General features: G+C 40.0%; 11 protein-coding genes across 19 annotated transcripts in view; 6 read left to right on the top strand and 5 right to left on the bottom strand.

Moving 5' to 3' along the window:
• sema4f (sema domain, immunoglobulin domain (Ig), transmembrane domain (TM) and short cytoplasmic domain, (semaphorin) 4F) overlaps positions 1-41,360 on the bottom strand; it is an 82,049-nt gene extending 40,689 nt beyond the window's left edge. For both annotated transcript variants that reach the window (XM_077229584.1, XM_077229585.1), the window contains exon 1: positions 40,631-41,360. In XM_077229584.1, coding sequence (XP_077085699.1) covers positions 40,631-40,718 — 88 coding nt within the window. In that variant the 5' untranslated portion in view covers positions 40,719-41,360. The remainder of the gene's footprint in view (positions 1-40,630) is intronic.
• Positions 41,361-76,981: 35,621 nt separating this feature from the next.
• On the top strand, positions 76,982-154,735 carry m1ap (meiosis 1 associated protein). Of its 4 annotated transcripts, none has more exons than XM_077229573.1 (10): positions 76,982-77,094; positions 79,310-79,568; positions 79,712-79,894; positions 81,289-81,472; positions 148,561-148,749; positions 148,922-149,075; positions 150,273-150,414; positions 150,516-150,713; positions 151,160-151,375; positions 152,750-153,218. In XM_077229573.1, exons 2-10 carry the CDS (start codon positions 79,317-79,319, stop codon positions 152,906-152,908), a joined length of 1,677 nt encoding a protein of 558 aa, XP_077085688.1. In that variant the 5' UTR covers positions 76,982-77,094; positions 79,310-79,316; the 3' UTR covers positions 152,909-153,218. The 4 variants fall into 4 exon arrangements, with proteins under 4 accessions (XP_077085688.1, XP_077085687.1, XP_077085685.1 ...); XM_077229572.1 differs by having other exon boundaries at positions 76,988-77,183; positions 151,160-151,333; positions 152,741-154,735; XM_077229570.1 differs by having other exon boundaries at positions 76,988-77,183.
• Positions 154,736-155,242: 507 nt separating this feature from the next.
• Positions 155,243-174,952, bottom strand: dok1b (docking protein 1b). Its single transcript, XM_077229575.1, has 5 exons — positions 174,610-174,952; positions 163,250-163,543; positions 162,798-162,888; positions 158,649-158,821; positions 155,243-157,701 (listed from the first exon to the last, which is right to left on the bottom strand). The coding sequence occupies exons 1-5, from the start codon at positions 174,664-174,666 to the stop codon at positions 156,589-156,591; spliced, it is 1,728 nt and encodes a 575-aa protein (XP_077085690.1). The 5' UTR covers positions 174,667-174,952; the 3' UTR covers positions 155,243-156,588.
• A 1,525-nt stretch (positions 174,953-176,477) lies between these two features.
• On the top strand, positions 176,478-187,788 carry nagk (N-acetylglucosamine kinase). Its single transcript, XM_077229579.1, has 10 exons — positions 176,478-176,579; positions 176,781-176,865; positions 176,953-177,051; positions 177,143-177,284; positions 177,383-177,493; positions 185,588-185,700; positions 185,792-185,879; positions 185,951-186,048; positions 186,143-186,221; positions 187,291-187,788. The coding sequence occupies exons 1-10, from the start codon at positions 176,551-176,553 to the stop codon at positions 187,479-187,481; spliced, it is 1,035 nt and encodes a 344-aa protein (XP_077085694.1). The 5' UTR covers positions 176,478-176,550; the 3' UTR covers positions 187,482-187,788.
• Positions 187,789-190,178: 2,390 nt separating this feature from the next.
• Positions 190,179-204,012, bottom strand: LOC143737738 (polyadenylate-binding protein-interacting protein 2B-like). 3 transcript variants are annotated; one of them, XM_077229568.1, is made up of 4 exons: positions 203,831-204,012; positions 192,414-192,574; positions 191,992-192,162; positions 190,179-190,831 (listed from the first exon to the last, which is right to left on the bottom strand). In XM_077229568.1, exons 2-4 carry the CDS (start codon positions 192,561-192,563, stop codon positions 190,775-190,777), a joined length of 378 nt encoding a protein of 125 aa, XP_077085683.1. In that variant the 5' UTR covers positions 192,564-192,574; positions 203,831-204,012; the 3' UTR covers positions 190,179-190,774. The 3 variants fall into 3 exon arrangements, with proteins under 3 accessions (XP_077085683.1, XP_077085682.1, XP_077085684.1); XM_077229567.1 differs by lacking the exon at positions 203,831-204,012 and adding an exon at positions 202,445-202,672; XM_077229569.1 differs by lacking the exon at positions 203,831-204,012 and adding an exon at positions 193,765-193,793.
• Positions 204,013-218,311: 14,299 nt separating this feature from the next.
• hspa12b (heat shock protein 12B) lies at positions 218,312-241,067 on the top strand. Its single transcript, XM_077229565.1, has 13 exons — positions 218,312-218,684; positions 220,868-220,959; positions 222,516-222,610; positions 223,680-223,804; positions 223,901-224,087; positions 224,319-224,423; positions 226,288-226,404; positions 229,958-230,135; positions 232,019-232,105; positions 235,325-235,429; positions 238,070-238,328; positions 238,421-238,524; positions 238,610-241,067. The coding sequence occupies exons 2-13, from the start codon at positions 220,914-220,916 to the stop codon at positions 239,275-239,277; spliced, it is 2,076 nt and encodes a 691-aa protein (XP_077085680.1). The 5' UTR covers positions 218,312-218,684; positions 220,868-220,913; the 3' UTR covers positions 239,278-241,067.
• A 72-nt stretch (positions 241,068-241,139) lies between these two features.
• On the bottom strand, positions 241,140-251,815 carry cct7 (chaperonin containing TCP1, subunit 7 (eta)). The gene is made up of 11 exons (XM_077229566.1): positions 251,708-251,815; positions 250,441-250,594; positions 250,218-250,324; positions 247,880-248,058; positions 247,626-247,797; positions 244,723-244,887; positions 244,192-244,380; positions 243,447-243,544; positions 243,178-243,310; positions 241,886-242,092; positions 241,140-241,784 (listed from the first exon to the last, which is right to left on the bottom strand). The coding sequence occupies exons 1-11, from the start codon at positions 251,711-251,713 to the stop codon at positions 241,551-241,553; spliced, it is 1,644 nt and encodes a 547-aa protein (XP_077085681.1). The 5' UTR covers positions 251,714-251,815; the 3' UTR covers positions 241,140-241,550.
• Positions 251,816-264,583: 12,768 nt separating this feature from the next.
• On the top strand, positions 264,584-380,210 carry slc8a4b (solute carrier family 8 member 4b). The gene is made up of 10 exons (XM_077229578.1): positions 264,584-264,772; positions 266,742-266,947; positions 331,316-332,407; positions 333,414-333,677; positions 333,865-334,349; positions 368,076-368,182; positions 369,910-370,034; positions 370,342-370,441; positions 371,266-371,538; positions 375,543-380,210. The coding sequence occupies exons 3-10, from the start codon at positions 331,361-331,363 to the stop codon at positions 375,920-375,922; spliced, it is 2,781 nt and encodes a 926-aa protein (XP_077085693.1). The 5' UTR covers positions 264,584-264,772; positions 266,742-266,947; positions 331,316-331,360; the 3' UTR covers positions 375,923-380,210.
• Positions 380,211-387,251: 7,041 nt separating this feature from the next.
• Positions 387,252-461,685, bottom strand: plcb3 (phospholipase C, beta 3 (phosphatidylinositol-specific)). 2 transcript variants are annotated; one of them, XM_077229576.1, is made up of 34 exons: positions 461,116-461,685; positions 442,459-442,542; positions 416,499-416,567; positions 416,254-416,388; positions 415,917-415,996; positions 413,184-413,237; positions 412,957-413,047; positions 411,636-411,739; positions 411,058-411,224; positions 410,825-410,971; positions 410,580-410,737; positions 409,597-409,679; positions 409,422-409,506; positions 408,525-408,672; positions 406,852-406,953; positions 406,611-406,690; positions 406,434-406,530; positions 406,208-406,292; positions 405,062-405,186; positions 404,784-404,938; positions 404,512-404,673; positions 404,263-404,362; positions 404,049-404,153; positions 403,192-403,286; positions 401,729-401,852; positions 401,504-401,539; positions 401,282-401,391; positions 399,760-399,869; positions 398,939-399,098; positions 398,744-398,820; positions 398,587-398,667; positions 397,552-397,612; positions 396,554-396,640; positions 387,252-390,540 (listed from the first exon to the last, which is right to left on the bottom strand). In XM_077229576.1, the coding sequence occupies exons 1-34, from the start codon at positions 461,212-461,214 to the stop codon at positions 390,253-390,255; spliced, it is 3,744 nt and encodes a 1,247-aa protein (XP_077085691.1). In that variant the 5' UTR covers positions 461,215-461,685; the 3' UTR covers positions 387,252-390,252. The 2 variants fall into 2 exon arrangements, with proteins under 2 accessions (XP_077085691.1, XP_077085692.1); XM_077229577.1 differs by having other exon boundaries at positions 397,552-397,609; positions 461,116-461,674.
• An 8,311-nt stretch (positions 461,686-469,996) lies between these two features.
• On the top strand, positions 469,997-490,579 carry ppp1r14bb (protein phosphatase 1, regulatory (inhibitor) subunit 14Bb). Its single transcript, XM_077229564.1, has 4 exons — positions 469,997-470,819; positions 487,910-487,993; positions 488,089-488,121; positions 488,731-490,579. Exons 1-4 carry the CDS (start codon positions 470,619-470,621, stop codon positions 488,797-488,799), a joined length of 387 nt encoding a protein of 128 aa, XP_077085679.1. The 5' UTR covers positions 469,997-470,618; the 3' UTR covers positions 488,800-490,579.
• Positions 490,580-490,805: 226 nt separating this feature from the next.
• brms1 (BRMS1 transcriptional repressor and anoikis regulator) lies at positions 490,806-506,204 on the top strand. 2 transcript variants are annotated; one of them, XM_077229561.1, is made up of 11 exons: positions 490,806-490,957; positions 492,807-493,034; positions 493,349-493,439; positions 493,673-493,800; positions 498,294-498,373; positions 500,705-500,789; positions 502,188-502,280; positions 502,798-502,862; positions 502,943-502,982; positions 505,012-505,120; positions 505,228-506,204. In XM_077229561.1, exons 2-11 carry the CDS (start codon positions 492,821-492,823, stop codon positions 505,343-505,345), a joined length of 1,023 nt encoding a protein of 340 aa, XP_077085676.1. In that variant the 5' UTR covers positions 490,806-490,957; positions 492,807-492,820; the 3' UTR covers positions 505,346-506,204. The 2 variants fall into 2 exon arrangements, with proteins under 2 accessions (XP_077085676.1, XP_077085678.1); XM_077229563.1 differs by lacking the exon at positions 505,012-505,120 and having other exon boundaries at positions 490,838-490,957.
• The last annotated feature ends 18,796 nt before the right edge of the window (positions 506,205-525,000 follow it).

Raw genomic sequence — 525,000 nt, 5'->3', positions numbered from 1 at the left:
ATAAATATACTAAAATGTATTTGAATTACATTTATTTTATTTTAATAAAATTATTTATATTTTATTACATATTATGTACTTAATATAAATACCCTGCAATTGTACTTTTACTATACTAAATTGGTATACATAAAGTCTGCTAAATTGGAACAACTAAATTTGTGCTTAATGCACTTACGTTATCCAGAAATAGTGCTGAGGTCCAACTAAAGACATACTTGAATATATTTGATTCTGCTAAAGTGGAACTATTCCAAGTATACTTTAGGTACACTTTAAATATCTTGCATTTAAAGACTGATATTATACGGAGATCATACTATCCTTACTAATAGTGATATTAAAAAACATTTAAGGCTTAATATTAGGAAATGTGCATTGTGCAATTATTCTTAGTCTAATTATTATATTTATATCAGTAAGTCTCAGGTGATTTGTCAATATATATGTTAATGGATTTGTAGTATACTAAGTATGAAGTAAATGTATTTTAAATACATTTTGGTATAGGTTTTATTTCACTATAGAGTACATACATACATACATACATACATACATACATATACTTCAATCAATTCATCCATTCTCCATTCTCACTTGTCCAATCTAGGGTCGTGGGGATGCTAGTGTCGATCCCCGCATCTTGAACTTTAAACAACACCCTGGATGTAATGGATGGTCAATGACAAGGATAAAAATGTATTTGAATAGAATTTGAATTTCATCAGTTTCATTGTCTGCCATATGAAGTTAAGTTCACCTCTAAATTAGAATGTTCACCTCCAGGGCCGGCACTACGGTGGGGCATTCGAGGGCCGTACACCCCCTAGCGGTCATTGATGCCCCTCCTACCACAGGCCATGGCGTGGCCCAATAAAATATCCCTTTTAGTTATTTTTTATATATTAAATAGTGGCATAACTTTGCTTTAAAAAGTGGGTGGGACAGCAATCGATTTAAATAGTACATTGTGTTTAATTTGTCGTTTAACGAGATCTAATATGTGTTGGTGGTGAGCAGGCCCGGAGTGGGACTAGTTTTCAGCCCTGGAGTTTCATACCTTAGACCGGTCCACTTTAGTTCCTGACCAACTATATTAAAATAATGTAATTAAACCCTCAGTATATAAGTCTGCAATAGTGCACTGTTCTGTACAGCCTTGTAATTCATTGTATTTTTCAAAAATATAATTGTCTATTCAGTGCAATAGCCGTACATAAATACAAAGGTCCCAAAAGTGATCTGAGTTCGTGGGCATATATTTTTTCCACTGTCATTGGCAAAGAACATGTATATCTGTGTTAAATAGGAATCCATTGTAATAAAGTTATTCTCCCTCTGGGCACAGTATGCAATAGGCTATTGCTATTCCTGCTCTCCTCTGTCATCTCCATCTCCTTCTCTCATTCTTCTTCTCTCAGTCTCTTTATCTTTAGGTTACCTGTAAATCTCCCCTTCCCGAAGCTGAGCTTTGATTGATACAGTCTTTGCAAACTGATTATTTATTTTGGTCGTTTAAAACTTCTATCGTAAAACAGCTGTTTAGTTTATTTCCACTTGCTAATCTCTTGAAGCGTCGCGTTGGGATTCGCGCTCGGCCACGGCTCACGCTTCTGTTAACATAAATCCCGCTTGCTTTGATCGGTCATCTCAAACATTTTGCCATTGCCGACGAGCGGTGTTGAGTAGCTACTGAAGCAGCTCAGATTATGAGGTTGGTTATCGTCGCGATATGCGAATCATTGCAGCACCAAATTAGAGTATTAGGGAATTATTTCACAAAGTTCATTATACACTCAGAAAATGACCGAGGTTCTCCCGGTGAGAATTCTCCCGGTGCTCCCGATTGGCCAATCCGGGCCTGGTGGTGAGAATTTTTATGTGAAGAAATACATAGATCCGATCCGACTAATTTTTGTTTGTATTTCAATGGTTTCAATGGTTTGTATTTCCTCATTAAAACCGATTATGTTTATCAGTGGTTGTATATCAAACAGGGTTTGTGTGCATTTTACTTTGTGATATCACCGGAATGAATAGAGAGTCTCCGCACAAGCCACAAGAGAACACTGTATCCACACCAATCGCATCGGCAACGAGCACTTTGATCATTTGATTTCAAAAACAACTCATTTCAGCGTGCTAGATCGCCTCTTATTTAACAGACGAACGAAACAAATGCTCTGCTAGTTAACTGGAGATGTTTTATTTATTTGTATTATTTGTTTATTAGTATTTGTTACATCCGTGGCACGAGATGTTTCAAAAGTAGGCTAGCTCAGATTTCTGATTGCTTAAAAAATAAAATAATAATAACTTAGGGGGCAAAATATGTTTTAGTGATTATGTGAATTACACTGCGCAAACCAAAGTAAGAAGGGTTGGCTCTCAGTCTCCACAGTACATAAAATATTAATTTCATTTTATTTTATTTTTTGTGTTAGCATTTATGAGGAAAGAACAATGTTACGGACGTGTTCTCTGTTACGGACGTGAGCGCTCTGAAAGCGGCACTAAAAGATGCTTTAAAACTTTCACAGAGTCATCAAACAGAAAGCACAAAACCTTTCTTTAACCTGAATTTTGTTTTGTATTAATTGTATCTTAATTTTAATCAATGTTTCATCAACCAATTGCCTGGATTTAATAAATAAGAAGTAAATATAGCAGACGATAGATAAGAATACGGAGGCGCGGGCACGTGAACTGGAGCTCGTCTCATAGCCTAAATGAACCGAAACTCAGAATAGGCCTGTATATATAAAATTCTGGCTATATATATATATATATATATATATATATAGCCCCCTCATTTAAAGACAGGACCTTCCAAAAATAAAATTCTGGCTACGCCCCTGGCTGGGACAATAGCGACCCATGGCAAAAAGTGGTGGGGACATGACCCACCCACAAATTACGCCTACGATTAAATGTTTTATAGCATTTCTGCTGTGTTGGACTATGATGTCGCCACTGCATCAAAATATTTCTCAAACGGGTGTGCCCCCCCGCCGATCACCCAATGCCCTTCCAGTAGATCTGCTGTGGCGCCTACTCTGTTCACCTCTCATGAACACTTCTCTCTTCTTCTGTTCCTTTTTTTAATTTTTGTGAGCATCCTATGTCTTCTCTTATTCGAACGCACAAGCTAGTCTATTCTGTGCTCTTTTACCATTGGATTCCCCTGACCTACTCATTCCCTTTTTCTGCCACGTCTCCCTCATCTGGGTTCACACAAATCTGACTGGCTCTATTATCCCTGTCCCTTCCAATGCCAGCGGGAAGCCTCTCCTGGGAATCTCATCCCTGTTCCTCATTAGAGTTTCACACTCAAGAGACAAAAAGCTCAGGGACATTAGCGAAGCTGTGCAGGACTTTACTGTGGGCTGCAAACAAAATGCAGAAATTGTGAGGAAAACTTTTGTCTTCTTGCTCCACAGGAGGTCGAAATCAAGCCAGTACTTCAGGGAAACAACTTTGTGGAGAGAAGTCAAGTGTGGATGGGAGACAGAGAGAGAGAGAGAGAGAGAGTTGGAACCAGTGACTCTTGGAAAATAAAAAGTGGACTGGGAAAGATAGTGATTAGAAGTAAGTCTCAGCATCAGATGTACTGTATGTCCATGAACTTCCCAGAGTCTGTTAATTGACTGATGGATATTTCACACAAAACTGGAATGAGTCGGGGGAATGAGTTAAGTTGCTGTCAGTCTGTTGGGAAACAAACTGGTTTAAAACTATGCGCCTAAATGTTTGGGGTTTTGGGGAAAGAAGCAGCATATACTGCCCTCTTAATAGTCGACTAGAAGAGGCTTAGATGGCCAAATGTTTTATTAGTTGGTTAGTCAAAGAAAAATAAGCTATTAGCTTAGAGTGTGGAAGCGATTAGTGCGCTTACTGCATGACATGGAGGCGCCGGCGTGATGACTTGCTGTAACGGGGTTCAGATGTTATGGGAAGAAGAAGGCGGGAACCGGCAAACATTTAACATTTTTAATAATACAAATACAAAAACAAAAGAAACTGCCAGCAGCCCCTCACGGCCGACTGCTGGCAACACCGAACAGAAACAAAACATCAAATAAAACACAGGCCTGTCCTCTCTCGATATCCTCTGTCGTCGCTCCCCCTTTATGCTTCCGCTCCTCCGTGAGAGATGCGAGACCGGTGCGTCTCGCAGGTGTCATTCATTACCAATCACGCCACCGGCCTCGCGCCGTTCTCTGACGTCCCTCGACCTCGTCCTGCTCGCCACACTTGCATTTAACTTAAAATACTCCGTCATTTTCGGTCTTACATCAAGAGTAGCCTAATACGTCATTCAAAACTGACACATTTAATTTGTGTGCACAATAACTAAACATTGTGCTTTTGTAAAATAAAGAAAACAATCAGGATGCGCTTTCTGCCATCTCGGTCTGTGTGAGTCAAAAAATTATTTGGCTTTGTATAAACCCATTGTCTGTATTTTATGTATTGAATTTTTTTGTGTCTGATGAAGGGCTTGGGCCCGAAACGTTACACGTGGTGAGCAACTATTAAAATCGCTTAGGAGCATTTTTCTTGTGTGCGGACTCATTGTTTACTTTTGTATAAACCGAACATAATGGTGACAATAGGCAATTAAAGGCTCATTATTATGATTTGGCCTATTAATATATACGTGCGATTAGTCGACTAATCGCTTAAAAATGAACAACTAACAGTCGACTAGAAAAATCTTTAGTCGAGGGCAGCTCTAATATAGTATATATACTGTATAGTATATAGTAAAAACAGTAATATTGTGAAATGTTATTGGAATTTAGGAATTGGAATTTCTATTTTGGAATTGGAATTTCACATGATCCTTCAGAAATCGTGCTTATATGCTAATTTGGTGCTTAAGTAACTTTTCTTATTAATGATCATTGTTGAGAACCGTTGCTTAATATTTTGTGTAAACCATGATGCATTTTGTTTAGGTTTATTTGATGAACAGAAAGTTCAAAAGAACAATGGGTCTCATTCACTAATAATTGTGTGGATTATTTCGTATTTGTACGGACAGGAGTACTTCTTACGAAAAATCTCCACCTAATCTCCGCCTAATAAATGATTTGCATGGCTTTATACATTGCTAAATAGCAAATATGAATCATAAATATTTTAGACCTGGACCAATTTGCTTTGATGTAACAGCCATTACATCTGTTATGCTAAAAATGTTGCTTTGACAAGCCAAAAAAAAAGGAAAATTAGCCTAGTGCCTTCCACTCCTCCCATTGTCTGCTCCTTTACACAGTCGGGCAAAAATGATGGGTGGTCCCGAAATATATGGTCACATGACAATAAAAGTGTACAGTTGTTATGTACAATATAAATGGGGTGGGTCAACTTACCCACTGGCTCATCTTACCCCACTCTCCCCTACATGTGGTTTCAGTTGTTCCTATATTTATTCGTAAATTTAAAATTTATTTTTTTACACAATTTTTGGTGAATCATGATTTGTTCTTAAAATCATTCCGCACATATCACATACAAATTTGTGTGTACGTATGCTTAGTGAATGAGACCCAAAGTCTTTACTGACACTTTTCATCAATTTAATGGATTAATCTGACCCCAAACTTTTGAACAGTAGAGTATTGTGTACTTCCCAAAATCACCACATGTATGTGTTAATATATTCATCTTCAGCGTGGTTTTAACAAACTTCGTTTTCTATTGCCAGTTCAACTCATAAGCTGAAAACACCTTATATGAATTTGTCAGTGACAGCAACTCACACTTCTGAATAATAATCAGCAAAGAGGATGTTACAATCCCAAACAGTTTTTACCCCTTCAGATAAGTAAGTGATACTTAGATTGACTGCTTATGACATTAAAAGGAGATTTTGGAAGACGCAACCAACGCAACAATATTCATATTATTTATAGTCTGTTTTCAGTAAAAAGCAGGGAGAGGAAGACAATATTTTGTGTATCACTACTCCTACAGCAGTTGCCAGAGAAAGACAAACTAAATAAACAAGATTGTGGAAAAAAAATGAACGCAATGGAGAGCCATTCTTTAACGCAGCATGAGGCGGTTTATGATGAAATGCAAATAAGCCAACTGCAGGTGTAGAACATTGTTTTTTTCCGGTTGAGCAGATTTAGTCCACAGGAGACTAAATACATGACCTGGGTCACAGTGATAGAGAATGTCAGTAAAATTACAACTAAAATACAAATGAAAGTTCCTCACGGAGCACATGGCGATTTGTGATTAACTTGGAACATTAACCCTTCCGTGCTGTTACCATTGAAGATCCAATGTAGAAAAGCAGCGATAGCATGCAAGCATTTTTACAAATTGTCATGTTCAAATCACATCTGAGGATGTCAGGAAGTGCCAGGCTGAAAAGTTTACATTAAATTGCTGTAAATGTGCATTTAAGTCTACAAAACAGCACAGAGAGGGAAAACTATTCTCACACAGTGAACAATTCTGAAATCAGGATTATAGTCAAAGAGTATTGAAATAGAAATGGAAGAAGAACTGAGAGAGAGAGAGAAACTGTCCACCTGACTTAGCCTTGTTTCTCTCCATTCTGTCACAGATGGAGTTTGGGTGATCACATTTTGCCTTACTTAGTTGGGAATACTTAACATTCAGCAATATTATTGACTTGACTGCACTGGATTGACACTATTGGATGAGAACTGATCTGAGATAGATAATGTTTTCATTAGATAAATGATGAACTTTACACAGTTCTTGAACCGAAATGAATCAACACTGAACTGATTTTACTTAAATAATTACTGTTTACTGTTCTCTTTTTAGAGCTGCTTTACAGCAGAATTGAATTCTGTTTGCGTCCTTTAATTATTTTCCTGTTTATCACTGTAAAGCTGAAACAATCTGTATTGTATAAAGTGATATATAAATAAATGTGACTTGACTTGAAAGATAAAGGACATTTGAGAGGTGGTGTAAAGGAAAAAACAAAGTTCAGAGGCCTTGAGAGAGAACCCTGACAAAAACACTTCAGATTAATGAGGTCTTAAGGTTTTTCTTGTACACTCATCCACAAACAGAAAGAAAGTCAAAGCATGAAAGCTAATAATAAGAGGCTGTAGAACTGCTACCTGAAAGAGAAAGAAACCCCTGCTCTGACGGTTACATCCTTCTACAAACAGGCATCATAAAAGTTGTTCAAATGACTTAGGGTTAATGTCAAGTCGTTTTGTGTGAAGAACAGACCGATATTTGGATGGTGCTTTTTTGTCTTTTTGGAGCTTAACAGCCATCATCACTATAAACTATCATTAAATAGAAAGTAGGAGTTTGAAATGTATCCTTTCTGTGTTCTATAAATAATAAATAACACCATATGGGCTTGGAACAACATGAGGGTGAGTAAATAATGACAGAATTAAAGGGTGAACTATTCCATCTGGATGCTATCTAGACAGTAACACTGTAACTTCACCTCTGAACTGTGAACTATTTGAGGTCTGCGTTAGTTTGATCAGCTGATGCTCAATGGTCACAAGTTGTTTATAAGCCACCTCATGAAAGGAGGGTGATCACATGATTCAAGATATCAGGGCTGTTTTTTTCTTAGGGAGGCTAAAACAGAAAAAGTCTTTGTGTGAGGGAACACAGGTGCTGAGCACGCAAACTATGGCGTCACAGACATAAGATCGGCCATGTCATCAGATACTGGCCTAAAGTCTTATTACTCAGGGCCCAATCTGTTCTTTCATCCGTCTCTTTATGACTACACACACACATCATCCAACCCCCGCCAACACTGACTTTCCAGGTACCATGTGCATTAAAAAGTGACGCCAAGGGTCCCATGTGGGAGTGGAGTGAGAACGTAGTCTACATAGTAGATTTTAGAACAGAGCTAGGCTCTAGGATTTTGACTATAGTTGCATGGTCATGAATCAGTTAAGATTACAACATCTACCTTATAAAATAGACACAGTTTGTCCTTTATGAGCTAGAAACACATATAAACACACATAAGTCTAGTGGGTCTATATTCATACATTTGCATTACAAGTAATGCTTGCATCGACATTAAAAAGCAGCGCGCAACATTCATGTTTGCCTACTTAGATCAATAGCTCCTGGACATGTTCTTTGACACATAACAAAACCCTCTTTCATGATGTATTATCCATTACACTCAGTTCTAGACTGAGGCTGGATATGTTGGACGCCTACATGTCATAAAAGCATCTTCAATGAATAATTCCTGCTTTTCTGGTCTCATCAAAGAGATTTAGAGCAGCGAATATAATGGTCTCAGCTGGTGAGGGAAAGAGAGTGGGAGACAGTGATATTTAAATAAAAAAAACACAAACAGTCAAATACACCACCGCTGACTCATCACAGTTTTTGCGAACATATTAATTCCCTCAGCTAAAATGTGTGAAATGGCATCTTTACGGTGGCAGGGCCTTCTAATCCTTCAAAGTGTAACACAGGCTCAAATGCTTTTCCTGCCCAGCGGTTCTCTTACACTGTGACCATTTATCACAGCCATGCCTATTTCAACACATGTTCTTTGGCACTGCAAATTTCTATTTGTGTTTACGCATGCAGAACATCCAGTAACTGAACCTATTTCTTATTTTTAAAGCATTTGACCCCAAAAGTAACAAAAGGTGACACAAAACACAAAAACCAACACAAACTGCAGAAGAAATAGTTTTTAATATGAAAGTAAGAAAATATGTGGTGCTTGCCTGTGCAAAACTCACCACCAATATGCTACAGTGTTATGAGGGGTTGCCAGGGTGTTGCATAATCAGGTGAACATAATCAGTATACCGAGGGAAACCAAATCAGTAACTATAGACGGGAAACAAAGGAACTGAAAATATTTGAAATAAGAGTCCTTGACCAAAAACAGAGAATCCATGAGAATAGTGAGCATGGAGGAACTCGTTTGCCACATGCGCACAACCTTGTGGTCCTTTTTTCTTTCGAGCAGTCAAATACTTCGACCATGTGCTGTTTCCCAAGTCTGCACGGACATCAGCGGACTGATGAAACATCCTTTAAAACAAATTTTGTTCTATTTGAGATAGACACTACCCTTCTAAAATTCACTCTATCGCAGAGTGTAGTGTAAGTTCACAGTGTAGTCATTTGAGTTTTTTCCATCATCCCCCACGCAAATTCTTGAGTTCAATTCCTAATTATAAAAAATAATACCTCTCCTCACATGATTGGAAGAATCAAATGGTGCCAAAACTTTTAATTTTTGCAGTAACATTTGCCTTAAATACAGACCTAATTACGATTAAAGAATCACACTCAAACCAAAGCAGAACAAACTTTCCATAAATGTTTGACCCATATTTAAATAGGGTGATGGTCAAACTGACATATGCTTATGAGATCTGCAGTTTGTTTATTCTGTTTATTATATATATATACAGTGTTGGGAGTAACGCATTACAAAAGTAATGCATTACAGTAACATATTACGTTTTGCTGTAACGCAGTAGTGTAAGGCATTACTAATCAATTTTCAGTAATATTTTACTCGGTACATGTTCGGTAAGGCTTGCGTTACAACAGACTTTTAGTTTTAATTGTAAAACAAACAAACAAACAAAAAACAGCAAGACCGCCAGCCATTAACGAATTAATGATGCAAGTAGGCTAAATTACCTGTTCGTGGTCAGTCAATAGCCGCGTGTGGTGTCCAAGTCTGTAATTAAAGACTAAATGGCAGCGTCTTATATATTTGTATAGCGATTTATTTTTTACAGGAGTGCCGTGAGGTATGATTTCGGCCTCTGTGCTCACGCTGGCCAGAGGAAAAGCAGCTAATGCTGAAGATGGCATGAAGAAGATTATACATTCGCGAGATGGACGTATGAGCATTAGGCTATTCGTTCTGTGTTTTCTTTCTAAACAGTTAGGCTATGTTTATGTGGTATTTTTCATGTTTTCATCACGCAATCATGTTTTTGATGCCGTGGTGACGCGTTCATGTAAGGGCGGCGGCGCTGCCGATAAAGCACCTAAAAGCTGTCACAAAGAACCGGCAAAAGCAATGATTATGAATATGTCAAATATAGCAAGGAGACATGTTGATTGTTTATTAATAAAGTCAAGATGAAGTTGACGATGCTGCCTCGCGATCTTCGCAGTAGGCTATGAATGCACCAGAGAGAAATGCACATTTCATTTCATAAGCAGAGAGCAGTCTGTTTTCTTTCGTTTTGAATTGTTCTGTTTACAAGTAGACATTTCAATATAGATACATTTTTCAGGTCCGTAAAATTAATACAAAACGAAATTCACTTTAAAGAAAGGCTTCGTGTCTTAGGTGTCTGTGAAAGTTTTAAAGCAGTATTGTAGTGCCGCTTCAGAGCGGTCGCGTCCGTAACGGAGAACTGTCACGTCTGTAACATTGTTTTTTCCTCATAAATGCGAACACGAAAAATAAAATAAAATGAATATTTTATGTTCTGTGGAGAGCCAACCCTTCTTCATTAGATTTGAGCAGTGTAATTCACAGAATTACAACAACAAAAATCGTTGCCTCCTAAAAGTTAAAGATTTTTTTTTTGTCACACTTGACTGTCGATTTCCCTAATATTAAATATAAAACGCATGTGTAGACTGATATTTTTCTAATGTCTGGACTCCTTTCTGGGAGGAGCCTATGGATAAACAGACGTTTCAATATTTTGGTATTAATGCATTTTCTGAGAATTTATATAATTATATAAGTTTTGACTGCAAGTCTGCAAATGTCATGTCCATAACGCTGGAATTCCCAAATTTTTAATAATTTATCCTCAACTAGTTTTGTGGTGTATAGTCTACATATTTTTTAATGTTAAGTTAACTTCAAATAATACTAATAGTAATTTAAAGATGTGGTAGCATTGGATCTGGACGGTATGGATAACGCTGTGAATTGGAAGGGGTGTGTCGCCATTCTGCAGGTTCCTGGATCTGAGTGTCGCGATTTCGGTTTCATATCGCATATCGTTACAGCCCTAGTCATTTTAGAATGTTAAGTTCTACTTCTGTATAGGTATTTTGGTGAAAGTAACTCAAAAGTAATACAGGAGTAATGTAACGCATTACAATTCTGAGACAGTAATATTGTAATGTAATGAATAACTTTTAAATAACAGTAACAAGTAATATATAATGTATTACAGTTTGGAAGTAACTTGCACAACACTGTATATATATAAACATACCCGCACACACACACTGACTAAAATAAGTCGAACACACAAACACAAAAAAACAATATGCAAAAGTCCATGTGCAATGACTAATTCATGCAAATGAAAGACAGAGAGAGAAACTATGATGGAGGTTTTTAAAACTCAGACAAGGCCATAAACGTTTCCAGGACTTGACGTGGTATTCACAGTTCTGAGAAAGAGTGAACTCTGTACACATGTGAATGTGAGCGTGAATTCTTTCTTGTACATTCTTTTTTGCTCTTTCTTATTGTTTGCCAATGCATTGTCAGGCATAATAGATGAAGATATTTGTGAAGAGAAGCGCAAAGGTAAATATGTATGTGTTGGCACTAAAATAAAGGATGGAAATGAAAGCGCAAGTATGAGGAGGAGGTTTTGCGCCAAAATGTACATTCCTCACAGGCCTGTTTGAGAGGGAGCTTTTCTCCTTCCTGTTATTGTGAGAATTACCTTCATACATACCAGACCTTAGACACTCACAGTTCATACACTCACAAACAAAATGCATGCTAACTACACTCAGAAGATTTACCTGTGAAAGCTCATGGGTTTAGTCTGAGAATACTTTCAGTAACAAAACCTCAAAGCCCATTCACTCTTCTCTTTCAAACAGTCCTGCTCATTCATTCCCTCTGTTCTCATCAACACATTCACAAGCACGAAACGTATGTGTCAGATCTGGTTCTTCAGAGCAGCAACCATCTAAGGCCGTGCTGTGGGAGGGAGAATCCAGGGCCATGGTGCTGTGTGCTGGGGCAAACCCGTCCTGTCACGAACCGCCCCCACACCCCTACCCCAGATGAGAGAGAGATTTGACTGAAGGTACCGCTGTCACAGTTCAAAGACTTACACACCTACAGACCTCGAGAAGAGAAGAGAAGAGAAGAGAAGAGACGAGACGAGAAAGAGATTGGCTTTTTAAAAGATGCTTATTAAAGAGAATAAGCTGGGGAGAGCTCGTTATTAAAAGTCTCCAAAAACAATATTCAACTCAGGTTCAAAATAACATTAATCCCGGCCTTTGATGAGGCTCTTGAAATGGGTAATTCAGCATAAATAGACTCCACACGTCTTGTTAATGGCTTTTAATATGCAGAGCCGTTATAAGATTATTTCACTGCATGGCTGTAATGAAATTAGAGCTGCTTTGATTCTAATTCATTTTCCCTTCATTGGTCAAAACAACATAGAGCACAGTTTTTATAGAGTGTGACTAGCCAAGAGTGCATGTTCAATTTCTTAAATGAAGGGGAAACTTGATGAAGGGGATTATAGTGTTTTCTGTCTTTAATGCCAGTTTTTATGCACTAATTCACAGTTTGGGATAAAAGAACTATATAAAATCACTGTTGAAGGCAAAAAACACAGATACTCTACAATGACATCATGTGTCAGAAACTGTTCTGAGTTTTTGTGTTTGCTGAGAAAGTGTTGGAAATCACATAAAAGTAGGGATGCACAATCTAACGGCATCATCTGCTATCAGTTATATATTTTTTTCATTATTATATCAAAAAGCATAAGTTGTACATGCTCATTTACCATGTTTTCAGATTTAAATTACCTTTGCCTGATTTACCTACGCTGATTTAAAGTTCATCTTTAGAGGAATAGTTTGGTTACCAACATTCTTCAAAATATCTTCTAAGTTTCACATACAAAAGAAAATCATACTTTAGGTTTGGAAGTACATTTTTTTGGTGAACTATTCCTTTAAAAACAGCAATTTAATAACATTTTTAAATGTATTCTTTAACAAATCTCATAATGAATATATATTTTTAATACTGTACATAATAATGATGCAATGGCTTAATTGACTTGCAGCATTTAAATATATTTCATATTTAGTGATTTTTTGACTTTACACAACATTATAGTATAGACTTTTTAATAAATATCTGCTATTTATTATCAACTATTTAACATCAGAATAATTATCAGCTTTTGATAAACATGAAATCATTGATTAGTTCAGGTTCATTATTATTTTTGGTCAATCCAAAAATTAAAGCCAGAAAAGCCACTACGGCAGTTATATAATGAGTTTATATACTTTTTAAAGGCTGAGGGACGAGAGTGCAAAGAGAGGGAAAGATAAATAATTGAAATAGAGAGATGGTTTATTTCTAAATGGATGAACTCTCAGGTTCACAGGAGGTTGATGATGTAGGTGATGAAGATGGTCTTAATGAAAAGGACAGATGAATTTCTTCATGATTCCGACTGAGCAGTTGAGTTATTCTGAGATCTGAGAGGATGCGGGGAACACTTAAAAATTGAACATAATGGTCCTCACATGAGAGACCACGGCACAGTGAATGTGAATGTGAAGAGGAGCAGATTTTAAAGAGTCTTTTCTTGTGGACACAAGCGGCTCGAGCCCAAGAGTTTTTTAGGCATGAACTTTAGGCCAGTGGAAAGGCTTAGCGTTATCACACTGCTTAAGCAGATACGTTATCAGCTAGAGTGAAATTATCATGCGCCACTTGAACAAAAGCTGTGCTTAAAACATCCTGCCCTTCCAGCTATGATGACGCAGACCAAAACATCAAAGCTGGAGATAGCAAACAAGACTGTGAAATTCATTTAGTAAACAATGATAAAATATATTAAACACATAACAGCAGCAATGGAAAAACATATAATGTACACTGGACTGTAATAGGCCTACTGGAAATTCAATTGTATTATAATATAATTTTTTAACTTTTTTATTCATTTTATTCAAATTGCATGATATCTTGAGGTTAAAAACTGTACACTGTGCTTTTGGTTTTATGGATGTCCAAAACAAAGAGAGATGAACCATGCCTAAACTCCCCTAACTTAAGCGCACATCGTAAACAGATACGGAAACAGAAACAGACGGTTGTTTTCTGGAATCCTTCCCATCGATCAATAAAGCTTTCCTTCCACTTATAAACATTGATCACATGACTCACTATTGTAGAGTATCCATCTAGAACAAGGGATTTGCAGGAAAAAATAGACAAACTGAGAGAGAACTTAAAAGTGAAAAGACAGAAACACAGACCAATATGCTCATGAAAATTCTGATTAATGGAATATTATCATATTCTAGTTATTTATGTTTCATGTAAACACATGACCCCCATTGCCATAACATGGATAAGCCAATAATATAATATCATTGTTTCTAGAAATTTGAATAAGACTATGATATGCCTGTGCTAATCTGAATTGTCATGTAAAGAGCTTGTTCAGAATATTGATTTCTTATCAAAAGAAAATATTAGTAAAACAAATTAATATACAGACAGGATAAAAAAACTCTTAAATATCCTACATATTGGTTTTAATTGCACTCTTGTGTGCTATTATCGAGGACATGAATGAGAATTAATGAGATTACTAAATAATTGTGAAGAATAACTAAAATCAATTAAAATAAATGGCAAAAGATAGCATCTCCAGTAATGAACGTGCATTTCTTAGTTTATTCAGTAAATGCTGATACCGTATTTTATGGTATATATTAGGAATATTCCAGTAGCTGTACATCATGTAAGCACCTTTACACAAATAAAGGCTTAACCAGAAAATAGACCTTAAAGGACAAGTTCGGTATTTTACACTTAAAGCCACATAGGGGCACTGGTGAAACTCACCGAGTGGTCTGGGGTGTTCACTGATATGCTCACACAAAGATCGCTGCAAAAGATGCTTTCCAACAGGAGTTTTACCACTCGTTGTAAAACTGTGGACCTATTTTTCTAAATGCCTCACAACCGGACATTCTTCCGTTGAGAGCTTAAATAATAGACACTCCAGCCCAGTTGGTGGCGATACTGCACCTTTGCCAATGTTTGGATAGCGTAGCCAACGATACCGCGACTGGAAGACTACAGAGAGAATACAAACAACCCCGTTTCCATCTCCGGCGGCGGAGTAATACCGTACCTCACAGAACATCCAATTCAAGTCAATGGAGTTGGACAAAGACTACGAATAAAACCTGTTGGAAAGCATCTTTTGCAGCGATTTTTGTGTGAGCATATCAGTGAACACCCCAGACCACTCGGTGAGTTTCAGGTCTTTGTAAACTAAAGTTTAATGCGTTTTATGAATGATTGTTCCAGTGCCCCTATGAAACCATTGTGGAGGTGGGGGGCTAACACAGAAACCAAAAATTCTCGGGACAGCAGCATTTGTCCAAATTTCATTCTTAACCGTTCTATTTCATCAGAAACGATCTTAAAACAGGGCTTTAAGTGTAAAATACAGAACTTGTCCTTTAATCTAAAACTGTATGTAAACATGGTCAACATGCACAGAACATGCACCTTGCAACACAACTTCATGATTCCAGAAGCATGTAAGGCCATGCACACAGTATACAGTACAGTGTGTGCCTCTCTTTTTACCGAGCTCCTAAGTAGTATGGTGGATTTATATTTTTGAGATCTATAATTACAGTGCCCATAACCAACAGTGAACATTATGATATTCTCAGTGGGCAAAGAGCCAATAAAGCCAGTAGGTCTAAACTTACAGAGTAGGAGATGTGAGCTGGCCTGCAGGCGATGACATGATGGCATGGACTGCAGTAGCCCTCACCCTCCCCCACACATACAAGGCATTTCTCTCACGATCCATTACAATACACACAACACACACATGTCTATACTCTAACATGCATGCAGTGATGTTTTTCAGCCCATCCTGTTATCAATCTTATATGACAAGCCATTATCTTACCACACACTTATATTCAAACAGAGACACAGAGAGCAAGAAACGCTGACAAAGCTCAACACAAACCACTCTCAGCAGATGTTTAGCACTGATTGAACTCACAACCCCCTCTGCCCTAGGCCGCCTGCATCCTTCCCATGTTTGTCCAGTCACTACACCTTCCATTTGCCCACAGCCTAAAAAGAAAAACGACATTCTTCCAAACCGCACTTACCAATGAAAGCATTACATATTCCATCAGCTAAAAGCCCAATACACACAACAATTCACATATGAGCTACAGAACATCAATTTAGAGACATTTTGTGGGCAAAAAAGGTCCATTGTCTATTGCCAGAACTGTTGTGATGTATGAACCACAGCTCACACAGAAGTCACTTTCAAACCAAACAGCTTTCTGTTGGTCAATGCAGCAAATTCATGTCACCAACTTGAACCTGTTGCGAAATCTGTGCTGGAAAATATTTTGCCTCATGCTAAATTCCTGATATCATGGAATCCTATTGGATTTCGGCCACAAAAACTTGCCAAACAATGGTGTATGCAACCTTTACAGAAATATACCTTAGTCAGGGTAGCGGCATATAGACTGTAAGTCTATCCCTCACAGCCTTGTTTTCATCAGTGTTTAACAGTGTTTAACCTGACTAAGATCTAAAGTGGAATTATGCTTTTCTTAAAAGGCAAGTGTATCTTTTCTGTTCTGTTTTGTCACGATCTGATCCTTTTCTGAGTTGTGAACTAAATTCATGAAATCTAAACTTTTGTTGACAGGTGACTGAGTGATAGAGTTGACCAATGATTTCGGCAATGGGGCGGGGTTACACTTAACTTGATTGGCACTATAGTTATGCAGAAATGATACACTTCTCTTTTAAGATCTTATCTACAGCATATCTCCATTTGTGTTAGCATAACCAGCAGTGGCTAGGTGTAAAACGCCTCTCCTTCCTCAGTGTACTGGTGTGCAGTGGCAAAGTAGAGCAAAAGGTTAGAAAGCATTTCCGTCAATAGGATCGGCTCACAAGGTGGCGGGTGGGAAGCCAGGGGCGGGGCTTCTTCCTTCCTGGCTGCCTGTCAGCACAATAACAGGGTTTCCCAAATACAACAACACTGCTGAGAAACTGCCAAACACAGAGGACTAGCAGGAAGGTTTGAGGGAGATGCGGATTGGCGGTGACAATAAGCGACACTAGATCTGCAGAAATTGCTTTTTGAGATGCAAAAATACTGGCCCATTCAGTGTTAGTAGATCATCATAATCTTAGCATTCATAAATATATTTAGTTAGATATTTTTATCAAAATTCCTTTAAATGAGACATATAGCTATTAGCCTCATAAAGCATTTTGATACTTTAGTACAATATCAGAATATCATTACATTAGATACAAAATATCAATCGAAGAGGCTTCTGAAAACAGTAGTTTCTGAGTTTCTCGGAACTAATTGAAGTAGGTATTCTTGCAATTAGTTTTAAACGACTGTTTAACCAACAAGGTCATTTTTAGTGGATATGCAAAGTCAGTTCCTCACTCTTCCATATTTGTCAACTTGAAAATATCCGAACACTTTTTCTCTTAATTTTGAAGAGCATATCATTACAAATCATTTATAAATAGTCAAAACGCTTATTTTGTGAATTTTTTTAAATAGTGTGCTTTAAAATAAATGACAGTGGGTTTTGTATTTTTTTCATAATTCAAAGAAGTTCATGAATTTTTAGGGTTAGCAAAAGGTTAGTTCACAGAAAATTTTAAAATTGTGTCATCAATTACCCAACCTCATGCGCACAAGAACATATCTCATTGGTTCGAAGCTCTAAAGTGCTTGTGTGACACATGAGAACAAACCTCACTGGTTCTTGTTTGTCAAGAAAGGACAGCTGAGCTTCTGTTTACCATATTTGATGTGGCATGATGTGCTCTATGTATGTGCATTGATCAATGTTTATATGTGAATAAAAGCCTAAATTGAAATCTATTTTGCTATCGGAATTTTCCTACTTCCCATTTCTGAAGTCATGATTATGAGAACGTCACGTTCAAGTGCTTTGTTGTTGGAAAAAACAGGAATAATAGAGGACACCAGGTTTATTCTTGCCTATTTATTAGGAAAATTTTATTAAAGCCAAAATGATATTTCGCGTCCCATTCATTGACAACCATATAAACATTCACCACAACATCTCGTCAGCTTGCTATTTTCGCGGTGTAAAAAACATACAATACAAATACAATACAAATGGTTATTCATATATGTAAATATGCACGACATAAATGAAAAGACAAGGGGATGTAGCCATTGTGGGTCACAGCAGTAATCGATGTCACCTCCGCCATGGACTGCCCAACTCGAGAACTTGGCTATCAAAAATAATCCCTGAGCTTCCTAGTGGTAAATACGACTTGAGAGGGCATTCACGTCCAATTTTTAACTAGGAAACTCATATTTACGATAATTCCGAATTATCATTTACTATATATATACCATATCATATACGTGAAGGCAGCATATACCCTTCAAATCATATTACTTTTACAATGTCTTTATGAACTTTTTGAAGCTTGATCATTTTGTTGGAATAGACTGTAAATGGAGGGATACAAATCGCTCAGGTTTCATTATTATGGGTTTGGAAAAACATGAGGGTAAGTAAATGATGACATTTTTAATTTTTGAGTTAAGTATCCAAATTTGAAACACTATTAGGGGTTAAGTAAATGTTCAAAAACTTGTATGGTAACCGTGTGAGATTTCACGTCTTGAAGGAATACATTCAAATGTATTATTGATATATCAAACATTTTTCAAATGCTTGTGCACTCGCCTAGCAAAAGCACATTTATGCACATTCATCTGATCTTCTTTCCTGGTGTCATGTTTTGCCGTAAAACTGGTCAATCAGGTTCAGTAACTCGTCTGCAGGCTTTTCATTCTTTATAATGAAAACAAGAAACACCCCCACAAGTAGAAGCAGACTGCTTTCTCTAAGCCTTACACATCAGAGCTGAAAGACCAAATGTATAGTTTTCTTTAAATGTAACTTCCTAAATATTTGACTACAAGTCAAGTCAAGTCAAGTCAAGTCACCTTTGTTTATATAGCTCTTTTTACAATACAGATTGTTTCAAAGCAGCTTTACAGAGATAACAGGAAAATAATGTTGTAATAATATTGTTAAATATAAAATGAAATGTCCCCAACTAAGCAAGCCAAAAGCCAATGGCGACAAAGGCGAAGAAAGGCGAAGAAAGGCGAAAAAGGCACAGTGGCAAGGTGACTACACACTCACACACACAAGTTTTTGTGGGTGGATGATGAATGCAGCGTGTAAGTTGTGGATTCTCCGTGCAATTCGTATTAGGGCGATGATGACATTGTGTGCTAAAGGCAGATGCATAAATAATACCATCTGCCTATGAGTATATGTGTGTTATATAACAAAGCAACACAGGTTGACCATGAATAAGCATCCCTCCATGTAGCCCAGGGATGAGAAGAACGAAAGGACACAAGAAAGAGACACTATAAATGCTGGGAATGTAGGTTATAATCAGTAATTCCATGACATTTGTCTGAGCCACACACACACACACACACAATTTTGTGCCACCTGCTGATTAAGATAAACAATGTTTTGTCAGCAAACCCAGCTAACAAAAGTCAGTCAGAAGATGAACCTGCTTTTACAGCACAGAGTTATTCAGCGATATTTCAAAATATGAAAAAGTATGACAGGAACCCCCCCCCACTCCCTCCTCTCAATGACTTTCCCTTTGGTCACAGCATTGCCTGATCGGATCAGTCCATTCACAGGAAAAGCAAGGGGTCTGTGGGTATTTATGCCCGATATGGTCCAGTCATAAAGGCCAGGTGGAGGCTGAATTCACCCTTTTTCTGTATTCATACTGGGCTGGTCGTAGTACCCAAGGGCAGCCAGGATTACTGACAGCCCGCTGCTAATGTCCCTATGCTTTTGTGTACCAACGGAAAGAACAATCATTCACATTCAGCCTCTTTCTTTCAGCATCTCACTTTGTCTTTTTCTTTCAATAAAGCTTTGAAAGTGAGGATCAGAAGATAAAAGAGACACGGTCTTCAGCAGTTTTCAGGCAGGAATTATTTCTAGATGTAAGCAACTTCTTCCTTATAGGAAATTACTTGTTTTGTTTCAATTGCTGATAGGAATTTCATATTGGCTACTATACATCTGTGTAACTATTTATACACATGAAGCCCATCAGAATGGAAGCCACTTCAGGTTTTCTGTAGAAATACCCTATTTGCAGGTGTATGTCAGCATGATTAATTCATTCTACCAGTGAAAGTCTCCAATAACAGGGGGATTTCTGAGATGAGAGAGCGAGTAGGATTCATTTGGTTATATGATCTCAGCATGTCAGCCATTATGAACGGGAGCCAAATGACCTTTTTTATCACTAATACGACTTTTTGTTTATTTTATACATCATTATTTTTCTGAAATATTATTGTCTATTTTAAAATATTTAAAATTGTATTAATATATTAATAAAATTTAAATGTATTCCTGTGATGACGAAGCTGAATCCTGTCTTCAGTGTCACATGGTCCTTCAGAAATATACTGTATTTGGGGCTCAAGAAACTTTCCTTATTATTATCAATGTTGAAAACAGTTAGCCAATTTTTTTTCAGGATTCTCTGATGAATGATGAAAGTCCAAAAGAACATTATTTATTTGAAATAGATTTTTTTGTAACAGTGTAATATTCTTTACTGTCACTTTTTATCAAATGCATGTAAAAGTAATTTATTTCCCCTAAAAACATCACGCTGACACCAAACCTGAACGGTAGTGTGTATCATTTTAAACACATTCCTATGCATAAGTATGCATTTCTTTAAACGTAAAGCGAGGACTGAGGAAACAAAAATTAGTAAACAATTAGTGAGTGCTAAACTACAGTAATGAAAATTTTGATGTACTTAATAACTGTCTCTCTCTCTCATCAGCCTCCTCTGTTTACTCCATGGGCGTATTAGACTCCCTTTCCTCATTTTTGGTCTGCCCTCTTAAAGATGCACAGTAATCCTTGCAGTCTGGTTGCTAATCTTCTTTACCCTCCAAAACCATGATAACCCAATGACCCAGACCTTAATCACCTGATCCCTACTGTAATTACATGATGAGGGGTGTTGGTGGTCTCGCCCCCTCTGCCCTCCGCACACACACACACACACACACACACACACAGACACAGACACAGACACAGACACAGACACAGACACAGACACAGACACACAAACACAAACACAAACACAAACACACACACACACACACACACACACACACACACACACACACACACACACACACACACACACACACACACACACACACACACACACGAACGGGTAAGACAGGGATTAAACTTCTGTTGTAGAAACTGGCAAGATCCAGGATTCTAACAGAACTAATGAAGGATGAGCAGCTTATAATATACAATACATCTATTTGGCAAATATGATATTATATTTCACCAGCGACGAGCTGGATGGCGCCTTGCATGGCTGACACCGCCGTCGGTGTATGAATGAATGGGTGAATGTGAGGCGACATGTAAAGCGCTTTGGTGGCCATTGGGTCTATGAAGGCACTATATAAATGCATTTACCATTTATGTACACAAACCTTTCATTTACATTTCAGTAATAAAAGAATCCACAAAAAATTTGAGTTCAGGTTCTATTGTGATGGAAAAACTGAGATAACTAAAAAAAAGGAACTAAAAAAATAGAAGGTGACAAACAGTGGTGTATGTCTCAGTGCTCAGTGCTTTGTGTTGCGTGCGTGCCCGCGCGTGTGTGTGTGTGTGTGTGCAGATCATTTCACACAGTCTCTTTATGACAAGATTAATGACAGTGAGGTCATCGCTATTTTGTTTGTAGGAGGGAAGCATTATTCAAGTTTACAGTGCTTCATTTATTTCACTTCATGTGTTTATTTGTTAGCGTAAAACTCAAGACCAACTAGGGTTTTAATCGCTAATATCAAGAGCACCGGGTGACTGATGGCAGATGTAATGCCAATATATACATAGCACATTTTAAGAATTACAAATGAGTCATATAACTGTTAAAATCAAATAAACACATATTTTACAAAGTATTTATAACAGAATATCTATATGCCCTGGCAAGACTCAGCTCAAGTACACTACTGTTCAGAAGTTTGGGGTAAGTAAGATTTTTTAATGTTGTTGAAAGACTCTTATACTCTCCAAGACTGTGTTTAATAGATAATTAATTGGCCGGGCCTATACTTCGGTCTATCACTATTCAAGACAACTCAATACATCAAAAACAATGGTGGGCTCATTTAGGGACCAAGGCCAAACTAGCCTGGATGCCAGCCCGAACCCTGCCCACGAAATGTTTAGGTCGGGAATTTCGGTCTGGACTCGATCCGTTGAGGAGCTATTATGCCCGGAAAAAAAATTGTTCGGACCAGTCAAATTGTCAGGGCGGGCTTTATACGATCATGGACAGATGAGCAACGGTAACGTAACCATCCGCGTCACCAAAGAGCGCTGGGTTGAATTCAATTACAACAAAGAATGGCTGCCGCTGGAGAATTTATGTGTAGCTTCAGCCATCGCATCTGTTATAGAAGATGTAGACAGCGCATTCATTCGCAACAGAGAACCGCGATCAAGGCATTTGTCGATTGGAAAGATGTTTTTGCCGTCCTTCCTACGGGATTCGGTCTATCCAATTGGCATTGCAGAGGCATTTGTTTTCCTGGTTCGGATGAAACACGCCCCATAATCACAGCCCAATGGAGCAGTATCAGACTCACATTCTGACTAGAATCTGAGTATGACGACGTCAGGCTAAGGCCAAACTGCAGTGACCTAGAAATGCTCTAAGTGGCCTCTACTATATGTGTATGTGTGTGTGTGTGTGTGTGTGTGTGTGTGTGTGTGTGTGTGTGTGTGTGTGTGTGTGTGTGTGTGTGTGTGTGTGTGTGTGTGTGTGTGTGTGTGTGTGTGTGTGTGTGTGTGTGTGTGTGAATGTTTATATACTCAGCAGCAGTCATTTTTACACTTTAGCCGCGTTCCTGTTTGCTCTTTTATCACAAACTGATATTATGGAGCCAAAAGCTCACTTCCACTACTAACAATGGCGCACAAACACACTCACACTGTGGCATTGTTTGGGGGTCACATTAATCTCCATCACACACTCTAATCCAAGGAACACAAGCTTTTTCTCCAGTTAAACTGCTGTAATCACATTTAAAGGCCCTGTTCAAAAATATTTGCTCATGAGGTTAGAGTAAGCGGAATGTGTGTTCATTTACTCATCCATTAATTATTAATGATTATCTAAATGAAAGAGTGCCTGCGATCCTGTTTAGATCCTGTATTCTTCCTGCAGGTCTTTCTTTTTGCTCTTATTCTCTCTCTGAAAGACCTCTCGAGGGGAGATAACTTCACATCAGTGTGTGACTCTCTGTCTCTGTGGAGCATGAATAGATGCTCTTTCAGTGCAACACACACACACACACACACACACACACACACACACACACACACACACACACACACACACACACACACACACACACACACACACACACACACACACACACACACACACACACACACACACACAGGGAATAAATTTATCAGCAGTGCATTGACTTTCCCACTTAGTGTCCTTGGACAAAACAATGGTACACATCTGACAGCACAAACATAGTTGAGATAAACGCATTAACCACGGACCAACATCTGACCTCTCTCTCTTTTACCGTCTCTCTCTTGTCTTGCATTTCTCCTTCAAATACCGTATTATAAAAAGCTTGTGTTTTTGTGTCATAGAGGCAGGATGTGATGAATAAACGCTTCAGGGTTATTAAATGATTTTGTCTATAGCATACACACCCTTTAAACACTAAGAAATATTTATGCACATCACACATACAGGTAGACCAGAAGAATGCTGGTTTTCATCTGGTTTTTCTACATTGACACTGAAAATGAAACCAATTTTCATGCACATTCATGTGTCATCATGTGTACATGGAAAACTTGTGTAAGAAGTGCTTTAAGTGGCCCAAAAGAGGTGCCGGTACTCTATTATACAAATTTTTTTTTTTTTTTTTTTTGCTGACTCCCCTCCTCCCCTGAGGTAACAACAACTATATTGAAGGGGTTTTATATATATATATATATATATATATATATAGTCAACAGACGACCTTATAAAAAATAATTTAATTGTCGATTTGCTTGAGCTAGAAAGAGCAACTGAACATAAATAAAATGTGCAAAAGGGTATTGAAAACATTTTGAACAAAATGTAGGCTACATAAAATAAATTATAAAACATAATAACCATAGAACAGTAGAACATAAACTTGAGTCTTGCTATGGTTCATTCATTTCTTTACCCGTTTTACACACCCTCTCCGGACCACGTTGAATTGACACCATGATTGACACATGGACACTTATAATCGGATTGACGGCTCGATCGGACTAAAAAACCCTCATGTAAACACCTTAATCGATCCGATTGAGGTCGATCCGAATGATATTTCGATCGGATTGAAAGGGGTGGTTTATCCCTTATGTAATCCGATTGAGAGAACATGTAAACACTTGATTGAAAACCGAAACTGAAAGGACTGCACATGTGCAATGACGTTATAAACATAATGAGTATAACGCGCGGAACGAGCTGTTTTTCCTGTTGAATAAAGTGTTATATTGATAAGCTTCCCGTCATTCTAAAATTCTCATTTTACTCGTGCGTATGTGAAGTGAAGCAGGACAACGTCCCACTAGTCCTTGTTGTGGATTCTCATCCACAGACGTTTGGTTTTGGCCGCGGGGAGGGGGCATTTTTACTTCGTGATCAGCGCGGCTAAATGGTTAATATGCTCTAAATTATGACCAGAGACGAATTAATATTACGTCTGCTGTTTAAAACAAACAAAGAACTAATAGAGGAGAATATTTATGCGCGAACAGCGGGAAACTGTATATCCGTGCAGTTTGTGCATGTCAAAAAATCAGATCCGATTTGAAACTTGTGACATATAAACACGCACATCAACCCGATTACTTTATTTATCATTCATATAAACATCTTGTTCAGATTAATCAATCGTATTGATTTCATTCCGATTGTGTCCATGTAAACGTAACTACTGACAGCGGCAAAAGCGACGCATGCTCTTTTCACTTGTAAAACTCAAGGGTGTATGGGTAATGTAGTCTCTGCTCTCGGTGGGACGAATTAGGATGCGTGCATTGTGAAGGGCGCTCTGAAAAGCGACAGTGCAGCCAAAGGATTAAAACAGATGTGCAAATGAGCGTACCGGTATGCTAAAAGCACGTTCTGGGCGCACGGAGAGGTGGCGGTACGCTCTAAAGCTATATTTGGAAGTGGCGGTACTGAGTACCGGCGCGTACCGGCCACTTAAAGCACTGTGTGTAAGGGAGACCAGGGATAGTTGTCCCACTTTTCACTTCAGTGAATATTTCTCAGAGCAGGTTTATTTCTGAAACTGCATTTTTGCATAGACACAGACCGTAAAGTTCAAATATGTATTTAAAATTAAAGTAAACATTTTCACGTAATTTCCAGGTTATTACTCAGGACAAAAGATGCAGTTCATTGAACAAATATTAAACTTTTGTGGCAGCGGAAAAACAATTATGAAGCACAAAATGATGCACAAAACGAGTAACATAATGAATGTAATGGAGCGGATTAGAAAGGGACCGTAACTTTTCAAACCTAATTCTAAAAACATTTCAAACTGTGACTTCAAAACCGAGATACGTACAGAAACATAATTTTTGTTTTTGATTATATTAAGAATACTATGCAGTAAGTTCATAAATATTATACACTAATTAAATATTATATATAGTATAATCATTATTATTATTATTAATATTATTTATTATATAATGATGAAATATCTAAATATTATATTGTATAAAATTATAATATTTTAAACAATTTGTTTAAAATTTGACACCTAAAGCTGCAGTCTGTAGATTTTTTTTGCGTTCAAAATGTACAGAATTTATATTATAAGCGAATACATCATGAATGCATTTTCCAAACCATGTTTTTGTCTTCTGAATCACCAAGGTCACCTACTGTAACTGTTTATATTCAGACTATTTTAGACTGGTACGGGTCGTATCACTGCGGAGTAGCCCAGTACCTTTGTGACTACATAAACATAAACAGAGAAGTAGCACCGGCTACAAAGTTCTTCCGCAAGACGCATGCATTTATGTTTATTAACTCTTAGAGCGACAAAAGTTACGGAAGTCTGACATTGTAGCTTTAAAAAATACCCTTTCATTTCCTTTCAGTTAAAGGATAGGTTCGCCAATTTTAAACCAGTTTTGTATTGCTACAATGTCAGTAGTATATATAAATAAACAAAGTCTTTCTACATGTTACTACATCTCAAACTTCCCTACCCATGGACATTTGGATCAACAGAGAGGTAGCGCCAAAAAAAGTCCATTTTGGGTATTAAAGTTTTTGGCTAAATTGAACGCCACAGCCCTCGGTTTCTCTAGTCATGGAGCAAATTTATTAAAAGCCAGTCTTGGCAGCAATGAATTACCCCTTAAAAAAATTGCCCCTTAAATTAATTCCTAATTGTATTGTGTTCACTTGTTTACTCAACAGATGTATAGATGCTGAGTTAACATCTATACATCAAAATATGATGATATTGAGATTTTAGTTTGGAGTGTAAAATTGACCAAGACAATTATAATTTATGTGGGTTTTGACAAATGTAACATACAAAAGCCACTGCCAGATAAAACACATTTGTATAATTGGACTTTCTGACGTATATTGCAACAACATGCTCATGTGACAACTAGCCCTAGCCTCCCCTATTTTAAAGTTGTGCGGTATAAAAAAAAAGTTTTTTACAATATGAAACAATTCTTTAAAAACTAAATTCTTGCTCCTTTGCTCTTACTCAAACATGTGGCTCATATGTAAAAAAATAAATTAAAAAAAATCAAGAAAACAATCTGTGATATATTTCTGAGTCTATATTTATAACACATAAACAAACAAACAAGCACAGAAACAAATCTCAGCTGACTGTTGTCAGGCATGGTTGCCTGGTACCTCTGGACATGAGCTCGTACGTCTTACACTGAGAGCCCTCAAGACTAATGAGAGAGAGAATGATGTAAAGCACAGCTGCCTGTATCCACTATCAACACAGCCTTTCAAACTCTACATGTAAAACAAACACAATTGTCTGCATTCAGTCATTTCGAAAAACACTATATATGGTCAAAACTCTAAAATGCTTTAGTGGCTAAAATAAAACAGCACTGTTTAAAATGTTTGACTAAATGTCATAACAGGCGATACAGTCAAAATTTTTACCTGGTTTATTTTAGACTCTCTACGTTACTGTACATCTTTAGAGTGTCATCGTCACAGTTTATACACCACTGCTCAACTTTACAAAGTCTAGACCGCACACATGCTTATGGATACCCACTATATATCTGTAAATTGATCTGCCATATATTTATAAACTGATGCTATCGACCTCTGTCTCTGTGTGGATATGGCGTGTTCTGGTTACAGTCCATTAGTATGTGGTTTAACGTTTATTGAACGAATGTTACTTTGTGTCAGTTAATGTCCTAGCAATGTGATGAGGTCACGAACATTGAAGGGGGTCAGTCACTTTATTAATATTAGGCAAACATGGTTTTCAACTACGATTCATGAAAGAGTCAAGTTTACACACTCATGTTCAAAGACTGTAACAATGCTACACGTCAATTAGCTAACGGTAAGTTACCTTACTATATATACAATGAAAAAACAGATCTTTTCATGTAATTTTACAGTGATTAAGTAATCATCATCTTATAATGGAGTTAAAAAAAATAGGTAGTTATGGTAGTTACTAAACAATTTTTTGTAACAGTTTGGCCTTGATAATTCATAAAGGGCTGTTGGATTTACTACCCACAGCTGCCAGTTATTTTCTGTAAAAACAACATGATTTTTTTTACAGTGGGAGTATTGCACTGATAGGATGACCTTTTGAATAATAAAAATCTCTTTGTGCTATGAAACTACCATTTTGCTAAGTAATGAAATGAAATGCACATAATTGTCTGCATTTCTGTAGAATATTGACAGCAAGTGTCAGTTACAGTGGCTGAAGTATTAATCTCTTTATTTCAAGTCTATAACAGAACAAAACTGACAGAGTTACATCCACATTCAATTCTCTGAGATATCTTTTATGTGGAATTCATGACCATATCCATAACAAAGGTTTGAACATGCCTAGTACTACCCTACTATATAGTAAGCAGAAAACATATGAGAAAAAAGGAGTATGTTCACTTGTTTCCTCAACTGCTATATAGCAAAAATGTTATTATTTTGACATTTTGGTTTTGACGTTAAAATTCACAAAAACAATAATCATTTATGAAGGTTTGGCCAATAAACCAACACACAAAACCACTGCTAGAAAAAAACACACAAAAACCACTTATAGAGAAAACAACCTTATTTCTGATTCAGATATATTGCAAAAAATTCTCATGTGACAACATTGGCCTCCCCTATTTTAAAGCTGTGTGGTATTAAGTGTTTGACCAAATTCATGACAATTCCCCAAAATAAAGACATAATCTGTATTCTAATATGCCTATTGCCTACTACCCTACTTTATAGCATGTGAAAAAAAATAGTATGTCCAAATTCACGGTATTCATAAAACAGTAGACAAAAAGCACCTAGTTCACCGTCTAGTACTTTTAGTGCCAAGGTTTAGTTTTCACACCTGAAAGTCCGCACCAAGGTCAGAACCAAAGTTCACGTTTTGATACATTTTATACTTTCAGAAATTTTTGGTTTGGTTTCACACTGCAATTATGCGAGCGCACTAAAGAACTTGCGTTCTTTAGTAAAGAACTTGACACACTTGCGCCCTGTCGTCATCATCTATATGGGCTTCATCTTGACATTGATTGGTTTGTAAATGGACGTGCGTCTGATGTCAGCGTGTTGTCAATTCGGCAGGTAACTTTGACAACATGAATGAACAGACGCATATCGTTGCAACTGTGTTGTTATTTCTATGGCATAATTACCTGCAGCACCAACTGCAAGGCTAGTTCAAATTCGCTACATGAACATCCTCGTCGTGCAAACTTTTTATTGTCGCCGGCAGGAAAGGAGGAGAAGACTGCAAGCAATCATGCGAGCTCTGGCACCATTAAAAACCTCGTCTCCTCCTCTCCCCATGTGCTACCACGGCTCATTTTTCCTGCCACCTTCTGCTTTTTCGGCTATGCGGGAACCACCGGAACTTCCTGTAAAAGGTCTGAAAGTCCGAACCATACAGAAATGCTTTCACACTAGAAACGAACCAAACCTTTGTCCAGTTTGATCCGGACCGAGACTACCTCTTTTCGTCGGACCAAATTTCATCTGTTTGGTCCCGGATCGTGGTCCGGGGTAGGTTTCACACCTGTAATTTTGATTCGGACCAAACTGAAAAGTCCGAAAGTCCGGACCAAACAAGGTAGGTGTGAAAGGGCCCTAAATGCCCATCTGATGGACACTTTACTATCGCAATGGCAGTGTGGATACAGTACATCCGGATATCATTCATACTATACACATTCATACTTTATAGAGCAGTTTATAACAGTCATAAAGTAAGTTCCTCATCAAATGTAGTACCTACTCAGACAGTATCCAATTTTGGATGCAGCCATAATTCTCCATTTGAACCCATGAATTGAACCCATGTCTTTGGTGTTGCAAGTGCCAACACTCTACTGTTTGAGCTACAGGAAAGCCACTATTACCGGTACATTTTTATGAAGCCTGATACTATTCATGTCAATGCGTACAAAAAGTTATATTCAACATGCCTTTTCTCTTATGCAGAAGGTGAGATCTAAAACAATTTACTGCTGTAAAAGAACATCCTGAATGCATTTCCTGTCTTCGAAAGACCCGATGAAAGGGACTGTGATAGAGAGAGTGAGTTGTATAATTGATCTCCCTTGGACAGATGCTTTTGAGTCTTTGGTGCATTTAAATTTGAATGTCTATAGTGGTGTTTTTCTTGAATTTACAAATTACAGAACCTTCAAGCTTTTGCTATGCAAATCTAAAGCTAACTAAATGACTAACCAGCCAGCACAGACCATCGAGGACAGACAAAAACAGGCTGTTGAAAATGTGTAGGCCTAACAGTTGGTTTATGGGATGAATCATTGTCATTGAAAGCTCAATAAAATAAAATAGTTCTGTGTAATGATAAAAGAAGAAATGAGGCAAAAATCCAATGAATCAGTAAGAGCTTTAAACTGTAGCCAGGAAAACAATGCATTATTTAGTGACCTACATGTTGACTGGAATATTTGACTGTGAACATTAATGTAGAATTGAAGGCACACCCATGCAAACCAACTGAATTTTCACTGTGATGCATTGCTAGTTTTCCCTTCCATCAAAACTGAGAGTGACTGAAATCAAAATCACACTCTTAATCTCTCAGATAACGGTCTGTCTGTGTGCAATTCTTGAAGACATGTCTACATCACATTTTTCCCGCCAAATTGAAGGAAATTTTAAAATACAATTTTGCAGAAACAAAATGAAGAAAATCTCATTAAAACAGTTCACACTGTGATATTATATTCTGCAATGCATCATTACTACACTACTATTTAAAAAGTTTGGGCTCTGTAAGAGTTGGAAATGTTTTGAAAGTAGTGTGTTCACCAAGGCAGAATTTATTCAATAAAAAACACAACACAAATAATATTGTGAAAAAAATATTACAATTACAGTATTGCAATTTAAATGTCTATATTTTACATTTAAAATAAATTATACATTTAATTTTCAGATTATAAATATAACTTTTAGCAGTCATTACTCCAGTCTTCAGTGTCACATCACATGTTGGTGTTCAAGTAACATTTTTCATGAACAGTAAGAGATAAACATTTATATATATATATATATATATGGTTTTTTTTTTTGTATCAGTGTAAAAAGTATTTACAGTCCGTTTTTTATTGCATATATTAAATGAAGTAAAAATGCTAAAAAATATATTTTCTTCATGTTACAAAAATTCACATTAATGAAAATAAGATTTTTGCATTACAGTAATGAGAATTATCATGAAAATAGTGTCACAATAAAAATCTTTTTGGGGTGAAATATGTTCTTGACAGGTCTTGTGGGATTCACATGAAAGAATTTTTGGTCAAAGATTGTATGTATCACACTGAGACAGACCCCTCTGATGCAATCCTATTAGTGGATAATACACAACACCGAACTTCACTTCTGGTGACACTCTCATTCTTCTCTGTTACACTCATCTGCCTCATCCCTCCATTCTGTTTTCTCTCTGTGTTCTTTAACTCAAGTCACTCTCATCATATCACAAAGCTTTCAGCATGGTTAATATTTTCCCTCAGTTAAGTCGAAGCATGAGATCAAAGGCTGTGTGAGCTTTTAGAGTTTCATCCTCTTTCTATGCGTCTCGCGATCATGCCCGACTCAGAACCCCTTTTACATTACAAAAACACAACACTTGAATTACCATAATGGAACAAGGCAATAATGATTTTCTACTAGGCTGCTGCTTTTACCAAAACCAGAGGAACACCAGAGGGTGGAGAGAGAGAGAGAGAGAGAGAGAGAGAGAGAGAGAGAGAGAGCAGGAAACATACACGCACTGCTTCCTGTAACACTCTTTCCTTGCCCTGCTTGGCTTTATTCCAAATCATTTCAATTTGTGAAAGAATCTCTCCAGAGAAACATGCATCAAAATAATTCCTTTGTCTGAGATTTATTCTTGCTCGCTTGAAAGAGATAATTCAACCTTTTAGCTTGATGAGAAAGAGAGAGAAAGAGGTTGGCATCTGTTGCACAGGCACCCGAAACATATGCAAAAAATCATTCCGCATCTTTTTCTCATTTCCCTCCTATATTGAAGCCACCACACAGAAGCTCAGGCTGCGTTTGGACTTCCCAGCATCCACTTCTCCCCATATGGCCACGACAGGGAGTCTTTAGTGCTTTTCTTTTGCGCTCTGATCAGATCTCAGGCTCAGGGTTGGAAGGGCTGGTCCTAGATCGGTGTAAACAGGCAACCTGCAACGAGACCAGTCGGGGAAAACCTCTATTTGACAAATTAACCTTCCTCAGTGTTTCACAAGCCATCCTGTTTTAATTACCACCTCCAGTGACCAATTAGAGGCCAGCAATAAAGAAAGGGATGAAAGAGAGAAGGGCATGGGTTTTACATCTTCTACCTTCACCTCCACAGCACAATCAGTCATTTCCATTAGTCAGGCCTTTTCTGATTGAAACAGGGGAGGGTCGTATACATGTTTGTGTGTGTGTGTGTGTGTGTGTGTGTGTGTGTGTGTGTGTGTGTGTGTGTGTGTGTGTGTGTGTGTGTGTGTGTGTGTGTGTATGCATGTAGAGAGAACTCCAGTCTTCCTTTGTTCTCTCAAGGCTACATCCTGCCATTAAGGATTTGAATAGGTTTGCTGGGTTTCCTAGCTGGCACTGTCATGGTTAGAGCAGACCCCAAAAATAACATTTCCAACACTGTTTCCAGAGTGTCGCTATATGGTTACCAGTGTGATCCTTCAATGTAAGCCTTTTTTTTTTTATAAAGTTATGTTTTCAACTGAGACCTTTAAACCTCTATAGCGTTGGAGCCTGCCGAATACAGAGTGGAATACTATTCCACAATTTAGGGGCAAGTACCGTAAAAGCTCGTTCACCCTTTGACTTCTTCATTGAATGAGGGAAAGCCAACAACATTTGATCCGACGATCGCAACGTCCTAGCCTATGTATAGAGTCCTAAAAGGTTACAGATATAAATTAGTTTAATATAGTACGATAAAGCAATAATAAGTCATGGTAAACCATGGCTTGACATAGCTTATTACTTTTATAAAATGGTTACTAAATATAGCTGTCAAGGTTTCATAAAATAAGAGCAACAAAAATTTAATAATTTATTGATGATAAAATTCTTCCGCTAAGCAATCTAGCTCTTTATCAATGTTTAAGAGAATGGTTGCAAAGCAACATATAGACACAGTAATACAGATGTAATGAGGTCGCATAGAGTATTTTATTACAGCTTACAATGTAGCTCAGTCAATCATAATCAAGGATATAGATTCAGCAGTAGGATGCGTTGCAGGAATCACTGGCATAAAGTTAAAAAGATTGATCTCAGGATTTTAAGAATTTAAATCAAATTTTTCAAATGAACATTGTGATTAATCAGAAGAAAATTTTTTTTTACTCAGCCCTTTACTCAGCCCTAGTAAAACCAAACTTCTCCCCAACACGCTGCATACCTTTGTTTGCTGTCCGTAGTAGAAACAGAAGGCACAAAGAAAGTAAAGTCTAATGGGTTTTTAAAAAATAACCATCCCTAAGTATGAGTAGTGAGTACTGCTCGACTAAAGAAAAAAAGGTGGTGAAAAAGTAACAGTGCCAGAAAGTGCATCACACAACCAAAAGAAAGGGCCGACAAACAGAACTAAATAATATTTAAAAACAGATCAATACACACATATTCCTTGAACTGTGTTCATGTCCCATCTTTCCCTCAGATCAATACTTTCCAATCAGTGCAGAGCTCAGCAGCTCTTGACTCTGTCCCCTCCCGCTGACCCACAGCACCTTCTTCATCAATCATGACAGCTTATCACATATTCATGAGCTGAGTCAGTCACTGTCCAATGCAATGAAAGCAGGTCATTAAATGTGTTCCATTGACAAATATACAAGACTAACATTCTAAGGGATCAGTAAGAATGTGTTTTAAAGAAGCAAGGATGCATTAAATGTATTAAAAGTGACAGAAGAGACATTTGTAAAGTTACAAAAGATTTATTTTTCAAATAAATGCTGTTCTTTTGAACTTTCTATTTATCAAAGAATCCTGGGTAAAAAAGCCTGTTGCAAATCCATTTGTTCTTTGTGTCAGAAGTAACGTGAGCGCTTGAAGTACATCAGAAATAGAACAGAGCATCGTTTTACTGTCGGGAATTTGTCGTGCCGCATCCAGTGTAGACAGCATCAAAGATTATAATGGGTTCTATGTGCTTTTGTCGTGTCGCACTGCTCGCGTCTGGTGTAGACACGATGTAAGGGTGTGTTCACATTTGTAGTTTGATTCTCTTGGTCCGTACCAATTTATACATTTAGTCCTGATTCGCTTAGCATTCACACTCATTTTTAACACCGAATCTAAATATACAACAAAAAAAACCCCTGCTTTTATGGTATATGCTTCGCAATGGCAACTTGAACTTACTGAGCATCCAAAACAATGGTGTGTGCTGGGCTAAATGTGCTTGTTGTATGTGCGTACATATGATGGTATTTTTACCAGCTGAGAACTTGCAAGTGGGAGGAATTCCTCCATTACACACAAATGAAGATCTTCTGCAATGAGATGTTACCGATGCCTGTACCTAACTGTAATAGGCAACATCACTTCTATGGCGAGAAAAAACTGTTAGGCTTGAGCATTCTGTGCTTTTTAGAGTATCTGTCCACTTGTTTGGTGCGCAATGCACTAACAGAGCAATCTCACCAGAGTTCGTTTAAATCAAACCAAACCTGCCAAGTGGGAACCCACCCTAAGAGTTTAATGCAAAGACCGCAACCAAACTGCATATTTGTACCAGACGGATCCAGGCTGAGGAAAACAGATAGACACTCATTAAAATAAGCACATGAAACATTTAATGAGACACAGAGAGCTGTTTCCTACCACCCTGCAGTGTGAGTTTTATTGAGGGTGCAGCAGTCTTTACTCAGCTCTTCTAGCGAAGGTTTCCACAGTAGGGACCGTCACACCTCCCCCAGAGGGAGCACACACACATACAGTAGTGTGTGTATGTCACACTTCACCACAGAAACTGGTCGTTACATCTCCAGGTGTGGCACAATGAAGCTCAAAGGTCTGCTAATATAAACATCCAGTAGCTGCATTATTGCACAGCCTTGGGGCGGATAAAATCAAATCAGTTATTCCTCAGAAGTAATTTGATTATTTTATTATAAGCTATAAAAAATTAAGCAATAGTGTCAACTGCTGCATCATAATACAGAGCATACCAATGACCTCAACATTTGTTGACTGTGTTCTTTTGCTTGGTTGATAGTTGTTCCAGGACCAACAAGGATTTTGATCCAGTACCATGCCCTACTTAGTGAAATCCCGGTAAGATTATAGGAGTCCGTAAGCACTGAGCACATACTGATGATGAGTCAGGACACTGCATTACTGTCCACTCATCCTCTGTTGGGGACAATTGAACGGGTATGTGTGCCGGAGATCAGAGGGTGTGTGAGTGTCTGGTAGAGACATCTACGTCTTTGTATTTCTTATATATCAAGTCTTAAGATCTACTTGGAGCCTTCTGCAACACAAAACACTTTTGAAGCAGAAAGTTGATCTGATTGTTAAGCTTGAGCACTAATGGATTGGAAGTACTATATAAAGGCTTGCCATGTGTCTTATTGGGTGTGAGCCTTTGTGTAGAATATGTGCGTCAGCGCATTTAGTAAAAGCCACTGGAGCAAAGCACAAAATATGACAATAATGAGCAAACAATGTAGGCCTATTTAGAAGCCAAAATGAGCATTCAAGAGCTTTTACTGTCCTATTCATATTAGTTTAAAGGTTCATTCAGTAGTTCTTTGGATTGATGTTGTTCGTGTACTTTAAGTATCTATACCACAACGGTGTTAGACGCTGCACGGCCATCTATGACATAAATTAAACTGACACTAGTGAAAGGTACATTTTTTGTCTTTGTCAGCCTTTCTGTCTTCTGGCTTCAGAACCTTTCTGCTTCTTCATGGCATAGAGGTACTGATTCTCCAGTTGTCACTAGTAAAGCAAGACAATGGGCCCTTTCAATAATCTAGCGCAATGCAGCGCCAGGCGCGTCGCAAGTGTTTTTTGCAAGTTTCAGCTCGATGCAGTTATCATTTTCACGTCCTGCGCCACGTTGTTTAAATAACAAATGCATTTGCGCCCATTTGTGCGCCCATGGGCGTGCTGGTCTGAAAACGAGGTGCGTTCAGGTGCATTGTTGGCGCGTTGCTATTTTGAGGCAACTGAAATGGACTGTGCCATTGATTAACTGAAACCTGGTCTAAAGTCAATGGTGCAATTTTTTTTTATTTAAAGATAGCGTGTCCACAACGTCCATACACTTTGTCCCGTAAATGGTCTTAACCTTGCGCATGAGCATATCCATTTCCTCGCTAGAGAAGCATTCAGTTTTTCTGCTTGCAAATTCCGCTATGTAAATAGGGAATCCGCCATGGTGCAAGCACAACTGGCTTTTAAAGGGAATGGAAGATGAGACTCTGATTGGTTTATTGCACGTTACGCCCAAACCACACCCATTACTCATTAAGAGAATAGGGACAACCGTTTTAGACCATGCTCTTGGCGCGCCGACCATTTTTCCCGTTGTTCAACAAGCAAAAGTGGATTCGGACACGCCCTAAGTGCACTTGCGCTGTGCGCTTTAGACCATGATAATTTTTTCTGCGCCTTAGATTTTTAAAATAGGGCCCAATAAGTGTGTCTAATTTTTTTGTCTTCAAATCCCCAACCTACAATCCACTACTAGCGTATCTACAGAGGAAGCAGCTAATGAGCGTGAAGATTCTCTCCACAAGATTGAAACACACTGATGGGGAAGACCCGCACCATACATACTCTTTACAAAAACACAATTTATTTCTTGCGTATGTGTGTAAAACTTTTTAAATTTGCACAAAACTATGCCTCTTTAACTAAAAACGACAGACTATGAATGCTATAACTATTACATATAAATTCAGAGTAAGATAAAGATGAATATCGAAAAAATGTGAATGGTCAAATTCGTAATAATGAAATTCTGAATAAAATACTTTATTCAGGTTTTACTGAAAGAGTTAAAAAAAACAAATGCTTCATAGCTGGAGAATCTGGCCATTTTCAAACATGCGCATGATAATTAATAGAGAAAAGTAAAGCGCACAAAAATAAAGTTTAGTTATATGCACAAAAGCATGTATCAAATATGGCTTCACTGTTCATTCCATTTCTTCATCATTACAATCTACACCAGGTCTGTATTACAGACTCAAGCAGACAGACGGCAAACAGACTGAAACGTCGTTTTGGCTCTCTCAGTGAAGGATTTAGCGTCCCAGTCTGAGAATCGGTTGGGACAAGGACAAGGTTGTGGATTTGTGTTGTCTTGGCTTGGTCGTTAGGTAATCTGTCTGATCATTAATCAGTTCATAGTAATTTTATAACATGGATCAAATAAATGAGACAGAGAGGAAGAATGTAAGAAAAAAACTAGAAAGCTTATGCAAAGCTCATATCCTTAAACAGACTAGACAATCAATTCACAAATGCAGCACAACCTTTGACATTTGACCCAAGCTGTCTGCCACACTGGTCTTACCCTCCAACGCCAGGAAGGACCTTTATTAGACCTTGTGTACTGTTAGCCTGCTGTGCTGTTTCTATTCTATTAAGTTAGCATAAATATACCCTTGAAAAGAGAAAATCTAATCAACACTGCACTTTAAAGTGTTTCTAAAGACATGAATTTAAGTTAGAGAGATTCCCAAGAGAGCCCCTTCTCAGACAGCTAAACAATAACATTCGTAAACAAGAAAATAGGATCAGATAAATTGTGCACCTTGTGTTACAGAAAAAAATTTGGTATATTTATGGGGGATTATGCAAAAGGTTCAAGAATTTGCAAAATGCAGGACACAAACTCTTTACACAGAGTTAAATTGTTATCCCACGAAATTAATACAGCTCTCATCAGTGTGCTTACGTTAGCTATGACATTTAACACAAAAAACCCATTGCCGCTCTGTTAGGAATGCAGCACAAAACGTCTGTGAGGTTTTCTGCTGATGCACAGAAGCCCATAACGCTGTAGGAGTGAGCTGTGAGAAGAATGCAAAAGTCATGACCATGTGTAGGTGGAAGAGAAATATCTGAAACCAACGCACAAGATTCACCTTATTAAACCTGTCAACTTATATATTCCTTCATTTATTAGTGCTGTTCCTCCATGTTTCCTAATGCATTCCATTTCTGTTTCAAACTACTGCTCTGACGTTTGTTTTGAGACTTCTTTTCTACTAACGACAAGAAGCCAGCATGAATCTGCTCATTTCATGTCACCAAACAACCAGCCCTGAACGTTTAAATAGAAATACTGAATTCTACAAATTGCTCACCATTGTATAAAGCATGTTTCCAAAACAGGAGATTTTGATTCAGTCACGCTTCACAACATCACATTTAACGTGTGAAACGGTGACCATTGTGTTTGAGCTCCTAATCATTTTCATGTGAGTAGAATTAGAAACACCACTATTCGAGGTTACCCATATGAGCCAAGGACTTACTCAGGCAAAGAGGTCATGCACATGGACTGCACTCGAGTATAACACATTTTGATTATCACAGGAGTAAAGATAAGTATTATGATCATGGCTACCCATATCACTGAGTCCACAGTAGCTACAAAAAAATAAGAGACTAGAAAGATAAAAAAATGTTCTATCTGCAGGTCTCACCGTATGATATGTTTCATACAACAGTTCTCTAATTTAAAGGGTTAGTTCACCCAAACATTTTAATTATCCATCATTTTCTAACCCTAAAGCCATCCTAGGTGTACGTGACTTTCAGACAAACACAATCGGAGTTATATTAAAATCCTGGCTTTTCCAAGCTTTATAATGGGAATGAATAGTAGGCTAACTGAGATTTTAAAGACCAAAAAGGCAAATCCATAAAAGTAATCCAAACGGCTCCAGGAGGTTTATAAAGGCCTTCTAAGGTGAAGTGATGAGATTTGTTAGAAAAATATCCATAATTATAACTTTAGAAACTGTATTCCCTAGCTTCCAGTAACATCCATCCACGTGTTTACGAGAGTTGAGTTCCGGCGTATGGCGTAGGACTTCGACGTAGTGTAAGCTTAGGTGAGAATAGACGCCTCTCGCTGTTCTTCAAACAAATAGGGCTGGGCAACAAACTCAAGCTCGTCCGACATATCTCTTTAAAAATTATTGTTTTAAACTTCTAATACGTTATCATTGTTTTTGCTTATTCTCTGCACTTCCGTGTTTGTCAATATGTCATGCGTCGGGTCAGAATTCACACTTGACTTAATGGGGACTTGACTCGCGTACGGACATTATTTTTATGATAGATGGATGCACTTTTTTGGGCTTCAAAATCTCAGTTACTATTCACTACTATTATAAAGTTTGGAAGAGCCAGAATATTTTTTAATATAACTCCGATTGTGTTTGGTTGAAAGAAGTCAGTCACATACACCAAAGATGGCTTGAGGGGAAGTGATTTCTGGGACAGTTTTCATTTTTGGGTTAACAAACGGGTCAGATGAAGTTTCTGATATTTAGTATAACATCACTCGGCTTGCCTGTGTGGCATTCCCAAAATGTTGTGATGTGTGGATATTCAATACAACAGCCCAACTGCAAGAGTAATAAACCCTTTTTACATAAGACACTAAAATTACATTAAACTATCAGAAATAACTGTAACTGTGGACAGAATATACTTGATGAAAAAAAGTTCAAAGACTTGCACATTGTGACTGAGAGTTTAGTGTCATTTGTAGTGTCTCGGTGAGTGGACTTTCTGTTCCAAGAGTGCTCAGGTGAGGAGTTGGGTGCTTTAGTGTTTTTGAGCAGCTAAATCTTCCTTTCCTCAGAGTGGCATTTCACATGATTTCAGCACCAGCATGCTTATGGAAAGCCCAAATCACTGTCTAGTACCTATGCATTATGCAGTCCGCCCAAAACTGTCAACTGCTGTTTCATGGTAGCCTACATTTAAATGTGAAGCTCTGACTGCATCTGCTGAATGAGAGAGTATCGGCAAAATAAAGTTAAACAAGCGAGTGAAAACAATCACAAATTCAGAAAAAACAATGTTGGAGGGAACATGACTGTCCCCAGGAATGATATTTGTCTAACACAAAAACATATTTATACATGCATTTCTCCCTTAAAACTGGGCTTTATGATTTTCTAGCCTATATACATTTTATCTATCTATCTATCAAGCAATTAATCAATACGTGAATCATTAGGACTCGTGAAGCATAGAGCCACTGAAGATGCATAAAGCTTACGATTAGCCTACACATAAACACGCGCACGCACACACACATAATGCTGAATCGACAACTGCCACAAATTAAAATATAGCCTACTGCTGATGTGTTTTATTTCTATGGTGATTTTTTTCCCATAGCTTCCATGTGTGCGCGCGTGCACAGGTTGTCACCTGCCTCCCACCTATTACGTTCACACGACTTTTCGTTGCTTTGGAAAATGCAACAGCTAACAGACACCAAAAGTGTCAAATAACACTTTAAATATTTTAGTTTTAAACCAGCTTTTTATGCGAGTACTTCTTTGTGTTTCAAACATTTCAAAGAGAGATGTGATGTAATTCTAAAAGATATTATTATTTCCTGCATCGAACTGAACTCACCTCCATGTATGTTGATAGTGGCGCTCCAGGATGAGATCGTGTAACACAGCAACACAGTTAAAGCAAACAGACCAGTAACTGACTTCATGTTCCAACAACAGGAACAGCTCTTCTACTAGTTCGGAGACAGTCCTCTATTTCGACTCTCAGCTCCAGGTCATTATAACGAGAAAGATTGTAGATTTGGCTACGCAGTTTAAAAGGATTGAACTAGTTAATATGTAAAATATGGATGCTATTTTAACTAAACTAATTTTAAGTCAGCATATTCTTGCTTTCTGCAATATAACAGAAATTCAAAACGTCCACGGTGTTATTTTTCTTTGAGTCTCGAAATCACCATTCAGTGCATCGCACAATATATGAGTGGAAAACAAATCCGCTTGCTTCCGAGAAAATGTTAAACTTTCCCGAAGTTTAATCCGATGTGAAATACATTCGCTGTCAGAAGCTTGAATCAGAAGAAGCGCGTGAAGCCTGGCGTTCAAATCCTCCAGCACTGGATTTAACACAAATTCAATTGTCCCGTATGACCACCGGATATTCCCGTCCGAGTAGGCTAAATGATATCTCAATATGTCCAATGTGGGATTCCAAAAACATATACAACATAAAGGTAAATGTACCCGCCTGAGAAACAAAACTATAAGCGTGAATTCGCTTTCCAGCCGTCTCATAATCTCTAATAGGCAACAGAGGCGTCAGTCATGTCCTCTCCCTGCCCCGCCCCATTGTCTACGTCACAACAGGTAGGCTAAAGCGTCTCGAGTTCAAAGGAATCGCAATAAGGAATTTGTAGAAATACTTGGGAAACGAATATCGAATGTATGCTGATGCCCTCAGCAGTCTGTTAGCCTATACCAAACGATGAAATCATCAGATTTAAAACAGAAATCAATTTAATACAATTATTTTTAAATGTGTAGGCTATTTAATGGGCAGTCAATGTTCTTATATAGCCAAAAGAAATGAAAAAAGTGATATAGCCTATTTCATTCTTTCGTTCTTTATAAAATAGCCTACCATTGATTCACTTAAAATAAAATTCGTGCAGAAATCGACTCTGAGCCTCGTCTTCCTGGTCAAAATCTAGTCAGTAATTCTTATAATTATATGATTAATTCATTACGTTTCTATTAATTATATTAAAATAATTGAAAATGAAAATGGAACCATAAAAAATGTCCCGCTCTCAATTAGAGATAGCCTAAATGGCATGATGAGCTGTCGTATTTCTATTAGACTATTTATGATTAATGAAAGTTGCGACGGGAACGTGCATGAGAAGGGCATAGAGGGAGTGTTTGATAAAACTACTCTTATTCCCGACAAAAGCACGGGGGAGGGCGGATTTGCTCAGGCCACGACCCGCAGTCCATCTGCCTCTCTGTAATCCGCGCAAGAACAACGACATCTGAGGGCTTCAGCACTCTCTGGATTTCACGGGGCAGCAGGACAAAGGCCAGCGAAGCTAAGAGGCGGCGAGCGGTCAAAGGTGACGGAGGAACAAGTTGAAGATAAAGGTTTGTTGAGGCAATATGTTGAGCAACATACAGGTTCTTCACTGCAAAAACAAATCATACTCGATGATTGCCGTTTGTTTGAATGATCATTTCGGCATTATGTGCAAATGTCATAATATTCGCAGTATTTTTTAGGCTATAATTAGGCCTATTGACACTCCTCACGACGCCCCCCTCTGGACAGGTGAGCATCCTGTTTTACAGGATAAGTGTGCATGATTTATTTATTTTCTTTAATTAAAGAAACATTTTTGTAACATTACTTTAATTGATAATCATTTCAAATGTCTTTTCGTTGTTCACTTTCCATCCTGTTAGTATTTGTAATAACTTTTGAATTTAAAAGTCGGGTCATTAATTACATTATCCTCCATAGTGACATCAGTTGTGGGTGATAAAACAGCACAAATATCCACAAGTAGTTATAACCAGTTCTGTTTGACAAAATTATAGAAATGTGAATGTTAATAAAAGTAAAAAAAAAATGAACTTGCCATGAACAATGTCTATATTCATTCCAGTTTTCTTGCTATTGCGTAAATGACCAGTCTATAATTATTTACTCTGCCTTTATAATGTTATTAAACTTTCATTTAGCTGGACATGAGTTCCACTCAACCTTGCTGAACTCTAAAAACTCTTTTATGGACCAAACAAAAGAACAGAAGTAGGCATATGTGAATTCTTGGAGGCCCAAACGTGCTGCATGCTGTTAATGACTGTTCCCAGCTTCCCATGCCTTCGTCATCACAGATTATATACAACAACTGATCTCTGATCAGCTTCTAAGGTCTTTTATTGAAAGGTCATTTATAGAAAGACCAATCAGCTATGGCATGTTGAAAAGACCTTAAAGGGATTGTCATGGAACTTATCTGCTGGAGGACATTATTATTCTTCCCCTGAGCTGAGCGAGTAACACACAATGTGGGGCCTGAACCCTTGAAGTGAGGTCTCGCTGTCCCCTGAGCATGAAGAAAGAAGTGTCGCGGTTTACATAGAGACCCCTACAGAGACCTCAGATTGGGAGATTTCTAAAGGGTCACATCCACAATGTAATATCTTAATGGGGGGAAGTGGAGGAATTATATGTGTGTACAGAATGTGTATGTGGTTCAGGTTGGCCTATACCCTACATATTATACAAATGTCTGAAATCTTAGGCCTTGTGGGGAAATGTTTTGGTCCCCATGAGGAAAACAGCTTATAAATCATATGTGATGGGTATGGTTTAAAGGGTAGAATATACAATTTGTACAGTATAAAAAATTGTTATGTATGGAATGTGTGTGTGTGTGTGTGTGTGTGTGTGTGTGTGTGTGTGTGTGTGTGTGCATGCGTGCGTGCGTGCGTGCGTGCGTGCGTGCGTGTGTGCTTGCGTGCGTGTGTGTGTGTGTGTGTGTCTGAATGAATTGCTTTGTGATCAGTTAAATTAAAATCATTTACCAAGCTCTTTAATTATGTGTCTGCTAGTCCCCATCAGTCCCGGACTGTGAGATGACCTTGCAGGAAATCATAAACAGGCACAGCTAAGGACAAAAAGTTCAAATAGGGCAAACAGTGGACAAATCACAATTGGACTAAATGTTTGTCTGGATAGTCACAGCATATACAGTACAAACCCTCATTAATTAGATGTGTGCATATGTATCATTAAACTACCAGATAATGTGTTAGTGCACTGAGGTCAGTCTGTAGCAAATGTTAATGAGTCATTTATTATAAGGATAACAATTCACAGAGTTAAAAAAAATATAAGTAATAATAAAAATATAGGAATATATGAATGTTGGTCTTACAAAATAGAGGGAGCTCTGCAAAAGCAAAAATTAATAATAAAAAAACGATTACATCAAGGCACTTTCAATAAGCACAAAATGTGTACTATACTGTATGCATGTTAACATTATACACTTAAAAACCTCTAATTGTGTGAAGTTAGATTTAATTCTACAATTTCATTGTCATGACAAAAGATGTTTTTAATGATAAGCTTCACATTTCAGCTTTTAAATCCTCCCAAAATTAGCCCCATTTACTTTCAAAAGTGCCTCACCTCATTTATTTAAGAGAATGAGGGACGAGTCAAAACATTTTTTTTGATTATAAACATTATGCCATAAATGCTGTTAAGCTCAACATGTACTGAACCCAGAATATTCTGTAAGCCTATAAAGCAGATAGTGTAAAACATATAATAATCCTGGAATATCAACAGTTGTGGAAAGAAAAGAGCAAATCAGAAAATCATCAAAACACAAATGAATGTGTCCACAACCAGATGCACCAATCATTAGAGTTTTTCCTGCACCGATGTGGGCGCACATTTTCAGAGCCAAATATTTCTCCATTTCATCTGTATGTGTGTGTATTCCAGTACATTGGCCACCTCTAACCCTCCCCCCAGCCTTTACCTCTCACCTCCAATAAGTCCTCACCTTCCTCTGCCTCATTACTCCGGCACTGTTCATTGACTGGCTGAAGGAGCGTGTTGAGTCATCAGCAGCAAAACTGCAGGTCATTAAGCGGTCCTGCCAGTCACCCAGTGGTCTTCTCCACCCGTGTTATTACAGTATTACTCACTCCTTTACCTCAGGCAACTGGACCAGCATGACACAGGTGATGTGATAGCATCTCTAGAGATATCTGTTCACTATCTCTGGTCCACATCTCCAAATGGCCAATCTGGTTAGTTGCCCCTGAGTAGACAGACATGTGATGACCTTCTAGCTGGTGTTCGGTGAGGGGGATGGTATGGTGTTACATGTACATGGATGTTTTCCATCCCCCATCCTTGACCAGAAAAGGAATCACTGAGAATGTCAAGAGGATATTCAATGTCTTGTGAGTTCATGCAAACAATTATAAGGGAAAACATATATATTAGTCTGTAATTCAGAATTATTGTTAAAAAAATGACACAACTTTAACTAAAGAAAAAATTTACACCATTATGGAATATTCTCAGTTTACATCATCATTTATAAAGTAAATGTTGGGGTCTTTGTTTGATGGACTTTTACAACTGAAAATTAGTCAGGAGTTGTATTTTACATAAGAAATTGACATGTAGGTCTATTTTTGTCAAAGAAAACCAAACTTAAACCATCTATTGCAACTATTGCATCTCCAAGCAACACACAGTAACAGTATTTCATCTCTGAATAAATCATTGTTTTGAATGAATCAGTTGAGGGATGGATTTAATGACTCATTCATAAAGACAGTGGCTGCGTCTGAATATGCATTCCCTACTATAAAGCTGGCAAAAAACAGTATTTGAAAAGAGTTGTATATCCGAATTCAAGGTTTTCATAAAAAAGTAAGTGAAAAGGACTTTTCTGGCGAGATTCTGAAGTGCACATCTAATGGAGACTTTATTGTCACATGAGGCCATGAAAGAGAATTTGTGAATGGCAGCAAAGATTCAGGACCGATACTGGTAGGCATAATTGGGGGTAACGCATTACAAGTAAGAGTTACTTTTTCACATATTAATAACTCAAGTTACTTTGTCTAACAAACACAAAACGAAATTAAAGGCGGCAGCCCCGTACAGACGATTTATAATAAAACATAAACAAAATGCAACATAAAATCCAGGCCTGGTCCTCTTTCTTCCGTCACTGTCGTTGCTTCTCCTTTTATGCATCCGTAGCTCCTCCATGAGATCCGAGAAGCACAAACTCGCGCCGTTCTCTCATGGCCCTCGTCCTGCTTTCCACATACCCCCATCGCCCCTACCAGGCCGGGGGGTCCCCTCGAGAATCGCGGTGCAGCGAATTCTCCACCGGGGGGGGCCAGTCACTGCGGCTGCAAAACCTGGGGGTAAGGACAAACGAGAGAATAGGAGACAGAAGCATGGGGAGCGACAGAGGGGAGGGAGGGGAAAAAATTCTTGGTCCAGTTCCCAAAACGCACTGCCATCTGGTCCTCCACCAGCTGGGGGAACTCCTCCGCGGTGCCTGGCATGGCGCTGGTGGCCCTCGATGGACGGCTCGACACTCCTCTGCTGCCTAGTGGGCGGCGACAGCTCCTCTAGGTTCGGGCAGCTGGCAAGAATCCCCCGTTCCCTGCTCCTCCCCATCATTGAGAACGGAGGCGAATCCTCCGCTCTCTCACGGACGGCAGCCGCCCCTCCAGAACCCAGGCGGCCGGCAGCGAGTTCGTCCGTCCCCCCGGCAACTCACTCCAGCGCACCGCCTCAAACGTCCATGGCGGCAGACTCTGCTCAGCCTTGCTCGATGATTCCCCACAGTGGCGAGGGCTCTTTGACAGCACGTTCCTCCTTCCTCCCGGGTTTCGGCACCAGCAACACCAAGTTGTAATGGAAGAAGGAGGCGGGAACCGGCGAACAAACTTCAACAATAAACAAACACAAAACTAAAGTAAAGGTGCAGCCCCTCACAGGACGACTGCCGCGCACACATAATAAAACATAAACAAAACACGACATTAAGTCCAGGCCTGGTCCTCTCTCGTTCTTTACTGTCGTCACTCCGGCTTTTATGCTTCTGCTCCTCCATGAGATACGATGCCGGGGCGGTGTGGTGCGCAGGTGACGCTCGTTATCAATCACACCTCCACCCTCGCGCCATTCTCTCACGGCCCTCGGCCTTGTGCTGCATGCCACACTTTGTTTCCCCATTTATTGACACCTCTCCTGTGCCCATGTTAAGAGAAATCAGAAGTGAGGTGCAGAGGAGTTGTGTGCACTTCCACAAAAACAGATTTACTATTCCTCAAAATGCTTAAAAACAGTGAAATGCAATTCAATTCTACTAATAAGCAAGATTACGTTTTTTTATTTTATTGCTGATGTAAGAGTGTTGAACTTTCTTCTCCTGCATCCTTCTTCTGCAGTCCATAATGGCAGCACATCAGAAAGGTTTGTTTTAGCTGCACACCACAGACGTGAATCTACATTTCTTCAGCCTCAGTCATATTTATTTCACTTCTGGTGTGAAGGCCTTTATATTTGCTGGTGGGTCACATGACAATGACAACATGAGGAATTCTGGATTTCATTTTATACCACACAAATTAATACTGTATAGAACAGAGGTCTCAGGTCTCAAACTCAGCTGCTGGAGGGCCACTGTTCTGCAGTGTGGACGTGTCTGTAGCGGTCGAATGTGGAATCTATGTATACATACCTATGGTTTCTACTAATTCTGAAGATCCTGCTTAGCTGGATCAGGTGTGTTTACTAAGGGTTGGAGCTGAACTTTGCAGGACTGTGGCCCTCCAGGAACTGAGTTTGAGACCACTGGTATAGATCATAGTTTTTTTAACTGTCTGAAACTATAATTACTTAGTCAGAAGTACCTATTCAGAGAGTGTGATTTCAGATGCAGCCCTTCACAAACTAATCGGTTCAGTGAATTATTGAATAAATCACACATAAAGACAGTAACTTGTCGTCACCTACTGCTGAGACACTGAAACCCCCCACCACTGCACAGACTGGCAGTCTGTATACCAACACTTTTGAAACTCTGCTTGGATAATCAAATCGTGGACCTGAGGATGGTTGTATAATTAAGAATACAACAACAAGTACTTCCTCTACTGCTCAGATATGCTTTAACAAGTATTCAAAATACATAGGTTTAAAAAAAGACAACCTCGGACTATCTACACACACTCACAAACAAAGAAATGTCAAGCCATTCTGTGCCAACACAACTTCACCTCTAATGTTGTTTTTTTATCATTAGTGTACTGCAACATGTACTTGTACTGAGAAGACTGTTTGATTTAATATGCACATTACGAAAGAGCCATTTGCTCAATTATATAGATGAGCTTCCCATTAAAACTAATTAGCAAATTACTCAGGTAGACACACTCACACCTAAAAAAGACACTCGAACACATACACATTTCCACTGTGTGTTCTCATAGAAATCTTGCTTTTACCCATTAAACCTAATGCACATGCTTCTTCCCTCTCTTTCTTTCAGTCTCCCCATACATGCTGCCCACTCATGCACATTTCTGCACTTCACTCCGATTTAATTCAATTAGATGACAATGATGGACAGAAAAATGGAAGGAATCTGAGACAATGAAAGTAAGGTTGTAATGGAGTGAAATAGAGGAAACACAATGAGAGAGCAAGAGTACATTTTGAGACAAAGAAAACAGAGTGAAATTAGATTCTACTACTTTTCCTGATCGAGTTTATGGAATGTACAAATGTGTAACAGATGATTAAATGAAACTAAAAGGCCTAAGTAATTAGAGCATGACTGAATGCAGTAAAGTCATAAAATGCTTCAATCTTATAAAATCCGAGACATTTATTTCTTTATACCATATTTTGCAGGACAGAAATCCACAGTAGGGGGTGTGATAAGGGGATTGTAGTAATCTCACGCATTGACTGCCACACAAAATATCAAATAATCCACAAACAAATCACTGTCTGATTAATACTGAGCAAACATCAGGGTCTTACAGGTCTCTAAGGAACTACTAAACATGCCCTCACTAAACAAGCCGGAATATTCATGACTAATCTGCATACCTTAAAGAAGGAAGGGTGACCTACAATAATTAATGGGAGGATGGGAAATTTTTGTGCAGCTGTTTATATCAGATTTTGGTCGTAAGAGGCTCAAAGCACAACATTTTACAGGATAGCTGAGCGTTCGGTATGAGCCCACTAAATATAAAAATTAATGTATATATACAGTATATATATATATATATATATATATATATATATATATAGGCTATATATATCATGTTTTAAGAGAATAAGATAGAGTATTATTCGTTATTTTTCTCTGACATGTTCATAAAACATATAGGACTGATAAGCAGTCTCAGAAACCAGGTCTCCTTATAAGCAGTGATGAATATGTTGGAGCAGGCGGTATGCATAGATTAAGGAGCACATTTAAAGAAGACAAGATGTCAGTCAGTAGTTTTCCACCATACATACTCTTTACAATGAGTCATTAGTACTAATCCACCATGAAAGACCTGATCTAGAAATCCAACGAAGGGCAGATATTATAATTTCAGTTTGCGCCCCCACTAATTAAGTAATGAATATGCATGATGAGGTAGAACAGCTAGGGATGCCAAAGAAGAGGGTGGATAAGTTTATGTGAAATGTTGTTTACTATTTTTACTCACTATAAAGAGAATCAATGTCTGGAGTCGCAAGGAAGGATGATATACTCCATATATTGGATTAAATATGAATGTGGCAAAAGATTGCCAGTAAACTAGAGCACAAGCATGAAATAAATAGGGGTTATGAATATATAATTATGCGTCAAATTTCAAAAATAAATAAATAACTTTCAAAAAAAAGTTTTTTTTTCCCATAAGGAAGAGATTTGGGCAGATGGCTGCTTTTGGGATCATGTTTCCACAAATACACTCCCCAATGCTGCAAACAAGATGACAGAATGCTCCGGAAAAAACATCCCTGTCCTTCCCTGAAGCGGCTTTGGTCATGTTTCTCTCTGATTACAGGTCAAATGAAGCCAAACTAGTGCTCAAAAAAAGTTCTGCAACTCCAATCCAATAAACTACTGATTTATGCATGATGTTATGCTTCTAATGATGAATTCTACATGATGGATAATTATAGAATACGATCCATCTGGGACCATGAGGCACTGGCGGATCTAGAAAATTTTACATGGGGGGGGCAAAGGGGTGGAAAGAGGTCTTGGCAGGATGGCAGGGGCAGACGGTGGGAATCCCTATATGTGAATTGCTTTAACAAAACAAACACAAAAACAAAGTATTATTGTTTAATCATGCCCTTACACACTAAAAAGGTTTTAAATTCACAACAGGAATAAATACAGTGCAGTGTTCAAACAAAACAAAACCGTTTAAAAAGTAAAATTATAACAAGCAAAATGAAAAAAATAAAAAAACAAAGTACAATAATTGTGTCCAACGACTTTTAGCCTTAATGGTTAGGGTCCAGCTACTTTCTTCAACTACTCTTGCCTGCAAAAGTCAATATGTGATAACCTCTGGTTATCCTTGTATTAGGGGTGGAGCGGTACACAGAAGTCACGGTTCGGTTCATACCTCGGTTCAGACATCACGGTTCGGTACGATTTCGGTGCAATGGAGTGAAAAGCAAAACAAAAATGCAGAAGGCATTTTTATAAATGTCTTAAGCCTTGTATTTGTTAAATAAGTTTTATTAATAAAGGCATAGAACCAGTTTATTTGTAGTGCACTGACAATAGTTTTATATAATTTAATTAGTTTATTAATTAAATTAATAAAAAGACAAAGACCTTGCGATATGTTTGGTATGTTTGAATGAATTTAAAATTAATTTGCCATATTTCAGATCAATATATTTGTTTTTCTTAATTTTAATTAACTCTAACTTTATTCTCATCTAAATTATAAATAATTGATTTCCGTATAAAATAATACTAGGCTACCATTAAAAACCACATTTGATTTTCTTTTTTTAATCAATGTAGAATGTGTAATTTAAAAGTACAACTGTGTGTGTGTGTGTGTGCGATTTTGGTTGGGTGATAGTTGTAGGTTACAGTTTGACAAGAGAGTGTGACAAAAGCACAATGTTGTGTTTTATTGCGAGTGTACACAAATATATGTAAACACTTTGCAGTTTGAATTATATGTTTACGGAGTATGTTTTTGTTTCCAATGTTCGATCGCGTCTCTCTCTCTCTCTCTCTACACCTGGGGAAACTCACTTCACCTTCAGAGGCTCTGGGCCAGCTCAGTCTCTCCAGTCGGGTTGCAGGCCCACCGCACCGCAGCAGACTCGCTGTGTGTGAGTGTGAGTGTGAGAGCCAGACTTAGCGAACGCAGCTCTGCACGTTTGAATCAGGGACGTACTAAGTATTTGAGGGGTAGGGGGAGGGGCTTTAATAAAAATTTAATTGTTCAATTTTGGTAAATGTATCGTTTAGTTCACTGTTTTGAGAAGCTTGCGAGTTGTTTTTACAAGTACATTATTTGGATCATCAAAGTTAGGGGGGCAGCTGGGGGGGCAAGGCTCTAGAGTGGGGGGGGGGGGGGGGGGGGGCACCTGCCCCTCTTGCCCCCCTGTAGATCCACCCCTGAGGGAACTATATTCCAAAAATTAGGATCATGTAAGGAATTATTTTTAAATGAGTTTACCAAAATCAACTGTGAATGGGTATAAGCCCCATAACTTTGACCAAATGCCACAAAAAAATCTTATATCACATCAAGATGGACATCAGTGCTTAAAGGGATATTCTGGGTTCAGTAAAAAAATCAAGTTCAATCTATAATTGTTGATTTTGATTACCAAATATATAGGCCTATAGAATAAATACAGTTGTTATCGAAATTGTTCAACCCCCATTGCAAATCAGGTTTATTGTTTATATATATATATATATATATTCTTTAAAAATATATATTTAGTCTATTTAGTAAATAAATATTTTTAGTGTTAAAAACATTTATTACCCCCACCCAACCCCCCTCCCCCCACACTTCCACTGTAACTTACTGTAATCATTGTAACCATTGTAAGTTACCTTCCTGTAACCTCACATCAAGTACAAGGAAACTCCAAGCAACATACAACATTGCGCAGAGCTACTCTGCCAAAAGTACAGTAAATCACAATAAGCCAATGAAATCATAAAGACATCAACTGGGTCCAAAGCCTCATTATCTTCTGCCATGAACAACATGACATTTTTTGGGAAAAAGAGACAGTGTGAAAATGTGATGAAGACAGCAAAAGACAGCGATAGGAATAATGGCAATTTATGCCAGTCCCCCTGCCTGACGATACTGCAATTCAACTGAAGTAACGTTTTTAGCTCAGACTGAGTTAATTTCATGAAAATAATCTTATAAAGCTTAGATGCCAGACAAGCTATTAAAAAATAAATCAATAAATAAATACACCAATTAAACATGTAGAAATGGGAAACAAAGCAGATGAAGACTAAGTGGCTGCTTCAATTTCATAATTTCTATATAATGACTAAAGCTGCTGGTTTAATTGAGAACCATCAACCCCACCACCCTCATATCCTAACAGCTGGTATAAACATTTATATATATGTAGAGAAATCTTTCTTTTTCTTCAGCATGGCTGATCTCTTGGTTGCCATGGCAACTGCATGTACACACTGTAAACTGTGAGAGTTTAACCAGAGGCTGCTTGGCCTTGAATGTGTCAAATCCAAGAGGCTTTAGGACCCAAAGGCCAGCAGCAGACGATCCATCTGCCACCATGTTGGCTCTAAGCCAATACTGCAGGCCACCCCCTGCAGAGCCAAGATGGCGGAATCGCACAAAAGGAATTGCAAATACACAGGTGGGGGGCATCAGGTGTTGCGTAGCTATGGCATCATATGTAGACTGTCTGGCTGTGAGAAGGCCTGGAAGAGCAAGCTGCCACTCAGTATGACGGGATGATTGCATTAGCACATGTGGTAGCTGCTGATGTCTTAATTCTGTGGGGAATATTTTTGGTAATGTTGACCTCAAGGCATATGTTGTGAAACATGATGGATCGTATTTAAAGGAATTATAAAATAAGAAGTGAGATTTTAAAAGAGACTAGTGCTTTTGGAAGTAGGCTACATTACAAAGGGATATATTAGCATTAGCATAAAAGCAACAACCAGCTAGCTGTCTTTATTATGATCTTTTCTGTTCATGTTAATTAACCCTATTCTGGTTCCAAAATACAAGGTAGACCTATACAAAGCAATGACTTGGCAAATGATAAATGTGACTGGGCTTAGATGTGTGTGGTCAGCTGTGTAGTGTTAAATACTGTAAACCATTTCCCGCAGTAGGCTAAATGTTTACATACAAACATAGATCTGACATCCCTCTTCCCCCATCAACTTGACCTAATTCTTGTCTTTGTTCTTCTTGGTTCAGATCAAAGCAAAGCACCGTGAGAGTAAAACACAGAACGGCTGAATATGTGAGAACCTGCCTCATTTTTAGTTGCTCATTAAGCATAACTTGAGTTCTATTTAACAACTTTAATTAGAGATTGACTGTAGGCTACAGTATGTTCTTTGTGTTTGGGCTCAAGACCTAATCCTGTATTTGAGATTAACCTTTATTTTGCCTTTAAACTCTTTTATCAATCTCTGACTTATTCAAAACCTTTATCAGATATTATTGAAGCTTTACATTGAAGATGTCACAGGATGATTGCCAAAGAAAATTGGACAATAGTAGTGACAACAACCACAATAATTGGCACATTAAATGTTAAAAGATTTCTGTTTATTTTATACTGATCATTCTTGCTTCAGTCTTTATTTTTCGCTTTGCCAAAAATGATCAACTTGTGATATGTTTGATGTTAACAACAGTTTAATTTTTGCACATAAAAGACTAGGCCATCCAGACAGTACTGATCACTTCTATTTTGGATTAAGACAAGTAAATCCAGGATTATAATTTAAACAAAGATAGATTAAAAAGTCAAAATCATGGGTCATGTTTGTAAAGAAAAAGGTGTTTAATTCATTTAGACTTTGTCCAAATGTATATGCCTCAGTATAGCAATATATACCTTTAAATTCTGTTTAAGCCTATACCTCTTTCATCAGTGCAATTCTGTCAAATATAACTACATTTATGTATACAATATTTATCTACAAATTCCCTGACAAAAAGACAAATTCCCTGTAAAGAGCTAATCTGTAAAGTGCTACAGGGTGTTGTGAAGGATCACATGATAAAAAAGCCTGTTGGCATTTATTGCTTTCAGACATTCTGAATGTGTTTAGAGATAGCGGCTTCACTGCTGGAGCGAGGACATCACTCACAAAATATTGAGTGACCTATACAGACAGTTGATTATATGGTGGCCTAATCCATAACTCAGACGAAAAAAAAATGTATATTGACTTTTATATTATTAAAGGTGTTTCCTGTTTTCGAAGTTCATTTTAAAGAGATTAATTTTAAAATCAAATTTTGTTTTGTGCATTGTGATTGCATGTTATGTATTTTGTTTTGTTGAGGAATGTAATGGATTTGTTGACAACTAGCTTCAATATTTGCATTCTAAAAAGAAGTATCAATAAAATAAAATCAGAATCTATTTAAGATCAAATAGTTTCAAATCTCTTCCTCGACATTTGCTGTATTATATTGTTTTAGAGGTGAGATTTGTCAGATTAATATTGATATTTGAGTTGAAATGATCACTAAGTTTTTGAATTTGTTGTCTCAAAACAAGCTGGACAGGAAATAATGACAAAGCACTGGCTGTTGATCAACATTGATTAATATGCATTTCCTTCTAAACATCCGTAAAAAAGACACACAGATGGAACAATTAGATATGTGTCACACTACTAGAAGGATGAGGATACAAGGAATACGGTTAACAGACTTTATTTATACACCTGTTGCAATATCCGATCTCATAGAAGGCTTCGAGATCCACACAGAATTGAAAACAGAAAACAGGGAAATAACTGGAACATAAATAGTCTCTTGAATACTTTGAACTCAGAAGTAGACTTGGTGATAAATCAGGGCTTGAAGGCAGACACGAAAGTACTTAGAACATGAATGCAGATACATAGACACTTGAATGGTAATACCGATCCGAAGACACACAACTGAGAGCGGACTTGAATAAACTTCCAACTTGAATGCAGAGAAGAGATACGAGGTCCGTAGATGCACAGGAGAACTCGGAGAATCAGACTACGGTCCAGACAATCAGATTCCTTCAGTCCAGACTCTCACCTTAAATGAACATTCACCCCATCATTTTGTCATAATTTTGTCTCACTTTCCTGTTATTCCAAACCCAATATGACTTTCCTCTGTGGAATTCAAAAGGAGAAAATTCTGAAAACTGAACTGCTTTTTCCATACAATTAATGAATGGAGCTATCTAGTTAAAAAAAGATGCAAAAGCGCCATATCGTAATCAACTCGAGGCAGACTTTGTGTGGGAAACACATAAAATGAAGTCACTACTGAATCTTGACATCCACTCTCACTCTCCTTGATAAGATTTTTGGTTGAATTGGATTTTTTCAATGAATTGTATTGTGGATGTGTTTCATACAATGAGTCTGAGGCTATGTCTACACTAATCCAGATAAAGGCCTACTAAATAAAAAAAAAAGGTTTTCTCTACGTTTTGTTCTTCCGTCCACAATGAGGCAATGTTTTTGTCCTGAAAAAACTGAGCTTTTTGAAGACACTTTTTCGGCGAAAATTAAAAAATGCAGTTTTCGCTTGTAGTGTGGACTGCTGTGAAAATGAAGGTATTTGATAACGGTAACACGTTTAGTAATGTCACAAATAATGTACTGATAGATATACCTGTATGTGCCTGCAATATTCACTTTCAGTGTTTGCTAAAGATAAATGTTAATTTGTTTAATCTTCCTATTACATTCCTGCAAAGATGACAGAAAATGTACTCACAATTTCTGTCCTGCAGCAAAATATGAGGGCAGTTGAGATTTAGACCAGACATGGAATTATGATTGAGTTCCACTCGAACTCACCAGTAGGTGGTGAAATATTTGGCTAATAAAGTGACCGTGGCTAAAAAATAAAAAAATAGTGTTAGAGCTTTATTTTGTCTGGTCTCTCGGTCTTATTTTAGCATTTTCCGACGTTTCAATGTGGACGAGTACATTTTGGAAAACCCTTAAAAATGCTAGTGTGGACGGAAAGCATTTTGTATCCGGATTAATGTATGCCTGAATTATTTGTTCATGAGTCAGACTGATTGGGTTCTCTTGAGTTCAACTCAACCTAATCACAGCGGTTAGCAGATCACTGAAGGGAAAGATTATCACAGAACTTTCAATAAGTAGGGCTCAGAACAACACAAGGGTGAGTAAATCACGATTAAAAAATATATATTTTTAACAGTGTTGAGATCAGGTTAGTATGATGGCTTTGATACATATAATAAATATGTTTTCTTTTTAATCTCATTATTGACAATATCACCACAACGTAACAATAAATAGCATTTCTGGCACTGGAAAATGTTCCATTCATTTAAAGTCATTTTAAGATATATTTCTTCTCCCCATTGCGTTTCTGAGAACATTTTTGCTTTTATGAAAGTTTATGAAAACTGGAGAGAGCAAACGAAGGGAAAGACATCTGTGGTAGTTGAATCGCAGCAGAAATAAAGCGGGAATCTAAAAAACACTTTGTTGGAGAGAAGAAATAATTGAACCACCCATAGAGGCATAATAATGGAAATCTTATTCTCACTCTCTCTGGTTATCAAAAGCATTCCCAATCCTCTGTAACTCATAGGCAGAGACAGTGAAGTGCAGCACTTTTTCCTTGAAAAGCTGACCTTCTCTATCTGATGGAGGCACAAAGGCGCTCTTTCGTGCTTTCTTCTTCTCTCTTTCACTCCTCTTCTCATACAATAGGATTAATGGCCTGATTTCTATTTCCCTCCTTTTACTTTTCCAAGTGGGGAGGTAACTAATCCACTTACTCAATGCTGAGTAAACCGTATGTCCATCAGGACCCTAAAACTGGGCCCTAGGTTTTTAATTGGCAAGTGAGAGTCTGAGCTGTTTTCTCACCTTGTACAGCTCCCTCCACAGTAAAACCAAACCAAAAACAGAACATATTTGTTGATTTCATGGTATTCACAATTTGTGGTATAAATAAGAGATTATGACCCAGAATAAACAATGTAAATAAAGAGAAAAAGAAAATACATTGTGCAGTTTTCAATGGTAAAAAGCCAAAGCCTACAGGGAGAACTCAAATAATAGCACAGGACAATGAAGCCATGGAGACGTATAGCTAGAACAGACACAAAAGCTTGAGCACTGTGACTCTATGATGTCACGTCAGCGAGACTGGCTCCTGGCCATATGGGCTTAGAGATCCAAGCAAGGCCATGCCTTCTTGCTGTTTCTGGCACTAATAGACTAAATTTAATCAAAGCAAGCTCCCTCTGTTTGTCTTGTTCTATTTATACATTTTATGTATACTGAATTTGGGCATTTGATGGAATTAAGGCAGCCCAAAATTACATTTTATGAAACTTATTTAATAGTTTCCATAGTCCTGAATATGGTAAGTGTTTGCGCCTATGTTCTCCTAAAGGTTTTCTTAAAAAGAGTTCAATTACAAGTGTAACTGCTCTATTGTTAGAGCACAACATGACTAACATCTCAAGCTTTAAAGCAAAACAGAAGAGAGGAAAAAAAGAGAGAAGAAAAGAGAGACAAAGAGAGAAAGAAAAAGAGAAAAGAGATGTACTCGCTGACAATGGGTGAAGCTAAATGATTGAACAGCTCTTGAGGTTGTAAATACACCGATGACTGAGTGCATCATTGCTGGCAACTTTAGTGACCTATCAAACAATGTATGCCCAGTGAGGGCATTTAAAAATATCTGGGACACCTGACAATAGCTAAATATAAGCTATGATACCCTTAATATTTATCTGAGAGAGTGACTATTGTTATCTTAAACCATAATGGCAAGGCATAAGAAGATACATAATCAAGTGCTATTATCCATTTACTACAATTGCCACAAGCTTACCACAATGGATCCATTGCACAAAAGTGGACGTTTCAATGGGTAGCAGGACAGCAAATCCTGATAGGGTCTGAGGAATAGGTGAATTGACCCAGGTGTGTTGCTAGACCCTTTTATTTATCAGTACAATTTTACTGGGGCTAAGCAACGAGCCCCTGTAAAGGGTTTGCTGTAAAATTTTCCTGATAAATCATTGTCTGATGAGATAGGCTACAGTAGATAGATACGTCTGAAAATAGGTGTTCCTATTCATTGAACGTTTACATAACTTGAATTGTAACACTTTTCTTGTGGAATCCTTGACTTGCAGTCAGTCAGATGATTACTCATAATACAACATTGTAGCTAAGGAGAGGTAACTACCAGGCTAGCGCTTTTCGCTGAGACAATGTGTAGTTTGTGAATTTGTATCATTTAGTTGTATGAGGACATCCCGTTTTCCAGATCTAATTTACTAGCCACAGATTTGATCGACAACGTTAGCTTGTTATCTGCTAAAATAATGCTTGCTTATCTCTTCTAATTTGGATTTGAATCTGATAGAAAAGCGAGTCTTGAATGAATTAATTAATTAATAAATAAATACATGTTGTAATACTCTATGCAAGTAACTTAAGGGTTTTAAATGATTGATTGTGTTCTGTAATTTTTAGTAAAGTCTGATCATTTACTTTCAAATTTAATAAAATCATGAGCTTTAACATTAGAAATGCCAACAACTTTCCTTTTAATAGAAGCATTTGCTACTGGAATAAATGATTTTGTGTCACGGCTGTGCACGGAGATGAACCCAAACGCAGACGGTGTACAATGAACTCAGGGTTTATTGGGACAAAACAGGAAAACAAAACCCACGAGGGGGCAAAACAGACGAAACAAGGGATATAAAACTGACAAGACTAGATAATGACTGAACAAGAAACAAACAACACTTTGTATAATACTAACAATGACTACTAACAACGACTTTCAATGACAAGACTTTCCACAGAATACTCACAGGTAACATTTGGCAATGAACCCACACAAGACAGCAAACACAAGGGGATTAAATAAGGAGACTAATCAAGACATAACAGGTGACACGGGTAAAGCAATAATGACTGAATCAGGATAACAAGGGGGCGGGTTTAAGAGACGAGACAACACAAGCACATGACCAAAACACAAGGCCATGTGCTTGCACACAGAACATGGGTCTGTCATGATCCTACCGCAATACTAAGAGAATGACGGACATGATGGCAGAATCATGACAGAACCCCCTCCTTAAGGAGCGGCTTCCAGACGCTCCCCAAGGAGACATCAAACACGGGACAAGACTGACTGAGACATAGACACGACCCAACAAAACATGACAAATAATAACAAGGGCATACAAGAGTAAACAATGACAGGATTGGGGTGGAACATCAAAAATAATAAACAAGGAAGGGGAGGCGGAGGGACAACAAAGTCTTTGAGCGAGGGTCCAGGGTGGGTAGGCGGGACAGTGATCTTGGGACTACGGGGTGTGGGCTTAGGACGGGGGGTCCGAACGGACTTGGGTGGAGTGGTGTGGGTAGAGGGAGAAACGGTCCTGGGTTGAGCCATGACAGGGGAAACAAACGGGAGTCCGGGGGCAGTGGAGACAGCAGCAGCGGGAGACGAAACGGAGACACGGGAACTGACAGAGGAAGAGGAAGCAGGAACGGGAACAGTATTACTTGAAGAGTCAAGGCTTCCCCAAGAAGAGGTGAGACTCATCACCTCCGACTCTGGAGAGGCGTCGACTGTAGCGCTCTCGGCGACTGGCGTGGGTGCTGCGCTCTCGGCGACTGGCGTGGGTGCTGCGCTCTCGGCGACAGGCGTGGGTGCTGCGCTCTCGGCGACAGGCGTGGGTGCTGCGCTCTCGGCGACAGGCGTGGGTGCTGCGCTCTCGGCGACAGGCGTGGGTGCTGCGCTCTCGGCGACAGGCGTGGGTGCTGCGCTCTCGGCGACAGGCGTGGGTGCTGCGCTCTCGGCGACAGGCGTGGGTGCTGCGCTCTCGGCGACAGGCGTGGGTGCTGCGCTCTCGGCGACAGGCGTGGGTGCTGCGCTCTCGGCGACAGGCGTGGGTGCTGCGCTCTCGGCGACAGGCGTGGGTGCTGCGCTCTCGGCGACAGGCGTGGGTGCTGCGCTCTCGGCGACAGGCGTGGGTGCTGCGCTCTCGGCGACAGGCGTGGGTGCTGCGCTCTCGGCGACAGGCGTGGGTGCTGCGCTCTCGGCGACAGGCGTGGGTGCTGCGCTCTCGGCGACAGGCGTGGGTGCTGCGCTCTCGGCGACAGGCGTGGGTGCTGCGCTCTCGGCGACAGGCGTGGGTGCTGCGCTCTCGGCGACAGGCGTGGGTGCTGCGCTCTCGGCGACAGGCGTGGGTGCTGCGCTCTCGGCGACAGGCGTGGGTGCTGCGCTCTCGGCGACAGGCGTGGGTGCTGCGCTCTCGGCGACAGGCGTGGGTGCTGCGCTCTCGGCGACAGGCGTGGGTGCTGCGCTCTCGGCGACAGGCGTGGGTGCTGCGCTCTCGGCGACTGGCGTGGGTGCTGCGCTCTCGGCGACTGGCGTGGGTGCTGCGCTCTCGGCGACACAGGCTCGGGTGCTGCGCTCTCGGCGACACAGGCTCGGGTGCTGCGCTCTCGGCGACACAGGCTCGGGTGCTGCGCTCTCGGCGACACAGGCTCGGGTGCTGCGCTCTCGGCGACACAGGCTCGGGTGCTGCGCTCTCGGCGACACAGGCTCGGGTGCTGCGCTCTCGGCGACACAGGCTCGGGTGCTGCGCTCTCGGCGACACAGGCTCGGGTGCTGCGCTCTCGGCGACACAGGCTCGGGTGCTGCGCTCTCGGCGACACAGGCTCGGGTGCTGCGCTCTCGGCGACACAGGCTCGGGTGCTGCGCTCTCGGCGACACAGGCTCGGGTGCTGCGCTCTCGGCGACACAGGCTCGGGTGCTGCGCTCTCGGCGACACAGGCTCGGGTGCTGCGCTCTCGGCGACACAGGCTCGGGTGCTGCGCTCTCGGCGACAGGCTCGGGTGCAGCGCTCTCGGCGACAGGCTCGGGTGCAGCGCTCTCGGCGACAGGCTCGGGTGCAGCGCTCTCGGCGACAGGCTCGGGTGCAGCGCTCTCGGCGACAGGCTCGGGTGCAGCGCTCTCGGCGACAGGCTCGGGTGCAGCGCTCTCGGCGACAGGCTCGGGTGCAGCGCTCTCGGCGACAGGCTCGGGTGCAGCGCTCTCGACGACAGGCTCGGGTGCAGCGCTCTCGACGACAGGCTCGGGTGCAGCGCTCTCGACGACAGGCTCGGGTGCAGCGCTCTCGACGACAGGCTCGGGTGCAGCGCTCTCGGCGGCGGGTTCGGGTGCCGCGCTCTCGGCGGCGGATACTGGGACTGAGGGCGAGACAGGACGGACAGGGACATCAAGGATCTTGATGAGACATGACAAGTATTCTGACAGGGTCTTTGCAGCAAGGAAGATGGGCATCTCCTGACGAGCCGAAACTGCTCGCAGAACCTCCTTAGCGGCTAGATCGGCCGCAACTCTCTCAGCGGGCTCTAGGACGGCGCTTGCAGTAGCGGGCTCTGGAACAGCGCTTGCAGTAGCGGGCTCTGGAACAGCGCTTGCAGTAGCGGGCTCTGGAACAGCGCTTGCAGTAGCGGGCTCTGGAACAGCGCTTGCAGTAGCGGGCTCTGGAACAGCGCTTGCAGTAGCGGGCTCTGGAACAGCGCTTGCAGTAGCGGGCTCTGGAACAGCGCTTGCAGTAGCGGGCTCTGGAACAGCGCTTGCAGTAGCGGGCTCTGGAACAGCGCTTGCAGTAGCGGGCTCTGGAACAGCGCTTGCAGTAGCGGGCTCTGGAACAGCGCTTGCAGTAGCGGGCTCTGGAACAGCGCTTGCAGTAGCGGGCTCTGGAACAGCGCTTGCAGTAGCGGGCTCTGGAACAGCGCTTGCAGTAGCGGGCTCTGGAACAGCGCTTGCAGACACTGGGGACGAAAACAGACCAGAGGCTCCCCTCCTCCTCTTCTTCTTCGGTCGGGGAGCAGACGCAATAGCTGGACTCATGGCTGGTTGGGGAAGCTCCACAGGGACCACAACTAGCCCAGGAAGGGCAGCCTCAGACTGCGCTGCCTCTGTAGCGGATGACTCCGAAGCGGACTCCCACGAGGCGTGTCTTCCCCGTTTGCTGCAGAGACTGGTGGGCGGAGATGATGCCTCAGGGACTGAAGCGGCATGGGCCTGGTCCCCAAGGGTGACCACAGCCAAAACACGACCCTCCGAGATCACGGGCAGCTGGGCGGATGGTGAGCTTGTGGGTGTCTGTGACTCTCTCCGAGATAAACGATCCACCATCTCCATGAACGGACGGGTCACCAACTCCTCCCGTTCTGCCAGGGGTGGAGGGGAGTTGAGACCAGCGACGAGGTAGCGGTTTAGGAGGATCTCCGGCAGGAAGAACCTCCTCTCGTTCGCGACCCGGGCATACTCCCTTACCGATAGCTGTCCCTGAGCGGGAATCGGGAGTTTGCCCCTCTTAGCGTCAGCGATGGCCTGGTACCACCAACCTTTAGGGTCCGTCTGGCACTTGACGGGCGAGGACATACTGTCCGCTGGGTTCGATGTGGGTCGGTTCATTCTGTCACGGCTGTGCACGGAGATGAACCCAAACGCAGACGGTGTACAATGAACTCAGGGTTTATTGGGACAAAACAGGAAAACAAAACCCACGAGGGGGCAAAACAGACGAAACAAGGGATATAAAACTGACAAGACTAGATAATGACTGAACAAGAAACAAACAACACTTTGTATAATACTAACAATGACTACTAACAACGACTTTCAATGACAAGACTTTCCACAGAATACTCACAGGTAACATTTGGCAATGAACCCACACAAGACAGCAAACACAAGGGGATTAAATAAGGAGACTAATCAAGACATAACAGGTGACACGGGTAAAGCAATAATGACTGAATCAGGATAACAAGGGGGCGGGTTTAAGAGACGAGACAACACAAGCACATGACCAAAACACAAGGCCATGTGCTTGCACACAGAACATGGGTCTGTCATGATCCTGCCGCGATACTAAGAGAATCACGGACATGATGGCAGAATCATGACATTTTGGCCTTGGAAGTATTTTATATTTTATAGCACATATACTGTAGTCTACATATTCATATTTGATATTATAGTATATTTAGACTGAAAAAAGTGTTATAAACCACCCCTATAAACAGTGGCTCTCAACCAGGGACTGGGGCCCACTAGGGGGCCTCAGAAAACATCCAGGGGGGGGGCCAACATGTCTTATATGTATAATAATATAATATATATTAAAATGCTCAAAATTTACAACATTAAACTGGTATCATATTTTTGAGTGTAATTTTTTTATTACAACAGACATACCAGTAGGGGTGTGCATTGGCACTGCCCTCAAAATTCGATTACGATTCACCAGGTAACGATTCGATTCAATTCGATTCTACGATGCATTGCGATGCATCAAAATTCTACTGCACACAACAAGGCAAATTTTTCATGAGTTAATACAAGCAGTCAGATATTGAACAACAGATTTTATTGGCTGCTATGTGTGTATTATAACTCTCCTGTATCTTTGACATAAATGTCATTAAATAAAATAAAATTGTTGAAGCCAACTCAGAATGCCAACAATCAACATGGTTTGTGAAGTTAGTTGTATTGCCAACGTGCTTGATTTGAGTGTGACAGGTTTTACACACCGCGTAAGTCTTATCTAGTTTCCCATTAACTTCGTAGAATCTGAAATGTGCCCAGATGTCCGCTTTCCAAGCTTTGGGTGCGTTTTTGATTACCTGTCCATCGCGGTTATCTCCCTCCACCTCAGCCATCTTTCTTGTTGTTATTATGCCCCTGGAAGTAATTGAAACTTCAAAACTTTATTGTCCAAGGCCAGAAAATAAACAGTGACATATTCGATTATGGCACTTTGCCGCATCGATGCTGAATCTTGCATTTCCCGCATTGCGATGCATTGCAGAATCGATTATTGTTGACACCTCTACATACCAGAGGTACAAATCAGCATAAAAGGGGCTATTTTCTTGGACATAGGGAGGCCTTGGAGCCTAAAAGTTGAGAACAACTGCTAGAGGGGATATAACCACTCTGTGACACCTATGAAATGACTACACTGCTGTAGATCTTTACAAGAGGGTGCAAGGGAAGAGATTACTAAACAGATACTCATGAATTAGCTGCTCTCTGTATTCAGGGTGTCGTCAGGAAATTAATTAAAGACTTCAGTAACTATAAACAGAGAGTCAGGAATAATAACGCAGCATTCTATTTCACATTGAATACAATGAAGAAATCCACTCTAAGCCTATATGAAAAAAAAAACTGCAATAATAAAAAGGCCTCTCTAAATATATCTAGGGCAGGTAAAGTTGACAGACCCTTACAGGGAGACGTCTCGGTGAGAGTCACTAGAGAAAGAGGAAGGAGAGGAAGCTCGACTGCCTCCCTCATCTGTGCAGCCAAGCCTGACCAGACACGTCCACAGTACCAGCATGAATCTCTCTGAAAGAACCATAAGGCTACACAGCTTGCTGGCAGAACGGTGGCAGAACGGTGCGATGTGACACTGCATTAGAATTCTTAGTACCAGTGTCTCTCTCTGCCATTGAATTTCTGCAAGTAAACATGACAGAAGTGAGGGCATAACTTCTGAAGTTTGTCATTCTTCCATGCTTTTATGCCATTTCCATAAAGAAAACATCTAAGTTTGCAGGCATGACTATTTTTTCAATGATCCAGAGCACCACAGAGGCCCATCTGTTTTCTGTGGAAATAGATGTTTGCCTGAAGCACAAGGCTAATGATGAGTCTTTTACAGTCAGTTTTCCTTACGTCCCAGGGGTGAATATACCATGGAAATGGCGATTAATTTCAAAATATCATTTTATAACAGAGGAAAATTAAGATCTTACACCAAGCATAAAATTTAGGGTTGCACATTCTATTTGCACCACATTGGTAATCTGCTGATATCTGCATTTTAAAAAGAATAGGGAAAAAAAAGAAATGAAGCAAGAGATTATGGCAGTTAGCCGTTTAAGTAACAGTTTTTAGCAGTTTCCCTTTAAGTAAGCATTTTGAGAGAGTTGCAGGCACACATGTAACAATAACAAAACTGTCACACTCAAGCTTGGATGCAATTACCAGAACTAAGGTAAAACTCAAACAGGCAGGTTTATTTATAGCTGGAACATTGTGCATAAACAGGTAAGCGATTATACTTGAGAGTATTGGCAGATACGATAGACTTGAATTGTTAACTTTGAATCTTTGTCTTACTTGAGAAAGTATAACACACATACTGTTACTCGGTGTGCCTTTTTATCTAACACCCTTAACTCTATGATTATTCAGGTAGGGCCCGCAGGTTGAAGTTCTTCAGGAATGACGTACAAGGCTCCCTTGTGGTTGTTCTTTTTTGAGGCTCAGTTTGCAGTTATAAGTAAGGTCTTACAGGAGGCAATCGTATCGATAAAAACACTTACAGTATTTTATTGGTTACAACAAAGCAGTTAATGCAAAATAAAATAAAACTTAAAATCAGCTAAACTAAAGCTCTAGTCAAACTCTAATCAGCAATATTGGAGATGCTGTTAAGCTCCCCTCAATAGGGTTGCAGGTCTCCTTAAAGCCTAATGAAGGCAGCATTTAAGGGGTGCCTCACTCCTCAAGTCTTTTTATACTTCTATTTTGGAAATTCCAGTTCCATTTAATTCATCCACTCCTCTATGTCTTGTGAAGGGGGTGGATTGGAATCCACTGCTGCTTCAATGTATATGTAATGAGTGATTATAATCAAGGTATTAATCAGTATTTTTCCTTCTAAATATCAAAGGAGTTGAATGACTTCTCTGGAGATTTTACTTAAATAGAAATTGTTATAGAAGTTACCAGTGTGATTACTGAAATGTTCTTTTCATGTATTCTTTAATGTCTGTATTTGATATCTGAATGCAGTAACAGTGCTTGCTCATTTAGCCCAGCTTCCAGAAATTAAATATGGACTTGTTTTGTGATTGAAAAAGGTCTTCAACATGTTAAAACATATAGGGGCCATTGAAGCCAATAGTTTAAGGGGCCATTTCTCAGTTGAAGCCTATATTTTCCATTTAGACTAAAGTATAGTTCTCCTTGAGAGAAAGACAAATTATCTTGATGTTTTGAGAAGAGTCTCCTGTTTATAGTCAGAGCCTGGCCAAATCCAACCTTGGAAAAGCAGTGTCGCGTGTGTGTGTTAGTCTTCTTGGTTACAGGTTAAGGAACCACTGGCATTATTGGAGATTGACTGAGTTGTTGTTCTGGGCATGCTGGCGCCCAGCAACCTAAATCTGCGACCTGGAAGGTCATGACGTGCCTAAACTTCAGGGTCCGAGTGTCAGCTACATAATCGATGGAGATATGCTTCAGTCTATCTGTATATGTGTGGAAAATGACTGTGTTTATCTATTTCTCAGCCAATGAGAATCATTAAACCTGTAAGCAATGACGTAGCTTAGACCTTGGAAATGGTATAACTGCTGTGATCTTTGTAACTGTAAGTGGGGTGGCCTACAAACTCCTGTGTGAGTCTTGAAGCTGACTTCTGCTGATGAAACTGCAAACTATCTTCAGTAAAACTTTTCTTTTAATTTATTATAATTCAGACTCTGGGTCTTCATTCTTCATATCTGGTTCTGGGTCTTTGACTGAATACCCCTTACACTTGTAGGATCCAATCTTCCTGTTGTATGAGTATCAGACTGTGTAAATCCTGTTTAATCATCCAGAGGTCCTTCTGCTGTAACCTATGCTGTTGTCTTCTTCTAATGCTTCTCTCCCTTTTCACTGTAGCATTCATTAGTTTCACCTCCACTTGCAAAAACAAAGGAAGCCAAATGCATTTGTTTTTTTGCAAGTATTTTAGGTTTTTTTAAAGCAAGTATTTTAGGTACTTTCCACTCACATAGCATTCAAGCATTTTATATTCAAGCATATATGGCATTACCTTAAAAGTTAGCAAAATAACATTTATTTGAAACCGGTAAATACCAATATCAATATCCAAAACAATACACACAAGGGGACAACATTGAGACGAAGGATGACTTGAAGACAACTTGGATAACATGATGACTGGAGTTGGAGGATGACTTTGATGACTGGAGACAGTGGTAGCTAGCAAGGCAGTCAGGAACATCAAGCAAGTAGGTAAGTTAAGTAGTCTGTAGCATCAGACAAGGTCAGAGAATGTCTGTGGGAGTTGTGTGCTCTATATAGTGCTGCTGATGAGGGCTAGATGAGTTCCAGGTGCGCATGGTTAGGTGCCAGGGAGGATGATGGGAAATGCAGTCCGTGACATTACTCTATCATGTACGGCAGCTCACGACGCCATGACAGGAGAGGGCTGACAGAACAGTCCAAAGGGTAGTGGAGGGAGGAGCCAGGGAGGAAATGTAGGAGTGAGGGGCCATAGTATGATTCAGAGCAGTGCCAGCAAGATGAAGGCACAAGGCGAAAATGATGGAGGGAAGAGCCATGGTGAAGCCAGGAGCCTGCCTGACTGAGGTGGAGCTGATGGAGGTGGAGAGAAGATTCAGGGTAACACTGACGGGATGGTCGAAGCATTACCACAGACTTGTCGGACTGAGGTAGAGACGGGGCTCAGCAGACCAGGATGCAACCACTGGGAGTGAGGACAATGATGGAGCCAGAGGGAAGGAAGAGCCCAATGGAGCTGAACAGGTGGAGGGATGAGGCATAGCCAGAGGACTAGAAGTCTATGGCGCAACTAGGGTGAAGACTGACCAAGGTGGGGTCAGAGCCTGGCATAGCCTGAGGGATGACAGACCAAGGTGGAGATGAAGGAGCATTGAACCAAGGTGGAGCTGATGGGTCGGTGGGCTGAGGTGGAGTCCGGGGCTCGGAGGCTAGAGGTGGAGCTAAGGGATCCACACACCAAGGCGAAGCTGACAACTAGGTAGCCCAAGGCAGATCAGAGCAGCACGACGGAATCACTGTACGAGCCGAAGGGATGAAGGGGTGAGGCAGAGGAATTTGCTGTCTTTGGTAGTGGAGGAGGGAGAGGGACCATCCACAATGAAGGAAATTTGGAGCTGGGCTTGAACAACCACGACTTACAGCTGGACTTGACCAGCCAAGACATGAAGCTGGGCTTGACCAGAGATAAAGACGACTTGGGACTGAACCAACGGTGGAGACAAGGCTTGAATGTAGGAGGGAATCAAGGAATCAAAAAGGTTAAGAAGAGGAGGTAAATACTTCATGCTTCATCCTTCCTGCTCTGGCGACAGGGTCATCCTTAAGGCGGTGCAAACTTAAGGCCCTTCCACAATCTCAAATGGACCAAGAGGGACATGCCCCACATCTCCTTGGCGAGTGTTCACGACGGACAAAGGGTGGCAGAGGGGTGGGCACTTAAGATACCTTGCACTGGGCCCCGTCCCTGCTTGGGAAAGCTCTGCATCGCGAGTGCAGGTTTGGGCTCCGGGACTAACTTTAGTTCAGGCTCGAGCTCCAGGATGGACATTGGAGCAGGCTCACATTCTTGGACAGACTCTGCAGGCTCTGGGTCTGCGATGGGCTCGGGCTTGTGGACCTTGGCGGACTTTGCAGATCTTGGCCATCACTCCATGACACCAGGTGGCAGAGCTTGAGGAACTCCTCCACGTAGCATTCCAGGGCACAGCCATCTTGTGAAAAGGAGAGGAGAACATCTTTGAGGAATTAATTGAAAAATCCCGCTGTATTCATCATGTTTGGTCTGACCTTCTGTCATGCTTAGGTTTTTCTTACCTACAGTGACGGAGGATCAGTCTACCCAAAGAGCAAAGTTAATGTAATCCTCTAAACTCCAGCCGGTGTCCCCCTTGGGCATCAGGAAGCAGATGTCGTTGTCCAGCCCACACCAAAACACTCAACAAAGTCCACTAAACTACGGCCACCCTTGGAAATAAAAACAAATTTTCCTCCCTGAAATTCCTTGCTGCCCATGGCGCAAAGTTGATGGACGCGATATCCATATTATTTTTGGTATATATTCAAGGCGGCCATATTCTGTCATGGGTATTCCCACCAAGGATGAAGAAAATGATGATTAAGCCAAAATAAAGATACTTACTTGACTAACACAAAACAAAAGCAGTATTCCAACTAGATCCATACACAAACAATACCCGACAATGAATAAAAGGAAATAAGGAACTTAAATAAACATGGTGTTGAACTTACTACAGACAGGTGTGCTCATTAATGAATGTCCATAATTGGCGAGAAACTAGAACAAAGGGAACAGATAACTGAAGAGAAACAACTAGAAGTCCATGAAAATAAAAAGAAAACATAGCATAACAATGACAACAGGGACAACAATATTTTAAATATATATTTTAAAATGCCTAAATGCCTGCCATATGAAAGCCGGACAGAGGTGCACTGAACACTTCTTCGTCACTGAATGGCACCTGTCAGTGCCTTTATACTATTTAGCTTAATTAGCTTCCTACGATAAAACTTTTCATGATGATCTTACACAATGCACATTAAGTCCACTGGCCACTCTGATGTTCAAATGGTCTTTTATACGGTTCAAGTGAAATTGCCCATATAGCCAAAAGAACCTGTAGCCTTCTAGTAGTGCTAGGCACATTTCGTGTTCCTGGCAGTAAAGTTTCACTTTTTTCCACTTTTTTCACTTTTTGTTTTTACAGAGGGAAAAGTCCACTTTGAGAACTTTACATCCTGTTCCAGTTCCTCCTGACCTGAAGCTGCACAGCTCCGCTACCTGCTTCCTGTAACTCAAGCAACAGGCTACTCTTTTAAAATAGGGTGGGGGAAATGAAAGCAGAGAGAAACACACAGAGTGAGAGAGATTTACTTTTTCATTCAGAAAGAGAACAACTCGCATGCCACAGGCACTTTTTTGAACGCATTCCGTATCTCTAGTTTGCATAATGTCTATTTCAAATGTGCTTTGCATTGTGTTTTGTACCTGCAGTGCATTCAACACATGTCATGCCCTCTTTAGAAAAGAAATTAGTCATTAGCCATGCCCTGCTGCTCTCATTCTCCATACTTCAATCAGGAACACAGTTTGAACAAAAGAAGGACTTCAGAGTTCAGGTTCCCCGGCCAACATTTTCTTATCATCTCCTGAGACAGGCTTGTAGAGTCCTCAGGAGACATGGCAGATAAGACAATGTGAATTATAGAGAACATTTAAGCAACACTTTTTGCGAAGTGATTGAACCATTGGACCCCAGAGCTGTTGGATGGTTGCTTTTAAGCAGAACGAAAGAAAGTCGAGATAAGAAAACCGCATTGTATAAAAAAAAATGAACTGATGATGAAATTCTGTTTTTCTCTTAAGATGAAAAATTAGTCATATATTTCAGTGAATAAAAACAACCACATCGGTCTACGTCATGATCAATGACTAGCACACTTCCTGTGTCAACCATGTCAATTCCTGTCCACAGGGGTGCTGTTCCATGTGGTCACTGGTTTGGGCCTGTTTACAGAAACCAGGTTACCAGAAAAACAGCTGTGGAAAAATCACACACCCTTCGACAGATCTTTCCACAATTTTGTGTAATGATAGTAGAAGTTCAAAGGGAAAATATGTCAGTGAGATCAAGGAAATAGTAAATAGAAAGTTCTCCCAAAAACGAAATCATTTGCTCTTTTTATCCAAACATGTATGATTTTCTTTCTTGTGTGAAACACTAAAATTATATTACAAAGATACTATATAGAGAGAGTTTTAATCGAAATTATTCAAACCCCCTTAACAAATCAGGTTTATTGGGAAAATGTACAGAGTTTCAGTTTGTTTGCATCATTGCTTTGTTTGATTTGTTCATACAAATCAAACGAAAGTAATTGAAATAGCTCAACACAACAAGTGTTTCAAGTGGTTTCCCCAAATTCAACTGAAAATGTAACTTTTAATGACTTCTGCAGTCTCAAAATTATTCAACACCTTCATGGCAAGCATTTTTATTACTTAGCAGAAGACTCTTTTACTGTTATGACCTGCTGCAAACTAGAAGTTTAACCAGACACTAGCTTCTGGCAGCGTTTATGAGGAATCTTAGCCCATGAGCAATGGCCTCCAGTTCAGTAATATTCTTGGGTTTGTGTGCTGCAACTGCCATCTTCAAATCCCACCAGAGGTTTTGTATGGGGCTCAATTCAGGTGACTGTGATGGCAACAGGACTTCTTCTGCAACCAAGCCTTGGTGGAATTTGAGGTATGCGTGGGATCATTGTGTTCTGTTGGAAGGTCCAATGAATGACACCCAAGCTTCAGCTTCCTCACTGATGGTATGACGTTTTCTCCTAGGATTTCCTGATATTTCAATAAATCCATCTTGCCTTCCACACGCTGCAGGTTTCCAGTGCCAGAGGATAACTGTAGGCAGAGGTTTCTTCTCAGCAAATTATGTATTCTTCTTCCACCAGACATACCACTGATCCATACAGCCGAAAAGTTAAAGTTTGGTTTCATCGCTCCACAGAACAGATTTCCACAACTTCTGGCTTATTTATATGATTTTGAGCAAATTGGAGCCGACTTTTTTTGTGCTTTTGCTAGTGTACATCTTGAAGTTCTGGGATGCATTTACAGAACGTTCCTGTATACTGTGCAAGCTGAAACCTCAGTGCCTGTTGCCACCAAGTTGTGTGCACCTGGTGCAACTATGAAGCCCTTGATTAGTTGTGTCAGGTGTGCTTGAGACAATACCTATTTTGCAGATTTGTGCTGTTTTGATGTATTCTATTCAGGGGGTTGAATCATTTTGAGACGGCAGAAGACATTAAAAGTTGCATTTTCGGTTGAATTTGGGGAAACCACTTGAAACAGTGTTGAGCTATTTAAATTACTTTTGTTTGATTTGTTCATTGCAAAATTTTCTGGTCATATTATCATATTATAGTCCAACTAAATTATTCAATGACAATTCAATTAATTATCATTTTAAAAGTACAGTATTTGTAAGTAACATATTTCAGAATGACATTTTAGAATTTCAGAAATAATTCTGAATTCAAGTGCCATCTCAAAAATTGGGGGAAAAAGGAGGCTTTTATATTCTGAGTGAGAACATGCAAATTCCGCATTTAAAAAATAATGCCCCAATCATCGGGTCGGTTTTACACCTTTTATCACCGTCATTTTTGAGAAGATTATGACTCAAATCCAACCCCCTCAAAATCATCTTTCATGCAAGACTTTTCAAAAGCTCTATTTGAGAGGACCATTTCCATGACAACAGGACTGGATTAGGTTTAAAAAAATACTTGCACCAATTGCAATTGTGAAGACCCTTGATTCTCAAAGGCACTTGATTTTTGAGGAGAGGGAACAGAGTGGCTGAAAAAGAAACACAAAGGAAAACCAGAGCACAGCAATTTCAGGATAAAATTTGAGCACTGTATTTACATGTCTTTTCCATTTAGACAATATATAAAAAGACAAGTCTCGAAAGCTTTTGTCATACAGAAGTACTTTTGGAAGAGGTGTGAAGATTTTCCATTTTCCTTTTGGTTCTGCCTTCTCACCTCCATTCTCTCAGAACATAATCAAGCAGCATGCAATGGACTCATGAATAGGATAATGAGGGGAACCCCTTTAGCTTCCTAGCTGTATGGCATTCCTGTTTGCACTTCCTTTCACTCTATATAGGGCCATTCAAAGTAGCAAGGTTACAGTCTGACATATTTTAATGCAGTATTCCATATGTGTTCAGAAAAAACAGGCACCACAACTACATACAGTAACATAGTTAAAGCAAAATGTAATGCACTTTTGTCTCTTAATATATAATTTTCTCACAGAAAATAATTGATACAGTAAAATGGCTGCATGCACATAAGCACACTGCACATACCTTTTAGGATCCAAAGTATTAATTTTCGTGTTTTGTTTTTTTAAATATAAGATAACAAAAAATGCCAAAAGTACTGTAAATCCATCACAGACATCTGTACCCAAATGGCACATCTTTGGCAAGGCTATGGCCTTGTCAGAGAGAGACTCAATCTGGAGCTGATGCAATCACCCAAAAGGCCATCCAGTGGGCTAGAAAATGAGGTCAAAGAACAGTAAATCTTATACTGAAGGGTTAAGTTCATGACTGAGTGGGGAAATGGGACTCATAGGATCCTGAAAGTGCATGATGATCCCATTATGGTTTCACAGCTGTACCAGTTGTGATTTCTTCTCTGATGACTTACATGAAATTCTGCTCTATATGTTTAACAGCCATACATTGCATGAATTTTTATGTACCTGAGAAAAAACAGCTGAGCAAAAAATGGAAAAACAAAAAAGGCAGTGAGCTAGACTTTCACGAGTCATATGAATTAACGCCAAAAATGTTGAAGGTAAAAACAGTTGCAGGTAAATGTACAAGTGTGATGCATATTAATTAGCTACATTAGTTAGTAAATGTCACGGTCACATATTGGTTCCACAATGAGGCAAGTAGAGGATCTGTTAGCAGCAGTCTTTATTAAACTGAATAAAAATAAAAATAAAAAAAACTACTCAAATCTAACAAACCAGCATTTAACATTGTAGACACAAAGAACTGACACAGCCAAACAACGAGGCTAAACGAGACACAGGTGAACACAATGGGTTGCTACTGAAACAATTGAAGAGCGGGAACATTGGAAACAAAGGGAAAAGGAAAACAAGGTGAAACAAACTAAGGGTATGCTTAAGCAAAAATAATGTACTAAAAACTGAAACGTTTTCCTTTGCATTTTTGAAAGGTTTCGTGTACAGATGTAAGGCCGTCTAACTCGATCCAATGGCGGTATTCGAATTAGCGGTGAAGGTCTTTGCGTGTTACTGTCTTTTCTCGCGGCAAAGTATTTTTGGTTAAATGCAATACATTTTATCTTATGTATTAACTCGTTTCATCTGACTCCATAAAATGAAAAGGTTTTTCAATGATATCTGTGCATCATTAAATATACGTTAATGTTTGACTATTCCTTTTAACTCCAATGAAAATAAAGTCAAAGTCTGTTAGAATAATCAAATATAACAATTTATTATGTCAGGTAAATGTATTATTACAATTCCATAATCAATTGAAAGATAATCAATGCAAACCATCAAATGTTCTAGAACAAAGAGGAAAAAGTTTACCCGACAAGAAATGCGTGAGGCTGAGAGTCTCGCAACTCTCAGCCTCACGGGCCGATCTCAGATATAGAAAAGGCCCTGAGCTCTCGCTGCGTTTCATTATATACCAGACCTAATTTCAAATCTAAACATCATTCACAGTGGAAATTTACCTGTAAGTCACCATTTGCTAGCAGTGGAAAATTAGCATTCAGTCAAATGGTCGAAGGTGTTAACTCAAAGACACACCCTCCAGTATTGGAGGGTGTGGAAGATATTTCTAAACTTCCTAAGAACTTTATTACCTTTTGGGTTTACTTCTTTGGGAATGAGACATTTGTACCAGTCGTACTGTGACATTTTAAATAATACTAAACATGAAAATACTCTGTGATAATCATTCACATTAAAACTACATTTTCTTGGGTGCATTCAGGTGGGGGTGAGGGGAGATGTAGATGAAGTTGGTTCGGAGGTGAGACTTTCGTCTCAATGGTGCATGAAGGCCAGTTCAAATGGTAATCTCCAGAGAGGTCCTTTTGTCCTCTCAGTGTCTGGTCACCCCCGAAACAGACTGTCTGGAATTTCCTAATTTATCAATTCTTACACAGACAACAATGTTTTCAAACCGATCCCTGATCACGGATCCGCAGAAATGACTAAAAACGCTGTATCATGCATGCCAGGCCAATATATGGGGATGTCACTTTGTACACTACAAAGAAAAAGAACATGCCAACAGATTGAACACGTACTGTAATACGTATGTGTTTTCACAAATTCGCATTTTTGTGGTTTACATTGAGACGACAACGGTATCGTATATTAATGTATAAACATAATTATGCATAAAGAAGCTTGATTTGCAAATTATTTTCTCTACACATTAGTCAAATTCATCATAACAAACACCTTAGCTTTCTTTTTTTTAAGTGCAGAATGAAGTTAGAGGCTGTAATGGTCATGTCCAATATCCGGGCTTTGCAAATTGTTCATACAGAAAATTTCCTTTCATGAATACATACTTTTTTAACAAAAAATTAATGTTTAAATGCTGCCTTAATGTGCTTTTGGAATTATCATAAATACGAGTTTCCTAGTTAAAAATTGGACATTAATGACTTATCAAGTCATATTTACCACTGGGAAGCTGGGATTTTTGATACCCAATTTTGATACCCAAATTCCCAAGTTGTGCGGGCCAAAAACTTTAAACATGGCAGAGGTGAGAACGATTGCTCCTGTGCTTTTTGCCACAACAGCTACATCACCTTGTCATTAAAGAAGTGCATTATGTAGTTCATGTCCAAGTCGAATCTCAATTAATTAATTCTCAAGTCAAAGGCAAGTAATTTTCTTCATTTAATCAAGCAAGTCACAAATCCCTCACCTGTGCTCTGAAGAGTCAATTTAATGAGTGGATCAACCTTTTATTCTCTTTACATCTATCAACATGAGAACAAGAAACATTTACCTAATCTGGGGCAATATTTTTTTTTAAATGTAAATCTAGTGATTGGGTTGACAGTTTAACATAACAACTTTTATACTAAGAAGCTTAAGGCTAAAGGGAAAGAGCTAATCAAACTTTGATCATTTGAAAATGTTGAATGAAATAGGTTATGCAAAATAATTCTCCCCTCCTTTTATTTTTATTTTACCCCACTTTTTATTATGTTATCTATTTTCTTTCTATATTTTATTCTATATTCCATGACATTTTCAGGGGCACTACGTGCACTTACTAAGTAAGGAGGTAATAAAATGAAAGAAACCTATATGCAAGTAACTCCTTGCTTGCAACTTTTATTTAAAAACTTTAATCCTTTACCATGAAACTGTTGCGCATATTTAAAAACGATTGACAGTGTGGATACAATCACCCCCCCCCCCCCCACTCTACCAAATATTTACATTTTGAATTTGCATAAAATAAAAAAAGATTAATTGCATATTGGGCCAATTCTGGAATATTTTTTAATGAAAATGCAACTTTTGAGCATAATGTTTTAATCCTCTGTTCCGTAATAATAATGGTTTTGCGTAAGAAATTAACACTGGAAATAAACCAAATAACATGGATGAAGCTTTTATTTTAATGTGTTGTAAACAGGTTCCGACTTTGCAGTCATCGGGTTGAGGTGAGTATTGTTTGAGTTCTACGGGGAAACACTGTTGGCCCTAGAGGATGTTCTTCTGAATAGTGAGATATGTGCTTGTGAAAAAATTGCATTGGTTAAAGCCATGGGAACCTGAGTTCGGCTCTGGTGGGATTTATAGAGAGGCGTCTGGAATGCTTAGTGAGATGTTAAATTGTTTCTGGTAATTGCTCACATGTTACAGTGGCAAAGTAAGTCCCAGAATGCAAAACATCTCAACAAACTCCATGTTTAAATGGCTTGCGTTCCCATTTCCTTCTTAACTTGTAGACACTCTGTTTTGAGATGAAATGTCCCCAAGCATTCCAAAGCTTGGATTTCCGTTTTGCCAATTTCGGCAACAACATCACTACTGGGATTGAGGCCTCTGCCTGCTTTCCCTTATCTCCAATGAACAGATGTGGGAGTTTCACGCTGATTCCTGCCTATAACGAAGAGGTGATGTGTCTTCATGTGTCAGTACTGATTTCACAACACAGCCTTCAGCTAAAGCCTCTTAAGGCTTCAGTAAGTGAGTCTGCTGCATCCATCCCTGTGCAAATCACTGATTTTATTCATGCAGGAAATGGAACAGCACAGATTAGATTTCATAATTTGACTTACCCCATTACATGAAAGTTGTGAAACTGCACCTGGGGAGTAGCGATGAGAATTTTAAAAGTGTCCTTAATTTAAATAAAATAAGGGAATAAAAACTATTATATTATATTATATTATATTATATTATATTATATTATATTATATTATATTATATTATATTATATTATATTATATTATATTACATACCCCCAGAGAGGCTCATGGCATGAGTTTAGTTCTTGATATGAATGAACCGGTTCAAATTTACGAGAACCGTTAGGACCGATTCAATCACACCAATTTGAATCATTAATTTACAAGATCCGACTCAAAAGAACTATTTTGGGATTCAAGCTTCAGCAACAAAGCCAACGGTGGAAATGGATTATGTCGTGTCGTTCTTCGTTTAGTTATTCTTCTGCGGTCTGAAACGAGTGGAGGGTAAATATAAAGTATCTGCAGATAATGAATTTAAGTCTTCAGTCTTCGAATCAGAATAATAACGAGGCCTTCATTTGGAGCCTCCTCCTGTAACGTTAAGTTGTTAAGTTAACTAAGTTAGAAGTTTTTAAGTTCGTTAGCGCGAGATTTACGTTTGGTCACATTAGGGAGGACAGGTAAATATTTGTAACATACAGCCATTGAAAATGAATAAATATACTTATATTTAAATTAAAAATAGTTATTGGTTTCTTCACAGTGCTTAACAAACGAAGCCGACCGAAAGAGAGCGCGAGACTGCGCGTATCACTGAATCTAACGTTAGCCAGTAACGTTGACTTAGCCTACTTGTAGTGAACTGTACGTTAACGTTACATGAATACTGAAGTGACACCTGCTTTGCTCTTTCGTCAGCTTTCTCATCAGCACTATCTGCTGCTCATCTCAGGGCAGTGAGTCTGTGGAGCTGTTTTAAGAGCAGACAAAGTGCCTTTTGTCGCCCGTGTCGTGCTTAAGCGGCGGGAAAGGCCCGAGGCTCAGCATTAGGGCGCTCAAAGAACTCTCTTGTCAAGTGGGATAGCATTGATGAGTCCTTAGATTGCAGAGAGCTGCTGCCTTATATAACCAATTTGCCCCATCTGCCCTGCTATGGTTAACAATATATCTCTTTGTGTTTTACTGCTTTGGAAAAAGAACTTATAAGGAGTCTCTTTTTTTCACAGTCTTTCTTCTTTTCTCAGAAGAACATTCTTGTTCAATATTGAATTTGATTAAGCCTAATGTTCCCTCTTAAGTTATTGCGGTGACATTACGGGACATTTTGTTCTGTTGAAGTATTCATTTTGTGTTCCAGCATGAAATGTGACTTTGTATTAGAGGTATAAGTCACTTATTTTCCCCACATTGAGAAATTAAAGGGATAGTTCACTCAAAAATGAAAAATTTGTCATATTTCCTCACCCTAACATATTCCAAACCTGTATGAGTTTCTTTCTTCTGTTGAGCAAAAAAGAAAATATTTTGAATAATGTTGGTAATCAAACAGTTGATAGTAGGGTGACCACCATCAAACATACCAAGTGTGGGACGATTATAAGTTTGTGTAGGACAATGTGGGACGTTACCAACACTAAAACATAACCTGAAACTGTTATATAAAGTTTATCTAACTTAATAAAAACATTTGTATTCTGCTTTTCAGATGATAAAAATTCTTTGTTCTAATAGTCCCTTCCAGAAAACACAATTACACCACAATGTAACATAACATGTCTTTATTTTACATGACATAGGCCTATAAATTCAACATCACAGCCCAAAGGCAGCAGGGATCATGCAGATAACTATTTTTGAAACATTTCTGACCAAGTCCAACTAAAATCCAACAAATTAATTAATGAACAAATAAAATATAAACCAACATGAATTTAGATAATGGACAGTCTTATATATTAAGAATATATTAAACCAAAAACGTTCATATTTTTTTTTAGAAAGGATGTGAATTAAAATCACCACAGCAGGCAACAAATTGATAAATTCTGTTAAATTTAAAATTTAATTTACCGAATTATCCATTTGTTTTCTGACAGAAACACATGGAACGAATCACCGCTCAACATTTTGATCGACAGCCGTCACAACCTACTAGTGACCGTGTTTACTCCTTTGCTTTCAACCATTGGATAGGTTTTTAAAAACGGCTGTTGTATTTGTACTTCTAATGAAGCGTTGTTAAATATAGGTAAAAAACTACGCCTCAAAAAGAATAAATAAAATGCTTTCTTAAAAAGGCAAAAGAACGCATGCACGTTTTCTTAATATGATGATTAAAAACAAACAGACTGATGAAAATGCGGCACATTTAGATTTTTGGGTGAAGTATCCCTTTAATGAAGGATTTCCTAACACTTCCTTGATTCAATTTTTAGATCTCAGGTGTTTCTTGGTTTTGATGAATAAATTTAGTCTGCTGTTATTTAGGTTTCTACCTATGCATGAGGGAAAAGATTGATAGATGAATCAAAATAACAACAACAAAAAAACACCCACATAGCCTACACACTGCTCATTACTGACAATTGACCTAGCTAGAAAACTTGTAAATTAGGCAATCAGTGAATGAATATTATATGCCTATTGCAATTTTTTTGTGATATTTCCAGATTGGATTTCAGTTCAGTATAATTACATCCATATTCATGTTCCTATGTAGGAGAACCATGAGTGCCAGAAACAGATCCTGCTCTTCCTCCATCCTCCAGGCATGCAGTTCATCATCCTTTACCAGACAGCCCTCTCGTGTGTTGATCGTAGATGCATCGCCACCCTGGTGGTCAGAGACATGCACTGTTCTGTGTCAGGCCCTGGAAGATTTCTTTTTTCTGGCCAGTAGTCTTGCAGGACCTGTTCGTGTGCCACTGCTTAGCGTGTTTGCCATCAGTGTACAGCTGGAGTGCCTTCTACCCTTTGTGGTGAGGATGAGTATGTGTGTATTTGTATCCATGTTTGACTAGGTGCGATACAGTAGGTACTATGTGTTTAATAGACAAATAAAAGTATCTATCTTCTAATGTCTTCCAAGCTGTTCATTCCTTCATCTCATTCTCTTCACCAGCAAGTTAAGGGAAATTTGACACGTCTGCTGTCCTGTGTAGAGGAGCTGCGATCTCTGCCTCAGGAGGGCTGTGTTCGGCAACGGGGGGCACTCCTTAAACAGGCAGTGCTAGACAGCCTGCAGCAGTTTAAACAATACATGTGCCATACAGCTCAGGGGGACATCAATAGCAACTGTGTTGAGGTGAGAACTTCCACCGCTAAAACTTAAATTGCTTTCAATTGTGTATCTGTAAGGAAAGCGAAACATTTAATTTCTTATTAAATACGGGGGAATCTCATGAAGAGGTCAATTTGGTCACAAATAACCCAAAAATCAGAAGATAAAAAGAAATGTGGCGGCTGGGGGACATATTTCATTGGGCCCTGTGTATTACAGTAATGAAAACCATTAAAAAGTTAAAATACCTAATGCATGACAGACACTAATGAACACTGGGTGGTGAAATGTGCTCAGTTGTCCTCAAAATAATGTCACAATAATGGGTTCTTTTGATTTTCACCTATAAATGCCTTAATCCACTATACAGTAATCAGTCTTGCTGCCCTGGTTACTTATCCTTCAAATCAACATTACTGCCCTTCGATCTATGCATCTGCTTCCTGGCTGCATTTTTGTTTAAACCTCACATAACAAGTAAAGAAATTGTCTCGTCTGTATTGGGCCTCTTCAAAGCACAGCCATTCACATTCAGATTTCCTACCAATGTATCCAAAGCTCATTTACCCTCTACTATTAGCCTTGAATGAAGATGTTGTCTCACTGACACAGACCACATGGCCCTCAGCAGCCACTCTCCTCTCAGCAGGCTCCATTAAAACCCAGCACTAATGCCCAACCACAGGAAGCACAGCAGAGGACAAGTGCATTTAATCAGATTATACAAGAATATTTTTTGTGCCCTAAATGGGATTATATGGTGTATATGGATTTGGTCTCACTTTGCTGTGACACAACAGAGCTATTTATAGTTATGCCAGAGATGTCTATCATAAGATGAGAGAAATGACAGTAGCTTTGATGTATGCGATTGTAGCGCTCTCTTTGCGACTCTCTGTTCAAATATGCAACAGATCATGTAGCAATGATTTGTACAAGTTATTTATGTGGCACAGGGCACAGCTTTGATGACTGATTTATTTGTATCCTTAAATATGTTCTATGTTCTCATATTCTATACAATTAAACCTCAGAGAAGATGTTTTTGTGCTGTGTAGTTTGTGAGTTATTTCCCTCACACTCTGAGTTGGAATTTATATCAACAAGAGAGACAGCTAATGACCACAATCAGCTTTCATTTGTGCAATCATAAAAACAGGGCCATTGGCTTCGTAGCCTTTTGGGTACACTGTGTGAGTATTGTTTGGAAATGTCAGCAGAAGTTTGGCATGACTTGCGATTTACAGAGAAACAAATGTAGCATATTTTCTCAAAATTGCTTTTGTTGGCTATTTAAATCTTCAATCCATTTACCAAAAATTGTGTTGATGAAGTGAATTATTACAAACAGACATCCCTGCTTAGCTGAGTTTTGACTTATAAACTGCATTCTAACTGAAGAATTTACATTTTTCTAGGTGACTGTATTAACCTGTCAGTCAGGACAGATAGTCCTTAAACAGCTGGAGCAGGGTCTGAAAAACTCTGATCTGATGAGTCTGCGCAGGCTTCTGGTGGTCCACATCACATTACAGCAGAGTCTCTCAGACAAATATCTAGCCTGTAGCCTTGAGACACCATCTTCAGAAGATGACCAGGAAGGTAGGAGGACATATTTAGTCATAACATATTCTTAGTCAGTGAGAAAGTAGATGAGCATTGGCCTTTATACTCATCAAATATGGTCATTGTGTTCTACAACATCTGCCAACCATTGGATTAACAAAGGGGTCAACAGGCAAACAGACATTTTTAATACTTTCAGTATTAAGAAAAAAAAAATCCTGCTACATAAAACAACAAATCTCAATTCAAAAGGAATTTTGTGTGATGCTTTGTACGTGTGTACATTTTTGGCAAATCTCTGCGCCCTCTCTTGTTTTCTGCATAATTACTTTAATTAAGGTTTTGCGGTCGACGGTCTCAGGATTTCATACCACAGACTGCGTAAAATGAGATTCCCAGGGTGAAAGAGCAAACCAGACATCAATTCAAAAAACAGTGCCAAACATTCAAATCTCTGTGTGATCTGATAGGTAGTGATTTAGAAATCATGGGAGTGCCGGGTAAGATGATTCAAATATAGGGGATGATAGGGCAAGTTTATGTCTGCACATTTATAAAAAAAATGAAATTATATCTTTGCTTAAAATTGAGGAATCTCTCTTTCTCCTCTTCTTTAAAGTAAATCGACTAGTAAGTGAGTTGCTTGAATGACTTGTTGACCAGTTGGTTTTAAAGAAAGATTGTGTCCTTATCTGCTATCTCATTTACATTTAGTTTTTAAATAGTACTTTATAATGTATTGGTTTAATTTAATGACTTCTAAAATCTAGGTGGCACATACTTAACACAATAATTTATAGACTGTCATAGTGAGGCATAGTGAGGAATGTAAGATTGTTCATTTAAATCCTAGTCTGTGGCAGCTTTTCAGAAGGCCTGTCTAGTTTAAATATATCAGTTTTTCTCTTCTCTAAGCTGAATACCTACATAATTGCCTTGAGTGTGTTGAAAGGGTGGATTGCTTTTTATTTCCTTCAAAGAGTAAATCTTGAGCAAACCTTATTTAGGTCTTTTCTTTAGTTTCAAATTTTCTCACTTATATTTTAGATGCAATATTGGCTGTTTTTGTTCTATTTCAGAAGCAAAAATAGTTCCAAACAAAGATCACCAAAGATTCAGAACCATAGCGTCATATTTCATTACTGCATGATTCAGTGTCTTGAAAAAATTGGTTGAGTCAAAGATTCAATGACCCATTTATAAACTGCCTTGTTTTAGAGTTTCACCTCTTCACCCCTGTGCACTTTTTTCTGTCTCGTGGATACATCCTGCATTTCTAGATTGTACACACAAAAATGTTCTGTGTTTTTATATTTTTTTGCCCATTTCCCATTAATTTCCTATGGCTGTAAAAAAATGTTTAGACCAGGGCATGATTTGAAAAGGCTATTAGACAATTTATTTTGTGTTCAGATACCAAGTGCCATAAAAGTGTCCCATAAAAACTGCTCCTAAATCGATACATACAAATTTATCCTCTAGCGCAGGGGTCGGCAACCTTTTTGTTATGAAGTGCCATTTTTAAGTTTCTGGTTTTATCACTGTGCCATAACCCCACCCCAATATCTATAAATACACTTACACATATTTTAAATATTCACAATGGCTAACAAAAATAGTACAGAAACTTAAATAGTCCTAATTTGTTTTACTTTTGTCAAAATCCTTATTTGTTTTCAGTTTTAAATTAAACTGAATGACAGATTTCCAATGGGCCTGTTTACACCTGTTCATTCATTTTAAATGATCAGATAGCTATCAGTTTTGTTAAAACCGTTCCATTTACACTGGGCAACCTAACTGTTTCTCCGCAAAACCAATATAAATCTAATCTTCAATTCCTGCGCTTTATGAAAATTTAACGCCGTTCACATCAAAGAAACCAAGATCAAAAACAAAGACCACAATTGTAGAGTCAGAGAGAGAGAGGCATCAGCATTGGTAAGATAATTTATTATTTTTAATGAAGACGACTGTGTGTTGAGCTTCTGGATGAGACGCCGAACTTTGTTTCATTTGCGGCAGTTTGCGCGTCGGCTTGCTGAAGAGATGCTCAGCTACTTCTCTGAGGCAAAGCGCTACTGCAGCACGCAGTCATATCTGGGTACCGGGAGCTGTTATAAATCGTTCTTGCATCTTTAGTTTTTACTATTTTAGGAGTAGTAACATTTACATTTGTGGCTTCAACAACCAGATGCATTTTGTCTTTTCATCTGGAATGTGAAAATGTCCTCTTTTGGCTTTTCATGATTGGATAGTTATCTGATCAGAGAAAACACATGACGCAACCAGGTACACATGAACGCTGTGACCACGATGCATCACATCCATTTCGATGTGTGAAATGTTTAATATGGACCCTATACTGAATATCTCAAAAATGTATAGAATTACTGTTACTAACTGTACTATAAAGTTTGATTGACACGTAATTGCAGTAACGTTGTCTCCGGTCTTCTGGGTTGTGCGCGTTCATGCTTCCAAGAGGCATACCTTTGGACAGCAATTTGCAGGGAGGTTGGGACATACACTTCTAGTGCTATCAGGCTAAAGTTAGCATTTTCCCAGATGTTCTACTGCAACTTTAATATAACAAGCTGTGTTACTATGAGGAATGATTACATAAAAATGTAGATCTGTATGCAGGTTTATCTGAATGATTTACAAATTTATCTGAATGAAATACATACATTTCTCTCACATTTTCTCAAGTGCCAGCGATTAACCCTCAGCGTGCCATAGGTTGCCGACCCCTGCTCTAGCGCATCTCCTAATCGTCATCTGCTGAATCAGACGACGTCTTGCCCCCTATGAACACTATCACTTGGGAATAAGGTCTCTAGTTTCCACTAACCTGCTGCTGGATTACTGGAACAAAACAAAAAAACAATGCATTTGAAATGCTTTAATCACGGCAAGGAGGACCTCATGTCAATCACAGAGAATCCCCACAACAAAAAGAGTACAACATGGTGCATAGTAAAGGTCACATTATTCATTGCATAATTTTTTTTCTAATAAGATTCTTCATATGTGTAATTCAGCAAACCGTTCACTTTTACTAGGTTAAAGCAAATATGGATTTCTTGATTACGTCAGCTTGTTACTCAAGTCATTAGGTTATATATTTAGACAGACATCTAGTCTTGTCCATCTGCATCCGTTATTTCAACACACACTAACTAATTGTTGGGGACATTTAGTTTTCAAAAGCATATAAATGTTAATCCTGCAGGAAAAAGGAATGTTAGTTATGATTAATTCAGCTGAAGATTAGCTGATAGACTGTCAATTCATTAAATGATCAGCTGTTTTCCCACAGAAGCAGTTTATTCAGTGTAGCGAATCCTCTCCTCCATTGACATCCATTTAAAAAAAAAACAGCCTTTAGTCTCCTCCCTTGCGAACTACATTTTTTTTTTGCTAACCTTAGTGGCTTGTCTTAAAGTGGCTTTGTTGATAGTAATTCTTAAAACCTTAATTAGCTTGTTAAAGTGTGTTTGATTAGGTTTGTATGGAAGTAAAATAATGTCAAATGTTTTTGAAATAAAAAGCCTGTTGCATTGCACTACTTGGAAAAAAAATAGGCATTGCATTAACCATGCTTGCATTTTAATGCATTGTATTTTTAGGGTTTGCATTTTTATGGGCTGAAATTCAACATGGTTGAATATTTAAGCTGTGAATATTTCAATTAAAAGCATTTCAAACACATTTTCATTATTAAAAATTCAATAATCCATATTCACCCTTCATATTTAACTTCCAAGATATTCGAACTGTTTAAAAATACAACCTATACTATTCAACAGGCAATTTTCGGTCCATTTTATTTCGTTTTGCAAATTCGCTTCTACAAATTCAGTGGTTCAAATTCGACCGTAAATTCAACATTGACGTCCAGGAACTGCAGGAAAAGCAGTAGATGGCCGAGCATACTCTCCATCTGCTGTTAGTCGACCTCACCAGCAGGGGGTGCAAGCGCTTGTTGTTGACGAAGACCAGCAAAATTAGAGCAAGTCATTCATTCATAAAACTCATTTATAGCAATGTAAGTTTATTTGTGATTATTATGATGGCTGTTTTTGTTAAATTCGGTGCCTTCAAGGTTACTTTTCCTGTGTAGCCTACATGCATATTTCTCTACGGTGAACGAGATCATAATGTTATTCCCCGATGCGGATATACAGATCCAATGTTACATTTTTGAGGTTGACATATATTTCTCTTGGTTGTTTAGTTGCCTTAACTTTATATTGTGGCGATGTGCTGCATGCAGGCTATTAGGGTTTCCCTCAATACTTCAGGATTCCCCTGCTGGACCTGTACAACACTTAACGTAGCTTAATGGACTAGTGATGTAAAAGTCCAAACTCACAGGCAAGCAGAAGGACTCAGAATAACGCGCACAGCTGAGCGTTTCCCAGTGATAGACTGGCATAAAGATGGCTTGATGTTGGACATTCGCTCATTTAGGGACCTCTCTAAAGTTTATACGACTTTGGTATACACGTTTCTAACTTCAATAGCATTTGAATAGAACGACTTACAGTCATAAAACCAACAGTAAAGTGTTCATGTAGGGTCATGCATAATGTGCACCCTTTGGATTTTTGATATTTATTCAAATAAAATGGTGATGTCGATTAACAGCAGATGGAGAGTATGCTCGGCAATCTACTGCTTTTCCTGCAGTTCCTGGACGTCAATGTTGAATTTACTGTCGGACAACTGAATTTGTAGAAGCGAATTTGCAAAGCGAAATAAAATGGACCGAAAATTGCCTGTTGAATATTATGGGTTGTATTTTTTAAACAGTTTGAATATTTTGGAAATGAAATATGAAGGGTGAATATGGATTTTTGAATTTTTAATAATGAAAATGTGTTTGAAATGTTTTTAATTGAAATATTCACAGCTTAAATATTCAACCATGTTGAATTTCAGCCCATTAAAAATGCAAGCCCTAAAAATACAATGCATTAAAATGCAAGCATGGTTAATGCAATGCCTATTTTTTTTCAAGTAGTGCAATTCAACAGGCTTTTTATTTCAAAAACATTTGACATTATTTTACTTCCATAGGTTTGGAGCTAAACTCTGCTGGAAAGTGGGTCTGAATCCGAAATTGCCCACTATACCCTTAATAGAACATTATTTGAGGGGGCTCCGAAACCATAGTGGACATTTATAGAGTGCACTCATTCTATCAAACATTGCACTGAGTGTACAGCCGTTATACACCAAACGACTGTTCAAACGGCTCGTTTTTAGTCACTCCTTCAAGTGAACCATATTAGTGGACTAACATAGGGAATAGTGATTGAGGGTTTAGGAGGCGATTTCGGGATTAAGCCTGGATCTCCAGGGCCAGAGTTGTTCGTCCCTGTTCTATGTAGTCACAGACGGTTCACTAATCTGACTGGGCTGTTGTAGTCCGACAGATATGTCTAGTAAAGGGAAGTTTGAGGTCATGTAGTCCATTGTGTTTTGCTGGATCAAGTCCATACCAGCTTTATTATTGATTGAGAGCAGCTAATGGGATAAGAACCTTATGTCAGTTCACCCACACACACACGCTGAAACACTGACTCTGTTTTCAGGGATTAAAGTTCTCCGTCGCTACGACGGATTTCCGTTAATTGCAGCGAGTCTATGACGGATTTCCGTCAATTGCAGGGTTCTTGTCTGTCCTTATGTTCCTTAATGTCCTAAATTCACTTTTCATAATTTTAAGGCCGTAAATAGGCTTTCATTTCTCAAATAGTGTGATAAATGTCTTAATTTTAGTTTGAATAGGTCTTAAATTAAGGAAAGACGAGGTGTATTCACCCTGCGGAGGGGGATGTGATAAAGCCTGGATTGGAGCGAAAGCACGTTCCTCTCTCCACTCTAGCATTCTGTAATCACTTCGCTTATGGTCCAGTCCGGCTTTTCAATTCCCGCTCACGGAAAAACTGCTCCGTGTTCACTCAATCAATCTTTTTGGATACGTGCATGTCAGGCTACAGCTGGTTTGCTGCGGTCCGAATCCGAGCGCGTTTGTTCCCGGCGCCCCCCGCAGCGTTGGTCTGGTTTCAAACTCAACTTGATTCTATACAACCCTGGTGCGTTTGTGTGCATATTACATCATCGCAAACGTGCACGGCGCATGATAGAAAACAGAACGCGGGTCAATATTGGCCGTTTCTCAATACCAAGTACGCAAACTTCGGACTTGCCAAGTTCGACTCAGGAGAACAACTCCTGAGGACGCGCGTCCGGTTATTCTGCAAATGGAACAGCGCGTTCTTGATCGCGTCACTCAGCTCGCTCTGGCTACTCCGGTTATCTCTTTATGTATATTTTAGGCAACAATAAAACAAAATATGGTATAAAATACAACTCTGCCTCTTTTCATCAACAATCAAACGAAATATATATAAAACACCTCTTTTCATTTATAAATGAACATATTATCATAAACAAACATATTAATGGCCACACAAATGTGGTTCAGGCAACGCACATTGATTATCTTCACTGCATATATTTATAGCAACACGAAATATAAAACACAACCCTGCTTATTTTTGTTTTCATTTAAAAAATATGAAACATTATTAATCATTAAAACTGACATTTAACAAACAGAGACAGGGTTGTATCGTTTTATTTTATTATGCATGTACACAAACAGTAAAGAGAATGCATAGTAAAATATATATAAAGAATATTTTAGAATATATAACATTACACAACCCTGTCTCTTTTTGTTAAATGTCAGTTTTAATGACCAATAATATCCAGTATAAAAGTATAAGTAGCCTAATAGGTAGGCTATAAGCTATACAATGAGAAATAAATCAAACAATTCAGTCAAACATTAGTCAGCTCTCTAATAGGCTGCAAAGTTAAAGTTAAATAGCCTAAATATATAAAGTAATGTAACTTCACTTTGCCCTCAGCCAAAACGATTTGCCATGGAACAAACTATATATTAATATATTTAGCATTGTTTGGTCTTATAAGATAAATAAAAATATGCACTGAAAAGTTATGTAGATGGTTGATTATTTGTCAAGCTAATTAAAATGTTTTCATAGATTAAAATAGCTTTTAAAATACACAAACTGGCAATATTAAAGCGGTTTAAAACATCTCCCCTTAAAACGCTATTGGTCTCGACTATTTAAATAAAGTTAAAGGAATATGAAAATTTCAGTCAGAAGAATTTTTTTCACTTTAATCCCTGTGTTTTGATATAGCTGCCCCACAAACTTAGGTGTGAGCAGCTAGACCGACATTGAGGTCTAGCGTCCCTCCCTGTCTGACATCCTGTTTTTAACTATCAACGGACAAACTCAAGTGTGAGGAGGACCTCAGAATTAACATTTTGACACTGTGTGCCTGCGGAAGGAAATAAGACTGTGTTTGTGTGTATGAGAGAGAAAGATACTGTACAGTTCGGCTGAGATTGTTTCTGTTTCTATCTTGGTCTGTATAAAGTGAACTTATTCAGACCACTTAATTTACTGGGATTGATTTGATTGCTTGAAATTAAATTGATTTGCCTTTTTTTGTCAGTGTTGACAGAAAAGGGGCATTTAACCTCAAATAGATTTTCGGTCTCATTTAATTGCTATCATCTTTTCTTCCCTATTGTGAATTTGTGACTTCAAAGTAAACACGACTTCCCGAACAAGAAAAAATTTTGGATGGGACTTGATTTTGTCCATCGGGAATTGATTGGCTCGTTGGATCATTGTTGTTTGCTAATTTCTGTTTCATGTCAGTGACAGGTTGCTGGAGGGGAGGGATTATTGCCCAGATTTTGCGATAGTGTTATCAAGAAAGAGATGGGGAGGGGAAGTCAATGTTTTTGATTCACGAGTTTGCCTGTCCATTTAGTCTTAGTTAATGGTAAATCAACTTGGCTTACTGTCCTCAGAGGAGGCTCGAACCCAAGGTTCGGCTTGAGTTCCGAGCTAAACCCCCCATAAAAGTAGTGCACAGAGGAAGAATAAGAGAAATAGAGAGATGCCGGAAGAATTGTTGCTGAGACGACGCAGTGACTGCTGCTTATATACGCTCGTAATGATGATTGACAGGAATTTATATTTAGGCTCCTCCCGAACCTACGCTTGGAACTACATTTAACTCCTTAAGCCCTGAGGGCATTTTTAGAGTTGTTTTTTTCTGAGTGACACCCACAAAACTAAAGACTCATAACTCCAAAACTATAGCAAGGAGATTCAAACGGTAGATATCGTTTGATAGAACATGCCCTAATGGGCATTTTTAAAATTGTTCCTCCTTGAGGAATATTTTGTGATCAACACAATGTATTATGTTCATTTTGGGCTCATTTTAATTGTAATAATATGATGTATAAAATGATGTGCCATTTTCAACATATCTGTGAATGTTTCATGAGCTATATGATGTTTTGATACATGGTAACATGGCAGTACATGGTACAAAAAAATATTTTCTAGATTAGGGACTGTTTGTTTTTTATTTAAGGGGCTACTGGAGGAGTTTTTAGATCTATAGTCAAAATAGACTTGACCCTCCCTTCGCCAGCAATAAATTATTCTATGACCCTCCAAAATGATTGTGAAAAAAGGCACGTCATATAATTTATTGATGTACTTCTGTACTGGTTTGCGCTTGGCAAAGATGTTCAGATATCTCGATGCCTAGTAGACCTACACCAAATGTTCATTAAAAAGGGTCCTGTACAGGGCTGTACAGTGCGACATATATCTACGAAAAGATTGGTCCATATGATGAATAAATGTAGGCTGCATGCGTGCGATAGGCCTACAGTTTTGTAAACTCTGTACTTTTTTTTTTTTTTTTTCAGACATGATAACAGTCATTTTATACTTGTGCTTATGCGATATCACGATTTTTGATCGTGGATTATTTAATGTCTCCGCGATCTGCTTTTGAAGAAATATGGTAGTATCGCTACAGAGCATATTGTATCTGCTGCAGTTCTGGCGCCTCAAGCTTGGTTTATACTCTCCGCGTCTGCACGAGCGCGAAGGTGCGCAAGGGCCCATTTCGCTTGGTGTGTGCACGGCAGATTTTGTAACTGCGCGCCCAGTTTGTAGTTGCTTAAATTTACAAAATGAGCCTACAATAGCAGACATAACCCCTTTTAATTATGGTCCATGTTTTATAAAAAATGTTCTCGAAACAAAATGAAAATCTTTAGTGAAATTAGAAAATATGTAAGTTCTCGTTAATTCAGTTGTAAAGGTTATGTTCTCGCATTCATTTATTTTCTTCTAATGTAATAAGTAATAATCTCAAGGTTTACTGCTTTACACGTTCTTTTGTAGTGTGGTTTTGGTGTAGCGTACTAAAATTGTCACGATAACACACAGGGGACAGAAGATCCAATTGCAGTATGTTTATTAATAGGGTAATCCAAACTCGTAGTCATTCAGGCAGGGGTCCAAATCCAATAAGGCAATCCATAAACACAAGACAAAAACAAGAAACGGACAGATACTGAACTAGGAAGTGTGGTGACATCAAACAACGACTCCGTGACATGGACTGACACAGACAGGGTATACACAGAACTTAACAATGTAATAAGAAACAGCTGCGTGCAATGATGAGTGATGAGAACAGACAAAGGATCTTGGGAAATGCAGTTCCAGAATGAATGGTGACAGTAAGGGAAAGAGACCTCTAGTGGACACCCGGGGAAACACAAACCAACACTGTGACAAAAATAAACATTCACCTGGGTACCTTACTACTTCTCACCGCTGATTCATGGTGGTTTAGAGGGCAATTACTCCGAGCCGCCTCCTGTCGTTTCAAAGAATAGTACAACGACGAGCGCGTCAAGTATAAACGCCTCGTCCGTTTGGGAGAGGTGCGCGCGCAGGCAGCGAAGCCAGAAAAACAAGCCACTTTGAAATGTTTCTGTTTTCATGAATACAAAAGTTTGCTGACCCTCCCCCTAGACTTAAAAAAGTTGGATGACCCTCCCCTCAACAAATAATAAAAAGACATGACCCTCCCCTATTTTCCTCCGGTGGTCCATTCCATAAATACCGAACGGTCCCTTATGAAAAAAAAAATAAATTCTATTTATCAGCCAATAACTCAGCACTACTTAGGAGTTAATCAAATTGGCTACATTCATTGAAAAGTTCAGACTCTAAGCTTTCAAATGACACCCATTTTGTGTTAATCAAGGCAGTAGTTTTGAAAAATATAATGAATATTTTCGCAGCTAGGTGGCGCCCGCGGGCGGTACACTCCGGTTTAGAGGGATTACTCAGCACTTGTTATGAGTTAATCAAAGTGGCTACATGCATTAAAAAGTTGTGATTCTAAGCTTTAAAATGAAGCTATTTTGTGTTATTCCACGTTTGAAAACAAGCCCGAGCGGTTCTGGGAACATTAGAAAACACATTGCATCCCGGAAAGATGAGAGACTTGTTTTTTAGCCAAGTATGCATCACTTCGTGAGGAATATCTCGTGATCAACGTAATGGATTATGTTGTGTTTGGGCTCTTTGTAATCGTGAGACTCTGCTGTCAATAAAGCTGTTTGAATCAAATCAATGCTTCTTTATACTTCATTGGATGTTCGCCTGTGCAGGTTCATGTGTTAGAAGTCCATGAGGAATATCTTTAGATCTGAGTGATGGATTATGGTGAGTTTGGGTTCTTCTTTTTGATCATAACAATGTGCTGTAAATAATGATGTGCCATTTTCCACAATTTAGGAATGGTTCATTGAGTTATGAGTAAAAACACGACATCAGTGCTCCATCTATATACAAGGCTTTATGCGCCCCTTTGCATATTTAGTTCTGAGTGATGGATTATGGTGAGTTTGGGCTCCTTTTAATCGTGAGAGTCTGCTGTAAATAATGTTGTGCCATTTACTACGATCTGTGCATTAGGGCTGGGGTAAACGATTATCAACTAAACGATTAGTTCAGCGATTATTTTGTCGATTAGTCGACTAATCTAACGACTAATTGGATGATTAATATAAAGATTATTTTTTTGCTGCTCGATTAATAAAAAACCATAATGTATATCAAATAAATACTAACTAGTGTACTGAATCATGATACTATAAGCTGGCTAACGTTAGTCTAATGTTATGTATTTGAACACCGTCATTAGAACTCTATAACTGCCAAAAACATGTTATTAAAATATTTTTTACAAACAATTTTATCATAGAGAATGTTTAAATACTAATATCAGCTTACGAGGAATGTAGGCGGAGTTAGTGGTGCTTCGGAGGCTGCTGCTGCTGGAGATGATTCGGGAGAGGTCTGTGTGCCCCTTTACCGATCAGAGCGCACACTGACACGGAGTAAAGCTCGACGCGTCGGCACGAGCGCGAAGGTGCGCGCGGCAAAAATGATGCGTTGGGTGCGCAAGAACGGCAAGACCCCATTTCGCTTGGCTGTGTGCACGGCTTCTTTTGTAACAACGCGCGCGGCGCCGCAACCGAGGATGAACAACTTCAAGCCAAATCTGCCCGAGCATGTACGTCTCACCGCACTGGCACCCAGTTTGCGCGTCTAAATTCCAAAGTTTTTTTTGTTAAGGGTTTGTTTACGGTGTGTGATTCACTTAATGGAAAGCACTAGGGCTGCAACGAACGATTATTTTGATAATCGATTAATAGGACGATTATTTTTTCGATTAATCGATTAATCGGATAGAAATTAAATTAGATTTTTTTTTTTATTATAACTAAATAAAACCGTAAATCAGGGTATTTATGTGTAAAAGTGTACTTTAAAAAGTGCAAAAGCCACACATTGAGTTTTACTAATATCAATATTTGCATTGTTTTTAATGATAATTGCTGATGGCAAGTTGACAAACATGATTATTGTTAAAAAAATGATATCCAACATATTATGTTTTAACACAATTTTTGTTAAAACAAATTTACACAGACATGTTGTTCAGATGTGAATATCTGAACTAAAAACAAACTAAAAACATATAAAATATATAATTCATTTAATTTTTATTTAAAATTAATTATATATAAGGAATATAAGGATAAAGAATATAATATATATTATATATATAATATATATAAAAGAATATAATATAAGGATAAATTGATTAAATAAATATAGAAAGACTGAAAACAATTGTGTGAATGTACAGCCGCAGTAGATCGCGTTTGAAAAACAATTAAAACTTAGTAGACAAATGCTATAAAAAGAGAACGGAATGGAGGTAACGTTACCCAGCAAGCTAACAGGCTTGAGTAAAGGACAGGAGAAATTATGCATTAGTGCACAAGCATTCGCTGAAAACCACTGAGTACAGTGACTAAAAAACAATATTTTACTGCTGCTGTTATTAACTGCCTTTGTATTTAATGCTTCACTTTGTACACGTTTTAATTTAACCTATTTCTGCGGTAGCGCTATTTTAATCCATCACTTACGTTGCGAGCGAACTGATTGCACAACCTGATGCTCGAGACAAAATACAGACATCCCGGAAGTAAAGCCCTGCATTTCAGCCCGAGCCCGACGGGCCCCGACTTATTTACGCCCCTAGGGCCGGGTTTCGGGCCAATTTTCACGTCATAGTTCACATGCGGGCCGGGCCTCGGGCCTTTTTTGGGTTATCCTTCTTTTTATATTTTTAGACATTCATTTAAAAATGTATATGAAGTTGACGTCGACGATAGAAAAACAAACATAAAAAGCCATTTCATAACCTCATAACTTTCATAATCTTTTAATTACACAAACAAATGACTGACATGACAGTCTCACGCATGCACGCACTCACGCACACACACAAAAGGTTTCCCGTCAGCGGCGCGACCCACGATTCACCTCATGAGCAAATAATGGAGAATATTAAGAGAAAAATCGCAGATGGCCAACTTAAAACGGTAAAAAACACCAGAGGAAAGGCAAACTTCTGGGCTGTTTTTCAAACTGTCCAGACTGGCCCGCTCTGTGTTTAGTGTCCCCGCCAACAGCAGCAGCAGCGAACGTGTCTTCAGCGCCGCGGGAAGAGTGATAGAAGAGAGGAGGACTGGGTTAAAACCTTCCACTGTGGATGCCATTCTTTTTCTCCACGATGCTCTGTAAGAGACCGTTCTAACTTTTCGTTTGATTGGACTTTATTTTCGTTTAACTGTTGTAAACTACTGATGTTTTTCGTTTGATTGGACTTTATTTTCGTTTAACTGTTAAACTATTGGAAAAAAGAATGGCCATGTTGTGTGGTAAATTTTTGAGGTAAGATAACCTGCGAGTTTGTTTTTAATTAATTTAATTTAGTTTGTTTAGATTGTAGGCTATGCTCATTTCGTTTGCGATGTTGCGAGCAGCCTGAGCTTGCCTCAGTAGGCTATTTAAAAAAGGTGTTTTACTCACTGTGGTTTAATAAATAAACATTTATTAAACTAACTGTCTGTGTGATATGCTTGAAGTGTTTTATATCTATGGTTTTTATTGTAGCCAAGTAAAGTAGCCTATTAGCGTTGATTTGAGAGGCTAAATTAATCATGTTTTACTCGCTGTCGGCGCGGCTGCTTGGTCGTCATTTTAAAAAGAAGGGAAAGAGACCTCTAGTGGACACCCGGGGAAACACAAACCAACACTGTGACAAAAATAAACATTCACCTGGGTACCTTACTACTTCTCACCGCTGATTCATGGTGGTTTAGAGGGCAATTACTCCGAGCCGCCTCCTGTCGTTTCAAAGAATAGTACAACGACGAGCGCGTCAAGTATAAACGCCTCGTCCGTTTGGAGAGGTGCGCGCGCAGGCAGCGAAGCCAGAAAAACAAGCCACTTTGAAATGTTTCTGTTTTCATGAATACAAAAGTTTGCTGACCCTCCCCCTAGACTTAAAAAAGTTGGATGACCCTCCCCTCAACAAATAATAAAAAGACATGACCCTCCCCTATTTTCCTCCGGTGGTCCATTCCATAAATACCGAACGGTCCCTTATGAAAAAAAAAATAAATTCTATTTATCAGCCAATAACTCAGCACTACTTAGGAGTTAATCAAATTGGCTACATTCATTGAAAAGTTCAGACTCTAAGCTTTCAAATGACACCCATTTTGTGTTAATCAAGGCAGTAGTTTTGAAAAATATAATGAATATTTTCGCAGCTAGGTGGCGCCCGCGGGCGGTACACTCCGGTTTAGAGGGATTACTCAGCACTTGTTATGAGTTAATCAAAGTGGCTACATGCATTAAAAAGTTGTGATTCTAAGCTTTAAAATGAAGCTATTTTGTGTTATTCCACGTTTGAAAACAAGCCCGAGCGGTTCTGGGAACATTAGAAAACACATTGCATCCCGGAAAGATGAGAGACTTGTTTTTTAGCCAAGTATGCATCACTTCGTGAGGAATATCTCGTGATCAACGTAATGGATTATGTTGTGTTTGGGCTCTTTGTAATCGTGAGACTCTGCTGTCAATAAAGCTGTTTGAATCAAATCAATGCTTCTTTATACTTCATTGGATGTTCGCCTGTGCAGGTTCATAATCTTTTAATTACACAAACAAATGACTGACATGACAGTCTCACGCATGCACGCACTCACGCACACACACAAAAGGTTTCCCGTCAGCGGCGCGACCCACGATTCACCTCATGAGCAAATAATGGAGAATATTAAGAGAAAAATCGCAGATGGCCAACTTAAAACGGTAAAAAACACCAGAGGAAAGGCAAACTTCTGGGCTGTTTTTCAAACTGTCCAGACTGGCCCGCTCTGTGTTTAGTGTCCCCGCCAACAGCAGCAGCAGCGAACGTGTCTTCAGCGCCGCGGGAAGAGTGATAGAAGAGAGGAGGACTGGGTTAAAACCTTCCACTGTGGATGCCATTCTTTTTCTCCACGATGCTCTGTAAGAGACCGTTCTAACTTTTCGTTTGATTGGACTTTATTTTCGTTTAACTGTTGTAAACTACTGATGTTTTTCGTTTGATTGGACTTTATTTTCGTTTAACTGTTAAACTATTGGAAAAAAGAATGGCCATGTTGTGTGGTAAATTTTTGAGGTAAGATAACCTGCGAGTTTGTTTTTAATTAATTTAATTTAGTTTGTTTAGATTGTAGGCTATGCTCATTTCGTTTGCGATGTTGCGAGCAGCCTGAGCTTGCCTCAGTAGGCTATTTAAAAAAGGTGTTTTACTCACTGTGGTTTAATAAATAAACATTTATTAAACTAACTGTCTGTGTGATATGCTTGAAGTGTTTTATATCTATGGTTTTTATTGTAGCCAAGTAAAGTAGCCTATTAGCATTGATTTGAGAGGCTAAATTAATCATGTTTTACTCGCTGTCGGCGCGGCTGCTTGGTCGTCATTTTAAAAAAAAATGCTCCAAACATTTGTCTTAACTTAATAAAGAAATAAAAAGAAACATAACTAACAAAACTGACCTATTTTAATGGCTGCAAATAGGGCAGGCTGCCGCTGTGTCATAAAAAAAAAAATACGGGCTCGGGTCGGACTCGGGCTGATAATTCTGATGAGCTGTCGGACACGGGTCGGGCTAGGCCTGAGCGTTTCGGGCCAGGGCCGGGCTCGGGCCTAGATTTGAGGCCCGTGCAGGGCTCTACCCGGAAGTCCCGGGAGTCTCCCGCATATTGATTGCGGCTCCCTGATGCCTGCGAATTAGTTCAAACTCCCGAAATCTAGAGCGCGCAAGCAAGAGCGCGCATGCGAGACAGAAGAGACTGCTCCAAACCGTGTAGCGCGCGCGCTCGGCAGAGCGCCTGAGGGAGAGAGACCTTGCGTGTGTGTGCGTACCAGTAAACGCTCCCCGTGACGTAAGCAGACCAACTAATCGATAATGACATTCGTTGACAACGATTTTCATAATCGATTATAATCGATTTTATCGATTAGTTGTTGCAGCCCTAGAAAGCACATTCACTTCTAGTTGTCTTCGTCCTACATTCTGGTATTTTTCGGTCTCCCACGTGTGGTGGCGAGCTGTACCGCCGGAAACGGTGCACAAAATAAATAAATCAAGAAGTGTTGACGCAAAAATATGGCATCGACGTAATTTTGACGTTGAAGCGTCGACGTCATCGACGCGCCGCTACAGCACTACTGTGCATGCGTCATGAAGTTATAAGCGAAAACGCAACGCGAGTGCTCCATCAGTATATACTTGGCTACGTGCATCTGTGGGATTTTTTGTGTTAGAACTCCATGAGGAATATCATGTCGGTTACGTATGTAACCCTCGTTCCCTGAGTAGGGAACAGAGACGTTACGTCAGATGACGACAAATGGGGGTTTCGCTTAGAACACCTATCGACTTCGAGTATTACAAAACGAGCCAATGGCGATGAAATGCCATGGGTCTGCGGAATTTGCATAGCGTATCTCCGCCCCACCGCGTGGGTATAAAAGGAGGACGCCGGCAACATGCAGATATGTCTTCGCTGAGGAGCCGAGACTGAACTCAGGCGTCTACCCAGCGGTACAGCGGAAGTGGCAGGGAGACGTAACGTCTCCGTTCCCTACTCAGGGAACGAGGGTTACATACATCACCGAGACGTTCCCTTTCGTAGTCACTCCGAGTTACGTAGGATAGGGATGTGACGGTGAGGATATTTTCCCACCGGTTAATCGACGTGTGACAACACCGGTAATACCGGTATCACCGGCGGGGGCTTTTAAATCACTAATTTACAGGTAAACGTAAAATGCGCGCGTTTGCACGGGCATGCATAATTGGTGGTCGTGCGGAGCAACACTTTTTTGTTATTGTGCGCTGAATTGGCGCTAATTTGAAAACGAAACTAATTTTTTTTACATCACTTATAAAAAGCTGTTGCGTCAATGTTCACTTCACTTTTAAATTAGCGTCAATTCATCCTTCGCATGGAGTTTGATGCGATCTGACAAATCAAAATCCACCATATTTTGTCCGACAAAGCAGTCAGGAGAGTTAGTAGATTACCGTCTGTGGATTTGAACTTGGCTTTAACTGAGGCAATCTCTCACGTCATGACACATTAGAGCCACAAAACGGTAGGCCTATTTATTGTTTAATTTTCTTTGACTGACCAAATTTGAAAGTTTAGACTTTGTTTCATATAAAATATTACCTGCTCGGTCCTGTCTGTCAGCGCGTTGTCAGTGTCCTTGTAGGCTACGTGAGTTGCACGCATAAAATGAAGTTAACGAACAAACATGATCCATCAGGAAACGCCATAGATCGCTGAATTTCACTGCACTTCATGAAAAGTTTTTCTTTTGCGTGAAGAAGCCGCTCGCCGGAGATGTGTTAAAAGATAGCGGAGTGCATTCATGATTATTAGGCTACTGGTATAATAATCATCCTGGCTCCGTGTCTTAGTGAGTAATTTACTCTCTTACCTTTGTTCTTTGATTAACATTAGTGACACTTTAAGACCAGCCGCTGCTGACAGAGATGCGATCTGACACGCGTCCCATTTTCTCACAAATCTCTACGTTAATTTAAGACTTTATTTAAATCATTTAATACTGCTCTTATGAGGACACTCGACAAAACGGACATTTTGGCATAATTTGTGTGTGTTATGGATTGTAAAAGCCCAAAAGAGAACTCGATACTGACGCGCGTCTTTTCTGTGGGTCGTGTGTGTGTGTAATAGGCAGGACTTATAGCGCGGTCTCTTTAGTCTTGTCGCGCTTACAAGCATTCACATTAATAAGAGCGTGATCATACAACGCTAGTCAACGGGTGATAGAAAAAAACGGATACTGCGTTAAATATTTTTTTTTTTCACCGCGGTGTCGCGGTGGGCAAGTGATGAAGACGGTGTTGCGACTGAACACCGTGTAACACCGGTAACACCGACTACCGTAGCAAGTCTAACGTAGGATGACGGCGAATGGGGGTCCCCGTGTAATCACGCCACTTCACAGCTGTCTTCCAGTGCCCTGCGTAAAACTGAGATCCCTGTCGTAAGACTAGCAAGGACTCCTATTTAACACAGGAATACCAAGGTACACTGGGGAGCATATCCCATAGTTAAGAGGAAATATGCAAAATATTGCCAGCCCAAACGGGGGGGACTTAGAGAATACACATATGACCCGAAGGATGCATATGGAGAACACTACGGTGTCCAGCCGCAAGTGGAATATTTCAACCCCAGGGGTGGCAAGGTGGCTTGCCAAGGGAAAGACAAATGCTCAAGGAGGCTTACAGTGGAAATACACATGTGGGGGTTACTCAGGGGAGGAACCATGCACACGGAGGCACCTAGCCGACGCACAGGCAATAGACACTGGCGCCAGCGTCAACAGTGCTGAAGGAACTCAGGGCCTCAGAGAGGACGCTCACCTCAGGAATGTATTGCACGTATCCAGTCCGTAGAGTGGAATGGCGAGCAAGCAAGACACCTGAGCGGGTCCAATACTAGCTGGTAGCAATGAGAGGACACTGGCTCCACTCAGAGATTATAGAATCTGGTGAATGAGTTAGATGTCGCCCAGCCTGCAGCTCTGCAGATGTCTGTTAGCGAGGCGCCATGCCCTAGAGCCCAAGAGGACGCCACACTCCGGGTGGAGTGGGCGGTCACACCAAGGGGGCACGGTCGACCTTGCTGCTGGTATGCCAAAGCAATGGAATCCACTATCCAGTGAGACAACCTCTGCTTGGAGAGAGCCTTTCCCGTCAGCTTCCCACCATAACAGACAAAGAGCTGGACTGAGGTCCTGAAACACTGCGTTCTGTCTACATAGGTGCGGAGAGCACATACTGGACAGAGCAGTGCCAAGGCTGGGTCTGCCTCCTCCGAGGTCAGCGCTTGCAGGTTCACCACCTGGTCCCGGAAGGGAGTAGTAGGAACCTTGGGCACATATCCAGGCCGGGGTCTCAGGATCACGTGAGAGTAAGCTGGCCCGAACTCCAGGCATGCTTCGTCAACGAAGAATGCGTACAGGTCCCCTACCCTCTTGATAGAGGCCAGTGCAACCAGGAGCGCTGCTTAAACTCCACTGATTGCAAAGGCTCAAAGGGGGAACGAGAGGAGGCGAGGAGGATTCAGTCTCCTCGCTCCTCTCAGGAACCTGATGATCAGGTCGTGCTTCCCCACGGACTTACCTTCTACCAAGTCATGGAGTGCGGCAATAGCGGCAACATAGGCTTTGAGGGTGGAGGGAGACAGCCTTCCCTCCAACCCTTCTTGAAGGAAGGAAAGCACAACACCGACCGGGCCTCTCCGGTGGGTCTTCTCGGCGAGAAGAGCACCAGCTGACGAAGAGGTTCCACTTCAACGCATAGACGTGTCTCGTGGATGACGCTCTAGCGGAAGTGAAGGTAGCCACCACCGCAGGTGGTAGGGTACTCAAACCTGCCTGGTCCCGCCCAGGAGCCACACGTGGAGGCTCCAAAGATCGGGACGAGGGTGGCACAGGGTGAGGGTCCCCTTAGAGGAATGGGACAATGAGGTGCTGTCACAAGGAGTATGAGTTCGGAGAACCAGGTCCGGGTGGGCCAGTAGAGCGAAACCAGAAGGACCTGCTCCTCGACCTCCTGACTTTGAGCAAAACCTGCGCAAGAAGGCTCACTGGGGAACGCATATTTGCAGCCCCGCGGCCAGCTGTGCGCCAGTGCATCCGTGCCGAGCGTGCCCTCGGTCAGGGAATAATACAGGTCGCAACAGGTCGAGTCGTGAGAGGCAAACAGATCTATCTGTGCGTCCCCGAACTAGACCCAAATCAGCTGAACCGACTGGGGATGGAGTCGCCATTCTCCAGGGAGGGGCTGAAGCCGTGAGAGCTCGTCGGCTGCACAGTTCAGGACTCCAGGAATGAAAATGGCTCGAAGCGACCTCAGATGCTTCTGACTCCATAAGAGGAGGTGGCGGGCGAGTTGCGACATATGGCGCGAGCGTAGACCACCTTGACGGTTGATGTACACTACTGTGGCGGTATTGTCTGATCGGACTAGTACGTGTTGACCCCAAGAGCAACGCCCGGAAGCGGTGCAGGGCAAGGCGTACTGCCAGCAACTCGAGGCAATAGACATGCCATACTGCTCAACACTACATGCGAGAATCACTGAGCTTCAGGAGCAACCTTGCTCAACACCTAAGTGTGAAGAAATTCACTGAACCTTAGGAGCATTTCTGCTCAACACCTGGGTGTGATAAATCTCACTGAATTTTTCAGGAGCATTTCTGCTCAACATGAGAGTGTGACAGCATGTCTATTGCACATGGCACCCCAGCCCGTGGAGGCATCTGTTGAGACAACAGCTTGCCGGGAAGCTTGTTCCAGGGGCACTCGGGCCCGTAGAAAACTGAGGTTCGACCACGGGGTGAGTACTGACGGCAGGTCGGAGTAACTGGTACTCGGAGGGTGCCGTGTTGCCATGCCCACCTCGGGACTCGGTCGCGAAGCCAAAGCTGAAGCGGTCTCATATGAAGCAATCTGAGCGGCATACCTCGGCTGCAGATGCCATATGCCCCAGGAGCCTCTGAAAAAAAACTTCAGTGGAACCGCACTCTTGCGCTTGATAGCCTCAGGCAAGTCAGCAATGGCTGAGTGGAGAAGTCGACCAAGTCCATACCGAGAAAAGAGCTCCTCTGCACGGGGCAAAGTTCCTTTCCCAGTTGACCCAATGGCCCAGACGAGCGTACTGATATGCGCGGGCCCTGACAGCAAACCGTAGGTATGGTCTGAGTCGAAGGAGAACGGAGACATAAAAGTAGGCGTCCTTCAGGTCTATCGCAGCAAACCAATCCTGTGGCCGCATACATCCAGAAATGCGTTTGGCGAGGGGCATCTTGAACGGCAGCCTGTGAAGGGAGCGGTTCAGATGCGTAGGTCCAGTATTGGCCGTAACCAACCAGACTTCTCCGGGACAATGAGGTAGGGGCTGTAAACCCGGACCTCATTTCGGCTGGAGGGACAGTCTCAATTGCACCCTTCGCCAGTAGGGTAGCAACCTCCGCTCTCATGATAGGGGCATAGCCCCTGAAGGGGGGAGGAGACCGTGCAAACTGAATCGCATAGCCGAGCCGATGGTTCGCGCGACCCAGCGGAACAGATAGGGAAGCTCTAGGCAGCCTCCCAACTGTGCCAGCGGTGTCAAGAACCACAGACGTCCCCCCGGTGGTGCAGCGAAGCGGAATGACCGGCCCTGACGTGGACGGCATAGCAGCCCTGTGTGGGGGCAAGGTCATAACCGCACCCTGACAGAGGAGGCCAGGGAAGGACCAGCGTTCCACGGGGGCCTGCTCTGTCAGGGGTCTGGCAACAGAGGGGGACAGGGGCGAAGCGGTCCGTGGACGCGACGCCGTGTCAACTGCCTCTGGGACAGAGGAGGACGAGGAGAGCAGGGCTTGTGGGCGGCGCTCTGTGTCGTCCGAGAACTCTGCATGCTCAGAGACGAGAGAGTCAGTTCTTTCTGAATAAGGATTCTTCCCCAGCCCTCCACCGGGGAAAGGAGTGGCCCTGCTACCAACTCCTGCAAAGAACTGAGTCTCATCTCTGAGCAGCCCATCTCAAAAGTGCCGCTTAACAGGCATTTAGCGGGGGGCGGGGCTGGAGAGGGCCGTGGCATCCCCCCCTAATTTTTCGTGCGGGCCTGGTCTTCCAGAGCCAGGCCCGGGTGAACGGGCGGGGTTGGAACCGTGGGAGGGAGCCTTCGGTGGTGGGCAGACTGAGGGATCTGAGCGGACGGCGGGGCCGTCGGCAGAATAACCTCAATCTGCTCACGGGCGGTTGAGAACTGTTGGGCAGAAGCACTCAACCGCACCGCCGAAGAGGCTGACCTGGGAGATGGGGGTCTCGAGCAGACGGGTCCGCCCGACATCATGCACATCAGACCGGTCAGCCCCCAGACTGGTGAACATCACCACAGACATCACAGACTCCGAGATCGTACGGCCACTTTCGTCGCTCGGAGAGCAAGGTCAGTGGCGGCGTGCAGCTCACTGAAGTGCCTCGGGTCAGTCCCGCCCTCCTGCAGTTCCATGAGCATCTGGGTCAGGTAGACCAGCAGAACGGTCATGGGATGCAGGGAGGCAGCTTCCTGTCCTGTGGCACTATAGGATTTCGCCACAGATTAGTGTAGACGAAAAGAACTACAGGCTTTGGACGGGTGCCTAGGATTACGCCGGGAAGCACTCTGAGGACATAGTAGCATGGCAACAGAGCGTTCAACCGGGGGTGTACCCCAGTGGGTGTACCCATGGGCAGCGGCCCCTGAGAGGAGGAAAGGCGGATGAGACGAACGAGAGGACCCGTGATCTCATCATGCACGTCCGGGAGGAAAGATATTGGGGTTTGCCGTGGACGCGTCGGCGGCCTTACCCAAAACCAATCGTCCCGGGAAAGCATGGCCGTCATCTCTGGATCAGACTCAGGCACGGCCGTATGCACACCAGAGGGTGGCAACTGTGACGAGTCATCATTTCCAGAAGAATCAAGCCCACCTAGTGATGCTGCTACAGACACAGCATCATCCTCTGTAGCTTCAAATGAAAACACACGGGCCACCCGAGGGTAGACTCGTGGAATCTTCAGTTCGCTAGCGGGCACCGTCATTAAAGAGGGGGGGCTGGGGCGTGGACACAGAGTCGGCGCCTTGTTCCAGACCAACACCCTCAGGTCACCCTGGCCACCTGCCGAAGATCGGGTGGTTGATGAGGGGACTTTCACTCTTGCTAGTTCACTGAGTCTCGACCTATATATGACGCGGTGATCACGTTCCCAGAGAGAACATGAGTCATCCACGAGCGCTGTTCAAGCATGATAAAAGCCCAAACACAATAGACAGCGCTCGTGCCCATCAGAGTCCGATACCAGTCCGCTGCAACCAGAAATGCACGGGCGAGCTGTCTTTAAAAAGACGTGCTGTGTGCGAGCTCTTTTATGAGAGGAGAAAAAACTCTGCGATGTTGAAGCGCACAGGGAGACACACACACAATGGCAGATCACTGCACAGATCAGCAGGCACTGTGAGCTCGCTGCAGATAGCCGTCACACCAACACCGGAGAGAGAAGCTCGTCTCCTAGAGCTAAGTCAGAGATGATTGTGGAGTGAGGAAATACTCTTGGCTCCGAAGCGAAAACATATCTGCATGTTGCCCGCGTCCTCCTTTTATACCCACGCGGTGGGGCGGAGATACGCTATGCAAATTCCGCAGACCCATGGCATTTCATCGCCATTGGCTCGTTTTGTAATACTCGAAGTCGATTGGTGTTCTAAGCGAAACCCCCATTCGTCGTCATCCGACGTAACTCGGAGTGACTACGAAAGGGAGCTTTAGATCTGATGGATCATATTAACTTTAGGCTCTTTTTAATTGTGAGCTCCTGCTGTAAATAACGATGTTCGATTTTTCACGATCAATGTATGTTTAATGAAGATACGAGCAAAAAGGCCAAGTCAAAGCTACATTGCTTTGCTACGTGTCTCTGTGAGATTTTTGTGTTAGAACTCCATGAGGAATATCTTTAGTTCTGAGGGATGGATTCCGTTGAGTTTGGACTCATTATAACCGTAAGCATCTGCTGTAAATGATGATGTGGCATTTTCCACAATCGAAGCATGTTTCATGAAGTTACAAGTGGAAATGTGTCATAAATTCAGTATCCTTATATGATTTACATTTGGGTCTTGAGGGGCTTCATGTACAAAAACTCGCTCAAGTTTAGTAAAAGACCCGAAACAATTATGCTTGTTGTATTCTACTCATTGAGACCTTTCAAATGACATATGACCCACGACTATCTGAGCTGTATGATGTATTTGACAAATTATGAAAACATTTGTTTTCTATTTATCAGCAAATAACTCCAAACTACTTAGGAGTTAATCAAATTGGCTACATTCATTGTAAAGTCCAGACTCTAAGCTTTCAAGTGATACCTATTTTGAGTTGATCAAGGTATAAGGGCTGTGCAATTAATCGAATTTCAATTTCGATTTTAGCTCCCAGCGATCACCAAAATAGTACAATCGAGTAAAAACGATTATTTTGCAATTTTCTGTTTGGCAAGAACACTCTTATTTTGTCTTGTGTTCTGAATGACACGCGCACATCGTGCAAGTGACAATTCCGTCATGTCTGGACTCCTAAACGCGAGAATAGTTTCGAAGCTTGCCTTGTCCAACCCATTTTGAGAGACGGAGAGAGAGAAGACGCAGCACCGCTGAACACTCACGCGGTTTGTGAAATTGCGTCTTGGAGAAAGTTTTAAAATGATTGATTTGATTTTATAATCTGTGTGGATTAATTTAGGCTACTCATACAATCTACATGCTAAACTGAATCAATGTTTGCGGGGGAATTTCCCGCATTATTATTGGTGGACCTGCGGGAATTATTAAAATACTTACTGAAGTATTATCTGTTATATTATTTATTATAATAGTTAAAGTAGAATAAATGTTCAAATTTCGATTTTTTAAGAATTGTTGAAAGGTGTCTTTTTAATAGTCACCTTTATTTATATAGCGCTTTTTACAACACAGATGATTTTAAAGCAGCTTTACAGAGATAACAGGAAAATAATGTTGTAATAGTATATGTAAATATAAAATTAAATGTCCCCAACTAAGCAAGCCAAAAGCCAATGGCAACAAAGGCGAAGAAAGGCAAAAAAGGCACAGTGGCAGGGAACCAAAACTCCATCAGGTGACAGAATGGAGAAAAAAACCTTGGGAGAACCCTGGCTCAGTCAGGGGGCCAGTTCTCCTTTGGCCAACAAACAAACAGTGTATGATTATGATTTAGGCAGCATTATATGTCAGAAGTAAGATTGGAACAGAACTTTCACAAATTTATCCAGTTCCATCTGGTTGGGGGTCGGAGTCATCACGCCAGTATAGAGACGAGTTTGTTGAGGTGTCCATGAGGCCTTCACAGGGCTGATGAGGTTGGCGTCTATAGATTATAGACGTCTATAATGTGTTATGTGTACGCTAGGCCAAAGAGATGTGTTTTTAGTGTAGATTTGAACTGACAGACTGTCTGCTTCCCGGACCGTGTTAGGAAGATTGTTCCAAAGTTTTGGTGCTTAATAGGAAAAGGATCTACCGCCAGCAGTCGATTTAGATATTCTAGGTATTATCAACTGGCCAGAATTTTGAGATCGCAATAGACGTGAAGGACTATAATGCGTTAATAATGCGTTAAACCATTTAGTGCTTTGTAAGTAATCAGCAATATTTTAAAATTTATACGATGTTTAATAGGGAGCCAATACAGTGTTGACAGAATGGGGCTAATATGGTCATACTGTACTTCCTGGTTCTGGTAAGAACTCTAGCGGCTGCATTTTGGACCAGCTGTAGTTTATGTATTAAGCGTGCAAGGCAACCACCCAGTAGAGCATTACAATAATCTAGCCTTGATGTCATGAACGCATGAACCAATTGTTCTGCATTTTTCATTGAGAGCGTATGACGTAATTTAGATATATTTTCTAGATGGAAAAATACTGTTTTAAAGATACTATTCACGTGACTTTCAAATGAAAGATTGGTATCAAAGAGCACTCCCAGGTTCCTAACTGACGACCAAGACTTAACAGAGCAGCCATCAAGTGTTAGACAGTATTCTAGGTTATTACGTGAGGAAGTTTTTTGTCCAATAATTAGAATCTCTGTTTTTTCAGAATTAAGTAGTAGGAAATTACTTGTCATCCAGTTTTTATATCAGCTGCGTATCATCAGCATAACAGTGAAAACTAATGCCATGCTTCCTAATGATATCTCCTAAGGGTAGCATGTACAGAGTGAACAGCAATGGTCCTTGTACTGAGCCTTGTGGTACGCCATACTGAACTTTTGACCGTAAGACATCTCTTCATTTACTGCTACAAACTGATAAGTATGATTTAAACCATGCCAGTGCAATTCCACTTATGCCAACATAATTTTCGAGTCTTTTTAAAAGAATGTTGTGGTCAATAGTATCTATGCAGCACTAAGATCAAGTAACACTAATAGAGAGATACAACCACGATCGGATGATAAGAGCAATTCATTTGTGACTCTAATGAGAGCTGTCTCAGTACTATGATATGGTCTAAATCCTGATTGAAAATTCTCACAGATATGTGTGTGTGTGTGTGTGTGCCATGTGTGTGCCATGTGTGTGTGTGCCCACTACAATGGGCCACTAAGAAGATGTGCTCTGGAGCCTGGGGCCCAAGGCCCTCCCTCATCACCAAGAACCTCCGGACGTCACACATATGCCATGCTTAACCCTGTTTGTTTGCTTTTTTTTTTTAGTATTTTTTTTTTTTTTAGTATTTTTACATTTTTATTTAAAAAAATGACGGATTATTGTTCTTGTCGCCTGGGTTTTATATTCCCGTAGTACGAAGCCCGGAAAGTCTCCTGTGGGGGAAAAAAACAATCCGTGGTGACGGTTGTGCAGTCCGTCCCCTCAGTTTATAAACTGTACTCACAAATTCTTAAACTGTTCCCTCGGTTTAACAAATCGTGCCCACAATGATTCAACCAGACCACCTGTTTATGAGGGATGCTTTGCATTGTGTTTAAACTTCATTTTTTAAAATGGATAATTTCTTCAATTTTCTAAAACTCAGAAAAAGGAAAAAGCTCAGTATAATAGAATAAGCAAAAAAGACTTCACATATAAAAAATAAATATAACACAAACACAATGTTAGGTTTTATTATAAAAAAAACATTCATATTTTATGATTAACATATTACTGTCTTCAGTGAACTCATTTATGATTATAATTATAAACACTAATAATAATAATTATCATCATTATTATTATTATTAGTACATTTAGGCTACATATTTAGAAGCCACTTTTATCAAAAAAAGGAACAAAGCAATTCGTCAAATATCAGTCATAATACAGGTTAGACAATTAAGATTATCAGGGCTAAGATTATCATAAATAAACACAAGATTTTGACGCATATCCAAGTGTTAATGTGGAGTGTGGAGGTGCGGGCGCGGACACTTGCATTTTTCTATCAACAGTGGAAACAACTTAAAATAGGCTACTCTATCATTTCTGGTCATACAGAAAATAATAATAATCATTCGCAACTACTTTTATTTGTGCAAAAACGAATGGACGCAAAAGTACACGGACCCAAGACTAACTTTTTTTACAAATAGCCTACATTATGTGAAATATTTATAATATAAGGTCCGTGTACTTTTGCGTCCACTCGTTTTTCTTTTTTTAACCCGTAATTGAAAAACGTTGTTGTAGGCTATTTTTAAAATGCAAAGTTGAGCACCAAAATTTGAATTTGAACTGTAAACACCAAATGCTGCGCAAAAAAATAAATATTGACGTATTTTCAGATTTTTGTTTATGACTTTTTTCCCCTTTATTAAATATTTGAAATATTCACATATTAATATGGATTTTTTTTGCGATTTTACTGGTTTTCTAAGGCCAAATTAGAACCTGGATATTATATTCAAATTTGTTTGTTTAAAAGTGGACATTTCAAGCTTAAACAGGTAGGCTATATTTGTTTCAGTTCATTTTTGAGATACGCTCCAGTTCACGGAGATCATTTAAGCGTGCCTGATTGTTTTATTTTATTTTACAAAAGCACAAAGTTTTCTTGTTATTGTGAGTTTACACAAATAAAATTGTGTATTTTTATACATTTATTATTACACATAAAAAATATTGTGATTACAGTTTATAAACTGAAGGGACGGATTGCACAACCGTCGCCACGGATTGTTTGGTTTTTTTGCCACAGATGGAGGTTTTTCCCTCCATAATACTGGGTTGAAATATATATTTACCATATTCATCATTTATATTGTCCATTTATGCTACATAATAAAAAGAATACACTAGCCTACAAAATCGCATCAAGGTAAGATATAAGTGAACATTTGAACCATATGCCCATGCATGTTTTCTTTTCTTTTCATTACACTATTTACGTAAGTTAACACCCAATACTTGAACAGTTTAAAGTGTAATCTGGCAATTCAGGAAGCAGCTTCTGAATTGGGACGCAGAAAACCTCTGGCCATGATCTTGGCTATTAAAGCCGAAAATACATGACTGAAACATCCTCACCATGTCTTCCAGTAAAATATAAACAAAAAAATGACGATAGCCAAATCTGGATCCATAGCTGTTTATTCAATTATATAAAATGAATGATCAGGATGGCAGCCGTACTCTCGCACCGTTGCTTGGAGCCAGGAGCGGTAATCGGGAACACCTGGATGCGCAATTAGGAAATCCTACGAAGGCTACATGGTGCGTCCTTTGAAGGAAAAATAGGCTGTATCCTTCGAAGTCCGCGGCCTTCGGAGGATGCAGCCTTCACATTGGGACACAGCTATGGTCACGGATACACTACCCCAACCAGCATCAACTCAGCACACCTGGTCACGCTCATCATCCCCTGAATACTGATTACTCACCACCTGCACTGCATTACGAACTTACCACGCTGCACACAGGATTTAAGCTTCAGTCTCTCCATTGTTCTCTGTCCGGTCTCGTCTAGCGACGCGTGTGACTTACCCGGTTCCTCATGCTTCTCTGGTTCCAGGATTCCCTTGTGCTCGCAGCAACTATACTCAATTTTATCACTAACCACTCTCCTGTGTGTATTTCCAAGCAGCCATTGTGTGCGGCGGTGCTTCAGGATTCTCCAGTCTGATTCTCCGAGTTCTTCTGTGCATCTACGGACCTCGTATCTCTGCATTCAAGTTGGAAGTTTATTCAAGTCCGCTCTCAGTTGTGTGTCTTCGGATCGGTATTGCCATTCAAGTGTCTACATATCTGGATTCAAGTTCTAAGTACTTTCGTGTCTGCCTTCAAGCCCTGATTTATCACCAAGTCTACTTCTGAGTTCAAAGTATTCAAGAGACTATTTATGTTCCAGTTATTTCCCTGTTTCCTGTTTTCAATTCTGTGTGGATCTCGAAGCCTTCTATGAGATCGGATATTGCAACAGGTGTATAAATAAAGTCTGTTAACCGTATTCCTTGTTTCCTCATCCTTCTAGTAGTGTGACATGTTGTCGATTTAGAATCGTTTAGTTTATAAAATTCACCCTCTCCTATAGCAATGAATGAATCGAATTTTTCATCAGTGAGACTACACTGCACTGTCTGATGCGATACTGTAGTAGACGGTTGCATAGTTATAATTTTCTCCCTGATATTATCAGTCTTGTAAGTAAAGAAGTTCATAAAGTCATTACTGCAGTGCTGCTTGGAAACATCTGGGCATGAAGCTTTATTTTTCGTTTGTTTAGCCACGGTTTAAAATAAATACCTAGGGTTTGATTTATTTTCTTCTAATAGGGTTGAAAAATAAGCAGACCTAGCAGTTTTTAAGGCCTGTCTGTATGCAGTCGTGCTCTCTTTCTATGCGAAATGCGAAATACCTCTAGTTTTGTTTTCTTCCAGTTGAACTCCATTTTTGTTGCTGCTCTCTTAAGGGCCTCAGTGTGCTCGTTGTTGGAATATTTTCTTTAATCTTCTTTAAGCGCAAAGGAGCAACTGTGTCTAAAGTGCTGGAAAAGAGAGAGTTAAAAGTTTCTGTCGCAAAATCGAGTTCTTCTAAGCTATCTGGGTTGCTGAGATGATAAAAATGACCAGGAAGATTATTTATAAAGCATTCTTTAGTGGCAGAAGTGATAGGTCTAACATATTTGTAATACGAAGTCAGCTTTGCTAAATGTATACACGAGACTAGATAATGATCTGAGATGTCGTCGCTCTGCTGCAGAATTTCAATGGCATCAACATTGATTCCATGTGATAATATTAAATCTAGAGTATGATTACGACAATGAGTACGTCCTGACACGTGTTGTCTAACTCCAATAGAGTTCAGAATGTCTTTAAATACCAATCCCAATGCATCTTTTTCGTTATCTACATGTATATTAAAGTCACCAACAATTAGGACTTCTATCTATCTGCAGCCAGTTCTAACTCTGATAGAAAGTCAGAAAATTTATACAAATTATATTTGAAACTAGACTTCTTAGTAATTCTGAAAATATTACTATAAATTACAGTAACACTGTTATAAATATGAACCTCGTATGAAAGGCAAAGGGGGAGGCAAGTAAATTGATTATGATTTTTTTTCGCAGGGTTGGTGTAGCACCGGCGTTACACTTCGGGTTGAAGGGGTTAAAGATAATGAGGGCACATAAAAAAAAAATGATGATGTGCAGTTCTCTAATTAATAATTTATAATAAACATAACATTCCATTAAAAAATATGAAGCAATTTTGATTTCATGGTAACTAAGAAAACATGTTTTTAAACATAGCTGGTATTATTCATCCGCATGTAGCCCCCAGGTCTCTCAGATCTTCCAGCCAAGGTATTTATTAAGTGTATGTATTTTATTTTATTTTATTTTTATTATTTTGTGGCTATTGCGCTATGTACAGCACTTTGCTCAGCGTGAGCTTTGTTTAAATGAAATAAAAATAAATTTTACTTAAATATTTCCAAGGTTTTTATTTTATTTTTTAAAGCGCTTATATATCAGTATAATTCTTAATTCAAAATGTTCAGATGATAAATGAATCTAGAGCCATCTTTTCTAAAATTTCTCGCTGGTTCATACATTCATTATGTACTACATAGTAAAACCACATAGCTCATTATATGAGGAACCAGGGAATGAAAACAAGTTTGTAAATTCACTTATTAGACACTGAGGTGGAGGTGACACACAAACATCTTTGTTTCACACAAAGATATATTAATTTTGTCTTTCTGTTTTTCTTTATTGTGACATAATAACCTCTCAGGTCCATGGTTGTTTGTCATGTTTAATTTATGTGTTCATACTTTATAATTATTTAAGTTACAAGCCTAAACTCCTCTGCACCATTTCCATATTGAATTATGGTTAAAGGAATTGATCAAAATGAGAGCAGTTCCTTTCGCAATTCACTTTCACTGCATGGACAAGAATATCATGAACATTCTGCCCAGCATGTCTTTACGGGTTTGGAATAACATCAGGGGGAATAAATGATGACAGGATTTTTCATTTCCAATATATAGATGGAAAAATTTGTGGACTGAAAAACCATCTGTGCAGCACTCCATCAAATAAATCTCAGTGGCTAAATGGAGGCCACTCCTGTGTAAAATTCATATGAAAACCCTTTTCTTTTGATTGGAAAAAAAACAGCTACCTCTCATGACCAGGCTAACATAAAGTAGGACACCATAATAACCATACTTATAGTAAAGCATCATCATGTATGATTATTTCTTTAGGTAAAACATACCGTATGCATACAGTATATTACTTGTAATGCATACACTCCTTAAAGGGATAGTTCACTCAAAAATGAAAATTCTGTAATCATTTACTTACCCTTATGCTGTTGCAAACCTGTATTAGTTTCTTTCTTCCGTTGAACACAAAATAATATATTTGGAAGAATCTAGGTAACCAGACAGTTGACGGTAGCCATTGACTTCCATAGTATTTTTTTCCTGCTGTTTGATTACCAACATTCTTCAAAATATCTTCTTCTTAGTTCAACAGAAAGAAAAAAAAAGAAAAAAAAAAGGTTTAGAACAAAATAAGGGTGGGTAAATGGCAGAATTTTCATTTTTGGGTGAACTAAACCTTTAAGACCCCATTAAATATTTTGACGAGTGTAGTGTTGACATTACCTAGAAATTACGGTGGGCCATGCCAAAGGACTTGGAAGAGAAGATTACTCTGGAAATTTGGATAACAATACTTGCATTGTCCCATGACAGATGCTGCATATAAATCTCAGTTCATCAACCCTGAGTAAATCAACCTGTTTTATTTTTTATTTTTTATATCCTGTGCTGGAGAACTGTAGCTATTGTTGCTGTTATCATGATGAATGCTCTCGTAACCACAATCTGGAGTCTTTTTGCAGTATGTGGTTAAACTCTTGAGCTGAAGAGATTTCAATTGCTCTCTCAAGTGACTACATTACCATAACATTGAAGTTTATCTATATTCAATGAACACCCTGAGACTGTTGGAGCCACTGGATACTTGACCTCTGAGTTTATGGTACAGCAGTTTAAGTGAATAATCTGCAAAAAGAGGAATGCATCTTTAATGCATAACAAATCTGCTACAGTATGGCTTGTGCATTGCTTTATCTCTTTCCAATTTTAAAAAGAAACAAAATAGATCAGGGAGTCCTAGAAATGCACTTTCTGTTACATCACGTAACACAGCATGTCTTTCAGAGCTGTGGTGCAGTAGACTCTGCACACATGCTCAGTTTTTTCTTGTGCAAATATTTTGTGATGGTCTTTTTCCCAGCTGCCATATTAATCTTTAGCAGGCCAGTAAGGCATTTATTTCTGTGGTATATTCTCCAGATATAAACAGAAAATGCAGGATTATTATCAGAATATATATTATTATCAAGCATATGTTATCAACTCCACTTCAAGAGGAATTGCTTCCCACTAGGTTAAAATAGGTTCAGTGCAGCATTGCAGGATTTCTCGTTTGTAAAATTGAAAAATTGAAACAGAATTAAAATTCTGGTTTGATTGAAAATTTTGTAATTTTTTTTAGATGAACTGTTTATTTGAAACATCATGTGGAGTTTCTGTGTATTTTGTTATATCTGTACTCGAAGTAATGCCATATTTTCAGTGAGTTGAAGGCAAGATATTGTTTGTTTTCTGGCATTTTTATCACTTACTTGGCTTGTTGCATGTCATACTGGCTAAATGTTGAACTGTCATCAGATACCAATGTGTTTACTGTGAAAACCTAGTCCAAAAAATAATATTTTATATTTATTTTACATATGGAAAAGACAATGTCTTTCACTTTGTTGAAGTCATGGTTTCACCACTGGCTAGCTAGAAGACCCAACATGTCTAGACTGTCTCTGTGTCTGTCTCTATCTCCCCACTTCATCTCAACTACTCTTTTTCCATGTCTCTTTTTCTCCCCCTCTCAGTCTGCAACCCTGTTTTTATTCATTTCAGAAGTGACAGATTTAGCAATGTGGTTTGGGAGAGTCATGGGAGCAGAAGGGTCCTGCCGTACCACCCATGTCCATCTCTCTTTCTCCAACTCACCCCTCCTTTGGGTCTGTAGTGTTGCCATGGTAATTGCATGGCGTGATTAGGGTAACATGCTGATGTGAAAAGCAGAACTTATGTTAATGTCACTCAGGCTGTTGTTTGGTAAGATAAAGTGTGAGTGGGTGTGAGTGTGTGGAATTTTGGGATATATTGCCAGTTGTTAGGAAGCTCACAGCAAAATAGGTCTGTAGATTAGCCCCATGTGGCTGGACTGGCCTCGACAACAGACATAATGAATCATTTTTTTTTAATATATATATATATTTGTGAATTGTGCTGAAAGGCTTAGCTCTCTGTGTGCACCAACCATCTGTTGTCATTACAAATTTTCTCATTTTCAGTTTCATCTTGTACATTTCAATTATGCTAACTCATTCATCACACCACAGCTAAATATTCATAGCCTAGCAATTCATAATCTCTTTTCTTACACTTACATTTATTTATTTATGAGATACTTATATCGAATGTGTCTGCAAATGAGCAATACAACAGTGATTCATCCTAAGGAGGCAGTAACTTGAAAGGTACATTAGGATTCAAAAGTTTCTCTTAGAAAAATTAGGTTGGAAAAATCTCTATCGTTTCTTGAAATTGCAAGTGATTTAGGGAAGGTCATTCCAACACTGAACACACAGTGAAAGTGAAATTTAGGGCTGCAACAACGAATCGATTAAATCGATTAAAATCGATTATTAAAATAGTTGGCAACGAATTTCATTATCGATTCGTTGTGTCGCGCGACTATCAATAAGTCGCGGAGATGTTTGAGTATAAAAAAATGTGTTCAGCGCGGAGCAGAGCTATGAGGCGCCGGACTGGACGCTGCGCGCGAGAGAGACCGGGTGTGTCAGCGCGCGAGCAACAGTGTGCGAAAGATACCGAGTGTGTCTGCGCGCGAGAGATACCGAGTGTGTCAGCGCGCGAGCGACAGTGTGCAAAAGATACCGAGTGTGTTTGCGCGCGAGAGAGACCGAGTGTGTCAGCGCGCGAGCAACAGTGTGCAAAAGATACCGAGTGTGTCTGCGCGCGAGAGAGACCGAGTGTGTCCGAGCATAAGTAAATTTGTACATAGGAATGTAATTATTAAGAGGCATGGAAGTTCGATAAATGGACAACAATAAATAAAACCAATTAAATTTTTACCACTGAATTAGCAGACTGTGATATCAATCAGATAGACAGAAGATGAAAACACTTTCTTGTCTCTGTCCCAAGTACCACTACAAGAGGAATATTTTTTCCACAATTTGCAGCACTGAATTTTTCATTCTAAATGACTCCGAGAAACTTCACTATATGCTCCGAATGGATGAGCTGCAAAATAGGCCTTACACACCATATGAGGTAGTCAATCCATTGTATATATTTTATATACATTGTATTTATAATTAATATTAGGATAGACTAGAGATATTATCTTCTGTTGTAATTATTATTGTTGCTATTATTATTACCTATTATCCGACTGCACGAGACTTGTCTTTTGTGTGCATGTGCTTGTCAAATAATGTCAAACATTTTGTTAGATTACAACATATTTGACAAAAAACAAAACAACACACAAGTTTGTGAGTGTGTGCGTCTGTGAGTGTGAGTTTGTGAGTGTGTGCGTCTGTGAGTGTGAGAGTTTGTGAGTGTGTGCATCTGTGAGTGTGAGAGTCTGTGAGTGTGAGAGTTTGAGTGTGTGCGTCTGTGAGTGTTAGAGTTTGTGAGTGTGTGTGTCTGTGAGTGTGAGAGTCTGTGAGTGTGTGCGTCTGTGAGTGTGAGAGTTTGTGAATGTGTGCGTCTGTGAGTGTGAGAGTTTGTGATTGTGTGCGTCTGTGAGTGTGAGACTTTGTGAGTGTGTGCGTCTGTGAGTGTGAGACTTTGTGAGTGTGTGCGTCTGTGAGTGTAGTGTAGAGAGCAAGTTCTGACGTTCAAACAAATCATTTTAAAATCAAATTATTTATTGTTCTAACAGCTCAGGTCCCTTTTTACAAAAATATACATCTTTTTGTTCACTATTTTAAAAAAGCCTATATATTTGGCAGATGTAAAGCATACATGTGTATGTTTTTTGTGTTAGTCCATTTTTTTTATTATTATTATTACTTTAACAGCTCAGGGATGTTCAAGGAGTGACCTGTTTGTGCACTTTCGCACTGTGAATTTGCACTGTCAGTTCTGTTTTTGAATAAAGGGTTGGAAATTAATGCTTTTTTCCTTCTGTTTTTTTAATCCGATTAATCGATTAATCGAAAAAATAATCGACAGATTAATCGATTATTAAAATAATCGTTAGTTGCAGCCCTAGTGAAATTGCCCTTAACTGATTTTGTGCCCCTCTCTGATCGTACCACTAGGTTCTAAAACACACAAGAAGAAAGTAGTATATTCAGCATGGATGCATTAAATTGATCAGTAAAGACATTTATAATGTCAAACTAGGTGTCTATTTCAAATAAATGTTGTTGAACTTTTATCAAAGAATCCTGAAATAAATGTATCATGGTTTCCACAAAAATCTTAAAGGTGGGGTATGTGATTTGGAAAACGACCGGCAGATTTTGAAAATACACAATTCAAATGGTCCTACCTTCTTTCCTCCAACGCTGGCCCTGACTCCACTCCACACATTCGAAGAACATGGACACACAATCATGCACGAGCGAAAACTCAGATGCGCGAGAGATTGTAATGACGATTTACTACTAATCATGGAACCAGCTTTACTGACGAGATGCGCATGCGTCACAAGCTTTGAGTATGCACACGAAGGGGGTCACTCGCGCTGGAGGGAGGGGGGTGTGGTACGCAGAGGTGGTAAAAGTACTCAAAAATTATACTCGAGTAAAAGTATATATACCTAAATATAAAATGACTCCAGTAAAAGTAGAAAGTCCTCCATGCAAACATCACTTGAGTAAAAGTACCAAAGTATCTGATTTAAAACATACTTAAGCACCGAAAGTAAAAAGTAAATATTCATACTGTAAATATCAATAATTAAACAGATCAATTGTTTTGGGAGTGATATGCAATATTTTAATTGAACAAATTATTAGATACTGCAATTAAGAATTTGTTAGATTTGCAAACATAAGAGACAAAGAAACACCTTGCATCAATTCTAAATAATTTCATTAAGTTTAGTGACAGCACATTATGGTGCAATGACTGGTAGGCAATTGCTTTTATTATTTCTTTGATACAAATTTTACAATTTCAATTCAATTATTGTGGTTTGATTCCGATCTTGATTCAATATAGATTCATTTTGATAAATATTTGGTACAGTAGATACATTTTAATTTTTAAATAAAGAAAATCTCACCTAATGCTGTAAACATAGGGCTACAGAGAGCCCTGTCAGCTGGTATTTTTAAATATTAAAAATGCATGCGGTTTTTATTATAATGACAACCTAATAATATTTTAATGATATAAGTAAAAATATAATAAATATATAGGCTAGTGCACATATTTAGCAAAATACTAATTTATACTAATACTAAATATATTACAAAATATGGTCATTAAATGTTTTTTTTTTTCCTTATGTGACACATTGTTCTCCATCTGTTTTATTGACCTCTTTCCGCGGTTGAAAAACACTGATTTATCGATATTATGTATGAGGTATATACATTTCGGTAAGTTGTACTGTATCTTTCAACATAGGCTACATATTATTGTTAATTTGTGTTTATTTACAATTAACTAGTAGGCTAGCTAGTAAAGAGATGAACGGCACCCCATAGCAGGCGTTAGCTATCTGTCATGTTAAAAGCGTCAAAACGGTATTTATTGTTTGAATTTCGTAATAAAATGGACAATCTGAGAGCTGAGAATTTGTTTCATATAAAAAGTAGCCTGCTCTGTCTTGTCTGTCGGTGTCAGTGTCCTCTTTCTTCGCGATTTTTCTCTGCGTTAGAAAATGGATGTGTGGCATGAGACCGTGTGGAAAGTGTCAATTGCGTGAGTCTCACACTGAATGAGTGAGAGTTGGCAGCTCTGCAATAGACATGTTCCAAGCAGAAGATGTGCAAGATACAAGGTAAGCGGGAAACTCGGGATCATTGCTGGGCAGAGCAGTACCTTCACCAGTTTCTGCGGTCATCTTCCACCATGGCGAACTGAGTGCTATGTGAGCGTATGCTGACAAAGAGCTTGCGCATTCTTTTTTTCAAAATAAAACCAAGTTTTTCATTTGTTTGGAGAGCCAGTGTAATAAATACTTGGAGCGGGGATGGGGAAATGTAACGGAGTAAAAAGTAAACTTTGTCTTTAATATTGTAGTGGAGTAAGAGTAAAAGTAGATGCAAATAAAACATACTCAAGTAGGCTACAGATCCCCGAAAAAAATACTTAAGTAAAGTAACAAAGTATTTTTACTTTGTTACTTACCACCACTGGTGGTACGACCGTTTGATTAACAATCTTACTGTCCAATGATTCCAGGTGGTCTTGGAAATTATTGGCTGGAGTTTTTCGAGTCCTGCCCGTTCCACAGATGATTAAATTGCTTAATTTTCATTTCAGTGCTTCTAACTCAGTGGCTGTAAGTGGGTTAGGAATAGGATTTCAAGTTATTTTGAAAAAATGGACAAAAAAGAGAATCACATAACCCACCTTTAAGCAGCACAATTTTTCAACATTGATTATAATCAGAGATGTTTCTTTATCCTTCAGAATGATTTCTGAAGGATCATGTGGCACTGAATACTGGAGTAATGACTGCTGAAAATTAATTTTTGCCATCACAGGAATAAATTACATTTTGCAATATATTAAAATAAAAAACAATAGTTTTAAATGGTAATACTATTTCACAATATTATAATATGTATTTTTGATCAAATAAATGCAGAAACAGTAGTGAAATTAAGGCTGCCTACATTTTCTTAGTGTGCATGTACACCGAACATCTCTAGATCTTGTGTATACTGCATAGTATCTTACATGCTACACATTTTACTATCTGGCTGTTTGTAGCGGTTAGTGAATTTTGTGAGTCATCACTTTTGTTTCTATGGAGTGTTTGGTGTCACTTTTGAGTCTAAATACGAGTGGCTTAAGTTATATCAGGTGAAAGTCTCTCCCATACACATTTTCTCTAACGCACACAGAATCCTGACGGAACTTGCCATCAGTGCAGAGTAATGAAGACAGCCTTGTAATCTTTTAGAGGCCATGTAAACACTTTATCCAAGTTCTGGAAACACACCATGTTGTTTCATCAATCAAATATAATTTCATCAATCCATAGGTATTCAATGTTGTTTTCATTGCTCAGTCAGGGCTGGTCTAGATATATTTCCTAGAGAAATCCTGGAAATGCTTCATTTTACAGTACAGTACTTACAGTGTACTTACCTAGAAAGTACTGGGTAATATAAGGTAAGTACATGGGTTTAGGGGTAGGTCCAGGGTTAGTACCCAGTTATTACCCAGTTATTGTAATTACTATAATAAGTACATATATGGGAAACATGACTGTAAAATGAAGCGTTACTGAAATCCTCATCTGACTTCATTAGTGGTTAGTTTCATGTTGTAGGGACAAGTTCTCAGTATAAGGTCTGATTTGCTTGTTTGAATCCGCAGCGTTTTGCTTCATCTATTGGTCCATAGTTTCTCATTCTGAGCCTTTTCCTTATCTACCTTATTTTGAAAGCTATTTTCTGTGAATGTGCAAGACTTCTGATTCATTAGGTGTTCACTGTAGCTAAACTAAATGACTAGAAGAACGTCCTGGTTGCGTATGCAACCCACCGTTCCCTGAAGGAGGGAACGGAGGACGTAGTCCACGTCGACTGAATGGGGATCGCGTCAGAGAGCCTATCATCTTCGAGTACTATTGAACGAGCCAATGTAATTGGCGTGCGTGATTCGTGAAAGCAAGCACTAAATGGCCAACTTTGCTTGGAAACAGCCTTCCCTCTCTGCTGAATTCCTAACAGATATTTGTAGAGCTGGTCTGAGGTCTATGGCTTGCGTTCTGTACACGTCTAACCGCTATAAGCGAACGGACAGAGAAAGCCAGGGCTGGATCTGCCTCCTCCGGGGCAGCGCTTGCAGGCTCACCACCTGCTCCTATTACGGTAGAGGTAGGAACCTTGGGCACCATCCGAGCCAGGGTCTCAGCTTGTGAGAGTTAGCCGGCCCGAACTCCAGGCACAATACGTTGACCGAAAGCGAGCAAGTCCCTACCCTCTAGTAGAGACCACGCGTGCAGGAGAACTGATATAACAGAATTTTTAACTCACTGCCTGCAGTGGCTCAGGGGCGGTCTCTGCAGTGCAGTTGCACCAGAGATAAGGCCAAAGAGGATAAAGAGGGACACAAGGATTTACATTACCTTGCTCCTCGGGAACCTGACGATCAGGACGTCCTTCTCCATACTTGTGCATTACGATGAGCGTCGTTTAAACACCGAGGCAACATAATTTTGAGGGTGAAGGAAACAGCCTACTCCAACCCATCTTGCAGGAAAGAGAGCACTGAAGTGATCAAAAGCTTTCAGGATCTCCTCTGGAGAGAAGACGCACTCAACGACTAGGTTCCACTTCTAAAGGCGTAAGCACGCTACCCATTTCTAGGGGCTGCTCGCAGAAGTGATGGTAACTATCACGCTGTGATAGTCACCTGAACCTCTGCGTTCAGATGTAAGACTGCCCGGAATCTCCAGGGGTAGAACGCGGGTGCCATCATGCCTCGTCCCTGAAAAAGTGTTGAGGGGAAGTCAGGAAGGCTGTCGATGGAAACCAGGTCTAGTTGGGCCAATAAGGGGCAACTATGAAGACCTGCTCCCTCCTGACTTGGCACCGTAGGTGCAAGCGACGGGCACAAAAAGACAGGAGCATTGCTCAACACAACATGTGAAGATCACTGAGCTCCAGGAGCATTTTCTGCTCAGCACTTGAGTGTGATAAGTTCACTGGGCTTCAGGAGCATTTCTGCTCAACACCTGAGTGTGATAAACTCACTGAGCTACAGGAGCATTTCTGCTCAACACTTGAGTGCAAAGAACTTCACTGAGTAACAGGAGCATTTCTGCTCAACACTGAGTGTGAAAGGATTCACTGAGCTCCAGGAGCATTTTTTGCTCAACACCTGAGTGTGATAAACTCACTGAGCTACAGGAGCATCTCTGCTCAACACTTGAGTGCGAAGAACTTCACTGAGCAACAGGAGCATTTCTGCTCAACACTGAGTGTGAAAGGATTTACTGAGCTTCAGGGGCATTTCTGCTCAACACCTGAGTGTGATGAATTCACTGAGCTACAGGAGCATTGCTGCTCAACACCTGAGTGCGATGAACTTCACTGAGTTTCAGGAGCATTTCTGCTCAACATGACATGTGAAGAATTCACTGACTTGAGAAGGCGCCAGACGACCCTGAGTTGCAGTCGCTTTTAGGAGGCTCAGTGGGGAAACGCAATTCTGCAGGCCCCTGGGGCAGCTGATAGCTAGTGTCTGTCCAAGGGTAGACCGCTCGGACAACACTGGCAAGGAGACGAAACCGGAGGGGCAACTGGGCGGCTCCGGAGTGGTCATGACCCAGCTGGACCCCAGGGGATGGAGTCTCCACTCACCCTGGCTCTAACTGGGGAAACGAATTTCTGCATGCCCCTGGGGCAGCTGAGAGCTAGTGTCTCTCCAAGGGTAGACCGCTCGGACAACACTGGCAAGGAGACGAAACCGGAGGGGCAACTGGGCGGCTCCGGAGTGGTCATGACCCAGCTGGACCCCAGGGGATGGAGTCTCCACTCACCCTGGCTCTAACTGTCATGAGGCTCGTCGGCGGCACGACTGAGTAGAGCGGAAATAGTGGAACAAAGCGTCCTCAGAAGCTTCAGACTCCAAGGAGGAGGTGACGGGTGAGTCCTGAAATGCGAGGGAAGCTTAAGCAACGGTCGCAATGTCCGACAACTCAAGGCACATATGCCCGTGTAGTCGAGGGTCGCCCAGGCCCCCGTTAAAGCACGGCCTTTATACATGACCTCTCAGTTGAAGAGGGTTTGGCAGCAGACCGGGATGGCTATAGTCACACAGGGTGAGCTGCTCTGCCACAGTCACCTCGGGACTCGATCATGAAGCTAGTGCTGAAGCGGTCATATATGGAGGAAACCAATGGCTGCATCTACCATACACCCCAGGAGCCTCTGAAATTTCTTTCAGTGGGACCCTTTCTCTGGAGCACTCGAAGGGAAGGACTCTGTACTGATACTCCAACTCTCACACGCAATACACAGGATGGCCTGTGGTGCGGAAGCTAGAGATCTGAAGCACATGTCTTTCAGGTCGGAGCTGCAGACCAATCTTGGGCCAAGATGGTCAAGACCCACCACCTAGTAGCACGAAAAACGAGTTTACAACTGGCCTTCGTACCGGCTGGAGGTGTATATCAAATCCTTTGCCAGCAGGATAAGATAAGCACGCACAAGTCAGGAGCCCTGCTCAACACTCGGTGTGATGAATATCACTGGATTTTCAGGAGCACGTCTGCTCAACACCTAATGTGATGATTATCACAGGGTTCGTACAAGGTGCTTAAAGTGCTTGAAGTACTTGAATTTGACTTTTTGAAATTTAAGTCCTGGAAAACCCTTGAAAACAGCCATATTTTTGAAGAGGTACTTGAAAAGTGCTTGAATTATTAAAAATAGGGATGCACCGATACCGAGCTCATGTAAAAATGCTCCGATACCAACAACCGATAGGCCTCCCAGGCAGCGTGTGTATAGTAACACACAGCTGTGGTGCGCGCGCTGATCAGAGGAAACCGCGCAGTGGATTGAACGCGCAGCGGCACAGACGCGCGAGCTGGTCGAGCGCATTCCTTTAAACAGAAGGAAGGAAATTCAAGTTTTGAAGGAAATCAGTGGAAGGTTTGCAGTTCAGTCGGACGTCAATGGCAAAGACAATAAAACGAGGCATGTAGCTTTTTATTAACGTTAACTGACGAGAGAGAGAGAGAGCGCAGTTCTGTTGAATGCTCTTGATTGCTCTTGATTGCTGATCGTTCACTCAGCACCTATTATTTGGATGAAAACTAAATCATATATGTAAGTAAAGTAAAACATGAACTGTTACCTGATTTATGTATAACGAGTGATTCCCTACATTATTACTGGACGTTTGCAGTCAAGAAGTTCCATGCACGCAAACATAAGCGCGCGCCCCCGCAAACCGGCGTCTCCGCGCGCGAATACTGAACGTCTTGCGCTTGTACGGACGAATTCACACAAAATTATGTAAAAACGCCCATCTTGGCGAGTATCCTAGTAAACAAAGTCAGTTATATCTCAAGTGAAGTAGCCATGTTCAAATGCGTCCGTGCGTTCGGTCTTAAAGGGGCAGTTTAACAAACCCACTGCTCTTTAAATGTTAATTAAACAATGGACAACTAAATTACTCATTGCTCTTGACTAAATAGGCTACCCTTTTCAACTTTACAAAAAGATCCATCTATATTTAATTTATCCAGTAATGAATATGCAATTTTTTCACATTTTATTACTTTATTCAAATTTCTGTACCTGTTAGATCTACCCGAAAAACTCTAAAAACACTGTTTATTTCATTTGTAGCCTTTCTTTGTTCTATCGTATTTATTTGTAAGTTGATTATTTGTTCTTATATTGTTGCTGACTGCTTACCTTTAATAATGTTTTAAATTCGCATTAATTAGGCAGGAAGTTTTTGTTGAAGTATCAAAATTGGAATAAATAATTGATATTTCACTGACCCAATCCTCAGCACTGACCCTTCTGGATCTGCTCTAGTCTAAATACTGTATGTGCTGTGCTATTCAATGAAAGATACAATATGATAGAGCAATAGAATGTACAGTAACTGAAGCTCATACAATGTATTTTAGCAGGCTTAATTAAGCATGAAAATAATTGAAAGAAATATATGTTTGATGAACAAATGAAGCCAACTAATATGATTTATATTCTCTTGGTTTATCTACTAATACAATAACAATTACAAATGCAGTGAAAATTCAGGGATCGGTTACGGTATCGGTATCTCGTTCTGCAAAAAGTGGTATCGGTACATCCCTAATTCAAAATATTGTGGTGTTTTTTTGTTGAAAAAATAAAAATTTCACGCTAAATAAACACTGCAGCCCGTCTGAGATATAGAGCTATTTCTCATGATATTAATATATAAAGCATGATATTAAGTATATAATACAACTTTCATTCTTCAGGTCAATCATATATATTGGAATATATAATGGAAAAAAATTCAGTTTCAATATCCTTTCAATGGTTAAGGGGATTTTCCATGCCTGACAGCGCTGGTCAATGGATTGACCTCTATGAAGTGAAACATCAGATACCATGTTTAATTTGAGTAAAATAATAAAGATATTGTTTGATAAGTAACGATTGAAGTCCTTGAAATCCAAAAAAGTAGTGCTTGAAAAGTCCTTGAAAGTCCTGGAATTTCATTTCACAGAGTCTGTACGAACCCTGTTATCACTGACTATAGTGGGATAGCCGAGCCTGAGGTGGGGCAGCAAAGTAGAGAGAGTGGTGTTAGTGTGCTGTGCAACACTTACCTGTCTCCACTAGCAGCAGGGGGCGTGTGAGAAGGCGGATGACCGGGTCCTCGAACGCACCAAGCTGCCTGCTGGCGACCAAGCGGGAGCTGAGGAGTGTAAGGCTATACAGGGTCACACCTGCCAGACTGGCCCTCTTGGGACCCAGGAATAGATGAAATTGCTCTCTCTTTGAAGTGTGGGTACCGCTTGCTCCGCTTTTTTTTTTTTTTTTTGGGGAGCCAGCGGCGGAACATACACACACACACAAACAAAGACTCCACCCGGCCCTCACCCGGGGGGAGGGAGTGATTGTGCCAGCTCCAAGAGCATCTCATCCATCCCTGGGCGGCCCGCTCCGGAATGCTTTTGCTGTCGCTTGCCACCTGGTTTGGCAGCGCCTGGAGCGGGCTGGGCGTCTCTACTGCGGCCGGCTCCATGCTGAGGCCGGGGTGGAGGCTGCTGCGGAGGCCCAGCAGGATCGGCGGCCGGAGAACGCCCTCGGCGACGAGCAAGCAGAGGTGCTGCCACCGGCGGCGGGTGGATGCAGCAGCTGGCCGCCGGGGCAGGATGTGCCGGATGACCTCCGTCTGCGCTTGAGCGGCAGAGAACTGTTGGATGCATGTTGTAAGCTCTGCCCGTCGGAACGGACGGAAACTCACAGGCCTTTTGGGGGAAACGAGGATCCCCCCAAAAGGCAGCGGCCGTCGGACACAGGTGCACCTGTGTCGACAGACCGCTCCAATGGAGGGACACCTCGCAACTCTTCACCGTTCCTCCATCAAGGGTAGTGAGGGGCAAAGCTATTCAGGCAGTTTCTGGCAGAGAAAGATGCTGTTCACCATCTGATAAGCTCTCCATGCATTTCGGGAAAGAAAGGCACTGGGGGGGCGGCGAGCTGAGAACCAGCGCGGCCCGCCTCCAGATACCAAACTCCAGATTCCAACCGAGACTGAACGCGACACGGTAGAGGTTCCACTCGAGCCCGGCAGGCCCGGTGGCCCGTTTCAGCATAGCTGACATTTCTGGATCTGGCTTGGGCAATGTTACACTCCCAGAGGGAGATAACACAGCCAAGTCGTCATTTCCAGAGGCCAGCTCACCCTCCGATGCTGCTATCGACATCTTATCCTCAGGGGGAACCCCCATTGAAACAGCTGATCAGTCCATTACAGAGGGACCAGTATGCTCAACAGGAATTCCATCGGCTGCGGAGTGAGGAGCCCCCAGGGAATGGTTACCGGGCGAGACATCCATCACTATCCTCCGATCACCCATCCCACACGGCACCCGGGGGTGGGGCATGGCAATGGGGACTCGCACTTCGCGGACGAAGGTGAGTCTTGATCTCAACACCGCGACAGTCATATTCCCGCAGTGAGAACATGAACCTTCCACAAAAGCTGCCTCAGCATGCTGAACAAATAAGCACATATGCATACATATTTATATACATATAAACATATAGCCCAAACACGTGATGCAACAATTGTGACCGTCAGAGAGGAAAAGGGAATGATCGCATCCAGAAACGCACAGGTGGAATCCACAGGTGGATCATTAAAAAGACGCAAACGCACCCGTCTTGCTCTTCCAGAAAATAGGACCGTCACCAGTGCCGGAGCACACAGGGGAATGACTGCGGCAACACTGAACAGAGAACTGAAACAGTGAAGCACTCACTTTTCCCCCCTCTAACCAGCCGTCAACACACACAAACATTTAGAAATTTGTTGTTGTTAAAACAGCAGTTGAGAGCTCAAAGCTCGCGATCACCGCTGCACTCGCGCTTGTAGAACACCAGCACTGGGAGAGTCTTCCTGTAGAACACCGACACACTTGCTCGTTGTAAACAACACCACTCTCAGAGACATCAAACGATCGGCTCCGAAGCGAAAGGCAACTAGTGCGTGCATCCACTTCCGTATTTATACCCGCGCCGCGGGGGCGAAGTGTGTGATGCGAATCACGCACGTCAATTACATTGGCTCGTTCAATAGTACTCGAAGATGATAGGCTCTCTGACGCGATCCCCATTCAGTCGACGTCGACTACGTCCGACGTTATCGACTGAAAGGGAACAAAGTGCAGTATATGGTAGAACTGTTTGCACTAAAAAATACTGTGTCTTTATGAATATGATAATAAATTAAAATAACAAATACCAGCTTGCAATATCAAGCAGCATAATGGACTGTTTTTGTATAGCTAAAATAACTGGAAGCGGATGACACTGGAAGCACTGCACATTCAATTTACAAATGGATGCACCTGCTCTTAAGTTAAAAATAAGGTGGATAAGCCCAGGTTTCAGGCGGCTAGTTAATTCATGTATTATTCAGTTCGCAAACCTGAATATGTTCCTCTGTTCCTAGAGCTCACAAGCCAAGGTCAAGGGTTTGATTCACAGAGAATACACATACAATACTTTGTGTGAATGTACTATAAGCTGCTTTGAAAACTGTAAACGTTCATGCAGGATTAATAGGTGACACAAATTAGATTATTAGAGGTCAAAATCCATAGACCAGAAACACTTATAAGGTGAGAAAGAAACAATGGAGGCAGTGGAGACGAAGGAGAGTAGATGAAACTGGGAAAGGGGGAACTGGCGGAAAAAAAGGGGATTAAAGATGTAGGGCTGAAAAACAATAAGGTGCACAATAAAATAATTAAGAAATCGGAGAAAGGAAGATGTCAGACACAGAAAAACAAGATCCTAAGTGTGAGCATGAAGGATGGTGCACTAACTTAAGCCTGCAATATAAGGAAACAGAATGTGGTAAGGAGGATGATGTCGAAAACATATTTTGCCGGCAGCAAATGTGCAGAACAAAGAATATCCATAAATTCCCTTTCATCCATGACAGATTAACTGTGACTCATCAGTAGGAGTCGGTCTCATTTCTGTCTACAAGTCATGTAGAATCGGTGTCCTCTGCCCACATGCCATAACATCAGGACATTTCATATGAAACTTACTACAAGCATGTCTGTAAATCATTTGTAGTCAAAGGATGGAGGTTTTGTTCTTGCATTGCCCTGAGAGACAGATTAAAAAGAAACATGCCCTTGAAACTAATTGGGTTTTTTTTTCTTGTATGTTGTTTTTATGTGCTAGTATAACATTTGAAAGGCCTAATTTCTCATATTGCCTTTGTGTGATTCAAGGCCAGCAACTCTCATTTTTGTTTTTTTTGTAAAGCGACAGAAGCATTTCGGACATTTAGATTTGCTTCCGTCTCTGTTTTGTCCCTTTCCAAAATGGAGAAAATGTAGCTCATTGAAATGAGATGATGGATGTGTGTAGGAGTGTGTGGGTGTGTGTGTGTGTACGGGAGCGTCTGGCTGGCACGGTGGTCTGTCCTCACACTCAGTTTCATCACTTAGTGTGCATTTCCCATGAGAATGTGACTATGGTGATGATTCTGTTTGTAGAGGATTTAAAAGTAAAAGGTTCTCTCTCTCTCTCTTTCTATGCTTTTGATCTTGGTCTGTCTTTGACTCTCTCTCTTTTTAAAAACAGGAGAGCTATTTAAAGTTTGCAGTCTTTCATTTTGCGTCTTACCTGTTTAATGCAGCGATGAAAGAGCGAGGGGCTTTATGCTTGGCTCCGTTTGTTGACTCTTTCAGTTTGATGTGTCTGTACCTGTTCTGTTAATGACAATTGATGAAACATCTTTGTTAAATTTGGTACAGTAAATGCCATGCTTACCCTGAGCAGGCATTTTATGCCAGTAACTGATTTGTTTAACCCAAATTTCTGAGTATCTGTCAGTATTGTCATATATTTTATACAAACTGTATACACTATCGTTCAGAAGTTTGGGGTCAGTACGTTTTTAAATGTTTTAATAGAAGTCTTTTATGCTCACCAAAGCTGCATTTATTCATATATCAAAAATAAAGTAAAAACAGTAATATTGTACAATTTTATTAGATTTTTAAGTAACCAGTTTCTATTTTAATATATTTTAAAATGTAATTTATTTCTGTGATGTAAAAGCCGAATTTTCAGCAGCAATTACTCTCTTTTTCATTGTCAAGTGATTATTTGTGATATTTGTGATCAAGGCTTCAAATGAATTATTTGTGATAAATTTTTTTTCAGGATTTTAAGTTAAAAAGTAGAGCATTTATTTAAAAATTAAATCTATTGTGACATTCTAAATGTATACTGTCACTTTTGATCAATATAATGAATCCATGCTGCATGAAAGTATTAATTTCTTAAAAATAAGATCTTACTAAAGCTTACCAGGGCTTGAATTTTGGAGCGGGATTGTGGGTATTGCGCATCATTTGACAAATTCTTGCAGGTTTTGTGCTTATAAGGTGGGAAATTCCCGCAAACATTTATTCAGGTTGTTGGTTAAATGAGCAAATTAATCCACACAGATTATCAGATCAAATCAGCAATTTGAAAACTTTCTGTGAGACATAATTTCACAAACAGCGAGAGTGATTCAGCGCTACAGCGTCTTCTCTCTCTTTCAAAATGTGCACATGACTTCACATCACCACATCGTCTGTACAAGCGAGCTGCACGCTGCGATACAAAACTTTCGCTCTTGTATCGAGATTCGTTTAATATGTTTCATACGCATTACTTGTCAATCTAAACATTCAGTGATTTTAAAGCATTCTGTTGTACTTGCCGAGCGTGCTCTCTGAGAGAAAGTTTTCTGTATACTCAGAGCGCACACATATAAAGCCACCTCTCTAACAGCTTGCGATTACCTAACTGAGTGCTTTTTCACGGCTTATTGTGCTTAAGTGGTCAGAAACGCTCAAAAATGATGTCAAAATGCCTGTCTTGGTGAGTATTCACATAAACTCAGTCGGTGAGGTCTAAAGTGAACATAAACAGTTGAAAAAGAAAACCTATTTGTATCAGTATATTCTATTCGCGCAATACATAAGCTCTTAAAGTGACAGCAGCCTAATATACCTGCTACAATCTGCAGTGTTTCCCCTACAATGTATTCAGCAGCGGCGCAGTGCCGCTGGATTTTCAGCGCCGCTGCAAAATCTTTCCATGATCAGTAATATCACAACATTCACTTCATTCACTTGCACACATAAAAACACTGAGACATGGCGACAACACTGAGACACGGCGCTGCATGCGGTGGCTCTGAATCCACTTGTTAACAATGAGGAAAGAGCCACATATGGAAATATTTTCGATTAGGCTAATGTCACGTTGCCATAAGGGGCCGTTCACATAGCGTGTTTTTTGCGTGTGCAAATTCGTTCTTTCAAATGCGACAAGCGCGCTCGTTTCCCCAAGTGTGCCTCTGTTCCTGGTTGCATAGCCACGACAGACGCTACGGGAGAGCAAACGCTTGTGGAAAGGAGAAAGCGGTACGAACTGCGCTCTCCATGAGGACGGGGAAGTATCACCTACTGCTCATAGTCCTGATAGTTAAATCATATTTAATTTTTCAGATGAGTCTACTAAACTGGTTTGTGTCCATCAGAAATCATTCTAATATGATGATATGTGATGCTCTTATTTTTTAAAGATTCTTTGATTAATAAAAAGTTAAAAAGAACATCATGTAATAATATTTCACAATATTAGGCTACTGTTTTTTCTGTATTTTTGATTAAATAAATGCGGGCTAGATGAGCATAAGCATTCCCCCACAATAGCATTCAATTAACAAAGAGCCTTAGAGATCATCTATGAAAAGCCCAGAAAAATTAACTGCTCACAGATTGGGTGTGGCCTTTGCCATTAATGGGTTAGTTCACCCAAAAATTAAAATTCTGTCATTATTTACTCACCCTCATGTTGTTCCAACCCTGTCAGACCTTCGTTCATCTTCGGAACACGAATTAAGATATTTTTGATGAAATCTGAGAGCTGGATCACTCCTCAATAGCCTTCTTCAGTGATTGAAACTTGCCAGCCCCGAAAAGTCATTAAAGACATCGTTAAAATAGTCCAAGTGACTACTGTGGCTCAATCTTAAGTTTATCAAACGACGAGAATACTTTTTGTGCGCAAAAAAACAACAAAAATAACGACTTTATTTCAACTATTCATTTCCTTCTCTCTGGGCCTCTAGTCAGTTCACTAGTGTAATAGCGTAAGTGCTGCAGTGTTGTAGGTCACACGCATCACACACATGACCAGCGTCGGCCAATAGTGAGCCTACGTGTGACGTAGCTCTACGCAATCATACTAAGTTAACTGACTAGAGGCCAACAGAGAAGGAAATGAATAGTTGAAATAAAGTTGTTATTTTTGTTTGTTTTTGCACACAAAAAGTATTCTCGTCGCTTGATAAACTTAAGATTGAGCCACTGTAATCACTTGGACTATTTTAACAATGTCTTTAATAACTTTTCGGGGCTGGCAAGTGTCAATCCCTTAGAAGCCTATGGAGGAGTGATCCAGCTCTCAGATTTCATCAAAAATATCTTAATTTGTGTTCCGAAGATGAACGAAGGTCTTATGGGGTTGGAACAACATGAGGGTGAGTAAATACTGACAGAATTTTCATTTTTGGGTGAACTATCCCTTTAAGATAAAATTTTCAATAAATTGTAAATAATCTTTTTCTGGGTTGTGCCGTTTCATTTTTCCCCTAAACAATTTCTACCTAGCTGAAAATGAACACATAAAAAAAACATGAATAATCCTGTCTAAAATTATAAAATGAAGGTTTCTGTTTGTGACCAGTTCAAGGTACGTGTTGCAATAATAATGCCTGGAATCTGTTGATGGTATGTCATATTTGTTTTTCTTAAAATGTCCATTTCTATCCACAAAACTTGCCAGAAGTCATGGTTTAAGGGGTTATTTTAAAAGAAAAATCTTCCGGAGGTGCATGCCCCCAGACAAAAGATGGTGAGAAGAATTCATCTGTATTTAATTTATACAATGAAACATTCAATTTATTAAATTTCTGTAGCATTCCTGTACCTGAATACTGTTAGACCTGCCAGAAAACTTTAAAGCACTCTTAATTGTATTTGTATTTTATTGTATTTAATTGTGCTTCTTGTAGTTTTGTTTATTTGTTGTTTGTTTATTTTGTAAATTCAATTCAAGGTTGAAATCAGCTTCCTTGTGCTGTTTGTAAACTCATGCGCAACAAAATTACCCCATTGTAAAAACAGAAATACATAGAGTGAGCATACATTTAGGTGAGATAAATATAATAAAAAATATTTTCCAAAATGAAAATCAGGCCCTGCTAACTAAAATTAATATTGGCAATTTCAGTGTTTGTTTCAGGTGTGACGTGTGGACGAATGCAAAGCAAAGTTCAGAATATCTCAGCAGCCATATGGTTAGCATTCAGTATACAATTTAAATAACTTGACATGTATGACACCAAATCTTCAAAATGGCTATGGATGTGCCATTTTTTATTATGAATGTGAGGTAACCTTTCACAAAGACTGCCCAAGCGTGCCGCACAAGCCCTGAAAAGTGAAGCCAAAGCGTCTCAATCGCCCCCCGGTGACCGGTCCTAGTATAGGTCATAAACCCTGCCTCCCATGTTATTGTTATTTCTATAATAAATTATTTCACACTGACATAATGGGTTGTTCTGCAGTAGAATGTGCTAACCGATCTGGCATGTCCGATTTTTGTGCATGCAAAATAAATGAATAAATGATAGGATGCTAACCTAGCTAAAACAGACTACATGAGCTAAATATGTTGATTTAGCTGTCCAACAAATTGTGATAGTTGTTTAATTGCAGTAATATGAGTAGGCTGCTCGTATTTTACAGTATAGGTCCAATATTAACACATTAATATATCCTATACTATAGGATATATTAATGTGTTACTTTTTAAATATGACTATGTTGTTAGTAGTTGTATTTATTTACCTTATTTTAACTAGGTACTGCAATCAGCAGACATTCAAATTGGAGCAGAACGGAGCAGACAGGCCACTTAAAAAAAGTGCAACTGATTCAGCGAGAGTAAAGGGCGGGGCGTTGATTTCCCGGCTTTACTTCCTGCTCACTACTGCGCAGGTCTGGTCCCGAAATCGCAACTGCGCAGACTAAAGTCCCAAGATGTCAACAGAGCACCATATCAGGACACTGGCGACTTCACTCCTCGCCAATGGAAGAGAGCGAAGGGGCGTTGTCCATCTTTTTTTACAGTCTATGAGACTGCCCCATAAACTTCACATAAAAAGGCAACTGTGGTTGGTTATTTTACATATGCCAAGACTGTCTTTCCAAACCTGTAACTTTCTTTCTTCTGTGGAACATTAAGAAGATGTTCTAAAAATTCTCTTCTTCATACATTGAAAGTCAGTTGGATATAATGTTGTTTTGGAAATACAAAAAACTGTGGTGTGCATTTGTTTGTGTATTGGCACATATATTGCCTGTGTATTTTAACATGCTTTATATATATATGTTTTTAACAATGTAGATTGTTTCAAAGCAGCTTTACAGAGATAAACATATAATTTAAGGTAACAGAGAAACATATAATTTAAGGTAACAGAGATTGGTTTAGTTTTATAGTGGTTCTTGAAAAATGTTTTTCCCAGCTAAAGTTAGTTTTGATTGATTCACTTCCGTCTAAATGATCATTTATTATTAAATTAGGGGCCGCTAAGACGACACGTTCTCTCTAAACAGACTTTAAACGTGAACCTGTGATAGACGCTGATCGCGTTCACATGCGCATTAAGAATTGATTCTATAGTTATGTGCGTTTGAATATATGTGCGCAGGTTTGTAATTCCTTACAAACCATGCCTAAACAAACCACTTGTCTTGTCTATAAATTTGATGCAGAATTTTATTTGATCTAATCACTTTGGGTAGGTACGCGAACCGAAAAATTCCACAACGCTTTATCTGTAGAGTGGTATAGGGATCCTCCATAGGGAGAGGCTAGTTGGCACTTCAGCACTGCATTGTCATCAGGTCCAGGCGAAAGTCCTTCGTCAGATCTGGAAACGGCCTGGATCCGGCAGGCTGCGGGAAAACCTCGGGATAAACAAAGACACTAAAATTAGCGTAGATGCCATTCTTCTGATGATGTAACGAGTACATCAGGATTTGAGGGAAGTGTTCCCAGTTCCGGCTGACCTAATCTAAGCAGCCTAATATTGAATTGTAGAAGTCTATAGAGTGTTATGTGAATGCTATGTCAAAGAGATGTGTTTTAAGTCTAGCTTTGAACTGACAGACTGTGTCTGCTTCCCGGACAATGTTAGGAAGATTGTTCCAAAGTTTTGGTGCTAAATAGGAAAAGGATCTACCGCCAGCAGTCGATTTAGATATTCTAGGTATTATCAACTGGCCGGAGTTTTGAGATCGCAATAGACGTGAAGGACTATAATGCGTTAAGAGCTCGCTCAAGTACTGGGGAGCTAAACCATTTAGTGCTTTGTAAGTAATCAGCAATATTTTAAAATTAATACTATGTTTAATAGGGAGCCAATGCAGTGTTGACAGAACCGGGCTGATATGGTCGTACAGTTTGTTTATTAAGCGTGCAGGGCAACCACCCAGTAGAGCATTACAATAATCTAGCCTTGATGTCATGAACGCATGAACTAGTTGTTCCGCATTTGTCAATGAGAGCATATGACGTAAATTAGATATGTTTTTAAGATGAAAAAATGCGGTTTTACAGACACTAGACACGTGACTTTCAAATGAAAGAATGGTATCAAAGAGCCTATGTATATGTCTGGGTGATTATATTTGTGTTTATATTTATACTAATATAAATATATATAAGTAAATTTATATAAACTATATATATATATATATATATATATATATACATATATATATGTGTGTGTTTAATTAGTGACATCATCAGGAGAAGGCAGCACCAGTTCATCGGACACTGCCTTCGCATGGGAAACAATGAACAATGAGATATATGTTCTTTACAAGTCGGAAGTCGCATCGAACCGGCGGGGTAGACCAAGAATATCATACAGGGATTACATTTATCGGCACTACGAACATCTAGACCTAGATAAAGAACGACTACACGAAGAGCTGACCAGCATGTCAAAAGAAAGAGGACTGTGGAGAAATATTGTCGCGCCTAAAAAGCCCGCCCGGTGATGTGTGATGTGATAGTGTGTATATATATATATATATTAAGCATGTTAAAATACACAGGCAATATATGTGCCAATACACAAACAAATGCACACCACAGTTTTTTGTATTTCCAAAACAACATTAGTATAGTATACATATCAATATATATAACTATATGTATATATAGCTTTTCTCCTCAATGCAGTGTCAAATGTCTGAGGTGCTTCAACTGAAATCTTCCATATTGTTGTTTTTCCATGCGTGCTAAGCTGGAAGAGTATCCATCCTGTACAGAGGCTGAACTCAGCAGTCTGTATTTCAGGAAATTACCCTCAGTGCTGACAGTTGAAAAGGTCACAGCAAGTCATAACTGGTATGACAATGATTCCATCAAAAATATTAACAGGTGTGTGTTCACGTGAAGGCTACTCATCACCCTTTAATAATCATTTTGTACATCCTGACACTGTATTTCCCATTTGTCATCATTTATTTTGATAATGGACACAGAGAGAAATAATCTTTTCAGAAAGAAATCCAACACTTTAATTGTTTTCACATCATAGAATAAGGTGATTTTTTTCAATTAGTATTTACCAATGAGTGAGTTGTCCAGTCCATGGTCTGACAGATTGTTATCTTCACTGAAAGCTATTACTTAAACTGATATATATATATATATATATATATATATATATATATATATATATATATATATATATATATATATTAAAAAACACCTGTTTGCATTACATTGATAATTGAATCTTCAAATTTTTTAATTCTACTTTACAGAGCAAAATATACTTTGTAAAGCCTTCAAGCTTGTTTTTTAAACTTGTGATCCTAACACTTCTGTCAAAATAATTAAGTAAACTAAGCCTCTAAAATGTAATGAGGCTGTAGGTTTTATTGTACCCTTTTTTTTGCCTTATTTTAATTGTAACAGATGGCAAGGGTTTGTCAGGCCATATACACTAAGCTTTCAGCACAACAGCACCCCCTAGAACTGGTAAAGGCATAGCTTATAGGCACAGCAGCACTTCTCAAAAACATGATTTAAGCAGAGCTCTTACAACTGCATGAATCAGTTTATAAACTTGTGAATGAAAGGATCTGAAAAGAGGAACAGTAAAGAAGCAAGCACATTTGAATAGGACTGTGATGAAATTGAAAAAGGCATAAGCCTATTTTTATATGAAAAAATAAGGATTATGTCAAGTGGCATCAGGAGATCCGATCTTATGTGTCAAAAGGAAGTGATACGGGGGATGTGTGTCATTTGCCTTTTACTCTAGGCCTTTTACACTCTCCATTCACACTTGTGTTTTTCTCACCCTCTCCATCTGGGCCACATCTACTCGCATATGAGCACTGAGATGCACAGTAATAGGATGTATCTATTCAGTACTTGAATTTAAGGACTGCTGACCTAAACTGTTCTGCACCTCATTAGTGCACATTTGACTCAGTGATACGTAGAAAATCTGATTCCAATGTAGGCTGACAGTTTGTTTGGAAGCATAGGATTAAGCAATTACTTTTTATACACTGTATCTAATTGATTTAAATGGTGCTATTTGACCCAGAGAATTTAAGTTTAACCTTCTGTGCAGAATGTATGTTCACCAGAACTGTACAATAGTGCCCCATTGATCGTCATGGTTGATATGGATTTAATTTTCTCCTTCTCTTACTCCAGCTATCAGGATTTTCTCCCAGTTGAGTTTGTTTGGGAATGAAATATTAAAAATGTACTGTGAAACCCCATTACCCTCTTAAGACCCTATAGCACTCTAGAGAACACATAAATAATTTATATAGACACGGAGACCAGAGAGAGTGGCCATGATTGTTCACATACATTTCAGTTTCCACTTAAACGGTTGCTGCACATTACATGTAAAGTCAGCATGAAATTCTATTTCTTTCTCAATGCATGTTATAGATTTTGTTGTGAACAATTCATCCATGTATATGTTTAATAATAATTCAATATATATATTTATTTGACCTTGTAATGTTTAAAATGTCATAAGTATAACTTCCAGTGAAAAAGACAGACTTCTCTCTGTTGACGGATGCTGGACTTCTACAATCATTTTGTCCGCTTAAAACTCTGCCCTTGCAAGCTCACGCCCATCTGCCTCTGCTTTGGAGTGCAATGCCCTCATTCAAATCAATCTTAAAGGGTTAGTTCACCCAAAAATGAAAATTCTGTCAGTATTTACTCACCCTCATGTTGTTCCAACCCCGTAAGACCTTCGTTCATCTTCGGAACACGAATTAAGATATTTTTGATGAAATCTGAGAGCTGGATCACTCCTCCATACTCCTCCATAGGCTTCTTCAGGGATTGACACTTGTTCCCCTTAAACTCGAGTCAGTTCACTAGTGTGATAGCCAGGGTGGGAATTATGTAATTTTAGGGGCAAGGCCATTTGGCCTCCACCTTTTCTTTTTTTGGGGGGGCACCAAGGCCATATGACAGGGCACAAAGGCCATTGAGTACAATTCGATGGTTTTCCCATTCAGATTGATACCATAACATGGTAATTCCCTGTGCATCATGGTGAGCCTGACTGGCCTTACTGCAATGGATTCAGAGAAATCAAATTGTGCAATTTACAAAAACACAATTGCATCGGGAAATGCACATGTGCTGATCTGCAATGTATTGTCTATGGAGGCCTATACGATTGTACAAATAAGAAAATTCAGCTTGAGATCAGGGCTTGTCAAATTCAGCAACCCTTGAATGTATTGAAAGAGGTCTCTGTTTCCAACTACAACCTGTTAAAGGGATACTCCACCAGTTTTTCTTATTAAACTATGTTATTCCCTTAACTAAGACGGGAATACCATAACAAGTGCTTTTGAGCACTTCGACTTGGCGCAATAATATCTTCACTCGTGAAAAGTCCTCTTACCGGCTCCCGCTTCCTCTCCCTCTGACATTTCCGTCAATACAACGAGAGGAAGCGGGAGCCGGTAAGAGGACTTTTCACGAGTGAAGATATTATTGCGCCAAGTCGAAGTGCTCAAAAGCACTTGTTATGGTATTCCGCCATACAATATAGTCATCAATTTTAAACGCTTAGAAAAGCGCAACGGTTTATTTTGTGTCACCAGCCCAGGTCAAGTTACACTACTCGAGTAACTGTGTTTACATAGGGAAAACGTGGAAGTGTTTGGTCGCTTCTCTGCTTGGCCCATATTTAATGCATGGGCTAAGCTAAGTGCTAACATAGTTTTGCGGCAATACAGAGCGATATAGTGCACGAAATGAGACGAGAGAGGTATGTATCAACTCGTCTTAGTTAAGGGAATAACATAGTTTAATAAGAAAAACTGGTGGAGTATCCCTTTAAACTGCAACCCCACTTTTGAAAAATCCCCAGAAATGGCATACCCAAACTGAAACAGATACAGTTCATGAACCCTATGGAGTACAAGCACAAGTATGATCTCATTTGAAAGCTGACACCAGGTAGTTTATTGTAAATGTAGAATTAATTATTGTCATAATGAAATTTTTTTTTTTATGAAACATCTTCATGAAAATAAAATTGAAGTTGGCATTGTATCAATCTAGAAATGCACTGCAGTTAAAGCCACATGTCTGACCATGTTATACTTAAAATCTGAAGATGATATGTCTAAAACTCTGTATTTAGGTAAATGTTTTTCAAGATCATGTCATATGACTTTATTTATTAGCTTAGCACACCATCAATACACGACAATTTATGAGATTAAAACCATGTTTGTGCTCCAAACTTACTTTATAACTCAAGTCGAGTGATCTAAATAACCTTCTGTGATCTGATTTGGCTTCAGATAAAAAAAAAATCAGACAGAAAATATAATATTTTATTTATAATGCAACGATGATAAAGTCTATCGATTAGGATAACATTATATAATCTATTATTATGAAAATGCCTGACATGGCTCGAAGAACACAGGTAAGTCAAATATCATTGCAAAAATGTTTATTGTCTTCAAAACGACATAATCTGCATGTTAGAGCGATCTGTTAGCTCTGTTTGTGGTCGGGGATTTGTGATTTCCTGCATTGACGAACGCTCTTCTTCATGCGTTTCAAATATATACTATAATGTTCAGTAGAGCGCCCTTAGGCTGCTGGTATGAATTGAAAACACAGCACATCAGTATACAGCGCTCATAATGATTACATCGACGCATTGGCGCTTTATACGTGGAACTTGGACAGGGCCAGGGCACACATGCCACTGTGGCCGTACGGTGATTTTTTTTACGGGGCATGAAGGCCAAAGTGTAGGGCAACGGCGGCCGTGGCCGCGGTATAATTTCCATGCTGGTGATAGCGTAATATTTTCTGGATCTGGTCAGAATCCTGGCAGCAGCGTTCTGTATGAGCTGCAACTGTCTTATGGTCTTTTTGGGAAGGCCAGTGAGGAGTCCATTACAATAATCCACCCTGCTGGTGATGAAAGCATGAACAAGTTTTTCTAAGTCTTATCTGGAAACAAAGCATCTAATTCTTGCAATATTTTTGAGAGGATAGTATGCTGACTTAGTTATTGCTTTGACATGACTACTGAAAAGAAATAACTACAGAAAGGCCACACTGCAGACAGGATTTGTGTGTCTGGATAAAGTACATTCTAAAACGCTTAACGTGAAAAACGTTAGGACTTTAATTATATTAAAATATCAAATTCTGTACACACCTTATTAATAAAGCATACTATATAGCCTACAGAAAAGCAGATGAGCCCAGAATATGAACGCAACGCGTTTAATTACAAGTTAAGCATTTTCCTCCCATAGAAAACGTCTCAGAGAGGGAACGAGACGCTGCGTTGAGACGCGGTGGGAACGCTCTGCGTGATTGCGCCGTGAAGCACGTGTATAATCAGTCCAATGGAAGAGCGAGACGTCACAGGCGGGTGACGTCATAGACCAGGAAGCTATAAAGCACACCAGAAAACAGACCGCGACAGCTTCTGAAAAAGCCTGAAGCAAGTCGATCAGGGCATGCAGGAAGTATGGCAGGAGAACTCAGCGTCTCGTTCCCTCTCAGGGAACCAGGGTTACATACGTAACCTGAGAAGTTCCCTTTCAAGGGAACTCGAGCTGCGTTAGACGCGGTGGGAACCCTATACCCACTACGCCATAATGAGAAATGCCCGTTCTGTGTGAAGTCCTTGAGCACACTAAGAAGCAAGCAGCCTAGCCCCGGGAGTGGAGAGGTCTAGGTCATAAAATCTGACAACTGTATGTGGTGAGGACCAGCCTGCCGCATTACAAATGTCCTGAAGGGAAACCCCCGAAATTAAAGCCTAGAGGCAACCATACTCCTTGTAGAATGTGCCTGAACAGCCATAGGTGAAGGCTGTCCGGCCGCTTCATAATCAAGTGAGATAGCCTCAACTACCCACTTGCTCATTATCTGTTTAGATGCTGAGCACAGAGCTGCTCAGAACGACATCTCGATGTTGAACTGCCAAAAGCTCGGACTGATCTAAAATCAACCAATCGTCGATATAATTTAATACGCGAATGCCCTGGAATCTCAGAGGAGCCAGAGCTGTGTCCACGCATATGTGACCCGTCACAGAAACCAAGGACACAAGTCGGCAGCACAACTTTCGAGCAAAATGAGAAAGAAGAGTTTTTTTTCAAAATTGGTGAATCTAAATTTTTTTGCAGAATCTGTTAATTGAAATCACGAAGAAGTCTCTCCATGTTTGAGATAGCAGTATTGGTATATTTAAAAGCTTACTTTTTGAGGTTGAAATCGGCTTATTTTCAGAGATTCTAGCATGCAGTAGGGGCGTGGCGTGTCATTGTCTGTGTGTATTTCCATATTGAATAACCCGGCGCTTTTTCCCCCGCCCTCCAAGTGAACCGCATGGCTACTTATTATGCTGTGGTCTGGCCGGCTCTATCTGATATCAAAAGTCAATGAAGATGGACGCTGCAAAGATTGTCGCAGACGAGCTGAACCGTGGCAGTTACACCGAAAATGTTTTCGCCGCACTTCGTGGGCTCGGGAAACTGAACCGGAGGTATGGGCGCGAGGCTTCATTTGCTCTTTAGTCGTTATTTAAGATGCTGATGATATAATGTGCTTGCGGACATTTCATTTGTGTGTGTATACGCACATAAGAAAGTGGTGTAAAGAGATTTGCAACAGTAATTTGAGGAGGTGAAATGTTATTATTTGGAAAATTCCTGTCATGACTGCTTAAAGAAAAATGCCAGCAGGCATTTGCCTCCTGCATAAACTTTAATATTGTTGACATTTTCGGCACACGAGCGTTGCGCACTATTTGCGTTATATGTAGGCCTATGGCTTATTGGTCTTTGTGCAACAGCACTAGATAAACCTCCTTGTAAAGCTCCTCTTTATTCAACAGAGTTATGAGCTGACTTATTTATTTATTTATTGAAAACTCAAACATCTGCCTTTTTCTTAATATTTTTATTTGTTTTGTTCTCTTTTTTCTAAACAAAACACTAACGATACCAATTCCTCGGAACTGGAAATCGCCAGCACTGGATCTGACAGTTGAAAGCTGAGATAGGGCGGAGCCCGTCCCAACCCCCGCTGTCAGATCCGTCCCAAAATGTGAGTTGCCGCCGTGCCTCGGCAACTGCGGGACCCGCGCGGGAGCTCAAACCGAACCGTCCTTCTCGAAGAACGCCCGGCGGGAGTGGAGCGTCCTCACGGACAGCTTCTCGCAATGCTTACAGTCAGCCCACTCGAGAACTGACTGTGGCATGCTCCACTCCCAAATAGTAACAAAAAGCTGATGTGTGTGTCCCCACCCGTGATATAAAGTGGGCAGGGAACAACACAAAGCTGCTTGCTCTCTTTTGCCATAATATATATATATATATATATATATATATATATATATATATATATATATTACAACTTGACAGACAACAATAAATATGACAAGGACAGAATACACAGATCACTTGCTGAAGGCACAGAAGCTGTCGCGGTCTGTTTTCTGGTGTGCTTTATAGCTTCCTGGTCTATGACGTCACCCGCCTATGACGTCCCGCTCTTCCATTGGACTGATTATACACGTGCTTCACGACACAATCACGCAGAGCGTTCCCACCGCGTCTCAACGCAGCTCGAGTTCCCTTGAAAGGGAACTGTTATTATAAATAAAACTCTTAACGTGACTTTCTTTTGGAGGAACGCGTTGCGTTTATATTCTGGGTTCATCTGCTTATCTGCACATAGTATGGTTTCTTAATAAGGTGTGTACTGTTTACATACATTAAGCTTTTTTCACGTTAAGCGTTTTAGAATGTCCCGAGGAAAACCGGTAGTTAGATGTTAAATCAGACATTGAGCACCCCCATATAGCCCAAAATGGCATGATCCTCATTTCATAACACCTCTGCGAAGATTCGACTGTGAGATTTGTAGACAAATCAGACTCTTCCTACGATGCATCAAATCTTCGACTATTCAAGGTCACCCCTAGTGACTTATTATGGTCATTTTCACATGATGTAATACATAATACACATGATATAATATATGTAATATAAGATCTGTTAGGTTTACATAGACATTTCTGAATGGTTAGTGGATACATATAGCTGTTACGGAGTTACGTTGATTCATCTCTTCGATTAGCCTGTACCGTCATGTTAATCTATAAACGGTTGTATAGGTGCTCGTGTGGGAACTTTATTAGGATGCCCACAGAGCCAGAACATGCTGCATGGAGATAGAGCAGGTATCATTTTGTTTAAATACGGTTATAATATACATAGTTCTTAATCTTTCTTTTATGACATGCTGTGGCATTTGCCTTGTGTATTGTATTTCACTAAAGGTGAAAGGTTGTGCCTATAGTAATGCCTATATTTTTATTCTACTCTTTATTGTAATAAATAAAAATGTTTAAAATTGAGAAACAGTCAGAGACGATGTTAACTTTTGTCACATTAGCCGTACAGCATTCTAGAAAGCTCATTCAGAAAGGAAATTTGGAAACATTCACAAAGTATGAAGTGGCATACTTGTTCTCGATATGAAGTCAGAGCACGAAGCTTTGGTATTGACCCAACCTTCAGAAATAACTTTCAAAATTAAGCAGTCATGCGTAAAATGATTTGCCTTTTATCATGTAAACTACCTATATACAGCATATTATATGCATATGTCTGTGGGACAGAAGCTGCTCCTGCTTCCAGTCTGAAACAGGCCTATGTTTCAGACTGGAACACAAGTCTATGTGCTATATTACTAGAGAGAAGAGCGGCACCACCCCAGGAGGAATGAATACTCCAAAAGTTTTTCCAATTGTCTATGAACCCTATATTATTCTGCAGACAGCACTTACAAAGCCAGCCATTGAGTGAGGACAGTCTGCTAACTATCTCATCACTCCAGCGAACAGGAAGGGGGCTAGAGCAAATTACAGTGTCTGACATCGTACTTGCGAATTCCCACACCTCTTTTATGTTAACTTTAGTGATCTCCGACTGGCGAAATCGAACATCATTAGTGCCGACATGAATCATAATCTTACAATAATCTTAGAGAATTTACGATTAGCGTTCTGGCTCCCGGCAAACATGTGACTATGGTGGCTGATGTCTCTATTTTCTCGTTTTGTGTAATAGAAACACCAATAACTAGGACACATTCAACAAGATTCTCAGTGGGTATGTCACTTAGTGGGGAGATCTGATTTGACGTTCTAATCGGAACGGAAGAGCTGTGTTTTCTCCCACGACTATGCCGTCTCACAGTCAACCAGTTGCCCTGCTGCACGGGCTCTACAGCCGAAACTGAACAATATACAGAGTTCGCTAAGCTTGCTGCATCCAAAGCACTATCTATAGCCCTTGCATTCTTACTATCCTCGATTTAAAGTTTGGATGCGTGTCTCTAGTTCTGAAATCTTCTCCGTCAGCCTGACTATCTCCCTGCATTTATCACATGTGTAACCCTCACTGCTGACAGAGAAGGCTATACTATACATGTGGCAGGCAGTGCAAGTGACAATAACAGGAGATGACATGACTCACCATGTTTGTTGACATATCCAACTCACCACAGTTGTTTGATGCATGTGAAAGGCGCGAGAGAAAAAAGACAGATGGCAGGTTAACAGGCTAGCAAAATGCTAGTGCGTTGTGCTAGTGATATCGATTTATATTTATATTTATTTCAAGCACGGATTGCTTCTGACAGCGCTGAATAAAATTGTGGCGTCATCTGCGGGACAAGCGCGTAAGCAAGGGTTCGAAGTGCCAAGTGCAATCACAACGGTTGTGATGTAATTATATAGTCTGACAGGCTGCTGAGTAAAGCACAGCAGTTTCAATTCACATTAAATGCTACTCTGCAAGTGCTCTGTGTGTGTTTGAGTCGCTTATAATTTGCATTTGTGAACGCAATATGCGCCATTCATCTTCCCAAATTCTTAAATAAGAATCGTTTATAAATCTGTTGTCAACAAAGAGAAGCGTTAATAAATAAAAATAAAAGCTCAATGGTTTAACGCTTGAAAGCAAAGAAATTAAAACAAACATAAATGTTAGTATTCTAATTAGGGGCCAAGCCCCGAATCCTATTGTATCCGTTTTCTGCACTATTATTATTGGTGGGGGGAAAATAACTTTTTGCTATGTGCACTATGTAAATAGCATCTATCGTTATTTGAACTTTGTGCTTTTAATGCTTTGGTTCTTCAAAATGTCTCCTCTCATGTTTAACTAAAGAAAGTTGACAAAAGTGAATGAGTAAATAATAAATTAAGTCATTTAACTATATTTCTGAACTTAACATAAATGTCAAAGACTTTGAATACTATATACAATCATTTTAACTAGACATGAGTGTTTTAGCTAGGGGAAACTGGATTCTGGTTTACATTACAAATTTACTGAGCATAAAACAGCTAACATAGCAAGAATTTATTATGTAAATATTTGCAAGATTAAATATCACACAGCACAAGCACATTTTGAGACATTTCAAGCTGTCTTTGGAATGTTTATTCTTTATGAGATACAGAATTGGCTTAACAGCATCCTCTACTGGTTGTTTTGAATACTCCAACATTTGTCTCATAGGACATAGGGTACTTCTCAAATGGAAGGCTGTGTCCTAGTAAGGCTGCATATCTCGGCTACTACATCATCAAGTGCAGCCAAAGGCCATCTCAATTTCAATCTCAAAAGGTTCCTTGGAAGGCAGTCTGTTTCACATCCTTCATTTGGCTCATTTTCAATGATGCATTCTTTCCTTCATTCACCTACAATCTTTTGCACAAATTCCAATTCAAGAAAAAGAACTGATAGAAAACAAGTCAGCACTGAGCTTGTCTGTTATGGGATCAATTTCCCGCCAAATGTATTGCGGCCACGGATCAAATATAATAAGCGTGAATCAAAAAATAATAAACAAGCATGATTTTTTTATTTTTACTTTTTACTTTTTTTTTTTTTTTTTTACAAAACTTAAACTTGTGTTCATGCTTTCTTTAAAATTATGTTTTCCTTGGTTTTATTACTCCGTACTTTGCGCTCTCTTTCATTTTCTGCTAATAATTAATTTTTTTGTACGCTTGTGCTGTTTTTCTCTTCACTCTTCTTTCCATGTTCTGCGCTTCCTCTTCCAAATGTTGTATTTCGAGTTTCATGTAAATTAGGGTGGGCTTAAGCATCACCATTGGTCCACTAGTTCTAGATTGACAGCTCCTCCTCTAGCCAATCAAACGAAGAGGGGAGTTGACGTCACTCCAATGCGACTCGCGCTACTGATGCTCACTCGTAGCTACAGGTGAAGATAACCATCAGCTCAGCTGGCAAAAATCTTTCCGTGGCAGGACACCGTTAAACTGTATGTGTGCCTGCAACTCGACCTGTTACGTCTACGTGGCGATCCGTTATCGTTAAATTCGTCACCCTAACGACGACGACCTGTCACAGTTGTGCCTGTCTGATGATCCATCATAGTCACCTTTAATGCCCTGGCCTTACTTCTGGACCTTGCACTGTGAGCGTCGATCTCCTGCGAGCTACACAAGGGTGTTTCATTAAAGAACTCCTGATTTGAACGAGAAGTTTGAATGAATGACTCCCTCATAAAGACAGTAACTTGCCACCACCTACTGCCCGCTTTACTTTCATATTTAATCTATGACATGGAAGGGCAATGTCGGTCCTCCTGGGTGCAGAGTTTAGCTCCTCCAACCCTAATCAAACACACCGAAACCAGCTAATCATTATCTTTAGGATTATTAATACTGCTAGGTTTTTATCGGAGTTGACGCTAAACTCTGCAGGACATGCGGCACTCCAGAAACGACGTTATCTATCCCTAAACTTTTCAATAATTTTCATGTTGCTGTAATAAAAATTTAAGCTATATTTAAAACATTAATCCTAAAGTAATAGGCAATTATGTAGCTATGTAAATGAACACAATAACTATAATAAATCACTGCATATCAAATCCACCTGGTTTCTGTAATCTCCTCTGTACACTATAATTTTCATTAATCTTTTGTCAAATGGTACATCTAGTCTAGCATTAATTTACCAGGCTACCTAGGCTATATGATCGCTTAACAACAACAATTAAGAAAATATTTGAGGATAGCGTATTTAACTGTAACGGATCACCAGGTAGGCTGTGCGTTTTTTTTTCCTTTTACAAAGGCTACATGTTTATTTTAAATTTTAGTTGTTGTTGTTCTTTGTTTTACATACTCTGAACTGTACCACACATGCCTTTGTATTTGTCTTGTACTTTTTGCACTGTATGCCTTGTCTGTAATGGATCTAATATATATATATATAAAGGTAGGCTTTGTGTAGCGTTGAAAGGCCAAAGTCCTAAATTCTTCAGACGGGTAAAATGGCCGCTTTTAACTTAATTTTTGCAAAGAAATGTAGTGTTTCAAAACTGCATGATGTTTTAGAGCTGCCTTAGCATATTAACATCATGAGCCAAGTATTGTTTAACACCAATTACCAGTGTGCGCATTAAAATGTAGGCTACCTCAAAAAAGAGGAATTTAATTATTTGTATGTCCAGAGTTCAGATAGCTTTACTGCTTAAAAGTCCTTGTAAAGTTTAAAATAAACTTGTCTTCCCCTGTACGAGTGAGCATCAGTAGCGCGAGTCGCATTGGAGTGACGTCAACTCCCCTCTTCGATTGATTGGCTAGAGATGAAGCTGTCAGTCTAGAACTAGTGGACCAATGGTGATGCTTAAGCCCGTCGCAATTTACATGAAACTCAAACTGCAACATTAGGAAGAGCAAGCGCAGAACATGGAAAGAAGAGCGAAGAGAAAAACAGCACAAGCGTACAATTTTTTTTATTATGAGCAGAAAATGAAAGAGCGCAAAGTACAGAGTAATAAAACCAAGGAAAACATAATTTTAAAGAAAGCATGAACACAAGTTAAAGTTTTGTGAAAATTTTTTAAGTTTTTAGTCATGCTTTTTTTTTTTTTGATTCACGCTTATTATATTTTGATCCTTGGCCGCAATACATTTGGCGGGAATTTGATCCCATAGTCTGTAAGATAAAAATTATAATTATTAAAAATAATAATTTTATGAGATGAAGGCATACATGTTATTTTTTGTTTTTGTGTAAATTAATCACTTAACACACTAAACTGCCAATAATATAAGCTACTTGGAGACCACAGACAGTAGTCATTCACTGTATTACATTTATAGAAAGCCAGTTAATATAAAGATTTTCAATACAAAGTATTTATCCAAAAGTAAACATGTTCCTGAACATGTGACGTAGCCATGCGCAATTACTACACTTTTTCATTTGAGTTTATAATGCTGAGGAAGACTCTAGCCTACAAGCCTCCGAATGACTGGATTAGGAAGGACACAGTCTTCCATTTGAGAAGCACCCATATTTGCTATTTGCCAGATGTTGTTTTATCTAAAGAATGACGTTCAGGGATCAAACATCATAACGGGGCCCTAATAATTACGAAAAATGAGAAAGGTCATGGATTAACACTGGTTTGATTTGAACAGCCTTTTTGTTATGAACCCCTGAACAATTATTCTACTAGTTTGAATCAAGTTAAACAGGAGTGTGATATCCACCTTATTATAAACGTAAGAGTGGATGCAGCCATTTTTAAATTCCAGTCTCGGCTGCTTCCATTTATTTTAGCTGTACAAAAACAGTCTGTTATTCTGCTTGATATTGCAAACTGGTATTTGTTATTATATTAATTTCATTTATTATTGTAATCATGAACAAAAAGATTATGTTTACTCCACTACCTATAGAGGCTACTGAATCAGAAGTCTTGCACATTCACAGGAAATGGCTTCATTCTGTTTTGAAAACTAAGGTGGATAACTTGATCTTAGTTTTTTTTTTTCTCATAAATTCAATGGTGTAATGTATTTCCCTTCCTCCTGTAGAAAGTCTGATGCTGGGGACAGAGATGGATCTCCAGCTGGTGGAGGGTACAGTTGTGGCCTTGGAGAGTGCTCTGAAAATGTGGCTTCATGACCAGGGCGGAGACAGAGAACAACTGCACTTGTTGTTACCCGCTTCTCTCACAGCACAGGGTTCTACACCACATCCTGCCAACAACAGGCCAAGCCCAGGTATACAGTTTCTAAACGAATTTTAGACTTGGATGTAGGTTTATCTACTAAAATATTTATTCAAAAATCTATTTCTTGCTGAATATTTTTGCGAAGCTTGTGTTGTGTATTGTGTGTCTGCTTATTATGTAGGTGTATGTGATGTTGCCTTTGCTCATGTCCCCCTCTGCAGTCTGTTTGAAGTGCGACATGCAGGAGAGACTTCTCAGTCCAGCCCTGCTTCCCAGCAATCCTGACCTTGGAGTGAAGACTGAGAGCACGCAAGATTTCCAGCACCCAAACAAGAGTCTGGCCAACCCCTTGCCACATCGCCTACGAGTTGTCAAGTACAGTCTCATCTGTAGTTAGATTTTGTTTTAGGAGCTAAACTGTAAGCAAATGACAATAGATTAGCCATTAGCGCGACTTGTACGATTTGATTTGATTTTTATGAATAGGGTTTTGCCACAGAGCTTCCAGAGTGCTGTGATGTTTTATATCGTAATATTTATATTCCATAATAGTCCATAATAGTGGTTTTGATGGCTATTAATGTTCAGATACATTCAATAGAAACACAAAAACTCAGTTTGTATGTGGCCTCTGAAAAATAGTTAATGTACAAGTATGACTGTGTGAGGGAGAAGAGGATAAAAAAAGCTATGCAAAAGTCAATATGACGGAGACCGCTCTGTTTGAGTCCTCTGTTTCCAACACAGTCATACATTGTGTTCCCCTTGAGTGTTTTGCATATGATTTTCATGCATATGAGGTCATTCTTCCGTTCACTGTGATACAATTATACCACTTGTCCTCACTTAGCCATTATAGGCCAATTTGACGTACACTTGCATAATTCCCTTTCCACTAACATTTTTTAAGAAATGGATACTCTTTTTCAGCAACGATGCATTAAATTGGTCAAAAGGGACAGGAAAACATTTATGATGTTACAAGATTTGTTTCAAATAATTGCTGTTCTTTTCTGAACTTTATATTCATCAAATAATCCTAAAAACACTGTTTTCAACATTAACACTATAATGTTTGTTTTTTAGCACCAGATCAGCATATTAGAATGATTTCTGAAGGATCATGTGACAATGGAGAAATGGCTGCTGAAAAGTCTTATTTTATATTTTATTTTATTTTGAAATTTAATTTATTTATTTGAAATTGTAGTAATATTTCACAATATTAGTATTTCACAATATTAGTATTTCACAATATTATTACTGTTCAACTATTTCTGATCAAATAAATGTAACCATGGTGGGAATAAGAGCAGACACGCACACACACACACACATATATATATATACATTAAAAAAAATAAGAGGAATCATCAATATTGCATTTTGATTTAAATGTTTAAATAAAATTTCACACAACATAACAGGTGTTTACATATATTCCACAAGATAAACTAATAATAACTGAATTTATACTAATAACATACAGCATTATCTTTAATAATTATCAATAATTAAGAATCAATTTAAAGATATACACCTTTAGATCTAGCTGTTGTGTGTGTGTGACAGAGTTCTTCATGCCGATGGAGTTTGTCAGTCTGTGCTGTATGGACTACCGCTCGTCATCAGACCAACCTCATGCTGGCAGCTGGACTGGGATGAAATAGAAACAAACCACCAGACATTTCATGCTCTCTGCCACATACTTAAAGTCAGTGCTTGTGTCTGTGTGTGTGTGATAATCTGTTCTGTAAGGATGTAAAAATGTTGTAAAAAAAGAAAAGGTACACTATATATAAATCTGTTTGTCAGACCCGTGACTGGTTCCTGTTGGTACGCTCAGAGCCAGGGTCAGGATCAGGTTCTGGTGTGTTCTCCTACTATGTACTTCAGTCGTCTGGTTCTCTCTCTCTGCTGTTGAAACCTGTGCTGACACGAGAACTGATGCTCCCCTGCTGTCTGCCTGTCTCTATGGAGGACCCACCACTTCCTGCACTCGCCACTGTGGAGGTGCCATTATATAAAGACAGACATCTAATGCATAGCCCTGATTTAATGAACAATCATGGTTTGAAAACCACTGAACATCTCACATTCAACTTGAGTCATTTAGAATCAACAACTGGTTACAGTATGTGAATTCTTTAATGAGTGCAATTACTAGTATTAAAGGGATAGTTAATCCAAAAATGACAATTTTGTCATCATTTACTCTTCTTTAAAAGAAGAAATTTTGAAGAATGTCGGGGTCCAGAGCAGATAACATTGGACACCACTGACTTTTATTGTATACAATGTTCAAAAGACATACAAAATATCTTCTTTTGTGTTCCACAAAAGGTTTGAAATAACTTGAGTAAAGATAATAGAATTGTTTCCCTTTAAGAGAGTTTACTAACCCTTTACAAAATAATCATGTTACACCTCCATGATGATCATGTGATCACTGTGTCCAGAGCTCCCTAGAGCAGCTTGAAAAGGACCCTGTTTTTAACCCTCTCTGTCTGGACTCCAACCTTTACCTGCACCTGAGAATTAGAGGTTTGCTCACCCGCACATCACAACCATTTGGAGCACGAGGCCATCGCAGGGGCGCCAGTCGACCACCAGAGGGCTCCACTCAGCGTCAGGTTAGAGGAGTAGAATGGAACAAAATGTCTGAGATACAGTATGTGCAACACAGAAACCAGTAGAAAATAAATAAAGATCTGTGTTGTATAGAATTTGAATGATCTGCAGTTTGTTAACTAAACAGTTTTGGACAGTAAGTTAGAGTTGATAGCTGTAGAATTATTGGTATTATTCTGATGAGTATTGAGCACCATGTTAATGTTCTAGGGAAATGGAGGAAATAGTTTTGTCATACCTCCATTATACAAAACATGACAAGATATGGCATAAAACCTGATATTGTGCCAGTAGTGTTGGCTTAAGTTGACCTAAATAGATTAGATTCAATCGGGTTAAAGTAAAGAAGAGGCGTGTGTCAAACTTCAGCAACTTTTAAACTAAAATGTCAACATGGTTCCAACAAGCTCAGCTCTAAATCTGACATTTTAGAAAACAAACTAAAATGCAAATTAATAGAGAGGAAATATCTTTCTATTAACCATCTATCAACAAAGACATCAATTATGGCAAATGTTTGAATTGAGAAATTCTTAGCATCTGTGATGTTGGAAGGGGAAATTTATTGCCCAAGAGAGCAAAAACGAAACCAAGCACTGCCCTAATATTGAAACACCCACACAAAGTGGAAAGACATAAAGAGTAAAGGGAGAATGAGAGAGATGAAGATCAATACAAATAAATGGGTTCCTATTTTAAATCTGGACACAATTCGACTCAACATGACCAATTTTCCAACCTCAAGCGCTTGTGATGTCACGCATTATAAATAGAAGTCATTCTGAATAAAAATATAGTCATTCTTCTAGTGCACTGAAAAACAGATGTAACAACGTTATGTTAGTTCCATCAGTTGATAGGGTGTTTTGTGTCAAGCTTGATGAATTATGTTCTGCAGCATGATTTGAGATGAGCATGCAAGAGCATCTTGAGCTTCAGTGGAAAAGGAACATCCGACTGTTAGTACAAAGAGTCACATGATCAATGTCGCAAATGAACTTATTTGATTAGTGACCTAGAAACATTTCCTAGGCATTTCTTAATCATTTTTACATCATGCTGTTCTTTGTTTCAAAATACTTTGTTAGATTTGAACCAATCTTCTGTGCAATACAGAACATTTTTGCATAAAAGGGCTAAAGCAGTGTATACAGAGAAGTGTTAGAAGTCACAATGACACTTAAAGCTCGGCTTGGAGAAGGTGGAGTGCATTTTCCATTCCTTCACATCTTAGCAAACAGAAATTTTAGTCATTACTTTGGTTGAATCTTGAATATGAATTTTTTTTTTTTTTTTTTTAGAAATGTGCAAACTTGAATCCTGTGGTAGAGAGTTTGACATGATCTGGCTCTATATGCTTGTTCTTGCTCACTCTCTCTTTTTTCCTGTTCTGTCATTTTTGGTCGCAGGGTCGGCAGTCTCAGAGCCGTGCGCGAGCCACTGTGGCCCCTCTGCCGTCCATTCCTTTAAACAAGATGCCTCGCCCTTCACTGAACCTCAGCCACTCCCGACCCTGTGCCCCTGCCCTCGTTTTCCAGGACAGCTATGAGGAGGAAGACCCTCTGATCATTCAGTAAGGAGAGAGAGCGAGAGAGCAGAACACTTTCACTGTGAGAGGAAATCACACATTCACTCTCACACTGACTAACATTAACTGCTGTGCAAAGCCAGAAATTCAGAGCAGTCATTTCTAAACTCCCACAGACAGGATGTTACATACTTGCACATGACCGGATGTATACTATTACAAGTACAGCTAATTTGAAATATATATGTGCTGTGCAAACTTGGTTTACTATTTAGAGAACACAGTACTGTTCTGTGCATCCCTGCTTCTCTCATCTATCCCAAAGCACATTTTAAAAACTCAATATACACCTTCAGCTAGCTATACCGACAAAAGTACAGTACAAAAAAAAACACTTGACGTCATCTCATTATTTTTTAGATAAAAGTAAATAAGTTTTAAAATAAAATAATTTAAAAGTATATAATTACAATTATTCCTTAGTTTTCAGAATAGAATTTAATAGTGCAACATCACAGCTTTATTTATCTACTTGCTTTACACCTCGAATTAATTGACCTCATTACAAATAAAAATGTCAGCAACTTTGAGACTGACACTGCAAAAGTCCTTATATCTCGACGCCCAGTATGCTAAAAACAAGCTGTTTTGTTACCCAAATGTTTGAAATTAAAACAGTCCTCATAGTAACAGCATGATTTCGCTCTTTTGGAGGAGTAATTAAACTAACCGTCATGCCGTACCGTTTAACAAAGGCTGCACCGCAACTGGAAAAATAGTTGTGAGCTGCTGAAAAGGAATAAAATACAAAACCACAGAATTGTAAAAGGACAAGAAGAAAGGCTGTTTAAAGAGAGTGAACTGCCTTCTCAGTGTAAATGCTGTGGCTAGAAAGCTCTGTAGAGAGTTGAGGAGGAAGAGGGCCAGAGTAGTGGAAAAGTAGAGCCATTGTCTTCCTTTATGGAAGCTGCCAGTTCAGCCCCAAGGGAAACACACTGTACTCAGCTGAGCAGGAATTCAAGGCCTTCAATGAGATACAGAGAGGGGGAAAGACAGAAAGAGGTCACTGTGTGAAGCTCCGAGACCTTGCAGAACAAGGTTCAGCGTTGGAGGCGCTGGTTTAGAGTTGTGAGAGCTGAGTGATGCGATTCTGAAAGCAGACTGAGGTCAGAGCTCTACTGTTACTCAATGGGCCTCCCTTACTACAGCACATTAAGTATTGGCTCATTAAGCTTTCCGCCATTCCACCCACCTGGCACCGCCTACGCCTCGTCTTTATGACATCTTGGTGAGGTTTGGCATTGTGCAATCATTAGAAAAAGCAGACATAGAGAGATGATCTTACGTCAATCTCCTTTTTTCATATTTTATGTCCACAATTTCCTAACTTGTTCAGTAGTTACGAAAGAGTTTTTTTTTTTTTTTTTTAATGACTCTTTACTTCTGATTGACTAATGTCTTAAGCATGTGTTGTCTTAAGGACCAGTGCCCAAAACACTTAAGTTAAGAAAAAAAATTGTAATCATTTTTTTAGTTATTACTGCTAAGGATTTTCTTTATGTAGGGAGTTTACGATTTTGTTCACAGTATTGTTTAAAATCTGTTAAATGAAGTAGTTCTCTGAAACTATTTTTGTTTTTACTTTCTCTTTACTAAATATTGTACATTCTTTATAAACCCATACACTATACTAATACTAATAAAATGTTGGTAAACAATATACAATTAACAATTTGTATACTTTATATACTACATTCTATATTTCTATTAACACTATGTATATTATGACTTGGATAAATGTTTTTAAAAATATTCTTTTCTGCTGTTTAATGTTTTGCTTTCGCCCTTTTAAGAATAAATGAATCTTGAAAACTGATCATTTACATGAATAATCAAATAATCAAGCCTAATAAAATTTTGGTGTCAGAATAAGGTATAAGGTATCCATTAGAAAGAACTGTTAAAATGTGATTATATCTTCTGTTTTTATAGAAGAATTGTAGCATTCTCAGTTTTTTGTTTTGTTTTTGTTGAATTTTGATTGAAAGACATAGCATTTTCAAGAAATGGATGCACTTCCCCATCATTTGCTTCACACTTGAGAGAACAACAGCTCAGTTCTGTTTTCCGTTCGGTTATCCAAGCATCAAATGGCCAGCGGAACGAAAACATAAACGGAACATTCAAGAAAACAGGAACTAATACAACATGACAAGTGCATCCAGACTAAACCAGAGTGCACCTTTTTTATCCATATGATGCCAAAACTGAAACTGATAACTTGACCTCTTTAACACATGCACTATTTAAAGTTTTGGTGGTAACGTTAGTCTTTAAATAGAAAGCATCTGTGTGTAGAATGATGAACCAAGTTTACACCAAATTTAGCTTGTCTCAAATATTTACTCAGTTCTTTGTCTATTGAATTACTTATTGTTGGATATAATACAAACATACTGTCAAAGTCAAACTAAAATAACAAATGATACTGATTACAAATGACAATGATAAGAAGAGAGAGAAAAAGTGTAGTTGTCAGTCCACTTCCTTTTTTAATGCCTATGAGTAATTTGCTGTTAAAATGTACCACTGCAACCCAGTATGATGGTAAACTATGCTTAGCCAGACCTTGGACCAAATGAATGCATTCTTTTTAGGTGAAAGACTCTCTCAACACATTCACTGTTTTTTCTGTTTAAGAGCACCAAACATTGAAAAAATACAGCAGATTGTGATGAATAGGTCAGATTTTGGCTGTCCACTTAAAAGAAAAAAAAACTTTAGCAGTGGAAGAAAAGACTAGGGGAGACTGGAGAGAGGACAAAAGGAAATGAGTGAGGGGGTGAAGGAGAACAGGACAGAGAACAGTCTGTACCTTCACACACTGCCAGGCAGACACATATTAACTCGGCCAACTCCCATCTGAAGTAAGGCCACTTTTTTACACAGATTGTTAATATTCACTTTGCATCAGGATTATCCCTCAGATGTCAGTTGCTTTTCAGGATGACAGAGGACTAGATGAATAAGAGACTGAGAGTGAAGGATAGGGCATTCAGGGTAATTTTCATGCCCCCTTAAACCAAGTCCAGAGTTTTCCTAGGATGTGCAGTTGTGCACATACTTGTACATTTTCGGAAATGGAAAAGTATTCTTTTACTATAATTTTTATTATTATCATCATGATCATGTTGAACAACAGCACAGCTGCTGACTCATCCACATACACTCTTACATATAAAACACACACACACACACACACACACACGGCAGTGGATTAGTATCCTTTTGCTACAATCTCCATGCAAAACAATGCAAGGTTTGTATGTGCAATAACTGACCTGCCAGTGCAGTTTCTGCACTTCGTCAACAATTAAATTGAATCTGTCAGCTAACATTCAGACAACAACACTCTAATTCCCTATGCAAGAGAACCAAGTGTTATGCCAAGTACTTCATAATCTCTTCCGATACGCAAGTCACAGACTCAGATTTACAAAATAGGACTACTTTGCCCAAGAAGTGCAAAACTCTGGCATAGGCCAGTACAAGCCCTTTCAGAGGGCATTATCCACACAAAAGTTTTGTATAGTCTTAGCTCTCAGACACTTTGACAGTCAGTGACTACATGATTAAGGTTTCAATCTGTGCCCTGATACTGAGCTCTCCCTTCTTAACATGGACACATTTCCTTTATCCATGACTGCCTAAATGTTGACAAAGGTTAAGTCAAATGTCTCCTAAGTTGTCGTATATGATGTCTGGAGACTGCATGGTTGGATGCCACGCATTTGGAGGTGGCTGATGTCTAGATACTTTATTATACAGGTCCTTGTTGTTTCCAGCACCAGCACCTCTTCTACCAACTTCGGTGCTTTCATGGCTGATGCCACTGTTATTGTTGTTCAGGTTAGCACTGCCTTTGTTTTGAGGCAGCGGATGAGGGTCTTTCTTGGGCAGTGCTACTTTGCTTGGTTTCGGTGCTGTGACAGGTTTGGGGCCTTTTGGTCTGGGCAGTGGCAGTGGTTGTTGAGCCACCTCATGACTTTGAGGCTCCTCCGTTCCCCTGGTTTTCCAGGGATGCATTTCCAACCGTGCTTCATCATAAAGTGTGATGATAGGAAGTGTAGATCCGGCTCGTCCCTCTGGCTCATCATAGATGTGCTCTGTTGGACCACCATCTGCAGGGTGTCTGCTTCGCCCATCGAGTCCCAATGCCATTGTCCTTTGCACCAAGTCCAGACTGATATGATCATAGATGTCTGAGTAGAACGGCTCAGGCTTGATTCCTGAGTGGCGGCTACCCCCCTCTTCACCAGTCGGCCTGAGGCGTGGGGTAGGAGTGGGCATGACTTTGATACTGTCCACCGGGTCTGAGTACAAACAGTCTCCTAGACTGGGCGGCGCACGGACCGAGTCAGCAGGCTCAGAGTACAGACTCCCTTGGTCCTCTAACAGATTTTTGGACCCACGAGGCATGGGAGATCGTGGAGGGGTCCCACTAACTGGAGGTGGCGGCTCTGGAAGGCTTCGGCCCTTTATGTTTTTCCCATCATTGTCCTTTCGACCAAAGACACCATCCGCAGACCCAGGCTTGCTACCACCAGAATCTCCATCTGGTTCACGACTGTTTGCTTCTGAGATGGCAGCACGGATCTGCTGGAGAGCTGGGCAGTCAGAGTCTAATGATGGAAAGCTTTGGTGTCGTTCTTCAGCTTGGGCTTTCTGCTCCCGAATGGATTTCTCAACCATGTGAAATATCTCATTCCCCTGCTTTGTCTCAAAGGTGAAGCTCCCCGGCCCAGATTCACAGCGTCGCCCAGCTTCAAAAGAGAACATGACCTGAAATGTGACAGAGCATGTCAGAAATGTGACAACATGTTTGTGACATTTCTTCACTTTCATTCTAATTCTCTTATACAGAACATACTTGCTATTTGAATGAACCTTCTTTAAATGAACATTTCAGCATCTTACTTGAAAAACCCAATATGGACCGAACACACTGGGCTTATTGATCTTCTTGGACACAATTTTTACTAGGTGACTTTAACTACGATGTAATAACATTAAAATTAATAATTTGATATGATGCGCTTTTGGCATGTTTTTACATTTGCTTAAATGTAAAAATACTTACCCTTAAACCTTCACATCCCAGAATAAACCAGTCCTTAACCTTACCCATATCCCACCTTGATAGCAGCAAAAGTGTTTTACAATACAACATGATCACAAGTGTATTGTTCCTAACATTTTTTTTTGGCATGAGTATATAGTACTTAAAAACATCTAATATAAATTGAGACCATCGTTTCAAACTATCATGACCTGCATTCAATAGTCATTCACCGCATTAGCTCTGCCTTCCACCCACTCATAAGGGATAGAGGAAGGCCAGCTTCCTGTACCAAGGCAGTTTCTATAGTAAAGACAGGAAGCAGAGTTGGAAACAACAGTGGCTTAAGTTCCTGCTTTAGATGTCATCTGTAGTATGAGGCCAGCGGTCTGCAATGTTGGGTTAACGCAAACAGCCGTTAGATTATTTCAAACATGATGTGTGCCGTCTACGTGCTAATGTGTGGGTGTATATTGGCTATGTATATACAAAGTCAAGGCTAAGTCAATTTTGAAGGTCTTCAACTGTTACCCTCCTCCTACAGATGATATTCAGTGCCATTGAATATCATGCAATTGACCATTTTTAGCACTTTACACAGATTTTGAATTGGTTTGAAATTTTGTATACTTTAATTGAGGACAGTTCAAAATCAGAAAATAATACTCACCCGGTCTCTTCCATAGCGACGGAGAAGTTTGTAAGGCCATATGAATAAATCCTTTTTAGTCTTGGGGTCCTTCAGAATAAGGTTGTCCACATTAGCCCTAAGCCAGTAATTACCAGAGAGACCACAGCGCTCTGATGCTTCTGTCCTCTGGACACTCACCCAAAATTCATTAACTGGAAAATGGAATGTTATGAGTTCACTTCAGATATAAGATATATTGCACTGCAGATATATTGCAAGACAGGTATAATTTGTATGTGGGTCAATAGAAAAAAGACAAATCCATGATAAAGAAAGAGAAACCTCTTTAAAATCACATTTAAAAACACATGCCAAGTTTTTTAGAAATTTACTCTTTTAATTCATGTTGGTTCTGAAAAACTTTTATGCCATTTTCAAGAACAGGTTCAATTTAATAATTCAAAAAATGTGATATAATTATGATGTAAATGTACATTTTTCTTAGATCTTCAATACACCTGAGTATACATATCTTAAATGTTTAATCATTAAATGTTTTCACAATTATTTTTAAGGTATAACACTTTTTTTTTTAAATATAACAAATTATGTTTTTTGGGAATTGCATAACATGTTTACTAACTGCATTTTATAAAAAGGCCAAATCTGATATTTTATTGACCTTAAAGGTCTTCAGGGGTCCTCTCTCTATGAAATCATTTCCTGTTTTGTTTGTTCTCCATGTTTTCACACTTCAGATACACCATGTGTCTGATTTGGCAAACAATTATTATTATTTTTTCTTAGATTTTGTTAAAAAAAAATTGTTATGAATAATTACAAAGATTAAAGAAAATTGGTGAACTACTTAAGCTTTTTCTTTTCGTTATTTTTATTAGGCTTCTTCTCATTATGACACCAGAGCAGGTGTAAGACATGCTAATCAACCTGTTTTATTCAGGTTATTTTGTTGCTGTAACTTATTGACTGAAATAGCACAGTCAAGATACATGCAGATACGATTTTTTTTTTTCAGTTAAGTTGAAATCTAGTAAATTTTTTCACAATACATATTGTTTCAAAACAGCTTTACGGCGTTATATATTGTGACTGAATGTACTGTATGTACAATTAGATACAATTAGATATAGTAGTTGGGATTACTAATTTGTTATGTGGTGATATGGAGGATTATGTATCTATAAGGGTTTGTACAATTTATAATAATTATGTGTGGGGGATGTAAGGATAGATCACAAAATATAAAAATGTGCCGGTATGTATCGTAATATAAAGTTGAAGTTCCTTCATCTTTCAAACACAAATTAAGATATTTTTATTGAAACCTGAGAGATTTCTGTCCCTCCATTTAAATCCCTTCCCCTAAAACTTAAAATCACAAAAAAGGTCATAAAGACATTATAAAAATAATCAAGTGTTTTAAGCTGTTTTCTGAAGAGACTCGATCATTTCATACTATGAACAGATTTACTGATCAACGCACATGCTGTTGTAGGCACAGACGTTCAAATACTGATCACCTGAAGCACTGGAGCGGCACTCTTCAAAGTGAAAGCACTAACATCATATAAATCACCATATCGTGTTTTTAGTCTTATTAGTATGATGGTTTTAAAGTGCATTTATAGAGGGAGATACAGGACATGGTGAGAACGTGGAGAGTCTGTGAGCGCACTGCTTGTCTGTGTAAGAGATCAAACGAATGCCTGCATTAAAGCTTGAGTACTTGGTGAGGAAAAAATGAAAGTTTACAGAGTTTTATTAACAGTACTACACTCAAATATTATTGTTGATAGTTGATACTATTATTGCTATGCAATGTTGAATATAATGTATAATAATGCAATGGGGGAATATTTGTGGGTCCTGATAATGCCAAATGTCTGATTTGACCAGTAAAAAAGGGTGTACATAAATTGAGCATGTAGTTGGTGACAGAGTGCAAGTGTGTCTAATATAATTCTATTCTCAGGTTCAGAATCATGAATTATTTTTATTCTGGTGTCACCATTGCCCTGTGAATTGATGACTAGGACCAATACTAGGACCATTTTAATTAACAGTACATTTGAACTATTTAGCATACGTCTTAAAAGTAGTAATAATAATAATAATAAAAACCTCTTCTTTATATTGGCTTTAAGTATCATGATAGAATTGTATCATGAGTTCAGTATCATAGACTGTAAAAAAGATGGACGACGCGCCTGCACTCTCTTCCATTGATAAAAAATTTAAGCCCCCAAAATCCTAATTTGGCGCTGACATCCTGCACAGATTTGGGACCTGATTATGCGCAGTAGTGAACGCGGGACCCGAGTCTTTTCACACGCTCTCACGCAGAGAAGAATCGCGGAGCAAAGTGGACACTAACACCAACTAGACAGAGCAGGTTACTTTTGAAATTCTCAGCTCTCAGGTTCGGTCCAGTTTATTACGAAATTCAGACAATAAATACCGTTTTGGCGCTTGTAAATGTGATGTGACAGATCGCTGTAGCACTATCATTTCAAGTAAACCAATCATCTGTTACTTTTTATTTAAAAATACAGTACAACTTACCAAAAGGTATATGCCTCATACATAATATCGACCAAAATAGCTATAGAGAGGAGTATTTCGCTAAATATGTGCACTATATTACATATTTATTATATTTTTACTTGTCTCGTAACATAATTGTTATAATAATAACCACATTATATTTAAATTGTTATTTTTAACCTTTAATAATACTAGCTGATAGGGCTCTCTGTATGTTTACAGCATTATGTGAGATATATTTTTTCTTGAGAACAATTAACATGTAGGTTATCTACTGTTATCCAAATGAGCCAATATTGAATCAAATTAGAAAATTAGATTTCATGGGTAAGGCGGGGTTTATGACCTATACTGGGACCAACCACCTGAGGGCGATTGAGAGGCTTTGGCTTCACTTTTCAGCATTTGTACGGCACGCTTGTTAAGTATCGTGAATTGTATTGAGTTGTGACAGAGTGTAACGTTACAATTTGTGTACCGACAAGACCAACAGAAGTCAGTTCCGTGGCTTTACAAGTAAAACTGAAAATTCTTTGAATCTCAGGAAATTAGCCAACACTGGTCTTTTTCAAATCACGTAGGAACAATCTGCAAGTACAACCTGGAAGTTTTTCATTTGATGGGTCCCGTACGCTATTTCACAGCTAAATTCAGCACAGATACGCTTCTGCTTATCAGACACCAAAGGCCATGACCGATTACCCGACTTTCCTCCGCTTCTCTAAACGCTCCACTGTAATCTACATTTATTGTCTTGTCTATCCCTGGGATTGGATTTTAACCAAAATACCCCTGCACAGGGCACCAACCATCATTATTCAATACACATTACACTCTGATGCCCACTGTCATACACTGGCATGGCAGTGTATAAATAAGAGATAGTCAGAGTGCCAAGACTGTATTGTAGCAAAGCCTTTTAAATGTCAGCTCTCACACTCTTTAAGGAAGTCAGTGCTGCCCTTACTAAAAACAGAAGTGATCACAAACTATTTCCCTAGAAACACTCGAGAATGCACAGCAGGAAAAGAGGTAGTTTAAGTGGACTTAATAGTGGCTCCTTAACTGTTTACCTTGCATAGCACTGGATGAAGTGAGTGCCAGCAATGAAGGAGGGGGTCGGGGAAATGCCTGAGATTCTGCTCTACTTTCTGTCGTCCTCCATTTCGCTTGTTAGCCCTTTGCACCTTTCACTGTGACTATTAAAATAAAATGAGGGACACAACCAACTACATCTTTCTGGAAACAGCCCTTGATTCTGTAACTACTCAAGTAGCAACTGTTCAAGAGCTCTAATATTTGGGGCTTTGTGACTAACATGAGAAGGAAATTTGCATGCAGCTAATAATTAATCTGTTTAGATTTGCATCTAACAGAACATTTCTGTCTATTCACTGATCTCAGGTCAGTTTTGCTGGTCTAGATGATATACAAATAACTTCAATCTAGGAACCAAAAAGTAACTGAACTGAGAGTGGACATGATGTCTAAGTCCTATGTTTTGAGAAACTCATCGCACATGGAAATAATACTTGGAGTTGTATAGATAAAATGAAGAAACAAAGAACTGCTGGCACACACCCAGCTTGTTAAACTGTCATACTGTCACATGTCTCTTCTTACCTTCCTCTCTGGAGTAATAAATGAGATTTTCTGCCATTTGAAGGTCTTGCTGTCCATTTGAGTCAAAACCACCAAGAGAACCACTTCCTCCCTTAGAGTGATAGAGACAGAGAGAGAGAAAGTGAGACAGAAAGAGAGATGCTGAGTTAGTATAGGGACAGCTGTGATATTCCCTTTGGAAATTGTCTGGAATGGATTTTAATGTTCCAAATACATCCATAACCTCGTTATAATGTGGTTTCAAGGTTATCGCACGAGTCAAACAGCTGAACAGAATTCATTCATTTTCAAACCAGCAAACCCTAGCCATTTTCTAAATTCTATTAGTCTTTTTTAAAAAAAAAACTTAAAAAAACAGGTCTCTCATTCATCTTAAAACTCAGGGGAAAGTTCACAGAAGCGTTAACCACAGAATCTTTAACCATTAAAAAGTCTCCATGATGTCATCTCACCTGAAAAGCAATCTCACACATCTTCTCCACCCACTCATTGGTTATATATTTCTCAGCTGCAAAGACGTACGTCTTGTCATTGGTCTCCACACAGAACGCAGCCATGTTTTCTTTGGGGCAGGTTTCAGTGACAGCAGGGAGTATGCTGATGCATTCTGACAGGCGGATTATCTTCTTGTCCATTTTCTTAGTGCTGGGTTTATCACTGGCACTGCCTGAGCAATCATAAAACTCAAGCCTGGCGATGCCGTTTTGACTGGCTGGGAACAGAACGAACCAGTTCTTCTTCCATTTCTAAAAAGGAGAGAGGGAGAAGATGAAGTTTGTACTCTTCTATGAAGATCTGGCAGTGTCTTGGGCAAATTCAACTGTTATTCACTTATGGGTCTAAAGAGTTTTGAAAATACATACACAAAACTATTTCTGTTAGTTTGAATCTAGACAGGATATAGGCCGTGTCAACTCATGTTCCCTCAAGTCGCTATCCATTAAAAGGGAATTCACTATATCTATTTTATAACTGCATCTTATTGTGTACAATTTATCCATGCATTTATTTCATTTTTTCATTATTATTTATTTTTTAATCAAAATGTTTTAATCGGACAATGGCAGACTTTTCTCTGGTGATGTACACTGGAAACCTCCAATCATATAGTCGGGTTAAACGAACTTCCATGTAGCTGCAAATCATTGTTAAATTACAACTGGCCTTAAATCAAGGCCATAAAATCTGGAATTTTGTACAAGAGGAGTGTCAAACTTCTTTCTTTATTTAGCAATGTGGAGTTATAATGCTGAGGTCCACAAGAAGAACTTGACAATAATGACTTTAAAGCCCCTTCCTCCAGATAGACATTGAAAGCAATGGACTGCAGCAAACAAAAGACATCTGTGTGTGTATGGGTGTGTGTGAGAGGAGGAGTCTGGGTCAGTTCCTCATATTGTTTTTAACGTAACTAGAGAAGACAATGATCTTTAAACAAAGGCACAAGTGTTTCAAGCTGATTCAATATTGTGATGCAGATGTGTTGTTGCTAATGTAGTTTACACACTACCAAATCCAGTCTATTAGATGGAAAGGAACAAACCATCATGATATTTGGTATTTTTTATTATTTTATACTTTTCCCTGAGGTCCACTAATAATAATGGTAGGATTTTTAAATCAAAAGCAGGCATAATTCAGAAATAATTTTCTACCCTGTTTGTTGATGCTTTAATTCTAAGGAGCATGTCTTATTTGAGACTTCATTGTAAACACCCACTGCTATGATTGGGTAACATCTTTGCAAATGAAGAGGTATTATACATGTAGAAACTAGAGATGTTCATTTAGTTTTTTTCCTAAATGACAATCGATGCTCAATAACCGATCACTTACTGTTAACCAACAAGATTATGTCAGATTATAATACACTTAAATTAGAATTGATAAGTGTCTGTGACCCAGTAAAAATATAAAAATGTGTTTTCTAGGGATAAGTTTTACATGCGTAAATAATAGCAGCATAAACGACAGAACAACAGAACATGAGGATTCACACATCACATCATGCACTTGTAGCGAAGAATCTGCTTCTGAAAAACAGTATATAAAATAAAATAGTCATCCAAAATCCAAAAGTTACACTGCTCAATTGAAATATTCCAGAGTGCAATCTATGCTTTTCAGCGCGCCCGCCGCACCACTGTAGAGTTATACCAAGCACAAGCATGAGCAGGATGATGTTTTACGTGGATATTGTAACACGAGTGAAGTACAAAGCCTATATGTGGCAAGCAGGCCGAGGGCCGTGAGAATGGCGCGAGTATCTATTTTTAAATGCAAATGAGCTGCTGCTCCCTCCTTCCTATCCAGAATAGCACTGTGCCTTTACAGCTTGTGCCTCGGATATTCTGCCAAAACATCTGTTTGTTTTCGATTATCATCTCTCTAGCGGCCGCGCTCTCGTGACATTGGAGTTCTTGGTCATCATGAAAGTTTATTATTTGCATGCTTTATAGCCATATCAGTTTAAACTTCAGATACATGGTTTTATGAGTGCACAGAAAGCTGGCTGTCAGACAGTCCGTGAGTATTAAACTAATCCTCTTTTGCATCTTAAACCGTCAAATACACACAAAGTTCATTATGTTTGTGAACGTAAACAGCAGGGAAAGAAATCGCATGTGTATATTAGATCTGTGTATTAAAGTGACAGCAGCGTAATATACAATTACCTACTGCTGTTAATATGAATCAAACAGCAAAAGAAAAACAGAAAATCACTCACTGTTTGATTGAATAACTTCAGTAGCTTTAATATTAATTCATTTCTTACTTGAATGCTGCTGCTAAATGCTCTGGCAGGGAGATAAACATGGCGGTCTGTCTACAGCTCACTCAGGGGAGGAACTAAGCTAATAGTCACCAGTTGTGGGCGGAGCCTGTTCCAATGTGCCGTGGAGTATTTCCCTGAATTTATGGGGAAAATAACAAACGGAGTGGATGGATTTTACCACAGGGTGGTTATGTACTCACATAATTATGTTATTATTAAAAAACAATATAGAAGTGAATTTTGCATAATAGGCCCCCTTAAACTGGTAGTATTAATCTGTCAAAACACTGCAGGGTTAACGGTTAATCACGTAATTATGAGCATCACTATGTGGAACTATTAAAAATGCAATTATGATTACAGTTGCTGGGCAACGGTAACAGGGGTTTTGGCGAGAGAGCAGAACTTGTACTGATTACAACTAAAAATGTTCAACGGCTTTCTGTATATAATTTAATCACAATTTGAATAACATTTGTTTTGGTGGAACTAAAAAGAACTATATGAAGTTGACATTTCAGTCAATGGCTGACTTTAGCTGTGGGCAATATGACCAAATTTTTATTTCACGATATGAGAAATTTTATTTCACGATAACGATATACTGTGTATCGTGATAGAGTTAATTTTGTGTTATTTTATCTAGTTTCTGTTATTAAAAATAAGAAAAAGATGCAAATTACAAACAATAGGACAAATACAATATAACAAAAATATTAATTAAATTACGTTTTTAAGATACAATAGGTTTTTTTAACAATATTTAATTGTAATAATCAAATGTAAAAATAAGATATTGCATATTCTTCACTGTATGAGTTAAATATAAATGTATTCTTATTAAAGCAAAAAAGTTATTCAGTCAAGCAGTAAGTTGGATCTTTACAATGGAACTGAAATCAACACTGAACTGACTTCAGCTGAACAATGACAATATCTTCTTTTAGAGCTGCTGTGCAGACAAAATGAACTCTGTTTGCACTATTGAATCATTTTCCTGTTACCACTGGAAAGCTGCTTTAAAACAGTCTGAATTGTATAAAGCGCTGTATAAATAAACGTAACTTAACTTGACAACTAAGGACTGCACAGCATTTGGAAAACGTATCAGGAATCTAAATCTATTTTTATTCCAAGTGATCCTGTTGTATCTCTCACTTCAATAAGATTAAAGAACCAGCCATCAAACTTGTACTGATTTTTACACAAACTGCTCTGTAATAATTTCCCAAAATGTAATTTGTGTGGATATATTACAAAGTCTGTAAAAAGGACGTTATCACAGGTCAGAGACAGGACACAAAGAGGACGCAAAAAGGAGAGAGCACAGATGCACTGGCAGAGTAAATACTGTACCAGACGAAGCAAGCTCACTGTTCGCGATTCTTGAAATATTGGGGGAAAAAACATAAATATTGAATTGGGGGTGAGGGTTTATATGAATATATCTCTGAATGGAACTGAATGTCGTCAGAAAAGTTTTGATGGCATTTTCTTTTCCTCTACCTCCATATAATGCCTATTAAAGTAGTGTTTATAAGCGCAGCGCTGCTTTGTGTACAGTTTTCATTTAGTCCGTCTACTGTTTTTGTTTTGTGCAGTTACAATGAGTTTACTGTAAGTCAGTTGCAATGAAACTATGTGAAATGTTATGCTTTCAAACTAATGTCAACTTCCCTCACCACAAGTTCTGTTCACAAGTCCAGATTCCAGATTCTTGTTGGGTCATTCAAGCATCTATCTGCACCCATCAAAGGAAGTGTCAATTTTCTACCCAGTTACCACATTGCCACATGCTTTTAAATACTGCACACCTGAGCACAAGAAGCTGAGAAAAGATGACTCCATAAAATAAATCACAAATGTGTCTACCTTTTAGACAGACTCCAACCCCTGACCATTGCAGAAGATACTGTACAGACAACAGATGTCAATGTGGTAAGGATGGGGTGTGGGATTACCCAGCATGCTCTTTTTCCTCCACCACTCAGCAGGTTTTTGTGCAGTAATCCTCCTCTTAAAAACTATCCCTTTCTTTTTGAGTGACTGATGCATTCAATGAAGACTATACCAATACCACCAGTGGATACAAATACAAACCTTGGTTTAACTGAACACTTTCATTATAATATTAATTATCATTATCTATTATTAATTAATGCCAAAATCAAATTAATCGATACTAGAATGGGGTGGTGTGGCATTGTTTTATTTATATAGACCTTGCATAGCCATATAAGGCAACACTTGAGGAATATACTGTGCAGGATGGAAATTATGCAAATGGTCAGAAAGAAGAGAGTGACTGGTAACTTCCTTAAATCCTCATTCAAAGCTAATCTGATGAAATGCCTCTGGCTGTACATGTGCTGCACTGTCTGTAGGCTAAATAATTATGTAAAAGAACATATTGAGTGATTCCATCTTGTTAATGTGTTGCCAATATCACAGTAAGATGGGAATGATACAGTAACTTTAAAGTTCAAACTTGTATATATATTTTCATAAATAAAACATTAACTTGATCCCCAACACTGCGCATCAAAATGTATGACTCCTTCAGAAAATATTCACCTGTTACCAAAAAGATATTCTGACATAGGGGAAGGCGATATACCGAAAGAAACTATATTTCAACTGGTAAAAAACGTTCATGTCCTTGTATAGCTCATAATTACAGCTTTTAAGATGGTAATTTTCTGAGAGCTCCTAATTGTACTACGTGATAGAAACGCATAATTCCCAGTCCGAGGACGTGAACAGCTCCGAATAGGGTAAGCTTGAGACTACGGAAATTATGACATGGTGTAAACGCAGTATACTGTGTCTATCGCGGTTACGTTCATGTGGCGTTGCTGTGCTGAGAAAGCTTATCGTTTGCATGCGTTTTTAAGCATTTCAATTAAAACGATTTTATACCGTTGAAGCACAATAAGCAACAAAATAGAACTCATTTCGCTATATGTGCACGCTGTCTGAGATGGTTTCCCTATTCTGCCATATGCATTTCCATTCATGAAATTGGAAATGAACATGAACATTTCAAAACATTTGGATTTGATTAATATTTTGCTCCCATCGTGGTCCACATACTAATATAAAGGTAAAGTACACTTCAAACTGGTAGAAAGTGGTCAGCAAAGAAATCTGTGGAAGAGGCAAAGGCGGCCCTTCAAATTTGTGATATCGTGGGACAGGTACAGCATGGAAGAGGGGGTTTTGGGCTCAGTTTAGCTCCTCCTAAATGGCACAAGGCAGCCCCAGCTCAAAGGAGGAAGCTCGTAGTCAACAAGGTGTGAAAGCAGGAGGAGATGATGAGGTGTATAAAGGCCATTTCCTTCGCCAAGCAGGGAGAGTGGATGAGATGGGAGAGTGTGGAACAACGCAAGATGGGCTTGCAAGACCTTTGGTCAATGGAAGAGAGTAGGATCAGTTTCCTTATCAGGTCAACATATGAAGTTCTCCCATCACCGCAGAACCTAAACCTCTGGGTAGGAGAGGATCCCTCTTGTCCTTTGTGGTCATCACCTGACACATTAAGGCACATTTTGACAGGATGTAAGGTGGCTCTTAGCCAGGGTCGGTTTACTTGGCGCCATGACCAAGTACTGCGATGTTTGGCTTCAGCATTGGAAGACAAGCGTAACATGACCAATAAGTTGCCACCTGTTCTAGCAAAACATTACACACAGAAGACAATATTCCTCCGCCCAGGCGAGCAACCACCAAGAAAAGGTGTTAAAACCAATTCTCGTCCAGGACAACTGGAAGCTGCTAGGGACGGGAAAATGCTCGCTGATCTTGATCAGCGGCTTATTTTTCCACCTGAGATTGCCACCACTAACCTCCAACCAGATATTGTTTTGTGGTCTGGATCAGCACGCATTGTTCAACTGATAGAGTTAACAGTGCAATGGGAGGATGCTGTAGATGAGGCATATGAGAGGAAGAAACTGCGGTATGCTCAGCTGGCAACTAAAGCAGAACAGCAAGGATAGAGAGTCCGGGTTTATCCAGTGGAAGTGGGTTGTCGAGGATTTGTGGCACACTCCACAACCCGGTTCCTCAGAGACGTCGGATTCAGTGGCCAAGAGTTGCGTCGCACAGTAAAGAACTTATCTGAAGCAGCAGAGAGGAGCAGCAACTGGCTGTGGTTGAGACGGAAAGAGTCTGGCTGGCTGTGTACAGGCCGCCATGCTACGGTTTCGAAAAATTCTTGAAAACTTGAAGAGTCTGTTGGTTTATTTGTATAGTTTGCAATGTAATATTATGTTCCTGTGTATTTTGTGTGAATGAGGATCGGTGTCTGGACAGGTAGTATGCCATACGGAACCGTTGCCACTGAACCTGCTTTAATGACGGCAATGGGGCTCGACAGCATTAGTCAAACGGGTTGGCGCATATGGTTGGGTTGTGGAGAGATTGTGAGAGATTGTGGTTAGGTCACATGTGAACTACGAGGAAAGAGCAACCTCAGCAGCAGGGGGGAGGTAAAGGTCAGTAAGCTGGGCTGAGTTGAGTGGGGGACGGAGGGGGGTGACTCTGGGATGCCTGAGTCAATGTCGAACCCTCTTGAGGTGTCGTGGGCTAGTCGACGAAACACTGAGGACAGAAGGTGCCCATTTGAAGACCCTAGAGATGTTCCCTACTCCGCTCAATCCAGAGGGTTGTTATGGGGGGACCGCACCGTGGTTGCAGCCGTTGTGTGTGCTGACGCGCAAATACAATGCAGCTATTAAAACCAGACAGAAGGAGATTCACATCACCATTTGGAAAGAACCGTAAATGGATGGAGAAGGATAGGTTACTGTAAAGCTACGTCTTAGTTGGTGCTTATCTTGGCGAAAGCTGAGTACAAATCAGCATGAAGTTTTAACATCTACTCTCGTGTAATGGAAATCAAGAATTATATTTTAACTCTCAAATAATTCACGAAGCTCTTGTAAAACAGCATGACTGATGCTCAGTCAGTGACTTGCTTAGAGATGATGAGAGAAAAAATAACTCTTTATTCACAGCACAAAGTGTGAGCAATTGCCTTCCCACTTACCAATAAAAGTAGCAGACCAGAGTTAAAAAGAGAACAAGACAGTGGTAAAACAAATTTTCCACTTTGCGTATTTGAGTATTTAAAAAAAAAAGAAGAAAGCTAAAGGACTGACATATTGCTATCACACCAGGGGTTTCCAAACGTTTTCCCCTACTAACTCTAGTAGGGGTGGGGAGAAAAATCTATACAGCGTATATTGCAATATTTTGCGCAGGGATATCGTACCGATACCTGGGCGCCAAGTATTGATCTTTTCAGGGCCTGGATTTCGGCTCATGATTGCAAGTATTGTGCATAAATTTACATAAGCTCTGTACTTTTAATGCAGAAAATAGTAATAATTTGAAATCTTTCTTTCAGACTGTAAATAGTGTGAGTAAATCAGTGCGTCTGCAGCTCTCTCTTTCACTCTCCGACATGCACAGTGAGCTGTGTATAATGAAAGCAAGTTTTCTTCAAATTTTGAAAGGTTTTCTATAAAATGAGTCCCCATGCACTGATACATTTTTTTTATATTTATTTGTAGATTTATAAGCCATTACTTTTAAGTATCCCACTTGAAATCACATGAAATCATTAAAAATGCCGTCAGTGTGTAAGGGGTTAATAGTGACAGTCAACAGAGAGCTAACATTCAATATAAATATTTAGGGTATGTCTTAAATTCCAACCCTCAAGCTTAACATGACAAATCTTCAAGCTTTTATTTTGGCTGAAATTCTGTAAACTTAGAGTTTGTGCATTTACTGTGAACCAAGTTGTTCAGAAAACACTGTATTATAAGTATTGTAATCTGCATGCATGTAAATGACTATATACTTATTCATTAAAATCTGCCTTGTACAATCCTGTTGCATGCAAGACAATTTGCAAAGAACAAAGCCCAGAAGAGCATACCGATCGATCGTACTGTTTGGGAAAGATCAGAAATGTGTAAACTACCATCGATGTATTCGTTAGTATTTTCCATTTATTGTACAGTTTGTATTTGGTTTGGCTCTAAAGTTCCTTGAGCTGTAGTAAAAGTAAGAGCAAAGGCCAATGTGGGCCAGGCAAAAGATATCACTCCTCCATACACAAACAAGTCTAAGGATTGTAAACTGTTTGGCCTGTCACAATATACGTCTCATTCCTGATCAAATGTGATATGAAATTGCAACAGTTGCGATTGCAAGGGTTTAGTTCTACTCTGTGTAATAAAAGTGGTCAGTTTTTTTGGGTGATTTTACACCTTGACTGAGGTGTAAGGTATGAAACAATTCAGTGTTAGAATGTTGAAGCAAGTTGTTCAGCAACATCATTCATAAGCCGCCTCGGTGCTCAATTAATATGCATGTGCTTTGTTCAGTAGTAAAATGTCAAACAGAAATGTGTTAGTTAGAGTGACAAAGAGACACTATTAAGTTGTAAAAGAGATCTACATCCATATAAGGACAAGCAGTCATTAAAACAGGTTTTGTGGTTGTTGCATACCTTATTTGGCAATGTTATTGACCTCAAATATGAAAATAAAAAGCTTTATGCCGGTCTTACAAATGTAGTGTGTGAAATATTGAAACCTGACAACTATGGATAAAACTCAAGCTCAGAAAATAGAGAAATGCCTGTGCTCGTGCTAATGTTGGGCATGCAATAAAAACAGCTCTCTAATAACAGGGTGAGGAAAATAAAAAAATACAATAAACATAATTGATAGCACTAAAAAAGAAAAAAAGCAATAGATTTGTTTGGTCTTAACAATATTATTGATTTGACTGCAATGACACTATTGTATGAGAACTGAGCTGGACGACAACACTTTTTCTGCAGAACTGCTTTATAGATGATATTAACTGATTTAATAATTGATTCTTTATCTTTTACAACAGAATGGAATCAACTCTGAACTAACTTCGGCTGAACAATGACACTTTTCTTTAAGATAATCGAAATGAAGTCCGTTTGCATCGACTCATTTTCTTGTTATCACTGTAAAGCTGCTTTGAAACAATCTGTATTGTAAAAAGCTGTAAAGCAGGTGACTTGACTTGATTTGTCTCATGTTTTACTTTGCACACCATCCAGAGTTGTCAAACACGGTACATGCACTTTCATACAACATGTTCATATATTGTTTTCTTGTCCTTGTGTTTCCAAATCTTGTTGACAGTGATTCGCAAGCCTACAGTCATGTGTTGTGTTGATACCAGCCTCTAGCAAAACTATCCAAAACTTAATTGCCAAACAAGACCCTTACATCAATAAAGGGAATCAGGTTTTAGGTCCCCCAAAAGTGCAACCATGTGTTCATGATGCCGGGGAAAGACAGTCCCCGGCATGCTTGTGCAGAATATACATTTTCAGCGCAAGGCCACTCTCTCACAGCAGCACGATCCAGTGATTCACACTATGAGTTTATCATCAGCCGCTAAAGAGGTGTCACCAAGCACACAAGATTATTTTTAGTCATGGAAATCTAGTGTTATTGTTGACAAGATACTTTGCATTTTGCTATTTAGTTGTCGATATATAAGCTACAACCTTCTTACAACGTTCATGTGCTCCCGATCTGAGAAAAACCTGCATGAATGAATGACAGCATTAAAGTTGTATCCTCAATTTGAATTTCTGCTGTTGCCTGAGGCTAAACACATATAGCTGTGCTTTGTGCTCATAATTTGCCTACTTCCATATCACAAAGAAGTTTCAGACAGAAGAAGTGGATAATGAATTAATGACAAGCCATTGCTCCAGCAAAATGTTTTTGATCCAACACAGGTCTGACTAAAGACATATGACTCATATCAATGACAAAAATACATGCCTAACACATTCAGTAAGAGAGAAAACAAACAGAACCTTTTGTGGTCATGTGTCTGTGATGTAGCATTTTCCACTGCACGTGGACAGACAAGAGAGTGGAAATTATTTAGAGACAGCTGGCCATGCGCGTGTATGTAGGCTAGAACCTACTCTTGTTTGGTGGTTAGATATCATTAATGAAAAAGAAAATGAATCTATGTTTATGTAGTTACTGACCTAAAAACACAGATTATGCACGAAGACAGTTTAAAGTTAAAGAGATGTTGTAGCACAGGATCTGATGTACTCATTCATGTGACTATCTCATGACGCAGGAGAGGAATAGAGAAAAAAAGCCATTCCTTCTTACTCTTAAAGAAACTATTTAAGTTGTCTTGAATCTTAATTTAGAATTGTTGTTTTTTTAAGTTGACATTTAAAACATTTTGGTTGATGTTGTAGGTCCTCTTTCGACTGTCACTCTCTATATGATTGGATCAATTTGAATTTGTAAATGTCAAAACATTTGTTTAAGGGTGACTCGATGCTCTTTTTCTTTGTCCGGACCTATAAAGTTAGTTAAAAATACATGCATTTCATTTATATAGTCATATTTCTATATATTTCAGGCTTAAAGTCTCTGCAATCACGTAATTGTATGGTTACACATATTTTTCATTATTATTTCTTTAAACAAAAAGCAGTTATGCAACTTAGTTTTAAAATATTAGAAATATTTATACAAAAAATAAATAAATAAACTTTTGTCCATCAAAATCAAAGTCAGTGTTGCACAAAATCAAGCAGGAATACTTATTTCCCCCTCACCCTCAATGTTATATTTTGCCATTTCATAGAAAGGACTAAGCAATAAAACATATACATCTTGATAATGACTCAAAAAAAACTTGATAAATGTTTGACAACCTTGCCTTGCAAAATAAGTTGTGCACACTTAAGTGTATTGAAGGTGCAAATTTCTATTTATTTTAACTTTATGGTTATAATGTATAGAATGCATATAATGTATGTATTATAATGTAGGCTATAGAACGTTGTTCAAACAAGAATACAAAGATGGCATATCTTAGTTGGCACATGTGTTTAAACTGGTGATGTGTAAGATAGCCAACTCCTGTTTATCATGTCAGACATCTTCATATATCATTGCCTGAAAAATCAAACACTATGAGACAAGGTCTTACCTTTCCAAACTTCTGATGCTGGACGTAAAGTTGTCCCTCCTTAACGTGAGTGTCCATTTTTAAAATACTCTACCGCTGCACAGCAAGCAAGATAAAGGATAAATATTTCTCAATCTTTAGAGTTTTTCCGATTTCCTACCGCGCGAACTTCCGCTTGTCAAACTTTTGCTTCAGGGGCGTTTCGACGGGAAATCATTGAGATTAAACTAACTGTTAAATGAATGGTTGGAGGGGAGAAGCGAAACGTTATAACAGAGTGTTTTCATGCTACTGGTCCTGAGTTTTGAGACGCTGCTCTCTCTCTCTCTCGCGCGCGCGCTACAGAGGAAGCGCGTGCGCCCACAGCCTTTCCTCCCACCTACTCCTCAACCCAAACATAGGCAAAGCATGACGCCTGAAACCAACTCGTTTCACCTGCAATTATAATGAATATGTTATAATACCTGTTATAATGTTTTCTTTGAAAAATCATAAGACAGGTGCAGCAACCGTCTTGTGATTCTTCACTGACAACAGTAAGTTGCTGTTGCTAATTTATGGCTGCCAGTCATGCTGAGGTGCTGTTACTGATAATTTATTATCCATTGATTTGGTTTCTCAACCGTTAACAGCGTTAATTTAGCACTGAAATAATTATGGTTCTATTATTGTCAAATTCTGGGTGTCATATTGACTTGCATGATCAGTCTTTGTATTTATATTTTAGAGAGGAATGCACTGTTTGGTCTCAGCATTTGATCCATGTCCTTCATTGGGCTGCCTCTTATGGTTTGCTCACACATGCGTTTTCATATTGTAGATCAACTGGTTTGTTTTTCTTTTATCCCTTTTTTCCTGTGCATGTCTTGCAAACATTTAACATTTGGTTTTCTGTTAAAAATTTAATATTAGTGCAAATTGTCTTGGTTAATGTCACCATGTGAAAGATTAAGTTATGGAAGAAGATGTAATGGGGTGAAAAAGCAATAATGAGTTAAAAATGTACAAACAAATCAGTGTTTTGCACCTTATGCCATAATTTTGCAGCAATGGTATTTTTATGAATTTAAAGTTAAGGTAGGCTATAGATGCATATTTTACAGATTTTATAGCAAACATTAAAAGCCTACAAATCTATAACCTGTGAGAACTGGATCAGCATTCAGCATCTATACTTCTGAACTAAATTTGGTATTTTGATTCAAAGATTTCTGTAATACGCAAATGCATCATGCCATCACCTTGTGGGAGTAAGTCACATTCATGCATGAAATAGTATTTTCTCTCCTTTAGTCAGTCAGACATGTGGGTCAGCAAAGAGATAATTACAAATGCAGTGGGTAATAACACAAACACTGCTCAACACTCCTAAAATCTCATTTGCAATATTTTAATTAGCCTACTAAAAAAATGTTTCATAATATTCTTTTTATTATTCTGCATTTCGCTGTATTCTTGCATACATCAACATTTTGAAGAATGCATTTGTAAGTCAATAATGTAAATAATAATAATCATAAAAATGTGGATAAAAGAAAAATAATTAATTCATAGTACATCTGTTTGTCATGTGAGGCTTCAATATTATGTGCTGCCATCTATTGGTCAGAGTGTGTGATGCATGGATGGTGTTTTTCTATATATATATATATATATATATATATATATATATATTATGTTCATTGTTTAAATATGTTTATGATTGTTTTACTACAAACAACCATTTACTGAAGTAATTCTGGAGAAAATCTAAAACTAAAATATGCGGAAAAACGATTCATATTATATTATCTTTACTTAAATATAGACCAATGATAAAAATGGGTGTGAATCGAGATTTTATGTTGATTTAGGTAATAAAAAATAGCTATCTGTCAAAGTCCGTGTGTCATTCACTGAAAGTCGTTTGAAGCAGCTGAGCTGACTGTGAGCGGTCATGTGACTAAAGAGGAAGCGGGCGAGATGAGCGCTGTGTACGGAGGAGTGGAGGGGTAAGTTTATAACAAATTTTAAAAAACATGATTATGAAAAGGAATTTAATAAATTTTAATGACATTTTAACATACAAACGCGTGTATCAAAAATCAACGCTGAGCTCTAAGCGTGTTCTTCCTGCCAGTCGTTTGGGAATGAATAAGCGAAAGTGACAGTACGCTTCAGAGTAATGAATGAGAGACTTTTCTTCTTGACAGTGGTGGGACACACTCTAAAGCAGTGCTGGTCTCTGCTGAGGGACATATCCTAGCTGAGACAGATGGACCATGTACCAACCACTGGGTGAGATGGGAGAACATCCTTAAATATGGACTGAAGTCACCTATTGTGTACTTGAGTCTGTCTACATAATTTTCTGTTCTTCTGTAGTTGGTTGGTGTTGATAAATGTATCAGTGGTATCCACGACATGGTCCAGAGGGCTAAAATCAAGGCAGGGCTGGACCCGGACACACCAGTTTGTTCATTGGTGAGGTGCTGCATCGGTCAGTCATCCTCAACGCATTCCATTTCATCTTCATCGGGTCGCTTTGACTTTTGTCTACATTGTATGTTGACAGGGCATGTCTTTGAGTGGCGGAGAGCAGAAGGCTGCTATCCAGAAGCTGATTGACGACATGAGGGACAGATACCCTAAACTGAGTCAAAGTTATTTCATTACCACTGATGCCATTGGTGCTATGGCAACTGCCAGTGACTATGGTATTATATGCAGTGTATTTGCAACCAGAAGGAGTAAAGAATCTCAGGACACAACTGTCACCCATTCCGAAACCTTTCTCTCTGTCTTTTTGTCTTAGGAGGAATAGTAGTGATATCAGGCACTGGTTCGAATTGCAAGCTGGTGAATCCAGATGGCACACAGGTTGGCTGTGGGGGCTGGGGTCACATGATGGGAGACGAGGGCTCAGGTAACCACGTGGATAGAGAAACTGATTGACATTACAGCACTGATATCACACAAACACCCAGTCTTATCTTAGAAAGGTGTTATCTTATCTTACAAATGAATCTGATTTTAACATCCACCTCAATGAACTTATCGTAGGTGGACAGCTTGTATTCAGTGTGTCCCTGAAACGTGTTGTCATCTGATCACTTAAACCAAATTCAGGAGAAATACACCAGGTTGTTTCATGCTTTTTTTACTGATCAGATAGCTGCCTGTGGAAGTTTGGGAGACCTGCAGTCCACGTAATGTAAATGTTGTAGGATAGTAGTGTGTAAATAAGCTCAGAGACACAAATTCGTCCTGTGCAATTGCTAAGCATTACTTAGCTATTATATCGTACTAAAAACAAGGGTTTGCCAGTTTGTAAGACTTCATCATTTGTCAAACTAGGAAAAAGTAATCCGTATACACAACTGTTCAAAAGTTCAACACAGTGCGCTTCCCTCTGAAACCTATTACTGCCGTGTGATAAGCTCACCAAGCTTTATTGTGATTTTGTTTTCTGTTCGATTGACTGTGGCGGGCCATTATTGGAATCAAGTCAGAAATAGACAATTTATATAGAGTGCAATAAAGCGCATAATAAATCCAAGACGACGCTGTGCTCCTTCAGTACATTGCAGGTTCGTCAAAACGTAATGTAGCTACACTGATGCTTGATGGAAAAAGTAGTTAGCTACTGGAAAGGCTACACTGTTTTAAAAGCATCTGAGCTACTGAAAAATGTAGTTAAAGGATTAGTTCACTTCAGAACTAAAATTTCCTGATAATTTGCTCACCCCCATGTCATCCAAGATGTTCATGTCTTTCTTTCTTTCGGAAAGACATTAAGGTATTTGAGGAAAACATTCCAGGATTTTTCTCCATATAGTTGACTTCAACGGGAACCAACGGTTTGAAGGTCCAAAAGCAGTTTCAATGCAGCTTCAAAGGGCTCTACACGATCCCAGCCGAGGAATATGGGTCTTATCCAGCGAAACGTTCTGTCATTTTCAAAAAAACAACAACATTTATATACTTTTTAACCACAAATGCTCGTCTTGCACTAGCACTGCGATTGCGCCACGTATTACGTAATCAAGTTGAAATGTCACGCGTGACATAGGCTGAAGTACTGACCTAGTGTTTACAAAGCGAACGTGCAAAGACCAAGTCAAACATCATTTACAAAAAAAAATAAAGGTAAACCAACGATGTTGGACGATTTTGAACCGGAACACTCGTGACCTCACAACGTGATTACGTACTGTGTGGCGCATTGCAGTGCTAGTGCAAGAAGAGCATTTGTGGTTAGAAAGTATATATATTTTTAATCCAATCGTTTCACTAGATAAGACCCTTATTCCTCGGCTGGGATCGTGTAGAGCCCTTTGAGGCTGTCTGGAAATTGCAATTTGGACCTTCAAACCGTTGTCCCCCTCTGAAGTCCACTATATGAAGAAAAATCCTGGAAATAAGTTCCTCAAAACCCTTCATTTCTTTTCCACTGAAGAAAGAAAGACACGAACATCTTGGATGACGTTAGGGTGAGTAAAAAAGTTGGTAGCATCGCTACTTGTAGTTAGCTTCTCCCCAATGCTGAAAAACTGTAATAATTAAAATGTTATTTATTCCTGTGATGGCAAAGCTGAATTTTTTAGCAGCAATTTTCACATGATCCTTCAGAAATCATTCTAATATGCTGATTTTGAAAACAATTGTGCTGCTTAATATTTTTGTGGAAACCATGATACATTTATTCCCAGGATTCTTTGATGAATAGAAAGTTCAAAAGACCAGCATTTTTTTTCAAATATCTTTTCTGTTACTTTTAATTAAATTAAGGTGTCCTTGCTGAATAAAAAGTATTAATTTCTTTAAAAAAAAAAAAAAAAAACGTCTACGGTTACGTATGTAACCCTCGTTCCCTGAGTAGGGAACGGAGACGTTACGTCGGATGACGACGAATGGGGTTTCGCTTAGAAAGCCTATCAACTTCGAGTATTACAAAACGAGCCAATGGCAAAGAAATGCCATGGGTCTGCGGAATTTGCATGGCGTAACTCCGCCCCACCTCGTGGGTATAAAAGGAGGAAGCCGGCAGCAAGCAGATATGTTTCTTCGCTGAGGAGCCAAGACTGAGCTCAGGCGATCCCCGCGGTACAGCGGAAAGTGGCAGGCAGACGTAACGTCTCCGTTCCCTACTCAGGGAACGAGGGTTACATACGTAACCGTAGACGTTCCCTTTCGTTGTCACTCCGAGTTACGTCGGATGACGACGAATGGGGTTACCAGTCTAATCACGCCACCTTCTCAGCTGTCTTCCAGTGCCCTGCGTAAATCGAGATCCCTGTCAGCCTGGACAAAGGACTCCATATAACACAGGAATACCAAGGTACACTGGGAAGCATATCCCAAGCTTAGGGGAAGTATGCAATTAATGCCAGCCCGGAGGGGGGGGACTTAGAGAATACACATATGACCCGAAGGAAGCATATGGAAAACACTGGGGTGTCCAGCCGCAGGTGGAATATTTCAACCCCAGGGGTGGCAAGGTGGCTTGCCAAGGGAAAGACACACGCTCAGAGAGGCTTACAGTGGAAATACACATGTGGGGGTCGCTCAGAGGAGGGACCATGCACACGGGAGGCACCTAGCCGACGCACAGGCAATAGACACTGGCGCCGACGTCAGGAGTGCTGGAGGAGCTCAGGGCTTTCGGAGAAGCTCACCTGAGGAAAGTATCGCACGTATCCAGTCCGTGGAGTGGAATGGCGAGCAAGCGAAGACACCAGAGCGGGTCCGGTACTAGCTGGTTGCGAGGCGCCATGCGCTAGAGCCCAAGAGGACGCCACACTCCGGGTGGAGTGGGCAGTCACACCAAGAGGGCACGGTCGACCTTGCTGCTGGTAAGCCAAAGCAATGGTGTCCACTATCCAGTGAGACAACCTTTGCTTGGAGAGAGCCTTTCCCTTCAGCTTCCCACCATAACAGACAAAGAGCTGGTCTGAGGTCCTGAAACACTGCGTTCTGTCAACATAGGCGCGGAGAGCGCGTACTGGACAGAGCAGTGCCAAGGCTGGGTCTGCCTCCTCCGAGGGCAGCGCTTGCAGGTTCACCACCTGGTCCCGAAAGGGAGTGGTAGGAACCTTGGGCACATATCCAGGCCGGGGTCTCAGGATCACGTGAGAGGAAGCCGGCCCAAATTCCAGGCACGCTTCGTCAACGGAGAATGCGTGCAGGTCCCCAACCCTCTTGATGGAGGCCAGTGCAACCAGGAGCGCTGTCTTCATAGACAGGAACTTAAGCTCGACTGATTGCAGGGGCTCAAAGGGAGCACTCTTCAGGGCAGTTAGAACCACTGAGAGGTCCCAAGAGGGAACGAGAGGAGGACGAGGAGGATTTAGTCTCCTCGCTCCTCTCAGGAACCTGATGATCAGACCTACCGACTTACCTTCGATGAGGTCATGATGTGCGGCAATGGCGGCAACATTGACCTTCAGGGTGGAGGGAGACAGCCTTCGCTCCAGCCCCTGTTGAAGGAAGGAAAGCAAAACACTGATCGAGCATCTCCGGGGGTCTTCTCGGTGAGAAGAGCACCAGTTGACGAAGAGGTTCCACTTCAACGCATAGACGTGTCTCGTGGACGACGCTCTAGCGGAAGTGATGGTAGCCACCACCGCTGGTGGTAGGGTACTCAAACCTGCCTCGTCCCATCCAGGAGCCACACGTGGAGGTTCCAAAGATCGGGACGAGGGTGCCATAGGGTGCCCCGTCCCTGAGAAAGAAGGTTCTTCCTCAGAGGGATCGGCCAGGGAGGTGCTGTCGCGAGGAGTACTAGTTCGGGGAACCAGGTCCGGTTGGGCCAGTAAGGGGCAACCAGAATGACCTGCTCCTCGTCCTCCCTGACCTTGCGCAAAGTGTGCGCAAGAAGGCTCACTGGGGGAAACGCATACTTGCGGCCCTGCGGCCAGCTGTGCGCCAGAGCATCCGTGCCGAGCGTGCCCTCGGTCAGGGAATAGAACTGGGCGCAATGGGTCGAGTCGTGAGAGGCAAACAGATCTATCTGCGCGTCCCCGAACTGGTCCCAAATCAGCTGAACCGACTGGGGATGGAGTCGCCATTCTCCAGGGAGGGGCTGAAGCCGTGAGAGCTCGTCGGCTGCACAGTTCAACGCTCCGGGAATGAAGATGGCTCGAAGCGACCTCAGATGCTTATGACTCCATAGGAGGAGGTGGCGAGCGAGTTGTGACATACGGCGGGAGCGTAGACCACCTTGATGGTTGATGCACGCTACAGTGGCGGTATTGTCTGAGCGGACTAGTACGTGTTGACCCCTGAGCAACGCCCGGAAGCGGTGCAGGGCAAGGCGTACTGCCAACAACTCGAGGCAATTGACATGCCACAGCCGCTGGGGTCCTGTCCAGGAGCCCGCAGCAGCATGTCCATTGCACATGGCGCCCCAGCCCGTGGTGGAGGCATCTGTTGAGACAACAACATGCCGGGAAGCTCGTGCCAGGGGGACACCGGCCCTGAGAAAATCGAGGTTCGACCACGGGGTGAAGAACTGACGGCAGGTCGGAGTAACTGGTACTCGGAACGTGCCGTGTTGCCATGCCCACCTCGGGACTCGGTCGCGAAGCCAAAGCTGAAGCGGTCTCATATGAAGCAATCCGAGCGGCGTGACCGCGGCTGCAGATGCCATATGCCCCAGGAGCCTCTGAAAAAGTTTCAGTGGAACCGCACTCTTGCCCTCGAATTGTCTTAGGCAAGTCAGCAGTGACTGCGCGCGCTCGCTCGTAAGCTGCGCGGACATGGCGACCGAGTCGATGTCCATACCGAGAAAAGAGATCCTCTGCACGGGGCAAAGTTTGCTCTTCTCCCAGTTGACCCGAAGGCCCAGACGGGCTAGGTGCCGGAGCACTAGGTCCCTGTGTTCGCAAACCTGATCTCGAGAGTGAGCTAGGATCAGCCAGTCGTCGATATAACTCAGGATGCGAACCCCTTGCTCTCGAAGGGGAACAAGGGCCGCCTCGACGACCTTCGTGAAGATGCGAGGAGACAGGGCTAGCCCGAAAGGGAGAACCGCGTACTGGTATGCCTGCCCCTCGAAAGCAAACCGGAGGAACGGTCTGTGTCGAGGAAGAATGGAGACATGAAAGTAGGCGTCCTTCAGGTCGATCGCTGCAAACCAATCCTGGGGCCGTATGCATTCGAAAACGCGTTTGGCGGTGAGCATCTTGAACGGCATCCGGTGAAGGGAGCGGTTCAGCACGCGCAAGTCCAGGATTGGCCGTAACCCACCGGTTTTCTTGGGGACAATGAAGTAGGGGCTGTAGAAGCCGGACCTCATCTCGGCTGGAGGGACAGTCTCGATTGCACCCTTCGCCAGCAGGGTGGCAATCTCTGCTCTCATGATAGGGGCATTGCCACCGACCAAAGTGGAGCGGACTCCCCTGAAGCGGGGAGGAGACCGTGCGAACTGAATCGCATAGCCGAGCCTGACGGTACGCGCGATCCAGTGGGACAGACGGGGAAGCTCTAGCCAGGCTCCCAGGAACTGAACCAACGGGATCATGCGAGCCACAGGCGTCCCCCCGGAGGGGCAGCGAGGCGGAGTAACTGGCCCAGATGTGGACGGCATAGCGGCCCGGAGAGGGGGCACAGTTAGCAACCGCACCCTGGCAGAGGGGGCCAGGGGAGGACCAGGCTGGTCGTCCCGCGGGGGCCTGCTCTGCCCGGGGTCTGGCGACAAAGGGGGACAGGGGCGAAGCGGTCCGTGGACGGCACGCCGTGTCAACCGCCTCTGGGACAGAGGGGGGCGAGGAGAGCACGGCTTGTGGGCGGCGCTCTGTGTCGCCCGAGAACTCTGTGAGCTCAGGGAAGAGGGGATTGTTTCTGTCTTTAACCACATTAGGGTGCTGCCCACCCGTGGGTGAGCAGCGGGGAGTGGAGAACAAAAGATTCTCCCCCGGCCCTCCACCGGGGGAAGGAGTGGTCCTGCTACCACCTCCTGAGAAACAATCATCATCCCTGAGCAGCCCGTCTCAGGAGCGCCGCTTGGCCCGGCGTTTAGCGGGGGGCGGGGCAGGAGAGGGCTGTGGCGCCTTCTTACGGCTTCCTCCGCGACCGGCCCTGGGTGGAGGCTGCTGCGTGGTCCGGGCGGGAGGGGCGGGAGCCGCAGGAGGGCGCCCTCGGCGGGAAACAGGTCGAGGCGTCTGCCCGGCCGGCAAGGTGGAGGCAGCAGCGGGCCGGCGGGGCAGAATGTGTTTGATGGCCTCGGTCTGTTTCTGGGCAGTTGAAAACTGTTGGGCAAAGTCTTCAACTGCACCGCCGAAGAGGCCGGCCTGGGACAAGGGGGCGTTAAGCAGACGGGTCCGCTCAGCGTCCCGCATGTCAGCCAGGTTCAGCCACAGATGTCGCTCCTGGACCACAGCTGTGGACATCACCAAACCCAGGGAGCGCGCGGTAACCTTCGTCGCCCGGAGAGCAAGGTCGGTCGCGGCGCGCAGCTCATCAAAGAGCCCTGGGTTTGTCCTACCCTCGTGCATGTCTCTGAGCATCTGGGCCTGGTAGACCTGCAGAGTGGCCATAGCATGCAGTGAAGCAGCCGCCTGTCCCGCCGCTCTGTAAGACTTCGCCACCAGGGTCGACGAAAATCTACAGGCTTTGGATGGGTGCTTAGGCTCGCCCCGAGAAGAAGCACTCTGAGGACATAGTTGCATGGCAACAGAGCGTTCAACCGGGGGAAGCCCAGTGTACCCACGGGCAGCTGCCTCATCGAGGGGAGGAAAGGCGGATGAGACCAGCGAGCGGTCCCGAGAAGACAGGGGGGTCTTCCAGGACTTCGAGATCTCATCATGCACATCCGGGAAGTAGGGAATTGGGGTTTGCCGAGGACGAGGGTCGGCGGCCTTACCCAAAAACCAATCGTCCAGCCGCGAGCGCTCAGGACAGGGTGGAGGCCTCCACTCAAGTCCGATGCTCGCGGCTGCCCGGGAAAGCATGGCCGTCATCTCCGGATCAGACTCGAGCACAGCCGTATGCACACCGGAAGGTGGCAGCTGTGACGAGCCCTCACTTCCAGAAGAGTCAAACCCGCCAAGTGATGCTGCAACAGACATGGCATCTTCCTCTGTAGCTTCAACTGAAGCACGCGGGCCACTAGAGGGTAGACCCGCGGGAATCAGCAGTTCACTAGCGGGCACCGTCATTGAAGAGGGGGGCTGGGGTCGCGGACACATAGTCGGCGCCTTGTTCCAGAACGTAACCCTCAGATCACCCTGGCCACCAGCCGCAGGACGGGGGGTGGATGAGGGGACTCTCACTCTTGCGAGTTCACCGAGTCTCGACCGTAATGACGCGATGGTCATGTTCCCACAGAGAGAACATGAGTCATCCACGAGCGCTGCTCTAGCATGATCAATGCCCAAACATACTATGCAACGCTCGTGCCCATCAGAGTCCGATACCAATCTGCCGCTACCAGAAGTACACGGGCGAGACATCTTTAAAAAGACGTGCCACGTGTAAGCTCTTTTAGTGAGAGAAAACTCAAGTGTTGAAGCACCCGGGGAGAAACGCACCGACTGGCAGACCACTGCAACAGATCAGCAGGAAGCACGCTCTCGCCGTAGATCGCCGTCACACCAACACTCGAGGTACTCGTTTGTAAAGCTGACAATTCAGAGATGGCTTGTGGAGAGAAGAATACACTTGGCTCCGAAGCGAAAACATATCTGCTTGCTGCCGGCTTCCTCCTTTTATACCCACGAGGTGGGGCGGAGTTACGCCATGCAAATTCCGCAGACCCATGGCATTTCTTTGCCATTGGCTCGTTTTGTAATACTCGAAGTTGATAGGCTTTCTAAGCGAAACCCCATTCGTCGTCATCCGACGTAACTCGGAGTGACAACGAAAGGGAACTGACATTCACATTACTTCATCAATTCTTCATTCTCTCTGATGTCAAACTACCAGGTCCGAACGACAATCTGTATCTGCCCTTTCTGATCGGATAAGATGTTAACAGGGCCTAAGCGTTTTCTTTTTCTCTGTCCTCATCTTCCTGTAGCGTACTGGATTTCTCACTTGGCTGTTAAAACGGTTTTTGACGCCAGAGATAACCTTGTCACATCCCCTCATGATATCACCTATGTTAAGAAGGCCATGGAAGAATACTTCCAGGTTAGGACTTGTTGTTCATTTAATTTAATCTTCTGCTTAAATCGGTACTTAAATAGAAATGATGGTGTTTCCTTGTCATGTTCGTCTCCAGGTGTCGGATTTGATGGGAATGCTTCCTCATTTGTACAGAAACTTTCAGAAGTCACACTTCGCAGGGTTCTGTAGGAAACTAGCTGAAGGTATGTTACTGTGTATGCAGTGAGGTCGTGTGTGCATTACGCATGACTCTTTGTGTTTGTGTGTGCATCAGGTGGCAGTGCTGGTGATGCTTTGTGCCAACACGTGTTCACGGAATCTGGAAAAGCCCTCGCGCAACACATTGTAGCCGTCCTGCCAAAAGTACACCAGGTATAAAAAAAACAAAAAAAAGCACCCACAGTAATACAGCCATTCTCACTCAGTTCATTTGACCTATCATTTGTCGCTGTTGTCTCTCGTTCAGGATCTGTTTTCTGGTGATCTTGGCTTGCCTGTTCTGTGTGTCGGGTCTGTGTGGTGCAGCTGGGAACTGATGAAATCAGGTGCGTAATGCATTTATAGAGATTTTCAGCTTCCCTGCAGACACATAATTAATCTCACATCTGAGAATGTTCAAATTAGTCATGTAGAAATGATGTAGTGATGCAGAAATTGTGGCTGGTAGTGGTAATTTCTTTTTTATGGCCTTTAACCAGTATGATTTTTAATATTATATTGAAAATTTCAGGTGTTTTGCCCGCATAAAAAGTGGAGAAAGCTCCAATCTTTTTTACAGTACTTCAAGGTTTGATCAGGAATCAAAACATTTTAATGTACAGTAGAAAGGATGGATGACTTTGAAATGTATGCCGTTTGAAAAAGTTATTTAAAATATTAAAAAAAAATTATAATAATGGGAAAAAATGCAAAGGGATGAGCTTGGAAGAACCTAACAGTCCTGGATCTTGTCAAATCGCCAACAATGAAATCCAGATAAATGTCTAATCCATGTACGAAGAATGGACCCTAGATGAGAAAAAGTAATGCAAAAGTAATAATAAACGTAACGCAAACAATGCAAAAAGTATTTTCCATAAAAAGTAAACTATCGGAATTATAATATTTAATAACACAATATTGTAATGCATTACTTTTTAAAGCAACTTTCCCCAACACTGGTCATCGGTATATTGTGCATCCCTATTTTAAATCAAATCTGTTTGAGAAGAAAACTTGTTCTCAAACTTATGACCACAGTCACATTAGGGCTGTATGATTACTGCAAAAATCATAATCACATTTTTCTTTTTTTTCAATATTTACTTCATGAAAACATCATGCATACTTCGAATATAATTTAAATGGGGGGGGGGGGGGGGGAGTAATAAATGTAATGATATATATATATATATATATATATATATATATATATATATATATATATATATATATATCATATATATATTATAAAAACAACTAGAATGTACATTTCCAGAAGAAAATGTGAAGTTGTGCTTGCAGTGGCGAAACTCTCCATCCCGTTTTCATAAACGTTGGAAGCCAAAATCGTAAATTAAAATAAAATTTGTTTCACAAGAACTAAACATTGTGTTGTGGATTTTTGTGCTGCAGGTTTCACTCAGGTCCTCTCACAGGCTCAGGCTCAAGGTTTCAGTCACTTCCGTAAGTACACCCTGCTTACTTTACGTCAGTCGTCCGCTCTGGGTGGCGCTAAAATGGGGGCACAGAATGCAGGAGCCACCCTCCCGCTGGACTACTCTGCCAACGCCCATGTGTTTTTCAGCCACACCTTCAATCAGTGATCGGGGACAACCAGACCTGAGATTACAGATCCCACTACAGTCTTATGTTGATGATCTGAAATGAGAACTTCCTGTTTTTGATATATAAAACTGATATAGAAATGTTTCCAGACTTTCCTCTTGGTGGTGCTGTTTCTCAATCACCCATATCTTATCAATCAACAAACATTTTGAATGCATCCTGTTAAATGCACATATGTACATTTCTAACACGTTAATCTTTGGTAACGTTTTGGTAAATAAGGTAAATAATAATAATAATAATATTACCGTTGAATCATTTTGTTAATAAACATCTGTAAAAGCACTTTTTTGTTGTCATTAAAAACTTTAGTTTTGCTATAGATCATTTGAAAATAAAACTTTATAATTTGTATTTAAACTCTAAACTCTAAATATGTAAATGTTTAGTGTAGCAATGACGTGTTTCTTGTCTTGGCTGAAGTTAAAAACAAAAAAATGGACAGGGAATAGTAGAGTTGGGGTTATTAGACTCGGATATGGGCTCAAGTGCAATTATGAATGAACTCGGACGCACTCGGGTGGACTTGTACTCAAACTTGACACAGACTCTGATATTTTGGAAAAAAAATAAGCAACAACGTAAAATGAAAATAACAAGACATTAATAAACTCAAGTGGTTAAGGACTTGGACTTGACAGGGTGGACTCGGACCCAACACTAGGGAATAGTCTAAGACCTTCCTCCACTGATGATTGCAAAAATGCTAGCTCAACCAAAAGAGTTTAGTCTCGGTTCAGGAGCTTGACCCACAGCTGCTGGAGTACCAGATTTAGATATTCAAATTCAAGTTATGTTTAGGCCAAAAAGATGTGATCTGAATGTAATGTTCAGAGACAAGTGACTCAGCATCAGTTCCTAACCCCAAACATCCCCCTCCTCTTCTCTTCCTTATCACCACATCCCGTGACAGACAGATGTAAAAGACCCGCCTCTACTTGTCTTTGTTACAGGATGTACTGACACTAAGATCGTGCTGATCGTCATGAGACTTATTTGGAGACGTACGGTATTTTAGGCACATGGTCTTCTGAGGACTTAATGAATGTTGTGAATGAATGTGGCTATGAAAAGAAACAAGTGCTGTAAGATCATGGGGACATAATGTGTCCGCAACAGTGTTATTTTGGTATTATAGTTTTTGTCCATATTTTGCATTAGATTAGAATCTGGTCTCACTGTGACAGTGTGGATTGGCATGATGGTACACAGTACTTTGCATTGATAAGACAAAAGATTGATCTTTTTTAAGGACAATCGAAACAAAATGTTCTTTTTCTTTTTTACAAAACTCTAATCAGGCCTTTTTATTTTTGGTGCTGATCAGAGGTTTGCATTTTGCTGTGTAAGCCTTTGTAAATCCTGCCGTCGGTCTCCTGCGAACTTTCAAAAATATATAAAAATAATATTCGAGGTTGATAACTACAACAATAAACTGGATTTAGACCACATATACGGAGTAATAAATGTTCATGTCTTTGCAGTGAAAACCAGAGTAGGAGCGACAGTACATGGACACACAACCTGAGCTTGACAGCTTTTCAATATGATTTACATACATGTCTTCACACTGTGTTCTGTGTGCTTTTGCCATCGTTCAGCTGTTGTCCATCAATATCGTCTTCACTGCACACACTAAGATCCCATCAAGTTTGCAGACATCTTTGCTGACGAAGGTGCCTGGCGTCAAGCGCACATGGCCAATAAAATGTAACCTGTTATCTGAACAGTGTACATCATCAATAGGGCGATCTCACGGTTTGGGAGCTTGTTTGTCTGAAAGAATGAAAACTGTCGTTCACCATTTTAAAACATTCTTGAATAATTTGATTATAAATTATTACAATATATTTAGAGTTTTGAAGCCGAATGCACTATTTTATCAGTACAAGACCACACAAGTGGTATCACTCACAAGAATGTAGTGATGTGCTGTTACTAGGCCTGAACTGATATTTTAGAGAACAACTTCTCTGTTGATTAAATTATAACAAATTCATAACTTGCAATTGAAATCATGTCAGACCTTCATGGTCAACGACATCAGCATTTCCATACATTGTTTTATCAGATGTCTTTTTGCTATGCCAAAAAAAATAATACACCAGTAAAATAAAAAGTATATTAGATACATCTTGACACTTGTTCAAAGTGTAGATGTTGTAATTGCTGTAATATATAATGCTGCTGACAATAATTTCTCAATACCATTCATTATAGCTGTAAATTACTGTCTTATAATTCCCTGGATGTTAAAGTCTGAATAAAGTAGGATTAAAGGGATTTCAGTAGTATGAGAATTGAATGCCATGCTGTTTCTACGCCTACTACATAAAAATATGAACTCAGACCCTTAGAATGTAATTACGTATTCTCCATTTCATAAAGCAGTTCAAATTAAAACAGCTATGCTGATGAGAAACCAGATGTTTCCAAGCCATCTCCTGGAAATTAATAAATGGATGTTACATGACTTGCTGATCACTGAAGAGTCTTGATTAGATTAGATCAGTTCCCATTCACATATGTTAATCGATTCATGCATATGCATATGTTAAATGGATAGTATTTAATGGTAATGCTACATTAAATGTGAGAATCAATACCAAGTTTCAGTACACATTATACTGGTAGATTTAAGATACATTCCAGACACAAGAAATGATCCAACTGAGTACGAACTTTTCTTCTTTATTTGCCTTTTTTCCTTCCATTTTTTAAATGAAATCCAGTCCTGCGTGTAACGATTTAAATTCAAAATCAAAAGTTGAATTCATGTGAATTCACCAACATCCTTTCCTTAGCATCCAACCAAAGGCTCCGTCCACCACCAGCCATTTACGGCCACACCCCTTAAAACTCAGGAATGTGAACAGATGCATCAAAACTTCCCGCGTCAAAATATCAATTAAAAAACAAAAACAAAAAACAGGGGAGGGAAAGCAAAGACCTGATCAGGCACAAACTGTGTAACAATGTCAAGAACATCCCTTTCGGCAAGGGTAGAACAACGTAAAACAGCCTGGTAATGAGTATGATATTAGCTAATTACAGCACCTCCTAGAGGTCGTGTTTAAACTTAATACCCTTGGTTTATACATAACAGAAATATAAAGCTTATAGACAATCACCCCCCAAAAAATACATTTGTATTCCTGCCCCTTCGAAAATGTGTAGAAGAGTGCATTTATGTGACCATCCAAAAACATGGCCACAACAGTCTTTGAGTATATGATTCGATGTTTGCATGAGAGACTAGGGACGATGATCCTTAGTATTTCACCCCAGGCACAAACTCCTTGGCTTCAGGGTTTAAGATGCTCTTTCGCTGGGGACAAAGAGAATAATCAATTACAATCTATCTGACAAATTAGTGCTTTATTTTTAAATATTATTTACTGTGGAATGCAAAATATATATTTTTGTCCTTGGACTTCAATAGAGTGCAACAGTGCCAGACCACTTTTTTCAGCGGCTTGGTATCGGAAATATTTTTCCCATTCATTTCTCCCACAGGGACCATTAAAAAAAAGTCTTTGTTATAAACAATGAAGAAAACCAGCCAGCTACTTAATGAATACTTCAGATTTGAAGCAAAAAGTATTTGAAAAACAAACAAAATACAAGACGCACACACACAAAACTGTTTTCAACATTGATAATAATATGAAATTATCTTGAAATGACTATGAAGTGATTTCTGAAGGATCTTGTGTTACTGGCTTCTGAAAATCCAGCTTTGCCATCACATGAATAAATTACATTTTAAAATTTATTATAACAAACACCAGTCAATTTAAATTGTAATAATATTTCACAGTATTACTGTTTTTTACTGCATTTTCTTTTTTAACAAATCATAGCAACCTTGGTGAGATAAAGAGGCTACTTTCAAAAACCTTAATGTGTCCAAACTTTTGACTGGTATAGAGACACACACACACACACTTTAATTTATCAAGCTTATAGCAAATCATGCATTTACAAAAATTCAGCACAAGGACACGGAAGACTGACTACATTGTCATTTGAAGTGCATCATGGGAGTGGGCGGGGCTACAGAACTCTTGTGGCATGAATTGCTGATTTATTTGCAGAATCATCGCTAATGTTTTTATTTATTTATTTATTTATACCAGGAATTCCACTGTTAAATATAATAATTTAAATTAAAATACAGTGGCCTTAACAAAAGCATCTACCATCAATAAAACAATCTTGTTGGTTTATAACTTATTGCTCAAAATCAGTTTATCAAATGAATGGCCTTTTACTACAGGAACTCCACTGTTGCACTCTATGACTTACATAGTATAAACAAAGAGTTGAAACAGTCTTCAAAATATCTTTGTGTTTCATAGAACAAAAAGTCGCACAGGTTTGAAATGAAGTGAGGGTTTTTGAGTAAATGATGACAATTTTGAGTGTACTAGCCTATACTTCTAAGATTATTTGACTATTTTATACACTGAATGTCCGTGAGCTCACCAAGATTTCCTCCGCGTTGCCGTCGCTGACAGAAAGTCCGTTGAGCTGTTGCTGAATCTGTCCGACTGATGGGAGGTCTCTCTCAGGAATGAACCAATCCTGATCCTCCTCATCCAACATCTCTTGGAAACAGCGCTCCAAAAACTCTTGCTCAAGCAATTCCTCCTCTACCTGAGATATAAACAAATTGACAATAAGGTAAGAGTTCACTTCCAAGCTGATTTAAACAATATATAATAATAATAATGTGTAAGCCTTACAATTTACATTTGGCATTTCAAGAGCCACAGAACTCCAAATGCTCCTAAAATGTAAAACTATGAACTGAACTGAACGCTAACACACACCTCAGTCATACAGAAAAACCCAACCTGCTCAACTACTGAGTTTGTGTGTTTTTAACGGGCTGTAAGTATACAGACCTGTCGATCGTATTCCTCCTCGTTCTCCATCCACATGTACTCTGCAAAAGGGTTGGACTCATTCTCTGCATGCCCATTGGCTACTGGATCCTTTCCCTCACTTCCTGAAACCCCACTGCCCGACATCTTTGATGCGTCAGGCCCGTTCATTTCTGCTGGCTCTTAAAAAGATAAACATGCATATTATGGATGCACCAACACAAAAATCATGTCTTATTTTGATAGCAATAACATTATAAATAATATATATAATATTTTGTTTTGTCAAACAATATGAGCAGCAATTTTAAATGCATACTTCTTCCTTTGTTTCAAGATAGCAAACTGAAACTGCCAAATGGATTTTTACATTCTGCAAATAAGTTTAGACTTCAGACATCAAAATAATACAGCAAAAATACAGCAAAGATCTTGCGTGCCGTGACCTAAGAGAACAAACTGTGTGAACTGACTATGAAATAATTCTAAAATGCTGAATTAGTGCTCAAAAAACATTTCTATTCTATATATTTTATCAATACTGAAAATAGTTGTGCTGCTTAATATTTTTTGTGGAAAGCGTGAAACGATTTGTTTCAGTTTTTTTAATCAATAAAAAGTTCAAAAGAACAGCGTTTCTTTGAATTTATTTGTAGTCTGTACTGTCACTTTTGCTCCTTTTAATCAATCTTTCCAGGATAATCCATATAAACGTTTGAATGGCAAATATAACAATGAAGAATTAGAGAAATATTTTACAATAATTAGTTAAATTAAGAGTAGGGCAAGTACAGGGCTGCTGAAAGGAGGCATGAGGCGAGTAGCTGTTTATGTAGTGTAATGCTAAACACTATTGCATAAGGCTTGTCATAATACTTAAACACAACCACATATTCTCATTCTGTACATGGACAGGGGACTATTTTCCATAATGATGCAAGTATGCAACATGGCTGAACACTCACCATGTTGGCCTGTTAAGATCATAAACAAAATTATACACCAAAATAACTAAATTAATAAACAGCACACACTAATAATATATGTAATATACATTCCCAAATAAATCCTGATAGTTTTTCGATTTGGTTGGGTTTCTTTTTCAGATTTTTTTGCCAATAGACTATGCATTCTTGCACGTCTTAAACCCTGTACAATGCATTAAAAAAATCTGCACAAACAGAAACCCCTAAGTAAATCAAAACATATGCATGTTTCTTCTCAGCTGCAGGCGTCAACAGTAAAGAGGGAACAATGAACCTGATACATAATGAAATGACTGAAGCATCTTAACACCTTTATTTCACACAGCCTTTAAAAGGTGTGGGCATGATGCTAGCTGAACAAACTGAGTTATTTGACATAATCAAACCTGGTTTAGATAAGCGGGCTCACATAAACGTTCTCTGTTTTATCAGAGTCCGTCTATGGAGAGTATTGGCACTTCCTATTAGCCCCAATGAATATCATCTTGGTTGCAGTTCCATTAGAATTCCACTGGAGGTGATCGCGGGCGAGTGCAGAATAAATGGGAGTCTATGGAGCTAGACGGCTAAATGTATCCCTTTCTCCTGCTTGTCGTTGAATCAACGTAGATTTTATTGTTGATTCCGCAAGTTCAATATAGATTATAGACAAAAAGTCGAATGAACGAGTACTTATGTCCTTTCGATTTCTTACAGATTAGGTCATTGTTGGCCGGAACACGCTAGCATTCTGCTATTATGCGACGTCATCACATTTTTGAACGGATTTTTTTAACAGATAAGTGAACTTAAAAATGCAATTTTCAGCTGAGTTTATTATCTTAGCCCCCCCTTTTGGATGCTAATTTCAAATTACTTGACAAAAAATTACATCCTGAGAAAATTTGATTTCTGGGGGTGAAACCCCATAGACTCCCATTCATTCTGCACTCGCCTGCGAGCGCCCCCACATGGACAGAGACGTGTTACTGCAGCCAGTCCAGAAACCGGAAGTAACCAGGCAGTGCCAATTCTACCCTTATTAGACATTCTCTGCTATTGGCCCATATTGATAGGATAGCAGCTTGCAGTTGATGGAGATTTGTGGAATGCACATCCAGGGCACAAAGCTCCCGTTCCACCACATCCCAAAGATGCTCTATTGGGTTGAGATCTGCTGACTGTGGGGGCCATTTTAGTACAGTGAACTCATTGTCATGTTCAAGAAACCGATTTGAAATGATTCCAGCTTTGTGACATGGTGCATTATCCTGCTGGAAGTAGCCATCAGAGAATGGGTACATGGTGGCCATAAAGGGATGGACATGGTCAGAAACAATGCTCAGGTAGGCCGTGGCATTTAAACGATGCCCAATTGGCACTAAGGGGCCTAAAGTGTGCCAAGAAAACATCCCCCACACCATTACCACCAGCCTGCACAGTGGTAACAAGGCATGATGGATCCATGTTCTCATTCTGTTTACGCCAAATTCTGACTCTACCATCTGAATGTCCCAACAGAAATCGAGACTCATCAGACCAGGCAACATTTTTCCAGTCTTCAACTGTCCAATTTTGGTGAGCTCTTGCGAATTGTAGCCTCTTTTTCCTATTTGTAGTGGAGATGAGTGGTACCCGGTGGGGTCTTCTGCTGTTGTAGCCCATCCGCCTCAATGTTGTGCGTGTTGTGGCTTCACAAATGCTTTGCTGCATACCTCGGTTGTAACGAGTGGTTATTTCAGTCAAAGTTGCTCTTCTATCAGCTTGAATCAGTCGGCCCATTCTCCTCTGACCTCTAGCATCAACAAGGCATTTTCGCCCACAGGACTGCCACATTCTGGATGTTTTTCCCTTTTCACACCATTCTTTGTAAACCCTAGAAATGGTTGTGCGTGAAAATCCCAGTAACTGAGCAGATTGTGAAATACTCAGACCGACCCGTCTGGCACCAACAACCATGCCACGCTCAAAATTGCTTAAATCACCTTTCTTTCCCATTCTGACATTCAGTTTGGAGTTCAGGAGATTGTCTTGACCAGGACCACACCCCTAAATGCATTGAAGCAACTGCCATGTGATTGATTGGTTGATTAGATAATTGCATTAATGAGAAATTGAACAGGTGTTCCTTTAGGTGAGTGTATATATATTGAGAAACAAAATTTTATTGGTCTATGTCAGTGTCCCTTTTCCTTACCTTCCTTTTGTTGGAGAAATTATCAAACTGAATGGCCCAACGTGAAATACCCTGACATCTACAACTATTGACCGAATTAAATAATAAAATAACTATCCTACCATATAATATTTTTTTACAGCATACATTTTGAAAATATATAAAAACACCATATTAGTATATTAACATATTCCAATCGAATATAAATAAGCGAAACAATGATATAGGCCTATTTCATTATAAGTCAGGTGTGAACAAAGCAAATGAGAAACTAAAGAACAAAAAAAGTAATTGGAGTTGGTTATTAGCCTATTATTTAAAGAGTTAAGTATCAAACTTTAAATGTGTTTTGTTCCAATGACTCCCACATAAAGTAATTGGTTCGAATCACGTACTGAAACAATTGTCATGAAAAACTGTTAACAATGAGTTGACAGTTTGAACGTTCTTGTTCACTTTTATTTATTTTGAAGATTTGAGGTGAATTGTTGCTTTCAGTACAGCTATAAAATACACACAAAATTATATTCAAACTCACAGTTTAAGTTTAATGCTTTTAACCAACTTTTTTTTTTAAACAGCATATTAGAATGATTTCTGAAGGATCATGTGACACTCAAGGCTGTAGTAATGGCTGATGAATATTCAGCTTTACATCACAGAAATAAATTATATTTTAAAGTATATTAAAATTAAATTGTAAGAATATTTCTCAATATTAGAGTTTTTTTCTGTATTTTGATCAAATGTGCATGTTATGGAGGAATGCACAGTGCATGCAGGGGGTGTGGCCCGTGATTGAGGAATGTGCAGGGTGGAAATTCAACTGAAATTACATTAAATCTGGAAAAAAATTTGTCAACTACATTTAAGTTCCCTGTTATAATGTTGGCTAACCTGCAATTCTTCAAATTCCCAGGTTATTCCCATTAATTCCCCGTGGAAAGTTTCCAGCCTTGAAAATTCCTGAAATTTTGCAACTCTAGCTCCAACTTAAATTAAAGACGCCTGAACCAGCTAGCACCATCAAGTTCTTACTAGGCATTGAAACTTCCAGGCAGGTGTTTTGAGGCAATTTGGAGATAAACTCTGCAGGACAATGGGGCAGGAGCAGGATTGGACACCCCTGGTCTAACCTGTTGCAGCACATCATGAAAAAGCAAGATTTCACCTGCTTACAAGCATTGACTGAAACCTGAAGCTGAATGCTGCATCAATAGGCAGTCTATTAATAAAAAAAGGCCATGATTTTTTTACATTTCTTTCTTGACTCATCATTTGATCAAAAAGTGGTTGTGTCTTGCTGAATTAAGCATACATTAAGTTATGTGACTAATGTATAGTGAGGTGTACGATGTAGAATTACTGTTGTTTGATTTATTGTGACAATGCCTATAGAATAGACAGTAGGCAATATGTTGTACTGTGCCGTATTCAGGAAGACTAACAGAACATTTGTTACTGTGTGTGTTACGTTGGTGTATGAGAGATCAGAGACTTAAGGCTTAATAATAGCAGTGACATCACTGGAGGAAATAAGCTCATCTGTGAGTGATGACATGAGGATGAGCTACTAAGATGAAGGACTGGGGGCTTTAAACACACACCTGACAGGTGATAGATAGCAAACAGAGACACACACCTTAAACAAGCAAACGGAGTAAGACTTCACTGATTCAAGGGTTCTGACAAAACATTAATCTGCAATGCTGAGCCCATGTTATGTTATAATACACTTTTTGGTATAATCCATCAAAATTTTGCAGCCTCAATCTGTCGCCTCTTCAGGACAGCCATGTAAGAATGTGTTGGTTTGTGTTTTTAACTGTATTAATTTAATATTACATGTTTTTACAAACAAGTAAGAGTCAAGCACTCTGGCCAGGCAGTGTATATTGCAATATATTGGCATCTGTGAATCAATACACGCAAAATATCACAATATATACACGCAAAATTTCACAATATATTAGGCTATACGGTTAATAAAATAAAAAGGAATAAGGAAATCTTACATACTAGATAACAACAGGGCCCTTGCTCACATTTCCAATATATGAGAACAAGTAATAAGCCATATAAAATGGTTATGAAGAGGAAAATGGACACTGACTCAACACTGAACTGACTTCAGCTGAACAACAGCTAAACACTATTTTTACATGGTTATTTTGAAAAACGGAGACATTTCCCTTCGTTTGTGCCCTTCGTTTCGACGCAAATGGAGAATTCGCCTCTGAATACTATTCTGTCTAAAAACTCCGGCCAGAGTGGAGATTTTGGAAACTTCGTTTGCATGTAAACTGAGAAAAACTGTATCACAGTATGCGACAGAACTTGCACCTTCGTCAAAAGTGCGACCTCTTTGTTCAAAAGAGGAAGTGATTCATTGCTGTTGTTGCTATTTTCGGGATTCTGATTGGCTAACGTGGGCTTGAGCTTCTCGTCACACTGCCACCTACAGGTTTGGCATGCTCTTGACGGCATTTATACACGGGTTTGTGTAAACCAACACTTTTCTGAAAACTGAAAGGTGTGCACGATGATATTTTTGAAAACGGAGAGGGTGAAATGTCCATTTATGAAAATAGCCGGCCACGTGTAAACGTAGCCTCTGTTTGCAGCAGCATCATTGAATCATTTGACTTTTACCACTGTGAAGCTGCTTTGAAACTATCTGTACTGTATACAGTGCTTTTAAGTGACTTGACAATGACAAAAAATTGTTTATTTAGCTAAAACTAGTTTTTGCAAAACCAAATAGTGTAATTTCCCAAAGCTTGGATTAATCCCACAAATTAATAATAATGTCATAATAAAAAATTATAGTTTATATTATAAAAATTATATATTGTGCCACTGCCTTGCCTTCAAACTATATCAAAATCAATTGTAAGTGAAGCTTAGGAAGATAATAATAGATATAGATAGATATACAGCCTTCAAAATCAATCCATTAAGATGTCTAATCTGTGTTAAGATGCTACATTGTGGAAACGAACCATTACTCCAAAAGCACCTTTACAAACCCCTAGCGAGTATGACTAAGCCAGCAAAGACAGTTCACAAAGCAGCAGAATATGGTTGTCAGCCCAGTATTTGAATTCTTAATATGGTTGCATTCACACAGCTTGGTTATTTACTGAACTGAACACTGCATTCTACAACTGAACTCGCACCTGCACATTTTCAGCAAACCCTGTGCCATGTGAACTAGCTTTCTTTCATGTCATATTGTGCAAGAGAGACACTGCACATGAGCGTGTACAGAGTGTAGCGGGTTTTTATGTGTGATTTTGGAGCCATATAAATGAGCTGCTTCATTTAAAGGAAAAGTTCGGTATTTTACACATAAAGCCCTGTTTTAAAATCGTTTCTGATGAAATAGAACGGTTAAGATTGAAATTTGGACAAATGCTGCTGTCCCGAGAATTTTCGGTTTCTGTGGTAGCCCCCCCCCCCACCTCCACAATGGTTTCATAGGGGCACTCACACAAAAATCGCTGCAAAAGATGCTTTCCAACAGGTGTTTTACCATTCGTTGTAAAACTGTGGACCTATTTTTCCAAACGCCTCACACCCGGACATTCTTCAGTTGAAGGCTTGAATAATACACACTCCAGCCAAGTTGGTGGCGATACTGCACCTTTGCCAATGTTTGGATAGCGTAGCCTCTTGCCACTTCCTCAATACAACTATATAGGGAAAACCCGTAACGCCAAAGATGGCGGTTGTATGCACATGTCCCGCCCCTCCCGCTGGAAAGCCAATCGTCTACTTTTAACAGTCAAGCCGGGAAAGGTTTAAGCCTATCATCTGGTTCCACTGACGCATGCGCACAGTTGAGATTTGCGACAGCAGAAAATATGTTACTGTTTGAAAAGGCGGCAGATTTGATATGCAGTGTAGGGGTGCAACAATATATCGTATCACAATATATCGCAATACAAAAATGCAACAATATGTATCGTGGATGGTGACAAAATGTATCGTGGATATTTCACTCAAAATAAACATTACAGAGTTTACAGAGTCTTAGTGTCAGTACTACATTAAACTACATAATGTTGAATATAATGTATAATAATACAATGTGGGAATATTTATGGGTCCTGATAATGCCAAATGTATTATGTTTCCAGTGACCTATATTATTTTAAAAATAGCGACAGAGTGCAAGCATATTCCTCTAAAATAATTCTGTTTTCAGCTTCAGTATCATGAATATTTTTATTCTGGTGTCACTATTGTCCTGTTCATTGGTTCCCAGCACCAAGCCTATTCATTTACACCCACAATAATATAAAACTTTTTATATTTTTTGTTAACCTTTTATCATATGTCTTGGAGTATCGCAATAATATCGTATCGTGAGTTCAGTATCGCGATATGTATCGAATCGTGACATGAGGGTATCGTTACAACCCTAATGCAGTGTATGTGTGAGTTGTGTAATATCAGACATCCTAAGTCTCCCAGGAGTTCCAAGAGTGTCCCGCATATTGATAGCGGCGCCCTGATGCCCGCAAATTAGTTCAAATCTCCCGGGAATCTAGAGTGAGCGAGCAAGTGCTCGCACATACTGTGCTTCAAGCAGTGTAGCGCGTGCATGGCAGAGAGGGAGAGAAGCCTTGTGCATGCGTAGTAACAGTATAACCTGTGGGGGAAAAGGGCGTTTTAAACCTTATTTTGGGGCATCAAACTTTTTCAGCGATTTTTATCATATTTTACTGCTGTTTCTATACATGCAGTTTGTATGTCTGTTGTATGTTCTGACTCTCTGCGCATTCATTTAGAGGGGAGCCTGGTCTTGTTAGTCCAAAATAGCTGCCCGGAGGCATTGCCAAGATGGCGGCCGAGTGGCATGACTTGCCTAAAAGGACTTTGGTTTCACGTCTTTGTAAACTAAAGTTTAATGCGTTTTATGAATGATTCTTCCAGTGCCCTATGAAACCATTGTGGAGGTGGGGGGCTAACACAGAAACCGAAAATTCTCGGGACAGCAGCATTTGTCCAAATTTCAATCTTAACCGTTCTATTTCATCAGAAATGATCTTAAAACAGGGCTTTAGGCCTAAGTGTAAAATACCGAACTTTTCCTTTAAAGGTTTTAGATCCAGTCACTCTCTTTTGGATCTTGCTCCTGTTAGTTTTGTGGTAAAAAATTAATAAAAAAGCTGTTGTCTGTTAATGAGGATTTGACATATGAACTCACACCTCAACTGAACACTTCTGTCAAACGTAATAAGACTTTTCAGTTTTATGGACATTGCCATCATTGATCACTGTCACTATAGTCACAGTTACAGGTGATACAGTAGTTACAATTATAATACATGGCTGACTTATGTTACTTGTTTATACAGACAGTACTCGAGCAGCTATTGTCAGCAGCTGTGAAAACAGTATGTTTTGAGACTCACACTTGTAAGTAAATGCAGTTGTCATTCCCAAACACTGACAATGTTCAATGTTCAGACAAATATACACACACACACACACACAGAGATGTTAATTAGGCCAGCAAATATAATACAGACACAGAGAGCGTACAATATTGACAAACTAGACCCTTTTTTCTTAACACTCAGTCAGCATCACTGCCAAAACTGTGCTACAAAGCTTATGTAAAAAAATAAAATAAAAAAATATCTGTTAGTACTCTTTTGAAACTGTCTGCCCTCATTTTAAAATATAGGACAAGGACAAATCACAAGCATCTATATATATATATATCATAGTCCATTGTCATAAACTTAAGCTCACAAAAATAGTCTACAATATCCTACTATAGACTGTTTTATGGCTTTTTATGGTCTTAATACAATATACAGCGATATTAGCTAGGTCCACAAAATAACACCTTGGTCGAGTTCAGAGACTATGTTTATCAGCTCCCTGTCAAAGCATCCATTAATCACAGTCACAGATTCAGGATTCCTCTTTGAAAGAGTCTTTCACCCCTACAAGACAAGCAGCTAAGTCAGGACAACTGGGTCGATTTAAGAAGCTAATAGCAGTGGTTACACAAGTTACATTTTCTTCAAACGCAAAGTGATGTGTAGCATGTGTGACAGACTGCAGAAAACCTGGAGCTTATGCAACAACACGCCTCTACATGTGTGTACAGACACCAGTGTCAGAAATATCAAAACAACAGCCTGATCACACAGATAACCTTTACTTCTTCAACACAAACTAGACAAGCACTCTGATATTTGGGCACAGGCGAATAAATAGAAAATAGTAAACAAACTAAATCTTTGGCAAAAAAGTCCAAAATAATAAATGAGTTTAAACACGACCGCGCCGAAACACAACCACACAAACTGATTATCCGTTACACCGTTCCCTGCACGAGCTTTATAACACTCTCAAAGCCAATTATGTAATCCACTTTTACAGTATTACACCGTGAAAGGCAGAATAACTTATTTAGAGGACAAACAAGCTATCAACAACCTGAATATAGCCTACCTCCGTGGCATTTCTGAATAGGATATGGCTCAGCAATGAGTAAACTAGCATAAACTGACGGTCGTGTTGAGAAATGTAGTGACAGCCCAAGTGGGCCTCAACAACCCTTGAAATGACGTGCGAGTTATCCGTTTCTCTAGAAGAACTTCGTAACAAATACGAGTTGTAAATAACGCAGTGTTAAACGTGTACAAGTAGGCAAAGCACTCAAAAATGACGTACACAAACAAGACTAATTTTGCACGGCCATATTTGCTGTCGGAACTGCTTTTTAGACATTAAGACAGTCAAGTCAATGACAGAAACAGACAGACGCTGTGAAGTCAGGTCGAGACGCGCAAATACATACATACACACACACACACACACACACACACACCGAGAGGAACCAGTGCAAGCTACAAAAAGCTACAAGAACCATACAAATATCGTACCTGGCATCGCTGACGAGTGTAGCTGCTAATGTCCGTCAGATCTCTTGGAAATCTTGAGCTAACACTGTACGGAATGATTAATTCTTAATTTGCAAGGTAAGTTAGTTGAGCTGAGATGGCTGACTGCCATTAGAGAAACACAACACATTACGAGCAAGACGGTCATGTGGTTCCTGCTTAAACAAACATGCATCAACCCGCCTCCCTCAGTCCCTCTGTGTTTGTGTCTCTCTCAAACACAACAACTTGAATAAAAATCCAGTTAATGTATCGTTTGATCTTCTTTATACACGAATGTTGAACACAGAAAAAATAATAAATATTATTGTTAAATAAACAAACAAACCCCGTTGACTGTTTACAAACTTTTTTCTGTATTCTGCTTTTCGGAAGAATGTGTGAATGAATGTGATAAAGTTGCGGAAAAACAATAAGACATGAGCATGCCAAAGTAATGACAGTGGCATAAACCAGAATCATTTTGGCGAATCGGTTCTTTCGAGTGGATAACTTATTCAAATAACTAATTTTTAAAAAGACAGTTCAGCTTTTATTGTACCTCCTTACGTAATTACGTCATAACGTGACTTCTTACATGCCAGCGTTATTACGTTCTACATATTATGTTTCAGTAGGCAGTTTTTCTAGTTATTATGCATTGTCAATTGTTTTTTTTTTTAAATAAGAGTTTTTGTAATTTCATTCCCTAGTTGTTGTTTTTTTTTTTTTTGCATCTACAAATATATAGTCACAATTAGCGCTCAACATTCATTAGGCTAAATGTTTTGCACAATTTCATAAAATAATAGGTTGTTTATTAGACCAACTCGTTTGTTGATCAAACTGTCATCAAATCTTAAACAATAACACTCTCCAGTTGTCGGCTTAATGCGAACCATGAAATAATAGTTTTGTGCTCATAGTTAATTGAAAATATTTGAATCAAAAGAAGATTAACTTAACCTAACATGCATCCTCCCTGTTTCTCTCAGAAACACTAAAATAAAATACACAAGAATACAAATTTTATTCAACTGAGCGTTTGATCATTCTCCAGTCTAAAAAGTGCACGACGATTTTCTTGAATAGTTAGCATACTTACATGCCTATTTGATTGTCTAAAAAGAAACGAGTTTGTGCAGGAAAACAAAATGTTTGTGCATGCAAAAAAAAAAAAAAAATCTACAAGTTAATTTGCTTTTCAAAATGTGATATGATAACAAGGAAGATATGGCAGCCCCCCTGTCAGTAGTCATTTTATATGCATTCAAATTCCAATAAAACCGAGTAGCCTAACATAAGACAACAATTCTTTATAATATGGTTCATGCTGCCCCATATTTCTATCTGATGTAATGTTTTGACTGTCTGTTATTCGCTACTTACTTTAAATTCCTCCGATGGGAACTATAGCCTACATCAAACACACCAGAGGAAATATGTCTGTAGACAGAAAGAAAGTCAGGACGCGGGCCAGTCTCTGATCGGATTCGGATATTGACTTGTGAAAATGAGAGGACACACTGGAAAAGTGCTGACAGAGGAACCGTGTCGCTTTGTCTTCTTGATGTTCTCTATGTGCTGCTGGATAAATCACCAAATGTGCTACTAGTCACGTGACCACAGCTGATCACACTCACATTTCAATTAATTGGAGATGTTTTGATTTTGTTGTATTTTATAATTCTGCATTTTATAAGTAGGCCTAGCCTAACGTTGTTTGCAAATTGCAGACACGCAGTTGACTTTCTGTAATCAACAACGACCAGTGGAATTTATTTATTAACTTTCTGTAACGTCACTTCTTTCGTAAAGTGTTAATTTTTCCTGTAACATTTGTTATAATTGTTGTAAAAACGCAGACTATTTTCTGTAGGCCTAAGGGTTACGTTTAGGGGTAGGATAAGGGATACGGGATAGTATGCTAAAGTCTGTACAGTATAAAATAATTATGTCCATGAAGAGTCCTCATAAAATACAAATATCCAACGTTGTGTGTAAACTGTAGGCAAGGCATACATACAGTATGACCAAGATTTCGTAGTCAAGTTTTTTTTTAGATGTCCAGCAGGTGGCATAATAGAGCCGTTTACAATTATAATCCCTATCCTTCCGATACTACAGTATAAAGATCGCTGCTGTGGGGGAAAAACATCTTAAAATTGCCTGTTAATTCTTTTTGTTCTAAGATGGTTTAAACATTTCTTACAGTCCTGGTCAAACTTGACTGATTTTGGGTGGCTGGTTAGCAGGTCTCCCAGCCTGACTTGCTGAAAAGTGCCCTAAATTCTTCTATGACCAGCAAACCATCTTAGCATTATTTAAGATGTTGTAAGCTTTTTTCTTCTAGCATAAAGCATTAGTTTTAACTCACAGGATCTTTTGTTCAGATATTTAAAAACGCATAATTCTGGTGGGGTGGGCATGCGTATTCCTCAGCTAAGGGTACGACAACGATGTGCTAAAAAAGGAAACGTTTTTTAAATTAACTTTACTTGTAGGCTATACATACGTGCATGATGTTTTCAGAAATTCTCATTTTTCAGTCTACAGAGACAATAACGGTATCATATTCAAAAACCTGCACTTTGAAACCCGTTTTCAAAAGTTTGCATTTTCAGGCCCTCCAAACGTCATTGTCATGTAGGCCTAAATCAGGGGTAGGCAAGTTCGGTCCTAGAGAGCCACTGTCCTGCAGAATTTTGGTCCAACCCTAATCAAACACACCTGAACAAGCTAATCAATATCTTCAGGATTACTAAGACTATAGGCAGGTGAGGTTTTTTCAGTGTTGGAGCCAAACTCTGCAGGACAGCGGCTCTCTAGGACCGAACTTGCCTACCCCTGGCCTAAATGAATGCCCAAAACGCTTAAAACGTTTTCCGTTTTTAGTTCAATTTTTAAACGGTGCTGTGTTAATGCCCCCTAAAAGTGCACGTTTTTGTGTACAATACTGTTATCGTCTCTGTGTGAACTTAAAAAATGTGAATTTGTGAAAACGGTGGCATCATGCGCATGCGTATTACATATTCAGTCTAGGTGCGTGGTGTTTCTTTGCAAATTGACCTTGCCAAACTGTGGGCTGGCATGCATAACACAGTGTAAGACTGGAAGAACTTGGAATAGGGAAACTCTCTGAGAGAACAAAGGAAATCTATATTTGAATTTCTCTCTTGTGCTTTCATGCCGAGATCACCTGAAATTCACCCAAAAATTTATATGGGTTAATGTGAATAATTATCATACAGTATTACACGCAGTGTTGGGCAAGCTACTTAGAAAATGTAGTGAGCTAAGCTAGCAGTTACTCTACATTAAATGTAGCTTCACAATACTGAAGATACCACCCTGGGAAATGTAGCAAGCTAAGCTACAGCAATATGGCAAAAGTAGTTTACTACATCTAAAGCTACTTTTTCAAATTTAATTTTTATATTGAACAGACCTAATTCCATGTCAATGCTATCTCAGTGATCAAAAAATTGACAATCAAACATATAGGCATGCATAATTTGTCAGTTCAATTGTTTATTCAACAACTGTTCCAAACCAATTTGGCCAAAAAAATAAAAACTATATAAAACCATATAACTATATAAAACTATAACAAAACCAGGTGTCAAGAGTGTGTGCATCTTTTTCCATTTCTCACGTGTCAGCCCAAGGATTGATATTGGTACGTGATGTCACACCATACGGAGCAGAAGGTGATGGTAATGGACCAAAAAGCTGGTTTGTAGGGCACTATGGAATCCGTTTTATTTTTTCCCACATTCTAAATTCAGTTTTATTTTGTTTTCACTTTTCTGGACTCCCATTTTAATGGTTAAATAACATTTTAGTAATCAAAAACGTGTAATTAATTGAAATCATGAAACGTATATAATTTAACAATAATTTATTAACATTTTTAAATAAATTACATTTTAAGGGCTCTATAAAATAGTTTTTTTTAATGGTTTAAATTGTAATGACCAATTATTTAAAATGTAGGCATAATGATTTAAGCAAAACTTTCTGTTAAAAAACTGTTAAACCAACCTTTTATTTTGACAGGTTGCCATGTAGCTAGACCTTTGAGTCTCTGTTTGTTTTTTTGTTTTTTTATATCAAATCATATATTTGGCTTTTCTCAAATCAATCTAAAATGCTGCTAAAGTGACTCTCAGAGCGGCTGTGTAGATGAAGTTCATCGATCCATTACTGAAAGCATCGCAAGCCTCATGGGTGCTTCAGTGTGTGGTAAATGAATCCGCGCGTCTGAGCCATTCATTCACAGAGACACGCAGAACATGCATGATTCCTTTTTAAATAGTCTTTAAGCGGTTTAATATTCACAGACACTAGTCTATATCACGATTTTATTTAAGTTTACTCACCCTCTTTTCATCCAAGATCTGACAAATTCCGTGAAATTCCACGTTATACAGTAAATTTCGTTTTAATGCATGGATATCGCAATTCAGTCCATGTTTTCCGTATTGCGGAAATGAAATCATATGGCCCTATGGTTACCAACCACTGTAAAACAAGAAGAAGAAGAAGTCACTGTCACTAACTGATCCAGCTTCAGTGATACTTAGCAGTTGTATTTCCGATTTGAGCTTTAGCTTTAGAAATTGCTTGGAAAAATGTAACGTTAGCTTGTGTGGACGCTAACGCACTACTTGATCAAAAAAAGAGCTTCGCTACTGAAAAGCTATTTGATTCAGAAAACAGCGACGCTACCACCACGCTACTGAGAAATGTAGTTTAACTAGTAGCGTTACTACTTGTAGTGACGCTACTGCCCAACACTGATTACATGTTTGGTATCATTTGAAATTCTCAGTGCGACTGGTACAAAGGTCTCATTCTCAAAGAAGTAAACCAAAAGGTAATAAGGTATTTAAGAGTTTAGAGATAATTTGCACACAAAGGAGGGTGTGTCTTCCAGGCAAATGGTCTCATGCTCTCAGAAAGTGTAAACTCAAATCAGATTCCCATTGTTAGCAAATGGTTCCATGTAAATCAACTTCTGCCCCCAGTAAGTCTGGGATGGTGATTAATGTGAATCCCCACTGTGAACTCATGTTTACATTTGATAAGAGGTTTCTGCCTTGGTTTGTCTATATAATGAAATGCAACGAGAGGCTGGCGCGATTCTGTAACCCAGACTAGCCCGTGATGTGAAGTGTAAAAAACTTTGCTGGTTTACAACAGCATTTTTAGTCGGTTCAATGGATCCGTGTGAATGGGGATCGTTTTGACAGCGTTGTCATCTGAATGCTAAAAATGCATAGGACAACGTTTTTACATCGTTGTCTTGTAAACGTGTCCTGAAACACGTTTCCAAAAGTTTGCTTTGTTAAAGGAGAACTCCGGCGCAAAGTGAACCTGGGATGTAATAACACATTGGTACCGAGTCGACTGTTCTCTGGGATTTGTTTTCATGATAATCGAATGTAAAGAGTTTTATCTCTAAAAAGTGTTTAGCTTATAACGCTAGTTTATGGGGCATATAATAAGTAAAAAGAGATCGCTAGTTAATACCACTAACAAGGCTCAAAATAGCCCCACACTAACACGGTAGCTTAATGAGGGTCTCTACATACAAACCGAAGCACTGAGGACTTTTTAAGTGTACAGACAGTTTAATAATAATATACTTTATACATAGAGGGACAAGGCAGGGGTGTCCATTATCCCCTTTAATTTTTGCGCTGGCCATTGAACCTCTAGCCCAATGTATCAGAATGGAACCCCAGATTTATGGACACTCCACTAAAGACACAAATAATAAGATATCATTATACGCGGATGCTATCCTCTTGTATAAAACGCGGCCTCAAATTACCATCCCAAATCTTCTCGACAAAATTAACCTGTTTGGGACCTTTTCGGGTTATCGAATCAATTGCACTAAGAGTGTTTTAATGCCAATACATATGAGTGACTTAACACACCTAGATCACTTTCCATTTACAGTCTTTCCAGATAATTAACCTATTTGGGGATAGTAGTGACAAAGCAGTACTCATCTCTATTCCAGGCAAACTTCCCCCCTCTAATAGAACGATTACAATCTAGAGTTACATTCTAGGACACGCTCCCAATTTCTTTAATTGGGAGAATTAATGCTATAAAGATGATTTTTCTCGCACAATTGTTATACCTATTTCAAAATATCCCAATATCTCTAAAAAAGTCATTTTTTAAACACCTAGATTCTGTAATAGTTCCTCTTCTGCAGAGACACAAGGTTCACAGAATAGGTAAAAAGCATCTTTGTAGACCAAAGCCAAACGGGGGATTGGCACTTCCAGACTTTTTGCTATATTACTAGGCCTCAGCGATTAGGATGTTTACTTTTTGGTTGGACACATCAATACCAATGTCTGATTGGCTATTGCTGGAGTGGGGGGACTGCCACCCGTATTCTATGGCCGCAGTCCTACTAGCTCCGGCTGTGGTTAATAAGTCCTTGTATATTAACAATCCCATCATACATAGCATGATTTGTACCTGGAAACAAATTAAGACCACCTTTAATCTTAAACCAATCTCTCTTCTGTTACCCATCACTAGAAATCCTACATTTACCCCTTCTAGTCTGGATGGAGCTTTTTCTACATGGAGTGAAAGGGGTATCCAGTGTATTGGTGACTTATACGTGGGAGGCGTCTTTGCTTCATTCACACAACTACAGAGGAAGTATGAGCTGGGGAATAATAAATTCTTTTGCTACCTACAAGTTAGGGATTACGTTCGAAAATATTTAAGAGAATTTGAGACTGAATCACAATCCAAAATAGATGAATGTCTGAAACTGTCTCCTAACGAAAGTAATATCCCGCGTCTATAACAATCTCTTATTAATAAGTTCCCCATCGACTGGAAATCATAAACGTAAGTGGGAAGAGGAACTTGGTGAAACTATTCCAGATGATTTATGGAAAGAAAGTCTTGAAAACATACATAACTTTTTGTCACGAACACACACACAGACAGCGTAGATCCAATAGCAGGTATTTATTAAAAGGGGTAATCCGTACTCACATCCAGTCCAGGCAAGGGTCAAATTCCAACAAAGACAGTCCAAGAATAAACAACAAAACACGAGAGAGAAGCAACAACAGGAACGGAAGTGTGGGGACATTAAACAACGAATCCGTACACATACTAACACAGATAGGGAATATATACACAGATCTAACAAGACTAACAATGAACAGCTGGGAACAATGATGACGGGGAACAGCTGAGTGCAATGAACTGATGAGTGACAGTGACAGACAGAATGCTGGGAAATGAAGTCAATAGTGCAGGACACCGTGATAACGAGGACCTCTAGTGGACACCTGGGGAACACAAACCCAACACTGTGACATAACCCCCCCTCTACGGAGCGGCTACCAGACGCTCCAAGACAAAACACACAACACAAGAGTTCAGGAGGGAGGTGGAATGGTGGAGGATCAGGGGGAGGGATGGGAGGCCAGGTCCATGAAAGGGAACAGAAACAGGGGGTGATGGTTTAGCCGGGGGCCAGGGCGGATGCAGACAGTCCATCGGGCGGCCAGGACGAAGCAGACAGTCCATCGGGCGGCCAAGGCGAAGCAGACAGTCCATCGGCCGGCCAGGGCGAAGCAGACAGTCCATCGGCCGGCCAGGGCGAAGCAGACAGTCCATCGGGCGGCCAGGGCGAAGCAGACAGTCCATCGGGCGGCCAGGGCGAAGCAGACAGTCCATCTGGCGGCCAGGGCGAAGCAGACAGTCCATCTGGCGGCCAGGGCGAAGAAGGCGACCCATCGGGCGGCCAGGGCGAAGCAGACGACCCATCGGGCGGCCAGGGCGAAGCAGACGACCCATCGGGCGGCCAGGGCGAAGCAGACGACCCATCGGGCGGCCAGGGCGAAGCAGACGACCCATCGGGCGGCCAGGGCGAAGCAGACGACCCATCGGGCGGCCAGGGCGAAGCAGACGACCCATCGGGCGGCCAGGGCGGTGAAGACCCCTCGGGCGGCCAGGGCGGTAAAGACCAGGGCGAGGGCGACCATGGCACAGGAACAGCAACAGACACCGGCTCATGCACTGGAACAGGCACTGGCTTTGGAACAGACATTGGCTCCAGCTCTGGAACAGGCACTGGCTCTGCCTCCGGCTCTGGAACAGACACTGGCTCTGCCTCCGGCTCTGGAACAGACACTGGCTCTGCCTCCGGCTCTGGAACAGACACTGGCTCTGCCTCCGGCTCTGGAACAGACACTGGCTCTGCCTCCGGCTCTGGAACAGACACTGGCTCTGCCTCCGGCTCTGGAACAGACACTGGCTCTGGAACAGGCACTGGCTCTGTCTCCGGCTCTGGAACAGGCACTGGCTCTGCCTCTGGAGCAGCAGCCACCAACTCAGGAACTGCAAACACCAGCTCAGGAACAGTCACTAGAACAGAAATGGTAACAAGGACACACACAAACACATAAACAAACACTGGCTCAGGCGCTGGTGATGGTTTAGCCGGGGGCCAGGGCGGATGCAGACAGTCCATCGGGCGGCCAGGACGAAGCAGACAGTCCATCGGGCGGCCAGGCCGAAGCAGACAGTCCATCGGCCGGCCAGGGCGAAGCAGACAGTCCATCGGCCGGCCAGGGCGAAGCAGACAGTCCATCGGGCGGCCAGGGCGAAGCAGACAGTCCATCGGGCGGCCAGGGCGAAGCAGACAGTCCATCTGGCGGCCAGGGCGAAGCAGACAGTCCATCTGGCGGCCAGGGCGAAGAAGGCGACCCATCGGGCGGCCAGGGCGAAGCAGACGACCCATCGGGCGGCCAGGGCGAAGCAGACGACCCATCGGGCGGCCAGGGCGAAGCAGACGACCCATCGGGCGGCCAGGGCGAAGCAGACGACCCATCGGGCGGCCAGGGCGAAGCAGACGACCCATCGGGCGGCCAGGGCGGTGAAGACCCCTCGGGCGGCCAGGGCGGTAAAGACCAGGGCGAGGGCGACCATGGCACAGGAACAGCAACAGACACCGGCTCATGCACTGGAACAGGCACTGGCTTTGGAACAGACATTGGCTCCAGCTCTGGAACAGGCACTGGCTCTGCCTCTGGAGCAGCAGCCACCAACTCAGGAACTGCAAACACCAGCTCAGGAACAGTCACTAGAACAGAAATGGTAACAAGGACACACACAAACACATAAACAAACACTGGCTCAGGCGCTGGAACAGGCACTGGCTCTGGAACAGGCATTGGCTCTGGAACGGGCATTGGCTCTGGAACGGGCATTGGCTCTGCCTCCGGCTCTGGAACGGGCATGGGCTCTGCCTCCGGCTCTGGAACGGGCATGGGCTCTGCCTCCGGCTCTGGAACGGGCATGGGCTCTGCCTCCGGCTCTGGAACGGGCATGGGCTCTGCCTCCGGCTCTGGAACGGGCATGGGCTCTGCCTCCGGCTCTGGAACGGGCATGGGCTCTGCCTCCGGCTCTGGAACGGGCATGGGCTCTGCCTCCGGCTCTGGAACAGCAGACATGGGCATGTCCAGGATCCTAACCAGACGCTCCAGATAGTCCAGATCCAAGAAGGCAGACAGCACTGGCTCTGCCTCCGGCTCTGGAACAGGCATTGGCTCTGCCTCCGGCTCTGGAACCGGCAATGGCTCTGCCTCCGGCTCTGGAACGGGCACTGGCTCTGCCTCCGGCTCTGGAATGGCCATTGGCTCTGCCTCGGGCTCCGGCTCTGGAACAGCAGACACTGGTTCCGGCTCTGGAACAGCAGACACGGGCATGTCCAGGATCCGAGCCAGACGCTCCAGATAGTCCAGGTCCAGGAAGGCGGACGGAACGTGAACAGTCTCTCGCTGGGCAGACGTGACGTGAACAGTCTCTCGCTGGGCAGACGTGACGTGAACAGTCTCTCGCTGGGCAGACGTGACGTGAACAGTCTCTCGCTGGGCAGACGTGACGTGAACAGTCTCTCGCTGGGCAGACGTGACGTGAACAGTCTCTCGCTGGGCAGACGTGACGTGAACAGTCTCTCGCTGGGCAGACGTGACGTGAACAGTCTCTCGCTGGGCAGACGCGACCTTAACAGTCTCTGACTTGAGAGACGTGCCGTGAACAATCTCTGACTGGGCAGACGGGACTTGAACAGTCTCTGACTGGGCAGACGGGACGTGAACAGTCTCTGACTGGGCAGACGGGACGTGAACAGTCTCTGACTGGGCAGACGGGACGTGAACAGTCTCTGACTGTGGAGACGGGACGTGATACATCTCCCTTTCACCTCCTCTGCGGCGACCTCCACGGGTCCCACGGAACTTTACCAACCGGGTCCCCTTAAACAACTCCCTTCTCTCCTGCTCGGTGGCTGGGGAAGAGATGTTGCAAAACATACCGCTGGATCTTGTGACGACGGATTCGTTCTGTCACGAACACACACACAGACAGCGTAGATCCAATAGCAGGTATTTATTAAAAGGGGTAATCCGTACTCACATCCAGTCCAGGCAAGGGTCAAATTCCAACAAAGACAGTCCAAGAATAAACAACAAAACACGAGAGAGAAGCAACAACAGGAACGGAAGTGTGGGGACATTAAACAACGAATCCGTACACATACTAACACAGATAGGGAATATATACACAGATCTAACAAGACTAACAATGAACAGCTGGGAACAATGATGACGGGGAACAGCTGAGTGCAATGAACTGATGAGTGACAGTGACAGACAGAATGCTGGGAAATGAAGTCAATAGTGCAGGACACCGTGATAACGAGGACCTCTAGTGGACACCTGGGGAACACAAACCCAACACTGTGACACTTTTCATATAACGCAAGACATTGTCTTGTCCAAATTTAAAATTATACATAGGCTTCATTTCTCAAAGGAGAAACTACATAATATATATCCAGAGGTGTCACCTACGTGTGATAAGTGCCACTCTTCCGTAAGAACTCCATAGTTTTGCTCTATTCCCAAGGGTCCAAATGTTTTGGATTGATATATGTAACGTTATGTCTGAGGTCATAAATATTTTAATCAAACCTGAGCCTGTGTTTATCATTCTTGGAATATCGGAGAGCTTCAGTGCGGCACAGCAGCGTTTTGTTTCTTATTGTTTCATAACTGCAAAGAGATTAATCCTCATCTTATGGAAGAGCACAACTGTACCTACCTCTAAGATGTGGTTAGAGGATTTAACTAACACTCTTCGTTTAGAAAGAATAAGGTATACGCTGAGAGACAGGCTCAACTTATTCAATAAAACATGGAAACCCTTCATATCATACCTAAAATCTAAAAATCCAGTACAACAGTCCACATCCTAGCATATGATAAATGACAATTGTAATGGTTTTTGAGTGACGGTCTCTATGAGGAAGGGTGGATGGGGAGAAGACACATGGGGAAGGGTTAGTTGTGCGGTTAGAGGGTCGGGATAGTATGGGGGGTCATGGTCAGCCTGATGGTGTTCTTGCCATTGTTTTTGTATCGTCATTACGTGTCTTCTTTTGCTTTGTTTTGTTTTAATGCTGTATCACTTTTAAGTTTACAGTGTTTTTTTTTCTTCCTTTTTTGTTTTTTGTTTTTTTGTCTTTTTTGTTTTTGTTTTTTTGTTTACTTTATAAAGAAAAAAAAGATTCTCAGAATGTACAAGTGAACTGTATGTTAAATCATATGCTTTAATAAAAAGACGTTGGTAAATAATAATCTACTTTATAAAGACAGTACCATCGCGGAGCCATCTTTGGAAAACAGTCTCGACCAGTCGAACCACGAACGCCGTGCTACGAGCTGAACTGTGACCTGGAATCTCAAAGTTCAGCTCACTTAGCACGACGTTAGTGGTTCGACTGGTCGAGGCTGTTTCCCAAAGATGGCTCCTGCCTGTATACGCGATGGTACTGTCTTTATAAAGTATATTATTATTAAACTGTCTGTACACTTACAAAGTCCTCAGTGCTTCGGTTTGTATGTAGAGACCCTCATTAAGCTACCGTGTTAGTGTGGGGCTATTTTGAGCCTTGTTAGTGGTATTAACTAGCGATCTCTTTTTACTTATTATATGCCCCATAAACTAGCGTTATAAGCTAAACACTTTTTAGAGATAAAACTCTTTACACTTGATTATCATGAAAACAAATCCCAGAGAACAGTCGACTCGGTACCAATGTGTTATTACACCCCAGGTTCACTTTGCGCCAGAGTTCTCATTTAAGCCCCCAAAACAGCGTTGTCATGTAAATGAACACCCAAATACAATGTTTTTGTTTTTATTTCTAAACAGGGTCATGCAAACAGTCCCTATGACTCCTCATGAGCAGTCCTTACTGGACTCTGTTACATGCTAAGTACAAGTGCATTTTATGTTTGGTTTGGTTTGGTTTGGTTTGTATTAGAAGTGGGACTTGGTGACAACTTAAACATAATTTGATTATGACACAATTATCTTCAACATCTTCAGTGAGTTTTCACTATTACATCAGTACTGACATTGTTTGACCTGCTCGAACCATTAAAGTTCATTCCTATGTGTCATTTGTTTCTGCCTATAGGGAGAAGCTTGAAATGCTCCTCTTGTTGAATCATAAAGCGCTACTCCTCAATGCTGATTTGTTGCAAGAAGACTACACATTGTAGGCAATTAGTGAGGTTTTTTAGTTTGAACAAAGAGTCCTTACAGTTTGTCATCGCACAAATAAACATATTTTGTTGTTGTTGTTGTTGTTGTTGTTGTCTAAAACTCTAATCAGTCCATAAAGGAGTGTAGGCCTACACCAAATGCTGCTTCTCTCAGGGACTAGATTCAATTATACTACTTCTTTCCTGACAGTATCACAGGATCATTATTTATGAAAACCACCCTAACACTGGCTTCCCAAGGTCCTCCAGCTTGTTCTCATATGGGGCAGGGTTGTGTAGATTTTGATGGTGTGGCTGCAGTCCGCCAGTAATTCTGGCATTACAATAGAGTTAAAGTGGGAGTCTCATTGAAAATAGCAGTGTGTGTGTCTGTGTGTGTGACTGAGGTCAGAGGAGTGGACCCACCTTTTCCTCATGTACAGACAACAGTCACAGGAAAAGGCAAGGCTAGAAGGCATACATTAATGTGCACTTAGCACTTGCACATGCATGGAATATACACATGTTGATAATATGACATGTTTGGTGATAAATAAAATAATTTAGATGAGAGGCAAAACTGATAGGGAGCATACATTAATTTAAGAGAACAGGTGCAATAAGTTACAAAATGACTATTTGCCATTCTGATGGCAAAAGAAAGGCTGACGCTTATGGGTAGCCCTTCTGAAAGCGGAAGGGTGGTGTGTAAAAGAGGAAGCTTTAGGGTGTGTTCGTGATCAGAGCCAAAGCACTTCCTGGTTCAGTGTGCAGCACGAGTAACTTAGTCGGGGGTTGTTCACTTCCTCTTAACTAACTTGGTTGCTTCCTGTCTGACCAAGAAAGCAATGTGTGGTCTGGAGTGTTTATACACAGACTGACCAGAACATGCTGGAGTGAGTCGGCTGATAGTAGTGAATGGATACGCCATGAATAAACAGTCAAATATGGAACAGAGAAGATGTGAGTGTCTCTGTCAGTAAACAAGGGCTAAAAAAAAGTAGAGGGACTTTTTTTTTGTAGCCTTTCTAATCACCTTTGTGAGATTGGCCCTGGTGGCTAAGGTAGGTAAATGCCATTAGTAATTGTAACGGGGTTCGTTGTTATGGGAAGGAGGAGGCGGAAACCGGCGAACGTTCAAACAATTTAATAAAATAAAACAAAACAAAAGTATCCGCCAGCAGCCCCTCACGGTCGACTGCTGGCTACACAAATGAGAAACAAAACATAAAATCAGGCCTGTTCCTCTCTTGATCTTCACCGTCATCGCTCCTCCTTTTATGCTTCCGCTCCTCCGTGAGAGATGCGAGACCGGTGCGTCTCACAGGTGACGTTCATTATCACTCACACCGTTCTCTCACTTCCCTCTGCCTCGTCCTGCTCGCCACATATCCCCATTGCCCCTTGCACCCACAAGACTGCACTTTACTCCCAACCCCCCCACCCCAGGCAGCGACGGCTGTAATCCCTGGGGGGTATGGACCGATGAGGCAAGGGAAATGGAGACGGAAGCATGAGGAGCGAGAGATCCGAGAGAGGGGAGAAAGGAAAAAAAAATAAAAATCTTAGGTCCGGTTCCCACAACGCACTGTCATCTGGTCCTCCACCTGCTGGGCGATCTCCTCCGTGGTGCCTGGCGGTGGCGCTGGATAGCGCTCGGTGGATGGCTCAACACCCCTCTGCCACCTGGTGAAGCCACGGTGCCAGAAAACAGAGGTGGAGCCAGGGTGCCAGAGAACAGAGGTGGAGCCAGGGTGCCAGAAAACAGAGGTGGATTCAGGGTGCCAGAGAACAGAGGTGGAGCTGCTGCAGCTGAGGACTAGGTGGGCCCAGAGAGAAGGAGCCAGATGGAACTGCGGAGATGCAGACGAAAGCCAAGAAGTCTGTGGTGAAGGCAGAGTGACGACTGTTCAGGGCAGAGCATGAGGGACAAGGAAGCCAGATGGAGCCATAAGGACAAGGTCTCAGGTAGAGCTTACTGGTCGACGCGTCGAGGTGGAGTGGTGGGCTTGGGGGCTTGCGGATCGACACATCAGAACAGAACTGGCGAATTGGAAGCCCAAGACGGATCCAAGCTGCCAGGTGGAGCCAGCAAAGGATGAGTCGAAGGGCTGAAGAGAGTCAATGGAGACAGGGCCAAAGAAGTGGATAGCACCGGCCGATACTGGACATGAAGGGGACCAAATCAAGAAACCTCTGTGTGTGCTCCTCAAGGGACAGATCCCCCTGTTAGAGGAAGAGGATCTGGACTGCTGTTAGATCCATTTGTTTTGGTTAGTCAGCAAGGGGTTGAAAAAAGAATGGATCAATTTGAAAGCAGTTTTCTTTAATGAAAATAAACTTAAAATGACACTTCTTCAGGCTAAAAATAGATCAATACATAAAATGAGATCTGACAATCAACAACTGAAAATGAGGGTTATATATACACCAAGAAACACAAGGGACTAAACGAGGTAACTTTACTTTACACTTTACTATCCCACGAGGAGAATGAAAGTAAAGTGATTTTGTGAATTTCTGAATGACAGTAAAGTGATGTAACTGATGCTGGAGGTCACATGATAATGACAACATGGCAGATGTAGTGTGTCTGGATTACAATCATACTATATGATGTATATGTATATCTATGCATAGAACACCCTAACCACCACAACCAACACATAGCATATCAGGCTAAACCACTCATAACACCTAAGCAACTACATAGAGACACACAAACCACCCATGCACACCAGAATCATGGCCTCAACTTATGTGTGAGCAAAACTGTAGTTCTGTTTGTGCAGAGGTTCAATTGTTAAAAATTGTTAAAAATGTGACCTCAGATGAGAATTCATGAACATTTACAATAAGCAGGTGAAACTAATGCAACATCGATGAGCTAAAATGCATTGAATGCATAGTTTTAAACTGTTTTAAACGATTGATCTGTTTAGAGTTTTGTGAGAGAGAGAAAGGAAACAGAGAGTGAAGAGAAGACAGGAAAGACAAGAAAAAAGATTGAGCTGGAAGAGAAGCTGAGTTGGATACAGGGGGTGGGCAGAAGGAAAAGAGGGGAAACATTGGGAGGGCGGATCGTATGACTTAATCAGTGCACGCTGCCACTCCAAATACTCTCCACCCTCTCTCTCTCTCTCTGTCTCTCTCTCTCTCTCTCTCTCTCTCTCTCTCTCTCTCTCTCTCTCTCTCTCTCTCTCTCTCTCTCTCTCTCTCTCTCTCTCTCTCTCTCTCTCACTCCAACAAATGCACCAGTACACAGTGATTGAATCTGTGTCAGTATGAAGTCAGATCCCCTCCCTTTCCCCCTTCACTCCAGAAACCTTCATATCCAGCCCCTGTACATGTGTGTGTGTGTGCGTGTGCAGCTCACTCAACCATTCCTCCCTGACATTCCATTGCAGATGACGGATTGACTGCTTTGGATCTGATCACTTTTAAAACTTTTTTCAACTTTAGATCAAACCTTCAGTGCTTTTCTTCTTTCAGACATTTGGCTGAAACTTCTGTTGGGAAACAGCATCATTACATAGACACTGCTACTGAAACATCCATCTTTGGGATTTTGAACTTTGATCAGGGACTAAACAACCCCAGGCAGGGGACACTAGAACATTCTAAACAAAAGAGTGAGTACAAATTTAACATGCTAAAGAGTGAAATGTTTCATAGGACCAGCATCGGGTGCAGTGCTTTGTCTTTTTTGTGTGCTGTGATAACTGACTGGAGTGGGATTGTCGGGTGTTTTCAAAAGAGATGGGTGACTTAATGATGCTCTAGTATAACATAAAAGGACAAATGGGACTCTAGTGGACATGCTGACCATAATTACCTAACAGACATTGAAATACAACTTTGCACATGCTCCAAAATGACTATAAATGTAATGTAGTAGGAAAGGGGTCGGTAATTCATCATGCTTGACCTCAGCCTCTGCAAAGTGTTGCTGTGTCACAAGTAGCTCTTGGGTGGAAATTAATAGGAAGATTTTCCTAGAAAACTCTCAGAGGAAACAAGTTGTGTGTTTGTGGTTATAACAAACTAAGGTACAAGCTGAAATTATTTTCGGTGGCAGTCGACAATATGCCAAGCTGCTTATGGATGGTGAAATATAAAGAGGGACTATTCACGGGTTAAACAACTAAAATGTCTCACTGGAGCAGACAGAAGCTTTAACTTCATAATGAATCATAATGAAGTTCATAATGAAGGTGATGGTAAAAACATTGAGTAGGAGGAAGACTAGACATACAAAAACATTAAATCAAATGACATATAAATAAGGGATACACAGTTTTCTTATAGCCTATTGCTGAAGTGCTCTTTATAAGTGAATGCAGTAAATTATGCATTTGCTCAAACAACAACCTGTGCAAAACAGGTAGAAAAAGTATACCATAAAGAAACATTTATTTGTTCAAATGACTTTCTTTGATTAAATGATGTCATTTAATCTGTATGAAGTGTGTCTGAAACCATATGGAGAGGCAGTGATAAGTCATATTCAAAGGGAGTCAAGTTCAATGGGCTCTTAAAATTTCAAAGTTTTTACTTTTTAAATTTACAAATGTCTTTATGTTTTAACGTTTTCTGCTAATGAACATTTCTGAAAAATGTTCTTTGTTGTGGTAAGGTTTGCAAGTTTAATCTATATAAAGTGTTCTATGCCGATGTGGTACATCTCAGATTTGAGCATCTGGAGAGTATATTCCAGTCAGATCCATTTACTAAACATGTATTGTGGGAGGCCCTCAACTCTCCCTCTTCCACCTTTTCTTCTTTTCCAAAAACCTTTTTCTCTCCTGAGCACACATGCATGCACACACGCAAGCATGTACACACACACACACACACACACACACACACACACACACACACACACACACACACACACACACACACACACACACACACACACACACACACACACACACACACACACACACACACACACACACACACACACACACACACACACACACACACTGAGATGGTTTGAAACTAACAGTTTAAGAAAAAGAAAATGGGAATGAGTCCAAAGAAAAGATTAAGGCAAGAGGCATGGAGAAAATAGAGGGAAAGGAGAACACTTTGGGGGTAGGGGGACATGAGGTTGAATTTCAGAAAGCACCATATTCATTTTTCCCTCTGTGTTCATCAGATACAAGAAATTACAACGCTGTACTGTACACTAAACACAGAATTATAGTACTTGTGTGATATCAGGCTAGCATTTGCATTTGCTTAACACATTTCTGTGTTTATTGTGTTTCTCTCCCGTTTCAGATCATTTAGTCTGAAAACAGAGCCCAACCAAGAGCTTGGGGAAACAGCATGATAAATACACACCCACTAACACATCATATCATGCTTTTGTTGCTGCAGCTGGGACATCCTATAGGTTTCAAAAATATAGAGAGACAAAAAAAAATAGATTTATAGTTCATAGAAATGTCTATGAAGGTCAATGACAAAATCTTAAAAAAAAAAAAAAAAAGTGTTTAAAAACATGTGGCACATTCTAAGAAATGCAATCTAAGATGTTGATTACTTATAGTTCTTTTATAAAATACTTATACTGACCCACTAAAATGTAATCTGGGATATTCATGAAGTAAAATCAAATAACATATTTTCCTAAAATCTTGAATTCATGTACATATCTTAACCATCATTTTCATAAGTTTCTACAATGAAATTTTTAATTGAATGTCATTTAAAATGTAAATTTATCTTGAGATTATATACCATTTTACTTCATGAAAGAAGAAATTGTCAAATATTAATAATTAAACTCTGCTTCACATTTCAGAGTTATTCTTTCCGTGTTATGCTGTAAAAGCCCTGTGACCTCTACAATGACCGACGTTCTGCAGCTCAGTACCAACAGTCTACAAGTGCCAGGTAACATTTCATTCAATTATTCTGAGGGATATGATACTTAAAATTAAGACTTGGATAAAAATAAAAAACATATATGTGTAATATCCTAGGGGAACCTAGGTTATAATAGTTGAACTATTATTATGAACTTTTGCATACAACCAGAATTTATGTACAGCAGATTTGGAGTCCAAAATGTAAAGCTGAATTGCAAACTGTAATCATCCACACATTTTCATATTAATTATGCTGTAATTCCTTTCTATGCCATCAACAATACTGGACCGGGGTGTGACCCTCTCTTATCTACGCTCTGCTCTCTTGAGAATATCTGTACATGTCGATAACATTCCTGTCATACTCTTGAGTGAAGTCCACCCATGTCTGAGTGTGTAGGCTCGTTTGAAAACATATTAGAGTGACCTTGCTGGAAGAGGTCAATCAATGTTGATAGCACTTGCCATGGAATTAATTTTGACCTGGATAATGTCATGTGCATACATTTTGACCGTGTTAGGAATTATGGAATGTTTGGAATTCTGCTCCTGAAATTTCTTGCTGTCACAGATATGAGACACCACAAATCAAAGTGTTATTGCTGAGTGCACATGATGACACTGTTGAAGAGAACACAGAATGCACCTATAACTCCTGTTGTTAGATAAGGATAGAAAATAACTTTCAAATGTATTTGAAATAATGAAATAATTGTCCAGCTTTTAACATCTATCATCTATTTTCTAAATGCATGTTAATGATCTGATTGTAAATTATTTGTCCCTGTATATGTTTCATTGTAATTTTTCATCAATATGTCAGCTCGATCTTCCGGTGAAACTTCTCTCTGATGACATAATGGTGGCATAAGTCCACAATCGACTAGAAGCTGGGATTCAGATCTGCCTCCAGCAAGGATTCTGATTGGATTCTCAAATCCAATCAATAGCTTATTATAGAACCAAGTCCCTGCCCTACTTTTTTCTTTTTCTCAATAAGCCGTTTCACTTCGATGGACATCATAATACAGAGAAAAAGATCAGTTGCACTTTATTTTACAGGACTTACAGTGTACTTACCTATGAAAGTACTGGAAATTTAAGGTAACTACATGGATATAAGGTGTAGGGGTAGATTCAGGGTTAGTACCTAGTTATTACATCAGTAATTTAATTTAAGTTCTGGACTGGACTGTCACTAATTCTGTTTCATTGCAACTTTAAATACTTCTGAAATTTAGGTTATATGTATTTCCTTTATAAGGGTATAGGGTCATTCAGCATATAAGGTGATATGAAATCTAAAATGACCCACAGAATCTTTCCCAACAAAACCATCCATTGGAAATTCTGATGTCGCTAAACACATGCCAGTTGGGCTTCTAAGCTCAGGCCACCAATATGGAATTTTCCAGAAATTCCTGAATTCTCTTAATTGCTCAGCGACTCAGATGTTTTTACATACAGAGAGTCCTGTTCTTGTTTTTCCAGTTCAATGCATGAGCAACTCATTTAAATATTTCTAGAATATCTCCCTTTATCCCTCAATCAATCTTTTCATCGTGTCTTCTTCTTTTTCAGGTGAAGACAGATCGGCCTCTACATCTCCACCTGGTTCTCCATCTCCTTCCAGAAATGAATGCAGTATCACTCCTCTTACTCCCTCTCCCTCTCCGGTAAGATCATGACAGACAGAGTCCTCTCTCTTTAGCACTTTATGATAAACCTGGATTAAATACCAAAATCAGATGTTTCAAACTACAGTAATGTTAAAAGAGGATGTGGTCCCACCAGAAATATGCAATTATGCTATTTCACTTAGCACTCAGTCAGTTGGTTGAAAACAGCACTATCATTAGCTCATCCTCCAGTTAAAGTGCACTGCAATCTGTGGTCACACAAAAATGTTTCCTTCGAAAACCGACTTCAATCCCTTAAAAGTGAAGTTTGTCATTTCAGCACCACTAGTGTCGCAAAATCAAATTGCAAAATTAATTTCAAGGTCTCTGTCTGCCGTTGGTTGGACAAACACAAATTCTTGCCTCAGACTCATGCCATTGGTTGAGCCAATGGCCCTGTCGCAAATGTCACACTTAATACACTTGTGGACTTACAGAATGTGTGCATGTACTCTGCTATCCATAGTTTTTGATGTTTTGGACCATTGCGTTCTAAAAACATAAGAAGATCAACTTTAAACCAAACGAATCTTGCATTTTTGTCATTCCGCTGTTGTGCTTCCCCTATATTTAAGCGCAAAATCGCATTCGGTGTGAATGTCGCCTTATTTTTTTTCATTTCACTGCTCTACCCTTCCATTGTTTTTCGATGTAAACATGCGCTAGACGTATGTGTTTGATTGTTGTACTTGCATCTTGTGGCTCTTTGCTCATGACACAGCATTCTAAATGCTTCTCTAAACCTTGCATTTTTTTTCGTTCTACTGTCCTGAATCTCGGTTTTTAAACGCACACTTAAATCCCCTTTAAATGAACAAAAAAATACTGGTATGAACATAAGCTGAAAGTGATACATGATACACTCCCCTCTGATGTGTTTAGTCAATGTAACACTCAGGTCAGGGAAATGATCTAGAGATAAAAGGAGTGAGGGAGAAGGTGGAGTCTGTTACTCTCCGTACCAGGGATAATTTTTTTTGTAAAGTCACCCCTCTGAAAAAATGTTAAGGCAATAGATTTATTGTCTTTCTGTCTACCTTGTTTTACCCCTTCTTTCTCTCTGTAGAGGACAGAAGTGAGACCGTGTGTGGCTCGTCCATTTTCTGTGGTGGTAGCTATAGATTTTGGCACCACCTCCAGTGGCTATGCCTTCAGCTTCACAGAAGATCCTGAGACCATTCACATGATGAGGTATTTATGTATTTATCTGTATCCTGAAGTTATTATAAGTTCTTATAACTCCCCCGCTCATTTCTTACACTAGATTTCTCCCTGTTTTTTTAACAGACGGTGGGAGGGTGGTGACCCTGGTGTAGCCAATCAGAAGAGTCCAACCTGTCTGCTGTTGACCCCTGACCTCCGGTTCCATAGTTTTGGCTTTGCAGCTCGAGATAGCTACCATGACCTTGACCCAGAGGAAGCCGGGCATTGGCTCTACTTTGACAAATTCAAAATGAAAATCCACAGCACCAGTGTAAACACCAAATCTACTTTTTATTGACTGTGTTTTTTTATAGTAGAATTTATTCAGATAGAGTAAGTGCTCAGCTTAGGGGCATCAAACATTGTTGATAAAGTATCACAACACTGTCTAAAATAGAAGAAGCTAGATCTAATATCTTTCTGAAGCAAAGCATAAGGGGAGTGGATTATTTATGACACAACTGTGAGCATTTCTGCAGCAGACTTTCTTGCTTTTCTATAGGATCTATCTATGGAGACTGAGCTGGAGTCAGTAAGTGGAAGAAGAGTTCGGGCCATTGAGGTATTTTCTCATGCCTTGAGGTTCTTCAGAGAACACGCTTTAAAGGTACACGCACAGACAGACACACACACACACACACACACACACACACACACACACACACACACACACACACACACACACACACACACACACACACACACACACACACACACACACACACACACACACACACACACACACACACACACACTAATCGTATTAGGGTACTGCTCCAGCGACTAAATGAGTAGTACTGTTAACTAATAAGGAAACGAGCTTAACTAATCTGTAAGTAATATCAAATTTAGGAGTAAGAAAGTTCCTTAGGAAATCAATAATTACTGAATGATATGAGTCATTAATAACTATTAATAACTAATAACTATGACAAATTATAAAGAATTACCAAGAAATAGCTAATCACAACATGAACGTGTCTGAGACGTAATCAGTTGTCTGTTTTACTCTGAATATAGTCATAAAATGCATCACTAAGTACTCAAGTGTTAGTCACTCTTGAAGAGCTACTAGTGATCTGGACCATTATTTATACATAAGTGGAGTTTTTTTTTTTTTAATAATGGTCAGGTTCTGTCACAGTCATCGTCTGCACCAGTCTGTCTTCGTCTGCACTACACTTCCCAGAATCCTCCTTGTCTCCACACCTGAACTCACTCCCTCAATTACCCACCTCTTCATCATCCGTGTCACCTGTGATCACCTTGTTATGTCTGATTTGTGCTTGTATTTAGTTTGCTTCTGTTCAGTCTGTCCTTGTTGGTTCTTGTTAATGTTACAGTGTTTTATGTGCGAGTTAACCTTCTGCTCTTCTGTCTGCCTGTCGGTACCTGTTTGGAAGTCTATATTAGTAAATGTTTGAATTGGAGCCTTTTGGCTCTGCCTCTTCTTCAACCCGCACCACAACTGTGACAGGTTCACTAATATTTCCTGCAGAGTAACTCATAATTGATTGGTAATTCTTTATAATTTGTCTTCGTTAGTTGATGAGGCTAATCTCATCCAGTAATTGATTACCTAATAATAAGGAACTATCTCAGTCCTAAATGTGATATTATTAAATTATTAGATAAGCTTGCTTCCTTATTAGTTAACAGTAGTAGCTGAAGTGTTAATGTAGTACTATTCATTTATCCTATATTACTTTCGGCATAGTTACCTATTAAGGATTTATTCTAAAGTGTTACCGAAATTATATATAAAATTTAGCCTTTGGCCCAACATGCTGGTATGAACTCTAGCATACCCATGATCCTACATTGGACAAGTGGTTTAGAGAATGGATGGATATTAATTATAGAATTTCCTTTTAAAATGTTATTTTATCAATAAAATATATAATTTCTTTGTACTTGACTTTTTTTGTATTTGAATCTGTGAAACGCATTTTTCCAGTGCTGTTGCTGTCTTGGTCATTCTTTCACTTATTTAAGCATTTGTTGCCTATTTTAGTTGTACAATATAAATCTCTAACTAGGGCCAGACTGAACATGAACCACCAATGTAATGTAGAGATGAGCAGTAGTGTGCTGTGGCTTTGGTCCAAATCTTTCAGGACGTACTTTTTCTTTACTCAAACAAGAACACATCCAGTCTCTGTGAACAGTGGGGGTCAGGGGAGGTGGAGGTTCTGGGCCAATCTGTAGTCAGTCTTGGCTGGACCCAAACCTTCTTCCTCCTGCTTCCTGGAGCCCCTGAAGGCTTGTGGGAAAACACTAACATGGAGATTTCTACCAAACCTCCGGCCTTGCATCCTGAGTGTCTTGAGTCCAGCACATCACGGTACATTTTAGAGCGGAACGGAAATAAGGGATATCAATAACTAATGGAAGTATGAAAATGTTATCTGTGGAATGTAGTTTGGATAAGAGATGGAAAATGTAGTAACGCGCGTGTGTGTGCTTTTCAGGAGGTGAAGGACCAGTCCTCCTCTGTGCTGGAAAGTAATGAAGTACGATGGGTCATCACCGTTCCTGCGGTGTGGCGGCAGCCAGCCAAGCAGTTCATGCGAGAAGCTGCCTATTTGGTAATGTAGCATAAGTGATCTGAGATTAGTTTCCAGTACAATATGAAAAATTACACATTCAAATAGTAACACTTTAGTTTAGAGTCAAATTCTCACTTTAAACTAGTTGCTTATTGGCATGCATATTACTAGGATATTGGCTGTTTATAAGTACTTATAAAGCACATATCAATGCCTCATTCTGCATGACCATATTCTACATCCCTTAATCCTAACCAATACCTAAACTTAACAGCTACCTTAAAGGGTTAGTTCACCCAAAAATGAAAATTTTGTCAGTATTTACACACCCTCATGTTGTTCCAACCTCGTAAGACCTTCGTTTATCTTCGGAACACAAATTAAGATATTTTTGATGAAATCTGAGAGCTGGATCACTCCTCCATACTAGTCCATAGGCTTCTTGAGGGATTGAAACTTGCCGGCCTCGAAAAGTTATTAAAGACATCGTTAAAATAGTCCAAGTGACTACAGTGGCTCAATCTTAAGTTTATCAAGCGACGAGAATACTTTTTGTGCGCAAAAACAAACATAAATAATGACTTTATTTCAACTATTCATTTCCTTCGCTTTGGGCCTCTAGTCAGTTAAACTAGTCAAGTCAAGTCAAGTCATCCTCATTTACATAGCGCTTTTAACAATGTAGATTGTTTCAAAGTAGCTTTACAAAGATAAACATATAATTTAAGGTAACACTTCGGGTAGGTACGCGAACCAAAAAAACCCACAACGCTTTATCTGTAGAGTGGTATAGGGATCCTCCATAGGGAGAGGCTAGTTGGCACTTCAGCACTGCATTGTCATCGGGTCCAGGCGAAAGTCCTTCGTCAGATCTGGAAAGTGTGGATCCGGCAGGCTGCGGGAAAACCTCGGGATAAACAAAGACACTAAAATTAGCGTAGATGCCATTCTTCTTATGATGTAACGAGTACATCAGGATTTAAGAAACTAGTGTAATTGCGTAGAGCTTCGTCACACGTAGGCTCACTATTGGCCGACGCTGGTCATGTGGGTGATGCGTGTGACGTACAACAACAGATCATACGCTGTTAAACTAGTAACCTGACTCGAGGCCCAGAGAGAAGGAAAAGAATAGTTCAAATAAAGTCGTTATTTTAGTTTTTTTTGCACACAAAAAGTGTTCTCGTCACTTGATAAACTTAATATTGAGCCACTGTAGTCACTTGGACTATTTTAACGATGTCTTTAATAACTTTTCGAGGCCGGCAAGTTTCAATCCCTGAAGAAGCCTATGGACTAGTATGGAGGAGTGATCCAGCTCTCAGATTTCATCAAAAATATCTTAATTCGTGTTCCAAAGATGAACGAAGGTCTTACGGGGTTGGAACAACATGAGGGTGAGTAAATACTGACAGAATTTTCATTTTTGGGTGAACTATCCCTTAAATAACTATTAATAAGCAGTAATTAGGAGTTTATTGAGGCAAAAGTCATAGTTAGTTAATAGTGAGAATTGGACCCTAAACTATGAAGTGTGACCATTCAAATACACATTTCTCTTTATTCCTGTTACTTTTTCTTTCTCTTTTTGTTTCTCTTTCTCTCTTTCTTCTCTCATGCACACATACACAAATGCACACTCCCACATTGAATGTGATGTCCTTCAGCCCCCAAGTGCAGTTCAGGAAATGTGCTTGCATGAAAAGGAATGCAATAGTCACTGCACAGTGCACACATACAGTGAATGGGAATGTTGAAAGACTTTTGTACGAGTGGAGAGAAATAGTGTGCCAGGAGGGGACTATAACCTCATATCCATTAAATATGTGTGTGTGTTTGCCTGTGTGAAATGTACAGTATTGCAGACTTGTACATTTCCCTATGAGCAAAACACTAAGAAATCAATCACAGAGATTATTTTCACTTACAACAATCAACAGTGCAGAGATCCAAAGACTGTTGATTCAATCACTACCAGCTGCTGAGACTCGAAGAACACTGATATCCCCCTGCAGTTATACATAAACCAGCCAACAACTCTACATATTAAATATGCCCATGTCAGACCTGTAATTTTTCTAGTAGCCCTGGATCTTTCTCTCTCACTACCTTACTAGAGGTAAAGCAGGTTGAGGTTAATTTCCTCTTTGCAATGTCACAGAGGTTAAACAATGCAAGAGACCAGCACACAAACACAGGAAACCACGCCTGTCCCAGCCAAGTAAGAGAGGGGGAACGAGGCAGCCTACCACCTCATATCATAGCTCCATGACCAGATGGGCCAGTGTACTGACACTTTCTCAATACACTGAAATCTTATTTCCATTTATTTTGGTCACCATCATACCAGTGCTCATTGTACATTAAACGTGGTGTTTATATTTTGTAGAAACATTATGTATACATTAAGTTTTCTGAAAATAATGCGAGCAGTGCATGCTCATAAAATGTGTCAATTGATGCTAGCTAGGGTGTTGTGGATGGGTGCCAGGGTGTTGCTATGGAGTTGTTAAGGTGTTCTGAGAGTTCTTACTAAATTGTTTACTAAATTACTGTTGGCTAGAGTGTTCTGGTGGTTGCTAGGGCATTACTATGGTGTTTGACTGTTCCAAGTCAATAGAACTCAATGCATCACACAGTTCAACAGCACTGGTACTTTTCAGTTTGTATCAGTTTGAATTTCTTCAGCCCAAGGCCGGCCCAGACTCTGTTGGTACCCTAGGCAAGACATAGTGCCCCCCACAAGACAACTCTCCCCAGTTTGGCTAATGTCAAAACTAATATCTGTGGTAATTGCGCTGTCATGAATAATTAACAGATCATGCTGTTACACCTCTAATTGGTCATTACATTTAAGAGATCAACAGACATGTCTGTGACATGTCTTGGCTTCATTGCTCAACACTGCAAAAACATGTAAATAGAAACCCTTTGGCGCTCTCTAAAGCGCAAACACAAATTCGCACTGTAGCCTTTGTCAAATCAGTTTCGCCAATATGATATTATTACAGTATCAAATGAGGGTGCTCTTGCTTTTGTTTGTGGTTGCTTCGCCCCCTGTCATTTTACGGCCTATAGGCAACCGGCTATATCGCCTATGCCACGAGCCGGCCCTGCTTCAGACAAGGGATTTTTCAGTCACTTTTTCTGCAGGTTACATTGTTACTTATGCCAGTAGGTGGAAACAAGTATCTTTATGAGTGAATTTTTCAACTATTCACTGATTCATTCAAAACATTAATTAATTCAGGAACAAAACAAATGACTGTCTATTCGAGAGTCATTGAATCATTTACTCAATTGATTTGTTCAAAAACTTGATTCATTCAGGAACTAAACAATGTATGAGTGAGCCACTGAATTGTTCACTCAACCAGTTAATTTAAAACACTGATTCATTCAGGAATGAAAAAAGTGGCTGTCTATACAAGTGAGTCATTGAAATATTAACTTTACTGTTTTGCTCAAAATGCTGATTGACTCAGGAACTAGACACCACCCTGTGTGTTGCCTAAAAACTGCTATTAAGTGTATATTACTCAATATTAACTTAATCTACCAATTAAAGCTCATGTTGTTTATCTTATTGTAGGCCGGTTTGGTGAGTGCAGATTCTCCTGAACAGCTCCTCATAGCTCTTGAACCAGAGGCTGCATCCATCTACTGCAGGAAGCTCCGTCTACACCAGGTCATTGACCTCAGCCAACGACCAGTAACCAATGGTTTAGATGTAGATGGCTCCCGCCCTTTCGATTCCAGTTTTAGGCAGGGTAATAACATTTTGTTTCTTCTTCTTAACCAATTAGCATTATACAGTATCACTCGCTCTCAAATTGATCCTGGGAAGGAGTCCAAACTTCTTGCTTTGAGTGTATCACATTTCTCTATAAAAATTAAATGGGAACCATTCTTAAAGCATGGGGAATACAGGACTGTCTTTCATCCCTTGAAAATAGAGTGCTGTTTTGTGTGGTTATTTGCGGGTGTATGCATTGCGGAGAGTTAGATCGGGGTCAGATTGATCCAGAACCAAGTGAGTGTTAGAGCATATGGTTTGGATTAAGACAGCAAGAACGAGCTGACATTTTCCCGTAGGTTAGAGTGTCCCCTGAGGTCACAGAGCTGAAAAAAACTCTTTGAAAGATTGACAATGTTTTTGTTATCACTGCTTGAAATAAGAAAAAATGGGGTTCTTTTACAAACACTCTTTTTACATTTATATACAACAAAAATACTATCATTCATTCCTGCTTTTATACTCAAACAAAATAAACTTACACTTATACACACACATTTCACATTATAATTGAAACAAGGTGCTGCAAATCATGAGCTCACCCTCTTCTAGACTGCTTACACTAGTTTCTGATTAGATTAATCATGATAATTAATTTTTTCTTTCATTCTTTCTTGCATTTTTGCTTGCTTGCTTATTCAAAGGGATGTGAGCGTATATATTTTCCAAAATGTAATCTTCCAAAACATGTTTTACAATTGGACAATGTTCATGTACACACAGAAATCAGCTTTGCCACTTTTATGTTCCAAGGGATTTTTCTTTTTATTTACACTCTAACAGGCACGTGCTTTTTTTTTCTTTCTTTATGAAAATGGCAGTCTCCTGAAAACCCTTTGGCATGTCTAATTTTTGCTGCTTTTGAAATTTGTTTTATGCATTGATTTTGTTGTTTTACTTATCACATATAGAAACTTCCAATCTTATTAGTATTTTACTTACCTTAAAACTATAATATAAATGTTCATGACTTGGCAATTGTGACAATTAAAATCACAATTATGATAGAATACTCCTGTGATGCATGCACATATATTGAACATTGTTATCTGAACCATTAAATAAACTAGTGCAACTAGCGAGTGTGAGAAGTCGGTTTTAAAAGAGTTTCTTCCAGTCAAAAGTGTGGGGTAGAAACTAGTCCAAATAAATTTAGTCTATATTCTCTGTCCTCTCATCTTCTTAAGACAGACACATAATTAATCACTGTCTCTGTTCTTCCGAAACCACATGGGTTTTAGAATAATTAAAGTTCAAATCAGTTTACTTGTACTTTTTCCTCTTTGTTTCAAATGCTGTTTCATATTGTAATGTTTTCCAGATTGTCCCCAAAGTGTAGTTAAGTTTCTCTTCTCTGTGCATTTGCTGTAAGCTGTGGGATTGTTCAGCAGCATGTCTGTATTGTGTTCACAGACTTTACCTGAAAAGAAAATGTTTGAAGTAATGCATTCAATAAAAAGAGATCCTCAGGAAATATGGCAATCAGAATAGCCGTAGTAACCCCCGAAAGTGAAGCAGATCCTTCTTAGTTTAGCAGGTCATTATTCACTAAAGCACCCACCATAAAACTGCAGCCATGAAACAACCTTGTTTTATTAGGTAGGCCTAGATAAGAGCAAGACTTGAAGTAAATTGTGGTCACATCTCGAAGGCATGTTTTGTAAACAAATGCTTTAGGTTCATTAAATCAAGGTCTGCTTAGCAGGCTGCCGTATTATTGATCCAGGTATCTGCAATCTCTTCCTTTCTCTTTTGTTCTCTCAGTGAGTTGTATTGATCCTAATGTGATATGGCTTTGATTAATGTTGCCCATGTGTCAGTGATTCACAGACTAAAGGAAGTCAATGTTTCTTTCAGCCCGTGAGCAGCTCCGCAGAGCCAGACATAGCCGAACTTTTCTGGTGGAGAGTGGTACTGGAGAATTGTGGTCTGAGATGCAGACAGGTAAGAGGATACACACACACATTTATTTAGCTATAAAACTGAGGACATACAATCGACTTCTATTCTTTTAAGGTTATAATGGCTGCAATCAATTAAATGGCAATGACAGCAGTAAATAAATATTATATAGTAATTTTAATAATTATAGTAATTTTGTCCTCAGACACACAAAGTATATTGGAAACTGACATCCTGTTGGCCAGAGTGCTGACATTTTCACAAATTAAACATGAAGATGCTTTAATAAAGACATGAAAGTCTTTTTTTGTGATTCTTTGATAATAATACAAGTAACCACAAATAGACCATAACAATACTTTCCAGGGAAATAATTTCCAGAGTATTGTAATGCACTACCTTTTTTTTTTCTTGGATGAAGATGGAACCTTCCTATCTTAAAACATGATTTCCTTCATGACTTTCTTGTTCCTTATGTGCATATAATATTGTTTACATGACTCTAATTGCTGAGCATATGTAAGAGACCCTTATTATGGAGCAATCATTGGTATGTTATTACTGGCTGCTCAGTCTGAGCGCATGGCTGCAGTGTATGTGCAAGCAGCTCTATCTGCATGACTGGCACAATGACAAGGTGCAGGGTCAAAATAATCAGATCTTTAGCTCCAGATGTGTGTGTGTGTGTGTGTGTGTGTGTGTGTGTGTGTGTGTGTGTGTGTGTGTGTGAAACTGTTCAATGATGTTCTGTGTGTAGGGTTCTTCCCTGAGATCTGGAACAAAGGCCTCATCAGCCCCATCCACAAGAACGGAGACAAATTAGACCCCAACAACTACCGAGGCATCTGTGTGAACAGTAACCTGGGGAAGGTTCTCTGCAGCGTCTTAAACTCCAGACTTTTAGACTTCCTTATGAAGCACAATGCCTTGAGTAAATGCCAAATCGGCTTTCTTCCAAAATGTCGCACATCCGATCATATTTTTACACTACAAACACTAATTGACAAATATGTACATCAAAACAAAGGACACATTTTTGCTTGTTTCATTGATTTCAAGAAAGCCTTTGATTCAATCTGGCACGAAGGACTATACCTAAAACTTATCGACAGTGGAATAGGGGGGAAATTCTATGATTTGATCAAATCGATGTACACAGCCAGCCAATGCGCTGTCAAAATTGGAAACCAAAGAACCGAGTTTTTCCCCCAGGGGCGCGGAGTGAGACAGGGCTGCAGTTTAAGCCCCACCCTCTTCAACATTTACATCAACCAATTAGCCGATACGTTAGAACATGCTCCCTTTCAAGGTCTCACTCTACACGACACAGAGATCAAGTGTCTTCTATACGCAGATGACCTGGTTCTCCTGTCGCCCACTAAAGAGGGGCTTCAGGACAGCCTGGATCTGCTGGAGGATTACTGTCAGTCCTGGGCCCTGACCGTCAACCTCCAGAAAACTAGAGTCATGATGTTCCAGAAACGCTCCAGACCTCAGGGACCAACACACACATTCACACTATCACACAGAACCATTGAGAGCACAAAAACATACACTTACCTCGGCCTGAAAATAACTCCAACTGGCAACTTTACTTTGGCTGTGAATGAACTCAAAGAAAAAGCTCAAAGGGCTTTCTATGCCATAAAAAGATCAATCAAAATTGACATCCCAATCCAAATTTGGCTCAAACTTTTCAAATCAATAATTGAACCAATTGTTTTATATGGCAGTGAAGTGTGGGGTCCTTCTGTCAAATTTGATTTTTTAAATTGGGAAAAACATCCGATTGAAACTCTACATTTAGATTTCTGTAAACGAATACTCAAAGTCCAAAGAAAAACACCAAACAACGGATGCAGGGCAGAATTAGGCCAATACCCTCTCCTTCTAAACATCCAAAAAAGAGCCATCAAATTCTGGAAACACCTAAAAACAAGCGACCCCAACACATACCATTACAAAGCCCTAAAACACCAAGAGCTGAGCGTAACGAGGAGTCCCCTGTGTCAGCTGGTGCTGAGACTGACTGAGCTCTCTCCTGCAGAGATCAGCTCACCTCAGCACACACACACACTCACACACATTCGGCCCGCACAAATTATCACCACAGAACAAGACAAGTACATCACCCATTGGACAAACACCATTAAAAACCAACACAAACTGGAATGTTATTTGGCACTAAATCGAGAATACACTGTTGCGAACTACCTGAGCACAGTGAGTGATGTGAGACTCAGGAAAACACTGACGATGTACAGACTCAGCGAGCACAGCCTGGCCATAGAGACGGGCCGCCGCAGACAGACCTGGCTCTCCCGTGAGGACAGACTCTGCTCGCACTGCATCCTGGGAGTGACGGAGACCGAGCTGCACTTCCTCACAGAATGCCCAAAATATAAACATATCAGAGACCACTATTACCCCAAAATTAATAACATATTTCCCCAATTTAACACCTGTAACCCAACCCAAAAACTCTGTTTCATCCTTGGCGAAGAAGCCAAATGCTCAAATATAGCTGCAAAATTTGTAGCATCTTGCCACATCCTGAGGGACGACCAGAAACCAGCAAACACCCAATAAACACACACTCACTCACAGCCTAAGACCTACACACATGTATATAATGTTCAATATCGGTTGGTTTTGTGTATTTTTTTTTTTTTTTTTTTGGGGGGGGGGGGGGGGGGGGGGTTATATAGATGATTTCTAAATCTTTTATTTTATTTATTAATATTTGTTTATTTTATTGTTATTGTTTTATGATATCAGTATTATTATTTTTGTGTACTAAATGTTCTAAATCATTTTCTATGTTGTTTTGATGCTTTGGCAATACAAAATGTATTTTTTTGTCATGCCAATAAAGCTTTCTGAATTGAATTGAATTGAATTGAGAGAGAGAGAGAGAGAGAGAGAGAGAGAGAGAGAGAGAGAGAGAGAGAGAGAGAGAGAGAGAGAGAGAGAGAGAGAGAGAGAGAGAGAGAGAGAGAGAGAGAGAGAGAGAGAGAGAGAGAGAGAGAGAGAGAGAGAGAGAGAGAGATGAGCTAAAATACACTACCTTCATTTTCTTCATCTTGTGCTGTTCTTAATTGTGCACACATGCTTATAGATTCACAAAGAGGAGGCCATTTCCCATGAAACTGGGTTATTGAACAGGGTGTTATTGTTGCTTCAAAAATCCTGTAAAAATTATTAATCAGGAAACGAGACAGACTAAGGTCATGATTAAATAACCATTTGTTATTCTCGAAGGTGATCGGTACATTGTGGCAGACTGTGGCGGTGGGACGGTGGACCTGACAGTGCATCAGATTGAGCAGCCACAGGGCACACTAAAGGAGCTTTACAAAGCCTCAGGTTAGTTGAGGACCAAAACCAACTCCATCTTCAGCTCAAAAGATCTTCAATACTAGAGTGAAATGATAGGGCCTTGCTGAAGTGAACAGTAATGACTGACCAACTTTTATTTCAATAACTGTTGTACATGATTTTAGGACATGTTCCAGGATCAACAGCCCTGTCTCAAATGGCACCTTAAACCCATGTTGACCTAGCCTGGCAAGCCAGACCCACATCAAGATGTTAGGTCTAGGAACTCACCATCGGCATGCCTCAATTTGAGGGCCGGGATAAACGGTTGTCTTTCAAATTCTTTCTGCACACAATAGGATAGCGCTACAACCAACCAGAGCAACGAACGGTTGTGGCTGAGTGAGTCCTATGCGTTTTCCCACCAGCGGAGCTAGTTGATATATTAAACTTTTGCCGTATCCGGTTGGCTAAACTCCGAACACATTTTCCATTTTAAAGAATGACTTAAGTGCCGTTCTTTGTTCTTTTCTAAAAGAAAAGCTTAACTCCAAGTCCTCCAGAGTTGCTGCCAAAGCCGGATCGAAAGACCCCTGTTCACCAGCAGCAGCGGTCATCTTCTTTGTTTTCAAGTAGCAGGGAATTCACGCGGAACCATCACAACTCTGCAGTCATTATGTCAAGCCCGCCCGACTCTATACACAATGTGATTGGCCTGACTAGAGTTTGGTTTTTCCAGCTCAAAATCCAACGGAGAGTTACTAGACTACCCTGGCTGCTAAAGAAATTTTGCTGCCACTTGGGTGCGTCTAGATTTCTAGGCTAATGTTGTCCTCCTCCGAGTCCACACTTAAGGCCTCATTATGCTTCTGCGTCAACTCCACGGCGTAGCTACGCCGTCACTCCTACGGCGTCGTGGCCGTTTTATGGTTCTGCGTCAGGTTGAGTTGCATCGCGGTGCATCTGACCAATCACAGCCCTTGTGGTCTGCGTCGCCTCGACGCGTAGTTACAATTTTTTGGAGGTGCACGTTGAGCTACGGCGGAGGGGTTAGCGGCGACGCAGAGGCGTCTGCGGGGGTACGCCGTCGATTCGACGCAGAAGCATAAAACAGGCTTTAGGGGATATAGTGCGAATGTATGGTAGTGTTTTCAATGAGTGTGGGCTTGGCAAACATACACATCAAGGGTGCTCGTAAGCAGGGTATGGTGGGGAGGAGGGGTCCAATCCTGCACATGGTGGGCCACCTTCCAGCAGAGGACTAATCAGAAGTGAACATCCCTATGCCCAACTCACTCCAAAGGGGAAAGCCCTTGTAGTGGGGACTTTGAAGGCAGCAGTACACTTGTGTGTCGTAATGAAGCAGTTTGGAATGCACTTGGCAAAGGGAGCAAGGAAACACTACGTAATTTCCTCATTAGCTTCACATGGAATGTTAAGATGACAATGCTAAGCAGTGACAACATGAATGTCTTATTATTTTTGTTAAAATTATACAAATAAATGTTCATTTATATTGAAGTTGTTAATATGCTTTATATATGTGTGTGTGTGTGTTCCCAATCTGCTCTTAACTTTATAAGTTAAAGAGGGCAGTTTCTGCCAATCTCATGTTAATCTTGAGGAGTATTGCATCCTTTATATCTCAGAAGAGTCTTTAGTTTTATCAGAATTATAAAAGACAAATATGCTGCACCGACTCTTTCCGAAAACAGCCAAGCTCCTGGAGGCGTACCGTGCAGCACTGCCGACGGCTTCCATAACCCTGAAGGAGTGAATTTGGCACAGAAAACCTCTGTCATACGTACAACTTGTTTTTTTTTAAAACTTTGGCCATGTTTAGCATGAGAATCCAACTCTTTAACAGTGTAAATAAGTCAGAATGCATGAAATAGCATTAGCCATCCCCTTTAAGCATTAAACACATAAGGCATTATTCACACTTCTTACCTATGAAACTTTTTTAAACATTACGAAATGCATGACGATAATGATACATCACAACAAAACAACTTGAATTCTTCTGATTATACGTTAACTCCAACTCTCCCGCCATATCTGGATTTAAAATGAATCGTGAGGACTAGTCACCCTGGGCCACATGACCATAAATGATTAAATTACTTTCTTGAAGTGACCATGGCATGTTTCCTTCACTAACAGACTTGTGGAAGGGCCCATCATGAAGGGATTCAGTTGTTCACTTTTGTTTGGAACACCCCGGCAAATGGCGTCCCCTTCCCTAAGTTCCCTTCAAGGGGGGAGAAAAAAAGACATTTTTTAATTCGCCCAGAGCTTAGCTCCAGCCCTAATTAAACACATCTGAACCAGATAATCAATGTCTTCATGATCTATAGAAACTCACCAGCTAGTGTGTTCGAGCTAATCCCTGCATTCAAAGTGGTCCTCCAAGATCAGGGTTGGACACCCCTGGTTTAAGGGAACAAGAAGGGTTAGGCTTAGTGCTCTGGACAAACTTGATTGTTCACTTCAGCCATGCCCTGTCATTTCACTCCAATCCTGAAAAAGATCCGATGCTGAAGGTTGTCTTGATTGATCACGGTTATTCCAAAGGATTTTGTTTAGGACCTGAAGAAAAATGTGGTGAACATGCAAATCAAGTGGCAATGTAACCTAAATCAAATGTAACCTAAACCTAAATGGTACATATACATGTTTCTCTTTCAGGGGGTCCTTATGGAGCAGTTGGCGTGGATCTTGCCTTTGAGGCCATGTTGTGCCAGATCTTTGGGGCTGACTTCATTGAGAGTTTTAAAGCAAAACGTCCAGCAGCTTGGGTAGACCTCACCATTGCATTTGAAGCCCGTAAGCGCACAGCGGCCCCTGGCCGGGCCAACTCATTAAACATCTTACTGCCCTTCTCTTTCATTGACTTCTACAAACGACACAGGGGGCAGAGTGTGGAGACTGCCCTGCGCAAGAGCAAGTAAGTCTGACTGATTGAGAACTTCATTTGCTAAATTATGTCTTTGAAAGTGTGAGGGTTTATGTTTTAACTTTGTGTTATGTTTCTGTCAGTATGAATTTTATAAAGTGGTCATCTCAAGGGATGCTGAGATTCTCTGCAGAGGCCATGAATGAACTTTTTCAGCCGACCATCAACAACATCATTAAACATATTGGTAAGAGATGTCTCTCAAACAAACACTAAGCCAGGGATCGGTATTTAATTCTCTGATATCTTATCGATTTCTCTCATCCTACCAGAGAACCTGATGCAGAAGGAAGAAGTAAAGGGTGTGCGTTTTCTCTTCTTGGTTGGAGGATTCGCAGAGTCGCCCATGCTTCAACGCGCAGCCCAGAACGCACTAGGGCGGAAGTGCCGTATCATAATTCCACATGACGTAGGTCTGACCATCCTGAAGGGTGCAGTCCTGTTTGGACTAGACCCCACTGTTGTCCGTGTACGCCGTTGCCCGTTAACTTACGGTGTTGGAGTTTTAAACCGCTTTGTGGAAGGTCGACACCCTCGTGACAAGCTACTCATCAAAGATGGCCGAGAATGGTGCACTGATATCCTGGACCGCTTTGTCAGTGTTGATCAATCGGTGGCTTTGGGTGAGGTGGTGAGGCGGAGCTACACTCCAGCAAGAATAGGACAAAGGAAGATCATAATCAACATCTACTGCAGCGACACTGATGAAATAACATACATTACTGACCTCGGGGTGAGGAAGTGTGGTGCCATCACGCTAGACCTGCTTGAGTTGGGGGCAGCTAATGCTAATGCTGGTGAAAACGATAAAGGATCCGCATTTGAACGCAGGGAGATTCGCACTACCATGCAGTTTGGAGACACTGAGATCAAAGTCACAGCTTTTGATGTGGCAACCAGTCGACTGGTGCGGGTATCAATTGACTTCCTGTCCAACTGATCCTGCTATGCTGTTTCTGGAGAGAACTGGAATTTGTAGAATGCGAGGGACATTTAACGACAGCTAATCTCATCAAAAAATTATCTCAAATAAGAGCTTTGAGTTTCAACATCTGGATACTTAAAGGGATAGTTCAACCAAAAATTTAAATTCTGTCAGTATTTACTCACCCTCATGTTGTTCCGACCCCGTAAGACCTTCGTTCATCTTCGGAACACGAATTAAGATATTTGTGATGAAATCTGAGAGCTGGATCACTCCTCGATAGGCTTCTAAGGGATTGACACTTGCCAGCCCCGAAAAGTTATTAAAGATATTGTTAAAATAGTCCAAGTGACTACAGTGGTTCAATCCTAAGTTTATCAAACGACGAGAATACTTATTGTGTGAAAACCCCCCCAAAATAACGACTTCATTTCAACTATTCATTTCCTTCTCTCTGGGCCTCGAGTCAGTCCCCTAGTGTAATAGCGTAAGTGCTTCAGTGTTGTAGGTCACACGCATCACACACATGACCAGCGTCGGCCAATAGTGAGCCTACGTGTGACGTAGCTCTACGCAATCACACTACGTTAACTGACTAGAGGCCCACAGAGAAGGAAATGAATAGTTGAAATAAAGTCGCTATTTTTTGGGTTTTTTGCGCACAAAAATTATTATTGCATATTGCAGATGTAAAACCCTAAGGACTGAATGATAAACTGGAATGTTATTGGGATTCATTTTTTTATCGTGCAAAGCATCTGCTATGAGTATGGTCTCTATATGTGTACAGTAAGCTTTGGATAATTATAAGTAATGAAAATCTCAATGTCAAGAGCAACAGACTATTTTAATTAGACCTTCAATGAGTAAAACATAACAGGAAATGAATTTACAGTTATCATCAAACAAGCTTCCATTTTTGGCATAATTTCTGTAAATGCATTTCCTGTCAAACAGAGGAAGTAATTCCAATTTTGTTATTGCTTGTGGTGTTTACCTGCATGTCACGCATGCAGTAAACAGACATATTAAGTTTGCAGACGCTTCATATTTAAATTGATTTATCAAATAAAGCCACTTAATTTTTATTTTTGTAAACATACTCTATAACTAAACATTATTCATTTTAAACTTGTATCAAGGCAGATCTTATGTTTATAAATTATGGTTGCGCCACCTGGAGGTAAGAAGAGGAAGTAATAATTTGGAATGATGTTAATGAGTTTGGTTAGCAGAGAAATTTAGTTTTCTGATTTCATAGGTACAAAATAGGTAGATTTTCAAATGCGATTTTTAGACATTTTATTTCCTGCCTGGTTGTAATTGTACTTTTACTTATTTTCTCCAGGAAATATCTTTTAAGACATTTAGGTTGTTCTTCCTGCACAATTAAAACACCTTTGACTTTACCTCTCAAGACAAATTTTCCAGGTGTAAACGTTTAAGCCTTTCTATAAGTTTCTTTTATCTGGCCTGGTATAAACTTTAAATAACATTTATCAATGACATTTGAAATATCATTCTTTAATCTTTTATATAAAAGCAATGTTGTTGGCTTTTCATCTATCAGGAGGTAAGAAAACCAAAGGAATTGTATTTCCCCCCCCCCACAAACTTCAAAGATTGTAAATTTCCTATCAAATATGCTGAACATCTGTTCGACATAAGGAATCAAGCTATGGGTTAAATTACACAACACAATGTCAGAATAAGGTCCTAAAACTTTGACTTTAGTTCAAAACTTACTATGAAACTTTTGGTATACTAATCACAATGACTGAAAATAAAAATTATTTTTCTTTAAATGTTTCCCTGTTCTGATGTATACGGTAGTCACTTCTCACTCATGACTGAAAGAAGAAAACCTCACACAAATGTTGAGAAGCAAAAGTACTGATTTTAATTGGACCAATAAATAGTTCCACCGAATGACCAACACCGGAACGTATCACAGCAGAGTGCCTGCATTATATCAGTGCTTATACAGATCTACAAACTGACCACTTTTTTTGAGTGCGTGTATGGTTTGCGTGTGTTCTCAGACTATGGCAAAACAACATTCAAATCTCCAACAGATGATTCAATCCCCATCGATCTGGAACAAATACCAAAAATGACATTTTATTCTGTTTTAGCCTTTGTAACACAGAAATGCATGGATTTAGTGGGACCAGGGAGTAACAAAACAGGTCAAAGAAACAAATCAAGGCCCTATAAGTGGACAGCATTTGTTTTGACCTTCTGAAAGTCCAGAGGCTCTGTCCAAGACACTGCTGGATGGGTGTGGATTAGTGGGCATGTTGGGGTCTACCACGACCTCTTCCTCTGCCAGCAGATGCTGCCGGGCCGTCAGCAGAAGAGCGAGGGTTCTTGATGGTCTCATCTACTGAGAGGATGAGGCACGCGGCCTCAGAGGCAGCGGTCAGGGCATTGATACGCACAACAGAGGGCTCCCATACACACGCTTGGAAGTTATCCGCTATGTCTTCATTATTTATGTCCACTCCATACCACATGCCACCCTAGAGGAGAGGGAAATTATGCAAATGTACATTACAACATTGACATTACATTTAAACATGATATTAAATTAAACATGATCAAACATGACTTGTTTAGCTACCTGTGCATGCTTGGCCCTCAGTTTATTTAGGATATTGGTAGCATCAAAGCCTGCATTGTCACACAGCTGTCTTGGAATAATCTCCAGGGCTTTGGCAAAGGCTCCGATCAGCAACTGCTGCTTCCCAGGAATTGTTCTAGAATAATCCCTCAGATACTTCGAAAGCTCCATCTCAATAGCGCCACCTCCAGCAACAATTGAGTCATTCTGTCATGGGGAAATAGGAGCCTGTTATATATATATATATATATATATATACACACACGTATGTGTATTCTAGCTTCATGGATTTTATTAATCAACATTTGAGAGAAATTTTCATAAAATAAAAACAAATTTGAAAAAAAAAAAGGTGAGAATTTTTTTTGTCAGGGAAATGTGTAATAAGTGATGGAAAATTAAGACGTGTGATATAGCCTAAGCATACCGCTCTGCGCTTTGAGAGGGTTCAGGGATGTGGGACACGAGCAGAAAGACCATCTCTTTTTTTTTTTATATCTTCATGTTTTCTACTTGTTGTAAAAGGTATGAAGAGCGAATTTTATCTTCCACAGGGGCAAGACACTTAAGCTATGTTCGATTTTGCGCTGACAGGGAAAACGAAACTAAAAATCACCCGCACGTGTGAAACGCGCTTTACAAATAAACTTGACGCACCTTACCAAGTATAACAAGCACAACCAGTGTTAAAAGATTTTGACGTGCAAGTAAAAAGGTAGGCTATCTTTCCTACATAAGGAAAGATAGCGTTTTTCCACGTTACCACAGTAAAGAATGCGAATATAATAGGCCTACTTAAAAGCGAACAAAAGGAAGACACGTTTATTGTCTCCTGCGAAAATTGGGAGAGACGTGAGTGAAGATTTGGGAAAAGAAACAAGAGATTCCATCACCAGTGGAATAATAACTAATGGAATATTGTTAAATTCGCTGATAATCGGGTGACCGGATACAAAGCCGACAAAGGTTAAATTTATGGGCTCACGCACAACTCTCTCATTCGTCACGAATCCAAACATTTCCATGGATGCGATGTAATCCATGCTAACCTATTATTTATTTTGCAAACAAAGCTTTGTGCTTCACTCCTTTCATAATATTCATGTAAAACAGCGTTCACATAGAAAAAATTATGTTTTGTCGCACCACTGCCGGTGCTACTCAGCCACCGCGGTGGTTCGGTTGTCAAGTTTACTGGCACAGCCCTACTCCTAGCCAAAGGAAATCAAGGATAAGATCAAATCTGCAGTTGTAATAATCTGTAGCAAGAGCTATGCTAAAGTTTTCCCCACCTTGATCGCTCTGCGCACAATCATGATAGCATCATGCAGTGAGCGCTCTGTCTCTTCCATGAACTGCTCTGCGCCACCCCTCAGGATGAAGGTGCAGGTCTTGGCTTTCGGGCAGCCTTTAAAGACGTTGTATCTGTAATGGAATACAAATCGTTAGTATGGAAAATGTTTGTGTGGAATCATTTATCAAATTAAAATCTCTTGGGTTATGGACATAATTACATCTTATATTAACGCAAGAAAAAAAACACACAAAAAAAAACACATACCTTTCTCCTCCAACCTGCACTTCTTCAAAGAGCTCACACAGTCCAAGCACATCATCAGTCAGAGCACCAACACTGGTCTGAATAGAGCCACCACAGGCCTGGAGGACACAATACAACTGCTTTAACAACTACATAATCACCAACACATCAGGACCAAAACATCATTGCATGTGCATAAGGGAACAGATATCAGCCATTAATTACTCACTATAACGTTCAAATAACACTACAGAGTTCTGCAAGGATGACATTTTTATAGGCCAAAATCCAGAAAAGAGTTAAGCACTTCCAGTTCCATTGTCCTTAGTCAATGGGCTTTTAGTTAAATACCAGAAAAAAGATCTGTCTGAGACTAAAAGCTTAACAGTGGTGATGGTCATTCAACCATGGTGTAGTCCATTTATAGCCTATGTTTAGCTGTTTACTTCAGGCAATTCTATTTATTCTTTAAAATTCATTTAAGTTGTTTTAATTTGTCAATTTTATCACAATGACCAAAACGTGCAAGAATCAAACTTGTGTTGGTCAAGAGCTAATTTCTGCAATAATCCAAAAGCTAATGGAAAAATCCTATAGGGTTTTGTCAAGAGAAGCAGGGTGATGCTAACTTTCAGGTTGGCCTACAGAAATACAGTATTACTGTCATGCTCTATTACAATGCTAAAAGAAACCTGGAAATTACTGTTTACCAAATATAAACAAAGACGAATTAAATCATGACAGATGTACCGATACACAATCATACCATCATGGTTCTCTTGAGATCTTCCTCCACAACACGGCCTGCACAGAACAGATCTCTGTCTGCAAAGTATTGTGTGGCCACATCTCCGATGGGCAGCTTGGACAGCACCACTTTAGCGCCAGATTTGTAGATCTTCTCCAGCTTATCATACAGAATGTTCCATTCAGCATCAACAATGGCCTGATATTCCTGCAAACAGCCACATAAACATGAGGGGATTCAACTTAGTTTACATGGGCCATGATGGTTTACTGAAATAAGAATCTGTTACAGAAAATATTGGATTGTGGACTTTAGCACTAGTTAGTGTCACTTCAATAAAATAACTTTTAGAAGCTACAGAAATCAGATTTTGCCACTTCTCCCAAAGCATTACTCCACATTAAAATGAAAACTACACCATCAGTAACTGTTTCAATCTTTCTTGAACCCGAGCTGCTCATGGCCCAGTCCTTTCGTTATTCAAAAATTAAAAAGAATATACTTGACAACTACATTAGAAAACCTGTGACCGTAAAGAGCAGCACTTACCTCCACAGAGTTCACGCGAACCTCAGCATTGTCCTTCTCTGCCTTCAACTCCAGCTCAATGTTGAGCAGTGCGATCTTTGGGTTCACATAGCGCTTGGGCTGCATCTCAAAGCCAGCATAGGAGAAGGTCTTCTTGAATGCAACACCAGCCACAAGCTGAGATTCCTGATAGACAGCAAAAACAAAAGAGTATAAATTTAAAATCTGCAAGATCTCTACCACTTTTTTCCCTGTAACAATTTGCAAAGTAAGAAGGTGTATGATGACTAGTGTCCTTTCCAGTCTCCAGCTCCAAGCAGTGTTTCCCCTAAAAAAATTTCCAGCAGCGGTGCTGTTACGCGGGGGGGGGTATTTTTAAGTGAAAAATGTATTTTTTAGAAAGAAATGTACATTGAGAAAAATAAAATATGACACACCATCAACAGATTTAAGACATGATTATTGCAGCACGTACCTTGAATTGGTCACAAACAAAAACCTTCATTTTATAATTCTAGACAGGATTATTCATGTTTTTCTTTTGTGTTAATTTTCAGCTAGGTAATAATAATAATAATAATAATAATAATAAACAGTTATTTATAGCACTTTTCATACATGGAATGCAACGCAAGGTGCTTTACAAGCATAAAAACATTCACACAATGTCAAGGTAAAGTAAAAAATAAATATCAGATAAAATAACAGACTTATACACAACTTCACATAATATTGTTTTACTGATTCGCAGCTTTAAAAAGATAAGTCTTAACCTGCCTTTTAAAATTAAGAATACTAGTAGCCTCTTTCACTTCATTTGGTAAAGAATTCCAAATTTTTGGAGCATAGTGGCTAAAAGCACCACCAGATCGTTTACGAGTAAGTGGATAATGTGCCAGAGGATTAGCATTAGAGGATCTTAACGATCTACGATTTGGAACATACCTTGCCAGACAGTCTGAAATGTATAAAGGTGCCAGATTGTGCTGAGTTTTATGAACAAATAAAAGAACCTTAAAATCAATCCTTTAATGAACTGGTAACTAATGTAATTCCATTAAAACCGGTGTAATATGTTCTTTCCTTTTTAATATCTTTAGTACTCTGGCTGCTGCATTTTGTATCAATTGTAGCTTCGCTATAGAAACCATAGGCAGGCCAGTGTACATAGCATTGCAATAATCAAGATGAGAGAAAATAAATACATGAATGAGTTTCTTAGCATCATCCAAGGATAAAAAAAAGAACGAATCTTGGCTATTTAACTCAGATGATAAAAACAAGTTTTTGTCATTTGATTAATATGAGATTTAAAACTCAAATCGCAGTCCAAAGTGACACCTAGGTTCTTTACTTTTTTCTAAGATTGTAAAGCAAAGGGACCCAATCCAGCCTCTATCCTCTCCCGCTAATGTTTTGGGCCCTCAATAAGAATTTCAGTTTTGTCTTAGTTCATCCACATTACGATACTGGACAGACAATCAGCCAGCCTCTCCTAACTCAACTGAGATGTATAACTGTATATCATCAGCATAAAGATGATGATTCATGTCATATTCCTTAATTATTTTGCCCAAGGGGAGCATATATAATGAAAATAAAAGAGGCCCAAGAATTGATCCTTGTGGAACGGAACACCTTGTTTTATTTCATGTGTCTTTGATATAGTCACCTATATTAACTAAAAAGTTTCTTTCTGTTATATATGAAAGGTAGAAATTGTTTAGGGGAAAAATGAAACGGCACAACCCAGAAAAAGATTATTTACAATTTATTGAAAATGTTATCTTAATGGCATAGGCCACACCCAATCTGTGAGCACTTAATTTTTCTGGGCTCTTTGGTAATTGAATGCTATTGTGGGGGTATTTTTTGTTTTTGCAAGAAGTCTTATGCTCATCTAGCCCGCATTTATTTAATCAAAAATACAGAAAAAACAGTAGCCTAATATTGTAAAATATTACATGATAGCATCACATATCATATTAGAATGATTTCTGAAGGACACCAACCAGTTTAGTAGACTCATCTGAAAAATTAAATATGATTTAACTATCAGGACTATGAGCAGTAGGTGATACTTCCCCGTCCTCATGGAGAGCGCAGTTCGTACCGCTTTCTCCTTTCCACAAGTGCTTGCTCTCCCGTAGCGTCTGTCGTTGCTATGCAACCATGAACGGAGGCGCGCTTGGGAAACTGAGCGCGCCACGTCACTTCTATTATGAGCGCGCTTGGCGCATTTGAAATAACGAATTTGCACAGGCAAAAAACGCACTGTGAATGGCGCCTTATGGCAACATGACATTAGCCTAATTGAAAATATTTCCATATGTGGCTCTTTCCTCCTTGTTAACAAGTGGATCCAGAGCCACCGCATGCAGCGAAGCCGGTCGCCATGCCTCAGTGTTTTTGTGTGTAAGTGACTGTCGTGATATTACTGATCACGGAAAGATTTTGCAGCGGCACTATTGTAACACATTGTAGGGGAAACACTGTCTAAGTAGTGCAGACTAGCGGTGGAACGGATCGCAAAATTCACATTTCGGATCATTTGCGTTTTTTGAGCCACTGATCGGATACTTTTTGGATCAGCAAAAAAACAAATTATATATTACGGATGTGACGGTGAGGATATTTTCCCACCGGTTTCCATCCCCAGGCTTCATGAACTTGTGCTCCATGCTTTCACAGACGCTAACGTGACGTATGAATCTCAATCACACTGTGTTGCCAGGACCCGCCCTGCTCTGCTTCTGATAGGCTTGTAACGTTAGTTAGAGCTGCGTTCCTCTCATATGATTGGTAAGTGTAAGAAACTTTAGGTGTTTGTTCTTTATGAAATCATGTTTCCTTGTTTAAATATGCAGATTTCCTTTATGGATATACAAAAATGCCTTTAAATCTAGAGCACAGCTCCCTCTCACCTCCAGAGCTCCACCCTGCACCTTCTTCACTCCAATCATCTTCAAAGGCAGCAGATCGTCCAGCATCATCACTGCATCCACCACCATTTTGGAGAAGAAATCCTTCTGTCCTGCGATCAGCTTTGAGTTCAAAGCCGTAGAAGCACACTTCTCCAACAACCTCCTTTGTTCCCTGTGGTGGCAAGAGAGGACAAATGATCACATCTGTGATACTAACACATGCCTATGGAATTGCACACAGGGTCTGGACTTACTGCTCGTCATCCCTTTTGACGGTAACAGCGATTTCTTTGATCTTTTTGACGGCAAGCAGGGTAGCGATGCGGAAAGCTCTGATGATGGTCTGGGGGTGAAGCCCTTCCTCCACGTACGGCTTCAACTGCTTCAGAAACTCAGCAGCAAGCAGAGTCACTGAGGTGGTGCCATCACCAACCTGAATAAACAAAGAATGTTGAGGACACATTTTAATGTATTTAACTAGTTAGAAGATAATTATGCAATTTGAGCACAACTTGCTCCATATCAAGTTCTAATTAAGGGTATGTTTACACGACAACGATATGTTTAAAACGGAGAAGTTTCACACGACCCCCATTCACACGAATCCGCAAGAATGACTAAAAAACGCTGTATTCTGCAGCCAGGCCATTAGATGGCAATGAAACACTGTAGACTAAACACATAAGCATGTGCATGATGTCATCGTCTTCAGAATTTTTCTTTTTTGTTGTTTACAGAGATCGTTTTAAAAAACCTGCACTTTTAAATCCATTTTCAAAACGTGGTTGTACTGTAAATGAACGGCCAAAATGCTTTAAAAGTTTTATGTTTTTAGTTGAAAACGGTGTCTTACAAACAGACCCTATGAAACTGACTTGACATGCCGTTAACTGCCTTTAAAACCCCTTTGATCGTGTTCATATTTACAATACTGTCTCAATGCACTGCAGTTTTTGTGAAATAAAATTAATATAGAAATTCTATAACTATAAATTCCACTAGAAAATAGATTCTGAACTAAACCAATAACAGAACATTTTCTAAATATTTGCTTTGCAATGAGTCAACAGGTAGTTGAACAGGTGGTTCAAAAAATAGCCATTCCAACATTGCGCATCTTAGAATAGTATGTCAGTCAATCAACATTGACAACTAGGGTTGGGAATCGTAAGAAATTTTCCGGTTCAGATTCCGCAATATGATTCCGGTTTTCCATTCAATAAAAATTATAAAAACTAATTAAAAAAAAGTAGTAAGGGGAAAATGCACAATCCTTTATGTGTTTATTTCTTGTCAAATGAGTTTAACAGACTTGTAATGTCAACAAATTCAACATTATTTAACAATTTTTGAAACAATAATTAATTTTTCTGAAGGAAAATAACATTTCTGCATTCTCTAGGATAATTTGGGACCTCTCCTTGCTTATTGTATCTCCAGCAGTGGAGAATACCCTCTCAGAAGGGGTAGAATATGCTTGAACACACATGGAAGATCCAGACAGGTGACACATAATATTTTTAACATCGGTTTAAAATTTTGATTCATAAAGACTTCACTTGTTTCATTACTGGATGAATAAACACTCTAGCAGTTAATAAACAGAACTGCATGCGTCTTGCGGAAGAACATTGTAGCCGGAGCTACTTCTCTCTGTATATGTCTATGACAAGTCACACAGGCACTGAGCTTCTCTGCAGCGGTGCCGACCCGACCGGTGTTAAGTAGTCCGAGTCTAATGCTTGTTACAGGCTTACCGTTAGGGCTGCACGATTAATCGTATTTTAATCGCGATAACGATATCTGCCTCTCTCGATTATAATTTATACTGAAAACGCCTTTTTTTTTTTTTTACATTTGCGCCAAGTTTGAAAAAAGGTATTCGCGATGTACTCGCTCATTATATACATTTAGTAAATTCTGAACAATAAAAGTTACAGACTGCAGCTTTAACAGTTGTCTTTATGAATGTTTTGAAGCAACAGATGTAATCGATACACTCGTTATTTGAAGGCAGTGACTTTCTAAAGGTGATTTACCGGTATTCTGTTTTGGTTGCTACTGTAGACATCAGTGTTTATATTCGAACTATAAACTTATCTCAGTACTTCTCTGACCATTTGAATATTTGTAACACAGAAATATCGATACTGTGTGGTTGAAAAGACTGTGAATGTAAAGCGGTATCATATATATGGACAACTGCTCTCTCTGGGTCAGCAACAGAGCAAACAGATTTGAATGTTCCGATGTGAAGTTTTTGTCATTTAGGAATAAGATCGCGTGAGTGTTTGAATCGAGATCGTTTAAAGATTAATCGTGCAGCTCTACTGTCTTTATACTCTCTCTCTGTGTTGATATCTGACGCATAACGTATATGAGTAGCACAAGGGCCAGTGCATTCATTACTATTATAATATTCATGAGGTGAAACGTCACTATTAACGGATAAGCTCCCAGCACTTCGCCCACACATTGCACCAGAACCATTTTCAGAACCTAAACTTAGGAATTTCACACGGTTCCGGTATTTTTCAAGAACACTAATGGAAACAATAAGCTAAATGTGCAGACACAGAGAGGAAATCTTACCTCAGCATCCTGAGATCTGGCAATGTCTACCAGAGTCTTGGCTGCGGGGTGGACAACTTCCAGAAGTTTCAGAATTGTGGCTCCATCATTAGAAATAGTGGCTTTGCCTGCAAGATAACATCATGTAAATCCCAGCATGAAGCAGAGCATCATTCAAATATATCCAAAAATGTATCAATACTTCCCAATAAAACAGCACCTGTTTATGGAAGAGCAGACTTACCTCTGTTATCCACCACAAGCTTGTCCATGCCACGGGGGCCAAGGGTGGTCCTAACAGCCTCTGCCACAACCTGGCAGGCATTGATGTTGCTGACGAGCTGCGGGACCCCCTGAGAGGAGTCTGTGCCCTCCTTCAGGAGGATGACTGGAGTGGGCTGAGAGAAGACATTCAAGGGCCATAATCAATGCAATATCAAAATTAATCAATTTAATTAAGTCATTTAAAAAATTAAGCATTTTAAAGATCAGAGCAAAGGAATTTTGCTTTATTTACAATAGAAATCTACAATATTTTGCATATTCCACTACCTTTCCAAAACTACAAATTAAAATTTGAAAATGCACTTATTTTTCAAGATTTCCCATTACCATGGAAGATTTTTGACAGCTCCTGTACAGACAATGAAATTGACTATTTGTGTAAGTTGTACACAACGCTACGAGGGCTTACATATATTCTACAATGTGTGAAACCGTAATATCTGCTCAATTCTTAAGGTGATGATACACAGGGCAACTTTTTGAGCAATGTTGCTGGGCAATCTTGCCGGGCGATTGTTGCTTGTGCAGTTTCCCACTGAAAATGGGCAATACATTTCTATCTGGATAATTTAGATCGGTCGTGGGCCCTGTCTCTCATCTGGTTGCCCGTTGACGGCAACATTGCTCAAAAAATTGCCCTGTGTATCATCACCTTAAGTTATTGCAGTAGAACATGTCGTCATGCACACAGGAGAAACGCTAATATCTCTCACTTTGTGGCACTTGGTGCTAAAAAAATAATGGCTTTTAATCAGAAATAAGCGTTTTATAAAGTCACAGATTTATCGTAATGTATTTTGAGACGAACAGCATTAAAGGGTGTAACCGGTTAACAGTTCACTACCTCTTTCTCCATTACCGAAAGGATGCTAAACTAGAAAGCCATTAGCACCATTTAACTACAAAACTATTGTGAAATAAAAATGTGTAAATGAGTAACGTTACATATGCCGTACAAAAGTAATCTTTTGCACGTTGTGCCGTAATGCACATCTCTAAATTCTGCCTGTCATCCACAAACAGAAGAATGAATCGTTAGCAACCAAGCTAGCTAGCATCAATGTAAAACGTTAAGTATATTATCGCATTTAAAATAAAAATAATTTCGCAGACATGTCCTTTATGCTTTATTCTCTCTGTGCGTTTATATCCCAACACCAGGAGAAGAGTAAATAGCTAAGATGACGGTGGATTTGAAAGTAAAACAGTCATGAATGCGCACTCACCATCATGTTTGCGGTGTAGAGGAGGAGGACGGTGCCGGTGAGATACCCACAATGCAACTAGAACTCTCTAGAACACGAAACGCTTCTGTTGTTGAACTGATGATGGCCGTGAGGAGGCGCTATTACTACAGTTTTCATGTTTCCTGCTACGCACCCCCCTCCCCCACCATATGAACTTAATTAATTGGAAACAAATAAAAGAAAAGAAAAAAGATTAATGCACAAATATTTCTTAATGAATTGTTATTATGTATTTTATATTAATAATTTATTTAAACAATAAGCTTTAATAGTCATTAAAATTGACTAAATAAATAATATGTCATATAAAAGGTCAAATTTAATTTCCACAAGGAAATATAATTGAAGTAGAAAGAATGTGGAAAAACTATTTGACATTTATCCTAATTGTTCATTTATTAGCTTAACAGTTTATTACATTTAAAATAGTACATACTAAAATAGTGAGCATAAATAAATAAATAAAAGATTTGCATTATGAAAGGTAAATTAACATCGGAAAGTAAGTGGTATGTTTACCTACTAAAAATAATAATAATAAAAAGTTAAAGCAACATACCAAACAAACAAACAAACAAACAATAATAATAAAAAATATCTGCAAGCAGCAATACGGGGCCAAGCCGCTGAAGGGGCTGTAGCGCAATACGGAGCAAAAAGACCAAAAACAGCAGAATTAGAATGTACATGAAGAACAGATAGGTTCAGAAGTACAGATAGGATGAAATCAAAATGAACAGAAGGTCTGATGAGAATGAACACAGAATGAAGTAAAAAACAAGCTTATTTCTGATCCAAGAGTAAGAAAGATTAGTACAGCTCTTACCCAGATAATAAAGGAATTGAAATGACAAGTTTATACACAATTTTAAAGATGTCCCTCATAGGACTCGAACCCACTATCTATGGGTCAGGTGTCTGTCACTCATCATGTTGTGCCACTTGGCAGACATGCATCTACACAGCTGCCAAAATTCAATACTTTCAAGAGAGAATCAAGTCAAAATTAAGAATTTTGAAGAAAATGAAGAGAATAGAACAATGAATTGTACATAAAAGCACTGCATGTTGTATGTGACAGCTTCAGATGAGACCATTCTTAGGCACAATGCAACTTCTGCATCTTTTCCTGCCACAGTACCTCATGCGGTCTGGGCACGTGTCACACAGGATTCGAACCCACGACCACAATGATTCGGGATTTGTGACACATGGTTTAGCAACTTGCACCACTCAGAGGACAAAAATTACACAGCTGCATAGGAGAGCCTTCAGTGTAAGAATAAGCACACAAAATCATGTTAACGAGATTAGCATGCTAAGCTAGCTCAATGCTAATGTAGCTTATGGTTATTCTGATAGCTGAAGAGCCGCATTAGAAAGAATGGCATCTGGTTAGCATGCTAACCAACTATTATGCTAAGCTAGCCAGAATAAGGCAACAAACACAGGCTAGGTCAACTTCGGAGACGAATATATCGGGAACGGTATCGGGAACGGTAGCGAATATCAAAAATCTGTTCAGTCATTTCTGTGCGGCTCGGTCCAATTAACATCTGATCAAATTTTGGACAAAATTGAGCAAGATTTGGGCTCAAGAGGAGTAGCGAAAAAACGGTTTTTCATTTGCTCTAATATGCCGGACAGTCACATTGTTGGAAAATGAAAAACGAGATATCGTTGGAATCGGTATAAGCCAAGGAACAGAAATTTCAGAATTTAAGAAATTAAATTTTGAACTATATTTGCAAAAGTTATAAGCGTTTTTACAAAAAAACGTATACCTTTGGAACACTAGGTGGCGCTGTGTTCAAACTTCTCGGGTACTTTAAAGCCATGCAAATGATGATCCATACTAAATTTTGTGAAGATATGTCAAATAGTTTAAAAGATATTGCAAATTATGACAAAATTCAAAATGGCTGACACGTGGTACATCCAATCCTGGCAAAATCGGTATCCACGGATTTGACATGACACAAGCAATCTATAAATACCACATTTATGATTTTCTGACTAACTGTTCAAAAGTTATTGGCTTAAATAGCTATTTTTCATATCTCATGACCCATAGGTGGCGCTGTTCCCAACTTTGACATGGACTCTCAGATCCTGCTTCCGATGAAGCAAACCAAATTTCGTTTCGATTGATAAAAATTTAGCCGAGCTATAGCTTCTGAACCAATTTTGGGTCGACCTCGTTAAGTTTGCGACATAATAACTTTTGATCAAAGATGAATAAAAAAATTCTGTTCAGTCATTTCTGTGCGGCTCAGTCCGAAGATCATTTGAGCACATGGTTGGAGAGAATTGGACAATATTTGAAGGAGGAGTAGCAAAAAAACTGAATACTGTACATTTCAAAATGGCCACTACTGTAATGGGCGGGGTCTTAATGGAAGGTATTGGTTGTGATCAGAATGATGAGAGGAATCAGGTGTACCAAGATTCATGTCTCTAGATCAAAGGGTTCAAAAGTTATAACCATTTCAATGTTGAATTTTTGAACTGGTATTGGCGTTATAGAGTTGGTCCTGGAGACTCAAAATCTGGTCCAATTGGTATTCATGACCATCACTAGAAGTGTGCCAAATTTCATCATTTTCCCATGTATGGTTCATAGGGCTGCCATAGACTTCCATTGGCTGAAGAAGAAGAATAATAATAAGAAAACTAACAGATACAATAGGTGCCTCAGCACCTTCGGGGCTTGGCCCCTAATAAGAAAACTAACAGATACAATAGGTGCCTCAGCCCCTTCAGGGCTTGGCCCCTAATAAATAAATAAAAGTTTTGCATTATAAAAGGTACCTTTATTTCTTTAAAATAAATAAATAAATAAAATAAACTCTATATGAGATTAGGGATGGATGAGATTGAATAGAGGTCATCTACATGTTAGGGATTTATGCAGATTATAGATCTCTCTTTTTATCTTACTCCCCCTTCCCTGTATGGATCTATATATAGATTTTTTTTAGTTTATATTGATTTTTTTCTCATTTGTCTGCCTCTGTCTTATCACCTGGCAAGCTTTATAAGTTTTACTGCCTTAACATGATTCAGTTTTTTGTTGTTGTTGTTGTTGTTGTTGTTGTTGTTGTTGTTGTTGTTGTTGTTGTTTTACCACAGAGAGATTATCCTTCAGATCAATACGATTCTGGTCAAATTAAAACTAACAGGCAAAGCACAAAAAACATAGATTTTAAAGCACAAAAGACTTATACTCTTTTTCTCTCTGCTTCCCGCATACACACACCCATGTTCAGCATGGCCTGGTTAAGGCACTGTGTTCTACTCTATATATTTAAGATGTCTCAGATGTAACAGTATATGTGGATACTTTCCCCCCGCAGAGTAACTACAGGCTTAGGCTGCTGTGGTTTGCAAGCAGTTCTGGATAGTGAGGGTGGTGCATGTTACCCTGTGATGTGTCTGAAGTCTGTGGCTGAACTATGAGCTCTCAGGGTTCCCTGTTTTAGACACATGTAATTATCAGACGTTATATATACCCGCCCTGCCTCGCCCTTATGGAGGGTACCTTTTAGCTGGGATATTTTTGGCATCTATGGCAGTTGACACACCCATTTTTGAGACTGCACAAGCTGAAGATTCAGCTCTATGTAAAATGCACCAGCCCTCATCCAGACACACATTCAGATATCTCTGAAAAATATACAGTAGAGCATAACCTGCCTTGCTGCAGAGCCAAGTCATGACTGGTCAAGCGAAGTGGTCTGAATGTGACTTGAATTTTCATTCAAACCCTTCAGAGCTGAGCCCTCACTGACAACAAATTGAATCAGATCTCAGGCACCCTGCCTTAGCACTCAAAAGAGACCTACCACAGATCTCATTCGGCCTTCATGCCCTCTCTCTCTTTCTATCCCTCTGTCATTATCAACCCTCTTTTCAATCTATCCTCCTTTACTGTACCCTTTAATGTGGCCATACCACTCCGTATGTGTCCTCTGTGTGATGGAGCTCAGGCTGTAATCACAAACACCAGTGATAAATGAGGGCTACTGGTGGCTTTTGACACCGACAATCTTTTCCTCCCAGTCTATTACATGGACCACCAAGCACTGGGTGCTTAATGTGGACTATATGATTCCAACTAGCACAGAAATCCAGCTATATATTGGTGAGATAAGGCTGGGTAGTTCCAAATACTTCCATTCTAGGAATACTGCAAACAGTAATTTAAACATGACACAATGTTCTGCGAGATGGATGTGCATTGGGTTCATGCATCTTTAGACATTAAAGAGCAGTGCAGTGATTTGGGTCCAAGAACTGGCAAAGCAGGACTGAATCAGTTAAGCTCGATATTTAATTTGCGATAGGGGTGTGCATGTGCATTCATGCATATTTCTCGTATTTATTTATTGTATTTATTTATGTCAAGTTCCTTATTTTTGAACTAATTCCCATGTAAATGTCCACACATGCACAAGCAAATCCATGGCCCAAATTGTTGTGCATGTGCAGTACTAGGGCCATTAATCTGAACAATTGCATCATGCTTGACAATTAAAAAGCCAATCCATCACAGCCTAATCAATACTGTCTCACTCTGAGGTGCGGGGGTGTTTGTTCTAATAACTGTTTTGGGACTTGGCATTAATCTTTCTATAACAAATTGTGTGAGCTTGTATATGTGTGTGTACTTATACACCTATCTTTGTGAGGGCCGATTTGGGTTTTAGACCATCTGAGTGTGGATAAAGTGAGGAAAGTTAGGACATTTTGGCTGGTCCTCACTTTCTGAGACCTATTTAAAGGCCTGTTTGAGGGGTCAAGACTTGGGGATTGGGTTAGGGACAAGATTATTATTAGGTTAAGGGTAGGTGTATCTACACCGTGTGTTTCCCTGCTGTCAAGTCAAGTCAAGTCCAGTCCAAGTCTGTCTTGTTTTCCCCCTCGGGGTAGTTTTTGTTTGTATTTTGTTTTATTTTTATTATTAAAATAAAGCCCTTTATTTCTCCTGCAATTGAGTCCTCGCTCCCTTCATTCAACCTGACAGAACGAACCAGCCATAATGAGGACTCAGCGGAAGAAGGGCTTGCAATATCCACCAGCCTCCACTCTCTCCAGCCCCCTCTATGTACGCATTCTCCAATTCAAGGCCTTGAATTCCCACCGTCAACGGGGGACTGATCTGAGGACGTTTTCTGTAGAGTTCAGTGACTCTGCAGAGGGGCTGGGGTTCAACAACGTGGCACTCAAGGATCTTTTTAACTCTGCCCTTGATGAGCCCCTCAGCTGGTGGAGAATGAGAGGACTGGATCAACAGAATTTTGGGGGTTTTGTGAATTTCCTCACTCGCCATGGGAATACTCCTGCTGCAGGCGGTCCCAAGCCTGGTGGTCCAAGAGGACCCGACTTCAGTGGCCCCAAGCCCGGTGGTCCAAGAGGACCCGACTTTGGTGGCCCCAAGTCCGGTGGTCTGGGAGGACTGACTTCGGGGGTCTCAAGTCCGGTGGCCAGAGGGGAAGAAGATGAGAAAGGCTTCCTCCGTCCCACAAGGCCTGAAGGCCATGCCCAAGCTCCTTGCACTGTTGGCGCTGCCCATGCTGCCTGTCAAGCCTGCTCCACTCAAGCTCCGGGGGCCGCCCTTCCGGAGTTTCGTCTCGTCGTGGCTGCCCATCCAGAGCCTCTACCAAGCCAGGGTCTCTTCACGTCAGGCCTGCCGATCCTGAGCTTCACGTCAGGCCTCCCGAGCCAGAGACCGTTCACGTCATGCCTGCCGAGTCAGAGACCATTCACATCATGACTGCTGAGCCAGAGACCATTCACATCATGCCTGCCGAGCCAGAGACCGTTCAAGCCAGGTCAGCTGTGCCTGTGTCTTTGGACAAGATGGCCATCTCTGTCCCTGAAGGATCGGATTCGCCCTGGCCCCCTGAAGCGTCTGGTCTGTCCCTCCGGCACCGCCCAGGTCCTCAGCCAGGATTCCAGATCTGCCAGAGCCCAACTGGTCCATCCCTCCAGTTCCGACCTGGTCCTCAGCCAGGAATCCAGACCCACCTGAGCCTCCCTGGGTCAACTCTCTCGTCCCTCCCTGGTCTCAGCTAAAGACTTCCTGGACTGTCATGCTGGTTATGTCTTGGTTCCCCTCCCCTCTTTGTCTCTGTGTTTTGATCTTCCTGTCTAGTGTTGTTTGTTGGTGAGTTGTCATGTCATGTTCCTGTCTTCGTTTTGTGGTGTTCCTTGTACGGGACGCCAGGGGGCATCCCTTTAGAGGAGGGGTAGTGGCAAGGTTCTCCTAGAATTTCCTACAAATACTTTTTTCCTGTTGGATTTTACTATTCTTCCAGTATTGTATATCTCCGCTTCATCTGTCAGTGGTGGTGCAGGTGTTCTGCCTTCTTACTGTTGGAGGTGGAGAACTCAAATGTTCATTTCATTTGCCTAATTAAAAAATGTAACAGGTTGGATTAGAGAACATTTAATTATGTGAAAAGAGCATTATACTACATGGAAACAGCTGTGGCACATTGGAATAGACACTGAATTATATTTATTTAATATGTCAAATGTTTGTAAAGTCATGTAACCTACAGCCATGAACCTTTTATGCCTAACAATATAACTGATTGAATTATGGTTTTATTGTTCAATTTTAGTTGCTGCCACGTTCTTTTTTACTTTATCTTTTTTTTTGCCTGTCGGATTACATGAAAATGAGTATTAGTTCAATAACTTACCTTTCTTTCAGTTTTCACCTGATAATATAACAGTGATTAAGAATTATACTTGACTCAGAAGTATGCGGACGTCTTTTGTTGAGTTCTGTTGCCATGGGGAATTGTAGTTTCAGAGCTCCATTGATCATGGCTTTTCACAGTCATGGTGCACGCGCTTAACTCAGAGTCAGCCTACTCAGAGTTGTTTGAACTAACTCAATTCAGCTGTTCTGAAACCGAAAACTCAGAGTTTCCCATCTCAGGGTAAATCAACTCAGAGTTCAAGTTTTAACTCAGAGTTGGTTGAACCTCCTTATTGAAACAGGCCCCAGGGGCCTATACCATGAAACCGGTTTAGGTGCCTAGCCAGTTTTGTTTCAGTTCCCTTTCGAGATGTCTCTCGTATTGCGTAATTTAGCTTACGCTATGGGAAAACTCCTTTTCTCGAGAATATTGAAGCATTTTTTTAAAACGCATTGCAGCTGCACAGCAGACATACAGCTGAGCGCCTTAGCTCACTCATTGGCTGTGCTGCGGCAACTGCACGAACCTATGGCGAGTCGGCTAGGAATGCGCGAACCAATCAGGAGGCATCGAGCCTGCACGTTAGAGCCTGCCAGGATGGGCGTGGCTTATCGCAATATATGCCCCCATTTCGCAATAGAATTCAGATTTAATCTCCTTCAGCAAGTTTCACTTCGCTGACCTATGGATGAGAAGCCTCGCCGCCGTCGAAAAGCCTTCAGCGGAACAAGCCCCTGCTAAGTAGTTTTGAGGATGCCGGCTTCCTGGTTTTCAACAGGACACCGCCTTCAGCCTGCTGTTCTGCTGTGCCATCCGGCAAACTATAACCTTTACAAGCAGTCATTCTTGAGATACGCCTTCGAGGGGCAGGCTTATCAGTACACAGTCCTACTGAAGTCCTATTCGGGTTATCCCTAGCACCTTGTACAGTAATGAAGTGCATGCTCTCACCCCCCTGAGACAATGGGGAGTGCAAATGTTGAACTACCTCGACGATTGGCAGGTTATAGGCCAATCAGAGGCGCAGTTAATAACTCACAGATCCTGGCTCCTCAGCCATCTAGAATGCCTAGGTCTCAGGATCAATGCTTCAAAAAACGCACTGTTTCCCAGCCAGAGTATACCTTTTCTGGGAACATCAATAAATTCTATACAGATGAGAGCGCGGCTGATGTTAGAGCGCACGCTTGCCATTCAGCGTCTAGCGGCATCATTCAGAGCAGGCGTTTGCGCTCCTCTCAAGAGTTTTCAGAGGATGTTAGGCCTCATGACCTCAGCATCATCAGTAATCCAGTTGGGTCTACTGTATATGCATCCCCTCCAGCGCTGGTTAAAACCCCATGTACCAGCTCACGCTTAGCAATCTGGCCACTTATGCGTCAAAGTGAACCACGGCTGTGTCAGAGCCCTGGCTCCTTGGAAAGCAGCCGACTGATATCAGTCCGGCGTGAGTATGGGCATGATTTCGAGGAGGAAAGAGATTGGGGGGCCCCATACGAGGGCAGGCCCATCTCCGGCCTTTGGTCAAGCCCGGACAGGTGCCTACACATAAACTGTCTAGAGATGAGAGCAGTCGCTCTATCACTAGAATTCCTCCCATACATAAAAGGTCATCACGTCCTGCTAGCACTGGCATCAGTCAACTGAGTGGGTGATTTGCAAGCACTCTCACGGAGCGCTTCCTGCCTTGAATTCGGGCCCAACGACTCCAGAGTCATCCTTAAGCCAAGGCACGGTTATTTTTTATAAGTGCTCTCGACTCTATTCAGAGTGCAGGTTATTTCGCTCTTCGTGTGCTTCAGAGGCCGCACCAGAGGTTGTGCGGTCACAAAGCAGAGGCTGTCAAGCTGGATAGTTGATGCTATCTCGCTGGCTTATGAGTCTAAGAGCCTCCGTTGTCCCATAGGCATCAAAGCTCATTCCACGAGAGGCATGGCCTCATCGTGGGCATGGTCGAGTGGAATACCAATTGAAGATATTTGTGCGGCAGCAGGCTGGGCCTCACCATCCACATTTATGAGGTTTTATAATATGGATGTTCCCGAAGGTTCTTTCTGTATGAATAAAGTGCTAAGCACATTTTCACAATTATAAGGCCTGACATCTGACTTACACAATACTCGTTCCATACTCTCAGGGAACCGAGGTTACGTTAGTAACCGAGGTATTTAGTTTGTGTCAACCCTGGGTTTTGGCAGCCATGAAAGTGGTTTGGCTTTTAGCAGTGTTCATCGCCGTAGTAACTTACGCTAATCTGATCTGAGGCAGAGGGTTGTTCCATTAAGACGCTAAGAAAAGCGGGGATTAAACTCTAACACATGACTTGAATGAACCTAACAAATAAGTTGGGGCTAAATTGGTTTCATAAAAGGTAAATGAAGTTTACACAATCCCACTAATTTGATCCAGGTTTATCTAGTCTAGATAATTGCGTGTGCACGCGTTTCTGAAGCAGCCCTAGAGGTCGATCGTGGATCAAATCGATCCACCATCAAACAGTGTATATTTTGTGCTGTTTTAGGCTTTTGAGCAGGGGTGTAATTTACGGGTGGGACATGTCCCCACCACTTTTTACTAGGGTCGATATTGTCCCCAACACTTTTGAAACATCTCGCGGATGCAGATGTACCAATACAAATAAATAAAACATCTCCAGTTAACTTGCAGAGCATTCATTTAGTTTGTTTGTTAAATAAGAGGTGATCTTAGCATCTTAGCATGCTGAAACGTGTTGTTTTTCAAATCAAGTGATCAAAGTGCTCGTTGACTGTGATCAGTGGTGCAGATAAAGTGTTCTCTTTACCCGCACACCGCACAGTCTTCACACGGACACGCACTTTAATCTGTTGCGCAGACTCTCTATTCGTTCCGATGAAATCACAAAATGAAAAAAGAAAATGCACTCAAATGTGTCCCTGCTTGATATACAATCACTGATAAACATAATCGGTTTTAATTAGAATTAGATTAGAACCCAGAACCTCTGACATGCTTGGCAAAAGTTCTGCTGCTGGACCATTCAAGTACATATGTAGAATAGTCGGATCTATTTATTTATTCACGTGAAAATTCTCGGTACTAACAAATTTAATTAAACCCATTTTACTATTTAAATCGATTCCTGGACATTGTAATGTTATTGTTCATAGGTATATCTGATTTATGATTTAGCATTGTATTAGCAACCCCCGTCCCCCCCAACACCCCAACACACACACACCTCTCCCACCCACTTTTTAAAGCAATGATATGCCACTGCGTTTGAGACAGGTTTTTTTTCCCCTCAGTGCAAAACTTTTTGCTATTAAACTTCACATTGAACGAACGCTGCTGCATGCATGCATGTCAAATAGGAGGGCAATAATTCTGACTAAAATATACATTTTGCTTGGAAAATTAATATGCAATATTTTATTACACCAGAAGTATCTTCTAATTATAATCATTTATCTTTAGGATGTTGGAAAATTTGCAGTGAACTTATAGCTCATTACACTATAGGTGTAACACCTGGAGGTTTTCCTGGATCTGGTACCTCAAACCAATTTCCCAGACGACTCCCTCTGCACGTTTCATTGTTCAGTTTCTGTGGGACTGAACAATGCCACTCGAGTGCAGTTGTCCAGGGAACTTCCTCAAGGAAGCTTCACTGTCGATGATGTCACCAGCCCCACTCCAACCCCAGTGCCCAGCCTGAACCCTACGGTCAGATCCAAGCAGCTTGAGCCCACCGCAGACGTCGAGCCCACCGCAGACTTCGAGCCCTTCTCCGCTGCGAATTGTGAGCCCACACCATCGAGGGTGTGTGCGCCCAATATCGTTTAGTGAACCTTCTGTCGTCGAGCCCTGAGCCTTCTGGCCCTACCGTGGCCGCCCGTCCCTGCCGTGGCCGCCCGCACAGCCTGATCCGTCCTGGGCCCCTGAACTGCCAACTCCGCTCTGGCCGCCTGCACAGCCTGCTCCACCCTGGAGGCTTCCTGCTGCGGATAGGCCACGCCCTTTTCTAAAAAATAAATAAAAATACATCGACGTTAACAAACATTTCATATACAATATAATTTAACATGTTTGTAGGTCTATATTGTCTCATTTATCATTGTAGCCTTATTTAAGTTGATTTTCTGTATACTGTGTAGTTATTTTTGGACTAATAGTGCTTAAAGTCCAATAATGGTGTGATAGAGTGTCAGTTGTAATATCATTGTGTTCCTTTCGGTCAGTGTTTGAGGATCTGTGTAACAACTCAGGCTTAGCCTGACAGTTAGCCTGTCCTGGACCAGGTTAGTTTCCCAGCATAAGTTGCCAGAGTAACTGAGTTTAAACTACTTTAAATTTGCTTTATGAAACAGAATCAACCGACAATAAGTCTGACTATCCAAAATAAGCCTGGCTTGTATTCTAATCTTGTTTTATGGAACAGCCCTCAAATATATTTTGGACTTTGCATCACTCAACCAGCTCCATATGTTAAGTTTTACTGAGATACTAAGCTTGATCAATAGCTCAGTTAGAGAATTGTGCTTTTGACATGAACAGTTCAGGTACGAACCCTGTGAAAGATGAGTCAAGGTACAAGAGCTCAAAGTTAAAAAACAAGCTAAAAGGCCATGTTACGATACATTTTTATGTCGTATTTCCTTTTGTTAACACTATCGGGTAGGTTTAGTGTAGGTGTACGTTATTTTAAAACGTGATGGAGTATTCTTTAAGAACTGCAATGATACGTACAAACTCCGACGTAATAAAACGTTGCTATATTGACGTTCATCTTTTCCGAAAAAAACAAATAAAACCCCTTTTGGCACCACTTACTGGACATATCACTTTGAAACGTTTGCAAACATTTTGCCACAGGTACGTTTTTCTAAGGAGCCTGGGCTGCTTAAAATAGCTTGAATGTAACTACACCCTGGCTTCAGAACCATGAATATGCAAATTATCCCCACCTAATCGATCATAAATAAAAATCGATCGTAAAATTTTAGTTCATCAATTATTTTCACGCAAGTTTGAATGAATAAATATATGGTAATATAAATACGCTTTAGAATCAATAGATGAAGCTATAAAATGACTACATGTGAGCTTAAATGTTCAATTCTCTCTATACCTTTATAAACTAACTTTACAACTTTTACTTGCACTGATATACAGTAGCGAGACCTTTTCTTTTAGTTGTCTTCTTTCATAGACAGCTATTTTCTTCTTGCTGTTTTAATTTGTTTAAATTCTTAATATTTTAATACTTTTATTCAATAAGTGAATTGCTGCTTCTCTCACGAGAAATTAATTTCAATGAGTTTTGAATGAGTTTGGATCAATGTGATTGGATGTTTGACAGAGAAAGTTGATTATCAGCATCTAGGTACCAACAAAGCCTGGTTGGATTGGTTTGGTTTTGTCAACTCGAAACTAATCCAGCAACCCTGAGTTTGTTCAACTGCCATTATGGTACAGGCCCCTGGGTCCATGTAGTACAGTTTTTAAAAGACTGGCAAGACTGGTGTCATCTAATGAGACTGTAATTTACGTCAACATTAATGTTAGTAAACAAATGCTATTTTCAATTAATATAGGTTAATAATAGTGCACCTTTAATCGTTTCACTTATTAACAGCCTACGCATTAGAAACGCACAAGCCTAACCTGTTTTTACGCATGATGTTGACCAAGTCATGAACTCTCTCTCTCTCTCTCTCTCTCTCTCTCTCTCTCTCTCTCTCTCTCTCTCTCTCTCTCTCTCTCTCTCACTCACTTTCTCCCCCACCCTCAGTACAGCAGCTGATGCTGATGCGAGTAGGCTACACTCATTCTGACTCCCCTATCATGAGCGCAGACACCATGTCACCAGCTCCTCCCTTATTCTCTTCAATGAACTTTGAGAAGCGCGTTCTATAGGATAGTCATCGGCGTTTCGTCTCCTTATTCTTAATGAAGATATGACAAAGGCAACCACTCACGAAAGGAATTATTTACAATGACGGTGATCAATGGAGGAGACGTGCGTGGACACTAGATCAGTTTGATCGTTTGCAGGACACGTCCTAGAGGTTTTTAATCTAAAGAGGAAGCGAGAACCGTGTAAATTCCCTAACACTTCTTACCAGATCAAACAGTGTCAAACGGGAACTGACGGGCTTTTGAAAACAGATCGTGGGTTACTTAAGAGCAAAAAGAGGTGGATGAATACTATTTTATTTAGAGATACATGTCAATACACGAGCAGCGGACGAGAGAACCCTGTAATACAAGAGCTAGAGAAGATCGCCGAAGTCCATCGTTAACAAGAGAGAGGAATTCAACTGACGGTGCGCTGCATTGAATTTGGAAGGTCAGTTATCAACTTAAACTGAACGCGCTGTGATTGTACAATGACATTTGGTTGAAAGTTACCATACCAGCGAGTCGCAGAAAATAAATATATTTTTTAAAATGTAATTTATTTTACTGTAAAATAGCCTATGCTAGAAAAAGTATAAAACTCAGTTATGTCGTTTAAAAAGAAAACAGTAATTTTAACGGTAGCTACAATTTTGTTAAAATTAAGTTAAGTATAATGTAGGCTATATCAAAAACAAGATCAGGGTTGATTCAAGCACAAATGTAGGCTAGGCTATAAGCCCTAAACGCATTGTAATTTGCTTTAAATAAAAGCATCTTCCAAATGTGTAAAAGTTTTATCCATATTTAAGAAGATAAACCATCAAACCAAACTAACTTCAAGTGTCAAGTTATAGGCTAGGCCTATATTGGGTTGATTTTATTGCATTTATGCTATGTTTTTTCAGTTCGTTTAATGTATTACAGTAAACATTCCCAGATGCTGCAAGATGTCTGTTAAAGATCACTTCATAATTTTTTACGCAGTTTTACATACATTTTAAATTATAAACATCTTAAAGAAATTTTCTAAACGTCTATTTGACATCTGACGGGAAACGTCTTAGACGTATTGCAGATGAGCCAACACTCTAAAAAATACGTCTTCCAGATGTAAACACGCACATCAAATAGAAATACCTAATAATGCTTGAAACAAGTCTTTTTTTAAAAGTTCTGTCAACCTTTGCATCCAATATTGTATAGGCCTACTGGTTTTATTGCTCAACGATTGTAGACAAAACAATGATGTTTTTTGTGATATATTTGAAGAGTAGCCTACGTCTTTAATATCGTGTTAAAAAAGAAAGTAGGCATATGTTTTATCGATGCACAGTCCGATAAAACAACCGAAGCATCTGTTGCTATGGTTACCTCCTCACCCAAAAGCAATTTCTGTTTGCGAGCCTACATTTAGCGCAATTTGATAATTTATATAATCTAACTTTGTAGTTGAGATGTGAAAACACAGTTGAAACTTTAAGAGCTACCCATGTCCCTACAGTCCCTTTTTGGGGGTTCAAGGTCATTCTGGACAAATGTCAAATAGACGTTTAGAAAATTTCTTAAAGATGTTTATGATTTAGAACGTATGTAAAACTGACATCTTAAAGACGTCTAGACATCAGATGTTAGTAAACAGCAGATGCTTTTCAGATAAAGTGATCTTTAACAGACATCTTGCAGACATACTGCTATCTGGGTAATGTAGTCACCCCCCCCCCCCTCCCCCCTCCCCCTCCATTCAAATCCTGCTCTTCTGCATGTGCTTACCTTGATTATACTTATTTCTTTCACATCATACATTTCAGTTAATATGGGACAATTGTGGCACTTTTATATTTTAAGTTTTTTTATTGTTGTTTTTACAGTGTTTGCTTTTGATAGGCCTAGCTATAGGTCAGTCTCACAATTTTGTATTCAGTGCTTTCAGATTATTTTTAACTGTAAAAACAAATAAAAAAATATATAGGCTACATTTATAAATTAAAGATGTCCTTTAAGTTCTCAGAAACACTGGACCGACTATCGGCTTGCCACTAGTGTAACAACGGTGGTGGCCCAGCTGAGGTAAACCGATGGTGGCGTGCCACCTAAAAATCGCTGGTAGACCAACCGCATTTTCAGACTGCTCGGCTTGCCGACGGTGTGGCCCCGGAGGTCCAACCGTGTCAAGCCGCTGACTTTGTGCCGCCCAAAAAATGCTGGCGGACCGCTAGGTCATTGTTATCTGGGATAGCCTACAATAATAATGACTGTACTTAAATGTATAAGTCTTCAAAAAATACAAAGTGGATGAGCATCGTAAAGCGCGCGTGGTGACTCGTTCATTAAGGTTAGGCTACACAACTTGTTTGAGGCGCGCCTGCAGTGTTCTACCAGGGCTATTAAGGTGATTAAGTTGTTTATTTGTTTTACAGTGTGGTCAGCGTGATAACCGCACATTACCAGTCTCCTCATACCGAGAAGCTAGTCTGGCTGGTAACCTTCTCGATTTGGACGCGCTGGGGAAATAGATCCCTGACATGAGCGACTAACACAATCGACAAACAACAACACACATTGGCGGATAAACCGCACTGATCTGATCCCTGAGTGACCACCTGTTTCCTGCACAGACCAACCGGTAAGCGCTTAACTTTACTGAGGGACAATACAAGAGAATACTGTTTGTATACGTCTCCAAAATGTTTATCAGATGTCTCTTCATGTGAATATTGTCGTTATATGAATAAAAGTGCTTTAGATATGAGACAGCTGCAGGGGTCTTGGAAATCTTTTAGTCAGAGTTCTCATGCTTTATAATCCAATCTCTTTATAATGTATTTTAACTGCTGAAGGGGGTTGAATGATTGTTAAAAAGAGCACATAATCACAAACAAACGAGGTACTTTGAGGATCCAAATCCACTTTCATCTCTTTGTGCACACTCGTCCTTTTCTTCTTCCCATCCTTTCATTCAGACTCTATCTCAGTAACCCATTGCCCTCATCTCTCGCTCAGATTATTTTCCTGTAATCCAACGCAGAACTGAATTCGCATTTGAACCTGCGTTACGCAATCGGTGACACTTGGTGAGGATGTAGTTATAGGCGCGCGCAATCTGCGTGTTTCGTGTGGAGCAAATCCCTCTTAAATGACAGATTATAGAGAAATGGAAAATTGTGATGTGTTGGTTATACATTTTAAAAATAGATTTATTTTTGTTATTGATCTGATATGTTTCTTTTCTCTAATTGTTATGAGAGGTTAATTGCTTCGTATTGTCATTCCTAAAATGTCTAGTTCAGGAATTATTAGTCACAGAAAATTTTCCAGTTATGCTAGATATTTTGTCCATAATAATAACAATAATTTGACCAACACACCCAAACAAGCAGGGAGCGACATACTTTTTTAATGAGCAATTATACTGCCAGATGTCTTTCTCACCCTTGTTTGGTTTGAAGGAACTACATCAGTCCGAGAAGATCTATGATGTCAGAGCTGTGACGTTACAGGCAGCAGACTGGGGAAAATATAATACTGTTTAATGATTTTAAAAAAACCTCAGAAAAATACCCAAGCACTGGTAAAACATCTTTGTTTGTGCTATTTATTGTTTTATTTTCTTTCAATCGGTTGTTTGGAAGTATGTGTAATTCAGTCCTTTCGAAAGTGTCTTCATGATGCTATTATCCATGATAAAGTTAAGTGTGGTTTTGCTGCATGAGCTGATATATAGAGTGAATGCTTCTATATGACTTTCTTCATATACAGTGTTTCTTCAGATGAACACATAACGCAAGTGGATAGATCCCTCAAAGTTGACGCTTCAAAAACTATGCAAACAAACGGTAATCCATATGAGCCCAGTAATCAATATCTTCTGAAGAGAAAAAATAAAACTTTTTTTTAATTTTAAAACTGTCTCTTCCGGCCAGCTGTCAGCATGCTGTGTGTTTATTCAAAAATATTATTGACTTGACGACTCGATTGGATGAGAACTGAATTGAGCTGGATGATGACATCATTGTTTTTCTCCAGAGCTGCTTTATAGATGAAATTAACTAATAATTGATGATTTTTACAATGGAACTGAATCAACACCGAATTGACTTCAGATGAACAGTGACACTTTTTTCTTTTTAGAGCTGTTGTGCAGCCAAAATTAACTGTTTGCATCGTTGAATCATTTTCCTGTTACCACTGTAAAGCTGCTTTGAAACAATCTGTATTATATAAAGTGCTATAAAAATAAAGGTGACTTTACTTGTGAAACTTGCATGGGAAGTGACAGTCCTCTCTGCTTCCAAATCACTTCCTCACAAGTTTCTGAAATTGCTGATATCACGCTTCACAATGTGTTGACATTAATGTCAAGCGAACGCATGTATGACATTTGTTTTGAAGCAGTGGTTTATAGTTTTAAAAGTTTAAAATCACACATACCTATTGATTCATCAACTGGGGTCGTATGGATTACTGTTGTGTTCGTTTTGCATGGTTTTTGAAGTGTCGGCTTGGAGGGGCCTATCCACTTGCATTATGGAATCACAGAGATTAATTATTTTTCTAAAAATCTCAGTTTGTTTTCATCTGAACTCAGAAAGTCATATACAGTACATCTGGCATGACGCCAGGGTGAGTAAATGAGAGAATTTTCCCTTTAAGAAAGGAGATAACTTCCTGTCGATTTTCGAATTCTGATCAATATTGAAGTCTTATTGAACCACACCAGTGTAAGTAACACCAATCACATTTAAGTGCACTAAAATGACAGCTGACTCTGCAGCTATATACTGTAAGGCAGTGTTGAACACCATTGTCTTAGAATCTTTTTCCTTCAGACACTTGCTCAGACAACTCATCTACTGACGCAAAGTCAAGTGAATCGAACTCAAAAGAGAATGTCTCCGGTTACTCAATGTAACCTTGGTTTCCTGAGATGAGGGAAATAACTTAGAAACATCGCTGAAGCTGCTGTGTTACATTGCTCAGAGTATCTTATGAGCTCCACTCTACCTTCAGTCGACAGATTCAGAGGCAATGGCATTCAGTGTCACCTGACCTGCTTTTTTCACACATTTGAATGTCATTGGCCAGTGTACTTAAACTGGCGTGATTCAAGGTTTCAGTATTTCGAGAGAAAGGAGTTTCCCCATAGCGTCAGCTTTCTGCGACAATGTCTCATTCCCTCATCTCAGGGAACTCAATTTTATGTTGAGTAACCATAGATGTTTCAGTAGGAAATATTTTAATACAAGAAATCTTTCCAGTGAGCTTGGGTTGCTTGTAGTGGGTTGAAATATGTTTTCCAAATGAAAGAAGGCTAAAAGTTTCTCAAGCTACTCTGCTATTTATTTGAGACTAGGCAAGCTTTTTCTGGTCCAGGTCACATTTTTTATTAATATGGATCGTAAGTGTGCCAGGAAATATGTCTTATTTGACCTGCGGGATTGGTGGTTGGAGTGAGCGAGGGGAAGAGGTAATTAAAATAGATGGGTTGAGGAAATTGAGATTGGCTAAGAGAGGCTAACGTTATGGAATCACTTGTCAAAACCAGCACTGTCATTAGTCAAACCTATTCGTGCGATAAGCGAGGCACCAGCAGGTTATTGTGTGGTGACATCCATAGTGTTGTTGAATGTTTTGTGTTTATAATAGAAACAGGAAGCACTCAGGTTTACTTATGGTTGTGATAAAATCATAAAATGCCAGGATTCTTACTTTTTTTGGTCAGGTGCTATTATAGGCCTATCTTAAAATTCTATCCAGTATAGTTCGAAATCAGTCTAACCAGGCAAAGTGGAAAACAGAGATGAAATATGCATGCATAATCCATATCTGAGAGCATTTAAGCTGGTTTTATGACACAGACCCTTCCAGAGGTATTTGTTTGTGGTGTAGATCAAACCTAATTCTCCACCAAATCCCTTATTTAATTACTAGTGAACGTTTAATTGCTTTTTCTATTTAAGCCCTACAATCCAAAGGTTAAATGAGCATTTGCTGAAGATGTGTCAGTTTCATGAATGGAATTAGTTGTGGAGCTAAAATCCAATGTTTGTGCTTGAAAATGTCAATCTCAAAACCCTTTTCTAAATATCACAGTATATACTAACAAAAGAGTGGTAAGATCATTAATAACTTGTGCAGAATCCATTGCCAGGGCAAGAATCTTTACTTCCTCTGTGGATTATTATTTGACATGGTTCAAACTATTATTAATCATAGATCCTGAGGAGAGACATCACCTGACACCTGACATATTCTGGAATGTACTGACTGGTGTCAAACATGCAGAATCAGTATCTGAATCATTTCAACTAAGTTTTTGATTGTTACAGTTTAGTTTGCATTTTATATTTTATTTACAGTATTCATAGTTAAAGGGATAGTTCACAAAAAAATGAAAAATTACTCACCCTCATGGTGGTGATTGCAACTTCCTGAGCAAAAGATTTATTTCAGTTCAGTTTTTTAAAAAGACGTTTTTAACAATGTCAGACACAATTCAGTTTTAGCAATATATCTTGAAAACCATAGGTTTTTATTAGTATATATTTTAATATAGTTTTACCTTTGATGCCATGCTGGCATGGTGTTCAACCGCAAAAGAAACTTATCCTCTTTTATTCCAAACCTGTATGATTTTCTTTCTTCTGTTGAACTCAAAAGAAGATGCAAATTATTTGAAAAATACAGTGAAAGCCAGTGGGGTCCAATTTTGTATTGCTTATCCACTCATAAGAACATCTGTAAATGGTATGCAATGTAAACCATAAGAAGTATTGATTCTCGATTTAGTAGGGAGGTTAAGTGACTTTTGACTTCAAGTCATGATGCAAAGGTCCCCTTTGGAATGGAAGTACCTTAGGGCCATAGAAATAAATTTATCCTAAGACACAAGTGAGATCACATTTTGTATCTTATACACACACATTTTTTTAAAATGGCCGCCGACCATACTTGAGAGGCCCATATCTTTGCTTCTGTTATAGCTATAATGACAAATTTGGTATCAATGTGTAAATTTTTGTGGTCAAGGAGTCCAATAAAATAGGTTCCAAGACTAAAAAACAATAATGTTGTCCTTACCATGACAATCAATTGAAGGTGAAGTATGCAATTTTTTATTAAAAAACGCATGCCAAACACACAGTCCATTCACAACTTAATCATTTCTTCGTTTAGGTCTGCTTCGCATGCGCCCTTTACAGCACTGGCTGAAGACGCGAGTCCCGCGTCTAGCATGGGCATCCGGTCGTTTACGTCTCAAGGTAACTCAGAACTGTGTCACAGCTCTGGAGCCCTGGAAGGCGGTCGACTGGTATCAGACAGGTGTAAACCTGGGAGTAATCTCGAAACTGAAAGTGGTTTCGACAGACGCCTCCAATTCGGGCTGGGGCGCCCTCTACGAGGGCAGACCGACTTCTGGCCTGTGGTCAACCCAAGAAAAGAGCTTGCACATAAACTGTCTAGAGATTAAGGCGGTGGAGAACGCCCTGCGGTTCTTCGTTCCCCTTCTAAAGAGCCACCATGTCCTTGTCCGCACGGACAACATGTCGGTGGTCTCCTACAGAAATCTCCAGGGCGGTCTGAGATCACGGAACCTTCACGCACTGACAGAACGCCTCCTTGTATGGGTTCAGCGCAACCTACTCTCGCTGAGAGCGGCGCATGTGCCAGGCCATCTGAATGTGGGTCCAGACAGGCTGTCCAGGGACAACGTTCCCCCAGGGGAATGGTCCCTCCACCCTCAGACATTTCAGCTGTTGTGGGACACCTTTGGCTCAGTGGAAGTCGACCTCTTTGCGTCTCAAGACAACGGTCAGTGTCCAATATGCTTCACAAAGAACCATCACTGGCCCAGCCGCCCTTTCTATGCTTTCCCTCCGATCACGCTGTTACCACAGGTAATCAAGAGAAACAGGGAGAACGGTTCCTCTGTGCTTCTAGTAGCTCCGTTCTGGCTGAACCAAGTTTGGTTTCCGGAGCTGATGCAGCTTCAGAGCTTGGCTCCGTGGCCTGTCCCGTTGAGGAGAGATCTCCTCTCACAGGCCGGGGGTACGATTTGGCACCCACGACCCGAGCTGTGGGCTCTGCATGTGTGGGCCATCAACGGGTACCCGTCAGTCTCCCCGACGGAGTGTTAAACACGATTACGCAAGCTAGAGCGCCCTCTACGAGACGGCTTTATGCTTCCAAGTAGTCAGTGTTCTCAGGTTGGTGCTCAGCTCGCAATCTAGATCCACAAGATTGTGGGGTGTCGGAGGTTCTCTCCTTCCTACAGGAGCTCTTGGATAAGGGTAGATCCCCATCCACGCTCAAGGTATATGTGGCGGCTATTGCTGCGTTTGTCAAACATTCGCATGGCCAGTCACTGGGTAGGAACGACCTTGTAGTCCGCTTCCTCAGGGGAGCTAGAATGATGAACCCTCCTCGTCCCCCCTCGGTTCCCATCTGGGACCTTTCCTTGGTCCTGGAGGCCATGAAGGGTGCCCCTTTCGGACCTCTACAGTCTGTGGACCTTAAGTATCTCTCATTGAAAACCGCCTTTCTGGTGGCTATCGCCTCAGTCAAGCGGGTGGGTGACTTACACGTTTTAAATTAATACAAATTATAAGGATAATTTTTGGCTTTAGTATTCTCGAGAAAAGAGTTTTTTTTTCCATAGTCAACTAGCTAACAGCTGTCACAGCTCCTGGTGCAGATGGGATGTGTTGTTGCAGGAACTGATTTGCTATAGGCTACTCCTGACTGGTCGAAATCTCATGCTACTTAGGACAAATGTAATGTACAGAAGTAGCTGCACTGCTTAAATACAAAATTAAAGTTTTTGAACGAAAAGATAAGTAAAGTCACTCTGATGACAATTTGTATGTGAAATGTGCACATTTAACCCCAGTTGTCATGGTATGGGGAAAATTATTATTTTTTTTAAACTTGAAACCAATTTTATTGGATTCCTTGACCACAAAAATGTACACTTTGACACCAAATTTGTCATTATAGCGATAACAGAAGCAAAGATATGGGCTCTAGAGTATTTTCGGCCCATTGGCGGCCATTTTTGAAAAAACATGTTTATTTCTGATACAAAGTGTGATCTCACTTGAAGTCACTAAATTTATTTGTATGACCCTAAGGTACTTCCATACCAAAGACGACCTTTGCATCATGACTTGAAGTCAAAGGCCTATTTTTTGGGCTTAACCTCCCTACTAATTGCACCAAAGTTAGATGGCTGCTACATGACAGAATGAACAGTGCTCAGCTTTTTCCTACCAACCAATGCGATTTCATTTGTATCCATCTTTAGAATCAGTAACATCACATCTCGCCTGTGGGATGTCTTTTCCACATAGACTCGCACAGGTCAGACTATTGTTATGTGTGCTTGATTAAAACTATAATTTATTTTTTATTAATAATTATAATAATAATTTCAGTTGTTTATTTTCACTTTAGGCTTTCGTTTTATTTGTGCTATTTCAGTAAAATTGATTGTGTAATATCAATAAATAAATAGTTTTTGTATATGATAATAGAAATTGATGGTTCGTGTCTTTAGATTATTGATGTTTGTGTCAAAATAATTGTTGGAAGAGTAGGACAGAGGAGGTGATGGATGAAGGAGGGGTGAATGCAAAAGTGAGAGATGATCTCTGATTATCTGATGAGGGGATACAGTCTCTCACATGTCAGCTGATAAAAAAAGTGATCTGCAACATCTGCCTGAAGAGGGAGAGAACGTGAGAGAAGCATAGAAGAGGGGGAATGAGAGGTGTGAAGAAGAAATCTATGTATGAGGAGGATTTACTAAATATAATTATTATAAAATCTGATTATGAATTATTGAATAGCTTTCCATTGTATGACAGTCAATGTTTGTGGATAACATACAAATTAAAGAGTAGCACAACAAACTGAATCCTATACCTATTGTCCTCACAGTTTCTTTTTATTTTAAATAAATCAAATGTAATTCACATCCCAGTTACACCTAAATTAATATAAATGTGACTTCACATTTTCCTGATAAGTAAACATTACATAAAAAAACAAATAAAAATTTTGCATTTTTACATTAACAATGTTATTAATTTTCTGTTTATTAAAACCAAGTATAAATCTCATCAAGTTGTTGTTGTTTTTAAGCATTTTAACATTTATTTTAACATTTATTCCAAAACAATAACTGTATAATGAATCCTCTGGAGGCAAGTTGAAGTGAGAACCCAAGTAACACTTTAACAAAACGTGATCAAACATAAAACAAAGACATAACGCAGCATAAAACTCAAAACAAGAACATCGACAGGGCTACCAACAATAGTTACATGAAACAATCAAGACCTCGGCCCAGTCCCAATTTGTATACTATCCGTCCTAAATTTGTTTGGGTCACATGACGTCACTGTAGCTTTGCGCCGCCATCTTGACGACCGACGGTATCAGTAATGCCTGCAATTTGTTGTGCAGTTGGCTGCAACAACAGCCGAAAGAGGAACCCCAAACTGGTATTTTATTCTATACCAAAAGAAAAGTATAGAAGAAATGTCTCATATTGTATCATGTCTCATCTTTCTGTGTGCACACACCTGACCTGAAGCGTGCAGCATAGACCCCTGTACAGTGCGCGAGTAATAAATTGAGCTCTGTTTCGTGTCTGAATGGACAAATACACACAACATTATGTTTAAATGTCCGTTTTGGAGAGTATTCACATAAAATATGTCTGTTTAAGACATAACCGAGTTTTCATCCAGTCTCTTTGGTACAGAGAGAGAGAGAGAGAGAGAGATGAGGAAAACAAACAAGCATACAAATGGAAATTATTGCAGCCGGAAAAAGTATCGAGCTCATTTTTTTTTTTATTGTGCGATTAACTGATTTATTGACTATCGCGGCATGCCTTATCTGACAGCTAGCCGTGAGCCGTGGCTAACCCACTTAGGTAGCTAACAACTCGCTACCTAGTCAGAGCAAACTACCACCAAAATCATACATTAGATTTTTTTTTTATAATACCTACATTTCCCATGATTAAATATAACTCCTTGGTGGCCAGGTGCCGCACTTTTACGTTTGTTACCCATCCAGCAACAGCATATTGATACGCGTCTGTACTCTTGAAAACCTTCAACAAGCGATGCCCACTGTATAGGGAGGGGTTACATACAAGATAAATATATATCATGGAAGGCAAATTTGGGCAAGTCTGAGCCAGATATTTAAGGACAAAAGAAAACTGGGGGTAACAAATAAGGAGCATAAAATTTAAATGTTATCCATGTATCTCTGTCTTTCTCTCTCATTCAAATGGGCAGTTTGGGCAGCCAACCATACCGGGTGAGATCGGTCGTCAATATGGCGGCGTTCTATTTCTAGTGACGTAGGTGGCATCTATGAATAGTATTCGAAAATAGAATTAGTACGTCCCAAATCGTAGTATGTTGAAATGGGTGTTCCAAAGATACCCGGATGGTCGACTATTTCCGGTCAGAATCCGAAGTGCAGATTGATGCACAATCTAACGGCTAATATTGCCCACAACCCATCGCGCGTTGGACGAGGATTCGGTTAGAACTACAAACACAAGTGTTAAAAAACTACAGACATGGAGGACACGCGAGTCCGGCGATTATGTAGAGAGGTTTAGATAAAGGGGTTTGAGTGATTAATTATCAGTATTTAACCTGACCAAAATGTATTTATTCAACGTTGTCTACATTATATTGCATCTGCAGCAGCATTATGAACTTTTGTAAAGATATGTTTAGCCATTACCTTTTAAATGCATCATTATATTCAAATTGCAAACACATGAGGAGAGTCTCCACATGAAAGACCCACGACTTGCAGATGAACGTGCTCTCTGAAACGATAGGAAATCAAATTAGATTGAATGGAGGATATTGACTGTGACAAGATGATTGACAGGGCAGTTTACAGTGACAGGATGTACGCAACAGATGACGAGATAGTATGTCCCAAAGCTTGCCTACTCTTTTGCTACACACTCAAAAGTATGTATTTTTTCTTCACAAAAAGCATATATACTTTTAGATCATAGTATAAGTAGGTGAATTGGGACTGGGCCCAAGACACAGGGCAAACATGAGGGCTTTAATACTCAAGACTAACGACAAGACAAGGGACACCTGTGAACAATGAAACAACGAACCAATGACAACATGACACATCAGACAAGGGAACACATGGCAGGATCACATGACTTGAACTAGGGATCACATGACACATGAAAAACTTAATGAGAGCAGTAGTGGGGAAAGACTGGGGAGCAAATAAACGGTCATTAATGTATATTTACAGGGCGCTAATGAGGTCAACAATAGATTATGGATGTTATGTATATGGAGCAACAGCTAAAACGCATTTATTGAAGTTGGATAGAGTTACTAACAAAGCTGTGTGGATTTGTGCTGGTGTAATGAGATCAACACCAATTAAAGCAATACAGGTTGAGCTAGGAGAAATGCCCTCAGACCTGAGAAGAGATAAATGAATGCTTATATATTGGAGTCGATTATGTGGATGTGGATATGAATATCATGCAAAGAGCATTATTCAGGAATGTTGGGAGTATAGTTCTTTTAAAGGCAATGGCTTTGGCTGGGTAACAAAAACAAAATAAGAGGAATATAAATTAAGTAATATCTGGTTTAAATCCCCTACACCTATTAGTAATATCCCTATTTGGTTATTTCCAAAAACTGAGATAGACTTAAATATATTGGAACTAAAAAACGAATTGGAAGAGAGTGGGAAAGGACATCTGGCAAGTCAATATATAAGGAGAAGATATTACAGTTACTTAGATATGTATACAGACGGATCTAAAGATGAAGAGGACAAGGTAGGAATAGGAATATATCTATACCAACAATGAATGTAAGTATTGGGAAAAGATTACCTGATCAGGCTTCAGTATGTACAGCAGAGATGATGGCGATTATTGTAGGACTGCAGTGGGTTGAGGAAGTAAAACCAGACAGAGTGATATGTTGTGTTGATTCTGTAGCAGCCCTTTATAGTATTCAAAACATGAAATCTGATAGAGAAGATTTAATGCTCGAAATTCAACATAGTTTATTTAGATTACAGAGACTACGGATAGATGTGAGATTCTGCTGGGTACCTGCCCACGTAGGTATTAAAGGGAATGAGGAAGCAGATAAAATAGCCAAAAAATCAACCAGGACGAACGATGTCATAAATATACCCATTGGAAAAGGAGAAGCTAAGGCGATAATCAAAAAAGAAATAATGAAGAAATGGCAGGACAGGTCGGATATGGATAAAGTGGAAGGAAATATTACAGTTTGCAAAATCTAATAATGCTCAGGGTGTGAATAGAAGTAACAGAAGAGAGGAGAGCATTTTAACCAGGCTGAGATTTGACAATACAGGGTTAAATAAAAAATCGTTTTTAATGGGCAAAAGTCAAACAGATGAATGTTTGGAATGTAGATCCAAGGAAGATGTAGAACATGTATTAATACATTGTAAGAATTATAGGGATGAGAGGATGAGGCTAAACCAAAAGATAAGTAAGGCAGGAAGGAAGTGGAACCTTAGTGGTATATTAGGCACAACAGGAGATGGGGTAAAGGATACACAGGATGCAGTTCCCTTTCAAGGGAACTTCGAGCTGCGTCAAACGCTGCGGGAACGCCCCTGCGTTGTGCGTCATGAAGCACGTATGGAATCAGCCCAATGGAGAGATGAAACGTCATAGGCGGGTGACGTCATCGACCAGGAAACTATAAAGCACCCCAAAAACACAAGCGCATTAGCTTCTGTGCTTTCAGTCGCGCTACATGTGAATCTGTCCCTGTGTGATATTGTCTGTCTTACATACCCTGCACCACACAAACAATTTATCCCTATATATATATATATTGAGAGATTATGGCGGACGAACAGCAGTTTAGAAAGTGTGTTCCTCCCTGCTCGCGTTATTTAACGAGCGGGGATACACATGATCTTTGTGTTGTTTGTTTGGGAGTTCAGCATGCCCAGTTTGCTCTCGAGGGAGCAGACTGTGAGCATTGCGAGCGTTTGCCGTTAAGGACGCTCCGCTCCCGCCGGTCGCTCTTTGAGGAGAGCGGTTCGGTGCGCGCTCCCCGCGGTTCGGGTCCCGCTTCTGCCGAGGCAGAGCGGCGGCGCTTATCGTGGGGATCGCAGATGGATCTCACAGCGGGGTTTGAGACGGGCTCTGCCTTATCTCTCCCTTCACCTGTGAGATCCAGTGCCTCAGTCCCGGGTTCGGAAGCACGCGCTGCGGTTTCTTCCGCTCGGGCTGAGGCACCAATGCTATCCAGTTCTGAGGAACTTGATGTTGTTAGTGTTGAGGGAGATGTGGAGGATTCGCCACCCCACACTCCTGAGAGTGATGAGCTTATGGAGGTGTTAACAAGAGCTGTTGAAAAACTTAATATTGAATGGCCAGTGACTAGACAGGAGTCTGTTTCTAAATCAAAGTTGGATGAGAGATTTTTGCCGTCACGTGTGCAGCCTCCACGCCGGTGCCTGCCGTTTTTCCATGATCTCCACACCGAGGTGTCGAAATCATGGAGAAAACCGGTGTCATATAGAGTGTTTAGTCCCCAGACTTCAACATACGCTAATATTATGGGAGCCAAGGCTCATGGTTATGGTGCGTTGCCTCGTGTGGAAGAGACGCTTGCGAGCCATCTCTCCCCCGAAGCAGCATCATCTTTTAAGGCACCGGCATTACCCACCAAGCCTTTAAGAAACACTTCGGCTTTGGTGGGTAAAGCATATTCGGCAGCAGGTCAGGCTGCGTCATGTCTGCATACTATGTCAATCTTGCAGGCATACCAGGCTGATCTGCTAAGGGACATGAGTGAGAGTGAGGAGGTCAGTACTGACGTAGTTCGCGAACTGCGTCAGGCTGCTGATTTATCCCTGCGTGCCACCAGAGAATCGGCCAAATTAATGGGTCGTTCTATGGCAGCTCTGGTGGCCGCAGAAAGACATTTGTGGTTAAATCAGACTAATATTAAAGAGAGAGAAAAAGCTTTTCTTTTAGATGCTCCTCTTTCTCCCATGGGGTTGTTTGGTGATGCTGTGAATTCAGTTATCGATAAATTCCAAGAAGAAAAGAAACAAACTGCAGCTTTTAAAAAGTTTCTTCCCCTTAAAGTTCATGTCCCTGGGGCTGCTGGGCGGGAGCAGCCCCGGCCGTCTTCGAGCTCATCACATAGAGCGCAGCAGAGGCAGAGTGTCGCGTCTCGTGCTCCCCCTGCTGGACAGTGGGCTCAGCCGCGACACTCTCAGCCGAAGCCTTCTCCCAGTAGAACTGATCTGAGGACAGTTATATTGGCTAAGAAGGCTTCGGCTAAGAAGAAGTCCTGACGCCAAGCCGTTCAGGATGCTGAGGGTGGTCCCCACCGAGGCGGAAAGGTGTTCACCTCTTTTTACGGTGCCCATTCCTCCTCGGTGCCCTCAGGGGCTCGTTCTGCCAACCCCGCCTTTATGCCGGGGCACAGACGATCCCAGTGAGCGCTTTCCCGAGGGACGCTCGCTCCCTCTGAGGAGGGTCTCAGAGCGGTCAGACCAGTTGTTCCCTGCCGGTGCGCCGTTACAGGGCGCTGCGTCTGCTGCTCAAGTTACACCAGAGGCCAGTCTCGAGAGGCTGGTACCCTTAGTAGAATTTCTGGCAGAGTGGAAAAGCCTTCCAAAAATATCTCATTGGGTCCTGCAGACAGTAGAAAAGGGTTATGCTATCCAGTTCAGGTGTCGTCCACCAAAATTCAGAGGGGTTCTGCACACAGTGGTGGGCCCCGAGCAGGCTCTGGTATTGGAACAAGAGGTGAAAACGCTCCTTCAAAAAGAGGCTATAGAACGGGTTCCTCCTCCCAGTTTGGAGTCAGGTTATTACAGCCGATATTTCATCGTTCCAAAGAAGGATGGGGGGTTGCGTCCAATTTTAGACCTGCGCATATTGAATCGCTCGGTAGGGAAGCTAAAATTCAAGATGCTCACTATCAAGCAGATCGTGTCTCAAATCAGGTCCGAGGACTGGTTTGTCACGATAGATCTGAAGGACGCATACTTCCATGTGTCCATCCTTCCACAACACAGGAAGTTCCTGAGGTTCGCCTTCGGGGGCGAGGCGTACCAGTACAGGGTTCTTCCGTTTGGCCTAGCTTTATCTCCCCGCACTTTCACGAAATGCATGGATGCAGCACTAGTGCCTCTGAGGCTTCAGGGCATTCGTATTCTCAATTACATCGACGATTGGTTGATTTTAGCTCAGACCGAGCAGATGGCGGTTCGGCATCGAGATGTCGTCCTCGCTCATATCAGAAAGTTGGGGTTGAGGCTGAACGCAAAGAAAAGTGTATTATCTCCTTCCCAGAAGACCACTTTTCTGGGTGTCGTTTGGGATTCGGTATCGATGCGGGCGCGACTCTCTCCGACCCGCATCGCTTCGATTCTCTCAGCTGTGAAACAAGTGAAGCTAGGCCAGCTACTCACTGTCAAGCAGTTTCAGAGACTGTTGGGTCTGATGGCAGCAGCGTCCAACGTTATACCTTGCGGCCTGTTGTACATGAGACCGCTACAGTGGTGGCTCAGGACCAAGGGATTCTCCCCGAGGGGAAATCCGCTCCGCACGTTCAAAGTCACGCGGCGCTGCCTTCGTGCTCTGGTCATGTGGAGAGAAACTTGGTTCCTATCCAAAGGTCCTGTGCTGGGGGCTCTTTGTCGTCGCATAACGCTAACGACGGATGCTTCCCTCACAGGGTGGGGGGCGGTCATGAGTGGTCGCCCAGCCCAAGGTCTGTGGCAGGATCATCATCTTTCGTGGCACATAAATTGTCTAGAGATGTTGGCTGTGTTTCAGGCTCTGAAACACTTCCTAACAGACCTGAGAGGCCATCATGTGTTAGTTCAATCAGACAACACGTCGGTGGTCTCTTATATAAATCATCAGGGGGGCCTGCGGTCTCGCCGGCTTTACAAGTTGGCCCGTCAGATCCTCCTGTGGTCCCAAGGGAAGCTACTATCTCTGAGAGCAATGTATCTCCCTGGGTATTTGAATGTGGTAGCAGACTCCCTGTCGAGGCAGGGGCCGAGGCCAGGGGAATGGAGACTCCACCCCGAGGTGGTGGAGCTCCTTTGGTTGAGTTTCGGTCGCGCCGAGGTGGACCTATTCGCTTCCAAGGAGACCACTCATTGTCATCGGTGGTTCTCCATCACTCTTCCAGCCCCCCTGGGGTTGGATGCTATGGTGCAGCCGTGGCCGAGGTCACGTCTGTACGCCTTTCCCCCGATTGCTCTGTTACCAGGAGTTCTGGAGAGGGTCCGCCGGGACGGGGTCAGTCTACTACTAGTAGCCCCGTTCTGGCCGGCCCGAGTATGGTTTGCGGACCTGATTTCTCTCCTGGACGGTTCTCCTTTGGAGCTCCCGGTCAGGAGGGATCTACTCTCCCAGGCGGGGGGCACGATACTTCACCCCCGCCCAGAATTGTGGAAACTGTGGGCTTGGCCTCTGAGGGGGCCCAGCTCATAGACTCCGGTCTCTCAACCGAGGTTGTTGAGACCATTCTTAACTCCAGAGCTCCATCCACGAGGAAGCTTTATGCCTTGAAGTGGAAACTTTTCACTTCTTGGTGTGGAGAACACCTGCAGGACCCAGTTAACTGCCCAGTGGGTGCAGTGCTGGAATTCCTGCAGGAGCGCTTCTCCACAGGGTTATCCCCCTCCACACTAAAGGTGTATGTGGCGGCACTAGCTGCTTACCACGTCCCTTTCAGTGGAGTTTCTCTTGGGAGACACCCGCTTATAACTCGTTTCCTCCGTGGCACTTTGAGGCTGAGGCCAGCAGTTCGTACGAGGGTGCCGACTTGGGATCTGGCCATTGTATTAGAAGGTCTTTCCCTAGCTCCTTTTGAACCTATCGAAGAAGTTCCCGAGAAGTTTCTCACTTTTAAGACTATCTTTTTGCTTGCTATCTCTTCACTAAAAAGAATCGGAGATTTGCAGGCTCTGTCGGTTTCACCCTCGTGCCTGGAATTTGCACCTGGCATGGTTAAAGCTTTTCTGCATCCTAGACCAGGTTACGTTCCTAAGGTTCCTACTAATATTGTTAGACCTACGGTTCTGCAGGCTTTCTGTCCTCCTCCATTTATGTCATCGGACCAGGAGAAACTTAATTCACTCTGCCCTGTTAGGGCATTAGACGCTTATGTCCACAGAGCTGCCCTGTGGAGGAAATCAGAACAACTTTTTGTATGTTTCGGGCCACCCAGGAAAGGGTGTCCGGCGTCTAAACAGAGAATGAGCAAGTGGGTGGTTGAGGCTATCTCACTTGCTTATGAGTCGGCTGGCCAGCCTTCACCTTTGGTTGTCCGAGCTCACTCTACCAGGAGTATGGCTGCTTCTAAAGCTCTTTTGTCGGGGGTTTCCCTGAGTGATGTTTGTGATGCGGCTGGATGGTCTTCACCGCATACTTTTATTAAGTTCTATGACCTAGACTTAAGCTCTACCCCTGGGGCACAGGTGCTCTCGTCCTCTGTGCGCTAGTCTCACATGACGGTCATTTGGTCCTATGGCGACGTGGGTATTCGCGTTCCCGCAGCGTTTGACGCAGCTCGAAGTTCCCTTGAAAGGGAACGTCTCGGTTACGTATGTAACCCTAGTTCCCTGATAGGGAACGAGACGCTGCGTCGCTCCGCCATACTCCCGGCACTCCCGTTAGCGCTTCCTTCAAGCCTATCAGAAGCTAATGCGCTTGTGTTTTTGGGGTGCTTTATAGTTTCCTGGTCGATGACGTCACCCGCCTATGACGTTTCATCTCTCCATTGGGCTGATTCCATACGTGCTTCATGACGCACAACGCAGGGGCGTTCCCGCAGCGTTTGACGCAGCGTCTCGTTCCCTATCAGGGAACTAGGGTTACATACGTAACCGAGACGTTATACCATATCTGAAAACATAGGAATATATAAGAGGATCTAGTGTTTTTCTTTTTTTCTTCTTTTTTTGTGATATAAAAACATAGTTCATGCTACATACTCCGATACAGTAGGTGGCGGTATGCACCTTCAAAAGTAATGGCTGCAATATGCCATAAAACGGAAAAGAAGAAGAAGACATACATGAAACAGGAACAAGGAACAAAACCAAAAACATGACAAAAACTATTGTCAGCAATATTTTAAATCTACAGTATTTAACTTTTTTTTGTGTTCAAAATGTACAAAATGTATGTAATAAGCGTGGACATCATGCGTCATCACTACGACACACACCTTACGGCATTGATCCTGCCTTTTGTTCACACAGGTACTGATCCCAGCAAAGTTACTAGGTCACAAATGTGTTTGCGTTCGCACATGAGGCACTCTAACAATTCTATGGCAATTTTCTGGTATCAATGCTCTGTGTGAAAGGGGCTTTGGTTAACTTGCAGCGTCAGAATAAAGATGCTAAAGGGCACTTTTGGTGTCTGTATAGTGACGTGCAAAAGTCTTGGATATGTGGCACTTATCAGATGCCTAGGGAGTGGGAACGGGTTGAAAAAGTGGTTTCTTCTCTTTTTCCAAGTACCGTAGTGTTATGCTGTGTTTTGCGAAAGTTGGAGGTTCTGATAGCGATGGCATCACACAACATAATCATAACCAACCAAACTGGCTAGTGAATTCATTGTTTTATCCACCACAGTTGTCTTTCACTGACATTTAATTTCACATACATAGTTAATTTCAAACCCTGATTCCATTACATATAACATGTCAAGCCAAGTGACTGCAAACAAATGGTTTCTAGAGTTTTTTCTGAGAACTTTTTTATTGGATTAGCCATCTTTGCAATGACTTTTAACCAGCTAGTGTCAAGGTGAGATTAAGTGAATGAGACATCAAATTTTATATGACCATGATTCACCAATATTAGACAACCTGAACATTTTGTTTTGTCCTAGTACAATACATCTACATATGTGTTTGTTCTCTGTTTATTTAAAATAAATGACGCTTCTTCATATGATCTTTTCAATGAACATTTCAGATAATCTTTTTGGTTTCTTTTTCCATGTAGTTCATATACTCATCTTAAAGTATTTCTACTTTGCCAGATGCTGTCTTTCATACCTCCAGATGTTTTCTTGCATCCTTTTATTCATCTTAATGAAATATGATGTTCACAGACCTTTGCCACTGTGAGCCCAGATGTTAAAAGACAGAAACAATATTGGATTATAATGCTCTGAGTGAGATGCAGAGATTAAGTGTTAGAAATATCAAACAAGAGGAAGCAGAGATATGTTTATCAAAGGGAGGCGTGGAGGAGACGACAATGTGAAGTCAGGTGATGTTATGGGTTTAGCACTTGTAGCCTTTGTCCACTTGAGGACATTTTTGTTTGACACTAGCAAGCTGTGACTCTCAGCATGGAACTCAGCATGTAGGCAATCATTTGGGGCTGCAAGGATGTAAATTGCTCATGGTTAGATGCCACTTTGAAAACCTTGTGTGTATGTGTGTGAGTGAAGTATACCCTCCTACTGTCTGCTAATGTCATGCTGTCTGTTTGGCTGACGACGCTCAGCATGGCACAGTTCTGCTCTGCCTCAGTGCTGCGGGAACCGTCCAACAGTGATGGCAGTTTTCAGAGCTTTTACTCACAGAATGCGAAGTCCTCTGAGAGCTCTGAGGGGTTTTAAGGAGCAGAGATGAACTTGCTTCTGTGGAGTTTTAAAAGTTGATCTAAAGTGACAGAGTTTTGAAGCTGAGGCTGACATCTCTTTCTCTGCTGGATTCTGAATGAGCTCATGAGTATTTTTAGATTTCGATTGTAGATTTGCTGTTTACTTTTTTGGAAGTAATCTAAGCAATATGTTTCTGCATATATTAGCATATATTTAATTAGAGAGTGTAATTATGGTCCATTTATAATGGTACACTGTACCTACTTAGCACACATACTTTATCTAACATCTGATAATTTTGATAAACATCTGATAAACATATTTAAAAGTGCTTATTCACGTACATTATAAATCACAAATGTTCTCCCGAAAGCCTAAGTGGAGTGGGGGCCATGTTTGACTTTTTTGTGACATCATTTCAGGTGATTCCTTAACTCATGAATATTAATTAGGCTGTGCTGGACAGCTATTCATTTAAAGTACTTATTAATAAACAAAGCCCAAAGGTTTGTTTATTTTTTTTATTCAAAATTTTATTGCTGTGCTAAATATTTAAAAGCACACATATCTTAAATTATATCTAAAATAAGTTTTGATATAGAGATCAATAAATAGTCTGAAACAGGAATTTTAATTTAAGTCAACATAAGTATATTTGTAAGGCAGCCCAGTTTAATGACAAGAACGTGCTGCTGCGTAATTTTTGCAAAATTCTATTTTATTCTATTAATTATTATTATTTTAATAATTTTAATAAAATTACTATTATTATTTTAATTCTATTTTATTGCTTCTCTTATGTTTCAAAGTGAAATGTATAGTGAGTGATGTTAAAAGCACATTGAAGTTTTTTTCTGAAACAGATATGACTGTGACAATATGTTATTGAATTAGATGGTGCACATTTTGCAGCTGTTCGGAAATGAAATGTCTTCAGACCTTTACCTTAAACCTAAGCAAAAGCAAATGCAAGATATAATGCACTTTCTGAAGCAACCTTGCCATTTTTCCACCTGGTTCTACAAGTGTAACGTTTCTGGGGTGTAGAAAGCGCACGATGAAGGATATGCAGGAAAAACAAGGTATTTAATAGGAAACTCAGGAGTAACATAAACGTTAACACAAACAATAACCGACAAGGGATAAAAGAGGACAGGGAGTATAAATACACAGGGTGAAATCAGGAAACTAACTAGACACAGGAGGGGGAAGATTAACTAATCAGGGATGAACAAGAATGGGTGGAGACAAGACAGAACATAATTGTGACAACAAGTCTTTGAATTCTTCTTTTGAATTTTGTGACTCGTGTTCATGGGACTCATACTGAGCGGTCTGCATCGCCAGTGCAATGCTGTACAAGATGATCTACTGAGCAAGTTTACTTTTCCGGAAAAGCCTGGTTATCAGAGTTTCTTAATATACAAACATTGAAATGTATTAGTTTACAAATCATGCAACGTATTACAAATGTGTTGTGGTTATAACATAGTATTTTGAAAGGAATAGCACAAAGTTTTTATTAATCGATAATCTGCCTCTGTAATAATAATTTGTGTGAAACTGAATAAAAGTTTTTGGTGGTTTACTGCCACTTCTAGTGTTCATTTCAGCTGGAAACTTTTAATTGGAAACTGTAGGTACCACACACTTTTTGGCTTTTTACAACTGTTCCGTTTTTAGAAAGAAATGGTATCTACTGAGGATTTCCAGTCAGTATTTAGGCTGTACCATAGTACTGAGACAGCTTTCATCAGAGTCACAAATGATTTGCTCTTATCATCCGATCGTGGTTGTATCTCTCTATTAGTGTTACTCGTTCTGTCACCTAATGGAGTTTTGGTTCCTTGCCGCTGTCGCCATTGGCTTTTGGCTCGCTTAGTTGGGGACATTTAATTTTATATTTAACAATATTATTACAACATTATTTTCCTGTTATCTCTGTAAAGCTGCTTTGAAACAATCTGTATTGTAAAAAGCGCTATATAAATAAAGGTGACTTGACTTGACTTGACTCGATCTTAGTGCTGCATTTGATACCATTGACCACAACATTATTTTAAATAGACTTGAAAATTATGTTGGCATTAGTGGAATTGCATTAGAATGGTTTAAGTCATACTTATCTGACCGTTATCAGTTTGTAGCAGTAAATGAAGAGATGTCTTATCGATCAAAAGTTCAGTATGGCGTACCACAAGGCTCAGTATTAGGGTACATGCTACCCTCAGTAGATATCATTAGGAGCATGACATTAGTTTTAACTGTTATGCTGATGATACTCAGCTCTATATTTCTTCATGCCCTGACGAAACCTACCAATTCACAAAATTAACTGATTGCATAGCTGATATAAAAAAACATTATGACTAGTAATTTCCTACTAAATTCTAAAAAAACAGAGATTCTTATTATTGGACAAAAAACTTCCTCACATACTAACCTAGAATACTGTCTTGAATACACTTGATGACTGCTCTGTTAAGTCTTCGTCGTCGGTTAGGAACCTGGGTGTGCTCTTTAATCTTTCATTTGAAAGTCACATGTTAGTATCTGTAAACCCACATTTTTCCATCTTAAAATTATATCTAAATTACGTCATATGCTCTCAATGACAAATGCGGAACAGTTAGTTCATGCGTTCATGACCTCAAGGCTAGATTATTGAAATGCTATTATGGGTGGTTGCCCTGCACCCTTAATAAACAAACTACAGCTGGTCCAAAACGCAGCAGTTCTTACCAGAACCAGGAAGTATCACCATAAGCCTGGTTCTGTCAACACTGCATTGGCTCCCTATTAAACATCGTATTAATGTTAAAATATTGCTGAATACTTACAAAGCACTAAATGGTTTAGCACCACAGTACTTGAGAAAGCTCTTTACGCATTATAGGCCGTCACATCTATTGCGATCTCAAAATTCCGGGCAGTTGATAATACCTAGAATATCAAAATCGACTGCTGGTGGTAGATCCTTCTCCTATTTAGCACCATATTCCTAACATTGTCTGGGAAGCAGACACACACATAGTTTCACTGTTTATCCCAAGGTTTACCGCAGTCCGCCGGATCCAGGCCGTATCTGGATCCGATGAAGGACCTGCGCCTGGAGACGATGACAACGCAGTCCTGAAGTATCAACTAGTCTCTCCCCTGTGAAGGCCTCCTTCCCTTTACCTCTGTACTAATAAGACGTTGTCGGGATAATTCTGGTGCACGCGGCTACGCGGAAGGGATAAAAAATTCTGTATTATAAATTTTTCACGGCTTGTACCTTGGATCCAATTTCATGGTTTGCGTTCTCGAGCCACCAGGCACTGTTTTGTGCAAATGAGCGGCCGGATCGCATTAATGGTTGGCGGCCCCTAAGTTAATAACTAATGAACGTTGCGACAGAAGTGAATCAATCAAAACTATCTTTAGCTAGACAATAACTTTATTCTAGAGCTGCTGTAAAGCCAAAACAATCTCTTTTACTTTAATTTCCTATTATCACTTTAAAGCTGCTTTGAAACAATCTATATTGTTAAAAGTTCTATATAAATGAAAGTGACTTGACTTGACTATGAGTAGCCCACTTCTAGGGCAAAATAACCTTGAATTTGGAATGTCGTTTTTGCCAAAATAACTTGAGATGTATGATATTCCATCATGTAAGCAAAGTAAACTGTGATTACAAGGTTTTTCATTTCGTCACTCATTTAATTTCTTTGTTGTCTAATTGATGACTAGTCTATTTTTGGGCTATGGTTTTTAGACGTCGATTACATTTTCACTGACAGCCGAAATTGCTTTGTTTTAGCCTAGAAGTCTGGGCTGTGTTTGGATGGCCATTAGACGTCTTTTAAACACCAAATTACTTGCTGGGTTTTTTGTGTAAGCATACTTTGCAATAAATTTTATTATCATTCTCATTCTGATAGTCCACCACCAAACTCAGGCTATTTGTTTAGCCAATGTTGCTAAGGTCTTAAAATTCTTCCTGAGTCTTCTGAGTGTTTACATTTTGGATGAACCATTGTCAACTGATGACACTAGTTGACTCTGCATATTAAGCTGGTAAAAAAGAAGGTACATTAAAAACTTTAGAGACACATACGTTTAATATCAGCCAACTAAGTTCAGAGATGAAATTGTGGAGGACTCCATGATAAACATGACATACACCATATGTGTGCTTTCAGGGTTAGCTTCGTAGTATTACAATTAATACTCATGTCCATATTTTTGTCTGACAGATGAGAGATTTTCAGCCTCAAATGCAAGAATTAGCATTATCAAAAGTGGCTGTTATCGCTGCATGTTTCTTTTACATCACCACCAGCAGCACAATCAGCATTTGCAATTACTATTTTCTGTGAGGAAGCCACAGTATTCTGCCCTCAGTCCCTCTCTCCCTTCATTTTCTATTCCTCTCGATTTTTCTGTCCATCATTTCACACATTATGATAGTCTTATTTAAATGAGAGTCAGATGAATGGTAAGTGCACTAATGCACTAATCCTTTTTTCAAGCGAGCTTGATATTTTTTCACAGAGAATGTCTCCATTGCAAGTAGGCAACATTCAACATCGGGTTTTATCTTTTTATATACTGTGTTTATGTAACGGAGGCCAGCTAGTAGTTGCTGTGCGAGTAAACCTCACTCCTCTGATCTCAATAGGCGCTCTGGCGACAGATGCTAGAGGCTGCAGTCTTTAGCCTCCTTGTTAGAGCGCCTGACTCTCATGCCGGAGACCCGGGTTGGAGGCCCGCTCGGAGCGGGTCGAGTGGGACCCAGGTGAAGGGGGGTTACATTGGTGCCGTGACCCGGATGGGAGTGAGGTTTAGGGGGGTGAGTGTAACGGAGGCCAGCTAGTAGTTGCTGTGCGAGTAAACCTCACTCCTCTGATCTCAATAGGCGCTCTGGCGACAGATGCTAGAGGCTGCAGTCTTTAGCCTCCTTGTTAGAGCGCCTGACTCTCATGCCGGAGAGCCGGGTTCGAGGCCCGCTCGGAGCGGGTCGAGTGGGACCCGGGTGAAGGGGGGTTACATGTATAACATTGACCAGAAAATCTCTTGAGAGATTCATTGTTTTCTTCACAACAGGGCTCATTTCTTTTTTATCAGTGAGATCTTTTTATCAGCAATATCAGAACATGTATTTTTTTGTCTTTTTCTGTCTTCCCTGTTTTTCTTTCTCTCTATTTCACTTCCCCCTCATTTTTATGTTGTTTTTTTCCATTCTGTTCCGTTGTTCTGTGATTGTGTTGATACAGTTGTTCATTGGAAGCAGTGAGATTTAATTATTTAGGCTCAGTAATTAGATCCCTTCTCTGTATATCAGCATACTTGAATTTTTGAGGACTTGTAGGCCTACAGTGCCAGTCTTGGGTGTTAAAGTGTCATCTGTTACCTCAGAGGCATTTCTGGCCTATACAGCTTGCTGGATGTGCCCTGTGTGTGTTTACATCTGTTTTGCTTTCTTTTTGACTGGCAGCCTATGAGTGTGAGTTTATATAAATGTCTAAGTTTGTTTAGATATGTGTGTGTGTGTGTGTGTGTGTGTGTGTGTGTGTGTGTGTGTGTGTGTGTGTGTGTGTGTGTGTGTGTGTGTGTGTGTGTGTGTGTGTGTGTGTGTGTGTGTGTGTGTGTGTGTGTGTGTGTATGCGTATACACGTGTGTGTGTGTGTGTGTGTGTGTGTGTGTGTGTGTGTGTGTGTGTGTGTGTGTGTGTTGAAAATGGAACAGTGCATGATTAATTTGAGGGACAAGAAGCAGTGCAGTCCTGTGTAGTCTCATTTGGTCAGCTGAGAGATTCATTGTACATGGTGGAAAGAATACAAGTCAAGGATGATATACAGTCATCCGGGCATTATCATAAAATAAACATCAGTGTGACATGACACGAAGCTACACACCAAATAATTGTATACATGACCATTTTAAGGGTCAGTTATTTCTTTTAATTCAGCAAGGATTTATTAATTGATCAAAAGTGACAGTAAAGTATTTTACATTGTTACAACAAAATATTTAATTTTAGTGAATACTGTTCTTTTGAATTTTCTATATATCAAAGTAGGCCTATCTTGTAAAAAAAATGAATCGCAATTTCCAGAAAAAAATTAAGCAGCAACTGTTTTGCATTGCATTGATAATAATAAGAAATGTTTCTTGAGCACTAAATCAGAATATTAGAATGATTTCTGAAGGATTATGTGACACCAAAGACTGGAATAATGACTGCTGAAAGTTCAGCTTCGTAATCACAGTAATACATTTTTTTACGTTAAAATATTAAATCATTAATTTATATTGTAATATTTCTCAATATAATTGTTTTACTGCATTTTTGATTAAATAAATGCAGCCTTGGTGAGCATAATTTCTTTAAAAAACAAAAGAATCAACCCCAAACTTTTGAACGGTAGTGTACATAGACATGCAATACGGATTTGAGTCTGAATTACTTTATAATGTGAGAAGAAAGTCAAAAATATTTTAGCAGTTATTGAAAAAAGAATTCCCCTCTAGTCAGATTCATTTAACACTGTAACTGTCATCCATTTGTAAAGACGGGAGATATTCATCTAACCTATTTGAAGGGTTTTCTCAGAAGGTTCCCATGGACCTCATTTTCTCAGCCCTTCTCAGAAGGTTCCTGGGATGTATACAGTCTGTTCGAACAGACCGTTTCTTTAGAAGGATGGGACATAAGGTCAACATTGGTCCAGAAAAATTATACAACAGCTTAAAATATTCTCCAGCTTACTTTTTTTAATGCAGTAGAATGAATCTAATGCATTGCCAGCCATCCAAACACCAAAAGATCTAAAAAATATAATGTGACTGACATTGATCAAATATTGGGCATCAGTTTCTTTGCCTATGGGCTGGTAATAATGACTAATAATCAACATCAGGTTGAAGAGCATATTATGGTATGTTCGGTGAGTCGAAGATGAATCCTGTCAAATTAAGCGCAAGGTAATCAAACATTGAAGAGCTGACATGATCATTGAATCAAGGGCAGAAACACTCATGTGGAAACAGACTACCTAACAGGTTGTCTCCTTTAGCTCTCCCTGGCGCTATTCAAAATGTCAGTGGGATTAGTATTAATATAATGATTCAATGAGAGGATGACTTTAAACCTTGTATTGTGATTGCTGTTGTGGGATTGATCTACAGAGTTAGGTCAATGCAGCCAGTCATTTCATTTTCAATACCCTGCCCTTTCTGTTCATGTGCAGAAAAATTGAGATGCAAATGGGAGGGCCGTGCTTGGAGAGGGAGAGGGAGAGGGAGAGGGAGAGGGAGGGGGAGAGGGAGGGGGAGAGGGAGAGAGAGAGAGAGAGAGAGGGAGGGAGAGAGGGAGAGAGGGAGGGAGAGAGGGAGGGAGGGAGGGAGAGAGAGAGAGAGAGAGAGAGAGAGAGTGAGAGAGAGAGAGTGAGAGAGAGAGAGTGAGAGAGGGAGAGAGGGAGGGAGGGAGAGAGAGAGGGAGAGAGAGAGAGAGAGAGACAGAGAGAGAGAGAGAGAGAGAGTGAGAGAGAGAGAGAGAGAGAGAGAGAGAGAGAGAGAGAGAGAGAGAGAGAGAGTGAGAGTGAGAGAGAGAGAGAACGCTTATTTGAAGGGCACTGTGAAGCCATAACCTTTACCTTTTCCAAGTGTATTAATCAGGGAAAACGCCAAAGGCTGTAAACCTCTGGCATCTCGAAGCTGTCAGTTCCCCTCCAGTTGCTAATTGATGAGCTCGTATCCTTGTAGTTTGGCCATCAATGATCTCCTGTGAGCCAAGACAAGGGAATGTGGCCCGTACCCTTCATCAGTCAGAGGACTGCTGAATTACTGCTGTTCAGGGTGAGATGCTGTGAATACAGTCCAGACTTACTGGATATTATCACAACGCCCTCTGGAACACTTGATTCGGATTGGTTTATGACATTCTGTGGTCAAGTATTTTTGTATAATAAACACTTAACTGTCTAGTTTATGGATGCATGTTATTTTGGTAGCATGTCATTATCAGCCTTTAGTAGAGATTTTTAATTTAACATCCAATCTGGTTTTATGTAAAATGGTGCATGATCATTTTCCCTATTTTTATTTCCCTATAGGCCATTCAGTGGTAATCAGCCATAACATGAAAATAATTATTGACTTATAGGTATCAGCCAGAATTTTAATATCAGTGCACCTCTAATTAATTATATAAATAATTTCCCAGGTAATTCTCCTACTTAGTTGAGTTAGTTTTATGTCTCCCGCGTCACTCTGCAGTCTCTTCTCACATAATAAAATTGTCTCAATTCAAATGAATATTTAATGTCCATTTATTTATTTAAGTTGCCATGTAATAAGTGGCTTACCAAGCTTCTAGAAAAAATTATCTAGAAGCTGGAATGATGGCTGAGGATCTGATGAGAAATCAGGCTTGGAGCTTTTTGAGTTAGACTAAATTAAAATGGGATGAGGCTGCTTTATCTCCTCTAAACTTGGCACCTTCTTTCTCACTCTCATTCTATGTTACTTTCATTTTTACACCCCATGTCTTTTTAAAGAATGTCTGTTTAGCACTCACTCTCTCACAATTCTTTCTTTTTGAACTATTGGTGTCATCTCACCAAAGTCAGCTCCTGACTTTCCTTTCGAAAATGAAGTATACTTCAAGTAAATTTTATGAAGTATACTTAATTAACGTTCAAGTATATTTTTTAAATATACTAATATCAGTGTACTAGTAGTAAACTTGTGTACTATTTCAATACTGCTTGGGACTAAATTGACCCACTTTTTAGTAGTTATTTTTACATTTTAAGTATACTACTTTGTTCCTATTTAGGTATTATTTTTTATACTTGAAATACCTCTAACTGTACTTTAATTCTTTCCATTTTAAAAAAATGCATCCTTTTTATCAACACTTGAATGTGGGTAAGTTTCATAAAAAAAGAAACTGAGAAAATCGCATTTTTGTCAAAGACTACGACAAATCAGATCCAGACGATGATAAAAACACAGATGTAGTAGATCCATCAACACTCTTAAAGCTTAACAGTTATTTCCTCTTCCTGGGTCGACATTTAATTCGGTATTGTTTGGCAGTTTTTGTTATAAATGCTGTTTAATTGTTGATGATCGCAATGTTTTACATTTGCGTAAGCAATCTTTCTATCACTGGTTTACAGTTCTTCTCCACCTGTGTTTTGATCCAGAGATTCTGTACTAGGAAATGCAAAATAGCGCCCCCTACCATATAGCAGTGAAAACATGGATAGCCGGAAAATTCGGTCAATGGCGGGGAAAGAGTAAAGCTGATTTGAAGTAAATTCCTACACTACCAGTGGACTCGCCAACACAAAAATTCAGATTCTCAGAATTAGTAACAAATCTGTTTTCTTAATAACAATGTAACAATGTAAGTTTCAAAAAATGTAAGTTTATAAGACAGTATGTAAAACTACGTGAAAAAAGTATTTAATAGGCTACTCAATCACAACTACAAGCTGAGTATACTTTTGGTGAATTTCAGGACACCTTCCCTCACACTACAATTCTAATGCCATTCTCACCAGTCACAAATCCTTCACTTTTCTCTTAGTGATCCTGTGTGTTGAAATTTACAAATACAATTGTTTATCAATATTGTAATATGCCTTCAGGGGCCTGTTTCAGAAAGGAGGTTAAGTGAAAACTCTGAGTATGTTAACCCTGAAATGAGGGAAACTCTGGGTTTTCTGTTTCAGAATGGGAGGTAAGTCAAACCTGAGAAAGCAGGGTAAGTCAAGCCCGTTTCTGAAAGAGAGGTAACTTATACTCAGAGTCAGTTACCATGGTAACTTACTCTGTGAACCTAACCTGGTCGGGAGCAGGTTTACTTCCATAAACCCAGAGTTTATTTCGGTCTCCTCCCCTTTTTCAAAGAGGAAGTGGTGTTTAAACACCACATTCATCTTTCGGTACATTTATTCATTGCTGTTTTTTTCACCCAAGTTTTTTAATAAGATGAACTCTATATAACTTTTTAACTGGCAACTGAAAATACAGTAGATTAGAGTTACATCATGTAGTTCTAAACAAATTCTACAGAATTAAACTGTGAAAAACTACAAAAAATCACTGAACTGTGTTCATCTGTGCACCAGTAGTTGATGGACCTTCCTCCTGCTGTTCTTCCACACTCTGGGGATTGGGGAGAGATAAGAATATTCGTTTACACTTAAATACAAACTTAGATTCTATAGGCTACTCCACATACATAATGTGAAGAAATGTGATGTGTAGATTGTTTGATGTGTAGACACATAATATTAACATTTCCTCTGTAGTGGCAGGCAGAACTGTTACTTCAACCCCGTCGTCCTGTGAAGATGAGCATTTGGTTGAGCAGATTTTATAATACTATTTGTCATAATTTCTGGTGTATTCTGGTGTACAACTGTCTGGGGTTCTGTTGGGACAGGAGGCTCCAAAAGACAGATATTACCATCAGAATCTGTTGGGAGCAACAAAAAACCCAACCCAAAGTAAAATATATGGAAATATCAAAAACAGCCTATATAAAAAATAACACATATGATGGAGATGGAGACCTCTTACATTTTATGAAGGCACTTGAATCTTCGGGAGTGAATGGCTCTGATGAAGTCCCTCCTGGAATTCCCTCAGCCATTGGCCTTCCAGCATTCAGGCTCAGGGCCATCTCCATCTCCTCTGCATCTTCATCTCCTCTGCATCTGCATCTCCATCTCCTCTGCATCTTCATCTCCTCTGCATCTCCATCTCCATCTCCTCTGCATCTTCATCTCCGTCTCCTCTGCATCTTCATCTCCTCTGCATCTCCATCTCCATCTCCTCTGCATCTTCATGTCCATCTCCTCTGCATCTGCATCTCCTCTGCATCTCCATCTCCATCTCCTCTGCATCTTCATCTCCATCTCCTCTGCATCTTCATCTCCATCTCCTCTGCATCTCCATCTCCTCTGCATCTTCATATCCATCTCCTCTGCATCTTCATCTCCATCTCCTCTGCATTTCCATCTCCATCTCCTCTGCATCTTCATCTCCATCTCCTCTGCATCTTCATCTCCATCTCCTCTGGATCTTCATCTCCATCTCCTCTGCATCTCCATCTCCATCTCCTCTGGATCTTCATCTCCATCTCCTCTGCATCTTCATCTCCACCTCCTTTGCATCTCCATCTCCATCTCCTCTGCATCTTCATCACCATCTCCTCTGGATCTGCATCTCCATCTCCTCTGCATCTTCATATCCTCTGCATCTCCATCTCCATCTCCTCTGCATCTTCATCTCCATCTCCTCTGCATCTTCATCTCCTCTGCATCTCCATCTCCATCTCCTCTGCATCTTCATCTCCATCTCCTCTGCATCTTCATCTCCTCTGCATCTCCATCTCATCTGCATCTTCATCTCCATCTCCTCTGCATCTTCATCTCCTCTGCATCTCCATCTCCATCTCCTCTGCATCTTCATCTCCATCTCCTCTGCATCTTCATCTCCATCTCCTCTGCATCTCCATCTCCTCTGTATCTTCATCTCCATCTCCTCTGCATCTCCATCTCCATCTCCATCTCCTCTGCATCTCCATCTCCATCTCCTCTGCATCTTCATCTCCACCTCCTTTGCATCTCCATCTCCATCTCCTCTGCATCTTCATCACCATCTCCTCTGGATCTGCATCTCCATCTCCTCTGCATCTTCATCTCCTCTGCATCTCCATCTCCATCTCCTCTGCATCTTCATCTCCATCTCCTCTGCATCTTCATCTCCTCTGCATCTCCATCTCCATCTCCTCTGCATCTTCATCTCCATCTCCTCTGCATCTTCATCTCCTCTGCATCTCCATCTCATCTGCATCTTCATCTCCATCTCCTCTGCATCTTCATCTCTACTGCATCTCCATCTCCATCTCCTCTGCATCTTCATCTCCATCTCCTCTGCATCTTCATCTCCATCTCCTCTGCATCTCCATCTCCTCTGCATCTTCATCTCCATCTCCTCTGCATCTTCATCTCCATCTCCTCTGCATCTCCATCTCCATCTCCTCTGCATCTTCATCTCCATCTCCTCTGCATCTTCATCTCCATCTCCTCTGCATCTGCATCTGCATCTCCTCTGCATCTGCATCTCCATCTCCTCTGGATCTTCATCTCCATCTCCTCTGCATCTGCATCTCCATCTCCTCTGCATCTCCATCTCCATCTCCTCTGGATCTTCATCTCCATCTCCTCTGCATCTTCATCTCCATCTCCTCTGCATCTCCATCTGCATCTCCTCTGCATCTTCATCTCCATCTCCATCTCCACCTCCTCTGCATCTCCATCTCCATCTCCTCTGCATCTTCATCTCCATCTTCTCTGCATCGGCATCTCCATCTCCTCTGCATCTTCATCTCCATCTCCATCTCCTCTGCTTCTTCATCTCCATCTCCTCTGCATCTTCATCTCCATCTCCTCTGCATCTCCATCTCCATCTCCTCTGCTTCTTCATCTCCATCTCCTCTGCATCTTCATCTCCATCTCCTCTGCATCTTCATCTCCATCTCCTCTGCATCTTCATCTCCATCTCCTCTGCATCTTCATCTCCATCTACTCTGCATCTTCATCTCCATCTCCTCTACATCTCCATCTCCATCTCCTCTGCATCTTCAGCTCCATCTCCTCTGCATCTCCATCTCCGTCTCCTCTGCATCTTCATCTCCATCTCCTCTGCATCTCCATCTCATCTGCATCTTCATCTCCATCTCCTCTGCATCTCCATCTCCTCTGCATCTCCGATCTCCTCTACATCTTCATCTCCATCTCCTCTGCATCTCCATCTTTTCTGCATCTTCATCTCCATCTCCTCTGCATCTCCATCTCCATCTCCTCTGGATCTTCATCTCAATCTCCTCTGCATCTGCATCTGCATCTCCATCTCCTCTGCATCTCCATCTCCATCTCCTCTGCATCTTCAGCTCCATCTCCTCTGCATCTTCATCTCCATCTCCTCTGCATCTCCATCTCCATCTCCTCAGCATCTTCATCTCCATCTCCTCTGCATCTCCATCTCCATATCCTCTGCTTCTTCCTCTCCATCTCCTCTGCATCTTCATCTCCATCTCCTCTGCATCTTCATCTCCATCTCCTCTGCATCTTCATCTCCATCTCCTCTGCATCTTCATCTCCATCTCCTCTGCATCTCCATCTCCATCTCCTCTGCATCTTCAGCTCCATCTCCTCTGCATCTCCATCTCCGTCTCCTCTGCATCTTCATCTCCATCTCCTCTGCATCTCCATCTCATCTGCATCTTCATCTCCATCTCCTCTGCATCTCCATCTCCTCTGCATCTCCGATCTCCTCTACATCTTCATCTCCATCTCCTCTGCATCTCCATCTTTTCTGCATCTTCATCTCCATCTCCTCTGCATCTCCATCTCCATCTCCTCTGGATCTTCATCTCAATCTCCTCTGCATCTGCATCTGCATCTCCATCTCCTCTGCATCTCCATCTCCATCTCCTCTGCATCTTCAGCTCCATCTCCTCTGCATCTTCATCTCCATCTCCTCTGCATCTCCATCTCCATCTCCTCAGCATCTTCATCTCCATCTCCTCTGCATCTCCATCTCCATATCCTCTGCTTCTTCCTCTCCATCTCCTCTGCATCTTCATCTCCATCTCCTCTGCATCTCCATCTCCATCTCCTCTGCTTCTTCATCTCCATCTCCTCTGCATCTTCATCTCCATCTCCTCTGCATCTTCATCTCAATCTCCTCTGCATCTTCATCTCCATCTCCTCTGCATCTTCATCTCCATCTCCTCTGCATCTTCATCTCCATCTCCTCTGGATCTTCATCTCCATCTCCTCTGCATCTTCATCTCCATCTCCTCTGCATCTCCATCTCCATCTCCTCTGCATCTCCATCTCCATCTCCTCTGCTTCTTCATCTCCATCTCCTCTGCATCTTCATCTCCATCTCCTCTGCATCTTCATCTCCATCTCCTCTGCATCTTCATCTCCATCTCCTCTGCATCTTCATCTCCATCTCCTCTGCATCTTCATCTCCATCTCCTCTGCATCTTCATCTCCATCTACTCTGCATCTTCATCTCCATCTCCTCTACATCTCCATCTCCATCTCCTCTGCATCTTCATCTCCATCTCCTCTGCATCTTCATCTCCATCTCCTCTGCATCTCCATCTCCATCTCCTCTGCATCTTCAGCTCCATCTCCTCTGCATCTCCATCTCCGTCTCCTCTGCATCTTCATCTCCATCTCCTCTGCATCTCCATCTCATCTGCATCTTCATCTCCATCTCCTCTGCATCTCCATCTCCTCTGCATCTTCATCTCCATCTCCTCTGCATCTCCATCTTTTCTGCATCTTCATCTCCATCTCCTCTGCATCTCCATCTCCATCTCCTCTGGATCTTCATCTCAATCTCCTCTGCATCTGCATCTGCATCTCCATCTCCACTGCATCTCCATCTCCATCTCCTCTGCATCTTCAGCTCCATCTCCTCTGCATCTTCATCTCCATCTCCTCTGCATCTCCATCTCCATCTCCTCAGCATCTTCATCTCCATCTCCTCTGCATCTCCATCTCCATCTCCTCTGCATCTTCATCTCCATCTCCTCTGCATCTTCATCTCCATCTCCTCTGCATCTCCATCTCCATCTCCTCTGCTTCTTCATCTCCATCTCCTCTGCATCTTCATCTCCATCTCCTCTGCATCTTCATCTCCATCTCCTCTGCATCTTCATCTCCATCTCCTCTGCATCTTCATCTCCATCTCCTCTGGATCTTCATCTCCATCTCCTCTGCATCTTCATCTCCATCTCCTCTGCATCTCCATCTCCATCTCCTCTGCATCTTCAGCTCCATCTCCTCTGCATCTTCATCTCCATCTCCTCTGCATCTTCATCTCCATCTCCTCTGCATCTCCATCTCCTCTGCATCTTCAGCTCCATCTCCTCTGCATCTCCATCTCCATCTCCTCTGCTTCTTCATCTCTATCTCCTCTGCATCTTCATCTCCATCTCCTCTGCATCTTCATCTCAATCTCCTCTGCATCTTCATCTCCATCTCCTCTGCATCTTCATCTCCATCTCCTCTGCATCTCCATCTCCATCTCCTCTGCATCTTCAGCTCCATCTCCTCTGCATCTTCATCTCCATCTCCTCTGCATCTTCATCTCCATCTCCTCTGCATCTCCATCTCCTCTGCATCTTCAGCTCCATCTCCTCTGCATCTCCATCTCCGTCCCCTCTGCATCTTCATCTCCATCTCCTCTGCATCTCCATCTCATCTGCATCTTCATCTCCATCTCCTCTGCATCTCCATCTCCTCTGCATCTTCATCTCCATCTCCTCTGCATCTCCATCTTTTCTGCATCTTCATCTCCATCTCCTCTGCATCTCCATCTCCATCTCCTCTGGATCTTCATCTCCATCTCCTCTGGATCTGCATCTCCATCTCCTCTGCATCTCCATCTCCATCTCCTCTGCATCTTCATATCCATCTCCTCTGCATCTTCATCTCCATCTCCTCTGCATCTCCATCTCCATCTCCTCAGCATCTTCATCTCCATCTCCTCTACATCTCCATCTCCTCTGCATCTCCATCTCCATCTCCTCTGGATCTTCATCTCCATCTCCTCTGCATCTCCATCTCCTATGCATCTTCATCTCCTCTGCATCTGCATCTCCATCTCCTCTGGATCTTCATCTCCATCTCTTCTGCATCTGCATCTCCATCTCCTCTGCATCTTCATCTCCATATCCTCTGGATCTTCATCTCCATCTCCTCTGCATCTTCATCTCCATCTCCTCTGCATCTTCATCTCCATCTCCTCTGCATCTGCATCTGCATCTCCATCTCCTCTGGATCTTCATCTCCATCTCCTCTGCATCTTCATCTCCATCTCCTCTGCATCTCCATCTCCTCTGGATCTTCATCTTCATCTCCTCTGCATCTCCATCTCCATCTCCTCTGCATCTTCATCTCCATCTCCTCTGCATTTACATATCCATCTCCTCTGCATCTCCATCTCCTCTGCATCTTCATCTCCATCTCCTCTGCATCTGCATCTCCATCTCCTCTGCATCTTCATCTCCATCTTTGTGAGCCTCTTCCTTCTTTCTGTTGGCTGAGTAGAAGTCAAATGAGAATGAACATTTAATTGTGTTAATTAGACCTATGTCAAAAATGCTGCTGCACTGCAAGACACTGGATGCTATTTAGTTATTTAATATGTCAAATGTTTGTAAAGTCAGGTAGCCTACATCCATGATTTGCTCAAGCCTTACCTGATTGAATTATGTTTTTATATTTCATTTTTAGCTGCTGCCATGTTCTTTTAATGCCTGCAGGATTGCACCTGCAAATTAAAATTAGGTTGAATAACATACTGTTCTTCCAGTGTCTTCTCTGATATTATAACAGTTGGGTAAGTTACTGTAAAATAGTTATTAATTACTAACTACAAATGACATCTTCAACAGTGTAATTAGATTAATGTAATAATTACTATCTCTAGAAAGTATTGGTCTACTTATTACTAATTACTTTATAAATCCCATATCAACCTCAACCACTTGAACAATACAAAAAGAGACAGTAAACTGCACTTTTAATGCTTTCAAATTAACAATATACAATTGCATGAATTATTCTTGAATTCACCAAAGTGTGTAGAGAGAGAAGGTTACATTAAAAATATACCTTTTAAAAATGTTAAATCCACTATTGTTTTATACAGAATTGTTCTATAATCTATGCAGTATTTAATGCAATGACATCATATTTTACTTTATATCACAGAAGAATTAAGAGTAATCCCTTTAATTAAATTCCAGTATTTAGATTCCTTGGTAATTACACCCAACACTGTATAACAGTAATTAAAATGTAAACATACGCATTGCCTCGAGCAACTATTTTCTCCCAAACTAACTCTCTCGATCGCCGCTGCTGCCATGCTGCTTAAAAAAAAAGTTTGCGTACTGCTGGTGAGAAATATGCAGACCTCTTTTTGTCTGGCGCTGTTACCATGGTGACTCATAATATCTGCGCTCCATTGATAATGGCTTTTTATAGTTGTGGTGCACGCGGTTAACTCAGAGTCAGTCAACTTAGAGTTGATTGAACTTACTCATTTCAGCTGTTCTGAAACCGAAAACTCAGAGTTTCCCATCGCAGGGTAAGTCAACTCAGAGTTCAAGTTTTAACTCATAGTTAGTTGAACCTCCTTATTGAAACAGGCCCCAGGACTGTTCTAGCACCTGTTGTTTGCTGGACCATCAAGACTGGGACAGATCAATTGTCTTATCGGCCATGAACAATGCAGACAGTCAGAGGAATTATGAAGTTTCAGCAGTAGTATGTAGATGACTGGTCCGAATGTAATCAATTTAACACTATAGTTTGAAAACTGTATTTAATACCATTGAACTGGGAGGCACTCAGTGTTTTATACAATGATTCACTATTCTGTTTTTAATCCTGGTGGACCAAAATATGAAATTTGCATGATAATATCATAAGCAGGGGTTCTCAACCCTGGAACCTCGAAGTTTTAACCTCCAACCTTAATTAAACACACCTGGACAAGCTAATTAAGGTCTTCAGGATTTCTAGGTTGTGTCCAAAAGCTTAAAGATGCTGCCTTCGGGGGCTGCATTCTGAGGTAGGACGACATCGAGTCACATCCGAATCCGAATGTACTGTCCCCTGAGATACCTTCATCTGTTCGATTTTAAAAGCAGCATAAATATATATCCTTTGCTTTGATATCCCACAATTCTCTGCGTTCCATTGACAGTTAAGCTAAAAATAAAGATGGCGTCTGAAGGTGGGGTCGATGGTCAGTTTGTGTGTAAATTTACGTTTTTAACCGTTTTGTGGAAATTATTATTGTAGTTATTAAATATTTGCTTAGTTACCATCAAAGCTTTCTCTATTTTGTTGTAGATCATTAAACTGTAATGCTGCCTCAGAAGTCTGTTTCGTGAGGTACCTTAGTTAGTTATTTAGTTAGTTATTTAGTTAGTTAGTTAGTTAGTTAGTTAGTTAGTTAGTTAGTTAGTTAGTTAGTTAGTTAGTTAGTTAGTTAGTTTTAGTTTATTTACCTTTGTGCGCAAATGCTGCCTGTGTTGTTGTGAGGCAACAAGTCAGCTGTCTAAGCTTTTGGACACAGCCCTAGAAAATTATTAACAGGTGATTTTGATCAAGGTTGCAGCTAAACTCTGAAAAATGAACATTAAGGGCCAGAGTTGAGACATATAGACATGCAATAGACCCCCCAAAAACCTTTATTTAGTCCACTTAGAAATAAGTCTGTCTGGAAAGTATTGTGTTGCAGATAAAAATGTCTGAAGGGTTATAAATCCAAATTATACTGTTCTGTTATAGCCAATGGGACCTTGAATGGACTGCACTGTTTAAACTTGAGGCTTTTGATAACTATTGGTTTTCAATTTCAAGGGCACACACTCTCTGTTTTACACACACACACACACTCTCGCGGTACACTCTCCTGCTGAGCAGCCAGCTGCTTGTTTTGTTAGTGGTGGGCTGTCTGGTTCTGAGTTTGGTGTTCCTGTCCAACAGGCTCCAGGATTCAGCTGCTGCTGAAGGTCACCATGCATAAATTTACTGTATACTGTATCTACTAAGATCAGTCCGTGTAGAGGTCGGAGAACTTGAGCTGCTCTGACCGCTGATATGTTCCCTGCTGATATATGAATAACTGTGAACATCATTTCCCTTCTGCAGACTTACTAGTGATCCACTGCTGTGTTATTCTCAGACTGCTGTAGCAAATGAGAAGTTATGTAATATGTGAAAATAAGGGGGAAACAATTATACAGAACCACAAATTCTTGGACAGTTTTTGGACAAATCCTTCGTAGAAATAACAAGATTTCAAAAAAGCAAGGTTTACAGTTAGCCATAAAAAGAAAAACTCAACAATTGTGACTCTGTCAGGGTGCCAGTTCTGGAGCCGGTGACCAATCTGGAACAGTTTCATACAAGGGATCAAAAATTGTCTTGACCTTCTGGTAGATGCCACAATTACACCATCTGACACTTTAACAAATATTTCTGATTTCAGGTAGAGATTATAAAAATCCAAATAAATACCTAAATATTTTGCGACTTAAGCTGGCCAACAACTGGTCACTGTGTATTTCAGAGTGAAGCATGGCACTATGTTACTTTTACACAAGCAACTCATTAGCCCCATGTCACCATTCAGCTCAGTTTGGTTTTGTTTTCATGGACTTTCAGTTTGTTTTCATTTGTCACGTGTCTTCCTTGTTCAGATTCATGCCACTCGTTTGTCTCCTTGGTTACTGTCATTATTAGTTAGTTTGTTTCAGCTGTGTTTGATTAATTATCTTGTTTGAGTTTGCGATTTAGGGGCTGTTTACACGACACAGTTTTCAACTAAAAACCTACGCTTAAATTACACCACCTCCTGTACTCATGGTCCAGTCACCGGTATACCTATGTGTGTGTTACTACTACCTGTTTGGATCGCTACCCGTTTTTGATTATAAGTAAACTGTGTGTTGGAACCTTTATCTTCCGTGTCTTCGTCTGCCTCCCTCCACACACCCGTAACAATTACTCACATTATTAGTGATATTATTATTAAATACCTTTTTAGCCTGTTTACTGTTCTCAAAAGACTGAGGTGCGGTATGTTTGATTTTTTGTGGGGGGCAGTTTTATCATTATTTCATTGGAAACATAAGCCACAATGTAAACAAATCTCATATTTTGTTTTGTTTTTGCATGGGCTTTGAGTTTTCCTAAATAAAAAAAGGGATAAATTGGACAGACACAGTAAATTAAGCTTAATTTACTAAACTCAAAAAAGATTTTTAACAGTGTTCATAGATCCCCTGACTAGCTGAGCTCTGAACCAGCACCAATTCACTCTTTCTTTCCATCACAATGTATTTATTTTATTCTTTGTCTGTTCTATTTTGTTCTCTGTCTGTCAATTAAATTTTCTACAATGCTTTATGTCCTACAGCAACCTTTCTTCTCCTGTTGCCCTTTTCACACTTCATCTCCATCTCTGCCTCTGTGTATTTGTGTGTAGAATGGACTGTGGTGCTTTCATCCATGAGTGGACATGTTCTAAGAGGGCCTTGTCAGCGTAGCACACACAGGTGCATACACACACACACACACACACACACACACACACACACACACACACACACACACACACACACACACACACACACACACACACTACACGCACAACAGTTTATGCTTCTATTTTGAGCACTATCTCCTGTCCAATCTTCTGTTACAGCAGTTCCCACAACAATTACCCGCAAGCATTTACAACTATTTAACATGCATGGCCATGGCACCCGCACAAGACAACCACTGGCCATCATCATTAGCTGCCAAGCATGCAATTAGCTAATGATGAAATATAATAGCCTGCTTCTTTCAGCACATCTGACTATGAGTCCTTAATCTTGAGTTTTAGAGGGATATATTACGAGCTACACAGTGGTTACATTTGGTCTTTATTGCCTATAAATTCCTATTATGGATGTACTTCTCTCCGCCCCATTGGTTTTGCCTTAAGAAGTCAGCGGGGATCAGTAACAATGAGCCACTGTAAAACATTTAAAGAGAACAGTGTTTTTCATGGACGAATAAAAATCAAACAATTGAGTGTTGTTTCAAATAGCTGATGTTTTCTGCTCCTGAGAATATGAATTTGAGCATTGTTCACTCTGAAGAGACGCTACACTGCAAATTTCAAGCTCTCTTTGTTTATCATTGTGGCGAGCAGGATGAGGCCGAGGGACGTGAGAGAACGGCACGAGGCCGGTGGCATGAGTGATAATGAATGTCACCTGTGAGACACACCGGTCTCGCATCTCTCACAGAGGAGCTGAAGCATAAAAGGAAGAGTGACAACGCTGAAGATAGAGAGAGGAACAGGCCTGATTTTATCTTATGTTTTATTTCTGTTCTGTGTAGCCAGCAGTCGTCCGTGAGGGGCTGCTGGCGGATCCTTTTGTTTTTGTATTTGTCTTATTTTATTATTAAAAATGTTAAATGTTCGCCGGTTCCCGCCTCCTCCTTCCCACAACTTTGAACCTCGTTACACTGGTGCCGAAACCTGGGAAGAAGGAGGGACACGCTGTTTGGGAGCCTCGCTGCTGAGGGGGATCGCGGTTCTGAGGAGGTCGGGCAGCACGAGGGAGCGATGGCCGCTGATTGCTGCCCGAGGCGATGGTGCTGGAGCGATTGAACAGCAGGTGGGACGGAGACCTCGCTGCCGTGCTCCTGGGTCGAGGAGGGGTGGCCTGTTGCCGTCGGCCATGATGGGGGCGGAGCAGGGAACGGGGGACTCGTTGCCGGCTGCCCTCGACCGGAGGAGCCATCGCCGTCTGCCAGGAGGCAGGGGAGCGTTGAGCCGTTCCCCCAACGGATGTCCAGTACCATCGCATGGCACGGCGTGTGAGTCTCTCAACTGGCTGAGGACCAAGCGATAGCGTGTCCGGGAACCGGAGTTTTTTTGTTGTTGTTTTTCTCTCCCCTCTCTCGGATCTGTCGCTCCTCATGCTTCCATCTCTGTTTCCCTCGCCTCATCGGTCCATACCCCCCAGGGGGCGCAGGCCGGGCGGGGGAGTAGAGCACAGTCTCGTGGGTACCCCCCGGCCTGCGAGGGGCGATGAGGGTATGTGGCGAGCAGGACGAGGACGAGAACGGAGAACCATTCTTTCACGTCCCTTGGCCTTGTCCTGCTCGCCACAATCATATTTTCAAACAAAATGATAGACAGCAAGTAAAGATAATTTCACTTTAGAACTGTCTGGCTGACACTAATGCAAACAAATATGAATATATCACACTGAGAGCTGTCATGTTTTTTGAAGGGGCACCAGTGTCAGTCCTGGCTCATTTGCCCTAGGTGACATCTTAGGCCTCATTTATAAAATGGTGTGTAGAAAACGTACTACATTTGATCTTACAATCATTTCTCAAAATGTGCATCGGTGTGATTGAGAGAACAAATGCACAAAAAAACTTCTCTTCCAGATGTGAAATCTATAAATCACAAATTATCTTGAAATTGCGCAGAGCTGAATGGTTTCAAATCTACTTCTTTTAAACGCTTCCTAAATAATGTCATTTTAACATAAAAGAGCACCAGTCAACAGCAAAATCCTTTACTTGAAAATAGAGAACGGCAAGAATTGCTTAGATTTCCAAATACCTGCTGTACTCCAACACCCTGCCACAAGGAAATGTGCGTTTGATGGGGACTGTGGTAATCTGTAGTATAAAAGAGGGCCAGGGTTCCAATCATAGTTTTAAACAAGCATGTGTTTATTCCTAAAATAATCATGCAGATTAATTTTCAAAGACACAATACTGTTCAAGTTTTAGGTCATACGATTCTGAAAAAAAAGCCCCTTATGCTCACCAAGGCTGCATTTATTTTATCTGTTTAACGCATTCTTGCTGAATTTCAATTCTCTTTGAAAATTAAAAAAAAAAAAAGTTATGGTAATTAACTTTTTGTTGTATTAAAAATTAGTTCTTAGTTCAAAACACAAAATAATGCCTTTCATAGACATGGGACTTGATCTTAAAGAGAATTATGTCAGCATTTTCACCTTCATATCATTCCAAACCTGTATGGAATTCTTTATTTTGTGGAACATAAAATAAGTTGTTTTGAAGAATGTTGGTAACCAAAGGTTTGTTTACCATTGACTTCCATTGTAGTGCCAAAATAAACACTTGACGCTGCTTCAGAAATTGAATACTTCCCTATAGTATGTGAATAACAGTACACCAACAGAGTAATATGTCCAAATACATAGTATTCGAAAAACAGTATAGACAAAATGTAACCGGATGACCTACTACTTCAGCCAAGATTCTGAAGTGTGCATTCGATGGACACTTTACTATCCCTTGAGGCCACGGGAGAGAATTTATGAATGGAAATGAAGCGATGCAACTGATGCGGGTAGGTCACGTGACAGTTAACAACATAGTGGATGTACTGCATCATTCATTTTCATGCATAGTATATGCATACTAACTATATAGAACATACTTTTTCAGTGGTCGCAAAATAATTCAAATTCAAATGTAGTACCAACTCAGACAGTATGCGATTTCAGACACACTATGAGACATTCCTTAAAATATATTTTTATGTTTCACAGAAGAAAGTCACATGTGTTTGAGTAAATGATGACAGAATTTTCATTTTTGGATGAATCTCTTAAAAATCTTAACTTGGTGTTTCTAAGTTCTGACATCCTGTATAGAAAAGAACAGGTGTTGTGGCTATCCGGTAGGTCCTGGAACTGAACATGAGCCAGCTGGAGAGAGGCAGGTTCAGAGAAAGGCTGTTCTTGGGTCAGACCAGACTGTGCTGGTGTAGGACAGGTGTGACATCTGCAGCCTCTGACTGTCGTCAGACTTTTAAAGAGAGAAATAAAGGAAATGCAGGTGGTGGAGAAAGAAGAGCGGTAGAAAGGATCACAGAGGGCAGGCATGATTGGGAAAGTAATGAAAAAGATGAGTGGAGAGTGAGCCACAGGCCTCTCAGTCCCTTATATATATTCTTTTCGCTTTTTCTCCAAGGTCAGCCATGATGACTGCCCTTTAAAAAACACCCTACAAATTACTTGGTAATGAAACTGATACCAGATATGCATCAGTAGGTCTTCTCTTCATCTTATCTCTCCTTTATTTTCTCCACACTATGTCTTATTTATGATAGTACTTTATACTCCTATTGATTACTACTAATGGTTTCACTAAGATAAGAATCCTTCTGAGACAGACCTTGCAGTGTATTCTCAGTGCTAGTCAACCTGATAGGTGCAAAAGTAAAATAAAATACAAATAAATAACTACACTATTTAACATAATGAAAAGTTACTTTAAGAATTTTGACTTTTCTTTATGTGCCAAGTCTTTGACACAAGTGTGAAATATAGACAGCACAGAGTCATGTGAATGAAATTCAGTGTTCTTAGTAGCTGTTTATGGGACAAATACACAAGGAGGAAGTAACCTATTAGGTACCTGCTTTGCCGCATTCTACCCTTCACCAATCAGAGTGGCTCTGGTTCTAACACTGGTTGCCGCTTGGACAGGGAATCTGCAGACCCCTTTGAGAACCAGATTATAATATTTCTAAATAGAATCTAGCCAGACTAAGTTGTTGCTGTTTTGAAAATTTAATGTGTTGAGGACATTATCTTGTCCCCCTGGCCAGTGGCCGTTGGTTTATGGTTCCTGACTCAAGTCAGTGTTTGCAGAGATGATGTTTCCCACCTCAAAATGCCTTTTCCATGGAAACCCATTGAACAAGACCAAACTGAGCAATTGGAAAAGGTTTATTTGCTGTTGTGAAATGTGGTCCCTTCAGGTCTCTCAACTCAGGCATTATCCTGCCTTCACATGCTATCGGAAATGTCCTACTTCTGAAGTCGCTATTATGAGCTTGTTACGTTCAAGTGCTTTGTTGTCGGAAAGAACATGATTCATGGAGGACACCAGGTTTATTCTTGCTTATTTGTTTGGAAATTCTTATTAAAGCCAAAATTATATTTAACTTCCCATTCAAACAGATTATTAGCTGGCCGACAATTCTGGAATTTCCATCAAATACAGGCCATTTTCGTGGTGTATAACACATACAATATGCTTCAAATTATCATTCATATATATTAACATGCACTACTTTAACGACAAGACAAGGGGATGTAGCTGTTGTGGAAAAAAACTATTAAAGCATACCAGTCACAGCAGTAATCACTGTCACCTCCACCATGATTAAAGTTTATGGGCTGCCCAGCTGAAAATAATCCCCAAGCTTCCCAGTGGTAAATACGACTTGAGAGGGCATTCATGTCCAATTTTTAACTAGGAAACTCGTATTTATGATTCTCCCGATAGCACGTGAAGGCAGCATTATTACACTCTTAGCCCTGCAGGAACACTTGTCAGCAAAGGACACTCCTGATTGTCAATTTCAGTCTGTTACTTATTGAAAAGAGTTCATGTCAAGCTTATTTTTATCAATAATTAATTCCCATCTGTGTGAAACTCCATAAGAAATTACTTTAAGGCAAAAAAAATGCAGGTTACTTATTTTAATGATCTTTTCATTTGACGGTTTTATCGAAAATAACCACCTTGCCTACAGGGATGAAGGAGGATTAGATTGTCTTTATTGTATACATTACAAATCTACATAAATAAAAGGCAAATACTAGTGATGTATGCTGTACATACTTAAATATAACATTATATAACATTTACATAATGATTTATGATATGTTTTTTCATTGTGTCAATGAGAATTTGGGGAATGAGAAAACTGCAATGAAAATAATGTTTATCTTAAACCCTATTCGCACGGGATTAGTATAATCTGGGGACCTCGTGTAATTAGAAATTACCCACCCACATCTGAATTTCGTGTGGCGCATTCGCACGGGATAAGCAAAGTGTGTGATTTTACTCGAATTACTGACTTATCTCCCGGATATGATGTCAATAGGCTATTGCTTGGAAATGTCTTGTCGTTATTATAGGTCTAGCTGTATGATATATCATAAACAGAAGAATGTGTCTTACCGCATGCTGCTATACATGTCATTCATTTCAAATCTAACCATTCTTTTTGCTCTTCTGATGGTTTTCAGCTTTCTCTTTCTGCAAATTATATAGTTGTATGGTGTATAGCGATATGACCCAGCACCCAAAATACTATCAAAACATTCCCACGCAGCCTCCATTCTTCGCGAAAGATGGATAAAAAAGCGCACAGGAAACAAAAACCTTGAATAAATTATAAACGACCCTGCCATATCACAGAGATGCTGATTCGCACGGGACTAATATTATCACAGGACCTCGGTGTTCGGCGAAATATGGAACGTCATTTGCAGGGGAATTTTTACTTTACAAATGACAGACATGGCCAATTCGCACGGGATTAAGATCACAGACAACCTCCGCAATTATTACAAATGACTAGAGGTCACCACGTAATACTTATCCCGTGTGACTAGGGTTTAATGGTAGATTTCCTTATTTCCTACATCTTCTTTGACTTTTTGTGAGATTCACCCATGGATTAAAACAGAACTAGTAAACTTAAAGCGATTGTTCACCCAAAAATGAAAATTGTGTAATCATTTACTTAAAGGGGTGGTTTACTGCTTTTTTTCTTTGCATGATTGTGTTTATGGGGTGCAATATAACATGTCTAAGTGTGTGTTTTTTTTAAAAAAAGCCTTATTTTTCATAAATTTCACCTTTATTGTAAGCCGCTTTCTCCTCAGTCATTTGAACGACCGGTTGACTTCCTGATTCTATGAAACCACTCCCTCAGAAACAGGCAATGGGCTCAGATTGGTTAGTTAGGCCGGTGTGTTGCAATTGGCTAAACTGCGTAGTGCACGTAGTCCGGAAATTTCCCGCCCATTACCTTTACAGGCGAAAGTTGCATGTGCTCCGGTCAAATGTGAGCCAAAATCAGAACCAAAAAGCGGCACTGAAGAGAGTCAAGCAGAGCGTGGGGATTCTGAAACCAACGTTTCTGAATGGTACATTTTATTATTATTAATATTCTATTCTTTTCTACTATTATTATACAAGAATTTCGATACACTGCTACTTGAAAATGCTACTGCTGCTTGTTATATTTTGAGATACGGTTTTCTCCTGATTAAACATTTAATATAACTGAATAAATGACAGAGTAATACCGTTTTTTAAAGTTATTGTTTTATCGATATAATGAACAACCGTTTATCTATACACAAAACTTAGTTTACTCAGTGTATCGTTTTATTTAGGTGTACACGTTTGTCTTACACACAATAGCATCGAACTAACTGGCTACTATAAACAAACAGTGTTGGCATTGGTTTACGTTCTTGATCAAATCGAAAAATTACGTCATAAAGTATCAATGGAAAATACATTTACAAAATTATACATAATTACAAATTCAGGTCCAAAATGTTTGTACGCGTTTGTTATAGGACACGAAATAGCATAACTAAGTGGCTACTAAAGCCAGCGCTGGCATTTGTTTACGTCCTTGATAAAAACTAAAACATTACGTCTGAAATTATACATGCAAATACATTTAAAATACATCTTACTTACAGGTTGTGGCCCAACAACTGCTGACTCTGGTTTTAAAGTTGGAACTGCTTCATGCTTTGGTAACAGTTTGTTGTTGAATCCAGCGTTGAATTCGTGGAGATTCTGGGAGCTGTCTTCCATAAAATGCGCAGCACAGAGAGCTAAATTACGATTGTAATTTTCAGGAATATAATCAAACATAAATTTTAGCCATTGTTGACGAACTACAGCGTCCGTAGGAAGCCCGAACACAGAAGACCTAACAGCTGGGTGAAAATAACACACTTTCGACGGCATGGCTACTGCTCTCCACTATAACTCTTCCTCTTCGACAAAGCCGCAGAAATATGGCCAAGCCCCCTTTTTTGCATATTCCGGAGGGAGGGTTGATGTAAATTTATGGGTTAGTTACATATAAAACCCGGGACTATCTCGTTGTAGTCCCATTCGAGTTGTTTTTGTAGGCATTAAACTTCCTGATTTTTAAAAGACAATATCTCTGCTTAGATTGAACTTTCAGTGGAGCAACTTTGCAGATACTGTTCATGCACCAACGGCAACATTACACACTATTTAAAATGAAAAAAGTGAAATCGCAATCAACCACCCCTTTAACCTCATGACATTTCAGACCTCCATGACTTTTTTTCTAAATAAATTGAGTCCTTCAGGTCAGAGAGTGTGAGGACTCTAATTCTGCAAGTCGTGACACTTTTTCTAATCCCTCAGTCAGGTCATGTAGTGGCCCTGCCCACAGAGCCTGTAGTGGATTTCAGCTTGTGCACCTCCAACAAAACTCTTTGAAGGACTTAATGCTCCAGGGACCCTTGAAGGGTTTTTGTGTAAAAGGGAAAGGAATAGGCTTTTCACAATTGATATTGCTAACCCAGTGTTTTTCTAAAGCCTGGGTTAACATAATAAATCCTGGGTCGTCAGATTTTGAAATGCTATGAATTTGTAAACCATTCTTATTTAGACAAATTTTTTTTGCAGGGCTTAACGTGGAAATTAAGCAGTCAGGCAAGTTTACATTATTTAATAAACTGATTTGCACTTTAGTAAAAATATATATATAACAAACACGATTAATGTAACCATTTTAAAGAAAAGGGGATGTTTTGTTATAGCTTTTGGAGCAAGGGCATCGCCATCTTGCAAAACCATAGCGCGTGACGTCACGGGGATGGTTTTCTTGCCTGAGGTACATAGTTCCCTTTCGAGAGGTCTCTCCTATTGCGTAAGTAGCTTACGCTATGGGAAAACTCCTTTTCTCGAGAATATTGAAGTCTTTATGTAAAACGCATTGCAGCTGCACAGCTGACAGCAATGAACGAAGGCAGCTCGGTCATTGGCTGTGCTGCGGCAACTTGCTCGAACCAATGACGGGGCGACTCTGAATGCGCGACCAATGAGTGCGCTTCGCGCCCGCGCGCGTCAGAGCCCGCCAAGATGGGCGTGGCCAAGAGCTATATATTGGGCGCCCCGTCATGAGAGTTCTTTAGATTTAATCTCCTTCAGCGAACACCTTCTTCGCTGGATCCTCCGGATTATTGAAGCTTCGCCGTCGAAAAGCATACCAGCGGGATTTGCTACGAGGACGTCGGCACCTTCAGCCGCCTTCTAACGCGATCCTACTGAGCCATCTGGCGTACTGCTCACGCAAGTATTTACATCTGTTCGCTCTGCGACACTTGTAAAAGAGCAATTTTTCCAAGGCGTTGTTTCAAATGCCTTCCTGCGCGTCGTGCAGAGACCTTCTCCCGGACGGGGATCGTCACATCATCTGCGCTCGCTGCCTGGGCCGGGACCACGCAGAAGCTGCTTTGACCAAGGGCGGATGCCCCGAATGTGACGACCTGGGTCTCTCCGCACTGCGGGCTCGCCTCGCCGCTTTCGCCGTGAGCGAGCCCATCGCCGCCATCCCTCTGTTCGAGCCGCGCACTAAGAAAAAGCGCCGCTCACAGAGGCTTCCTGAACCTGAGCTCAGTGACGTCACGCCGAGCCAGTCTCCGCGTGCTTCACCGCCGCTCTTGCCTTCCCCACCGCCGGTTCAGTTCACCCAGCCGGACCCACACCCCTCTAGCAGAGCGGTGGGCCTTGTGACTTTCGGCGCGTCCGAGGACGACGGGGGAATGGATGACAGCTTGTCAATCGACGCTGCATCGGACGATTGGCCGGGCTCCACTCTCGACCCCGCCCCGTCGACGCTAGCTAGCGCGAGCAGGGGCTCCACCATGGATAGCGAGATTATCCGCGTTCTCTCTAAGGCCGTGGAAGACCTCGGGCTCGATTGGTCTTCTCCCGAAGAACCAACCCGGAGCCGACTGGATGAGTGGTTTCTGCAGGGGCGCCAGCAGGCCCCTCGGCAAAGGCCTTCTCCCTTCTTCCCGGAAGTTCATGACGAACTCACCAAGTCGTGGAAAGCGACTTCTTTTTCTTCCTCGCTCTCCTCTGTGGACGGCGCGAAGGAAAGAGGCTACGAGGGAACACCGCCCCTCGAGGAGGCCGTGGCCAATCATCTCTGCCCGCCCTCCACCACCGGATGGAAAGCCAAAGCTTCCCACCCCTCGAAGCCCTGCCGCACTACTTCAGCTCTCGCCGGTCGCGCCTACGCCGCCGCCGGCCAAGCTGCATCAGCGCTTCACTCTATGGCGGTACTTCAAGTGTTCCAAGCCAAGCTTCTCCGCTCTATGGACGAGTCTGGCCCCGAACCCGAAGCCTTTAAGGACCTACGCAGCGCGACTGACATAGCCCTGCGAGCCACGAAGGCCACCGCCCAGTCTATCGGCCGTGCCATGGCTAATTTGACTGTTCTCGAGCGCCATCTGTGGTTGACTCTGACTGAGATGAAGGACGCGGATAAGGCGCCATTTCTCGACACGCCTATCTCCACCAGCAGGCTGTTTGGACCGGCGGTTAAGGGTTTCGCCGAACGCTTCACTGAGGCCCAGAATGCTTCACAAGCTATGCGGCATTTCCTGCCCAAGCGCTCCAGCTCATCGCAGAGCAGACAGAGGCCGCCGCAGCCGCAGCGGGCTATAACAGCCCCCACCGCCTCTCAGCCCGCGCCTCAGGCTGACGCTCGACGCCGCTCGCGCTCTCACAACCGCAAGCCGCCTTCTGAGCGACGGGGTCCTCGGCCCAAGATTGTGCTGAACCCCGAGCCTCGAAAGCCGTCCTAGCCACAAGAATGAAAAGAGAGAGTGCGTGTCTCGCAAAAGCCGGACCACTCTCTCTGCAAAAGCTCAAGCATTACCCAGTCCCCTTACAGGCGGCTGGATATGTTCATACAGCAGTCAATGGGCCAGTCACAGAGCTCGCTCACCTGCAAACAAACGCCGTTTTTACGGCGACGCACAGAAAACACAAAAAGAGTCTTTTTCTGCCTGTGTCACTAAGGGTTCACATGTCCACAAAGTGTGCATTCCCAGATACTGTCAAAACAGTGCCAAATTCATTCCCAGCTCAAGCTGCGCACCCCATGAATGTAGATCACGTGCCTACGGTCATGTACGCACCACTACACACAAGCACTGTTCACACAGTTATAAATTCATCCCCAGTAAAAGCGGGAAACATTATAAAAGTGACGCGTGTGCCTACCACTGTTTATGAACCCCCACTTATAAACACTGTCCTTACAGTGTCAAACACAACCCCAGCCCAGGCTGCGAGTTTTACAGACACAGCGCGCGCTGCTGTAATCACACACGCGCCCATTCACTCAGCTGCTCAGCGCGCGCCCGCGCCTCTGAGAGCTATGAGCTCAGGCGATTCGCTGGCCGGGTCCCTGCGTCACAGCGGCCCGCCCCTAGCCTGTATTCAGCCCATATCTGTACACGCAGCGGCATGGGAAAATATTCCAGATATGCCGAAATGGGTATTGAATATAGTAAAGCACGGATACTCGCTCCAGTTCGCTCGCAGACCACCACGTTTTACGACTGTGGTCGAGACGAAAGTGAGAAAAGAGTGCTCACATGTTCTACGCACCGAGGTGCGCAAACTAATAGAAAAGGGCGCTGTGGAAACTGTTCCCCCCTCTCTGAGCGAGGCAGGTTTTTACAGCCGCTATTTTCTCGTCCCGAAAAAGGATGGCGGTCTCCGCCCCATCCTAGATCTCAGACACCTGAACAAAGCACTAATGACTCGCTCGTTCAGAATGTTAACAACCAAGCATATCCTCGCGCAAGTACGCCCAGGAGATTGGTTTCTTTCAGTGGATCTGAAAGATGCTTACTTTCACATTCCAATAGCGCCTCATCACAGGCCGTTTCTGAGATTCGCTTTCGAGGGACAGTCGTACCAGTACACAGTACTTCCGTTCGGCCTGTCCCTGGCTCCCCGTACATTCACGAAATGTATGGATGCAGCACTTTCCCCCCTAAGGCGAAGGGGAGTGCGAATACTGAATTATCTCGACGATTGGCTGATTCTAGCACAATCAGAGAGTCAGTTAATAACACACAGATCTTGGATTATCAGCCATTTAGAATGCCTGGGTCTAAGAATCAATTTTGCAAAAAGCATACTATCTCCCAGCCAGAGGATTTCTTTCCTGGGAATAGTTCTAGACTCGATGCAAATGACAGCGCGTCTCTCATCAGAGCGCGCGCTCACCATCCGGCGCCTTGCAACATCATTCAGGGCGGGCGCGCTCGCCCCCGTCAAGCGGTTTCAGAGGATGCTCGGTCTCATGGCCTCAGCATCGGCCGTACTCCAGCTAGGATTGTTGCATATGCGCCCTCTCCAACGCTGGCTCAAGAGCCGCGTCCCTACTCACGCGTGGCGTTCGGGCCACCTTTTAATCAGAGCGAACCACGGCTGTATAAAAGCCCTGACGCACTGGAAAGCCGCCGACTGGTACCAGTCAGGCGTGAGTCTGGGTGTGAACACAAGGAGAAAGATGATAACGACAGATGCCTCCAAAATAGGTTGGGGGGCCCTTTACGAGGGCAGGCCTGTCTCCGGCTTTTGGTCAAACCCGGAGAAGCGCCTACACATAAACTGTCTGGAAATGAAAGCGGTCTCTTTGGCTCTCAGAGCCCTGCTCCCACAGCTGAGAAACGAACACGTCTTGGTCCGAACGGACAACATGACGGTAGTATCGTACATAAATCGCCAGGGTGGACTCAGGTCGAGCTCCATGCATTCAATGGCCAGGAGACTCATTTTATGGTCCCAGCACAACTTGCGCTCGCTGAGAGCAGCGCATGTGCCAGGTGCCCTGAACCAGGGGGCGGACATGCTATCCAGAGACAAAATTCTCCCAGGAGAATGGGCTCTCAACCCGCTGACGATTCAGTGGTTATGGAAAACCTTTGGCAAAGCGGAGATCGACCTCTTCGCCTCCAAGGAGAACGCGCACTGCCCTCTTTTCTTCACGAAAAGCATGGATGCGCTCGCCCAGAGCTGGCCGAGCCGTCCCTTATATGCCTTTCCCCCGATCGCGATGCTACCGCAGGTCATCAGTCGTGTCAGAGAGGAGAAAAACGCAGTGCTGCTGATAGCCCCACTCTGGAAGAACCAAACATGGTTTCCAGATCTGATGCAAATGCAATCTGCACCACGGCCGATTCCACTGAGGCCAGACCTCCTCAGTCAGGCCAACGGGATGATATTTCATCCCCGCCCCGATCTGTGGGCCCTTCATGCATGGCCCCTCAACGGGTTCCCAGGAACCTCACGAGCGGAGCACTAAAAACCATCGCTGAGGCGCGGGCGCCCTCCACGAGACGCTTATATGCCCAGAAATGGAAAGTGTTCAGTGACTGGTGTAATGCCAAGGGCCTGAACCCTGAAACATGCGAGATTACGAACGTACTCGCTTTTCTACAAGGGCTTCTGGAGGCGGGCCGCGCCCCCTCCACGCTCAAAGTATATGTGGCGGCCATCACAGCATCACACGACCCTGTAATGGAACGTCCATTGGGAAGAAACGACCTAATTATTCGTTTCCTAAGGGGCGCTAGGAGGATGAACCCTTCACGCCCCCCCTCAGTGCCGATCTGGGACCTAGCTACTGTCCTAGACGCTCTTAAAGGGCCTCCGTTCGAACCACTCCGAACCGTGCACCTTAAACAGCTCTCGCTCAAGACTGCGCTCTTGCTGGCACTCGCCTCGGTCAAGAGAGTGGGCGACCTGCACGCGCTTTCGACAAGCGCTGCCTGCCTAGAATTCGGACCTAACGACTGCAGGGTCGTCCTTAGACCGAAACATGGGTATATTCCTAAAGTGCTCACCACTCCCTTCAGAGCACAGGTTATCTCCCTAACTGCGCTATCGTCCCCAGCAGACGAACACGACGCTAATCTACTCTGCCCCGTTAGGGCTCTCAGAGTGTATTTGGAGCGTTCTGCCCTATTCAGACAGACAGAACAACTGTTTGTATGCTTTGGCGGCCGTACGAAAGGTTCCGCCGTTTCAAAGCAGAGAATCTCTCACTGGATAGTTGAGGCTATAGCGCTGGCTTATGAAGCTAAGGGACTTCAATGCCCCTGGGGAGTCAAAGCACACTCCACCAGGAGTGTGGCTTCTTCCTGGGCATGGTCGAGCGGGATACCGATCGAGGATATTTGTGCGGCGGCAGGCTGGGCCTCACCGTCCACATTTATCAGGTTCTACAACCTACAGGTCCCGACACTGCATTCCAATGTACTATCAGCATGATGCTAGTTGAACTACGAGTTCGTATCTAGATTATGTATGTGCTTGTGTCACACTGAGCGCCTTCTAGCCGCTCTGTATTCTTTCCCACATATAAAGCTCGCCTCTGCCGGCTAGTTGGATGATAACTTTGCTTTTTTAGCTCAGGCACCTGCCTCTGGCTATCATAAGGCGAAGTTCAGCACGCACGGCGTTTTGCATGGTGTTCCCATAGCGTAAGCTACTTACGCAATAGGAGAGACCTCTCGAAAGGGAACGACTCGGTTACTAACGTAACCTCGGTTCCCTGAGAGGAGGGAACGAGTATTGCGTAAGCTGCCGTGCTTGTGCTTGGTTAGTTCGCTTCAGTCGTTTTAACCTAAAGAACTCTCATGACGGGGCGCCCAATATATAGCTCTTGGCCACGCCCATCTTGGCGGGCTCTGACGCGCGCGGGCGCGAAGCGCACTCATTGGTCGCGCATTCAGAGTCGCCCCGTCATTGGTTCGAGCAAGTTGCCGCAGCACAGCCAATGACCGAGCTGCCTTCGTTCATTGCTGTCAGCTGTGCAGCTGCAATGCGTTTTACATAAAGACTTCAATATTCTCGAGAAAAGGAGTTTTCCCATAGCGTAAGCTACTTACGCAATACTCGTTCCCTCCTCTCAGGGAACCGAGGTTACGTTAGTAACCGAGTCAATATTTAGTAGAGGACTGACAGGTAAAGTTTAAGAGAGAGACATTTAAAGATGGAAACTGAAAAGCCACATTTTAAGTCAAAAGGAGGGGCCCTACTGTATTGCTCCTGGTTGTAGAAATAATTTTTACAGCGTTAAAGCAAAGGGCAAAAGAGAACTAAAACAGAGAACGTAACATTACTGATGTCAAAGTATGCAGTGAACATTTTTTGGAGGAAGATTACATTGAGGAAAATACCTTTGATTCGGGCAATTTAGTCATTCGCTGCACCAACAAACTTAAGCCTGAAGTTGCTCCGTGTGTGTTTAATTTATCTGGCTATAACTACCGACAGCCCAGCACTTCTGCGCTGCGTTCACAAATCACCCCTTATCACACTATTGTTTTCCTCCAGCGAAAAACACAACATGAAGACACTCTATAGTTATTTTTATATGTGATTTGGCAAACGATTTGTGAAAAGTTGTTTAATTCATTAAAAATATTTGTTTACAGTGCAGAGGAAAACATCACTCCGTCAATGCACTGATTTAAACTCTTTATCGGAGTGAATGAAAGAAAGAAACATCATGTTATTATTTCGTTCTACTAAATAATAACCCAGCAGATGATTGTGAGCCTTAGCCTTACAGTAAAGGGACTTGTGGTTTTGGATGTCACTTTGAATTATAGAAGTGGCAAATTGACGGCACCTTGCGTATTGGCTCAAATGCATAAACAATGACTCAAGGCTCAACAGTCCTTTCAAGAGTTTCTTCCTCCATTTGAGGACAATAATGTGTTCAAACAGTAAATAAATGCTTATATTAAGCTGGGCTTACATGGTGCGATTTTTTTTTCACTCTGAGAAACGTACTATATCTATTCCCCTCAGGCAAGACATTAAAGACAACCAACCCTGTGACGTCACATGCTGTGGTATTGCAAGATGGCGGCACCCTTACTCCAAAAGCTATTACAAAACATCCCTTTTTCTTTAAAATGGTTACAATAATCGTGTTTGTTATCAAATCATTTTTTTGAGTGAAAATCAAACCAACACCAAAAATATATCAACACCACGATTAGTTGTAACGGTATGTAACCATTGTATATCAACATGAAAAATCTTTTCAAAATCACAGCGTATGATCAAAGCATTCTCGAGTATAAATACGCAGATATAGTGCATGTAGTTGATTTTGCGCTTATTTTCCCAGTGGTGTATCAGTGAAATAAACAGTGTTTGGCACTGTTTATTTTACTACCACTTTTACCTGGGTGCTGTGTAGACATCAAATAAAACATTTAACATCAACGTTGGCTTATAAGTGCAGTGTGAAAAACTCTTTCTCTAGGGTGTAACTTCCAGTAAGCACCCTCCAAAGAAATTGTCTCGGGTTAAGACTGTAACCCTTGTTCTCTGAGAAAGGGAACGAGAACTGCGTCGATATGACACTTTGGGGAACCGCCCCTCAGCGTAACTCGTCTGAAATATGACTAAAATGTGTCCAATCCTATTGGTGTTGCGTGATGAAGTAGAGTGTGACGGCACACCCAGAAGCTACAAAGGGACGCTGTCACACAACAGCATTAGCTTCGCGATGAAGCAAGTAGCGTCAATATGACACTTTGGGGAACGAGTACCCACTATACCACAACGACACCTGCCTATCCCAGTGTGAAGCTGTCTCAGGCACAACTAGGATAAGAGGGTGTCGATGGGAGGTCCAGACTATGAAAATCTTGTGTGCGGAGTGGCCCAGCCAGCTGCATCACATATCTCAAGAATTGGTACCCCTGAAAGGAGGACTCTAAAGGACGCCATGCTTCTGTTAGAGTGAGCCTTCACAGCCAAAGGTGAAGGCAAACTGCGCACCTGATAGGCCAGGGAAATAACCTGAACAATCCAGTTACTGATGGTTAAGCGACAGGTTCTTAGCCTCAGCCAACTCCAGTGGTTCGAAGAAGGCCACAACCAACCTTTCGAGAACCACTGCCAGGTCCCATGTGTGAACTCTAGTCCGAGCTGCAGGTCTCATCGACTGAGCACCACGGAGGAAACGTACGACCAGCTGATGTCTTCCCAGAGGCCCATCATTCAGAGGAGTTATGGAAAGCCGCAATGGCAGCCACATACACCTCGTTTTGCGGATGCGAACGCTGCCTAACCCGGACCTCTTTCCCTTCGCATTCCTGGCCTGAAGGATGGTTCTCAAATCCGCCTTCTCAGGAGGCTGAAAGCTGTGGTCTGTTTCTTTGCTTCCTGGAACCTGTCGACGATTGTATTAACTGTGTCGCCGAACAGGCCAGTCGTAGAAACAAGGGTGTCAAGAAGGAAGGCACTATCTTTCTATTTAATGCCAGAAAGATTGAGCCACAGATGCCTCTCCGTGGTTACCAGAGCTGCCATGAAGCAGCCAATGGCACGGGCTGTCTCCTTGGTAACCCGGAGAGACAGATCTCTGGCTCTGCGCAGTTTGGCAATATCATCTGGGGTTGGACCCTCGCCTTCATCCAGGTCCCTTAACAGGTCAGTCTTGTACGCCTGCAAAATATATGCCGCCATATATGCTCTGCCCACTAAGCTAGATGTCATGTGACAGTGTATAATCTAACACCAGGGGATCAGACAGGTGCGCTGAAAATGGCCTGTTTCATGACTTACACAACTCATTGTGTAAGTCTGGAAAGAAGGGTAAAGCCCGGTGTGGAGGCTGTGATCAGTGCTGCAGAAAGCACTCATCAAGCTTTCTTGAAGCCCGCGCTTCTTGTCTCTCTTGCGGTCAACTAATATTCAACTTGGCCACAGCACACATCACAAGCTCCTCATATTTTACAAGGTGCAGATTGAGATGGCACAATATGTGACCAGTCACGGAAACTAGGGACACAAGTCGGTTCTGGGGCATTTTGAGTTATTCATAGATTCTGAGAGTGTAATATCCAAGCTTTCCAACGATGTGTAACATGTGGAAATCTGATAATATTTGGAGAAGTTGTGGCCATTTTAAAGTAGGCACTTAAAAAAGCTCAAAGAGGAGAAAACGAGCTAAAGATTGTGCAGTTCTCACCTGTCTCTGCTGCTGGGGGTGACAATAGGGCTCATTTACATCTCATTTAGATAAGCCATACCCCCTGTAAAGCTCCTCCATGTGCTTTACAGCTTTTTTTACACTTCGAATGAGTGCACTTCTGCCGCACTAGGCGAAAAACAATTGTGCTGCCCCTCTATTTGCAACGTACCAGCAACAACACACAAAGACCAATAATGCCATATAGCCTGCATATAACGCGAAACCAGCAACAACACATAAAGACCAATATGCCATATACATATAACGCAAAACCAGCAACAACACACAAAGACCAATATGCCATATAGCCTGCATATAACGCAAAACCAGCAACAACACACAAAGGCCAATATGCCATATACATACAGTATAACGCAAAACCAGCAACAACACACAAAGACCAATATGCCATATACATATAACGCAAAACCAACAACAACAAACAAAGACCAGTAAGCCATAGGCCTACATATAGCGCAAATAGTACGCAACGCTCGTGTGCCCAAAATGTCAACAATATTAAAGTTTATGTAGGAGGCAAATGCCTGCTGGCATTTTTCTTTAAGCAGTCATTTCTGCAATTTTCCAAATAATCACATTTCACCTCCTCAAATTACTGTTGCAAATCTCTTTACACCACTTTCTTATGTGCGTATACACACACAAATGCAATGTCCGCAAGCACATTATATCATCAGCAGGTTCAGCATCTTAAATAACGACTAAAGAGCAAATGAAGCTTAACTTACATTTCAGAAACACGCACGGCAGGCCTTTATCGCAGCAGCAAAGGTCTTAACTGCATCCTCTATTTCGATTCTCCGTCACATATGAAACAGCCAGCCACCGCTGTCAGCGAGCCGAGCCGCCGTATTGAAGCACTGAGGGCGAGCGCGCTGCGCCCATACCTCCGGTTCAGTTTCCCGAGCCCACGAAGTGCGGCGAAAACATTTTCGGTGTAACTGCCAGACGGTTCATCTCGTCTGCGACAATCTTTGCGGCATCCATCTTCATTGAATTTTGATATCAGAGAGAGCTGGCCAGAGCACAGCATAATAAGTAGCCATGTGGTTGACTTGGAGGGCGGGGGCAAAAGCGCCGGGTTATTCAGTATGGAAATACACACAGACAATGACACGCCACGCCCCTACTGCATGCTAGAATCTCCGAAAACAAGCCGATTTCAACCTCAAAATGTAAGCTTTTAAATATACCAATACTGCTATCTCAAACATGGAGAGGCTTCTTCGTGATTTCAATTAACAGATTCTCCAAAAAATTGAAAATCACCAATTTTGAAAAAAAACTCTTCTTTCTCATTTTGCTCGAAAGTTGTGCTGCCGACTTGTGTCCCTGGTTTCTGTGACGGGTCACATATGTGGTAACTGTTCATTAAAATCCCCTTCTACGATGCTGAGCACGTCTAATTCCTCAGAATCAGACAGCTGCAGCACGGGATCCTCAACCCAAGCGGAAGAAGCCACGGGGTGGGCTTCCGCACAGGGAAGTAGGGGATCCGAGCTATCAGACGAGGTTCGAGAAAGTGCCGAAGCAGTCTCGGTCACGTCTGCTAGTTCTCTCTGCGAGCACCACGATCTGAGCCGCCAAGCCGCCTCGGCGGACGCAGGACTTGAACCGTGTCATCTTGACATCTCGTGTCCCCACCTGGTAATTTAACGCGGGGAAGGGGTGCACACACTGATGAAACTGCTCGCTTGCCATCTCTCTTTGATATTATATATAATATTATTGTGACAGCATCCCTTTGTAACTTCCGGGTGTGCCGTCACATTCTGCGTCATCATGCAACACTAATAGGATTGGACTAGTGTCATTCATACTTCAGACACGTTACGCTAAGAGGCGGTTCCCCAAAGTGTCATATCGACGCAGTTTGAGTTCCCTCAAAAGGGAACTCCAATATTTTCATTATGTTTTGTGCTTTTTAGTATAAAACAGCTTTCAAAATATGCTGCATGCATCAGTGAACCAAAATTATGTCTCAAAGCAAAATAATATTTTTATAATATTTTATATATATTTTTTTATTTTCATAGTTTGCCATTGTCTGTCTGCATATTTTAGAAGATTGAAAAGATTTTTGAGGTAATCAACGGTGTGTCTTAAGAGTGCACGGCCTCCAGCACCCGTGTGTTTGTGTGTCAAGGGCAGACAGGACATCTGGTGGGATGGTAATGAGGCATACGCTGAGAAGATGTCAAGCCTCCCATTGTGAAGGCACAGTAACAAACTGCAACTACACACACAAACACATTCTGCTGCATTTACCAGTTTGTACCATGTTATGAAAACGTCTAGGTTACGACTGTAACCTTTGTTCCCTGAGAACAGGGAACGAGACACTGCATCGATGACGCTATGGGGAACGCCCTAACCGGTGTCTGAAAAGCTATCCAATCACGGAAATCGAATTTGATCGGCAACAGCCTATGACGTCACTACTAGTGCGACCCGGAAGTATTAAAGGGGTGCCTAGAAAACATGTAATCCACTTTCGTCTGAAGGGACTGTTCAGCAGGTATCCCTGAGGCATGGCTAAAGACACAGTGTCTCGTTTCCTGTTCTCTGGGAACAGAGGTTACAATCGTAACCCAGACGTTCCCTTTCGAAAGGGAACTCGCACTGCGTCGATGGCGCTATGGGAAACGATGTTCAATCCCACCATGCTGAGGGGAGTGCATGCCAATGTGTCTCATGACAAACGTCAGAACTGGCAGTTTCAACCTTAAATGCCAAGAAAACACTCAAACTTCAGGTCACATACAGGCTGTCAGTGACATCCCTACGGTCACTGCCCAAGCTATAAGCCTCAAAGAGCCCTCCAAAAAAGGAAAAGCCTACCAAGGCCGCTCAAGGGCTTGAAACCAACAGCTTTCATGGAAGGGGTTCCTTTAAGGGCATTATACCAGAGGGGCTGAATGTAGTCCCGTCCAGTCACTTTCTGAGGGGGACATAGGGTCAACCCCACATGCCACCAGGGAGGCTGACCTGATGGCAGACCTGACCTGACCAAATCTACTGACCTAGTCTTTCCAACAACCTATCTGTATCCCTAAACAGAGTCTCTCATAAAAAAACAATAGTGAAACCGGAGCATAGAGACGGGCATGCTGAGGAGAGGAGAACTCAGCATAGCGCTTTATAACCCTTGCAAACAAGTGGAGTAACTCTACTCAATCCTGGATCTACACCGTGTTTTGAAACATTGTGGAACACTCTAACAAGGGACCCTATATAATGGTAGCACCTTCAACTCTAGGGCTGATCTAGCAGGGAGGCCTCGTGAGAGTCCTTCAACCTTCTAAACCAGACTTAGGGTTAGCTAGAAAAAAAAAAAATATATATATATTTTTTTTTTGACTATGCTCTGGGCTAGAATCAGGGAGGCTCAAAGGGAGCCTACAACGTGATGATCTTATTTATTGCTAAAATCCACATGATGGTGGAACCACCTTCAAGGAGGCCTGTGAAGGCCTACTACTTGATAATGATACTTGTCAGCAGAACTAGCCTCAGGTATCATAGGTGTACTCACAGAAATACTGTGGGCCCGGTTTTTCGTACTTTACATTGCCAATGGACAGTGTACTCAGCTAGAGCGCTACCGAACTGTCGAGGAGGCCTATAGAAAGGCCTACAACTTCAATTATCAAAAGTAAAAGTCCCAAATGGTAGGGAGTACTAAAGTGAGCCCCAGTGGTGCACGGCGAATTAACCAAAGCTGTGGGTATCCAAAAAACCACTAAGCCCAAGGGAAATGGAGGCCTCAGCTATGAGGCCAACGACATTTTTCACCTTATGACTTGAAAATAAATTCAAGGGGCCTAGATAATCAACCTAAATACTAGCTGGGAAATTCTAGCTACCATATACAGCTCTGAAAGCGGATACCTCAGCATTACTGCTTCCAGCTCTCTCTTACAGAGAGAGACTGGTCTGACAACGCCCAGAATATACCTGCATGGGAGTCTTAGGAATAGCCTGGTACCTATCCTGCTATTTATTCTTCCCTTAACATCCACAAGCATTATAGCCTAAGGCAAAAGGCGGGCCTAGGCTACAGGACTCTTGTTGAAAGAGGATGCCAGTACCAGGGAAAAAAATAGACCTTACTATACCTCACCTACATAAGCTGTAGATGATCTAAATCTAAAGAGCCTATCTTCAGATACTGAGGGACTTGGGACGAAAAAGCTTCTAGCAGATCGTCTCCAACAAACTCCTAGTACACATGCCTAAGCCAGATATTAAGGCAGCCCTCGTGGGGATGGCACTTGAATATCCTATGACTGAAGTTCAAAGTTTTAGTCTCATACCAACTCTCAGAAGTGAGAGGAGGCCTGCTATACAAATACAAATAAAAAGTGGCTATCCAGGTGGCCCGAAGAGGGCAAACGCTTGGTTGGTCTATCTGGAGCTTTATACAAAGCAGTGGCCTCAGGAGAAAACCCCCAAATGGGAGGAAGCCATCTCAGGCTGAAAAAAAACCTGTTTGAAGCTCCCGTGCATGGTGGCCTCACTAGAGATTTCTCTATGAAATGAAGCCAACCTGTACATCACTGGGTGACCAAGATTGCCACCACCTACTACATAAACCTAGTGACTCGATCACAAGAGGAGGCCTATGATAATGTATGCAAGCCTACCTATAAAAAAGGAACTTCAGGGCCCTAATTTCCTCATTTTAAAATCCAATCAAACATACCCCTTAATACTTTCTAAATAGGGAACCGAGGTCTAAAGTTAAACAACCTTATAATAAAGACCTACCAAGATCATCCTGCTGCTTGTAGAACGGTGGCCTAAATTTTATTTTTCGAATGAAGGCCTACCACCCAAAAGCTAGAAAGGGCGCACTCCCTACCAAGCCTGACTCCAGACCTTCAGAAGCATTCTGTTTAATGGGAAAATATCATCATCGGTCCAGGTCTCAGGCCTGATGTAAGAAGCGCTGGATCACCTCCCTCAGATCCCTCTTCTTCCTTGAGTCGCGCCTCCTCTCCTGTGTCAGGAGTCAAGTTTGATTCCTCAGCTTGTTTCTCTTCTCCCTCTCTTGCACGTGCACTCTCGCACAGCTGAACACTATCTAAATCAGCATTTCCCTTCTCCCTCTCCTTCACATGCGCTCTCGCACAGCTGAGCACAATCTCAATCTGCGTACACGCGCTCAATCTCAATCTGCGTACACGCCCTCGCTCATCTTCCATCACCTGTTTCCCATTTGCCCTAATCTTCTTGCTATTTAGATCTCTTGTTCTTCTCCCTTCTTTGTTGGTTTATTGTTTGTTCATTCATGCCCATTACAGACGCCTCATCATTGTGAGTTACCTCTGCCTAATCTTGTCCTGTTCCGTCCTGTGTGTGTGTATCAGACAAGAGATATCACCTATTATCCTATGCCAAGCCTGCTAGTCTGTGTTACTGTATCCGCCAAGTGGAGTCAGTGCTCATCATCTCCTGTGTCCACTTTCTGACAGCAACTACCTGTGCCCTTTCAACCTGCCTGGTTGCAGCCTGGTCCTTTTCAGTTTCATTGTCCTGTTCTGCGTCCGCCTAGATGGCCAGTGACCGGCAGACAGCCTATTTTTGACATTTATCTGATCCTCAATAAATCTCTGCAACTAGCTTTCGCTTTTGGGTCCTTTTCGCACTGTGACACTGTCTACGATCCTCGAACCAGGTTGGGCCAGGCCCCCCTGGCTGTCTAGGCGTTGATTCGGACCCGCAGCGTAATGCATTTACATTTACATTTATTCATTTAGCTGACGCTTTTATCCAAAGCGACTTACAATTGCTATTTGTCAGAGGTCGCACGCCTCTGGAGCGACTAGGGGTTATGTGTCTTGCTCAGGGACACATTGGTGTCTCACAGTGGATTCGAACCCGGGTCTCTCACATCAAAGGCATGTGTCTTATCCACTGCGCCACCACCACCCAGATTCAGACACTGGTTCACGTGGAGGGCGTTCCCTATAGCGTCATCGATGCAGTGTGAGTTCCCTTTTGAAAGGGAACTAGTCTTATCACAAGATCCTGAGTTTGTGAGAGAAATTATGATGCTACTAGACTTGTATCGCACCACTAAATCTCACTGTGGCCCCAAGATATTTTGTAATGAGTTAGTAAAACAGATATTTTATCCCAGTGGACCATGGGTAAATTTTGTCACCACAGACACGCATATAGAGTGAATATGAGTATTAGACACAGGCTTTACTTATCTCAATATTGACATATCATGGATTTGTTTTTTATACATCAAATTATTAATCATATTTTTTCTCCAAACCCCACCCATAACAGATTTTACTGTTCAACTCAATCACGTAGTTGGGTTTATGTTTAATAGAATTTTATATTAGGGGACAAATCTGGTAGTAAATAAACAAACACACACACACACACACACACACACACACACACACACACACACACACACACACACACACACACACACACACACACACACACACACACACACACACACACATTTTTTATACAGCTATTTATAAATACCAATTTACCAAATACCAATTTGTTCCCAAAATATGGTAGTTACACATGCACACCTACATTTGCTAAATATGTCCCTATTTATTTATCTATAGACTTCTGTTATCCCAAACTAATTCACCCCTTAATCCTACCCATAAAGAGAATCTCTTTTGCATTTTTGCGTTCGGTTCGGATAAACTATAACGATCAGTCATAATCACACCCACTTTGAAGCGGTACTAACTGCAGTGGAAAAGCAACCGAGCTAAAGCGAACCGAGCTGTGCCGCGCCGCGCCAAGTCATACCACGCAGTGGAAAAGCGAAGCGAGCCGAACCGTACTGAGCCGTACCGAGCCGTACCGAGCCGTACCATGCAGTGGAAAAGCGCCATATGTAACAATTAAGGCCCTGGTATACTTTATTTTCTGCCTTCCACTCCATCTCACGCGCACAGTCGAGAGCAGGAACCTTTCAAGGTATAGGCCTACGCCTTTGGTCGTGAGCGAAGAAAGATGCGTTTAGCGCTTACGTACTATCTAGTGGTTTTCAAGTGCTCAAGTCACTCACATGCACTGTTATACATGCATCGTCCACGTGGCCACAAAAATGCATGTTTCCGGACATCTGCGGATCCTCCTGATGATGAAAATTACGCAGAGGGCCGAAGGATACTTTGGACTTTAATCTCTAAGGCAGAAAAAGCATTGTCATTTAAGTTAGCTAAGTTGAACGTAAAAATTACCGTGAGCCTCAGGCCACTTGTAAGCTATTACATGCAAACCGCTTTTTGTTTGTTATAATGTATCATATGTATAATTTGTAATTTGTTTAAATAATAATATGTAATGTGGTAGAAATTATATTGTGGTGGACACATTCATGTTGGTTCAGAGTAAACAAAATATTCTTGTGATGTATGTACTGTAGTTTGTTGGACAGTATTAGTGAACGTCTAGTGAATGAGAAAAGTGTATTTTAAGAGAGATTATTTTCTGATATTCCACAGTGCCAAAAGCACCTGTGGTTGAAGAAACACCCCCTCACTGGTGACCCAACCAACTAATCTTCTTTAAGGCTCTATTTCTTTTCCATTCAAGTACACGTACACAGCCTGCAAGACCTCTTTAATTTATCTTATGTGTCAGTGTGTGTATGTGTGTGTCCTGAGTCAGCACTGTGCTCTCAGCATTAGAAAGCTCAAGAACAGCAGCGCTCTCCACTCATGCTGTGTCTCTCACACACACACGCACACACACACACACACACACACACACACGCACACACACGCACATACATTACTGATCTGAGAGGGACTTACTGACTTTAGTCTACAAGCCTATAAACATGTTCAGACATCTCCCTCTGCACACACACTTATAAGCCGTCCATTAGGTTATTAACGCAGTCAAAATCTACTGCACATTTATCTGTGTGTATGTGTGGTTTATTTGTGTAAGGTCTCAGAATAGTTGTATTGATTTTGCTAGTGGCTAAAATTTTCTTTCATTATTTATTTATAATCCACATGGGGATTGAATGGCATCTTATGAAATAATGTCTCCTTACCTACAGTAAAAGAACTGGTCAGTAAAAAAAAAAAAAGACCACCAATCTTAATATTGAGAGTTGTGAACAGTACAGCGGATTTTGGGTGTGTTTTTCTTTTTATGCTTATGGTGTTTATCCCCAGAAAGTGGTGGATTTAGGAGAGGGGGTCAAGAAAGTTATAGAAATTATGAAAGACATCATGGGATGATGAAAACAATTGAGAAGCTGGAGCAAATAAATATGTCAACTCTGTAATCAGGTGGGATGGAAAGAGGAAGCTGATCAATTGTGTATATGAAGGAAGTAAAGAGAGGGATGTATAGTACGAAAGTGTAGGCGTGTCGAGATGAAGCAGAATTAATGTGCTGAGACAGAACTACAGAGAGAGCTGGCACAACCGTACACAGAAAGTGACGAGAGGATTTTCACACCAAAGGCCTTGTAGAAATGGCCACAACCTCAACCTATATATTCTAAAGCACATATCTAGATTTTGTCAGGCAACACAACACAATACTTAAATCATTTTGAGGTTTCTGTGCAGTATAGTGCAGCATATTTTAATTTCCATCTCTATCAGCTTCTTATTTTCTTTTCCAATCTCTTTATACTGTATGAACAAAATACAAGTCGGCGTTTAAAACGCACTCACCCAGTGTCTCTCTGTTTCTCCTTAGGTGGTGTGAAGAATTGTTGCAGAAACAGATCGGCCCCACCTCACCATGCCTTTGTCCTTCAGTTCATCCTGCATTTTCCCAATCTCCTTCATTCCCTTGATCCTCCCTGTCCTTCTCCTGTCTTTCTCCATCCCTTCTCAAGCTGACTCCCAAGATATAGCCCAATCTACCTCCAACTGTTCTCAGCATGACGTGTGTGCAGACGGGATCCTTTTGCCAGTGTGGAATCCTCTAAATCCATCAGTTGGTGACAAAGTGGCTCGTGCCATTGTGTACCTAGTGGCACTAGTCTACATGTTCTTAGGGATGTCGATAATTGCTGACCGCTTCATGACTGCCATCGAAGTAATAACTTCTCAAGAAAAAGAGATCACTACCAAGAGACCCAATGGTGAAACGGTCACCACGACAGTTCGCATATGGAACGAGACCGTCTCCAATTTGACCCTCATGGCTCTAGGTTCATCAGCCCCTGAGATTTTGCTTTCGGTCATTGAGGTCTGTGGGCATAATTTTGAGGCCGGTTCTCTTGGTCCCAGCACCATCGTGGGCAGCGCTGCCTTCAACATGTTTGTGATCATTGGCATCTGCATCTACGTGGTACCTGATGGTGAAAGGCGGAAGGTCAAACATCTTCGTGTGTTTTTCGTGACTGCGGCGTGGAGCTTGTTTGCCTATGTCTGGCTCTATCTTATCATCTCAGTGTTCTCGCCTGGTGAGGTGGAAGTGTGGGAAGCAGTGCTGACGTTCCTCTTCTTTCCTCTCTGCGTGGTCCAGGCCTGGATCGCTGATCGGAGATTGCTCTTTTACAAGTATGCTCGAAAACGCTACCGAACCGACAAGGGCCGTGGAATTATTGTGTCCGAGGGCGGGGAGGAGATTGGCAAGGAGGCAGGATTCACAAAGATGGATATGCTTGAAATTGATGGAATCACAACCCATCTGGATGGAGTCCTGGGAGGGGAAAGTGGGCTTGGAGGACGGGATCAAGATGACGAGGCCAGGAGAGATATGGCCAGAACTTTAAAGGAACTGAAGCAAAGACATCCTGACAAGGACATGGAGCAGCTAATAGAGATGGCCAACTATCAGGTAAAAAAGAAGAAAGATTTTAATTATTTAATCATTTATAATATTCATTTCAAATTTATTTTTTATACAATTATAATTGCATAGTTATTATTTATTTATTAATATAAATATTGTTTTTTTAAATTATCTTAAATATTAGGAATATTAAAATCCCCTGCACAAAAAAGAAAAATTTTATTAAAACTTTATTCTCATTTTCTTTTGAAGACAATCTACAGACATGCTTTGAGATATTACAAAACAACATGAATTATGATCCTAAACAGATTATTGTGTGAATATTACAGAATTTGCCCAGGATTTGTGAAAATTTGCATTAATCTCTATTCAACTCTAAATAGATCTAATCTAAAGTTGTATGAAGTTATATTCTTTGCAGGCCTGTTCATTTTAAACTGCTGTGTGTATTTTATATTTTTATAATATTAAAGTACTCTCCTAGTTTAGTAGACACTTGTAAGTAAACCATTTATAGATTTCCCAGAAACTATAAACACTGTCACGTGCTATTTTAAACATTGTTCTGTTTATTTTATATGTACGTGCACTTTGACTATAAGCTGTCAACTGGACTATAAAAATACTTTTTAAATACATTTAATATTTTTTTTTAAATGTCATGTAAATGATTTATTTCAACTGAAATCGCACCTGAGTGTTTTTTTTTGCAAAGTCGTAACATATCAGGATAATATGGTTGTAGCATGTATGCACATTAGTCGGATAGTCAAATAAAAACTGTTGCATATTGGTTCTTTCGGCTACTCATTGATTCCCAATGGCTTCTCAATGGTGTGAGTTTGGTGGCGACACCACCTGTTCGCCCAAACAGTGCAAGACTGGGTAATTGTTTGGTAAACCTGTTCGAAAACCTTCTATTTAGTGCTGATTGTGGTGCGGAATTTACATGCTGCAAATTTAAAATAGTTGTTTTTACAGCTTGAGAAAGCAGCCTGAAACCTAACTGCAGGTTAAAAAAAAAACTTTCTCAAACTAACCATTGCAGGTTCTGGTACAGCAGCAGAAGAGCAGAGCTTTCTACCGCATTCAGGCGACAAGGATGATGATTGGTGCTGGGAACATTTTGAAGAAACACGCAGCAGATCAGGCCCGTAAAGTGGTCAGCAGTGGAGAACCTCGAGAGCAGGAGGATGACCCTCATGTTACAAGAATAGAATTTAAACCTGCCCTCTACCAGTGCTTTGAAAACTGTGGGTCCTTAAAACTTTCTGTGCAAAGGCATGGAGGAGATGCCGGCTGTACTGTTAAGGTGAGTTTAAAGTAAAATACTCTTTAGTTTATTCATTTTTACTAAAGAATAGGATACTCCTAAACTTATTCTCTGATCTTGACTATTAAATGATGCAAATTATGGAACAGATTTTTTCGTTTGTTTATTTAATGAGAACAAGGAAGATCTTTGATCCTTTCAAATGTTAATTCATGCGAAACTCCAGGTGGATTATCGCACAGAAGATGGCACAGCCAATGCCGGTTCTGATTATGAATTTGCTGAGGGCACACTCATCTTCAAACCTAGCGAGAACCTTAAAGAGATCACCGTCGGCATTATTGATGATGACATCTTTGAGGAAGATGAATACTTCTATGTCCGCCTGAGCAATCCCCGTATAGTTGGGTGGGCTGATGGACATCCTATTGCTTTGGAGACTGGAGCACCTGCCCCTAGTGCTGCCCTTGGTGAGGCCCACACAGCGACCGTGACCATCTACGATGACGACCACGCAGGAATTTTTACATTTGAGAGTGAATCGATACGAGTTAGCGAAAGCATCGGCATTATGCAGGTGAAGGTCCAGAGGACATCAGGAGCACGCGGTCTGGTGGCAGTACCGTACCATACAGTGGATGCGACAGCTTGCGGAGGGGAGGACTATGAGGAAGTGTCTGGAAAACTTGAGTTTCAGAACGACGAGACAATGTAAGAGGTTTCTCTCAGCTAATGTGTTTGTTGTGTGGGAGAATGTGTGTGTCTGAGTGTTTGTCAGGAGATTTTACCGCATTAGTGAAAATTCAAAGTGAAAATTATTTTAGGCACACAGTAAGAACTACTGATCTAGGAAGTATATTTTAATTTTGTTCTCTATCAGAAAATTGACTTCAAACTTTCTTGTCTCCTCTGTTCTCATTTTGTTTTGAAGACTGTCTAGATTTCTGAAAACATCATAATATTATGATCCTAATCAAAATATTGTGTGAATTTTCCAGAATTTGCATGAAGCTCCATTATTTGCAGGCCAATACATTTAAAACTGCTGTGTGTAATTTTTACAACAGGCCTATTAAAGTAATCTCCAAGTTAAGTATGCAGAGACAATTTTAAGTAAGCTATTCATAGATTTTCCAAATGCTCTGTCTCTGTGCTGCTTTAAATGTTGTTCTGTCAATTGGAGTATATTTACATGCAATTTAAAAGTAGATTTAAACCAGACTGATTTTTTTTATTTTTTAAATGTCATGTAAATGCTTAGTTCAACTGAAATTTGCACCATTCCATTTTAAGTGAAGTTGTACTAACAGACCTAGATTGCACAGCTGGAGTGAACCTTCACTGTGAAAATGCTTTTAGTGACAGTAAAGTTATTATATTGTGCGAGTTTGGATTTTTCAGGCATGTCAGATAGCTTATTTTAAGGGGGAGGGGGGTCTGGGGGTTGGGGTGGTCTCTTTATAATCACTAAAAAGCTGCCACTCATCTTCATCGCAAGTTCCGTTATAATTAGTGAAGCTGACTGCACAATGAATCTCTTATTTACATAACGCCTACACTATGTTAGCAAAAACTCAGGCGTTTTGAATGAGAAAATCTCGATGGGACTATGCTAGACTCGATGTCCAGTCGAGACTTATTATATGTATTCTTATATATATATATATATATATATATATATATATATATATATATATATTAGTGCTGTCAAACGATTAAAATATTTAATCGCGATTAATCGCATTAATGCCATAGTTAACTCGCGATTAATCGCACATTTTTATCTATTCTAAATGTCCCTTGATTTCTATTTGTCTCATTATTTTTTCTAATTTTAATGCTCTTATCAACATGGAAAAGTGGATCAGCAGTAAGTTTGTTCTTAGCTGTGGTATCCATGTGCTTCTGTCTGAAGTCATCCATTGTAGAGCTTAGATCGGGCCCAAAAAATCAAGCCCGACCCGAGCCCGTGCGCATTGTGTCCGAGCCCGGCCCGACACATAAACTGTAATTATGAGCCCGAGCCCGATTTAAACCCGTCCATTTTTTTAATACGTGGGTCGTTATAACTGACGTTCTCAACTACTTTCTATGTTACTTTCTCCCGCCCGCAACATTTTTGTCCCGCTCCCGCCCACAAACAGACTCTTTTTTTTGTAGGCTACCTCCAAATACTTTAGCCTACGTGTCACCACCATACACATCAGCATAAATGCTCCTGATAAATTATTTGTTATTAAAGCATTAACACACAAACCACTGTTATAACATAAAAGCAAGCAGATACTGAGTGCATGGTTTGGCATGACTGAATGCGCGCAAAGTGTGCTCCCTTAATAATTCCTAAAAAGCTGACATCAGTTCATCGCAATCTCACACATCTGTTATTATCAATGAAGCTGACTGCACAATGCATCTTTCATAATATATACACTTTGTTTGTTATAATGTGAGGATTTGCCAGCATACAGAATTCAGCACTGAACAAAAAGTCTGTTTTGAGCGGTGAGGGGAGTCTATCTTAAATGCTTCTGATTGGCCATTGCGTTCAAGAAATCAACACATATGTCTGTGATTGGCTACATCCCTCAACGCTGCAAACATTTTATAAAAAGAAACTCTGGCCTGTAAATCGTTTCTATTTTGTTTTAGTTGTTCTTGTTGCTTTTCTGCAACATATGAATAAAAATGTATTAGTTTTTATGTTTTATTCATAGATATTTCTAGTTTGCGGGAGTCCCGCGAATCGTTTTATTCTCCCGTATCCGCACACAGAGTGAGTGCATTACCGCCCGCGCTCGCACTCGGTTGCGCTGAGAGTGCACGTCTCTAGATCGGCGTCTCGCGCTCGCGCCATCCACTCAAAACTTAACGTTAGCCTACTACTCTTTGGCCGGCGCGCAAGCCCAAACAAGTACGTGCGGCGTGCCTGTTGTTTTGTTTCCGGTCTAGCTATCCGGTGGGATGTTGTAGTTTTTCTAACGTTACTAGTTGTTGCAACAGCATGTGAAAAAAATATGAAGTTTGCTAAGCCAAAAAGAGCGTTAATCTCGCGATAAAAAAATTGACGCCGTTAAAATGTGTTTGCGTTAACGCCGTTAATAACGCGTTTAACGCACAGCACTATATATATATATATATATATATATATATATATATATATATATATATATATATATATATATTGAACATGTTGGGAACATATACAATGGATTTGGCCGTTTGACGTGCCTCAGGCTGTAATACACAAAATAGCAGGTGAAAGGGAATTAAAGTGTTCAGGTAAAGGTTGTGACAGTCTACAGGTAATAATGTGTGATGCAGTTTCAACTGTGCATAACATTTGTGTCATTCAAGCCACAGGTAACAGTGGTAGCTGTTGGCTGATCATAATATAAGGCTGATATTACATTAAATGTAACCATATTAATTTTCCAATATTAATAAAAGGCTACAGCTGTTTTTTTTTGTTGATCTATTGTTAAAAAAAGCTTCATAAAAGCTTTTTATGTCTAATGCTTCATTCCCTGGTCTATAGTAAATCTGTCATCATCTATTACACTAAGATCAGAAATGATTTAGTGATGTTTTTTGATATCAGTTATAAATATACTGTAAGTTAGTTTAGTCTTGGTATCTGGATGCTAACATAAATACAACTGTGATAGTTCCTCAGTCCCAGAAACAAAAGTTGTTTTTTTGTGATAGATAGATAGATAGATAGATAGATAGATAGATAGATAGATAGATAGATAGATGGATGGATGGATGGATGGATGGATGGATGGACGGACGGACGGACGGACTAGACAGACAGACAGACAGACAGACAGACAGACAGACAGATAGATAGATAGATAGATAGATAGATAGATAGATAGATAGATCAAAATCAACCTTTTAAAGCCTTAGGGTGTTATGGTGGTGAGCCCTGGTCTGAATTCAAAGAGATCAGACAGAGGACAAAGCGAATGGCTTGCATGATTTTTGATACGGTCTCTGTTGATTTATTATCCAATAAGCCTTCACAACAGGAGCACACAGGAGGCAGACCTACAGGAAAATGAAACAGAAAACACAAAATGAAATACACACACACACACACACATCATGGGGTCTGTAATGGTCAAGGGAGGGCTGGAGACAATCAGCAACATTCTGTATTTCAGTGTTGATACACTCTCCTCTCGTATCTCTACTTCCCTGGCACCTGTCTCACAATCTTCCCTCCCTCTTATCCTTTTCAATTCAAGTCACTTTTACTCTCACTCCCGAGGGAAAAAACAGGTCAAATACCAGCTTAACCTTCTTGTTCTTTTGAGATTGATTTGTGTAAAAATAATGATAGTAATTTTCGAAAATAACCTGTTATTTTTTAAAAGTTCATGTGACCTGTCAAAACCCAATAGACTTACATTATTGAAGCTGGCTCTATTTAACGATAAAGTAGGCATGTGGTTTGAGAAATGCCACTTGTTAAGCAAAATTTGACCCAAGCAAAAACACATTCCAGAAAAATTAAATAAAATTGTCAACTGATAGGAGCTTACTGCAACAGCGTGTTCATCGCTCAGAGAATCAGATGATATGAACATTCATTGCATTATGTAATGGTCTGGGGTCTCTGAGACCCTATAAATAATATAAATATAAATAATGTAACATTCTTACAGGAAAACTGTGTGTGTTATAAAGTTTATAAGCAAGTCTCATTAGATCGAGGAAAATCATGTGCATGAAGCTAAAACTTGTCAAAGGGATATTTCACCCTAAACTGAATTTTTTTTGCCATCATTTACTCACCCTTATCTTGTTCCAAACCCATAGGTTTCGATGAAGATATTTTAATGAAACCTAAGAGATTTCTGTCCCTCTGTTGAAAGGTTTATAATTTTAATTTTTGGGTGAACTAAACATTTAAGAATTAAAATGGCTAGAAAACAGAACATGAGGGTTTTTTGGAAATGTTAAGGCCCATTCACACTAAGGATGATAACTATAAAGATGACAATAAAGATATAGTTCTAAAAATCATTCTCAAAATTCAAGAATAGCAGAGTTCACACCACAGCTATAATAATAACTGCACAGAGAAGGTATATAATTGGAATCACTTTCAGAGCGATTTTTATCCTGCTGATGAACAATAAAAACATTGACAGCCAATCAGAATCCATCCTGCTGTACTGAGCTCAAGCATTTAAAGTGACAGACAAGTACGCGTTAGAATAAACAGAACGAAATCGTCCGCTAGTGTGGACGCTAATATAGTTATCTTTACAGTTATCTTTATAGTTATCATTCTTGGTGTGAACGGGCCTTTAGTTGTGTTTGCTGGTGTGAGAAGGCCTATAGTCCTAACGTCTCAGGTTACGACTGTAACCTATGTTCCCTGAGAACAGGGAACGAGACAATACGTCAACGACGCTATGGGGAACGCCTCAGGCGTGACAGGTGTCTGAAATCACTATCAAATCACGTCAATCATATTGACCGGCGACAGCCCGTGAATCATTAGCGTGAATGATTAACGTGCGACCTGGAAGTATAAAGGGGCGCCTTGCAAACATGACAAATCACCTTATCGTCTGAAGGGACTGTACGGTAGGCAAGCCCCGCGGCATGGCAGGGAGACGTATTGTCTCGTTCCCTGTTCTCAGGGAACATAGGTTACAGTCGTAACCTGAGACGTTCCCTTTCAAAGGGAACTCAACAATACGTCAACGACGCTATGGGGAACGATATACCAACGCCGCCATGCTAAGGGGAGTGCATGCCAAGTGGCAGTGACAACTGTCAGAACCAGCAACTTCAAATGAAACGCTAGAACCACTCACCCTCAGGTCACACTGGGCTGTCAGTGACAGCATTCCCTACGGTCATAGCCCAAGCTACAGCCTCACAGAAAAACCTTCATAAACATGGTTAAATGAAAGGTCTACCTGGGCCGGCTCCGGGCCTGGAACCTCAGCTTCCAATTAGAAGGGGTCCCTTCTAGGGAATGTGGCTAGGGAACCCAAGGGAACCCCAGCCAGTCACTATTCAGGGGAACGTACTCACCCCGAAATGCCACCAGGACGGCCTGACCTGGCGCCAGTACATAGACACTTAGTCTGGCCAAATCCTGTCTGTCTGAAGACAGAGCCTCTAGACAAATGCCTTAAGTAAGGCATCCAACCCGAGGGACTGCGAAGCTGGCAGTGAACTACTCGGCCCGGATCTCAGAGACGGGATATCCCGGAGAGTATGACTCAGCATAGTGCTTTCCGACCCTTGCTAGCGAGGGGAGTTTCTCTACTCGATCCACGGATCAACCCAGTGTCTGTGTTTCAAAACACTGAGGAGGCCTGTGAAGGCCTAAGGGCTGATCTAACTGGGAGGCCTCACGAGAGGCCTACGACCGTCTGACCAGACTCAGGAAGCCGCATGCTCATAGAGACCCTCGTGAGGGGAGCACAAGGTCTACCTGGTAGGCAAACCAGGCTGTAGGCAGAAAAGGTTCCGGGAGGGAACCTTTAGCAGAGAATGAACACTTTAGCGAGCCAGGGCGCAAGCTCGCCTTCAGCAGCTGCCTATTAAGGCTAGCTGAGACTGATAGCAAGAGACCACTAGCTTCATAAACCCAGCACCACTAGGGAGCGTTACAGGGAGGCCCGGAGAGGCCTACTACCTGATCCTTTAGGGAGGCACGTGAGGCCTACTACCTGATAACCACAGTACGTGGGATGCTCACCTTCAGGGAGGCCTGGTGAGGCCTACCACCTGGTCACCACTATCTGTGGGAACTCACTGGTAGCTTTGAGCCCTGAGTCCGGGTGAAAGTATAAGGTGGCCTGCTAAGGCCAGCCAGCTGGGGACTCGCCTATCAGGGAGGCCTGGTCGGGCCTACTAGCTAATAGCAAGTCATATTCTGCCAACTGTTTACACAGCGCCTACAGCATCCTGGTGCCTAATCACATTGCCCATGGCAGTGTACTCCGCAAGAAAGCTAGTACCCTTAAAACAAGGGGAGTACAACATACGCCACTCTGCCTCAACGGAGGCCCCAGTTAGTCAGGGGCCTACCATCTATGCATGGGCGTCAGCTCAGGGCAATGCTCTGGCTTCAGGGGAGCGTACTTCGACCAAAGAAGAAGTGAAGCTTACTTCATACTCGACCCGAGCCATAGTGGTGCGAGGTGGGATAAAACAGAACTGGGAGTGAAGTGCTCAGACCTACCCTGTATCACAGGGGAATACTCACACCTCACCCTGAGGTTATCAGGGTGCGGGCCTGCCAGCGGCTCTAGGGGTGACAGAAATGTATCTGTGCCCCACCTAGGGGAGTGGGGCTTGAATGAAAGCCAACCACCTACAACCTAGCGCTCGAGCAGTAGCTCAGCGAGGTGAGTGAAGCCTAAACTGGCGGCCTAAATCCATAGGCCAGTTCTGCATGGCAGGGTCGGGCAGGAAACCCAGTCTTCTTCGTGAAGCGAAAGACGGCCTAACCCTGCTCAATAAAGACATATATACCACGGAGGCCTGTTTGAGGCCTACCATGTCCTTACAAACCATCCTCAGCACCACGCTGCATTACTCTAGTCACCCCAGAATGCAGAGAAGGGGGCGGGCCTTGGCCTAACGACTCCCACGGGAGGAGGCTGTTTATACAGGGAAAAGAAGAACCAGCATTAGAAACCAACATTCACACAGTGAAGGGTCAGAGGAAGAAATGCTAAAATTTTTAGCAGAGCGCCTCTAATATCCCTGGCACAGCCTAGGCCAACTACAGAGGCGGCCCTGGTGAGGGCCAGCCTGCAAGCATAGATCTATCTGAGGGCTCGGAGGAGCCACAGCCTTACTAAAGAATATAGTCTGTATTATTCCATACAAAGGGCTGCAGAATCGCTCAGCCTAATGAAAACCCAAACAGAGCTCAAGGGGCGACCTACTCAGGAAGAAGTCAAAACGGACCTGTGGGCCGGACATAAGATCTATCTGAAGCTCTAGCGTCAGTCAACACTCTAAGTAAAACAATTCAAAGAGAGAGACCAACCACTCTACCCTGAGGTGGCTAGCAGCCCGAAGGCTAACACAGTTACCGTTCTGGCCACCCAACGGGGAACTTCAGGGCCCTGATAATCCAATAAAGTTCTCTTACCTTATTACCTTGACATGACCCCATGACTCTATACAGGGAACGAGGTCTGTAGAGAGATACATCTCGGAATTTTAATTCACAAAAAATTACTCTTAAAAGACCAGTCAGCTCACCTGCGGCGTGCGGAGTGAAGACTCGCCAGATAGTTCTTTATGACCCTGGGGTCCACCACTTTACATGCCTGAAAGAGGCGTTTCTACTAGCCAAGCCTAGGCGGGCCATTGGAACATCGTTCTTATCATAGGCCCAGCCCCAGGCCTGATGTAATGAACGTCTGGGGAGTCAGAAGAGAGGAGAGGGCTGGATTTCTTTTTAATGAAGCCCTCCGGGGAGATTATCCATCAGCGACACTGTGTGCGCTTGTGCTGGATAACCTCCCTCAGATCCCTCTTCTTGCGGGAGTCACGCCTCTTCTGCGCCCTGTTCCTCCACGGAGGGGGCGCACGAGAGGCGACACTGGCTCTCTGGCCCTGTCTACGGTCCTCGGACCGTGAAGGGCCAGGCCCTCCCGCCTGCCTGGGTGTGGAACCGGATCTCAGCGGTATGCAGGATCCTGCAGCAGGTCGGCCTGATATGCCTGCAGCACCGCCATAGTGTGCAGGGAAGCACCAGCCTGAACCGCTGTCGTGTATGCTCTGCCATTCAAACGTGCTGTTGACTTTAGCGGTTTGGATGGCAGGGTTGGAGCTCTCAGTGTCGACGCCTGCCCAGACACGAGATAGTTCGCAAACGACTCGTCAAATGGGCGGCATCGACACATACCCATGCTCTGCGATCCCCTCAACATCAGTGAAATTAACCCGCTGATGTCGGTGAATACGGGCAGAGTATGGGCTCTTCCATGCCCTCTCGATCTCCGTGTGAAGATCAGGAAGGAATGGAAGGCTCACCTGAGCTGGTGTGTATGGCAGGGGAGAAACCGATCGCCAAGCCTACCGCGAGCGGTCTCTCCTCTAGCGCGTCGCCATGGCAGCTACAGCCTGTTGGCGGCGCGCTCCACAACATCCACCAGGTCTGCATACACGGGGCAGGGTGGCTGAGAGGGTTCAGGATCTACCTGATTATAAACCTCCTCAGCCATCTCCTGCTCGTCCTGAAGAGCAGCAACTGCAGGAAACCATTGGTGCCTGCAGTTCGCCCTCGTCAGCCGTCGAATCATTTGAGAGGTTTACAGGACTCTCAAGATGATCGATGAGCTCTATCTGGAAGCCCATGATGCAAGTCGCCGCTCTGCCTCGGCACGAGCGGGACCACGCGGACCAGACGTTGAACCCCCTTCACTCGAGAAGAGGGCCAGACGAGAGCGGAGCGTTTTAAGAGAAAAACGCTCACAGTTCACACAGAGGATTCCCTCGAGAACCTCTCGTGCGCGCTCTTCTCCCAGGCAGCAAAAAACACACTCGTGCTGTACATTTCATTTTCTTACCGTTTCATTGAGTAGCGTTTTCAAACAGACAGTCCCTGAAGACGATGAGATGATTTGTCATGTTTGCAAGGCGCCCCTTTATACTTCCAGGTCGCACGTTAATCATTCACGCTAATGATTCACGGGCTGTCGCCGGTCAATATGATTGACGTGATTTGATAGTGATTTCAGACACCTGTCACGCCTGAGGCGTTCCCCATAGCGTCGTTGACGTATTGTTGAGTTCCCTTCGAAAGGGAACCATGTTGAAATCAAGTCCACCAGCTGGTAGTCTTGTAGATTGACCGTCTGTTGACCAGCAAATGACCAGCTAGAAACCATTTATCTGGGTTTTCCAACAGGGTTTCTCTCTCTCTCTCTCTCTCTCTCTCTCTCTCTCTCTCTCTCTCTCTCTCTCTCTCTCTCTCTCTCTCTCTCTCTCTCTCTCTCTCTGCTATTTGCCATTTCTTTGTAATTTTTTGAGAAATGTACTAGCAATTTCTGAGTGAGTATTGTTTCAGAGTAAATCCTGCACCAATATTTTTCAGTGTAATATAAAATATAAATGTCTATAAGTGCCTGTGTGTGTGCAGGACTGTGTGAGAGAGAGAGGTGGATAGGTTAATATTTGTCTGGCCCCAGTGGAACTCAGTGCAGCACCCTGAGCTTGACTTAAACATAGAGACCAGTGGACAGGTGAAGAGGTGGCAACACACTATAAATGAAATACTGAGGGAGACACGGATGAGATGAAGACAGACAAGGAGGTCTGGAGGATTAGTTTGTATGTGTATGAATGTGTCTTTGCCTGTTACCTTCATGCTACTATATATCGAGGGCTGTGCCTTGATGTCATTCCATCGCTTTCACACTGATTTATTGCTCATATATCATGAAGAATTTATGAGGTGTTGATAAGCGCTCTCACATACGCGTGCTCACATATGAACTGTCTCGCCATCCTGTCTCATTGTATTCCTATCATTTTACGCTCAATCTGTCTTTCTAATAAGATTTCCCTTTGCTGTGTTTGCACAGCTTCCATATTTCAGGCATAAAATTTAATTCTGTCCTTTCAATTCTCATTTTTAATTATTTTGTTTTCTTCGCTGACTTATTCTAATTCAACCCCTCTGTGTTCCTTGTCATATCAAATGTCCTTTTGCATCTCTCTTGTGACATGGGATTCTGCATTAGGCCTTTCCCTAGGGTGACCCAGAATACTGCGAGTATCCGATATGTGTTCCAAGTGGACCACAGCATGAAATCGCTCATCTTAGAGTTTGTGGGCAAAGTAAAAGTAGATCGCTTTTTAGATTCATGAGCAGTTTCTGTTTAGGCCGATTCAGACTGTTTAAAAACCTGCTCAGTATTTACACTTTCTTTTACACTTTTTGAAAATACATTAAACTTAAGAAACTCAATACACAGAAAGCAAAATTTATATTCTTTATTAAGAGATTTTAAAACAATAAAATGTAATGTTAAAGGGATAAAATTTAATGTTAAAGGGATAGTTCACTCAGGATGAAAATTCTGCCATATTAACATACAATGCTGTCATGCCCTGTTGCAGTGGTGACCAGGGGCCAGTAGTCAAAGTCAAGTTAAATCCATGTAACTTGTGCACTGTATTCCAAGTAGTTTAAAGTCATATGGTAGCTTTGTGTGAAGAAAATAATAATACTGACGGCAACACTTGCGAAGACAACAACTTTTCCAAAACCCATTTGTTTGACCTTCCTAAGGCAGACGAGAGTGGTTAAAATTGATTTTAAACACTTTTCCTGAACATGTGTGCTGCATTTTATGGAAAACTGCTTGTTTTCTGTTGCTTTTGTAAGCTCTCGCTATTGTAAGATGATTCACCGCTCCTTATGAAAATTAAACATTACTGTTTGTATTACCATAGTTTTCCGACAAATATCACAATTAAATGGTGGAGAACATTGTATCTATAAAGTATAAGAAAATAACTAAAAAAGGTACCACTCTGAAACGTCCTGTGAAATCTGTGAAGTCCAGTATTCTAAAGTCCGTGCATGAAATCCGCTCAGCCCGAACCGCTTGTTCGTTAACATTGTCAGGGTCTGAATTGGGCTCAAATTGGTTTTAAATTGACGCCATCCTCAATATTTACACTAGAGAAGAACTCGCAGTTATGAAGGGGCGGGACATTTTCCGAACACGCACTAAACGCTGCCAATCACAACACACTAGGCCAGCTAACCAATCGCAGCAAATTTCGTATTACGGAAGGAGGGGCTTCGTCGAAATCGGCGTGGGAAAAATATTTGAAAAATAATGCGTATTTTGAACAATCAAGCACGAAAACATATTCTAGTACACCCCAAAAACAAAATCAAGACTTCGTAAAAGGGCATAATAGGACCCCTTTAAAAAATAGCCCTTTGGTCATATAGTCATATGGACTGCTTTTGTACTTTCATGGTTTTTTGTCATTTGCTTGACAGCCTAGTCTATCATACAGGTTTGGAACGATGATGGAGATTGAATGATAACAGATTTTTCCTTTTCCATTGACCAGATTTCATGTGAACATGCACTGATTTTTTGAAGAGTAACTTTGTACCTTGCAGTTTCCAACATCTACTCTGAGATCTCTTTGTAGTTTATTTTACTATTTGCATCAAATACAAAATGTAACTGAACAGTCATCATAGAAAATAATGTAATATAAAACACTAATTGTTATAAACAAAACATTGGCATGCATAGGCTAGATCCACATTTGTTTCAAAGTTATGAAAATGAACTATAATGTAAATCATAGATCATCAACTCTTTACACTGCAACAGAGCCTTATCATAAGTTTGCTTGCTATGTCACTAATTTTACCATGAGTTTACCCTGTCCTCCTAACCTCATTCTACAACCGGCTATCTACATGTAAAACCACATTACTGAAAAATACAGAGGTCTGCTGAGTTTCCTCCAGTCGTGCTCTGAAGATAGTTTGGATTTAGATGCAAAAGCTGTAATTTCCTTAACCTGAAAGAAAATTGTGTTCCTAGTTTGTAATTTAGGAACATTGCAAGAGGACTGCATAGCATAATAATATGTGAGCATGAGTGTGTGTATGATTGATATAGCCAGAGAAACCGTAAAATGGACTGACTTGTGAAAAAATTTGTCATAAGCCACTTGAATTTTGCAGAGTAATTCCTCTTCACTTCTAGGTGCTATGTAAGATAGCCTGTGTACTCCAGACAAAGCCACATTGCGCTTTACTGTTAAGGCTGTGCATCTGTAATCTTTACAGTCCACTCAAAAATAAAAATTAACCCTACAAAAAAAAGCATATTTGATCATCAAATATTTGATTGAAAGCCTCTGAATTATCAACATGATCAAAACTTTGTGGAAAATATGTAAAGAAATCTAGTATATGCCTTGTGTCTTCTGATCGATAGTTTATGTATATACATTTTTTTTTTTAGAAAGTAAAAGACCTTTTAATATAATTGTAAAATTACCCCCTTTCAGGTCATGGTCCATGTGTTATTTTGCTGTGAAATCTTTATTTATTTCTAAAGTAAAGGTAAGAATAACTTTTTTTATTGTTAGTAATATTTCAATAAGAAGACCTACTGGACTGAAGCAACTGAGATTTACATGTTTTTTAGGATTGTTTGTTAATTGCATTTTATGCATGCTACACTGTTATAAAGATATCATTGGACTTACATTACAAGCTATACAAATTTTTTACATTTTGGCTATATAAATATCAGCAACTCCACCATATTGCATATTTTTGCTCAGTTTGGGCCTCTAAATAAAATTGAGTTTTTTTTCCCCCTCCTCGAATATGAGCTCTATCTTCTTAGAAATCAAACTGTATGAGGCATAAAAGTCTGATGTATTAAATATGATATGATACTATTTTCTGTCAACTATGACCATTTTCGAGCAAGGTGTTAATAACAGGCCTATACATAGTCATGTACAGCTAGTGTATGTCATAGCAATGAAGGGAAACTTGATCAGATATTGTCGCAGTGCGATGCTTGCTACATTTAGCTTTAAGCATCTGTGTGTCAGATATTGTTATCTACTCATTAGTTCTGGGCCATTTCATAGGAAACCCCCCAGCATGCCAGGGCCCTGGCTGCATCACCTATTCCTATAGCCTATATCCACATACACACATTATGGAGCTCTTTAATTAAAGGGCAGATGTCCAGGCAGAGGGAGACTGCAGGCCTGATGTCCAAGCCTTGATAAGAGCCTTCACAGCTGCCTCGTTGCTCTCTCGGGCCCCTGAAGCCTCTGTGGAGACCCAAGGCCTTCTCCCCAACTCTGCATCTCTTATTATGCATGACACCAGCACGCATGCCAGTAAAGTCCTTGGCTGCATTAAGTTTATTAGTAGAAATGGCATACAATACACTAAAACTTTGATAGGGCTGTTTGGAAATGCATCTAAATTAAAGTGCATAGTGATTTGATTCACTGTGTACTTTTAAGTGATGGAACAAAGACAAACCACGGCATGTTGCCATAGCGGTGAGTCCTGTGCCAATTTGTTAAAGTAAATGCAAAAAACTAATTTGGTTTGAGTTGAGACGGAAACACGGAAAAAACATTTAGATATATAGGCCAATAATGGTGAGTGTACTTCGAATATGAAAAGAAATGCAGGCAGTTGACAGAGGCCTTTCTTCCGTCATTCCCTGTTTGATCTAAATTTAACACAAAAACACACAAACTGACCATACAATTGTCACGGGTGGTTGTAGGAAGGCAAACAAAGAAGATTTGTTCCAACACGAAGTTTAATAAAGATCAAGCATCAAACAGGCAGCACAACACACACTAAATGTGAATGTAGACCGAACAGAAAATGAAAGTGTGGGATAAACTTATATAGCAAACACAAACGAGGATAGTGAATAGAACAAAGCTGGAACCAAGAACACAAATGAGGAGCGGGAATATTGAACAAAGGAACAAATTATGTGAATGAAAACAAACTAAAAGTCCATGATGATGTAACTAACAGAACATAATGGTGACATCAATGAAAGTCAATCAGTCTTTAAAAGATATGAATCATTTTATTCAGAAAGGACAAATTGATCAAAAGTGACAGTAAAGACTGTTATAATATCTTTTATTAATCAAACAATTATGAAAAAAATGTATCGCGGTTTTGTAAAAATATATATAAGTAGCACAATTGTTTTCAACATTAATAATAATCAGAAATGTTACTTGAGCACCAGATCAGCACCCTTTTCACAGACTGTGATGACGTGTTTCCACAGTTATTCAGTTAACATAGTAAATTGCTAACTTTTTCCTTTTCATTTTTTTTAAACATGTACATTTATATATAGCACTATACTTTGTGTTATATTATCTTGCCATTAAATTACAGAAAACTAGTTAATGTTGCTGCGTGATCAAGTTAAGGCCAATTCACACCACGCTGCACAATGTGGACAATCGCCAGATTACAGTACATGACTTCTCAGACATTCCATGACCCAACAAATTGAACATGTTCAATCTGCGTTTCGATTAGCAAAAAGGAGAGAAAGCCAACGGCAACTCAAGCATGCCATTTGTCGGAGCGCTACCTACGAGGCTATTGGCTCTGACAGGTTGAACCTAATTAAAATATATTACACTCCAGTGTTATTAAACGCCAACTCAATCTCTGCTTCCCTGTCTGTCTGTAATTATAAGTGGCATCAGACCTGTGGTGGTCAACCTAAAGCTCTGTCAGTGATCTATAGCAACTTTCTTTTCTCTCTTTCTTTTATTTCTGTCACCTTTAGCAACCTCTGCTCATTCCCTGTCTGCTCACTCACACTCTGAAAATCGATCAACATTCTTGTACTTTGAGATAAAACGATGCAGCAAATGTTCAGTTATCAAGGGAATAAATATTTTATTCTTTGCTTAAAACAAAGCTTTTACCCCTGTGCGTATATCACACCCACTTAAGATGCAGCCAATAAGGCGACATTATAGTGGCTTCCCAGAATGCCGAGCATTAATGTTCCTTCAACACCCCTGCTCTCATCTAACACCACATTTAGTTCAGGGTATGTAATGACCTCTTTTACATTCTGGCTTTTTAAGGTCTTATCTCCCCCTGAAAGTCTCATCCTGAGCGTTTATTATCTCTAATCTGGACCTTTGTTTGCTGGATTAATATTTGCATATTTTGAGCATGATTTAGGATTTGTCTCATTACTCGGTTTGCTTTGTTTTTCATTCTGATAGTGGGTTTGTGATTATACAACAAAACTCAGAACGTATGCTGTTCAACTTTGCTCTGTTTGAATTTAGATGATGCCCTTCCCTTAGTTAGTTTTCCCCCCTTTACTGTTTGTCATCTAAATCCTACAGTCTTAAATTGGAAGTGGCTTAATTAGCACTGCAGAGACAACTCGTTGAGGCGTTTCCTGACGATTAACTTGAAGTGACATTGTGTGCCTGTGTGTGCTGTTCTATGTTTATGGGAGATGTCAGACTGAAGTAGACATGGGAAGAGTTGCAACAATAAAAGAGAAAACACAGTGAGATAACAAAAAGTGAAAGAAAAGAAAACACTATCTGCTGAATTGAAGAGTTATTTATCAGTATGCTAAGTAGGCCTACCAGTCAAACTGTTTAAGGAAGAGATGCTGAAAGACTGTTTTGAGGTGATTTGGAGGAAGATTGTCATGCAAGAGATTAAGTCAACAGACTACAAAAAAGTTGGTAGATACTATATTTCAGAGTAAATATTACAGTTGGAAGTTCATCAAAATACTGTCATCATTTACTCTCCCTTATGTTATAAACCCATATGACTTTCTTTATTTCAGTGAAACACAGAAGGACACATTTTGAATAAAGTTCTCACTGCTCCCATTCGAAACACCATGGACTGGCCCAAACCAATTGAGTTTACGTTAATGTCATCCCAAGATGGATACAGGCATTTGACAGGCATGCAGCCACATTAGCACAAGGGGCATACAAGTGTGCGAATGCAGCGACCTCTCAGTCAGATAGTGTGTGTGGATTGAATTGAACAAGGACTTGGTAATGCCTATACTGGAGAAAGTTTGTTATAGAAGTACCAGTACTTTGAATTGAGTACTGATAATTGGCCAGACATGTCGCACCATGTTTGACATCACACAACAACAAATGCCATTGGTTGTCATGTCTTAGACTTAAGATAACAGAAAGAGAAAGACACATAGAGACATGCAGGAAAACAGCTGCTAGTGCCAAACATTGGCTCCATGAGCTGGGATGTTTCTAGGAGATGTTGACAGACTGGCAGAAGCTGGCATGTCATCCCATAAACCTCATCCAATCACACAGTCACCAACTTGTGAAAAGTGCCAATGGTCCTCTGTGGCATTAATGAGCTTTAATGTTCAAAGTAAGCTAAATAGGTAATGGTGGCAGGAGAGATGAGGAGAAAGACTGATGTGAGGATGTTAAAACATACATGAGAGGAGAAAAAAGAACTGGGATGTGATAGATGGTAAATGAGCTGGTGGAAAACTTAATTTTTCCACATAAAAGTTTAATGAAAAAGAGGTAAGGGGCAATACTTTGCTGCTATTGAGGCCAAATCATTTATTTATCTTTGTTTATCTTGCTGTGGGATTGGAATATCAAGATTTTTCAATTTCCACATAGAGATATCGAAAGAGTCCCACCGTCTGTCACTGTGTTTAGGTGTGTGAGAAAGAAACAGCTGTGATTACTTACATTTTTCATAGGTAGTTAAAACAGCCATATAATGAATCAGAGTTAATTGTAAGTGACCTTTCTATAATACATGGTCAATACCCAAATAAATAACATATAAACAAACTGACAAAATGAAAAATGAAAAAAAAAAAACTTCAGGGTAACACACAACACTAAAATAACACAAAACACCCTAATGTTACTGATTACAAAAGTTGAAAGAGACCGAATTATGTATATAAAATATAACCATGCGTGATGTCTTAAGAGAATGTTTTGTTTTACTGTTTTTTACATTTTTTACGGTTTTCTACCTTTTTACTGTTTTTCACAGAAAATTCAGACACAATATAATACAGTAATAAAACATTTACAATTCTACACTGTATATGGTAAGGTAACTTACAGTTAACCAATTAACATTTTTTTACTGTAGAAGTTTTACAGATTAGGTTTCTCTGAGGCAGGGACATAACCACCATGAACACTGAAAGGAAATCTTTGCTGTATCTTATCTTCTCTGTATCTTCTCTGTCTCAGACGGTTTTATCACTCCACTCATCCCAGCGCTCAAAGATGTGGGGTTTCTTCACCGTCTTCTTTCTTTCCTCATTGAAGGAGCAAACAGCATATACTATGTCATCACACTCGTCACAGCGTTCAAAGGTGGCAATGGCATCCTGGCGGCCATTGATGGGGGGAACCTTCCATCTTGTCGTTCATGTACATGGGTCCAGATGACTTATGAGCCTGTGGTGTTTCTTTACTGCCTTTTTTCTTTCCTTTGACCTGCTTTCCAGCATTTCATCAAAGAATAGCATATATGTCATTCCACCCATCCTAGCGTTCACAGCAGGCTTCGCTGTTACTAAAGGTCTTTTGCAGTGGGAACATCACATCTGACTGGCTCTCCAGCTTTCCAGCACGGACTGTTGTCTCTTTACAGCCATCATTCCATGCACTCCACTCAACATCCTTATCCCAAATAACAGTAGATTGAGCAGAAGTTTCATCAGACCTGGAATCTCTGCTGGCAAAGAGAAAAGACTTTTTGCAATAGTTGGTACCCACAGTTCTCATCCATTCACAGATTGGCGGATCAGCCTTCTAAAGCTTTTCTCATTGGGGTTGGCTTCTCCTTCTGTCGCCATTCTATTATTTTGTCCCACTTGTTCCACAACATCCAAGTTCCAACATCCATGCAAGCTTTTCATTCACATTTCATGTACTTTAATTTGTAGCAGCCAAATATGATAATATGTATATATATAATAAGACAAATTATGTTTTATTTAATACTATATTTAATACTCTGGGTTTGGGCCAAATTCCCCCGGACAGCACGCCAAATACGCATAAAGCTTTACTCCATCTAATCATATGCAAGTGTAAACTCGTGAATAATATCATTTTTTGTGTGCAATTTCAAAATGTAATCCGCAAGTCATAGTTCAACATATTTGACCTTTGGATCACAGCTAAATGTGAATCTTCTAATGAGCTTGCATCTCCAGTTTAGAGCATTCACATGCTTTTGAATGGAAGTGAATGGAACGAAAAGTTTAGTGTGACCCACACACCCAAAGCGCGGACACAGCCACCCTTCACCGAAATATATTTTGACATCTTTTCCCAGCAATGCAGATTTTGCTATATATATTAGTCCAAAACATTAGTGGAACAGTCCATAGCTACAGTTTCATAAAGTCTAAATTTTAGGAATGTGTATTATGTGGCCTCTTCTCACTGCAGGGTAAGTGAAGGTGAAACACTGTAGATTTAAACCTGCATGAACAATTATCAGTGCATAATCGCCAGGCTGCTACAGAGAAACTGTCCCTGTAATAAGTAAACAGTATTTTGTTTAGAATCATTAGTAAATTGCAGTATTGACAGTAGTGACTATTATAGTTTTCTCTTAGTGTTATCACTCCGTCTGCTAACTAAGGACTGTGAGAGAGTATCATTGTAGTAATTTCCTCCACACCTGCTAATAAATCATCTGTTAATCGTCATCAGTATATTTACCCTGTTCATCTGTGCTGTTGCTGCCTTCATACTCCTCTATGTTGAGCGTAGAATCATTCAGACAAAGACAATGGAGACTATCTCCAGAAGTCAGAAAACAGTGTGTGAGGGCAAATGTTGAAAGAACAGACCAGTGTCTGTACAGCAATTGATATAATGCTCTCTGTTTGGCCAGTTGCCAGACATAATATGCTCCTATCTTGATCCATCCCTGTCTGTTGCATGCCTAATTCCACTTATCCACCCTTGCTAAAGGGCTATACAATCTCATCTATCCTTTGTTAGACACTTCTAGAAGAAACACTTAAACATGACTGAGAAGGTAAGAATATTTGGACTGGTTTGAGCTAGGACCTTAAACCAGTTCAAAGTACTATCTACCTTTTCATCCTTTTCAAGAACTCTGATCTGAAAACTTCTTGATTTTCTTTGAAGACGTGCCCACTGTCTTCAAATGATTCAAAGCAAATACCTACAGCCTCTATAATTTCTCCTGGTCTTCTCTCTTACCTTTTCTTCACTGTCAACACATCCCAAACAAGTAATAACTTCCTGACAATCTCTTTGAAAGTTGGGATATTCCGAAACATGTACCTTCCTCAGTAACAACCGCTTGACTTTGTCAATCAAATGGATCATCCTCAAGGACCTGTCTCTTTTTTACACCACATTGCAGTAAACTTCTCAATCTTTCTGGCTCACATTTACATTTTCTGAAAGATTCAGCCTTTATTCTAGACACATTGTGGTTAGAGAGGTGTCATTCTTTTTTTTTGTTGCTCAAAACAAGCTTATGCAACACGTTCTTTTGTTTGTCCTACATGTATTTAACTTCTGAAAATTCTCTCATGTTTCACCTCTGTTTTGATCTCTACACTAAAATCACTTGTTTTAAATGCTACATTAGGTAACACAACAATAAAATTTAGTACAGGGACTCAACTCTGGGTCTCTAGATCAACTTTCTTGTAGAGTTTAGCTCCAAACCTGACCATACTCACCTGCCTGTAACTTTATAGCAAATCTGCTTGAAGGCAAGCCTTCAAGATTAGCAAAATAATTAAAAAAATTAAAAAGAAAAACGTAAAGCAGGGAATGAGACCAGAGGCCTTTTTTACAGATATAAATGGAGGAGACTCTTAACTACATATACTTTGAATAAACTGTCGATTCCTTAAATAATCAGTTGTTTACCCACAAAAGCAGTCTATTGGCTAATCTTTAACATAAGAAAATGCTGTAAAATGCTGTCAATTATGACAGAAATTCAATGATGTCTAGGCTTACATACAAAAATTAGTTCATTTTATTAAGCATACTTAAAGTAAAATGCAGTAAGTCTCCTTCTGGGTTCATTCTTTCAAGGTAGCCTCTCAAGACTGGTCTTCACGAGAACATTGCATTCTTGGAATTGAGAAACAGCCTTTTGATTGAAGATTGAAGACCTTGATTAGCTTGTTCAGGTGTGTTGGATTAGTGTTGGGGCTAACGGTGCGTTCTATTATTGTCAATATTGTCGGCCCTCGGATATGACGTCACTTCCACACTTCAAGCGTTCTGGTATGATTTGCACATCCAAGTTGGAGAAAAAACATGGACGCCACCCGCAAAGCTGTTGCTATGGTAGCACTGGCCGAGTACCAGGTGCTCCAAAAGACTACACCTTATCAAAACGCAGCCATTTGAACTTCTAAAATTTTCACTTTATTTCATGTTTTAGTTTATCTTCTGTTAGCAACGCTAGCCACTTTAGTAACACCCGTTTGAAACAAGGCTTCCTTCAATATTACACTCACAACAAGCTGATTCCCATACCCACAGGCAGTGATACGGACACAGTAAGGTATTGCAGTTATATGAGTGATTAAAGTCGTCATTTAAACAACCAAAGCGTTCCAAAAACAATGAAAACAGTTCATACTTACAAGTCAAACAGGGCGCAGTCATCTTGGATTCCGTATCGGAATTATTGCTCGGTGTCCTCACAGTTGTCCGACTTCCGAGCTGGGAAAGGGGGCGCATTGGTGCATGTTGCTAGGCAACGTCTGTCTTCCTAGTCGGAACTCCGACACGGATAAATAATAGAACACACTATTAGCTCTGAGTCTGCAGGAAAGTAGAGAACCCCTGATGTAGTATATGTACAGTATGAGAAATTAATACTCACTTTAAGATTTGCTAAAGATTACATTTAACACTGTCAGTGTTATTATTTCTGAAAATTTAAATGAGTTGTTATAAAAGCAATGCGTAGTGACATCATTGTGTGATGATGTAAGGGACCAATGAATTGTTTTTATGAACCAGTTAATTGAAACGAACTGTCCGAAAGAACCAGTTTGCAGAAATGAATCAGACTTCACATCACTAGTACATATACACATTATTTTATTTAATTTTTTGATATTGTGTGGCTTGTAGCAGACATTCCGAGAGGCAAGGTTGAGAATCACGCCTGTCTCATAAGCTTAAATGCTAGTTCCTCAACATTAGTGCAATGTTCAGAGACACTGTCCGTGCCAGCCATAAGTTGCTCGTCATTGTTTTTAATTAGAAAGCTGTTATTCAGGGAGCGTCAGACAAAAAAACACGTGCATGACAGCAGAAAACAGATTTTAATGCAATTTAAATTATGACTGAATGCAACTGCCTAAATCTACATTGCTGACAGTTTTTGATCAATTACTCCACCCAACATGTGTCACATTCATCATGAGGGAGGAGAGTGCATGTGTGTGGACTGCCTCGAGCAGCTCTGCCCTGGTTTCTGTGTGTGTGTGTGTGTGTGTGTGTGTGTGTGTGTGCGCGCGTGTGTGTGTGTGTGTGTGTGTGTGTGTGTGTGTGTGTGTGTGTGTGTGTGTGTGTGTGTGTGTGTGTGTGTGTGTGTGTGTGTGTGTGTGTGTGTGTGTGTGTGTGTGTGTGTGTGTGTGTGTGTGTTTAGAGCGGGGAGCAGGTGGTGAAATTTGGAGAACATGACCGACTCATAAATGATGAATATCTCAGTCCCATTGCCCTGCCTGGATGCATCACATCTATGATATATAAAGCTGCACGACCTCATGTCTCTCTCTCAAGCACAAGTTGTGTTTTGCTGAACAAACAGACGCTTAACCGATGCTACCTGACCAGAGAAAACAGGGAAAAAACTTCCCTTTTGGTAAATAGGTAAGAAAACATTAACACCCAAAATGCACTGGCCATGTTGCCAACCAAGGCTACTCCCACCAGTGACTCTGGACACTTACCAAAACTTATACTCATAATGGTGTCGACTGGTATTGTTCCCGGGTGCGAACAGTCAAAGATTAAATGTTTAGCGGGAACGATCTAATTTCGGTTTCCAGTGAAAAATGATCACGAACCAAACAGAGGGGGAAAACTGAAAGAAACTCCTGCCCTGTCATTTCCGCCCAATCCCCCGAAGTAAAACTTTGAATACATGGTCAAAAAGCTTTTGTCATAGTGTTCCATTTTTTCTATTTATCGATTAGACGTAGTACAATACAATTTTCATTGGTAAACCTTCCCTTACGAGAACTGTTTTGTTAACCCTCTGTCGATCCGACTGTATGTGGGCGGGAAAGGATAATCTGTAGTTTTCACGAAAGCTCTGTAGTTGTCAAAAGTTTTGCTGACAAATAAATGTAAATTTCTCAGTCCATGTTACAGAATGAAAAATAAACATTCATTTACATATACTACCAACATCGTAACAATACAAAGCAGGTTGACAATGCAAACAAACTCATTTGTCAGGTGACAATGGTTGCAATAAAAATAGAAATAAAAATGCTGGATCTATTTGCAAGCAGTTCTTTTACTGAAAACAAACTCAAAATGACTCTTAGGAATTTAGGAAACAAAAACCCAGGAAACTAGTGATGTTACGCATGACACTGAAGCTTCTATGTGCGTATCACACATGCGACGCAATTTCTATTGGAGCTTCGTATCGGTGTGTGTATTGGTTTCCCAGAGTCGGGTGATCGATGACAAATGAAGCCTCACTTTCTGTCCAATCATGTGCGCGTTCGCTTTGGGTGTCAGAAGGCTCGAACCCCACATCCTAACGAGTCCATGTTGGCTCAGCCTGGTTGATGGGTTTGTGAGGAGAGTGCTGTACTTTGAAACTACTTATTCTTTTTTTGTTGTTGTTGTGTCTTTTTGTTTTTGTAAAATCTTTGCACTTTTGGTGTTTTTTAGGTATTGTTATTGTTATTTGGGGTTAGGGTGGGCTTAGGGGAGAGGGGATAGGGTGTTGGTGTTTGGTGAAGGGTTTGTTTTGCAACAGCCAAAAAAAGGGAGACTTTCCCTATCTGGGAATATTTTCAGTTTATAGCTTCCAATGTATGTATGCATTTCTAAAAAAGAAGAAGAAAAAAGAAATATATATTTATTAATTTATTATTTAAAATTGTAGTTATTTTATAATTGTTGACCATTGATGTGTCTTATATTCAGTCAAAGTACATGTACAATCACTCCCAATCATTTTTTTTTCTCCTCACACTTCTGAGGTGGAAACCTTTGGCTTAAATACCTTACAGAGACAAACATACAAACAGCTGAAGACCCACTTGAATACTGGAGAATGCAGAAACATGTTTACCCCCATCTATATACATTGGCATCAGGGTGTGAACTACGGGGGAGCTAGGGGGAGCTTGGCTCCCTTAATAAGACATGGGCTCCCCTGAAAACTTGATTCATGAAATTTTGGGGGGTCTCAAAAAATACTGACAATGTTTTATTTTGACGTGCAATTTCAGTTTTGTGTAATGTGATCATCGTGGAGTATTATGTGTGAAATAGCAAAAATATCATTCATTCATGCATGACGGTGATTTAAACCTAATTCACTTCAATAAAGATAACTATACATCCTATTCTTGTCATGAGCATCAAGGTGTGGTGGTGCTGCGGTGCAAATTCCAATCATGTTTAGTACATGTTAACTCAAGTGTGCAAGTGCACAAACAAACAAACGTGTAAGGCTTTTATTTGTACACATAACATTGAAACTATGGAGTGTGTTTTGGTTGCTTCATCTGACAGAGTTTCTTACAAAGGCTTCTGGCTGCTCTATTTTAAATAAACACCAGATGGCGCTGTTCTCGACACTCGTGAAGCTATGAATCTTTTCCCGGAACAGTTAGGGGGAAGCCTCATTGCTTCATGAGGCTTCATAACCGCATCCCAACAGGAAACAGAACAACCACTTTTTAAAAGATGAGGTCTGACAAATAACAACTGAAAATGAGCACTATAAAGTCAAAGAGAGAAATGCAAGGGACTGAAGTAGGTAGTTAACAAGACACAGCTGAGACACATGTGGGCAAATCAAAAACCATGGCAACAGAAGAGCGAACAAAGAAAACACAGGAAACTGAACTAAGAGCAGTGCAAAACTAACTCAAAGTCTAACTGAAGCAAACCAAACACAGATCAAACATGACAATATTAGCTGAGAGAATGAATATAATTTCGAGATTGTCGATTTAAAGTGTCATTTTTATGCGTTCTACACACATAGAAATTGCATCTGAGCAGGATGCAAATGATGACATTCTATTAAACAATATTTCAGATAAAACTTTTTTTAAATTGTATGCGATTGACAGCCCTAAGTGGAAGTAATTATAAGAGGATGTGATCAAATCACTCGTCTCTTAATAAACAATCATCTCAATGCACATCTCACCCCTTATGATGAAAATGTAGATTGCATTACCATGTAAATAACAATTGCAGAAGTGTTTTTGATTTGAAGTTTATTTTGATTTGAGGCTTTATGGATTGCATGGAGATTACATGCATTTGAGTGTATATCTGATGCCATGACATCCATATTTGCGTGCTGAAGGTTATGTATGTTGAACATTCATCACTTTAATCTAAAGTGATGTTGCATTAACTCGTACTGTATGTTTGGCTCAAGGAGAGATCTGCACAGTCACATGATACTGTATGCTTACATGTGTGTACTGCTACACTTCAGTATGAGCGAGCAAGAGATTAGAACTTAATTCAGAGTTAGTATTTTATATTTGCCTGTGAAAGTGTGTGTGCACAGTATACAGTATGTTCTTGTCTCTGTGTCTTACAATATTGCCTTTGTCCAAAGAATAGTTGAAGCATGAAATCAGAGCATGTGTTTGCCAATATGCATTTATTTTTTTGTCCACTTAATGGCATTTGTTTTTGTGATAGGCTTTCATTGTCGTAATATGACCTCTTTATATTCAGAAGTAAAAGAACAACTGAAAATGAGCACTATAAAGTCAAAGAGAGAAATGCAAGGGACTGAAGGAGGTAGTTAACAAGACACAGCTGAGACACATGAGGGCAAATGACGATTAACAAAGAAAATATTAATTTTTTTTTAAAAATTATGTTCAATCCTTATTATCATGGAGTCATGAAATATTTAATTATTTGCATCCCCCCTTTTATTCAATAAACCTACTCTCAAAATAAAATGCTAAAATAAATAGTGAGGAAATATAAATTTTGACCTTTAACAATCACAGAACTAGAAGCTTATCTTTCTGACTCATAAAACATCAAGTGTAGTAGCCAGTCCAAAAAAACAAAACAAAACAAAGGAGGAAGTAGAATGAAATAAAAGGCAGTCTTTGAAATTCTTGAAATTTTTCGGGATTCTTTTTGTCTTATACAATATTAGCTAATTAACAAAATGCACAAGCTATTCTTTTTTCTCTTGCATTCATCCTTACATAGTACAGTGATGGGATCAGATGGTAGTTAATATATAGGTCATTCTCACAATATGGTGACAAACATGTCCCTTGTCATTTCAGTCATTAAAGATTATTCAAGAAATCCTATAGAAAAGGCATCATTTCATTCCATTCCATAACATAACATAACATAACATTTCAATACATTTATTTATAAGTTTATAAGTTAATTTTGTCTTTATATTGTCACATTTAAATATAATAATTTTGGCCCTCCATTAAAAGCCCATCCCACCTAGATTTTCAAACTTAAAAAATATATATATAGCTGCGAGCAGCAATTATCGGGGTTCAAGCGCTTTAAGGCCTTTTATGTAGATGCGCAAAAATATATTTTATTTTATTTAGGAAGGATGTAAACACTTAGACAATACAGGCAATTTACCATAGTAAATATATGGTTTTAAAAGGTCTATGAGCCGATTTCCATTATAGATGCACCGTTTGATCGGCTGATTTTCACGTGATCGGCCATGGTCTAACATATTCTGATTTTTTTGCCGGTCAAATGCACTCGGCCGCCGCATGATTAACATCGTGCAACAACATCAGCATCACACGTGCACACGGAATGCACATGTAGGAAACCTCGTGAATTACGTCCGTTTCACACCGCAAGTGTAAGCAGCGGTGTTTTTTTACCCGCCGTGCATGTTAATCAATGAGTGCATTCACACCGGGAGCAGGAGCAGCGCGTGAGCGTCGAGCAGGAGCGTCGCGTGAGTAGCGGGGAAGCGGGGTTTCGGGCCAGAGTCTATTTTTGCTGCGCTGTTCGCGCTCAATTTAAGTGATTGTTTAGCCTGGCTGGACATGCGGCAGACGAGAGAAGAACTATTTTCGAAATAAAACTTGCCATTGATTGAAACATACAAGTGATTGCAATAGGCCTGTGTGTGTGTGTGTGTGTGTGTGTGTGTGTGTTTTGAGAAACATCTTTATACTGCAAGGCTATTTTTTTTATTTGCTATTTATATATTATTTGATTGCCATTGCCTGTTCTCATACATAAGTTTAGTTTCCTAAATAAGTAAATATCACTTTTTTTTTGTTGAATGTATAGAAATGAAAATGGTTCTTCCATACACTAACACTGCACTTAGATATGTGTGAATTTCCCACACCAGGAGTAATAATTTATATAGTTCTATTTTATTTCATTTGTTCAAAAAATGTTCTATGTTCTATGTAAAATGTTCTATTAAAGAAAAAATAGAAAATAAATATTTGTGTTTGCTGTAGAGTGGTTAGAAAAAATGAAATCGTAATCGGCTAAAATCAGTATCGGCAGGCCAAACTCATGAAAAATCGGAAATCGGAATCGGCCTAGAAAATTGTAATCGGTGCATCTCTAATTTCCATAAAAGTTTGCGTAAATTATGTCGCTTCACTGCCATTCATAAATCCTCTTCCGTGGCCGCATGGGATAGTAAATTGTCCATCATATGCACACTTCAGAATCTCGCTGGAAGTAGTAGGTCATCCGGGTACTTTTTGCCTAATCTTTTATGAGTGAATTCGGACATACTTCTTTTGTCACATACTGTTTTCCGCCTACTAGATTACCCCCAACTCTGCATATCGCACACATATAGACAGAGATCAGAGATCATGCAGCGCACACACAGAAACATTCGGGCGCACAGAAAACTTTTGTCAACGTTGCCCACCACTTTTATTACTAAAATAGCTTCACTACTGAAACACTACATTATATTTCTCAGCAATGAGGTGGTAACCTAGCTGTAAGTAATACAACACACTTCACAGCTTCTCTATTAACAGAGATACGCTGCATAGACAAAGGGAATTCACACGTGAAAAATCTCTATCTCTAATTAATTTAAAAAAATGCAATCTTACTGAACTACTTCATCGCTGTGTCTGATATATAGCGGGCAGAATGCTAGATCTAACAAACAAGTTGACAAAATAACTGACGAAAATAACCGCCATTTTTACCATTCTAATCTCCAATTTTGGTTCTGGTGGTTTTTAGGTAGAGGTATCAAGGTTGCTTGCTACACCACTGGTGGTTAGCAGTATTAAAAGCTAGAATTTTAAAATTGCAAAAAGGTTCAAAGTAGGTTGTTTAATACATGATGATTAAGTTAATTTACCTTTCAATGTATGTTCAGAACTATATAATCCACCATCTCAAAACTAGAAAGGAGAATCAGCCACTACCTAAGGAGATGGCTGGGATTCCCGAGGAGCTAAAGCATCATCACCCTTTATGAAAACACCTGCAAGCTGCAGCTCCCGCTAAAATCCATCAAAGAGGAGTTAAAGGTCTTGAGAGCAAGAGAGGTGCTGAAGCTCCGTGAGTCTAGGGACCCTAAAGTCTCCGGGACAGGAGTAGAGGTCAAGACGGGCAGGAAATGGAGTTCAGAGGCGGCAGTAGACCAAACAGAGTCACGGCTGCACCATGGTGTCCTAGTGGGACCAGTGGCCAGAGGAAGAACTGGGCTAGGAACCTTTCAAGGGCCCCGGTTCGACAAGGCTCGGGGGAAGGAGTGGAGGCAGCTAGTTCAAAGCGAGGTGAGGGCGGCGGTGGAGGATGAGTGGTCCAGCAAAGCAGTGGTAATGGCACATCAGGCTGCCTGGACTAGATGGGAACAAGCTGTGGAGAGGAAGATCAGGTGGACTGACCTCTGGTAGGCAGAGCCACACCGCATCAAGTTCCTGGTCCAGGCAGTTTATGACGTCCTCCCCAGCCCGTCCAACCTGCACACCTGGGGTCTGGTCGATACACCAGGATGTGTCCTGTGCCAGAGAAAGGGAACCCTTGAGCACATCTTGAGCTGCTGCCCAAGAGCTTTGGGGGAAGGCCGATATGGCTGGCAGCATGACCAGGTCTTCAAAACAATTGCAGAGAGCATCCGGGTTACTATCGGCAGCTGCTGGAGGTCAAAGCCCTCCAAGCAAACCATCAGCTTCATCAGGGCCGGAGAGAAGCCAGAAAAATCTTCAAGGATAACATCAGGGCTTCTGAACACTGTACAGGATTGGTGACAGCTTAAGTTCCCCCAGCATGTCGTCGAGACCACCCTGAGACCTGACATTGTCTTGGTATCTGAGGCAACAAAGAACCTGGTCATGTTGGAGCTCACTGTGCCATGGGAAGACCGAATGGAGGATGCTTTTGAGAGGAAGAGGGAGAAATATGATGGCCTCGTCAGTGACTGCCTCAACTAAGGCTGGAAGGCAAGGTACTTACCTGTGGAGGTGGGGTGCAGAGGCTTTGCAGGGAAGTCCCTCTACGGGGCCTACACTGCACTCGGCATCAAATGCAAATTAAATGCTGCTAGGCACAAGCTGAGGCCAGATCAACCTGAGGTGGATCGCCTGAAGGAGGGTGTCTGATGTTTCGAAAGACCCGAAACAACCAATGAGATCAGGAACATCACTGATGATGAGCCCTTGCTTAGCATCAGAAGATGTATCATTTAAAAAAATTTTTTATATATATATATGACTTAAAATAAATGAGTTTTTCCAACTTACAAGATGTAAAGACTGACCCATAAACCATGACTAGAATGATTACTGTATTCATAAACAATAGTATTTGCATGATTTCCTAAGGTACTTCAAAGAATACTAAGGTATTACCATGGCCACAAAAATCTGTTTTTGTAAATGTCATTCTTCTTCAGACATTTTTTACTGTCTTTTTCTCTACTCTGCCGTGGTGGGCAAACCTTTTTAGTCTGACACTTTACAGGTCATATGAAAGCTGCACCACATTTCCCTTCTTTTGCTTCTGATTCTTTGACTGCTTCTGTCAAGCCATTACTTCTCAGATTGACTGCCACTGAAATCCTCTTTATTTCACATCTGTTGGGAAGAACTATCTTTGTCTTTCTTTCTTTATGGTGTCAATTTGTGGAATTTGTTGTCTGTAACATAATGACTGAAAACATCCGTGACTATTTTGCAGAGGGTTCTCTGGACCCAGACTATCACATCTGCCCTCAGCTTTGCCACCCTTAAAGATGAAGTGTGTAATTTTTTCGATGTTAAAATACTTTCTCCTATCCCAGGCTAATGTGCAGAGACAACTATAAATAAGCTATTAATTAGCTGATTTCCTGAAGAGTGGAAACATGGTGGCTCGGTGCCAATTTCAAAACTTTGCTGTATTTGAGTGGTTCAATATATCATCTTTTGGTTCTACCAGTGGCGTGATTTAGGGGTCTTTGTCCAAACTTTCAGTCAGGTGGTGGTGTGAGAGCTGGTAAATGTATTGGGTAAAACCTAATAGAAAACAGTGATTATATTATTTTTATTTATGGCACAAATGACACACTGCAGCGTTAACATGAGTAAATTGTGATCATCCATCCAAACCAACCTTAACCTTATGTAGTTTTTTTTATTACCTAAATTATATGTGTTTGGGCTTTCATATGAAGTAATTGCTGTACACTGTACAAATGAGTTCCTAAATAATGTTATGCTAATAATAATGAAATTTAATCAATCCTTTCCTCCGATTATGTAATTATTGGTTGGTGTGTAGCATTTATCTTTATTAATCAGCTTCCGTTCATGTGTGAGTTGCATTAATTAAAGTATGTACACAGTTCAATGTACAATGTCGGTCCTTATCTCTTATAAATTATCAGTAACCACAGCCTGCTAGTCATCAAGATAAGCTAGGACTACTGGAAGTTATGTGCAGAATTTTCATTTGGCAGAATATGCCCTGATTATTTGTGTGTGCGTGCGTGTGTGCGTGCGTGCGTGTGTGTGTGTTGTGGGGAGGGGGAAGGGGGTTCAGGTAAACCCAATGTTATGGGGACAAAATGTTTAGCTGAAGGTGCCTTCAGTGCAGAATTGCCAATATTGGTACTGTGCAAATCTGGCTGTGATTTTCATCATTGAAGATGAATCTCATTACTGAGTTTTAGGACCCGCACTTAAGCTCATTAATGCTTCAAAATGCAGTTGAAGTGGAGAAAACACTCAACATACCTTTTTATAGCCAACACCCTTGGCAAAAGGAAACTCACTGGGGCAATTTCACTTTTGCGTATGTTATTCCAGTGCCAAAAAATGGTTGCACTGTACAGTTTTTGACAATTTTATAGTCTGTTGTAAGGCTCTTTGACCAATAATTGCGAAAAGTTTCTACAAACAAAGAACCAATCAGAGAAAAGCAATGAAAGACAGAGAGTGAGACAGAGATGTTCTATAAAAAATATTAAGACTAGCTTGTCTGTATTACATGCAGCATAAATAATTTATCTAATTTCATAAATTTATATAAAGAAGATATTTTGAAGAATGTCGGTAACCAAACAGTTGATGGGCCCCATTGACTTCCATTGTGGTTTTTTCTCTATATACTTTGGAAGTTAATGTGGCCCATCAACTGTTTGGATACTGACATTCACCAAAATATCTTCAGATGAAAGAAATTCATACAGGTTTGGAACAACTTGAGGTCGAGTAAATGACAGAATTTTCATTTTTGGGTGAACTACCCCTCTAATAACGATCATAAAATTCAAGTCAAGTCACTTTTTTTTAGCACATCATATACAGATTGTTTCAAAGCAACCTTACAGCAGTAATAGGAAATAACAGTGAGAATGTTGCTAAATTAATCAGCAATGAAACAAATTAAATTTCTGCGGTGAAGCAGCTCTACAGAAGATAATCTCAATATTCAGCAGTTTAGTGTTGATTCAGTTCAGTTCAATAAATAAGTCAAGTTATTCAATTGCGAAACAACTTTAAAGTCAGCTTATTAGAAAACAATAGTGTCATTATCCAGCTAAATTCACAATTTATTGCATATTGTGCTATGAACTAGTGCTCAAAGCAGGTGGTAAATGTACGTTATTTTCACAGGGCATCTTTAAATTTTTTATTGATCATAGAAGCAGTAATTCATTAAAACATAGAAGTTCCTGTATCTTAAACAGTGGCGCATGACACTAACAATTCCACGGACATGGGTTTGATTCCCAGAGAATGCATGAACTTGGTAAAATGTATACCTCGAACACAATCTAAGTTGATTTGGATAAAAGCTTCTACCAAATTTAAACATAGGCAAGCATTTTCTACATGATAAAGAGCCATTTCAGGAGTGACGTTGTTCAATCCCTGTAAAGTACACCAGTACAAGGTAATTGCTGCATCCTACACAACCTAGCACTCAGAAACCACCTGAAAGACGGCAAGAAAATTGTTTTTAGCACAGATGTTTTGGTCATGCTTGCACTGTTACCCGATTTGCATAAATCATTTAGAGAATTGGGTGTTAAAACAACACAGACAGCATGGGCGATTCAATATTAGAGAATCTCCTCTCTCTTACTTTCTATCCTTCCTTTGTTTCTTTACCTCTTCTCTATCTTCAGCTCCCTTCTTCCTACTGTTTTACATTAAATAATAATAATAAAGTGTGTGTGAGGTAGAAGCAGCAGGCAAACACAATAAAACACATAGCTGACAAGATCTTAATTGAGCTTCTGGATTCAGCTCAAGAATACAAAAAATCTAATAAGAGCACAGAGAAGTGAGGAAAGGAGGAGGGAACGGGATGGAGGGCATGGAGAAATGTATTAGTGGGAGGAGAGGTAGATGGTGAATGAGAGATGGTGAGCGGGAATGCGAGAGTGAGTTGGTACAAAAGCTAAGAGGAAAGCAGGGGGCCAGAGAAAGGTGAATAGAGGTAAGAATTCAACTGAATGATGATCAGTCAAGTTGACATTGAATTAATAGATTGAGAGAAACACGAGGAGAGGAAAAGGGTTGAAATTGCTGCTCTGGGAAGGAAGATTAAACAGAAGAGGCACTTATAATCTGTTATACTTTTGGATTCAGAACACTTTCTTCTGAGTGTGTGTTGTGTGCTTATGTACTTTAGGAATGCACGTCTCTTTGTAGAACAGAAAATCCCAACGTCAACCGAAGAATTTTTTATCCTCTTAAAAAATGTATTCGCTCCCTTTCTCTCTCTCTCTCTCTGTTCCTCACTCAGAAGAAGATGAAGGCTATTGATTAAGCCTGCTTTAATTTAATGTATCTGTCAGTTTTAATCGAACAAAGATGAATGAATGTATAATGTCAGTGGGTAGTGAAAGTGGGGAAGCTGAGGTATTACAGTCATTATAATAGTCTGTTCTTCTTGAGGTTGACACACGGGCTTGTGAACCCTAGCTTATCTATATATACACACAAATAAAGAGTTTGTTTGTGTGTGTACTGTTGAGACTCTAAAACGAATAAAAATATAATATCTAAATAAATAATATATCGCTCATCTACTCTCTCCTTGCTTCTCATTCTGTCTCAGATTTGATATCCCTTACCAAAATCAAATATGGTACTATAGTGAGTAGACTTAGGTAAACCTCTACATATTCTCTAATAATAATAAGAATATTGTAATGTAGCATTTTCCTTAGCTTTTTCAGGACATTTTTTGTTTTCATTTTACAAAACCTTACATGTACAGCTCAAAAGTCAGGTTGCAAATGTATCGTGCACCAGGTAAATGGTTCACAGATAAATTAATTAATTAACTTAAAAATGCACAGTTTATCATATTATTATTATTTCCAGATATTATGCATTAAATTCAAAAGTGACAGTAAAGACATTTATAAAGTTACGAAAAAATTCTAATTCAAATAAATAATGTTCTTTTTAACTTTCTATTCGTCAAAGGATGAGATTGTGGTTTCCACAAAAAATATTAGGCAGCACAACATTGATAATAATAAGAAATGCTTATTAATGAATTCTGAAGGATGATGTGACACTGAAGACTGGAGAAATGGCTGCTAAATTCAGCTTTGGCATCACAGGAATTCATTGCATTTTCAAATATATGACAGTAAAAAAAGAAAAGTTATCTTAAATATTTCACAAAAATAATTTATTTTATAATCTTACTGACCCCAAACCTTTAAACAGTTGTGTATTGTGCTAATTCACATAATACCATGACACGCAAGTATGAATATCATAGATTTCTTTGCTGGATAGTGGCGATCAGTTTCAGTGTACTTGTTAAGCTATTGTGCCGTTCTTATTATAGCTCAAGGTTGTTGTTACTGCAATTATTCTCAATCCTGTACTTAAAGTTTCCACCCCATTGGCATTTACATTGACACTACAAAACGTCATTATTACTGCATGAAATTATGTTTTTTGGGGTGTGTGCTTGTTTACTGTATGTCAGGATTATGCAACGTTCATTAAACTGAAATTATTGTTGTTTGGAGTCATAGTTTCAAAGCTTGTCTATGGGATTCAGAGTAATTCAAATGGAAATGATGTAAGTGTGTTTAAAGCGATGACAGTGTTTTTGAGCTTAGTGTCTCCTGTGTCTATTTTTCTCTCTCTACAGGAAAATAATTGAGGTGAAGATTATAGATGATGAAGAGTATGAAAAGAACAAAGCCTTCAGCATTGAGTTAGGAGAGCCTGTGCTACTCGAGATTGGACAAAAACATGGTAAATAGTGTAAATATGTGTGTGCACATATATTCTTACATGTCTGAATGTCAATTATGCATTATTTAGAGCTGAATTGAAAGGCCTTTAAATTTTCAATTAAATTTCTGCACTTTAATTAAATTGAAATAGTGCATTAAGCGATTTCTGAGAAACGCTGTTGATATTTGAAATCACAGAAACAAACACACCCCTAGCCAAAAGCATCCCACTTCTATATTGATAGCTCCGCCCCCAAATTCACAAACACACTGTGCAACACAGGCACCTCCCCCCTTATGACTGTATTTGCCCCTCACTTCTGATTGGCTACAAGTGTGTTTTGTTGCTCGGTCTGATCCACTTTCAACAGCATTTCCCAGAATTGGCTTACTGAACCTAAGTGACATAGCAAACCTGACACAGAATTGCAATCCGCATTTGAATTTTAAAGGATTAAAATTGAATAAAATTCAAAGAAATTCACGTAATGTGTATTTTTTAACTAGAAAACGAAAGTTCGAGTGTTGGCTTGCAATAATAATAATAATTCTCTGAAAGTACTTCAAATAAATATAGAAGTACTAAAATCTCTTATTCTTGCCCCTTTGCAAAATAAGCAAATGTTTATATCTCGCAATTCTGACTTTATATCTCGCTATTCGGACTTTATTTCTCATTGTTAGAATTGTAAACTCGCAATCGTGAGACAAAAAGTCCCAATTATCTTTTAAAATGTTTTATTCTGTGGCGGAAACAAGCTTCCATACAAAATTGGTCAAATTAGTCATTAGTAAAGGTTAAGTTTTTGTGTGTGGACAATATTTGTGTGTGTGGATCTTCAATTTACCATCCATTATTCTCACAATTTCACACTTTTGCTAATCGGATTGATGGTAATAAGAGACTGCTTGCTAATTAGCCATTGGATCACAGCAGAATGTCTTCTGCTTTATTTACACCAGCAGTTGATTTTGTACTACTTTCTCCTGCACTCAGACAATAAAATAAATGAAGCGTGCAAATGAGCTGTGCTGTCGAAGCTGCAAATGAAATGATTGTGGGGGTCATTTAATGAGGAGAACATGAACAAAGTAATGAAAGATGAAAGGTTACAGATAAAAGAAAGGAAAAGGGCTAATTTAAAAAACAGAAGTGGACGAATCGAGCGCTCAGGATGAGCAGTGATTACATAATGCTCTTTTAAGCTTAAAGACGTGTTTTTAATGGAATGAAAATGAACTATTTTACTCTTTCTCTATGGATGCATCCTTTCATATCCTTTGTTTTAGTAAATAATGTGTACTGTAGGAAATATGTTTACAATAAAGTGTTAGACACTAATACCTGCAGGCTGTGAAGTTTTTTACCTCAGGAAAAAGTGGGCTGTCTCAATATCACCTCATGTTAGCAGTGTGACTGGAGACTATCACTATTCTCTACATTATTTATTCAGCCTTCTCCGCCAATGACCCTTCAATCATAAACGCCTTATTTTGCAATTCAATTAGGCATAGTGACACTCATAAGATTTATGAAATTTCCTGCTTGATAGTTTTAAAAATTGAGAAGTGTATCTTTCCATCCAGCCATCAGTCACAGTTATACTGTACCTGGTTATTTTCTCTGATTATCTTCATGAGATTTAATTATCTACATTCTATAGCTGGAGAAATATAGGGAATATATTTCTAATATACTGTTATTCTATGTCTACTTTGTCATGTTTGTGTATGTGTGTACTGTAGGGGACTCTAATGAAAATAAGCCAGAGATTGGGGCGGATGAAGAGGAAGTAGCTAAAATGGGATGTCCTAGTCTGGGAGAACATATCAGATTGGAGGTGGTGATTGAAGAGTCCTATGAGTTTAAGGTAGAACTTCCTCTATCTCCCTTAAGTTGAGCAACAATGCAAAATGAGTTATTTAGAAATTCATGGTGATTATTGTGAAATATATAAGCAGTACCACCACAGCCATGCTAATATTCAATATTATTGTGAGTGTGAACAATTTTATATATATATATATATATATATATATATATATATATATATATAAATTCTCCACCAACAAAATAGTTCCAAGCAAAGCCAAAGCATTGATCTGTGTCTGTGTCAAAGCATCTGGAATTTTTTTTTAAATGTGGCTGCAACTGTGTGTGTGTGTGTTTGTGTATAGAGTACAGTGGATAAGCTTATTAAGAAGACTAACCTGGCTCTGGTAGTCGGCAGCAGTAGCTGGAGAGAGCAGTTTGTTAGTGCTGTTACTGTGAGTGCAGGTAAGCTACTTCCTGTTTGTTCATCCTTTATATTTTGTCACATGGGCATCATTGAGGCACCTGTACAATTATGAATATGCATTAATGTGCAAAGACACATTCAATTAATACAAAGAGACAGTTAAGACATTTATAATGTTACAAAAGATTTATATTTCAAATAAATGCTGTTCTTTTGAACTTTCTATTCATCAAATATTAAGCACCAAAATAAGAAATGATAATGAAGAAATGTTTCTTTAGCACCAAATCATCATATTAGAATGATTTATGAAGGATCATGTGACTGAAGACTGGAGTAATATATAGGAATATATTATAAAACATTTTAATATATATTTAAAATATATATTTTCCCTTGGTTCTCTGTAATTTACATTATAACATATATTTTAAAACACATTAAAATAGAAAATTTCTATTTTAAATTATAAAAAAAATATATGTTTTAAGTATGTTCCTTGAGGTTCGATAATAATAATGTTGATTAAGTATTTTGCACAAATATAAAACAGTCATATATTCACAAAAAAATGATTATTTATAAAAGTCCAGGGGAACACAGGCTGGGATCATGACACATTGCATAAGAAACAGTATCAACGCCCACTCTCTATGTGTTTTGAAAACATGATCCAGATAAAAGCATCATTTACATACAAAGTATTATAGAATTTTTTACTTATGATTTACAATGTAATTGCTGTCAGATCCAATACTGTTGGCTGCTACAAATTTCAACAAAAAGTGAGGCACATTGTCATACAGCTTTAACTCTCTAATGCTCACTAACACAATCTACTCATCTCTCTGTGAACTCTCAGGTGATGACAATGAGGAGGAAAGCGGTGAAGAGCGTCTTCCGTCCTGCTTTGATTATATCATGCACTTCCTCACTGTCTTCTGGAAGGTTCTGTTTGCCTTCGTCCCGCCAACTGAGTACTGGAACGGATGGGCATGCTTCATTGTGTCCATCTGTCTGATTGGTGCGTTGACAGCGGTCACAGGAGATCTCGCTTCTCACTTCGGGTGCACTATTGGTCTGAAGGATTCAGTCACTGCCGTAGTCTTTGTTGCCTTGGGGACATCTGTCCCAGGTAAGTGTCCAAGTTACCACATAATACAGAGAAATAGTTTTTCCTCTTTCTTTACATGTAAGAGAGAATTCATAAATTCAGGGATTCAGTTAATGTATGAAATGATAAATACAATTTTAATCAAAGAAAAATCTATATTTTTACATTTTCTGAAGAACACGTGAATTTTGATTGCACATTCAAATCCCTCCTGTACTATGATAGGGTGTTGTGGATAGTTTCCAGTCTGTGTGTGCGTTCATGGTTTTCTGTCCCATTGGGGACTTGAATGCACACTGACTCATGGGGACTTTAAATGGTTTGTACAGTATAAAAAGCATTACGTCTATGGAGCGTCCCCACAAAGATAATGAACCCGACGTGTGTGTGTGTGTGTGTGTGTGTGTGTGTGTGTGTGTGTGTGTGTTTTTGGGGGGGGAACAAGATCCCACTGTACACTGATTTAGGCCATTCGGGGAACAAGATCCCACTGTACACTGATTTAGGCCATTCGGCCAATCAAATGATCGTGCTTCGGAACGAACCGGCCAATCACTGCCTGCGAAACTCCCAGTGTTCCAAATACAATCGATTACACTCGTCACAGTATTGTAGCAGCTCTTCGGCACTGGCAGTAGTTAAACAATGACGTCTCTACAGTAGCAAGTCTTGGTATGGAATCGTGCGTATCTGGAGTGTTGGCATGGCTTCTGTAGCAGTTGGACAGTTTAGGCCCAGAAGGTATACAATTCAATTTCATCAAATGAATTATGTGTCCATCAGGCCAAATGCCACACTCAAAGCAAATAGAGACATAAGTGTTTCTGCATATTCTTCATTTGCTTTGAAGCTCTCAATGAAATCACTGCTGATGTGCATTCAGCAAAAGAACCAAGGCTCAAGTTAAAATGCATGTGAGGCCAAATCACAATTCCATTGAACATACTTCTGGTTTTTAAAACCAAGTCAGGTGAATTGATTTATGGCACTATCTTGCTAAACATACAACAATACCAATCGTTCTGGGTCGTTCTAAGTCTCTAAAACCTATAAAGCACCACTAGTACGAACAGTAATAATGTATTTAGTGTTCCCTATCGGTCAGTCACTACAACGTAGGCCATGACTGACCAGTAGGAATCTCGCTAGAGAGGCCAATCTACTTAGAGTGAAACTAAAACAAGCCAATACACATTGGCATGCAATCATTTGCATCAGCTGTGCGGCCTCGTTAGTGCGGGTATATAACGAGCAGCTGCTGGATTGCACTTCAGTTTTTTGCTTCGGAGCCAACACTTCGATGATTTATTTAACTACAAGCCTTCTACGAGGACCGACTCTTCTCTGTAGTGCGGGTGTTAACAGCGTGAACAGCCTTTTCTCTCTCTCTCATCAGAGCTAGTAAAAGCCGTTCTAACGGCTGGTAAGGTGCGCCGCACAGAGAGTGCAAAAGCTGTTTTCACAGCTGGTAACCAGGGACAGAGAGAGAGCGCGCACAGACGGGTGCGCATTCCTGTCTGTGATCGCGGTGGCTGTTCCCCTATGTGCCTCAGCACTTGTGAGAGCAGTCCCTAAAAGAGCATACACAGGCAATTCGTGTCTTTTTCAAGATGACGTTTTATCTGTGTGTCTCTGGATGTGGTCGTTATCTGGGGTCACGGGATGATCACGCTCGCTGCCTCGTGTGTCTGGGCCTCGAACAAGCTGAGGCAGCGTTCGTGGATGAGTCATGTACCCATTGAGGGAAGATGACCATCTCGGAACTGAGGTCGAGACTCTTGTTCCTGCCAAGGGGTGGAGTCCCTGTGCCTCTGCCTCGTTCCAATCCTCCCCAGAGGTTTGCTACGGGCAGTGATGCGGGTGACCTGAGGATTACAGTGAGCGCACTTCCTTCGGGGGAACCAACCCCCTAGGAACCCTCACCCCTCCCATGCTCCGCAGCCAGCTGAGCTACCAGATGAACGGGCTGGACCATCCTTGAGGTGTGTACCAGTTGTTCATTTTGGTGCTCCCCGCGACGACCAGATGTCAATCGCTGCATCGGAGGGTGGGTCAGAAGTCTCTGCGGATGACAGCTCGGACCCGCTGCCTCCTTCGGGTGTGCCAGCAGCAATGTTCCCTCTAATTTTTTTTCTGGCTGAGCAAAACTTTTTTTCAATTGGGCGGACATATTTCGTCACCTGAGCAAAAATATTCTTTATACCTGACCTGTACAGCATACGTAGAAACACAATGGTTTCAACATTCAGTTGTAACTTTTAACTTGAATGTGGCATTTCTATTTTATTTGACCCTTGATGTAACTTATTGGTATTAAATCATATAACACGTTCAAAGGCAGGACGGCGGTTCCACTGAAATTCTTTCAGAGGCTCCTGGGGCATATGGCAGCAGCAGCGGTAACCCCGCTAGGCCTGCTTCATATGAGACCGCTTCATTGGCGTGGCATCACGGCACTCACCGGGTGGCAATCACACCGGCGTACCGACAGACCTTCAGTCCGTGGTCAGATCCCTCATTCCAACGGGCAGGAGTCCCCTTGGAACAGGTGTCCAGGCATGCTGTGGGTACTAGTGGTGCTTTCTAGGTTATAGAGACTTAGGATAGGCTCAACGACCCAGAACATCCTACAAACTATATATCATCTAGCCAAAAACAAACACACACACACACATATCTGGTTCATTATCTTTGTGGGGACGCTCCATAGACTTAATGGTTTTTATACTGTACAAACCATTTAAAGTCCCCATGAGTCAGTGTGCATTCAAGTCCCCACTGAATAGAAAAACATGAACACACACACAGACTGGAAACTATCCACAACACCCTAACCTCTACAGGAGGGATTTGAATGTGCAAGCACAATTCACGTGTTCTTCAGAAAATATAAAATATAAACCCTCATGGAACGAGGGTTACCATATGTAACCGAGACGGTTTTTTATATATGGTTTTCACATGTAGTATTACTTCTTAAAATGTCTAATAATAAAATCATAATTCAGGAGCTTCATCACCAGTATTGTTATTAACAAAAATGAAGAAAAACAATGAAAAGTTGAAATAAAATAAAATATAGATATGAGATGAAAACTTTTTTTTTAAACTAAAAAAAAAAGTTTAACAAAGTAGTAAAATTACTAAAACTAAGATAAATGAAAGCAAAACAGAAAAATGAAATAAAAATAAAAGCTAATTCAAAATATTAACAAATGCTATAATAGTACATAAACAATACTAAAAGAATACTTTGGCGCTGAATATAGCAGCCTCGGTAACACCTTATTACCAAAGCAAATTCATTATATGTGCACAACACTACTTGGCAATAAAATTGATTCTGATTCTGATTCTAAAATAACACTTAAGCTGTGTCTCATTTCGAAAGAGGTCACATTTGTTGGTCACATACAGTACGTCATAAAAGATGCCTTGTTTCAGAACAGTAGCCATTATAAAATTGGCTGTTATTCCTAGTGAAGTGTAAATTTTGATTTTGGAATGTGTTGGTCAGTTTACTGAAATGAAGCAGTCTCAATGACGTATGCGGCCTACATGTTACCTCCGGAGCCTTTGAAATGAAACGCAGCTTGTTACTTTACATAGCTACATGCCACGGCTGTATTACCTAGCAGACACTTTTCATCAACTTATAGGTTTATGATTTTGGACATGTGTGTTTTAGCGCGGCTGGTTATGTTTGCATCTGGTGTATCAGTACATGTCTGTACTATATGTGTGTCTACTTGTTTTTTCTTTGATTCTTTCCAGTGTACTTTACCTGAACCATGTCTATTTTTTCTCTCTTCCTCCTTTTTCTTTCTCTTCCTTTTTTCTCAGTTCCTCTTTTGCTTCTGTCTTTTGTTTACCCCATTCCCTTTCCTTGACCTCTATTGCTGATACTTCCCACTTCAACTTTCAGTCAAATCATGTTCTCTTTTTCATTCAATAACAAGATCTTGCAGTTCAAATTGTAATTGTATTAGTCTGATGATAATTTAATTATGTCTCTTTTTGCACAGACACTTTTGCCAGTAAGGTTGCTGCCATCCAAGACCAGTATGCTGACGCCTCCATTGGTAATGTGACGGGCAGCAACGCTGTCAATGTTTTCTTGGGCATCGGTGTGGCGTGGACCATTGCTGCTGTATACTGGCGTACCAAAGGCAAACCTTTCCTCGTGGAGCCGGGCTCTCTGGCCTTCTCCGTCACACTCTTCACTGCGATGGCTGTGTTGGCTGTCAGTGTGCTGTTGTATCGCCGGCGCCCCTCAGTGGCTGGAGGAGAGCTCGGCGGTCCACGGACTTGCAAGATATTCACATCCTTGCTTTTCATTTGCCTCTGGCTGATCTATATCCTGTTGGCCTCACTGGAAACATACTGCCACATCCCTGGATTCTGAGGCAGCAAGGCCTCATATTATTTAAGCTTTGAGAGGAATATGAAAAAAGCCACTGAAGGAGCATTTTTGTTTTGTATTTATTCGATATTTATCTTAAAAACTTTTATTAAGTCTGATAAGTCAGTTTTTGTAATTTTCCATTTTCTTCCTTAAAGAGATAGTTCACCCAAAAAAAGAAAGTAATCATTCACATCTTCCCATATAAAAAGTGATTTGTTTTAAGGCAAATTTTAAGAAATGTACTTTTAGTGAGCGATATGAAGGCAAGTAAATGATGACAGGTTTTTTTTCCTTCCATCTTTTGGATAAACTATCCCTTTCAATTAGATTGAATGCAGTATCTTATACATCATTCCTTGTCCCCTTGCCTTACACCTGTATCTGTCTCTCAGTGCTGTCTTACATTTTTCCAAACCTGTAACCAAATGACTTTCTTTTTTTTCTTTTTTTTACTCCCGTTTGAGCCAATCCGAGTTTTCGGTTACTAAATGAAGTGGTTTACTTTTTTGCTCTCTTTTTATATGTTATGTGTCAGTATTACTCTCATGTAACTAATGATAATATTTTAAAAGACATTTAAATGAACAGAGTGATCAAACAGGAACTTTGAGTTATTAAGAGTACACTAAACAAACTGAATGGACTTACTATATCTTGTGTAAGAAGAAAAGCATATTTCGGGACTTAATAAGAATCGGACATAGGGTCTGAAAAGCATGTCGAGTTCATAACTAATCATATATCATGAATGAAGGCTGACATTATTGGGAAGTCAAATTGCAAAAAGGAATGAAACTGAAGAAAAGTGTCGACAATGGACTGGAAAAATCCCAAAGAGGACGGAAGAGCAATTGGAAAATAATGACAGTGACGGTGCTGAATATCATTCAAAATAATTCTAATTTAAACATGTATATAGTGTATGTGTGTGTGTGTGTGAGAGAGAGAGAGTGAGAGAGAGAGTGTGTGTGTGTGTGTGTGAGAGAGAGAGAGACAGAGAGAGAGAGAGAGAGAGAGAGAGAGAGAGAGAGAGCACCCAACCAAGAATAAACAGCTCATCTGATGTTCTCTTGAAATAACAAACCACGTAATTGATGTAATTAGCTGTCTGTATCTATCTGTATTTGTCGTGTCCCATGATGGTTACGCTCCTTTACATCAAATGTTCCATAGGAAATACTAGCCAGTTGACATGATGTAATATTTGACATGGTGACAAATGCTCTTACTGACTGTATACCACACTGTATCCCTTAGTTCACCCAAAAATGACAATTCTGAGCATTTACTCACCCTCATGTCATTCCAAACCCATATGACCCGTGGAACATAAAAGGAGAAGTTTAGCAGAATGTTCATGCTGCTCTTTTCTATACAACATAAGCTGACATTGACCACCCTTACATAAAAGATAACTATTTAAAACGTAAATATAGTCGATATAGTAAGTATACTGAAATCAATGTACTTATAAGTATACTACTTCACAAAATTAACCCATGTTTTAGTTTATAAAGTCTACAATTAAGTGTAGTAAACTTTGAGTGCACAACTAGTTCACATCTAAATAAATAAAAAATTATTGCAACTATACTACAAGTGTCCTACAAGCGTCCTCACTAGCTATACATTTCTAGCCCACTTTTTAGTTTATGAAAGTGCACTTTAAAGTATATTCTGAGTAAACTGCTAATTTTAAAGAAATGTAATACTGCAAGTATACATGTTTTCTTCAATTTAACATCATGATTAGGTAAACTTAAGTTCTACATAATTTATTTTTAGTTAAAAATAGTATACTGATAGCACACTTGAATATACTTTTTTTTATTAGGACATATGCTGTCATGCTCCAAAAAAAAAGCTACAACTCACCATAAAAGCACTGCAAAAGTAGTCCATAAGAGTAAATACAAATGAAACCATATGGTGAAAGGGAACATTTTCAGTCTGTTCTTTACACAAAGCTATAGTGTGTCTTCAGAATATAGCACACAAGTCACACTGACTACTTTTATAGTGCTTTTTTTATGATTTCTGGATTAAAAATAAAGGTTTAGAATGAAATGAGGGTGCATGAAAAAAAGAATACACTAAATTGCTTTTATTTATCAGATTTGGTTGTATTATGTCTGCCACAGTGCATTTGCAGTTGTTACTGTTTCAGTGTTCACTGTCTGTCTATCTGTTTCTGACTGCTGTGTAATTATTCTTTTTACATTATACATTTAAGGAGATGGTGGGAGGCTCTGGCATGCTGAATGATGGAGAGCACAGAAAAAGAATGAATGAGAGATTTAGCTGTAGCGTAGAAATTTAGCTCTCACAAGTAGCTTCTATCCTAGTACAGTATTCGGAGTGAGAGAAAGTGCACACAGAGTATTTTTAGTAGTATCTTGTTGCTAGGCGACCCGCCCAGAGAGTCATTGTCTTGTCTGGGCCCAGTGACGAGTCCGTGTGTGTGGGTGTGGGTGTGGGTGTTTCTGTACATGTGTAAGACCCACTTATTTAAGTGTATTTATGGCTTAAATCAGTGAATAAACCAATTTAACTTCTTATAGTTTAACCTAAGTTTAGTGGGGGTTTCAACTGAACTAAAAAGATTTAGCTTTTTATTATGTCGTTAGCGAAAAGATAATCATTGAGATCAGTTATGATCGTGTAATTGACTTGACAGAATTGATGATCATTAACGATCAGGCCAGCCCATGCTGTCACAAAGATCAACTATCATCAGTAATGAATCCCACATCAGACTGACATACAGCAGAAGAGTGTGCACATAATCGCTTTATAGGATCACCGTTTCTCTCTCTCTCTGTCAGGTTACTCTTGTAGCAATTGAAGCGCAATCCCAAATGTCACACTGAAAAGCAGCCATCGTAATTGGATTAAGCAGCCTGGCCAGAGAGAGAGAGAACGATAAAGAGAGAGATGGGGAATGTAAACACTTCCCCCGACTACACAATCACACATAGGCCTACCTGATGAAATTGTATGTAAAGATTATTGTGTGTTTATAGCATTCCAACACTGCTCGAAGAAGATTATGTATTTGTGTTGTGTCTGCTGGCCTCTTAATCAGTTTTGTGATCCAGTCATTTCAGTGCATGTTTAAGTGTCTACACGTGCGAAACAAACTACTGACACACTATGATGTTTGACCCTTAAAAACGTAGGAATGTCATTACATTGAATAGGCTACAATATCAAACTGTGACAAGTGCATACAAATGATGCTAGAGATTTTGGAACATGTTCATGTTCCATAAACATTTTGAACAGTATCAAGTTCAGTATCAGTAGGCCTATATCATCTTATTGGGAATAATTAATTCATGCATGTTTCTTTTTTTTTTAAAAATGTTGACATTGTTCAGCACGCATTCATCTGCCTTTGTCTAATCATCAACTGATGAATAGAACCATGTTCTCGTCTGACATTTTTCTTTTTTGATAAAACGTTTCATTCAGATGTGTCACAATAGGCTACAGAAAAAAAGATATGCCGCTATTTCCGTTACATCGCCACTTCTGATATTTGTTAGCTAATGCAATGACATTCATACATTTCCAAATGTGCCCTATGGGTTCAAAAAAAATTTGTGGGGAAGCTGTAAAAAAACGAAAGCCACAAATCAAAGATAAGCAGACAAGCGTGTGGTTCCTGTTGCTAACCCATCCTGTTGACTGCCTTTCTGTTACAGGAAAAAGAAACCAGGCAATGCTGAAATGTATATTTTGACTTTTAATTCCTTGGATTTGTTTTGTGATTGGACTAATGTGCATAGTGCTGGTGCAGCTTTGACTTTGGTGTGTACAAAAGATACACTAACAGAAGAGGTTAATATGATAAACTAACAGTTCATTTGAAGTGCCCTGAAGAAGTAGTCACCATGTCATCCTGTATCATTGTGTGTGTTGCCCTTGGCTGGACTCTGTTCTGTGTAGTCTGGTCCTTGTGTGAAGCATCTCTCTGATCTTTCTGTTCATTAGTCTTGATTTTTACCTTTGATTGATTTCATTGTTCATTTCTCAGTCTTTGTTTCGCATAATGAGTGAATCACCAAGTGCTTTTCTTTTCCATTTATATAGCAGATTTTAGTTGGATTCTTCCCAGTTTAAATTATCTTCAAGTCTCTTGATTTGATGCATGAAAACATCCGCTTGCCCTTATTAAATGTTTTCGAAATTGTTGTCCTAAAATCTTTTTTAAAAATGTCTTTTATTAAAAAATCTACACTACATAACAAATCACTTATTAAATGGATGATATTTGTGCAGAAAACTTTTTTGTGCAGAAAGTTATTCCCTTCAGACAAAGAACATTCTCAGCGACCAATATGAGTCATTGAATCATTCACTTAAACATTTTGTTTGTTTAATACTGAACTAATAATGTATGAACTAAATGCCCATACTGTGTGTTGGTGAGGGAAAATATACTAAGTAGGCGAACTGGAAATAATTGATTTGATACTCACACCTCACACTCAGGCCCTGTTTACACCTGGTATTAGATGTATTTTAGTCGATGGGATCACAAGTGAACGACTCTAAATACAGGCGTAAACAGGGTCTAAAATGTTTTGAGCTTATCCACTTTCAACCACTTCCAGATGTAGTCGAAAACGACCAGATTGCTTTCGTAGTGCAGACGCTCACATGGTCGAATGTATTTAAACAGCCACAAAAGACCGCCTACTCTTCACCTATTGACTTAACACGTACCGTTAAACTTCAAATAATAGCACGGGCTTTTATTTTCCCAAATCATCGAACTGCACCGGCTTGTATTTGAGACAGGCGTCTATATGAGACAGGCCTTTATAATTTAGTGTTGAGATGTTGTTCATTGAGATGTTGTTCCTAGAGTCTCTAATAATCTCCAAATGCTCCACGTGAAACTGCCGTCTTCCGACCTTTTACTAATTGATTTTGATTAACCCATAAGAACCCGGACCAATCTCCCTTTATAGGAAATTTATGGGGCATATAAAACAGACTAAATGGACCACTTAAAACATGTTTCTGCTGTTGTTTTTTTAAATACAACCACTCCTTGTCAAAGATCTGTAATGTTACATGTATGTCATATTGGGCGTTTATGATAATTTTTTTATGTTACATATATGTCACATTGGGCTTTTATTTCTCATTTGGAAAAAAAAAGGGCTTTATTATTGCTGTTCATTGAATTTTTTGGACATTTGAGTATAAAGTGTTTTAATCCTACAATATATGGTGTAAAAACATCTGAGTGCTGCCCTCTTTAGGTTGAACGGTGGCTACTGCAGTTGAATTTACCTATTAGAAGTTGTGGTGCCCTGTGATGTAAGCAGCCACCAGCTCACCACGCCCTTGCCTACAGAGAGATGTGTTTCAGGTGCACGCCCCCCCTCCGCTGGCCTCTGCCCACTTTTACAGCATTTTTCAAAAATTGCCAGTGGGCGGAGTCAGGCTCTGACCAGGGGTTTAGTTACCCTTTAACAATGTCATTAATTTGACTTTTTTGTTTGTTTACATATGTTAAAATATGCTTTGAATTGAGCAGCAGAATATATATAACACTAAAATAATTGAATAAGCAAAATTATTTGAGCAGGTCATTACCATTTTTCTTAATGTGACACATACGTCACATCAAAATTCCACCTACTGATTTAAGGTTAAAAGCCCGATGTGACACATTATGTCACCACAACATTTTCAAAACTTGTTTTATATCAATTTGTACAAGACATGTTTTAAAATCAGGTCAAGTGTAATCTAGGATATGTTATTAAAACATTAGAATTGTTGCATGGGTTGAAACATACCTTTAATAACAAAAACAAGTGTTTTTAAAAATTGCTGACACTGCAACATGTGCACACCAGACAGGCCACCATTTTGGAAATGTTACCATGGCAACAAAAATGCACACATTGTCACATGACTGAACCTGGGTGTTCCTTAAATGTCCCTTAGGGACTTCCTGGGTTGAAAGTGAGGTATAATGCTTTAAAAAAACTTTTCAAATGATCACCAGTGACACCCACGTCACATCGGGTTCTTATGGGTTAATATGCGCGAGGGAGAGAGAGCAAGACAGCGCTCGTGTTGTTTGAAGACGTGAGAGTGCGCGCGCGCGGCCGGTGTTCTGACGATCTGTCCTACCTTGTCAGACACCGGGGCGCTCTCTCTCTCTCTGCTAGTTTGCGCTCTGTTAAGCGCAGCAGTCATTCTATTACATCACTCACCGATCAAAAAAGGCTTTAGCGGGACACAAATTTGCTTTAAGGCATTTAAGAGACAGGCGTCTATTTGGGACTCTGCTTTTATTTGAAGTTTTACAGTAAATATTATATGAGAAGCGCGCTAGCCAGACAGGATTTAAACTTTGTTTGCTGAAGACCCAAGTTTGGTTAAAAGACAAACAACTTGCCAAGCACAATGTTCTCTCACCATTCCTGACTTCTAACAACACCTAAAACACCAGGTGTTAATGGGTATTTGTCTCCCTCATCTACTTGTGACCCGATTGACCAAAACGCATCTTAATACTAGTTGTAAACAGGACCTCAATATCAAAATTAATTATGCTGCTATAGTCTGAATATCAACACTATCCGCTTGTGGACTGATGAATGCTGTTTCTCGGGGCCAAGCCTTTACTCCATTTCAAGTGAGAATACGGAGCAATTTATGAGCGCTATTTATTTATAGCACATCTTTCTTTTAAAAAATCACGTAGTCAGTCTACAGTTTCTGAGCTCATTGTGTCCCAGACACTAATATTTGATTAATGATTCAGAAAAAAATGAATCACTGTCTGGCCAACGTTATAGCTTTCAGTAGGCTATAGAGATGATTGGAGGATCGTAATTTTTCAGTAGTATTGCAGCACACCATGAGTGTTTATTAATAGTCTACTGTTTGTTATTTGCTTGTCAATTGCTGATTAAGTGTAAACGATGACGGATGACGTCAGACTTTACAAGCAGAGACAGTCGAATAACAAACATGGTAACTTCCAGAACAACAGCACGATTGTTCACATGATATTGCTTAGATGAACTTGTTCAGTTGAGTTCTAGAAAAGCAAATTGGATGCATGAGGAGCTACAAGTGAGCTGGAAGAGTGGGATGTTCATATTCTTCTGTAAACTGAGTTGATGGATGTCAGGCATGACATTCGGGCGGCAGCTCTACGCTCTGACTCTCTCTCATGGACCTGTCCACTGGAAAGAAAGAAACGACAGAATGAAGGCAAAAAGAATGAGGCGGAAGCAGATGCTCACTGGGGAATAAAACTGAAAAAGGGAGAGAGGAGAGAAGCTTTGTGCTCGAAATACAAAGGCAGGAGATAAGAAAAGAGAAAGAACGTAATGAGTTCAGAAAAATGAATGAGTGGGAAATTACTTGGAAATAAAGACTGACTGGCTGCTGAGGCCATTGAGAGACTGTGAAAGAACTTGAATGTGCAGTTTATGCCTCAGAAATGGAGTGAATTGGATTGTTCAGTGCATTGTTACATATAGTGGGGTTCAAAAGCCTGAGACCACAACTGGGGTTTAAAATCTAATTTAAAAGAGTAAGGATTTTGAAACATTAAAAAAGAATTATGGCGAAACTAATTTCCAATTCTGTTCTAAGCAAATAAGCATATCTGTTAACTCCTTTGTACAAACGGTCAGATGTCCTTGCTTCCATTAAACCACAAGATGCTCTTTGGATCATTCTCAAATTATGTATTTTTGTCCAGTTTCACAGACAAGGGTTAAAGGTACAATATGTAAGTTTTTACCAGAGGTCGCGGTTTCAAAACAATAACAAAGGCGAAGCTTGATGACGCTATGAAGGAGAGTGGAACAATGGGAGATGTAGTTTTCACCATCCAGAGATATATGGAATTCACAAATCATGTTCACAGATGAGGTAATAAATTAGTTTTTGTATTACCTTTACATTTGATCACTCTAGTTTATATCATTCATGAATTAGCTGCAAGAATGTACAAATGTAATGCTATGATTGTGACTATTTGTCAAATGATTTGTTCAGTTTTGTTGCGTTCCATTCTACTGTAAGTGGACTGCGAAGTGGACTTCACAGGGAATTCGCCAATTTTAAGTGATATTCCAATCCGAAGGGAACGAACATGTTCAGTTCGAAAGGCACTGCAAGCGGCGTAGGGAATAAGGGAACATCAAAACATCACTTCACATGAAGTGGAGAGCGAAAATCAACCAACTGTCATTGTGCATCGCGTCACCAGTCTGAACTAACCATAGAGCAGAGCCGTTGGAAGAGATTTTAAATTTAATTTTCTAACGGCTCTTAGTTTACGTATGCATTGAGTATTCATAAATATTGTTATTATTATACAAACTAGAGTATTTATGAACGGTTGGGGTGATTAATGTATCTTTAGGCCTATTATATGATTTTAAATTAGAAAGGAAAGTAAATTACAAAATTGTATTCAGTTACATCATAATCTGCTTGACCCTGTTGTTGCCTTTCTTTGATGACATTGCAGGGCATTCCAAATGAGTGATTATTGTCAGCGAAGTCCACTTCAACTGATGTACCGTGTTCAGGGAGTAGGGAGCAGTGAACACTGCGTAGGGACCCTGTCAAATGGAACGCACCTTATATATATCTTTGGTTTCTACAAGTGGAAACCAATGATAGCGCGGATATTACGTCATGGATAGGCGACAATGACAAGGTACGAGCCATTATGTAAAACTGGAATTTACAAATCCTTGGGAACTTTTGGAATAATGTAAGTAGCCTTTACAACTGCATGAAATATTATCACCCTGTGCAAGTGGTTTTTGAGCTTGAGCTGTCTTAACTGAAAGAAACTTGCTCTGACATATCTTAAAATATGACAATATGCAATTCATATACATTTTTCAGTTCTCTCACATTGTTGAGCTGATAATATAATTTGTAATGAATATTGTTGTATTTAATAAGAAAAAAAAGCGAAATAAAAGCATTTGCACTGGTGGTCTCCCACTGTGTAGAAGATTGACACGCTTGTGTCAATGTATTTGCTTTATTCTAATGTCTGATTTTTTCTGTTTTTATTATTTTTTATCTATGGCATGACTTTTTATTTTTTGGGGAAAAAATTCTTTCACCCAATTTTTTGGGAGCTTGGGGGTCCCTGAAAATATATCCATCATAAAATGTGAGATGGTAAAATGGAATGGTGGAAGCAAATAGTTTACAATAATGATACATTTATTTCTGAATGCTGACAGTACAATGTAGTTTGTACGCATTATGTGTACTGTTAATGAAGAACAGAGATAAAGTTTGCCAGAAAACACTACACTTTAGTCAGTTTTGAGCTGATAGGCATGAGTGCCCAAACTACATTTACCATCATTCTCTGTGGCAGTATAACAACAACAACAACAACAACAACAACACAACATAAATGACACATACAATGCACATTCTTTGAGTTTTCCTAATTTGTAAAAACAAACTTCCCAGGAGAACATGAATGCACCTTATGGTCCTAACCCTATGATATTGCCTGAACAAAAGTGGTCTAACTGCACAGTGTTGCCCTGAGGCAACGAACAAAAAAACACAGTTTTAGTATATGAATAAAAATAAAATAAATATTTAAACAATCAAACATACTTCTTTGCATGAATACATAACAAAACGTTTGTTTTATATTCATTACATGCATATATTTTTTAATATAAAGTTATTTTAACTTAAACATGTTAAAAGATAAATTATATTTATCTTACTAATTGGTCCCCATACAAAAGGTCACACCCACTTTAGCCCCTCATTTAATTGAACAGACATATCAGGTGATATTATATATTTCAAAAAAATATTATATAAAACAAATTAAAGGGGCGTTGTGAGGTCCAAAAAGGTAGTTTTTTGCCAACACCATGCCATAGATGGCTAATAACCTTCATAGCATCAACTAACAAGTATCTAAATAATCCAAGTAAATTGATATCCTAATATTTAATGAGATTGCGGAGGATTGTGTTTTTCAGTAACTTGAATATTTGATGTGAAGCTGCAATCCGAAATGGAGTTCCAGCCAGCATTTTTGCAACATCACTGTCCCGTCACAAAAACAAGCCTTGCAAAGCAATCCCAGCTGTAAAGGGAAACAGGCTTTTTTTTTTTTTTTTTACTGTCGCAATCTTCAAATGAAGAAGACAGGAGAAGCTTTTGTACTTAGAAGCTGTTGAAAGGTCTTAGAAATTGCATTCAGCTCTGAGGCGCTTTCTTAAGCATCACAGTTATTGTACATGTTTTTTTTTTAAGTTTTCTAAAAAGGTGACAAATCCCCTCTTCCATCTCAAACTCTGTGGTAAACTCTATAAACTAGACAAAAACGGGTCAGGGTTTATTCTAAAAATCATGTTTCACAAATGCCTTTCAATAGAAACCATCAGTAGACAACTGAGAAAGTATTAACTCTTCAAAGCAATGCCATATGACAATAGACTATTTTAAGCAAACTGTACAGCAAAGCTGAATGATAATATTGTTCCCTGAAGGTAAAAACATATGAGTCTTATCAGTGCTGGTCAGAATTATTTCCCCACTTGGTAAATATGATCAAAGACGGCAGTAAAAAATAAATGTGCATTGCATATCCTTTCATATGTTATTAAAATCTAACCTTTCATTGAAGTAAAATAATTGAAAGTGGGGGGAAAATCACATTATGGTATAAATGTTTTTCTCCAAGACACATTGGGAACAATTATTTGCCCCCTTTTATTAAATACTTTCCCCAAGATAACAGCTCTGAGTCTTCTCCTATAATGCCTGATGAGTTTGGAGAACACCTGACAAGAGATCAGAGACCATTCCTCCATACAGAATCTCTCCAGATCCTTCAGATTCCCAGATCCATGTTGGCGCTTCTTCTCTTCTCTTCAGCCCGCTCATTTTCTATAGGGTTCAGGTCAGGGAGTGGGATGGCCATTGCAGATGCTTGGTTTTGTGCTCAGTGACCCATTCTTGTTTTGATTTTGATGTTTGTTTCTGGATCACTGTCCTGTTGGAAGATCCAAACATGGCCTGTTATAAGATTTCTAGCACAGGCTGTCATAGTTCATAAATATTACTAAACTAAATTTTCGAATGCTTTGTTCTCCACACTCATTTTTAGCAAAGAAAAATAACTAATTTTGCATAACGGAGGATGTCTCGCACACCTTCATCATGTCACGTGATGTCACAATCCTTCACACAAGATCAAAACCATTTCACAATCTGAAAACTCGTTCTCATCTTATAAAAGTAGAACTGAAAAAGGGAGGCAACAAGCAAGACATGTTTGACAATGTTCTGCATTTATTGAATGTACAGTTATATTATTTATCGAGGCAATAAAAATTACATCCAGAGTAATAATTTTCCCTTTAAACAAGGCAGACCAGTACATTATCTACATACAGTGTTAACAAAAGAGCATTTCAGTAGAAGCTGAGAAAGAGACGGATGCAGAGAGAGAGACGAACTATGAGATATGTACTTGGTTAAAGCTGTAAGTGAGGCCGAGCAGAAGTTAGCCCTTGGTTAAGCAGGTTTTGTCCCTTAAAGTCTGACGACAGTCCTCACAGATTTCAGTACACAAAGTATCCCTCAGTTTGGGCCCACAAGTGTGATGGACCAGCCTGGCTCATCCCCTGAGGAAATCGGATTATAGACTGAAATTAGCATGCTAATGTCTGCTTTGAAAACACAAACTGTATACCAACAAAGAACTCAATTTACAGGACACGATTTGCAAAGCATTTTCAAAATAAAAGGTGCTAAAATTAAAATAACAATAATAAAAAACAGAAGAACAACCTGAATTTTGTCCCATTTTAAGACACTAAAAAGTGGGGTTCTAAATCCCATGAAAAAAAAAAGGAATTTTGTGGTTTTTAAATGATAAAATAGTGCCATTCAACCATTACTAAACATAAGAAAACCATAACACGATATAACACAGGCACCATGCAGAATCATTCCACTGAAAGGAAAATGACAATCAAAGTGTCTACAATTTAAAAATAATAAAATTACAGGCCATAAAGTATTTAGGTGCTTCTCATTAAACGCTTGTACCTCATTTTAACCAAAAAATTTAATAAAATGACAGATGGATAGTAAATGACAGCTGAATAGAGCTTGGGACAACTGTAGAATGTGCGCGTGTTGTTGGGACACTAGATCAGCCTAATACAAGCAAAAAGACAGACTTCACCCAAGACTTCTCCTCTAGTCAGTAGTAGAATTAATTTACCTCTAAAATGGAATGAATTATATGTAGATCGATATAAACTCATGTGGTTTCGACTGAAATACACACATTCATATTTCCTGGTAGTATGTACATCACTAATGTCCCTCTCCAAAGATAATGAGACATGGAGAGAGGAAATGTTTACATGCAAGTACCATTTATCCCTGCTTATACGGGTTATAAAGCGATTGACTTAACACGAGAACACATTAAATGGGCCGAGTCATAATGCATAAAACCCTCAACGAACAAACCCTCGCTTATAGTGAAAGATGGTTTTGTCTCACTTTAGCCCTTTTGCATTCTGGCCTTCTAAACTCTACTGTGCAGTGTCCATTCTCACAGCCAGCACTGACCTCACACACACAAACTTTGTAAATTACTCTAGGAAAGAGAAGAAACGTAACGTGCATGTTGCATATTACGTTACTCACTCAGCGAATGTTAGTCATAAGTGCTGTAATCATTGTCTTTCTCAAAGTGCTTTGATCGAGATCATAAACCACACTTCCATGCTCTGGTATTATAGTGTGAATGATGCACGCTAACACTGAATGCTTGTACAGTACGTCAACTCAAACTGTCTTAATTTTGAGCCTCGGAGCCCTGAGAGACACAAAGAGAGTGAAAGGAAGGAGGGGAAGAAACGCAACTGGACACAGAACCAGAAAACCGACCCAATTTATAAGAGGAGGATGACAGCAGACCAGATTACTATACGAGAACGCAAAATCCAAGCGTCATGCATTCTAATGGATTACAAAAAAAAACCCTGGATTGCAGGGCTAAGCTGTAACAGTCTTGCTTCAATCTCACATTAAAAATCCTCATATGCTGTTTTTTGTTGCACATTATGCAACATGTTATGCCTCTGAATAGACCTTAATAAAGCCAGACCATGAGATGGGATCCGAAGTGGAACCGCACCCAAGCCGTGACGGAATTCATCTGCGGTTGGACAAAAAATACAAGGGGGTGGCCCATGAACTTTCCTGGACATCACTGGATTTCAGACAGTGTCGGATGTGGGATCACTGCCAATTACAAAGAGTCGGGATTAGATTAAGCCAACCGACGGAGAGGAGGTACGGGAGAGCGAGCGAGTGGGATTAAGTTACACGATTTTAGAAATAATTATCTGGGTGAAAGAGTTCAAGCAAAGTACTGTATATGTAGATGTGAGGCACTTAAACATTTAAGTGTCTCTGGACACAAACAAACACCATACACCCAGAAAAAAAGCAAAAATTGTAGCTTTAGAGTTACAACTGCTGTGTTAAATGGACAACACACCATATTTAACCCTAAAAGATTCACTGTAATACTTTAACTGTACATATTACTACGCTAAGGTACTAATATACACATTTTAGGGATAGATACGGAGCAAAGTTGTCCAGTTGTGACAAGTGACTGTTCCCTTATTGGTATAATTTTAGGAGATTTTTTTCCGACAGTGAATTTAAAACCCGATAAACAAAAAATGTTTCGGCTGGAGTGGAGAAATGAAATGAATGAAATTGTGTTTTTCGGGGGTGGGTAAAGCAATAGTCCATCTGTGCATTATTATGTAAACACGTACCACCAGATTAAGCAATAGCCTAAAGTTAGCATCACAGCCTCAGATTTCTTTACTGTCAAATTTACACTGCCACCTTCAGGACGACCAGTGGAACTACATGTAAAGCTGCAAAGTGCAAAATATACAACAGAAATGGAGAAGCCCGTCCCTCTGGTTTCCACAGGTGTCTGACGTACAGGCATTAGTATGTACGAGAGCCCACGTCATTAGAGCTGGATAAAATCCACAATCCATTAAAACAGAACTTTGGTTTAAAAAAAAAATTAAAATATGTCAGATTTGATTCAGACAGACAGTGGCAAAATATATGCAGTTTTAAAAACAAAAACAACAACAAAAATCCTCAAAGAAATTCATAAAATGTTTTAGTAATACTATGTCTATTCTTTAAATCCACTGCGGACAGAAATGGATTGGAGAGAGTGATGGGAAAAACAAATAAAACAAATTGTAGTATCACTAGTACACTCCTGTAGTATCCGTCTCTGACTTGACGGGAGTGTTTGAGGTTGAGGAGGATTCCAGCAGTGAGATATTGCCGATGTTGCTCCCCCAGCTGTGGTTTGGGGAGGTGTAAGGGGGCGTACTGCAGTTGGAGGATGGGCCAGAGCTGAAGCTGTCATTAGCCTGACCTATCAGGGTTTCTTTACGAGAACCTTTGCTCTCGAGCTCCAGCAGGAAGTGAGACACCTCCTCTGGCAACTGCTTCCGCTCCGTCTCGCACTCGCGTGTCAGACAGGCCTGGTTCTGCAAAGACATGAGGATTTAAGAGTGCCATTCCACACAAAAAATATCCTAGCTCATTAACATTATTATGAGATAACAAAAGGTTGGGTGATGTGACCAGCTAGGGTTGGGTGATATGACCAAGGTTTAATCACAATAAGCAATTTATCACAATATAGTTATTTTTTTACTGGGGAAAAAAAGGTTGTTACGATATCAGAGTTTTAGATAAAACTTACATTTCACAGTTCTCTGCAGAAATTAAAATAATCAAATCAAATAATAATCAAATAAAACACTGAATGAATTATATATATATTCTTATTAAAGCAACGAAATTTACTTAGTCAAGATCAGTGAGTGACTTTCTCTTTTAATTGATCAAACTAAAGACACTGACAGCAGCATATACAGTGATGTGAATAAGTTAGGACACCCATGCTAAAGTTGCCTAAAATGAGGAATAAAAAAATCATCTTTTAGAAATTGATCTTAATGCCTTAATTAAAAAAATTAGGAAAAATCCAACCTTTAAGGACACCAATTTTCTTTGTGAATGAATAATGTATCATAAATAAATAAATTTTCTTCCTTAAAATATAGGGTGCATAAGTCAGGACACCCCTATGTTAAATTCCCATAGAGTCAGGCAGATTTTTATTTTTAAAGGCCAGTTATATTTACAAAAAAGATTCATTTCATGGATCCAGGATAATATGCATCCTGATAAAGTTCCCTTGGCCTTTGGAATTAAAATAGACCCACATCATCACATACCCTTCACCATACCTAGACATTGCACTTTGAAAGGCAAAGGGGGAGGTGTTGCTGTAATTTTTAGTAATATTTTCAAAACCACTAAAAAATCTAGTTTAAAATATATTTCTTTTGAAGTGTTGGTGCTTAATGTAAAAATATATAATGTAAACGATAAATCAAGTTTGAGAATTCTGCTGGCAACTGTCTACAGGCCACCAGGGCACCATACAGATTTTATCAAAGAATTTGCTGACTTTCTATCAGAATTAGTATTGACTGCAGAAAGTCCTAATTGTTGGTGATTTTAATATACATGTAGATAATGGAAAAGATGCAATGGGATTGGTATTTAAAGACATTCTTAACTCTATTGGAGTTAGACAACACGTGTCAGGACCTACTCATTGTCGTAATCATACTCTAGATCTAATATTATCACATGGAATCAATGTTGATGCTGTTGAAATTCTGCAGCAGAGCGACGACATCTCAGATCATTATTTAGTCTCATGTAAATTGCATTTAGCCAAGGCTGCAAAGCCAACTCCGTGTTACAAGTATGTTAGACCTATCACTTGTGCCACTAAAAATTGCTTTTATCAATAATCTTCCTAATCAGTTTCATCGTCCCAGCACTTTAGATACAGTTGCTCCGTTGCGCTTAAAGAAGATTAAAAGAAAATAGTCCAACACCGTGGTACAACGATCACACCCGGGCCCTTAAGAGAGCAGCCAGAAAAATGGAGCGCAACTGGAAGAAAACAAAACTAGAGATATTTCTGATTTCATGGAAGGAGAGCTCGATTGCTTACAGACAGTCTTTAAAAGCTGCTAGATCTGCTTATTTTTCAACCCTATTAAAATAAAATAAACATAATCCAAGGTATTTATTTGAAAAAGTGGCTACACTAACGAAAAAGAAAGCTTCAAGCCCAGAAGTTTCCAAGAAACACAGCAGTAATGACTTTATGAACTTCTTCACTTATTAGATTGATAATATTAGGGACAAAATTATAACTATGCAACCGTCTACTACAGCATCACATCAGGGAGTGCATTATAGTCTCCCCGAGGTAAAATTTGATTAATTTGTTGCCATAGGAGAGGAAGAATTTTGCAAACTCGTTAATTCATCTAAATCGACAACATGTATGTTAGACCCTATACCGACTAAACTACTGAAAGAGATGCTTCCAGAAGTCATAGATCCTCTATTTAACATCATTAATTCATCTTTGTCTCTAGGATACGTACCAAAAACCTTTAAGCTGGCTATGATTAAACCGCTTGTTAAAAAAACGCAACTTGATCCTACAGAATTAGTCAATTACAGGCCGATTTCAAATCTACCTTTTCTGTCAAAGATACTAGAAAAGGCAGTATCCTCACAACTGTGTTCCTTTCTTAAAAGAAATGGTATCTGCGAGGATTTCCAGTCAGGATTTAGACCGCACCATAGTACTGAGACAGCTCTCAGAGTCACAAATGATTTGCTCTTATCATCCGATCCTGGTTGTATCTCTCTATTAGTGTTACTTGATCTTAGTGCTGCATTTGACACCATTGACCACAACATTCTCTTAAATAGACTAGAAAACTATGTTGGCATTAGTGGAATTGCATTAGCATGGTTTAAATCATATTTATCTGACCGCTATCAGTTTGTAGCAGTAAATGAAGAGATGTCTTATCGATCACAAGTTCAGTATAGCGTACCACAAGGCTCAGTTCTAGGACCGCTGCTGTTCACTCTTTACATGCTACCTTTAGGAGATATCATTAGGAAACATGGAATTAGCTTTCACTGTTATGCTGATGATACTCAGCTCTATATTTCTTCCAAACCTAACGAAACTCACCAATTCACAAAATTATCGGAATGCATAGTTGATATCAAAAATTGGATGACTAGTAATTTCCTACTACTAAATTCTGAAAAAACAGAGATTCTAATTATTGGACAAAAAACTTCCACACGTAATAACCTAGAATACCGTCTAACACTTGATGGCTGCTCTGTTAAGTCTTCGTCGTCAGTTAGGAACCTGGGTGTGCTCTTTGATACCAATCTTTCATTTGAAAGTCACGTGTCTAGTGTCTGTAAAACCGCATTTTTCCATCTTAAAAATATATCAAAATTACGTCATATGCTCTCATTGACAAATGCGGAACAACTAGTTCATGCGTTAATGACATCAAGGCTAGATTATTGTAATGCTCTACTGGGTGGTTGCCCTGCACGCTTAATAAACAAACTACAGCTAGTTCAAAATGCAGCCACTAGAGTTCTTACCAGAACCAGGAAGTACGACCATATTAGCCCGGTTCTGTCAACACTGCATTGTCTCCCTATTAAACATCGTATAAATTTTAAAATATTGCTGATTACTTACAAAGCACTAAATGGTTTAGCTCCCCAGTACTTGAGCGAGCTCTTAACGCATTATAGTCCTTCACGTCTATTGCGATCTCAAAACTCCGGCCAGTAGATAATACCTAGAATATATATAAATCGACTGCTGGCGGTAGATCCTTTTCCTATTTAGCACCAAAACTTTGGAACAATCTTCCTAACATTGTCCGGGAAGCAGACACAATCTGTCAGTTCAAAGCTAGACTAAAAACACATCTCTTTGACCTAGCATTCACATAACACTCTATAGACTTCTACAATTCAATATTAGGCTGCATAGATTAGGTCAGCCGGAACTGGGAACACTTCCCTCAAATCCTGATGTACTCGTTACATCATAAGAAGAATGGCATCTACGCTAATTTTAGTGTCTTTATTTATCCCGAAGTTTTCCCGCAGCCTGCCGGATCCAGGCCGTTTCCAGATCTGACGAAGGACTTTCGCCTGGACCCGATGACAATGCAGTGCTGAAGTGCCAACTAGCCTCTCCCTATGGAGGATCCCTATACCACTCTACAGATAAAGCGTTGTGGAATTTTTCGGTTCGCGTACCTACTCAAAGTGATAAGATAAAATACAAATTCTGCATCAAAATTTATAGACAAGTAGTTTGTTTAGGCATGCTTTGTAAGGAATTACAAACCTGCACACACATATTCAAACGCACATAACTATAGAATCAATTCTTAATGCGCATGTGAACGCCATCAGCGTCTATCACAGGTTCACGTTTAAAGTCTGTTTAGAGAGAACGGTGTCGCCTTAGCGGCCCCTAATTTAATAACCAATGATCATTTAGACGGAAGTGAATCAATCAAAACTAACTTTAGCTGGAATAAACATTTTTCAAGAGCCACTATAAAACCAAACCAATCTCTGTTACCTTAAATGATATGTTTATCTCTGTAAAGCTGCTTTGAAACAATCTACATTGTTAAAAGCGCTATATAAATGAGGATGACTTGACTTGACATTGGCATGGTTTTATTTCAGTTAGCCTAATAGCTGGTTTGATTTGCATTGAACGATGATCTTATGGAAAGTTTCCCATGCCAATGTCTAGGTATGGTGAAGGGTATGTGATGATGTGGGGATATTTTATTTCCAAAGGCCAAGGGAACTTTATCAGGATGCATATTATCCTGGATCCATGAAATAACTGGCCTTTAAAAATAAAATTCTGCCTGACTCTATGGGAATTTAACATAGGGGTGTCCTGACTTACAATATGCACCCTGTACTTTAAGGAAGAACATTTATTTATTTATGATACATTATTCATACATAAAGAAAATTGGTGTCCTTAAAGGTTGGATTTTTCCTCATATTTCTAATTAAGGCATTAAGATCAATTTCCAAAAGATAATATGGATTCATATTATGATGCCTTTATGACCGCTTTGGTTAGCAGTACTTTTAATGGAGGGACATAAAACATCTCAGGTTTCATTAAAATCATCTTAATTTGTGTTTCGAAGATTAACCAAAGAATTGAACCGACATGATGGTGAGTAAATGTTTTTTATTATTGGGCAAACTACAATTACCCCATCATTTACTCATCCTCAAGCCATCCTAGGTGTATATGACTTTCCTCTTTCAGACAACAGTTATATAAAAAAATAGAGTGAATAGAGCCTGAGTTTTTAAAGCTCCAAAAAGCGTATCCATTTATCATAAAAGTAACCCACACGGCTCCAGGGGGTTAATAAAGGCCTTCTGAAGCAAAGCGATGCATTTTTGTTAGAAAAATATCAATATTTATAACTTTATTAACTATAATCACTGGCTTCCGGTAACGGCTGTAAGAGAGTCTCGTTCCGGTGGAAGAGTGACCTCCGACCCGACGCATAACGTATTGACGAACGTGGAAACGCAAATCAAAACACCGGTCACAAATTAGAAGTCTAAAATGACAATTTTTAAAGAGAAATGTCAGAGCATATCGATATTTAAAAAAAAGAGAAGCTTGAGTTTGTTGCCTAGCCCTACCGCGAGAGGCGTCTACTCTCACCTAAGCTTAAGCAACTATTACATCCTACATCATGCGTCGGGTCAGAGGTCACTCTTCCGCAGGAACTAGACTCGCTTATGGCCGTCACCGGAAGCCAGTGATTATAGAATAAGTTATAAATATCAATATTTTCCTTTATTAACCCCCTGAAACCATATGGATTATTTTTATGATGGATGGACGTGTTTTTTTTGGCCTTCAAAAACCTTACCATTCACTCCCATTATAAAGCTTGGAAGAGCCAGGATATTTTTCAACATAACTCCCGATTTTGTTTGGGTGAAAGAAGAAAGTCATATAAAATCTAGGATGGCTTGAGGGCGAGTAAATTACGGGATAATCAAAATTTTTGGGTGAACTAACCAAGTGCAATCAGACATGGAAAAAATAACTCCATTCAGTACTTACAAACTGCATTACAGGCGGCTCTCTGCGCATATGCTTCGGATGTGTGCGCACTCAGAAAACCGTCAGTCAAACTGTGTGCAAATACTGAATTGAGTTCTCTTTCTCACCTTATTGTGCTTGAGAATTTTAAAATCAAGGCAAAGAAATTTATACCGGTTGTTAAATTCCTACTGGTTAATCGTGTCTGGGATATCCCTCACCCAAAATAGTGCAAGAAGCTTTCAGAACCTGAATTGACCATTGCTTTTTTCTTGATGATTTGCATTGGTTGGCATTATACCTTCTGTAACGAAGGTATTTAGGCAAACGCTATAGTTACTATGGGACATTTCAGTAAGGAAGACTTCCAAAATTTTGTGTTAAAGAGGAGGAATCGATCAAATTGAACAGGGACTAGCATGTTAGGACTGAAGGCTGAATAGATCTTTGAATGGACTGACCAGTGGAAGCTCCTCCCCAATTTTCTGAAGGATGTCCTTGTGAAGGGCTTTCAACTTCTCTTGACGCTTCCCCTGAGAAATTTCCAGCTACACAAAGAGAGAGAAGGAATTAAGGGACTTTATGAGGAAGATTGACCTCGACTGTTTGTACTCAAGTATGTTTTATATGGCTCTGTTACACTTTGTCCTAACAAGGTGAGGAGCAATAACAGCATCAAGCCATAATCTGAGTTTCTTCTGCAAAAGTGATGAGACATTCTGTCAAATGCTTGTCCTTCTCAAGAAAGCTGTCTAATAAACCAGTCAGGTTTACTATGCGTGGATCTACCCAGCGATGAAACAAACAGAAACATCCAATATCTTCTGATTGGCTGATTTTATTGTTTTGTGCTTTATTATGGCTGTAACACAAACCAAGCTGACGATTGGCAAATGTCGGCCATCGTTGAGTGTCTACCTAGTTTTTGCTCTCTGTTGACACTGCGATGGACTCCAGCCAGGAGACAGATCACTCTGACTGGCTGTTCAGCTTAGTGAACCAGTGCACAAGAAAGAAAATTAAAAAGACCGCTACTGTGTTTTACGGTTTATACCACAGTCGTAGCTCTTCTAGTTACCCTTTTGAATGAAGCATGCAGCAGACTACTGTCACCTGCTGGTATGGAGAGTTATTTCCAGTCATGCAGGCACAGAATGGATGTGGTAGCAGGCTGCACTGTAGTCTTTGCATTGTGTTCAAACTCAACTTTTCGGCTCAGACACAGGTGATGTGAGGTGACACCAAGGCAGCCTTTTGTTGCCACTAGTTCTTTAATGCCAGTTTGGTGTGTCTGGGCATTTATGCTCTCAGTACAGGCCCAAAAAAAAAGACAATGGAAACTTGAGTGGCACCTAATTAGGACAAGGTGTAAAGGCTTTCTTAAATATCAGTTTGTTTAAAAAGAGCCATTTACACAAAAATCCAAACAACACTACATCCAGACACTTCCAGAACTCACCTGACGGATTAAGCTGACAGAATCATTTATATGTTTTCTATTGATCTCGGTCAGCTCCCTGCTAAGTAAGAGAAAGACAGAAGGAGGTTACTTTTTTTGTCCTTTACCATGGGGTGAGTCGAGGCGCTGAGTGCAATGCTGAACCTTTCAGAAGTAAAGGGCTCAATCAACATCAGCAGCACATTCAAAAAATGCTCTCTTATATCTTTATCTTTCAATAACGGGACAGATAAATATGGTTGCTTTTAAAGACATCTCTCGGCATCTCAGAACATTTCTAAGCTAAGCTACAAATTGTCAAATTGTTTTTCAAAGAATTAAAAAAAACACATCTAAGGGATGTAAATGCATTTCATCCATATAATGAAAATCAGTACTGTCCCAACCAACAGTAGACCCCATTGACTTTATGGAGAAAACACACATAAGGGTGAGTCCATGATGACAGAATTTTCATTTTTGGTTGAGACAATGCACTTAAAGGATTAGTTCACTTCAAAATGAAAATTTCCTAATAATTTACTCACCCCAATGCCATCTAAGATATCCATTTCTTTCTTTCCTCAGTGGAAGAGAAATTAAGTTTTTTGAGTAAAACATTTCTGGATTTTTCTTAGAATAATGGACTTCAATGACAACCAGCGTTTTGAAGTCCAAATCAATGCAGTTTCAAAGGTCTTTGAAGGGCTTTAACGGAAGGACATGGATATCTTGGATGGCACTGGGGTGAGTAAATTATTAGGAAATTTTCATTTTGAGGTGAACTAATCCTTTAAAGAATGCACCAAAAATGAAAACACTGTCGTCATTTATTCACCTTCATATCGATCGAAACCTGTGTGATTTTCTTAATTCTTCAAAATGAATTCTTCAAAATTCTTCTTTTGTGTTCTGCAGAAGAAAGAAACTCATACAGGTTTTGAACAACATGAAGGTGAATAAATGATGACCGAATTTTCATTTTTGGGTAAGTTAACCATTTAACCCCAGACTGCTACAAGCACTTTCCTGAGATGAGAAAAACCCATTACTAACTTTTCCTTTTCATTTTTCTTGGCCTCAATGATGCTGTTTAGCCTCTTCCTTTCCAAAATCTTCTGTAGCTCTTTCTTCTCTCTGCAAGTAGAAATGTGACATTTCAGCATTTGCGCACACACAAATGCACCTCAAAACATAACCAAACATTTCTTACTTGTCGCACACTTCCTTGAGTTTTTTGATCTGGGCTGCTTGGCATTCTTGGGTGATTTCCCTCAGTTTCTGATTGGCCTGAGACAGAAGCACAGAGTCACAAAGAATCAGCATTTTTAGCAGTGTGTGTGCGTGTGGTGCGTCTCAGAGCTGCTGTGATAGCGATGTCTTTGCGATATTGTTATGCTTGTCATACCTCTTTGAGGTGGCATTGTTTAGCCTCTTTCTCTATCTGATGTTGTGTCTGTCTGAGCGCAAGAAGCTCTTGCAGCTGCTCCTCTCTAAACAGCTCTGTCTGTCTCTGTAGCTCCAGATCCAGCTCTTTCAATTCCCTCTGTGAGTGCTCCTCTGAACCACTGCGCACATGCAAACAGCAAAAAAACATTTATAATAAAAATAATAACAATAATAATTTATAAAGATATTATTCAAAGTGAACACTCTCAAATGTTGTTTAAACCAAGGGCCGGTTTCAAGTTCGAAATCAAACCAATTTATACCAAAGAAATGTTCTACAGTAAAGTGAAGAAATATTTCAGATTCTGCACTATTTCTAGGTCACTAATCAAATAAGCAAATATGTGACATTGAGCATGGGACAACTGCAAAAAAACTAAGACTAAGGCAGTCTGTGTTTATCTACTGGTGTTGTTTGTTTCCTGCTTTAAACATGCAAAATACCCATCAGAGGGCCTACGCCTAAGGGTGGAAGAGAGCGCTGTTCATTCTGAACCTGAATGAACAATGCTGAATAAGCGGGTCCCCAATCACTCCCCAGACGTCGCAGCAAAAATGTCTCCTGGTGTGTGTGTTCACAGTATGAGTGTGTTAAATACTCACTGCTGTGTGTGTGCACTCGGATGCGTGAAATGCAGAGCGCAAATTCCGAGTATGGGACATGGTACTTGGCAACACACGTCACTTTCACAATATGAAATATAGAGCAAACAGTTGTCACACAAGCACAATATATACCTGGCCAACATTAATTTAAGGTTAAAACGTCAATGCCCTCACTTTTTCTTCAGACTGGTGCGCACACGCTTCTCCACCTGACTTCGTTTCCTCTGGAGGTCAGAGTTCAGCTGAGTACAGCGAGTCCTTTGTTCCTTACTGAGAGCCCACATCTGAAACACACATACACAGATATACACATTGTTTTTTAGAAGTTACTCTTTGGCCTTTCGCCTTTATTCTGCCGCTGTACCGGCATTTATTAGAGCGTTCACCATTCTTATGCCACAGACAATTTGAATCAAGCTTTCAGAAGTGCTGATAGATGTTTAAAGGTTGTTCATTTTCTATAACAGAATAATTCTTGACTGCATTTCCGTTCCATATCATTCCATCAAATGATCAGAACTTCAAAAAGCCATAAAAACTACTAGAAATGACAAATTAGATTTTCTCCAAAGTGTTTTTTATCATGTGACGGTCCAGCCAGCTCATTACTTAAATAAAACATCAATAAAAGCATCTAAAAACTAAATAATGATGCTCTTGCCTGCTCTATGTTGAATACTTATCTATTCTCCGCTGCTTTTAACTGTTCTTAGGCATTTGTGGTGTTGAGTGTTTTGTTGTGCTCTTTGATGTTTGTGTAATTTTGTTGAAATTTTGAGTCTGTTGGGTCAACTTGCGTTATTTTTAAATGTGCTTTAGAAATAAATTATTGATTGATTGATTGCCTCGCTACTGAAAAATGAAGTTAACTTTGCTATCTTCTGAGAGCTGCAGCAGATTTAAGTCATGCTCTCTTCTCTATAACATTGTTACACTGTAACTGCTTAGAAACAGCCCCAGTTCTAAAGTAAGACTTTCACATTAGTAACAGAGGCTTGGGGAATTTCAAGAAACCATTTTTACAAATGAAAAATGTTTTGAGATTAAAGCGGCACTATGCAGTTTTGGAAATTTCGTCGCTGTATTCTCGCTTTTTGCTCACAGGTTTCTCTATAAAGCTCCCCTACAGCTTCGTAATAGATATTTGACAACACTGTCGTAAAAAACCCATTGGCATCTTCTCCCTCTGGCCATATGCATTTGTGTTCAAACAAGCCGGCGAACGCCGGAGCCATGTCGACTGAGGTATGTATGAGACATTGTATGTATGTTACATCGCGAGAGCTGAAATCACGCGATACTTCCTGAAGCTGAGGCCAGTGCCCCGCCGGGCCAAAGTTGCAAGGGTGTTTTTTCCGCTCACAAGCACCAGGGGGGAGCAAGACGTCCACCATTCAACCCGAAAAAAGTAATATAACCATTCCATAGAGTCCAAAGCTGCTGAGTTAAGCTAAAAAAACTGCATAGTATTATACCGCTTTAACAAGTGTAGGCCTACATGTAAGGCCAACATACTAACATGTTTTAGCACATTGCTGAAACATGCTGGCAACTTACTAAACACCAGGATTTCTCAACCCAACATCAAAATTGATCTTGAATATCTTTTATCAAGTTAAAAATGATTACACACCATGGTTGAACGTGACCATGATGGTCCATTCCTTACATAAAACATAATTTAAGTGTTTTTTACCTTTTTCACATGTTTCTTGCTCAACTCCTTGAATTCCTTGTACTGCTTCCTCATCAGCTTCAGGTAGGAGTTGTGCTGTTTGAGCTCATCAATAGACTGAGGTTCGATAACTGCGAAACACAAACACACAGCTTGACCATGATATTTCAAAACCTCTCTCAGTGCTCTGCAGGAGGCACGTGACTGATGAACAAGAGCGAATGATGGTGAATATGATCTTACCTTTAAGAATATTGTTGACTAGATCTTCTTTTGGGTCTATAACATATTATACATGAACATACAGGTCACTTAATGGACAGTCCATGCATATTCATGAGTAGACATCAATACAAAACTGACATGACAAACATTATGGCCAAAATGCAGACGGGTAGAGAGAGACAGAGAATGAGCGAGAGGGTGACGGCAGGAAAAATAGAGATTGTTTCAGAAGCTAGACCGAACCTGATGGAGGAGGGTTCATGACCTCACTGACTACAGGAGGAAGTGTTGGAGATGGCAGAGGGCAGAAAGGGTCAGCAGAGGGTACGCAGGGAGGGTCTCCTTCTTCTGGTTTCGCAGGTCTACCCTGCACACACACAGGTTGGATTTTCATTTTTAATGAGGACTTTCCAGAGTAATAATGATTATAATACTGTACAAACTGTATATTCTAACCCCTAACTGTGAACCTACCAATCACAGAAAACTTTCTGCCTTTTTACATTTTCAAAAAACAGAATTTAGTGCAATTTATAAGCGATTGTCCACATTGTGACCAAAAAATGTCCCCACAAGGTAAAAAATAACTGATTAATATTATTTTGTGGAGATTTGGTCCCCATAATGTAGGGAATACCAGAATCACACACACACACACAATATGCATTCACATAATTGATTAAATATCTGCAAGATATTAGTTCCTGGTAATAGTTCAACCAAAAATTTAAATCCATCATTTATCCTCACCTTTTGTTCCAAACCCATTTGATTACATTTTTTACCACGAAAAAAAAAAAAAAAAGGAGAAAGTCTGATTATATCACTATTTTTCATGTACAGTAATTAAATGAACTGGGGCTTTCAAGCTTTAAAAAGATGAAAACGCACCATAAAATTATCAGATCATAAAAGCAACTTTATCAACTGATTAATTGAAAATATGTGTCGAAAGAATGATTTGCTCATGAATAAGACATTGCCACTTTTCTCAAGAAGGAGAACTTAGATTTCAGGTTTTCATTGAACAATGACTTAAATTTCTGTCTGTTCTTCACACAACTTGTAGGTCATTTTTTTGGTGGTCGTTTTGGAGTTTGACAGCCTCTGTCCTCGCCTCACTCACTTTCATTATCGTAAAAAGAGTGGCCAGGATATTAAAAAAAGTATGTTCTATAGCAGGGGTTGGCAACCTTATGGTACGCGGGAGGACGGTTTGTCGGATCTGTGTGCTAGCGAAGGTTAAAATTGTATTTATAGAACCTAACTTAATAAAACAGGCTGAGTGCCTATGAGGAATGATTACCTCAAAATGTACGTCCGTATGCAAGTTCAAGGGACTTTATTTAAATAAAATAAAAGCACCTCTTTAGCTATTATCAGGTTCCAATGATTATCCTTCCACGTGCCAATGTTGGCAAGCGTGCCATAGTTTGCAGAACACTGTTTTACTATAGAATAAAGAAAATCATAAAAGTTTGGAACGACACAAAGGTGAGCACTTTTTTTCTATTTCTGGCTGGGCTGCAAGTCCAGAAGAGAGATCAGAAGAAAGAACTGGTTGGTTACAGAGATTCAAATTTGACTGCAGGAACTACTAGTACTTCTACTTGTAATTTATATAGCGCCAGTCACATGATATTTGCTAAATGGCACCTAACTAAAAGGTTGATGCTGCCTTAAACCCAAAAACAAGTTTGACTAACCTCAGTGGGATCCTCCATAAGTGCTAATAGCTGCCTTTCTCTCTGGGCCAGCAGAGAGAGATGTTTGATGGGGTTTGTCAGAGCTTCTGCGTATTCTTCACACACAAAAAATAAGGAAGACAGAGAAAAAACATCAGAGTAAGTCTCGGTTACAAAGGTAGATGCATATCCGAGCTTGTAACCAAAAGACTGTTGGTGTAAATCCCAGTCTTAAAATTAGCATTGTGAAAGACACATAACTACAATAGTTTCTGCTACGGTAAATACTGTAACTACTTGAAGCTTGACACACTGCAGCTAAATACACTAGACACTTTTATGCAGAGAATTGAATAAACAACTAGCTTTGCACCACTTAATGCAGTGATGTCACTCTTTTTTAATCACTGGAACTGTTTAATGTCGTTTTGAAGCTGTTTAACAAGAATAAATGAATCACTGCACCTCTGTCATATAACGAACCTCTGCCCGCCAAAATTTTTCAATGCAGGAAAAACCCTGTTATTGCAAACGGCATAAATTGTCTCGTTTAGTAAAATCTCTTCATCTCCATGGTTCCCTCCTTTGCTCAAATCGCTTTGACGTCATGACGCACAGATGCGTATGTCCCCGATAAAGGACAAAAGGGACAGTTGTGCGTTCACGGTCTGTATATACTATGGCTGGGACTTGGAGCAGGAGCATCGATAGAGGACTCGTTAACGTCGAGGGCATACAATATCGATGGTTCATAAAACTTAGAACCGGTTCACTATTCCCATCTCTACACATCACCAGTTGCAAATATTAATTCTGTGTAGCAACATGTGTCTTTCTGACAACCATGGCATTCGTAGTCCCATAGATCTCTCTCCTACCTTGGTGCTCGTTGGGGATGTAGTCCATAACTTCAGTGTACACTAATAGGGATGCCAGCATGAGTGGTTGGTTCAGTTCATTCTTCAGACTGATGTAGTGATATCCTAAAGACACACACACACAAACACATATAACATATACGAACCAGCAGATTTTTAGTGCAGTATCAGAACAGCAAGTCTGTTAAACCACTGCCATGTATTTTGCACAAACCTGGACGCAAAGCTGATACTGGCAAGATACGATGACCAAAAATCTTCCCATTTTCCTCATACACTGCTAGTCGAAGAGACGCCAGGGTGGGTAATACCACCTAGAGATAGATTAAAAGCATACTTCATTTCATTTGATAAAAATGTGTAGATTATCACAGTACAAGTACAGCATTAGTCAGCTTCACAGTTTTGTGCATGACATAATTGACATGATTGGATGAACTACAGTATTCCTTTCATTTGTTACCTTGGTGAACACAAAGGTTTCATCTTCCCAGATTGGGTCCAGAGAGTTGTTGTTAGAAGTTTTCGTTCGATATTTTCTTTTAGTGTCTGCAGGAAGTCCAAACATGTCTATCTCCACGTAAACACTGGCCTTCTTATCACTCAGAAACTGGCCTGAGATGATCTGTGTGTGTGAGTGAAAGATGAGATATGATCTGATTGTACATGCTACATAAAACTATTACTATACTATGATGATGACTTCAAACAAAATGATACATGTGAACACAATACCTTGACTCTAACTGTGTTGGCTACAATGCCATCCACAATGTCCACAGTAAAGGGGTCAAAGTGTTTGTCTGTGCGTCTCATGAACTCCGGCTTCAGTAGATACCCACAGTGGCCGTTATATTCAAACACCCCCATGTTCAACTGCATCGGCAAGTCTGAGAAACAGAGATATAAGCTTATTTTAATATACAAAGGCATTAAAAATATACGTAAATGTAGAACAACCGATAAAAAAATAAGGAAGAAGGCAATAACAGAGTGCTATCTGCATGTCTGACCGAGAGTTTGGAAATTTAGCGCCACCATCTGGCAGCCCACGTTCCAGAAGAGCTGTGGCATATAGTTACTGGAATCCACACGTGTCCCTTTGGGGTAGATGCGACTTAGCTGCTTTTTATTGTATCTGAATAAAAACATTTTTGCTCAGGAAGAACAACATTACTTGAATATGACACAAACATGCCACATCAAACATATGTAACTGAAACCACTACCCACTAGTCTTGATTTGCATTCAAATTAACATTAGAATTAGTGTGTCCTAAACCACAGTATGTTGATATGATTATGCCAATGGTATTTGGATGGTCTGCTATTTCTGGTGGAAAAGTGTAAAACACTATATAATGGCTTATATTCATACTTTGCAGTCACGTGACTGCCATGGATACCCGGTGGGCAACAAACGCTCACAAAATGGCCAATACTACAATCAATTATATAGTGAGGCTATTTTGTTTCCATAGCACATTAACACAACGTTTAATGACACTAATAACACTAAAAACAATACAATTACTAAATATGAATAATATCACTAAAATGATATAGGTCTAAAAACAGTCTTTAGTTCACGAACAGCACAACTCTGCCATCTGTGAAAATCAAAAGCAGCTTCAAAAACTTAATATAGGTCCACAAGAGGAATATTAAGCCAGTAAGTTAAGATAGTCGTCGCTATACCGTTATATCCATCGTCGTCTCTGAGAGAACGCGGCGTTAATGCAGCGACAGATGCTGAAAGCTCAGTCCGTTTCTACTTTCACTTTCGGGGAATGAGCGCGTTTACATGCACGTTCTTAACCCGATTATGCTGAATAATAGTGCATCCAATCACCAACTATCTGGCATGTCGTTACACCTCAAAACACCAACTTTTGTATATTAAAACTGGCGACGTCCTGGCCAGATCCTTGATTAGTTTAATGGGCTTTGTTGCTAGAGAAGGACGTTCTTGCCCGCCAGCCAGTACTTGTGACGTCACGTGCAAAGTATGAATTTCCCACAACACATCACGCTTTGAAGGAGAATTCGGATCAGGACTACAAATACAAATAAAAGGAGTAATGCAGGCAAGTTTAGAAAAGGCGATTGAGTAATTAACAATCAATATCTAATCAATATCTTAGGCTGGTGAAGGATACTCAACAAACTCGCCAGGAGAATTCTTCATTGTGTCCATGCCTTTGGTCTCCACAAAAGATGACATCTCAAAAAACTTATTCCTCTCTAAAAACGGAGAGAGAGGGATCGTTCAAAAATGGATGATTCTGTCCTTGCTTCTGATTGGTCAAAACAGTTTTGCTGTTCCAGCCATGCTAGAATACACAGTATAGTAACAACCGTAATGTGAAAAGTATCAGTACTCACTGGCTGCCGCCTCAAAGGATTTGAATTTGACTGGTTCTATGTAGTTGACCAATGTGGACATCTCCTCTGTAGCGTTCACCTCACTGTACGCAGTACCCTGAAACAGAGAGACATGTCAAATATGTGCATAGAAAGAGAGAGGGACCAGAAACGTGAACAGGACAGTAAACAAGTTACCTCATCAGTGTTGTTATGTTTCTTTGGATCTGGAATGGGTTCCTCTTCCTCCTCTTCATCACTGTCTCCTTCTCCCCGGTCTATAGGGTAATATTTTAAAAAAATAATACACACACAAAAACACAGAAAATTTAGTATACATCATAAATGCATTGACCATGAACTTCCATACTGCTGCCTGAGTGACTTCAGTCTTCATCCTGATTGGTTGAAACCTCATGTCAACTAGGCACAAACCCACCAATACACTTGCGGATTTCAAGGTCTTTGGCCATCTTCTCTGCAAGCTTCTCGCCCCCATTGGACATGTTCTGGCCCACCTCCCCATCAGACAACGGACAATCTAAACACAAATCTCATGATGAATGGGTTTGAAAGTGAAATGAAATCGGTAAATGAAAAATGGATGTGTATATTTAATTGTTTATGAATGAGCCAGAATGGTTTTGGAACCACAAGAAGAGTTCAAATTTAAAACAGCCCCTAATATATTTGCACTGCAGTTGAGTTGCAAAATGTAGATACCGGAAATGAAAGTGTCTAAATGTTTGCAAAGTTGTAAATGTCATCATTTAGAGCTAAGAAAGAAAGCCATACAAGTTTGGAATGACAAGAGGGTGAGTAAATGATGACAGATAGTTCATGAGCTAACTCTCTAATCAAGCAGATATGACGGAGATGTGCAATAAAATGTCCCATGAGAATAAGTGATGAATTTAAAAATGATCTCACACTGAAATAAATGTTATAATTTGTCATAGAAGATCAGATGAGAAATGTTTGTTGAAGATTGTGTAATTCTAGTGTAAAAATACACTCAAAGGAGTTCACAGTAAAGGTTCTTATTGTTTATTTTGTTTGCTGTCAAGTAAGTGAGCTTGTTGTCAGGCTGACTCCTATTAATAAGTCAGGGGTTTGAAACTGATTTAATAAAATAGTTGGCTCCTAAGCATAATTTATTCACAAATTGGACATCACAGGTTGCACTGTGCTTGCAGGAACAACAAGCTGGACAACACAATGATGCTGATGCAGGAAACACTGACATGCACTGTAACGGGGTAGCTCAAACAGAACATGTTTTTCTGTTTCACTATGCTGCTTTTTCATTGTTTTTTCCTATGTACAAATATGCACTGGACCAGTGGCGTAGCAAGTCAGTCCCGAGGCCCATTTGCAAAAAAAAAATCTTAACGGCGACTGGAATGGGAAAAGTGACGGTTATTTTGTCAACGGGTCGTTTGATCTAGCATTCTGCCCGCTTTAAATCAGACGCAGCGATAAAGTTTAGTTTAGTAGGACTACATTTATTTGAATGAATTAGAGAGACAAATTACCTTATGAATTACCTTTGTCTAAGCAGCGTATCTCTATTAATAGTGAGGCTGCGTTTTGAATTATTTAAAAAAAACAGCAAAGTTGCCACATTGCTGAGAAACATAATGTAGCATTTCAGTAGTGAAGCCATTTTAGCAATAAAAGAGGTGGGCAGCGTTGCTATTAAGCCGTACAGTAATGAAACGAATGACGTCATAGCTTTATGGATGCAGGCCCATATGCACATGCATACCCTGCATACCCAGACGCCACTGCACTGGGCAGATGCGTTTGACCACTGTGCTTCTGTCTCCTGTCTTTAGCTGCATCTCATGCACTTTTAAAACGCAACACGTTAAAAGTTCATCTCTAGCTTTTTCTCAAATGCAAAAACAAGTTCTGTGTGAATGGTCCCAGTGTCTGGAAAACCACATCTTGACGCAAGTTGCTATATATATTTAAAATTTTTTTAGCAATTGTTTTGATACATTTGCAACCATTTTAATCACAATCACTTTTGTGCTAGAGCAGATATGGCTATGTTTTGGTGTGTGTGTGTGTGTATATATATGTGTGAGTGCATGTGCATTTACACACCATTCAAAGGCGAGGACTGTTCGTCTGTGCCATCCTTGCGTCTGATGCTCCCACCGTTAGATGCCCTGTGGTGGTGTTTCTTCTTGTTCTTGATCAAGATCTTCCCCATCAGCTCCTGGGGGCTTGGCAGTTGTTGACCAGGTTCGAGCTGTAAAAAAAAAAAAAAACATGACGAAAATCTACACATCTAGACTCAAACTAATAATATTATTGTTTACTATTCTTAGTTATTACATAGCCAATCACTGCATTCTGTGGTCAAATATTTTTGTAATGACCGAAATTGTATAATGAACAACTGCACAGCCATCATATTTCCTATACAGCTGTCCATGCAGGACAGGTTCTTCTAACAATAATACAATGGTTTACGGTCAAATCAACATTTAACATTCACTTATTCTTTTATCCGTTAAGTACCTGTGTAATCAGTGGGAAACAAATACTTTCAGGATGATACAATACCCTTTCTCTTTGTACTGGGGTCCTGATCACCCTGTTAAGGTTTAGTCATATTTTTATTTATATAGCTTTTTACAATACAGATTGTTTTGTCAGCTTTAGAGATAATAGGAAAATAATGTTGTAATAATATTGTTAAATATAAAATTAAATGTCCCCATAATCTGCGATTATGAACAAATGACTGCACATCATCCTTAACCAGATAAGTAAACTTTAGCATAGCAATGTTGGATTTAAAAGGCCTGGCCTGAAATTTCGAAAGGATTTAAAAATATTGAAGGTTAAAAGTTTAAATGGAGGATGGACAGATGAAATGTGTCTGCGCTATCTTTTTAGATTTTTTTTTTTGTTTATTAAGAAAATAGACAAACTAATTTTTAATATTTGATAGTTGGCATTTGAAAATTGCTCTTTTTATGTTAAAGAACTCACCGGATATTTGTCTAGTGGATCAATGAGTAGCGCGTCCCCAAACATAGATCGACAGTATTCTGCCATTTTAGCCTGCTGCTTTGCTCTAAAAAAACAGATAATAATCAAGATAAAACGTAAATAGGAAAATAGACAAGCAATATCCATTATCCACACACTCATGCCTTATACTTACGAGTCCACATGATTCTCAAAGGACAGGATGAGAGGATATGGAGACGTCTTGAAAGCGCTTTCAGCGATAGCTTCAATCACCTCCTTCAAACACAAAGATTGAAACATTACACACACGGTCTCTCATTGCAGTTCAGTGTGTGTGTGCAGCATATATGGGCAGCTTGCCTTTCCAATTAGCCATTGCACATTAGCTAAATGTTGCAGGTAAAAAGGTCAACAGTGTGCCAATGTATGTCCATTCCATAGGTGTAATTTGCGGGTGGGACACGTCCCCACTACTTTTTGCCAAAGTTGAATTTGTCCCCACCACTTTTTTGAAAGCCACTGATAAATAGTGTGCGCTAGGTTTGTAATGCAAAGAAGCATCTTCAATCCATTGTTCTTCATAATTAAATTTATACAAGTAACACATAATACATTTGCGCTGATAAGACAGACCCAGACAGATATATAAACCTTGTCACACACATTACGATTTATAAACAATAAACAGTTTAAATATGTGCAATACACACTCTGGACCAAATGCACTGTGATCAAAGGGATGAAGAGAATGCTTTCCATTCCAATATTTTGATCAAATGTGGCACTCTAATGAATGTTCGAGTTAGGTTACATAATAGTTGCATTAAACTATTATCCAGAAGTTAGAAACTTATGGCGATGTGTTGTGTTGTGCAGCTACACTGCGCATCCGTCCAGTTAAAGCACAAAAAACACAAATGGTTGTAAACTGATGCTGCAGTCTGATGATGCACTAATATTAGTATAAATTAAGCTTACATCTTTCTAGATTCACAGCCCTTAGGAAAGACGGATGCAATGTATCTGGCTGCCATGTAAACTCCCAATCCCAAAGGGTTTCTACCGAAATGACTGGATTCCTGCCATGAAAATTCGCCAAAAACAGCTAAATGTGACTGCATCATGAGAGTGATGGACACTGAGATGGTAAAGTGGAAGATGGGGCCACAAACACACCTTGAATGGAATCTCAGTTGTCATTGTGAAACCGTGCGTGATGATTGGCTCTTCTTCAGGTGGGCGGCCCTTCCAGCAGTCCAGCTCTATACAGCGGCACCCTGTCAGCAACACCTGCCGGTACATCTCTACTGACGACAGGCCCGTCAACTGCCCCACTAAAGCGAGAAAGCACAGATGGGTGTTAGTGTGCGTTTATGACCATATTTGGGTCTTTTAGAGTGTGTGTGTGTGTGTGTATATACCTGTGAGGTATGTGTTGTGTGAAGAGTTGATGAAATAGTGGGACAGGGGTTGGTTCATATCATCGATGATGTCCAACCTCTCAGGAGGAACCACAGAGTTCTCGTCCCCACCAAGATAATTTGCGAAGGCCATTAGGGAGATCTGGTCTGCTCACACAAGGACACGTAAAACAAACCATCATCAGTTTCATCGTCACTATGTCTAAATGTGTGTGTGGGTGTGTGATTTGTACCTCTTTCCAGCTGGCTGGCGTTGGTTTCATATTTCTCCATGATTTGGCGGACCTGATCTCGCTTGAGCGGTGGGTAAAGAACCTCGTTTAGTCGAGAATCTCTCTGCTTCCGATTTATATAGTCCATCAACTGATCCAGAGACAAGAAGGGCTTCCCTTTAGAGCCACTACACACACACACAGTACAGAATTACACATTGTTCAAAGGATCTATCCATAGTTAAGACATAAAATGCCACTAAAAAGTATTTGGACAGACTTAATAATGAATAAATATCATTGTTTTAGAAACAAACTTTGACTTCTTACATCTCTGGGTCATTTTTACATGGACATGTTCTAATTTAGTTATTTTTTGATAAAAAATATTGAGAATAGCATTTCTATATTTTATGATGTAAAAACCTAACTTTTTTCTTGAAATGTTTTTACTTATGCCATCTTTCTTTGATATAAATTGGTTGATATATTATGTAATGGAATGCCATTCATTCATTTTTAAATGTGTCCAGGTGTCCAAATACTTTTTTTGGGGGCCACTGAATCTGTGTCATTGCTGTTGGACTCTGCTCACTCACAGCTCCACAAAGATACGCTCCAGCTCTGGTCTGGGACATAGTTTGCTGAGAAAGTTCTGGAACATTTCCCAGGTTAAGTCTTCTAGCTTTATACCATGATCCCCCTGAGAGAAAATAAATAAATAAATGCACACATGCATAAATGCACAAACAAATAAATAACATGAATAACAGGGTGTATCTTGAAAGATTTGTATGTAGTACTTAGGCATAAAATGTTCACAATGCAATACAAACTGAAATGCAAAATGGATTCAACAGCACTGACCCATATCCACATTAACCAGCAGACAGAGCAGCGCAGATCAATATGGCTAGAGCTGTAATCTGATCCATTTCAATCGTTCTGTCTTGCAAGCAAACATTTGTTCTGCACTATGCAGGGAGTTGTGCTACGTTTTTGGGCTTGTTCACTAGAACAAATGACTAGAAAAAATAAATTAAGGCCCCCTGGTGTAGAATAAGGCACCTTTAAAGGGTTCGTTCACCCAAAAATGAAAATTGTGTCATCATTTACTCACCCTCATGTCATTACAAACCTGTAAGACTTTTGTTTATCTTCAGAACACAAATGAAGGTGTTTTTGATGAAATCCGAGAGCTTTCTGTCCCTCCATTGGCAGCTACGGAATGACCACTTTGACGCTTCAAAAAGTTCATAAAAAGATTGTAAAACTAATCCATATGATTAGAGCGGTTTAGTCCAAATTTTCTGAAGAGACACGATCGATTTATATGATGAACTGATTGAATTTAGGCTAAAATGAATAAATTGAATAAGCCTAAATTCAAACTGTCCATCATATCAAGTGATCGTGTCTCGTGATCGTGTCTCGTGATCGTGTCAGATTTCATTCAAATATCTTCATTTTTTCTTCCGAAGATGAAACGAAAGTCTTACAGGTTTGGAACAACATGCAGGTGAGTAATGGATTGACAACATTTAATTTTTTGGGTGAACTATCCCTTTAAGTCTCAATTTATTCTGAAATGTAACCAGCAGAGTGCAGTGTAAGACAGTGAACAGACTGAAATGTGGACATGTGCTGATCTAAGACCAGCTCCTCTGTGTCCAAACTGAACCATAAAAGGATTGATCACAGATCACCACGAAGAAGAAAAACAAATGAACATGTGACAACAGAGGGAGACGCTACAAGAGATTAGACTAAAGGGATCTTCTGAATCTAAACGAATGTGGGTTAGTTAAAAACAGTGCATTTATATAGAAACAACAAAAGAGAATGAGAGAGAGAAATGGACACAAACACTTTTTTATTAAAGCTTAGCAGACAAAGTTGTAAGGTTCGATGTGTAACAACCTGTGCACGACTGATTACTCTGCTATTGATCAGACCGCAGTGCTCCAGCGCATTCTCCACACGTTTCTTATCCAAGAACATTTTCATGATGCTGAGAGAAGTGAAAGAGAAAGAAAAAGAGAAGAAGTGAAAGGAATGATGAAAAGAGAAGTGGCACATTAGCAACAAAAGCCCTGAAGAACTGGAAACATAACTGTGTTTGAGTAAGACAGCTTGTGTTTACTCACTTCTTCACAGGGATTTTCCCATCCTGATTTACCTGCAGCTTCAGCTTTGTGTAACTATGAAAAATGACACAAAAAAAGGCAGACCGTGAGAAACAGATGATTGCATCAAACTGGTTTTGTAATCTCTACGCTGATTATTTCCACTTAATGTACTGTACTTTGTCAATAAACCTATCAGCAATAGATTGAAAAAACAAAAACAAACAAACAAACAAAAACACACACACACACCTGACACCAGCATCGCCTCCGACTGAGGCAAAGACTATGACAATAAGGGCTGTGGTATTTTATTTTGGAGGGTACGAAGCTGAACCCAAGTCCTGCTGAATGGATTTGGGACTGTCAAATTTTATAGAGATAGTTCACCCAAAATGTTACAATTTGTCATTTACATACCCTTTCCAAACCTGTATGTAGGGATGGCTCGATACCACAATTTTGGCTCAGGTACGATACCAGAACCTAATACCTCGGTATCGATACTAAATCGATACCACAGATAAAAAATTAAAAAAACAGTCTCAATTTAACTGACACTTAAAAAACACTGCTTGAAACTCTCCACTACCAAATGTGCTAAGAAAAGGTATCAAAATGTAAAATAAAATAATAATAATTCAGTCAGGGAACATACAGTAGGTTAAATTTTGATTTTGAAAAAAAAAAAAAACCCTGAAATTATACAATTAAAACAGGTTAATATCTATAATAATAGATTAACATATAATAATAATAGAATAATGAAATGACATGTAAACCATTAGCTGTCATGCATCAACAGAGAATTATCTACATTTATTGCATTTATTCATCTTGGTTTGGTTACTGTTTGGGTTCATATTAGTTTAATGCATTGCTAAACATGTATTAGTATATTTAATTTTCTAGGTCATTTAATTACTGATTGATATAGATTAATAAATGCTATAATACTGTTAGGTCTGTTTACCTAATGAATGTTGACAAATGTAGCTTGATTGTAATATTAGCAATATTCATATTACTACTATCACTCTCTCTCTCTCTCGTCTTATTCCTCTAGGGGTCGCCACAGATGCACTAATATGCCATTCATTTTACTATCACTAATACTAAAATTAATATTATTCAAATTTTTATTCTTTATTCATTCAAATTCAATTAATATATGTTTGTTTGAAAATGCAAAAATGATGAGACCTAAACTTAATTGGTTCTATCCTGCCATGCAAGCAGATTTGAGCTTTCGTGTTTAACGTTACCGTATCATATATAATTGATAAGCTCTTACGTATGTGCGCTGTTCCGTGTTCAATAAAAGTCTAAATTAAATCAGTTGAATGATGGACTAACCTGTCGATCTCTGAACTCTTTGAACAAGTCAGGATGAGCACCTGACAAGTCAAGTGCTTAACTTAGGCAGATTTGATGTGTTGCCTCCCAGTTTTTAGAGTGGTGCATTGAGATCTGTTTCTTTACTTGTCTCATTACTTTTGTAGGCAAAGTAATGCCTTATTTCACTCATACTGCTCTCTCTATTTATTAGTTTCGGGCGTATAGAAGTTCGAATGAACTTCGTTTGATCCATCGTGTTCCTCTGTTGTCGCCGTTTGCCGGTTTCGCATGACCCGCGTCAGTTTAGGTAGCGCACTGCCGCCTAGCGGTGAACTTCGAAACAGCAGCGCATCAAATACCGAATTGAACAAAATTAGGATATTGTACCGTTTGAAATATAATATATACCGGTATTTTTGCAGTACCGGTATACCGCGCATCGCTACCTGTATGACCTTAATTCTTCCATGATTGGGGACTTTAAAATTTCATTTTTGGGAGAACTAACCTTACTACAAAAAACAATTCTGAGGCAAACCCAAAGTTATATGTGAAAAACCAGCTTAAACTTTAGTTGGGTACTGTCGAGCTTGGGTTGAGAGAATTATAGATGTATTAAGTCACAATGTGACTTATGCATCACATAATAAAGTGTGAATGTGAGAAGAAAGAAGCCACAATTTTGAGAAAAAGAGTCACAATTCTGAAAAATAAAGCTGAAACCGTGAGTCACACTTTTAGACGCAAGGTTGCAGTTTAGAGATATGAAGCCACAATAGTAAGATATAAAGTAGCAGAGAAAGGAAAGGAAGTAGTATTTGCATGATCTCACAATTGTGAGAAATAGCCACTATAACAAAGTTGCATTTGGAGATCTAAAGTCTCATTTAAAGATTTAGTCGCAATTACGAGAAACAGACACAATTAGGAGAAATAATGTTGCATAGTGAAGTCACATTTTCGATTACAACAATTAAGAGAATTAATCACGAGCAACTGTAAAATATTAAGTTCAGTAGAGTCCACTGAGACTTTTTGTAAGGTCACTTGGCCTCACAATTGTTTCAAACACACATTCATGTTTTATAGAGACTTTCCATAGACGTAATGGTTTTTATACTGTACAAACTGTATATTTTACCCCTTTACACTAATCCTACCCATAAACCTACCCATCACAGAAAACGTTCTGAATTTGTACATCTTCAAAAGAGCACTTAGTATGATTTATAAGGTGTTTTCCTCACGGAGATGCGAAAAGGATTTCGGATACTGCCATACTGTTTTGAGGAAATTTTGTCCCCACAACGTAGGGTTTACCAGGATCACCCACCCACCGACGACCCCCCCCCCCCCCTCCAACACACACACGCGCACACGCACACGCACACACACGTTTAAAAGAAGATTACTCACGCTTTGAGTAAGAAGGTGTTGCGGGAAGCATTCTGGGACAGTATGTTTGTGGCAAGTTTAAACAGTTCATCAGTCCACACCTGGAAACCCAATCATAACACAAAACATATTATGCATTTATGTAAATATGATAATCTTATAAATAAATCAAAACGTCATGTGTGCCAAAGGTTTTGAAGAGAGAGGAAAAATATGTATATAAAATGAGAGTCATCTGATATAATTCAATTCAGAGCGTACACTTGCAAAGGTAGAAAGTGAATAAGCAGGACAGAGGGAGAGGGAGCGGTAGCATGGACATGGTATCTAGGTGACAGGGTCCGGTCGTCGTGGTTACCTTGCAATAGCCATCCTGCACAGCTAGGAAGTTGAGGAAGGAGATGTTGACCAGGTCGTTGCCGTAGACAACAGTTAGCAGCTTTGAGTCGGAGTCTCCTTTGCCCAAATCCAACATTTCCCGCGTACGTTGGTCCTACAAACACAGGCAAAGTTTACCACCCACACACACACCTGACATATGAACCTTTCCAAACATAACCTTCATACAGACTTTTTCCAACACAGGCACAACTAAAAATGTACCTTTGGAAATTTGGCAAATCTCCCCGTCCTGGTGTCCCTGATATGACTGATGTCCAGGATTTCCAAATCCTGTAAGATAGTGGAAAAGAGATATGCAGGAGATGATGTCTTACAAATATACAAACAAATAATAATTATTCTTGTTTATTCTTGGTTCTCAACCAGGAGGCCAGGATACACCAGGTTGCCTCAGCAAACTACTGAATGGGCCTCAAAATGACTTAAAATTATTTAAAGTAAGACAAAACAAGGTCAAAACAACTAAAATTTCTTATTTTAATTAACCCCCTCTAGTATATGTTATATATAGAGTACATATTAGTACCTAGTATATACATATATTTGCCAAACAACTGGGAAATTTGTGGGGCCTTTGAATATCACTGTGTGGACAGTGGAGTCCTAGGGAGTCAAAAATGTTGAGAACCACTTTTGTAGATAATAATAAATAAAAAAAGTAGTTTGCACTTTATTTGCACTTTTTATTTTGCACTTTATTTGCACTTCAAGACAATAAGAACCCAGTACAATCAGTGATACTGTCTACATTAGATGTAAGAGTAAACTGAGGCCATGTACTATTTTTGAAGTACTCCAAGCGGTTGCACTACTTCTGATAGGAAGAACAGACAGATTTGCAACCGTCACTTTGTCACATCCAGTGTAGACCGCCTCAAGTTGTTGCACCACGACAACTGAGATCAGTGATTTCAATTAAATCATTTAACACTTTAGGCTTGTTCGACTTCATACAGCTCTGCGCAGACCGATTGGTGGCTGACTTGAAGCAGTCCATGCCGGTTAGAAATTTTGTCCGACTTGATGCAGCGCCGACGCCACATGACTGTGGCGTATGCCATTAAAGTAGCGCGAGAGCGATTCGAGAGCAGCCGCAGGACTCAGCCAGCGCAGTTTCTCAAGAGCAGCTGCATGAGCTCTGATGACGACACAACTGTTCCACGATTGGCCGGATTCACCGCATGACAACAATCACATGTGTTTCGTGTTTATTCTCACACCTTTGGTTCCACTAAAGCTCACAAATCATTTTTTATAACTATTTCCATGTAGTCACGATGTTATATTGCGTCATGTTTATCAAAATAAAACTGATTAAAAAACGTTGATTCCACTTCATTGATAGTAGTAACTTTATTCTTGTTCAAACGGACGCTGTATAAAGCAGTACATAAAGTATTGAATGGAAATGTCTCTGAAACATATGTGTATTTTGCAAACATTGCATTTATTTCACTTCAGCTTTGGTAAAGTATGCAAACACCACGTGAGCGGTCACACTACGGGAACCAGAAAGTGTCCGGCTTCACGTCTCTGTTTGCAGCTCCTCCCCGCCTGCATGCGGCAATTCTCGCCGAAAGGTTACATCCAGCCGCAGCCAATGTCGAACACACCTTTTATCTCTCCTGGGAAAACTATTGATGACTCATCCTGCACTGCACTGATTTCGGTCCAATCAGATGATATTTAGAATAAGAATGCCCCACCCCTCAATAACACCTGTCGCTGACTAGGAAGTAGCAAATCATGGCTCACTGCTCACAGCTGTGACTTTTTACAGCTTAAAAAAGGAAGAGCAGTTAATTTGTCCAGTCTGTTTCAGGAAAATATGTCAGCACAGTAAAAAGAAAACTGTGCTTTTCAAGTGATTTCAAGGGATTTTTAAGAGCAATCTGGAATGAAATAACACTGAACAGAGGTCCAGAGAATCCCTGACACACCACATACACATTTATGCACTGACAAAGTAAAGGATACTGTCACTGAAGCAGAGAGGCAGTCATAAGTTTAGAGTGAACTTTAACTTCATGACAGATTCACTCAACACTTCAGGATTCACATCTCAGATAAACATCTCTCACTTAAACACTCAAAAGTTCGTGGGCTCGTAAAGAGAATAGCTGAGTAAATGAGCTGAGCCAGCGGTTGGAGGACTGTGCTTGTAAACTTCAACAATAAAGAAAGCAGATCTGAACTGTAAGTACTTGCTCTATAGCTGACGGCTCCCTCGCTTTCGCTCTCGTTCTTTATCATATTTCGCTTTACTGTACTCTTGTCCCCCTCCCACCATGGAGTGCAACAGTGCGGATGAAGTTGCTGAGTTGAACGTTCCCCAGAGTGTGTGCGAGGGTCACGGGTTACTGGTCGAAGTCTGTTAAGGACTGGTTCCAGTCCAAACAGGCCCATCAGGATGGACACGGACACACTTATATTTTGATGATTCATTTTCAGATAATGGGACAATTTATTTATATTTTGAAGATTCATTTTCAGATACTGCAATTTTTCATTCCCAAATTTTCTGAGCCAGTGATGTCACTCCATCCATACAGTACATGTACAACAGAATGTTTTTGAAATATTTATTCAGAATTTATAAATTAAAACATAACATTAAAGGGATAGTTCACCCAAAAATGAAAATTCTGTCAGTATTTACTCACCCTCATGTTGTTCCAACCCCGTAAGACCTTCGTTCATCTTCGGAACACGAATTAAGATATTTTTGATGAAATCTGAGAGCTGGATCACTCCTCCATACTCCTCCATAGGATTCTTCAGGGATTGAAACTTGCCGGCCGCGAAAAGTTATTACAGACATCGTTAAAATAGTCCAAGTGACTACAGTGGCTCAATCTTAAGTTTATCAAACGACGAGAATACTTTTTGTGAGCAAAAAAAACCCATAAATAACGACTTTATTTCAACTATTCATTTCCTTCTCTCTGGGCCTCGAGTCAGGTTACTAGTTTAACAGCGTATGATCTGTTGTTATACGTCACACGCATCACATGACCAGCGTCGGCCAATAGTGAGCCTACGTGTGACGTAGCTCTACGCAATTACACTAGTTTAACTGACTAGAGGCCCAAAGAGAAGGAAATGAACAGTTGAAATAAAGTCGTTATTTACGTTTATTTTTGCGCACAAAAAGTATTCTCGTCGTTTGATAAACTTAAGATTGAGCCACTGTAATCACTTGTAGTCACATTTTAACAATGTCTTTAATAACTTTTCGAGGCCGGCAAGTTTCAATCCCTGAAGAATCCTATGGAGGAGTATGGAGGAGTGATCCAGCTCTCAGATTTCATCAAAAATATCTTAATTCGTGTTCCGAAGATGAACGAAGGTCTTACGGGGTTGGAACAACATGAGGGTGTGTAAATACTGACAGAATTTTCATTTTTGGGTGAACTATCCCTTTAAATTAAATTACATTTAAGTTATAAAAACCCAATTTATTTGAGATGTGAAATTGGAAAGTTTCTAGCCCTGCTTTTCCCCCCACTTCTGTGGGTGTGACTGTAAACAAGTAATGTGAGATTTCTACCTCAGAGTTCCTGCATACCAAAACAAAAACCTAAAGCTCACAATGAATAAAATCAATCCATATCCAAATAGAGAGACACGCACAAAGCTATATTTACCACAGTGAAACTGTAAAGTAACCTTGATGGTAACAGGTTACATTCGACTAACTGCTACAGGCTCAGACTTGTGAAATATCTTCCTGAAAATTGAGCAAGCATGTAAGCACAAGGGTGTATGCAAGTGTGCGGCTGTTCCTAGCATACATACATTCCCCTCATTCCTGGCATGCAAAAACTGTTGACCTAAAGTTTAATATTTAGCCCACACTGTCACTGTAGTATTATTATGTCATTTAGAAAGACACAGTCAGAGAAACACAATACATTCACCAACTATACTAGACACAACGACTCTTGTACTTGTGGCAGTGACTTCACTCCAGATCAAACATCCGTTCTCTTTATTTATTAGTCAGGATTTTCACGGACACAGAGTAATTCACCCTCTCTGTTCTGGATTGCAGCATTTACCTTTCACTGACACACAGCTGACTTTGGTCTTGACTTGTTAACTTATATCAGCATGACAACAGTTGACAGAGTGTCAATATATATAAACCAGAAAAACACACCATTGGCCACCATGTTCACTAGTTATTAGTCTATGTATGTAGGCGTACAGACTGTTCTCAAAGTTTATTTCACAGTGCACAATACTCGATTCCAACTGGTCAATCGTGGCATGCAACTATTCAAATATATCTGAATAACGGCTGTTGGCCAGGGTAACACTGTATAACTGACAGCTCATCTAGGAAACATGCATTTCCTACATAGCTGTGCTCTTGTTCTCTATTCATGGTCTTTACAAGAAAAACAATACAATTATTTTAAAACTCAAACCATTATTTCCTGCCCCCATATTTCCATTCAGGTCCTGATCAACCTCTTGGTTATTGTAATGACTGTCTGACTGTACATTACCACTTAAATGTCTATTTAAATACTATTTTGAATTTTATTCTATTTTATAATAAATGAAATTGATATATACATATATTTTATTATATCATATCTTTTTAATTTATTTTAAATTTAATTTAATTCCACTTATGAAATCACTATTAAATCTCAGGTCTACACAAAGAGATGTGATGCACAACAAAATTAGGATGGTTATTTCAACAGCAGCTGGGAAAAAATGAGCTTGAAAGAGAGAGAGCGAGCGAGAGCGAGCAAGCGGGAATCTCCAGGGTACAGTCATTCATCCTATTATTACAATGCAAAACAGTGCAACACAATAGCGAGCCACCACACCCTGACCCCAATTTACTGTCTTTGCGTATGTGAATGTGAGATAAAGAAGGTTTTTTCATGTGAAAAGGTGATTTATATGAGGAGATGAGTGAGTGCTGAGGTCACATGCACTACCTCTCCTATTATATCTTCCACAAAGCCCCAGCGGCTGTTCACTGCCCTGAACCCTTGAGTGATTGGCCTTCTAGATGCCTCTTGTGGGGTCAGTCCTTAACTACTAGCAACGATTAAATCACCTAAAACAGAAAGCCCTCAAAATGAAATACGGCTTCCCCCGCTAATTAATGAATACAAGAGACAAGAGACGACACACACGGATGATTCTGGTGAAACGGAAACTTCCATGTGTGTTTCTGTGAACATATGCTGTAACTTCCTTGTGTAGCCCAGGCAACAGTCACTTCCTGTTGCGTCTGGCACTGGGGCGGGCACATGGGTGTTGAGAGTGAGCGTTTGATAGCTGTAATGATGGTACAATCCCATGGCTTTGAGTGGCACTGTCGAAAGATAACACCCATGAGAACGACACACCTTACCATACAGACTCAGTTTTGTTTCGTCCCTCCCCCATTGTCTTCTGTTTGTTTCACTCAAGGTTACTGATATTTGAACTGATTCCTGATGACTTGAAATTTAAAAAGAGACAACGAGTGAAAAAGAAACAACGAGCGAAAAGAAAAAAAAAGACAGACAGAAACTATATTTTAGATCACCCCCATACCCTCATTCACCGCTCCCTACATTAGTCCACTATCATAGTTACATTTGAAAGAGTGAATTAAAGCTTGGGAGTGAATTCAGACACTCTGTGCACCAGAAGGGCTGACACTTTTGCATAGTTTGTGCTTGCAGTTTATTATTAATAATAAAAATAATAATAATAATGTTTAATCAAATGATTTATCTTGAAATCTGTAATGGAAACTGTCTTCTATAAGCCTTAATCAAACAATTAATAATCAATTTAAAAGGAACACCTGTGTGATTCTGCTGTGGACACCATAAACCGCTGAGACGCGGTATATGGATAAAAAAATACCCATAATGCACAGTGCATTATGGGTATTTATTAGCCATTCCATGTGCATTATTTAATAGTATGGGGGTCATTTCGAACTCCGGGAAGTCTGACTGCGCAATGTAGGCTATTTTAGTAATCTCCTTCTATACACTTTTTGTTCCTTTAGAGAAAAATAGGAGGGAATAAATCTCTCTAGGATCAAGAAAAATATGGTTAAACTTTAATTTAAGGTGTCATCATTTCAGTGTAATTACACAAATAAGTACGAGGGGTGTAACAATACCCTCATGTCACGATTCGATACATATCACGATACGATATTATTGCGATACTTCAAGACATATGGTAGTAAAGGTTAACAAAAAATGTGCTGTTAATTAAAATGCTAAATTTGGAATTACTATGTGGGTGTAAATTAATAGGCTTGGACTTGGTGCTGGTAACTCAATGCACAGAATAATGGTGACACCAGAATAAAAATATTCATGATTTTGAAGCTGAAAATACAGAATTATTTTAGACGAAGAATATACTTTCCCTCTGTCACTGGCTAGATATAGTTTAAATAATGTAGGCCACTTTTCACTGGTAAGAAAAGTAATTTGTCATGATCAGGACCCACAAATATTCCCCAATTGCATTATACATTATATCCAACATTATATAGTAATTTAATGTACTACTGACACTAACACTCTATACATTTTTTTTTTTCTTCTGCAAACAGTAATTTTTTATTTTGGGTGAACTATACACAATACATATTGTCACTACAAAAATGCAACAATGTGTATCATGGATATTGCGATATATTGTGAAACCCCTAATAAGTACTGAGCAATAACTAAAAATATGTGCTGCTCACTTTAGGGTTGGGTTAGTTGTAGTGGTGGAACGGAAAACAAAAATCACGGTACAGATCATTTACGTTTTTTGAGCCACGGATCGGATCATTTTTCGGATCAGCAAAAAAAAAAAAAAAATATATATATATATATTGGGCTGGGTAAACTACTTCTACGTTTAAAATTCTAAAAGAGCCGGCTGAAGAAATAAACCAGGCATTTCTTCTGGAGAAAATCTGATCATGATCTGAGTGTGAGCTGAAACTTCATCGTAATTGTAATTGATTCTGCAAGACAATGATTCAAAACACAGAAGCAATTCCACATCGGAATGGATGGCAAGAAACTAAATTAAGGAACTACAGTGGCCTAGTTCAAGTCCTGACCTGAATCCTACAAAGGTGATGTGGCAGGACCGGTTCAAGACTGTGCCAATCTGTCAAAGCTTTTCTGCAAAGGTAGAACGAGCCAAGATTCCTCAAAAGAGATTAAAGACTCATATTAACTTACTCATGGTGTTTAGTTGCAGTGATTGCTGCAGTGAGTCCTGTCAAACCAGATATTAGGCATTTACTTTTTCACAAGGTTGAGAAGGCACAATCTGATTTACGCAACTCCTGGAAATCATCAGTCCACCTGGAAATGAAGCATGATAAAATGCCCTGGATGATAAAACGAGCACTTCTGAGGAAGAACAGATTTGCCGAAGTTTGGCCGAAATCCTTGAAAGAAACAGTGTTGTGTAATAAGTGTTTTGACTCTGTCAGTGTCTATTTCATGCACACAATGTGGATAACAGGTAAATATGTCAGGTGTATGGACTCTAAGGCTGAAGGTAAACATGTCAGGTGTATGGACTCTAAGGCTGAAGGTAAACATGTCAGGTGTATGGACTCTAAGGCTGAAGGTAAACATGTCAGGTGTATAACAAGGCTGATTTTAAAATATTAATTTCTCAATTTTAATCGATCTTCTTTTTGATGATCCAGTATCGATTCTTCAATCCCAAGAACAATCTTTGAGTCTGCTAGGAATGCACAGATCCAGGACTGATCCAAATCCGATATGGTGCGTACTCATGGTTGTTACCGTTACGCTCCACAAAAGGCAAAGACGTATTATAAAGTACCAATGTTTTTGAGGATTACATTCCAGGTAAATTTGAAGGACAGATAAATCTTTACATCGAAACGCTTCCTCCACTGTGCCTGTCAGTCATTGTGCCCTGAACTTTGCTGTGATTTCATGTTGATTTAAGCACATCATTCTGCTCACGAGACGAGCATAAAATAAATGATAGGCTAGCATTAAAAAGTTGACATCAAAACCACCTTATGTGCAATTGAAATAAATTTTATTCATTAATTGCTTATTAAATAAACGCTATGTACAGTTTTGGTTTTCAGCTAAATGAAAACTTTCATTTTGGTTTCAGTGTTTGGGTAAAAAAATAATAAGGTGCAGCACAACTGTAACTGTATTATAATGCCAGTACAGCTATCTCTTCCTGTCTAAGTGGGCGGTTCTTGGCCAGAATGAGCTTCAGATTGGACCAGGCATCCTGCCGATAGTCAAGAGTCAGGCTTCAGGAGACTACATCAGAGTCGGCAGAGAACTGAGCACTTTTGCATCGAGAAAGGTGAAACAGGCAAACTGAAAATGTCACAAAAGATTATGTATTTCTCCATTCCAGTGACTCTCCCTCTTTCACTCACTCTTCACCGCACAACATCAACACAAGATGGCTTTGTTAACCTTGTCGCCTGACTGTCGCTCCACAGCTTTATCCCGCCACCCACCCCCCCTCTCTTTCTCTCGCCTTTCGGTTTCTTCCTCTTTCTCTTTCTTCTGTGCAGATAATCCAATTTGTCTTGGTCAGGAGTTTGTTGATTCCTGTCATTCTTTTGCCACATAAGAGTGAAAACCCTCTTTTCAACTGTGCAGTACATTAAGTGTTTAAATATCTATAATATATATATATATATATATATATATATATATATATATATGTGTGTTTATAATATATAAAGACTTGAGAAAACAACGAGAGAAACATGTGAGCACTGAGTATTAGTTATGGCTTGTACAGGCTTGATTTTCAGGCATGAGTCCAGGACCATCTATAACAGGAAAATTAGATGTCAGGAATAAAAGCCTACTTGTAGAGGAAGAAAGAAGGACAAGGATATGAACGAAAGGAAACCATTATATTATCAACCCATAAACCAAATTTCCTGTCTGTGTGTGTAAATGTGTGTCATTTCTGAGGGATTGTTTTAATTTTTACAATGACATCAACCAGTATTTGCAACAAAATCTCTTGTTGCCAACAGTCATTTTTATGTTTAGGCAAATTGGTACAATCTCATTTTTATGTTTTCATACAATCAACTTCTGTATTACTGGTTAGTTTTAGGGGTGGACCTTCATGCTTTTTTCTTAAAATCACATTGTACAAATATACAAAATCACCACGTTGTAAAATAAGTTTTCACATGAGATCAGGTGGGTATTTGGGCACTTATGAATGTCACTACTGTACATACCAGTGTCATTTGCTTTATATAAAGTCATTACACTGACTTGTTCATAGTTAGTGGTTACAGTTAGGGAACCTTTGTGAATTTGAGAGGAACTGACTCCATGAACTTAAAACTGCGGTCACACAAGGCGTTTGAGTGTGTGAAATCACTTCAGGCACTGCAATGAATATTGGCCACAGCATTTGATGTCACACTCCAGCGCTTCTGTTGTTGGCAAATAAAATATCCCAAATCCCAAATGTTAAAATATACCATCATCACCACCACAACGCATGCATAACTGTAGCTTTGAAGTTTGTATTCTTTGTATTGAGCCAAAGGGTAATTCTGTACCGCTTTGACCTATGAATTTAGATAGTGAAAAGATGTTTGACAACTTGAACTTTGGTTGAGTAATACACAAAACATCTAAGGGATCATTTTGTATTTTGACTGTCCCACATTCACAGCGTGACCTCACCTTTAGTCAGGGCAGACATCATATTGAATATGACGACTTTGCACTTTTGTACTCAATTTAAAATCGAGAAAACACCAAAACTAAAGATTACAACAACAAAAAAACTCAACATAAATATAAATGAAAACATAAATAATTAAATATGTCATCTTCCCTGACTATAGGTCCTTTATAGACTCACACAATTACTTAATTTAATTGTGTTTTTGGGTCAAAATAATTGTAAAATTTAATTTAGTTACTACATGGAATACTGTTCTCAACAAGGAAAATCATTCATCATCAAGTCTGACTTAAAGGGATAGTTCTCTCCAAAAATGAAATTTCGGTCTACATTTTATCACACATGTCATTCCAAACCTGTATGACTTTCTTCTGTGTAGCAAAAAAAGTAGCTATTTAAGCTATTCAATATTGGTAAAAAAAATTTTTTTAAATAAATAGATATTTCGCAAAATAATAATAACAATAATACAGGTCATAAAAAGGCATCAAGGTTTGGAACGACAAATCATGACAGTATTTATATTTTGGAGTGAACTATTTTAAATGTGAACTTTTAAGTGTCAAAGTACATTTTGGGGCCACTGTATATTAGCAGATATAAAGTTATTCTATTACAGAAGATATAAAAAGTCTACACACCCCTGTTAGTCTCTTCAACAAATAATAATGACCAGTAGCAGAGGCCAATAATGTAGCACTTCCTTATGAATGAACTATGAAACACTATAATAGGCTGGGAGCCACTGAACTTAGATTAATACATAATGAAACACAGAGATTAGAGTTGGATCAGGCCTTACGGCTTTGAAGAGCTCTTTCTGACTGATATCTCTCCTCCATTATCTCTCCTACGCACTCTTTTTCTGTGGTTTGGTTTCATTAATGGGCTTTGTTTTTCCTGAGGTATTTTGAAAATGCACTCTTATCTTTACTCAGTCTACAGGGTATGTTTTAATGCTGTGTCTCGGGGAAGATTGAAACCACAACTTTATAAAAGGACGAAACTCTCTGCCTGCCTATCAAAGAAAAAATGCAGCTTAAAAAACAGGTAAGAAGGTGGACTGGTCTCTTAGTCTAACAAACTGGTTAGACTGCTCAGTTTTTCAGGTTGTATACACTGTTCAGAGTGCAAAAAGGGGTAAAATGATTATATTTTATTTTTGCAATAAAATTCACTATCATTTAAAAGCTTGGGATCTGTAATATTTGTAAATGTTTTTGAAAAAAGTATCTTAAGCTCACCAAGGCTGCGTTTATTTGATTTAAAACACAGCATAACCATTAAATTGTGAATATTATTCCATTTAAAATAACACTTTTCTATTTCAATATATTTTAAAACTGTATTTTTTTCCTGTGATAGCAAAGCTGAATTTTCAGCAGCCATTAACATCAGGGTCACATGATCCTTCAGAAAAAAGTTTCTTCTTGCTAACAATGTTGAAAATGGCTGTACAGCTTATTTTTGTGGAAATTGATACTTTTTTTTTTTTCAGGATTCTTTGATGAACAAAAACAGAATACAGCATTTATTCAAAGTGGACATCTTTCGTAATATTATAATGTAAAATGTTTGTTGAATAAGTATTCATTTATTTATTTATTTTATTTTACTGAAACTACAAACTTTTGAACTGTAGTATAATAAATTCACAAATTATATTATCAGCAAAATTTTGTACATTTTTAGTTTAATGGAAAAATTCACATGATGATTTGTCACACATTTGGTTATAACAGTATTGCAAAATCTAATGTTTCATTTAATTTTTCATTTTTTTCATTAATTTATTAATTTCCATTGTTTTAATATATTTATTTATTTTTTGCTGATTTCCAGATTTAAATTCCAGATTTTGAATCCCACATTTTTCTTGTGGATCTTGGGACCACATGCACTGCACAAATCTATCGTCATGCCAGACCATTTGTTCACTACTAAAGGCGAAAGTGAGAGAGCAAGAAAGAGGAAGAGAGTGTGAATGAGTAAAAGAGGGAAGGAGAGAGTGAGTGAGTTTTTCTTTTTTTTTGGGAGGGCATGCTATTGGTGAGGGCGCAGGGCAAGTTATGCTCCAAAACTACCCTAACAGTCTGAACGATTTCCTGTATGCTTTCCCACGCTTGCAGAAAGTGAGAGGGGGAGAGAAAGAAACCAAGAGAAGTAAAAAGAACGAGAGGAAGAGAGATACTACGAAGAGAGATATAGAGAAGGAGAGAGGAAGTGTCATGTCTCCGTTTACAATTAACGGATACACTGACGCCTTTCTGTTCCTCACTGATGACAACCAGCTGTCCATGACAGAGAATGGCAGTGCTGAAGAAACAGAAAATGAAACGCAGAGAGCAAGAGGAAAAGAGAAAGATGTATAAGGAATGAAAACAGACACATGAGGAGAGCAAGAAAAGCCAAAATGTGTGGGCTAAAATGAACCAGAGGAAAGGCTAATGCAGCCTTATTCCCATCATTAACCATTAGCTTCAGTGCAGATGGGGCAACTCATCCTGCTTTCCCACAAACAAATCCTGCTAATTGAAGAAGAGTGAACACAAGAGTGCTGTTATACCCTCCAATCACAAGCCACAATCTGCCATTAAGGCCAGCAACATTAATGTACACAATCCCACATCCTTTAGAGAACCACACATTTTCTAAAATCAGATCAGATGCATGTCTGATGGAGCTTTCGGATGCTAACGCTAATCTATTATTGATTCCTCATAATGCCAGTGGTTTACAAGCTTTATGTAAAGCGTCCTTTTGTTGAGAAAAGCCATTAATTAAATTTAATTTTTAAGATAACCATGTTTATTATACGATATAATCGCCTCGCTTTCTCTCTAATTCAGTTTTTTTTATTTTATTATTATGTTAGGTGCTATGCTTTCCGAAATACAACCATAAAATGAATGGTTAAAACTTTAGCAAGTCAGACAGTCAAAAGTGATTTCTTAAAGCACCCAATAAAAACTATACAAGACACTTTGTCAATTCTTTATTGATTTTTTTAAAGAGCTACACTGGGTAAAAGCACAGACTGTCTTACTGACAGCTTATACACTCATTTTGTTTATATAAGCCATAATGAATGAGCTACAGCACGCATTTAGTAAGAAACATTTTTTTTTGGTAGTTCAAGCTTGATCACATTGAATGCAGTTGTAAAACACACACACACACACACACACACACACACACACACACACACACACACACACACACACACACACACACACACACACACACACACACACACACACACACAAATATGTTCTGTCAATAAGAACGAATAGTAGTATACTTTTATAAACACACACACACACTTTTTCCTCTTTCTCCTTCCTGTGACATGACTTTGTTTGTAAGAGAAAGAAAAGTGACTATTCATTTGTTCCCTGCCATATTCCTAAGTGATCAAAGGTGACCTATTATGCCCCTTGCTACAAGATGTAAAATAAGTCTCGGCTGTCCCCAGCGTGTGTATGTGAAGTTTTAGCTCAAAATATCACACTGATGATTTTTTACAGCATGTTAAAATTGCCACTTTTTGGAGTGAGCAGAAACACACCTATTTGTGTGCATTCCATTTCCTTTAAATGCAAATGAGCTGGTGCGTCTGACCCCCTTTCAGGAAGAGGGCGGAGCTTTAAGAGCTCAGGCTCCGGTGTCAGGACAATCTCATCTCATGGAACGAAAATATCAGAACAGAAACTGTACTAGCATTGTTTAGTTCGAACAGGAGTCGGACAATAATGCCTACAGAGCCAGAGAATATATATGCTGTATGGAGACAAAAAAGGTATAGGTTTGTTTAATTACAGTTATAACTTATTTGTCATCTTGCTTTTGTCCACTATTAATACAAGCCTGCTGTAGCGGATCAAGTCCGAAAATATGAGTTTTACGAAGTTTATTGTACTTCACACAAAGATAAAGCGTCCGTTCTCTTACGAGAGGTTCTCTCGTATTGCGTAAGTTTAGCTTACGCTACGGGAAAGATTCATCTTCTCGAGATACTGAAGCCAAAAAATTATCCTTCATTTTGTATACCTTGTCAACGCAGTGCAGCAGCTAGCAGACCTAGAGCAGGCCATCTCGCGTGCTCATTGGCTGCCCTGCGGGCAACTGCTGCAGCCTACCAGTGAGCCCGGCGTGACGTCACGCCCAATAAAGGGCGCCCGCGCCTTTATAGCGTCACAGCCCGCCAGATAGGCGTGGCTTAGCGTATAAAATAGGGGCTGTAGGCTGAATTCTCTGATTTTTCGACTCTTCAGCGAGCTCTTCGCATCGCTGGATTTGAGAGAAGCCACCGCCGCAGTCGAACAGCGAACAGCCATACTAGGACAGCGCTGAGGAAGCCGGCCGTCTTCGCCACCTTCAGCCATCCGTGCGAGCTACGCTATCCGGCGACGTATCCTTTTTTGCTTATTATTCTAAAAGAGCAGCGAGCATCTTTTTAAAGATGCCTCGCACTTCCTGTGGCTCGTGTAAAGCCCCGCTCAGCGCCAGAGACCGCCACCTGATCTGCGCTCTCTGCCTTGGCCTGGAACACGCAGAGCTCGCCCTCGCGTCCGGGGGCTGCGAGCTCTGTGAGGAGCTTCCGCTGTCGACCCTGCGGGCTCGACTCGAAGCTTTCAACACCACAGCAGTCACTCCGCCCCCTGTGGGACCGCGCAGAAAGAAGCGCCGTTCCCTGAGACAGCCGGAACCTGTGGCCACAGCGACGCGCTCACCGGAGAACCTCCCTCGAGCTTCGCTCTCGCCTTCCCCACCTCTCCTCACCGACGCGCAGCTGCCGCTTGCGAGCCTCACTGCCGTCGCTTCGGAGGATGAGTCCGAGGGACACGTCACAAGAGACTGCTGCTCTATCCTGGCATCAGACAGCGAGGAATGGTCGCTTCAGTCCGCCTCCTCGTCAATCCAGGAATCTACCCGTACCCGCGCTGGAGCTGACGCGGAACTTATGCGCCTGCTGACGCAAGCTGTTGACCGTCTCGGGCTCGAGTGGTCGCTGCCGAAGGAACCAGCGCCGAACAGGCTCGACGGCTGCTTCCTTCAAAGTCGCCGCCGCACAGTTTCAGAAACTAGGCCCGCTCCATTCCTGCCGGAACTTCATGCGGAGCTAACGAAGTCATGGAATACACGTTTTCTGCTAGACTTCAGTCACAGGCCTCCGCGTCGCTCTCCCGAGTGGACGCCGCCGCCGAGAAAGGGTACACAGCGATTCCCCCTGTGGAAGAGGCGGTCGCAGCGCACCTTTGCCCGCCCTCCGCGAGATGGCGGTCACGGTCAGCCCTCCCGTCTAAAGCCTGCAGAGCCACTTCCGCCTTGGTCGGCCGCGCTTATGCCGCCTCCGGCATAATGCACATCTGCTCTACACTTGATGGCTGTGCTTCAGATCCTGCAAGCCGACCTCCTCCGTAAATGGGATGAGAAGGGCCGGGACCCAGCTGCGGTTACGGATTTGAGAAGCGCGACGGATCTCTCTCTCCGCGCCACCAAAGCCGCAGCCCAAGCCATCGGACGAGCCATGGCCGCGTTGACCGTGACGGAGAGGCACCTCTGGTTAACGCTTGCGGATATGAGGGAAACTGAGCGAGCCACCTTTCTGAACGCGCCGCTTTCCCCCACTGGTCTCTTCGGCCCAGCGGTGAACGGGATTGTTGACCGCTTCTCTGTGGTACAAAAGACCACGCAGGCCATGAACCTCTTCCTGCCGCGACGCTCGAGTTCCGCCACAGGCCGCTCTCGCGAGAGATGAAGCCAGCCTCCTGTGCGAACCAGCACCCAGCGTCCAGCACAACCTCAGCCTCAGCCTTCGCAGCGACGTCAGGGCGGCCGCCCTAGATCGCGCTCAGACAGCCGTCACAAACCGCCGCCCCCCAGAGGGCCTCGGCAAAGAATCACGCTGAAGTCCGAGCACGCGAAGCCCTCCTAACAGCGAGAGAGAAAAGACGCGCGTGTCCCGCTGCGGCCGGACCGCCGTCAAAGTTAATTTCCCTGTCAGTCCCCTTCGAACAGGCTACTGCAGTGGTTCAACTAGAAGCCAACAAGCTGGTTTATTCACCCTCTCGCCTGCACACAAACGCCGTTTTCACGGCGACCCAGAGAAATCTCAAAAAGAGTATAATGTCTGGTCCGGCTCACGCCGTCAGTGTTTTAAGTGTAGTGAATGTGCCCACGCCCCAGTGTTCACCCCTACACATAAGCACCTCAAATCCCGTGTCACTCGCAGAGCACACTCTCATAAAGCGCAGAAAAGCCGCTCGAGTGTTGAATGTAAGAAATGTGTCCACAGGTCTGTGCCCACTATCTGCCCGCTCTGTTACACGATCAAAGAAGCAGGTTATGAACGTAAGTCTCGTGCCCGCCAGAGAGCGCTCACGCTTGCTAACACAAACCTCCCCCCGGGCCCCGCCTGCGCGCGTTTAAGTGTTATCACAAAACACAGGTCGTTAATAAAGCGCTCCCCATCTATTATGATCGAGGCGTCAGATACAGTTGTAAGCCTTGTGCTCGCGTGCGCGCGCTCACGCTTACAGAGAGCTCTTCCGCCCAGAGCACTGCTCGCGCGTCAAAGTGTGGTAAAAGTATGTTCCCCATCCCTTATGATCGGGACATCTCACATAAGTCAGCCGGCTGTCAGCGAGCGGCCATTGCCCAGAACCGAGAGCGCGGCGCTTCAGTTTCACAAGCCCGCAAATGGCGGCGGTCTGAACCCGGAGGCCATTCGCCCCCTAGCGGCTCACATAGCTGCGTGGGAAACTATCCCAGGGATTTCAGAATGGGTGTTGAGCACAATAAAGCAGGGCTATACACTTCAATTCATTCGCCGTCCCCCGCGCTTTCAAGCCCGGACCGCGACGATAGTGAATGCGGAAGTAGCACACCTACTTCACGCAGAAATAGCAAAGCTGCTGTGCAAAGGGGCTATAGAAAAGGTACCGCCTTCTCTGAGCGAGTCAGGCTTTTACAGCCGATATTTTTTCGTACCCAAGAAGGACGGAGCCTTCAGACCTATCCTAGATCTGAGATATTTGAACAAAGTGCTTGCAAAAAGACCGTTCAAAATGCTTACGACCAGGAAAATCCTCGCGCACGTTCGCCCGAGGGACTGGTTTATTTCTCTAGATCTGAAGGATGCCTATTTTCAGATTCAGATAGTACCCCGTCACAGGCAATTTTTGAGATTCGCCTTCGACGGTCAGGCATATCAATACACCGTCCTGCCGTTCGGCCTGTCCCTGGCACCCCGTACATTTACAAAGTGCATGGACGCGGCGCTCGCCCCCCAGAGAAGTCAGGGGCTGCGCATAATGAACTATCTGGACGATTGGCTGATATTGGCACAGTCAGAGACAGAACTACTATCTCACAGAACAGTGCTTGTCAGTCATCTGGAAAGCTTGGGTCTCACGGTCAACTGGACCAAGAGCTCATTACTGCCCAGCCAGTCAATTTCCTTTTTAGGAATAGAACTGGACTCCGTGACCATGACGGCTCGTTTATCGACACAGCGCGCGCGCCGTGTTCGCCACCTAGCCGCATCTTTCCAGAAGGGCAGCTTTCTCCCTTTGAAAACATTTCAAAGGATGTTGGGCTGTATGGCATCAGCTGCAGCGGTGCTCCAGCTGGGCCTACTGCGCATGCGCCTGCTCCAACGCTGGTTGAACGCTCGCGCGCCTCGCCGAGCTTGGGTGTCTGGCGGCCAGAAAATCAGAGTGACTCAGACCTGCATAACAGCTCTGCAGCACTGGTTAGTGGCCGACTGGTACCAGCAGGGAGTAATGATGGGAACCATCTCGTATCGGAAGGTCATCTCGACAGACGCGTCCAACTCGGGTTGGGGCGCGCTGTTCGAGGGCAGACCGGCCTTTGGCCAGTTGTCAGACCAGGAGAAGGGTTTTCACATAAACTGTCTGGAAATGATAGCGGTCGAGAACGCGCTGAAGTGCTTCCTCCCGTTCATACAGGACCAGCATGTTCTTGTCCGCTCGGACAACACATCTGTGGAATCCTATGTAAACCGTCAGGGCGGTGTCAGATCCAGAAATCTCTGCAATCTGACGGAACGCCTCCTTATTTGGTCACAGATGAACCTGCGCTCGCTGAGGGCGGCGCATGTGCCTGGCCATTTGAACGATGGCCCAGACAAACTGTCCAGGGACAATGTTCCCCCAGGGGAATGGTCCCTGCACCCCCAAACGGTCCAGAAACTGTGGCGCCTATTCGGCAGAGCGGAAGTCGACCTGTTTGCGTCAAAAGACAACGCTCAATGCCCGACGTTCTTCTCGAAGGACGAGGACGCGCTGGCCCAGGATTTGGCCCAGCCTCCCGCTATATGCTTTCCCTCCGGTCTCTCTGTTACCACAGATGATCAAGAGGATCAGGGAAACGCGCCACTCGGTGCTCCTCATAGCCCCGCGTTGGGAGAATCAGACTTGGTTCCCGGAACTGGCACGGCTGTCACATACAGCTCCGTGGCCGATTCCGGTGAGGGCAGATCTCCTCTCTCAGGCTCGCGGCATGATCTGGCATCCCCATCCAGAGCGCTGGTCTCTGCATGCATGGTTGATCAACGGGTACTCGTTGCCCTGCCAGAAGGAGTGATGAACACGATCACGCAGTCTAGAGCCCCTTCCACAAGAAGGCTCTACGCGTCTAAATGGTCGGTGTTCTCTGGATGGTGCACCGACAGAGGTCTGGACCCGCGGACATGCGGGATGGCGTAGCTGCTCACCTTCCTACAAGAGCTGTTGGATAAGGGAAGGTCCCCATCCACGCTCAAAGTATACGTGGCGGCCGTGGCAGCGTTCGCGGAATCGACGCACGGCCAGTCACTGGGAAGACATGAGTTGGTCATCCGCTTCCTTAGAGGAGCTAGAAGGATGAATCCGCCGCGCCCGCCGTCGGTTCCCATGTGGGATCTTTCATTGGTCCTCGAGGCCCTGAAAGCTTTTCCATTTGAACCACTAGACTCCGTGGGGTTGAAATATCTATCGCTAAAAAACGTTTTTCTGACTGCACTGTCGTCAGTAAAACGTGTAGGGGATATGCACGCGCTGTCTGTCAGCGCGTCGTGTCTTGAGTTCGGACCAAATGACTCCAAAGTCATCCTCAGACCTAGACATGGTTATGTCCCTAAAGTGATGGGCACTCCATTCAGAGCGCAAGTTATTTCGCTGTCAGCTCTCCCAGCATCTGACAGCGAAAGGGGCTCGCCTCCTCAAAACAGAGCCTGTCCAGATGGATAGTGGACGCTATAGCGGCAGCTTACGCGTCAAAAGGTCTGCAATGCCCTCTGGGCATCAGGGCTCATTCCACGAGAGGCGTGGCCTCGTCGTGGGCATGGTCCAGTGGAATTTCTATCCATGACATATGTGTGGGGCGGGCTGGAGCTCCCCGTCTACCTTTGTCAGGTTTTATAACCTAGAAGTTCCTGCCTTGCAGGCTAAACTGTTGTCAGTCTGAAAAAGAGGTGTATTCTGCCCAGATCTCCTGCTCAGATCACTTTCATGACTCAGCTCTCCTGGTTGAGCTGCACTAAGTAGGGTATATGACTATACAGACCGCCGCGCTGCTCTGTATTCCCTATGTGTGCTTATGTACAAGTGATGGCCCGCGTGGCTGGCCACCTTATTTTTTCCACTTATGGGGTTCCCCTCAATCTCGGGGTCTCATGTGGATGCTTGGCGTGCACGGCGTTGACAAAGTGTTCCCGTAGCGTAAGCTAAACTTACGCAATACGAGAGAACCTCTCGTAAGAGAACGATACTCGGTTACTAACGTAACCTCGGTTCTCTCTAGAGAGGGAACGAGTATTGCGTAACCGGCCGTGCTCGCGCCACGAGCGACTTCGCTTCAGTCGTCGAAAAACCAGAGAATTCAGCCTACAGCCCCTATTTTATACGCTAAGCCACGCCTATCTGGCGGGCTGTGACGCTATAAAGGCCCGGGCGCCCTTCATTGGGCGTGACGTCACGCCGGGCTCACTGGTAGGCTGCAGCAGTTGCCCGCAGGGCAGCCAATGAGCAGCCGAGATGGCCTGCTCTAGGTCTGCTAGCTGCTGCACTGCGTTGACAAGGTATACAAAATTAAGGATAATTTTTTGGCTTCAGTATCTCGAGAAGATGAATCTTTCCCGTAGCGTAAGCTAAACTTACGCAATACTCGTTCCCTCTCTAGAGAGAACCGAGGTTACGTTAGGTTAGTTTTACTCCAGAAAATCACAGTAAGAGCTGAATAAACACAGTATAAGAAGTACGCATTAAAGTCTTATCCATAAACTCTCTCTCTCCATTTCATTATCATCAACATATACCACGAATTACACAAACAATGCCTGTTACAACTAACAGTAAACAAATATATACAGACCTTTTCAGGGGGTGCTTAATAAACTGGTAAAAAGACAAACGCATTTAGGTAGTTTGGGGGGGGCAAAGTGACGTTAGTTTGCCCAGAATCCGCAAACGGCTTTTTCTGAGACATATGGTGATTAAAAAAATTAAAAAAGCACTAGGTGGATTTTTATCATTATAGGGTGGTTGTGTACACACACTTATGTTCAAACCATTTAAAAGTGAATTTTGCATAATAGGTCCCCTTTAACGTGACGGGGTTCTGGACATGCCGCATCCCTACAAACACTGTGTGAGTTTTAACTGAGGAATACAAGCAACCCACGAAAAGAATTGACCAGGACAATGGGAGAAAGTCCTAAAAGATTAAGACAACTGATTCCAGGTATTCATGTCTCTACCTGTAGAGCTGAAGGCTACGTGGGATCTAGTATCCACTAAAAGCTACTCGATTTGCCTTGAAAATAGGCCACACATGCCATCACACACCCACACACATGGTACAGAGAATAACAGAGCATTGTGATGGACACACATGCTAACTTGAATATTCAGTGGGAAGAACAGGGACCCTTTTGCTCAGCCACACACAAACAACAAAACAGCAGGAAAAAACCCCTCAGGAATACAGTTCTAGGAGTGCAAGGGTGTTTTCCTGCACACAAAACCTGTTCTACCACAATGCGTGTGAATGTGCCTGCAAAATCAAGTTTCATTTCTTGACGAAACGATCAAGCTTGACGGCGCATGTGCTGGTGAGCCAGTGAGAACGTGTGTGTGTGTGTGTGTATGTGTGTGTGTGTGAGAGAGATCACCAACATTATCCAACCCGCCAAAAAAAAAAGATATAAAGGAACTGGAGAATGACATAAAACTGGATTCATGGAAGTGTGGCTGACTTTAAACAACCTTTCAGTACTTAGAAGGAAAAGAAATGGAGTGTGTTGGATAATGGCATCATTAAATATAATAATAGCGACATTAAATATAAATGTGCCTGAATGTGCGAGTAAGTTACTGAAGAGATGAGATGAGGTGGCCTCTTTACTATTAACTGGAGAGGATGGGCTCCCCAGGGCCAATATTCCCTACACCAAACAAGGTTACTGTCTTTCCTCAGGCAAAGATCGTCCTAGTGTCCTAATACCGTATCGCAAGACAAATGCAACTTCCTTGTCGATTTAAATACACAGCTCCCAAAAAAAGATTCTCCTCAGCTTGTTGCTTCAATGTTTAGGAAGTAAACACATTAGCACCTCCGGCACATGAAGGAATCTCCAAATAACATACTCGGATAGCAAAATAAACAATTCGTCTTGGCAACTGACATGAATTTGCTGCCGAGTTTATGCGAGTTTTACACACTGTGCTGTGTCTTCTTAGACTGCAGAAAGTCCCTAATCTAAATTCACTGGAACCAGATTAAGCTGCGTCCCCATACCACACATGCCACACTGATCAGCACAAGAACATGAGAAAACAGGGAGAAGACCATATCTATCAACTAAAGAGAGAGCGAGAGAAAGGATGGGAGGATGCTTTGATTGAATTTCACTGGCTAAAATTTAATTTCATTCATGAGCACTCACATGATAAGCCAGTAGCCTGGATGGCAGGAAGAGAGAGAGACGGACAGAAAGAGAGAAATGACGCAGACAGGACTGATACTAGATATGGCAGAATTGGGAAGACAGGTGAAATTAAGTTAGGGATAAAAACAGCTGATCAATTCAGAAAACAAATATAATATTCTTCAAGTCACCTTCATCTATATAGCGCTTTTAACAATATGGACTGTTTCAAAGCAGGTTTACAGTGATAATAGGGAATTAAAGTAACAGAGGTAGTTTGACTTTACAGCAGCTCTGGAATAAAGTTATTGTCTAGCTATAGTTAGTTTTAATCGATTCACTTCCGTTGCAAAGATCATTAGTTATTAACTTAGGGGCCGCTAACACGACACAGTTCTAATAGAAAACCCTTAACGCACTCCGGCCCGCTCATACGCACAACAACAGTGTTTGGCATAACAACAGTTTTATATATATATATATATATATATATATTTATAGATATGTGTTTGGGTAAAGTTACAATTTTTGTTTTATTCTATAAACTACTGAGAACCTTTCTCCCAAATTCCAAATAAAAATATTGTCATTTAGAGCATTTTTTTTCAGAAAACGACAACTGGTCAAAATAACAAAAGGATGCAGTGTTTGTCAGACCTCGAATAATGGAAATAAAATAAGTTCATAGAAAAATCTGCCCCGATTGCAGCCTTGCTGAAGCACCCCAAGATCATCACCGATCCTTTCACAGTGCGCGAGACACTGTTGACTAACTATTGACTAATCCTCTGTGTGAAGGATTCTGTGATGAACAGAAAGTTAAAAACAACAGCATTTATTTGAAATAGAATCTGTTATAACATTATAAATGTCTTTACTGTCACTTTTGATCAATTTAATTCCTCCTTGATGATTAAAAGTATCGATTTATTTAATTTATTTCCCCAAAAAAATAAAATAAAAATTCTTACTGACCCCAAAGTTTTGAACGGTAGTGTTTAATGTTACAAAAGATTATTTTTCAGATAAATGCTGTTCTTTTGAACTTTCCATTCATCAAAGAATCCAGAAATAAAAATGCAAATAACTGATTTCAACATTGATAATAATGAGAAATGTTTCTTGAGCATCAAATCATCATATTATACTGATTTCTGAAGGATCATGTGACACTGAACACTGGAGTAATGATGCTGAAAATTTAGCTTTGATCACAGGAATAAATTATATTTTAAAATATATTAAAATTTGTAATTTAATATTTTAAATTGTAATAATATTTCACAATATTAATGCTTTTTGTTGTATTTTTAATGAAATAAATACTGCATTTCTGAGCATAAGTGAATTATTTTTTAAAAAACATTAAAAATTGTACCGACCCCAAACGTTTGAACGGCAGTGTATATATATAATCCAAATATAAATGAAAGTCAAAAGCATATTTTTAGTACATAGTCACATCTGGAAACAAATTCAAATAGGCTGTATGGGCCATTCTACAGAATTTGTTCAAAGTTAGAGTTGGAAACATCTTGAAAAGAAAATTGTCTTTTTCCATAAATTTCTTATGAAGTATTCTTTTTAAAAGTAGGCCAATACATTTTATCATACATATTTTAAAGTTAAGGATTCATTAGTTTGATATAGCTTACATAGCTTACAAACACTATAATAACATCATAGTTGATGAGTTTATTTTGGACAAAACATACTATATATTTAACATATGAGCAGAAACTGGCTAACAAAAGCTTATTTGATATTTTAGAATAAAAACTTTATGATCTATCCAAAACTACAAAATGTTGTCTTTCATATTTCATCTGTAACAGTAAACAGCAGCGCCCATATGTGCTGTTAATTCATACACACAGAGAAGTGATTCAAATTTAATGAGTCTTTTAGCGTTTACAGACACTATTCCATATCGCGATTGTTCTGAGGTAAATGTCCCAGGATTATTCCTCACAGCCTAGCAAGACGACATAGTACATTAATCTGATAAAATTTGGTGCGTTTATCGAGTTGATGTGGGCGTTTACACGTTTGCATGGATTGCCTCAGATCATTTGCGTTCGAATAGCGCGCGCTCTCCGCGGGGCCGGGCGTGTCACATTAGCAGAATAATGAGCTGCGAGAACGTTAATGAGAACGGCTGACATCTCTCTCTTTTTATATTACATAAACAGAGAATATTTATTTTAGTTTTGAGTTAGATCATTTTAAAGTACAAGCTTAAATGATTATAGAGATATATTGCTCATGCCTTGGTGAATAGTATTCACTGAGTTTTGTTTAAGTTTAGAGACCTGCTCCAGAAAAAAAGTTCAAGGAGACGAAGAGGCAGAAACCACACCCTGTTTATTTTTTTTATTTTACAAAAGCACAATGTTTTATTTCGATTGTAAGTGGACACATAAAAAAATTATATATTTAACAGTTTATTTTTTATTTCTTAAGTTTGCATGACCAAAAATGAAAGAGTATTTAAGTCTATTTTGCTGCTATGAGAAAAAAAAAATCGAGCAAAACGCGCCGGCACGTTTGCCGACCTGTTGAAGCCTAGCGTCCATTGACTTCAATGGGGCTGCTTTGAACAGCTTTTCTCAGTGCGTCGAAACTAGACGGTCATTGGATAAATGCTGCGATTATGTCCCGCCCAAGGATGCTCAGCGTTTCCGGGGGTGAATGGAGGAGTGGGCTGGCCTAGACTCTGGGCTTCTACGTGATGATTGGAGGGTCTGTCAAAAGACTGCATATCCTTTTGATTGACAGCGATTTTCTACTATAAATAGTCGCTGCCGCTGAAGCTATTCAAGCTCAGTCCCATCGTGGATTTTACAAGTGTAGTCGAAAGACAAACTGCTGCAACCTATTTCTTGGTATTTGCTTGGCGAAATTGCCAGCAAATTTTTATCATACATTTCACACAATTATACACAACAATCCTTGTTTCAGTTTAACCTAATTCCCACATTTCCTCCATCAAGTTTAATATCTTTTTTTTAGATCGTTTGTTCATTCATACAGTAGGCTAGGCTAGCTAGGCTATAAATAAATGGACAATTTTTATGTAGGCCAAAAATGAGCTTCCCCTCTTTGAAAGACCAGCAGCCGCCACTGAATTCAACATAAAACAAATAGTAATACAAAATTTCAAAATGTACAAATATACAATATTCTTGACTTTACTACAAAAATAGTTATTTTACTTCAGCAAAGAGTTCACGCAGACACCTATCGTTCTTCTACTGGCGAACAAGAAAAAGCCAGTAAAAAAAAAAAACTGAATAAATTGAAATGACTAAAATATCTGAATACGCGACCCGCACCTGCTCAATTTAATAACTCAAACTTGATCGCTGTATGAACCAACCCCAAAAACCCTTATAAGTGGTCATTATCAACACTGCAAGAAAGCGTTCTGTGAAGCAGCCTTAAGCATAAATAAAACAGGACGCCCTCAGTTTAGTTAAAATTGCTGAAAACAGGGAGTGTTTTGTCACTGTAATATTACTTTGTTCAGAATAGCAGATATGAGAACGTTGCTATGGTTACCATGGTGTCAATCATTGCAGGATTCGTGTTCTGTACACACATAGAACTATAAGTTAGGGGTCTCACTCCTGCAATTAAATGTGGTTGTCACTCCTGAAGCTTTACAGTGTGCACGAGGCCAAAGATAACAGAATTTTCTTTTTTTAACGTTTGTAGACCACAGGCTCTACTCTTCAGCACAATGGTAACCTCTACAATATGCAGACACAACAGAAACTAGGGATGCACAATATATAGGCCACCATATCGGTATCGGTTGATACATTAATTTTTAATGTTATCGTTATCGGCCCAACAAGAAAATTTGGCCGACATATTAAAGCCCATAAATAATGGATTAGTTCCTTCAGCTGCGCACTGTTCACCATGATGGTTTTTAATTGCTTGAAATATAAATGGAATCACTGCAAAAAGGAAAATACAGTTAAGTACAACGTGCAGTGCAAGTCTGTCATTTAAGCAACATTTAAATTATAATGAGAACATCGTTATAAATGTGTGCTTGGGACATGGATTTAATGGTGAGGATTTTTGTTTTTGCAATCAGGCTCTCAAAATTAATATAAAATTTTGCATTTAGATTTATCAGCCAATATATCGGTTATCGGCTTTCAAATATAAAGAATTATTGGTTATTGGCATTGGAAATTTTTTTTTTATATTGAGTTAGGACATTTGTTAGGTTTTACAGTGAAGATTTGTTGGGGGTGGGGATGAAAAAATAAATAAAAAAGTACATTTTGTCCCTATAACAAGAAACCTGACAACAGGATTTTGCCATATTTTAGGGGTATTCCTGCTAAACTGTGTAACATGATCAAAAACACAGTACTTCCATAGACTTACATCAGAAAAGAATAAAGAATTGTCTGACAATACTGTAAACAACAACAGGTGGCATGACAGGACTGGTATTAGCAAGTACAAGCAAAAAGGAAAATTACTGACCATGTTGGTCCCTGCAGACCAGCTGAGGAAGAATCCATTTGGGTCCACTTTGAGGGTGACGAGGCTGGGTGTGGTGTTGCAGTCCTAAACACACAAATGGAAATAAAAAAAATAAAAACAATTAGGTGGCATTCAGTATAATTCATACAGTTTTACCAACAACATCAGTTCTCCTTGTACAGAGAGCAGAAGAACGTAATTCCCTTGATAATATGAACAACATTAGCAACTGACATGACTACTAATGAAGATCACTGGGAAACAATGACATGTCATGGTTTAGAACATTTATTACAACAAATTGTTAATTCAACTGCAACTTAATTAAACTGATACCATAGTAACCAAGTCACAGTGGCAGCCATGCTAATACTGCACGTCACTGATGAACACAGCAAATACTTTCAACTTTTATTTATTTAAATAGCACATTTAATAGCAACGTTGTTGCCCAAAGTGCTTCACAGTTAACAAAAAACAATAAAAAATACATCTATAAAAACATTTATCAAGCTCAGGAGATGAAGGCATGACTACACACTCTTAGACACACCCCTCACACAACTGTGAGATCAGTGTAGAGAGAAATAAAACTAGATCAAAATAAGTTATAGCCTAACTATAATGTACAATACCCTTAACTAAAAGTTAAGTAAAAAGATAAGTTATTAACTGAGACTTAAAATTTCTATTGTTTAAGCTAGCCAGATATGAAGGGGAAGACTGTTCCACAACTTGGGAGCCACAACTAAAAAAGCTCGGTCACTCTTTGACTTCTTTTTAGAATAAGGGACAGTCAGCAAAAGTTGGTTCGTTGATCTTAATGTCCTACCTGATATGTAAGATCCTAAAAGGTCTACAATGTAGTTTGGGGACATGTTATGCAATGCTTTAAAAACCATTAATAAAGTCTAGTCTTATAATCGATCCTGTACTGAACCGGCAGCCAATGAAAAGAGGATAATACTGGAGTAATGTGGTCCCTTTTTTTAGTGCCAGTCAGATTGCATTCTGCACCAGCTCTAGACGGCATAGTTGACGCTGACAGATCCCTTCATAGAGAGAGTTGCAGTAGTCCAGTCTTGACGCAATAAAAGCATGGACGACGACCTCCAAATCTTTAAAACTAAGAAAGGGTTTTATCTTAGAAATCAACTGAAGCTGATAAAACTATTCTTTTCAACAGAATTTATCTGTTTATCAAAGCTCAGGGAGTCAATTAATACACCAAGATTTCTCACACTATCTTTCACCGTCATTCTAATGGAGCAAGAGTACTGGCTATCTTCTCTTTGAATTTTGGTGGACCAAATAATATAATTTCAGACTTTTTTTCATTAAGTTGAAGAAATTTTTTAGACAGCCAAACTTTAAGCTCAGTCAAACAGTCCAACAAGGACTTTAGGGACTGTTCGTTCCCTACTTTGAGAGGTAGATAAATCTGTGTGTCGTCTGCATATATATTATAGGAAATGTCATAGCGACGACAAATAGAGTCCAAAGGATGCATTTACAAAGTAACAATCAATAATAAGCAAAATGGCAGAGAAACAGACATAATGATTTAAAAGTAAGTCAGATAAATGGGAAGTGCTTGGAATGGTCCGACGATGTGATTTATAAATTAATGTAATGACTGAAACCAAAACTGAGACAATAGAGGAGTTTAATGCACAAGCCACAGAAACTGATGGCTGCATATGACTGGAATTGGATATTACCATAAGATACAGTTGTAATGGAAATTAATCAACCCCCATTGCAAATCGGGTTTATTGGCAAAATTTACAGACTTTCAGCTGTTTGCAATGAACAAATCAAACAAAAGTGAGTGAAATAGCTCAACACAACAAATGGTTGAAGTGGTTTCCTCAAACTCAACTGAAAAGACAGCTTTTAATAACTTTAGCAGTGTCAAAATTATTCAACCCATTCATGGCAAGCATCTTTAGCACTTTAGGACACCCTTTTACTGATATGACCTGCAGCAAACGAGATGTATAACCAGACATCATGTTCGTCTAAGACAAATATCCATATTTAAAACTTTATCGACTAAAATAACTAGCTTCCGGCAGACGGCCCACGCAAGTCGACCTACACCAAAAGAGTAACACCTGACGATGTATGACGTAGGATGTAGGAGTAGTGTAAGCTTTGACACCTCTCGCGGTTCAAACAGGGCTGGGCAACAAATTCAAGTTCCTCTGACATTTTTCTTTAAAAATGGTCGTTTCAGACTTTCAAAAACACACTGACTGTGTTTTCGTTTTGCTCTATCCTCTGCGCTTCCATGTTACTCTTTCACCGTAAATCGATGCATACGGCCGTCTGCCGGAAGCTAGTTATTTTAGTCGATAACGTTTTAAATATGGATATTTTTCTTACACAAACGCACAGCTTCGCTTCAGAAGGCCTTTATTAACCCCCCGGAGCCACGTGGAGGACTTTTATCATGGATGGATGCACTTTGACGGACTTCAAAACAGAAAAGGCCATTCACCTCCATTATAAAGCTTGGAAGAGTCAGGACATTTTTTAATGTAACTCCGATTGTATTCGTCTGAAAGAAGAATGTAATATACACCTAGGATGACTTGAGGGTGAGTAAATCATGGGGTCATTTTTGAGTGAACTATCCCTTTAAGGTCAGAAGTAGTGTACGTCTTGGAGTTCTGACATGCGTTTAGTACGCAGCCATTGATAGCTTCCTTTTTCTGCCCCGTCTAGGTAGTGTAACCACTGTACTATGCTCCCAACGATGTCTCTAGGAACATTAAGTGCCTTCACTATCTTTTTATATCCCGTTTCTTAGCCAGTACAGATATTTCAGATATTTCATGTGTGCTCAAGCACAACTGGTGAACTAATGAAGCCCTTGATTAGTAGCATCAGGTGTGCTTGAGACAACACCACTTTTGCAGATTTGTGCTGTTGTGAGGAATTCTATTCAGGGGTTGAATAATTTTGAGACAAATATGGACAAACCCACACATTTGATTAAAAATATAATTTAAAAATTGAACCCAACGCAAACGGGTTTATTCATATTTGACCCAAAGCTGGGTTGAGAGTGCATATGGTTGATATGTCTGTAAAGGGTGAAAATAGCGAGATGGAAGTACAGACTGAAGTATGACAACAGTGGGAATCTGAGAGTGGATTATGAGGATGACCATGGGGATATTTCATTTCTTCATCAAGCAGACATGGTAATAATAATAATAATAATGAAATTTAAAATACAATTACATAAATGTTACTCACACATACATTTTTGCAGTATTTAATTTGGCTTATTGTACTGGACCGGAACTGATTGGGTAATGAAAAGTGATTGTTATACATCAGAATGGTGACGGGCAGTCTTCACGCCTAAATATGTCATCTTTCTTTCTATTTAGCAGGCAAAATAAACATTAGGAGAGTAGTATGTCTTCATAAAAAAAGTACCTGGATGAGCTATATATTGTGCAATATTTTGCAATCTTTTAAAGTATGCATACAAAGGAAACTTTACTATCCCATGGAACCTTGGGAGAGGAGGACTTGCGGGGTAGCAACACAATTTACATTGCAATGCCAAAATGGCAGATGTCGAGAACTAAGTTCTTCCTTAAATGTAGTACTTTGACAGTACGCGATTTTGAAAATCAAGCAAGTGTAGCTGGTATTTGCGTTCACACACCAACATAGTGTATGATTTAGATCTAAGAGAGTGTAAAACATGTATAAAAGCACTTTGAAAAGGTGGGTTGTATCTGCCAGCCAAACCAAAAAACTCTGATTTGAACATCCAGTATCTCAAAAAAAAAAAAAAAAAAAATTAGCTAAAAGAAAGCTCTATTTGCATTGGCATGATTTTTGTTTTGTTTGTCCCATTAAAATTTCTTCACCAGTCAATTACTAATAATATTTCAAAGACACTACATCAGGGCACTTAATCTAATGTATTTTGGACAATTAGTTAAGAGCTAATCTCATCTGTATGTGTTAGCAGTGAAGTGACGTGTGCCTGCTGATCTATAGATGTAGTCTTGTGGAATGTTTGCATTTGATTAAATTAATCTAGGAGCACAGATTTATTTTACAACTTCTCTGAAAATCCCCACCCGGTGCGCACACTCACACGAAACGGATTTGCAAGCGGACTGCTTTTAATGTTTGCATAAACAAATGTTAGTGCTGCAATACTACTGCTGAATAAGCTTTATTTAAAGCACCTATATGTGCGCACAGAGCTCTCAAAAAATCAGGTGAGCTGAATATAATATAAAAGACAAACAGTGGACAGACAGCATATGAGAGAAAGAAGGTGAAGTAGGTAGCAGACCTTGGTCTGGGTAAACAGCATATTTTATTTGACATTAAAACAAGGTTATGAAGGAAAAATGTCCAGTGCGTTTAACAGATTGTACGGTCTTAAAGGGATAGCTCACACAAAAATAATTATACCCCCATGTCATTACCAAACTGTGTGACTTTTTCTTCTGTGGAACACAAAGAACAATATTTTAATTGTTACATTTTTTTATTTTTTCAATACAATGGAAGTCAAAAGCCAAAATCGTATGGTTACCAATATTCTTCAAAATGTCGTCTTTTGTGTTCAGGCAGAAGAAAGCAATCAATCCCATTTTGGAACGACATAAGGGTGAGTAATTGGTTGAAGGATTTTCCTTTTGGGGTGAGCTATCCTATTAAGGCACTTGGTTACTACTCTTCACAAACTGGTGTTTTTGGTGCACTGGGAATGTTTTGGAAAGACAAAACAGGGTAAACATTCATAACTTGAACGTGTGGAAGAGAGGGAAGTGACCTTCACCCTGTAAGTGTCTCATTAGTGTGTGTGTACAGACTTTAAAAAACCCGTCAAGCTTCTCTGACTCCCAATGTCAAGCCCTAATGATCTAACACATACACACACACGCACACACACACACACAACCAAACCTTTACATGAAAATAACTTTTTACATTAAAAAGGTAATTTATAAATAAATACATCTATTATACATATTTATTTTGCTTTTTACCTTTGACAATGACCACTAATGGAGGTTCTGTCATATTTTGCTAATATGCGAGGAGAATTTTATCCACGTTTATCCAAATTACAGCTTCGTCTTTGTATGGTTGACGTGCACATGTCAGAGAACTTTAAATGGATTTTTGGGTAAACCATTAAAGTGAACTGAAGCTTGTGGCCTGCAAACGACAGCAGTGCGTGCATTTATCTCAGACAGAGGCGCACATAGTTAATGCATCAACAATGTCAACTATTTCAGTGGGTGAGTGGCCCGCTCTCTTGGCTCTTAGGTGTATTTGGCTTCCAATATTTACTTGCTTTTATAGCCCTAACATAATGCACATACACACACAAACTACGACATGACTGACTTTAACACCTCAAAGTCTGGGAATGCAGGACAAGTGGACAGAGAAACAAAGAAAGATTTTACAGAGAATATTATCTACATAATCAAAGCTATCAAGCTAAATCAGGGTTTAATTCGCCAGCATGTATATTATATGTGCCGCCTTGTCAACATGCAGCTTTATATGTCTAGACTTCACCTTTGGACCTTTGGACCAGATTAGCAGGGCATGGACACATGTACATAATACAGGTAAGTGAGGGCTAATGTAAAGCCAGTCGCACATTATTGCTAAATAGACCCTGACGTGAAGCAGAGGGGTCATGGATTATCCAGAAGGGGTTTTGTGATAATGACCATCTGACTGTACATTATTTCCCCTTATAGCCTCATTTCATATCCATTTATTTGTTAGGGAAAGTAATCATGATTTGTGTTGAAAATATTAACGTAAGTCTTTTGCTAAGAAATAGGATGAGACTTAATGGATATTAAAATATTAGACAAGTTATTAGGGGTGGCACGGTTCACAAAACCCACGGTTCGGTTCGTATCACGGTTTTAGGGTCACGATTTTCGGTTCTGTACGGTTCTTGTTGTTATTTTTCTTTTAATCTTTAACACTCCAGAAATGTACTTCAGCGTATGATATAGACTATAGCTTAATTATCCACAATTCAGGATACAGTATTAAAAAAATTTATGTAATCATGCACAAACTGAATTTAGCTTGACTTTAAGCACATTATTGAGACCATCTCTGAGGAAAGCTAGGTAACATTTTGATACAGCACGAGAGAAGACATTGATGAAATGCTTTTGTTTATTTGGCAAAAAATGATGTGTATTGCTATCTCTACAGGGACTTATGTGCATTTTTAGCACACAAAGATTAAAATTAACTTGCATTTATCAAACTGTCAACATCAGTGTAGCTCTTACAAAATGTTTATCTTTTAAAAGAAAAAGAGAGAAACTCTTAAAGCACTATCTTTTAAATAAGTCAAAATATGTTACACATAATTGTCTATAATGAGGCTATAACAATAGCAAAGGCATAACCATAAAGTGAAACATAAGTTCAACCTCAACACAAAAACAGTATCAACAATCCTTCTATTCCCTGAGAGTGAGGATACATTTTTTTTCACTTGAAATTAAAGCGCAGTACATATGCCTGGAGTTCTTATTTAAACTTGGTGTCACTGTATATATTTAAATATGATAAGTAACATGAAATCCAAAATGTTCCCACACACCGGACTTATACGACGCTGGCGCATCCTCCAACTCCGGTTAGCCTTCCTTATATCTCCCACTTGACATTTCTATACGTGACGAGACCTGCAGCACTCCATACTCCACTTTTACTGTAGGCTTGTTCGACTTGAACCGGCGCTGCACAGACCGATCGGTTTATGACATCAAAGTACCGCGAGAGTGATTGAAAATCATACGGAGCCGTTGCTCTCGCGGTACTTTGATGTTATTCATCGATCAGTCTGTGCAGCGCCGGTTGAAGTCGAACAAGCCTCATATGTATGACCATAGATATCATATAGAGACTAGATGCCCTATTGGCCACTGGAAACCGAGAAATCCGGCCGCCATCTTGAACCGGTCGTATTCCTAGTTTCGTTGCGTAGCAGCAGATAAGATGCCAGAGCATTGTGGAGCATTTTCCTGTTCTAATCGCCGGACCACCGAAAATAGGGCTTTTCACAAGTAAGTCTTAACATTACCGTAGTATTGGTTGTATTTTGTGAATAGAATATTACCAGATAATCGAGAAGGAGCAAGGATATTTGCTATTACTGTACTGAAATCGTTGTGAAATGCTGTTTACTGCATCAGCCGGTGTTCACCCGGCATGGAGAGGTGGGGTAACAGTTAAAGTAATAATTACAAGAGCTTCTAGGTTATCAGATAAGCATTCAACTGCCCTGTTGTATAAGTTATTTGTGTTTGCGCACATGATATCAGGAAGCAATGTAATACACGCATGACAGCGATGCGCAAATTGAGTTACCCCTCCAACTTCTAGTGTTATTGATAACCTATATCTTATCACATGCGATTTGGCTATTGATATTACACAAGTCCTGTGGTAAAATTACATTATTAACTTACTCCATCTACCCTTGTAAAGTTAATCCGAATAGGGCTTTAGTCTCGACATTTTCCCCTCCCACATCCACATACAATAAAAAAAGGTAGGCCTATAGGCTTAATGTTGTCCGAATTTAATTTTTAGAAATTACTGATGCAAACACGTTGAAAAGCTTCTTCTCAATTTTTATTACAGGTGGGTGCGTTCGGTGGATTCGGTGGCTGCGTTCTGTGTGTGAGAGAGAGAGAGAGAGAGAGAGAGAGAGAGTGTCTGTTCGTGTTTGTTTGTGTGTATAATATAAATAATATACAAAATATCTTACTTTACTGCAACTATCTGTTTCTGCTTCTTTATTATATTTATAGTGTGTGATTTATAAAATACATTATATCCTTCATCACACATAATGTGTCTGGTCACTTTATATCTTATATCAGAATAGTATATTACTGTTAAGCCTACTATGGGTATTAAAATACGCCAAACCATGTGTCCTGTATCATAGCTACATGAATGACCTTTGCACTAAAAAAATAACGCATGAAAATCAGTTCAGTATTTGGTGAGATATGATTAATTTAATGCGCTGACAGCTCATTTCACCTGCCATTCAGATTACACTGAGCGGAGCGGATGACCGGTTTAAGATGGCTGCTCCAATTCTCGTCCGTGCCAATAGGCAGTAGCGGTCGATAGGGCGTCTACCTATATGATGTCTATGTGTATGACCATTGTCCACACATCTCTTATTTCGCGCCAAAAGTAAACACACTGTCTAGGTCACGGGCACGAGGTTACATTGCGCATGCGTCGAACCGTGCGACGCACACACGCACCGAACCGAGACAAGCGAACCGAACGGTTCGGATGTTTTTTCATGTACCGTGCCACCCCTACAAGTTATACATATTGACAATCATATAGATAAATATTAAAAAGTTATGCATATTGTAATATAACGCACAAGGCCTGTTCACACCAACACAAATGTTCGGCATAAAAATTTTGTCCGGTTTGCAAGAAATTTGTCTGTTCAGACAATGGCTGCGTCCGAAATCGCATTCTCTCAAGTAGATCTTTATTTTGAATAAGTAATTACTTGACGTCCGCTTAAAAGTACGTTCCATGAATAATATGTGTAGTATGAATGTAATCTGGACGTACTACATTCGCCATGTTGTCATCATGTTACCTACAGTACCAGCGTCAGTTACGTCACTTCACTGCCATTCATAAATCCTCTCCTGTGACCTCATGATAGTAAAATGTCCATCACATGGACACTTCAGAATCGCTCCGGAAGTAGTAGGTCATCCGGGTACTTTTTGCCTACTCTTTAAATGAGTATTGTGAATTGGGTCATACTTAATTTTTCACGTACTGTTTTTGCCTACTATATAGTAGGGAAGTATATGTGATTTTGGATGCAGCCATTGTAAAAAAAAAAAAACCAGTAGGTGCCGCTTACTGAAAAGCAGAAATATCGTGGTAACTCCAGTACACAAATCGCTACACAACTTTCCATGTCACGCAGAAGAAAGGAAGTCAAACAGTATTTACATGTTTTCAAACAGCCAGACAGTATCCATTTATCATAATTTAATGAAAAAGTGTGACCAGCACGGTGTTCCGTAGTCTGTTCCACAAAATAATGAAATTCATACAAATTTGTAATGAGCATTCGTAATTGATGACAATATTCATTTTAGAGCAAATTAACATTTAAACACATTTACCGAGATGGATAAAAGTAACTGCTAAAAACAAAGAACGACAGATTGGGGATAAAAGTGACTGCTAAAAACAAAGAACGACAGAGTGGGAAGAAAATGCCAAAGACGTCCCAGGTTAAAGTAAGAAAGAAAGGAGGAAGGAAGGAGGAAGAGAGACATTTTCTGATGCACTTAAAAACTGATTTACAGCAACCTTTCATAAGAGCGAATGACTTGGTCTAAATTACACACACACAAAGGTCTCCTTCCTGAATGAGAGGGCGAAACTGAAGGAGAGGAAAGGCTGGAGGGGGCGAGCAGAGGTCAAACACACCCATATGTGAACTGTGGGTCACCGACTCTGACACATGTTCCGTTTGAGCATGCAATACGCCTCTGTTCTTCATGTTCTTCCTCAGTCTCGGTCTTCACCTTCCTGAAAGTGTGTGGAGGCTTGTTTTGCAGTGAGGTGAGACTCCATTAGCAGTGTGGTAAGAGTCAACAAACGCAAATACAGCCGCAGTGGGCCACCTGGATGAGTGTTACCCTCTCAGCCCTTTCCAGGAAACTGTTCATAGACGGCTGTTATCCTGAATAATCTCCACGCGCAACCGAAAAGCTCCTGGATAATGTATTTTCTTGTGTTCGTGCTTTGTTGCTACTTGTTTCCTGTATCATCTCAAATTGCTGAATTGTTTTCTAGCAGTAAACCAAAATAACATGCTGGCATGAGGTCGGTCTAGTTTTGCATGTTGCAAACCACATCAACCCCTTGCATTGTGCATATGTGAGCACCAAGGGCGTTTCTCCCTGGAGAAGGCAGGGAGGCAGTGTATACACAACAAATTTCTGATGAGAAATAATCAACAATACAAACAAATATTATGAAATATAAGATCAAAACGTGTTCTTCTAAAGCAATACTGTCCTAAAGTAACAATTGAGTTTCAGAAGGTTTCCTTCCCTGAGCTCACTGCATTCTCAATGATGTCCAAAAGTGCAACATGAATATGAGGTGGACCTACATGCAGCTGTGATTGTCTGAATACCTATTACGTTTGCAACATGTACGCAAATCAACTGGTGGAAATGGATGGATGGATTAATAATTACAAAGTAAACAACTCACCCACTATGATATCATCAAAACAAACTTGATCATGTAATGATCTGCGAAGGAGTCGATTTTAATGAACATTCAGCTTAAGATAGTTCTTTGCTGATAGGGTCATACAAATGCTGTCCCATATACCTTAATCTGGAAACAGAGTAGTAATCAAATGGAAATAGCACACAATTTGGACTTATTTGGATTAAAAAAAAAAAACTTTGCCTCCACATTTCTGGTGTGCAAGCAAACATCTAAGAGTGTGTGATGTGCCGTGTGACATACACCAGATAGGCGTGTGAGGAATGAAAAAATAAAAAGAGAAAAATGTGGTAAGACGAGCAAAAAACCAAAATGAAGAACATAAGGAGAAAATGAATGAGAGGAAAATGTGAGGCACAAAATAATATTTGTTTTATTTTCTGAAGAAAACAGGAGTGGCTCTTACATTTGTAAAAGTTTAGTCTTTGCATGCATAGTCTAGGAATCTCTAGTAAGTGTTACAGTACAAGACTAAGTGCCTATAAGTGAAAAAGTAGTATGATGCTAGGATGTGGTGAGGGGTTTCCAGGGCGTTGCTCATCGGCTTTAGCATGTTGCTAGGTGGTTGCTATGGTGTTCTGGGGCGAGTTTCCCAAAAGCATCGTTAGCCAACTATGGTCGCAAGTTCCGTCGTTATCAGCATAGTTGAACGAGTCTTTGTTTCCCGAAACCATCGTTCCAACGAACATTCGCAAACTGCATTGCAAAGTTGTGTGGTTGAAACGACAGTAGTTAGAAGCATAGTTTCTAGATTGCATGACATGTTGACTTAATAAATCCGTATCTTTAGCAAAATAAGCAAGCTGACATTCAGTACAACCTGTGTATTTTATTTAGAATACATACAAATGTCATTTACATCTTTGAGTTAGTCAAGATATTTAAAGTACCGTTTTTGAAGACTGCGCATGTGCAAACGTGCTCTATTATGTAAGAACGAGCCTATGATTGAATCTGGAAACAAAGCGAAATAACTGAGAAAAATTAGAAATAGTCCTCAGATGTAATGTCTGTAATTTATATCAAAACATCTAGCATTAATTCGATCTCAAACAGTTTCATTAAAAGAAGTTATTTCACCACCACGTGTGTGGTGTCATAAACCATCGTAGTTGAACGACCACTTTGCGACAGTACGGATTCGGGAAACAGTCGAGACTATCGTACTATGGTAGTGAAGCATCGAGTTATGTCGTTGTGTGGTAAACGCACCCCTGGTTTCGTTGCTTACTGGCCCAAAACGTAAAAGGAGCCGAAGAATGGAAAATATGAAACAAATCAGATTCTTTCTAAGCATGAGTCTCTATACACAAACACACACTGCCTCAATTAGGATATTTAAGCAATTATAAAAAGCATAAACAACATTAATATTAGAATATGTGGAGCAATTCCCTTCACAGGACGTGCCAATCTCTTGTGTACACATGCGCACCAGACATGACTAAACATGCACAGCTCCCTTCTTCCTCAAAGTCAAATAATCTCTTCAGCACACACACACACACACACACAGATTTTGGCACACTCAGTATAGTCAAAACAACAATATTTACCCTGAGAAAAATTTAGTTGTGGCCTTAATAGTGTGACGTTTCCAGAATTACATGCACTTGTTGGGTGTCTAATAAATAGAGCAGTTAGCATTTGTACAGTACATGAAGAGGAATGAGAAAGGGGAAGCAAATATGAAAGTGTAAAGAGACTGGTAAGCGAAAGAGACAGCAAGTGGGCCATCAGGAAGAGAAGCAGAATCTAGTGTTCATCAGATGTTCGGTCTTTTAGGGTTTCCTGTGATTTTCTCCTCTCTGCCTACATGGTCTCTCATTTCTCCGCGCCTCAGAGTTCCAGGCGTCACTTGCTCACTTCTCAATATTTTTCCTCCATGTTATCTCCTTGTTTGGCCTCCGTGTGTGAAACCTCTCTCCGCTCATGCACAGTTCGCCCTCCCTCCTTCCCTCTCAGAATTATCCTCCTAGACCAGCCACATTTCAACTCAGTCACCCTGTGTGTCCAAGTCGCTGCTGTTTTTCTGCTCCATTGAAAGAAATACTAGCATAGTTTCTTGCAGTTCACACAGTAAATCACAAACCCTAAATATTTCCTTTGGAATTCCCTCAGAGAGAAAAGGATGAATAATTTAGTCCCTGTGCATCCTATCAGATTGGTTTGTTTAGACAAACAGTCCTTACTGGGTTTGGACAACATTTATATTCCTGCTTGAGAAGCTGTTATGCAAGACAGCTACATCTGTACGGTACTGAGAGACTCTTTCTCTCGCTCTCTCTCTCACACACACACACACACACTCGCAAAGATATGCAGAATATGTCAGTTTCATATATGACTGTTTCTAACTATTCACGGCTCCATAATATTCCCATAACTACGACCCTCAGTGCTCACTTTTCACCCCAGACACCTGTCAAGCGGAAGACAGGATACATTTGCAAGTTCACAGCTAGCTGATGTGCTTAGGGGCATTAGTGCTATAACACTGTCTTCACTGAACTACAACCAAGGACTTAATTATCCATCTTAAATTTTAAATTACTCACTTGCCATGTTCAGTTAAGTGTCTTGCTCAAGATCACCTCAGTCATTTCCTGTTTGTACTGAGAATCAAACCCATGACCTCTGGTTTATAAATCCAACTCTCTAACCATTAGGCCACGACTGCCCCGGTCTATAGTAAATTAAACAGAGACGGTTTAAAAGGATGATGGTTCATTCGTTCATTTTACTGTTCAAAAGTTTGAAAGAAGTCTCTAACGCTCACCATGGCTGCATTTATTTGATAATAAAAACAGTAATATTATGAAATATTATTACAATTTAAATGAACTGTTTTCTATTTTTATATATTTTAATGTAACTTATTCTTGTAATGACAAAGCTGAATTTTCAGCAGCAATTAATTCAGTGTCACATGATCCTATGTAATTTTCATTGATCTACAGCTAAGTTCTAGAAATTCTGAAGTGAAATAAAGTAGTGCTGTTTTATAAATATATATATTTTTTTATGAATTAACTGGAGAGAGAGAGAGAGAGAGACAGAGAGAGAGAGAGAGAGAGAGAGAGAGAGAGAGAGAGAGAGAGAGAGAGAGTAACCTAATAGTGAAGCTTGTTGGTTTAATTAATTACAGCAAAGTTATCACCTCATTGCTGAGAAATATAATGTAGCTTTCAGTAGCGAAGCCGTTTTATTTATAAAAGTCACGGACAGAGATTGAAATCCAGCTCCTGAATGTTTCTGTTTGCGCAATTTCTTTTCTTTACAAAGACAAATATAAAGTTCCCACCTCAATAAAAAGCTGTGAGCGAGCGAATACAGGCACGTCTGCCTCATAATACAACTTTAAAAGCTATCTTTGTGAACGCACGTGTCGTCCTCAATTTCAGAAAAGAAATTGCGGAATTCAACGGGAAACCGCATATGCGTGTTCAGGCGTAGGTTGGTTGTCCAGATTTAAAACCCCATTTGAAAGATCAGATTTTTTTGTGCTAGTGTAAAAGCAGCCAAAGAGTCCATCAAATACACACTTCAGAATCTTGGTGGAAATAGTAGATCATCCGGGGACTTTTCCCCCCGCCTTGATGCAGTGATTGACAAGAGCGAGCGGGAGGGAGGGTTCGGGGCAGGGGCGTGATCGGCTCGGAATGCATTTTCAATTTGCACATTGAATTTTGCAACATTCATTGCGGGACATTTAATGAAAATGCAATCGCAAGTGTCTTAACTGTGAGTGTAAATGCAATTAAGAAAAATAACATTTAAATGACAATTTTGCTACAGTTTTTGCTTGAACATTTTAAGATCTAAAAATTTCTTTAATACATTTTCATTTTGCAACTTATAAAGCGTTAAAATATGTATTCAATTTACATATTAAAACATATGTATGAAATGGCAAATGCAAATTATATAATTGAATTATCATTTTCATTTTGCTCTAAACGTTGCACAAATGTAATGGAAAATGTAAATTTAAATACAGAAATGCATTGCCATTTTAGATATTGCAGTGTCATTCTGCATATTACATTTCAAATTGAATATTGCTGCACATAAGCTTCCATAGATTAGCTGGATCAGGAGCGCTAAATTAGGTTTGAAGCTAAACTCTGCAGGGCTGTTGCCCTCCAGGAACTGAGTTTGACACCCCTGGTTTACGCTATAACGCACATGTGCATTAAATTGATTAATCTGAAAAACTGTGGCTGAACCCGATATCGTCCCCTAAACCCTCAATCACTATTCCCTACGCAAGACCACTCATACAGTTCATTTGAAGGAGTGAATGAAAACGAGTGAGCGTACATCGGCTGTACACTCGTTATTGCGGTGCAATGTGGGATAGAATATGTGCACTCTATAACGTCCACTATGGTTTTGGACACCACTACAAATGGCCGTCCCCTCAAATAATACCTTATTTTGGGGTATAGGGGGCTAATTCGGATTTAGCCTGTGTTTTTTGTATAATGAGTTTAACTTTAAAAAGGAATGAGTTCCAACAAATAGTTACATAGCTGTCATTCATTCCCCAAATCAAGCAGATTGTAGCTGCACTTGCAAAACTAGAAATACCAGCTACCAGGGCATTGTGAATATAGTCAGTGAGCGAAATTGCATTATTTACAGGGAAAGTGATTTAAAGTCGATGATTTAAACAACATTCTAAGAGTTCAATGCTTATAATTACAGTTTAGTTGCTCAGTTGAGTGCAGCACAAAACATGCAGAGTTCATGAAAATTCGGTTTCCACTACACCTACAGTCTCCGTGAGTACATTTGGTGGTAGAATGCAACAATGTGAATTTGTCACAAATAACCAAACTCTGTATACAAAGTGCGATTGATCACTCAGAGAAAGAGAAGTAACAACTCTATTTAGCTGCAGTGTGTATGTATCCAGAGAGGCAGCAAACTTGATCGAGGGGATTAAATTTAGCCGCAGCCCATTCCGTGATCAATTGGGATCCTATCCAAGCCATCTTCCAATCCCAGACAAGTTGAGGATTGGGAAATGGTCCATTAAATGTTTACAGGTGCACTAGAGCATTACATCTTACAGTCTGACTCAAAGCGGTTCATTCTGGGAATTAGATAATGTGTTATAGATCATTAGATCACATCGGTAGCCACAATGTTTGACTACAGTTTCTTTCAGAGAGAAGAAGAGATTAACAGCACACAAACAAGAGGGTGGTAGAGAGGCAGAGATGAAGAGAAAGGCAACAGTGCCTCTGCACCATCCTCTTTCTCGTTGATGTCTGACATTAAGCACCATGTGAATGTCCTCATCATCATTGACACAAGCATGAAAGGCATAAAAGGGAATCAAACACACAACAGACTATTACTTCACAAAACAAAAAAGACATACCATCACTAAGAGTTCAAGCCCTGACATGACATATTCATGCATTGTGAGTTTGCTTGCACAGCTTAAAAGCTTTTATCCATGACTGTTATTTTAAGATCATTCAAAATGCATTATGACATCAGAAACACTGTGTGGCTTTCATCTTAAGAGTTATAAAGCTAAAACATAACACTGTTTTCTCCCATACGTAACTTAAAGGGATAATTCACCCAAAAACTAAAGTTTGTCATCATTTACTCACCCTTGTGTGGTTCCAAAAGAAGGTATTTTAAAGAATGTAGGTAACCAGTTGACAGCAGCCATTGACTTCCATTGTATTTTTTTTCCTCCTATAGAAATCAATGGCTACCATCAACTGTTTAATTACCAACATTCTTCAAACTATCTTCTTTTGTGTTCAACAGAAGAAAGAATCTCATACAGGTTTGGAACAACTTGAGGGTGAGTAAGTGATGACAATTTTCTTTTTTGGGTGAACTATCCCTTTAACAGCATTCACCTGTGATCTTTGAAAACCATTACAAATTCAGGTGTTCTTCATTACGGTACAATGGGTTTAAAGACTCCCTTAGGGAAAATGTGTTTTTATCTTGACGAGTATATTACGATAAAGAAAAAAATTAAGGATTATATTGAACGCAATTTGAATAACATGTTAAAGAACTCTGTGTCAAAACTACCTGGTAAGTTTCAATCACTTTTGGAATTTCATAATCTCACATATATTTTATAACAACTTCTGTGTTATTCTGCTATTAACGTGCAGTGTACATCTTAGAGCTATAAAGACACAAACAATTCGCCATTGTGATTGAATCCGTCAATATGGATCCGTCACTTTGCACACCCATCTCAACAAATCCTTTTATCCGCACTTATACAACACTATTTGTTACGCTACAACAGGTGTTTAGGTATTTGGTGCTGTACCTGTAGCATGGGAGAAAACATCCAATGGGCTTAAAAGTAAAGGGCTAATTCTTTAAATAAAGTAAATTATTTCAAGGTCAGATAATTAAATAGGTGTTTAAAAAAAATTAATTAACAAAATGACTAAAATTGACTTTTGTTTAGATATTCTTGACAAAGTCTCTGGTTCCAATAGCAAAAAATCTTTACAAAAAACGGGTCAGAAATTGACTGAAGACAATAGAAGGTTAAACTGGCTTTATGGCAGATAGGCAATTATGTCCTTAACTATAGCTATGACCTCAGTTAAGGATATAATAAGACCCTATTATAGTTAAATACAGCTAGTTATTTATTTATGGATACTATTGAAGACACACTCGTCTGCCAATGATGCACACACACACACACACACACTCCAAATGAAATGCTGCTTTCTGTGTACAACAATAAGAACAGTTTTATAATATTTAAGGTTTGAGACAGCCTCTCTTTCTTTCACTGTCTCGTGTGCACACACACACACACACACACACACACACACACACCTGCAGCATGTCTAAATAGAACGAACTCAACACAAACCACTAAGTATTTATGGGCTGCTTGAGTTAATTATTAATGACTTTTAAGACATGGAGTGCATCAAGTTGTACAGGCCTACTTTCTCCTTACTCAACGCTGCCCTTATCAAAAGGTGTTGGCTCTTTAAGCTCCAGTTAAGAGCAGTGGGGATCAGCTAAAGCGGCGCTCAGTGATTTGATTAAATAATGGAAAAGAGGCAAAGATTTTCTCCCTCTAATCCTCCAACATAATTACAACTGTAAAGGCTATCAAATGCGAGATTTGAAAAAATGATCCATAAACACACACACACGCGCGCCATCGTTGCCAGGAGAGCAACTACACAGAAGAATTTAGATGGCGATTTCTTGTAAACATATGGGTTTATGCTGGCATTAACCCTTTAAGAGATGTACTCAAGTGGAAATTCTTTTTTCTGTTTCCTTTCCAGTGATGGATCCAAATAGGACGGATGAAGAAGAAATGCAATTATGACTAAAACATAAAATAAGAAAATATAATTTCTCATTCCAATTTATTCAATTGCCTTCATATGAGCAGTAGGGACGTGTTCTTCAAATTGTCCAGAACAGGGACATCTTACATTGATTTCTATGTGGATGATCTACATATATTTTAGAAGTCTACCTTCATGTAGCATACCTAAATCAACTCAAGATATCATAAATAAAGGCTCCACGACCTGAACGGTGTTCTCATACGTAATCATTTTATAGCTGCTATAAACTTTATCTATGCGCTGTTCATCTGCATTGCTTTCAAATGACAGACTGAATATACCTTTTGGTTCCCCACAAAAATGTGGTGTTTAATAGTAGCCTATGCCTATTTCTAAAATCTGATAGGCATATCATGTAGAATCTCCCTCTGATTCCAAACAATTTCCCAAAATAAGCATAATAATGTGAGAATGCTTTTGAGCTTCACTTCCTCCTTCAATGTGAAAAGGTTTCAAAAGACCCCAACCAGGTTTCCTTTCTAATAACTCTGGGGATGGTGTTTGAAAATGGGCCTGATCCAGTAGCTATTTTTGATTTGACACTAAATATGTCTAGAAGCACAAAGGGTTAAGCTCAACTCCATATGCGACACGACTCATGGATTTCTTGCTCTTACATATCATACATATAGAACTATTTCTCGGTAGAAAACGTTTAGTTTGCGAGTAGAACAACTCGGTATGAGGAAAAACCATCAAACAAGTACAAACTACAAGCTACAACACAAGTTGAGTGAGTGTTATGAACATGAGACCCAGAACACAAGAACTCGATCTACTTGGAAGAGCGTTGAACTCAAGATCTGTCCTCCTGGGTGTCAGATGATCATCTGTAAATTACTTCAACATGTAACTTAGTAACACAAGCCGGGAATCACGCCACATAAAATCACAGAGACGCACAAGGACGCGATCTTCTTACCTCGTCCCATTTGATAAACTTGCTCCCCCGTTTGAGCACGTCATGGACAGACACCGGTTTGAGCTGCAACGCGTGTACTCCCGGTTTCGCCCCGGCCATGACTGCTGAATCGACGGGTGGCGACGCCTCTGCTTCTCGGTTTGAAGTCTCTGACCTGTAGTGTATACAGAACCAAAACCAGAGCCTCGAGTCCGGCTGGCTCAACGCACGCGCACGCGACTGTCACACATTCGAGAGCGAGCGCAGTTTATGACTTTTGCGATTGTTTATTCATCTAAGAGCTTATCGCGGCAAGGACTTGAATTGATATTTTCCTTCCTGTCCGTCCATCCGCTTGGTAATGATGAGATCCCCGCTCAGGAGAAACTTTCACTTGACTTTGGTGGTCCCCGCTGGAATTTGCTCCTCTTTTCCTTCATGTTTTCTCCGAACTAAATGGGAGCGCGAGAAGGACAGGAGAGAGAGAGAGAGAGAGAGACTGGGGGAGTAAGGAAGTGAAGGAAGAAAAAGCGAACAGACGAGGGAGTGTTTTTCTTTTCTTGTCTTTCCGTTGTCATTCCAGTCTTTATAGAAGCATCTGCTGCTGTATCTAAGAACCATTGCTTTCGCTTAGTTTTGCCCCTCTATTTAAGCGAGTTTTTCCTAATTCCAAGAAAGAATGTTAAACACAAATCTCCCTGGGGGGCAAAGCACTTGAGTTCATATAAAAAATAAAAAATAGTGCTGTCAATCGATTAAAAAATAAATTAATCGCAAATTTAATCTCGATTAATCGCACTTACATCAGGACGGTTTAATATATATTTTATATTGTAGCCTAATACTTTCGCATTGAATCTCCAAAATAATGTAGAGAAACAACATGACGGGACATTTTAAATATTTGTTTAATGGCATCTTATCTTTTTACTAAGCACTATTAAAGCCAGTAGGCTATAGGCTACCATTGATACCATACTGACACAGATAGGCCTAAATGTCTCTATTAAATAGATTTTTCTTCTTCTCAATTTTAGTCATTAATTTAGTCCTTCAATTATATCATATAATCAAAATCTATCTATAATTATAACATTTAAGGCTTTAAAATATAACAACTTTTAATTAAATTTAAACAATCTTCAGATAAACCCTTAAATGTCACATTTAGCTTTGCCTTTAATATATCAGGGCTCAACGCTAAGACTGCATCTGAAATCGCATTCTTCACTTCTATATGCGAAAAACATTATAAAAATAGTCGGCAAAAAGTACCCGGATGACCTACTTCTTCTGGCGAAATTCTGCGGTGTACATGATGGACAATTTACTATCCCATGAGGCCAGGAGAGGATTTGTGAAGGGCAGTGAAGCCACGCAACTACTGGTTAGTCACATGACATGACAGTAATAACATGGCAGTGACAATACATTCAGGCTGCATCCAAAAACTCGCATATGCTACTTTCCTACTGTATAGCAGGCGGGGGGAAAAAACGGTATGTGACAAAAGTATGTCGGAATTCACAGTAGCTACTCATAAAATTTTAAAAACAATGTTAAATATTTTTTACGGGTTAAACTGAAAAAGATTATCGCAAAATTAATTTTAATTTTGACAGCCCTAAAAAACAAAATCCATTGACATGCATATTAATAGTCATCCTTTGTGGATATAAACATTTATATATTATGTTTATATGTTATGTGGTTAATTTATATATATTTTAATTAAATATATAGAACAACCTTTCTTTTTTTCAAACCTTACTATGATTAGGATATTTACTTTCAGTCCTCTAACTGGATTTATCAGCATGCTGATATTTTGCATAACAGGACCAAGGCTGCGTTTCCCAAAAGCAGCATAATCCTAAGTTAATCGTATAGACCATTGGTGGCAGCTGTTCTACGATCAACTTGTGCTTTCGATGCTTTTGGGAAACGCAGCCCAGGACATTTTTGAAACCAGGCATAAGATCCAGTCTTCAGGTAGGCTCCTTGTTGCTTTTTGCTGCATACACTGCTGGAAGTTTCTAGCTTGTCAGCACTCTTAATACTGCCCCGCCCCCCATTTCTCCTCCTCATTCCTGAACAGGTGTCCTCTTCACACACACACACACACACACACACACACACACACACACACACACACACACACACACACACACACACACACACACACACACACATATTTTCAATGTCAAGCCCGGCTGGGCCTCTCATTCTGTGCTCTGAATGTGTCTTAAACCCCAGCTGTGGAGAATGAGATTTGTGGACTCATGAGGGCATGTAGCTTTGGTGAAGCTGGAACAGAAAGTTTGATGAAGAAAAATAACCACTGCAGAGAGAGAGTGAGAAAGATGAGAATATAATGTCATGAGAGGAGAGATAACTGTAATTTTGATAACTGAGAGGTCCAGTCACTCTAATCACAGACTATTTCTGACTGAAAGCCAAACGCTCACAAAGACACATTGTATTATAGCCCAGACACAAGCTAACATACACAGACAGCCTTATCCAGAACATATTCGATTATAAAAAATATGCCATTTAAAGATGTCATCTGAACTTTCTACAAAGTTCCTCCTCTCTTTTTTCATCTGTGTATCTTTCCCCCTGTTTTTCCTGATGAGAAATCCCTGACAGAGTCTACAGTAGCAGCAAAGGCTGATCACATTACTTTTTGGATAGCAGAAATGTGTGCCAAATGCTCTGAAACGTCCTCAAAAGCGTCTTTGTTAAACCTCAGGCAGGACTGACTCAAGGTCTTCCACAGACACACAGTTGACTGTTGCCATCTAGTGGTAGGACACGTCATAACTGGAACGGTAAAACCAACCAGGGGAACAAAACCTATAGTTTCCAAACACAGCAGCTACATGCTATATTGTTATAAAATTATACCATGCAATTGATATGATATTTAAATTATTTATATGATATTTATATTCATAAGTGCCAACAGATGTTGTTTAAATTAGTCAGAAATCAGATTTCAATTGCCTTTTCTAGAGCATTGGTTCTATGCCAGGATGCCAGGGTCCACTAGGGGTCTCAGCAAACTTCCAAGAGGATCTCAAGATTACTTAAATTAAGACAAAACAACTACATTTTTTTATATTTCTTATTTTAATTCACCTTCTCAATATGTTTTGTTAGAAGGTTTCTAGAATTTAAAATTAAATGTCACAATTTTTGGATTGGGAATTTTAGTTTGTTCTTTTAATTCTTGTTAAGTAAACCAACTGGAAATGTCGGCCTTCAAATAGCTATCTTTGTGGACAAACCTTGGAGACAAAAAGGTTGAAAACCACCGTGTTAGAGCCTGAATTTCTTTTACACAAATGCTTAACACTACAGCTGTGTTATTAATGCATCGGTTCCCTCATCATTCCTTCAGTTTCTCTCAATGGCCACAGCTGTGGACTAATCAAACTAATCTCTCATCAAAATGGCGCTTTTGTTTCCTCTTCCCACCCACTGCAGGCATCCTCATCGCTCTGTTCCTTCCCAGATCCCTATTTCACTGGATCTCTGTTGTTATACCCCTAATATAAGTCATTTTTTGTTTGCCAAACACTTTGCTGCCAATTAACTTCCTTTATCTGTTGTTTGTTGTGATGCCATCTTTCACTTCAGCCAGGTGGCAGCAGCAGCACAACTGAAACTATAACGTCTTAGGTGATAATTCACCGGTAATTCAGACTTGATTAAGTTGTAATTTTATCCTGGGTATTTTAAGGTACTTTTATAATTTAATTTTAAGGCTGTGAATCGTGTGTTTTCAGAGAAATGCTACGAAGGAGGTGTTTGACAAGAAAAGACGCAGCAAACTTCATTGTTTATTTTCATGAATAGTAGGCCTACTTTGAAAAAAATGTTCAGAGAACCGGTCTGTCAAATGAATTCAGTCTCCTGAAGGAAGCACTAATACACACAAATTCATTTTAGCCTTGTACTGCTGCGATTTTTGATTACTCAGGACTTAATGTGCCTGAACTCACATTGAGCGTTTGCCTGAGTGACTGGTTTGCCTTTGAGGTAATTGGGGGAGTGAAAAGAAAAGGCTTATTTTGAGTAATTTCACCTGCTTCCTTTTTGTTCAAGCTCACACAATAATTTTACCTTTTATAATAAAACTATTCATCGTACACAACACAATACATCGCGTGGGTAAAAATGACAAGTGTTTTATTTCGTGAGGTAAATCTGACATGATTTATTGTATTTTTTAGCTGTTAGAGTATATCCAGTGGTATTAACCATTCTTAAGAGATTATGACAAGTTCACACGAGAATCAAGTCATGAATGCAGCTTTACCCACTTAACTCTCACACACCTAGGGATCATAAAATTCTACTTAGAGACCATAGCAAGGTTGCAAGACTAAATCTACACTAGATTTATTAGCACATGACAGCATATAATTCAATAGACAAAAAATAATGCAGCAATAATGTCATATATATTCAAATATCTGTATGTTTGAGTGTACAGATGTATAAGAAAAACTGTGTCACAACATGCAGTGGGTTTACTGGACTGTAAGATCCAGACACAGCATTTTGAATAATTCATTGTCTTCATGCCACTTGTAAAACATAACAGTTAGAGGTAGGAATGTGCCGTGGCCTCTGAAATCAGCCTACAGCATTCTAACAATATTCCACTTCTTACTGTTTTTTTTTTAATCATTTTTAAACTCCGTAAGTTTTGGCTGAATCTAAAATGTCTACTGGCACTTTCTTTCTGTCAGCTGTATATAAGGAATAATTTACGATGGGCAGTTGATTTATTAGAAAATAATGCACACCTGAGGTGGTAATGCAGCCACGACGCAAAACGGAGTGGCCGTTACACCTCGGGTATGCATTATTTTCTAATAATTCAATGGACCGGAGTCAATTATTCCGCTTATACTATATGGTTACCACACCTCAAAACATTGTTCAGATGTAATATTTCAAGATATTTGTCTTTTTTTTTTCCTTGAAATGCTTTTGAATGTAGGGAAAAGTTCTTGCGCATCTCAAGATTCCTTATTGGTGACTTATTTTCATAGTCAGTGTAGTTGTGGGTTTTGGTTCTTTTGCTGTATGCTGTAAGGACCTTTGAAATAACTGAAATCATTTGACAAAATGATATGGAACTGTAATGTTTTGAAGACCTGCCTGGAACTACTGTAGCTGTGCATTTCCCTGAAAATAATTGCACACATACACAGTTCGTCAACCATTCAGATTCAAGCATTCAACAGCTGCTTTAGTATAGGCTAAATTATAGTAAAAGCCTGTTCACACCAAGGATGATGGCTATGATAACTATGATGTAGTTCTAAATATTGTTCTAAATATAAAAGAATAACACATTCAGTATGATTTTTTTCTCCAGCTGATGAACAATAAAAACATTGACAGTCAATCAGAATTCATAATAATTTAAAAAGAGCTCAATCATTTAAAGCGGCAGATGACAACAGGAGTGCGCGCTTAGAATCAACAGAAAAAAATATGTTTATAGTTATCGTTATTGGTGTGTATGGGTCTTAGGAGTATTTTGAACTGAGACACTGTGTAACATTGTGTAACTTACTCTTATTTATCCCAATTGTACCAGTGTGGTGGAATGGATACATTGCTAAATGCTACTTCTTCACGGTGAAGCGGTTTATCTTTTGTTCCTATTTGTTTGTTTTTTTCCATGTCATTCCATTAAAAAATGGACATTCTTAGATTCAATCATAGCAGGTTGTTGGCGGTTCATTATTAGTAACTCAGTCAATAGTATGGCATATATAATATGGTATATATAATATGGCAGCACCCATGAGGGGTAGCATCCACACCAACAGGCGATAACGTTCTTTTATAACGTTTATTATGAGCGTGTTTTGCAATTATATTTTGAATGCTGCCTTGAATGCCATTTGGATTCTGATTGGCTGTTAATGTTTTTAGCTAGCAAATTGTTTGTGTGTAGACTACCTTTAAAGTTGGCATGAAATGGAAGTTGCGATAGTCTTTTCTTTCCTATTGTTACACACACTATATTGCCAAAAGTTTTGTGACATCTGCCTTTACATGCACATGAACTTTAATGGCATCCCATTCTTAATCCATATGGTTTAATATGGAGTTGGCCCACCCTTTGCATTTATAACAGCTTAAAATCTTCTTGGAAGGCTTTCCACAAGGTTTAGGAGTGTGTTTATGGGAATTTTTTACCATTCTTCTAGAAGTGCTTTTGTGAGGTCAGGCACTGATGTTTAATGATGTAGGACTTGAGTCCGTTCTCGAGACGGATTTCTACTTTCTCGGACTCGTCTCGGACTTGTTCCTTCAAAGACCTGGTCTTGATTCGGACTCGACCCTTCAAAGACTCGGTCTTGACTCGGACTCGGCATTGGCGGCCTCGTCCACATCACTACTGATGTTGAACGAGAAGGCCTGGCCTTCTCAGCTCTAATTCATCTCAAAGGGTTTTTTTCAGGTTGAGATCAGGACTCTGTGCAGGCCAGTCAAGTTCCTCCTCATCAAACTCCTCATCCATGCCTTTATGGACCTTTCTTTGTGCACTGGTGCGCAATCATGTTGGAACAGAAAGGGGCCATCCCCAAACTGTTCCCACAAAGTTGGGAGCATGAAATTGTCCAAATTGTCTTGGTATGTTGAAGCATTAAGAGTTCCTTTCACTGGAGCTAAAGAGCCAATCCCAACCCCTGAAAAACAACCCCACACCATAATCCCCCCTCTTCCAAACTTTACACTTGGCACAATGCAGTCAGGCAAGTACCGTTCTCCTGGCAACCGCCAAACCCAGAGTCGTCCACCGAGTTGCCAGACAGAGAATGTGCGTGATTCGTCAATCCAGAGAACACGTCTCCACTGCTCTAGAATCCAGTGGCGGCATGCTTTACTGCATCCAAAGCTTTGCATTACACTTGTGATTTAAGGCTTTGATGCAGCTGCTCGGCCATGGAAACCCATTCCATGAAGCTCTCTATGCAGTGTTCTTGAGCTAATCTGAAGGCCACATGAAGTTTGGAGGTCTGTAGCTACCGACTCTGCAGAAAGTTGGCGACTTCTGCGCACTGTGCGCCTTAGCATGTACTGACCCCGCATGCAAAAACACCATTCATTTTCTCCACAGAGAAATTGATTTTTAACGATAACTTAACTTATAACGATAACTTTACTCTGAGCTATACGAGTTTGATAGTATTTGCTTCTATTGAAGATGTCAGCTCACATTATTTCAACGTAGTTTAAAATAATTGTGTAACAGCTGAATTTGTGCTGAAAAACGTCATTACCCATGATGCTGTACATACAATTCCACCAAACAGAGGGTGCTTCTCAATATCCCTCCTTGTCTCCTCAATCCTCTGTCCTCCATCCTATGTCACGGAAACCAATCAAACACAGCCATCTTGAAGGACATCTCAATTCTCTAATTGCACCGCGAGGAGTCGAGGATCGAGGAGTGAGGAGGCTTCCAGAGGAGTCATGAGCGAGGATACACAGGTGTATCCTATGCGGAAGTGTTTTATTGACTAAACGTGACGCATGTATCAATTCTCCTCCCACTTCACATCGGTCACAATCATTTTAATTTATACTTTACCTGTGCAGTTTATATAAACCACACATCTCACATATTTCAACAGTGTATCCTGCTTTATTATTCTTCATTATGAATTTCTTAAATAAACAAACTTCAACAACATAAGGACACATGTTTTGAGCACTGCTGATGACGCTGTGAAGTGACGCTCGAGTGATCAAGTATTCCAATGTATAAAAGCTTTCATTCGATTCCTCCGTCCTCACTTTCTTTCCTTGCGTCCTTCCCTCACAACCTACAGGGGGTGGAGCTGAGACGCTAGGAAAGGAAGCGAGGAAAGGAAACGAGGATGCACAAATAAGAAATGAGAAGCACCCAGAGAGTCGAAACAAGCAAACGCCAAAAGATCTCTTTAGCCCCGCCCCCTCCCATGAAGCACTGCAAATGACGTAATCGAGTAACTCTCAAAATGCATAGTTTTATATTTCTTCATCATTTTTAATTTGATTATGCTGTTTACAATACTTCATGGGATTGTAGTTTTTTCCCTCACTAAAGCCGTTAAGTACACAGTCTTGAACCTTTGTATTTTTGTCTGATTTTCAAATACTTTTTTGTTTCAAATGAAAGTTTGTAATGTTATGATTCACCTCATTGCTGGTTGGCTTGGTTAATGGCTTATAACGTTTTCAAGATTTTGTTTTTTAAAATCTCTATGGAAAAAATGCTTCCGGAACCAACATCCCTGAAAAAGTGGACGGGCACTGTTGCACTCTATTGATGGTGGTTTGCTATTGCTGCGATATCGTGTGAGTGACAGGTTGTCGCATCCTCATGCCAGTAAACACGTCATCAGAGAAGAGAAAAAATGGCGCTACAAGAGGGAGGGGAAACTATTTTAATTAAATATTATTTTAATTATATATTATGGATTTTAAAAAAAATAATGATGAATAATAATAAATCTCTTGGAATAAATACTGAAATATTCCAATAAAAAATAAAAAAAGATTTGTCAGTTTTTATTTCAGGGTGACTTTAACTCACAAATAAAAAGTTCTGGTTTGGTTAGCTAGATCCTGCTGTAACAGGCCTGATGAGTGAGGGAAACATTATTTTTATTCCCTTAGACTTTAATTTCCTGATCTATACAAAAGTTACTGATGAGTAGACGCAAAATCAGACAGACAAGTCTTAACAGAGTTCAAAAGTGTCACACGTAGATGCCACTATTAAAGAAACCTTTTGTTCCTCACTTATTTTAGCAACTCTCTTGAAATAACAGGATTATCTGGTTGTATTTAGCCTGAAGTGAGGGTTGCTAACTTATTTGTCAGCAACAGAGACAGGAAGAGAGAGGCTGTCAGAGAGGGAGGGAGAGAAAGGACAGCCGTGGCTCAGAGGGGGTTACACACACACACACACACATACACTTCATCACTCGGGTGAGAGAAGCAGAGTAGGAAAAGAGAGGAGGGGGAAAGGAAGGACAAAAAGAAGAGGGACACTGCACTGTTTGTTTTCGTTTTTATTGCTTCGAATAAGAGAAAAGGAACGCTGCCGTTTCTCTTTAAATGCACGGTTAAATCATTGCAAACGGCTTCCATTTTTATTATAGGCCACGAGGAAGACGCTGGAGTTTGAAGTGATTTGAGCGTTTGTGGCATTACTTTCTAAAGCAAAAGGAGACACGCGGTTTGCAGTCCTGTAAGTGCTTAACGGCTTTATAGATTGGTTCAAGACCAAGCGAAACAAACAATCAAATATATAAGTTAGTTACCTCATATGACTTTAGAAATATTATTAAGTAGTTTCCAAATGTCATTGAGTTCCGCGAGAAGGAATAAATAGCTTTATTAGTGGCCTTTTAAATCACACTGCTCAACAAACACGGGGAAGAAAACCCGATCTTCTTTAGGCTACCAGCCGGTTATTCACAGCATATTTGCGGACTATGGCGGCTGTAACAAGTCCAGAATCGAGCCAACCAGCTCGCGTGTACTTCCAGACGCCCACCGGTTCAACCGAAGAAGCCGAGACCCCGGCCCGCAAGCAAGGACGGGTCACAGTGAAATACGACCGGAAAGAACTGAGAAAGAGACTTAATTTGGAAGAGTGGATTATTAACCAGCTAACGGATCTCTACGACTGTGAGGTAAGACTCTTTGTGAAAGCTTTACTAAATAAAAGATAGACTATTAATCTTTTGGGATTGTATAGTAGATTATCTTTTGTGTTCAGTAAATAAACTAAAGTCACCAACAGTTCAATAAGCTTATTCATAGATAAGTGCGCTTTGTAAAGGCAGTATAGTGATCAAGTTATCGTATTACGCACAGTACGCAGCCACCGTAACATCATTACGAGCGAATGTGCTGAATTTAGGTAGCCTATGTGTCAATCTGCAGTTGACCCATATTTTACTTCGAGACTTAAGGGAGAGCGCATTAGTTACTACGTGTACTTCGACTTTATCTACCTGACGTCACACGTGTACGTTGCGTTCGAAAATGTCGGTGAGAAGGTTAACCTGATAGTAATAGTTACATATTTTATAAGGGCCACAATTTAAACATTGAAGCGTATCAAGACTGGAAAAGGGGTGAGTGATGATGAGATTGACCATACCGTTCCGGGGACCCGTGCTGTCGCTTTATTCTGATTCGAGATTCATTATAGGGATTTGTTTCCGTTCACTAAATATTCATTCAGTGCCGCGTTCTGCAAGTGCAAGCTACATCGTTACACCAGTAGGTGTCGAGAAGCGTGTCCCCCGCGTCCAAATTTATGCGTAGCCTACTTTGCTCTACTATAAGCTTACATACTATGCATAATCAGTACTTTTGGCAATATTCATAAAACAGAAGTCAAATGATGGTTGGATAATAGGTATATATCCACAGATAATCTAGCTGGATCAGAATTACCATATACTTTTGTTATGTGATGTCATGTGACCTTTAATTTGACATGTGACGCTACTTACAATTTCACAAAAAAAAATAATAACTAGGGCGTTAAACGGTCACAATTTAACAATGAACAATTCTCCAGGCACCTGAATCTTGAAAAGACCGTTTTTAATGCAATTTTCTTTTCTTCTCAACTCCCATGACCTTATGAGAAAGAAACGTTTTGTTGCCCTTGTGGCTATTTTTCAGTGTAAATAAAAGAACAAACAAATATGCACTAAAGATTAATTTAAACAAGCCAACTGGTTGTAAAGGATCAGGCTATTTTACATAGTCTTCATGTACATGAAGTCAAAATGAGTGTTGAGACTGATCATAAACCTGCCTTAGGAGGGAACATCCAGCATTTTAACAAAAGAGGTGAACTTGGTTTAGCATATTCCTCATGTCTCTTGTATGTACCCTCCGCCAATCTATAACCACACAGCCAGACACAAACATCCACTTGCTTCCTCACGTTATCCAAACCCATGCCAGCATGTTAAATCCGCTTTGCCAACTTTCCTAGCTTTTTAGTAAACAATAGTGCGTGACGTGGTGGTCCCTTCAGAGTCTTAATCCTTTTCATTTAAAACTACTTAAATTGTCAGAAGCCAGATAACCAATTTTGCCATGGAAGGAGCCAGCGTGGCATACTGCCATCGAGAGAAGCAATCAAGTCATAATAATCTCACTTTCTGCACAGCAAGTGGTTGGTTTCCCTGGATGAGTGTGTAGTATTTTAAAAAAGACCAAACAGAAATGCTTTAGTAACAATGCTACAGATGTGACTTGGCGTTATGGAAAATTGCTGCGGATAATAAAAGGGAGGAGAAAACAAAAATACTGACTAGGAGGGTAAACCATGAGGGAAGAAAATCATTTTTCAAGCTCAGCAAGTGTGTTTTCAGGGAATGATTGACTAATGACTGAGACATCATCACTTGATTGGAGTCTCTTTGAAATCAAGAACTAATGGCAGTGTTAAATGAAGTTAAAAAAAGAGGAGGCAAAAATCAAGGGAGAAGTAAACAGACAGTCATTGATGGAGACTAACAGACGGTCTGTGAAAGAGTTGGAGGGAGGGAGGTATAGAGAGGGACAGCTGTGGCTTTGGCCAGGAACACAAGGATGGTGTTGAGTGTTTCTCCTCCTTCCTCTCATTAACACTCACACAGTGTGTTGCACTTTGCTACATACAACTGCACTTTTTAACACGTGATTTCACATGAAATTGCAAAATAAATCTGATTTGGACTAGGTTTAAATTGATGAGTCAGGTGTGTACATCTGTACGTGCTGTGACATGGTTGAATAATAGTTTGTACACAACTCATGTTTGCTACCAGTTCGTTCACTTTGGAATGAATCAGCAAATTTGTATATGCCTACAAGAGGGGAAAGGCAAATAAGCGAAAGAAAGAGGGGATGAAGGATATTCTGACAGGCTTAGGAGAAGGAGAGGCATAATTGCAGTTTTTGGGATCATCGGGTTGATGCTGCATAATGGAGACTGCCGAGCCGTGAGTCATGACCGAAGGAAATGCCAGTGACAGGCGAAACTGCAGGAAGTGTGTGTGTATGTTGTGACTCTGATGTTTTAAGAAGGCAGTAAAGGTCACAGCAGTCCCGTGACCTCAGCTTTGGAGCAATCCTTTTGTGTATGCACGTGCCGCACAATGATGAACCGTGTCAGGACGTTGAGCCGCTCTTTATATTGGCTTTATATTTGCTTTGTGTTGAGTTCTCTTATCTCCTTCCTTCCTCCCTCTCAGACCTTATTTGAATACTTCAGTTCCTCACCTGCTAGCTGCTGTCAAGCATCCCCCCTCCACCTGTGTGAAAGTGTTTGTGTGTGTGTGTGTGTGTGCTGCTGCGTGTTTCTGCATGCATCTGTGTTTTAGTGTGTAGGGGAAAGAACAGCTTCAGGCATGTCCTACAGTCAGAATGTATATTTCAAATAGCAGTTTTGCATGTCTGTTAGAGATGTACACACACACACACACACACACACACACACTATATGCGACTTACCGTTCAAAAGTTTGAGGTCAGTATGATTTACAAATAAAAATAAATGAATGTTTCAGCAGCACAAAGTGAACATTTGGTTTTATTAAGAAATGTTTCTTGAGCAGCATATCAGCATATTAGAATGATTTCTGAAGGATCATGTGAGTAAAGATGCTGAAAATTCAGCTTTGTCATCACAGGAATAAATTACATTTTTACAATGTGTTAAAATATAAACGTTATTTTAAATTGTAATAATATTTCAAAAGAATTCTGTTTTTTATTGTATTTATGATCAAATAAAAGCAGCCTATGGTCAGCATAAGAGACTTCTTTCAGTGACATTAAAAAAATCTTCAGACTGTACAAAATCTTTTGAACTGTACTGTATGCAGAGTAATAATACAGGGAGAGTTGGTTCTCTGCATTTGTCTCAAAAGATTCTCAGTTGTTGTTGACAGTTTTGAGGTCAATACACTCCCTTTAAGTAAACACAGAATTTCTCAGAATCAGTATGTAGAAATGAAGATGAATCATTCAGCTGAATAATAATTTGCCACATATTACCGGCAGGTATTTGGAGATCATGAATAAGCCCAAACCTTATGTTTTCATGATTTGTCAGGTTTTGACAAACAAATCAAGTGTTTTTGCTACTGTAAATTCATTTCGATTAGTTTTTTTTAACTTTTAATTTTGATTAATTTCAGTTTAAATTCTTGACAGATAGCGTATAACATCAAATTGCACTTCCTGGATAATCATATCATGCACCGTGTCCCAATTAACATACCGTACATCCTAAAGAGTTGAAACTGTTTACTTACTGTTATTTTTAAATTTTTTCAGTCGATAAAAAGTGTCAAGAAACATGAAGCCAAAGTTTTTTAAAAAGTTTTTTTTTTTTAAAATTTAAGCTAAAACTATGTAGATCAATAGTTTAAAGATGTTATTTTATAATGTTGTAGAATGTCCCATTCTTAAAAGTATCCTGCAAAGTATATACTAATTTTAGTTCTAAGTACAAGTGTGAATTTGGATGCTGCCATCGTCTTAATTTGCTCAGCATCTAACATTCTACCATTTACATAACTGTATTTACACACCCGCTAATCACAGATCCTGATTACAGAGAGGGAGAGATGAGTATACACACTAATGCTGATTGACTAGCTATTTTCCTCACCGTAAGCCTAAGAGTTAGCAACCTGTTAAGTCAACTTCATCTTGTGTGTTATACGGTGAATGAATGTTTATGATGCTGTTCTGTTGGCAAAAGTGAACAACAAACCATTTTAAATGGTCCTCGGTTATAGACCGAGACTTATTGATCTCAACGTGCTTCAAAGCAGGAGGTCTTCAGATCTTGCCTTTTCTGTTGCTCACTCAGTGATCCTTATGTAAAAGGGCTCTGATCCGGCTGGAAATAACCTTTTGTACACAGCTTAATTCAAGAGCAGAGGATTCAGCAAAGTGAACTAAGTTAACTTCTCCGAACAGACAGACTGTCTGGCTCTTTTGAATGTGACAAATGTGTTTAGAGAGCTGGAGAGGACATGCAAGCCTGCCTTTATCTTAAAATTGAACCTCTAAATGAAGACGTCTAAAACAAAAAAACAGTTTTCATCCTGTCTTAAACTCCAATCTCCACATCAAAAACGCATCAGCAGGGCCTGAACTCCACCTGTGACATATCAGGTCAAAGGGTGTTGTCACAGCAATATATACGCTTCAGTCCTTTAATGATGCAGAAACACTTTCATTAGTCTAAAGGGCGTTGTGATAATTACCGCTAGAATCCTGTAATTACAGAAACTAGAGCAGCGGAGCACAGTAACATTTTCCTCTTCGATTTCCAGCTTGATGTAAAGGCTGTTTCTTCTCAGTGTTTTTTTTTAGCCATGTGCTTGCTGTTATTAAAAACTCTTTTTGGAGTGCCCTGTTCTGAAGGTACTTGGTGGATTAGTGTAATTGTGGGTAACTTGGTTTCAATTAAGTCCGAATAGAAATACACATGCACAGACATGCATGCGCACACACTTGAAGGCGCCCAGACTGAATATTCTAAAGTGCTCTAATCTAGGGAATATGATGAATGATTGCCTGCTTTATTCCGCTCAGAGAGAGAGAGAGAGACTCTGCTTTTTCCGCTCTTCTCCCCTCCAACTTGTTCTATCTTTAGAAAAAATGACCACAGAGGCATATTTATAAAGACTACAGCACACATTACACACCGTATTTATTGATTCAAGTTAGTATTTAATAATTTCATAACAAATCTGCATGTTCCTAGCATGTGCATAGTTTTCTGAGGTTGGTTAATGGCCACATGACATGCAGGAAAACAAATTATATATATATATATATATATATATATATATATATATATATATATATATATATATATATATATATATATATATATCTTAAAGTTTTTTTAAAAAATTGTTTTCTTTTAAAATTAGTTCATTGTTTGTTTGCAAACCCCAGTTCGAGGTTCTCTAACAGCTTTGAAATAAATATGCTACATCAACAGGAAACCAACTAATGTTCAGGATGTTCAGACAGCTTATAAAAAGCATACTATTAAATAATATAGAAATTCTGTTCCCATGAAAAACACTTTGTCCCGTGTTGACTAATTTCCTGTTGAACAGGAAGTTGGTACATATATTTTGTTATGACTGGATTTTATTAAAGGTGCAATTGTAAATGTTTTGTCAGAGTGTAGAGATTTACCTTTTTCAGATTTACTGAATTTAGTGAATGGATTTGTACCACAATATAATGGTTTAATACACACACTGCGGACCAATAATTATGTTAAAAAAACAATATTAAAGTGAATTTTGCATAGTAGGTCACCTTTAACTGTAAAATGATCGTGATTTTAACGGTAAAAGATAACAATGATACAGTGAAAAACTGTTAACTGGTTAACAAAATTTCTGTACTATAAGACGGTGAATAACTGTGATAGATCTAACTCTACAATTAATGTCATGTTACAGTAAAATACCGTACAGTAAAATGACACTGTGCAGCTTCTATATTTACTTACTTGTAAAAAAGCTGCTTGTGATGAGCTTTGATTCATCATGTGACTCATCCCACTGTGATTGTTGGTTGTCAGAGTATTACTATGGTACAAAACAGATATTAGTACATCAAAAGGTTAGTAAATTAACATTATATCAGATAATGAGTTTTTTTACTGTAATTTTGAGTTAAGTCTGTAAAACCTAAAATGTTAGGTTAAGTCAGACTGAGCCTAAATATATTGCTCGCTTTTCTATTAGTCTCAAATCTCTAACAATTCTGTGGGTTTGCCAGTTGATTAAGCTTATGGACTGATTGCGATTCCTTTCATTTTGTTGAGGTCATTATTGTTTCTCTTAATTAGACCTTGTCACAGACTCAGAAATCCATCCAATCACAAGAGTTCTTCAATTTTGCTTTCTGTCTCTACAGACATCTGGATTTTCTCTAATGGCTGTGTTGTGGCTCTCCTTTTCTTACATCCTTACTGCTTTAGTTTTTACATTCTTTGTCAAGAAGGAAGTGGGAGGTCAAATGTGTAATGACCTGTTGATTTGGTGTTTTGTGTGTTATGTTCAACAACAGTATTTCTATGGAAACAGCTCCCATATGAGCTGGTCTCTTTTATAAAGCATGCTCTCCCTCCCTGGGGTGATTCGCTATAATATGAAAATACACCGCCCATCTGACTCTCTGTGACTTGTTGGTTTAGACTTAGAGTAATTAATATCTTTCTTATTTAACACTTTATTTTCAGCTCGTGTAAAATGTAATGATATTACTTAATTTACAAGTTTTTTTATTTTTTATAAAAGACCAACAAAAGATCTAACCCTTTGTCTTTTACAGTGTTGCTGTTGTTTTGATGAAGGTAAAAAGTAAATTTTTGTTTTAAATTGTAGGGAAAATGTCTCACTCACCCTGAGTGTGTGTGTGTGTGTGTGTGTGTGTGTGTGTGTGTGTGTGTGTGTGTGTGTGTGTGTGTGTGTGTTTGTGTGTGTGTGTGTGTTTTGCTTATTATTCGTCAATGTGCTCTCTGCTGATAAGCCCCCAGTGTGTGTTTAGAGACAGCGGGTGTGTGGAGAGACACCTCCACCCCTCACTGGCCCACTTCAGCCCAGCCAGAGGACTCGCTCCTGAGGCGACATGTGTCCCGTCCTCTTCTCTCTGTCAGCACCACTGCTGTCTGTCATAATGTCAGACTGCAGCCGACTGAGAAGAAATCAATAGTACAGCACTGTGTGTGTGTGTGTTTACATGAGATGGATCAGAGGTTAGTAAGCTGCGCTAGATGAGGTGGAGAGCGAGTGATTCAGAACAAACTTAGGTTATAGGCTTTGAGAACTCTCTTTCTCTCTTGTCACTCCCCTCTATAGTTTAGAGTTCATCTGGGTGTCATTATAGGCTATTTGGAATAGTGTAATTACAAAATACCCCATGACAAAGCTTGTTTAGGGCAGTTGTCTATTTTTCCTGTAACATTTTCTATTTAAACAGGAAGCTTGTGCAAGGCATATTAAAGGGCACCCGTTTTGTCTTATCACTGAATCATTGCAGTCTTCATATAGCAGCTTCTGTGTAATGTCAGTCCAGGCATGTCCATTTTTGACTTGAATGTGCAAGGCTTCCAGTGTCAGTTACTTTGTTATTTTAGCTGTACAAAAACAATCTGTTATGCTGCTTGAATATTGCAAACTGTTAGGGGCGGTTGGGGCAAGATTTTTTTTCTCCTGTCTATAGCACATCTCTGCACTTTTGATGAATGGCTATGCTGTTTTTCATTTTGTCATTTCATCGGAATATATATTTGTGATATTTAGTCAGTCGAAACAGTTTTGAGGTTAATTGATAAAATTGTCTCTCTGGAAAAAAGTGATCTATGACATTTGTATTATGTGAATATCAAAGTTTTTTTTGTGTCTATTTGTTAATGAGGGACTTTTACTCCACCAGTCTAAACATTAATGGGTCCAAAAATTATAGTTTTTACTTTATACAAGATAGAAATTAGACTCTTGGGGTATAGATGTCAACCCCCCGTAATTGACACAGAAGGCCCCAAGTGGCATGTTGTTACTAGTGTTATTATTTTTAAATATAATAATTATAGTTATTAATGGGGTTATTATTCAGTATTTCCATGAATTAGATTTACATTTCAGTAAATATTCATATGCCTGTATATAAGTCATAAGCCCTATTCACACGGGATAAGTATTACCTGTTGACCTCTAGTCATTTGTAATAATTTCGAAGGTTGTCTGTGATCTTAATCCCGTGCGAATTGGCCTTGTCTGTGATTTGTAAAGTAAAATTTCCCCGCAAATGACCTACCATATTTTGCCGAACACTGAGGTCCTGTGATGCCGATGAGATCGGCATCTCTGTGATTTGGTGGGGTCTTATATAATTTTTTCAAGGTTTTGTTTCCTGTGCGCCTTTTTATCCATCTTTCGTTAAGAATGTAATTTCTAAATCACACAAGGTCCCCAGATAATACTAATCCAGTGTGAATAGGGCTTTAGAATCATTTTACCGTTCAGTTAATTGGAATTCTCACACGTTCAAAGGAAAAAGCTTATTCTGCTCTCCTTTGAGAAATCGAATCCCGTCCGAATACGAATGTCTGTGATTGCTGATATTGCATTTTAACGCTACTCTTCATGTGTTGTTTTACCTATGCTACCGTCTGCACACCAATCTTCGGCATGTTCATTTAATTTCAATATGGATGGTATCCAACAATCTATCATCATAACAAAATATAATTAATAATGTAATAAAGCAAAATTGCGGAAACTGCAAAGACTGCCCATTTTAATATCAGTGTCAGGTAAGAGCAAGATACTTAGATTTGCCTGCTCGCTTATGCAAGTTTATTATAAACTGCCACTGCTTTAAACTCATGAAGTTTACTTAAATGTTTTTTTTTTATAATAAATTAAAATCATATTAACAAATATTAAATTAAAAGACATGTACACGACGCACGCACAACAGATGACCTTCTGTAACGCCCAAGTCTAAAACACACACACTCGCACCTCTAATAAACACATAGATGTTAGTCCCGTCCGAATCGGTGCATGAAATCACAGACATCGAGTGATAAGAATTGTAACTGAAAACTAGAAAACTAGTCCTGTCCAAATAGCGCTATAGTCCGATTCTTAATCAGTAGGGTTAGTCATCTGAACATTTAAGAGCTGGTGTATTTATCTAAATAACAACTTTTCTCACTATCATGAAATGAATCATTTTTTTCTGCGTATTGCCACAGGATGTGAGTTTTTGCCAAGAGCTAGAATATGTTAAGGAAATGCCTGAATTACTCCTCCAGTTATGTTGGATGTTGTTGTGCAATGATGAGTGCTGTTGAATGTGCACACCTGGACTTAAATGTAATTTGTCTCATGGGTAATATTAAGCGACTTTTTGCATATGCTCACAGTAAAAGCGTGAGAGAAAGATTATGTGAAAATGTGAGAGAGATTATGTGGGTGTAAAGGCTCTTAGATTTATTGATAAATTCAAACCAATGGAAGTGATTTTTGACACCAGTCTCTCTCTCACTCACTCACTCACTCACTCACTCAGTCAGTCTGTATATTTTTCTTCTCGATCCTCTTCATCTCTGTTCTCTTTCTGTCCCAGATCTTATTTTGACATGAGAGATTAACCAACCCATGCAGAAACCCCTGCAGTCAGTAGCCACAGGTAGAAGTGCTGGCACTTGGATATGTGATCAGATATCAGGCTTACATGACTCTGTCAGCACTGAGCAAATACGGGGATGCATCAGAGCATGAAGATAGAACAAACACTTCATGGGAACGTCTCCTTAAGAGAAGACACTTTGAAATCAGGGTTATTAACAACTTGGTTAAAGTTTTAGTAGAGACTTTAGAGTATGGTAATATGTGTCATTGAGTATGCTATGTCAGTTATCCCCTTAATTTAGCAAATTGTGCTTAATTTTTGTCATATATTTATCCATATATTATATTTAGAGATATACCCTATTAGAAAGGGCTTATCATGCTCTGCCTGTGATTTGTAAAATTACCATGAGGAAATGTATAGGCATTTTTATGATAAAAGCTTGTCAAGTCAGATTTACTTGTATAGAACAGATTGCTTCTAAGCAGATTTACAGTAATACACAGGAAATAGAGAAAGGAAATTATTCAATTTCGAGAATCAGTCATTTAAATTATAATTAATTGCAACATTAATTTTAACTATAAAGCAGCTTTAGGCAATTTAGTGTCATTGTTCAATTATTCAGCAACCTCATTTGATAGTTTCAATTAATAAATTTGACCGAATATTATCTGTCTTTTGTTAACCAGTTATCCAGGCAATTAACACAAATAGGGATTTTCTTTCAAAATCTGCTTGATAAATGAGGTGTAAATCTCTTTGCTGGCTGTTGAATGATGTTGGTCTGTTTTGCCCTTGATAATGTCATGACGTCAATCTCTGTCCTTCTCGTGTATCATCTGAAGCTCAGAGGATGTCCTGGGTTCAATACAGGTTCTGTCAATAAAATCTGTGTTAATTACCACAGAAAGTAACTAAATTTACATTAACTCAAAACGTTATACGTTCATGACACTGAACAAACGTTGTTAGAATTAGTTCTCCAGCTGATGAACGATAAAAACATTGACAGAATCCACCCAACTTTTAAGAGCTCAAGAATTAAAGGGATTGAAGGGGGAAAAAACTACCTCTTTCATCATTTACTCACCCTCAAGTTGTTCCAAACCTGTATGAATGTCTTTCTTCTGCAAAACACAAGAGAAGATATTTTTAAAGAATGTCAGTAACCAAACAGTTGATGGACCCCATAGACTTCCATAGTATTTATTCTTTACTATGTAAGTCAATGGGGTCTTTGGCCTGTTTGGTTGCCCATATTCTTCAAAACATCTTATTTTGTGTTTAGCTGAGGAAACTAGTTCATACAAGTTTGGAACAACATGAGGGTGAGTAAAAAATGTTTGGGTGAACTAACCCAAAGCGGTAAACAACTGCAGTGCTCTTAGTAAACAGAGCATTCCATTCCATGGGCATTATTATATTTATTGTTCTTGGCGCAAACGGGACTATGATATGAATCATTTACTGACCTCGTCTATGTGAAGTTCTATCCAGTCTTAGAACTTCACTGTCATGATGATGTAACCAGGTAACTTTTGTGCTAGGCATTCAATGATATGCCATAATATCATGTGACGTAACTATCTGTAAAGCACTGTTTACATACTGAAAATATCTTGGAAATTACATTGTGGAATTGTGGGATTTTTAAATGGATGAACTTCTAGTTATGAGTTTCCAGTTCATCCGTTTGCTCTTCAGACCAAATGACCAAAAGTGATTTAAAACAGATACACCCTTTACATTTTGGCTTTTTAACCCTCTGGAACACTGGCCTTGTGTACTTCCTTTATTAGTGCTTCAGCTGTGTAAGCCCGACTCAATCAGCCCAAAGGAGGCATCCGATAAGCCTGGGATTGCCATGCGGAAAGTAAAGCGCAGAGACAAAGTAATTTGATTAAATGAAATACATTTTCTCATATGTATTAACTCATTATTTAATCTGCCTCCATAAATGAAAAAGGTTTTAATGATATCTGTGCATCATTAAGTGTCTGTGAATGTTTGACTATTCTCTTTAACTCTTTACTGAAAATAATGTCAGTCGATTTAGAATAAAATCAAATGTTTACAATTTATCACTACAGTTGCATAATCATTTCAAAGATATACAAACATCAAATGCTCTAGAATAAAAAGAGAAGATGCAATACCTTGATGATGCAAAGTGTTTTGCTTACACTTCACATCACGGGCTAGTCTGGGTTACAGAATCGCCCCGAGCCTCACGTTGCATTTCATTATATAGACAGACCAAGGCAGAAACCTCATTTCAAATGTAAACATGAGTTCACAGTGGGAATTTAAATTAATCATCATCTCTACTGGGGGCAGAAACATTTTCTAACAATGGGAATTTGATTTGAGTTTACACCTTCTGAGAGCATGAGACCATTTGCCTGGAAGACACACTCTCCTATGTGTGCGAATTATCTCTAAACTCTTAAATACCTTATTACCTTTTGGTTTACTTCTTTGAGAATGAGACCTTTGTACCAGTCGCACTGAGACATTTCAAATGATACCAAACATGTGTAATACTGTATGATAATTATTCACATTAACCCATATAGATTTTTGGGTGAATTTCGGGTGACCTCAGCATGGTAGAAAGCGCTAACGGGGGAATGGGGGTCAAGGAATAAGATGTAGATTAGGATTGCTTAGGTGAATTGCGTCTCGAATGGTGCACGAGAGAAATTCAGATGTTAATTTCCTTTGTTTTATCAGAGAGTTGCCCTCTCTTCCAGTTTCTCCAGTCTTAGTGCTGTGAAGTTTTTCTATATATTTTTCCATTTAATGTTTTTCCATTGATAGAGCTTAGCTTATATTGAACCTGAAATATTGGCTGCTTTAACTCCAATATCACTCACACTCTGAGGATATTGAGAATACTGAGGATACAACATCATATGCTTAGGAAATATGTTATTGTTTTGAACAAGGTCGCGTAGAAATTGAAAGCCTTTTGGCTAAGTTCAAGTAATGTCTGACACCTCAATGGCCCTGCCATATTGCCACCATCCTCATCCTTGGTGAAGACAGCTTCGTAATGTAGGTCAAACTAGCGCCAAGTCTGAAACCCCCTGCTCTCATAATGTCACTTCAGATTCACCATAACCGCAAGAGACCTGTAGTGCTGTAGATGCTCATACACATTTATGCTGAATTATAAAGGTTACAGACACGCATATCCAGACATGAATGCAGTCATCCTTAAATCCTGGGTAGACATGTTCTCCGTGACTAAAGCAACTCAACACACCTGCACATTGACCAACAGGTTGACTCACATGGACACAAAGCACTTAGTCTCAGTCTCAGACATTGTCCGTTCACTGACTGTCTGATGAATATTACAAGAGATGCCTGAAATCACCAGTTCTAATCTGATTGGCTGGAAACAAAGATACTGCTGAAAGTCCCCCACCCCCATCCTTGTCTGTTGTTGTATCATCAATTTCAATATCCCAGAAATGAAAATGATTAATTGGTAAAATGATCAGACTGTTTTTTTCCAAGTGGGTTCAAATTGTATGCCAATAGTAGAAGTCTGGTCCTGGAACAATGGACACATGCTTGTGTTTGACCTTTGTACACTACCAATCAAAATTTTGGGGTCTGCGCTATATACATACATTCATATATATATATATATATATATATATATATATATATATATATATATATATATATATATATATATATATATATATGATATAATAATGATAATACATATTGTCATTTATCATTTTTTAAGTATATTATATTATAATATGACTTGTTTGTTTCCTTGGTTTTATTGTATTTATATGATATCTGTATTTTTGTAATTAAATGTTTGCCATGAAAATACACTTCGATGCTGACATGGCATCAAATAAAACAATCTATCTCTCTACTATTATGTGGAAACCATGATACATGTTTTTCATTATTCTTTGATGAATAGAAAACATTTGAAAACAATTTTTTAGTTAACAATTTAGTCAGTTTTACTATCTTCATTTTAAAAGTATCCTTGCTGAATAGATGTATTAGTTAAAAAAATAAATTCTTACTACCCCAGTGTTTTGGATGATGGTGTATAAATGTGGCTGTGGTCACTGTTTGATCTCATGCTTCATTAAATAGCCTAGTTAGAATAACATTGTATTCCCATTTGTGTTTGTTGCTGACAGCACTGTTTGATTTAGGATTTAAAGAACAACTGGGAACTCCTTCACAACAAGCGTGCAAGACAAGTATTATTCATTTAAATTGCATATCTTAACATATACAACAATATTTTATCAAGTGCAGTTTGCAGGCTGTTGTGAGTATACATTTTTTAGGATCTAGGCTGGCAGATGACAGTTGTCACAAGTTAAACACAAGTAACTTATTTAAATTATTGTTTGAATTGTTGATTATTTTTTACACAACAGCTATTCATTCACAGGAAAGAAATATTTAGCTTAACAATTACACCTGAAAATATATTTGCAATATAAACACAGTGGTGTAATTATTATTATTATTGTAACCTTTAATAATTAGTCACTTCCTATTAATAAATCATGTAATTCTTTTTGTTCTCTCTTTTAACTTCTGCTATAGTTTCTGTACTACTCTGGCTTACTCTTGACTATTGTTGACTATCGTAGGCACTTATTATTGCTTGTGATGTTCCTCAAATGTGGCTTTGGATAAAAGTATCTCCGCTAATTTGCTAAATGGCTAAATGTTATCAGACTCCTAAACATTAAAAAAGAATCTGTATTGGACATAAAACAACATGGCAATGTACACAGGTGTCTGTGCTTCCAATAAGTGTACTGTAAGTCGCTTTGGATAAAAGCACCAGCTAAATGACCATTAATTGGTTATTAAACTTGGTGTGAATGACCAGCTCTGTGGATTTATGGTTTATTTAAAGTATGGTGTATTTCCTGTCTTTTGCTCGGCTTTATGTAGCTCTTTTTATCTTTTCCTTGTCTCTGAGTGACGAGTAGCACATGGTGCCCACATGTTGTGCCTTACATTCTTTGTCTTGCGCACACACACACACACACACACACACACATTCCAGTCCCTTGCAGTCAACTCAAGTGGTTTTTACAGCTCATTCTCTCCTGTGTACTCGTGCACCCTTTAGTTATACGCACTTCTCGGTCATAAACACAAATTGAAGGTTCGTTAATTCAACAGAGCAATTGAAGCTTCCATTCACATGTGACGGTGCCATGGCAATATCAGTGTGCGTGAATGCGCTGTAGTGTGTGTGCTTGTGTTGGTGACAGAGAGAGAGATTTGGGCAAGGGGTAGTCAGGCAGGTGCAATGACAGCTGGTGTGGGCTGCTTAAACCGAGGGGGAGAAAGAGAGCGGTCAAAAGACGAAGTACTGATAGTAACATCGAAAACGAGAGCGAGCATTTGAAAAAAAAAAGAAGGATCAGCTCTAGAAATAGACCCGTTCTTGCATGTGCCTTTTGATTTTCCATTGTGAAGTAATGGGCAGTTTTAATGTTCCTCGCTTCAGTCGTTTGTTTCTCTAGACATACGATATTTTAATATGCCGTATGAGTCACTGCTCCAGAACCACAATGAGCTTATGCGTGTTCATAAGACACGTGTGTATGTGTGAGTCTGGAAGTGGAAGATGAAGTGTGTTTTGGAAAGGCTCTGAAGGAGCAAATGTTTGCAGAACAGGGAGAATGGAAACGTGAGGGGGAGAGAGAGAGAGAGAGGGGGGTTTGCGAGTCTTGTGAAGACCATTTATAGCTTGCGGGGAGAGAGACGTATTCACTAGTCTGTACTGAAAGAGACAACTTTATTGAAAGAAACCAAATTTGCAGACTAAAGGGACGAGACGGGGAAAAATACAGCAGCGTATAATTGAGGTTTGGAGTCTCCACTGGCACAGTTGGATTTTTACTCTTAAAAACAGAGCTAAAACTAAAACATAGGGATATAAAGAGCGTTTGAATTTGAATCAAGGTTTTGATTTGAATTAGAGTTATTAGGGAATTAGTTGAAAGCCAAAGGCGTCTGATGGCAGACTAACAGTATGGAAAGAAAAGCAGACAGATCTTTTTCATGGCCAGCGCCTTTCCAACAACCCAAGGCCAAATATGTGAACTGGACTGATAAAAATAGCCAAACACAGCAGTATTTCTCAAAACAAACATGCTTATCTGAATCTGTGCAAAATCACATTTGGCCCCAAATGTTTTGCTGCTGTATATGTCTGTTCATCTTCTCTTTCAGTCTTAGTCATGGTTAGATGATGCTGGAATTTGCCAGCCGGGATGAATCACCACGTCTTTAACATATTAAACTGACAATTAATGTCTTCCTTCTCAAACAATAGACATATTTTAAGATGTACCGGCTTTAATAGTGAAATCAGACTAATTGTAAATACACAGCATGCAATGACATGTTGATATGGAAAATAGGGTAACACTTTATTTTACAATGTCCAATTGTTACACAAGTTACATGTAGGCTATACTATAAATAAATTCAATTTTGCATAAATACATGCAGCTAACACTAAACCAAGCCTAACCTTATAATAAGTACATGTATTTAACTAATACTACTCAGTACTTAAATGTATAATTACACTAGCTAGACATTTTTACTCCAGGGCAAGTAGACACTGATCTCAATACACACCAGTGAGTAACACAACCATCATTGCTCTAAATAGATTCATAAATTCCACTAAAGTGGTTAAGATAAGGGTGAAGCAACTGGAAACGTACTTGAATCAAGCTGAGAAACTACCTTAAAGTTTCTTCTCTCTGTGCTGATCTACTAACTAACTGGATAACTTTATTTTGTATTATACGGTTTTGCCCAAAGGCTGACTTTTAAAGGGATAGTTCACCTTAAAATGAAAATTCTTTCATCAATTACTCGCCCTCAAGTTGTTCCAAACCTGCATGAGTCTCTTTCCTCTGCTGAACACAAAAGAAGATATGTTAAAGAATGTAGTAACCAAACAGTTGATGAGGCTCTTTGACTTCCATAGTATGGAAAGAAAAAACCTATGGAAGTCAAAGGGGACTAGAAACCATCTTCAGAAGACAAACAAACTCAGAAGAAAGAAATTCATACAGGCTTGGAACAACTTGAGGGTGAGTATAAGTAAATGATATCAGAATTTTCATTTTTGGGTGAACTATCCCTTTAACTGTTTGTGTGACACAAGAGATACCTCTAGTGGTGAAGAGGCAGTATTACACCGACCTTCATCAGCCCTGGTGGAGGAGACGTAACCAAAAAAAAAGCTACTTGTGTATAACAACTACCTTAAAGACAGATCTCCAGTCTGAGACTCGTTTACATACACAAACATTCCAGCGTCACTGTGTTTCCATGGTCTTTGCCTAGTGCCTACTCTTTCCCCACTGTTTTTCTTTGTCCTCTGGGAATTCTGCATCATTTCTAGGAGTTATAGGGAATCACCGAGTATAGTTGTGTAGATTCCAATTAGCTGTTACTCCTTGGGGGTATTTGAATATAGATCCAAACAGATCGTTTCCTTCTGCTTCATGATGCTTATGCTTATGCTTATCTGTCACAGGAAGAGGCGATCCCAGAGCTGGAGATTGATGTAGATGAGCTGTTGGACATGGAGAACGACGTAGACCGCGCTGCACGAGTCAAGGTATCCGTCTCAAAAATGTCAGATTTAATTTTTTATCTTCAATTTTTAACAGGCTTTACATCTGTATAACATTTCTTTCTCTTATTGCCCAACAGGACCTGCTGGTAGACTGTTATAAACCTACTGAGGTGAGTAAATTGTCTCGTATCTAAGAGCACGCAGGGTTAACTGAAATGAAAGCTAAAACCAGTGTACCTTTAAATTAAATAAAAATGAACTGAAATAAAATTAGTTTGCCCTGGCAACATTTCTCATTTTCTTTAGTGTAACTTGATGTCCTAAAATAACTGAAAATAAATTAATAAAACCCACATAGACATTTTTTTAAAGTATATAAATGACTTTTACTAAAATTAAAATAAAAACAGAAAATATAAAGATAAAAACTAATTCAAAATATTATAACAGTATCTGAATGAAACTGAAATAATTTTTTTACCACTCATTTTAATATCCTAATTCTGTGAACAGATGAATTATGAGAAAAGGGTTTTTTAATATGGCAATATGTACAGAGCTGAGAGCACTATACACAACGGCAGCTGCAAGCAGAATTCATTTAGACACATTTTTTACTTATTCAAACAACATGAATTCTCTTTTTAATGGGGATAAACAAATGTGTACAGTTCTAGGACTTATGGCTGTTCAAATTTGGGGGAAATCTGCAGAATTATAATCAACTACCCAACTCTCTGCTAAATTTGTTAAAAATTGTGCTCCTTTTTCTTTCGTAGGTGTTTGTAGCTGAATTGCTGGACAAGATTCGTGGCATGCAGAAGCTCAGTACTCCTCAGAAGAAGTGAAGCTCCTCCCACCTCCACCACTCCTAAACCAATCCCATCCCTCCTTTTCCAATTTTAGGGGCGTGGCCATTCAGCCCTGAGCAGGTGCTCATTCAGTCCCTTTGCTCCTTTGCATCCGTTGGGGAGGAGGTGGAGGCAAAGTTATGGGAGATTCAATCAGATCCTTCTAAGCAGGGCTTATTTTTCTCATTTTGTTGATTTTATATGTATTATTTTATTCTATTTCAATTTTTTTGTAAAGGGGGGAAGATTTCATTGTTTTGAAATGTTATTAAACATATTTCATGGTTGTTGTTTTTTTTAATTAGTCTTTATGCATAGAATGGTTTTATTTTATAAACTTGGATTTTTGTTAGAATTATTATATTTCAATATGGTTTCAAGGCTTCCTGCTCTCACAATGAACACATGCACTAAAACCCTTTGTGAAACTGTGACGATCCTTGGTTTAAAATGACGTTAAAGGAGATCAAACGGAAGCGGCCTTGTGGATTTTTCTCTCTCTATTTTTGATCCTCCTCTTTCTTAAATAAGTGCAGGAACATTTTTAATTAAAGGAAAACTAATAAAGAGAGTGATTGAAGCTGTTATAAAGTGAAGGAGTTATTTTGGATTTGTGGTATTAACAGGGGAGGGAACTATGTGTTGGAAAATATGGGGCTTTGAATCTTTTTTTTCTTTCTTTTTTTCTTCTCCTGTCTTACACATGACACACATGCCACACATAAATGCCACACACACACTCTGAAATTCATGGGCATCACCACCCTCAGGAATCAGGAGAAATGACCACACACAACCACAGCTGTGGCTCTTGGGCCTCACACACATCCACAGATGTGCACACTGACTCTTCCAGAAACCGATTGGATGAGAGCAGGCTAGTCAAGCTGCAGTGCATCATGGTCGCTGCCAAGCGTATGTTTAGAATGAATCCTCTCACATGACTCTCCTAAATCATCTCTCCCAGGAAGCCATCTGCTCTTTTTGTCTCAGCCAATCAAATATAATAAGAGGGCTAATAGTTTCACTCAGTTCTTTTGAAATCCACCAGTCCCAACATTTCCAGCAGGTGTTATAGGAGATCTTTTCCCATCACAGACTAACACACATTAATAATACACTGAATCTCCTTCACATCCCATCCCATTCACTTGTGTAGCACATAAAGTCCGGTAGGCTTTAATGGCATCTGTTCAAGACTCAACTGTTTTCTCCCGTTTTTTGCCAACTTTTTGTTTTTCTTTGAGCCCCCATTTTCATTTTCTATTTTTCGCTTGCTCCTCAGCATACATGAGTCACTCTTCCTACTTTCAGATGTTGCCTTAGGTTAAATTTATGTTATGACAACCAAATTAATTTAATCATGTTTGAGGAATATACATGAAAAAAAAATGCAAAATTAAAAATCTTTTTGAAGTTTTAGGATATAAAAGGTTCTTGTACTTTCAGTGATTCTGTTTTTTAGGAAAGGAAGTTGACTATATACAGAGCATTTTTTAGAAGCATTAACATCTATTAACATAAAATGAAATCATAGTTTTTTATCATTACGTGGACCTTGTAGTGCTGTTCTTTTCTCTTTTCCGTGTCCAATTGGACCACGAACTGAAAGAATCAACTGGACTCAATTATTTGAATTAGGAAAAATGTAAGCTGTTGTGATCAAGGTCATACCTTTTGAGAAAAAAGTATCTTGTAGCAATACTAAACTTGTTTTTTTTTGTGCCCAATTTTGTTACACTTTTATGCAACTTTAATAAAAATATGGTAAATAACAGTTTTTGTGTGTGTGTGTGACTGTTTCAAGAATAAGTAAGCTTTGTAGTAAAATGTGTCTCTTCTGCTCATCCACTATATTTCTTAGAGTCTTATTAGAGAAACCTTGTCAGTTGGTAAAAGCAGCTCAAAGTGCCATTGGTCTGTTTGATCACCGTACTCAAATGGTCCGAGACATCGATTCTTCAACTCCGAGCTTCTATTGGTTCTTAGAAGTAGCGAGGTTTGCACTGATTGGCTAGCGCCTCAAAGCGGTAGTGTGTTACAAACGTCTAAACGCTGAGGAAGTAGACTTGTCCGATGTCAACTTGCCCTGATATGAAAATTCTCTCGACAATATGTAATATTTTTCATGACTTAAACAATAATCGCCAAGAAGGTAAGCTGTTTTGCTGTGGTTTATGCACTTAGAGTTTGTTTGTAAGATCGTTGTGTATTGCTGTCCCGTGTCTTGCATCGGTTCATTTGCGGAGAACATTCATTTTAAGAGCGATCAAGAGATCCAATACAACGTTACGAAGTACGATTATCAATTACTACATTGTAATTGAGACGTTTAATAGGCGTAAATGTTTGTTTTTCACTCTCGTGCATTATAATCTCTGTACCGCGTTAAACCGGACACTTCATGTCTTTGAATGAACTGCGGAGTTGTTCATTTGGAAAACGAGTTTTTATAACTTACTTAAATCCACAATTATATATGAACAGCACGAGACTGTAACTATTAATGTATCTCACAGATGATAATATCTGGGCTATAGATGTGGAGAATGAGTAATGAGCTCTTAATGTAAAGTCAGTGCTGTGCGGCCTTTAGAGGATGGACATGATACACGTCGAGACTGAACGCACATAAATCCCTCTGAAGAGTGATAATTCATCACACTACGAACTATGTCAAAAGTTTCCTCTTTCTAATTTAACATAAAGTGGTTAATAGGGTGTTAAATATCTCCTGCTGTCTCTAGGTACTGTGCTTTTCGCTGCCAGTGTCCTCTAGAGGTCTTTAGTTTGGTCATTTGTCTTGACATGCACATCAAACATTTTTTTTTGGAAACATTAGCCTACAGTTTTATGTTTGTGAAAGAAGTCTCTAATGCTCGCCAAGGCTGTTTTCATTTAATATTAAATACAGGAAAAAACTATAATTTGTTACACATAACAAAAGTTATGTTTCTAAAATATATTCTCCTGAATATATTTTAAAATGCAATTAATTCCTGTGATGGCAAAGTTTCATATGATCACTCAGATGCTGATTTGCTGATCAGGTAACATTTATTCTTCTTATTATTATCATCAATGTTGAAAACAGTTGCTGCTTAACATTTTTATGGAAATAGTGATATCTATCTATCTATCTATCTATCTATCTATCTATCTATCTATCTATCTATCTATCTATATATATCTATATATATATATATATATATATATATATATATTATTCTTTGATGAATAGAAAGTTCAACAAACAGCATTTATTAAATTTATTTATTAAAGTATTTATTTAAGTATTTTTTATTTGTACAATTATAAATGTCTTAATTGTAACTTTTTACCAATTTAATGCATCCCTGATGAATAAAAGTATTAATTTCTTTCTTTTTTAATCTTACCACAAATGTTAGTATCATTGTTTCCACAAAAATGTTAATAAGCAAAAACTGTTTTCAACATTGAAAATAATAATATTAATAATAGTTTCTTGAGCAGCAAATCAGCATATCAGAATTATTTCGAAATGATCATATGACACCGAAGACTGGATGATATATAAACACATTTTCTTATAGATTTTAATATATAAAGACAGTAATGATGCTAAACAAATATTATACATACTTTTTTTAAATATAAAATAATTAATTTAAATTTGTAATAATATGCCACAATATTACTGTTTTTACTGTATTTTCGATTAAATAAATGCACCCATTAACAAATTACTATGGGTCAATCACTTATGCAAGTTATCATAAACATTTTCTGATGAGAAAATATAAAAATGAAAATTGGGAGAGTAGATGAGAACATTTGCAGTGTTATTTTATTATTTAGTATAATTAAATATGATTTATTTATATTCATTTAATAAATGTATTTCCATAATTTATGTAATTTTATATTATATTAATTAATGTGGGTTGTTTATTCACTGCATCAGACTCCATATAATTGTACTCCATGAGATCTTACCGTTGTTATTACACCGTTTAATACAGTGCTATAAGCAGTCATGCCAGCTCAGCCCGCTCCCAGAGAGCCAGAGGAGGAGATGGAGACGGAGGCCGACTCCGAGCTTCCTCAAACTAACGGCGAGGCGGAGGAAGAGCGAGAGAGAGATGGAGGAGAGGCAGAGGAGACGATGGAGGAGAGTGGAGAGGAGCGGGACAGCGACCTGGAGGACAGTGAGGGAGAGGAGGAAGAGGAAGAAGAGGAAGAGAGTTCAGGTCTGTTTATATCAGATTAAATGATGTATACATTTCTCTGTGTACTGTTCCAGCTGCTGATACAACTTCACCATAAAATGAAATTATATTTTGCATAAAGAAAATTAAACCTTATTTTTAGGGCCAATAACTGAGGGTTATAGATTTTTATATTATAATTTGTGCATGACCATTCATTATCAAATCCCTTCCAGATCGTATCCCTGAACTGCAAGCCAAAATTGATCTTATAGTGATATATAAAATGCAGTTTAGTAAAGTCTGACTGGAATCGAAAGGAAAAGAGAATGACCTGGATTGGATCTCTCTTTCAGAAATGGATGATGAAGATTGTGAGAGAAGACGATCACAGTGCCTGGATGAAATGTCTGACCTAGAAAAACAATTCCTGGAGTTAAAAGACAAGTAAGAATCCTTCTTTCTTATAGGTTTGGGCTAGGTGACATTTCTTTTTTTAGACCAAAAGAAACAGGGCCATCGTCTGGGATGGATGGGCTTAAGAGGAAGCCTACCAATAAAAGTCCATATTCTGTATTGTATTGTTCTCAACAAATGGTATTGTTTGAAGAACATTGACTGTACATTGTGGCTACAACCAAATTCTGGAGCTCTATAGATTACTTTTTCATCGATTTCAGGCTTTTTCAAGAACGTCTGCACCAGGTTAAAATGAAGCTGGATGAGGTGTTGACAGGAAAGGCAGGAGAGTACAAAGAACCTCTGGCAACACTGCAGCAGAACCTACAACAGAGGACACAAGTGGCAGGTGACATACATATCTGCCTTATGATAAGAGGTCCACCGATTTATTGGTTTTGCTGATTCCTCTGCACCGATAGCTGATTTCTGGAACTATCGTTATCGGCAATAATCCACAACGAGAGTTTCTCCCGGTTGCGTCCACTGCGAGAGCGGCTGAAAAGGCTCGGCTGTCGTTACACAGTGCAAGAGCGGCCTCTAGAGGCCAAATAAAAACGCATCGATCCTCGTGGTGTTTTGGCTTGAAACGGAGCGGAATCAGATGCTGATGTGAAACTTCGACAAATAAAATGTATGTGCACTACAGAACATGTTGTCAGATTTAAAAATAATCAATTTGTTGACAAGATGCTGCATTAGTAGAGAACAGCAGTATGTTTGTCGACAAGGCTGAGAGGACATTATCAAGTGATAAGAACAATGTGACAAATCCAGAATAAATGTTTAAATGTCATGATTGTTACGGTCTATTTTCATTAGTTTATATCCAGCTTGGGCGTTTATTAATTCGTTAAGTTAAGATGCTAAGTTGCATCTCTGCGGAAGTGGATGCACCTATATGCACGTTTCAAACTAATTACATAATCAGAGAATATTTGTTTTCGATTCGAAGTTTAAAAGTAGACATTTCAAGCAATTTATGTACACTAAGGCAAGTCTACACTTAGTTTCAATTTATATTCAGGATTAGGGCTGGGTATTGTTCAAAATCTTTCGATCCGGTGCCAATTTCGATACCTGAGTTTCAATACCGGTTCCTAACGATACTTTTTTCGGTACCAATTTTATGAAATCCATTTTAACAAGATTACATAACACATTCATAGGCGCCCATTTATGTTTTCCTCCGTGGGTGCTCATAGGCGCACACGCCCTTTAAAAAAAAAAGTAACGTTAGGCCTAGTCAAAAAATGTTTGCATTTCAGAACCGAACGAGAAGCGCAGCGCTGCGTCTATGACAACCTGAGGTAGCCTATCTCACACCGGACGCGCCCTTTTTCAGTTTACGGCCAGCAATATTGTAATGTTATGTTTAAGGACATTATGGAATTAAGATAATGTCTGTATGTTATGATTGTACTGTACAATTAAATACAACCGGGGGGTCCGTTAACTGAATGAATTGAGAATATCACCTGGAAATCCGATAACATCAGCAATTTTCATTCAAGCAGCTGATTTCTGTAAATTAATGTAAAACTAAATGTATATTGCAGCACAGGTTGAAGTCAGTATGTACATTAATGACGATTTGAGACAAATAAATGTAAATTTAATATAAAACTATGTAAATCGCACTCTGTGGCACGGCAGGATTTTGAACAAGGTCCTATAGCGGTGGCTGGGCGCCGCCAGTGTGTGTAAGTTACACTCATAGAGAATAATGTGTTCGAATTTTAAAAGACATGGCACTGCGCGACATGGCACTGCGCGACGCGGCGCTGCGCTTCTCGTCCGGTGTGCGACCCCTTTTAGGAAATGGACAGCCGCCGACACGAACGCACACACCCATTTACTTGATAATAAAGCCGTAAAGTAGGCTATCTTTCAACTCAGGACCATAGCTCAGGACAGCGCCACTTCTCACATACAGACAGGATTGGAGATCAAAAGTTTAACTGACACGTAACCGCGATCAGAGGCGTTTTCATCCGAGAAACGCTGTGATTGGTGGATAGGATATGGAGCAGGCGACTGACAGCGACATAACCAATCTCACAGTGTGACAGACGCTTCACATAGCACCAACTGCAATGTTTAATTTTAAATGAATGTAGCCTACTGGCAGTCTGGCACACGTGGGTGCTCGGTATTTTCCGTGGGTGCTCGAGCCCCGGAGCACCCACGGTATCTGCGCCTATGAACACATTACCTCAGAAAAACTTTCGTTTTATTTTTCTCAGTTTGACTCGTGCTCCTTAGCCAGTGCAAAAAGGAACAAAAAAAGCACAAAGGAACAAAAAAAATTTAATAAAGAGCTCATGCTCACCAAAGCTGATTTGTTTTTAAAATAAAAAATACAGTAAAACTTGTAATATTGTGAAATAGTATTACAATTTAAAATCTTATTTGAATATATTTCAAAATGTTATTTATTGAAATGAATTGAATTCAAAGCTGAATTTTCCAAATCATTACTTCAGTGTCACATAACCCTTCAGAAATATGAAAACAGTTGGCTGCTTAATATTTTGGAAACTATAATAGGCCTACATTTTTTCATGATTCTTAAATGAATAAAAAATTCAAAAGAAAAGCATTTATTTAAAAACAAAATATTTGATAACATTACACATGTTTTAATGTCACCTTTGATAACTTTAATCAATGCATCCTATTCCTTACTGAAAAAAAAAATTCTGACTAACCAACACAATTATGAACGGCAGTGTACATTCAGTAGGTTATTATTTATTGCAATATAAACACTGTCAGAGTGATCAACAAGGTATCTCTTCATTTACCAGTCTAAGATGGAGTAACTTTTATGTTTACTCCGTGCACTGTTCATCATATGTCGTGGTACCGGTCTTTGCAGCAATTATTTTACCTCAAATACTGCATCGCGCGCTGTTGGCATCGAGCCTGGAGAAATGTACCCAGCCACACTTTTGATCGACTTTTCCACATCTTTAAGGTATTATGTGTGTGTGCTCGCGTCTCATATGAATATGTGCGCGAGTTTGTGTGTGTGCTCGTGTCTCATATAAGTATGCGCATGGAGAGTTTGTGCGTGCATGCGCGCGTCTCATATGAGTGTGTGCGGAAAGTTCCGCGCGCTTTGTATGTGTAGAGTTTGCGTGTATGTGCATTTCATATGTATTTGTTTGAGCACTGACGTTGACGAGTTAACTCCTTAGGTATCGAAATCTGGAACCGAACAACATGTCATTTTTCGATACTCGATAGTATCGAAGCAATTCGGTCGGTACCTAAAAAGTATCGAACTCGGTACCCAGCCCTATTCAGGATGCGCTCCAGTTCACTGAGGTCAAGATAGCAGAAAGCCTATCCTGTTTATTTTTCTTTATTTTACAAAAATGGTTTGTTATTGTGAGTGTACACAAATAAATTTACAGTTTCGAATGATGCATTACTTTTATATGTATGACCAAAAATTAAGTATTGTAAGTTCTTTCCAATGTTTACAGAAAAAAATGCAAGTGATTGCACCAGCACCTCTATGGCCTTGTTCCAAATGACACACTTCATATGCCATTTCGGAAATGTAGACTTACAAAGACTGCCGCGTGCACGTGTCCGTTAAGTCCATGTGTCCCATGTGTCATTTTAGGTTTCAGAAGGGTGCTCACGGGCGCTCATTTTGCGGTCAATATGTGCCCTTTTGCTGAGCCTGCTCTGAAGCGAGCTCCACAGCAGACCTCGACCCGACAGTCAAAGCGGCGTTACGTCACGAAAGTGCAGACTCGTTGGAAGACCTCGAGTGTTTAGGGTGGCATTAGGGTGGCATTCAGCTTCCACACTCTACACAAACACTATATGCTCCTAATAATAGCGCACATTTATCTAGGTTAACATGTAATGGTGCCTACTATTTAAACGAATGCTGTAGAAGTATTGTTCATTTTTAGTTCATGTTAATTTCAATAATTTACTACAAATACATTTATAAAAGTTTAGTTTAGTTAATGCACTTCAGTAACTAATGTCAATGAAAAATAGTTTTTACAAATACTAATAAAATATATTATATTGTTCATGAAAGCTAATGCATTAAGTAATGTTAACAAATGGTACCTTATTGTGAAGTGTTACTTATGAAATTTACATGAGATGTTTCTAGATTATAACTACACACACACACACACATTTTACCATGTTTTAGTTAAGTCAAGTTCGCTTTATTTATGTAGTGCTTTTTACAATACAGATTGTTTCAAAGCAGCTTTACTGTAATAACAGGAAAATAATGCAACAAAGTTTTTTACCAAAAGAAAATAGCGTCATAGTCCAGCTTAATTAAGTTTATTGATGGTTCATTTTTGTTGTAAAAAAGTTATTAATATAGTTAATTTATATATATAGTCGCTCTGGAGCAAACTTTGATGTCATCGTCCAGCTCAGTTCTCATATAATGATGTCAATGCAGGCAGATCAGTATTATTTTTGATTATTAATGTCCCCAACTAAGCAAGCCAAAGGCGATTAATTAATACATATTATTATGTAATGTTAATTAATATATATTAATATTTATAGATTTAATTTGAAAGTTCAATACATTTTTATACATCAGTCAATACTGCATAAAGTTCTGCACTATTTTACTTTGAGTGTTATGTTTTGATTCAGAATATAAAAAAAAAAACATTGGCTCATTAATCGGCTTTCGGCAGGTACTGCCCAACTTAGTTATCGGTATCGGCAAAATCCAATATTGGTTGACCTCTACTTATGATGTCTCTCTTACATCTTAAACGCAGGTCTTGGATCAACTGTTATTTGTTTATTTACTGATCTCCCTGTCGCCCCATCTAGGTGTGTACAGAGAACTATGTCTGCAAGTGGTCAAACACAAACATGAATGTGAAGTGCAGGGGGCAAAGCAACATTTAGAGGTAAAGCGGCTCATCAGACCCACATATCTAGACATTGTTTACAAAAAGCAGTCTAACTTTATATTAAGTGTCTTTATACCATGGTCTGTCTGAATACTCGATTCTGATTGGCTGGAAAGAGTGCAATAAAGCTGTTTAATGCACAGGTAGTTCCAAGTCAGTTTAATCACTGTCTATATTAATGCACTGCTTTCATTGAAGCGCGCACACACACACACATACACACACACAGACGTCACTCGCACACAGAGATCGGAGTTTGAGCTGCGCACACACACAAACATTCAGGAGCACAGACACTTATCATCAATGGTGCCCCGTGACTTTTATTAATAAAATAGCTTCGCTAATGAATAGCTACATTATATTTATCATCAACGATAGGTTTTCGCTGGTTTTAAAGTAATTAAACTCAAAGTAAAAAAAATTAAATTACTAAAAATGTATTCTTCCTGTCAAATATTGCACTGCAAACATCAATAACAGGTTTAAGTGGTCAAAAATACCAATGTATCAGCTTCTCGTCGGGTGGTTTTTTGCCTCCACGTCATACATTAAAATGTATTTAACTACTATGTACTAGCATTTTAATAAATCATTTGATACAATGCAATTCTTGTGTACATACATGTTTTTACACTGTACTTGGTAACACTTTTACAGTGTCCTTGTTACATATGTTACATGTACTTACCATAGTAATAAGAGTAAATTATGCTTAATTACACGCAATTAACCGTCAACCAAAACCTAATCCTACTCTAACCCTTTTGTAAGTACATGTTGTTAATTATTATTACTCAGTACTTAAATATATAATTACACAGTGACACCTTAAAATAAAGTGTAACCCTGTACTTTATTACAAATACCTGCTAGGCCTGTCGCGATAATCAATAAATCAATTAATCGCACGATAAAAAAAATTTGCTCGATAATTTTTCCGGCCGCGATAATTTACATTTGCATGCTTGTTTTGTTTTCCTCGTCTCTCTCTCTCTCTCTCTCTCTCTCTCTCTCTCTCTCTCTCTCTCTCTCTCTCTCTCTACCAAAGAGACTGGATGACAATATCAATGCTGACCGCCACACATTGATTTTCGAATGTTTTTTTTAATTATAATTTTTTTTTTTTACTGAGCCTATTTACAATCGTATTTGATTGCAGAGCGCCGTAGCGCGTCCCTCTCTCTCTCTCGCGCGCGCTCTTTCACCCTCATATGAGGCGACATACCGCCGTCTAGGGCTTAAATCAAACTTCATTCACGCACACATAGGCCTATATGAAACACTTGCATACACATTAAGTAGTCAAACATACATGTATACTGCTGAATGCTCAAACTCTACACACACGGGAACGAGATGCGCGCACACAAACTCTCCACGCACATATGAGACGCGCGCAAACACGCAAACTCGCGCACACTCATATGAGACGCGAGCGCAAACACACGCACAAACTCGCGCACAAACTCAATGAGACGGCGCACACACACACACAAACTGTCCGCGCACATACTCATATGAGATGCGAGCACACACACACACACAAACTAGTGCAAATACTCATATGAGACGCTTGCTCACACAGTATATGATGCATATGATTCTCAGTGTGAACGGAAGTCACACATGTGCATTTTTTGTTAACAGAGACATTAACTAGTCCATTGCTTTTATTGTTTTTGCTTTTTTTTTCATTTAAATAGTCTTTAGAAATAAAAGTTTATTGATGTTTGAAAAGGTGTACCTGCATTATTATGCCATTATCATCATTATTTTAGATGAAAATGGTCTCAGAACGACAATATTATCGTTTATGATCAATATTATCGTTTATCGCAATAATTTCTTGGACAATTTATCGTCCAGCAAAATTTGTTATCATGACAGGCCTAATACCTGCATGGAATTACAGCTGTAATTCATTTCTATTAATTGCACCGTTGAACCTTCACTTACACACTAACCCACCCTTAAACCTAACCATACAACCAAACCTGTCACTAACCTTACCCACATCCGACCACAATAGCAGCAAAACTGTTTTGCAATAAAACATGTACACAATAAGTTGTACCTAACTTTTTTTATTTGGGTACATAGAAGTTAAAGACACCTAATATCTGTGACTCAAAAAGCTCATTCATACACAAACAAACATCGACACACCACATTTATCACAATCTAGATGCAGTATCAAACAAAACACTGCTGCAAATAAATATGTGTATATCTCTGCCAAAACAGTTGTGTTTGTTTGTTTGTTGACAGTGCATGAATCGTATCGAGTCAGTGTGTGTATATGTAATGAGATGCTCATTTCTCTAGAGTGAGAGGACACTCTTGCTTGATGCCATGAAAACAGAACTGATGGAGAAGATCCGCAGACTGGAGGATGACAAACAGAGTTCAGGTACACACACACACACACACACACACACACACACACACACACACACACACACACACACACACACACACACACACACACACACACACACACACACACACACACACACACACACACACACATTTACCTGGCTATCTGAACAAGGATGTAGCATTCCAATTCCTAAGCTTACTACAGGTGTGTTACCTGATAAAAATCTCGGGCCGTATTCACAATAATGGGCATGTCAGTCCTAATTTTAGGACTCCTACATTTTTTCTCTTGTTCCGTCAACACTTCTGTCACCACTTGCCTTCCAGATTAAATCCTGTTCCGGTTACTAATTAGTCATTTATCTGACACTTTTATCCTAAAGGTCTTACAGTACATTTATACAATTCACCAATTAACAGCTTGTGGTCGAGATCAGAGAGTGTCAATATACAGGAGTCACACATGCCACAACTTGGTCTCAGCTGCTTTGTGAATAGGTTTTAAGAGGAAGCTCTTACCTAAGAAATTTTACTGCTATTTAGGAGAAGTCTTAGTGGTTTTGTGAATACGGCCCCTGTTATCTTATAATGTAAGTCAATGATATCTGTATAACAGTATAGCAAACTACTTGAATAAAATGCATATACTTTTCATAAGTAAGATGATATTTACAGTAAATGCTTAGTTTTATGATCAAAGCTATGCAGTTATCATTGTGTGGGACAAAACATATAATGCAATGCAATACAGTGATGATTGAGAGATGTACAAATAAATGTACCTCTAAAAGACTGATTTTTCTAATATTTCAATATATACTGACTGTATATATATATATGTATATAGATAATGAAAAACCTAAATTGCTTCAGTGCAGTATGTGTTTTTCTTGAAAAACTACTAACAATAAAATGTTATTTTTTCGTTTGCTTTATAAAAATCAGTAAAGATTTTACAGAAAAAAGACACATGGATCATGACCTGAAGGGGGGTATTTTTAGAATGATACTAAAAGTCCTTTTACTTTAATTTGTAAAAAAAAAAAAAAAAAATTCTGTTTTGATCATGTTAATAATTTAGGCACCTTAGAAATGTGCATATCAAATATGATACAGCACATATGAGGAAGCGACTGTTCAGGTCACACAGTCTCTCAAGTTCATGCAAATCTCTAAACAGTGTCTCTAAATTAAAAGAAATTATTGTATATTTTTATTTATAAAAATTAGATACATATAGAATATTACTTATTTTATAATAACAAAAACATTATTCACTTTATTTATGAAACACTTTTTTAAGAGGTTTTGTCCTACTTGTGGGGACATTTTTAAGCATATTTGTCCTCCAGGAAGCTACTAGTTGTTAGAAACACATACAAATACTCACCAGATCCTTAAACGCACAAACTTGGTCTTTATCAATCAGAATGGTGGAATGATGAAGACAAGACAAAGAAGTGTAAGAGAAGTCGTCACCTGATTCGCCCAGACAGGAAAAAGAAGGCGGCTCTTGTGTCAGGTAATGAAGTGTGTCTCTTCTTCTCTTGTTCAGTCACCACTTGCCTTCAAGATTAAATCCTGTTCCAGTACCAACAGTTACTAATTAGTGATTTATCCAAAAGGTCTTACAGTACATTTAAACAATTCACCAAAGGCCACCAATTAACAGTTTGCAGTCCAGATCAGAAAGTGTGATTATACTGGAATCACACGCTTATTTATTTTCATTTCATTAAATAACGGGCTTAACATTCATACAACATGCTGTCTTATTGTTTGGACTTTTCTGAGAAGGACCTCATGAGACTTTCCATACTGGTCCAAGCTGATTTATGCTAGTTTTGCTCAACCAGCTTGGTCTTTCTTAAGAAGCTAATTAAAAAATGGGCTAAGCTAGTTAAGAAGCCTAGTATAGTCAGCCAAAAATCACCAAGCTAGGTCATTAACCATCAGGCTGCACCTTTTATCCAAACTCAGTTTAAAGAAGTTGTCTTACTTCCTCTCTGCTTGCTCAACATGTCTGTCTGTGTTTTTAGGGCCATACATAGTGTATATGCTAAGAGACATCGATATACTGGAGGACTGGACAGCCATCAAGAAGGTATTCATGTTGAGTGATCAGCCCTTCAATCACAGTGAAGCTATGTGACGGATCGTGACTTTTATCTTTCTGTCTTTCAGGCGAAAGCGGCACTGATACCTCTGAAAAAGAAAGCAGACAGTAAGTCAATTATTAAATGGGACTGGGTTCATTTAAGTACTTCATTCAAGCTTCCCTGTTGGTCTCTGTCTTTCTCAGGCAGCTACACTGGGAGGTCAAGGACCTCATGGTAGTCAGGTGAACTTCATTAAAATTTGACAAAACTGACTGCCTCCAAGAATGAACTCATTGTATATTTATTGAAGGAAATCACATGTGCGGACCATCAGGGTCCTTGGCTTAGGCTAAATATATGTAACCAATGATTTCTTTCTCCCGACAGGCTCGGAATAGATTTTATAGTGCAAAATTGGACTCTTTTTTTCTCTCTCTAAAAATGTGACTGTATAATTCAAATCATATTTAATTCTTTTTTTCTTTTTTTTGAGGACTTTAAAAAGTGTGTTACTGTGTGTTTTCAAATAATGGGGTCTTTATCTGGTAAAATACTTGCAGTAAACATGCCTTCAGGGATACTCACACACTCACAGATAAACACACCGTATGTACGGTGTTATTGTCTGTCTCTAGCTTAAATGGCGTCAAAGGCTTAAGCATGTTCTCCATTGCCGTCCCAGTTTCTTCCATTAGCCCTGATGCTCACTCACAAGCTCTATCTGTCTGGCCTCTGATTAAGTTAGATACTGACATTTGATTTATAGTACCATTTCCCTTGTTCTGTCACTCCAGACTGATCGACTAAAAATACTTTGGTTTTAATGTCACATTTAGAGTCCTGTTCTCTTTTTGTGGAAGAAAAATGGCTTGACGTGTAACATTTGATTCCACTCCATCTCTCATTTGTCTTTTTATTTCTCCCCAGATCTCACTCTTGCACTCACTTTCATCCCTCCATTCCTTTGCTGTCCTCGTTGGCATAATAGGCATAAATTACAACCAAATACAACACTGTTAATTATGCTGAAAATTTTGCTTGATTGTATTGAGTGTGGCCCAGACAGCAACATAATGTCGGCCCAGATCTGGGCCACATCTGGTACATGTGGATTCCACCCATACCAGATGTGTGCCGGATCTGGGCCGGCACTATGTTGCTGTCTGGGGCAAGTTGTAGTGTACTTTAAATTTGAAAAGTAAATATATATTTAATGTTTTTTTACTTAATATAATATTAGACAATATAATATTAATTCAATAAAAGACCATTTAAGTTTACTTGAAGAGAATACACTTTCCTAACACACTATAAAGTACACTGTTAAAAAGTGCACTTTAATTAAAAGTTTTACTTCAAAGATTTACATTTTAAAGCATTGTTTCAATATTCTTTTAAAGAAATTCACTTATTTTGATGTTGACTATCCTACTAAAGTAAAGTGCTTGATACTGATCATTTTAACTATGTTGTGTTCAAACATTTAAACTATATATATTGTAAATGTACTGAATTACAACTTCATCGTTACGTTAGTTTACCGTAATCACAACCAAGAGGTTTCTGTTAGTGTTTTGAATTGATCTGGAAAGTAATCTGTGAATTTGTTTGGTTCTGTGTGTCATATGAGGCCAAAGTTTGATTCTGACAAAAGAGAATATGTTTTTGACAAAAATATTTGATTTTGACGTGACAGTTTGAGGTTCGTGCAAGTTGGAATGTAGTTCTGAGATTGTCTTTATACTTGTGAGAAAATAGTGAATCGTTTCATGAACTGTGTTAGCAATCGAGAAAAAACATGATATAAATCCAACTATTATACAATTGAATGTAATTTAATTTTAATTAAAATGCAGTTGAAGTGTCTGAAAACATGAAATTTAGTTGACACTTAAATATATTCCTAACATATATTATTTCCATAACAAGTTTTTACAAGGGTGCATACATCTACCCACAACCAGATGTGGTTTTTATTTGTTTATTTATGCCTTTACCACTTTATCATGTTACATCTGTGAACCAATTTAATGACAGCAATTTCTAGACAGCCCTATATAGTGATAAAACGTCTCAACAATAGAAGGTTAGAGCATTCTGAGCTAGTAAAGCGTAACATGTTGAAGATGTTGAGCTTGTCTGTTTGTCTCTCAGACAGGCAAGTGGCCGTGCGATGTGAAGATGGGGCTCTCTTCTATGATGGAGAGAGATTCTCCAAAGGCAGCAGCGTTGTGCTAGAAGTCAATGACAACAGCCCAGCACAGTCAGTAGAGCATAAGACTCAAGACCGCATCTGTCTTCGCTTTCGCTTTGTTTGCAAAAACATTTCAATTAAAATGGTCTCCCTGTTTTCTTGTGTGTTTTTCTTAGGGTCGTAATATCAGGGATCAGCGCAGGAGAGGTCTGGTTCAAGCGCACAGATGGCACCAAAACCAAAATCTACGTCTCACAACTTCAGAAAGGCAAACACGCCATACGGAAAGCTTAAAGAAGATAATAATACGCTCAGAGAGTGGGTGAACCTTCCCTTTAATACTTACCAAATAACACAAATTTACCAACACCTTTAGAACAGCTTATTAAATCCAATCAAATTCTATGCACTGGTATTGATCAGAACAGAGGGTGTTTATTATGTGTAGTGACTTATGATCCCAGATCAGTTTTGGCCTTTCAAATACATATTTCATAATGAATATGATAATAAGGCAGATCTGGTCCGAGATCAATTTCTGGAGCAGCTTATATTTATTAATTAATACAAACTCAACAGTCATTCAACATTCAAAACCTGTTGACAAAATGCTAATAGACCATATAAAGCCTTTCTGTACCCTAATACTTTGAGTTCCTCACACTGAATAGATTCATAATGCTGACCATGTATGAAGTCTGATACAGACTCTGATCATTATCTGTCTTTGCCATTTAAAATGATTATAAAGGTCAATTATGTACATTAAAAACACCACAGGGGTGAAAAGGAATGCACTCACATCGAATCTTTCTATCGAAAACTGCTTCTTTAAGCTGATCTTGGATCTGTTTTTAATAGCTAAAGATTTGTATTTTAGAAGGAAGGATCAGGTCTCTGTGAAAAGTGCTGTCTGTTCCCAGAACGCACGAAAACACAATCAAACACCTTTTATTGCACCCAGAAAAACAAGAGATGTAACAGATTTTTTCCCAGTACATTTTGAAAGAATGTTGTTGTAATGCATTGTATTTATAGACATACGTAAAGTGATCTGAAACAGAGGTTGCTTTTTAAGACTTATTTATTAAGTGTTCAAGATAACCATGTATTTATAACAAGAATCATTATTAAAATCTAAACTTTTATTACATTTGCTGTTTAATGACTCTTTAATTCTAACATCTTGCAGGACTTGCAGAGACCGGAGGTTTTTATTTTAAACATGTACCGCCTGTGGCCTCTAGGGGACGCTGTAGTGTAGTGTTAGTGTTAAATGAGCTATATATTTTGCTTTTGGCCACTGGATGGGGCTAAACACTTAACGTAACATGAACAGACGCACTTAAGGGAAAACAAAACATATATAATCAACGGGGGATAGAAACTCCAGAACTTCTAGTATTAATTTATGCATTTGAAAATGAAAAACTCAAGCCCTGCGTACATCAAGTACCGACTCTTCTGGTTTCAATCATTGGGTTGTTGAGATTTAATAAATCTAACGATTCAAGAGTCTCTGAATGATTCGTGATTTGTAGAGAATGAAGAGGTGAAGCTGTGCAGACTCGTGAGGAAGAGGTAAGATATAGAGGCTTTAAGGTGGACAGACATTAAAGAGTTGCATTGAAATAGGTTGGTATGAATACACTACGAGAACCATAAAAATACACTTCATTTAAGTAATAAAAAACGACGAGAGATTATATTCCCAATAGCCTATAAACTCAATTTGGAACACGTTTTTCGATTTTTTGTTTTGTTTATTAAAAAATCTTATAAAGCAAATTAATTAACTGTCATACTTGCACATGAAGATAGTCACTGAGAGGTAGGCTACTAAACTAGGTTAAGGTGTGGGTTTTCACATTAATGGACACAGAAGCATGGCGAGCCTATGTTTCCTGTCGTACATTAGCTTTTACCAGAGAGTATGAAGTGGAGAACACATTTTTAAAAATAAACTCTTGTTATTTTTAATTTCAGTATAGCACACATCTGATTTTAAATGGCCGTCAGTGGAATACTATGAGCATCTAACTAACCGCAATTGTCCACACAAACAAGCTCGGCACCTTGATTGTTGCAGTCATGTATTTTAGCACTGCTGGGATGCATAATTTTAGCATCAGTATTCTGAACTACAACTCATGCATTTTATACTTTGAGGTGCTTCCTGCCATTTTGTAAATTTTACCACACAATCTACCAAACCGCTCACTCCAAACTTCTAAAGGCATGTCAACTTATGCAAAATGATTCTCTGGCAGAGAGTTTCTGACTGGCTGGAGCTTGGTGCTGTCACATATGCAGGTGTGATTTCCCAGGACACCAGTGATATCTGTCAAGTAGCAGGGACAAAAGTGCTTACAGCACATTTAAAGGGATAGTACACACACACACAAATTATAATTTTCTCGCCTTCATGTCGTTTCAACGCGAAAAGATGATGTTTGCTGTATGTATGTATGTGTGTGTGTGTGTTGATCAGTGTATACACTGATGAGCCAAAACATTATGAGCAGTCAAAGGTGAAGCAAATATTGTTGATCATCTCCTAACAAGGCCACATATTAAGGTCTGGGTAGATTAGATGGCAAGCAAACAATCAGTTCTAGTAATCAACATGTTAGATGCAGGAGCAATGGGCAGGAATAAAGATCTGACTTTGATAAGGGCCAAATTGTAATGGAAACCACAAACCAGTGAGATGGTGTTGGGCGCCCAAGGCTTATCGATGCATAAGGGCAACAAAGGCTATCCTATCTGAAGGTCTACTGTTGCTCAAGTCACACAAAATTATAATGATGGTTATAGGAGGAATATGTCACAACACAGTGCATCACACTCTGCTGCAAAGCTAGAGACCAATCAGAGGGCCTATGATGACCCTGTCCACCGTCAAAAGCACCTACAATGGCAAACGACTGAACTGGACCTTGGAGCAGTGGAAGAAAGTCGCCTGGTCCGGTGAGCCCGGTTTTCTTTTAACATGTGCGCCGTTTATCTGGGGAAGTGATGCCAAAAGTATGCACTGTGGGACGACGAAAGAGTGTGATGTTCTGGGTAATGTTCTTCTGGGAAACCCTGGGTCCGGCCATTTATGTGGACATACATTTTACAAGTGCCACCTACCTAAACACTGTTGCAGACCAGGTACACCCCTTCATTTCAATGGTGTTCACTGCTGGAAGTGGCCTCTTTTAGCAGAATAATGCACTCATTGTTCAGGAATGGTTTGAGGACCATGAGGAAGAGTTGAAGGTTTTGCCCTGGCCTCCAAATTCTCAATCCAATTGAGCATTTGTTGGATGTGCTGGACCAACAACTTTGATCCATGGTGGCTTCACCTCACTACCTATAGGACTTGAAGGATCTGCTGCTAACATCTTTGTGTTGACACATTTACACACCTGCTTTCATGCACATGACCCGTTTCATTCCTGAACAGTCGAGAGGCAAAAAAAGGAAAATCTTAAAAATAATTTGTCCCTTTGTTGATCTTCCTTTTTTTATTTTTTTTTACATGTTCTGAGCTCCCCATCATTCATATGAACGCTGGGGTGGAGAGGCAGAGCAGAACGTACAGAGACACTCCAGCAAGCGGAGCGGAGGAGAGCAGGCTTGACAGAGTGAAAACAAAGACTGGGTGACTGTATCGGACGTGGGCAGCATCCCGTTAAAAACACTCGAGTCAATCAGAGTCTGTGTTTATTAGCGCTCCTTTCTCACTATGTTTGTTCTCTGTCCTCCACAGTTTTCATCTCACTACTTCACTCTTATTTGAGCATTTTCTGTTCATCCATTCTGCTCTCGCCATGTGTTTTTCTATCCCAGTTTATTTGGCTGCACTAAATGTCCTGCTGTAAAGTAAATCTTATATCAGCAAAGCTGGTTTATATTGGTTTGGTGAAAGTATCATTCGATATTTTTTGTCTTTATTACCTGACGGATATCACTGGTGTCCTAGGAAATCACAACTGTCACAGATTTTCTTCTTTGGAACACAAAAGGACTTTTTTTTTTTCATTTACAATGAAAGTTAATGGGGTTCAGTGTTGTTTTGACTTTCATTGTACGGGCAAAAACTGATGAAACATTCTTCAAAATATCGTTATTATGGAGAGATTGTGGAGCAGCCTTCTATCAATGTATTTTATTATAAAGATTATAAATTTATTGTAGATTATAAAGACTACAATAAAGATTTTATGTGTTGTCCATTTTGTAATGTTTATTAGGGGTTTCACTTGAGTCTGGTAAACTCCAGCCTACATTGTTTATAGAGAGTTGATGCTGTTTCTAGTATCTAGGACAGGGGTGTCCACTTCTGCTCCTGGAGGGCCACTGTACTGTAGGGTTTAGCTCCAATCCAATTTAACACTATACCTATATTTTATAAAACTATACCAGCTTTTAAAGGTCTTACTAGGAATACTAAAAACTTCCAGGCAGGTGTGTTGAGCTGTGTAAACTCTGCAGGACAGTGACCCTCCAGGAGCAGGATGGGACACCCCTGATCTAGTTCTAGTTCTATTTTTATTAATAGCCTTTGTTTTACTCATGCTTTTTATTTGGGCACATTTTGACCCACTTTTAATAGACATCAACTTAATGATGTCAAAGATCGAGAGAAGCACGTTCAGATAAACTACCCAATAAGCGCAAGTGGATATATAAATATATACACACACATATATGGCCAACACACATATATAGCCGACTCACCTCTGACCCATGACAGTTTCCAGCATCCCCCCTCCACCCCAACTCTTCACTCTTATCTGTTCTTATCCCACACAGGGATATGGGGGAATTACTCTGAGTTCGGGGCCACATTCGGTGCTCAATTTTCAGTTATGTAACCCCCTTATTAGTTAAGCTTGTTGGGAAGCCGGGTGAGGACACCAGACACCAGCATCCAAAACACAACACAAGTTGGTGATATGCTGGTCTTTTCAGAAGAGTTCATGAAATGGAGCTCCAGGCCTCCTCTTCTCATTAACATATCCAGTTCTGTGACCTCCTCTTCTCTCTGATAGCTTTGGCTGTGCTAAATATCATGTCGCTAGAGATGCTCTCCCTCCCTCTCTCTTGATCTCTCAGCACTTCGTCTTTCCCTCTGCACACTCTCCGTCTTGCCAAGCTGCAGACGCAGCGCTATTATCCCAGCTTTGTGGGTGTGAAGAGTAGGAGAAGAGAGAGAGCTGTATTTGAGAAAGACAGAAAGAGAGAAACCTATAGTGAACTGTATTCCAGAACCTCCTGAGATACCTACATTAGCAGGCTTCCAAGACAGCAAATTATCTGAAATGGAAAACTGTAAAAACATGCAGGTATTATCCTAAATTATTATTTCTAAATGATCTGCAGATCTGTGCAAGCTACTAACAGCACATACACACACAAAGTGCATGGGAGACAAAGTAGGCAAAAATTCCCCAGATGATCTGTCAATATACTGTATAATCTATAGCCTTATGTGGGTGTTTCAGGTAAACTAAAGATTATATAAACTTTAGTATATAGACTAATTATAATCTACACAGTGCGAAAGAGCGTGTTTTGATAGAATGAGAGAGGATAAGACATTCATACAGATTGGAGCATTATGATCCAGCTGGGATTTACAGACAGAGAGAAGTGTACTCTCTAATCCAGGCAGGTGTTGAAGTAGCGTGTGTGTGTCATAGACAGTCTGTCCCACTTGGCCAAGGCAGCAGAAGTGAATCATGAGAGTCAAAAACATGCTTGCAAATGTCAGTGTGTTTTCATCTGTATTTCTTTTCATCCCATCTCTCTCTCATACACCTCCTCTTGTACATGGTGCTGTGATTGGCCTTAAATAAACTAATTTCATCAGATCAGGTTGTCTTATTGTCTATATACTGTATAGTCTATAACCTTATAAGCAGTGTTGGGCAAGCTACTTGGAAAATGCAGTGAGCTAAGCTAGCAGTAACTCTACATTAAATGAAGCTTCACTACACTGAAGCTACCACCCTGGAAAATGTAGCAAGCTAAGCTACAGGAACATGGCAGAAGTAGTTCACTACATCTAAGCTATTTTTTTAAATTACATTTTTATTTTGAAACAACTTCATTCCAAATCAATGCTATCTCAGTGATCAATAAAACTGTAAGTCAAACAGATAGGCAATCATAATTGTTCAGTTCAATTGTTTATTCAAAAACTGTTCCAAACCAATTTGGCAACAAAAACAAACGTGATCCACATAATAACAAAACCAGGTGTCGAGAGTGTGTGTGTATTCATCTGTATGTGTACGTATGCATATGTACATGTGTTTGCGTGTGTATGCACAATTTAGAATTGGGCACATTTGCAGGACTGACTGTAAGTTCATTTAAAACTCAACTCATCTCAAACCACAGTTGCAAAAGAATTAAGACCTGGTCCAAACAGTACCAACATGGCAACCTCCCCCAAAAAACATGTCCTCTGTGGCGAGGGAGGCGTGGTTCATTGAGGTCTGTAGTGAGAGAGAGAGAAAGGAGCCGAGCGGTAAGTAAATAGAGAGAGAGAGAGAGAGAGAGAGAGAGAGAAGGACTCGGGACTCTTACTTTTTAACTCAAAACAAAAAGGAAAAAACAATAGCCCTGCTACAGCAACAATAACAATTCTTATCACAAAACACTCTTACCGCTGTAACAGCTCTCAGTCCACTTTAGATGATAACTCTTTCCGCTGTAACAGCTCTCAGTCCACTTTAGATGATAACTCGTTCTGCTGTAACAGCTCTCAGTCCACTTTAGATGATAACTCTTTCTGCTGTAACAGCTCTCAGTCCACTTTAGATGATAACTCTTTCTGCTGTAACAGCTCTCAGTCCACTTTAGATAACTCTTTCCGCTGTAACAGCTCTCAGTCCACTTTAGATGATAACTCTTTCCGCTGTAACAGCTCTCAGTCCACTTTAGATGATAACTCTTTCCGCTGTAACAGCTCTCAGTCCACTTTAGATGATAACTCTTTCTGCTGTAACAGCTCTCAGTCCACTTTAGATAACTCTTTCCGCTGTAACAGCTCTCAGTCCACTTTAGATGATAACTCTTTCCGCTGTAACAGCTCTCAGTCCACTTTAGATGATAACTCTTTCCGCTGTAACAGCTCTCAGTCCACTTTAGATGATAACTCTTTCTGCTGTAACAGCTCTCAGTCCACTTTAGATAACTCTTTCCGCTGTAACAGCTCTCAGTCCACTTTAGATGATAACTCTTTCCGCTGTAACAGCTCTCAGTCCACTTTAGATGATAACTCTTTCTGCTGTAACAGCTCTCAGTCCACTTTAGATAACTCTTTCCGCTGTAACAGCTCTCAGTCCACTTTAGATGATAACTATTTCCGCTGTAACAGCTCTCAGTCCACTTTAGATGATAACTCTTCCTGCCGTAACAGCTCTCAGTCCACTTTAGATGATAACTCTTTCCGCTGTAACAGCTCTCAGTCCACTTTAGATGATAACTCTTCCCGCTGTAACAGCTCTCAGTCCACTTTAGATAACTCTTTCCGCTGTAACAGCTCTCAGTCCACTTTAGATAACTCTTTCCGCTGTAACAGCTCTCAGTCCACTTTAGTCACTCTTTCCGCTTGTTGTGTACGAGTCCCGAGTCTTTCTCTCTCTCTCTCTCGCTCCCCTGTCCCAGACGGCTTTAAATGCGGTCTCTCCACGCCAATTACTGCAATAAGACACAGGTGTTCGTCATTTGCACTTGACCTATTTACTCACCGCTCGGCTCCTTTCTCTCTCTCTCACTATACAGACCTCAATGAACCACGCCTCCCTCGCCACATCCTCTAAATAACATTTGGTGTGTGTTTGTTTGTTTGTGGTTATGTGTGTGTGTGTGTGTTTCCGCTTGTTTCCGCCACCACATATCAAGAGGTGGCCAGGCTGGACCCTGAGCTTTTTAACAAGAGGTGTTTATTCACGCGACACAATAGAAGCTTTTCAAAATTTGCATCGGAAAGTCGGTTTCCCTGTGGTCGGAAAATGTCTTTTCCTACACTAAAGAGTCGTTCACAAGCTGCACTAGCAGGGACTCCTGTGTTGTACTTCAAGAAGATCTTCATCATCGGCAGGTTTTGGAATGCATTGACGAGGTTGGTTTCAGGTGATTGCAAGTAGCTGTCCACTTCATTCAGAACTGCTCTTGTTCTGAGTGATGGGAAGTATCCAGTTATTTCATCGCCATCATCAGTTGGGTCCTCACCATCTGTCTGCATGTCTGCATCTGGGTATTGAGTTTGAAGCAGGTTAACTTCTGCTTCCAGGTTTGGCACAACATCAGCCTTCTTTCCACTGGGTATGTACGCCAATCTGAACATAGGATGAGCTGCAGAGGCTATGAGCAACCTTGCATCTTGAAAAATGTATCCAAACCTCTTCTTCACCCCATTGATGATGGCATCTACCAGTGGGTTACAGTGATGCATGTTTGCCTCATGCTTCATCTGCTCCATTCTATGGAGGAGAATTGAGATTGTTGGCACCAACACTCCCGTGTAGGCCATTTTATCTGATTGTAGTACGTCAAGGGCCTTGGCCAGAGGCGCCATAACCTTAAAGATGCACAGGAAAGACAAGGAATAAATAACAGTTACTCAAAAGTAATAATAATATAAGTTTTATTATTTATAATCATCATCATTCTGATAAGTAGTAGTTGTTTAACCTTCAGTAAGCAACCTGGGGGAAAAAATTCCCTACACTAAGCTCAGTTAGAGGTATGTGGTTGCCTTTATATTCAGACAGATACATGGATTACAGCATGAACACCGGTTAACTTAAGTACATATCAAAATAAAGGTAATTTTTACCTGAACATACTCCTGTATGAAGGTGAGTTCTGTTGCTTTGAAGCCACGGCATGGTAAGTGGAGTTCCACCATGTTGGACTGGGAACTATCAGCTGGCACCCTAGCTTGTCTTTGATAATGTCTGAAGCTTGTGTGCTTCTGTGGTGCTTGTTCCACAGTCCCTGGCATCTGCCAATTGTTGAACTTGATATCTTTTTAAAGGCCTCTGATTGGATCAAAGCACCCTCAATGTCTCTCGTTGCAACCAGGTTGAGGGTGTGGCAGGCGCATCGCTGATGAAGTGGGAGACTGTAGTCTTCTTCTGTTTTATTAAAAATATCTGTGACATTTATAAAAACAGTGTGTCCCTCCTCTTCTTCCTCATCCTCCTCTTCTTGAATGGTTCTTTGAACTTCTGCAAAGAAACTGAAAGCCTTCACAAAATTTGAACCATTATCTGTGGTTGTAACGGTCACCTTGTCTTTTATGTTGAAATCTCTGTGCACATATTGCAACATCTCAGCTAAAATATCATATGTGTGGCGACCTATGATCCTGCGACAGGCTAATGCCCGAGAGCAGATGGTTAATGTTTCTTGGTTTATCCAGTGGATGGTCACCCCAAGGAAGCTTCTGTTGTTTGAAGACCACGCATCTGTTGTGGTACATACATGTTTCTGTTTGGACAAAATCATAGACAGTGTGCTTTTCATTGATGTATACTCATCCTCAAGCATTCTTCCCAATGTTCTCCTGGACATCAAATGCATAGAGGGTAAAATCTCTCTGAATAAATCTGTGTACTCTGGTCTCTCCACAGTGTGTAGTGGATGCAGTCCTTGAATGATGAAGTTAAGGATCAACTTGTCAAATCGCTCTTGGGTTAGGGTGGGTCTACCTCCTCTGAAATACTGTGCTACACTGCCTTGTATGAGAGGAACAGGGTATTCCTCCTCCTCATTCCTGGGTGCACTCCTTTTATTGACGTGCTCACGTTCCATTTCCACGGAAGCCATTTTAGTTGGGTGAACCCTCTATAAAATGTTAAAAACATCATAATTTCAGAATAATCTAAACTTTTCACTTTAAACTTTTCCTCTGATCCTTAATCCTTTCCCCACCTCTTACCTACTATATGTACTGTATTTATTTATTTAAGTTTGGGTAACACTTTATAATAATGTTCAGTTATAAGTCCCTTAAAAGTTATTAGTTAATGACCAACTAATCATTTACAAAATATGACTATACATTCATAAATGATTAATATGTTTTATGCTAACATTTTATGCAAGTTTTAATTCAGTTAGGCTATAAGTAATTTATAAATTCTAGTACATACGTTCATAAATTACTGTGGTATGCTATACCGTATATATCTGTGATTAATAGTTTACACTTATTACACTGATATTAAGTGATGCAGAAAGTGTAAATGACTTGTAGAAAAACAGTAATTTACTCCACACAGAACACAAGTCTGTGCTGATAAGTTAATTTAACTAACATAACCTACTGGAAGCCCCTGACTGTAAGTCATTTATAAATGACCATCTGCTTGAAAACAAATAAAGTACTCTTCTTAAAAATACTGCATGTTTGTGTTTTTGAACAGACCAGCTTACAACATAACAATACATAAATAACTGATATACTGATCATTTACTAATGGTTTGTTCATAATTTGTTCATGATTAACCATTGTCTATTGAGATAATGATACGGTTATCATACCACTTATTAATAATTAATGAATGTACAGTAATGTTTTGTAAATGATTAGTTCATCATTAACTAATAACTTATAAGTAACTTATAATTGAACGTTACGTTATTATAAAGTGTACCAATTCAAGGAATCTAGCTAGTTAGCTGTTGACAAGTTGCTAGTTGTAGACTACTCAATTGCGATGGTTGTGTTAGCTATCTTATTCGGGAATCACCCGAATGTGTGTTCTCAAATTCGTGTTTGATGTCTTCGAAGTTGAGAGCAGCTTCTTTTTTGGATTGCACAATAAGCACCTAAAGACATACTTTTTCTTTGCTGTCTCAATCAATATCATGTACTTCTAGAGGTACGGCCACGGCGACTCCCCCCTCGGGATCAATTCCACTCTGTCCTCACCCTCTGCCATCTTTCCATCAAGTAAATTTCTTGCGCGTCACGGTCACCCCAAGTAGAGTATGTGATGTCTCCTTCCGGAGCAGAAGGTGGCGAAAAGGAGCAAAGATCTGGTTGCCAACCGCCGTAAAACACAAAGAAGAAGTTGTCACCGGCTTCTCGGCAGGTCCGTGTAGGGCGGTGGGTGGTGTCACTTGATGATCCAGGATCAGTGATCCTTAGCAGTTGTATTAGGATCCGATTTGAGCTTGTGCTTCAGAAAATGTAGCTTCAGCTTGTGTGGACGCTACTGCACTACTTGATCAACAAAAGAGCTTCGCTACTGAAAAGCTATTTGATTCAGAAAACAGCGACGCTACCACCACGCTATTGAGAAATGTAGTTAAGCTAGTAACGTTGCTACTTGCAGCGACGCTACTGCCCAACACTGCTTATAAGGGTATTTCTGTAGGGGATCTACAAATTGTGATTGTGAAGACTTTTATTTTGTTTTTTGACATGGGCGTCACCATTTTGGAGTATGACGAGTTGCACGAGGAGAGAAGAGAGAGCAGCGCTGAGCTGACAGTGAATGTTAAACTCGTGTGTTTAATCTCGTTAAAAAGTTACGTCGGGATCCGAAATATATATCAGAGCCGCGTGACGTTGTCTACAAGTCTTCGTGGATGTGAATAAGTTTGTGTAACGAGTGAAAAACGAGCTCTTGCCGTGTTTGTGTCAAGCGGGGCCTGTTAGTTTCCTAAAGTTTCAGCCACGAAGGAGTTGAACACTCTCGCGTTTTCTTTGTTTAGACAGTTTTTTTTTTGTTTCATTTTGCTCAAACAAACGTGAAACTGTGAAAACTGTCACTGATCGAGTGAAGAAGATTTGCTGTGTCGTCGGATAGAGTTATGTATTGTTAGTCTTCTCGTTCCGCCCCATCAGCAGAGATTGCGGCCTCGTCGAGTTAAGCGGCTGTCACCAGGATCGTGAGGACAATCGCAGAGGGTTTAGTGAGTGAAGAGACATTACCCTGCCTTCCGTAGGACATCATTCAGCATCTCATCCCCGAGTTGAAAGTGGTGAAGTACACTATTTTTCCTTTTCTACTGAAAACTGGTAAGCAAATACCAAATTGTTGTCTATGAGTGATCGGAACTGAACTGTTCAATCATACAGTTATCTAACCTGAAACTGTGATAAGTGAATCTGCCTGCAAAGGGATTCATGGACTGTTTTGTACGTATATCTGTCCTTTTTGAACACATGAACTCATAAGTGGACGGAGCTTACTTTCCTTTTCTTTTTCCTGGATTCTTGAGTTGGATTTTTGGATATTTTTGAATCGAATTGGAGTGAACTTTTCTTAAGTGAACCTCTGAATCAGAGTGATCATCCAAGTGAACTTTATCTGTAACATTGAGCCAACTGAATGAATCTGTGAACTGTTTCAGTTAGGTGACTCTGTTGGAGATTGAACTGAAACCATTACAAATTTATTGATTCTATTTCTTTCTTTATTGTTTTCTACATTTTTTATTTCATTGTGATTTTACTGCATTTGAATCTGTTTGTTTATGCTTCCTGTGAAGGCAAGGGAATGCTGAGAACTAAAATTCATGCAGCAACAATAAATGTTGTTTTTGTTATAACACTGTTATAATTTTTGGGTTATTTAGGCTATACTAAGGAGTGGGGGCGTCTGACCTATCCTGTTGGATCCGGGGACAGTGGGTTTTGTAGTTAATTAGAATTAACTTAAGTTTTCTATATACACATACACACACTTCAGGTAGCTGCCGTGCACTGAGTAAATCCTGGAGCCCACCTCGCCGCCTCTTGAGCATTACCAACCTTGCAGCACGATAGGCACAACCTACAACTCAGCAGTTGTACCCAGACCAAAAGCATTGGGTGGGGGGACACAGATTTTAAAATATAGCTGATTACTTACAAAGCACTAAATGGTTTAGCTCCCCAGTACCTGAGCGAGCTCTTAACGCATTATAGTCCTTCACGTCTATTGCGATCTCAAAGTTCTGGCCAGTTGATAATACCTAGAATATCCAAATCGACTGCTGGCGGTAGATCCTTTTCCTATTTAGCACCAAAACTTTGCAACAATCTTCATAACATTGTCCGGGAAGCAGACACAGTCTGTCAGTTCAAAGCTAGACTAAAAACACATCTCTTTGACCTAGCATTCACATAACACTCTATAGACTTCTATAATTCAATATTACGCTGCTTAGATTAGGTCAGCCGGAACTGGGAACACTTTCCTTGAAACCTGATGTACTCGTTACATCATAAGAAGAATGGCATCTACGCTAATTTTAGTGTCTTTGTTTATCCCGAGGTTTTCCCGCAGCCTGCCGGATCCAGGCCGTTTCCAGATCTGACGAAGGACTTTCGCCTGGACCCAATGACAATGCAGTGCTGAAGTGCCAACTAGCCTCTCCCTATGGAGGATCCCTATACCACTCTACAGATAAAGCGTTGTGGAATTTTTCGGTTCGCGTACCTACCCAAAGTGATAAGATAAAATAAAATTCTGCATCAAAATTTATAGACAAGACAAGTAGTTTGTTTAGGCATGGTTTGTAAGGAATTACAAACCTGCGCACATATATTCAAACGCACATAACTATAGAATCAATTCTTAATGTGCATGTGAATGCTATCACTGACGAACGGTGTCGTCTTAGCGGCCCCTAATTTAATAACAAATGATCATTTAGACGGAAGTAAAGCAATCAAAACTAACTTTAGCTGGAAAAAACATTTTTCAAGAACCACTATAAAACCAAACCAATCTCTGTTACCTTAAATTATATGTTTATCTCTGTAAAGCTGCTTTGAAACAATCTACATTGTTAAAAGGGCTATATAAATGAGGATGACTATTACTCTTAGCAAGTGAATATCATTGTATAACAACATTATTCACAAGCAGTATTCCTGTGCTTTGTGCAACCTCTGTTTCGCATTTCGTGGACGGAAAGTGTTATTGCATACAGAAAGGCTTAAAACTGTTAGACCTGCTTACTTTTCGACTCTTTTAGAAGAGAACAAACACAACCCTAGGTATTTATTTGATACAGTGGCTAATAAAGCTTAAACTTCAGATGTTTCCAAACAGCACAGCAGTAATGACTTCATGAATTTCTTTACTTGCAGGACTGATACTATTTGAGATAAAACCCCCAGAGTCAGAATCAGAATCAGAAAGAGCTTTATTGCAAAGTGTGCTTGCACACACAAGGAATTTTCCTTGGTACTGAAGCTTCCAGTGCACATATACAAATACAGATACAACAAGAAACATAGTAATACAAATTCAACAAATAAAATTATAAAAAAAAATATGAAAAAAATACAAAAATATTTGGTCACAGTTGGGTTTTGTCAGAATAAACATTTACAGATTATGAATAAATATAAATAAATATAAATATCACCTGAATCTTTAAGATATTGCACTAAACAGTGGGAGTATTGCACTTACAGGCATATGCCTTGGGAGATATGTTAACTGTTCAGAAGGGAAACGGCCTGTGGGAAGAAACTGTTCCTGTGCCGAGATGTTCTAGTGGCCAGAGATCTGAGTCGCCGTCTTGACGGTAACAGTTCAAACAGGAGGTGTCCAGGGTGAGTGGAGTCTCTGGTGATTTTACCTGCTCTCTTCCTCACTCTGGAAGAGTACAGGTCCTGGAGGGATGGCAGGGGGCCACCAATGATCCTCTCCGCAGTCCGGACTGTCCGTTGTAGTCTCCTGATGTCTGCTTTGGTAACTGAACCAAACCAGACAGTGATGGAAGTGCATAAAACAGACTCAATGACGGCAGAGTAGAACTGAATCGGCAGCTCCTGTGGCTAGTTGAACTTCCTCAGCTGGCGAAGGAAGTACAGTCTCTGCTGGGCCTTTTTCACAGTGGAGTCAATGTGTTTGTCCCACTTCAGGTCCTGAGAGATGAAAGTGCCCAGGAACCTGAATGACTCCACTGCTTCCACAGTGCTGTTCATGATGGTGAGTGGGGGGAGTGCTTGGCTGTTCCTCCTCAAGTCCACGATCATCTCCACTGTTTTGAGCGTGTTCAGCTCAAGGTTGTTATAACTGCCCCAGACAGCCAGCTGTTCAACCTCCAGTCTGTAAGCAGACTCGTCACCGTTTTGGATGAGACTGATCACAGTGGTGTCGTCTGCAAATTTCAGGAGCTTGACAGTGGGGTCTTTAGAAGTGCAGTCATTAGTGTACAGGGAGAAGTGCAGTGGGGAGAGAACGCACCCTTGAGGGGGGCGCCAGTGCTGGTGGTGAGAGTCCTGGATGTGTGTTTCCCCAGTCTCACTCGCTGCTGCCGGTCCGTCAGGAAGCTGGAGATCCACTGACAGATCGAGGATGGTATGGAGAGCTGGGTCAGTTTGGCTGTGAGAAGACCAGGCATGATGGTATTGAAGGCCGAACTGAAGTCCACAAAGAGGATCCTTGCATAAGTCCCTGGTCTGTCGAGATGCTGCAGGATATAATGCAGTCCCATGTTGACTGCATTATCCACAGACCTGTTTGCTCTGTAAGCAAACTGAAAGGGATCCAGCAGGGGTCCAGTGATGTCCTTCAGGTGGGCCAGCACCAGTCTTTCAAATGACTTCATGACCACAGACGTGAGAGCGACAGGTCTGTAGTCATTAAGTCCAGTGATTTTGGGTTTTTTGGGGACAGTAATGATAGTGGAGCGTTTGAAGCAGCAGGGAACTTCACACTGCTCCAATGATCTATTGAAGATCTGCGTGAAGACCGGGGCCAGTTGTTCAGCGCAGACTTTTAGACAAACAGATGAGATGCCGTCTGGGCCTGAGGCTTTCCTAGTCTTCTGTTTTTTGAAGACTCTTCTCACGTCTTCCACACAGACCTTGAGCTCAGGTTGGATGGCAGGAGGGGGGAGTAATGGGGTTGCAGGAGTTGATGGTGAATGTGTGAAGTGCAGATCCGACCGGGTGTGTGGTGTGAATGAGGGCTTTCCAAACCTGCAATAAAATGAGTTTAAATCATCAGCCAGGTGTTGATTGCCCACAGATCGGGGGGGTGGTGACTTGTAGTTGGTGATGTTCCTCAGGCCATTCCAGACTGATGATGGGTCGTTGGATGAAAACTGTTTTTTCAGTTTTTCAGAGTAGCTTCTTTTAGCAACTCTGATCTCCTTTGTAAGCCTGTTTCTGGCCTGGTTATACAAGATTTTATCCCCACTTGCTGTAGGCATCCTCTTTGGCATGACGAAGGTGTTTGAGTTTCCCAGTAAACCATGGTTTATCATTAGTAAATGATAAGAATGTCCTGGTAGGAATGCATGTATACTCACAGAAACTTATATATGATGTTTACAGTATCAGTGAGCTCATCCAGATCGTTGATAGCAGCTTCTAAAACAGTCCAATCAGTGCAATCAAAGCAGGCCTGTAAATTCTGCTCTGCTTCATTAGTCCATCTTTTTACAGTCCTTATTACAGGTTTAGCTGATTTCAGTTTCTGCCTGTAGGTCGGTATGAGATGAACCAAACAGTGATCAGAGAGCCCCAAAGCTGCCCGTGGGACGGAGTGATACGCATTTTTTATTGTGGTCTAACACTGGTCCAGTATATTACTGTCTGTATTTTGGTAGTTCACGGGAAAGATTTGCTTTGTTAAAATCCCCAAGAATGATTAAAAGAGAGTCAGGATACCTTTGTTCTGTTTCAGCTATTTGTTCAGCCAGCTGTTGTAGCGCCGCGCTCACACACGTGTCTGGAGGGATGTATACCTCTGGAATCCTCTGGATTCCCTGGATTCCCAGAGGAACAATTATATTTATTCTTTGCTATAGGAGATGAAGAATTGTCTAAACTTTTTTAAATAATCAAAATCAACAAACGTGTGTTAGACCCTATACCTACTAAGCTACTGAAAAAGATGATTCCAGAAGTCATAGATCATCTTCTTAATATTATTAATTCATCATTGTCATTAGGATACATACCAAAAACTTGATCCTAAAGAGTTAGCTAATTTCAGATTAATTTTGAATCTGTCAAAAATACTAGAAAAGGCGGTATCCTCACAACTGTGTTTCTTTTTAGATAGAAATGGTATCTGCGAGGATTTCTAGTCAGGATTTAGACCGTATCAGTACTGAGACAGGTCTCATTTGAGTTACAAATGCTTATCATCCAATTGTGTTTATAATCTCTCTTTTAATGTTACTGGATCTTAGTGCTGCATTTGATAGTATCGACTGGAAAATTATGTTGGCATTAGTGGAATTGAATTAGCATCGTTTACATCAAACGTATCTGACCAATATCAGTTTGTAGCAGTAAATTAAGAGATATTATATCAATCACATTTTTTCACTCGGTTTGGAGTACCACAAGGCTCAGTACTAGGCCCGTTGCTTTTCACCCTGACATGCTACCCTTGGGAGATATCATTAGGAACCATGGCATTACTTTTCCCAGTTACACTGATGATACTCAGCTCTATATTTCTTCGCGCCCTGAGGAAACATACCAATTCACAAAATTAATGGAATGGATATTTGATATAAAAAAATTGGATGACTAGTAATTTCCTACAACTTAATTCTGAAAAAACAGATTGTAATTATTGGATCAAAAACCTCAACACGTAATTACCTAGAATACTGTCTAACACTTGATGGATGTTCTGTCAAGTCTTCGTCATCAGTTAGGAACCTGGGTGTGCTCTTTGATCCCAAGCTTTCATTTGAAAGCCCCATTACTAGCATTAAAATGTATCTAAATTACGACACATGCTCTCAATGACAAGAGCTTTCTAAGTTGGGGACACTTCAAATTCTACAATATTCTTGATCTGACTGTACTGATGCTTTTGTATGAGAACTGAACTGTGCTGGACGATGAGATAATATTTAGCAGAACTGTCTTATGGATGAAACAAACTAATTTAATAATTGATGATCTTTTCAATGGAACCGAATCAACACTGAACTGACTTCAGCTGAAATGTAGAATTTTCCTGTTATCACTGTAAAGCTGCTTTAAAACAATTAGTATTGTATAAATCACTATAAAGGTGACTTCATTTGACTTGCATTATATTCAGGGCTTGACATTAACACCCGCCAACCCGCCATATGTGGGTGGATTTCAGCAGTAGCGTGTAACTCAGTCACTCCTACTAGCCATTTTGGCGGGTTGAATTCTATTTATAATGTATACATTTTTCAATTGTAGTCTTTTACAAAGGTATCTGAAATAATTAACTAAATGCAATGTAGTGTTGTCAAAAATATATTTTTTTCAATACATATCGATACTGAAATATCTGAAATACTGCCAATACTAGTTTTCACAGGAGAGTTACACAAACCTTCCTCCCTTCACTCACTTGTTTCATTTGCTCCAGATTAGTATTGTTTGTCTTACAGGGCTTAAATTTCGGCGTAGGATTGCATGTATTGCGCATAATTTTACTCATTCCTGCAGATTCTGTGCTCAAACCCAAAGTTTGTGCACATAAAGCACATAAAGTGAATGTAAACAGTTGAGAAAGAAAAAGCATGTGTGACAGAATCATTGACATCAGCCTAATATACCTGCAGCCAAATTATGAGATAATAATCTTAAACATATCTATATGGCAGTTTTCCCCCCTGGTATCAATGTCAACATTGTGGCCAGTGAAAATGCTGAGTAGCTAGTATCTTTGGAAGCATTAGTATGCATGCAGTGTGGGTGTGCTTGTGTGTGAAATGTGTTTGTGTGTAGTACAAAAGCTCTAACAAAGCAGAGATGATTGTAATTAACTAAATGAGATGAAACTTTACCTGAGGGTAGAGAAAGAGAGGTTATTCATCCCTAAGCAGCATGCTAAAGAGAGTGATACACTATAGTCCTTAACTCAGGCGCACATACATTGCCACACCGATGCACATCTGTTATTATCATCCTCCAGTGATTGTCCTTGAGTAAGAACAGAAGTTTATCTTTAAAGACAGCTGGGGAGATCTCTTTTTCTCTATACCAGGCTTTCTATTCTACGCTATCTTCCTTCATAATCTTGATGGTCCTCTAATCTAAGCCTTGATATGTTGTGTAAATATTTTGTCATATGACACCTGTAAATGGCCATGAGTTTTAAAACACACATACACTTGTGAGTCTCGAACACACAAGCTCACCAGCTAATCCCCTGTAATAACACAAACTCACACACATCACCTCGAAAGCAACACCTGAAATAAGAATCAGAGCCTCAAGCTCTCATTGGCAATCCAAGCACCCATGTTAAGTCTCTGGGGAAACACACAGCCAAAGAATGAGTAAGAGAGAGAGAGTGGACACGAGGGCTGTCAGGCTGTCTAACCCTAGCTAGACAAACCAGACAGCCTTTAGGGTATGACAAATCCCACCTCAGGTTTTAATGGATATAGAAAACATTCCACTTTATTCAAGATAAGACAGAATCAAACTCCAGGTGCTGCCAGAATTAGACACACAGACAGATTTGCTGCTTTTATTATTTAGTTATACAAAAAAAAAATTCTCCTACAGATAGACTGAAAAGTAAAATTGCTCATTTTTCTTAGAGGCAGGCAATGTTTCTTATTGCGCTGTGATTGGCTCATAACAATGTAATTCTGATATAAGGAAAGGAGGTGTAATAAATCTAAATGGGATAATGCCAACCTCTCATGCTTGCAATAGGTTGTACAATTTAATAACAGAGTAAACAACTCGCAAACTTGCACATTATCATAATTTTCATTCTTGTTCGAATCAAAATGTGCTTAAAATAAATCTAAAATGCTTGGTATTAATGGTTTTAGTGAGCACTCAGTTTAAATAATGCTACAGCTCCTTTAATGATGACAGCCGCTGTGTTTACAGAGGATTTAATGACTAATGGACAGGAAAAGTGACTATTAATAATAATAGCAGACCACCAGGAGTCAAATTATTAGATGAATATGTAGGGCAGGAGTCGGTTGTGAGGGCTCCAAACAAGGTTTA

This window comes from Siphateles boraxobius, unplaced genomic scaffold (assembly GCF_051911475.1).
Source record: "Siphateles boraxobius isolate OS27281-9 unplaced genomic scaffold, OSU_SipBor_1 130, whole genome shotgun sequence".
NCBI lineage: Eukaryota > Metazoa > Chordata > Actinopteri > Cypriniformes > Leuciscidae > Siphateles > Siphateles boraxobius.
This window is presented reverse-complemented; position numbering and strand designations above follow the sequence as displayed.

Bases quoted from the DNA above. Each gene is read 5' to 3' on its own strand.
- m1ap (XM_077229570.1), top strand. From the start codon at position 77,119: ATGAATTTAAGTCTTCAGTCTTCGAATCAGAATAATAACGAGGCCTTC. The intron at 79,895-81,288 runs GTGAGAACTTCC...ACATTTTTCTAG, and splicing joins TCAATAGCAACTGTGTTGAG to GTGACTGTATTAACCTGTCA. The intron at 150,714-151,159 runs GTGCCATTATAT...CACTGTGTCCAG, and splicing joins CTGCACTCGCCACTGTGGAG to AGCTCCCTAGAGCAGCTTGA.
- dok1b (XM_077229575.1), bottom strand. From the start codon at position 174,666: ATGGACACTCACGTTAAGGAGGGACAACTTTACGTCCAGCATCAGAAG. The intron at 163,544-174,609 runs GTAAGACCTTGT...TCTCCTTTTTAG, and splicing joins AGCATCAGAAGTTTGGAAAG to AAATGGAAGAAGAACTGGTT. The intron at 157,702-158,648 runs GTGAGTATTATT...GTCACATTTCAG, and splicing joins GTCGCTATGGAAGAGACCGG to GTCATGTTCTCTTTTGAAGC.
- nagk (XM_077229579.1), top strand. From the start codon at position 176,551: ATGAGCGCTGTGTACGGAGGAGTGGAGGG. The intron at 185,701-185,791 runs GTTAGGACTTGT...GTTCGTCTCCAG, and splicing joins CCATGGAAGAATACTTCCAG to GTGTCGGATTTGATGGGAAT. The intron at 186,049-186,142 runs GTATAAAAAAAA...TCTCTCGTTCAG, and splicing joins TCCTGCCAAAAGTACACCAG to GATCTGTTTTCTGGTGATCT.
- LOC143737738 (XM_077229567.1), bottom strand. The intron at 192,163-192,413 runs GTCTGTATACTT...TTTATATCTCAG, and splicing joins AGGAGGAATACGATCGACAG to GTAGAGGAGGAATTGCTTGA. The intron at 190,832-191,991 runs GTGAGCTCACGG...CTTTGTCCCCAG, and splicing joins GCAACGCGGAGGAAATCTTG to CGAAAGAGCATCTTAAACCC.
- hspa12b (XM_077229565.1), top strand. From the start codon at position 220,914: ATGACCGACGTTCTGCAGCTCAGTACCAACAGTCTACAAGTGCCAG. The intron at 223,805-223,900 runs GTATTTATGTAT...TTTTTTTAACAG, and splicing joins GAGACCATTCACATGATGAG to ACGGTGGGAGGGTGGTGACC. The intron at 238,329-238,420 runs GTAAGTCTGACT...TGTTTCTGTCAG, and splicing joins ACTGCCCTGCGCAAGAGCAA to TATGAATTTTATAAAGTGGT.
- cct7 (XM_077229566.1), bottom strand. The intron at 244,888-247,625 runs GTGAGAGGGAGC...GCTGTCTATCAG, and splicing joins TGCAGGGTGGAGCTCTGGAG to GAATCTCAGCTTGTGGCTGG. The intron at 242,093-243,177 runs GTGGGGAAAACT...TCCCCATGACAG, and splicing joins TTGTGCGCAGAGCGATCAAG to AATGACTCAATTGTTGCTGG.
- slc8a4b (XM_077229578.1), top strand. From the start codon at position 331,361: ATGCCTTTGTCCTTCAGTTCATCCTGCATTTTCCCAATCTCCTTCATT. The intron at 333,678-333,864 runs GTGAGTTTAAAG...GCGAAACTCCAG, and splicing joins ATGCCGGCTGTACTGTTAAG to GTGGATTATCGCACAGAAGA. The intron at 370,442-371,265 runs GTAAGCTACTTC...GTGAACTCTCAG, and splicing joins TGCTGTTACTGTGAGTGCAG to GTGATGACAATGAGGAGGAA.
- plcb3 (XM_077229576.1), bottom strand. From the start codon at position 461,214: ATGGCCGGGGCGAAACCGGGAGTACACGCGTTGCAGCTCAAACCGGTG. The intron at 410,972-411,057 runs GTACAAATCACA...TTGTGTGAGCAG, and splicing joins CGCCAGCCAGCTGGAAAGAG to ACCAGATCTCCCTAATGGCC. The intron at 401,853-403,191 runs GTTAGTCAAACT...GTGTGTGTGCAG, and splicing joins TTATGGAGGATCCCACTGAG to GGTAGACCTGCGAAACCAGA.
- ppp1r14bb (XM_077229564.1), top strand. From the start codon at position 470,619: ATGGCGGCTGTAACAAGTCCAGAATCGAGCCAACCAGCTCGCGTGTAC. The intron at 470,820-487,909 runs GTAAGACTCTTT...TATCTGTCACAG, and splicing joins CGGATCTCTACGACTGTGAG to GAAGAGGCGATCCCAGAGCT. The intron at 487,994-488,088 runs GTATCCGTCTCA...ATTGCCCAACAG, and splicing joins ACCGCGCTGCACGAGTCAAG to GACCTGCTGGTAGACTGTTA.
- brms1 (XM_077229561.1), top strand. From the start codon at position 492,821: ATGCCAGCTCAGCCCGCTCCCAGAGAGCCAGAGGAGGAGATGGAGACG. The intron at 493,440-493,672 runs GTAAGAATCCTT...CATCGATTTCAG, and splicing joins TTCCTGGAGTTAAAAGACAA to GCTTTTTCAAGAACGTCTGC. The intron at 502,983-505,011 runs GTAAGTCAATTA...TTTGTCTCTCAG, and splicing joins TCTGAAAAAGAAAGCAGACA to ACAGGCAAGTGGCCGTGCGA.